General features: G+C 46.2%; 1 protein-coding gene, 1 non-coding gene and 1 pseudogene across 3 annotated transcripts; all 3 read right to left on the bottom strand.

The window, feature by feature from the left end:
• Positions 1 to 21,737: 21,737 nt before the first annotated feature.
• WFS1 (wolframin ER transmembrane glycoprotein) lies at positions 21,738 to 419,403 on the bottom strand. Of its 2 annotated transcripts, XM_085642442.1 has the most exons (8): positions 419,269 to 419,403; positions 337,618 to 337,801; positions 250,937 to 251,019; positions 224,336 to 224,480; positions 165,554 to 165,724; positions 105,466 to 105,546; positions 40,116 to 40,261; positions 21,738 to 25,250 (listed from the first exon to the last, which is right to left on the bottom strand). In XM_085642442.1, exons 2-8 carry the CDS (start codon positions 337,793 to 337,795, stop codon positions 23,442 to 23,444), a joined length of 2,613 nt encoding a protein of 870 aa, XP_085498568.1. In that variant the 5' UTR covers positions 337,796 to 337,801; positions 419,269 to 419,403; the 3' UTR covers positions 21,738 to 23,441. The 2 variants fall into 2 exon arrangements, with proteins under 2 accessions (XP_085498568.1, XP_085498569.1); XM_085642443.1 differs by lacking the exons at positions 337,618 to 337,801; positions 419,269 to 419,403 and adding an exon at positions 324,578 to 324,641.
• Positions 236,520 to 236,673, bottom strand: LOC146863073 (5.8S ribosomal RNA). Its single transcript, XR_014978670.1, has one exon. It is a non-coding gene; the product is annotated as a 5.8S ribosomal RNA (ribosomal RNA).
• LOC146863072 (18S ribosomal RNA) lies at positions 238,723 to 240,337 on the bottom strand (annotated as a pseudogene).
• Positions 419,404 to 508,360: the final 88,957 nt, after the last annotated feature.

The following is a 508,360-nucleotide window of genomic DNA, read 5'->3' as shown; positions in this document are numbered from 1 at the left end:
TCAAAGCCATATCTCTCCCAGATCTGGCTAACACGTTCAAAGTCACTTCTTATAAAGATTATGTCTTACCACAGTCCTTCACTTCAAAGTCCTATCTCTCCCAGATCAGGCTCACATATTCAAATTCATTTCTTATGAAAATTATGTGTTACCACCGTCCTTCACTACAGCTCTCTCTGAGGATGCTCTCTCACACAAGATATGTTCCCAGAAGCTCTCAAGACTCGCCTGCTTCTCCCACTCCTAAAGCTAAATCACCTTGCCAACTACCAGTCGATCACTCACCTACCATTCATATGCAAGATCACTGAAAAGGCAGTCTGTGGTCAACTCCAAGATCTCATCAAAGCTAATTATCTCCATCAGTTACCAGTCTGTCTTCAGATCACATGGCAGCACAGAGATTGCCACCCTACCCCCCCAGATGAACCCCTTTCGACCACAGATGAAGACAACCTCTGCTTTCTGATATTGCTGGACCTCTCTGCTGCTTTCGATACACTTGACCATCCCACCTTGATACGCAACTCCCTCGAGTCATCAGTGCGATTCACTGGCAATGCACTTCCGAGGTTGTCCCTCTACCTTTCCAACAGACCGGTGTATTCACATGAACACCTGAAGGTCAAATGAAGCCCCTGGGAAACATCCTCGACTCAACGCTCTCAATGACCAAGCAGGTCAACGCCGTCTCCTCCTCCTGCTTCAACATCCTTCGCATGCTCCGCCAGATCTACAGATGGATCCCTACAGATACAAAAAAGACAGTCACCCAGGCCCTCGTCAGCAGCAGACTCGACTACGGAAACGCCCTCTACGCGGGAGCCCCGACCAAGCTCATCAAACGACTACAACGCATCCAAAACGCCTCGGCACGACTGATCCTCGACGTACCATGCCACGGCCACATCACCTCCCACCTGAGGGACCTGCACTGGCTCCCCGTCAGCAAGGGAACATCCTTCAAGCTCCTCATCCACGCACACAAGGCACTCCACAAGACCGGCCCAGCCTACCTCAACAGACGGCTCTCATTCTACATCCCTAACCGCCAGCTACGCTCCGCTGACCTCTCACTCGCCACTGTCCCGCGCATCTGAAGAACAACCACCGGCGGGAGATCCTTCTCCCACCTTGCCGCCAAGACATGGAACACCCTCCCACTGAGACTACGACAGACCCAAGACCTACTGACCTTCAGGACAATGCTCAAGACCTGGCTGTTCGATCAGTAGCGCCTCCCCCCGCGCCATGAGACCCTCGCGGGTATGTAGTGCGCTTTACAAATGACTAATCGATTGAAGACCCCGGTCACATGTGGAGTCCCCAAGGATTCCATACTGTCTGCTATCTTCAACCTTAACAGAGAGCCCCTTGGTGCTCCACTCACAGATAAAAGCATCAAGATTCACCAATATGCAGATGATATACAACTCTACCTGAAAGGCTCCTTTCCTTCAGACATCCTCAAACACTGCTTGCACAACATCCATACCTAGATGTCTAGCGCCTACTAAATCTCAACCCGACCGAGACAGAACTCCTAATATTTGCACTGAACAACAATCAAGATACAGTACAAACCTGGCTCAATGACATGAATCTTGACGGCTTTGAACTCCAACTCTCACTGAATGCCAAATCATTTGGATTCACAATGGACACTAACCTTTCTCTCCAGGAACACCCCGCCATAAAAGAAAAAGACAGCCTGGTACCAGCTCTCTCTTCTAAACAAAGTCAAACCACTCTTCCAGAAAGCAAATCCAGACTTCACAATGACACCCCTTAGCGGCATCCTATTTTCCACAGCACTTCTCTACAGGGCCTGATGGAATATAGTCACTTAACCCCCATCCTGATGCAACTACTTTGGCTTTCCTTGACAGCCCGCAGAATCTTCAAAACCAGCTTCATCATTTCCTAAGCCATCATAACTAGCATCCCGCTTATACTGCAATCAAGTTCACCATCTGTAGGTGTTCTCGGCACACCCACAGCCAGTACACCATCAGAATAAGTGTTAAAAAGACAAAAACAAGACTACAGGCCTTTCCATCTATGCACCCAGAACGTAGAAAAAAACCTCATATCCATCAGGACCATCCCAACACTGCTCCAATGTAAGCAAGAGTTGAAGACTCCCCTTTTTATGCACTACATCTAAATGCATTAACCCTCCACCTCGGCTTCCTCTCCTATTACTTGCTGAGTTTAAGCATGTCTTTGATCATGTATGGCGCACTGCTGCCTTCTGGCAAGGTACATGCTATAGAAGTACCATATACATACACATAGATAAAGGACAAGTGAACAAATAGAGAAATGTGTCATCTTGGAATAACCAGAAAGAGATGTTATTCTATTGAGGAAGTCAATCAAATTTGGCAGGTTTTAAGTTTTGTTCTACCTGGATATACTATGCGATAGACGGGACTAGAAAGTTCTTTTAGTAAGAATATGAATGGACGTTAAGAAAACATGGGCCAATTGAGTAAATGAACAACACACTATGCTTGGAGATGAATGTTTGAGTTTTGATGTATTATTATGCACAAGTGGGGGTGGTAAGAATAGCAGAAAAACTCAATGCAATATGTGTACTCATGGTAATCAAATGAAAGCCAAGTTAGATTCAGGGAAGTTACACCATCGATGAAGAACTGGTAAATATACAGTGTTATAACCAATTGACATATGCTCAGGTAGCTATACAGTTCATAAATTAGAACTCACTTGGTATTTTTGTGCAGATTTAACTTTAAGGAAGGAAAATAAAGGGGAGGTATATGTAGTTAAGAAAGGAGAATATAAATTGGGTTGGCCCCATCAGGAAGAGATGGGAATCCAATTAGATCCTAATGATCCTCCAGTATAAGGTGTGAATGCTGACATAGTCCACAAGGGTTGTGCAGCTGCAAGATGATATGAACAAGTAACAAGGAATTCAGTTCAATAACTTACTTTGGAAAACGCTGGTAGGATTTAGATAGTATCATTGTAAGCAAAGGTACTGTTAGAGTTAGACACTGTGTCAGAAGTGTTCCATTAACATCTAGCCGAAGCTTATTCAAAGATTGTGAAAGATTTTGCAAGTGAATAGGAACTTTTATTTACAGATTCCACAGGCAACTGTGAACTTCTGGCTGCTTAATTTCGATACTTCTATGGGTTGGTTTAGGGCCTTCTTTGTTCTCAGAGTTTAGAAAAGGGTGTGGCAGACCTGTAGGTATGATTTCCATTTCACTGAGGAGACTAGTTTATTGGAGTTGTAAAGGTAAGAGTAATATGAAAATTGTCAGGGATAGCTACTGCAGAGGTTTATATATTTCCTTGTGAATCCTTAAGTGTAGATACTCTTCTCTTTTTCTTGCATTTTAGCTAGTTAGCAGGCTACCAGCTCTGTGAGCTTTTTACTAAATTATTTGTGACTGAAATGTTTGCTCTTTCACTCAGTATGATGTTATATTTAAATTTCAACAATGTTCATTTACACAGGGCTGTAGAACCTTAAGTATTTTTCAAACTCAGTTCTATGAATTTTATCTTTTTCCCCAATGTATTTAGTCTGAGATTGCGTTCTTGGTTTTATAGCACAAAGTTTGTCATAATGCCTCTAATAGTGGCTTTTAGAGCATTCCAGGGAATTTGTGACTGGAGCCAGATGTAGTGATTACTTTGCCAAATTTTCTATGGCCTTGAGTATTTTTATTTTCATTGTCCATGGGGAGATCATTCGTTCTCCACTCTCTCCTGTTTGGAGGTGTGTTGTGAAGCTTATATTCAAATGATATGCATGCATGAATTGAAATCACTATTGGTTCTATTCTGCGTTTGATGCATTAGGAACAGAAAGACAGTAGATAGTTTATTAACAAGAAGATATGATGAGGGTCTGACTAGAATATGTAATCCTATCACTAGAATTAAACAGCCACCATATATCTCTTAGTTTAAGTGAGTTTAACATATGGATGTGGGATCTGTTAGGTCTGAATTTACAAGAAAATATTCGATCTAAATCCCCATTACAGGGAAGGCTGCAGTCTTCTCCTAAAATAAATGTTGTAGCCTGGGGAATGACCAAAAGCATTTTATTAGGTTATATATATCTCCTACTGGCGGTCGCGAGTAGGTAGATATAGTTAGGACCAATTTTCCATAGGAAATCTGCAACATTCTATTTGGAATAACGTTGGCGCCGATTGACGAATCTTCGCTCCTATCCTGAAAACTTCACGGTGATTCGTCAAGCGGGGGCCGAGATAAAAGGGGGGTCCCAAAACGCGTTTTCCCCATGCATTTTCCCATAGGACCAGTTGACGCAGCTACAGCCCAAACTGCTGAACGGAATGACACCATATTTGGCAAAGAGGTAGTCCTCAGTTCAGACTCGTGCCTTTTGCTTAAATGGTGTAAATCCATTCAGTAGTTCCTAAGAAAATCAAAAGTAAAATCATAGATATATCTATGGCCTCGGAGGATCCGCGAACCCTCCCCGCACCCAGCACGCACCCTGCCATGCACGAGCTGTATTCTAATTGGCTGTCAACACTCCAGATCAGGAAGTGTTGGCAGCCATCTTGTGCCTCGGTAGAACCGAGGCACAAGAAACCTAAAAAACAAACACGAAAAACGCAAAAAGGGGGCAGGGTAGAAAAACCGTGACCCCCCTAGGCCTGCTCAGGGGGTCCCACAAGGACCCCCAGGGACAAAAAAAGAATTAAAAAAAAACACTAAATAAATAAATAAATAAAAAAAATTTAAAAAAAAAAAAAAAAAAAAAAATCGGCGAGATTTGCGCACCCAGCGCGAATTTCAGCCAAAAATAATGAAAAAATTCAGCGCGGGCTCCCGTGCTGAATATTCTAATTTGCCCCCGGGGGCCAAATCCCGGGGGCATAATTATAAAAAAAGTGTGGGTGGGTCCCAATCCCCCCCACACTGCCCCGGGAACCGCCACCCCCGGGGCTCAAAGATTGTATATGGGGGGGCTCACAGCCCCCCTGCAGCCCCAGGGACCGCCACCCCCGGGGGCTTCGTTAACATAGGTGGGGGGCTCGCAGCGAGGTGTAATGAGTCCACGCCCCTTTTTACACCTCTCTGCAACGCAGCTCCGTGGCGCTTACTGGAGGTACCTGGTGGCCTAGTTGGCCGCTAGGGGACCTCAGGATTCAAGGGGACTTAATCCCACAACTTAAAACACGCCACAGGGTGCGTTTGCACAGTGGTGAAGGTAGGGGGCGAGGCCTGAGGTGATACTGTGCAAACACGCCCTGTGGCGCGTTTTAAGTTGGGGAATTCATTCTCTTCAACCGAGAGGTCACCTAGGGGCCAACTAGCCCACCAGGTACCTCCAGTAAGCGCCACGGAGCTGCCTTGCAGAGTGTTGAAAAAAGGGGCGTGGCCTCTCAACACCTCTCTGTAAAGCAGCTCCCTGGCGCATACTGGAGGTACCTGGTGGGCAAGTTGGCCGCCAGGGGACCTCAGGATTGAAGAGGAATTAATGCCCCAACTTAAAACACGCCACAGGGCGTGTTTGCACACGTCACCTCAGGCCCCGCCCCCTTCCTGTACCATTGTACAAATATTCCTCTAAAATCAGCCGAACTACGAATTCCTATTTACTCACCTGTTATCAGGAGACAACCCAGGGCTGCATCTTTCAGACGAGCACTGACCCTGAAAAGTAATTCTAAGCGTACTTACCAGTAACTTGTATTTCCTTCCATAGAATCCATTGTGTGGTTTTCACCAGAAAAGTTTCTAAGTGTCCATTTTTGAAACGTACAAATGTTCCTCTAAAATCAGCCGAACTACGAATTCCAGTTTACTCACCTGTTATCAGGAGAGACCCCAGTGCTGCATCTTTTAGACCAGCACTGACCCTGAAAAGTAATTTTAAGCGTACTTAACAGTAACTTGTATTTCCTTCCATAGGAATCCATAGTGTGCTATTAAGTAGAAAAGTTTCTAAGTGTCTATTTTCACAAACTAAAAATATTCCTAAAAAATCGTCTGTATGACTTAAACACATTCTTTCAACTGTTTACAGGAGATTCACCTGTGCTGGATCCAGGATCCACCACTGAGTATGAAAAAGTAACGATAACACTACTTACCTGCTAAGTGAATTTTCTGCCATAGGATAGCATTGGTGATTCTATGTGAAAAATTTTCTAAGTGTCAACTTTTAAAATACAATAATAATCCTTAAAAATCACTACTGTAACCAAAACGCTTTTACTCAACTGTTTACAGGAGATGCCCAAGGACTGAATCTAGCATCCAGTCCTGTCGTTAGAAAAGTAATCCATAAAGTAACTAATTACATTTGACTAGAAATTCACATTGAGCTCAATGTTGCTTTGTGTTGCCCATTGCAACAACTGTAACTACTGTACTTAAAAGTCTATTGCCTATTTGCAATGTATTTAAACTAAAGTAATTCATTCTGAGAAAGTATATTTTATATTGTAATGTATAATGTAATTAAAAAACATAAAATATCTAAAAATAAACAGTTTAAACAATGTAGTAAATCAGTATAAAAAAAAATCAGTATAACAATTAATACATTAAAAATTGTCATTTACAAAACCTTTGAAATTCACTGAAAAAACCATAGGTTTCAGGCCTGATATAGTTAGCTGGTGTTGCGCCGACCGGTCCTCAGGAGCGGGTTGATGATTGAGGGGTCCACCTCTTGATCTAACCAAGCCTGATTGCCTTAATGACACAGGTCAGCGGAAGGATCAAGTGGGGGAAGGAAAGGAAGGGAACGCCAGGGAGGGAGATCTGTAATGAAACAAGAACAGAGCATACAACGGTAAGAATCGCTATACACATAGACAGAGAGCGATACAGTTTCTTGGACCTCTTGTCTCCCCCTAGCCCCTATACCTGTAAAGGAAAATAACCTCCGTTCATAGCATGGTGAAGGTCACGTAAAGTTGAAGGTGGGTTGGAAAATGAACAGACTGCGCTTGAGGGGGAAGGGTTGTCTGTAGCAAATGACAAATGAACAATGATAAACCCCCACAACAGGACTTGTCCTGAACAATATGATTCTAATGCTGGAGCCAGCACCTACCCTCCTTTCGACTCCACCGTGCTTCACAGGGGTAGAGCGCAGCCCTCTACCACTCGTGTTAACCCTTGTTAAGATAGAGCCGTAGAGTACACCAGTTAGACAATACCACAAGATACTGTTGTAATCACTGTATGCCCCATCCAGCAGCCCCCACACTCTTCACTCGTGTTCAAACAATAACAATAACATAAGCTGTACCCAGCGGTATGTGAAATCAAGGTATGGAAAAGCACCACGGAGCTTTTCGGGTTTGAGCTCTCTGTCTGCACAATACTGTGCACTGGTATCAAGGTCGGAATTTGGGCAAGCGCCCCCACCCCGCCGGCCGACAAAGCCGGCCGATCACATCCCTGGTGAGAGCCTCGCTCTCCCCGCCTGCCGATACCTGCATGCCGAGCAAATCTACCAGTTTACTATGAAAACCTTCGTAGGGGCTCCCGCTCACCTACGGAGGTCAGAAAAGGCAGTCGGTGCAAGCACCCTTACCCTACTCGGGAACACGGCCTGGTCACAACGATCGGACTGAGAAGACGCCGTCACACTGGAATTTCCGACATCGGAAGGCTGGAGACTACCTGTTTTAAGCGTCAGTTCGCGTACTCTAGCGAGACACGCAATGCCTCATGGGAATTGAAGTCCGGGGCAGTTCCGTGTGCGCGCTTCGATGTCTCGCCGCCAGTGCTCGTCGCGGGGGGTGGGGGGGGGGCATGTTCAGGGTTCCTAACAGCTGGACATTTCACTCGAACAAAACCATTGAAATTCCTCCGATATAGTTAGTTGTACTAACTACATCTTGCGCGCCCGCAATCCACTGCTGATGATGTCACATATTACATCATTCATGACATGGTCAGTGACATCACTGATGACATCTCAAATGACATCACTGATGACATCATCCACGTGACAATCAGATACACCTCATCATACACTAGTATAACCTTTCATCACTCACTGTAAAATAGAGAGTGCCAGGTTTAAAACCATTGACACAACAATACAAGTTTCTAAACACCCACTCAGTGATTCCTAGATCTATACACACATCTAATCACTTACCTATAGATTCACTCACACATGCAGTCAATTATCAATAGAACACTATCAAATATACTTATACACCTATATAGACATTACACACCAGCGCACATCCTACTCACTTATGAAGTCATCCTACTCACTTATGCAAACAATGGATCATACTTACTTTTACTTAGCTATACACGTATAAAAACACCACTTCATCTATTCATATAGATAATAGCTCATACTTAGTGTGTTTTAAAATCACTATTACAACTATACAGTTATCCATACAGTCACTCATACAATCACTGAGTCATATGTATACTTATTTATATACAACTGACACATACACTGGCTTTTATTTTTCTAGTTTGTTGGACATGTACCATTGAGACATATATTTGCTCATCGCCACACCCATAAAGATATTCACTCACCCAAACAACTGTTATAACATGTAGTTTTAACTTCATATACCTACTGAATCAACTATTCACACATCTTTGGGCAGTCACACCCCCCCACCGGACCACACACACATTTACTCTCCCATACAAATACTCAGTTAACTAATCAATAAATAATATAGACTTTCACGTAGCTAGTAACCAACTAGTGCAGCAGTTTACACAACAACTGACAAAGTGATACAGATATTCACACAGTTTAGTCACTATCCAATATATTTAGTGAGACACTATAAATTAGTCAAGTAAACAGTCAATCACACTGCTACTAAATCCTCCATCCAGATATTTATATATCCACTCATTCTTCAATGCAAATTGCTATATATACAATACATATTTAAATAACGAACCAAACCACATTCTCTGGATGATGTCATCAGTAATGTCATTTGAGATGTCATCAGTGATGTCAATGACCATGTCATGAATGATGTAATATGTGACATCATCAGCAATGGATTGCGGGCGCGCGAGATTTAGTTAGTACAACTGGCTATATCGGAGGAATTTCAATGGTTTTGTTCGAGTGATATGTCCAGCTAACTAGAACACCCCTAAAACCTATGTTTTTTTCAGTGAATTTCAAAGGTTTTTTTAAATACTAATTCTTAACTATATCAGGCCTGAAACCTATGGTTTTTCAGTGAATATATATTTCTTCAGAAGAAGGAGTTACCTTTGCTAAAGCGCTTGCTCTTAGATACGCTGATTCTGTACCTGACAGTAATCCCCAGGTGCCACTATGGCTCAGAAAACATCTTCCAAGAATGCACCTAGCTGGCACCATTAGCTTCGCACTAGTTCCGTACTGCCCCGGAAGTAATGGAGTGAAGCTGCATACAAGTATCACCCAGGCGTACTTTCTTTCTTTTATCCAAACCTTTTTTTATTAGTTTTGCCATCAGAAGGAAAAGCATTACAGTGAAAATAATAACCATGCGTCAAAAAGACATATCCACAGAATGAGTCGTCCAACACAATCACATGGCTAATTACAATCTTCATCAGCCAATTGCAAAAACTGAAATGAAAGATAAGACAAGAAACAAACATTTCAGTAAAAAAAAAACAAAGCTTCCACTGCTAGCACAGCCACCCACTGCAGTTCCAAAAAGGAGGGTGGGGGGAGAAGGAAAGGAAGAAAGGACCTGCACCATCTTGTCCATGGTCCCCACTCACCTCCCAAGCAACTCGTAGGATGTGAACTCTCTGATCTCGGTCTCTAGAGTTCCTTTCAGTTGGGGACATGGTTCAGTTGTATGACGAAACCACGAATGCCATTACAATAGCATGCCTTAACACGGTCATTACAACCACCACGTCTTTACAATGCATGTTTTTACAACGAACGACTTTACCACGCATATGCCTTTACCATGAAAAAAGTAAGCATTTAACAGGCAAGTATAACACGTTTTTTGTATATATACATACATACATACATACATACAAGCCACAAAGCGACGGCGGGCCGTGGCGGGTTAGCGAAGCCCAAACATCCAAAATTCCTTTGTAATTGTTCCAAATAACAACGATTCACGGCACCAAAATGCTTTCAAGCAGATTTTATTTTATGGCAAAGATACGAGTCGTATCTTTGCCATAAAATAAAATCTGCTTCAAAGCATTGTGGTGCCGTGGACCGTTGTTATTTGGAACAATTACAATGGAATTTTATATATCTATATATTTTTTTAACCAAAGTGCCCTGAAGCAACGGGAGGTCACTCGACAGCGCTCTGTGAAATGCAGCCTGCTTTCCTGCGTCAACTTATCATTCTCTTGCAGGTACGTTTCAAGGTGCATAACCTTCTTCTTGATCAGCAAACAACATTTGAAACTCGCATTGTTCCATTTTGGGGTTTGTTTATTTAGCATGCGTTTGCTCGGTTGCTCAAACACGTTTAATTTTATGTTCAAGAGAGTTAAAACATTTGTCTTGAAAAAGATGGTGGCATAATACATCCATCGAAACGGGTTGACACTCAAATAAGTACACAATCTGTGAAAGGGGTTGTGGCCTATGAGTATTTGAAACAGTTAAAAATACCAGGATCCACAGTTGTGTCACTGTTGTAATACGGATGTGTGCCATGTAAATGACATATTGTGGTTGTCTATTCTCAGTACTCTTCATTTTTGCTTTTTCAGTCAATTCTTCATTAACTCTTGGCAAGGATCTTACGATTATGTACTGTGTTCATGTTATCACTGCTGAGTAGTAACTTGATGGATTGTGGTATTTAGACACATTGTTCTTTTTTTAAACTTTGAGCTTGATTTTATGATTTTTTAACGAATAAACAGATTTATATTATTTGTATACTTATGTGTTTTGTTATCTTTGGAAGATATATGGCACACTCTTCGCAAATGTGAATGAGACTGTATGGTCGATATAGCTTATGTTGAATGGATTGTGTAGACTGGTTGATTACTGGATATTAGAAACTGGTCCAAAGGATACTTTTCCCTTACTGCTATATAGTGCCCTATTCCTTTGGTTTTAAAGGGCTCCTCTTTGTTTCTATACACTTAAGGCTTAGGCCACAGCCCCCCTCAGTGGCACACAGCCGGCAGGCATTAGAGCGGTGAGACGCGTGCCTCCGGAGTGGGGAGTCAGCTTTCTGCACGCTGCATTTTGCACTTTGTACCTTTAATCATCTGCCACCAGACCACTGCCCGCCACTCGACACCCTATCCTGTTTTGACCATCGTATTGCTTCATGATGTGGGCTTGCACGGTCCTCATCTGCTTCCATCTGTTGACATCGCAGTCACTGTGAAGAGTTTTTGTGGGAGGGATCTTTCTGAAGTTGCTGCCTTTTTTTGTTTTTAATCGCTCTGTTTGACAGCCCACAAGCTTGTGGGCGTGGACAGAGGTTTTTTGCGAAACTACAAATAACCTTGACAAAATTGTACTCTTGGTGAGAAATTTCTTCTTCCGCTAGCCAAAATCTGAAATGGAGAAGATCCACTCGTGGCACTAGAAGTTTCCAGCAACATCTTTTTAAATGTCATCCAGTTATTACTGGTTTCAGAAAATTCCTAAGGCTGCTTCAGAGGCAGTGCATGAAGATCAGAATTGTTGCTCTACTGCCTCTTCCTGGCCCATGTAGTTTCGCCCTCCTTCCTGGCCCATGGCCCATCTAAGAGGGCAAGTGCCAACAATGGGTCTCGTAAGTTTAGTGGATCTCACGAGGACTTGGCTCATCTGACTCCAACTATTTCTTCAGCATTCACTGTGGGGTTGCTTGCAGCTGCCAAATTAATGCCCTCTAACCCTGTTGACACCATTATGATGAACTCTCATTCTGCAAGTGCATCACCGGAGGGTAATTGTGGGGGGGGGGGGCTTGTGTTGCCTCTGTTTCTGAAGCATCTTTGAGAAGTGAAATCTTCATTGAAGTAATTATAGTGGCCTGTAAAGAGGTGACGACTGTGAAGATTTTACTCTTCCAGACTTTAACACTGATATTCATTTGAATGTGTAGGATGGGAGGGCTTCCTCCGTCTTTGGCTCTTCACTGAAAGGGTCAGAGGAGGGGGTCCTTTAAAGTTACTCAATTCAATGTCCCCCTAAAGGAACATTAATTGGTAACTGGGTAGTGATAAACTTGAAATAGTGGATTTGTATCTTTATCTCAGAAAGGTCTTTTCCAAGAATGGCAGGGATAGCGATCACATGAAGTTATGTTTAGGCAGGGGTCTTTCTCAGTCCAATGCCCAGCATAGATTCTATAAAATATGTTGAAGACATAATTTTGGGCAGGGCAGGTCAGGTCAGTTAATAAGAACAAAATGTCCTCTTCTTTAAGCTACCATTTACTATTTGTGCGTCCTGCGCTACAGATTGCTTGTCGCCATTTCTTAAGGCCTGTGTTCATTAAATATAACGTATGTTCTGCATTGGAGGCCTGTAAATGTGTATTGTTCTCTTCGAATAAAATGATCTGAAACAACAAAATGTAATTCTTCAGATCTTTTTTGAACAACTATTAGGGCCATGGGGCAGGACTATAAGGGTTCGGGTGCCATATCGGGTGGTGTGCCAAAGTTAATGAATATTTGAATTATCTGAGTACAACTGACTTTTATTGCACTTTATTAAGGGTTCTGTCCTCTCATGTATGCTGCCATTTGATAAGGTCGTTATTATAAGTATGTATTATCGCACTCTGCACTACGCACATAGATTTTATCATGACCTGAAAAAGAAAGCTATGGATCAAGTTTAGTGTTTGATATAACCATTTGCCATTCTCCCCTTGAAGTTTCATATATTCTGGGATGTTCAGATCATCCGGGAGTATGTAATTAAATAAATAAATGATACATATTCCGTCGTCTGTCGACTTCCCCACCTGCCACGCCTCGCCTCACCCCACCATGCTTACCTGTGTCAGCCGCCAGTGCTCTCCATGTGTGTACAGAACAGTGTTGAGACTTGCTTCTTGTGTGCCCTTCATACCTATGTAAAACTGTGCAGTTTAGATGCACTGTGAGTGAGGAATGGGGAAGAGAGTGTTTAGAATGTGTGTCCCTCATTCCCTCTGGTATTCATTTACAGCAGGGTAGCCAAATAGAGCCAACCATTATAAGCAAGTTCTTTGAAGAATGAAAACAGGCATAATATCATGCTACAACAGGATAACTACTTTAAATATATTGTTAGGAATCTAATATCTTACTTCATTGGAGAAAGAGATATCCACTCACCATTTCTGGACCAGCTTAAGGTGCTAGCAATTCGGAGTCTGTTCCACTGTACAAAAAGTAGCCACGTTTATATCTGCTCCCTACCAAACATCACTATTAAATGACATCTGCAATTCAGAGGTAGGCAATATAAGCATACCATGCTTGCATTATTGCTGCACTGATAATGCCAGACACTGATGGACAAGGTTCAGTCCTATAGAAACTGAAGGATACCATTTTACACTCATCCAGAAATTATTTTCAGTCTATGTTTTGTCCTTGCCATTGTACGGACACTACATTAATCTATAAAAGCTTAGATATATTACTGGCCAATAACCACGTTGATTCCTCAGTTTCATAATTCTGGTGCTTCCCTCACCATCTCCTTCAATAATGTGGTTTGCACAGTTCCTCTCATTAAACTGACTATAAGTGCTGTGAATAATCGCACAAGCTTTCCTTTCATTTAAGTCTTTTTGGGGCACAGAAACCATCAGCTTAGGCTTTCTACATTCTCTGAAAATCAGTCATTGCAATCTGACCAGTGTTAGAAGAATCAATACTACCTGCAAGCCTTTTCAATTTCTGCATGACATTTGTTGGCCAACATCACGGTTTCATATTTCATGTTGTTCTGAAGACACCAAGCCACACAAAGTTGCAGGATGGCTCTGGCAGATGATAGCCAAGTGGTTCTTGATTGGAATGGATTCAATTCCAGATGCACCATTAGCGAATGTGGTCTTGGTTGGAAAGGATACAATTCAAGATGCTTAATAAAAAACATTACGGGCCTACCCATCAACTCACTGCTTTCCTTGAGCTGCCCTGCAAGTCCATTCTGAAAGTACTGAATGCCAGTTACTGTTGAACATGAAAATGTCCTTTAGCTTCCAAGTTGAGGATATTAGGTTGTTTTTGTTTCAGAGAACAGCCTTTAAATTCTGACAGCAGCACAAACTTAAAAATATAGCAATTCCAATGGTATTTATAGCACCCAGACATTACTCTCTGCAAACTTCAGATGGCCAAAAACCAAGCTGTCAGCCTCATCCCCAACATGACCAGCTCTAATAAGAGTTGAACCCTCTGGACTGATTATCGTTAACAAATGCAATCCAGATCAAGAAGATGTGTGTAGTCAACATGGGTCTGCAAGAAAGCCCCAAGATAAAAAGGTCTCCCAGAAACACCAGCCAGCTAGATAACCGAGATCAGTTTTACTAAACCCAATCTCTATCTGCGTGAACAATTACAAATGCTTTATGCTCTAGAACCTCCTTCCACTAATAACACAACAATATTTTTCAGAGCTCTGAAACCAAACTGGGACCTCTACCCTTTTGAAGCATTGTTCTCCAAATGGTAACAGGACGTCTGCCATTTCTTTAGCACCACTACCAGTGACATGACATGGCATGTTTCTTGCAACAGGGGCTTCTTCGCTAGTTTGCCTGAAAAAGAAGCAGGTTACGTTTCACGTGACAAACAGATGGCAGGTGAGGCAATCTGCTATTTCTGAGTCTCACCCTAGGCTAGTTAAATGTTCAGAAGTCGTCTTGGGGCACAATTGACAGATGCATGCCATTATCACCAATTAAAGTTAACTAGATATATCAGCATCTAAAGATCTGTCTGGGTTTGGATTACAACATTCTAACTTGGTACAATCTTTACCACAAGCAATACTCCTAATGGTACACTGAGTTAAACTTAATTGTTGACTGAGTTACACTGACCATCCATAATTATTCTTTACAATGAGAAATGTAGATAATGAAACACATCAAAATATAATGAAGAACTCCTTCTGATAATGTGCTTAGGACACATATCTTGAAACTAGTTATGAAGCCATAACTGAACCAAAAATATAATGTACAAACCATGACCATACAACAAATGACAGAATAAAAAAAACTACAACTCTAGTTGTCAAAATAATTGCTAGAGAAGAACAATTTGCTAAGCGACTTATGTCTTTATAATTTACAGTGGTGAGTAAGTTGGCAATAACGGATGCAAGATGAAGATACAGGTATTCTTATATTTGAGTCTTGAAACACGATTACCAATATGGGGGTGATTAACAAAGAAAATTGTAAATCTTAAATGGAGGAGAAAAAAGTTTAGTGTTAAATATGATCAACATAACCTTTAGCTTTTCAGGCATAGACAGGTCTTGAAAATCTACCCATTCAAGCTGTCAAGGACCACAAAAGACACGCACATGAGAATGGCTGGGATGATACTAGTTACAAAAAAATGCGCAGGATGTAACATGTAAATAGAATTTTTTTTTTTTTTTTTTTCACACTACTCTTCTGAAATACAATACATGATCAGTTGTTAAAACATATTTATTACACATGATATTAAGAGTTCATGTGTCCTGCTACTTCTACCAAACATCTTCACTCTAAGTCTTACACATTGTAAATGTAAAATTCCAACAAATAATAAATATAACAACATAAGTTCAATTGCAAAACAGTTTTTAATCTTTCACAACAGGTGAAATGGAAGCCATGAACATTGTCACTGGAGACTTGAATGTATGTACAGGATGCTAATGACTTAACTAACTCGTAGGCATTTGGATTGAATATATAGCTTCTATGTGCGTGCATATTACTACGGTGCTTCAAACATGCAAATCAGTGTTCACTCTCAGTCGAAACGTAAAATATTTGGACATTAAAAAGGCCACAAAGAGAAAAAAAGTCAGGAAAAAAGCTAGGCAGCATCTTAAATTTCCTAAAAGCGCAATTGGTAGAACTGCTTCAAAATATCTAAATTAGTTTCACACTTCATAAATGATAATGGAATACTGTATTTAAGAACGTTCAATGTAATTAAATATTGCGCTGCATATGACATATGACAACGTTAAAAAACTTGCATTGTATTTAAATTATTGTTTAAGACAGTAGTCAAAACACGTTTGACAGTTTCGTACCAGCAAACTAAAAATGCACTGGTTTACTTTCACAACACTATGAACTATACACATCGCTCATACACACCAAAAACGCCTATTCCATCTCTTTTATTGGCACAGTGTATCCCAGAATGTTTACCGTCTCTCTCATAAATCTACCACATTCACAGAAGGCACAGGAGATGCTGTAATGTTTGTAGTAAATCCAACTGATTGGGGAGATGGACTTCTCCACTTGAACACTGGGAGCCTGGTCAGGAAAAGGGCCCTGGTGGGCATCAAGGAGGAGCTTGTGGCACAGGTCCGGCATTGTTTGTCACCTATTGAAATCGAAGGTTGCCCACCACGGAAAAAGTTATCATATTAGAAGAATGAGACGGCAAGGGATTTCCGAGAAGGCCTGAATGATAGTCATGTCGTCATACTGTTTGCATATCTCTGACGCCCTGAGGAAGTGCATACTTTATCTTAGAAGCAGTTTTAGATTTGATGTAACGTAATAAAGCTGTTTGACTATGTGGGTTAAAGTGGATCTCTATTACCATACCATGGTCCAATGTTCAACACTTTTTTTCCTGTTTACTACTGATCATAAACAGATTTAGCCTAGATGAGACAACCTTTAGTAATCACATTGGCTGAAATAAGATTCGTGTATTTTTTAGCCACAAGGCCCAATATGCTAGTATTAACAGGAATCGGCACTTTGCAATGTGACATAAATGAGAGAGTGGGATCCTGAACCACATTCTCCAAGAGGAAGGCATTGCCTTTTTTAAATGGCAGGATGCTGATCATGAACAGCTGCAAGAGAAGAGCTGTTAGGAAAATAACCATGTCCTCTGCCTGCCCAGCATATAAGTGAGGCTTTGTGGGAGTGAACATGGTTGCTGCATTTGTTGTCAGCATCATGGGACATGAGAAAATAAAGTGAACTGAACAGGTTGTGTGAGGACAGACTTCAAAAGATTTTCTATTAAGAATATTTTGCTAATTTTAAACTGTGATTTCATCATTAAGATACTCTATGGTAATGATACGAGGGACGTACGGAGTCAAGAAACCACTGCCAGTCCAGGAGAGGCCTGTAACTGGTCCCCCTCACAGGGCATTGCACCCCCCATCTGCACAGTAAGGCCTCAGTGGGACACGGATCCCGTCAGAGGGAGAGACCAGCCCAGCTCAGAGCGGACATGGTGGCCGCAGACCTCAGGGCCGTGCTCCTAGAGGAGGCCACCTCCTAGAGGAGCCGTTTACTGGCCCTGTGACCCTCGACAGCTTCTGCCTCTCCTGCTTCAACACATACAAGGACAACAAAAGTTTAGACAAATCCTGGCCACAATGCGGACACACATTTGACCAGGAAAAAAAACTGAGGCAGAATAAAAGACTAGCGAACATAGCACACACGTTAAAAAGAATGGAAATACCGCCCGCAAGTCTGCGTGAAGAGCACGGGGAGAAGCTGTATCTCCTGTGTGAATCCGACGGTGGACTCCTGTGTGTGGTCTGTGTAATGTCCCAGGCACACAGAGAGCACAGTGTGAGGTCCATAGAGGAAGCTGAGCCAGTCTACAAGTTGAAGTTCCAGGACTGGCTGCGACGCCGGTCGAATGGTAATAGATACAATCACCAGTCTAAACTCGAGGCAGCGGAATCAACACCATGAGGATTGTCCTCTATAACAGCGGGAACTTCCCCCGTGGTTTTTTATGTGGTAGGTAGGCTTTTCACCTAATCACACTGTGTAGATAGTCTTCACTATGGTCCTGACAAATTGCCATTTAGGCATGAAACATGTTGACCCTTCAAGGAAGAGTGGGGTGCAAAGTTCTTGATCTAGTATGGTCATAGAGTCGCCACACACTCTGTTTCAATCTTAATCAGGTAGGGAGCCCTATTAGAATAAAGGTTGTGTCTAGAACAGCGCATGCGCTGTTGCTCGACATTTAGTATGCGGGTTTCCAAAGCGCTACCAGACATAGCTGGCCTAACGCTTGTGTTCACGTGAGCGTGCACGCACGCAGCCGGCAATCACTACTGTGCACGCGCCACTCGCGTGCTTAGCACACAGCGCGTCCCATCCTCGCGATCGCGATCACTTTCGCCTTGATCGCGATTACTTTCGCCTTCACTGCCACGCGGCCGTTACTTTTACGGCCACGCGGCCAATGCTTGTTTTTGTTGTAAGCATGCATCCAAGTTTTCTCGCCATTGTACAGCTTGCGAATCCACCACTAAATGAAGTAGGTTCTCTGACACAAGAATTAATCCTCTTAAGTGCAAGTTGAAGGGGAAAACGAATTCCCATCAATTAGGTTTTCAAAATCTCTGTCTTTCTTGCTTCCAAATGTTACCATGTATTCTAGTGTGCCCTTGCTTTGTGTGCCACAGCTGCTCATGAGTGAAATATTAGCCTTCAGGCGGTTAGGTGCGCATATTACCTATTTCAGTCTTGGCTTTTCCAGCCGCATTATCGAGGATTCCAAATCATTTGCTTTTAGGAGGCTGTTGAAGTTCGGCTACACGTATGACTTGTTGCTCAGTCCTTCGAAGTAACATGCATCACAAGTAAGAGTAACTCTTTTTATTCCCTCAACCAGTATTGAAATGTTATGTCACACTTTAAAATAGCTCATCTATACATTGCTCAATGTGCTTTCTACAGTGCTTACTCAAGAGGTTGGTATAAGCAGTGCAAAATCTGCAGCAGTTTCCAGGTGCCCTAGGCGTCACAGAGAGCCTAGCCTGAGGCTGGGGAGAGGCAACTAAGGTTGCTATTGTGGGAGATTCTTCTGAGTTAAAAATAATGTGTGCCTAACAATATGAACTTTTTTTTATACTTAACACGAAAACACTACACTTCACAAAACTGTATTTTTCTATACTTAGTAACCTAGACCAACAAGCATTGGCATAGCCAATAGGTCTCGCTTTTGGGACCTTATAAGTATTTAGTTATGCAGCACAATATCCTTGTTGCAACAACATTAACTGTTGCATGGTTAAACACTTATAAGGTCCCAAAGGCGAGACCTATTGGCTATGCCAATGCTTGTTTAATGTATGCACTCACTAGCACAGCACATCTACACTTAAGAGGCCCCTCACCCCCACGACGCCAAACGGCATGGAACAAAAGATCTCCGCCAAAGAGCCCCTCATTGGGTGCGCGTCGAGTATTGCAGCACTGACCCGACGAGGAGCAGGCCCAATGATGAAGCATGACACCTGCTGGCTGGGTGTGTGAGGGCCCTAGTTCCAAAGGAAATGATTTCCCTGCAGTGTAACATCAGTAGGACTACCTGTAATCATGGTGGACCTTATATATAGCTCTCCCTTCCTCTTCTTGTTTTTTGTAATCCAGTATATGAACAACGTACTTTCTCTGGTTAAGATTGTCTGGGGCACGTACGTTGGACCTGTCAGCCCTGAGGATCCCCTTCTTTTGATATATTGATATTTATATCAATATATCAAATGCTGAATGCTCTACTTGGGCCTGCCAAAAATGCTGACAAACAGACTTCAGGTAGTCCTAAATGACGCCGCAAGACTTATCTTTAACCTTCCGCGGAGAACGCACGCCTCTCCACTACTAAAAAGTCTACATTGGCTGCCAATTGGACAGAGGTCCGTTTTTAAAAGCCTTTGTATAGCCCACAAAGCCATCTATGGGAAGGCCCCGACCTATATCAAGGAGCGGATCGAGATATATAGGCCGGAAAGAAATCTCAGGTCCGCTGATGCCAATCTCCTTGTATGTCCTCGTTTTAAACTGTCCACAATGGGAGGGAGATCCTTTTCGGTTTTACTACCGAACCTCTGGAACGCCCTGCCTGAGACACTCCGAAAGGAGGGAAATCTACTCCGTTTCAGGAAAGCCTTGAAGACAAATTTGTTCAGAACAGCACTCAGCTCAGCCTAAGTACTCCCCCTTTTCGATATCCCGGATGTTATGTTCTGTGGTCAAAGCGCCCTGAGACCTGCAGGTGACCCAGGCGCTATACAAACCCACTATAACAATAACAATAACAATATAGCACATTCCATAGCCTTTGAGAGGCCTAAAGCACTTTTTGGTTGTTGAGTAAATAGCTACTTTTTAAGTATCTGTGTTACACCAATGATTCCCGCCTCCAAACCTCAAGTAGCTGGGTTTAATTGATGTGGCTGCCTCAAATTGGCTCAGCTGTCTAAGAACAGGGATCTTGTGGCTCAAGCTTTTAATGGTGCCATATACATAACCATTAGTCAGTATAGCAAGAATTAGTACTGAATGCTCTACTGAGCATGTTCTCTAATCTATGGTAGGAAACAGTAAACTAATCTCTATATGGACAGAAACAAGAATTCTGAAGTTGGGGGTCCTTAGGATCTAACACATTATTCGGTTCCATACCTACTTAATGGTGGGATCTTGAAGATCCCAAGAAGGTGGATGGCCCATCTGACCTACTATAGCAGAGAAGGTCGAAAAAGAAGGGATAAGAGGATTTAACCTGCTGTCACAACAAGCATGTTTTTGTTCCACAATAGTCCATAATGGTTGGTCCTAAGCTACCTCAGAAAACCCGGGGACAGGGCGATGACTTCAGTGTTTACTAACATTAATCAATTTTGCAACTAGGATGGAAGGGTAGACCAATAGACCAATATTCCTTTCAATTGAGTTGTCCTTCTGCAGCGTGGGGTATTAAAGCTAGTGCCTTTTCCTCAACACACATTATATACATTGTCTATATAGTCAGGACCCAAATCACACTGGGGACGGATACAAGCGCTCCCATTCTTTGTGCCACAAGCTGGTTCATACATGAGGTGCAGCTTGCCAAGAGAAAAAGTACAGGCCACATAACGAGTTGAGAATTGGTAAACTCTCCGCGTGAGCCAGGACTAGGGGCAGTTTAAGGCTCAGAGAGCACCGCAGAGTGGCACCTGATCTAAGCTGGCACCATAGGAGAAATCTGGGTGGACCCTATCCAAGGGTACTTCAGGAAGCTTGTTTTATGTTTCCAAGTTGACTTCTGAAAAATTCCTTTATTAACATGCGGCAAGAACATGTGCTCTAAAATGTAAGGACACCATTGGGTAGGAAGAAAAAGACCGGACTGAAAAAGTAGAGTCAAAAAATATAAGCCAGTGAACTCAACCACTCCGTGCTAAGGAACAACCCATTCGGAAGGAGCAATGTGTCTGTCTGTGGTAAATGGGGACGCTTTCTATGCAGAGGTAAGCCCTGGTAGCGAGCCCTTGGGCTTTCATTCATCATCTTTGGCTGTAGATAGATGCTGCTATCTTTGCTTGGGAAGAAAAAACATTGGTTTGCTGCTTTTATATTTAACTCACATAAAGGTAGTACCTAAGCAAATTATGCTAAAACAATTATCATCAACGAAAGGTGCACTGTTTTCAATGCTGACTTCTTTTACATATCTACATAGACATCGTCACTACAGATAATCTGAACACTAACACTGTCTCAGCAAATGGTGAGCTGTTATTGATGTGGGGATACAGTAGTTGTCAACATTTATTGTTTTTACAAGCAAATGTTCATCTCGGATCAACATCCAAAGCAAGAGATAATTGGCAATTATTTAGGAGACTGATAACACTTTTTAGTTGCAAAACATGTACAGTAACTGAAAAACGCATTTTAATACATGAATGAGGAACAGAACAATTTCCTGCATTTTAAAGTGATACACATCTTGTGAGACAGATTATTTTACTGTAGGTTCAAAATAAATCTCCATTTGTTAAAAAGAAGGCTACTCATGTGTAATGCAGTGGCAGCAGCAGCAAATTTGAGGTACTAAAAGGCATTTTGGAAAAGTTAGAGTATTTCATTGTCTATGCATGATTTTATTTACCTGCTTCGAACTTATTGAGGGCACGATGCACAATGCACTGTAGCAGACTATGATAGCAAATCTTATCAGTGCTGTGAACCGCTAAGGAAAAGGTAAACATGCCTGGAAGGTGAGTCAGTGAAGTAGTGGCAGACAACTGAAACTATCTATAGCAGATGGTGAATGAAGTGATGAGGGCCACCTTTTTCCTAGGTAAACTAGGTGCCCGGGACATTCAGAATCCCCTCAAACTAGAACCACCATGGGTGTCAAAATATTGCAAAACAGCTGGATAGGAAGGAGGTAGTGATTGCTTAAACTGAAGCCGATTAAAGTTAAAACTTCTATATCCAAGTGGAGCCTGATGTGAAGAAACCAAATTTCCTATAATAACCGTCAGGCAATGCACGGACCATCATAATGAGATCTGACTAAGACAAGTTCATTTTTGGTTTTCAATTTATCATCATCAAATCGTACCTGAGAAGTTCAATAAGCTTTCTTAAAACCATGACCAAGGAATTGTGATTTAGTACTGGTGCACAGCAAACCTGAGGGATTAGGGTGCTCTTTTTAACATTACAACCATGAGAACATATAGAAAGTGTTAAGTATGGCATTGTTAATTTGACATATTCTAAATGTAAACATTTACAAACTTGCATGAATACTTAGAATGTGTTAAAGTTTTCATCAGAAGGCAAATATTATGTAGTATGAGCTTAAATATACACTAAATAAAATACACAATTTACACCGCAATGTCACAATTAATGCATAGGTTCTAACACGAACAGAGGTAATGGAAGTAAAGCTACATTAACCACAATGCTAGTGCAACCCTGAGGCGGAATAATATGCAATATTTATAAAGGTTTTATTTATCACTCTATATTCCATTGAAATTTACCATGTATTTCCTCCACAGTGTCACGGTTATTTCAAGAAGGAACTACAGCACAAGGTAAACAGTCTCTCCACATACAACTATCATACATAATATGAACACACAAGCCACATCTCTTTTTCAAACAGGGGTTAATGGCTAGTGGCAGGATATTTGGAACCATAAGGACTATGTACAGCAAAAGTGCATCTCGGGGAAAAGTGGTGAGCAGATAATATAATTTTACGTGCAGAACATTAGCAGGCACTTGTAGAACACCTAACATTAAATCTGAAGTGGAAAGCCAAACACAGTAGAGTTTTCCATTATTTTGGTGGCATCATAAAAATCCAGTGCATTAATAACGTCCCTAAGGTCATAACCAACAGAACAGGCGTAACAGTCTAGAGACCCGCTATTAGGAAAACTATGAAACCGTATCAAGTGCATTTGATTTGGACACGTTTCATAAAGCAGACAGGAATGGTGAGAAGAAAAAATCAAACACAAATTTGATAGCTTTCTGAACGGTGCGTCTCCAATCGTGCTCTATTTTCACATGCCTTGAAGCAGGCGTCAACTTAGCCATGCAATTTAGACAACTGATGGCCTTTAGTTCAAACACAGGCCATTTGCTACCTAGTCGGCCCTCCAGAATTGTACTAAACTCTATGATACTCTTCTGCCTCAAATTTAGCAAAACCTTTTTGAATTCATTACTAGCTCGAAGCACAATATCTTTTGTTATATCATCTTCTTCAATAGTATGATTTTCATTAGCACCATTTAAGGGCATTCCTACTGATATTTCAAATTTATAGCGATCAAATTTTTTTATATGGCAGTTGTGCTTCGTAAGAAACTTAAGGCGACAAAGTTCTTCCTCTTGCAAAGTAACATTCTGTGGATCGCAGGCTGGATATGCTTCCCCATATACACATCTTAACCAGTCTCCTATGACATATGGAAGTATATTTATTGCTGACTCGGCACTGTTCTCAATTTCTGTTACACGGACATACTTGAACCTGCCAGTCCATGTCACTCTGTGTCCTTCCAAATGGCTACATAAAATCTGAGTGCGGGCCATGTTTGTTTCTTTCCATGCACGAGGTCCACATAGAAAGCCATACTGCTGCCACGTTAAGGTGGAGTTGTAGACTTTTATTCCTTCTGATCGATACACATACATCCAACAAAACGCCACTATTGCTGTAATCCACACCAGAATGAGCTTCACTATAGAGCTCCTACTTACAGACTTCATTATATCCATGGTGGAAACATTTGCCTTTGTCCACCATCGAATAAGCAGTGGAACACAGCATAACACAAGTGTTACTACTATTTTTGTAAAGTCCAATGCAATAAACCATTTTATGAACTGGACAAGACACATTACAACAACGCCTACTGAAAGAATTGGCAGTGCAAAGAGAAAAAGGAAGTAGCCAACTGACGCCCGAATTAAACCAATAATGGAGGATTCAAGCAGTATAACCACAGACAATTCACACCACATAAAACACACCAGATATGGAACCAAATAACAATAAACACCTTTAAAGTTTCTCAACTGCGCCATTCTAAAGAACATATAAAAAAGATAGACAAACAACAGGCACTGGATGCTTATATTTAGCACAAAGAAATTGCCAATAGGAATGGTGAAATAGGTTCTACCAAGGAATCGAAGATAAAACCAGCTTTCAGGGAGTGCTTCGAATAAACAAAGGATTCCAGCACCCACCTCTGTAACTATAGCTCTTCGTGTGTAGGGTTCAGCACTAGTACTTAAACTCATGTAGCTTGTTACTGTAAAGAAAATAGAGATTGTAGCCAACTCCGAACAAGGTATATACTCTTTGCTCGAAATGGGAAAAGAAAAAATTACAAAGAACACCGATATTAGAAAATAAAGGTATGGCTCCAAGTGATTCCAGCCAAAGTTTACTTCAGCCTGCTCCACATCCAGGTTTGGCTCAAAACGAAGTAGCAAGTCTGTTAGGGTACGGAAGTTTTCCCAAGCCTTACTGTCTTGAAAAACCTTAAGCGTACAAATCACCATCGAAATAAAGGATAGATAGAAAATGACAAGGGGGATAAAGAAAGCAAAGAAATTGATAGTCAAATTACTAATAATGAAGAAAAAGATGAGAGCATTGATGTGATGAGTTGGCATAATAGTTGATAGCCAGTGCATTCCAGCCTTAGAGGCAAATTCTATAAGATACTCCTTAATTTCGATAATAGCATGAAGTGGATATCTGACAATCTGAAAGAGAAAAACACATTATTTAATACAACAATTATTTTCTTGGGGGAAACAGGTAACAACAATTCTCAAATTGTGCTTACTTTTATTCTATTGTATTTTTAAAACCTAAATACCAAACAAATGACAAACTGGAAGCTGAAAAATTGTTGCACCTAGCCTGATCTTTGAAAACAATTTATAGTGTTGATGTATTCAACAGAATACCTAAACTACCACAGACGGAGACATATTTGCAGGCTATGGTTAGGGAGAAATAGAAATAGCAATCGGCATCACGTCATGCACTTCAAATGTAGTTTCTTCCCCTATCACATACCTTTGCTTTATAATCCTAAAATTAGAAGGCAATCAGAATTGTTACTTTATCTGCTACTAGCAGCGCCCTTGAATAATTAAGTCATATGCAATGGATTGACAAAACCTATGGATGCCTCAATATAATTCTTTTTTTTTTTTTTAAACAAGTCTCTGAAACAGTACCACAGACACCTCAGGACACAAATCCACATTAATTTCTAACAAGTTATATCACAGACTATCATGATTCCCAATACACATATCAGTCACATGGCATAGCATTATGCAGATATCAAGTACCCCAAGTACACTGTAATACATATATGAGCCATCATTCGACACTCCCATCAACCATAATTCACTTTACATCATAATGTCCTTTCAACACAAGTTTTTTCAGAGGGTTACTGTGCTGCTATGTATGGCTCTCATACAGTCTCGATCGTTTATTTCAGTTTCTGAATCTCATAACCCACTGCTATGACATAGCAACAGTTGATAACAAAACTTGTTCCCCACTGTTGTGATATCATAAAGGCACTGCAGGCCAGGCTAGCAGGCCTACCTGAGAGCCTGTCAGCACAGCGCTGCTTGTCTCCTTTGACTAAAAGCAGAAAGTACAGGTGCAGGAGGGTAAGGTAGGTAGGGAAGGTGGTGAGAGTTGGTCAAGGATGGCAGGTACATTATTTTTTTTACCTTTGGGACAGGGATGCATAACAGAGGCCATGTTTGCATAGCTCCACAATTTCTCCTCTGTCGAGCAAAGGAGGCTGTGCCTGATTATGTGAAGATCTACCTTGCAGATTGAACCTGTACCTTTGCATCTAGGACTGTACCAGGGCACCGGAGGCTATAAGCAGGTATGTGGGTCGATAGCTGCGCCTCTAACATTTATGACTCCCCTCTCCCTTTTCCATTGTTTGCTCGTTTCTGTTCAGGATCATCTCAACTGCTAAACTTTGACCAGCTCTAGCAAATAACACACAAAAGGTGATGGGAGGATGCTTGCAATAAGTCTAGCCACTGGCAATCGCTCGAGGTAGCTGTTAGAAATGGGTTCTCTAGTTGGCAGAGGTATGCACCCTCTCCCAGTAGGGACCAACACTCTAGTCAGGGTAAGTGTAGCACACAAAGTTTACCTGTGCTCACACTCTGGTACATTGGCACAGAACAGTCAGGCTAAACTAAAGAGCCAATGTGTAAAGTACACAAGTCATGTTATGAATTTTGAAAGATTAAATCAAAATGCAGTGCATAGAAGTCAATAGCTCCAACTGGGGATACCTAATCATGCTTGACAGTGAAAAATCCAAAAGTTCAGTCTGACAGAGAAGGAGCACGAGCTGGATACAGGAACAACGCAGACTCCCCTAACAGTACCTTGGACGCGTTGGAATTCAAAGAAGATATGTCACACAGAAGAGGTGAGGCATCGAGGATGAAGGTGATCATCGGTTTTTTAAGGCGGTGATGGGTCATTGAAGCTTTGCTGCTCCAGGACGATGTGTGGCGCAGAGGAGATGATGCATTGGTTGCTGGTCTGAAGGTGACGCGGCGTTGATGATGCGTTGATGTCAGGAGCGCGGTGCGTCCATTCTGCGGTGAAGTAGAAACGCTGGGCTGAAGGCGATGAGTCGGTTGAAAGCCACGCAGGGCCGGGAATGCGATTGAATCGGAGTGATGTGTCACAGATTTCCGTGAGGTGGTGCGCAAGACTCGCGCAGCGGCGGTTCTTTGTAGGCGCTGCGTCTCCAAAGTCGTGGCTGCGTTGAAAGTCAAGGTCATTGCCTCACGCACTCTGCGAGAAGTGTCTGCATCTTTAGAGCAGGCAGCAGTGATGTGCCGGTTTCGCTGGGATGCACCAGTTTCAAACTGTGACTCTTTGGAGTAGATGCACCGATTTCTTGTTTGCAGCACCAGATTCACCTCCAATGGCCCAGGACTGAATTTGGCACCCAGGGGTTGACAGCAAGATGCAGGTGAAGTCTTTTATGTCCCAGAGACTTCAGCAACAAAAGGCAAGCTCAGTCACACCTTGGAGAACCCTAGTAAGCAACACGCAGAGAGTAAAGTCCAGTCCTCTCACTCCCAGACGAGAAGCAGCAGACAAGAGGTCAAGACAGCAAAGCAAGCAGCAAAGTGGCAGTCCCTCCTGTCAGCACAACAGCTCTTCTTCCTGGCAGACTGTCCTCAGACCAGAAGTGTTCTGAGTAATTGGAGCCAGAAGTCCAGCACTTATTTCCATTTTAGCCTTTGAAGTAGGGCGACTTCAAAGAAAGGTTGCTGTAGTGAACAAGACACTGCCCTTCCTGGCCCTGGCTCCAGACACTACAGGGGGTATGCAGCTATTTGTGTGGGGACAGGCACAACCCTATTCAGGTGCAAGTGTCAGTTCCTCCCACCACTCTAGATCAGGAAGTCTCATCAGCCTGTTGACGGGCCATCAGGATATGCAAGGCACACGTCAGCTCCCTTTGTGTGTGACTGTCCAGAGTGAATTCACAAAACCCAACTGTCATCCAACCCAGATGTGTATTCTAGGGACAGCCAAAGGCACAGAGTGGTTAAAGCAAGGAAATACCAACTTTCTAAAAGTGGCATTTTCAGACCTGCAATTTAAAAACTAACTTCACTAAAAGATGTGTTTTGTGGAGTCCAGAGACACCAAACTCCAATTTTCTATCTGCTCCCAATTGGAAGTTACACTTGTAAAGTGTTATAAGGCAGCTCCAATGCTAACCTATGGGAGAGATAGGCCTTGCTGTAGTGAAAAACTAATTTAGCAGTTTTTCACAACCAAGATACGTAAAACTTAAAAGCACATGTCCTACCTTTCAAATACACTGTACCATGCCCGTAAGGTTACCTTGAGTCTACCTTAGGGGTGGCTTAGATGTAATAAAATGGAAGGTTTGGGCCTGGCAAATAGGTGAACTTGCCAGGTTGACATGGTAGTTTAAAACTCCACCCACAGGCCTTGCAGTGGCAGGTCTGAGACACGTTTGAAGTGCTGCTCATGTGGGTGGCACAATCAGTGCTGCAGGCCCACTAGTAGCATTTGATTTACTCGTGTAGTGTACTGTACCTAGGACTTATTAGTAAATCAAATATACCACTTATGGAGAAACCAAATGTCACTGCATTGTAGACACAAAGCACATGCACTTTAGCACTGGGAAGCAGTAGTAAAGTGCCCAGAGTCCTAAAACCGGCAAAAACTAAGTTCAGCACACAGTGAAAAACAGGTCAGAAGCAAAAAGACAGGGGAAACCATGCCAAAAGATGCGAGGTCTAACAGTAGCATTCCAACCCATCACTCTTTTGCCCACCATGCCACCTCAGATTAGACCCAGCCATAAGCAAATCAGTCTTGACCCTGCTCCAGTAGGAACAGTCCGGAGCAGAATGCCTAGCCTGGGTTTTTCTAAAAGTGGGATACTAGCAACAGGAACGATGGGTTGGAGTGCTACCCTGAGTGATTGCCAGATGTTAGACTTACTGGAAGTATCATCCCATCACCTATTTGGTGCTTGACAGCTCCAGCAAAGATCACCCAAGTTACATGTACTATTCAACACCAACTGAAGCTTGTGCAAAAGATAATAAGTACCAAAGGTCTCTTCTCAGTACCCCTACACTGAAAAGTCCCACTTCTAATTACGTGCTAGCAACAACCATATACAATACCAAACTCTACATGACATGGGTGCCTATATCAGATATGCAGTCAGCATACTCCAACAAGACCTCTGCCTCCTCTGATCTACCCTCCAATTTATTTCGTAAAGATCGTTCGAATTACCCTTGACTCACGTTATGACCAGGTCAAAGCACTGCTCCTTTTTCTGAAAAAATATCCAATTCCCTGCTCAAGGTGGTCTACAATTCAGCTTTCAGACCGGCACTGAGAAACAAACTAAAGCACTTCATAATAATAGTCCGGATAAACATATTCAAGACCCTGCCTTATTGACAAATACTTCCAATAAAAGGCAGCCAAATATAATAGCAGAAAAGAAAACCCCACTCTGCAGGACAGTCCCTTCACTCATTCAACTAACATCTGCTTGAGAACCTCAGATTAACCATCAGCTTAAAAGAAACACTTTTAGAGTTCAATGGCCTTAGCTCTTTGTTCTGTTTTTTAAACTATACAAGTTGCCTATCATCAGTAATGCCTTATCTGGTAGCGACTCTATCTAGCTGCAGATTTCTTATCTTAGAATATTCCCCAGACGTCAGACTGTATTCTAAAACATTTGATAAGCAGTAGCCCTGTGCCCAAGTAGGTGGCGTCGTTCATCTCCTCGTGGCATTATCCGTGCCAGAAATGACATGACCCCACAAACATGTTGACGTCAGTTTCTTTTTTGCGACTATCCATGCCAGAAGCGCGGATCCACGAGGAACACTGCCTATTGTTGTGTGAAAATAGGGCCCTTAGAATGGGTGAACCTTTTACACTATAATCCGTTTGCAGAGCAGGGAGGATCGATAAGGAATCTGCGTTTAGACAGAGTCTCTACCAGATAAAGAGTTACCGAAGGAAAGTAACTTGTTCAACTGATAGAGACTTCTAGCTGCAGATTCCTTACCTTAGAATGGATACCCAAGCAGTACCTCCCTGCAGGTGGGGTTGCAATGCAGGGTAGACAATGTCCTGCAGGATATAACGGGCAAAGTGACTGTCCCGCTGGACGGGACAGTCCAGGCAGTAGTGCTTCGTAAACGTCTGCAATGAAGCCCACGTTTCTGCATGACAGAACTCCACAAACTAATGAAGTGGTCACAGTTTTGGCCCTGACAGAGTTATCTCGCAAGTCCTCAGGAGGTTGCTTTTTGGCCAATGTGTAGCAGATTTTGATGCTGAGCACTATGAGAGGGTTTGTTTCTGCACCGCCTTCCCTTACTTTGCTCTGACGTACTCCACGAGGAGTTGATCGTCCACCCAGAAATCTTGTGTGGTCAAGAAAGAACGCCAACACTCTTTTTGGGATCAGTCGGTGGATCCTCTCCTCTTCTTCAGAGGAGTGAGGTGGAGCATAGAAGGTAGACAAAGTGATAGACAAGCCTACGTGAAAAGGAGTTACCACCTTTGGTAAAAAGGATGCTCAAGTCAGAAGGAGCAGGTTTTCTGGGTAGATGTTAAGGTATGGAGGATGTGCAGACAGTGCCTGTAACTCACTGACCCTCTGGGCAGATGTTATCACCTCCAGAAATGGTGGCTTGATGGTTAGGAGTCTGAGTGGGCAGTTGTAGAGTTCCTCGAACAAAGCGAATATCAGGAACATAAGAACTAAATTCAACTCCCACTAGGGCCTAATAAAAGGCGCTGGTGGAAACATGTTGGAGACCTTTCAAGATCCTATGTACAAGAGGGGATTTAAAGAGGGATGGCTGCTAACTGCAAAAATACAGCGAAATCAGAAATATAACCTTTTAAAATACCCAGAGAAGAGCCCTGCTAGGCCAAGGAAAGAATAAACGGTATAGATTGGGAAAGGGATGCAGACAGAAGGTCAACATGTTGGTCTGTACACCATGTCACAAACTTGCTCCAATAGCAGGCGTATACCATCTTAGTAGAGACGCCCAGCTACCAAGATAACATTGCAGACTTTGTTCGAAAAATCTAATGCTGTCAGGTGCAGAACCCTTCCTTATTGCTGTGACTGAAGATCCTCCCAAAGAGGCAGCCTGATTGGAGCACCGATGTTCATGCTCAACAGCTCAGAAAACCAGACTCTTCATGCCTAATACGGAGCCACAAGAATGACTTGGGACTGGTCATTCTGATCTTCTTGAGAACTCTGGGCAAAAGCTGTATCGGTGAAAAGGTGTACAGGAGGTCATAGCTCCACTCAAGATGAAAGGCATCTCAGGGCAAGAGCTGCCTTGGAAACTCGAGCACGCTGAACTGCGGGCACTGAGTTCTCTGCAGAGGCGAACACATCTAACCAGGGTTCTCCCCACTTTTGAAAGAGACATTCTGTCACCTCTGGATGGGGATGCTATTCGTGATCAGCTAGGTATCGACGGCTAAGTTTGTCTGCTCTGCCGTTCAGGGAGCCTGCCAGGTGTTGAACTACTAGAGCTATGCAATGGTGTTCCAGCCATGTTCAGAGGCGCAAAGCCTCTTGACAAAAGGTCCATGACCCCAACAACCTTGTTTGTTGCAATACCACTTGTTGGTGGTGGTGTCCGTGCACAACTGTACCAGCTTTTCCCTGACTGAAGGAAGAAAGGGTTTCAATGCCAACTGCTTTTTCTGAAGCTCCAACAAGTTGATGTGGAGCCCAGATTCTTCTGGAGACCAGAGTCCTCTGATCTCCACCTCTCTCAGATGGGCGTCCCAACGCAGAAGTGAAGCATCTGTCCCTACAGTCAGCTCTGGTGGGGAAGGAAGAGCCAATGATGGTTCTCCAGCTACCACTGCAGCTCTTTCGCAGCTCCCTCCGAGATCTGGAGTAAGTCGGAGAGATTCCCATGATGCTGTGACCACTGAAACTCCAGGTCCCACTATAGAGCGGGCGTGTCACAAACAGGATGCAAGAGGCCATGAGACCCTGCAGCCTCAGAGTCATTCTCACCAAAATTCAGGATACAGGCTAAAATATCTGCATCCTAACCTGAATATCCTGGACTCGCCACTTAGGAGCATAGACCTGAAACTGCACCGTGCCCAGAATGGCTTTGATGAAGGGGAGCATCTGAGAGGGAGTCAGCTCTGACATCGGCACATTGATAATGAACCCCGCGAATGAAAAGGTTTGAAATAGTATGGTGGTGGGAGACAACTGTCTGCAGTGAGCCAGTCTTCAACAGCTAAAAGTCGAGGTAGGAAAAGACCGCAACCCCTAACCTTCGCAGAAGAGCTGGGACCACCAACATCACTTTCGTGAGCACTTGAAGAGCACTGATGAAGCTGAAGAAGAGCACAGCAAAATGAAAGTACTCTTGGCCCACGGTGATCCTCAGGTAATGTCTATGGGCAGGCAGGACAGGCATGTGGAAATGTGTCCGGTAAATCCAACGCTCCCAGGTCCAGGGCAGACAGGACTTGTGCGAGCACAAGCATTTTGAATATCTCCTTTTTCAAGAAGGAGATTGAGAATGCTCAGGTCTAGAATAGGATATAGGCCTTCATCTTTCCAGGGCACCAGAAAATAGAAGGAATAACAACCATGACCTACTCCTGATGCCAGCACTCCCTCTATGGCTTTCTTGGCCAAGAGAGCCATAACTTCCTGACAGAGCAAGGAGAGGTAATCCTCTGTCAGCATGCCGTAAGTGGACAGCATGGGTGGAGGAGTGGTCACAAAGGGTAGAGAGTGGCCCCTTTGAATGAGCTGGAAAACCAAACGGTCAGATGCTGTTGACCCCCAGTGGTGCAGGGATGGCGTACTCTGTCCCTCACTGGATTGCCATTATGGTTAGAGGGCAAACTAAAGGGGTTTGGAGGCTGCAGCTAGCGGGGGAGTGGTGGGCTGGCCTGACTTCTAGCTATCTGTTCCACTTGGTCTGTGGGCACTGCGTCCGTGGCCACAAAACGATTGGAAAATGTGCTGGCTGTGGTGCTGGGAGGGCAGAGATACAGTTGAAAGCCACTTTACGAGCCACAAAAGGGGCAGAAAGGCTGAGGTTGGTAAAGGGCCATAGAAAGGCCTTGGTCCTAGCCCTACTGTTCTTAAAGTGCGCCAGAGCTGACTTTGTCTCCTCTCCAAACAAACTGGACCCATCAAAAGGCATGTCCATGAGCGACGCCTGGACATCCACCGAAAAGCCAGGGGTTCTCAACCAGGCATGGTGCCTAAAAGCCCTTTAGATGAAATCGCTCTGCCCAGCACGTCTCTCATGTCCAGCCCACATCTTATGGCATACTTGGCTGCATCACTCCCATTAGCAACTGCTTGAGAGAGTATGGCTCGGACCTCTTCTGATCATGGGCAGCGCTTATGCAATCAAGTCCAAGATCGCATGGGTGTATTGGGCCAAGACAAAGTCTTCAGTGCCAGGCAAGTAGAAGGGAACATAAGCTTCCTGAAGGTATCCAGCCTTTTGGAATCCCTATCCTGTGGGGTGATAGGGAATGCGCTAAGGTGGATTTTGGAGGTGCGGGCTCACTGCAGTGGAATGCTGGGTGAGGAAATTGGAGGGCCTCGGAGCGGGGAGATAGTGGCCGGCTATTGCCCTTTGCACATGAGCTCTAGTAAGAGCTTAAATAAATGGGAGCAATGGTTCAGTTGGGCAACTCCTGGCAAAAGCACCTCCGTCAAGATTTTTGTCTTGACTGCAGACTGCCACTGAGGGTAGTGCAAGGTCCAGGTCCCCAGTCTCCGTCCACACCACCATTGAAAATGCGGCACCCCACTACACAGCCACGGGAGGGGGAGAGACCAAGCCATGTATCTGAGGTGTCTAGTTAACTGGCATCCACCAGATCCTTATATCTGGTGTCCTCAGGATCTTCTAATGGCTAGTATATATTAGGGTCCACAGAACCCTACCCAATCCAGGCCTGTCACAGGAATAAGGCAGAGGCTCCGACATGGGGAGTCTGCTCCCAGAACCAGCAATCGGACGATGCCTGTCCGGCTGTGTGTCAGAGTCAGGCATTACGATGGGGACTGCACCACCGAGGGGGCATCAGTGGCATCAGCACTAGACCAGTGCCACTCCGGATTTGTCACTGGATCCTTGGGGTCTAACTGGTGTCAAGGGCAAGCCCAGTGGTGGAAAACTCAGGGAGGCACAGAGAAAGCCCATGTGCAGGCTCCACCACAAAGCTAGGCTTCGAGTGCCGACAGCCCCGCAACTCATCTTAAGACTTGCACAGTAAAGTCAAAGACCTCTTTGAAGTCTTCTTTTTCTTGTGGGACTTTCCAGACTTCCCCAATGACTTGCAGTGGGACGACGATCGCCAGGTACGACTCCGCGAATGATGTTGGGACCTTCCTCGTGACCAAGATCTGGAGTGTCGCAGGAGTTGGTCAGCGTCTGGCAGTGACTCTCGTGTTTTAGGATCCATGGTGTGGCAATCCTTGCAAGCCATGGTGTAGTGATCGCGCTCCAGACCCCAAAGGCAAACCAAATGTGGGTCTGTCACCAACATCTGACAGTGACTGGCACCACATGGCTTAAAATGTGCCTTTTTGGTGGACACAAAATTCGAAAAAAAGTCAGTCAAAAATTGACTGTGGGTAGCTGACTGGGGCAGAAAGAAAAGAGCTGACGCCAGTGCGCTGAGGTGGCATCTTTATAGGCACTGCACACACCATTCCCAGTGTGGATGACGCCGACAATGCCATGCAGAGCCGAAGGACGCTACCTACCGGCACATACTGCTCATCAAAAGTTTCCAGATTCAGTGTGACGCCTGGGATTATTAATACGTAAGGAGTCTGTGGTAATAAGTTTTATATTTTGCAAATAAAACATGCCAAGAAGGGATGACCAAACACTTTAGACAGACGATATACAGGCAGATGTAATATAAAGCAAACAAATTACAGATCAAGAGCCGAAAGGATAATTTTTAGACATCATAGCAACAGCGTTTCTATATGGAAATTATATTCTCATACAATTGTGAGGAATGAAAAAAAAACACTATCAAATATAATTATGGAGTTGAGATAAGGAACAAAACAGGGCAATGGTATAATAGGAGAAAGTAAGTCAACAGCAAAACAGGACAATGGTATAATAGGAGAAAGTAAGTCAACAGCAACATTATGTTTTGAGACAATATTTACAAGCAGGTATATCAAGACAGATAAATGTCAAGAAAAAAAGGAAGGTTTGCTCTAGCGCAACATGTGAAAGTTACAGGAAAAATAATATGTCCATGTGTAGTCAGGGTGGGTGCATAGTCACATGGTTTAGGAAGCACACATGAAAAAAGGAGGAAAAATAGAAAAGGGGGAGGTCCAGATAAACTGTCAGAGGGCTAATAAAATAGAACAGAATTTCTGGGTATTGATCAAATTGACAGTGGGGCTTCTAAGCTGACATGAAGCAAGAAGATCTAAATCGAAGGCCAAAAGGTTTTCAGTTTAAGGTGTCAGGCACGTTCTGAAGTCACTTCTGTGATGAAGCTAATCTGATCTGGATAAACGGGAGCTGCTCAGTAGTCAAGCAGCAGGGTGCGTATGTGGGTGAATATGAATATTTCGAAGACAAATCTTCAGGTCCTTCTTGAAGACTAATGGAGCTAATCTGATCTGGCTTTGAGGAGCTCGAAATCCTTCAAGCGTTTCCTGGGAATGAGCGTTTTTAGGTAGACATTTTTTTCAATAGGTAAACTTAACGGTGCAGAAGGGGTTTGGTTCTTGAAATCCTGTTACCCCCAGAAAATGTATGTTTTTGTGCTACGTATGTGAGGGTCTTACAGGCACTCCATACTTCAAGCAGAAGCCAAGTAAGGGCAGTCAGTATTGGGCAGATATGGGCAAAGTTTTTTGGAAACAGAGAGTAACAGATTAGAGAAATATAATACAGCTCTGATAGAAGCAACACATGGCGTAGGCAGTCCAGTCAAAAGGGCACTCCCATTCAGTTTGCAAGATGACTAAGACTTGTAGTAGAAGCTTTAGGTCAGTTAGGATGAAGACAGCAATGGCAGGTGGAGACCCAGAAATGATCAAGTTACGTTTTCGGGAGGGGGGACGGTAAACTTTGTTGATCATGCAAAGAATCAAACTAAGTATTACACATACTACATAACTTTAGCGTAATATGAAAATAATGTCAATCGGAGGACAAGAAAGAAAATACGTGCCTAGTCCTACTGTAACATGCAAAAGGTGTTTAAATTTGATGTTAAAACGAATTTGCTTTTATTAAAAACCTATGTTTGAGGGATAGCTGGCGGAAGTATTACACATGGGTTCATGTAGTATGTGTGTGAGGCTCAGCTGATTGCCTCTTAGCAGTGGTAAAACGTTCCCTTTGGTGATTTAGGGACAATGCTTCTTTGAAGGATAAAAAGTTATTTACACCACACTTCCAAATACATATTTTCAAATTCCTATCTGCAGACTAGACCAGGACGCTCTTTGATTTGAGTCAGTCTGTGGCCTTGGTCTTAGCATGTGCAACTGTATCTGACATATGATGGCAGCACCTGGACAATAGATTGCCTTGCATTATATTTCTGTTCCACACCACTGAATATTTCATTTGGACATGCAAAGGTATCTACATGCATATGAGAATGTGCCTTGAAATGCAGCTTGAGATAGTTAGTGCGACACTGGCATATGAGGGCATCCCAGTAGCTTATGACACTGTACCTGGAATATGATACATTTTGTTTTGGTTACATAATAGCGAGAACTGGGCAGCTGATGGTAGTCCGAAGGTTTTTTGAAGCTCCACCTGGCCATATTATGCTGACTATGGCTACTGTTATACACTATTTGGATACCACATGCCTGGGCAACAGGGGCTGTATCCGATCCTATGCGGCTGTAGCTTGGCTTAAGGTGCACTTGACAAAAGGTAAATGTGTTCAATGCTGTTTTCATTAAGCAGGTGGGGTTAACACACATATTAGCAATGAATGAATAAATAGAGGTACCTATGAAGCGCAACAGAAACCTAGAGGGATACTCCCACTAGGAACACCTGAGAACAGACCTCTAAATCTATAGCATAATTAATGAGCTTTCAAGGCCTCGCAAAGACTTGAGATATTGCTTTAGGAGAAGAGAGAGTGCGAGGGCATCTCCCAGAGTAAGAACAACAAATGTGAAGGCTCAGCCACCAACTCTTGCATTAGCAAAGCACGCGCCATTTTTCTGGCTTGAAAAGGGAGAGAAAGAGCAAATGTAAGCAGGGGGCAACTAATCAAAAACATGGCCCTTGTATATATTATGTTCTGTAACAGTAGCATAAAGCTTTTAATTGAATATGTTTTTTTAAGTGGGAGCCAGTGTAACGAACGCTGAGCTTCAGAGAAGTAGTTAAATTTATGAATATTAGAAACTAACCTTACAGTAAAATTCTGTACAACCTGCAGCCTGTGAAAAGATCGAGCATGAAGACCCACATAGCAAGTGTTTGCGTAACTTATTCATGGATGGAATTAACCATCGCAACCCTAAAATGAGAAAGGGTAAAAGGAAGAGTTTTCTTTAAAATTCTAAGGAAACATGAGGAAAATACGAAGTTTATTTGTGGAGGCAAAGTAAGTTCTTTATCAAACAAAAAAACTAGACCCTACTTTATCCATGGGGACTTTGGACGAACCAAGATGTGGGAGGGTGTAGGGATTATTTCTGCCAAGTAACAGGACTTCAGAATTCAATACATATAATCTCAGAAAACTGCAATTCATCCAATGCAGGGTTGCTTTAAGGCACTCGGTTAGATCTCTTGAATCCCCCATACAGGTTTTCCAAGCATTAAAATAAGTTAGACAATGGGAATTATACTAAAGTCACATTATCTAATGATGCGAGTTAATGGTTGAATATTGGTCTTAAAAAGATTCGGCGATAGTGAGTAACACCACATGAAGATGTAACAGCTGTAGATCGAAAAGAAGATAATATACGAAATAACTTTCTGTTATGTAGAACGATCAACACCAGTTTAATTATATTCCAGAAAACCCCACCTCCTCCGGAAGCTTGATCAGCGTAAATTGATCAACTGTATTGTACGAGGCTGACAGATCAAGAAAAATGAAGGCAAGTTGGGCTGCTACGATCTCAATCCGTTTTAGATTATTTACTGCCGACACTAGGGTGACTTCTGCTCCTAATCCTGCTCTATATTCCATTTGCAGCTTATGGTCTTCTAGGTGTCCCGTCATTCACTAAATGAGAAATTCCTCATTTTGGAAACTGCTGGCAATAGGGTAATTAGTATATAAATAGCCTCATCTGAAGGGTTAAGACTAGCTTTTTTTGAAGATCTGCTTCAACATCAATTATTTTCATCCCTCTGGAATCAAACCGCAGGTGAATTTAGAGTTCAGAATTAGGGGTGATTGCTGGAATATCAGCATAGGCACTAACTTTGAAAATTATCATGGAAAAGGTGCTATAAAGGAATCCATATTTTTGTGTAAATATTCTCTACACATCTGGTTCAGATACAGTAAATCTCTAATATATGACCAGAAATAACAGAAGGTGAACCAGAAAACACAGTTTCCCAAGTGCAATCCACTCCAAAATAAATTATTTTTTAATGTTACACGGATATCCTTTATGTTTTTTAGTAAAATATGATGCCAAGGTATTATATTATACAATGATTGTGTTAGAAAAAGAAGGGGTCATACATTCAGGTTTTGTGAGTTTAGAAACCTTTTGTAGTAACTTTTTTGCGCAATAAGCTCTCAACAGTGCTCCCTATATGCCCAAAATGCTGCAGCACAAGATCCAAGCCACGTTCTTTAATTATTTTTAATCTTTCTTCCCTTAATTCAACAGAGAACCATGCATTACCCTTATGTGGACAAGAACTTTTATTAATAAATTCAGGTTTAAGACAGGCAAATCTGAAAGACAAATCTCGGTAAAAATGTCCTATATAGAGTATCTGAATTCTGCGGTAGATCTGCTGCAGCCCACTGTTTAAATAGGTCAAAGGCCTTTGCGGTGTTTAAAGTATCCCACATACTAACTGGTTTTATAATTATAAAATGAAGTATGCCCTGTTTGCTCCAGACCAAACATGAATGGAATAGTTATTAAGCAATGGTTAGCCAGATAAGGTTAATGGATTTCTTCACTGTACCTAGTCCCAATGGGGCAAACATAAGAGCCAATATGTACCCTGCAGTGTGTTGTATCGATTACTGTTTAAATACACCCCACATTTAACTTTATTTCCAACAAATACTTAGGTAGTTTACTGCGAAGAGCCTAGACAAGAATATTTAAATCATCTAGGACAATCACTTCTTCGTTCACAGCTAGAGAACCCCTATATCTTTGAAGCACAGGCTAATTGTATTAATTTTGTAGGTCAGATCAAAGGTATAACAGACTACACTCAAAGCAGAATTCCTATTTCAGCTTACATGGCAATAGGAGCCTTGAACAAAATTAGTATACGATATGTGCAATTAAAATCAGGATACGTGCAGACTCTGTGTTTTGTGCTGGTGGTACGGCGAACCTTTTCCTGAATGAGCAAAAAATGTAGGCAAACTGACTATTTAAAATCTTGGAACATGTTTGCCTTCAGAGTAGCTGTTCATTACTCATCCAGTAAAGGTTTTTTCAGCCAGGAAAATGACAACCACATTGTGTTGTACTGTTCTGCAAGCAAACCTTTAGATTATCTTTATACGTTAATCCGTGCTTTACATCATAACAAAGAGGGCACACTATTTAACATTATTGGCTGTAGTACAATCTGTTTGCATTGTTGTTATTTGTAGAAGGCACTTTGTTGAAAATGTAGACATTTCTATACTTAAACTAATGCTGGGCTGCAAGTGACCTTAATTCACCTCTTTAAAACGAGACCTACATATCTGAAAACACTTTTGATTAAGCATGAAGATTAAAACTATACATGGTATTTTTTAACTATAATTCTCACCTTTAGCTGAAGTGGTAGTTCATCAGGAGCTTTTCCAGCCATCTCATCATCCTCTTCATCACTCAGAAACAAATTGCTTGGAATAATTCCCTTGGCGTACTTCTTGGTTATTTCAACAAAGTCATCTAAAGCAATAAAGCTTTTAGCTAAAAATCACAAAAAAATATTTTAAGGTTCAACATACCAATATATTGTTGTGAAGCAATGTGTTACTTACTGGGACAAACTAGAAGAATAATGTATCAGTTAATTTCTAACAGGACCATGGAAACCTCACGTGAAGGAGGTTGTTATTGCATAGACCCTCACTTATGACTTCAGATAGTGATGAAGAGCCCCCATTTACACCATTATCATCTCTACCTTAGAAAGGTTGAGAATGACGACACAAAGTTCTAAGAGATAATAGGTGCAAAATATTAATGCTTATTAGATCAATGTTAGCGCACTATTTGTTCTCAGTATAGGAATTTAACATTTCAGAGGTTCCACTACATCTTGGTTTAAACACCTTGAACAACCGTTTTTAATAGGGAAGAACGTGCCCCGTTTTTAATTCGTATTTAAACACTCACAACAGGTGATACCAATTATGTGAACATAGACTACTTACTTTCACTTAGCATTTCCTTTGATTTAAATAAAAACAATAGGTTTTTTACAATCACTTAGTGAAGAAATAATTAAAATTAAATTGCCTGCACAATATACAGATCTTTCCGTATAAATATCCACAGTAAAAATATCATCTGTAGTTCATTCGTAATGTGGGCGCTGCGCCATTCATTGTTTGACTGGCTCTTATAACAACTTTGTCCATGTAGCCTTTCTCACAAGGTTACATTCAAGAGCTGGCAGCCTCTCATATTGTCTTTGATGTTGCACAAGTCACCAAGGTAATTACCAACTCGGAGTCTTTTATAGCAACTGCTGCCAGCCACTTCTTATAGTCTTCAAGGGACATTATAAAATGCCTCACAGCGCCATGAACACTTCTGACTATATCAATAACCACCATGGAAAAACATTATCCCCAAATTGTTTCCTTACGTGGGCACTGTAAATTTCATTATTTAAATGATTCATATGATGACACCGTTCATTCAGCCATTTATCACATAGCTGTATCCATGTGCTGACAGCCTGTTGTAATGTCTTTTAAATTTACAAACCATCAGGATAGATGCCACTTTTGTTCTATTTTAACCCAGGTTAAAATATACAAAGTGATGTCATTGACCATGTCAAATCAAATCAAAATACACTTCTTTCGATTTAAAAACAATTAAATCATAAAAGCACAACATAAAAACAAAGACTGTATCAATCCATGTAGGAACATTAAAAATACAATACAGATTTCTTTAAACATCCCTAACGTGAATAAAATCGAGAATCAGTTACGCTGGACGCTGATTACATTGAGTTTCTAGATTTAACCACCCCTTTTAAAAATATAGCTATATGGCCAGTGCCGATTTCATCATCCAAATATTGCAGTTTAATGAATGCAGGTCGACACTGTCTCAGACCTTGTGATTTTAAATTGGGTATGATCCATCTCTTCCTGATTATGATGTAAAACTTACAGAAAAATATGACATGTATTGTCGACTGTGGGGAGATGTCATCGCACAGGCATGGGCACAAAAGATGTGACCAATCATTAATTTGGGGGAATCAAACCATGTTCTGAAAATTGCCTAGACGCAAACGCGTCAAAAGCATCCTAGCGTATATACTCAAATTAAAAGACAAATATGGTTGTAACCCTGGTTCGGTCTGGATCAATTGATTAGCACTGACCGTTGATTTCATAATGTTAGAGGAAAATCTAAGCATCTCCAGATGACTAAAACATAGGGACTTTAACTCCTTCCTCGTAATTAAAGTCAAATGGTCAGGTTTATCAAAAAACTCGGGATGACCCATGTCATACAGGCTTTTTTTGACATACACCAATCAGGGAATACATAAAACCCCTTGTAAATTCAGACAGTCGTTTATCACATCCCGGTTGAGACTGGTGGAAATACCATTCCAGACTTTATGCCACAATAGTATTGGCTGTATTTTTATTAAGTCGGACACATATGGTAGTCCCAGTTCGGCGTGACAAACATACGTAGCGGTGCTGTCTGGGACAGCTAAAAGACATTTTAAAAAACTGTTCTCGATTTTCTGAATAGACTCTACACTTGCATAGCCCCAAATGCCAGCTCCATACAGTGCAGTTGAAATGCATTTGGCCTTGTAAATTGTCAGTAGATCTTTAATGGGACGCTTGCCTAGCTTCCTAGCAAAATTTAAAAGGGCTCCCACGGCTTTAGCAAAGAGCAATTTTCTGGAATTGATAGCAGGAGCCCACGAACCCCTATTTTCAAACACAATACCCAAATAAGAGAAAGACTTGGCAAATTCCAACCTGTTTCCAATAAAAATATCACGGCACTTGGTAGAAGGTTTAGTGCATTTCATTGTAAAAGTTTTGGCGATATTTACATTTAGGTCTAAATTAGACATATACAACACAAAACTCGTGACTAGTCTCTGCAGGCCTAGTGGTGTACGAGCTAATAAAACTGCATCATCAGCATATAAAATTACGCCAATAGACCGTTTGACAACAATGGGTATATCTAGACAATCCCTAGATAGGGTATCCCCCCAGGCTATTTATATAGAGAGTAAACAGGAATGGTGCTAGTACGCACCCCCCCTGCCTTACCCCCTTTCTGACAGGGAAGTTATCACTGAGTTCTCCTGTTCTCCCATAGCGAACCCTACCCCGGGCATCAAGGTATGATTGTTTTAAGAAATTAATTAAAAGGGGTTTCCACCCCCATGGCCTCCAGTATGCTCCACAATTTCTGATGGTTAACATCATCAAAAGCCGAACTCAAATCGACAAAACACAGGTATAAACTCCCCTTTTTTTGCCTGTGTATATTTCCCCAATAGGAGGCATAAGTTCAAACTCTGCTCCACACTGCCAAGACCTTGGCGAAAGCCGTACTGAAGCTCAGAAATTACACCGGCATTCTCTACCCACATTTGCAGTCTATTTAAAATAACGCGCCCGGCTACCTTCACTAGAGAATCCAGCAATGAAATAGGTCTATAACAAGCCGGGTCGTTACGATCGCCCTTCTTAAATATCGGGACAAGAATTGATTACGTCCAGGTCGGAGGGAGGCCGCAAGTACAACAGGCCCGTAGGACCAGAGTAAGTAGTGGGCCCCACAAAAGGGGGCAAGATTTAAATAAGTCCACAGGTATACTATCTGGTCCTGGGGCTTTTCCGCCCTTGCTTGCATTAATGGCCAAGATTACCTCCTCCGTGTTAAAATCAATATCGATTGGGAAGAAGTTAGACAGAGCAGGTCCGGGATCATCACCCTGGGGGGTGTCATCATGATTACAATATAATCTAGAGAAATGAGACACCCATTGATCCTCCCCAATCTAAATTTCAGTGCTGGGTAATTTTTGTGTAGCAAGAAACGGAGCGTTCACCGCCCTCCAGAACCCTTTTGTATCCTTGATGGCTGAAGCTTGCTTTAGCGCCTGCCATAGGTCATTCCTTATGACCTCCTTTCGATCTTTTAGGGACTTTTTATACGCCGCCCTGATCTTTCATGGGCTGGTGTAGGACGGCTATCAAGGCTGCATGCGCCTTACTACACCTATGGTCAAACCAGCCTGGCCCATCTTTAAAAGATCTTTGAGGCTCTGATCTTAAGTTATCTTGTATGGCCTGTGTAATTTTACAGAAGGAGTTAACGATGTTGGAGTCCAAGGCGGTCTCATCAAGACAGACAAAAAAATCTGTTTTACAACTAGTCAAAAGTGACTTAGTTAACTGAAGTGAATCTATCCCTGCCCATTTAATAGTGTAGCCATTGACCCTATTGATGGCAATATCTTGTGAGGCCTGTGCAGACGCGTGTTTTTTTAGATAGCACGTTAGCTGGCAAATCCAAAATAACACTCAGAGGATAATGGTTACTGAAGGCAACTGGATACATTTTAAAATTAGATATCCTACCAGCGTGTCTGTTTGATATTAATAAAAAATCTATGGTCGAGCACAACCCACGGCCGTTGAAAGTATGACTAAATGGGGAGGCAGGTGAATAAAGATCATTGGCAAAACCCAAATCCTGGGTAAACTTAATCAAATTTAAATGATCCCCAAACGGAGTATGCAGGAAATGGGAGATATCTTTCTCATCGCCAGACAATAAACCACAATTACCGTCTGCTGCATGTGGACAAGGTCCCAAATTAAAGTCACCAACCCACATTATACAAAAATCCTTGTTATTACCCCTTTGTGCTTTATCCAAGGCCTTCTGTAGCTGATTTAATACTACCTCTGATGCCGAGTTAGGTATATTATTGTAAAAATTAACAAGAACAATACAATGTGTGCAATCAATGCTCAACTTCAGGACCTGAAAATAGGTATTAGATTCGGAAAGATCTATCTTGCTCAAATTCCTCCTATGAGATAAATATATACATAAGCCTCCCCTATTCCTCCCACGATTAGAAGGTACGGCCGGCGTAAAAAAAGATTTGAACCCATTGATGTGATGTACCACGTCCATCCAAATTTCTTGGAAACATAAGATATCAAAGTTATATATGAAGTCTAACCAGGCCGGATCAGCTAGTTTAGTAGCTAGTCCCGCCAGGTTCCAAGAAAGAATATTCACTAGGCTAGGCCTAGGCTCACCCTGAGCAACAGACTTAGTACAGACAGCTATATTATTAGTAGCATTGGGTGAAGGGGCCAAACTAAAAAATAAAGATGGATGTAACGTGTTCACATTACACAGCTGTGCTCCCTTGGTGATATTACCAGCGACGTCACTAGATGACTTGGCACCAATCGATAACCCCAGTCCGCCATAAGAATAAGTATCGGGAATAGCAGACCTCGGGCTAAGGATGTCATGAACAGGTACCCTTGCAACAGAGGGCATAGATTCTGAACAAAAAGAATTAGATAAAAAAAGACCCTCTTTGCACTGTGGGGCCAAGCAAGGAAATGAGTCAGTCTATATCATCCAGGGGTGGCAGGATATCAAATCTATTGTGCAAAGGTACCATAAAATCTTCATGTGTATTAGAATTGTTAGGCCTCTGCCTTCGGGAGGGATTGACATAGTTCATTGGGGGATAAAAGAAACCAAGGGGCAATACATTTATGCCATTATCGACAATAAAAACATTACCAAGTCTATGTAGAATCTCCTGTACCAATTTAGGTGATCTAAAAGTAAGGACAATACAATCACCGGGAAGCTTTTTATCGCTATTCCCCACCCAGTTTACTCGCCTTGCCATTTTAAACTCACCAAACAAGACCTCTATAAGCCCGTTTTTTGTTCCGAGCCAACAGAGTCTTGTTTCTCAGTCCCTCCCACGTTTCCTTAGCCGTGAGAGGGAGCTGGGGTACACTGGCCACAATTATGACATATGGGGTAGCTTCCGGGGGTAGATTCAGACTAATCTCCTCCCTAACTGTAGAGGATAAACAGGAAATGGATATGGGCTGAGTTTCATGAGTGATGTAATATGTGAGGTCATAAGCAGTGCTTTGCGGGGGCGCAAGTTATAGTTAGCTCAGCTAACTATAACTGCTGAATATCTCTTGTTTTGAATGAGTGAAACTTGAGCCTAACTATAAAGTACCTGTAACATTTGTTTTTTTTCAGTAAATTTCTATGGTTTTTCCAATGCTAATTTCTAATTATAACATTCCTGTAACCTTTGGTTTTTACAGTGAATTTATATATTTTTTTAATTCTATTTCCTAACTATAATGCTCATGTAACCTTTGTTTTTTTCAGTGAATTTTGTAAGGTTTTTCAAATTTGATTTCCCAACTATAACGTCAATGCAATCTATGACTTTTTAATTACATTTTTAATGTTTTTAAATTGTATTTTCTATCTAAAATGGCTCTAGAAGGTGTATTTTTATGAACTTGTATTTTCTTCAGTGGGTTAATAAGCAGTTTTTTTTTTCTCCTTTCGAGTTTTATCTATTTGCGATTACATCGCGATCATGTAGCGAAAAAGCAAAACAAAAGCAGACAGTCAATGACCACCACCACATTTCAAAATTTTAACTCAAAGAATGAATTCCAACTATTACAATACACACATCACTAACTTAAAGGACATGTTTGTACACAAATTTTTTTAGTAACTTTTTAAAAACAGTTTGAACCCTACTTCCTGTTTTGGCAATTATGCAGAGAGTCTCGAGGACTCCAGTAAACATGCCAATAGTGCCTTTTTTAAGGGGTGCAAAACACAGATGCAGACATTTTACAGTATTTTAGACACTAGGGGTTTATTGCTGCACTGTTTAAAGTCATTTTTGTAGGGAGTTTGTTTAAACCAATTTTCCTTTTTCGCAGTGATGTCTACGATCATATCGGTAGCTGCGATCGCCACGAATATGTTGTGATTGGTCTGAGCGCCGAAATTCGGCGCTCAGACGGGATCTGGGGGCCTAGGCATGTTCTCCACCCAGGCTGTAATGCAGCCTAAGTGGAGAACATGCTAAGTGCGTATGACTGTTTTGTCGGCCCTAGACGGCCGGCCAAAGCGCCATGCACACTTCAGTGTGCCACCACTCTTCCCCTGCGAGCAGAGCAGCCCATCCGGCCCCCATTCTGCGACAGCAGGAACAAATAAAATGATAACATCACGTTATTATCATTTAATTTTTCCCTTTTCTTCACTGCTGCAATGCAGTGGGGCGATGCTTCTCCGCCTCAGCGGAGGAGCCACCACGGATTGCAAAATGGATTATAACCAACAGACTAAACAAATTAAATAAATAACTGTATAATAACGTATAACTCCCTTAATATCTCTTTAACACAGTGCATAACTTGTTCAGTATAATCTATAACTGCATGCATCACTGTATCAGTAAGTCTCATACATACACTGTATAACTATTTCAGTGAATCTGTAATATGGTGCATCAGTCTAGCAATGCTTCTGTAAATAACTGTGTGACTTCTCAGTGCATCTATAAGTGGGTGCATCAATGTCTAAGTAAGTATATAACTGCCTGACTCTGTGAGTGGATACATGAGAGTCTAACGGGGTGTCTAAATGGGCCTGTGACTGAGTACATGAGTCTCTCCGTGGGTCTATGACTGGGAGCATGAGTATCTGAGTGGTTCTGTGAGTGGGTCAGTGGGTCTCTGAGTGGGACTGCGAGTGAGTGTGTGAGTCTATGAGTGTATAAGTGACTGGGTGCATATGTCACTAAGTGGGTCTGTGAGAGGGTGTGTGAGTGACTTAATAGGTGTGTGAGAGTTTGAGTGGGTGTTTGAGTGTCTCAATGGGTCTGTGAGTGAGAGAATAAGCCTCTGAGAGGGTAAGTGAATGGGTGCATGCCTGAGAGGGTCTGTGACAGGGATGGTGAGTGTCTGGGTGGGTCTGTGAGTGGGTGCATGTATATCTGAGTGAGTTTGCAAGTGGGTGTGTGACTGAGTGTTTCAGCGAGTGATTGAGTCCATAAGTCTCGGAGAGAGTCTTTGAAGGAGTGTGAGAGTTAATGTATGGGTGTGTGAGTACATACGTGAGTGAGTGTGTAAGTGGGTGCATGACTCTTCAAGTGAGTCTGTAAGTGGGTGCATGACAGTGACAGGAGGAGGAGGAGGAGGAGGAGGAGGAGGAGGAGGAGGAGGAGGAGGAGGAGGAGGAGGAGGAGGAGGAGTGTGTGTGTGTGTGTGTGTATATGTATATATATATATATATATATATATATATATATATATATATATATAAGGACACCGGGCACAGTGTATTTGATCTATAAAACAAGTCAACTCTAGCCAAGGGAAAATCGTATAAATTGAAAAATATAAACAATAATGAAGCAATACAAATATTTTTTTGGGGATAAATCACTTTTTAAGAATTTATTTCTTATTTTATTTTTTTTAAATAAACAAATTCACAATTTGTTATAAGGATATATGAAAAATGTACAAAAATACATGAAGACGAATAAATCACCACAAAGGGTAACATACATAGACATGAGAAAAATACACGAGTCACAAATTGTTGGCGGTTAGATGACAAACAGACAAATTATTGGCGGTTGGGTGACAAACAATGCGTTTCGGCAAAGCCTTCATCAGGAAATCGGTCATTGTGGTTCACTACATAAAAAAATATTTTAAGACATAATTACAATCTAGAGTTGACCGATCTAAAAACAAATCAATTAAAAGGAACAAGATACAGTCTAGGTTTCAAGTGCTATTGTCAGGCTAGTATTACACCAGATGTAACTGTTAGTTACAGGCAAATATGCCCTTACACAGTCTATCTCTAGTGTGTCTATATACAAAAAACTATTTAAGTGACAAATATGATAAGAAAAGGGGAGGGGGGGAGGGGGGAGAGAAAAAATTAAAGATGGAGAGGATGAGAAAAGCTGTTGCTAGTAGAACCAGCATAAAATAAGAGTACAGAAATAGCAATAGTCATAGTGAGATCCAATTAGCCCCACACCACAGTGCGTGTACTGCATAGAAAATAAGTGAATGGCACACAATCACCAATATAAGGACTAAATGTGCATACAGACTTTCCTCATAAGAAAGAATTCAAATTCCTGGGGCCTACCTATTCAAAATCTTGACCTGACTCTCAGAAAATGGATGCAGATATGAAATGACATCAGTGTCAGTTAGGCACGTAACTAGATTGACTGAAACAAGATAAAAATAATAGAAAAAAGAGAGAAACAGAAAGAATCCTACTGTTAACCACTCAATCTAAATAAATATCAAATTTAAAGAATCATAGTTTAATTTAATCATTTGGATATATACCTTATTCATCAAAATTCTAGGGCTCTTTCTACGTGCTATAATTTTGTGGATTAGGCTCTAGGTTAGCGCTATCCAAAACTGCTTCAAACCTAATATTCATAATAGTAAAAAAGGAGAAAATAAACAAAAGTACAAAGTATAAGTGACGGCAATAAATGTATAATCTTTATAATGGTTAATTATAAGTCTGTGCAGTAACGCCGATGTAAACAGTAAAATTGTTACCTTTAAATCGCCAGTCACGTGTTCAGTATTTAGTCTTTTGGGTAATTTTCAAGGGAGACTTTAAAGGAAGAAATATTTTGCCTAAATAAGATAAGGCACAAGGGAGGCTATATAATATGTTGTTGCAGGGATTCTGCTTATGCACAGAACTATGCACAGGAAACCAGGACCTCAGTGAATTGTGGTGTACCGAAAACTCACCTCAGAACCCAGAACCCCTTATCCGACCAGCATCAGTGTCCCATTCGTTATCCGAGGTTTATCTCGGCGGTCCCAATGTATAGACAACCCAGAACAAGCGACTTAGAGTATTCTCAGGAATGGTGGGAATCAGAAATACCTGTTCGTAATTATTCTCATATCAGTCCACAACAGAATAAACAGAGACACGGTAAAGTTTAAAGAGTTTATTTTATAAACCTCGTGTCCTAAGAGGCAGTACTTTGGCTAACATAAGCAGACAAATGATTAAGATCAAAACCATCAGCATAGTTACAATACCATAGAAAATGAAAGGAGTAATCATGCTAAAATGACAATGGTTATCAGCCACCTTCCTTTCACTAACAAACTAATATTATTATTAGACGACTTGTGGTACTGTAAATTTCGGAACCATGTTCGTAGCATGGTCCTACCCTGCCGATTTTGGTATCAGCGAACCGCAAATGACTAATGCGATATGTATGAGTGTTTTCGTCATGTTTCACCGATTAATTCACCGTGTATACGATACTACATGTCGAACCCTCGGGTTCCATTTTAAAAGGGTAACCATTTTGTGGTTGCCCTCACAAAGGCTGCGCATTGAGGCCATGCCTAGGCCTAAAGGACACGCAATCTTTCTTTGACTTCTTTGTGACCTATGCAAACTGACTCCGCTGCCCGAGGTCAGTCCTGCCCGGCCGGTTCCTTTTACTGTGGCCTTATGGGATTAGCATCAGGGCCCAACACATCATAAAGTCGTGCATCCCACACGACTTTGACTAATCTCTTTCACACCTGACTCTGTTTCCTACTTTATGGCTCGTTTTACGAGGAGGAGGTGTCCGTATTATTGGGGTCTGCTGATATCTGATGAGGGTTCTGAGCCTCGCTGGGTAAATAATTATGCGCTGACCGAGCTGAAATGTGGGATTATCATCATGACTGTGCTCTTTCTTTGAAGCGAAAATATGTGAACGGCCACTTGTAAAATAGGGGCGGTGTTGCCCAGAGCGTAATATTCTGTATATAAGAAAAGACTGTTTTTTGGTCGGGAGCAGTCTCCTGAGAACATACACCGTGCTGTACTTCTCGGATACCTGTGATTGGTCTGCAGCCAATAAATACGATCTTTGACTTCATCTAGAAGACTGTGTTTCTGTGGTCTGAAACAGGAAGAACTCGAAGTCTTCGGGTGTGTCCCCTGGGACCGCTGGGTTGGTTCTGAAAAACCCAGTACTTCAGTTGGCGCCCAACGTTGGGCGATTTCAGCGGTACCGGTCCAAGCCAGAGGTTCGTGAGGAGCTTCGTGTGAAAATTCTGGAGGAAGGCCACCACTTCATCGACCCCTGCATGTCGACGTGGTCCGAAAGTCTTTACTGCGAGGTTCTCCGCGTCCCAACGGCTACAAAGGACTGCTGCCCTGACTATCACCCTTTTTTGGACCCTTGATGATTTGGTAGAGCGAAACGATTTAACGAGTCTTCTGGTGACGTCATCGATACCTCTGTTAAGTATAAGTGGAGCGTCTCCCAGTTCTTAGTTTGGTTCTTAGTTTGGTATCCCTTCGGGATCGCTTTGATTTGGAACTTGCAAGTGCCAAAGCCGAAGGACTCGTGTATTCACGAGACTATCGTATTCGATAATCCTTTGACGTTTGAAACTAGACTAGTGAGCGACGATGCCTGGCTCTAGTATATTTGGAAATTTGTTTTGTTTGGGTTGTAATAGGGACCCCCGATTAGAGGATTCGTATCCGGATCCTCCAATTGGAACTCCAACGTATGAGCTTTATGTGAAACATGGCGTGGGCCCCATTGCGTATAATGAAGTATGGATCCGATACACCAGGAAGGATGGTGTTTTAAAATGGCCCCAAAATGGTAGTTTCGACACGGAAATCCTGGATAACTTAGAAGTTAAATTATTTAAAAAGAAAGCCCGGCTGGCGATGTTTGATTCTTTCCGCCTATGGCGAAAGGAAGCCAAGCAGAAAGAAATCAAATTAGCCAAGAAAAATAAAAGAGAGAAAGGTATGTCGATAATGCAAGCAGCCTTGCAGTTTAAAGATAATGAAGAAGAACAAATGAATGAGCAGCTGCACAGGCAACGTAAATTAGTGATTGATAAATGCTACCCAGTTTTGCCGCCCCTTCAGCAAGATGTGTCAGAAGAAAAGGAGAAAGATCCCCTAATGTCACATTTGCTGAGTTCACCACCCCTGTATGCGCAGAGTGCTATAACGCCTCCGCAGCCTTTAAATGTACGGCCTCTAGTTAATTTGCCGCAAGCTTTCCCGCAGCCGCCAGCTCCTCCTCATCCGGCTCCTATGCCTACGGCGCAGCCCTCTCAAGGGCCGCCGGTTTCGCTGCCTATCTCTTTCGCGCTTCCTGCGACTTTACCTAGTACATCAGCTGCCTTCCTCGGCGCTCTTCCTGATACGACCCCTGTACCTGTATCTGCACCCGTTTTTCTTCCCTCTGTCTTTCCCCCTGTTCTTGCCTCAACTTCTCCTTCTACACGACAACGAATAGCTAGTGCGGTCACTAGTTTTATATCGCCTCTCTTTGGGTCATCTAGTACGACCCCTGGTTCACAACGTACGCAGTTGCGTAGTCAGCTGCCAGGTTCTGAAGAGAAACAAGTATTAGACCGCATGGCATATAAATGGATTGTTTTTCCTTCAAGATATGATGTAGAGTCTGTTGTAAATGTTTTTCATCAATGGGAAGCACCAAAACAGAGATACGTTTTCCAGAAAATGTGTGAATTCCTCTGTGAGGAATTGGAAGATCATGATTTGGACTTAAGCCCGCAGGAATTGTGTCATGTACGGTTTGAATTTGGAAAAGGTACGATTGTGGGTCCCGATGTTGAGAAAGCAGTTGCGACATTATTGTCTTTTAGGATCGAGGGTCCTTCTCAGTCACTGTTTGAACATGACTCCTCTGATAGGAAGGTTAGACAATACCCTATGAGACAAGTCCCTCCGGTATGGAAGGACGCGGTTGCGACTGATGTCGCCAACGGTATTGCTGCTATGCCAGCTCATTTCGAGCGTGTTTGGGTACATGTTCCTTGGAAGCGATCAGAAGTTTTAGCCCTTAAGCAGACATTGCCTGACCCCCGTAAAAACCCCGCAGGATATTATAAGGAGTTATCACAGACTGCAGAATCGTGTGTCATGAACCTAGCTGACATAGATATGTTGTTCGGGAATGTCGTTCCGCAGCCTTTATGGGGGTTGATTCGTAATGCAGATCATGCTGCAGAACTAGGTGGCACATGGGCTAATATCACTGCTACAGACACTAGACAAGTTGGTGGTGCGAAACCTGAGCCCTTAGTAGCAGAACTCCCTGGTAGAATTAATACCTACATGAAGACTTTAATGCCAGCGATGCGTGTGAATTGGGATAAATTATCCGCATGCAAACAAAAGAAAGACGAAACAGTGTCTGATTTCTTCACCAGGTTTGAAGAAACATTTATCGACCACAGTGATCAAGACATGAGTACGGAAGGTGGTCAACGGTTATTTGTTGATAAATTTGTGCATAATTTGCTTCCCGAGTTGTGTAAGAAATTAAAAGATTCAGAGAGTTCTTGGGCTGTTTCCTCATCAGCGCAAATACTGGCTACTGCACAGTATTACGAAAATAGGGATAAAGATGAGAAGGATAGAGCAGACAAGAAAACAAAAGAATTAAAGACGAAGGTTCTTTTACAGCAGGCTTACCCGCCACGTGGAGATCAGAATAACTATAAGCAAGGTCAGAGTAACTATCAACAACCCCAACAGTTTCAGAGTAACTCGCAAAGGTTCGGGTATTCCCAACCGCGTGTTCCTGTGGGTCCCAATCAGTGTTCGTATTGCAAACAAGAAGGTCATTTTAAGTATAGTTGTCCTATATTGTTGCAGCGCACGAATAATGCTTATGGGGCGAGAGGTAGGGGTGGTCAGCAAGCTCCTAGAGGTAGAGGGCGTGGGAATGTTCCCCAGAACGCGCGTCCTCTTCCGCCTCAAAATACGATGAACAGTTTTGATCAGCAGGCCAATGTAACTGGTGGGACAGCTCAGTACTATAATAATGACTATTATGCAGAAGATGGAAATGCGGAAGGTGATGATTACTAGGACAGCCATAGACAGAGAGAGGGAGTTGTTTCAGTGCCAGTGGACCAGAGTGGACCGTATGTCAAGGTGACTACAGTGGGTGTATCAGAGCCTTTTCTATTGGATACTGGTGCTGCAAAGAGTTCAATTATGCACTCAAAACTCCCTGGCGCGCCTTTGTCTGGCGAAATGAATGTTTCAGTAGGTTTTTCTGGCACCCCGGTTAGGAACCCGATCTCTAGTCCTATGCCCCTTTCTGTTGGACCTTATGAGCTGAAAGCACCCCTTATCCTAACGACAGGTTGTGGTGAAAATCTGTTAGGATTGGATTTGTTAAAGAGATTACATGCGACATTATATTGTTCCCCCTCGGGAGTACAACTTACACTGGGTAGGGAAGTGATTTCTCCAATGTATTTGTCGAAGAATAAACTGCCAGCTGAATTGTCGTCTCTTCCGGATGTCCTTTGGGCTACTGGTCCTAACGATGTGGGTCTCTTGGAAATACCGCCATATGTGGTCACTTTGAAAGCCAATGTTAAATTGCCACGCATTCCCCAGTACAAGATCTCTAATGAAGGTGAGAAAGCGTTGTTAGCAATCATCTATGACTTGATTGAAAAGGAGGTAATTGAAGAGACAAGTGGCAACGTTTGCAATAGTCCGGTTCTGCCTGTTTTAAAACGTACTGACCCTTCTCAGCCACCTGTTTATAGATTTGTGATCGATCTTAGAGAGGTCAATAAGATAGTTGTGCCACAGTTTCCAGTTGTCCCTGATATAACTGCCTTGTTAACTATGATCCCAGCTTCCGCTGCTTGGTTCTCAGTGATTGATTTAAAGAATGCTTTCTTTAGCATTCCGATTGCAGAGGAAAGCAGGGATATTTTTGGTTTTAGTTTAGGAGGTCGCAGCTTCCGCTTTAAACGCGCTCCACAGGGCTACTGTGAAAGTCCATCAATATACAGTCAGGCTTTAAAGGCGCAGCTTGATACAATTGTCTTACCTAGTGGTGCTACCCTTATTCAGTATGTTGACGATTTACTAATCGCCGCAGATACTAAGGAGATTTGTAAAGAAGCTACATTGTCATTGTTGCGTCATTTGTCTGCCTTTCATCACAAAGTGTCTCTCTCAAAACTGCAATATTGTCGACAAGAAGTGACCTACTTAGGTCATCTCTTGTCGAAGGAGGGAAGGAAACTGACCCCAGAAAGAATTCAGGCCATTGCACAATTGAGCATGCCAAGAACACAGAGAGAAGTGCGTGCTTTCTTGGGTATTACTTCATACTGTAGGCAGTGGATCCCGAGTTTTTCTTTGCTGGCAAAACCTTTGATAGCATTAACATGCAAAGATACACCGAATCCCGTCCCATGGTCTGAAGAGTGTCAGAAAAGTTTTTCGGAATTACGTAAGGCATTAAGTTCGGCTCCTGTATTGGGTACCCCCGACTACAGTAAACCTTTTACATTGTATGTTCACGAGAAAGAAGGTTGTGCGTTGTCAGTGCTGACACAGTCTTTTGGAGACAGACAGCGTCCATGCACGTATTTTTCGTCGACTTTGGATCCGGTAGCCAAGGCATTGCCAAGTTGTTTGAGAGCCACAGCGGCAGCAGCTGTTTCTATTCGACAGTCTGCTGGGTTAGTAATGAACAACACGTTGATTGTGATGGTGCCACACGCAGTGGACACATTATTAAACAGGACCAAGACACAGCACTTAACTAGTGCTCGATTGTCAGGGTACGAGTTGACACTGCTAGCGAGTCATGTGCACATAAAGAGGTGCAACACGTTGAATCCAGCTACTTGACTGCCGATTTCAGCAGACACAGATGAGATTGAACAGCATGGTTGTCTGTTCAGAACAGAAGACGAAACAAAAGGGAAAGTGGATCTTAAAGATACTCCCCTGGTTGAGTGTGATGGTACCTTATGGGTGGATGGCTCGTGTTTCAAGCTTCCGAATGGTGATACGACTGCTGCATATGCTGTCACGACTCTTCACACGATTGTTGAAACTGCACGTATACCACATAATTCGGCTCAAGCAGCAGAATTAATTGCACTTACAAGAGCATGCGTGTTGTCGAAAGGAATTAAAGTGAACATATATACTGACAGTCAGTATGCCTTTGGCGTGGCCCATAGTTTTGGGCGCTTGTGGAAAGAACGTGGGTTCCTGACTTCGCATGGAACTAAGATTCAGAATGGTCAGTTGGTGAATGATCTCCTTGAGTAGTTGACCTTACCATTACAAGTTGCGATTGTGAAATGCAGTGCACACAAGAAGGTTATTGATGATGTTGGTCGTGGTAATGCATTTGCTGACGAAATCGCGAAAGAAACAACAAAAGATGTGACGAATCGAATGTATGTTGCAGGCCCTGCAAGATGGGTTGGTGATGTTGGAATGTGTGAAGACACGATAGAGAGTGTGAAGTCCCTTCAAGCTGAAGCCACAGAGAATGAATTGAGCATGTGGAAAGAAAGTAAGGGTAAATTGGATGAAAATGGTTGTTGGATTGATTTGTCAGAACACCGGCGATGGTTGTTACCTGATGCATATGTGCTTCCAGTGGTCACGATGGCACATGGAATGGCGCATATCAGTGTGAAAGGGATTTGTAAGTTGTTGGCTTTAGTATGGCAGAATGCTGGAATTCCCAAGTGTGCAGAGAATGTGGTCAAAAATTGCATGGTATGTTTGAAATACAATCCTGGTAGGGGAACCCCAACTCCAGCTGGTCATTTTGCGCCTTCAACGTATCCGTTTGAGGTTTTGCAGCTAGATTTCATCCACATGGAAAGGTGCAACAATTTGAAATATGTACTTGTTGTTGTCTGCGCTTTTTCAAGGTGGATAGAAGCATATCCCCTAAAAGACAATACTGCCTTATCCACAGCTAAAGCACTTGTCAAAGAATTCTTTCCCTAGGTTTGGAATGCCAAGAATGGTATGGAGTGATAATGGGAGTGAATTTGTGGGACGAGTGATGAAGAATGTATGTGAGGGACTAGGTATAAAGCAGAAATTCCACGCTGCAAATCACCCCCAATCAGCTGGACTAGTAGAGTGTTACAATGGCACATTGAAGCTCAAATTAGCCAAGATCCAAGCGAGTTCTGGTCTTAAATGGCCTGACGCTCTGCCCTTAGCACTCCTATCAAAAAGAATGACTGTGCATTCACGAGTGGGACTTAGTCCCTACGAAATCGTGTTTGGCCGCCCGGCCAATATATGGGGAGTGCCAAGGCCTACAAAATTCAGTGAGATCGAACACCCAGTACTGCTTGATTATTTGTATGAATTGACGGCTAAATTGCGTGTTTTACACCAACAGGTGCATGATATTCTGCCCCAGGTCTCTGAAGCTCCAGGACATCCTATCAATCCTGGATCATGGGTGCTGGTCAAAAACTTCAAAAGGACAAAAAAATTGACGAGCCCCGTTGGACCGGCCCCCATCTCGTCCTTCTCTCGACGAGATCAGCTGTTCGAGTGAAAGGGAAAAAGAACTGGATACACGGCGTTCACTGTAAGAGGGTCCCTTTGCCTTTGCCTTACGACCAGTGGGTCCAGAAAGGGATCACTGACTCAGAGACTGAGACTGTGCCTCGTTTTCTGCCGTTTAGCGATGCACGAGTAAAAGGAACGCTTTCTGAGAAGGAAAGCGATGACATCTTGCAAAAAACTGTGCCACCGTCAATTCAATTGGACACTACAGAGCCTGAACTCTTGTTTCAAGACCAAACAGTACCTACAAGAAGTCGCTACAATCTGAGGCCGAGAACTATGGACAAATAAAAATTATTTTTCTTTGATATTTTTTTTTGGGAGAAGTGCAGCTCTCTCTTCCATCTGAAAAACGTTCTTATTTTTGCTTTTTCGAACCGCCATCCGGGTTCAGCTGCAGGGTCGCGGTGCCAAGACTTTGGGGTACAAGCCGGAGACGTTAGGTCAACGGTCTGGTTGGTCTAGGGCGTTCCCTGGACTGACAGGTGTACTCCTTAGCAGAAGACACTCATCCGCCGCGAACAGCACGATTAGAGGATGGAGTTTTTTGAGATGAAGAGACCCGCTGAGGAAATAAATTTTAAGAGCAGAATATGTGAAGTAATGAATAGCAAACGTTTTGTAATATTATGTCTGTTTGTCCTATTTAGCATGATGATGTTTTCCGTAGGTTATGTATTATTGTCTTTTCAAGTGCTGTTTGCATCCACTATACAGCCCATACCTCCTCCTACTGTTTCCTCACACTCTTTCCACCCTCTGCCTGAACACGAACAAGCTAGACGTTCTGAGTTCGTAAATAATTTGTTTATTCCACTCCTGCACCAGCACCAACTAGTTATGAACACAACAAATTGCTGGGTGTGTGGTTTGATGCCGCATACCATTAATAAGGGTATCCCATATCTAGTGCTGCCGTTTAGCTATAAGGGGTCATCATGGGCATTCCAGACTATGTTTCTTTTTGCGCTTGAAACCTACTCCCCGCGACCACCGCGTTCCACTAGACCTAGCACGAACAATAAGGCCTTGATGAAAGGAGTTGCTGATATGAGCAGAGATATCGATGCATATTCAGCTATTCCCAAGGATGAGTTGCGAGCTTATGTGGGTTGGAACGCGACGGGGTATAGCATTAGTCTGGGCGAGAAACAGCGTAAAAGTTCATCCCCGATTTGGGTCGTACCCTACATAGGTCGGTTCTGTTTACAAGGTAATGGTCAGAATCCAAGAGCTCAATTAGCGAAGAGTGACTGTGCTGAAACGTACATTTTCCCATCACAGTTTACCCCTGCGTTTTTGGCTGCCAAGGGTACATACTTTGTTTGTAATGATCGAGCATATACATGGTTGCCCCCTGATTTCTCGGGCACGTGTTATGTTGCAAATTTGCTACCGCCGACATTTACTGCCGCCTCTGATTATCACAAGACCAGAGTTGTGAGAGGCGTTGTTAGTAAGGAGGATACTGCCGGTCAGGAAGCGGGAGACTTTTTCCTGGGTTTCCTGCCGTTTTGGGGACCAATGGTCAATAGTAGGAACCTGAGGCAACGGACTCGTGTAGTTGATACCACTGTTAATGTAACGGCTGGTGTCCTTGGTAACTTGACAGCTGAACTCCAAGCGGATCGCCTCATGACGTTGCAGAACCGTATGGTTCTAGATGTCATACTTGCAGACCGTGGTGGGGTATGTAAGGTTATCCAATCAAGCTGTTGTATTTTCATACCAGATAACGCTCCGACAGTCTATCAAGCCATCTCCAAACTGCATAAGATTTCCGAATCCATCCATGTGGATAAAGGAGATTGGTCGATGATGGGGTGGTTCTGGGGACTGATATCAGCTTGGGGATGGAAGATCCTAATAGTCACTGGGACGATCTTAGCCATTCTTTTCCTGTTCTGTCTATGTATACAGTGTGCTCCTGTAATGTGTAGTCTCTGTGTTACATCATGTGTAAGGAAACCTGTATCAAGGGATGAACTAAGCAATAGGATGATGCTACAGCAACATCTTCATGACTTTATGAATATAGACCTGGACTCAGATTAGTATGAGTATAGTTATTGCCTATGTAAGGGCAAAAGGAGGGTCTGTGGTACTGTAAATTTCGGAACCATGTTGGTAGCATGGTCCTACCCTGCCGATTTTGGTATCAGCGAACCGCAAATGACTAATGCGGTATGTATGAGTGTTTTCGTCATGTTTCACCGATGAATTCACCGTGTATACGATACTACATGTCGATCCCTCGGGTTCCATTTTAAAAGGGTAACCATTTTGTGGTTGCCCTCACATAGGCTGCGCATTGAGGCCATGCCTAGGCCTAAAGGACACGCAATCTTTCTTTGACTTCTTTGTGACCTATGCAAACTGACTCCGCTGCCCGAGGTCAGTCCTGCCCGGCCGGTTCCTTTTACTGCGGCCTTATGGGATTTGCATCAGGGCCCAACACATCATAAAGTCGTGCATCCCACACGACTTTGACTAATCTCTTTCACACCTGACTCTGTTTCCTACTTTATGGCTCGTTTTAGGAGGAGGAGGTGTCCGTTTTATTGGGGTCTGCTGATATCTGATGAGGGTTCTGAGCCTCGCTGGGTAAATAATTATGCGCTGACCGAGCTGAAATGTGGGATTATTATCATGACTGTGCTCTTTCTTTGAAGCGAAAATATGTGAACGACCACTTGTAAAATAGGGGCGGGGATGCCCAGAGCGTAATATTCTGTATATAACAAAAGACTGGTTTTTGGTTGGGAGCAGTCTCCTGAGAACATACACCGTGCTGTACTTCTCGGATACCTGTGATTGGTCTGCAGCCAATAAATACGATCTTTGACTTCATCTAGAAGACTCTGTGTTTCTGTGGTCTGAAACAGGAAGAACTAGAAGTCTTCGGGTGTGTCCCCTGGCACCGCTGGGTTGGTTCTGAAAAACCCAGTACTTCAGACTAATAGGAGGTCTCTAGGCTTGACTGGGGAACCCCATACCGTAAAGATCAGCTCAGTGATATCACATCACAGGATCAGCTAGGCTCTGCTCCTGGGAAAGCTCTTCTTCCGAATGTAATGAAAACATGTAACACTGCAATATTAAAAGCACCCGACTTTCAGGTATTTGCAGCTGCGTGCGTGTTTTGGCTAAATAGTGGGCCAATCAACCTGAACCCAACAACATGCACCGTCTAGCGACCCAGACGGTTTCTTTGCACGATGTACAGACCAAGGTCGCAGCTTACTGTTTGGGATGTGAACAACAGACAGTTCTTATGTGAAGCAAAGTTGAGCAAGCATTTCTCAAGTTAACAACATGTGACTACAGTGTTGTGTGCAAAAGCGGCAAGATGGCTTTCTAACATCTAACGCGGTTGTGCTAACAGCATTGTACATATATAGATAACGATCTTCACTACACCCCCCTTGATCGGACCACTAACCACTAGGGGCGCACTTGCAAGAACGCAGAGTTCAAGTTTGATAGAACGGAACCAAGGGCATGAACTATAAGTCCATATAAGGTAAGTGAAAAAGTTCGAAGAGAAAAAACAGATTTTTTTTTAAAAAGGATAGAAAAAACCCATTTAAAGGACAAAAAAAAAACCTCATACAAGGACGTATGACGAAATGAAGGTGCAAAATAGTCAATCCATCAATGTATAACCACAATAAGTTGCAACAGCTTCCAAGAGGAAATCATTGGAACGTTCTGCAAAATTATCTGCCATCCAGTTCAGCACGGGGAAGGAACATACATGCTCCTCTACCACCGGAGCCTCCAGCACCATTCGAGGACAACTGTTGTGTTCTACAAGATAACTTCTCGCTAAGAAGTCAGCCGCAGCCATTCTGATGTCCCAATGCTGCACAGGCCATAATCCCAACGCCAGAACAGTCCAACTTATGAGCCGCTAAGGGGCTCATCAGCCGATCATAATCCGGGGCAGGAGACACCGAGTTCGACAGACACAAATCCAGAGCCCATTGGAATGGACAATCTAGGCAATGAAATACAGACTGTACACAAGTAAAGTAGGGAAACCGGAAGGACAATCCATAGGCTATGCTTAAGGTCGCCAGTGGTAAAGTGCCATAGTATTCAAGCATCCGGTTACGAAGATGTAACAGCCGGGACCTGCTGTCGTGAGACGCAAGGTGTGCATCCATAGTGTAGTGTGCAGATCAACAAAAGTACCCCAGCTACGAGGGCGAGAAGTAAAGGGAGACCTCCGAAGACGCTGGAAAAAATAGAATGAAAAAATGCCAGGATCACACCAAAAATAGTTTGAAAGGAGGTCACGAGGCCAGAGCCCACAATTTTAAAAAAATGAGCAAGGCCACTTGTTGACGAGGCATTAAAGATAGTCTGAATCAGGGTCCCAAAATAAAGTGGGAGATCAGTATTCAAAAGCGCTTGCACCTCTGTGCGCGTATTTGCTACGTGAAGGACAAATGTCAACGCGACTTCTTTTTGAGACAATAAAGCCCTTATTCTGCTCATTTTATTGAACTCTGCTTTCAAGGTTGGAATGGAAGGCCAGATGGATACATCGAGCCGTCCATGCGGGGGCTGGAAAAGGACGTTATTACAGCAAACTACTCTCTGTGATCCGCTAGGTGGCACACTAGCGGATGGAAGCCTTTGTGGAGGGCTCCCGCTGTCCGGCGGTAATAATCCGCACAATTATCCTTAAATGGCACACCTGGGTGTCGTGGGCGCGATCGGATCCTCAGCGCAGTGCCTGGAGTGAGCTGTCGACTTTGACAGCTCGCGGTGGCGTGGGGACGGAGACAGACGCTCCGGAGTTTGCAGCGGAGGTGGCAGCCGGAGACGCTGGACCGCGTCGCTGGGTCGGGAAGGCAGGAGAGGCCGAGGCTGCGATAACGGCTGAAGGCCGCTGACCCCGGAGATTGGAGCGACACACCGAGGGACATCTTTCAGCGGCGGTAATCGACGTGAGGTGCAAACCGGCGAGCTGTTGGTGGGGGATGTGACGGGGTCTCCATCGGCTCCCCCCTCTCACTCTGGATGACATTGTGGAGGCTCGACGTTTAGCTGCTCCCCGGGTGAGACAAGGCCCTGGATCGTATAGGGGAGTATTCAGCCCGGGAGATTGTGCTGCTTCCAGCGGTACGGAGCTGGAGGGCGGGTCGGCGGCCCTCCATACTCCTGCACCCACGACAGCGAAGTGTCACTGAGGTCCCCCATGTGCTGGGAGGTGCGGAGCCTAATGCATTGGTGAAGGAGGGCATTGATGCCGGGCTGAGACATTGTGACTGCCATGCTTGGACCTGCTGGAGCCCAAAAGGGATGAACATGAGATGATACTTAGGCGGTGGAGGTAAATACTGCGGCGGTTGCCACCCCGCTTGCGAATGCTGAGGAGGTGTGCTAGACGGTGCGTACGAGCCGGATTTACAGGTTGCAGCTAGGCGGCTGAACATCGTAGACTGCGAATGGCAGCTGACGGTGTCGCTTGAGGCAAGAAGAAAGTTACCTTGAGCTCCTCTGCCCTGGGCACTTGGGTCGGCCAGTTGGAGTCGAGTAGCAGATCAGGAGCGGACCGGGGGGTGGACTTACGCCACTGTTGGTCGGTAGGAGGTCGCGGCCTTCGAGTCCCTTGCTGTTGTCGACAGAGTGCTCAGACCAGAGATCAGGATGGGAAGGACGGACATGAGGCAGCCCAAACTCACGTTTGAGGCTAGTAAGAAGACGACTAAGCCTGCTGAGGAGGTTCACAGCCCGGCGGAATCATCAGGAGCGATGGGAGGCTCGGCGGACACGGAGACGAATCTGCAGGATGTATTACGTGAGATGCGCCAAGGGTTTGCGACGATCGCAGATAAAGTGGACAGGATGTCGTCTCGTATGGATGCGGTGGTACATAAGTTAGACGCTCATGAGGAAAGGTTGAAGGCGGCGGAACAGCGGATATCGGACTCCGAGGACACAGTGACGCAAAACACAACACAGTTATCCAGAATGGACAACCTGCTGCGCATTATCGCGGATAAAAACGAGGATTTGGAAGCGAGAAGTAGGCGTAATAATGTACGCATCGTAGGTATTCCGGAGACGACCAATGTGGGTAAAATGGAGGAGTATATAGATAAGATGTTGTTGGCGGCGATTGGCTCGGATGCCTTCTCTCCGCAATTTATAGTGGAGAGGGTGCATCGGACTCTGGGCCCCAGACCAAAGCCGGGAGCAGCGCCCAGGCCGATCATAGCCCGGATGCTAAATTATCGAGATCGGGATGCGGCCTTAAGGGCTGCAAGGAGCAAGCGATCATTATCCTATGAGGGAAACTCCTTCACGATGTATCCAGACTTCACTCCGATAGTCCAAGAGCACGTAGGAAATTTCTGGCAGTAAAGGCAAAGCTGCGAAACCTGCAACTGGACTATGCATTGCTCTACCCGGCGAAATTGCGTGTCACGTATCAGGGGAGACAGACATTCTTCGCGAATCCTCAACAGGTGGAGGATTTTATCAAACATTATCAGCGTTTGTCCTCAGAGCGAGTGGTTGGCGGAAGTGCAATGCGCTATTGACATACATATTCATTAAAACCCAGGTTTGTGTGGGCAATGGGATCCACGGCTTTGTATTCGGGGTCCTGGGACAGAGGCTGCATTACGGATTGGGTGGATATGCACATCCTGTATGGTTGACGAGGGATGGCTGAACAAGTACGTATGTCAAGGATCACGATCGTAACTTGGAATGTCAGAGGGCTAAATGATGCGAGGAAATGTAGGAAGGTGGTGGCCTATTTGGAGCAGCATCAGGTGCAAATCGCATTGTTACAGGAAACGCACCTTCGCCCCCGAGCCACTTATACTTTCGCGAGCAAATGGGCGGCGGTGCGGAGCTTCTCATCCTATTCAGGGTACGCCAGGGGCACTGCGATTCTGATCAAGAAAACTGTGCCGTTTGTGCGGTTAGGTGAACATACGGATACTGAGGGGAGATATTTCCTGCTATGGGGTAGGCTTGGCACTGATACAATCACAATAGTAAATTGTTATGGTCCAAATGTGGACTCGCCTGCCTTTTTCACAATACTATGGGATAAGATACTAAACATTGGTTCCATGCATATCATCTGGGGCGGGGATTTTAATGTTACGATGACCCCCGGGCTGGATAGGTCTGATGGTAGCCCACAATACAACAAGAGTGCGAGGGACGCTATGGTGGGAATAGTGGAGGAAGGGGGACTAATAGATAGTTGGAGGTTCGTGCATGCTGGGCTTCAGGAGGGGACACACTTTACAACGTATGCCAACACTTGGGCTCGGCTTGATTACTGTTTCTTATCTCGTGGATTAGTGGTGGATATAGGAAGAGTGACGCATTTGCCGAGGTCCTACTCGGATCATTGTCCGGTACTGGTGCAGGTAGCGGTACCAGGTTATGGGAGGGCTGCAACAGCATGGCGTATGCAACCCACGGCACTGTTGGATTCACTGTTTAAGACAGAACTAGGAGAGGAGATAGAGGAGTTTTTTCCCCGCAATAAAGGTTCGGTAGATAGCGTTGAGACCATCTGGGAGTCGTTTAAGGTGACGGTCAGGGGGTATTACATCTCAAAGAGTTTTGGGGTGCTGAAAGCCATACGTGGCTCGCTCACCAAATTAGAGTCCGAACTTAAGGAACTAGAAACCAGGATGGCCCGGGAGTCGATGGGTCCCATTCATCAGGAATTTAGGGAAAAGCTTATGCAATATGAACAGGAAGCTGATAGAGAGGCTAAATTCAGGGGCAAATATTGGCAAGCCTGTAGATATTGTGAGGGAGAGAGACCGGGTCGCGCCTTAGCGGAGATAACCAAGCACTCGCGAGGTAATACGCACATATTAGAAATACGCTCACCGAAAGATGTCATACATCAAGATACGAAGGGAATTTTAGGTCAATTCACTGAGCATTATGCAGCGTTATATGCTACCCGCGACTGCGGGGAGGTCATGTATGGTGATTTCTTGGATAAGGTGGCATTATGTTGGTTGAGCGACGACCATAGGAAGTTTCTTGGCGCTCCATTCGAACTTGATGAAATACGTGAAGCGATCATGTCTCTGAGTAATGGTAAGGCGTCCGGTTTGGATGGGCTCCCAGCGGAATTTTATAAATGCTATATAGATGTCATGGCCCCAGTACTTCGGGAGGTGTATGAGAAATCACTGGAAGTAGGAGTGTTGCCGGGGTCAATGAGGGAGGTGGTTATTACCTCCCTGCTGAAACCAGGTAAGGACCCGACGGACTGCGATTCATATAGGCCGTTATCTCTGATAAATTGCGATGCCAAGATATTGGCGAAGGTGCTGGCCACTAGACTCTCCCTGCTCTTGACTAAGATTGCCCTTCCAAACCAGGCGGGGTTTATTTCGGGGAGACCTACCGCTAGTAATTTGCGAACCCTATTCTCTTTGATTCACACGATAGCGCCGGACCTACCTGTCGCAGCCGTATTTCTTGATGCTACTAAAGCATTCGACTCGGTCGAGTGGAGGTACTTGTTTGCTGTCCTTTACAGGATGGGGTTTCCCAAGATCTTCGTTGCTTGGATAAAACTGCTCTACACTGACGCGAGAGTGCTAGTTAATGGTGAGTTGTCAGGTCCGATCCCCCTGACCAGGGGAACCAGACAGGGATGCCCTCTATCCCCATTGTTATTCGCTATAGCGATCGAGCCACTGGCATGCCATATCCGACAGTTGCACAAGCAGAGTGCCTTTAAATGTTTCAGACGTCAGATAGATGTGTCCCTATATGCTGATGATTTAACGCTGTATGTTGTGGATCCGCAGAATAACCTTATACCTCTACTCCGAGAATTTTTAATATTTGGGCGTTTATCTGGAATTCAAATAAATTGGAAGAAGTCGCAGTTTTTTCCTCTGACGCCTGCGGTGGGCAGCTTCTCATTGGACTACCCGCTCGAATGGTGTGAGTCGGATCTTCGATATTTAGGGATTCAGATCTCAAAGGATCGTGATGAGACGTTGCGTTTGAATTATGGTACTGCCATCACTAAGTTGGCAGAGGATGTAACTCGATGGGTATCTTTACCATTCACCATGGCCGGTAGGGCTTCGTTGATTAAAATGGTGGTGTTACCTCGTTTTTTATACTTCTTCCAGAACATTCCGTACTATCCAGGTGCGTTCTTTTTTCGAACAATACGCTCCGAGTTACTGCGCCTGTTCTGGGCTGGTAAGCAGCCCCGTCTGGCGTGGTTGATTCTTACCCGACCATATAGTAGAGGGGGATTTGATATTCCTGACTTTCTAGCGTATTATTTGAGTGCGCAGGCTCAATACGCTTACCATTGGTTTGCACCTACGCCATTCATGCCGCAGCTGGCGGTGGAGGATTGGATAGTTCGACCTCTGCCACTGGAAGGCGTTATACAAGGCCCTGTAAATATAATTGAAACACCATTTACGACGGTTACATGCACGTTAGATGCATGGCAGCGAGTCCTACGCAGGATGGCACTCAGTTTCTTGTATACACCAACTTTGCCGCTAGTTTATCACCCAGCCTTGTCTTTGTTGCAGGAAGGAGGGTTCCAGGGGTTATGTACTAAGATAAAAGTCAGAAGTTGGGGCGACCTTTTTGTGAATGGTCAGTTCAAAATGAGAGAGCAGCTGTTCCAGGGGTATCAACCTACCGCGCTGGATGTATTTTTTTATGTCCAGTTGCGGCAGGGGCTTAGGGCGGTATTACCGCAATTTCCGACAGAACCCGAAATAGTAAAGCCTTTGCAAGTTCTGCAGATGGTAGGCACTTAGTCTCTCAACTGTACAGTAGTATCCGAGAGCACAGTGGGATAGTAGAATGTACAGCGCTCAAGCGGTGGAGTGCTGATCTGGGTAGGGACATAACGGAGGCGCAATGGTCATATTGCTGTGAGCTCACTTCCCAGATATCTTCCAGCTGCAGATTGCGGATTATTCACTACAAGTTTTTGCAGAGAATGTACTGCACACCTGTTAGAAAGTTTAAATTTCACCTATCGGACAATGATAAATGTGAGAGATGCCACTCGGTAGGGGCTGATTTTTTACACCTTGCTAGGATGTGCCCAGGTATTGCTGATTACTGGACACAAGTACACAATGTGCTGACGACTATGTTGGGTGATTCGATTGAGAGGGATCTGCTCATGATGTTACTGGACTACACTATGCCGATCCCTAAGATACATCGGAAATTGGGAAACATAGCACTGTTGCTAGCAAAATGGAGGGTTGCATGTAGGTGGGGTAGGGGTCGAGCACCGAAATTTAAGGAATGGATAGCCGATTTACTATACTGTCAGGAACAGAACACAATATACGCTGACACACAACCAGTGAATAGTAGGGCTAAGGACATATGGGATCCGTTCAGAACGTACTTGGCAACGCGCTCCACCTCTGCTGGAGGGGAGAGACAGATAGCTGCGTGTGAAGGACCGATAGATGTGGCGACCGGTTAGGAAGTCTCATCGAGGCATGGCAGTGGTGTGAGAGCGATGGGCCGAGGTGGATACTGTGGCACTGAAATGTTCTGCCAGTGGGGGGACTTCAGGCAGTGGCGTTACTTACATGGGGACGGAGGGGCTGGTTTTTGGTTTCTGCCAAGCTCGGAGGCTGACAGGAGAGTAGAAGAGGTACATGGATCTGGAATAAACTGCTCCTTATGGGACACGTGAGACAGGCCGCATAGGCAGGTAATGTGGAAGTAAGCCATGCAGGCATTGTATTGTGGTACATTGTGGGCTGGTACTCTGCTGCCGCCTGCTCTTGAGGAGACTGATGGGAAAGCGGCTCAGGGATGTATGGCTCTACTGGCTCGGGGACCCGAAATAGTTGGTGTTACGACTGATTGCCCATATTGACCACGACATGTATAAAATTCAGTAGATTAATGAGCTTCTGGACACCCACACCCCAAGATCGAGTTTACTACTGGCACGCAAAGTAGAGGTGCCTATCAGACAAGTTACTCATCTTGTAGCCCTGGATTGCAGTGCATTACGCAGATACGATATCAGAAATGTTATGCAGATACTTGCCGCCGGACCTCCGGGTTGTCGGCTAATTGGCTGTGTGGATAGAGCCATCAGCGAAGAATTATTTGTAGCCGGCCCGTGAGGTTGTAGGCGCGAGGCTGTCAGATGTTATAATGCTGCAATAAAGGTTTTGAAAAAAAAACCACAAAAAAAAAAAAACCTACTCTCTGTGATACAGTCACTATGTAGGGAATTCCCACTAACATCCCACAGCAAGCTTCATTATTCAAAAGCAAATAACTACCGTAAGCTAGCAGCGTAAAAGACGGTGTTATAACTGGCACAGGGATCCCTTTCAGGACGCAAGCTAAATTAGGAGCATGCACATTACATGCACCATGCAATTGAATGTGCCTACACACTACAGAGTGATCCGGAGTGGAAGTGCACTCTTCACCTTTTAAGTAAACCTCTTTTCCGTCCCGCACGCATCTGTACGTGAATGGGAGTGACCAAACTTCGTGCAGGAAGGCAGTACCAAGTTGTTCATATCTGCCAAGGGCATAATGTTTCATGCACGAACTGAACTTAAACAGGGGGAACGGTAATGTGATCAACCCATGTATAAGCCACACAGCGGAATTTAATTCAGCAACAGAGAAAGGTAAAGGTTCCAATTTTTCAATGTGCACTAATGAGTATGTAGCATCTTTCATGGACATGAACTGTTGTTTTGCAGTTAAATTAAAAGGAAGGAACAAAGAGGAAGTGTTCATGTAATCCAAAGGGACTTTCCCAGCCTTCAACGTTTGCAACGTCCATGCAAACTGCATAATAGAACGCAATTGATTTTGACCATGATACAATACAGACAAATCATTCTGCACAATGTCTACCACAGATGAAACAATATTATCCAAGGTATAAATTCTGGATGACAGGGTGTTAATGCCATTATCTATGACAGCCAACACCTTTTCCATATTGGCTTGATCAATAGCACGTAATCTGGATGCAGCCTCAATCTGCGAAAGCTTCCATACTTCGTTGAATATAGCATACACCCATCTCTTGGACCTGCCAACCGCAGGACCCTTAACAAAATCATTCAAATCTATTTTGTCGTTTAAACGTGATAAATGAAGTTTAACAGATGCTAAAGTGGAATGTTGCAGCCAAGATTGGCATAACTTCCCTACTGAGTAGGTAGTTACAGTATGAGAAGATTCAAAACGGGGGTCCACACGAACTTGTGTATACCCCTGCTTTAAACCAAGAAACCGATGTTGACAGGAATCCAAACTCGTCTGCTACACCAGCCACCCTTCTGGGTCCAATTCAGAAATATTGAAGGATGTGTTGGTAACGTATGTCTGCAACTTAGCAAGGGATAAATCCGTATGATTACCCCAATTTGGATAAGCACCCAGACTCGGAATGGAGGGAGAATTTAATTCTTTAGAAGTAGCCAATCCAAAACAAGTGGTCTGAAAAATTGACGAATTTAAAAATAACATGTGATTCGGGATAAGACAGGCACGATGCAAAGCCTCTGTTACCTGTACCTGCCACGGTTTAGAACCCCAAACCGATTTAAGATCGATAGTAGCTTTCCACAGATCATATCCTCCAATTGCCAACTCGTCCATAAAGGACTTGGAATACAACAATTTGGTGTATGTCAGTCTAACTTTAGAAGCAGACTCAGGCGCAACCTTAAAATAAAAGGAGGCCGGATTCGACACACTGAAATCAGAAAAATAAGTGAATTTGTCCACTAATGTGGCGGAGCTGCCCAGCCTAGGGGCGGGACAGTGTTCCCATTGTGTATAATTTACAAAATTTCTAAACGTATTTGCTTTGTGTATGAAATGCGTGCCATAATGTTGATAGCAGAATTGCTCATCATAATTAGCAGTGTCTAAATACAAATCCTCAGCATCAAATGCAGCATAATATTTCAAATCAGAAAACAGTGCTTCTATGGCTTGAACATCCCAGTCATCTGAGTGGATGTTCTGCTTAACGACATCACGAAATACATTTTGCACATTAATTACTTCAGTGGGGCCATGAATTTGAAATTTTACAGCATCCCACGCGATCCCATCACGTACAGGCCAGGCGGTAATGTTCACAAAAGTCTGGTCCCTTTTCATGATATGTGATGAGGAGTGGGGGGGCCAAAGTTCCATCAATTAGACGAATTGTAGATCTTTCTTTCAGGTAGTGTCCATTGATCAGTCTAAAAAACACTACCACAAAGCCAATGGACATAAACAAAAAAATACATATGAGCACTAGCCAAATGTAAGTCCAAGGGGGAATTAAAAACTGTCTTTTGAACCAGGCCATAAAAATCTAAACTTTGGACGGGGCAATGGAAGTCATTGAATTAGAGTCAAAAGAGTCTCGTGAGTGGGCAACTGTGGTTGATCAGGCACGGTGTTAGAAGCTCGGGCCACAACAGAATTTCTCAGCATCGAAGGGCAAGAAACCGCCGGTGTCATACTAAGAAGAATCGGACACTCGCTGTAGCTTGACATTATCAATAGAGATGTACCCGTTATCCTTTCGACCAGTTAGTGGAGGTAAAATGACTGTTCGTGTACCCTGTACCTCAAGCACTGGAACTGGTGCACGATAAGAGGGGCCGAACTCCTTCTTGTTCTCCACCTTCTCACGGACCATATCACCAACTCAAGGTAGCCAGCCGATTACCGGAACCTGAAGTTCAGCATCAGATGAGGAGGGCACGTGTTCATTCGCTAGACTGTCTCTGGCTTCTTGAAGATTCTGCAATACAGCACAGTGATCATCTACGTCAAAGGGTGCGGCTGACGCCGCCATGTCTAGACCATCAAGGTCCGGGACAAACATTCGTTTTTTTTGTTTTGAAGATATTTTTATTGACAACACATGTAAAACACACAAAAAGAAAAACAAAGGAAAACAGAGAATAGCTGATGATGGAAATCTATACATTTGATGTTGAATAGGCCAAACAAATAAATAAATAATAGAGACATAAAGAGGATTAGAAAAAAGTTCCCCAGATTTTTTCAAGTTTTTTCAAGGATTTCAATCCTCTCGTTTTAGCGACAGCACACTCCATAGTATAAATTTCGTTAATCAAAAACCACCATTCCAGAATGTGTGGGGGTTTCTGGGAAATCCATGCCCTAGCAATTGTCAATCTAGCACAAGAAAATAATACAGTTAATAAGTCTTTGTGTGGGCAATTCACAGATTGTATATCCAATAAAACAGACAATGGCGAAAGAGAGCCAAAGACGATCTGTTTTTGCACTAAAATATCTTCAAATCCAGACCAGAACTCAGATAAAGCTGGGCAAGTAAGAAATATATGAGGGATATCAGCCGCAAAGAAATCGCATTTGGGACACTTGGATCGTAAATTTGATATAGAGTTTGGAGACCATTTGGAAATTCTAAATGGGGTATAATATAAAGAACAGATGGTTTTATATAGCTGAATTCTAATGTTCGAAGATTGAACCACTCTATTTATATTACAGAGTGAAGCTGAGATTTTGGTAGAGGTAATGTTGGTCCCAAGTCTAGATGTCCATTTCATAGCAATTTTGGAGCAGTTAACCTGCCCGTCTCAAAGTAATGAAGGGAGGCCACACATACATCTTTACCGATGTCAAAGAAGCTGAGACAGCACTTTCAAATTTAGCGAAGGACCGTCCGTAAACTTTCTATGTACACGATTTTCCACTTAGGCCCTAACTGATTGATCACTACACTGAATAGCTATTCTTGGGGGAAAAAAAAAAAAAAAAAAAAAAATATGTATAAGGGCAAGGATCATCAATACTGTAATCGTTGCGTGTGTGGTCTTTCTCAGGCGTATTAAACTCCCCCCCTTTTTTTTTTTTTTTAGCAGCTGTATTTGCATCTAAATGCACTATTTTTTTTTTTTTTTTTTTTTTTTGGGCCAGGACAAACATTCCTATGCCAAAGAGCATCATGTATGGGGTCCGCCCACCCAGAGACCTTCTAGGGAGATTATTTAGTGCACGTTGCACGTCATACAAGTGGGCTAGCCAGTTCCGGCCAGTACCCAAAACCCTGGCTGTCAAAGATAGCTTTAAGTCACGGTTCATTCGCTCCACTACACTATTACCCTCAGGTCAGTATGGAGACGAAAATTTGACTTGGACCCCCAAATTTCTCATGGCTTCTTTGTACGCCTTAGAGGCGAACGCAGGGCCCTGATCAGAATGAAAGGTACCACATGCAAAACTTCCAACAAAGACACGCAAATCCTTTATGACAGTACGGGAATCAGCACTCCTTTGTGGCCACACCCACAGAAAACGTGTGCACGAATCTACTGCAACCAAGATGTACTTGTACGCAGTATCAGAGGTAAATGGACCGCAATGATCTAAATAAACACAACCTAGTGGTTTATTAGAGATGTACAACTGAGTTTGTGGTGGGCGTGCCGCAGATGAAGGTTTTATCTGCTGGCAAATGTCACAATTAAGAACATAAGCACGGGCTTGTTTGTAAAAACCGCACCACCAGTAACGTTGTTGTAACAGAGATACAGTAGCTGCAACGCCGGCAAACACGGACGCCATGCCCTCGTGAGCTGCTAATATCAAAGATGGTCTGCAGTCCGCGTTGGGAATCAATCTGTCACCAACGTCATTAATCCTCACTAACGGGACGTTATCAGGACTTAAGCGATAATGGTAACGAGAAGGGAAAACTCTTGGATACTTTGTTCCCGTCTCTGTAGCAGCAATAGCTGCCAAGATGTCATCATCGATCCTACTTTTGGATCTTGTAACTGCTGCTACTAAATATGTCGCCACTGCTGTTTTTGCTGCCTCGTCAGCCAGGCTGTTGCCGACAGCATGGGCACCAACTCGTTGGTGACCAAGAGTGTGAATAACATTCACAAGAGGCAGATGTTCTTTAAGTTCTGCCACTCGAACCCAAAGCGTTTAATGCTTTATCGTGCTACCTTTGGAATCATGGTAATCATTCTGAGACCAAAAATGTAGATTGTCGTTGTAAGATTGAACACAATAAAAGGAGTCACTCACTATAAGAGTAGTGACCCCAGGATCAGCAAACTCCAGCGCAAGCACCAGAGCACGAAGCTCCGCCAACTGTGCGGTACAATCACCCAATGACTGCGTGTGCACGACATCGGATTGGAATTCACCATTTGCGAAAGTACCGACGACAATTGCGCAAGCCGCTGAATAGGCATGCTTCGATCCAATAGCCAGTCGAGCCGAACCGTCAGTGTAAATGACACAATGGTAATCCTCGAGCGGGCGCAAGGACAGAGGAGCTGGATGAACGAATTCATACTGCAAAAACTCCTGAGTCTGAAGTGCCGCGTCAAAGATATATGTGACGTCTGGCGATGTCAAGGAAGTGGCCCAATGTATCCACCGGGATGCAAAGCTTTAGAATTTGGTACACTGGCTTTTATCACCGCCTCAAGGGCAGGGTATGGTGTTACCACCAACATGCGTTTACCTTGCGATAGCGCGCATTCTTTCTGAATCGCCATCTGCACTGCCATCAGAACTTTCTCGACAGCGGAAAATCGCAGTTCAGCCGAAGTGTACAAGTGAGATTTGTAGGCAATGGGGACGGTATCGCCCTCATTGAACGTTAAGTATGTGAAACCCACTGCGCCCGGCACAATTCTTATGACCAGGTTAGTGTGGTTATCACGCGTCAGTAAGTATTTTGAAGCAAGAAGATCAGCTTGCAATGACTGCAATATAGCTGAATGCTCTGGCAGCCAACAAGATTTGGAAAAAGTAGGTTGTATCAAGGCATAAAGCGTCTTGATACGCTGGGCATAATCTGGAATGTAAGTTCGACCGAATTTCAGAAAACCCAGCAGAGGTTGTAATTTCTTCAGTGTCGTGGGAGCACGTAGGCATGCGCATTTCTCTAGGAAGTGCGGAGCCAATCCTCGACCTTCATTGTTGAGTTCGTACCCCAAGAACAACACTGTATATTCTGCAATGTGTGACTTCGCAAAGTTGAATTTGTAACCGAAGTCTGCAAACAAAACAATAATTTGATCAACGCGACAGAGATGCGGTTCCAACTCGTCATCTGTGAGATAAATATCATCCACATACGAGTACGCATCAGGGTCTATGCTCTCAAACAGAGAGACCACGCGAGCAGCAAAGACACCTGGGATGTTTTTATAGCCCATCGGTAATCTTTTGAAATGTTTTTGTTTGCCACCCGAGGTGAATGCCGTCCACTCACTACTAAGAGAGGACAGGTTATGGCTGTAAAAGCCATTGGAAATGTCAAGTGTGGTTTTAAACCGTTTTCTCACGAGACTATCGACAAGAGCCGAACTGTGGGTATTTTGTACCGCGCAGGTCCGGCAATGAGAGTTTAAATGCCGGTAATCCAAAACTAGGCGGTACGACCCGTCCGGCTTCGTCACAGTGAACAAAGGATTATTCATTGGTGACACACATGTTTCAATTACTCCTTGATATTCCAATTGTTCAAGGATAGACGCGACGTGAGGTCTTGCTTCGCGACGCATGGGATATTGGGGTTGTGGCTGGGGCGTAGTCCGCAACGGAATCTCATGGCTGGGAGACAATTTATCCCAGCCAACCTGATTACGATATAACGCAGGTGCGAGCACCTGAGCCCACTCCTCGGCATACTTTTTAGCTTGGTCCTTCGGCACTGTGTGTTCGAAAGACAGGAGGATCTTCACCTCCCCTCTAGGAGCATCTAAAACGAAAGCCGGGGGCCAATCTGCCTCCGCCAATAAAATGTCGTAGGTAGTGGTCAGATTATCCCAAAAAAACCTTGAATTGTTCGTTGTATGTTACCCTCAATTAAAAGGACTATATTATACAGTCTATCAGGGGGAGCCACCCGAGTGTCAGCAGTTTCAATATTCACAAATGTATCAGTTGCTGCCACCAGATATGGACGCAGTGCTCGTCGCACTACTGTAACTTCCGCCGCGCTGTCGAGCAGCGTTAGTGCCCATGTCAGGTTCTGAAGCTGCGTCCGTACTATCTGTGGCATACCTCGCTGTCAGTGCAGCAACTTTTTTCTTCTGAAACGGGGGTCGTTGACGTGCAGACTCGTCCTGCTTGCCTTTGCCGTCAGTCTGGCGGGGTTGCTCACGACCTTGGGCACCCCTTCCTTTCCCACGGTCTCCGCCACCGGATTGTGAAGCCGATGTTTCCTGTGAAGAACGAGGAGAGCGTTGTTCAGAAACCTGAAATCTATCAGGTGACTTAATACGAGATCGATCGCGCAGGTCATATGTGCGTTCGCTAGACGACTGTACGGGTGAGGCAGGACGAGACCCCTGTTTCTGTTGCTGCTTCCCCTGTTCCCTAGCTCCTCAACTTTGCTTAGGAAAATTGGGGCGTTCATCTTTAGTAGAAGAGCTCACTTTAGTTTGCTGTACTATATCAGGAATGATTACAGTCGGTTTTACACCCAAGGCACTACGACCCACGGTCCTATATGCCTTCGCAACTATTTTAGCGAACTCCTTGGGCTTGTCGGCGTCATCCACGCGGTCCATCATATTTGCAACTTGGAACTGCATGTCATCTCCTTTGAGGTTGCCCATTACCATGGAGCATACCACATCGAAGCTGTCGACAAGCCTCATTCCCAATTCAATAGCAGCCTCCGCACCGTGATTCTCTTGAACCTTTTTGATGACGGACGGCAGCACAGACATAGACGGAGTGCCATAGCACTTCGAATAGGTCGCGGCAAAGACCTTGCCCCAGTTGTCACAATCTGCCATATCCGGGACCAGGTCTTTCGGCAAAGTAATGGTGAGGATCCTGTGTTTCTCCACAGGAGTGGTATGCGGAAAAACCGCCTCCAGTTGGTCAAATTTCTCAGCAAGCCAATAAGGAAATTCATCCTTATTTTGGGGGCGCTTGCCGACTACCGAATTAACCATAACAGGACTAATAACCACCGCGTGGTGGTCCGTTGGTTGTCCCGCAACAGCAGGTGCCCCCACCTGCACATTGCGTGACACGTACTGCACTAAAGCCCTATGCACTGTAATAAGGGCAGTGTGGAGCACACGCAACTCAGCCACTGCCACCGTGAGATAGCGGGGATGAGGCGTAAAGCCAGCCAGCACCGGCCATGTGGCCCCTGCAATAGACAAAGGGCCCATTCTCGCCGGTGCAACCGCATGGGGAAGGGCGCCATTAAACCAAATGGTATGCTGCCAAGCAGAGATTGGAATTTCTTGTGTCCTATACGGGATATAGACCGCAGGTAGCTGCGTGGCAGTATAGGTGTGAAACGTATCATCGTCATCCACCGCCGGAAAAGTCGCCCAAGAGTAAAACAACTCATACGGGTAAGACGCATCAGCACTCACCACAAAGATAACAGCCAGCCCATCATCCGGCACCCCATACTGCGTCAAATGACGGCGCAGAGGTGCACGGCTATGCGCGGCTATGTCAACCGCCATCAGGACACACTAAAGAGTATCAACGATATCAACAGTAGCACTGGGGTTCAGTAAAAATAACCTTTTTAATGATCAAGCTTGAAGGAACCTATTAGTTGAAACACAGGTAGGTTAAACCGTCACTCCCGTCAACCAGAAACCAGAGTGAGGATGTTGTGGACTAGTATAAGCACTACTAAGGCGTTTCAAATCAATAGACCAAACTTTAGGTGCGCCATGTTGCAGGGATTCTGCTTATGCACAGAACTATGCACAGGAAACCAGGACCTCAGTGAATTGTGGTGTACCAAAAACTCACCTCAGAACCCAGAACCCCTTATCCGACCAGCATCAGTGTCCCATTCGTTATCCGAGGTTTATCTCGGTGGTCTCAATGTATAGACAACCCAGAACAAGCGACTTAGGGTATTCTCAGGAATGGTGGGAATCAGAAATACCTGTTCGTAATTATTCTCATATCAGTCCACAACAGAATAAACAGAGACACGGTAAAGTTTAAAGAGTTTATTTTATAAACCTCGTGTCCTAAGATGCAGTACTTTGGCTAACATAAGCAGACAAATGATTAAGATCAAAACCATCAGCATAGTTACAATACCATAGAAAATGAAAGGAGTAATCATGCTAAAATGACAGTGGATATCAGCCACCTTCCTTTCACTAACAAACTAATATTATTATTATTAGACTAATAGAAGGTCTCTAGGCTTGACTGGGGAACCCCATACCGTAAAGATCAGCTCAGTGAGATCACATCACAGGATCAGCTAGGCTCTGCTCCTGGGAAAGCTCTTCTTCCGAATGTAATGAAAACATGTAACACTGCAATATTAAAAGCACCCGACTTTCAGGTATTTGCAGCTGCGTGCGTGTTATGGCTAAATAGTGGGCCTATCAACCTGAACCCAACAACATGCACCGTCTAGCGACCCAGACTGTTTCTTTACACGATGTACAGACCAAGGTCGCAGCTCACTGTTTGGGATGTGAACAACAGACAGTTCTCATGTGAAGCAAAGTCGAGCAAGCATTTCTCAAGTTAATAACATGTGACTACTGTGTCGAAAGCAGCAAAAGTGGCAAGATTGCTTTCTAACATCTAACGCGGTTGTGCTAACTTAGCATTGTTACATATATAGATAACGATCTTCACTACAATGTTACACGGGAGAACAAAGCCTATCTAGATACTATAGCGTTTTAGTGGAGTACTGACCTAACAAAAAGATAAAACTTTCCTCCTGTAATTGAATACTATTTAGAGCTGGTTAAAGGCATCTCTGTGTGCGTCATTATATGAAGAGCAGCTAGGAAACAAGCAAAAAGAAGCTGGTATAAATATTAACCAACTAATTAATACTACAGTATAAGAGCATATCCAATGGCATATTATGCTACACAATAATAAAACAAATGAATGTAAGTTCAACTAGAGTCAACCTTTATATTAAGGACAAGGGTATAATACCGAACTCTACGCGGTTGCCAGAACGGCAGAAACTCGCGTTTAGGCTGATGGCACCCATTAACAACAAGCTGACAATGCGCAAACAACTTAATAGTTACTCTCTGATGTCATACGAGAGATCGATTAAAAAGATTTCTGCTAAAGCAGCCGCTAAACATATCCAAGCAACCTCGTGATCTTCCTTCGCTCCACAAAAATAAAATGAATGAATGTAAACTCACGTGGAGGCAACCTATAGGTTAAAAAAAGGACGAAATACTAAACTACACACGGTTATCAGGGCGGCAGGAACTCACGTTTAGGCTAATGGTGCCCATTTACAACAAACTGACAATGCGCAAACAGCTTGATAGCTGCTACCTGATGTAAACCAAGACACCGATAAGCTAGATTCAAAGATTTCTACCAATTCTGCCTATACACCTTACCTTGCAGCCGCATGAGATGACTTAGCTCTGATTGAAGGTAACCATAACGGCTAGATGCAATGCAGCCGTTCTTTTATATACACTGCACGTTTCTGCGGACAGAAAATCAAAATGGAAATAGGACTAATGGGGCGCGCCGACTAATATATAAGACCAGCGCCATCTTGGACTACCTGATAAAGGTTTAAGACCGGCTAAGCATGGATGTATACAATTGAATCACTAAACTCAAACTTATGATTTTAAAATGACACATGGTCTCATAAAATTTAGTGAATCCTGTTAAGTAATGAAAACGAATGTTTATATTTTAATAGTTGCTCATATGATGAAAACAACTACTCCTCAATCCCCTATTTAACAGTGCATAAATCTTAGTGTTGCACATAAAAAAGTCATCTTGAGATGTAAACCGATCTACATAGAATTTCTGATTTAATCACGGGATGAAAAATAAATCCTTATAATAGAGAATATGAGGACTTATTATTAGGAATGTTATTATTTATTCAGATTAAATACTATTTCTAATGGCCTGGTCCCAAGGTATCTCTTGGTTTAGTCCTTTTACTGATGCGCCCAACATAAAAATCCAATAAACCTATCTTAGTTTTCAGATTTTTTCTGTGGTGGTACCTTGTTTATGGTAAATTTTTTCCAAAATATACCACTGCATAGCTTCAGGTGCATGTTCGTTGTCTACAAAATGTTGTACCATGGGCGCTGTTAATTTCTTAGTTCGGACAGCTGATCTATGTTCTATTAGTCTTGTATTAGGACTTCTACCCATTTCACCCACATATCCTAGTTGGCACGGGCATATAATTAAATAGATGCTATCAGTCGATTTACAGTTGTTTAAATTATTGGGAGATATAAGTTGACCATTGAATCAAAGAGTATGAGCTTCTATGGCAGAATCACAAGATTTGCAGGTGGTGCACTTGAAGTTACCAACCACTGCTTTATTGTTCGCAATACTTGTCTGCACAAAGGTATTGGTAGCTTTAATCCTGGAATTAACTACATGGTCCCTTAAGCTTTTGTTGCGTCTATATGCAAATAGAGGTTTGGGAATGAAATTTCCTTCTGTAGAGATGTCTATATTTAAAATTTGCCAGCTTTGGTAGACTGCCTGGCGAATTCGATCATTAAGCATGCTATGTCGTGTAACAAAGACCAAGGATGGAACTTTTTTGTCTTTGGTGTTGGTTAACAAATGCTGCCCGTCATAAAAACGGGCTTGTTTATAAGCATCCCGCACAATTGTTTTAGGGTAGCCTGAAAATTTTTCTTCATAGTATCTGATTTCTCATCAAAGTCTTTGATGCTCTTACAATTACGCCTAAGGTGTAGAAATTCACCAAAGGGGATGTTATTTTTTTGAATCATCGGATGAACACTATCATAATGTAGCAAGGTATTCCTGGCAGTGGGTTTAGAAAATAAATCCACTACCAGGGTACCTGCTACATGTTTGATAAGGATATCAAGATACTCCACTTGTTCAGTGCTCATTTTGTGAGTGAAGCGTATATTAATATTACACAGATGTGTGTGGGTATATACATATATATTTTTTAATTTGTAATGTTTCCAACCAATAGTCGCGATGTTCCTGCAATGGTACACAGTGGGCCACGCTGGGGATTGCGGCATCGTCACAAATATCACGCACAATGAAAAAAATCAATGTTGCACACATTACATGTGTCACTAACATACCCATTTCTCAAACATGGAGTCAGAGTATCTCAACCCTGACCCCTTAAGTAGGCTTTCACACATATTTTCAGCCAAAGAAACCATTCCCAGATGAAAAAATGACGGCCAAAACTTTCTGTTCAGGTTGAGTCCAGCTAATCAGAGCATTCCTGTTGGCGCATGCATCCGTGATTGTGAAACGGTTGCGAAATATACAAAGCCAGAGATATATCTATAAGTTTCACCCTAAATTTCTCAAAAGTTATTAGTCAGAATTGCACCACATAACAAAAAGCACAATCTGCATAACATCTACCTTTCTGCCAAATTTGGTGTAATGCTGACCAGCGGTTTGGGCTGTAGGTTCGACAATGCGTTCCTATGGGAATAAAAGTTACAAATGCACCTTATTTTCACACCCCTATTTCTCAGTCCCCACTGCATTGATCCACCCAAACTTTCCATGGCAGCCAGAACCTACTTTGACACTTTTTTTGGAAACTTTCAAAAAGATTGGTCAAACGACGCCAAAGTTATAGGCCAGTCCAAAAAAATCATCCGCCTAATGATGGGACCTGTCCGTTCCAATCTTCGGTACATCTTTACAACGTTCCCCTAAAACCTGCTCCAACAGGTTACTTTAAAGAATAAAAAGCATGGGTGTCAATATGTAGCGCTGATGGGTTCCTCTCCCCAACTGAAAGTGAGTGTTGCATTCTCCATTGGGCCCAGATCTTACGAGGCTTCAAGCCTTGCATGCTAATCATTCAGAGAGGTTACAAGGAAATCATCTACCCCCATGTTCCTCAGAACAACCCAGAACTATTTATTGCCTCAAAAATTGTGCTGATGAAGGCCAGATGAATGGTCTCCTTCTTAACTACAGTGTACTTATTAATCAACAAGTAAAGGTTCAGATTTTGTTCTCCTGTGCCTCGTCCCATTCTCGAGCCGTATTGTGAAAAATGTGCGAAACACATAAAGAGGATTTTTTTTTGCATGTATGCTGTTTTGCAGCATTGTGAATAGCTGTAAGAGACTGCTCACCAGCACTTATAACAACATTACAGTCCATGCAGTACGTGGCCCTTCTTGACATCTCTGGAGCCATATATGTTGCAGAACTCTGCACCTCAGAAGAAAGTTTTTTACCAGGAATTGTTGCTGCTGCCACTGAAGTAGATGGTCCTCCAGCTTCCCTCTGCTTGATTGCCCATTGGAGAAGGTTTTTATGATAGGTTTTTAGATGGTATAACATGGACGTTGTCCCACATGAATAATTCTTTTTTGGTACTCCAAGAGAGGGTCTTCTCGCAAATTGTGCACTGCACAATTTTGGCAGTTGTTTTTGATTCACTTGAAGGGATTGTATAAAAACCGCAAGCCATACTGTCTTTCTTTTGGGGAGGTTCCTGGTCTTTCAGATCTTCACTGTCCACCTCCTCCCCATCCTGGTCCAGCTGTTGTTCTTGCTGACCCTCATCTCCTTGCTGTGTTGCCATTTCTGAAAAAAGTTTCCACTGCAAAATGATCCACCTGCTCAGAATGAAGTTCCATGAAAGAAGATTCAAGGAGGAGGAGTGGGTCTGTACTTCCTATTGATTTTGCTGAAAAGATATATATTCCAATCATGTTCCTTGCTTTCCCGGTCATGTGACATTCACAGCGACCGAAATAGTCGCGGTTACCGCGGTGAAGCGGAAATGCAAAATACAAGTTTAAAGTAATTTTGTTTAAAGATGGAAAGAAATGCAGAACTTGCAATATTATAATAGTGAACAGATATGCTAAACTTTTCACAGTTCCTCTACATATAAGTTTCAGAGTTGTTAAAAAACATGCGCTATCCGCGAATACTGACGTCATTGTGACTTCCTCTGTCTACGCGGAAACAGGAAAAAGTGTTTGGACACTTTGTATAAACTACGCGCTCTTCACAACTACTGACGTCATAGCGATGACTTCGGTAGTCGCAAAAAAAATTTGGGTGAGAAGGTGGCTGTCTTCTACATTGATCATAGAAAGAAAAGTTAAAGGAATATCTACCACATATTTGGAGTTAAACTTTATTTAAAAATGTCTTTAAGTGAATTTTTCAGTAGGTGAAATACATTTACTGATGACAGAATCTCCACTGTAAATGCAACAATGTTGGGCCAACTTAGAAAATTGTTAAGAATAAAACCAGTTATTACTGTATTTTCTGATAAAGACATATGAAATAAAAAAATCAGTGGTGTATATATAAATATAATACACAATATCCAATTATGAAAAGAAAGTACGAAAATCTTACAGGTTCACTTACAAACAAAATGACATTACAATTAAGAAATAGAATTTTTTTGAAAAACATAGGAATTTAAAAAAACTAAGGACGCAGAAACATTATAGTTAACAATTAGCATTTAAAAAACCTTAGCAATTCACTGGAGAAAAATCAGAGGTTACAGGGACGTTATAGTTAAGAAATAGAATTTAAAAAAACCTTAGAAATTCACTTAAAAACAAAGGTTACAGGAAAGTTATAGTTAGGCTGACATTTCACTCATACAAAACCAGAGAAAATCAGTAGTTATAGTTAGCTGAGCTAACTATAACTCACGCCCCCGCAATGCACTACTTATGAACTCACATATTACATCCCTCATGACATAGTCCGTGACATCACTGGTGACATCATCCAGTGACTGTGAGTATTTCTAAAAGGTTAATGAGAGTTAAATGTATATACACACCAGGGATTTGGAATTTATATAGCCCGATGCCCGGGACATATTGTTTGGGGTCAAGGGCAACAAGTTTTCATGTGTATTTTCTCCTGTGGACAAGTAGGCCCAACCCCCTAAAGCACAATCCTTTGGCTGGCAGTTTACAGTACCACATTATGGATCAGGTAAGGCATTGCCTGCAGTTAAGGTAATATTTGTGTCCATGTATTAATGCTGTTCAATCTTGTATTTGTGGTTCATTAAGCAGTGCATTGCGGGGGCGAGAGCTATAGTTAGCTCAGCTAACTATAACTGCTGAATATCTCTGGTTTTGTATGAGTGAAATGTCAGCCTAACTAGAACATCCCTGTAACCTTTTCCAGTGAAAATATACCTATATATACACGCACACAGACACACCTGCACCTTTATATACACGCGCACCGACACATATAGATATATAAACATACCTATATCTATCTTTCCCGCTTGTGTTGTGGTGTTTATCTCCTTAAGATTGGATCTTATGTTCCCTTAACTGTATGGGTCTCATATAAATGGGAGTTTTGTATCTCACAACAGACTATCACTGTATGCCTAACCCCCCCACCCCCCCTCCACACTCCCAGCGGAGTAAAGGTCTATCACCTCCATTGGCTATTGTAGAATATTTTGAGACTACTTTACATCTCAAAACCACAATGTTTCATCACAACTTCTGTCACATTCAATCCTCTATGGCACACAGATTCAGCCCAATGCCACCACACTCCTACCTCATAATACCACACTGCCAGCCCATCATCACCATATTACCACCTCATCACTCCTGCACTCCTATCCCCATCCCACCAAAATACCACACAACCACCAGACTGCTGCACTACCATCTTCCATCATTACAAAAGCACACCCCAGCAGCACGGTAATGAATAAACCACTCTTGTATTATAATCTGCATGTTTTAATACCATCTAAAGGAACTGACTACCGCTCACTGCCATCACACAACCACACTCCAGAAATGCTCTACATATCCAGCACCATTTTACATTCAGAACGCTTCACTACCACTTTGTATCACTGGAGTACCTTCACACATAAACACACTGCCAAACACAAGATGTATGTACACCCCCACTAATTTACAAGATCCTAACTAATTCACACTTCCCAGAGCCACTCTATCCATCCAATAATAACATACAACTACCTGAAACACAGAACTAACATCCCTTCATAAAAACACATCACAGCACTATGAGCTGATCCATAACGACATGTAAGCACTACAATGTGACCTCCACCATTGTACTACCACCTTACCAAACCACAGTACCATTCGTCATCACCACTTTCAACATTTGACACTATGCTATGGCTTCCCAGCACGACGCTACAAATTCCAACAAAGCACAATCAACTAATTGCACCACATTATCAGCTCCTTCCAAGGAGTTACACGCACCACCACTGCACTACTGTTCCTAACCACTAAAGTCTTATCAACACATTATCCCTACCACTGCTTTACCTCCTCTTAACCACATTATAAACAAGAGCAACAATGGAGCAACACAGCAACCCACCTACACCTACGTAATATACAACAATGCACAAGCAGCACACAACAACGACAGCACAATACAACAAACATAACAAACACCACCACAATACAATAACTACAAAAGAAGATATCACTGTAGCAACACAGCAACACAAAACCACATGAATGGAAAATGCAACCCAATAAACATAACCACAACAGCAACACAACATGCAAACAAAATACATTGACACCCAAAAAAAAAAAAAACATGAGAGCAGCACAACAACATTATAACATGAACAGTACATAGCATAGGATAGCTTTGGCTCTGTTGGGTTGTTGTAGTGTGTTAATAGTAATATGCTGTTTTGTTGCTCTGTTGTTGTATTGTACTGTTGACCAAGTTACTTACCTTCGGCAACGCTTTACCTGGCCACAGATTCCGTACCTTAGAATATCTCTGGGTGTCAGACTGCATCTGGAAGATTTCTGAGCAGTACTTCTATGCGCTGGCAGGTGTCATCAGTCAGCTCCGCATCGGCATCAGTGCTGGAAGTGATAGGGGGCTATTGGCAGGAAATGTGGTCCTTACTGTGTGAAGTCACGGACAGGGAGATTGAATTTGGCATTGCTCCTTGCTTGTTGCACTGGTTTCCCCACACCTCAAAGACTACATTAACTAGTAAATTTATAGATTTGGGGTTGGTACTGGCCAAGCGGGAGATTACAATTAATTGGAAGGCACAGCGAGGGCCGCGATTGCAGAAATGGAGGGCGGAATTCATCCGGTGGGCGGAATGTGAAACGGCTCTTAGGCTACAGGCGGCTACTCGCGCTCATAGCGATAAGGCGATGGACTCGGCCCGGGCCTGGAGAGCTTTAGCAGACCTTCTGAAACCCATGGAGTCTGATAGTGAGGTAGGATCGGAGATTAGTGACCAGCAAAACATACCCTCCTCTGGGCCTGGTTAGAATGATTCTGGGAGAATGGATGATTGTTCTAGTCAGCTTGTTAGTAGTCCTGAACTGGGAAAGTTTGAAGTGCACCGTACAATTGTAAAAGATGCAAGTATGAGCAAAACCGAAGACCTTATGCTGTATCCGCTCAACAAGTTATGCCAGGGGAGTTGTGGGAAGGGGAAGTAAGAGGGAGGGGGGGGGGGGGAGTTAACATGGGGTAGGTTTTAGGATTCTATGTACTTTTCTCTTCTTGAGGTATGGAACTTCCGAGTGGACTCACTGTTATTAGCGCTGTTACGTTGCATCTTGCAATGAAAAGAAGATGGTACAGTTAGTGGGCGGTATGTTGCAGGATGTTATAATGTGTAAGGACAACATTGACTGTAAACCATGGATCACGAACAGACTTGAGTGTACAAGGAGTATTGTATATTAGGGTACCTATATGTGAGCGGAAGCTCCTGACTGAAGTATTCCGGAGGTATTGTACAAGGTTAATCAATAAACATATTTTGCAAAAAAAATCAGTGCTGGAAGTGATGTACACTGTACCTACATAGGCGCAACCCCGGCATGCTGACATCAGTTACTTCCGTAACTTTCCACACCAATAGCACAGAGTCACAATGAGAACTGACTACAGGGGTGGAAAAAACTTATGTCCTGAGAAGAGTGTCCCTGTTACTACAATTGGCTTACAGAGAGTGGAGGGTGGGAGGGTTGGAGGGTTGGTAAGGAATCTGTGGCTAGCTAGAGTCTCTACCAGATAAGGAGATACCAAAGGTAAGCAACTTGTTCATCTGCCGGGGACTTCTAGCCACAGATTCCTTACCTTAGAATAGATACCCAAGCAATGCCTTCCCCAGAGGTGGTTTGGCGAAGCCAATTCTAAATTAAAAAGTCCTGTAGGACCGAATGGCCGAAATGCCCATTACAACGGACCTGACAGTCCAGGCAGTAGTGTTTGGTAAACATGTGCAAGGATGCCCATGCTGCTGCCTGACAAATATCCAGGACAGGAACTCTGTGGGCTAACACAGTGGTCGCAGCCCTAGTTCTGGTGGAATGAGCGCGCAAACCCTCAAGGGGTTGCTTCTTGGCCAATGCTTAGCAGATTTTGATGCAGAGCACTATCCATTGTTCAGCCTTCAGCACAGCCTTCCCCTTTTTAGCTCCTACATGCCCCGCAAAGGGTTGACCGTCCACCTGGAAATCTTTTGTACGGTCTAGGTAAACGACAATGCTCTTTTTAGATCCAGATGGTGAAGTTTCTCCTCTACTTTAGCAGAATAAGGAGCAAAAAAAGGTAGGCAGGGAGATGATTTGTGCTACATAGAACAGAATCACAACCTTCAGAAGGAAGGATACTGCGTGTCCAGAGAACAAATTTGTCGAGGTAGAAGGTAGTGTATGGAGGGTGTGCCGAGAGCACCTGTAATTTGCTGATCCTCCTAGTCAATGTTGTGGCGATTATAAAGACAGTTTTAATGGTCAAGAGCTTAAGAGGGCAATTGTGCAGAGGCTCAAATGGTGCACACATCAAGAAAGTAAGAACAAATTTCAGATCCCACTGAGACATGATGAATGTGGAAACATATGCTGCAAGCCTTTAAGACACCTAGCCACAACAGGTGACATAAATAATGAAGGTTGGCCCGCCACCCTCAAAGAAGCCAAAATGGCTTAAAGATGCCCTTTAACTGTGCCCAGAGCAGAGCCCTGCTGGGCTAAAGAGAGAAAATAAAAGAATCTGAGACAGAGATGCAGAAAGGGGGGGGGGGTCGATGTTGTGGGAATCACACCCTGTCACAAACTTATCGCAATGGAAGGTGTACACCAACTTGGTCAAGAGATGCCTGGCTGCCAGAATAACACCACAGACTTCGGGTGGAAGGTCGAAAGCTGTCAACTGTCACTACTCAGTCTGGGTGCGCAGGTTTAGGTGCAGAACCCTCCCCTGCTGCTGCAACAGAAGATCCTCTCGAAGGCGCAGCCTGATCGGAGGACCGATTGTCATGCTCAACAGCGCGGTATACCAGACTCTCCGTGACTAATCTGATACTTGAAAACTCTGGGCAGAAGTGGTACTGGCCACCATAAAAACTCCAGTGTGCAAGACTGCTGACATTGCTCATTCAAAGCGGTATTGAGCGGCTCTTACCAAGGCTCTTTCCACTGCTGAAATAGTCCTTGCACCACCTCCAGCTTAAGACGCTATTCATGAGCCTAGGCATCTTCGACTGAGTTCCTCTGCCCTGGCATTCAGACAGCCCGCTTGGTGTTGAACCACCAAGGAAATGCCCTGGTGTTCCAGCCATTTTCAGGGATGCAAAGCCTCACGACAAAGGGTCCACAACCTCATGCGCCCTGTTTGTTGCAGTACCACATTGCGGTGGTGTTGTCTGGGAATACCTGCATCAGCCTTTCCTTGTTTAAAGGAAGAAAGGCTTTCAATGCCAAGAAAATCGACAAAGAGCCATCTGGTTGATGTGGAACCTGATCTCCGCTGGAGACCGGAGTCCTGTGATCTCCACCTCCCCCAGATAGCCGCTCCATCCCAGAAGTAACACATCTGTCACTACAGTCAGCTCCAGTTGGGGAAGGAAGATGGATCTGCCACGGACACAATTGCTGTTTGTCAGCCAGCACAACAGAGCGGTTGCAGTTCGATCCAAAATCTAGGCCATGTTGGAGATATTCTCCTGATGCTGCACCCACTGGGACTTCAGGTCCCACTGCAGAGCCTGTGTTATGCCAACGGGCATGAGTCACAAGGAGGAGTCAGGAGGCCATGAGGCCCAACAACCTCGGAGTGTTTCTCACTGAAATTTAAGACAGAGGCTGAAACCTTGTATCATTGCCTGAATATCCTGGACTCGCCGCTCAGGAGGATAAGCTCAAAACTGCACTGCATCCAGAACAGCTGAGAGGAAGCATCTGAGAGAGAGTAAAGCGTGACTTTGGCACGCTGATACTGAACCCCAGTGTCAGGTGCGGGTAGTATGACTACAAAGTCTGAAAGTTGAAATTAGGTGTTTCTTTATTATCACACACACTAATTGTCTGTCCACGTACTTAATGACTAACTCTTTGCTTCTTTTCAGGTTCGATCCTGGTGGAATAGTCAACTCAGTTTCAGGACGCCCTCGAGAAAAGAAATAAATACCAGGGTAAGTCACTTCACTTTACCCTATTGGTTAAGGAAGAGACTTATCACCAAAAGAATAGACACCCGTGGTCTTATTACAAAAAGAAATGGTGGGGTTTCTTTTAAAGAAATAAGAATTTGTTTATGTCACGAGAGAAGACAGAAATAAGGATTCCTTCCTTAATATAACTGAAGTTGACGACCTCGTTTACATACCTTGGGAAGCCGCTAATTGGGTATGAAAAGAAAAGAAAAATATCATATAAGATTCAGGGATATTAACACTCCTACCCTCCTGCTTTCACCAGAGCTGGCCCTGTACCTGGCTAAGCCACGTTTCTCCCAAAAAGTGGTGAGGCAGTGTATCAGGCTGTGGGCTTGAGTAGAGTCTTCCTGTCCGACTGGAATCAGGAGATGCCGGTTCAGAGAAATCCCTGGTGGTCACTCTGTAGCTATTGTCGGAAAAGGTGTTTGGATTCTGACCTCCTGCAGTTACAGGATTGGGATCACTGAAGCCCCTGGTCCTTCCTCTCTGCCAACTCCGGGAGAGGGTTCCGAGATTCTTCAAAGTTCTCTGTTGTAGTACCTCCTTCCAGGCTTGTGGCTTCTTTTTTTCTCACCTCCTGAGGCCAGTCCTTAAGAGGGCAGTGGGGTTCATTGATTTGCTCCCTGTGTGTCCCATGACCGGAGTTGTCCGATTCAATCGATGATGTCATTTCCGGTTCAGGTGAAGTCGATAGCCGAGTGCCGGGCTGTGGGGGAAAGAGAAGAGGGTCCAAGTGAGTCCGCTGCACATAAAACCGCCCAGGGGATATTATCCTCCTCTTCATAGTCCTGCTCACACCCAGCAAATGCAGAAAGTTCACCATAGTATAGATGTGGGAGACTACTGCATGGGGAGAGCCTGCCTTCAACAGTCAATTGTCAAGGTAGGGAAAGAATAGAACCCCTAACCTGCGCAGATGAGCTGCAACCACTGCTATCACTTTTATATACACACCAGTATGCTAGTATGTCCGGAGCAGGGCAAACTGAAAGTACTCTTGGCCAACTGTGAACCGCAGGTAACATCTGTGGGCAGGCAGGAGGGGAACGTGGAAATATATATGTCCTGAAAATGGAATGCTACCATCCAATCTCCTCGGTCCAGGGCAGACAGAACTTGCGTGAGTATGAGCATCTTGAATTTCTCCCTTTTCAGGAAGCAATTGAGAGGGCTCAGGTCTAGGATACAACCAAGGCCTTTGTCCTTCTGGGGCACTAGAAAGTAGCGGAAATAGCAACCATGACCTACTTCTGATGCCGGCACCCTCTCGATGACTCATTTGGCCAATAGAGCCAGCACTTTCTGACAGAGCAAGGAGAGGTGGTCCTCTGTCAGCTGGTCGTAAGTGGGTGGCATGGGTGGAGGATTAGACACAAAGGGTAGGGAGTAGCCCCTTTAGACTACTGACAAAATAGTCTGATCTTACTTATCACCAGTGGTGCAGGTGATGGCAGTAGTATCCTACCTCCCACTGGATGCCCATGATAGTCGGAGGGCAAACTAAAGGGGTTTAGAGTGCACTGCTGCCGCAAAGGTAATGGATTGAACCGACCTCAGGCTGCCTGTCCCACGTGGTCTATGGGACCCTCGTTCACAAAAAGACTAGGAAGCATGTTGGTCGTGGTAGCTGGGAAGGTATGGACGCGGGTTGGAGACCCCTTCCTTGGCCAGGAAAGTGGTGGAAGGCATACATGGGGTGACGGGGGGCCATGGACAAGCCCAAGGACCTGGCCGTTGCTCTGCTGTCCTTAAAGCGCTGGAGTGCCGAGTCCATCTTCTCTACGAAAAGGCGTGAGTCATCAAAGGCTTGGACATCACCTGAAAAAAACTGTAGGCGAGGTGCCGCAAGAACACAGACAATGAAATCACTCTACCCACTAAGTTGGCGGTGCAGTGGTAGGGAACGCGCCAGGGTTGATCCTAGAAGTGGAGGCTTGAGCCACCAAGCTTCTTTGGAGGGGTGCTGGGTTAGCAAACTGGGATCCGCAGGAGCAAACAATGGCGGCTGGCAATTTTACTATGCACAGGAGCCAATGTGCAGGTCCTGGACCAGGCCTCAAGTAGGACGTCAGTAAGGGTTTCACTGAATAGGAGAAAGAGTTTGGGGGGGGGGGGTGACTACCGGCTAAAGCACCTCTTTCAAGGTGTTTGTCTTGACCGCCATGGAGGACAGGTTAAGTTCCAAGACCTCAGCCACCCTACGCACAACGGTAGCAGGAGAGACCAGAGCAGTGTCAGGCAAAGTGTCTAGCCCACTGACCTCCGCCAGTTTCTAACACCAGTTGTCCTCCTCCCCTAAGGGATGCCGGTGCCCATAAGGGTCCTCAGAACCCTCTCGTTCCTCTCCTGTGCTATGCGTATCAATAGTAAAAGGCACTGACTCCGCCCAGGAACATGGTCCTGGTCAGCAACAAAATTGACGATAGGCGACGCCCTTCCGGCTCCATGTCGGTGAAGGGGATTGCGCCTCCAGGAGCATTGGTGGTGCTGGGGGCATTGGCACTGGAGCAGGCGTCGATGAAGGTCTCAGTCTCAACAACGGCTCCACTCTGGAACCAGCAAGGGATCCATGTGGCCTGACTGGCACCAAGGGCAAACCCACTGGTGGTGATCCAGTAGGGTCCCCCTAAACCCATGTGGCATGAATACGCTCCAGAGGGGTGGGTCGCCCAAATATGAGGTGCATGGTCTCAAAAATTATTTGACCTGGGTGGGGGGGGGGCACTTCGGCTGCCAGAAAACCAGGGAAGTGTGGAGCGGACACTGACTCAGGCTCCGCCGAACCACAAGGCCTGGAGTATAGATGCTCCAGCGCCTTGTTGGGTAACTTTGAACTGTGCAGTAAATTTGAACACCTCTTCAACTTCTTGGATTTTTTGTTCTTGTGGGATTTCCCCAAAGACTTGAAGTGTAACCACAATCACCACGTGTGCCTCTGCGAACTATACCGGGACCTTCCGCACGACCGAGATCTTGAGAGTCGCGGAGTTGGCAGATGGCGAGGCGCAGCAGCCCTCACAGGTCTCTAAGTCGTGGTCACATCTGCCTGTGACTGGATCCACGTGGTTTGAAACCAGCCAGTTTCTTGGGTGACATTCCTCACACCAAGAGAAAAAAACTCTCAAAAAGAGTCGACAAAAAGTTGCAAAACGGCAGTAAAGAAATTACTGAGGGCAGCTTAGACCAATCAGCACTATCTGGCGCAGAAAGCTAAGAACTGACATCAGCGCTCTGTGGTGTCGCCTATAAAGGAATAACGCACGTCACTTCTGGTGCGGACGACATCAAGACGAATGACGCCACCTACCAACGCACAGGGGTACTGCTCAAAAATCATTCAGATCTAGTGACATCTGGGGATATTCTAAGGTAAGGAATCTATGAATAGAAGTCCCAATCAGATATACCGTTGCACTGTGTTGAGGTTTCAGCAGTGGTTTCTTGGGCATTTGTAAGAGGCTTAATACATCAATGCCTCTGTGTTGGAAATCAGTGCCACCAGTTTGTAACCTTTTGTTGGGTAAATAGGAAAGAGGAAAGAGGGGTATTGTGCATGCAAGCCTTTGCTATAGAAAGGTAGCATTAGGGTAGCGTGCCCTCAGTACATGTTTTGGTGGGCTGAGTATCAATGTTAGAATACATGTGTGAATGAATGTGACCATTAAGAAGAATCTGAGCTGTCCATTAGAGCCATAATGTAGGCATACATTGCATGATGGTCGTCTCACATAGTGTGATACAGGTGTTAGCATAATGGTAGACTTTCTTTGAGTATATACTGTGAAAACCCATAACACAACAACACCTTGCATTATAGTGGCGAATTCTGGGATAGTGGTGGGAACATTTGAGACAATATGGCAGTTTCACTATGGGAAACACGCACAAAGCAAACAAATTCATAAGGGTGGCTATTTTACACTTACTGTTATCAGCCATGGCATGGTGGTGCCGTCCGTCACAATACAAAATTCTTTATATATTGTGGGCATTCTTGGCACATTTATGCTCAAAATTCGCAACAGGGAGCTATAGAGGGAATCTATATGCCAGGTCGCCCTCCAATCAACGTATAATCAAATAACAAAGGACAGTTCGAAAATATTAAACCTTTAGGCACATGGGATCAGGCCAGACTTCATTTAGAACACCTGAGTATGGGCAGAGATAAAGCTATCGCCCTGCAGTAAAACAAAATAATAATAATATTATATATATATATATATATATATATATATATATATATTCACTGAAAAAACCATAGGTTTCACACATGTTAGCTGTACATTTCACTCGTAAAAAAACAATGAAATTCCCCCGTTATAGTTAGTGCAGGCAACTATAACTCACGCGACCGCAATCTTCTGCTGATGCTAATACTGTATTTAGACACTTATTTGCCCATGTTTTCTTCCATTAAATTTTAGCTATACATATATTACAAATATTTTTTTTTCATAAAGACACATATGTCATCAGCAGAAGATTGCGGTCGCGTGAGTTATAGTTGCCTGCTCTAACTATAACGGGGGAATTTCATTGTTTTTTTACGAGTGAAATGTACAGCTAACTATAACGTGTGAAACCTATGGTTTTTTCAGTGAATTTGTACGGTTTTTTAAATGCTAAGTTACTTTACGCCATTTGTGGCGTGCGCGCCCAGTTAACGCAGTTCGTTCCGTGCGCACACGGTGCGCTTCGCGCACCGCGCGCCCACTTTACGCAGTTAGTGCCATGCACGCACGGTGGTCACGCGGTGCACTGCGCGCACCGCGTGCCCACGTTATGCGGGATGGGCCATGTACGCACGATGCGCTTCGCGCACCGTGCGCACATGGGGGACATATTACGCGCATCTTTGTGAAATGTATTCTTTGTTACGTTCTTAACTAGCTATAAGCCATGCACAAATGGGGCCCTACGGGCACCGTTTGCACACGGGGTGGGGAGGGTGTGGATAATTTTTTTGTTTTAATAATTTTTACCGTACGCGTACGGTAAGCGTAATCGGCGATTTTCCGAAAAAAAAAAATTTTTTTTTTTGGGCTTGGGGGTTGTTTGGGGACCCCTATATCAATGCTGGGTGGTTAGGATCTCAAGAAACTGCCTCTTTAGACATTTTTTGGCTTCGTTTTTGCTGCCCAACTAAGTGAGCGAGAGAGAAAATGGCGGACGACGCTTCCTGGTTTCGACCGATTCAAATGTTTACTAAGATCTAAGAGCCAATCAAAATCGCGCTCGCGCACGCCACCGTACGCGTACGGTAAGCGCACCGTAAGCTGGCTCAGATATATATATATTGATTTAAAGGCTATTTTCTCAATCTACTGAACAGATTTACACCAAACCTACAAAAGGCACTTCCTTGACCTGAGGACTACCTCTCTGCCAAATTTCAAGTAATTCTGTTCAGCCGTTTGGGCTGTAGCTGTGTCTAAAGGTCCTATGGAAAAATGCATGGGAAAAACGCGTTTTGGGACCCCCCTTTTATCTCAGCCCCCGCTTGACGAATCCCCCCCGAGACTTTCAGGGTAGGAGCGGAGCGTAGCGCCCCACCTATTTTGAAAAATTCGCGAGCATTCGTCGACCGGCGCCAAAGTTATTCAAAATAGAATGTTGCGGATTTCCTATGGAAACGTGGTCCTAACTATAACTACCTACTGGCGACCGCCAGTAGGATATATATATATATATATATATATATATATATATATATATATATCTCTCTCTCTCTCTCTCTCTCTCTATCAGGTCTTTGTTGTTTGATTATACGTTGATTGGAGGGCGACCTGGCACATAGATTCCCTCTATAGCTCCCTGTTGAGAATATAGCGTTGAACGGTGGATCAGCTGTGAGAGCCTCACCTTTGAGTGTTTTTTTTATTTTTATTTGCTTGAGAACAATCACCTTTTTTAATTGCATTCTCTAGACAGGTATAGTCACTTTTGTGAATTATTTTGCTTATATTGTTAATCTGTGGAAACGGTATACATATCATTGTTGTGAATCGTGTGATATGGACAGAAATTGCCTAGCGTTCACAGATGATCAGATTGCTGCTATTCTCTCTGGGACATCACACTTTCCAGATTCTGGCCTCACCAATACCTCCTCAGCGAGGGAGAAATGGGAAAAACTAAGTAAAGCTAAAAAGCGACAAGTGAGAATAGCACTGCATGGGGCGTTAATGACCGAATATTATCGAGCAGGCGCTGCCCCCACTAGTCTGTTGGTTAGGATCGAGCCCAGAATTTTATCGGAAGATAAGCAGTTCCGGGTGGACTGGAGCTTTATTGCTAGCAAATGCACCCGGGATTGGCTGATCTTGATTATCCAGACCACCAAGAGGTTGAGTGAGGAGTAGTTAAAAGAGATTTTGGAATTGGAGGAGAGTATAAAGGCAGACACGACCATTGTGGACACAAAGTAACAGTTACAGAGAATACAGGAAGATCTGAGTGAGTACAAGAACTATTTGGTGAACCAAAAAATAAAGAGGCTCAGGAGAAATTTGGAGAGATACTCTCACGAGTGGGCCTTTCCATACACGGAAGATAAATATTACCAGCAATGGAATGAACAGGTATCACCAAATAGATATCAGAGGGGTGGCTGAGTGCAGGGTAGACGTACCCCCCAAAACTGGACCTTTGACAATACATCGAGCGAAGAAGAAGAGGGGGTCCAGGCACAAGACCAAGAGAGGGTGAGGTTTAACCCCCAGGTACAGTCTAATCAGGATTTGGGAATATTGTTACGTTCTTTTTTAGCTCAGACCCAAAGGGGAAACAGAGGAGGGGGAACGAGGGGCAGAGGCAGGGCCCGCCAGAACCAAGCTCAGACATGGCAGGCGTTTTCACCACGGGTAACCCGGAGTAGAGGCAGGACCCCGATATGAACAACATCATAGTTAAACTGTCTGACCATCAAGTAACAGCTGATGAATTGAGGGTGCTCAATAAAGGCTAGGGGTATGTTCCTACCCCACGCCATGATCCATTTAAGTGCAGAATGGAAATACAAGAAACTATGAGACAGATAAAAATCAAAACGTTTTTTGCTAATAAAGACTTAGATCCCCCCTCTGTTTTCTCAATTAATCTTCACCGCCCATCCCAGTTCTGTCCTCCCAACTCTTCAGTGGGCCCAGAAGTGTTAGTGTTTGAGAAGAAAGTTCTTAACAAGATAAAGTTGTTGGAAGAATCACAGAAGTGCCACTGTTTCAATAACATGAGTCAGAGTGACTGGCGAGTGGTTAAATCACTACAGGAGAACACCAGCCTGACAATAAAATCGGCTGACATGGGTGGGTCTTAATGAATACCGTGGACTTTGAAACTATGAAACTGAGGTCAGGAGGCTTTTACAGGACAAGAAAAATTATCAACCACTGTCCAGAGACCCAGCAGAGGAACTTCTCAGGATGATTACTGTTATGGTTGGACAAGCAAAGGAAAAGAAATGGATAGCTAGCAAAGAGGCGGAATTTCTAATAAATGTTAAGCCCAGAACACCGGCTTTCTACGCTCTGGCCAAAATTCATAAGGCTCAACGTCCACCTCCTGGGCGCCCAATAGTTTAGGGTATTTCCTCTGTGTTAGAGCCCCTCTCACAGTTTGCCGATGTCTTTTTAAGAGAGTTGCTGTTATAACAACCGTCCTATGTCCAGGAAACTACTGACATTTTGAATATTATTGAGGATATGGACTTTGACACGCCACAACAGTTCTTAGTCACGATTGATATTGAATCTCCGTACACCAGCATACCCCAAGAGGCAACACTGGTGGCAGCAGCTCGCGCTCTTGGGGCCCAGGAATGGTTCTACTACACTCCCCAGTCCTTTCTGATGTATTGAGGTGGCCCTTACCCGGAATTACTTTAGCAATAAAAACAAGCTTTTTCTGCAGACATCGGGTACATCGATGGGTGCAACATTTGCGCCTAGACTGGCCTGCATCTATGTAGGCCAGTTTGAGGAGCACCATCTGTACCATCCCTCTAACCCCTTCCAGAGGCATATTTGCCTCTGGAAGAGGTATATTGATGATGTTCTATGTGTGTGGGCAGGACCTTAGAGCCAACTCTGCAAATTTTTGGATTGGCTGAATGGTCGCGATGATTGAAGTTCACATGGTGCATAAGTAATGAGAGGGCAACATATTTGGATCTGGATATTGGAGTTAATAACAACAAACTCACCTCAAGTGTACATCAAAAGCCTACAGATAAGAACTCATTATTGCACTACCAATCATTTCATCCCAGGGCACTTAGGGATAATCTACCGGTAGGACAATTTCTCAGATACCGGCAGAATAGCTCCTCCACAGGTGACTTCTTACAGCAATCTGAAAGTCTAACTAAGTGGCTAGTGCAGCGTGCATATCCTAGGAGGGTTGTCAACAGAGCCCGCAAGAGGGCTTACAATACCCTGCGGGAGGCTCTCTTGGAAAGGAACAGTAAAGAACCGAGTGACTGGTTGCCATGCGTTTTGACCTTTGACCCTCTGTCCACTAAGATTCGCCAGGCCATACGAAAACATTGGTCACTGTTGTCTACCTCTGAATACCAAATGCCACAACCCGGGTTTGCTTTTAAGCGTGCACAGAATTTGAAGGACAGGCTTGTCCATACAAGGCCTGTGCAGCAACTGTGAATACCTCGATTCCATCTGGGCACTACCCATGTGGAGGATGCTCAGTTTTGTGACTTCACAGAAAAGACTACGAGTGTACAACTGCTGAACAGAAGGACGTGGTACCTGAACAGATTCAGCAATTGCAACTCGATGAACGTTATTTACAGGTTAAAATGTCAATGTGGGCTACATTACATCGGTCTCACAACCCGGAAGATCAATGTCAGGGTGCAAGAGCACCTCAGTACGATCAAATCAGGAAAATTGACTACCAGGTTGGTACAACACTACCGAGAACAGCGACACAACCACAGAGCACTGAAGTGGGTGGTTTTAGAGAAGGTATTGGGTGACTCCAACAATATAGAGAAAATACTTGCCGTTAAGGAGGCTCGCTGGATCTATTCAGAGAAGGCGGTCCAGATCGGCCTCAATGATCAGATTGAGTGAAACAAGATCAGTAGATAGTGACTACAGAATCTTTTCTATGTGAGGTGGTGTTCCTTTGTTGCCAGTGATGGCGTGCTAGTAACCAGACCCTCTTCCAATCTGTTTTACAATGTTTGTTCTAGGCACTCTGTCCGTATTGGAAATATCTCTTTTACATGCTGAGGTGGCTATAGGATATGGCATTTGACTATAATCTTCTTTTTGTATATCCTTAGCCCAAGTATCTAGAGGATGGTACCAATGTAGCTGGGAGAGGCAGTTAAATCTTATAGGCCCTCACTAGACTGACGAGAAATTCATTGCCAGCAATGACAACGGGGGGTGACACCATGTACTGATTACATCTATGAATGCAAGGTGTGCACATGGATTGGAACGATTTCATAGCCAGGATGGTGGCAGTATGTTGTGACGGTGATTGGTGCCAATGATATTGGTGGGCTCTGGTAAACCGGTTAGTACTACAGCAATGGTTGGTGAGGAGAAGCACAACTATAAAGTGGTCCTACACAACAGTTTATTATTAACCTGTTTGTGTTTAAATTTTATTTTAATGTATTTCTGGCGGACCAAATAGAATGGTCTACAATGGTTCTATTATATTGAAAACACACGAGCAAACTGACATTTAAAGATGGCCGATTCTTTCTTGACGTTTTTAGTAGGTGCTGACGACCATGTGACCGCTGTAGCAGCGTGACGCGTGAGGTACACGTCCGCGAGTTGGTTATTTAAAAATGGATGGCGTTTGCAGATTCATGAGACGCCGGGACGATTGACCGCGTGGAGCTACACTGACAATGGTGAGGGTATTCTGCCCACAGCAGAGCATGAGTTAGGATTTTAATATTCCAGAGGTGATGCCAACGGAAACATAGGCGTTTGAGTATCGATAGCTATCCGGAACAAATGTGGATAGTGCGCAGCCTAGGAAAAGAGTAAATATAATTTGTGCCACATTGTGAATATGCGTTAAGGTGCAACGGAATCGGGATACACGGATATGAGTCTGAATCACTCGATATCCGGGAATGACTGGGATGAGAAATGTGAATGACTGTGTGGTTTTTTGTAGTTGTGTTGGAGGCTCCATTTTCAAGCTCATGGACTGCATATACAATGGGCTGGGTGACAAGTGATTGGAGATATTTTTAAATTAAGTCTGATTATGTGCTGTTATTTTAACAACAAGTATGGAATAAGTTCGGTAATGTCTCTCGATCCAGTCATGAACGACATTACGACTGATGTTATTCTCGGCCCTAGGTGTTTTAATGTGTTGTACTTGTTTCCACAGATGTACTTATGAGCAACAAAAGTGCTTGCAAGGGGAAGAAAATATAAATGATTTATACCCCTGCGACTAAATGAGAGCCGGTATGTGGGCCCATGATTCTCACTAGGTAAATATTGATGTTTGCCGTTTGAAAAAAAGGACATGTGGCTATGAATTCAGTCCAGTCCTGATTTTTATGAGTACCTGTATTGAAGCTAATAATTTTGAAATGGGTGATGTGTCTTTTGTTTGACCAGTCTGTTGTTCTTTCTTTGTTTGTCAGTCACTATTTATTGATGTCCAGGGCGGTGACTGCGGACCTCGGTTGCCCTGACGAATTTGCCGCTACTGTTGAATAGGCAATGAAACATGTTGGCCATCCTCAAAGTGGTTAACAACATGCTGTGTTTTTAATATTGGGCCAACTCGCATTTTGGATTAAAAAGTTACGAGTGTATATGTGAGTTTCGCTCAACTTTTATCTTGAGACTTCTTGTGTCTCATTTTTCATGGGGTCTTTTCTTCTGTTTTGCTTAATTTTTCACACCTCTCTTGCACTGGACACACAATTCTTTTTACATGAGAAAGTTATCGATGATGACAATTACGTGGGCAAGCTGGTGAGAACCTGCCAGTAGCTCCTCTGGTGGTGCGCACGTGAGATACTTTCTCATTTCTCCACACATTTTCTATTACTTTTTCTTTGTGGGATACATACACTCTAGGTTTTGAGTGGTGTTTTCTGAGTGACATGACTGATGACTGGTGTTTTTTTTCCCCCCTTGCTGGGCAGTTCGAAATTATTAAATCTTTAGGCACAGGGGATCAGGCCAGAGTTCATTTAGAACACCTGAGTATGGGCAGAGATAAAGATATCGCCCTGCAGTAACCCCAATCATCTTTATATATATGAAAAAAGTGATGAGAGTGCCTAGAAGTGCCAGGTCTGTTGTTTGATTATACATTTATGCTCAGCCCTGGTGCATGGCTTGAACTGGCTTAATAGTGGGAATTCATAATATTTCACATGTTTCTCCAAATACAAGATTATTCCCAGTTAATTTTTAAGGCCTTGATTTTTATTTATATCCAGCTCTTACATTAAGGAAACATGCATATTTGTCTTTGCAAATGGATATATCTGTGTAGCTGGTTGCTCTAGACCATACAGTAATTTACCAGTCTGGGGTATATTATGTATATTTTTCAATGGTGTGGTTCCTCTATCGAACAGGTTAAAAAGGTTTCTTCAGAGTACTCAGCACTAAAATGTGATGTTAGATGTTTTTGAGGCTCAGATATCTAAACCTGCAAAGTAGACTTTCAATACAGGTTCATCTGAAGAAGCTACAACAGTACCTTGCACTGTGGTGGCAACTTCTGGCATAATGTTGGGTAGATTTGAGAACATATGGCAGCTTCACTATGAAGAAAATGTGCACAAGGCATGAGGGTGGCATTTTTCCACATACTGTTAACAGCCATAGCATAGTGGTGCCATTTGGCATAATACAAATTTCTTTACATATTGTGGGCATTCTTGGCACACTTGTACTCAGCCCTGGTGCATGACTTGAACTGGCTTCATAGTGGGAATTCATCATATTTTACATGATGTATCAATTATAACAGTATTCCCGGTGGCTCTTTAAGACCTTGAGTTTTATTTATGTCCAGCTCTTATATCAAGGAAACATGCACATTTGTCTTTGCAAATGGATATATCTGTGTAGCTGGTTGCTCTAGACCATACAGTAATTTACCAGTCCGGGGCATCCTATGTATATTTTTCAACTGTGTGGTTCCTCTGTCGAACAGGTTAAACAGGTTTCTTTATAGTACTCAGCATTAAAATGTGATTTTTTAGAGGCTCATATATCTAAACCTGCAATGTAGACTTTCGATACAGTTCATCTGACGAAGCTACAAGTTAAGCAGAAGAAATAGGTTTAACGCTTTTGTGAGAGTATTGTTCCATCAGGTTTTGGATCGTATTTGTTAGACCGGTCATCCATCCTTAGGGTGGTCTTCCCCAAACGTTTTGCCTGCTTACCTCCTCTTTTTGCTACATCTTCTTGCTGGCCTTAGGACTCTGAGCACTTTACCACTACTGACCAGTGCTAAAGTGCATGTGCTTCTCCCCTAAACATGGTGACATCGGTGTATACCCAATTGGCATATTTAGTTCACTTATAACTCCCTTGTAAAGTGGTATAATATACATCCAGGACCTGTCTTCTGAATGCTACTAGTGTGTCTGCAGCACTGGTTGTGTCACCCACCCACATAAGTAGTCTTTCAAACCTGTCTCAGGCCTGCCACTGCAAACTCTGTGTGTGCGGTTTACTGCCACTTCGGCTTGGCATTTGAAACAACTTGCCAAACCTTAAACTCTTAAACCCTTTTATTACACATAATCACCCTTAAGGTAAGCCCTTGGTAGCCTTATGGGCAGGGTGCTGGGTAAATAAAAGATGGGACATGCACTTTTAAGTTTTACATGTCCTGGTAGTGTCAAACAGCTAAATTATTTTTTCCCAACTGTGAGGCCTACTCCTCTCACAAGTTAACATTGGGAATTCCTTGCCTCGAATCTGCCGCTGACTCAGCACCCTGCACTATCAGTCACACGGAAAAAAACAGCATGAAGATCTTAGAACAAGTAGGCATAGCACAGATGGGCAATCTATATCCGAATGGAACCTTCATCACCCCAGATGACCTGTCCTATATCAGCAACCAATCACTGTTATTCCGATTTATCTATCATAGACTGAGGACCGCTATCAGGGAATTGTATCCTAGCGATCCCGCTGGACCACCTGCATTACAGTCACTACAGACTTTAATAGCAACTTCCACTCACTCTAATATAATCTCACAGCTATATAAACTGGTACAAGCGGAAATTGGCGCACACACCCTCAAGGCCTGTGATAACTGGAATAAACTGTTAGACATCTCCCTGACGGATGAAGACTGGACTTCCTGCTGCACACTTATTACACTGCTCACACCCAATAGCAATCTTCACATCATCCATTACAATTATATACATCAAGCTTACCACACTCCAGCCAAATTACATAAATATGGGCTACGTGAAAATGCGCACTGAAAGAGATGTGGGATTGACCAAGCTGATTTTGCACATCTTGCATGGAATTTTGGTAAAATAAAGACATACTGAGAGGCTGTGATTTACCATTTAGGTATAGTCATATCATGTACACTGTCATGCACACCAAAATTATGCCTATTGGGCCTTCGCATACCTGTGAAGTCGGCAAAGAAGAAATTGGTCGCCATAATGTTGCTCTTGGCTAAACGTAGAGTAGCGATGCACTGGGATAGTAAGCAAACTCCTACCCTAACACGCTGGATACTAGATGCTGTCTATTGTAGAGACAATTTTTTAATATACGCAGAAGAACTACCAACTGCTTCCAAGCCCTCGGATATTTGGGAACCGCTTACTGCATATCTACGAGAACGTCCTGATCTACTTAAGACTAGTCATTAATTTAGACACTTGAACTTTCAATGAGGCACTGCTGTGGTGTGCAATTGCTCAACTGTGTATTATTGGAAAATGTGATGTAAAGGATTCCTTATTGTAATATGCTTAATGGGATTGTTATAGCTGTGACTACTGTTTTGTACGACTACCAAAACCTTTAATAAACAAAATTAAAAATGTCTAAGTGGTAATTACTAATCAGAAAGGAGAAGTTGCATCATGTTTTATATCTTTGCAATGGTAATGACAAATCCTCTTTATTGGGAAAGTTAGATTTAACGTTACTATTTTAGAAATGCCACTTTTAGAATGTGAGTGTATACAAAAGAATTCCCTGAAGGAAGATTTAAAAAAAAAAATGCAGTAAAATTAAATATGTGCTTAACTCATTACATACTATGTGCACACAAACAAATACATATAAGGCGTACTTTAATATACATTTCAATTATTGCATAGAATTTATAATATCAAAAGTATCAGGCAACTTATATCCAAATCATGACTGAATATAACTGGGTCAAAATGAACTAAAATTAAATTACACTTTTCTGTGTTATTCCTTGAATATTTACAATTCATACAACAATGATATCTTAACCACTTAACTAAAATAACCTCTTTTGAAAATCAAATTCTATCGAGGAAATATATATATATATATATATATATATATTACCTACTGGCGGTCGCCAGTAGGTAGTTATAGTTAGGACCGTGTTTCCATAGGAAATCTCAAAATTCTATTTTGAATAACTTTGGCGCCGGTTGACGAATCCTCGGGAAATTTTCAAAACTAATGGGGCGCTCCGTTCAGCTCCTACCCTGAAAGTCTCGGGGTGATTCGTCAAGCGGGGGCCGAGAAAAAAGGGGGGTCCCAAAACGCGTTTTCCCCATGCATTTTTCCATAGGACCTTTAGACGCAGCTACAGCCCGAACGGCTGAACAGAATTACTTGAAATTTGGCAGAGAGGTAGCCATAAGGTCAATGAAGTGCCTTTTGCAGGACTGGTGTAAATCTGTTCAGTATTTCCTGAGAAAATAGCATTTAAAAGCATATCAATATCTATACGCGCGCAGGGTGCGCGCACCGAGCGTAATTCTGATTGGTTACATGTTAGTCAACGTTCGAATCGGTCGAAATCAGGAAGTGTCGGCCGCCATTTTGTTTGTTTTCAGTGCGAGAGTGAAAATGAAAGGTGGCGAACGTGAAAAGGGGGCAGGGTAGAGAGTTCCTGACCCCCTAGCCTTTGTCAGGGGGTCCCTGAAGGACCCCGAAGGCAGAAAAAAAAAATTTTTTTTTTTTTTTAAATAGCGGGGGTGCGTAGTTTATTGTAAAATAAATATATAAAAAACAATAATAATACATAAATAAATTAGTATTTAAAAAACCGTACAAATTCACTGAAAAAACCATAGGTTTCACACACGTTATAGTTAGGAATTAGCATTTAAAAAACCTTGCAAATTCACTTAAAAAACCATAGGTTTCACACATGTTATAGTTAGGTGGATATTTCACTCGTAAAAAACCAATGAATACTCACCCAACTAATCAATAACTAATATACACACTCATGTAGTTAGTGACCAACTGAGGAAGCATGTTATACAACAACAGAGACAGTGCTGCACACATTCACATAGTTTAGTTACTAATCCATGTATTAAGTGAGACACTTTTAATTACTCACTTAAAAAGAGAGTCAGACAGCTACTAAATCCTCCATCCAGACAGTTATATATCCACTCAATCTTCAATACAGGATTGGTATATATATAATACATATTTAAATTTCAAACTAAACCACATTCAGTGGATGATGTCATCAGTGATGTCATTTGAGATGTCATCAGTGATGTCATCAGTGATATCACTGACCATGTAATGAATAATGCAATATGTGACATCATCAGCAGTCCATTGCGGGCGCGTGAGTTATAGTTAGCAGAACTAACTATAACGGAGGAATTTCTATGGTTTTGTACGAGTGAAATGGGCAGCTAACTATAACACCCCTGAAACCTATGGTTTTTTCTGTGAATATATATATATATATATATATATATATATATATACACATATATATATATATATATATATATATATATATCCCCAGTCAAATACTGAATGTCCAAAATTAGTCAACTGAGTCAGGAGAATCAAACCACGGATCTCAATGGTTGTTATGCATTTAAAACAAGAAACAGCAGTCAAATAAAATATGCCTCAATCGATCTATTGTGAATTGCACAGTGTGTTGTTCCCCGTGGTGATTGATTTACCCAGAGTGTTCCTTTCTGAATGACTTACATGTTTAGTGAGGATGGCATATTTCAGAGAACACTGCTTTCAAACTGATAACAACTGCTCTTACTGTCAACCAAGTATGCAGTGCGTTGCTTATCCCCAAGAAACTCTAGACTGCAAGTTGTTCAACTCCCCATGCTCTCGTAGCATACCACATAGAAATAGGTTTGAGGGTGTTCGGTTTTAGATGAATTTTTAATGATGTTAGGAATGTTAATTTGATTCTCATTACTCACAACATGCTTTATTGCTGTTTTTAAGATATGCTGTGTAGTTCTTTTAGATGTGCTGAGAAACAGGTTCACCCTGTTGTAAGGAATGCTTTTAGTTAAAAGTTATGCTTTTAGTTAAAAGTGTATATTCTTCTTATTCTTCTTAGTGCAATGTGTGAATGATATTGTGAATAACAAAATAGGTTTGTTTCGGTTACCACAGTGCCCTTGATTCCATTACATGGTTTGAAAGTAACCCAAAAGCAATAACTCTACTTCAACTATGTACTGGGTAGGGTTCTACGGAGCTGCAATAACCTGTCTTTTACATTAGGAGCTGGTGCATTGAACTGAGTTCACCTGTGGGTAGAACTAAGCCAAAGTTATAGTTCACGCAAAAGTGAAATGACACACAACATTTACACCTCTTAAAAAATATCTGCTTACATTGACTGCTGACTAATCGTTCCAACATCCTCCTCTGCTTCTGTACGGTCTTTGGAACAGGCCCTGGTAGTTTTTCGCCTTCTGTATTATAAATAAAAAAGTTGTCATTTTGTTAGTAGGATATTTTTATTGCTCAACTTCTCAAGAATCATGCTGAAACAATTTGCCAGATGGTGCAAAGAAGAAATTACATATTAATATGCCAGATCTGAAGTTAGACGCTTCTGGGGCTCCTATCCAGATCAAGCATTGGCAAAGCCGATAGGTTTCATCTATGCGAGGTCTATTGGCTTTGTCCATTTTTTTTATAGACATGGTGCACAGCAGCGCAGGCTGCTGTGCAAGATGGCTAATTGTACAGAAAAAAGCGCTATTACTTGGTCAGTATCACGCGTAATAGCATTTTTCTTCCTTAAGCGATGCTGCACAGCAGCTGGTGGTGCTGTGCAATAAGTCTAAAACCAAGCGGGGTAAGCAACACGAGGCAGGTGCGGGGAGGAGGGAGGAAGCAGCAACACAGACAGTGGAAGGAGGGCGGGAGAAGCAACACAAGGGAGGAGAGGGTGAGGAGCAAGGGGGCAACAACACAATGGACAGGAGGAGGAGGGTGAGGGGGGCAGCAACACGAAGGGGGTACAGGAGGAGAAGGAGCAGCAACTCAGCGGACAGGTTAGACCAAGAGCTCAGACGGTGGGAGGAGGGACACAGGAGGGAGGGGGACGGACTGCAGACACATGAACTCCGATAGATTCATGTACAAAAAGAACATGCAGGAGCACACAACCAGTGGAAGGACATTGCCCGAAAAAAGGGGAACTGTACTTGGTCCATACTCCAAGGCAGTGACACACACTAGAAGCACCTAGGAGAAGAGCGAGCAGGAGACGCTGACCAATAAGAAGGAAGGAAACAAGAGTAACGTGAAAGCCAACCAATAGTAAGTAATGGGCGGGTTCCAAATCCGTTTTGAGCTTTTCTTTTTTACAAATGATTTTGCCAACATCGTATTTGCTGTTTCTGGTGAAAACAAAATTTGATGCCCTGGAATTTCTGACTCACAGATACATATGCTGAGTCATGAATATTGGGCGGTTCGCAGGACCACAAGACCGCCGAGCTGGCTATAAGAGATGGCTCATATGGAATCGCCAGGTACAATCTAAATCAAGTGGAGCACAAAAACGTAATCTGATACACTGTTATGACAGGAACTAATCTGTGACTGGTTATTGATTAAATGTTGTTTTAAACACAAAGAAAAAAATGAAATAAGGTCTACAATGTCTTGTACATAAACTTTTTCAACCTAAAAATCATGATTTGTAGGTCATATTAACAAGACTGGGCTTTTATTTTGTCTGATAACGGACCTAAAACTGAAGTGTCTAGGTAGTTTTGGAAAGCTATCTGACACTGTTACTCGAAATATTTTTTTTTTGATAATCAAATTTATTGAGTTTAGGTCAAACCACAAATTCACATTGGCATCAAAATCAAGCATAATATCACAATGTACATCCACACGTGAAACGACAGAGACTTGCAAATCAATTTGCAGGGTAAAATCATACATAAGGTTATCCTGAATCATAGAAGACATGCACCCACCCCTCAAAACAATAGGTTGAACCATTTACCCCATATCTTTTCGAAGAGTTCGGGGCAGCCCCGGGCTTCAAAGAGGGGCTCCTCTTGAGTCCCGCACCAGTCCACCCCCTGTCTCCACCTCCGCATAGTTGGGGGTTTGGCCTGGGATCATAGTGCCGCTATATCTCGCTTCGCCACCGCCACCACCGCACCAAGGAAACGCTTGTCGACCCGAGAGCCGTCCAGGCCATCAAATATGCCTAGAATCAGGCGCAATGGGTCATGGGGAACCGTCCACAACAGGGTCTGTGAGAGTTCCATTTCCACACCCGCCCAGAACGGAGCAAGGACAGGGCATTGCCAGACCATATGATAGAAGTCCGCTGGGGCGTGGTTGCAGCGCGTGCAGGTCGGGGAAGGGTGCAGCTGGGCTTTGTATTAGCGCGCCGGGGTGTGGTAAGCCCCGTGTAAATAATGGAGTTGGACTAAACGTAGCTTGGATGAGGTCATCAGGGTCTTGGGGGCCATGAGGGCGTCCCTCCAATCCACATCCTCCAAGGGGCCCAACCAACCCTCCCAGTGGACTCGCAGCGCGTTTAATGTTGCTGGGCTATTGTTCACTAGGGAGCGATAAATCCGAAAGACCCTCCTCTACCCAAATTCCTGATCATCACCTGGGCCTCGAGGGGACTAAACACTGGAAGGGAGGTGGGGGACGGAAGGTGCACCCCCAGGGCATGCCTAAGCTGCAAATATTTGTAGAATTGGGAAGAGTGGAGGGAACAGCGCAGCTGCAGGTCCGCAAAGGTTCTGATATGGTCCCCCACCCAAACGTCCCCAAGAAGCGAGATCCCTATGTGGTCCCACCGATTTAATGGAAGTCCCGGAGGGATGAGGTCTCTTGCAGCCAAGTGCCACACCACAGTGGCGTCTGCCTGGTATGTTTCCGATCCCACTTTGTGTGACGCAAAGCAGTGCACCAAGCCAAGAAGTCTGACCGAGAGATGGCGGTAGGTCCCAAGGTATGGGAGCTCCATACAAGTAGGCCTGAAGCCGCGGGAAGTCCATCGTCCGGAGTTCTACCTGATACACGGGTCGGACCAGCCGCCCGTGAACCAGTCATGGACCACGATACGTTTCGTGGCTAGATAACAGAGGTGGAGGTTGGTTACTCCCATACCCCCGTCATAAGGAGGTATGCGGCAGTGTGCCAGGGACATCTGCAATCTCCTGCCCCACCATAAAAAGTGGGTGAAGATACCGTCGAACTCACAAAACCAGCTCGCCGGGAGGTGAAAGGAAATATTCTGCAGAGTATACAAGAACCGGGGGAGAACCATCATTTTAAAAAGGGCACTTCTACCAAGGGGGTTAAGAGGAAGAGATTGCCATTTCCTAAGGTCCGCCTCGGCGATTAGGGGCGTAAGTTTCAGGGCCCATTCGAGATCTGGAAGCAGGGCAACCCAAATTCCCAGGTACTTGAAAGATTGGCTGCGCAAGGGGATGGTTGTCTGCCAATCAAAACAGGCACGGGACGGGTGGAGGGGAACCAGAGTGGACTTCACCAGGTTGAGCCAAAGGCCCGAGACCCGTTCAAAAGTGGAGAGGACCTCCATGCAGCCTGGGCCAGAGTTCTCGGGGTCGGCCAGGATGAGGAGAACGTCGTCGGCATAAAGAGCGATCTTATCGAACTGCAAGGGGTCCCACGCCCAGCCCCGGATGCAGGGATCCTGGCGTATAAGGGAGACCATGGGCTCCATTGCTAGTGCAAATAAGAGCGGCGAGAGCGGACAACCCTGGCGAGTGCCTCTCTGGATGGGGAACGCCTCCGACAGCACGCCGTTTACTAGGATCCTCACTTTAGGGCAGGGATATAGAACATGGATGAGGCGCACAAACAGTAGGCCGAACGCCATCCCCTCCAGCCAGTGCTTTAAATGGGAAAAAATAAGGGCATTTATATGATCGTACCTAACGACTTCTGTAGCAGTTGCAGCACATGTCAAAACACACGAAAAATGCGTTTATGGCACTAAAACAAATTAACCCATTACCCATAATTACATGCTCCTCCGAAGCAGAGCAGAATCTGCCCTGGAGGAGAAACCTAACCTGCGCCTGCCGTGCTGTGGATTAGGGTACCGGTACTCTCCCTGGCTACAGAGAAGTGCAGGTACTGAGTGCAGAAAAAATCGGAAGTGCCGGTACTCAGTACCGGAGAGTACCGGGCCATTTAAAGCACTGCCTCCAGCACATCCTCCAGATAAGTCCAGTCCACTGTGTGCGAGTGCGAGGTGGAGACGGCGAATGCAGTGCCGTGTACCCTGGGCAGGCATGAAACCGCATTGATATGGATGGACCAAATCATGTAAGAGGGGACAGAGGCGTTGGGCCAAAACATTGGCGAAGATTTGACCTCGGTGTTGATGAGGGAAATAGGACGATAGTGCGCACAAGCAAAAGAGGGCAGCTGTGTCTTCGGGAGCACCACAATAGTGGCCACGTCCGTTTCGGGGGGAAAGGACCCCATGTCCACCACATGGCGAAACAATGCTACCAAGTTCGGGACCAGCAAGTCGCGGTAGGTCGCATAGTATTCCTGCAGGTAGCCGTTCGGTCCCGGCGTCTTGCCAGAATGCAGGTGAGAAATGGCCTCATGAATTTCCTCCGAAGTGAGGGGGAGATCCAGAGTCTCCGAGACCGCTTGGGGAAGACGAGGCTGATGGGTCCCAGTCTCCAACAACAGTGCAGTTAGGGAGGCCTTGGGTGGTCGGCCCGCATAGAGATTAGTATAGTAATCCGCAAAGGCTTGGGCGAGAGCCCGAGAGGTGAAGTGATGGGTACCAGCCCCATCACGGACCTCGGGAATGATGCGAGTGGCCTTGGGATAGGAAATTAGGGTATGGAGTAATTTGCCATTTTGGCCACCCCAGCCATATACTCGAGCCACCGAAGAGCGCCAGAGCATTTTAGCGGCGTCCAGGGAGATCTGGCAGATCTCCTCTCGGAGCAGTGCGAGCTGTCGGGGTGAATCAGCACCCTCTATAGACCCTTAAGTTGACTCCAACCGGGCAGCGCGGGCCTCCAACTGTAAAAGGAGGGTGACCTGAGCCGTGCGCTTCACGTGGACTAAGCCTCTGGCCACACCCTTGCCGGCCTCCCACAAAGTACCCGGCGATCGGACACCCTGTATTGAGCACGAAGTATTGCTTCAGTTCCCGCCCGAGGGATTCAACAAATTCCGCGTCTTGCAAAATCCAGGCATTCATTCTTGAAGTCGTACAAACACCATCGGGGGTATCCGAAGCCAGAGGCAGACAGGAGAGTGATCCGAGATGCCCCTGGGCAAAATAGTGGCCCCGGACACCAACAGACGATCTAGGGCAGGCACTAGGAGCAGGTCAATACGAGAATGAGTATGATGGGCCGCGGAAGTGTGGGTGTACTGTTCCCACCGGGGATTCCACACCCTCTAGGCGTCGCAGAGACCCAGGGTGCAGGACCAATCAGAAAGGCGCTTAGCAGAGGCAAGGCGGGACGTAGAGGGAACTCCTGTCGCGTCGCGAGAGGTGTGCATAACAGCGTACAAGTCACCGCCGATGACCGTCAGGCCCAGAGGAAGGGTGGAGACTAAGAGCGTGAGTCGCCGGAGGGCAGCGGGCATTGTGGCAGGGGGAATATAAAGAGTTAAGAGATTAAGATGATGCCCCTCGATCCTGCCAGTCAGGGCCACATAGCGGCCTTGTGTGTCAGTCTCAACCTGTGATAAATTAAAGGGGAGACCCTTACGGAGCAGTATGGCCACCCCCCCGGGGACCCCGTGTAAAACCTGAGTGCCAGACCCTGTCAAACCCATAACGGGCGAGAAAAGTGCACTGAGTGCCTAAAAGGTGCGTTTCTTGTAGAAAGAGGATGTCGGGTGCGTGGCGCTGGGCGCTGCGGAGGACTGCAGTTCGCTTTATGCGTTGACGTTCCATGACACAATGTGGAGGGGTCTATGTAAGGTGGACATCATCAGGGCGGGTATTGTGTGTGGGATAGTAGTGCGGATATACCTAGGTCCCAGGCGAGGCAGCCTCTCCTAGCCGGGGCATTGGGGTGCATTTCGTGGGGTCTGCTAAGCGTCATGTCGTCAGCGGTGATGCGTGTACATTGACTGATGCCAATTAAAACAAAAAACGGCAGCCCATAGGCGGCCAAAAACAATAAACAATCGGGAGACAACGGTCTGCCCACCCTCCCTCGCCGCCCCCCCCACCCCTCCCAACACCCTCCACCCTACACTTCTGAACTTGAAGCATCTGTCGCCCTGAAAAGGAAAAGCCAACAAACCAGCAACACAGCTGAATCGGAGTGCTAAGCTAAAATGGTTAGTGGAACATGAGCGTGGCAGAGATGGACCCCTCCATGTAGGCAGATGAGAGAATCGTTAAAAGCTAGAAAAAACAATTAAGCATTAAAGGCCAAAGGACTACAATTAAAAAATATTTAAAGTAAATTAGACATCACAAGGATAGCTATCAGTGTACAAGAATAATGGGTTTTAAGAATATTTGTTTTCTATTTTTCAAGGAGAAAATCTGCAGATGAGCTATAAAGAACTTTGTAACACTGTCAACACTAAAACCTGCTTGTGTCCACAAAGGACGAACAGCAGCAATAAGGTTGAGTAACAAAGGTTTAAATATGCTCATTGAAGCACTGAAATTGAGAAAAGCGACATCTAACGAAAATGAAAATCTTATTAAAACTCAGGTGACAAATCTCAAGGTAAAATAGCCAAACAATACTAATAGGCAGGATAAACAGCCAGACAGACTTGTGAGATTAATGGACAAGTTACTTCTCTTCGGTAACGCCTTAGCTGGTAGAGACAGAATCTAACGGCAGATTTCTTTCCCTCTGAATTTCCCAGGTGTCAAACTGGGTTCGTAAGATTATTCTTCAAGTAATATCCCAGCGCTCCAGTAGGTGGCATCGGTTGGCTCCACGTGATGTCATCGACATCGTCCACACCAGAAGTGACGTCCGCATAACCTATATTGGCGCCTCCTCGGCACACTAATGTTAGTTACTTTCCACAACTTTCCACGCCAGAAACGTGGAGCCATGAAGAGTACTGACATTAGAGTATTTGAACACTAGGGCCCTAAAAGGGAACAACCTTGAAGCTAGAAACTTGCCTGCAGTGCGAGGAGGATGGGTGGGTCGTTACCAAAGGTAAGTAACTTTTCCATCTGATAGACACATCTATCATGCAGATTTCTTACCTTTGAATAGATATCCAAGCAATACCATCCCCGGAGGAGGGGCTGCGGACAATCCTGCAGGACAAAATGTGAGAAATGACCATCCCTACATACCTGACTGTCCAGGTAGTAATGCTTGGTAAACATATGTAGGGATGCCCACGTTACTGCCTGACTGATTTCCATGACTGGAACCAGCTTTTGCTCTGGTGGAACGAGCTCTTAAGCCTTTAAGAGACTGCTTCTTTGCCAAAGTGTAGCAGATCTTGAAGCAGAAAATGACCCATCGAAAGGTAGTCCTTTTCTGCATCGCCCGCCTTTCTTTGCACCAACATACTCAACAAACAGTTGGTCGTCCACCCAGAACTCTTCTGTGCGGCCAAGGTAGAACGACAATGCTCTTTTTGGATCGAGATGGTGGAGTTGCTCCTCTTACTTCAAGGGATGTGGAGGATCAAAGAAAGTGGGCAAGGTGATAGATTGCCCGACATGGGTATGTGTTACCACTTTTGGGAGGAGAGAGGCTCTAGGGCAAAGCGCCAACTTGTCCGAGAATATTGTCAAGAAAGGAGGCTTGGACAATAGAGCCTGCAGCTCGCTAACCCTCCTGGCTGATGTGACTGTCACTAAAAAGGGAGGTTTTATTGTTAGCAGCTGGAGGGGACAATTGTGCAGGGACTTGAAAGGAGCACTCATGAGGAAAGTGAGAACCTAAATTAAGGTCCCACTGAGGCATAAGGAAGGGGGAAGGTGGAAACATATGTACCAGGCCTTTTAAGAATCTATGTACCATGGGTGAATTAAATAAAGAGGAAGAGCAGACAAATACCCTTCCAGGATGCCCAGGGAAGAGCCCTGCTGGGCAAGGGTCAAAATAAAAAGTAAAACATCAGAAAAGGAAGCAGACAGAGTCAATAGACTTCTCTGTACAATGTATTACAAATTCTTTCCACCAGTAGGTGTAAACCGTCTTAGTGGAGGAATGCCTGGCTGTCAGAATAACATTATAAACTTCGGGAGGAAGGTTGAAAGCTAGCAATTGCCGCTGCACAATTTCCACGCAGGAAGGCATAGAGTTGTCAGGTTTGGATGGAGCACCCTCCCCTGCTGCTGCGACAGAAGGTCCTCCTGAAGGGGCAGCCTGATGGGAGGGTAGATGTTCATTTGCAGACACTCCGTGCCCAATCCGGAGACACAAGGATGACTGTGGGCTGTCATTCCTGATCTTCCCTAGAACTCTGAGCAGGAGTGGTAAGGGCGGAAAGTTGTACGGAAGACCTCAGCTCCACTCGAGAATTAAAGCATCTCCGAGCGAGAACCACCGTGGAAACTCCAGTGCGCAAAACTGCTGACATTGTGCGTTCTCTGCAGAGGCGAACAGATCTAACCAAGGCTCTCTCCGTTAGGCATTGAAGGCTAAGTTTGCCTGCCCTGGAGTTCAGGGAACCTGCCAGGTGTTGAACCACCAGGGATATGCCCTGCTTTCCAGCTATGGCCAGAGACGCAGGCCCTCTTGACAAAGGGTCCACGACCTTACTCCGCCCTATTTGTTGCAGTACCACAAGGCGGTGGTACTGTCTGTGAATACTTGAACAAGCCTACCTTTGATGTAGGGTATTAAGGCTATCAATGCCAATTGGATCACTCAAAGCGCAAGCATGGTGATGTGGAGTCCGGATTCCACTGGAGAGCAGAGTCCTCTTGTAGGAAAGTAGAATCTGCACTTATGTTGCCCACACTTTTTTTCTGATGTTTACACTGGTTTCTGGCTATAGTCTGGCTGGGACCCTGCTAATCAAGGCCCCAGCCTCTCTGTTCTCTCTAAACAACTTGGTGTGCATATTAGATGCACTAGTGATTGGATACTGTGGTACCTTATGAGCCCCTAGTATATGGTACCTTAGGTACCAAGGGCACAGGTACTTCACCGGCCTACCAGGGGATGAAGCATGTATTATGCCACCCCTGGGAAGCAGACTAATTCTGACACCACAGGCCTGCTACTGCAGCCTGGGTGAGGTAGTGTTAGCACTCCTCACTGAGATATAGGTTCCCTATATCTCTCCTTACACACATATAAACCTATCAGTCACCCCTAAGGCAGGCCCTATCAATCCTGAGGGTAGGGTGCTTGGTTTCCATGTGCCTCTGCCTGAGCAGAGCCCCTCTGCAGCTCGCAGAGTCCATTCTCTGTGGCTGTTTGTGGATGCGGTTAAACCATATACTCTTAAGTGCATTATAACCTTGCGGTTAATGCCAACTTTGGAATGGCTGCATCAAAACATGTTGTGTTTGGTGTCAAACGCTTTGGAATCATACCCCCTCACCAGTAACTGGTGTGGGAGTATGATCCCACCCTTATAGAGGGATAGACATGTACCTACTAAGGAAACACGGTAGAATCCTGAAAGAGCCCTGGCATCACAAAATGGATGCCACCAGCACAGACACTGGGCTGCCCTCCTGCTGCTGACCGAAACTCGCAGTGGAGGAGGCCCAACAAAAGGCATCCTGTCACAGGGAGGTATAACCACCTCCCAGACAGGATTTAGTGTATTGGGGCTGGGTGGGTCCACTCCTAGAGTGCTTTGAAGTCCTGCACTGGGGGAGCAGTAGGCTCATCTGTGCATATGCCAGCTCAAACCGGTACAGGGGCTACCTGCCCCTGCTCTGGCGCGAAACTGGACAAAGGGAAGTGGGTGTAGCCACCCACTCCCCTGACCCTCCCATAGGAGGGGTCATAGAGCTAGTCCCTCCCTTCCTTGTAGTATAAGTTAGGGAACCCTTGCTATTGCAAACTAGAAATCCCTGGACGACGCTCTGAAGAAGAATCCTGGACCGTCGACGTTCCACTACCTCTGGAAGACGGAAGAATCTTCCTTGGAGACAAGGAGTGACTCCCCTGCATGGCAGGCACCAAAACTTTGCATCGACGGTCGCAAACTTTCCCACTCCCGTCGGAGTCCGAAGTCCCTGTAGCCCAGGAAGAGGATTTCCTGACTTTTCCAAGGCTATAGTGAGTTCCCAGCGACGCTGAGGCAAGTGGACCGCACGAGTGACGAGGAACAGCAATCCCTGAGTACCGTGCACTATTTTCGAGTGCAACCCCTTCACGACGTTCTACGAACTTGTGCATTGGACCACGTGTGGTCCAAGCCTCCAGCAGGATTTCCACCGAAGATCAGAGGCCTACCCCGTCCCGAGTGACCGTGGGCCCCTGTTGAAGGAATCCTCCAGAGGCGTCTTGCGATCCCTTGCCGGACGGCTTGTGGGTCCCCAGAAGTCTTTTCTACAGTTCCAAAGGGTTGCAGGCCTACCCTGACTTACCCTCGCTGGGTGAGTCTCTCAGACCTTGCTGACTTTTTACACTTTCCATGAGACTTGCTGTTACCAAGGCTTGTTGGCTCCAATCTGGTCACCGACACCGCAGTAAGCTGCAGACTTCGTGGGACACGCCGAATCCAGCTCCTGGTCGTCGTCGACGACGCCTCCTGGACCTCGTAGCTGAAGAGTCAAGACACCTGTGATCACCTGAAATCACCAGACGACTGTGGGCATCCATCTTTCTGGCCCCAGGTCACTGGCAAGCGACTTTGAACACTGTCTCCTCTGCTTTCAGGTCTTCTTTCTTCTGAATCCAGCCTTGGATTCCACCGGACACTTCTTCTGTCTTCACAAGCAGCAAGTCTTCTTTGGCTCCCATTGAAAACGACGCCGCGACCCGACACCAAAAGACACCTATGCACCCGGCTTCCCTGGGTGAGGTAACTCCTGCACTACGGTGCTCCTGTGTGTGTTGGCTCTAGAACTACTTACCCTGTAAGTGACTTGCTTGTAGACTCTCCCGAAGTATCCTAAAACTCTAAAATTCCAACCGCGACTTGCTCCATTGAAGTCAATAGGGAACCCGCGGCTGTGTTCTCACACTGCACGTGTCTCCCGTGGGTCCTTTACTTACCTAGTAGAACCAAAAGTGGGAAAAAAGGGGGGGGCTTTATTTAAACAGGTCCAGCATACATGCTTATAAATCTATCTAAACAATGCTGGTATGCAGTTCCTAATGTGAAAACAGGTTGTAGGTACGGATCAGAAAACTCCGTAAGGAGTGGCAGAACAGGAGAGTGTTCTCCTTTTCGGAAAAAGGCCCTCACTCACCCAGCCAGCTAGGTGTCTTGCTTCATCATCGGGTCTGCTCCTACTGGGGCCAGCGCTGCAATGCCCGATCAGGCGCCTGTGATGGGGCCTACTTAGCGGAGATCTTTATTCCTTAAGTCGTTGGGTGACGTGCAGGTAAGGGCCCTAGAATAGTGTAGGTGAAAGTGATGTGTAGGGTAATGTGAAATTAAAATAGGAAAAGATGGTCCATTCAAAATGATTTTAATGAGGTTGGCCACTTCCCTAATTAAAAAGAAAATTGCGCGTATATTCACTCTATGGTGTGAGGTTCTACGCTTATAAAAGAGGTCGACATGTTTCTTGCCCTTGTACCATGTAGATGGCAATTCTTCAGGACCTATGAAGTACTTCCTACACTTTTTGGTAGTGGTCACTAAACAATTATTAGTGAGCAGTGACCACCGTTACAGCACCCTAAAAAGTGGTGGTACCTGTAGTTCAGAAAAGTTAAATGACAACCTGTAAAGTAAACAGAATAACAACCGTCAGATTAAAACATCAACAATGCTATGTCTATCAGAGACAAGTTGTATTCATGAGACTGGTGCACTAAACAGTATTTGTGGTGCATCACACGCATGCAAAAGGCCAGTGAATAATGGCATGCTTGGCACACAAATCCTATTTGTTATAAAACATACGAGCTAGTGGATGGGGAATCAAGAAGTGGTAGAAGTTAAAAAATGAGTATGAATAAAATGAAGCTTCTCACCCAATTAGGGTCAGTTATGGGCCGCAACCGGCCGGTGTAGACACTGAACTGTAGTATCCTGGTATATGGTAGAAGTTATTTAGAAAAAAGAAACATATATTTGCCAGCAACAGCAGAACACATGAGATGTCAGTATGGTTAAGAGTTAGCACTCACAACTACCAGTGTAAAACCCCAAGAGTTCGAGTAGGCAGAGAGTCCTGTCTCGTTTGGCGGTGTGTGGAGGTAACCAACGTTGCGTGCAAACAGTCCAGAGGAATTAGAACCCGGAAGGAGGAAGCAACACATGCGTGTTCAATGAACTAGCGCGCTTGAGTGCTATGTAGACGTCCATGCGTATACTACCCCGGGTCAGATTTCCTCTGAGGAAGCCGTATTGCGGCGGAAGGTTAGACCATTAAAACCAAGTGGTAGATTAAAAGGGAGAGAGCGAGATCACCATAAAAACAAAGTACAGCCAGCGCTGTGGTACAACGCCCGTAGAGGCACCCCTCACAGTGGACGAGGTGAGAAGGTAAAACCTGCATCGAGCGGGTGTGCTCTCACTGCGGACGAAATCACAGGTCGGTCAGTACCGGGTGAGTGTTTACGTGGCTCGTCCCCAAAATCAAGGGCGGGTGAAATGTATACGAGCACAGCTAATAATGCCAAACAGCGAACACCGGGGGACCCAGGTGCGGTCACATTTACTCACGGTTCCCCAGGAAGGAGTGCGGCGTCTGTCCTACCCCTCACTCGGCCAGTCCGGGCAGTGGTGAGCGCATTGCTTGTTCCACTAGAAGTAGCGGACAGCGGAGAAAAGGAGGGCGGTGCTGTCTGTACCTTCCGGGTAGCTAGTCGAGTCACTAGAGTGTAAACCCACTATGGGCGCCATGTTGGAATAGCGTATTCCAAACAATCTGAACATCATGTGATCGTTGTATAAGCCAACTAAACGTCAGAGACTCGAGAGGCTATGGTAAAGACTGTGTTGAAAGGAGATATGTATAACACTATGAGTATTATTCACGACATGGAGACAAGAGAAAGATCATTGATTATTCGAATATATAATAATAGTGGGTAGCAAATATGTAAAAATAAAGGCGGGTGTGCTAAAAGTATCCACTGTTATTCGCCGATAATGTGCAATGAGAAAGACTGTAGTCGAGGAAGGCAGCTGAGCATAGGTCAATCAGACAGTGAAACAGGTCAAGCAATGGTGAATGACATCGTCCTCTATAATCAATAAGGATTACTAAGTCAATTAGACCTTGTCACTGGTAGCATCAACCCTCATGAGAACAGAAAAGGAACCATGTACTGTATGGCGGGGGGAAAAAACAGGTGAAGAAGATGTTAGTAGATGTATACGTACAACTAGTCCCCTTATCATGAGGTTAATAGACTCCATGGGATGTCTTCATTAAGTCCTGCTTTATCCGAAGACAGTCGTAGAACCCACCGTTGTTCCAAGCGAAATAAAGCATCCCTGGACATACCTGGGTGTGATTCTAGTATGCCCCATTCGAATGAGTCGGGGGATGTTGTGCTTGTTTGAAATGTGTGGTCAATTACTCCTGTGTTCCATCATTCGTACTTTTACTGGTCTTGCGGTCAATCCTATATAAAGGATGCCGCATCTGCATTTCAGTATGTAGATGCAATTAGAGGTGTTGCAATTAGTGTGTGTTGTCAATCGCCAGGTCATACCATTGGGGAAATTCAGTTCTTTAGTGAATTTGGTTTGGGGGCAAACTGAACTTGATCCACATGGAAAATGTCCCTGAATCGGTGGAAGGTCCCATAGTGTTCTTTGTATGTTTTTGTGGTGTTTCATGGGTCTTTTGTGTATCAACATGTCCTTGATGTTGCTGGTCCGTTTGAAAGCGAACCTTGGTGTGGTGAAATTCAATGTGCCAGTGTTGAGGATGTCCCAATGTTTGAGAATAATACTCCTCAGCCGATAAGAGTTGGAGGTGTATGTGGTAACACACGTGATGGTTTTGTCTGGTTCTTTGATTCTGACCTCCAACAGACCATCACGGTTGTTGTTTCTAGCCCTTTTGTAAGCCTTTTGTAAGCCGTATCAACCACCTTTACTTACCTGCCTTGGGTGGATTAGTGAGGCCCCAGCGATTCTAAAGGCCCTAGGCCTTGTCCCCTTGCAAGTCGATATTCTTATACCTCTTTTTTAGTATACGGTCTGGTACGCCCCCCCCCCAGGGCCCCAGCCATATTTGTGCTTAATTTATTGTGAAACGTTGATTTGTGCATATGTTCCTGACTTCTAATCTCATAAAGAGATTAGTAGAGTGTGTCTAGAAATAAATACATATATATTTGATATATACCTGTGTGGTGTCCTTTCATTTAGTGATTCAAGAGATTATAAGGTAAAACAAGCTGCTTTACATTCCTCTGAGACTTAGCTTGAAGGCTGCTCTCCACAGCTACCACTAGGATAGCTTTCTTTAAAAGGTTGCCTTAAACCTATCTACCATAAGAGTCGAATTGTACTGGTGCAAGGTGGCCACTTTAACTAGTGACCAGCATATACCAGGCCAACTTCTCACATCTCTGATCTCCAACTCTCCCAGATGGTAGCCCCATGCCAGAAGTGACACATCTGTCAGTACTGGGAGATCTGCATGGGGAAGGGAGAGGGGTCTACCTATGACCCAATCACAATTTATCAGGTCTCCTGCAGTTCCCTCTGAGATCTAGACCATGTAGGAGAGATTTCTCTCATGCTGCGCCCACTGGAACTTCCTGTCCCACTATGCCATCTGGCATGTGTCACTAGCAGGATACAGGAGGCCATGAGGCCCAGCAGTCGCCGAGTCATTCTCACTGAAATCCAGGATAGAGGCTAAAACATTGGTATCATAGCCTGAAAATCCTGGACTTGCTGCTCGGGAGGATAGGCCCAATACTGCTTTGTGTCCAGAACAGCTCAGATAAAAAGAAGCACTTGAAATGGAGTCAGGTGTGACTTCAGCACGTTGATACTGAACCCCAGCGAATACACAAGGTTCATCGTAGTCTGGGGGTGGGGGACGATAGTATGGGATGAGCCCGCCCTCAACAGCAAGTCGTCGAGATAGGGGAAGACTGGCCCCCCCGATCTCCACAGATGAGCTGCGACCATGCCATCACCTTAGTGAACACACGAGAGACGCTAGTAAGGCCAAAAGGGAGCACCATGAACTAAATATTCTCATGGCCCATTGTAAATCGCAAGTAACGCATGTGGGCAGGCAGGACGGGGATGGGAAGATATGTGTCCTGCAAGTCCAACGCTATGATATAGTCTCCTGAGTCCAGGGCAGGCAAGAGTCCTGAGCCAATGTGGGCATCCTGAATTTCTCCTCTTTTAGGAAGTAGTTGAGGGCCCTTAGGTTTAGGATAGGACTAAGGTCCTTGTCCTTTTTCAGGACCAGAAAGTAGTGGTAATAGCAACCACAGCCTACTTCTGGATCCGGAACCCTCTCTATGGCTCCCTTGGCCAAGAGAGACAGGACTGCCTCCTGGAGCAAAAGTAGATGATCCTCCATCAGCTGGTCGAAGGATGAAGGCATGGCGGGAAGGATGGTGTTGAAAGTGAGGGAGTAGCCCCTTTGGATAGTCTGGAGAAGCCATTGTCTGAAACAATGTGTGTCAGTGGTGGATGCGGTGGCGGATCCTGCCAGCGACTGGGCGCCCATCTTCTTGAAGGCGATACTAGGAGATTTTGGTGGTTGAAGTTGCTGCTGCTTGGGGGGAGCCTAGCTTGACCAGACCTCAGGCTACCCGACCCGGGTAGCAGAAAACTGTGCCCTTGTCAGCGCAGGGGTTGTGAAACTTGTGCGGCTCGTGGCTGGGGTAGGGCTGGTGCAGTTGAAAGCCCATTCCATTGCCACGAAAGGAGTGAAAGGCAGACTGGGACGGGAGGCATCTGAGAGGTCCAAGGACTTGGCTGTAGCCCATGAGTCCTTAAAGCGCTCCATCGCCGTGTTTACCTTGTCTCCGAAGAGACAGGTGCCATCAAAGGGCATGTCCATGAGCCTGGACATCGCCAGAAAAGCCAGATGTTCACAGCCAGGACTTGGCGTCTAATTGCCACCTTTGTAGAAATCGCTCTGCCCAGCGAGTTGGTCATGTGTGAGCCACATCAAATGGCGATCTTTGCTGCATCTCTCTGGTCTGTTAGGGCTTGGGAGAGGATGACCCTGGCCTCCCCCGGGATCTGTGGCAGCACTTGTGCAACAGTTTACCACAGAGAATGGGAATAACGGTCCAATAAGAATGCAGTGTTTACCGACCGCAATGCAAGGCTTGCCCCAACTGTCCAGATTCTTGAATTCCCTGTCTGGGGGAGCGGCAGAGAATGCGGCATGGGAGGTAGAGGATTGTACTACCGGGCTCTCTGGGGTGGGATGGATAGTGAGGAAATTTGGCCCGCCCATGGCTGGGAGGTGGCAGCGGGCGATCGTCCTGTTCACAGGAGCCCCTATGCTGGGTTTGGACCATGTTCCCAGAAAGACGTCCATGAGGGCTTCATTAAAAGGGAGCAAGGGTTCCAAAGAAGAAGCTCCCGGTTGTAGCACCTCTGTCAAGATATTGGCCTTGACTGCCACTGAGGGTAGCTGGAGGTCAAGGACTCGGCCACCCTACGCACTACCATTGCTAAGAAGTTCCCTCCTCCATAGCCACGGTGGGGAAAAAAGCATGCCAATATCTGGAGAGGTATCCAGTCAGCAGACTTCACCCAATTCCTCATACCATTCCATCCCCTGTTCATAAGGCTGGTCTTCTGAAGGGTTCAGTGACCCCTCCCGTTCTTCTCCCAATCCTAGCCCTCCAGAATAAAGTTCAGGAAACGACGTATGACCTGTTGGTCCTGTCGGTGCGGCTAAGACTGTGTCGTCAGGTAGGAGTATAAATTTTGGTAGGTATGAACCCCTTTCAAAGTATCATACTATGTTCTTGAGCTCATGTAATGATGGATCTAGAAAGAGCAGGGGGATCCAAAGAAGAACTGAAAAATGTTTCAGCCTCTGTCTAACAATCTAAAAAAAACTACAAATGTATCCTTGTGAAGCTACATTAAAGCAAGAGGTGAGGCAACATCTTACAAGACCCTTACAAAGCATATGCAAAAGACCTGCGATTTTGATAGCAAAAGGGCTTCTTTTATCCAGGTTAACGTAGCAGAAGGGGGTACACTTGACAGAAGCACACAGGCACCAACTCATAGAAAAGGCAGTAGGTGCATTTGATAACATAAATTATGGCATACCATATACAATGAAAAGAGATCCTCAGTAGAGTGTAATTGAAGATAGGAAGGTACATCAGAGACAGTCTTGCTCTATACAGCAAACAGGCAACCTCTCAAGACCTGAGGGACATAGTGGTTAGTCCCTACCTACAATATATTACATTCAAAACGTGCCATAAAACCCCAATTTTCAGAACTCTTTCAGGGGTCACAGTGCAAGCAGGGCTTATAGGGCACCAACCATGGAGGTTTAGGGCCTTTTTTCAGTTCATCCACAGGCCTGACCTATTATGGTCCTGCAAACTGAAAATCAACTACACCCCTCTACCACTTTACCCTCAGTTGCTGTGAAGCGTGATGTCCAAGGCTTTTCAGTGAGGCGGTGTGGGGGTAGAGAACAAACATCACAGTGCTTCTTTTTGTGCAATGTTACACACAGAAATAATTAAGACATAAGTTCCTACACATGCATTATGGGGATTTCTACATAGAAGCTAATCAAGTTTAATGTAAGCCAAGGTGCAAGGTCACTATCAATAGTGAACCAGTACTCTGTTGCATATGTTTTTGCTGTAAAGCACTCGGATACCCCCTGGGTCGTGCCAGCGCTATTTAAAACTCCTAAATAAAATAAATAAATACTTTTTTTTTTTTAAAAGCAGCTTGTACCAACACCAAATATTTAAAGTTGAGGTGTTGTCTCAATTTGCTTTAGTTGGATGAGAGAGGCCCTCGTAGGATCTTAACAGTTACCAGCTTACCAGCTTGGGTGCTGAAGCTCAGATGCAATGAGTGTGTATCCGGAGTACTTGCGTTAAAATGTTGTGACTGCTACAACGTTTCTGGAATCTCCCAGTGAATGAGCATACTCGTGAGTAGCTCACAATGGCCGGCTTTAGTGCTGGTGGCGCCCAGTGCAGCAATCAGTTTTGGCGCCCCCAGGCCCAGGACCGCCTCTTCAGATTCTCTCACTACCACCTACAAAAGTGCCCCTCATCTCTCCAATCATAAGATATTGATCAACACAGCACCCCCCTTGAGGTCACAGCGCCCCTTTCACAGGTCAGCGCCCAGTGCAGCCGCACCAGTCGCACTGCCCAAAAGCCGGCCCTGGTAGCTCATGGGGCAGACTTCAATATGCCCAGGGACTCTGGTAGCATATGGGCATGTTGAATGAGAACTGTGCCAGTTGGCAGTCAGCACATGTAACTTTGGCATATGACGTTGAAGTTCTCTGCGGGATCGGAACAGTCACTCGCATCTGATGTGTTTCAGGTTATAGTTGCTCATAACAGTGGATGCCTCAAATCACATTGGTTCACATCTGCGGGTATTTCACGTCATGGTCGCCAAAAGCTTCAGACCACAAGGGTCAGATCGTCCCAGCAGCAGCCACATCTCTCACAACATAAACAAGTGACTTGAGGTTAGGTCAGGGACCCTGGGAAACCCACTACAAATGTGGTTGTACGGGTTACAATTTCCAATGTGCGTCTGAAATTTCTGATGCTGCCCTTGGGCAGAGCAGCTCAGCCCCTCTTTCTTGCCAGCTGTAGCCCTGTGGGGCAGGCCCTGCTTTGCAGGCCAGCAGCTTCAAAGTGAATTGCAGACCCATAGCTCCTTTCAGCCAGCTTCAGGTGATGTCTCTTCACTTCAGGGAGACTGGCTGTACAAGACACCAGCCCTGAGTCTTAGGATTTCGTGAAGTACTCTATGAAGTAATCACTCCCTTGGTCAATGAAGAGACTGGAACCGAGTGGGAAAGCTTGGATTTCACTTTTATAGTCCTGTTCCAGACAGGTTATGGGGTTCTCACTATCAGAGGATTAGAAATGGGAGCAGCACTTGAAAGACAACAGAGTAGGCCCTACATGAAAGATTTCCTTTACACTTGAAAAAAATCTGCTGATAGGAAGTCTTCGGCCATCTCAAGGGCAAGCATTGTGAGCCCCTCCAGACCATAGAGCCAGGCTCTGGATCTTATAACTTATTGGATCGCCTAGGCCAAAGGAAAAATGTCAGTATTATTGATATCATAAGTCTGCGTTACTCACAGGAAGGGTTACACGTCTGTATTACCGTGCTGAGGACATTCCTGTCCCAACACAGAGTCAGCAATCATGTTCTGCACTGGAGTTTTAAGTTCTGCACTGATTTTGATCACAAAAATGGCTGAAAAGAGAACAGCACGTAAGCCATAAACTGTCACAAGTGATCAACAGCGGAGTTGCATGAAAAACAGAAGTTCTTGTCAATAACTGTATAAATAGGTTCCCTGATAATATTTATAATTGCTCCAAATGCCAATGGACCTACCCTGACATGTAGCAGGGTCATATGTTGACTGTCCTTTTCCACAGAAAATACTACTAACTGACAAGATCCATGGAGTACTTGAGCATATCAGCAGCACAGGATTCCAAATGTGGAAATACTAGTTTTTTAACCATGGTTTCAGATACTGTTGAGCTTTATGCTGATATAAATTAACTATCCAGGAGTCTTTAAAAGAAACAGCAATGATGAGGGAAGCTATCAGACTTAGCTGGCAAAAGAGATTCTTATTCTACACAAACTTCAACAATATAACGTACATAATATGAAGTTACAATTTTTTTTAAAGTAATGAATCTGTTAAATAAAATGTAACAAAGTCCTGTATTTTCCATATAAATGTAACTCAATAGGCAACAGACACTTGTGTGGAGAGTCATTGTTGCTTTAGAAGGGTTGGTGCGTGATGGAAGTGGGTCCTTATCACACCGCCGCCACCAAATGCTGAAGGCGGGCGTCCCTGACCCCTCGCTTCAACGTTAGACTAAGTAAGGACACCATCTGGGATAGCCCTGCTCACCCCCTTAGTAGCTTGGCACGAGCAGCCAGGCTTATCTCCAAGGCAGAAGTGTACAGTATGTGCAATCACGCTCACAGTAACTCCATGATGTCACCACAAATAGACTCCACACGAGTTTTGATAGAACGAGTATAATCTTTATATAAGCAATTATACAATACGACCATGCGATACAAAATCAACATATCAGAATGGTTAGTATTCTTTCCGGTGGATTTGTAGGTTCTAATCCCAACCACCGCTTCTAACCAACAGTTAAGCTCACTTCTAACTGTATTCAAAAGGTTAGACCAGTCGTATTGCTAGAATCACACACGTTGCAAAAGGAAACAAATACTGCAATGCGTAACGATATTCTCTTATACAGTGCAACAGAGAAACAATGCCATACGTAGTGCCACAGTCATGTATTTTGCAACTGAAGGAATAATGCAATGTGTATCACCACCAGCATACCCTGTACCAGGAAGAAACCAAGCAATGCGCCACGCCACAATCCTGTATGGTGCAATGAAGAAATAATACAATACGCCACTTTATAATTTGATACAGTGCACTGAAAAAATAATGCAATGCACCACGTTACAATCAGGTAATCTGCAAGGGAAAAATAACAGAGCGTAGCACACCAAGCATGTAGTTAGTCAAGCACAAATGAGGTCAGGCGTCATACGACAGTTCGATAGTTCGTTAGCAGCAATAATGCAAAGTGTAATACAACAGTTTTAGGTGCTCCGTTAACACTGCCCCCGCTATGGATCAAATGATGACACAAAAGTTCTGCTTCCCACTCCGGCCCCAGTACTGCCCCTCCTTGGGTCAGCACGGGCCCGGATCCGAGCTGAAGCAACGGCTTGTGCAGCTGACGGAATCGGGAGGCCGAGTGAGTGTCCCTCCAGGCCCGCACCCCAACCTCAGGTGTTGATCCACATTACCTGAAGGGCCCCATCCCACTCTCCTCCCCGCAGTCAGGGACTTGGGCCTTGATCCAGAACTTCGTCACGGGTTGCGGCGGACTGGGGCCGGCGGTTCAGCTCTTCCGGTGTTGCCGGGCCGCTACTGGTCTACTCCGAGGGCCCAATGACTTGGCCCTTCTTCCGGCGGTCTTAGATCAAACCGAGATCCGCCCTCAGCACTGTGGAGATTACTTCAAATTCTGTGCACACCCTACCCAGGCACCCCTCACCAGCACCTCAGGTTGCACTTCGACACGCACTCCGCGCGTCCGAGACTTGCCTCTTCTCTGGTGCTGATGACGACCCGGTGTTCTTCACCAACGCTCCGCTTGCACCTCGACACGCACCCTGCGTGTCCGAGTCTCTCCTCTTCTCCTGGTGCACACGATGTCTAGGCGCTCTTCACCAACGCCCTGGCTGCACCACGACACGCACTCCGCATATCTGAGGCTCACCCCTTCTTTTGGTGCACACGAGGCCCAGGCACTCTTCACCAACGCTCGGACTGCACCACGACACTCACCCTGCGTGTCCAAGTCTCACAGCTTCTCCTGGTGCACACAATGTCCAGGCGCTCTTCACCAACGCCCTGGCTGCACAACAACACGCACTCCGTGCGTCCGAGGCTCACTCCTTCTTTTGGTGCACACGAGGCCCAGGCGCTCTTCACCAACGCCCGGGCTTGGTAAAAGCTACAAACTGCAGGCCAGCCCCAGATCACTAAGCAAGGACAGTCCTATTCCAGCAGTCTCTTCAGCAACTTCTTCCTTGGCAGAGGTTCTTCTTGACCATGGCACAGGTCAGAGCCTCTGCAACACTCAACCTGTCCGAGTCACTCCTCTTCTCCTGGTGCACACGATGTCTAGGCGCTCTTCACCAACGCCATGGCTCCACCACGACACGCACTCCGTGCGTCTGAGGCTCACTCCTTCTTTTGGTGCACACGAGGCCCAGGCGCTCTTCACCAACGCCCAGGCTGAACAACAACACGCATCCTGCGCGTCCGAGGCTCACTCCTTTTGGTGCACACGAGGCCCAGGCGCTCTTCACCAACGCCCGGGCTGCACCACAACACGCACTCCGCACGTCCGAGGCTCACTCCTTCTTTTGGTGCACACGAGGCCCAGGCGCTCTTCACTAACGCCTGGGCTGCACCACGAAACACACCCTGCGCGTCCGAGTTTAATTTAGTCTCCCCGTGCACACCACGACCAGACGCTCCTCACCAACGCCTTGGCCTGCACCCTGACATGCACCTAGCGTGTCCGAGATGTAGCTTACTCCTGCATGCTCACAATCACAAGGCACAACTTCTGAAGGTCTCAAGCTGCAAAAGCATGCGCACACCGCAGTGCTTGGGACTTCTCCAGAAACTTTTATGTTCCTGTATTTCCAAACAGGGAGCAAGCTCACCTCGGGGCCTTGGGGTTCAGGACACAGCACAAAGCACAGTCCTGTTCAAGAAGGGAGGGGGGGGGGGGGGGAGACACCACCCACTGCAATGTCCCTTCAGTCTCTTCTTTGGTAAAAGTTACAAACTGCAGGCCAGGCCCAGAATACGAAGCAAGGACAGTCCTATCCAGCAGTCTCTTCAGCAAATTCTTCCTTGGCAGAGGTTCTTCTTGACCATGGCACAGGTCAGAGCCTCTGCAACACTCGACCTGTCCATCTCGCCATTCAAAACGACATCAAATTCTAGGGATTTCAGTTCTCTTAGTTATACCCCTTCATGTCTTTGATGTTGTATGTGCTCAGGGGTCCCTGACTCCTCCCTAAATCAGATCTGGGTGTCTCCCTCCCAGTGACACCTTACTTCCTTTGATGCTGGGGGCCTGGATCCTTAGTCACTCAGCTCGCACGCACCTCTATTACCTGTAGCGCGCAGTGCTGTGTGTCGAGTGCACACACACAGCACATCCAGCGAGAGCATTCGCGCCGCTCCTTTTAACAAGCGAGCAGCGCGAAAAACGGGTGTTTCCTGGCAGAGGGAGCGGCAGGAAAGTCTTGGGCATATGGTATCTTCTTTTATATGTAGAGCCCGACTGTGGTGCCTTCTGTGTGCTTTTAAGTATTCATGTTAATTGCAGGGCCGTCAGGAGCTGCGATTAACATGAATACTTTAACAAAAGCACACCATCAGCCCACAGCCGTGCTTATATAACAAAAGAAATTCAGCAAGTTTACAAACACGGCGTCTAAAGTTCTCGCAGTTTATGTAGACTTGCTGAATTTCTCTTCTTAACAGAGCTGGGCTACAGGGTGATTGTCTGACTTTGTTAAAGTTTTCAGGTTAATTGCAGCTCCAGACGGGCGCTGTGATCTTTAACAAAGTCCCACAATCACCCCTCAGCTGCGCTCTATTAAGAAAAGAAATGCAGCAACTCACGTCGTGTTTGTAGACTTGCTGAATTTCTCTTCTTAATAGAGCACAGCTGAGGGGTGATTTACGCTTTTCTGTTCTTGGCAGAGTAGCCAACCGACTTGTATTTTCCGGTTTGTGTCATTGCATCCAGATATATGATACAACAAGTAACATCATACACAGGGCTTTAAGTGGGATGAAGAAACTGGGGGGTGGGGGGGGGGGAAAGGTTTTTCCCAAAGGGGGTGGCCAGTGTAATCAAGGGCTTAGCTTTAAGACACATAGGCTAAAAATCTGTACTTTTAGCATAGTGCACCGCCCAAATTGTATTTTGCTGTTTCTGACATTGCATCCAGATATATGATACAAGTAGTAACATTATACCTACAAGTCAGGACTATTAGCTTTGTCAATGAATGTTAGTTGCATAAGATAAATAAGCAGCAACTATGGCTTGTATATAATATTGAAAAAGCTTGAACATAAAGCCCTGGTGACACCACGACAATGTTGCTGTGCCTGAGTTTTAAAAAAAGGGAAATACAGAGAGAAAATGACTCTCTTTAAAAGGATTTCCCTTCCCCTACAAGGCTCACCTGGCATGACGTCATGCACTAACTTCTCTACTAGTGAGAAGTGAGCAGTGTGAGCAGCGCACATCAATGTGCCTACTCTCACTGCAGTCTGGGGGAAAAATGGACCACCTGTGCCAGGGCACAAAACAGAGCCTGCTAGAGACCCGGTTTGAAGCCCCCTTTAAAAAACTGCTTATGCTCAGCACTGGTGAGATTCGGCCCACTTAAAGCCCTGATCATACCTACTGTTGACTTTTCAAATCCTCTGACTGCCTTTCTCTTTCTGTTCCTCTCTTACCAATTTTTCCATTACTCCATTATTGTCATGGATTGTGTATCCAAATTGCAACTCTGCCTTAAGCCCCCTAACATGGTTTGTATGTGTGGAAATAAACCGTCTATTCAGTTTTGTAACCAAAAGTTTGGAGTGATATTTGGCGCTACGCACAAGCGCGGTCTGGTTCCTGGTGCACATAGCCATGGCTGCAGCGCACAGAGACCCTACACTGCGGTACACAGAGGAAAACAATTAGAGGGAACATTGGTTATGACACCGAGTTCACACATACCAAACTTCACCTCTCCATTTTAAACTGACAGGAAACTAGATTAACAAATACAACACCCAGCCTCCCCCATTCTGTCCTATAGGCAGAATGGCCTTTCAGCAGTGCAAAACGGAATGGAGTGTTTTTCACTGTCAGAACATAGCACACACCTCAGTACATGTTTTGCCTTTTACTTACACTGCACCCTGCCCAGAGGTTACCTAGGACCTATCACAGGGTACGCAAAAGGGAAATTCAGGCCTGACAAGTGGTTGCTCTTGTCAGGACAACATGCTAACTTAGCACACTGCGCGCAGTCCCTACACTGAAGGCTTGAGTTCACTTCTCTGCGTGCCTTTGCATTACTTGCCCTAGCACACACAGTGTGCATCACTAGGGACTTTACTAGTAAGGCAGCATACCAATCATGGTCAACCGATTACCACTACACTTTAGACAGGGAACCCTTGTACTTTGACTGATTAGTAGTGGCAAAGTACCCAAAGCATCTAAAAAGAAAGGGGATAGAGGCAAAAAGTCAGAGGGAATCACGGCAAGCTATGCCAGGTCTAACAGTGCAGGTCTTCCTAATCATGCGTTTTAAGTGCCGAGAGACCTTATTTGTTTGCACTCTAAAAGTCTCACTAACATAACACAACAAACATTTGTTTTTTCGTTACTAGTTACCTGCGGTCAGAGAGATTTTATTCTTGGCAATTTTCGGTTGGTAACACAACCTCTTCCCAGGTTTCTGCAGCATGGAGTCAAGGATGCTGCCATTAAATTAGCTCTTTGGTAGTGTGTACTTGTAGGAAGCTGGCTCTGTATATACTATACCAAAGTAAGGTATAGTGTGCACAGAGTCGAGGGAGCCCCCAGAGGTATAGTAGACTAAATTAGCTAGACTGAATTCAGACTTATCAAAAGTAAGTAAATATACACTCAAATGCAAGACTTCACAATGTAATGCAGTTGTGGATGAATTTGCAATAGTTACAGGTTGATATTGATTCAAAAAGCTATTTACATTTCACAATAATTACTTTTAGAATACTGGGAATGGTATGCCTAGATACCACACTGGGGGATCTCACAATACAAGGTAAGACTTGTCTTGGATCAAGTAATAATGACCTTTTCCTCCATACAAAACAACAGTTCAACACTTATAATATTTTAGACTCAAAACTCATAATATGGGTTCCTAAGGGAGAAAAATGGTTATGGGTTTAACAGGTAAGTAAACGTCTCACAAGTGGGAGCTTTGGGGGTTAGAACCAAGGTTCCCCAAGGCCTAGGTAGGCACTCAATTTGCACCACCAGCGGCACTGGGTCGGCCAGGTGCAGAGTGCAGGGACCCAATGTTAGCCAATGGGGCTAAGGGGCCTTCGGTAAGGGACTGCCTACGAGCAGGCCACTCGGGTGTGGGATCAAAGCTCCTGGGTTTAAGGTCAACCCAGCAGGGGACAACAATCCGCACAGGAGCTGCACCACCAGCGGCAGTGGGGTGGCCGGATGCAGGATGCCAAGAAGACGGTGGGGACCCTGAAATTCTCAATGGGGACCTTCGGTTCAGCAAAGTTGCATCAGGTTCGGACAGGAAGACTTCCTGAAGGAGACCACCAGCTAGAGAGGCAAGTTAAGTTCTTGGGGGATGTCTGGACCCTGTTGATTGGGCCACCTAAGGCCATGGGGCGTCGGGAGCAGGGTTGTCTTTTGGCATCGGGTTTCTTTACCAGCTCCAGTCGCAGTCGGGGGGACCCTTCATGATGAGGCTGCAGGCGGTGTCTTGAAGCTTGAGGGAGGTCGGGGATCACCAGATTCCAGGTCAAGATCACTGGGGAGACGTCCTCGTGGTGCTGGGCCACTCAAACTGGGGCTGTGGGCGTTGGGTGTAGAATTGCAGAGTCGCCAGAATCCAGATTATGGAGTCACTGTTGAGCAAATCCAGTGCCCACGGGAGACAGAGTCTGTAAGGTGAGTGCAGGACAGGTCCTCTGGGGGCTGCTAGCTGCTGGACATGCCTGTTTCTTCGCTGTAGGCAGGTAAAGTTCGGGATAGGCTGGTAGTGCTGGGGCCAAAGCAGTAGGTGTCCTCTTCTTCCTGGGTGTTCGATCCTTCCTTGGTGTGGGTACACCCCCTACGATGCCACCCTCCAGTGGGGCATGAGCCTCTCCCTAATTAGCTGAGTCCCATCATCTCCAAGATGGAGGCTACTGAGAAGTGTGCTTCACCTTGCCTATCCCACCTGAGGGATGGGGTTGGCAAAGGTGGACACACCTCTCTTCCTAGCTTGGTTTTCCTGTCGATTCTCCCACCCAAAGTGGGGGCAGAACCGGTGGGAGCCAGTTGCTGGGGGCAGCAAAAGGCAGGGACAGCTCCCAAAGGCAGCAGGCCTTTGAAGCTTCCCCTTTGTGTACTCAGCCCATCCTGGGGAAGGAGGTATGACACCTCTGCCAAGGATGGGCTTTGTTTCTGGACCCAGAGAGCAGAGGCTCTCTACCCAGGGCTCAAGAAACCTGTCTGGTGGTGGCATATGGTCGGCAGCCATTCAGGAACCACACCAGGGCTGATCGTTTTTCAGGGGGCATCTCTAAGATGCCCTCTGAGTGCATTTTACATTAAATCCCACGCTGGCATCAGTTTAATGTGCTGAGACATTTGCTATCAAACTTCCCAGTTTTCAGTAAAGCAGTTATGGAGCTGTGGAGTTCATAATGACCAGTTACCAGACCATATACTCCTTATAGCTTTACTTCACTTACAATGTCTTAGATTTTAAACTACCCCGTTTTGTGGAGTTTAGTTCTTTTATTTTTGCCTTCCCCCTGTTTTTATAACGCGCTCCTGGCCCCTACCTTGCACCATAATTTGTCATCACCACCGCTGTTTGGCGGGTCCGGGTTACCGGGAGGTCTGTGGGTTTTGCAGGGTTCGGCGCCATTTTGCATTGGGGAGGAAGCGCGAGCGCCATCTTGGAGCGTCCAGGTCACCTGGGACGCCGAGACGACGCTATTTAGGGCGAGCTGAGCAGCAGGTGAGTCTGCTTAGTGCCCTGGAGGGCTAGAACACTATCGGTGCCCTGCTGCTGTTCGCGCTGGTCGCGCGTCATCTTTGCTCTGCCTAGATTTTAAACTACCCCGTTTTGTGGAGTTTAGTTCTTTTATTTTTGCCTTCCCCCTGTTTTTATAACGCGCTCCTGGCCCCTACCTTGCACCATAATTTGTCATCACCACCGCTGTTTGGCGGGTCCGGGTTACCGGGAGGTCTGTGGGTTTTGCAGGGTTCGGCGCCATTTTGCATTGGGGAGGAAGCGCGAGCGCCATCTTGGAGCGTCCAGGTCACCTGGGACGCCGAGACGACGCTATTTAGGGCGAGCTGAGCAGCAGGTGAGTCTGCTTAGTGCCCTGGAGGGCTAGAACACTATCGGTGCCCAGCTGCTGTTCGCGCTGGTCGCGCGTCATCTTTGCTCTGCCTAGATTTTAAACTACCCCGTTTTGTGGAGTTTAGTTCTTTTATTTTTGCCTTCCCCCTGTTTTTATAACGCGCTCCTGGCCCCTACCTTGCACCATAATTTGTCATCACCACCGCTGTTTGGCGGGTCCGGGTTACCGGGAGGTCTGTGGGTTTTGCAGGGTTCGGCGCCATTTTGCATTGGGGAGGAAGCGCGAGCGCCATCTTGGAGCGTCCAGGTCACCTGGGACGCCGAGACGACGCTATTTAGGGCGAGCTGAGCAGCAGGTGAGTCTGCTTAGTGCCCTGGAGGGCTAGAACACTATCGGTGCCCTGCTGCTGTTCGCGCTGGTCGCGCGTCATCTTTGCTCTGCCTAGATTTTAAACTACCCCGTTTTGTGGAGTTTAGTTCTTTTATTTTTGCCTTCCCCCTGTTTTTATAACGCACTCCTGGCCCCTACCTTGCACCATAATTTGTCATCACCACCGCTGTTTGGCGGGTCCGGGTTACCGGGAGGTCTGTGGGTTTTGCAGGGTTCGGCGCCATTTTGCATTGGGGAGGAAGCGCGAGCGCCATCTTGGAGCGTCCAGGTCACCTGGGACGCCGAGACGACGTTATTTAGGGCGAGCTGAGCAGCAGGTGAGTCTGCTTAGTGCCCTGGAGGGCTAGAACACTATCGGTGCCCTGCTGCTGTTCGCGCTGGTCGCGCGTCATCTTTGCTCTGCCTAGATTTTAAACTACCCCGTTTTGTGGAGTTTAGTTCTTTTATTTTTGCCTTCCCCCTGTTTTTATAACGCGCTCCTGGCCCCTACCTTGCACCATAATTTGTCATCACCACCGCTGTTTGGCGGGTCCGGGTTACCGGGAGGTCTGTGGGTTTTGCAGGGTTCGGCGCCATTTTGCATTGGGGAGGAAGCGCGAGCGCCATCTTGGAGCGTCCAGGTCACCTGGGACGCCGAGACGACGCTATTTAATGCTCGCTGGTCTCGCGCAGCGGTAACGCGCAGCGGAGCGCCTTCCCTGCGCCTGAGTCGTGCCAGAGTCCTGCCCGTCTGCGCTCGTCAGCGTCTCGGAGGCGGACGAGGTCGGACTCTGGCCCTCGACTCCGGTGTTTGCTGGATTAGAGGTGCCTACCTGTGGCCTCAGGATGATTACGTACAGCGCTGCTTCTTTGCGTGCTTTGCGCCCTATTCGCTCTGCTTGTCTGTCTCTCTTCCCTGGTGGTCGCCGCTTGGGTCGGGGTTGCCCCGTGTGTAATTGGCTCCCCTCATTATCATCTACCCATAGTCCATCTACCCCTCCGCAACACTACCAGTGCGCGCTGCTTAACACTAGGTCCCTGCCTCGCCATACTTCGGATATATGGGATCTACTCGCGCACTCCAAGATCTCTTGTTTATTTTTAACTGAGACTTGGCTGGGTGCGGGCTCTGAACCCGACATCGCCTGTGCTGTCCCTCCTAATTATTCCATCTTACGGAGGGATAGAACTGAGGGACGAGGCGGCGGGGTGGCTCTGGTAGTGGACAAGGTCTTTGACTGTTCCTCCTTTGTGGTGGACAGCATTGCCGGATGTGAAGCATTAGGCTTTACACTTCATCTATCGGCGTCCCAGACCTGTACTGGTATTCTCCTTTATAGACCCCCTGGACCCATTGGATCCTTTTTTGAGGATCTACAGTCGGCCTTGTCTGTACCTTGTATGCGTTCGGCGCACTGCATGTTACTGGGCGACTTAAACTTGCATATGGACTGCCTTACGGATCCGGAGGCTATTAAACTCCGCGAGATTACAGAGATGTTAGGGCTAGCCTCTTTTATCCATAGCCCCACTCACGAGAAAGGCCACACATTAGATGTGATCTTTGCCTCCAAACCTATTGAGGTGTCCCCTCCACTCCCGGTCCTTTGGTCAGATCATTATCTGATAAATTTTGACTTGGTGCTTGAATCCAAGCTTAGTCAAAGGGCTCGAGAGGAAGGTCCCCGGCATTTCAGAGCCTACCATCTTGTGTCAGCAGATATGCTATCCGAGGCTCTTGGCAAATATCCGTGTCCAGTGACAGGGGTTCTGGAAACTGATCTCATCTTGGTCCAGAACTGGATGCAGGCAAGATTTGAGGAGTTGGCCCCTCTGAAGCTTGCTAGAACAGCTCATCTCAATTCTGCTCCATGGTTCTCGTCCGCTCTACGCACAATGCGACAAGACTGCAAAAAGTTGGAAAGGCAGTGGCGGCGCAAATACGATCTTGTGGAGCGAATGAATTACCGTGGTGCGATAAAATCTTATTATAAACAGATTGTCGCAGCCAAAAAGAACTATTTGGAGCAGAGGATTGATAAAGCGGATAATATGAGCCGGGAACTCTTTAGGGTTGTGAAGGAGTTTGTCAACCCGGCAGTTGGGACCCCGGTCCATTCTCACTCGGAGCAATGGATCAAACAGCTCGCTGACTTTTTTGTGACTAAGATCACAAAGATTCAGGCCACTTTTCCAACGGCGGATTTTCAATCAGTGGACGTGGTGTCAGGGGACAAGTTGACTTATTCAGCGCCCTTGCAGGCTGAAACTGGGCCCGTATTGTCTGCTTTTCCCCAGCTGTCCTGTGAAACATCGCTTGAGCTGCTATCCAGGCTACAATCTGGTTCGCCGTTGGATGTTTGTCCGGCGAAATGCTTGGGCAAGGTGGCTCCGGCGGTGAACGGTCTGCTGAACCCCCTGCTTAATCTTTCATTGAGCTCAGGGGTGGTTCCACGCCAATGGAAACACGCACTTATTCTGCCGCTGATCAAGAAGCCTCTGCTCGACCCCCTGCAATGTGCTAACTACAGACCAATCTCCCTCCTCCCTGCTCTGGCGAAGGTGTTGGAGAAACATGTCCAGCATACTCTGACCACCTTTATTGAGAACAACAAACTGCTGCATGACTCCCAGTCCGGCTTTCGTGCGAATTACAGCACGGAGACGGCTCTGGTTGAGGTCACCGACGCCATCAGGGAGACGCTCGATCATGGGGGAAAGGCTATGTTGGTTATGTTGGACCTATCGGCGGCATTCGACACCGTCCCACACGCAGGCCTTCTCTCAAGACTTAGGGAGATTGGTCTGCGAGGGACGGTGTTGGACTGGTTTCAATCCTTTCTTGCCGACCGTCGACAGGTGATCTGGGCCCCACCGTTCTCGGCCGAAATGCTTCCGCTGGAGGTGGGGGTGCCTCAGGGCTCTATCCTGAGCCCCACCATCTTTAACATATACATGGCCCCTCTTGCGGAGGTAGCGGAGGCGTTTGGGGCCCGGGTCATCTCATATGCTGATGACACCCAGCTCTTGTTCACTTGCAGGAAGGGAGAGGCCTTTAGCGGCGGCAGAATTAAGGACTGCCTGAGTGCAGTCTTTGCGTGGTTCCAGCGGCACAGCCTGAAATGCAACTCAGACAAATCTGAGCTGCTCTTTTTCGGCTGTGCCCCTGATCCGGGCTGGAAGTCATGGTGGCCCCAGGACATGTCCCCCCCAGAGAAGCCATCTTCCCAGGTAAAAAATCTCGGAGTGGTGTTTGACGATGTTCTATCTTTTCGTCCACACATCCTGGGATTAGCAGGGAAATGTTTCAGCATCCTTAAGATGCTTAAGAAATTTCTTCCCCTACTTTCACTGCAGTATCGTAGGAAGGTTGTCCAGGCGCTTGTGGGCTCCCGCCTGGATTATGCAAATGCTCTTTTTGCAGGCCTACCTAAGTATTTGTTATCCAAACTGCAGATTGTCCAGAACTCGGCGGCCAGAGTTATTTATGGGTTGCCCAGGAGAGCTAGTGCCTCTGCGCTTTTGGCTAGGCTGCACTGGCTCCCAATTTTGGGGAGAATCAGATTCAAGCTCCTCTCTCTGGCATTCAAGGCCCTTCATGCGATTGGCCCTCACTACCTGAGGAAGCGTATCGTCTTCTATGTGCCGCGGAGGCTGCTGAGGTCAGCGGACCTGGCTAAAACGGAGGTGCCGGTGGTTAAACGCGTCCGGATGGGAGGCCGCTCCTTCCAGTATGTGACAGCCTGCCTGTGGAACGAGCTCCCACTTTCCCTTCGGAAAGCGAATAATCTTCTGGCTTTCAGGAAGGAGTTGAAAACTCTGCTTTTTACTAAGTAACCTAGTGTGACGGTAGTAGGTCTTTCCCTTTGGTTTCGTGTTTCTCTGGGTCACTTTGCCAAAGCGCCGGGACACCCTTCTGGGGTAGCCGTGCGCTCAAAAAGTGCGGAGTAACATAACAACATAACATGTCTAAGAATGGATTTAGACACTGTAGGTATAGTGATCATGCCACTCTACCATCACCTGAAGGCTTGGGCACCCTGCCAGAGGGGTGACTTACCTAGGGCCCAGGCAGTGGGTTGCAGGCGTGGCACACCGGGATATGTGCCATGTGGACTCTTCGCTTTTCTCTGCACCAAAACACGCAGACTGCAATGGCAGAGTGTTAGGGTACAGGGCCTCTAAGGGTGGCACAATAGGTGCTGCAGCCCTCAGAGGCCTTCCCTGGTCACTGTGCCCTTGGTACCCATGGTACCTTTTTACAAGGGGCTCACCTTTGGACAGAGATGTGCCAAATGTGGGTATAAAGGTACAGTCTTGGGAAAGAACACAGGCCCTGGGAATTCGATTGGCAGGGTCCCAGGGAACTTCAAGTCAGGTTGCATCAGATGTCAGGGGGTAACCATGACAAAAGGGGCACTTTACTACAGTACTGTACTGGTATTACTACTGTTGGGAATACTGCAAGTATGTCTGATGGCCTAAAGAGCCTGTTGTTCACTCCTGACTGGGCATCTATTAAGAACAGTCTTGATTGTTATCTGGCACCGTAGATTCTGATGCACATGCTGAACAAATGTAAATGGACCTCCAGATAAAAGGCAGAGATATATAGCCAGGGCTGATGGTATAACAAGCGTTCAGTGTCTTTCTGATGCAAGTGTTTTAGATAGTTTTACCCTCTTGGGCTATTTCCTTTGACATTGTATGGTAACTCATTTTTCACACTGGAAAATTGTACCTAGTGAGAAAGATGTGTCAGCCTGTAGCTGCAATCCTTCCTCTTGTTTCTTGCTGTCCTTGACCTGGATGGACCACCAGCGGCATGTGGATTCAGTAACCATGTGTTTGGTGTGATAATGCCTTGCCGATTATTATGTACTTAGCTTTTATGTGCTTGGGAATCTTGCAAAGTCACTTTGTACCTACATTCTATTCAAAGTGTAAGTGACTGAGCCTTTACATGGTTTTTGAAATTCTTTTAGCTTGGCTTTAAGACAATCTGCAATCTTGGATAGGGTTGGTTGTCTCTCTTTCCTAGCAAGCATCTAATTTAGGAAATCATTATTCTTCATATAAACTCAAGTCTCACATCAGAAAGAAGTAGAAACCACTGTGCAATTCGAGCCCCAAAAAGTGATACCAAGAGCAGCCATTTTAGATGTCGGTTTTAACTGCCATTTGGTGAACAGTCTTCATGCCCTGATTGTAAAATTGTATTTCTTAATCAAACAGAGGAACAATAATGTTCTCTCTTACTACTATGCCATCTTTAACTTCTAACTCATGTTACAACTTATAAAAAGCTCTCTTGCCCACTCAACTCCTGTTACTCTGGCTATCCCGTCTAAAGATAACGTTCAATTTTCCTCAGCAACAAATTCTCCTTCATTTCTGCATCACACTCTTCTTCTGCAACAACGGAGTCATCTATTTCCCGTAAACCTACACCTCTAAAACTAAATGACTGCTCCAATTCCTTTTTTCCAACACATTCAGATAGGGTACCTTTCAAAGCCAATGTTGACTTGAAATCCGTTGGTAAATTATTTCTCCCAGAAATATGCTCAATAACATATCTGACAACTTATACATTTAAATGTTAGTCTTGCTAACCTCACAATAAGAATCTTACCTCCACGTAGCACTAAAGCATTGGCAATGAGGCTTTCAGTCTGTGCCCACAAAAACATTCTAAATTGTTTCAAAGTCCATGTGCAGGACCACAGCTTTTCTTCAATGCCTAAGTAATGGTGTTACACTTCTGTGAGCAACCTAGAACCAGAGGAGTGAACTCACTCAATAGCAGTAGACATTTGAAACAATACGGCACCAAACCCATAGTTACTAGCATCAGCCATCACAACCTATTTTAAAAATCTTCAAACAAGGCACATTTATGACTTCCCCTTTAATATTTTAAAAGCTTTAGACTGCTCAGGTCCCCACTGAAGCTTGCCATTTTTCTTCAATAATTTCTTGAAACATTCAGTCTTATCAGCATAGTTTTTAATCAAACTTTGCATAATATTAGGTGAACCCTGGGAATGAGACCAACTGTGCCTCGTTGGAGGATTCAGAGGCCTGAATAAAGGTCTTAGCATGGTGTTTCCCCAAAACAAGAACATATGCTGGAAATGCTAATGTTCCTGAAAGCTCCTCTAATATCTCTTTTATGTGTGTGAGGAACCTCAACATGTTATGCATCACTAGTACTCAGAGTAGACGACCATTCATCACAGGAGCCAATCAAGGTAGCTGGACATAGACAGAAGGTATATTTATAGTTTCTCACATTTTCATTGTTAAGACCATAATATATCGAATTAATATGAAACGTTGGTCTAAGTAAAGTTCTATAGTTTAAGACTGAAGTCAAAATGGTGAGCGTCCGACATATCTTTCCCAAACTTAGATCTATTGAAGGTAGTGGAAGGATCACGTTGCATACATATATCATTAAATTCAGAGTAAGTAGACTTCAGACTAATATTTATCATTCTAAAGTTCAGGTAAACCATTATCTATTTACAAGCACACACTGCTAAACATCTAAAAGTTCACATACTGAATTTTATATAGTTAAGTTCAGGAAAATAAGTAGTCATTTTGCTTATCTTCTCTCTTCAGGACTCAAAATCCATACCAGGTCCAAGAAAGAGTGCTACACAGTGGTTTGTGATTTTCCCCTAATTCTCCTTTCCTCCTCTGTACTCAGGAGTGTTTTTAAGCTTCCTTTAAGTACAAGGTGGGTGAGAGAAAGCACTTTCGAAATCCAGAAATACCTGCAGTGCAGTAGTCAGTCTTACAATGACATGCACTTCAACTGCCAGCCAAAACAGCATTCTTTAGTATTGAAAGTACCTTATAGAGTCACAAATGCTATTAGATGCCTGGATGTTTTCACCCAATTCCACCTAGTACTATGTGCTTGCTAAATCCAGAGTAGAAGAAACAGTCTCCTGCCCCTCACGTATGAGAACATCTCAGATATTGGATAGGAGATGAATATCTACCTAAAAGGAACTCTTGAAAATTCTCAAATCAGTTTAAGGAAAATGTTAGGAGTGAACTAAGATGACTCAATCGTTTATATAATACAGTCTTTGCATATGTGCAATAATATAATGTTAGGAGTGAACTAAGATTACTCAATCTTTATATAATACAATCTTTGCATATGTGTAATAATATAAAATTGTACTTATCTCGATAGGATACAGGAAATTTCCTTAGGGACAGGAATCACACCTTCTTTAAAAATTATTTTATAGTGGATTTCTACATATTTCCCCCAACTGCTCAATTCCACACTTTTTCTTCTGAGTGCTGACTAACACACACAGGGGTGGAGGGGGGTCTGCACAGGATCCAATTAGATTGTGAACTGTTCAAGAAGTAGCTAACCTAGAATGGACTCATCCTTCTATGCGACATGAACTTTTACTCTAGTGCTTCTTCCTTGAAAAATCATTTCTGCACAAAAGAACCCTGACAAATCTATCCTACGTATGGTGTAGCCCCCCGTCTCATATTGGTCGGCTATAGTTTCCTGGTCATCCACACAATCCACCAAAACCAACACTTCTTGCCATCAATGGTAATGGCGTAAGGAGGCAAAGCTGTACTAGCCATAGGGGTCGATTAGGATGTAGGGCGGATAGACACCGCCCGCATGGCGGTCCGCCCTACATCCTTCCCCGCCAGCCACCCCTTTCCCCGCCATATTAGTATGGCGGGGGGGACCCTGGCGGACGGAAAGACCGTCTGCCGGTTTTCCGCCGATCAGACAGGTGACCGGGCGGAAAAGGGGCTATATATGGTGGAGGGGTCTGCTAGACACCCCCATCCATATCAGCATGGGCAGCGGTGCATGGCTTTCTATGGTGGAGACCCCACCATGGAAAGCCATACGGAGTCTGCTTTCAGGGGCCCGTTGCGGACCCCCAAGGTATTGGGGGGGGGGGGGGGTGGGGGGTGCACATGGGGGGGTACCTATGGTACCCCCCTGCATTGTCATGGACATGGTGCCTGTCACCTTCTGCATGACAATGCACACAGTGCATTCCCAGCATTGTGGCGGGCGGTGCTGTGAGCACTGCCTGCCACAATGCTGGGAATATAGGATGCCACCACCGTGACGGCTTCCTAATTGCAGGTGCAGGACCGCCGCACCACTGGCGGACGGTCCCAGGGTGGCGGGCATCTCTCCTCCCACCGCTAAAATAACATTAGGGTTAGAACCCAATGCATCATCTTCATCAAACTCACTTGTAACTAAATTTACGCTACAGCCAATTGAATTCTTGTAAATTATACTAAAATGCCATTTCTACTAGTAATTATTGTAAAATTTCTTCACATCTGTGCACATTTTGGAATTGATAACTAAAGGTTTACTATCACAACTACCACAAATAATTTCCGTCCACTGCTATTCAATAGATACATAGGTGTTAGTTTTAATGCCACTTTTCCTTCCAACTACATTTTATTCTGAAACTGGTGGACATCTAATCTCTTAAACATATGGTTCTGATTGCACAAGCCCTCGGACTATGTGATTTGGATTTGTAGCATTTATAAAGCGCATTAGAACAGTCAGGTATCAAAGCGCTATGAAAGAGGGAGAACTGGAGAGAAAAACGCAACCCAGCAACTGTAGAAACAAGCATTTGCAATGCAATAGGTCTCGCATTTACACAAGTTTAAGCTATTGGGATTGTAAATGATAATGCCTTTTCTTTACATTTTAAAAATCAAAACATAAATAAAAGTCATTGTCATTTACAATGCCAATAGCTAAAACTCATGTGAATGCGAGACCTATTGCATTGCAAATGCTTGTTTTATTTTATACAGGAAATTATAATGTCTTCACCTTGCTTTTTGGTGCTTGTTATGTCGCAGGTGCTAGGCCGAGCCACACAAGTGGGTAGTCTTTTATTTGGGAGAAGTGTGGGAATGATGGGTGGTAGGAACTTTGTGGGCCCCTGCAGATTTCAAAAGTGTGGTCACAGAAATGTGAGGAAAATGCATGATATTAGCAAAGCTTGAGGTTTGCAGAGCTTTGTGGGCAAGCATGTGTTGTGCGATCCATGTAAGGCACACTACTCTGCACTTCACTGCATATATAGTTTACAAAAAATTCTGGGTATGGTAGGATTCCCTGGGTAGCGGCCGAGTCCAGGCCCAAATATCGCAGCTTCACTCATCACCAAAACATGTAATTTGTTTATGTGAATGGTTGATATCTCTATGTTGCATTTTGGGTCTTTTTGTGTTTCAAGTGCATGGCCAAGCCACACAACTGAGATAGCAATTTTATCAGGAAATGTGTGGAAAGGTTAGGTGGTAGGAAATTTATGGAACCCTGCATATTCTGTAAGCTACTGTCATAGAGAAGTGTGATTTTATGGAAAGTATGAGGTTTGCAGGAATTTGTGGATAAGACAAAATAGTTGGATTCATACAGGTGACACCCATCACGATACTTCTGAATATCTAGTTATCAAAATGTCTGTGTTTTGATAATTTGCATTGGTGGCAGCCAAGCCTAAATACTGCAGCTATCCCCATCGTCAAAACAGGTAATTATTTTGAATGGAAATGCTGATGTCTCCATGTAGCATTTTGAGGACGTTTGTGTCACGGGCGTTAGGCCAGCCACACAAGTGGGGTAGCGTTATTATAAGGCATAACAATAGCCTTTTTCCACGATTCCGGACAGCGGCCGGGTCGGACACTAGTGACAGGGTGGTGCAGACTATACATTTTCAGAGGAAAAGAAAGGTTTTATACACCTCAGTATCCCAAGCCAGTCGTCTGGGCACCTTGGGATTGCTTGCGCAGCTGGTAGTATTCATCTCTGGAACTGCTGGCATTGCTAAATGGCTAACTGACCTGGTGGAAGGCAGCATCACCAGTCTGAGTTCAGCGCCCACATTGGTGAACGCACAAGCTTGAAGATGGGCTGCTCATGTTCATTACACCGTACCCTTACCGCCATCTTTTCTCCATTTGCTGTTCATATCCACAGCTCCCACACAAGTACATAATCTGTGCAAATGTCCACCATGTAACTGGTGCAGGTATAGTACAAAGTTATCACTGGTGCGGTGAAGGACTTAGAAATTTAAATATGGATTTTTTTTTAATCTCTCATCCTTTTATCTCGGACTGGTGGTTAGGTAAAACGCGTACAGGGCTGCCAGATCAATCCATGAGCTCGAAACACCACGTTTCTACCCCAGAGTGTTTTCCTTTGAAAAAGCAATGCATTCTGGATGGTGTAGTCTCCCTTTGCGTCAACTGAACACTTGAAAATTATTTGAATGAGGAAAGCCCAAGAACGGATAAACGGTGCTTGGCGTACACGGGAGACCCCGGAACCTTGTACACATCGCACACAGATATACAACATTGAAGCCAAGATGTTAGGAAAGCATTAATTTGAGACACCCTCCCCCCCCCACTCCGGTTTTGACGCATGTCTTTCCAAGTGCAAGAGGGACTTTTGGATGACATGTTCATTGCTGCTTTTTCTGTAGAGTGCACCGGCGTAGAGCACTCTGGAAAGAAAGAAAGGTACATTCACCAGCCACCCTGCAGAACAGCCCCCTTTCCCCTGCCCGAGGAGGGCCACTCCCTCTCGTTACACTGTGCGGCTTGAACAGAATCGCTGCTTCATGTAATGTGCTGCTAGCAGAGCCTAGACCCCTCCTTATCAGTCTCCGCCTCTCTCACCCCTCCACCCACAGTTTCTATTAGTCTCATCTCTTTAACGAACATTTCAACTGGAAACCTCCTGTCTATGTCCTTGCATCAATCTAGTCACCTTTTCCAAGAAGCAGCGCCTGCATCAGTTCCTGACCTGGCCGAGGCTGCAGCAGGTAAGCGGTGCTGGCCATCTGTGTGCTCAGTGATGCATCCGAGTGGCTGTTTTCAGGAAGTGTGTTAATGAGCAGGAGATGTTGTTGGAAAATACTATAAACGTGCGTATGATGAGCATGAGTGTAGCTGAGGGGCGTGTGCATGAAACGTTGTATATGCATACACGTACATGTATGTGCATGTTGGGTGAGTTTGGGGTTGGTTCTACGAAAAAAAAACAAGCTGAGCATATTTGCTTCAGCACGGCAGAAAAATGTAAAAAAATAAAAATAAAAAATAAAAAACGTCCACGAGCCACATGTTTTCAATTATCGAGCCCGTGTATGGGCACGATAATTGAAACCACATGGGCTTTGGTGCACGTAACAGACACCAATAAGGCCAGAGGCGGAGCAATGCGCCCGCCTTTGGCCTATTGCGTGCTCTGTTTAAAAAAAACACGCAATCAAAGCCCAATAGTGGAAGCCAAAAGGAAAAGCACACGCACAAGCGATTCCAGGCTCCGCTTTGAAATCCCTGTCAAAAGGACTCTCGCTGTGCGGGCAGTGCTACGCACTGCATTGCTAGGCACGAGACCTAAAAAGACCACCCTCCCAAAAATGGGATTAAATCGACAAAAAGCCATGTTTTCACCTGCTTGCGAAACCACATGTGTGAACTAAGGCACCCGATATGTGCCGGAAGGGCATTCCAGGCCTGGCTGCTGCTAAAATAAAGGCGTGTTTCCCCCACCTAACTTTCTTACATTAAGGAACTGTTACCATATCTGATGAGCCGAACGCATTGGTCTCTTCGGAACATACCTATTCCAGGCTGATTTGAGATAACTTGATCCCTGAAAGGGGAGGGCTTCATGAGTCAAGTAGAGTGCTTTAAAGCGCACCCGCTTCTTTACTGGCAGCCAATGAAGAGACCCAAGTCTTTCCCTAACTGAGGAGAACTGGGGTATGACCCGAACCACAGGTGCGGCAGCATTCTGGATAATTTGAGGCTTATTTAAAACATATTGTTTGGCATTTAAATAAAGGGCGTTGCAGAAACCTAAACCGGAGGTCATGAGAGTAATGACCACCGACACCCTCAACTCTTTTGGAAGAAAAGGTAATATTTTCTTTGGGAATCCCACTACTCCAGAAGCAAGAATTCACCGTTCTATTGATCTGGGTGTCGATCGACAAAGTTTCGCCCCAGTCATGAGATATAGACACGATGATCTGGGTATCGTCCACATAGTAAGATATCTGGAACCCAGAAGAACGTACCAGTTTTGCCAAAGGGGCAACATACAAGTTAAATAAGGTGGGGCTCAAGGATGACTCTTGGGGAAACTCACAAGGAAGCTGAAAGGGGGAGCTTTAAATTCTCTGCAACTAACTGTGATAGTTCTATTCTAAAAGGAAGATTCCAACAGTCTAAAGGCCACCCCCATCAGCCTTCCTGTTGCAGCCTCTGCACCAATAGTGATGGAGATATGGGTGCCCATCACGATCCGGTAAAAAAATTCCCCGTACGACTCGTATCCGGTCTTTTTACCGTACGAATCGTACAAGTGCCGTACAAACTGCCAATTACGATTCGCATGGGAAAAAGACCATACGAATCGCATTGGGAATAATTCCCCACACGTCCTCGGGTCGGAAAATGTGTCCGACACGTCCCCGGACGATTTACCGTACAAATGTGAAAAGTGACGTCCGACCGCGGAATCACGATCCATCCCGTGCGTCCGATGTTACAACCGTATGGAAAAAACACCGTCCGCACCGAACTCCCATAGCAACCATGGAGACATGTGCCCGCATACGCACCGACCCGCCCCCCCAGCCCCCGTACGTTCGAGTCGTACCCCCCGTGTATGTACACCCCCACCCGTGTATGTACACCCGTGTACGTTAGAGACGTACCCCCACCCGTGTATGTACACCCGTGTACGTGTCGTACCCCCCCGGTGTATGTACACCCGTGTATGTTCGAGTCGTACCCCCCACCCGTGTATGTACACCCGTGTACGTGTCGTACCCCCCGTGTATGTACACCCGTGTACGTTCGAGTCGTACCCCCTCGTGTATGTACACCCGTGTACGTTCGTGTCGTACCCCCACCCGTGTACGTGTCGTACCCCCCGTGTATGTACACCCGTGTATGTTCGAGTCGTACCCCCCGTGTATGTACACCCGTGTACGTTCGAGTCGTACCCCCGTGTATATACACCCGTGTACGTGTCGTACCCCCCCGTGTATGTACACCCGTGTACGTTCGAGTCGTACCCCCCGTGTATGTACACCCGTGTACGTTCGAGTCGTACCCCCCCCTGTATGTACACCCGTGTACGTTCGAGTCGTACCCCCACCCGTGTATGTACACCCGTGTACGTGTCGTACCCCGCCGTGTATGTACACCCGTGTACGTTAGAGTCGTACCCCCAGTGTATGTACACCCGTGTACGTTCGAGTCGTACCCCCGTGTATGTACACCCGTGTACGTTCGAGTCGTACCCCCGTGTATGTACACCCGTGTACGTTCGAGTCGTACCCCCCTGTATGTACACCCGTGTACGTTCGAGTCGTACCCCCACCCGTGTATGTACTACCCGTACCCTCACCCGCGTAGGTATGTAGCGTACCCCCCACCCCAACCGTGTATGTACGACCCGTACCCTCACCCGCATATGTATGGAGCGTACCCCCACCCCAACCGTGTATATACGACCCATACCCTCACACGCGTACCTACGGACCGTACCCCCACCCCAACCGTGTATGTACGACGCGTACCCCCACCCGCGTATGCATGGAGCGTACCCCCACCCCAACATTCTAAGTACGGAGCGCACCCCAGGCCCCAACATCACCACCTTCACACAACATCGCGCATGTACGAGTCGTACCAAGCCAGACACAAGGACAGCACTGTACAACAAAATGGCCCATGTACACACCGTAGACACGCTAAAAACGCACGTACACAACCAGGACAAACCAAAACAACACAAGAATACACCATTCGAATGGCACAAAGCCACAAAACATGTCCAACAACCACTAAAACAACACATTCACTGACCTGCAACTGCCAAAATCCAAAACAGAGGCCCAAAACACAACCACTCCTTATAACACACCCACCCAAACTTCAAACACAGCCACACCCACCAATGGACCAATAAAAAGGGCCCACACACACACAAACCATGAGCCTTTGCAACAGACTCACTGCTGCCAGACCCCACAGACAACCTACAGAACCAAACTAGAACCTTTACTACACCTTACACTTGCACACCTTCACACACACACACCTTCACAAACACCCCCTCATCACATTCACACACACACCTGCACAACCACACCCACACACCCACAACCATCCACCCCCCCCCCACCACCCACACCTTCACCCCTCACCATGCCCACTAACAAGAATCCAAAGTTCACTAGCCGAGAGTTGGAGGTCCTTGTCGATGAAATCCTCAGAGTTGAGCCACACCTCTTTGGAACATTGGTCAGACAGACCAGCATTTCAGAAAAAACAGCCATGTGGCAGACGATCGTCGATGCTGTGAATGCTGTTGCGGACACCAGAAGGACCAGGCATGAATGCCAAGCCAGGTGGTACGATCTGCGGAGGAGGGTCCGAGCCAAAATGACCGACGAACACAACCAGGCCAACGTCACTGGAGGAGGGCCGCCCCGCAGAACCGTACAATACCATCCCTGGGAGGAGAGGGTGATGGCCATACTGCCGGTGGTGGCAGTTGAAGGATTAGAAGGACTCCGAGACCCGGGTGAGTACACAAACAACTCACCTCACATGGGGGGAACGTCATCCACAACCATACTCACAATCAGGCACGCAACCACCCCAAGCTATCGCATGACTCAACCACACTCCATGAACACGCACATGCCACTGGCGCCACCATGCCCCATGCACCCAGCTGGACAATGTCAAGTCAGAGGCCACAGAAAACACCAACACATGACACGGTAAGCCGGATGGCGGGAGGGTGGGCCACAAAAATCACATAGTGCAAATCAGAAGCAGACAACAATGCCCCCTGCCCATATGGCCTAGGTCACAGCCAGACAAACAGTGTGTCCCCACACAGGAATGACTTGCCAGCAAATGGCGGACGCCTTGCATCAACACATGGGGGTGACGGCACGTTCTTGTACATGACAGCAGCTAATGAACAGCCAACACTGTGAAAGAGTGGCAGCACACACCACCACAGCAGCAGCGCAGACACAGACGCTACACCCAATGGGTGCCTGGAGATCAGAAACAAACTCACATCAACAATCCAAGGGCCATTCAAAGATCTGCTAACAGTGTGTGCCCAGGAAGCTGGGCTGAGGTGACAGAGGGTGACACACAGAGGGAGGGAGAGGGGGACAGAGAGGGAGGGAGACACAGGGAGACGGACAGAGGGAGGAGGCTGACACACAGAGGGAGGGAGAGGGGGACAGAGAGGGAGGGAGACACAGGGAGACGGACAGAGGGAGGAGGCTGACACACAGAGGGAGGGAGAGGGGGACAGAGAGGGAGCGAGACACAGGGAGACGGACAGAGGGAGGAGGCTGACACACAAAGGGAGGGAGAGGAGGACAGAGAGGGAGCGAGAAAGGGACACACAGGGAGAGCAAATCAGCCTTGTGGTGTGTGGGAATGTCTGCGTGACAGCAGGTGGACTGCGTGCATGTAGACAAGGGTGGCCAGTGCCAGAACCCCCCCTCTTCTCCATGGCAAAACACAGGGCCATGTCACAACCTGTGCACGAGCACAACGACAGCTACCTGCATTATCTAAGTGTGTGGAACCACTCCATGTGCCCACGTACAGTGCTACACAGAAGGCGCCAATGCATGGCTCGCCACACCTGCCCACTCCACTGCTGACTGCAGTCACCATTGACGCAGCTAGTAAGACTGTGCCACACATAGGTAAAGTCGCAAAAGCTGTGCCCAAGGGACATACCCATGCACAAGTAAGTGGAATGCAAGACATATCCAAATTCCCAGAGGAAATGTGCCAACTTAGAAACCAATGAAACATGGATGTTGCATGGAACAAAATTAACATTGTCTCTCTCACACACAGGTCAACGTCGTGGATCACCCCCCAACACTGGGGGGGAAGACTCGCAGGACCCGGCTCGGCGGGATGACAGAGCCACCGGCAGCGACGACTCTCACCACTCTGTGGACGAACCCGACCCCGACCGACCTGGCCCCTCTGGTGTCCAACGACCTGCAGCACCTGCGTCAGGTACAACTGGGCCAACCACCACCCCCACTCCTGCCACATCCCAGGAGACACCCAGGATCCCTGCCCCACCACCACAATGCAGCCAGGCTGGCCAGGAGGGACACGGTGTCCCGGGCACCCAGGAGGAGGCCGGCGACAACGCCAATGCCACCCCTCAGGGGTCCCGGAGACCCGATGTGCCCACAAGGGCAGGCCAGGTGCAAGTGGGCAGGGGTGGTGGGAGTGGAGGACGGCGGAGGCGCGAGCCTGACCGTTTGGCTGGGGAACCGGTATATTCCCATGTCCGAAACATCCTGGACACATACCGGCAGGACACCACGGGCATGGCCCAGGTTGTGTCCATCCTCGAGGAGATCAAGACCCAGCAGGCCCAGCAACATGCGGAGCAATATGCCTGTCTACTGCAACACCAACGGCGGATGGAGGACAGACAGGCTGAGCTCGTGATGGTGTTCACGGGAATTCACAGTACACTCCATCGGATGGCCGACAACATGGGCAACCCTCCCTGTGCCATCAGGCGTAGAACATCACCACCCACAGGGAGGGATCAGGAGGAGACATCCGATGGAGCATCCCAAACATCGTCACGGCCTGCTTCAGAGGGTCCCCGCAGGAGAGCGGGTCGTCCACGGAAAAGACCGTGAGGGTCGGCGCAACAGCACCATCTCCCAGGACACCTGGCCTGGCACCTGGACCACTGGAGCAACAGCAGCACAGCAGCAAAAGACATTCTCTGCCACATGGACTTGCTGGTCACTGTCTGACCAATGTTGACAAACACTGTGGCATGGACTCTGAGGATTTCAAATGGCAAGGACACCAACTCCCCTAGTGAACTTTGGATTCCACACACCCGGAAAGCCCCTCATGTCAAACCCCCCCCCCACCCCTACCCCAACCAAAATAAAAAGTCACACCATAAAGAGAAGATGCCTACTGATTCCATTATTAACTTACCTGTGTCTTGTAAAGTCTAACCATGCCTGAGTTCTCATTTGACTTCAACCATCCACACCCTGGGGCCTGAGTCTGGCACCGGACACACATGTGTCACATTGTATTAGGCAAGACAGACATGGAGCACCATACACACCCGTGATGGGCCCAACCAGCTGAGGGGGTGGCCGCACAACCGTGCCGACAGACATATTGAGTACAGCGACAGTCATGCGCAGAGGTCAGGGATCATGTGGAGTGTCCTGGGGGGCACCCAGGTATGTGTGGACAGGTGGCAGAACCATGTCCTGCAAGCTTGAGTCAGGTGGATGCAGAGAATGGTGGCCTGGCCAACGTTGGATGCATGGGGATGGCACATGTCACAATACCCACACAGTCATGGAGATCATGCACAATACACAGTCTAATCCACACAAACAGCTTGCATCTTGCTACTCTACACATAGACACATAGCCACTATCACGGAAAACCATGCCAGACATGCCGGATGCACCGTGGCAACACACCAGCATTGACTGAGAAGAGGCACCTTGGAGGCATAGGGACACCTTTATTAATCATGTACTAGGGATTGCAGAGGCAACTCGGAGTACACATGAACGGGTCATGTGGAGTAACATGTGGGTCCAACACTGGCACCCCCCTTCTGCAGCACAAATGCGTGATAGCCATGGAACTGGCACACAACTGTCGGCTAACAGCTAAACACCCCCTGCTGCTCACGGAGAGACTGCCATACACCATTGATCCGCTGATGTGGAAGTCCCACACCATGTCAAGCCAATGCAAACCGTATGTGTCCGAGGGCAGTGTAACACACATTGATGCCATCATCACATTCCACAATCCCATCACTGATGACTGTCAACAAGTCTGACCATCTATTCAGGTGTACCCAACTGCATGTCATGTGTACCATGGTGATGCGACATGTCTGCAGAGGAACCAAACATCGACAGGGGCAGTGTGCATATATCGTAAACAACTGCCACACCCAATACACCCCTGATGCATCCCTTACCCTAAGGAGACTTCCAAACTTGTCCGTGCGTGTAACGCTGAGTCAGCACACAATGACGTGTCCATGAGGAATAGCAGTGCCACAACAATGCAACCAGCAGACGGCATGCGCAAGTACCTGGGGATGAGAGACACACAAGAAGTCAGCCACAAAAAGCACAACCACTTGCATGTGCATGTACTCGACACATGTAAGGATGACAACATGCCAGGTCACAATTATGACTGGGGAAATACACATCACTGGCACCATCACTCCAGTGACACATCCACACACACCTCTGACTCACGTGGCATACATGCAGATGGACACACACACATCGCAAAACATGCCACACGGGGACCAATGCGTGCACACACAGACACTGGTACTCACCACTAAGCAAAGAAGTCGCGTATGAGCCGAGTCCGGATGTCCTCTTGCGGAACCACATCCTCCACATCACTAGCCCCATTGCCAAGACCTTCGTCCTCCACGGGTGGATGGTCCTGATCATCTTGATCCAGGATGAGTGGCACAGCTTTCTCAACTGCCATGTTGTGCAGCATGCAGCAGACCATGAAGATTTTGCAGACCTTCGCCGCGGCATATGGGAGGGCGCCGCCGGTCTTGTGGAGGCATCGGAATCGGAATCGGCTCTTCAGGAGGCCAAATGTCCTCTCTATCACTCGCCTTGTCCGGCCATGGGCGGTGTTGTAGCGGAGCTGGGCCGGTGTGATGGGGTTGCGGAGAGGTGTGATCAGCCATGGCATGTTGGGATAGCCAGCGTCCCCTACATGGAAACCACATGGACATAAGTAGGACAGGAGAAGCCGTCGTGCTGGAAGTCTACGCAAAATACAGGACAGACAGAGTGTACCCACCAACAACACATGCTCGTTCGTTGCGCAGCTGCATCATCATTTCAGGCACCCTGCTACGCCTCATGATGTAGGCATCGTGTGCTGATCCTGGAAAACGAGCACAGACATGTGAAATCACCATGTTGGACAGACACACCACAAGGGCATTGATGGAGTGGTAGTGCTTGCGATTACTGTACGCTACCTCCTGTGCCTGTGGTGGTACCAAAGCCACATGTGTCCCATCTATGGACCCAATGACATGGGGCATCCCTCCCAGGGCATAGAATCCATGCTTGACCCCAGTCAACATTTCAGGGGTTGGGAAATGGATGAACTCATCCAGGTGAAGCAACATGGCCTCTAAGAAATCATGCAGCACACGGCAGAACATGCTCTGGGACATGCCACCAACATGAGCTATGGTATTTTGAAAGGTACCCGTGGCAAGAAAATGTAGGGCTGCCATTACCTTCAGCTTGGGTGTCAGTGCCGTAGGATACCTGTGCAGCGGTTGCAGGTGTGGTGCCAGCCTCGCCGTCAACTCCAGAATCAACGGTTGGGGGAAGCGGTAGCACCAGATACAGTCATTCTCCCGCATGTCAGACAAGTCCGGAATTGCTCGGGGAAGAGGCGGCGCTCTGCAGTAATTTGGAAGTGACAAGGAAGAGTGAGTGCACTACAACAACAGTTTTTTGGTGCTGAGCACATGTTAATCTGTCAATACACATATGCGACATACGGAGTCAGGTATGTGCCACATGCCCCGGACACGTATGGCTGCCAGGTGACACTCCTACCAAGACCCAGCTACACACGGAGATTGTGAACCTCCACATGCCATGGCATGGGATTAGCTGTGTCCCAGTGTAAGTGAACAGCCAGACGCAACACAGGAGTGACATACATCCACACTTCAGCAGAAATAGGATGTCGATTGCAGAGACTGGTAGCGGAACACTAGAGCCACAGGTCACATGACATTACACTAGGACAGCCCACACACCTTGCCATGAAGGTGTACATGTGATTACTCACCACACATTCATAGAGAGGATGCAGACATGTCCTTGTTACGCTACTCCGTGTCCCATGCATACATACGCACCTCACATCCGATACCACATGTGGCCTGGTGTGCGTAACTGTGTGCCATGTCCATCTACACACAGACACATGTTGGTTGCTGCAACAGCTGATGCTTTTGAGGGAGCTCCAACATCAACCTAATGGGAACACACCACACATACATGACAGACACATCGTGCACCGTGGGTAGTGACATGTCTGGTGTGGTAACCCCTGTACCGGGCATCAGGGGACACTTGCGTGTGTTGTGGACCATGCCATGCCATTGACGCTCATCCCAAGTGTGCAGTACGACATGCACACATGTCAAAGGAGTTAAGGGCATGCCTGGCACACATTGCACCGTCACACATAACATCTGTACACATCTCATTATACATCTGGTGCCTTCTCCACTCAGGAGTAATGTGCCACATCACAGCCTTTCACACCTGTGCCCCACACATGTAGTACTGGCCAGACAATGCCTTGATGTCCATCCATGGACAAGTATGTCAGCCCTATTCCTTCCTGTGTGCTGCCTGTCACCACTGTGATGTGTGAAAGGCACCGTACTTTCGCTAAGAGGGCCTGTGTCCGTTCCCTATCACTATGGGAGTGCTGCCTGTACCCATAGTGATAGTGAGCGTACAGGCGTGTGTACGGTCCGTACCACTATGAGTACGCATACGCGAGAACACCCATAGTGATAGTGAGCGTACGCACGCGTGTACGGTCCGTACCACTATGGGTGTGCTCGCGTATGCGTACTCATAGTGATAGTGAGCGTACAGGCGTGTGTACGGTCCGTACCACTATGAGTACGCATACGCGAGAACACCCATAGTGATAGTGAGCGTACACGCGTGTGTACGGTCCGTCTCACTATGGGTGTGCTCGCGTATGCGTACCCATTGTGATACGGACTGTACACGCGTGCGTACGCTCACTATCACTATGAGTACGCATAAGCGAGCACACCCATAGTGAGACGGACCGTACACACGCCTGTACGGGCCGTTGATATGCATTTGTGCATGTGTCCCTTTTTTGTGACTGTGACTTCTGGCATTGTGTCCAGGTGTGACACACATGCTATGTACTGTAGGGGGGGGTTCCAGGGGGGGGAATGCCTGATGTCTCCCAGCCAGAGCATGCAGTGGTGCATGTCTGCCGTCCTCACTTGCATTGTGTTTACTGTGACAATCACTGCATGGTGCATGCCACAATCTGCCTGTCTTGTCCTCCTGGGAATGTAGCCTCTACAGTCCTCATGTGATTATGTGGTCAGCCCAGTGTGACAGGTGACTGTACCCACAGATGTGTGTTAGTTCTGTGTACCTGTGCTGAGAGTGTCCACATGATGTGTTCGTACCCAGGACATGTGTGTGTGTGTGTAAGTCCCCTGTCATGTGGGTGGGTGCATATGTGGAGTGTTGCACCCGGGCTGCATGAGGGATGGAGATACCCTGCCCATGTGATGTGAGCAGGGAGCAGTGCTGTGTGTCTGACGTGCAGAGCCAGCCCCACACCTGTGAGCCCCCCCCCCGTCTAGTGGCACATGTGCAGAGTGAGGTTTGTCGCTGCATTTGGCAATGGCAGGTGAATGTCCTGTGCCTGTGTGTGTCTGTGTACTCTGCTGCGGTAGCGTCAGTGGCCTGTGGCATGTGACTGCTTTGAGGTGCTGCACATAATCCTGGTGTAGCTTGTGATGCACAGTGTGAGCCTGGATCATTGATTGTGTCGTTGCCCTCATTCCACCTGTGTACTTTCAATGGCACTTACTGCTTTTGCCCTTCCCCAGAGGATCATGTCCCTATGACAAAGGTGCAATGCGTTGGATGCATACTAAGCCTTGTTGTAAACAGCAATTTTGTTCAAATATGTCTCTCTGTGACATGTGCCTGGTGTATTGATGTAGTGTCACTTGTTCATCCTCACAGGTAGGCGCCTCTGCCAAGAAGCAGATATGGCTGACCGCCGTCAGTGCAATGAGGAGTGCGGATGGTCGCAAGCGGCGTCTGGTCCAGGTGAGGAAACGCTGGCAGGATATCCGGTGCTGGACGCGGAGGATCGCACGGGTCCTGCGGGGGGACGCACCTGAGACCCATAAGAACCGCGGGCGCCGCCGTCTGACCCACATCCACAAGCGTGTGCTGGCGGTGGTATTTCCAGACTTGACTGGAGAGGCACTTACAGGAGAAGCAGCAGCAGGAAGGGGGTAGGTACATGTGTGTTTGTTGTGTGTCACCAGCATTTGTAAGTGCACAGTTGCATGGATACACTGCCAGGGTTTAAAGGTGCTGTGCAGATCCAGTTACCCACAGTATAGCGGTGCTCTCCTGCCTCCTGCCTCCCTTCCCCTCCTTGCAATGTGTTCCCTGGTCTGTGTGTAGTCACTCCTTCACAAGGTAATGTCGGCTGCCGCTTTCTCCACGTGAACTATGCCTGTAGCATCATGTGTGGGGGTGGTGTGTAACAGGTTTTGGGACCTTGCCTGTGCCCTGTCCAGTTCAGTACATGTGGGTTCCATGTCAGTTGGCACTGATGCTGAGTCCAGACATGGGACATGGGAGTTAGTCTCTCAAGTGTAATGCCTTACAGCGCGCATGTCCTATGTTGTGGCCTGTGACATGATGTGCATGAGTGTGCGATACGCATGGTGCAGGGATGGTGGCGTGTGTTGCAGTCATTCCCATTCAGGACCATGGAGTTGTGTGGCCACTACTGTTCCCTGGGGCATATTTTCCTAGGTGTCATGTGTGTCATCACAAAACGTGGACACTCTCGGTGTCTACAGCATAGGTTGTGCTCTGTGCCATTGTCCCCTGGCGCCATGTATAATGACGTAAAATGTAGTACAAGTGTCCACTGTACAGCCTGACCTGATTTTCCTTGTTCATACTCACGGTGGCCAGTGCCTGTGTGTCTTGTTACAATCATCTGATGGTGGCCATTTGTACATGATTATTTGGACAGGCGCACCTTGGGTATTTGGCGTCCAATCTTGCATTTATGCAGCCCCTGTGTATTTCACCCAGACTAAGAGATGTAAGTGCCACCTGTGTCTCAACAAATTGTCTCATGTAGGGGGTGGTTGGTGCGGGCCAAGCCTACATGTCAAAAACAGAATTCTCCTTGCTAGGTCTGGCCAGTGTAAGATGTTTGTCTGGACATACACTCAAGGTGCAGTGAGCCAGTCATGGTGGGCATGTTTTCAGTATTACCTATGCAGCATGTGCCTCAAGTTCATGGATATGGTCCCTCCTCATCCCTATTTTCGGCTACGCTGTGTGGTGCAGATGCAGTGCTGGATTGTCCCCAGGGCCTGGCTCCTATGTCAAACTCCATTTCATGTCATTTGCTATTGTGACATGCTCTCCATTGATTTTCATTGGCATGGTGGGTCAACCAACTGTGTGTTGCATGCCCTACATCTGTACCTTGTTTTGTAGGTGTTACTGATCTTTCTTTGCAGGCTATGCACTGTAACCTATGTAGATTGGACTCATGTGACATATGTATACAGGTGTGTGATTAATTGCTGTCTCTTCACCTTGCCAACAGCATCGTCGGGGGACACGGAGGGAGACATGAGCACAGGCGGAGCGGAGGGACCGAGCACCAGTGCCAGCGTTGACATCGTGCCTGGCACATTGAGTGGTACTGAGGCGGAGGAGAGTGAGGCCGAGGACCTGTCCACTGGCACGACTGAATATGAAGCTGACGGGTCCAAGGATGATCTCTCCGAGTGGGCGGAGGCTGCACCAGCAGCTGACAGCGGCACAACATCGCACCCCGCCCCCTCCATTGCCATCAGCCGCCTCCAACTTGCTTGTGTCCCTTCCCAGCGTGCCCGGTCACCACATGTCTCCTTCCTGCCAGGCACCGCACCCCCTGCCCCTGTCTCCACTGCTGCCGCCAATGCTGAGTCTGTGGACATCCAGCGGCAGTTGCAGGTTGGTCAGGCTGCGATCCTTAATGTCCTCCATGGCCACAGCCAAGTGCTGCACAACATGGAGGCATACTTGGAGGGCATTTTTTCATCGCTGGCAAACCAACGCCAGTTGCTGAGGTCCATAGACTCAACACTGACTGCAGCAGTGGGTCTCCTGCAGCGCTACGTCCCACCCCCTACCCCTGCCCCATCCACACTTCCCACTCCCATGCCTGTCCCACGTACACCCAGACGTCAGCATGCACCCACCACAACAGACACAGGCACCACACCAGCAGGGAAGGTCATACGCACACCTCCTGGCACGCACACACAGGGTGAAGTAGGCACACCCACTGGGTCGGGGGGCAAACGCAAGTCATGCAGCCAGAGTGGGAGTCCGCATTCCACCCAATCCACTCCCTCCAAATCCCCTCCCCTCAGCTCTCCTGGCCACATATCCGGCAAGGACTCCTTCATGGCCGCTCTGTCCCTGAGCCCCACTGTGATACCACCCCGCAAGCGGTCAAGGGAGTCCCCGGTCAGGGTGGTTGAGTCCCGCGACCCATCCCTCCGCCCCCCCACCTCCTTGGGGCCTGTGGTTCCTTCGGGTGCAGGGGACCTTGCTAAGGTGTGCAGAGACATCCTGGCCTCCGCCTTTGGCCCTGCCCCACCCCCTGTGGTGGAGTCCTCCATCCCTGAACCCACGACGCCTACCCTTCGCCCTCATGTCCCTGCGGTGTCTGGTCCTTCCCCCCCCACATGATGCCCTCCCCGTTGTGGAAGACGAAGGAGTCTGACAGTGCAGGCAAGCTAGGGGACACGCGTCCCACTGTGTCCCGCATCCAGCTGTGACTCATGGACTGCCCTATGGGCTTTGTAAATATTGAACTTTATCCACACAAACATTTTTTGGTGATGCTGAATAAAGCCAATTTTTTTTTCCTTAGATCACTACTGCTTTTCTGGTATTGCTGTTGGTGGGGCTGCTACATGATTTTGGGTGGTGAACATGTGTTTGGTGTGTGGGAAATGTAGTAGTGTGCTGGTCATAGGGGGGACCCTGGTATCTGTGTGCCATCACAAGGTGTTCATGTAAGCAGTTACTGCATGGTGAAATTGTCCCAAGGTGTGTTCCCACCTCTGTGTACCCTGACATCTTCCCTGCAGGGTGTTTCCACTATGTGGTGCTGAGCTGTGTCTACATCAGCTGGGGGTGTGACGGACTCCTTCAACTTTGCACATGCATGCTGAGCGATGTCTCCACCTGCATCATTCATGGCATCCTTGGTGGTCACTGTACTTGTGTATGTAGACTGTTGACAAGACTTCATGTGGACATGTTCTCTTTTAGGCGCTATGCATGTGTGTACTCCCAGCCTCGCACACATGTGGTACATGTACTGCAGGGTCTTTTTGCACCTGACTGACAATTGTGGCAATTTGATCTGTGGGTACTCCACCCTTATATTTTTTCCATGGGCAATGCTGGGAGCCTCTGCACCCACCTCTCCTGTGTCTGGGCACTGCTGGGAGGACTCTGCACCCACCCCTCCTGTCTCTGGGCACTGCTGTGAGTGATAGGCACCCACCCCTCCTGTCTCTGGGCACTGCTGGGAGGACTCTGCACCCACCCCTCCTGTGTCTGGGCACTGCTCGGAGGACTCTGCACCCACCCCTCCTGTGTCTGGGCACTGCTGGGAGGACTCTGCACCCACCCCTCCTGTGTCTGGGCACTGCTGGGAGGACTCTGCACCCACCCCTCCTGTCTCTGGGCACTACTGTGAGTGATAGGCACCCACCCCTCCTGTGTCGGGGCACTGCTGGGAGGACTCTGCACCCACCCCTCCTGTGTCTGGGCACTGCTGGGAGGACTCTGCACCCACCCCGCCTGTCTCTGGGCACTGCTGGGAGGACTCTGCACCCACCCCTCCTGTGTCTGGGCACTGCTGGGAGGACTCTGCACCCACCCCTCCTGTGTCTGGGCACTGCTGGGAGGACTCTGCACCCACCCCTCCTGTGTCTGGGCACTGCTGGGAGGACTCTGCACCCACCCCTCCTGTGTCTGGGCACTGCTGGGAGGACTCTGCACCCACCCCTCCTGTGTCTGGGCACTGCTGGGAGGACTCTGCACCCACCCCTCCTGTCTCTGGGCACTGCTGTGAGTGATAGGCACCCACCCCTCCTGTGTCTGGGCACTGCTGGGAGGACTCTGCACCCACCCCTCCTGTCTCTGGGCACTGCTGGAAGGACTCTGCACCCACCCCTCCTATTTCACGATATGTACGCTTAGAACATACACAGGTGTGGGTTAGCTCCATGCATACGAGGTGGGGGTACGTGTCGTACCTACACGGTTGGGGTGGGGGTACGCTCCATGCATACGCGGGTGAGGGTACGGGTCGTACTTACACTGTTGGGGTGGGACGTATACGTACGCGGGTGAGGGTACGGGTCGTACTTACACTGTTGGGGTGGGGGGTACGCTCCATACGTACGCGTGCGAGGGTACGGGTCGTACTTACACTGTTGGGGTGGGGGTACGCTCCATACGTACGCGTGTGAGGGTACGGGTCGTACTTACACTGTTGGGGTGGGGAGTACGCTCCATACGTACGCGGGTGAGGGTACGGGTCGTACTTACACTGTTGGGGTGGGGGGTACGCTCCATACGTCCGCGGGTGAGGGTACGGGTCGTACTTACACTGTTGGGGTGGGGGTACGCTCCATACGTACGCCGGTGAGGGTACGGGTCGTACTTACACTGTTGGGGTGGGGGGTACGCTCCATACGTACGCGGGTGAGGGTACGGGTTGTACTTACACTGTTGCGGTTGGGGGTACGCTCCATACGTACACCCGTGAGGGTACAGGTCGTACTTACACTGTTGGGGTGGGGGGTACGCTCCATACGTACGCGGGTGAGGGTACGGGTCGTACTTACACTGTTGGGGTAGGAGGTATGCTCCATACGTATGCGTGAGGGTACGGGTCGTACTTACACTGTTGGGGTGGGGGGTACGCTCCATACGTACGTGTGTGAGGGTACGGGTCGTACTTACACTGTTGGGGTGGGGGTACGCTACATACGTACGCGGGTGGGGGTACGGTCCGTACATATGCGTCCCCACGCTATGTGATGCTTGTGCGGGCCGTCCCCAGGCCTTTGCCACGTGGGTGTAGGTGTGGGCGGGGTACGACTCGTACCCACGCTCTTAAGGCGTGGGTACGGGACGTACCTGTATTGTTGTGTTGCCGGTTCGCGTCGTCAGGCACTTCCGTTGTGGCGGACGTTGGCTTTGCTGGAAATGCCCCCACCCCCTCGTAGTGACCAGGGCCTGGGGGTCAGGTATGTCCAGGGCATGTGTGCTGTGTGACTTTGGTGGGTGTTTTGTGGCCTGCCCCTGGTCCTGCCCCCCCCCCCTTTTCCCCCTCCCTTTGTTGTTCTGACCTTCTGCGGCGTCTGCGTCCGAACCTGTAGAGGAGGTCGACTGCTATGAGGGCCGGGATGACGCGTAGGTTCGGGTCCATGTCTGTCCGTCGCGTACAGGTACTCCTTGTTCGCGTCGTCCTCATTTCCCGGCACTTTTTGGCAGCCGGAAAATATTCACCGTGCGGGATGACGTCAGTGCGAATCGTGATTCCTGGTCCGTGAATGGCAGGCTGCGTGCATCCCGACGTCACGTCGGCGCTTTCCCGGATCACATTTGTATGTTTATTTTCGTCGGTCGGGGTTTTGTACGATTCGTACGGAAATGGAGTTTCCGTGCGAATCGTAATTCCATGTTTGTATATTTTGACGACCGGGTACGCGTCGGACGGAGAATATGCTCCGTCCGACGGTTCGTACCCGGTTTTTACCGGATCGTGATCGGCACCAGGCTGCTGACAGGTCGAGGAAAACCAGGATTGCCTTCCCTCCCTGATTAACTTGTCTCTGAATAAAATCGGAGGTCGCTACGAGCGCTGATTCAGTGCTATGATTTTTCCTGAATACATTTTGGGAAGGATCTAGAAGTTCTTGATCCAGTAAGCACTTAGCTAATTCCTGATTTAAATGCTTCTCCAAGATCTTAGCAGGAGCAGGTAATGAAATGGGGTGCAAGTTTTTTATATCACAAGTCTCCCTCAGGCTTTTTCTTTAAGGGAACAACAAACGCCTCCTTATTGATAGCATTTAAAGAAATGTCTGTGCTAGACCAAGACTTTCTTGTACCTTTTTGCATTTTAGTTTCAATTGGATTTGGTTTCTAAAGACCTGGTGATAATTAACGTCCTCCGAGTCAAACGCGCTGATAAATATCAAAGAAGTCAAGTAGTCCTCCATAGAATCCCCCTTATTCTTACTGCAAAAAAACTTTGCATCTCTCAATGACAGTAATGATCTTTCTCCTATTACGTTCTTCCATTTGATGGACCTCATACCTACACAGATCTAACTTGTCAGTATTCAAGAGTCAAAATTAGCCATCTGTAGGTTTTCAAAAACTCACTGTAAAGTACAAATGAAAACCGGAAAAAGGTTTAAAACAACTTGATATGTCCTCAATAATAATCCAATCGGAATCACTGACAGAATATCGACGTCCAAAATATCAACGTTAAAAATATCGGAGCCGAAATATCGCTGTCAAGAATATCAAAGTCCTATCTACATTATGGTAAGTACAAAAATAGAGGGAAAAAATCACGTTGTCAAAAATATCGTTAAAAATATTGGGGGTTTTTTAATGTTAAAAATGTATGTAAAATAAAGTAAATGATACATATATTTAAAATAAACAGTTAAAAATGTTTAAAATTAGAAGTAATAGATATAATATAAAAAAAATTACCATATACCTATAAAATATAATATATATATACTTACTTAATATTTACAATTAATTATTGTAATAGCTTATAAATTGTTTAAAAACATTTTATAAATTATAAATACATACACATACAACAATATAAATAAAAATATATATAAGAATTTTTTTTAAACAATTGTTAAATAAATTATACACTACATTAACTAAAACAGTAAATATTGGATAGTGTAGAGGTAAAAATTACTATTCCAACTCCAGAGAGTGCAACAGTAGGGAAAGTGGTGGATAGCGTAGGGGTTAAAATTACTATTCCAACTCCAGAGAGTGCAACAGTAGGGAAAGTGTTGGAAAGCGTAGAGGTAAAAATTACTATATCAACTCCAGAGAGTGCAACAGTAGGGAAAGTGTTGGAAAGCGTAGAGGTAAAAATTACTATATCAACTCCAGAGAGTGCAAAAGTAGGGAAAGTGTTGGATAGCATAGAGGTTAAAATTACTATTCCAACTCTAGAGAGTGCAACAGTAGGGAAAGTGTTGGATAGCATAGGGGTAAAAAATAACTTACTAATAATTACATTAAAAAATTTTTTTTTTTTTAAATGTAATTATTAAATAACAATAAATGAATTAACAATAACAACAAATAAGTACTTACAAATAATTACCAATTAATAATTAATTAACAATTAATTGATGATAAATACAATTAAATAATTATTATTAATTAATTACGAAATAATACCAAAACACATTATAAAAAACATTTAGCAAGTAATAAATAATTAATTACAATTAAATTACTGCCCACCCTATTGCCCTATAAACTTACAACACACTTCAATAATACATTAACACTTAATATAATTACCAATTAATACAATAATAACAATTAATTACCAATAAATTATTAATTACCAATACATTATTTAACATAAAATTAGCAATACCAATAAATAAAAATAAATAATTACTTAATTACAACTAAATTACTTCCCACCCTATTCCCCTATAAACCTACAACCCGCTACAAAACTAAAACGCAACATTTACTTAAAAATAATGACTAATTCCTAAAAATTTTACATTAATTTAATATAATTAAATTACTTCCCACCCTATTCCCCTATAAACCCACAACCCGCTACGGTACTAAAACGCATAATTTACTTTAAAAAACAATTACTAACTTCTAAAAAGTTTATACATATATTCTAAAACGAGTACAATAATTAACAAAAAATATAAACACACATATAAAATACATAATAAAATACATAACACTAATATAAATATCGATATTAGTAACATCGATATTTTTGCTATCGATATTACTAACTTCGATATTAACAAAAACGATATTTCTTACCTTCAGGTCGATATTCTGGTAGTCGATATTCTTGACTTCGATATCGTGTTCCTACGATATTTCAAACTCGATATTATTGTAGGTCAAAATTAAAAACTCGATATTTAGACCGTTTACCAATCCAATCGATCATTTGTGACTCCAGAAGTATTGAGGGCCTGATTAAGAGCTTTCCATATAAGGTAGTCCATCACAAACATAATGGAGTTCATGTCCAACCAATAAAAAGGCAAGAGGATAAATGTGCTTGTAATAAAGCGGACAGGGTATCCAGTCCACCAAACTCTAAATCAGGCTGTTAGTCATCCAAACGTCGGACTGCCTGGACAACAAGATCTCTGAAGCCTCCACATTCTGGCTTCAACAATCTACACACCATATAGACATGGCTTCAACAATCTACACACCATATAGACAGCTGCTGCTTTGGTATCTGTACGGCTAGCCACCAGCTAGTTACCAGTGTAGTAATGAAAATGTAAGAAATCACTGGTAAATTGTAATAAGATTTATTCGGTACATATTCAAAGAATGAAAAAAAGGAGTGCATCAAAATAATCATTTTCCAAGTCCTCACCTATTCACAGCCCAGCAGTCCATATATGACACACCAAGATTACTATCTGTTTTATCTGGCTATTCCAGTTAACCCCAACCTGCATGTTTTCCAGTGTCATTGGGCCTAACAACTGAACACTGCCGATCTTCCGTTTACCTTCTCTTTTCCTACCTTCATCCATTTCAGTATGTTTAAGTGTCGATTGTGGCAAGCTAGATGCCTATGCTGCGACAGGTTTGCTGGGTAGGCATAGGTGAGTATAGTGCACATTCTGCCAGTAAAACTTTGCCTAAATGTCCTTTATTTTAGTTGGCTGCCTCCAGGATATATTTTAGGCTGCAGATTGGTCTCACACTTGCAAATTGTGTTTCAAATTAATTGTTAGTGTTGCTACAAGTGTGACTGATTGCAAAACGTGGACCTTCATAATTGTAGCCTCTGTGGTTGAAAGTAAAACTGTAGATTTCTCAAATTTTGGGGAACACAGACTCAAAAGCAAACAGTACCCCTCCCATGATAAGGACCCCTTAATAGGTCCTTTATAACTTTTCTTTCTTTATTGGAGCTTCTTTTATCTAGTAGGACCTTTGTGGACCTTAATTTACTTAATATTGGTAATTGTGTGCTCTCTGCTTGTGGTGGGACTCTTCGTCTTGCAGCAAGAAAGAAGGAAGAATCTCAGTGGAGGCTGCATTTGCAGAAGCAAGCTCGGCTTTGTGATTCCTTTGACATGTTTTGACATGTTTTTGTTTATCTTTGATGTTGTTATGGCTGCTGGCACACTAAAGAAAGCCTGTACAATATTAGCTTCAGTGTTTTTAATAAAATTATACTTTTCTACTGAAACTGGGAAAACCTAGATTTTTTTTGTACAAACTTTCAAGCCTCACTTAGCCTCATTCCCCTTTGCAAATTAACAACACATTTATCAACCTCGTGTTATGGGTCTAATATGAGGAACGTGAGCTATCCCAATAGCGTCTGGCATCAGTTGAATTTAAGAATCAAAACTACAACTAACATGGGCCTATCTAGATATGTGGATACCTATGTGGTAGCTTGGTGAGTTTTTTCTTTCAAATCTTATCTATATGTAGTTTAGTTTTTATCAAGAAAAAGACAGACTAAAAGATGACGATATTATAATCACTTTGAATGAGCTCACAGCTAGAAGCCTGCATGAAATATTCAACAGATTAGCATGCACATTCAAGAATCAATTTCACAAGTATACAACAAGCAGTTTAATAATGTAATAAATTACCATTGAGGAAAGTGTTTAAATGGATCCTTTTTTGCATACCTTAGCCACAATGGAAGAAATTGATGAATTCATACTGACCTTCGGAGTTGACTTGTCCAACATTTTCAAGCAATTCAGAGACAGGCACTTTCTTTTTTTTATTTGGGTTTAATCTCCAGTACATGACTAATGCAGCTTTTCTCACTGTTCTTTCTAAGTCAGTCTCATTGCATAAATTCTTCACCTCCTGTTCATTCTCAGACGTTATGCCTAAAACAATGAAAATTACATTGATATAGTATGGTTCACAGTTCATTGATCTCTGCATTGTAGGATCACTTGGGCAGAATAAATAGTATGTGGTTTTACCCAACAAAAAGGGCTAGATGATAATGAAAGCAGAACAGGTTTAGTCAAATGATCTTTCCCGGGCAAGAGAAAGTGTAGGTGATATGGTTTCAATGATAAACAATTCCCTATGGTTGTACTGCATAAGTGGGATGGATTGATTTAACAACAATTCACCTAACCAACCTAAATGTGACTATGTTGTGGTTTGTGTTATGACTTTCTGCCTACCTAGAGTCACTTGACAGGCAGTCCAGTTTCCCGATGTTGCCATGACTTTTTGTTTTCTGCCTCCTTGTATTATTATTAGTTAGTCTTTATTCGATCATGAACAATTATAAAAGACCCATATAAACAAACAAAATGAAAAAACAAGGAATACTTTTTAAGAAACATTAAAAATATCACATGATAAAATTCATAATAAAAATCCTTTTCTACTTAAAACCCAATAGAAATTCCTAAAAAAAAAGGAGAATTATATCCATAAATACACAAGTTTTGGTAAGACACTTCATCTTATAAGCAAATTAGATAAGAAGAAACTAAAAACACCATGACACTCAATAAAATCAGTTACGTAGTACCATGCAGCCTATCCCGTCTAAGGGCCCATGTCCAGCTGCAAAATGTAGCCATGGCAATAATCATGACTTCACTAGTATCAGTTCTTAAGATACGCAGAGCCGTTTGGCAAGCTCTTGTTCCTATTTTAACACAAAGCGGTTTGAGCCATTTGTGACAAAGGCCCTTGTATGCAGGGCGCACAAACAGAACATGCGGTAAGGTCTCTTCCTCACATGGGCAAGAATGACATTTTGTATCTTCTTCATTCCCCCACTTTTTTGTAAAAGATTTTAAGGGGAGAGTGCCCACTCTGAATTGGTGATACAGCTTCCTATCACCAGGGCTCATAATGGTACTCCAATAGGCCTCCAGCCTGTATTCAATTTTACGATCCAAGAAGAGACCTGTTAAGGAAGCGCCATTCAGCTGAGAAAGCGACTCCTGACACATCATCGCCCTATAGAAGGCTTTAAAATCTGTTTTTGAGGGGAAAGAGTTCCCTTCTGGGTCCACCCACAAATGGTTGAGGCCCATATCCGATAAAGTAGCCTTGATCTTTAGTAACCATGTGATTTTATTGGATTTGTCAGCTTCTCTAATATATTTAACAGCTTGCGCATAAGGAGCCAACTCCGGGGTAGTCCAAAGCCTTCGCCAATAGGCGAGGGGTCTAAAGGCCGCAGCCTCCTCAAAAGAAATACACCCCAGATCTAAAAGTAAGGGTCTAAGTGGTGTCGATTGAGGAAGGACGGTCAATGCCCTCAGAAACTTGTTCTGAGCTTGGACTACTGGAACTAAATTTTCAAAGCCCCAAAGTTCAGCTCCATAAATTATTGAGGCTCTAACCTTCCCTTGGTATATGGTTAGAACCTGAGCAATTGGTTTAGTTTGGGATAGGCGATGTTCTTTTAAAAGGGCCCCTGTTAGTTGGTTATGCCTTAAGACTAACAAATCCATCTGTGGCTTCCAGTTCATCCTTTTGCCCATTGTAACGCCTAGATATGTAAATGAGTCAGCTTGTTTGAGGGACGCAGTATTCATTTCTACTCTGGCTTTCACTATTTTATATTTATGTAACACCATGAACTTTGTCTTGTCAACATGGACTACAAGATCATGGTCATTACAAAAAAGACACTCTATTGAGGGCTCTTTGCATACCAACTTGTGTTTTAGACAAGATTAAAGTGTAGTCTGCAAAAGAGGAACCCTAGAACCAGCCGGCGTAGGAGCGTCCGTAGGATATTCAGTATAGTATAAGAAAACATTATTAATGAACAAAGAGAAAAGGGTAGGGGCTAAAACACACCCCTGCCGAACTCCCTTGTTCACAGGGAAACGTTCGGTTACCTCACCCTGTTGACCCCACCGGACTTGGGAATAGGTAGATTCATGTAGTTTTATGATGAATGATAAAATCTCAGCGGGCTTCCCTACTTCCTTAAGACTGTCCCATAGTTTGTTGCGGGGCACTAGATCAAATGCAGATTTAAGATCTATGAATGCTGCATATAGGGTACCCCCAGCTAAGACCACTGTATTAGAATATATCATCATAAATCTAAAAACTTGGTCGATCTTGCTAACATGGGAACGAAATCCTGCTCGATAGGTGGATAGAATTTCATTATCATCAATCCACCTATTTACCCTGCTTAGCACTAATCTAGCCACCAACATTTGCATAGTGTCTATAAGGCTTATAGGCCGATAAGTTAGTTGGCCTAGCACGATCCCCTTTTCTATATATGGGGATAATATCAGCCCCATGCCAGGATTCCGGGATAGGGGCTCCTCTAGCCAAACCATTGGCAAAAATAAGAATATATTTCAGCCAATTCTCCCGGTCAGATTTAAATATATCCGCCGGGATACAATCCGGGCCCGGGGCTCTACCTGCAGCTACCCCATAAAGAGCGCGTTCTATTTCCACTAAGGTAAATGTTAGGACTGACTCCGGGACTACACATTGATACTGCCCAGGATTATTTACGTGCGATGAAAATTGGGTCTGATAATGTGCAACCCAGACTTCTGGGGGGACATTGTTAACTGGTGCCGGACCGGCATTATCGCCACCCCACTTCATTAGTTGCCAGAATCGGCAACAGTTTTTCCCATTACTTGCATCAAACAAGTCCCTTCATCTATTTTCATCGTAGACCTTCTTTGCCCGTTGTTGGGTTGCCTTGTATTCAGATCTCAATTTCCTTACCTCCTGCGTTAAACCTGCCCTTATTGATTTAGTTAAGACCCTATAGGCATTCCTACATGTCCCGTCATACCATTTTGCTGATTTATACACAAAATGCCTATTAATTCTTGTTTTGGGTTTTATAAAAAAAGATTTCAGCTTGGCAAACAGGACCTCATGAACTGCTGTAAGGGCTGGAAGAGTGTCCTCATTAAGGTCAAGTTGCGAGAGGGCAGTGAGGAAGTCTGCAAGTGTTGACTTGATTTGAATCACAGTGCCCTCATCCTCAGAGACCCGTGCCCATTTTAACCTATGGCAGTCGTGAGACATAATCACGTCTGCGGTTACAATATCCATACTACCACTCGTGGTCAAACAACTTTTCACATCTAATGTCAATATAAGGGGATCATGATTGCTCTCTGGTCTTATCACGACCTCCATGTCCCCTTTGGCAAAATTCTAAATTAATAAGGAAATAATCGATCCTACTGCTTCTTGACCCGCTGGATCGCCTTTGCTGTCCGATTTAGATCTCCCATTAGCTGCACAAAGCCCCCTCTCCAATGTTAGACTTTTTAATTGTAAGGCGACTTCTGTCCATTTCTTAATTGGGGCGAGCATTAAAGACGGGACACCACATCCTCATCATTAGTAACCCTCCTGTCTTCTAAGCCGAGTGGCTCGAACGTGCAGTTAAAATACCCCACGATAATCCGATTACATGAGCCTTTTAGTGATTTAATGTATGTGTCCAGGCTGGAGATGGTCGGTGAAACCTTTCCACCTACCAGCCCTCTAGCATAGACGTTTATTAATATGAGCTCAGGTTCATTCACAGTGATTATTTTATTGGCCTGAATATCTGGGTTATCAATCACTAGATCTTCTACCTGAAAACCCACCTGTTGTCTAACCCAAATAGTTAATCCACCTGATGGTCGCCTTTTAGTGCTCGAAATTCCTGGCTTGCCAAATGCGAAGTAACCTGGCCAAAAGATCGTACTCAGAGACCAAGTCTCCTGGAAGGCAACAATATCATAAGACTCTATAAAATTAGACCAATCAGAGGATCTAGTCTTCGATAGCAGCCGAGCAATGTTCCAGGATAAAATACTTAATGTCCTGGGACATGATCCTTCACCTTGTTCTAACGGAACTAAGTCCTCAGCACACTCTGACCCACTATTTGTTACTAGCTGGAAATTTGAGTATGTCACATGGGAAGCAGCAGAATGAATAGCGGTAATCTCTGTCCCTGATGGATCTACCGGTAGCAGTCAATCACAGTCATCTAAGCCGGACAAGAGAGCAAATCGATTGACTAAATTAAGGTCAAAGGAATGGCCTGTGACCCTATGATGTGTACTACGAACCCTCCCTCCCAACGAGGAATAATAACGGGGTCTGTAAAAAACCCTAGGGGCAGAAGAGATATTTTTCCGGGACAATGCCCTTAATTTCTACTCCCTAAACACTCCAATAGGAGTCTGACTACGTACTCATTGTTGAAATTGGCGACCACACAGTCACCCCCCCCATCCTTAGAGGAATATCCAACCCATGATGAACATCTGGCCATTGTCAATTGATTGCAAATATCCCAACCCCAGACCCCTGCTTTCTTCAATTGTGCACTGAGCCAGTGCATTGTTTTTGCCATTAACTAGTCAGTAGATTCAGTCTGGCCAGCATGTAGGGTCTGTACATTCCTCAAAACCACCACCAATGGGGCTGCGGCAGGTGGGAGGTGTAATACCCTACAATCATTTCTGGTCAGGCTGTTTACTGATCCAAAGTGCATTGCTGAAAAATCACAACCAGTACCCCCAGGGGCAGTAATTAATCAGTTATCTAGCCTAGAAATAGGGTTGTTTTATAAGAGGTTACTTGAATTCCCCAACTCGCTCACACCACCTCCCAGAGCCACTACACCAACATCAGAAGCAGTACTCGCCCCGCCATTCCTACTGGATAGTAAAGACATTGGATTGGTTGATAAAGGGATGGCTGATGGGGGATTGGGGTTACACATCACATTAGAGATCATTTCAGAGGGCCGATTATTTTCCCCCACTGAAGCCTTAATAGAACCAAGATTAGATACGACAAACAGTTCAAGATTAGTTAGTTTGTCCTCGATTAGTGTCAGTCTCTCAAGAATTGGAGATAAGGATGCCGAAATAAGGGGCCCCATTCTGGCCCATAGGCCCTCTTCAGTTTTGAGCACGGGAACACCAACTGAGTCCATATTCTGAGTGCCCGATATAGAAGTGATAGGTTGAGTCTCCGTTATCGTTGGCAGTATTGGAATCGCCGACCCACCATTCCTGTTCGTTTTTAACATCTTTGCGTTTTTTTGCCTTTGGGGGCCCCCTCCCCGTTTCCTCTTTGTAGCCAGCTCCGGTAATATTTCTAAAACTTGAGGTTTGGGTTTGGGCACAGGCCTTGTAGTAACGCGTGATAATGTGGTGCATACTGTGCCCTCTTGCACCAGTTCAACAGGCGCAGGGCTAGATGGCAACTCCATTATTGTAGAAGTGTCCAGCAGTACAGATGGAGTCTGGCTAGTACCTCCTGCCGAGTTAGGGGGATCTAGGTCTATGGCCAGACAACGTTCTGGCGAACGTACAGACATCAGACCGCCCAGTGACGAACGTTTTAATTGCAAGGGATCGAGAGATAAACGACACTCAGTCAGGGCAATTTCATGGGCTAGCACAGAACTCGCTCTCATTATAAATTGGTACAGAGTCCCAGCCATACTTCCGCCCATAAGAGCGTTCCTCCCCCTTCCCTCCCGTGAGTTCATAATTAACTAGGCATGATATCTGTAATGTCCAAAAATTCAAAACCCAGCAAGGGGCATACCAAGCAAGTGATGACTGACCTTGGGATGCTGCAGAATTAAGAGGGGGGGGCCCGGCCCGGCCTCATCCGACCTCGAACGGGCTCAAACGGGCCCGCTATTGGCCCGGGGTTCGCCCGGCATGCCCACGCGCGTCCCACGTAGCGGGAGCGACGAGGAGTAATGTAGCAGCAGCGGGTTCAGGAGCAGGTGTGTCCCAAATCAGCAGGCTCCCTGGGACTTGCAGTCCCGTAACAAGCAGCGTCCGTCCTCCTCAATATGAAGCGGCTCATGCTAAGCGGAAGCGGCGAGGAGTTATGTAGCAGCAGCGGGTTCAGGAGCAGGTGCAGGTGTGTCCCAAATCAGCAGGCTCCCTGGGACTTGCAGTCCCGTAACAAGCAGTGTCCGTCCTCCTCAAAACGAAGCGGCTCCCGCGAAGCGGGAGCGGCGAGGTGTTATGTAGCAGCAGCGGGTTCAGGAGCAGGTGCAGGTGTGTCTCAAATCAGAAGACTCCCTGGGACTTGCAGTCCCGTAACAAGCAGCGTCCGTCCTCAATATGAAGCGGCTCCCGGGAAGCGGGAGCGGCAAGGACTTATGTAGCAGCAGCGGGTTCATGTGCAGGTGTGTCCCAAATCAGCAGGCTCCCTGGGACTTGCAGTCCCGTAACAAGCAGCGTCCATCCTCCTCAATACGAAGTGGCTCCTTGTACTGAACTTCATCTTTCTTCTTCTCACCCTACTTTCTTACTGTTCTCGAGTCTCTTGTCCCTGTGTCCATGTGTCTAGTGTTATAAGATGCCGCTCCACAACTATCTCTCTACTCCGCCACGTCCTCTTTTTCACATAAATCTGCTTTCTAGCACTGTCTGCTTTCTGGTGCGAGTCCTCTATGTTTTCCTGTTATCCTCTATCACAACTTTCCCCCAGGCCTGTCATTCCGGTGCCAAGAATTTGTTTACTTCAACTGATTTTCATGCTAGTCTCCCCGTTTTCCACCATAATCTCTCCATTTTATGCCAGGATCACCTGCCCTTCTGGAACACCACACCATGCCTATTCCTCTTCTGCCAAACATCCTTGGTGTTTTCCAGCCATCGTCCCGACTTTGCATCAGCACTTCCATTGTCAGACCTCCACTGCTTGGCCACTATTGTCCATCATTCCGCACACCAGGTGTGAAGGCCTGCCCTTTCTTTGTCTGCTACAACTACTTGCTACTATTCATTTTACTTCTTTAGTTTTGTTTTGTGTGGACCTAGCTCACAAGTGTGGTGTGCCATATTACAAAGATCAATAAAGTTATGCAGATGAGCATAAACAAATTACAGAAAATTACTATAAAAACATTTATTATAATTATGCAGTGTACGTGCATATTACATGATAGTTCTTCCATAAACAGCGAGCAATTCAGTGATTGCAGCAGAGCAACAATTATGGGAATTGTTTTCTACTCAAGACGCAACAAACAAATGATTCCAGCCCAGTATCCAAGCTTTGTAGAGAAACACACTCCTCTCCTCCATGTGCCTACCCAAGATGTGCATTTTTAATACACAGTGGTTGAGTGAACAAGTATGCACCATGCAGGTTAATGTATATGCACCTGGTATAAATTGTTAACAAATGGTAAGGCCAGGTATACAATGGTCAACAGACAGATGTCCGGTACTAAGGGCGCATTGGGAACTTATTAGAAAGGCAAGATGTTCTTTGGCAATACCACTGAGGAGTGGTTAGTGTATTCAAGCCTTGTTAACATGAAAAGCTTAATTAGTGACTTAAAATATTGTTTGGGATGTACTAGTTTATTCCACTCGTGAATTTGCAGCTGGATTTGCAAACTTGTCTTGCTTGAAGATTACTTGGAGAAATTGGGTTTCTGGTTGAGGGGGATGAAACTCTACTTAATCACTTACCACGATCCTGGTCAGGGTGAATGTGGGAAGCAGGCCCTCTATAAGCGATACCAAAAAGAGGTATAGTGTGCAGAGAGTTAAGTGGATCACCAGAGGCTTTACAGAGGCTAAAGTAGATAATACTAATGCTCTCTTTTGTGGTAGTGTGGGCGAGCAGTTAGGCTTATCAGAGGGCAGAGCTAAGCATTTGTTGTACACACAGTGGCAATAAATGAGGCACACACTCAATGAATAATCCGAGACCAATTTATATAAATAATACTTGGTTATATTTGTTTTGTAGAACCCCAGAACTTCTTCTTGGGTAAATACGTTTTGCAACAGGAATACTTATCAATATCAAAAGTAAACAATTCTTGAGTAAGAAAAAAGTTACTTACCTGTAACTACAGTTATCCAGTATTGGTATCTTTCATAGATTCACATGCCTGAATCATTCCCCATCGTCGTAGTGGGAGTCCCATGGTACATAAAGAACACAGTAAGAAATAGTATTTCTCCATAGGCTACTATGGTAGCAACCATACACTCTTTAGCCTATTAGTCTCCTTTTACAAAAAGGACCAAACTGAAACCCTAACCAATCAGCAGCCTGCACCCTCTAGAACCTTCCCAAGAGAGGCGGAGTCACTCAGATTTTCCAGAACAAGTGTAGTCAGTACTGTATCCTAGAGGTGCCTCTCCGGGGAGGAGGGTGGGTTGCATGTGAATCTATGAAAGAGACCAATACTAGATAACTGTAGTTACAGGTAAGTAACTTTTTTCTTATCCAGTATTGGGGTATCTTTCATAGATTCATACGCTTGAATCAGAATAGATATATATATATATATATACACTGAAAAAACCATAGGTTACAGAACGTTATAGTTAGCTGGACTTTTCACTCGTACAAAACCATTGATATTCCCCCGTTATAGTTAGTTCAGCTAACTATACCTCGCGCGCCCGCAATGCACTGCTGATGACATCACATATTACATCACTCATGACATGGTCAGTGACATCACTGATGACATCTCAAATGACATCACTGATGACATCATCCAGTGAATGTGTGTTTTTCTGAAAATTACATATCTTTTATATATGTATATCTCAAGGTCGATGGAAGAATAAATGGGTATATAAGTGTCTAAATGGATGATTTGTTTTTGAAAAATTGATTGTATAACTGACTGATTAAGTGTATCTTAGTGAATATATGGCTTAGTGAGTAATGTTTAAATATGTAAATATCTGTATCTGTCTCTCACTTTGTGTATAAGTGGCTGCACGGGTTGGTGAGTAGCTACGAGTGTCTATATTGGTTATTAGTTGATTTTTGAGTATCAGTATGAGTGTCTGTATGGTTCGGTAGGGGGTATTACGTAGTGCATAGGTGCATGAATGAGGGACTCACTGTTTGTATGTGTTGAAGACAGCATGTGTGCAGGACTGTATGGGTGCATGAGTGTGTGCATGGGTGTGTTAGTGAGTGAATGACTGTCTTAATAGTGTCTTTATGAGTAACTACATATGTTTTAAACTAGTATATGTGACTATTGGTGTATATAAGTGAGTATATGTGAGAGTGAGAGATTGGAAGAGTTCCTGTATGAATAAGTATGTGTTTCTATAAGTGATTGTTTAAAAGACTAAGTATGTGTAAGTTTCTGTAAAAGTGTGGTGGTGTGTGTATAACTGTATATGCAAGTAAATGGATGTTTGACTCTTTATTAGCATGAGTGACTATGTGTGTGAGTAACTCTATGGATGAGTGGTGTTGTGTAACAGGATGTATAGGTGTATGAGTACATATAATGAGTGAGTACATGTATGAGTGACTGTATAGGACTGTTGGTGAATGAGTGGGTGTGTATGTGGATCTTAGAATTACTGAATAGGCTGTTGTAACTGGTATTGGTATGTCCATTGTTTTGAAAATTTTAGTTTCTATTTTTGAATGTGTGTATCAAAGGTTATATTAGGGGGAGAGGAGGTCTGCCACTCTATCACAAGGATGATGTCATCAGTGATGTCATAAGTGATGTCATTTGAGATGTCATCAGTGATGTCATGAGTGATGTCACTGACCATGTCATGAGTGATGTCATGAGTGATGTAATATGTGACGTCATCAGCAGTGCATTGCGGGCGCGCGAGTTATAGTTAGCTGAACTAACTATAACGGGGGAATATCAATGGTTTTGTATGAGTGAAAAGTCCAGCTAACTATAACGCCCCGGAAACCTATGGTTTTTTCAGTCAATTTCTAAGGTTTTTTAAATGCTAATTCCTAACTATAACGTGCCTGAAACCTATGTTTTTTTCAGTGAATTTCAAAGGTTTTTTAAATGCTAATTTCTAACTATGCCTACAGAGGGACATGTGAAAAAAGAAGAAAAAAACGCACAGAAAGAAAAAAAAGAAATGCAGAAAGAAGCAACTGAAGTCCTCAAATACGAAGAAAAGTGCAGGAAGAAGGATAACGTGCAGAAAGAACAAACTGAAGAGCAGAAAGAAGCCTTGTTGCAAAATCATCCTGTACCCTCAACTTTTTCAGACGGATACTGGTGGTAACTGAGTCTGACTAACCAGTCCTAGAGCCAGTGCTATGTTAAAAGACACTCAGAATACAGTGAAAACACCTACATACAATAGGGAACACTATGCGTTGGGGTCCCCCTGTGATTAGCATGACCGTAAGCACCTAGTATATAATAGGGCAGGGGATTAAAACGCCCTGTGGCCGTTTTAAGTTGGGAAATTAAGTCCCCTTGAATCCTGAGGGTCACTAGGGTCCAACTAGCCCACTAGGTACCTCCAGTAAGCGCCACAGAGCTGCGTTGCAGAGAGGTGTAAAAAGTGGCACGGCCTGGACCACCTCTCTGCAACGCAGCTCAGTGGCGCTAACTGGAAGCACCTGGTGGGCTAGTTAGCCCCCAGGGGCCCTCAGGATTGAAGGGGAATTATTTCCCCAACTTAAAACGCGCCCTGCGGCCGTCTTAAGTTGGGAGATTAAGTCCCCTTGAATCCTGAGGGTCCCTAGGGGCAAAATAGCCCACTAGGTACGTCCAGTAAGCGCCATTGCAGAGAGGTGTAAAAAGGGGCACCGCCTGCAACACCTCTCTCCAACGCAGAGCAGTGGTGCTTACTGGAAGCACCTGGTGGGCTAGTTGGCCCCCAGGGTCCCTCAGGATCGTAAGGAAATTATTTCCCCAACTTAAAACGCACCACAGGGCGTGTTTGCATACGTCACCTTAGGCCCCGTCCCCTCCATTCACCACTGTGTAAACGCGCCCTGTGGCCGTTCTAAGTTGAGAGATTAAGTCCCCTTGAATCCTAACAAGGTACCTCCAGTAAGCACCACAGAGCTGCGTTGCATAGAGGTGTAAAAAGGGGCGTGGCCTCAGAACACCTGTCTGCAACGCAGCTCCCTGGCGCATACTGGAGATACCTGTTAGGCTAGTTGGTCCTCAGGGACCCTCAGTATTGAAGGGGAATTAATTCCCCAACTTACAACTGGCCAGGGGGCGCGTTTGCCGAGTGCTGCAAGGAGGGGGTGTGGCCTCTGGCGCGTTGCCGGTCTTTTATATATTTTATTTTTTTAAGAAGGAGGGCTGTGTGGCCCCCCTTCTTTTTCTAATTTATTGGCCCTGGGGACCCCATCCCCCAGGGCCTGCACCCTAATTTTTTGTTGTTGAAAAAAATACATTGGGATGTGGGCAGCGTCACCCCCCTCCCAAGGCCTTAATCGGCCCCGGGGACTCCAACCCCCATTATTTTTTTTAATTCTTTAGGAGGGGGGGCTGCGTTGCCCCCCTCCTCAGGCCACTTATGGCCCCATCCAACGTGCCTTCCTCGATGCCTATGTTATAAAGCACAGCGCTATGCCATACATATTACAATCTGGGATCCATATCTTTGTCACAGTGCATATGCAACGTTACACTCCGCAGCACATATTTTATATTACAACTTTAGAGACTAGCTAGGTTACACAATACTGCCCTGTGCATATTACACTACAAGGCGCATATCGCATAGCACGCGCTAGTGCCTGTGCTATCTCGCGCTCTCCAATGAATCTGTCATTGCGCACAATGTATTGCATATTATATTTCACACCCCGGTTCATCTTATATCACACTTTTTGGTGCATAGTTTAAACCATACACTATATCTAGTTTTCATTTTCAATTGTGCTCTCAGGACTATGTTCTATATACCACTGCGTCCACCTACCCTTTTCACGGGCATTACATTTTGCGATGGGGGGGTGGAGGGTCAGGGGGTGTTTCTGCCAAGTGAGCCCGGAGTCACAGTCACAAACGTCCTCTTCTTCCTGAATAAAAGTGAGATTATGCTGCATACTTGTTCATATTTTAAGTAGTTCGCACAGAAACACATTTTAAAAACAATAAGGTTCCTAATACCCACCTTCTCTGAACAGTTAGCTTGCTGCCCCATCCACCTCCTCCCTATCCTCGGTTGTCTGAATCAATGGACTAGCCTCCTCCCTCCTGCCATGCATGGTCTGATGTGCTGCCACTGCCCTCCATTTAGCATGATGTACCAGTCTAATCCTCCTGCCCTTCATTGCCCAATTCTATGGCCCATCATTGACCTCCTGCTTAGCCTTTGTGCTTAGCTTGCTGCCCCTATTCTCCTTCCCCCTGCCCTCCGATGTCTTTGTGCATGTCCCTGCTCCATTTTTTTTGCCCACCATGTTCCATGGACCTGCCACTCCTATCTACTCTGAGTGTTCTGTTCAGCTGCCACTCCCCTCCCACCTGCCTAGCATTGTCAGATGACTGTAACCTGTCCCTGCCACCTCCACCCTGCCTGTCCACATGCCATGCCCCTATCCCCTTCCTCCTGTCCTCCATGGTCCATTTTACTGCCACACCCTTCTGCCCTCCCTGGTCTGTTGTGCTGCAACTGCTCCTCCTGCCTGCCCCACAAGGTCTGTTGTGAGGCCCCTTCCCCTGAACTCTCTTGCCTGTGCCCAGGTCCTGACCCTCCCTTCTATCCTCCATGGTCCTTTGTGCATGCCCCTGCACCCTCCTTCTTGCCCATCATAGCCATTGTGCTGTCACTAACCCTCCCGCTTGCCATGCATGGTCTTCTATGCTGCCATGGCCCCTCCCAACTTCCCTGTGTGGTCAGCTAGCTGCCCCTAACCCCCCTCCCACCTTCCCTCCATGGTCTGTGTGTATGCCATCATAGTCTCACTGTTGCTCTCCATGGTGTGTCTTGTTTCTAGCGCCCATCCTGCCTGACCTCCATGCTCATCTTGCTGCTCCTGCCCTGCCCCCTTGCCCCCAGCCCTCTGTTTCCATGTGCAGACCCCTATTCCCTCCCTCCTGGCTTGTCTGTTCCATTGTAATGCCCCTGATCCGTCCCTCCTGCCCTTTATGGTCTGTTATGCTGCAGCTTTCTCTCCTGTCTGTCCATTATGGTCAGCTAGCTACCATTGCCTCTTTCCCCTCTGTTCTCTGTTGTCCATGTGCATGGTCCTGTCCCCTCCCTATTGCTTTCTATGGATTGTTGTGCTGCACTCCCGTCCCGCATGCCGTGTGGTGTACTGTGCTGCTGCAAACCCTGATGCCTGCCCTGTAGGGTCAGTTTGGTGCACCTCTCCATGTCTCTCCTGTCCTCGGTTATCCGAGTCCATGTCCCTACCCCAATTCCTCCAGCCTACCATGATCCAATGTACCATATTTGCGAACATTTTGAACTTGGTAAGAGGGAGATTTTGAAAAAACACTGGGGTATTGATTTTCCCCTTTGAGTTACATTGAAAAAGAGGAGATTGTAGACAGGAGACAGATCAAATAAAGCCCATTTGAGCTTAAAAACATTGGACGTTTCCTGGCTGAAGCGGGTCTGTTGGCATGTATGGTTGTACTACCACTGCCTCTTCCTTCTGCCCACAATGGTCTATTATATTGCCACAGCCTCTCTTGCCAGTCCTGTATTGTTGGTTTGTTGCCCCTGCCCCCCTTTCCACTTCCCTCCATAGTCTGTTGTGCTGCCACTGCCCTTCCTGCCTGCCCAGTGTGGTCAAATTGTTGCCTCAGCACTCTCCTACCTGCCTTCAATTTTCAGAGTCCGCGCCCCTGGCCTCTGCCTCTCAACAGTATCCCAATGAACAACTAGATTGCTAACATTCTATATTCATTACAAAAGTGTGGAACGCCTGACGTCATCTTGATGTAATCAAAACTGTAATACCTAGAGCATTTCCTTTAGAAATTACATAAATGAGAGGGTCTTATTTGCATCGAAATTATGGTTAGTGCTCTAAAAAACTAAAAGGAGGACATATTTTCTGAGTTTTCATTTAGCGACAAAGAACTTTTAAATTATTTGTAATCTTTATGTTTTTTTATCCAGTTGACCACTTGATTAAATGTTGCACTTAGGGGAGAGGATGTGGTGTTACTTCCAGAGCTGCAGACTTTGCAACTGGGAAAGCAGGTTGGAGTTTCTGCTTCAGATCAACATTCTGTGATTCGGGTCAAATCACTTAATCTCCCCATGTCTACAACCAAAATGAATTTGATCTTGTGTGATGTAACCAAAGCTCATGTAAAGCACTCCAATACCTGACAAGTCTGCACTATATAAAACTGCAAATACACAAAAAATAAGTGTTTTGCACACTTCTGTCATTGGGCTACATGTGGGCTCCATCTGGATGATATTTGTGCTGCATTTGGGCTCTTTTGTCTCTGGTGACCATCTTGGGAGACTTATTTGTTATGAAGTTTCCTAATTTCCTCATTTACTGCAGTCTCCTCAGTAGGAAATACTTTCATTTTTTTTACTTTGGTTCCATCAAGAAGGCATTCAGATGTGTCACACATTTGCCATAAATTCTGAATGTTAGCACTCTAGTTGTTCATTAGATCACTGTAGTTTAAAAAGGAACGCAATGAGGGGGTTCATTTTGCCATAGAAATTATGATTAGTGCTGAAGAAAGAAAAATTAGGGCACATTTTGAGTGACTTCTCAAATCCTCTTCTATTTCATTAAACAAATCTGATATGCAGACTGAAACATGCACTTTTAATACCAGCAGAACACTTCCGTGGTGAGCAGTAGCTTTACTACAGTGATCTAATGAGCAACTTGAGTGCTAACATTCAGAATTTATGGCAAATGTGCGACATATCTGAATACCTTCTTGATGGAACCAAAGTAAAAAACTGAAAGCGTTTCCTACTGAGGAGACTGCAGTAAATGAGGAAATTAGGAAACTTCATAACAAATAAGTCTCCCAAAATGGCCACAAGAGACAAAAGAGCCCAAATGTAGCCCAAATATCAACCAGATGTAGCCCACATGTAGCCCAATGACAGAAGTGTGCAAAACACTTATTTTTTGTGTATTTGCAGTTTTATATAGTGCAGACTTGCCAGGTATTGGAATGCTTTACATGATCATTGGTTACATCACACAAGATCAAATTCATTTTGGTTGTAGACATGGGGAGATTAAGTGATTTGACCAGAATCACAGAATGTCGAGCTGAAGCAGAAACTCCAACCTGGTTCCCCAGTTGCAAAGTCTGCAGCTCTGGAAGTAACACCACATCCTCTCCCCTAGGTGCAACATTTAATCAAGTGGTCAACTGGATAAAAAAACAAAGATTACAAATAATTTAAAAGTTCTTTGTCGCTATTTAATAACTCAGAAAATATGTCCTCATTTTAGTTTTTTAGAGCACTAACCATAATTTTTATGCATACAAGACCCTCTCATATATGTAATTTCTAAAGGAAATGCTCTAGGTATTACAGTTTTGATTACATCAAGATGACTTCAGGCGTTCCACACTTTTGTAATGAATATAGAATGTTAGCAATCTAGTTGTTCATTGGGATACTGTTGAGAGGCAGAGGCCAGGGGCATGGACTCTGAAAATTGAAGGCAGGTAGGAGAGTGCAGAGGCAACAATTTGACCACACTGGGCAGGCAGGAAGGGCAGTGGCAGCACAACAGACTATGGAGGGCAGTGGAAAGGGGGGATGGGGCAACAAACCAACAATACAGGACTGGCAAGAGAGGCTGTGGCAATATAATAGACCATTGTGGGTAGAAGGAAGAGGCAGTGGTAGTACAACCATACATGCCAACAGACTTGTTTCAGCCAGGAAACGTCCAATGTTTTTAAGCTCAAATGGGCTTTATTTGATCTGTCTACAATCTCCTCTTTTTCAATGTAGACTATGATGGCATACACACAGACCATGGAGGGAAAGTGAGAGGGGGTCAGGGGCAGCTAGTTGACCATACAGGGAAGGTGGGAGGGGCCATGGCAGCACAGAAGACCATGCATGGCAAGCGGGAGGGTTAGTGGCAGCACAATGGCTATGATGGGCAAGAAGGAGGGTGCAGATGCATGCACAAAGGACCATGGATGATAGAAGGGAGGGTCAGTACCTGGGCACAGACAAGAGAGTTCAGGGGAAGGGGCCTTACAACAGACCGCGCGGGGCAGGCAGGAGGAGCAGTTGCAGCACAACAGACCAGGGAGGGCAGAAGGGTGTGGCAGTAAAATGGACCATGGAGGACAGGAGGAAGGGGATAGGGGCATGGCATGTGGACAGGCAGGGTGGAGGTGGCAGGGACAGGTTATAGTCATCTGACAATGCTAGGCAGGTGGGAGGGGAGTGGCAGCTCAACAGAACACTCAGAGTAGATAGGAGTGGCAGGTCCATGGAACATGGTGGGCAAAAAGGATGGAGCAGGGGCATGCACAAAGACATCGGAGGGCAGGGGGAAGGAGAATAGGGGCAGCAAGCTAAGCACAGAGGCTAAGCAGGAGGTCAATGATGGGCCATAGAATTAGGCAATGGAGGGCAGTAGAAGTGGACTGGTACATCATGCTAAATGGAGGGCAGTGGCAGCACATCAGACCATGCATGGCAGGAGGGAGGAGGCTAGTCCATGGATTCAGACAACAGAGGATAGGGAGGAGGTGGATGGGGCAGCAAGCTAACTGTTCAGAGAAGGTGGGTGTGAGAAGTTGGCCTGATGTATGATGTCACTAGTTCTAGTGTACACCTTATATCAGTCCAAATACCCTTATGGTGATTGGTTGTAAAGTCAACCTTATAGACCAGCTATCCTAGTGGTAGCATGGACAAGAGCAGTCTTAGGCTAAACTCTGAATGGCATGTGAAGCCAGCTGTGATACCATATATAATCCCTTGAATACCAAATGAAAGGACACCACAACAGATATATATATAAAATAAAGTGTATTTATTCTAGTCAAACCCTCAGCACTCTTTATGAGATTAGAGGTAAGTACAACACAGTCTTATTTAAGCATACATTAAGTCACACAGGTAAGTAATACAGTTAGGCCCTAGGGGCCACGCAAACCATATACTAAAGAAGTGGTATAAGGACCACTGTCACGGAAATAGAATAGGCCTAGGCCTAGGGAATCGCTGGGGCTACACTACACTAGCGTTAGTTAGGAAGTGGGAGGCCCACGGGATTCGTGTGCAGAGTGGAAACACTCACGCGTAATGCGTAAAAGTCACTAGCAATAGTACAGTTTAGAAAACAATAGATTTAGAACACTTCCGGAGTAGCTAGGAAGTTGAGACTTAAAAACTAGACACTAGGATAGTCACTATCCTGATGAGCACCGGAGTACCCAAGTTACCTAGCCCACAGGCTGCGGGTGCATAGGGGTGAAGATGCGTCGTTTTCGTCGTCGACTCCTATGGATGCCTGAAGAAAGATGCTGACAGGCAGTCAGTGAAGAGTGTCCGGTGGATCCCAAGGCTGGGATCAAGAAGAGAGGAAACCTGCAAGCAGAAGGGACAGAGTCAAGGTCACTAGCCAGTGACCACGTGGAACCAGGAAGGAACCAGGCGATGTCGTGAAGATTTGCAGGTGAAGGTGAAGCTTGTCGCTGCAGCCAGGAGGACCAGGAAGCGTCGAGGACGACCAGGACCAGGAGGCGAGCTGTCCCACGAAGGCTCTTGCTGTCGGCGGCGTCGAAGTTGGACTAGGACTCACCAAGCCTTGGCAAGCGGAACCCACGAAGAACGGAGGACTTGCTTCTGGTGCAGACCAGGAAGGTCTGGGGTGCTTCTTCTTTGCAGAGAAGCGGGAGCCAGTCTGGAGGAGCCAAACCAGCGCAGAAGATTTCAGGGTGCGTCGTCACAAAGGCCACTAGCCAGCGGGCAAGCAACCGGACAGACGCGGCAAGCAGGAAAATGCTGAAGGGCCCCACGCAGGACTCGTGGAGTGTGGGGGGCTGATCTTCGGTGCAGATGGTGCTTGGGGTTGGGGCTTCTCAATCCCCGGTGCACAACTTCGAGGGTACCTCAGAAGCTGCGCTTTAAGTTACTAGCCACTTTTCCCAGGTAGCCGGTCCCACGTCGCTCGTCGCCTCCACGGATCTCAGCTTTGCTGTGGATGTGGATCAGGGTCGGAGAAGTCTGGAAGTCAAGGCTCTGGTCGGGCTCTGCAGTCGGTTCCTCGTAGAACGTGGGCAAAGCAAAGGGTAGTCTCTTGATGGTGCCTGTTTGCACAGGGTAGCCACTCCTTGGCTACAAGGGAGATTCTTCAGTCTTCTTCTTTCGTCGAATGTCGAAGGTCCAGAGTTTCTGTTCAAGTTGCAGGTTCAGGATAATCTAAAGTCTTGAGGCCCAACTCCCACTCTTATACTAATCTGGGGGGCTGGGATACCTGCTAGGTCACGCCTTATGGGTGGGACCTGGGAGGGGGTGGTTACACCCACTTCCCTTTGTCCAGTTTCGCGCCAGAGCTGGGGCTGGAGTGCCCCAGCGCCGGTTTGAACTGGACTATGCAAGGAACACCTCGTGTGCCCCAGGCATGTCTCATTCCTTTCAGCCCACCCTGCCCCAATACACTAAAGGCTGTCTGGGGAGGTGCTAGCACCTCCCCAAGCAGGAAACCTATTGTCCAGGCCTCCCTGGCTGGGATCACTCCCAGCTGCAGGAGGTCAGACTTGTGTCGTGGCAGCAGCATCCATTTTGTGATGCTGAGGCTTTGGTCAGAGGCTAACAGCAAAGTAGGATTTTAACAAGTCTCTCCCTCTAGAAGGGAGGGATAATATCCTCATCACCAGAAATGGTATGGGGGTATTATTCCAAAGTGTTAGACACCTTACACGACATGTTTTGATAAAGCCAAACCATAGTTACCATAACCGTTTAAGATTATAACGCACTTTAAGAGTATATGGTAGGCTATATCATAGAACAGCTATAAGGACATGGTTCCGAAAGCTGCAGACAGGCTCAGCTCATGCTAGAGCACCATCTCACATGTTACCAAGCACTCTGCCTCCAGGATTGTTAAGGCCTGCCATAGGAGTGACTGATAGGTACACATGTGTCTATATATAAGGGTAGATATAGGCATACTATATCTAAGCAAGGGGTGATTACACGACCTTGCCCCAGCTGAGTGATCAGCCAGTTGTGTCCGATTGGAAGGCCAGACCAGGGGTGGCATAATACATGCTGCAGCCCCTGGGAGGCCTAGGGTACACCTATGCCCTGGGTACCTAGGGTACACTGTACAGGGTCCAATAAGGTGATCCTTACCAATTGGTTATGTACCTAGGGTACATGGAGTCCATTTTAAAGAGAGAGCAGACAGCCTGAGACCCTGAATGGCAGGATCTCAGGCCAACTAAGTCGAAAAACCAGCTAGACACTAGGCAAAAAGTTGGGGGTAACCATAGTCAGATATCCACCTTCCTACAGTGGGTATTAGGAACTTTGTTTTTAAAATGTGTGTCTGTGCGAACTACTTAAAATATGAACAAGTATGCAGCATAATCTCACTTTTATTCAGGAAGAAGAGGACGTTTGTGACTGTGACTCCGGGCTCACTTGGCAGAAACACCCCCTGACCCTCCACCCCCCCATCACAAAATGTAATGCCCGTGAAAAGGGTAGGTGGACGCAGTGTTATATAGAACATAGTCCTGAGAGCACGGTTGGAAATTAAAACTAGATATAGTATATGGTATAAACTATGCACCAAAAGTGTGATACAAGATGAACCAGGGCGTGAAATATAATATGCAATATATTGTGCACAATGACCGATTCATTGGAGAGCGCGAGATAGCACAGGCACTAGCGCGTGCTATGCGATATGCGCCTAGGAGTGTAATATGCACAGGGCAGTGTTGTGTAACCTAACTAGTCTCTAAAGTTGTAATATAAAATATGTGCTGGGGAGTGTAATGTTGCATATACACTGTGACAAAGATATGGATCCCAGATTGTAATATGTATGGCACAGCGCTGTGCGTTATAACATAGGCATCGAGGAAGGCACGTTAGATGGGGCAATATAACCCATGCGAAGGCAAGTGTGGCATGACATATTCACGGGGTGGTGTTACAGTGCACATGGGCTAGAGAGTGTCATAGCATACGCACTAGCTGGTGGAATACAACACAGAGGTGTGTGGCACTCGGCGGGCACTGGTGGGTGTAACACAGCATTGGGCTCAGCCAGGAGCACGCTGTGACTCTCAAGTGAGGTTTGTCTCCTTTCCAGAGTAAAATAAAAAGTATTACACATCCGGCGGTGGATGTGTGTTTTATTAACCGTGAGGGGGGTTTCTTACATAGTTTGGTCCAATTTTTTTTTAATCCCCTTTGAATGGCTTGGTGTGCGTGTGTATTAAATGTGCCCGTCAATAGCTACCCATGTTTGTATAAATAAAATGACAAGGGTGTCTACTTGGAGAATACCCACCGGCGGGGGCGCCGGGATTAGGCACGGTAGGGCGTCAGACACGTCAGAACTTCACTAGCGGTGTAAATACATTCCACGTGGATTCATTGTATGCACAGTCGCCTTTTAATGAATATCACGCAAATCGTCATGGTGATAGGTGCATACGGTTTGTCCAGCATGTCCTAGGTGTTTCTATAAATATATTAAAAAAAATAATAATAAAAAACAAAGGCCGCCCCGGGGGATGGGGTCCCCGGGGCCATAAGTGGCCTGAGGATGGGGGCAACGCAGCCCCCCCTCCTAAAGAATAAAAAAAAAGGCCATGACCCGGGGGTTGGGGTCCCCGGGGCCGATTAAGCCTTGGGAGGGCCAAAATCGTTTTTGTCAACAAAAAAATTAGGGTGCAGGCCCTGGGGGATGGGGTCCCCAGGGCCAATAAATTAGAAAAAGTAGGGGGGCCACACAGCCCTCCTTCTTGAAAAACATAAAATAAATAAAAGACCAGCATCGTGCCGGAGGCCACGCCCCCTCCTTGCAGCACTCTGCAAACGCGCCCCCTGGCCAGTTGTAAGTTGGGGAATTAATTCCCCTTCAATACTGAGGGTCCCTGAGGGCCAACTAGCCCAACAGGTATCTCCAGTATGCGCCAGGGAGCTGCGTTGCAGACAGGTGTTCTGAGGCCACGCCCCTTTTTACACCTCTATGCAACGCAGCTCTGTGGCGCTTACTGGAGGTACCTAGTGGGCTAGTTTGACCCTAGGGACCCTTGGGTTTCAAGCGGACTTAATCTCTCAACTTAGAACGGCTAGAGGGTGCGTTTACACAGTGGGGAAGGGAGGGGACGGGGCCTGAGGTGACGTGTGCAAACATGCCCTGTGGCGCGTTTTAAGTTGGAGAAATAATTCCCTTTCAATCCTGAGGGACACTGGGGGCCAACTAGCCCACCAGGTGCTTCCAGTAAGCGCCACTGCTCTGCGTTGCAGAGAGGTAGTGCAGGCCGTGCCCCTTTTTACACATCTCTGCAATGGCGCTTACTGGACGTACCTAGTGGGCTATTTTGCCCCTAGGGACCCTCAGGATTCAAGGGGACTTAATCTCCCAACTTAAAAAACGGCCACAGGGCGTGTTTACACAGTGGGGAAGGGAGGGGACGGGGCCTGAGGTGACGTGTGCAAACACGCCCTATGGCGCGTTTTAAGTTGGGTAAATAATTCCCCTTCAATCCTGAGGGCCCCTGGGGGCTAACTAGCCCACCAGGTGCTTCCAGTAAGCGCCACTGAGCTGCGTTGCAGAGAGGTGGTCCAGGCCGTGCCACTTTTTACACCTCTCTGCAACTCAGCTCTGTGGCGCTTACTGGAGGTACCTAGTGGGCTAGTTGGACCCTAGGGACCCTCAGGATTCAAATGAACTTAATCTCCCAACTAAAAACGGCCACAGGGCGTGTTTACACAGTGGTGAAGGGAGGGAACGGGCCTGAGTTAACGTGTGCAAACACGCCCTGTGGCGCGTTTTAAGAGGTAGTTTTAATCCCCTGCCCTATTATAAACTAGGGGCTTACAGAGGAGGTCATGCTAATCACAGGGGGACCCCAACACATAGAGTTCCCTAGTTTATGTAGGTGTTCTCACTGTATTCTGAGTGTCTTTTAACATAGCACTGGCTCTAGGACTGGTTAGTCAGACTCAGTTACGACCAGTATCTGTCTGAAAAAGTTGAGGGTACAGGATGATATGGCAACAAGGCTTCTTTCTGCTCTTCTGTTTGTTCTTTCTGCACGTTGTCCTTCTTCCTGCACTTTTCTTCGTCTTTGAGGACTTCTGTTGCTTCTTTCTGCATTTCTTTTTTTTCTTTCTGTGCGTTTTTTCTTCTTTCTTCACATGTCCTATCTCTGTAGGCATAGTTAGAAATTAGCATTTAAAAAACCTTAGAAATTCACTGAAAAAAACATAGGTTTCAGGGGCGTTATAGTTAGCTGGACTTTTCACTCGTACAAAACCATTGAAATTCCCCCGTTATAGTTAGTTCAGCTAACTATAACTTGCGCGCCCGCAAAGCACTGCTGATGACATCAAATATTACATCACTCATTACATGGTCAGTGACATCACTCATGACATCACTGATGACATCACTGATGACATCATCCTTGTGATAGAGTGGCAGACCTCCTCTCCCCCTAATATAACCTCTGATACACACATTCAAAAATAGAAACTAAAATTTTCAAAACAATGGACATACCAATACCAGTTACAACAACCTATTCAGTAATTCTAAGATCCACATACACTCATTCACCAACAGTCCTATACAGTCACTCATACATGTACTCACTCATCATATGTACTCCTACACCTATACATCCTGTTACACAACGCCACTCATCCATAGAGTTACTCACACACATAGTCACTCATGCTAATAAAGAATCAAACATCCATTTACTTGCATATACAGTTATACACACATCACCACACTTACTTCTACAGAAACTTACACAAACATAGTCTTTTAAACAATCACTTATAGAAACACATACTTATTCATACAGGAACTCTTTCAATCTCTCACTCTCACATATACTCACGTATATACACCAATAGTCACATATACTAGTTTAAAACATATGTAGTTACTCATAAAGACACTATTGAGACAGTCATTCACTCACTAACACACCCATGCACACACTCATCCACCCATACAGTCCTGCACACATGCTGTCTTCAACACATACAAACAGTGAGTCACTCATTCATGCACCTATGCACTACGTAATACCACCCACCGAACCATACAGACACTCATACTGATACTCAAAAAAACAACTAATAACCAATATAGACACTCGTAGCTACTCACCAACCCATGCAGCCACTTATATACAAAGTGAGAGACTGATAGATATTTACATATTTAAACATTACTCACTAAGCCATGTATTCACTAAGATACACTTAGTCAGTTATACAATCAATTTTTCAAAAACAAATCGTCCATTTAGACACTTAGTGCCCATTTATTCTTCCATCGTCCTTGAGATATACATATATAAAACATATGTAATTTTCAGAAAAACACACATTCACTGGATGAGGTAATCAGTGATGTCATTTGAGATGTCATCAGTGATGTCATGAGTGATGTAATATGTGACGTCATCAGCAGTGCATTGCGGGCGTGCGAGTTATAGTTAGCTGAACTAACTATAACGGGGGAATTTCAATGGTTTTGTACGAGTGAAAAGTCCAGCTAACTATAACGTCCCTGAAACCTATGGTTTTTTCAGTGAATATATATATATATATAAGCCTCTGAAGAGAAGCTTTGAAACGCGTCAGGCAAATCCACTACGGAGCGGATCCTACAAGCGGACCCCCGTCCCTACCTACACATAAATCAAGCTGCGGGTCGAGTGCTACTTACAGGTGGACAAACTTGGAGCAGGATATATATATATATATATATATACACACACATATATATATATATACACACACATATACATTATATATATATATGTATATATATATATATATATATGTATATGTGTGTATATATAGAAACAACGAAGATTTCCCTGCATCTCCACAGAAATGGCGAACAGAGACAGCAGACCCAGTCGAATGAGGTAAGATGGCGTTTATTGTTCTCTCAACCTCGAACCTGACGCGTTTCGGGCCACAAAAGCCCTTGCTCACAAGTCAGCTTGAAGCACTCTCATCATTATTTTTAAATGCTCAACAGTGATAGGGGTGACCACACCACATGGTGCATAGACATAGAAAGTGAAACATTTACTTCACGGCATTGACAATGTGAAAAGTCTGTTTTCTTCACATACGTTGAATCATTACTGCTTAAATGCTGGTCAATCAACAATTTTGTTACAGTATACGACCAAAATAGAGAAATTAGTACTAAAAAATCCTTTTTAAAAGCTAAATTTAAAAGCTAATAAATATGTTTAATAAATAAAGTTTCTTTCCATAAAACATTAATTATATAATAAAAAACATATATTTTTTTGATCCTCAAGAAATGTAAAAAATGTTTAGCCATTAGATAGATAAATATATAGCCAAAATGCAACAATTTGAGAGGATAGAACAGTATTAATCTAATGGTCGTAATAAAACATATCAGCCTAAATGCTGTTTTAATTAACTACATCATATGTAAGCAGATTGATCAGTGCAGTGTTACACATCTAAGTTGAAAATACTAACTATCTAGTTCATCCATGGATCACCGTAAATTGCAAGTGCAATTATCAACTGTAAAAAATCTGTGCATGTAACCATATAAAAACATCAAAATAACCAGTAAAGAAGGCTAAAAACCCACATTCAACAAAGTTAAAATACGGGCTAAAAACCTAACTAACACCATTTGATGTTTACATGTGCAAAGTGAGAAGGGAAGAGGGGATTATAGTAATCTTAACTGTATGATCAGAGATCATATACCCAAAATCGTATTTCCGGGAGTTCCCAAAGATTGATTAAAGGTAAAAAATTAGTTTAAAAAAAAAAAATCGATAAAAATTGTTATAATTGTTATTCATATTATAGAAAACATATGTCTTCTATACTAACTAAGCCCAAAAATGTAACTCTCTAGTGTTTACAAAAAATGGTACATCTCATCTGTGTTGTTCAATCCATTCGGGGTCTTGCTATCTAATTCAATAATCATTTTAGATTCCAGTTGCCTAAGGATTCTTTCCCTGTTTCCCCCACGTCTCAGTTTAGGTACATTTGCTATTACAAAATATGTCAAACATTTCAGATCGTTATTGTGTACCATTTTGAAATGCCTAGCCACAGGATAAGAGGAATCATTGTTGACTATGGCTCGTAAGTGCTGTAGGATTCTGACGTGCACCTGCAGCTTAGTGCTGCCCACATATCTAAGTCCGCAGGTGCACGTCAGTACATACACTGCAAATTCCGTTTTGCAAGTAAATCTACCCTGAATTTTTATCAACTTGGGGCTAAAAGGGGTAGAATATGTATCAGTATTCACTCCGAATTTGCAGGCTCTACAAGAGGAGCATTTAATGAATCCCAATTTAGGTTGTAGCCAAGGTCTTACAGCAGCTAGTTCCGGGAATGGTTTCACGATCTGTGTCCTCATGGAAGGGCCCTTCCTATGGGTAATCGTGGGGTATCCTGGCATTATAGGAGCTAATACACCATCTGTCACAATAATAGGCCAATTGCGCTTGACAATTGCCTTAATCTGTCTCTCCTGCCTGTTGAACGCTAGGGATGTTGTTCAAGTTATCTTTGTCTTCCGACTGGCTCTTGGGAGATAAGAGTGTCATTCTGGATTTTACATCTACTTTAGAGATTGCCTCATTAAGGATAGATTCCTTGTACCCTCTAATGCGCAATCTTCTTAGAGTCTCTTGCTTGCATATTTCATAATCCTCAGGCGTGCTACAAATACGTTTTAGACGTGTTAGTTCACCTAGAGGTATGCTCCTGATTGTATGGTGGGGATGTGCACTGCTGGCATGTAGCGTAGTGTTCCCTGCTGTTGATTTTCTATGCAGGGAAGTGGCCAGCTGTTTCTCTTTCACATAGATTTTGACATCTAAAAAATCAATTTGTGTAGTGCTCAAATGTGAAGTGAATTTAAGATTATAGACATTATTGTTGATTTTGTCAATAAAGTTTTTTGCACTTAACTCATCCCCTTTCCAAATAATCAGGACATCATCAATGTAACGCCACCACTGCATAATGTGGGTACAATAGTCATTCTGAAATGTAATTTTGAGGACCTGCTCCTCCCACCACCCCACATGAAGGCATGCGTAGCTAGGGGAGAAGCAGGCCCCCATCGCTACGCCTCTCTTCTGTACGTATACTTCATTACCAAACACAAAATAATTGTTAAAAAGACACCATGTCACTAAATCTACTAGCATCTTGTTATGGTTGTACATTTCTAATGGTCTTGTATTCAAGAAATGTGACAGGGCATTCAGTCCTGTTTTGTGTTCAATGCTAGTATACAGTGACTCATTGTCCAACGTGATGCGTAATAGGTCTTCAGTCCACTGAATGTTGGTAAGTTTGTTTAAGAGATCACCAGTGTCTTTAATGTATGTAGGGAGTTCTTTGACCAGGTCTTGTAGGAAGAAATCTATGTATTGTGTAATGTGTTCTCCCATGCCTCCAATAGCTGCTATTATAGGTCTCCCCGGCACTGGATTGATCATTTTGTGGACCTTGGGAATGAAATATAGCCTAGGCAAGGGGTGTTCCACAAACAAAAAATTGAATTCATCATTGGAAATACATCCATCTCTTTTCCATTGTAGTAGCTTACTTTTTAGTCCGCTTCTGGCTGTATTGTATGTTTTGTGGTCTACTTTTTCGTAGCATGTTGTGTCTTCCAAATGCCGTTGTGCTTCAATTTTATAATCCTTTTGAGGCCACAGTAAAACATTCCCTCCTTTGTCAGATTTTGTTACCAGGATTTCATGATGTGACTCAAGTTTTTTCATAAGCTCAAAGTATTTTGTTTCCTGGTAGCTTTTGTGCCGTTTTTTGTGTTTGGTTTGGTGGTGTAGTTTTTTGATGCCCTCTACTACCACTTCATGAAAGATGTCAATGGCGTCTTTCGGCATCATTGGGATAAATCGTGATTTTGGTTTGAATGGACTTATACCAGCTCCGCTCTGTTTGATGTTTGCAGCTGCTAGGCACTCTTGTGTGTTCGATATATATATAGCTTGATTTATGTGTAGGTAGGGACGGGGGTCCGCTTGTAGGATCCGCTCCGTAATGGATTTGCCTGGCGCGTTTCAAAGCTCCATATGCTTCTCTTCAGAGGCTTTAACAGAAACGGTGTGCACAACCACTAACCCACTTTGCCATTTAACGTACGACACACCAACCCACTTGCAAGTTCCATACAGGACTTGAGTATGTGCTCTCCGCACTACACTTCCCATAATGCACAGTCTCATATGGAAAATGGTGAAGTGGGTCAGCGGTTGCGCACACTGCTTCCGTTAAAGCCTCTGATGAGAAGCATATGGAGTTTTGAAACGCGTCATGCAAATCCACTACAGAGCGGCTCCTACAAGCGGATCCCCGTCCCTACCTACACATAAACCAAGCTGCTGGTCGAGTGCTACTTAAAGTTGGACAACTTTTGGATTATATATATATATATATATATATATATATATATATATATATATATTACGGAGTTTTTCGTTTCAAGCGCTCCTGTGCGCCTCAAATCCAAAGGAGACCAGGAACAAACGAATATATATATATATATATATATACATATACATATATACACACATATATACATACATGAATAAAATGCATACATATATATGTTCGTCAAAAAAGCACCTTTGTGGACGGTGGGTAGTGCTAAAATAATCCTAAATGCAACATTAATCTATAGATCAATGGTTTGAACATGAAACAGTGCATAGAATATTTGCAGTATTAACAAGCAAAGGAAAAACAAATATGCATAGATATATTTAAGAAACATATACTGCATCCAAAACATCAGCTAATAAAACCTCTCTTGAAAGAGGCTTACCATAACAAAATAGGTTCCTTAATACTGCCTGTCCCACGGATGCGTCAGCACGTTGTGATGACTCCAGGCAGTAATGCTGCGTAAATGTGTGCGACGTTTTCCACGTCACAGCTCTGCAGAATTTTTCAAGTGGCACTCCGGCAAATAGAGCAGTTGATGCTGAAACTGCTCTAGTGGAGTGCGCTCTCACAGTCCTTGATAATGGCTTGCCAGCCTTGTCATGGCAAAATTGTATTGCGCTCGCTATCCACCTGGCTATGGTAGCTTTAGAGACTGCAGTGCCCTGACATCTTTGACCATAAGCTATGAATAACTGATTTGATTTCCGTATGTCTTTAGCCCTTTGTAAATAAAATTTAAGACATCTCTTCAGGTCTAGAGCATGGAGTGCTCTTTCCGCAGGTGTGGAAGGGTTAGGGAAGAAAGTTCTCAGAATGACTGGCTCATTCAAATGGAATTGCGAAGGAACTTTTGGGATGAACTTAGGGTTTGTCCTCAGAATGACCATTTGATCAGTGAAGCGCAAGAAAGGATGGGATATGGTAAAAGCCTGTATTTCACTAACCCTTCTTGTTAAAGTAAGTGCTAGAAGAAGGGCGACTTTCCATTTTAAGTACTTCAATTCTGCCTTGTGAATGGGCTCACATGGCTGTTTCAGCACTTGAGATAGCACCACATTAAGTTGCCATTCCGGGGGTGGACCTCTGATGGGTGGGAAAGCTCTAAACAGTACTTTCATATATTGCTTCACGACCCTTGAGAACCATACAGATGGAGTATGTGGCGATCGCCTGTATCTTGATATAGCAGCCAGATGAACTCTAACAGACGAGTTTGCAAGACCAGATTTTGCTAAAGAGAGCAAATAAGGTAGGACTTCTCCTAAAGTAGAGAGAAAGGGATGTACTTCATTGCGCTTACACCATAAACAAAAATGCTTCCACTTAAGCCTGTAAGTTTTATTGGTGCTGTCAGCCCTATAATTGCCAATAATGTCCTTGCAGTCTTGCGCAATGTTCAAATTTTTTAATTTTAAGAATTCAGGAGCCATGCATGCAGTTGCAGAGAAGCTGGCTCCGGGTGACATACTTGGCTTTTGTTCTTGGTCAACAGCGTTGGTGTTGGCAATAGGCGGATAGGCTGAGCTTCCGACAGAAGGAGCAGTTCCGTGTACCAGTGTTGTCAGGGCCACCTGGGGGCTATCAGCAGAATGCAACAGTGTTTCCATTTCATCTTCGTGAGGACCATGGGTATCGGAGGAATAGGGGGAAAAGCGTATGCATAGATCCCGTACCAGTGCATCAAAAGAGCATTCCCCCGTGATTTTGGGAAAGGGAATCTGCATGCGAAAAATCGGCATTTGGAGTTGATCTGGGTCGCAAACCGGTCCATTGCTGGTTTTCCCCAGATTGCAAATATCTTGCCCAGCTGTTCTTGTTCCAGCTCCCACTCGTGACAGCAGTCATTCGTTCTGCTCAAAACATCCGCTAAGTTATTTAGGAGACCTGGGACATGTTCCGCTGTCAAGGAGATTCGGTGGAGCGTCAGCCAGTTCCATAACTGCTTGGCGTCCTGTGACAGAGTCAGGAATTTTGTGCCTCCTTGTTTGTTGATATAAAACATGTGGTGTTTCCGGTTCGGATCAACACCGACGACACCTGTATTCGAGGAAAGAACGCCTGAAGAGAAAGAAAAATGGCTTTCAATTCTAACCTGTTTATCTGCATTCGTCGCTGAGCCAAGGACCACTTCCCTTACACTTGCAGGTCCTGTAAGTGTCCTCCCCAGCCTTCCATAGAAGCATCTATGTAATCTGGAATGACTGGAAGTAAAGACTGGCCCTGGGAGAGATGTGATCTCGGAGTCCACCAGCGTAAAGCCTCTTTCATCCGAGGAGTGACGTTGAACACGTCGTCGAATTAACCTTTGGTTTGAATCCATTGACGTAGTAGTTCCTCTTGAAGAGGCCTCATGTGCAAGCTAGTTAGCGGCACGAGATCTATTGCCAAAGAGAGCATTCCCAGTAGAGATATGTACGCTCTCACAGAAACACACTTTTTTCTGTACAGTTTGAGTGCTAATGCTTGCAACCTTTGTTGTCTTTCCTGGGAAAGAAAGGCTCTGTTCTGGATGATGTCCAATCTGGCACCTAGAAATGTCATTATCCGGTTCCGTAGGATCGAAGATTTTTGGCAATTGATTGAGAGACCCAATTTGTGAAAAAGAGTGAGGCAATCTTCGCAAGGCTGCCGCTTTTGGAGCTAAAAAGTTTGTGAAAGTCCATGGAGCCAATTTGAGGCCAAATGGAAGGACTCGGAATTGATAGTGGGTACCAGCCACTGAACTGTAGGAATTTCCTGTGCTTCTGATGAATGGGGACATGAAAGTATGCATCCTCGAGATCCAATGAAGTCATGAAATCGGCACTGTTGAGGCATCGTAGGATGTCTGAAAGTGTGTCCATCCTGAATGTTTGACTCTTTAGGAATTTGTTCAGTTTCCTGGGGTCTAGGATAGGCCTCCACTCTCCAGACTTTCTGCGAATGAGAAAGAAGCAGGAGTAGAAGCCTTTCCTTCTCTGAGAAAAAGGTACCTTTTCTATTGCCCCTTTTTGAAGCATGATCCTTGCTTCCTTTTTGAGTAAGTGAAGACGAGGGGGGTGCGATCCCCTGGGAGGGGTATTGTGAGGTATTTGAATGAATTCCAAAGTGTGACCATAAGAGATGAGATCCAGGACCCACTTGTCTGAAGTGATGTCGTGCCACTGATTGATATGTTTGGAGATTTTCGCACCATTCAGGGGGAAAGGAAAAGCAGCTGGTACCCTGTTGCAATCACTGCTTGCAGCCGGAGTCACTGCCTTGAAATCCTGGCTTTCGTCTGCAGCCTTGCCTAGAGAAACCAGCTGTAGTCGCTTGGCGGTAGGATTGATGCCGATATCCTAGTCGATATTGCGGCTGGTAGGTCTGGTATAACTGTGAACGTTGGTAAGTCCCCCTAACATTTGAAAAACCCCTACCTCAAGCTCCCCGAAAGGGCACCTTGCGGTACTGAAGGGTTCCAAGCACCTTAGCAGTATCAGTATCTTTTTTAATGGCGGTAAACGCCTCATCAATATGGCTGCCAAATAGGCTGTCGCCATCATAGGCCATATCCAAAAATTTGGTCTGAACTTCCGGGTGGAAATTTGTTGCTTTTAACCACCCTTGTCGCCTTAAAACGGCAGCACCAGCTAACTGCTGGAAACCAGTTGTGGTAATGTCCATAGCAATGTCAATTATTTCTGACGCTGCTCTTTCTCCCTCTGTAAGTATTTTAATAAATTGCTCTTTACTGTCTTCCGGAATTATATCCTTCATCGTACCTATATCAGACCACATTTGCCTATCATAACGGGCCAAAATGGCCAGAGCGTTAGCAGCCTTAACTGAAACTGCTGCCATTGATGAAAATCTCTTTCCAATTGAATAAAGGCGCCAACCCTCCTTGACTGGTGGAGAAGTGATAGGAGTAGACGGATTTTTTGATTGTCTCTGGGCTGCCTAAGTGATCACAGAGTCAGGCTTGGGGTGACTCGTTAAGACACGAATGAGAGTCCTCAGGGGTTCTATATTTTTTGTCCAACCTTGGTAGCACAGGAACCACAGAAGCTGGCACCTTCATGACTTTGATTCCTTCCTGCCAAATATGATCAATTATAGATATTGATCTCACTGTCTTTCTTGCTTGGTCGTTAAAATCATAGAGAAAACAGTCCGACTGATGTACAATTGTTGGAAGATGAAATCTGCTAGTGGCTCTGTCCATAATATTCTGGAATCCTCCAATATCTTCCAGAGGGACCAAAACGATTTCGACAACGAGAGTCACAATAGTCGTCGTTGAAGTGGACACAGGCGTCGACGGTGAACTTCACGCCGAAGAAGATTTTTGGCTAGTTTTACTTCTGGAACGGCTAGATGACTCTGTTTTTTTCTTCGACGCTCCTGAAGACTGAGGGGATCCAATCTCCGACGAGACCTTGGGCCGTTTCTCCTGTTTAAGAGATTCCTTGGTCAAATGAGAGACTTTAGAATGCTTCTTTCTCTCTTCAGGTTGACCCTCAGGCAACCTGGGCCTCTTGTGTGACAGAGGACCGGTCGCTATCCACATCAGAGGAAGAAGACTGCTTCTTTTTAAGCCAAATTAGAAGTCTTCCTTCTCTATCCCTCACGGTTTTGGTTGAGAAGGTGCAGCATATCTTATATTGTTTTGTCTCATGGCTGGGATAGAGACAATAAATACAATCCTTGTGTGTATTGTACACATGCATTCTCTTCTTCCCACAGCATTAACAAGCTCTAACTAATCCTTTGTTGTCAGACATTCTTCTAAAAGAAATCTAAATTAGACTTATCTGAAAAAACTGAAGAAACTGAGCAGAGCTCAGGGAGACCCCCTTACACAACTAAGTGCGGTGAAACTCTAAGGGACTCAGCCTCTCTTGGGAAGGTTCTAGAGGGTGCTGGCTGCTGATTGGTTAGGTTTTCAGTTTGGTCCTTTTTGTAAAAGGAGACTAATGGGCTATAGAGTATATGGTTGCCACCATAATAGCCTATGGAGATATACTATTTACTACTTACTACTTTGTTATTTATGTACCGTGGGAGTCCCACTACCATGACGGGGAATGATTCAGGCATGTGAATCTATGAAAGATACCCCAATTCTGGATAACTCAATATTAACCTATAGGAGGAAGAAAACATTCAGCATACCAACAGGTAACATCGACTTACACAACCAGGCTTCGGGAGCTAAGGTCAGTACTGGGCAAGGTTCAGATAAGCACAAACGGTACACCACCAGCGGCACACGGGCGGCTGAGTGCAGGGTGCAAATATGCTGTTGGGCACCCAATACAATTCACTGAAGAATGAGGCAATCGGACAGATGCTGCTTACAAGTAACTAGCAGTGGCTTGGGGGCCCAGTCTCCGGGGGTTGAAGCAAGCACTGGGCAGGGTCCAAAGCAGCACCAACAGTACACCACCAGCGGCACAGGGGCCGCCTGGTGCAGGGTGCCAACACACCATTGGGTGCCCAATGTTAGGCAATGGAGAAAGGCCAAATCAGAGAAGTGCTGCAGGCTCAGGCCAGAAGGCCGGTCGGCAGAAAGCAACAGCTGGAGAGGAAAGCTGAGATGCTCAGGGATGTAGGGATACCTTGGGTCCTCTTCACCAAGGCCCAGGGCAGACGGGTGCAGGGGTGCCTTTTGATGTTGATAACGGCTTACCAGAGCAAATGGCAGTTGAGGGGGTCCCCGTGCAGAAGCTGCAGGCAACATCGAGGGAGGGGTCAACTCACAATGGATTCGGGTTCTGGAGCACTGAGGAAGCTTACTCGAACACGTGGGCCACTTGGACTTGGGCCAGAGGCGTCCAGTGCAGAGGTGGAACCAGGAGCAGGGTTTCATGTTTTTCAGGTCACAGAGGCATTGCTTGAAGCTTGTTGCTGAAGCAACAAGCTTGCTTTGAGCTGAAGCTTCTTGCTTGTGAACAGATTCCCGGGAGATCTTCATCTTTGTCGAAGGCAGGCAGTCCTCCTAGGGTTTTGTAAGTCACTGGGCTGCAGGACGATTCTTCTTTGGCACAGGATCGTCGAGGGCTGCAAACAGGCCGGTAGGGCTAGGGCCACATCAGTAGTTCTCGTCAGTCTTCTCTACTTTTGCGGCTCTGTGGTGTCTGACTCTTTTTAGGTCATCAGGAACTGAAGTTCAGGGTCTGGGGATGCCACCTAAATACTTGATTTAGGGGTGTTACAAGGGAGAGACAGGTAGTGGCCAACTGGCCCCTTACCTGGGGTGTCTACATCCTCTTGTGTGCCCACCTCCTGGGGGAGAGGGGTATAGCCCTAGCCCTGATTGGATAAGTCCCAGAATCTTCAAGATGGTGGGCACTGAAAAGTGAACTTCACCTCACCTGAATCACCTGAGGGGTGGTGTTAACAAATGGGGACAACCTCCTATTCAGGCTGAGATTTCCTGCCTGTCTTCCTGTCAAAAGGGAAATAAGGACAGGAGGGGGACCTATTCCTTTTAACAGGAGAGGCTGGGGTTGCGCTACAAAGGCGGCAAGCCTTGGAAACTGCCCACAATAGATGGCTCTTCCTGACTAGAGGGAGGTGTGAACACCTCCGCCCAGGACAGGCATTGTTATCAACCTCTGAGTGTGCAAGCACTCACTCCATGAGGTCACAATACTGGTGGTAGCAGGCTGGCTTCGTCCATTCCAGTGACCCCACTAAGGGTTGGTAGGTTTCAGGGGACCCCTTCAACCCCTCTAGATACAATTTTTAATAAATCGGTCACTGGGATCAGTGTAGGTTTATTATGAGGAGATGTTTGGTACCAAACATCACGTACTTCAGTGAGGCCATGATGGGTTGGGGATCTTGTAATGATGAGTGTCCAGCCCATGTACTTACTATGGCTTCCCTGGTCACGTCCAATATCCAGGAATCAACATGGGTATTGCAGGGGCATATCTGCTTATGCAGATATGCCCTCACAGGAGATATAGTCCACCCTGCCTTAGTACTAATGCCTGCTAGAGGGGTGTCTTAGTTATATTTCATACAGTGTCTGTGGGCATGGCAAACAGGGATGTGTGCCTTGTCGGCTTTTCAGTTTTGTCTACCCCAATGCACGTAGTCCGCAATGGCAGAAATGTAATACATAAATCAAGACCAAAACAGCAAACATCCGATCAGTGGACCAGAGATATACAATTTTAAAGAATTAAGTGAAAATAGTGCCCAAAAGCCCAAAGTGCCACTCATGGCTATATGGTTGTGCAAGACCGGGAGCAAGTCACTAGTTCAGACTGTCCGTAATGGAGCTGGTCGGATGCAAGGACCCGGTTAGTCTAGCTGAAAAGTTACCTTCTCAGTCCAGCACAAAGAGTGCCATTTGTGGTGGAGGGGACAAAGAGGAGCAGTGAAGCATCACAGATGGTCTTCAATGTAGTGCAAAGAGCAGGCCTGGGTTCACGGATGGTCGTCGCTGTAGCCAGAGGATCCTGTTGTCGTCATAGGCAGTCCACTCAGTGTTTTGTGATGGCATTTCCTGTGAGCAGTCGATGCTGTAGCACAAAGGGTCGGGCTGAGCAACAGATTTTGGCAGCAACAGATTTTGGCACCAACAGGCCTGTTTGCGGTTGTGAAGAGCCCAACAACTTCAACTGAGCTCCAGTGAGGCCACACCAAGAGTGCAGGACCTGAGGGGCATCACTTTAGTATCAAGGGCTTACTCGATCTGGGTGCTCGTTCAGGTGGTTGAGAGACTGTTATGTCCCTGTTGTTCTGAACAGAAGGCCAGCAGACCAGCCCTTGGAGTCATTCTGGTAGTGCTGGGTTCAGGTCCAATCCCTCCGACTCATGCAGGAGGGCAACAATCCAGCAAGGTAGCGGTTCAGCAGGACAGAAGCCCAGCAAGGGCAGTCTTTTCAGCAGCACAGCATGCTTCTTCCTGGCAAAGTCTCCACAGGTCCAGAAGCGTACTGAACTGGTAGTGTCTGTGGTCCAATATTTATGCCAGGTGCCTCCTTTGCAGTAGGGAGAGCTTCTAGAGGTTTCCCTTTGAAGTCCAAGAGTTTCCTGCCTCCAGGGGGTAGGCAGCCCTTTGTGTGGAGGCACAACACAGTCTATTCAAGTGTAAGTAGGGCTGTGCTCAGCTGTGCCCTTCCAGGAGGAATACACAAAGCCTGACTGCGCCCAGTCATGTGACCCAGAGATAGACTACAGGAACTAAATAGTTAAGGCAGGAATATGCCAACTTTATAAAAATGGATTTTTTTATTTTTTATTTAAAATCCAACTTTACCCAAAGGGATGATTTCTCATTACAATTCCAAACATGAACTGGTTACTTGTTCCCATTTGGAAGTTACATCGAATTAAATGTAAAAGGTACGTCTAATGCTATCCTATGGGAGAGGTAGGCCTTGTAGTAGTGCAAACCGAATTTAAGAGTTTTTCACTACCAGGAAATGTAAAACTGAAAACGTACGACTCCAACTTTTTAGATACACAGTCCTATCCTACGGGTGACTTATATGTTATCTTACATTATGTTAATTTAATATATTATAGCGCACAAATCGCCCCGGGAGGGGTATCTCGGCACTGTGGACTTATATGTATTAAAAAGGAAGGTCTGGGTCTGGTAAAAAGGTTTCTTTTCTAGGTCAAAATGGCATTTTAAAACTGCACATACAGGCTGAAATGGCAGACCTGAGACATGTTTTAAGGGCTACTTAAGTGGGTGGTGCAATCAGTGCTACAAGTCCACTAGTAACATTTAATTTACAGGCCCTAGGCACAGCTAGTGCCACTTTACTAGGGACTTACAAGTAAATATGCCAATTGGATACAAGCCAATTTGATCAGGTTTTAAGGAGACAGCACAAGCACTTTATTACTGGTTAGCAGCGGTAAAAGCCAGTTAGCAAACAGGAGGGCTGAAGGTAAAATAAATTGATGGAAACCACACCAAGGAGGCCATGTCTAACAGGTATGTTAATTTTTAATAAAATCATTGAACATGTAGTCTGCTCATACCCTATTCTGCACAGTGCTCATAGACCTTTGTTAAAACGGGTTTGCAATCCTTCGGGAATGAGAAAATGCAGAGAAACAATTTTACAATGTCTGATTGATGATAACGTTCACCCAGTGAGCTACTTTATTTAATTATTTCATTCATCTGCACAACACTAACGCTCCTTCAATGTAGGAAAGAGTTAATTGCTCCTCTGTAAAGAAAACAACATCTAGCTCTCCAATCACTCATTGACTATAGCCTTGCCCATGACCCTGTGCAACCCTCCACTGGCTTTCCTAGGTTTTTACTATACAAATAAGAAAACAAAAAACTTATTAGGTCTAGCGGCAAATTTATTAAATAAACATATTGATTTCTAGGGAATTATATTATTGCATTTTATAAGGTAAATTACCCTCAGTAAGACGACTGTGCTCCGTTTAGTAACTTTGAGATGTGCACTATACGTGTCTGAGCTGAGCTCATGATTAGTTGCTTATTTCTTGTCTGTATATTTAGTGCTGAGTACAGTGCTTTTACATTGGCATGTGCATTATTACTGTACTGCGTTTTTGGAAAGGCATTAAGGTACTGAGCAATAAATAATTAACTTACTTGCTAGAACTCTTGGTTATGTCCTTTATGCAGGTGCAGCAGGAGAAGCTCTTGTTAATGATTGTTGGAAAGTGGCACTCTCTGAACGGTCACCCCAAACATTTTGCCTTCCTCTTCCACTTTTTCGGACCTCATTGTTGTTGGCTTTAGGACTCTGAGTACTTTACCACCACCTGCCAGTGCTAAAGTGCATGTGCGCTCACCTCTAAGCATAGTATAATTGGTTTACACCTGTGTGGCATATTGGATTTACTTGTAAGTCCCTTATAAAGTGGCATACCATATACCAAGGGTCTCTAAATGAAATGCTACTAGTGGCCCTACCACACTGATTGTGCCACACACAGAAGTAGCCTTTCAAACCTGTCTCAGGCCTGCCACTGCAGTGCCTGTGTGTGCACTTTATTGCCACTTCAACTTGACTTTTAAAACTACTTGCCAAACCTTAAACTCCACTTTTATTGCATATAAGTCAATCCTAAGGTAGAACCTAAGTAACCTTAAGGGCAGGGTGCCATGTAAGTAAACGGTAGGACATGTACCTGTATGTTTTGCATATCCTGGTAGTGACAGCCTATTTTGTTTTTCACTACTGTGAGGCCTACCCCTCTCATAGACCAGCATTGCGACATCCTAAATATACTTTTCAGCTGTAATTCCTGATCAGAGAGGAGTAGATTTTTCATGTTTGATATATTTGGAAGGGTAATAATAAATCCTCCTTACTGGTGAAGCTGGATTTAACATTACTGTTTTAGAAATGCCACTTTCAGAAAGTGGACATATCTCTGTACTTACTGCTCTTTGTGCCAGATGGCATGTCTCCAATACACGACTGGGCTGGGCGACAGCTACATTTGTGCAATCCCTCTAGGCAGCAACAGCACAGGACACTCAACTACATCGGCATTCATTTGCATTCCGATGGGTCTTCCTGGGCAGGAAGGACTGGGAGGAGCAGGCACTTATACTTCAATAGGTAGTGTCCTGTCCACACACAAAGGGCTGATGACCCCCACAAGTAGCCTGGCAGACAGGAATGGGTTAAAAGGAGGGATCCTGCTGCACTTTAGAAGGCTCCTTTGAAGTCACCCACTATATCAAAGGCAATTTTGGACATAGGTACTGAGGCTCTGACCCCTTCAAATCTTTCTATGGAACTGTAACCAAACATTGCTGGCTCTACATCTGCACATTGCCAAAAGGACTGCTATGCTGCCAGGACGGATGTCACTGTGCTAACTGCTCTGCTGTGTTGGCCTGCTGCTGTTAAGCTGCAGGAAGGACTTGCTTGCTTTTTGCTGCTTGCTTTGTTGAGCTGGCCTGCTGCCTGCTACATTTTCGCTGTGCTGAGTAAAGAGTGTTCTCCAAGGGCTTGCTGGCTTGTCCCCTGTTCTTTAAGTCTCGGGGCCATCAAAGGCTTCACCTTTGCCTCGCTGCCATGGGACTCTGACATTGTGAGTCCAGCAGCTACCCTTTGACCCAAGCAGACCGTGCGCGATTGCCCGCTTGCGCTGTGCAACTCAAGCACCTTGCCGGGAAAGACATCAGGTGCCTTTCTGCCTGATTTAGGAATCTGTGCATGCCCTGCTTCAGCCACCAAAACTGCAGAGCCGATAAAAGCAGCCGTGCCGATCCGGAGAATTGCCCGGCAACGCTTTGCCCCACCTCCTCTTTGACAGGGAGAGCACTGCACTTTTTATTACCCAGCAGGCCCCTGTAAGGAGACCCCTACACCAACAGCCCCGATGCTGACAGCTCGCCTCTTTTCAAACGCCCAGAGTACTGGTTCTCATCAGACGCCAGAGGGCCCGGCAGCTCCCGTGTTATTAAAATTCCTCTGCTTTAAGTAAGGCAGAGTAAACCGGTCGGCTATAACGATAGTCACCCGATCAATCATGAGTGTTCCTTCAACAATCTAGAACTTTTAAGCACTGGATTATGTCTACCATTAAAAACATGCTTATAACTTGAGAAATACTTTTGTGATTATTATTGTTTTGATCTTGGTTTGTTAGAATATAATAAGCTATTCTTACAAACCTGTGTGGAGTCGTTTAGAGGCGTGTTCATTGTGTTACTATGTGTGTTGTTGCACAAATACATTGCCTCTTTTGATAAGACTGCCTGCGCTGCTCTGTGTCAAGTTACCAGAGGGTGAGCACAGGTTATGTCAGGTGTGTATCTAGCTTACCCTGACTACAGTGGTGGGTTCTGCCTGGCCTTGGTGTATACCTTAGCCAACCAGATACCCCATTTCGATCAATGATGGTGACTGTGAATATGTTGCATGCAATGACACTGATTTGTTTTCCAAAGTGATAAGAATGTCAAGGCATGACTGGACAGAAATGTTAGCAAAAGGAAAACAGAAGATTAAAAGCTCAGTTTTCAGAGGTGGAGCTAGGTCACAATGAAGATGGCAGCTTACGATTAATGGCTCCATGGTCCAACGTCTTTCTGAGGATGATTCCCAATTTCAAACGGACAGTCTTGACACCAGATTTTGGGAACAGCCACCTGAAGGACCTTGACATGAAAGCTACTGTTTCATCCCTTGCATGACCCAGTAAAGGCCCCAGTATACCCACTCCCCACACCGCATAAACATGCTGGTAACCTTTCAAAAGGATGGCATCCGACAGTGAGCTACTACAAATGAAGACCAGGAGGCCGATTCAAAGACACATACGGTGACCAACTCAGTGGGAAGTGGCCCATTGTATACAAGTCCCCGAGAAGTTGATGAATGTGTCGCAGGGAGCCACTGAAACTTGAATGCATCAATTTCGGTTGTGTGATGGAACCACATATGCGTTTACCACGCATGCCAGTTCCATGCAGTCTTAACTAAATATCCGTTGTTAAGGCATATATGGCAAAGACATATGCATGGTTAAGACTCATCAGGTAAGTCTTACCCCACCCTGACCCCACCCCCCTGCCCTGAGACCTAAAACTATCTCCCTCCCTCTTAAAAAAACAACCCTCTCCCCGAACCGTAAAAACTTCCCTGCCCCCAGCCCTAAAATGACCCTCCTCACCTCAAGCAATAAAAACTCTCCCAATCTATGCCCCCCGCCCTAAGCCCTAAAACGGCCTCTCAACCCCCCGACCTCAGAACTAAAACAACACCTCTCCCTCCTGAAACCCACCCCCCTGCCGCAAATCCTAAAAACTACCTGCCCTCCCCTAAGCCCTAAAAACGACCCCAACCCCCACTTAAGCCCTAGAAACTTCCCCAACCCCTTCTCAGCCCTGAAAACGACCCCGACCCCATCAGCCCTGAAAACTACAACCAACTCTTGAAAACTACCCCCCACTCCCCCAAAACCCATCCCCATTCACCTCTCTGCGTCCTCTCCTTATCTTTCCTGCTTCCGCCCAGCAGCAGGCAGACCGCACAAGAATATGCGTGGTTAAGGTATATGTGTGGTTAAGGCGAACGTGGTAGTGATTGCATTGTTGGAACACACATGAGGATGGCTCTGAGGATTGTTGGCCTACTTTCCCTCCACATCCTGCTCATCAACGATGCCAAATGGCACATGTGAGCTCTGTAAGGGGATCTGAAGTCTCAGTGGGTCCAGCCCCAAGAGAACGTGTCGGATTACATCCAGGTTTCAGAAGAGCCTTCAAAAGTCCTGCAGAGGTGCTTGATTGACTGTAATTGGACCAGTGGCAGACCTCTTCCCCCACCCCACCCAGAGCCAATTGTGCTGACCAATGCAACACTACTGGGGGGTGGGGCGGAGGCCATATGAAAGAGGTGGGGATCCGAGGTCTCTGATCGTTAAGGGAAACCTGCCTCCTAATCGATTAGCTGGAAATGTGACCATTTGCTTGGCATTGAAAGCCTTCCTACCGTCAATCAAGGGGAGGCTGCTTTAGGTCCCCACAGAAAACAACAACGCCATGTAGCATTACAACATGAAGGGCAAAGTGGGGTCCTGTGCGCTGCACCGAGAAGCCCTATGCCTCTGAAAGTGGCTCGATCGCCAGGGCATCCCCTTGACTGTACAACACCTAGCAGGATCTTTAAATGCAAAGATGGGCAAACTCCGCCAGTGAAGTCTAGCAGATCACGAATGGAAGCAATAGACGTAGGTGGTACAGGGCAGCTTCCAGCAATGGGGAGAACCTTGGCTTGATCTCATTGTCACCACCAAGAAAGCACTATGTCAACACTTTTGCAGATAAGAATTTTCAAGAAGGCTCTCTCTCAGAGACACATTCCTCCTAATTAATTAACTTTAAGGGGCTCGCCCTGTCACCAGCAAATGCTAGGAAACACTTGGAAAGACACAGCCTTTGTCTCAATAGTCAGTGTGGCACCAAACTCAGTGGGACTATAGCTACCTCCAGATCTTATTTTTAGTTACCACAGAGGAGGAGGACTGCTCATTACCATGGCCACAGCAGTGGGTGAGCACACAGTCTCTGCACAAGGAGAGATGGGTTTCCACATCTTGGATTTAGAAAGTGAGGAGCACTGTGGACTGTTTGCAGAAGGGCACACAGGATCTGATGGTAAAGTGGGTTGGTCTGCCCCTGTGAACTTTCACCTCAAATGTTAGGGAAAGCATAGGAGATATCCCCACCCACTAGTGGCCTCCCCATGCAGCATCATTAAAACATTCTCTGGACCTCTGGTACTCAGGAAAAAGAAGTGTATTCTAGGGGTCAGCTGAATGACCTCCTCCATGGCAGCGCAGACACAACAAGTTGCAAGTGACCAGCAGCAAATGGACCTCGACTTGACCCTGTTGTTGGTCTCTGCCTTACACCCCGAGAGCCTTCACGTTTCCTCCCCTGAGATCCTAAGGGCTTAAGAAGTTGTGTGGTTGCTTGGGCATCAGACAAAAGTCTGGAAACTTTCGAAAAATGTCCTCCAGGGCGACCAAAGGGAAAATATATCCAACCAGTAGCTCCTCAGCATCTGAATGAATTTCAGCTTTGTACCGCTCAAGGCTTCCTCTCTTTGCAATGATCCACTCCAAAATACTCTTCGAGCAACAGAACTTTTTACCTATTACCGTTTATCCGACTGTTATACATAAAGGCATGTGCTGTGTGTAATTTGCACACTGTTTGAAACACTTTTGCGTAAAGCTGGTCTTATTTTATGCATCGTTTGCTGGTTTAATCACTTTTACAAGACCAGTTCTCGCTTCTGTTCACCCCTTCAGCATTGGGTTTGGGTTCTGTGTTGTGCCATGGGTCTATTGCTTGAACCTATCCACAAAGACCCATCCTGCTATGTGCTCTATGAACTTCCCTTCACTAGAAAAGCAAAATGTATCTGTATTTCCTCCTTAGGTACACAGCAATGTTTTTATCATATGGTTTTATCTGAAAGTTGTACATGCTCATGCTTTTTACTGTTTGTAAAGGTTTTTATTAACCATACAATAAAATTGACTTGGGACTTATGACTACCACTGCCACATTGTGATTTTTGGTTCTATTTCTACTTCGATCTTTAAAACTTCATACCTGTAGGTCTCCTCATTGGATTTGTGTCAGTTTGGTCTTACTTTACTCATAAAAGCGTACAATTGATTGTGGAGTTTTACCAGGTTTTCTGTGATATTTTATACAGTGTGTGCAATGGTTAAATACTTTACACATTGCTTTTGATGTAACTGTATTATGTCACGTTACCAGGGATTTAGCACAGGTTTAGATTATTTAATTTGTGTGACATCTAATAAGTGGTGGTCTTATCCTTTGAGGTGAAGTCACTTATTAAGCACAGCTCTTCTTCCGAACCCTCTGGCCTATCCATGGCTTTAGACCTGGAGACATTCAAGGCCCCAATAACCAAATTGTTAAAAGAGAAACGTGTTGAATGATAATGTCATGTCACACTAAATCGAAGGTAAAAGTTGCTCAATAACATACATGCTATAACTCAGACATTACTCTTCTACAAGAAACGCACCTTTTAAATATTCAAACTTTAAAGCTGAAGCAAGACTAGGTTGGCACTGTGATTAGTTGTAAAGTCACCACCCACTGTTTAATTACTGATGCCCATAACAACTCACGAACATGTGGTGTGGTCATTTTAATACAAAACGCTCTCCCACTAAGAGTTTTTAAGAGATGAACAAACTAGGGAGGACATTATGCTTTTGTAAAGCTAAGAATCCCAGCCTGAACATTAGTAATAGGCATGGTATGTGGTCAAAAAACACACAATACTTCTTTCCTTGTCAGTCTAGGCTGTGCACTCAGTTTGGATCAGTACTGGTAATAGACTGGGGAAACTGAAACCTAGAACATGGCTATATAGTGGACAAATCAGGCCAGCTGAACAAAAGCAACAATAATGATAGAGTATTATCAACTGACTTACTGGGAGAACATGACTGATGTTGGGAGCCTCTTGCACCGTCAGAAAGAGTACAACTTCCTTTCTTGCTCACACTGTTCTTATTCACACATTTATGGTTACCTGATTTGGGAATGGTTAATACTAACTGTCACATTGTAACATTATAGAAAGTTGACTATTCACCTATACAACTAGGCTTCGACTTGGAACACACTGTGCACCCCCACCACCACCGCCCACATCTGAATTGCAGAGTGACCTGCAAGGTGACGTACGTGAGCTACTGCTTACAGATATTCCCAAGACAAGGAAAAATTTAGATCTCATATTCAAACCTATGTAGAATTAAAAGTAAGCTAGATTACTTTGGTGCAGGCATTTTGGGTAGCAGGTAAGGTCACTTAGAGAGGGCTATTCATAAGAGCCTAACAGAAATCTAAGATTGGAATGGTGAACCTAGAGCAGATTGTCAGAGAACCAACTGCACAATGCAATACAAAGTGCTCCCCTGCCACAAATAGAGTCCAGGAACAGCCAAATCTGCCCTTAATTATTTTTTTACTCAAAAAGCAGAACACTAGTAAAATGAAAACAAAGACCCTTTGAACATGGCGAGAAAGTAGGTAGACGTCAGAGTTCAGTCAGAGTGAATCGCAGATGTCCATAACGGATATTTGCGATAAGGAGAGCGGTCTTCTGTCCCACCACCTTAACACTGCTGATGCATAGCTCAGCTCAGAGTGTGCTGATGCCTCTACATCTGAAGAATAGTTTGTAAATTCACTACAGCTGCCCACATCATCTGGGCGAAGGAAGGACTTTGCCGAATGGTGATGTTAACATGAAAGAAATTGCGGAGGCTATCTTTGGACCCGATCACCGTTCCCCATTTGCAAATTTTCTGGGAAAGATGACCTCTCAGGCGAATTTTATTAGACAGGGAAATTACATGAATCTTTCATTATATACAGCATCTAAAAGAGGTGGAGAATACGGGCTCCCTGGAGCCACAATCTTTGTTCTAATAAAAGGAAAAACATGCTGAACTGTTAAAGGTATGGCCTTATATCGTTCATTCATGTTGGCGTTCAAATACTAGCAAAGATACAAGTGACCTTCATGGATCCACATGCCCCAGATGAAGTTTGTACCCAGACGCGCGGCTAAGAACCTTCGACCTCTAGCTCACATTATGTGACAAATCAGGGACAGCCTGAAGCCAGCCAACCCTTGTCTCTAGATGCTAAAAAAGGCTTTTGATCATGTAGAGTGGGGGTACACTTACCGGACCATTGAAAGGCCTGGACTCAGACAAGACTTTATCAACAATATCAGCTGATTGTACAATTCCCTATCTGCCAATGCTAAGATGTCTACTGTCCAAATTTGAATACATAGCACATGAAATTACGACCTCACCAAAGTAATTTTTACTTTTACTTCCGCACATATTTCTTTTCATTGTAATGTTTAGGGAGCCTAGACTAACTGCTCATAGTTACTTGTTTTAACTTGTTGTGTTAGCCAATTATAACTCAATCAACCACAAAGAGAACTGGGGGTCCTATGTGAATGGAAAGAAGCACAAAAATACAAAAATGTGCATATAAGGAGTCAACACAGAGAATTTAAGAGCAGAGGCTGGATTCACATCAATCTTTTTATCGTGATCAGTATTATCATTTGGTCATCCACCCAATTGAGGGGTATGTCTCTTGATCATAGAGACTACCTCTATGGGAAGCTCTCGTGCTCAGATAGACAGGTGGGACTAGACCCAACGATAAAGAGAGATAGTTGTGTCTACAATTGGTGCTCCTAGACAACTGGTGCAGTGCAAAAAGTTGTGCGGAGAAAGAGCACTTCTTTAATTAGACAGACTCCTCACACCCTTGTTAAAAACAGTGCAAAACATAGCAGTATTTACAAATGACTGCTATTTTTAAGGTCGCCATGTTTCAGCCATACGGGTATAATACCCACGACTTTCTTCAGGACCTATATTCGTCAGAATCTTGCTACTGCAACATATGCTCACACCCCCCACAGTAAGGTGTAAAAGAAAATAAATTACACAATTGATTACTGAAGGTTGGAATCAATACAACCTTACTTGGTTTCAATCCTCCGATTCAAAGGGTGCAAAGGTAACCCGTCTTGATCGGGGACTAAACCTCACCTCACCTGTAACCTTTCTCGGGAATATGAGGCCCGCTCTGTCCGTCGTTGCCTCAGGCATCTTCTGAGTCAGGTAAGCCAATTATAACTGACAGAATATGCTCTGTTATTTTAGCAACTGTGGATTTTATTGGTTTCTATCTTTATTTTGTACTGTAATTCCATTTATATAGCGTCTACTACCCTTGACGACCTATTGAAGTGCACCACACTGGGCAGCACGCTGCCCAGGCACCCAAGGTACGTTTTTAGTCCAGTGTTACTGTTTATTATTGGTTATTGGACTTAATCTTGTGGGCTCATGTGACATATTCCATGAATTTACTGAAGTTTGTTTGTGGTAGATTAAATTAATATGGGTTAGGTGTACATTATTGGGGGTGAGGGATATCCAAATTCCTGCAGATGTTTGATGGGGTTAATAGATGAGCTAAAAGAGATTAGGTATTGTTAAGTTGCAGGGGTTTCATTCTCAAAAAAGGAGAGGTTGCGATCAATGAAATGAGTTGAGGGAAATGTACAGAAATATTTTAATAGAGATTAAGGCAAACACGCATGTGACTTAGAAAAGGTGTGCTCGAAGAGGGAAGGCATGCAGAGGAAGGAAATAAAAAGGAGAGGTGGAAATCAGAAGTTCAAAGTAAAGGTCCATTTTTCATGCAGGATTTTAGACATGAGGGGACATTTTTTTGAGAAGAAAGCAATTTGAGGATTTAAAAAACTGTAGAAAGAAACACCACTGTTTGCATGTAAAAATAGTGCTATATTACGAAGATCCAACTGGCACCAGAATCAGGGGGGCTGTCAGTCCACCGCTGGGCTACCACCAGACCATCCTTTCAGCAAAAAGAGCTCATCAGCTCATGGGTTTGAATCGTACAATTAATGCCTGGCACAGACTTTCAACAGAGAATCTTCAAATGCTGAAGACTTCTTCTGATGTTCATCCTTAAGTTTAGCTTACAGTATAAATTACAAAGCAAAGTGGGATCTATTTTAGAGGCCTCTTGTTTACCATGGAACACAAGGATGGAAGTGGGGACAGCTTCCCCAGAGAGTGGAAGTATATTGATAGTATTTCTGTGGCGGGAGATCCAGACATGCACAGTGAGGAAGATGGTGACAAGGCCTCCTTTAGAAAGCTAACAAGGACTTTGTTAGCACAGGGCTCCTGGTTAGACTTCATGAAGAACTCACTGCCCTTTGGTAGATGGTAAGGGTGAGGGATGGAACTACTGTTGTGCAATTTGAAGGGGACCCTTTAGGGAAGGCCCAGCTTTTTCTCTTCCACGAACACACTTTCAGAAGGCTGATGACAGCCAAGTGTAAAAACATAGCACCTCTTTGAGTCTCCGATTTAGGTGCTCCAGGACCGAGACACAGCAACGAGAGGTTATCACAACACAATGACTATGTCTGCAGAGGAACCTGGAAAGGATATTTAAAAGGAGAACAACCAGAAATCACTATTGCAGCATGAGACAGCAGAATCACTTCCAACAAAGTGCTGCTGGGAAATTCCATCTGCAACTGGCTGTGTGTGACCCCAAGACTGTACAGAAGAAATTCACATCTCTATCCCTCACAGCCACACGCAATCCCCTTCTGCCCCCTTTAGTAGTGTCAGAGAGATAACATATTAAATATTGGTATTTGTTGGAAACTACAGACAAGTGCACCTTGTGATTTCTGGATTTAGTAAATGGACTGAAAATTGCCAGCATGCTTTTTTATCTTGCACTATAGAGAGCTCACAAATAAAATTAATACAGTCAAAGAAAGTGTATCAAAATGAAGCATGCAGTTTTGTTTTCGGGAACTGCTAGTATAAAAAAAAAAAACATTAACGCGAGGCGGGGCAGTAAAAGAACTTCAACGTTCAGATAAAAAGCAATGATAGAGAAACTGATAGGGCTACAGTCTATGTTTAGGCCCGCGCCCCTTTTCCAGTAAAATCCCTGAAGAGAGAACGGCATAAAGACGGGGATGGCTTAAAATAATAAGAGAAAGAGTATAGAAACTGACAGATGGTAATAGTACACACAAAATAGAAACGGGGCTGTTGGGAAACGGCAGGAAAATACATGTCTTTCATTGAAGGAGTCAGCTCAGGCACTGACTCCAAACACTACAGAGTCTGAACGAAGGCCTCGACTTGGGTTTATATAAATCTTGTACAAGAAAGATCCAGTACCCTTCTTTCTTTGGGCTATTATCTGATATTGACAATATACAGGAGACTGTGACTGCAAACAGCAATGTTTTGAAATTGTAATTTTGCTTATGGCAAGAAAACATTACTATAGTATTTTGCTGGCTTTGGTGTCTTTAAAGTGAAATGGGCCAGCAGCCTTAAAAGTGAACTCCTTGGCACTCCCTCTTTCACCTCCTGGGTTTAGGGTCCGTTGCCATGCTGAGGATGCAGAGAGGTGGTAGCGGTGTAGATTTCTTCACTCATGGAGTAGTCCTCCTCTAGGGTGCTGTACCTGATGCTCTATATAATCTTTCCAACGCTTGGGGGTGTAGACAAGGGGTAGAGCAGGGATGTCCAGCTCCTCAAAGCAGTCATGAGGAGCAACAATGGTAGTGGCACTGTGTTGTAGATTACTTGTTAGCTTTTCTCTACTGCACAGCTCTGTTGGTGATGGAATGTTGCATGACATCATGGAATGCCTGGGTGCCTCTCTGGAGAGGAGTTTGGCAGTTGGTGTACTCAGGCTGAGCTGAATGGAGCTTGCTCCTGGTGGGGCTAATCTTGTACTATCTAACTTCCTCCTGTTATCCTGACCACCTATGATGGAACCAAGCTACCATTAAAGAAGTATCTTACATGAACCAGTGGACTCCCGTATTTCTTTACAACATTTTGGCGACGATCTTGAGGACTGACGTGTGCTCTAAGGAGTAAGGACTTCTAGCAACTAAGGAACCTAAAGGAGAGGAACTAAGGACTTTAAGGACTTTCAACACGTCAATTGAAACCCAAAAGTAACGCCCTGGTCAGCCCCACCAGTGTCCTGTACCACCTGGACAGCCTGCAGCCTGGGCGTTTGTATTCACTTCACTCTGGAACCTGCTGTCATCAGTGAACAGTCTCTCTCAACAAGCCTGCTGTGTTTTCTGCCCTTCCCACTAACGTTGTACCTCTTCAGCTGAGAGCGGGGGTGTATTTTAGGGAAGAGAAGGACTTTGGTGATCACCTTCAAAGCGATTTGTTTTCAATCTTGCCCATCTATGCTGGACAGCCTGCAGCCTGGGCGTTTAGTCTACTGTCACCCATCTGTCTGCTGTCACCTGCATGACTTCCTAGTCTCTTGCTTCAAGCCTCTCTGCGCGTCAACAGTGAGTCTGTCCCAGTGTCTGGTCTGGAACTTGTATTGTGAACTTTTTGGAGCCAACAACAACGACTAGCACCCTTTCTGTGTGGAGTTCGGGGCAGCGCTTTATTTGGGACAGTCGTAAGGCTTTCAGCAACTAAGGAGCCCTTGCTGTGCGAGTTGTGGCACCTTGTGGGACATTGCGCACTTTTTGGTAATCTGATCTTTATTTTCCAGGATTCATTTTTTTGTTTAAAAAGTGGATCGCTTCGGCAGCGCATTGTTTATTTTCAAAGTTGGTGCTCGCGCTCCTCACCGTTCTCCAGCGTCGCGCGGATCCTCATCGCTCATGGTGACGTCTTCGTTCTTTCACTGCTTCGTGACGCCTGTCTGCAGTAGCGCGCTGTGAGCCAATCGGCTCAACGTGATGCGGCGTGCCGCCATCTTGTGCTTGGTAACAGCACATACTGGGTCTCGTTGTATTCAGTTGTGAAGTCCTCTTTGCCAACCACGTTTTTTTGGCTTGAGCGGTTTGAAATACTTTATTCGGAATTGCCGTTGACAACCCGCTCGATTTTACATTTTGACTTGCTTGTGGTCAACGGGCAGGGCGGCACAGAAAGGGGAGGACATTGTGTAATTCACGATGAGGTAATGGAACTTTATGATCAAACGTGTGACTCAGCATGGAGCTTGGAACGTGGGAGCACTTATTTGTAACGGCAGGATTCAGCGAATGTGCACTAGAGGGACTCAGATTTTCTACATTGAAGGTTGGCAGCTGTGGGAGGTCTTGTGTGGAATTCTCGGGTGATAGACCGATCACCGGTGCTTAGTATGTCTTCTTGCCTTCTCTCACAGCATTGCTTGTATTGGCTTGTGAGAGCCATGGGGAACTTAATGTTTCAATTCATTCAACAAGTCTGTTGTTTTGCTTAGCCTTATTATGCTGTTTTCTACTAAAGTGAAGTTGTGTGTCTTTCTCGTTGTATGTTCTTGTCGTGTACCGTGGTGTTTTGTCACTGCTGGCTGGTCAATGTCCTGTTCTAGTTCGCTAGACAAGCACTCTGTGGTGTTTCCCACAATACGTAGGGGTGGTGGTGCTGTTTCTGGGTAGTCTGAGTTTTTTTTGAGTGTACCCATTTATTTGGGGAGGTTGTGGGGGTAATTTTAATTTGATTTAGTTTTCGGTGCTTCTGGGTTAGTACCCTGCGTTCGCTTCCAGGTGTAAACTTGTTAGGGGATGTGGTTTTGGTTGCGTTTGTAGGTAGTCAATGCCTTCAAGTTGTTGTCTTTGTTCTTGGAGTGTACCCATTCCTTTGGGGAGGTTGTGGGGGTAGGCAATGCCTCTGTTTTGTTTTAATGTTTAACTTATTGTGTACTCATTATTTGGGGAGGTTGTGGGGGTAGTTTTCTAGTTTCCTTGGGTCTGTGTACTCTATGGTGTACCCTATTTAGGGGAGGTTGTTTTTTTCAAGGGTTAGTACTCTGTGTTTTTGGCGTGCTTGACTGGCGCTATCATTGGCTCTTCTTTTCTAGTTGACACTGGGTTACGGTCAAAGTCCACCTCCATGGAACTCGTGGCCAAGGGTTTCATGTTTGGAGGACTTTGAGTGTGCAGTTTTGTGTTTAGATCTCTTTGTTACTCTTGGTGGATCTTACGAGTCAGCATGTCTTCTAGCCTAATCCTTGTTGTTGTTTTTGGAGATGTTGTTTCTCTTCAAGGGTCTGCATTTACATCCACCTGGTTACAGGGTGTTTTCCCTGGGTGTACCCACTTTTGGGGAGGTTGGGTGGGTGTTCGTCTTTCCTGTTGCATTGTGTTTTTCATCTGTGCTTTGCATTGTTTTCCCTAAGGGAGGGGGATGGGGCGTGTAGTGATGTTGTTTGTGATCTTTAACATATGTCTGTTCATGCCAGTTGTTTTGTGATACCTCGTGCATTACTCCCAAGGTTAGGTGTACTTTATTGCTGCACCTTTTTGCCTAAGGTTTATGGGGTATCTTACTTTACTTCTTTTGTTCCCTAAGGGAAGAGGATGTGTTGTAGATTACTTGTTAGCTTTTCTCTACTGCACAGCTCTGTTGGTGATGGAATGTTGCATGACATCATGGAATGCCTGGGTGCCTCTCTGGAGAGGAGTTTGGCAGTTGGTGTACTCAGGCTGAGCTGAATGGAGCTTGCTCCTGGTGGGGCTAATCTTGTACTATCTAACTTCCTCCTGTTATCCTGACCACCTATGATGGAACCAAGCTACCATTAAAGAAGTATCTTACATGAACCAGTGGACTCCCGTATTTCTTTACAACACACTGGAGGTCAGATCCAGCCGTTCACGGGTGTGCTTGTCGCTCCCCAAACGTCTTCAGCTCTTTTGCTGTATCTTTTCTTTTGCAGAAGCCATGTTCGCAACCTGGAGGCCTCTGGCTCTAGAGCCTGGGCTCTAGCTTTTCTTCGTACTCATCAGCTAGGGGTGACCGTTCAGTCTCCCAGTACTGCGCTTCACGTCAGGTGACCAGAGAGCCAGGCCCCATCCACCATAATCGCTCTGAGCAGCCATCTTGCTTCCTGGGCTATACCCGGACCCTAGCAGCACGTGTGCTTAATGCAAGCCCGTCTATACCTCACTTGGGCCAAAGGCTAGCCATTTTACTAGTTTGACTTCAAACCCTGCCCAGATAATTACTTCTTTTGTTAAGGTAAGCTCCACCTTGTCTACCCATGCCTAACTGCCTCTTTAACTCTTTCTTCTGCCATTTCTCATTAGTATCATCAAAATTGAAACCCATTTGTCCCCAATGCACTTGAACTCCACTATCTCACAGTGGATTTGCAATTTGATATCCTGTTCAAAACAGAAACCTGGTTACACAAGCATTTAGGTACCAATGTCACTGCGGTGATCCCACCATGAGGCTATCTCATTCTTAGACATGAGTGCCTCCAGTGTGTGGGCACAGACCCAGTTGGCATTTATAGAGGCTTCATTAATCTTTCTGTATTTGATACTGGAACCTGCAACACTACAGAATTCCTTACTCTCAATCTCGGTGTTGGTCAACGAAAGGGTGTTAAAGCTTCTGTCATAGCACTTCTTACAAACATTTTCAACTAGAATAAAGCATTAGTAGATCCTATTTTGCAAACCTATCAAATGCTGATCTTTCCGCTCACTCTATACGGAGTTAGTTATTTGCCCCCTTTTGCCTCTAAAACCACTGTCCACATTGTTAATAGTTTTCACATTTCCTCAAGGCTTGCTGCATCCTATCTTTTTAACACTTACCCCCTCAAGCCCAACCACCTACCACGCTTTAGCACTGAAACTATTTTCTGCTGCTGGTGACATTTATTGCATTTTCATCAGAGGAAAGGCCCCTTTAATTCCCCTAGACTACTCCGCGTCATTTGATACTGTATCCCATTCTATTCTGCTAGACCGCCTTTCTCATTCGGCATCAAAGATTTGGCTCTCCCCTGACTGACCTCCTTCTTAATAAGTAGATCTCAGAGTCAGAATGCTCTTCTTTCCATGAGCTTTCAAGGCCAGTGGCTGTGGTGTCCCGCAGGGCTCCGCGATCAACCCTAATTTTTAACATCCACGTTGCTCCTTTGACAGCTCCTATCAGTTCCTTCCAAATTCCTTTCTATGGATATGTAGATGACACTTAATTCATTCTTCGTTTTGCTGGACCTCAGAGATTTGCTCATTTCACCCTTTTTGTTTTTAAATAAGTGAGGCCATTTCAGCAAGGACCTCAATCAAAGTCTTGTTATAGTTGGTGGTCATGAACTTGGTATCCCAACTACACGGTAAAAAGGTAAAAGAGCTCAGGTATAAGATTGATGCAAAATTGTACTGCTATTACAAATAGGAGTAACTAGGCTCACAAGTAGTGAGTCCGTGCAAAGCCAGAGGATACGATGTTAATAGTGCTGGATGTATATTATGCTATAGTTTCTGAAAAAGCACATGTATGTCCTTGTTCTGGATACATTGGAAGCAGGGATTAAATAAAAACAAGTTTAAAAAAGAAAAAAAACATTGATGCATCTCAAATCCGGGTCCACAGTGTTTTGGCCTGGCTAATAATCCAGGATTTCATGATGTAGAGGGAGAAATGCATATGAAAGCGATCATATTAGTCAACAGATATGGCATCCTCAACCTGGAAGTTTTTCCCTTAAGAGCTGGATCACTAACATCTAATAAAGTACAGACATACATCATTGTATACCGGGAGAGAGGTAGAGCAAAATATTTATTTTGTTTATTTGTAAAGTTTTATATAGCGCGACCTTGACCCTGACGGATATCGGAGGGCTTTACAATTAGGATAGGTGGGGTATAGAAGTGGGAAAGGACAAACATTGCTTGAATATGTAAAACACAAACAAGAACAGAGTGGATCACCATTAGGGTAGGACGGTTACAGTAAAGGGAAAAGAAACATTTGATATATAAATGAGCATAGCAGGTGAATGTTGGGATTCACAGGTACACACCAATCTAGTAGTCAATCAAGGGGCAGTAAATGGAAAGTGGGGCCAGGGCTGTTTAAGGCAAAAACGTAGTCATTAGTATTTTTTCTACTTCCTTTTTGAAGGAAGCAGTGGAAGACGTTCGCCAAACATCCGGTGGAAGAGAGTTCCAAATCTTCGGGGCAGCATATGAGAAGCCTCTGTGACTCGTTCTCATTTTGTGGAAGAACCGTGGTTTCATGAGCAATGAACTTGCACTTCTTGGCTGTCTGCAACCTCCAGATAGTTCTAATTTTTGAGTCTTGAGATGTAGGGCTTTGTGGGACATGCAGGCTATCTTTAACTGTATTTTTGCTTCATATGGCAGCCAGTTTAGGGATTTGAGGGCTGGGAAGATATGATTGTTTCTTTTTGTGCCCGTAATCAGTCTGGCTGAGGCATTAATGGCGGCTCTTAGTGAGGCCAAGTTATATTTGAGAAGTCCACAGAGCGTAGAGCTACCATAGTCTAGCCTAGGCAGTACAAGAGCTTGTACCGCCATCTTGAAGTCCTCCTGTGGAAGGAATGGTTTGAGGTTTCTAAGTATGCTCATCTGGTGTTTAGCACCCTTACTTACATTGCTAATATGGTTCAAGTGCTTATATAGTGTGATTCCGAGGGATTTCGCAGACTCTATGATGTGGGGAGTGCAGTTGAAGGCCATAAGGTATTTCAGTGGGTGGTCGATCTTGGGGGTGTGATTAGGTGGGGCAATGAGAAGGACTTCAGTTTTGGAGGTGTTGAGCATGAGGTGGTTATCAGTTAGCCAGTTTTGAGTATTCATCCAGGTCGAGTTGAGTGAGATTAAGTCTTATGGGGAGGTGATTTTCAAATAAAGTTGAGTGTCATCCGCATACACATGGAATAGAATGTTCGCGGAGTTCAGAGCATTTGCCAACGGTTCCAGGAATAAATTGAAGAGTATCGGTGATAGGGCAGACCCCTGTGGAACCCCCACAGAAATTGAGTAGGGCTGGGATAGGGATTGATTCACCTTGACTCTTTGTGATCAGTTGTGGAGGAAGGAAGTGGACCATTGCAATACCGAACCTGAAAAGCCCATCCTGTGTTCTAAGATGGATAAGAGGTAGTCATGGTTAACAGTGTCAAAAGCCGAAGAAAGGTCAAGGATAATCAGGAGGCATGATTAATTTTGGCCTAGCATTTTTAAAATGTTATCCATAATGTGAGTGAAAGCAAATTCCATGCTGTGACCTGTCTAGATTAATTAACTCCCAAGGTCCCTGGTCTATTACATTTGGGTTCCCTTGTTGTTTAAAATATGTGACCTCTCCAACAAGCATTTGCAATGCAATAGGTCTCGCATTAATAAAGTTTGAACTATTGGCATTGGTAAATAATGCAAAACCAATAGCGCAAACTTTAATAATGCGACAGCTATTGCACTATAAATGCTCAGAGTGGACAAACAAATAGCGAGCAAGCGAGGGAGCAAGATGACAAGAGAGAGTGAAAAAGCAATATGTGAGAAGTATATCTGCAGTATTATGGAGCACGAAAACTGTTGAGATCATGAATGTGACAGAAAAGAGATGGTTCACGTGCACTTGGAGGCGAGATTGTTTATCTTTGGAAGGGGAGGAGAGATCAGCCTGGAGTGAGATAAGAAATACAGGGGGGGTCTCCAAGGCTTATAAAGTGTCAACCAAACAAAGTGAGCAAGCAGCACCACAGAGGAGCCAGCCATACAAGGAAAATATGGTTCAAATGTACAGCACATTTACAGACGGAGTACAGAAGAGCTCACTGAAGGGACTTGCATTTGTCTCCTTGTCACGGAGATAGGTGTTGTAAAGAATGGAAAACGATGGCCCAGGAAAGCTACCTACCCTATCTGGTAAATAAGCGCGGATGATGGTGAGGGTGGGGAGAGGGGTGTCAGCAGCATGGAGAAGTGGTGAGTGGGTGGGGAAATAAGGAACACTGGCAACACGTAAACATATATAAAAGTACCTGAACCGCTAGGACCTAAACTCATAACTGCAGTAATTCAGGTTAGACCCCCGACTGATAAGGAAACACCCCGTCGGCGGCAAAGTTCCCAGACAGCACAAAGGCAGGTGGTTGACGAACAATGGTCTACTAAGTGAGTACTGTGCTGCTGTCTGATTCCGTCAGTGTCTTCAGGACAGATCTTCAGGGGGCATAGCTTTGGGGGGGTTGTGGTGTTGCACCCTCACCTCCACCATTAAATGTATTCTCTAGTAAATAGCTGGGTAGATGTGCGTTCAGTTGGGCATGATGTCTGTGGGATTTCACCTGGGATTTTTACACGCACACACAGACAACATACACATATGTACTCTTTCTCTCATCTCTATCTTCAAGTTCTTCAAAAATGTTGGCTATTTTACAAAATATTGGGTTTTACATACCCCTGACAATCCACACTGCACTCCCTTTCCACTGCCCCTTAAGCTCCCTCGTGTCCTGCTTGTCATGTATGTATGTTGCCCCAATATGCCAGCGTGATTGTTGGAAAATCTGACGCTCACACCCTCCCAATATTACTGACCAAGCTACGCCCCTGCAGATCTTCACGCGCGTATGTATCACTGCATCACGTGAAGCCGCGGCGGAGCGCGTCCGCCACTTCCGCACAAATTTCACGTTGCACACGCAAGCTCCAAATTACTGTCATGTCACCCGTTTTTCGCTACGGCGCTAGATATACGCTATAATTAATGCGGCCCTCACAGTTGTACTGCCACACGAGCAAACTCAATTAAAAGAAGGCTTGTGTCTGGCACATCACCACTCAGACGACGAACATAAGCGGAGGGCCGCACAAAAGGCCCGATTGTACGACTACAACTGTTAAGCCATTACCTATAATAACATGAAACAAAAGCAACTAAGCGCATTGGTTTCCAATTATCCAAATTAGCACACAAACACGGATCATGTTGCGGGAATACAGTGCGTAAAACCCATCCTTAGAAGTTTGCCATGTTGTAAAATGCGTTTTACGACAGCCTAAGTGCGCGTCCCAGGCAAAGTGTGAGATTCTGCACCCTGAGCACGAAGTGAGCATCCACAACACAAGCTGGTAACATAACTCAGCGAGTTAAACGCTCGCTGTTAAGATGTTTGGGTCATCTTTAGGTCACAGGGTTAGATTTCTGTCAAGGCGGACCAAGTCTTTTACGCTTTCAAGGTCGACAAGTAGAATATGCTCTAAACGGGAACACCTCATATTTACAGTGCTGTGAGATGACGAAAATGGCTGCGGATGCCACATTAGAGCAAGCTGTTTTAGCAACTGGTCCACAATATATTGCTGTATATGTGAAAATATGTGTACTGTAGTTAACCTACAGAATACGAGCCACTCACTTGACGTCAAACAAGACACAGGTTCCAAATTTCAGCAGCCTATAAAAAAAGAATGCGCTTTATTTTTGCGGAGCATGTGAACGGGTTATTAAAGCTTTAATTGTTGGTGCCTTTGGGTTTCAGAAACACTTAGGCTTTTTACAGTTCCACTGATACACTGCAGGAGTTATGGTGCGCGCCACAGCCAAGTATGTGATTTCAATTATCGCGCCCGTGTCTGGGCACGATAATTGAAACCACGTGACGGCCTATTGGTGTCTATTACGCGCACCAAGCGCGTAATAGACACCAATTGGCCGTGGGCGGAGCAATGCGCCCGCCTTTGGCCATAGCGTAAGTCTTTCATTAAAAGACGCACACTAAGGCCAATGGGGTAGCTGAAAAGGAAACGCACACGCACGAGCGTGTGTAATTCCTAAGTCAGCTTAGATTCCCCGTTTTTCACCTACAAAATGCCTCACGCCAGCGCGAGCACAGCTGCGCAGTTCAACGCAGGCCCGAGACCTAAAAATCATATTGATGTTGGTCCAGAAGTTGGAAATACTCCATGTGTGCAAAAAGTTGTGTCTGCATTCATTTTTCAAGTAGTTTAGCCAGCGTGGGGATGTTGGAGATAGGACAGAAGTTATTCAGATCAGAACTGTCTGCATTACGTGTTTTTAGAATGGGGGAAACCTGCGCTGCTTTTAGGCAGTCGGGGATCGTGTCTTGCAACAGAGGGCGTTGACAATCTTTGTCCATAGGGGGATCACGGTATGCTTGATATTTATTTATTTATCTTTGAAGATGGGCGGTAGAAGCTGGTCGCTGAAGTGATTAGATCGGTTGATCGCCAGCAGATTGATGAATATATTTCTCTTTCGCTGAGGGGAGTAAAGGAGTTCCTAGAGGCGTTGTTCTTGGTACTAGTTGTGGAGGGAATGGGCCGCAGCAGCAGCCCTCCTGGAGGTTGAGATAAGAGCCCTCTTTGATTCCAGGTCGATGCTGATACTTTTTGTTTTCTCAATGAAGAAGGTAGCCAATTCATCGCATGAAGGAAGACCATCACCAGTGTCAGAGCGGTTGGGTGTCTTGACCGATTGTTGTTTAACAATTTCAAACAGTTTCTTGGGGCGGTTTTTAGCTTGATTGAGTTGGGTACTGGAGAAGTCAGCCTTAGCTGTCTTGATTTTTTTGCTGTAAGAGTTCCTGACAGATCTAAGGTGAATTCGCTGTTTAGTGGAGGGTAAGGATCTCCAGGATCTTTCAGCTACCCTTAGTTTGCGACGTTCCGAACTAAGGTTGTCGTTGAACCAGGGTTTGGAGATTTTGGAGGAGGCTTTTTTCTTTTTGCTGCCCCAGTAAAGACTGAAATCACCCCAAAAAATATTGTTAATGTCAAATGGGTGGAAATATATTTAATGCACTGCTCGACTAATGACCTTCAAGATGGTCTTTGGCATTAACTCTATTGGTTTGAGAGGGTTCAATATGAGTTCAACCAGGAGGCACTGGAAAATGGAATATCATTTTGTCAGAACACGCTTGGAAAATAAGTTTCTGTGTATCATGCCAACTTCACCTCTTTTTCTTTTTACTTCACGACTGAGGAGGAAGATAAAGTAGTCTATTGGAGAATAAGGCACATAATTGTTTGTGGGGTTGCATCTAGCCAGGCTTCTCTCAAGATCAAAATGTAAAGATACTTGTAGCTACATGCAGTGTGCAGTTGCGCAAGAGGCAATAGAGAAATATATTTTCCAAAATTAACTTAACAAAATGTTGAACCGTACCTCGTCTGTCTGCTAAACATCTTCGAAGAAGTTTGACAGCATCTCGCTTCCCTTGCTTTGCAGCCTGAATCAACCATCCAACAGCAATGCAGTTATTGACTTCCTCATCCTGTTCTTCTGCCAGCTTTAAATAGTATTTGGCAACCTATAACAGAAAAGTTAAACATACGTTTCTTAAATATCACTCAAAGAGAAGACGAACTGACAGGAGGCACAACATGCACACACTAAACCAGCAGCAATAACAACCTGCTCTACTTAGGTAGCCATTTCATACAAGCTGCTGCATTAATAATAGATAGTTTAGGAGAATAGGGTCAGTGTGTTGAGTGCATTTAATGTATTTTTTTAATTTTTACTCTCCAGAAGTAGGTTTGTAAAATGGCCTGAATGCACATCCTATAAAAACCTTCTGAGTTCTACAGAAAGCACTTGAGAACCACATAATTGTTGTTGTGTGCTTATGCAGAATTTCAGATGTGGGAGCTGTGATGTCATCTGTGTGTAAACTGTAAGAAGTATGTACATTGGATGGGGGTGGTGTATGACCCTACCTATTCCCTGAATGGTGTGTCTGATGCAGTTCAATGTGCAAATGGGAAAGTGCTGGCCTATCTCAGGTTTGCTGCATTCCTCCATTTGAGCGAACGAAAGTGTCATCACTCGTTAAGAAAGTCAAACATGGAACCCTGTATTTTCTATGGAACCCTGTATTTTCTATGGAACCTTGTATTTTCGCATGCTTAGGACTCCTGAGGAGTGATTCATGCTTGAAAAATGTTTACTTTGTTGCTTTCCACAACAGTGAACGGATTGAGGTGCTGGCTTTCTTCTCTAGTTTTGTTGCGTTGTCTCAGTCTGAGACCCAGAGGTGGGCGCACCACTGAAAGCTTGAGCCAGGTGGAGCCTAAAGCCTGGCTCTGGCTCAGTTTGAGGTCCCATTGGAACCTCGAGCGCATAACAAGCAGTGTTTTCATACAGCTTCTGCTTGTTACTCTCCCTACACCCATTATGTGGCATGACGCCCAGAGTTGACAACTTTGGAACTGGGGAACCAGGTTTGAGTCTTGGCGTTGAGTTGACTACTTAGGAAGTGGAGAACCAGGTTTGAGTCTAGTCGTTGGCTCAGCATCTTGTGATTCTGGAAAAATCACTTAATCTCCCCATTTCTATAACTAATGAATGTGACCATGTGTAATGTAGCCGGTGCGCTAAATAAAAACTGCAGGAAAATGCAGGGGTAAAAACAAAGCCTTAGCATAAGTAAAAGACAAATAGATACACATTTTCAGTCTGATTGCACAAAGTGAATCTACATAACCTGGGTAAATCACAGCTTCCCTGACTAAATAGTGTGATCTTAGGAAATATTTTATTTTGCAAAAACGTTTTTCTTCATTATCGAGTAAAAAAGCACTTTCAAATATGTCAGTTCAAAATTCCAGTTGCACAAAAACCTACTAGGGTTTATTAAATAGACAATGCTGTTGCTCTATAATAATCTGGGTCATGAACAGGGTTCACATTACAACTGTCTTGCCTCCTAGTTAACTAATGGTTCATGTTTAAAAACGATGAATAAGTACTTCTCAGTGCAGTACCATAATGTGACGTATAAACGTCAACGCTTTCACGTGTTAAAGAAATACACTTTTTCGGATTTTGAAGAGGCTTTATCATGTTTTACGTGATGTTTGTTGTATGATTTACATAGCAAACATTTTCAGGGCTCGGCTCGTGGTCTAAGATCCAAGCCAGACACTTGCTCGGCTCTCCCTGTTAATTTGTGGGCTTTCCCATCTCTAATAAGACCAATGCTAGTTTTATAGTTCATACCTTCGACAAACTGTATTGAAGAGCAAACATGGAGAGCAAATCAGGTCGGAGTTAGCAGTGTTAACTTAAGGATTTTGGGGGCCTTGAGCAAGACATTTTGTGGGACTCTGTTCAGAACTACTTTGAGTTTTATTACACATTTCTCCCTAATTCAAGCCAGCATGATGCCAAAAGTACTGGCTTATATGTTCAACTTTCAGAATCAGGTTCCGACATAAGCAGCTGAAATATGTCTTGCCCAGGAACTCAAAAATCCTTAAGATGACACTGGATAGAGAGCTACAGCCTCCGAGGTAAAAGTAGGTGGCAGAGAGAAAGAGGTTTAGATAGAGAAGAGGAGTAGATAGGGTCAAAAAGACAGAAAGTTCCCCTTCTCAGTGAGCCTCTAGGAAGAGAAGGGACTGGGCAATCACCCACTTTCCACATGACTTAAATCGTCACAGGGAGTTGGACACATAGCTCATCTCCCTAAAGATTGAAACTTTTTCTTCCACCCTCACCAAGCACTGGTCAATTCCGTCCCGTTTATCCATGGGTCAGAGGATTCGGACTCATTTTTCCCATAGAAAGCGAGAGGTTTAACCCAATGCAAGCAGCAATAGTAGTGCTTGTTAAGGTCGTGGTTGCAGGTTATGTAGTCAGTTATGGGAGCCTACTTGTGCATGTGTCTTATCATTTAGTGTATGTTTTTACCAGCTCTGTCCAAGCACACCGCTTAGTGGAAGCAATTATGAGCTGGTTTGTTGGTGATGCTCCACCCCTACCCTGGTTAGCCCATCCTGAGCACCGGGCATGGGAGGTGCCTCATCATAACCTGCGGACCCTGTCCACTGCCCTGGTTAGAAGGAGTAGGACGAGGAGCCTTGCCAAGAATCGGTACAGCAACAAGACACTGGAGGCAAGCTGAGCAGAAAAAGTCTTATGATACATACACATTCAATGCTGTAGGGTGGAGAGTGTACACTGGAGGCAAGCTGAGCAGAAGAAGTCTTATGATACATACACATTCAATGCTGTAGGGTGGAGAGTGTACACTGGAGGCAAGCTGAGCAGAAGAAGTCTTATGATACATACACATTCAATGCTGTAGGGTGGAGAGTGTACACTGGAGGCAAGCTGAGCAGAAGAAGTCTTATGATACATACACATTCAATGCTGTAGGGTGGAGGGTGTACACTGGAGGCAAGCTGAGCAGAAGAAGTCTTATGATACATACACATTCAATGCTGTAGGGTGGAGAGTGTACACTGGAGGCAAGCTGAGCACAAGAAGTCTTATGATACATACACATTCAATGCTTCAGGGTGGAGAGTGTACACTGGAGGCAAGCTGAGCACAAGAAGTCTTATGATACATACACATTCAATGCTTCAGGGTGGAGAGTGTACACTGGAGGCAAGCTGAGCAGAAGAAGTCTTATGATACATACACATTCAATGCTGTAGGGTGGAGAGTGTACACTGGAGGCAAGCTGAGCAGAAGAAGTCTTATGATACATACACATTCAATGCTGTAGGGTGGAGAGTGTACACTGGAGGCAAGCTGAGCAGAAGAAGTCTTATGATACATACACATTCAATGCTTCAGGGTGGAGAGTGTACACTGGAGGCAAGCTGAGCAGAAGAAGTCTTATGATACATACACATTCAATGCTTCAGGGTGGAGAGTGTACACTGGAGGCAAGCTGAGCACAAGAAGTCTTATGATACATACACATTCAATGCTTCAGGGTGGAGAGTGTACACTGGAGGCAAGCTGAGCACAAGAAGTCTTATGATACATACACATTCAATGCTTCAGGGTGGAGAGTGTACACTGGAGGCAAGCTGAGCACAAGAAGTCTTATGATACATACACATTCAATGCTTCAGGGTGGAGAGTGTACACTGGAGGCAAGCTGAGCAGAAGAAGTCTTATGATACATACACATTCAATGCTGTAGGGTGGAGAGTGTACACTGGAGGCAAGCTGAGCACAAGAAGTCTTATGATACATACACATTCAATGCTGTAGGGTGGAGAGTGTACACTGGAGGCAAGCTGAGCAGAAGAAGTCTTATGATACATACACATTCAATGCTTCAGGGTGGAGAGTGTACAGTATGTGCTATTTGTGGTGTTCGCATGCTTTAAATATACATTGGCTGGTCACTTTCGATGCAGGGCATCAAGACTCACTCCCAAAGAGAAGAGCCTGGTTAGAAACCGATCTGCTTTTAATCTTTTCATCGAGGACAGCCCCTGCTCCCTAAAACATGGTATGGATCCCAGAGGGTCGTCTTGTCCGGCTAAGCACTGCACAGGCCACCTCTTTATGAGGGGCATCTGCTGATCGGGTATCACAGCTTAATATAACCCAGCACCGCCTCCCTATGTTGGAATAGAGAGCTTCCGTTTTCATAAATGTGAAAAATAAAAAATAGAAAAGTATCATAAAAACAGAAAGATGATTCAGGGATCACTTGCCTTCTTCTCCCTACCCGATTTAAAAAAACGTCGCACTTGAACCAAGCAATTCAGCTTTAAAAACTGCGAATGCTGGTTCTTAATTGCGATGAACGATGTGAGGCAGTTTCTAGCCCCGTGCTGTCAGCATCCTGAGAAATGTGATCTGGTGCTGCTCAGACGCCGCGCGCTCAAGTGCAGCCCATGCGTTGGACCCATCTCATCTGGAAAGGTGCGCCAGGGAATGCAAGAGCGCACATTAAGGGAGGGGAGGCCAGCAAAGCTGTCGGATGGAAGCCGCTGTCCGATTCCTGGGAAAAGACGCGTTCAATGCACGCGCTTCCCGAGGACGCCTTGCACTGTGGACTAAGTCAGGAAACTGTCACACTGGCTTTATAAGACACGCTTCAGAAAGCAGCGCCGGCCTTCAGCGAAACTACACTACAGCCAGTCTTCAAATAAATATCTGGTGCAATCCGATACAGCAGGGGCCGTAAGGCAATAAACGAGCTCTAGCTCTGACTGCTCCAGCAGCCAATGCAACCGAGGTCTCGCAACCAAACACCAACAAGTAAACTCCAACCGGCCGGGGCTAGTGCAAGCCAAGGAGAAATATTCTTATTCAAACTACGAGTGGCGGCAGGACGGTCTGAACAGAGGTCGTTGTGGCGAATTACTAATGCAGTTGCTTGTTAACAGGTTCAAGATTGATTTGCATATGGCTGGGTCTGAACTGGAATGCTGTGGCGTGCAAAAAAGAAACAATGGATTTAACCCAGATCTGGGGGTGAATGCTTGATTGTCGCCTTAAGCGGGAAGGGTATACCCAGATGTGGGTCCCATACTCGCTACGCCACCAGATTCAAGCTATCCTGGCTGATGAGGGGTGAAACCCCGGAACCAGTCCTAGGATGCTTGTTTCTGCTCCAGCTCCAGGGAGGACCTGGCCTGGCAGTTTGGGCTGGACTTTTCCCATGGGGAACAGGGTCAAGACTGATTTGCATATTGCTGGGTCTAAACTGGTATGGCGTGGCGTGAAAAAAACCCAATGGATTTAACCTAGATCTGTGACTGGAGGTGAATGTCTGATTGATTCAGCATTCCGTCCATCATCTGTTCTTTTTACATTAAACGCAGCTACTCGCGTCAGTGCCCGTGCCAATTGGCCATTAATCCAAAATATAATGTTTCAAAAAACATGTATTTCAGATTTTTTTTTTTCTTTTCGAACCCTCTTGTATATAATTTACTATATACTTCTTTTGTGGGCTTATAGGGATTACTTGCTTTTCATTTGTTTGTTTCAGTGTTCTAAAAACATCCTTGCTAGCTAGTGGTAAATCCTTCCTCTTTGTCCCTCCTTTTCACCCTCTGTTTACTCCCACAGACCAGTGCACCAGTGCTTGTACCCTTCCACCTGTCCCACTGTAGCATCTGTTTAGGGACTACTTTTCCCTCTCTCTAAAAGCATTTGACAAGAGCGCTCAATGTCTTCAGTCGCTACAGGTCCGTTTCTGTAAACAGGGCTGTAAATCATGTTCTCTTCTTCTTACAGTCGCTCAGTGGCGTAGATAGAGCTTTTGCTGCCCAGAACGGTCCCTGAGTTTGATGCCCCTCATACACACCAAAAATACTACAGTGGCACTAACTGGAGTACTGGTTCACGGACTGCTGCTAAGTGCATAGGAACCTGGCGGCTCCCCTGTGAAAAAAGGAGGCGACCAGCAGTAGGGCGGTGATACTTGTTTACTTGCACAGAGGTGGCCGCCTGCTCACTGGTTCCCTCTCTTGCACTGCCTGCACGTCCACCACCTTCTCGTCACATTCCAAATCATTTGTGTGCCACTCTCCTCAGCAATGACCCCTGTTTGAGCCCCACTCCTCCTGCCCTACCACAGACACCGCGCTTTTCAGGGGGTGGTGCCAATCACATCACATGAAGTGCCGCCACTGCCCAAAAAGTGCTACCTGGGGCAGACCACCTGCTCCGCCCACCTCCCAACCTCCCCAGCTACGCCACTGTATTCGCTGTACATTCAAAGGCCGAGTTCAAATGTTGGAGGCTGTTTTCCGAGAGCGCCTGTTTCCACTCACCCATCCGCCCCGCAAAGAGAATCATGCCCTGTTTATAATGATTTCCGGTTATGCTCGGCAGATGTGCAGAGAAAATTGCTACCGTTATGATTTTTAATGACTATTGCCCCAACATAAGATGGCGGCCGCAAGCGCGATGACATCATTAACGGCATAACAAAGCTGACTTGTTTTTTGTAGCACACATTTTGATTACAGTCACGTTTTAAGAAGTCTTTGTCGTTTAGTTGCAGGCTGGACCACGCAGGGCAGTGACTTCCAATGGGTTTTCTGAGAGTGTCGTGTAAAAATGTTGGCACGGTACATATCCTATTTCTGTCATCCCGCGGCTCTCCTGCCCTGCCGTCCTGTATTTGCTTTGACGCACATTACCACAGTTGTGATTACAACAACAAACTCAGCACAGTGTGCTGTCTGATGACTCGTTTACACCCTTGCATCACCCTCTGTTTACCATCAAAGACTCGTGCTCCATCAGCTCCCTGTTTTTCTGTTCCCTCTGCGAAGAGTGAACTGGGCTCACGGTACATGTGCTTGCCTTATGCTTTATGAGTAGGGGTGGGCAGAGAACTCCGCTCCGCCAGCGGCTCAGCAGACGGAGCACAAGCCCCAGGTCCGGTCCCAGCAGCCGAACCCTAGCCAGGCCCGGGAGAGCCTCCCTGGGCCCTGATGGACCCCCGTCCCCAGTGCCCAGACCCTCGGCTGGCTTGCAGGACAGGGGGCTCCTGCACCCTGGGGCCCTCCATACGGAGCTCAAGCCCCGGGCACGGTCCCAGCTTCCAAACCCTAGCCAGGCTGGGGAAGAGCCTCCCCGGGCCCCGGTGGACCCTCGTCCCCAGCGCCCAGACCCTTGGCTGGCTTGCAGGACAGGGTGCTCCTGCACCCCGGGGCCCACCGGATGGAGCTCAAGCCCCGGGCCCAGCTTCTGAACCCTAGCCAGGCCGGGGAGAGCCTCCCCGGGTCTCGGCTGGCTTGCAGGACAGGGGGGCTCCCACACCCTGGGGCCCACCGGACAGACCTCAAGCCCCGGGCCCGGTCCCAGCTTCCGAACCCTAGCCAGGCTGGTAAGAGCCTCACCAGGACCCAGTGGACCTCCGTCCCCAGTGCCCAGACCCTCGGCTGGCTTGCAGGACTGGGGGCTCCCACAGCCCGGGGCCCACCGGACGGAGCTCAAGCCCTGGACACCGTCCCAGCTTCCCAAGCCAGGCCGGGGAGATCCTCCCCGGGCCCCGGTGGACCCCCCTCCCTAGGCCCCAGTGGACCCCTGGGCGGTACGGAACATCCGCAGGTCGCTGCCATCCAAGACTGGGCCCAGGCGTCGCCTGCTCAGGGCTTCTCCAAGCTCTTCAGGGTCTCCGGCTCAGCCCTCCTTTCATGCAGGGCTGGCCTCCTGCCGATCCTCGCCCCGGAGACAGCGGGGAGCTAGGGAGTCTTCCCCGCTCTGCAGGCTCCCTGCCTTGGCTACTGACTGTCACTTCCCACACCCAGACCCCTGGGCGTCCGGGTGCTGACTCGGGCAGGTGTGCCTTCCACCTTCCCAGAGTCCGGGGGGCTGGTACCAAGGAGGGTTAAGCACAGGCCACGTCCTCTCCCCGCCGGCCTACCCGGGGAGACATTTTCCTCGACTATTAAGCCCCCATCTAGTGGGGGCGTACAAAACCCTGGGGAAGGACAGAAGTTGGAATCAGCCTGGCCAGCCAGCAGGCCGGCCATCCGGTCACCCAGCCCGCAGGGCCATCCGGTCGCCCGGCCCGAAAGGGCCATCTGGTTGCCCAGGCCCGGCAGGGCCATCTGGTTGCCCAGGCCCGGCAGGGCCATCTGGTCGCCCAGGCCCGGCAGGGCCATCTGGTCGCCCAGGCCCGGCAGGGCCATCTGGTCGCCCAGGCCCGGCAGGGCCATCTGGTCGCCCAGGCCCGGCAGGGCCATCTGGTCGCCCAGGCCCGGCAGGGCCATCTGGTCGCCCAGGCCCGGCAGGGCCATCTGGTCGCCCAGGCCCGGCAGGGCCATCTGGTCGCCCAGCCCGCAGGGCCATCTGGTCGCCCAGCCCGCAGGGCCATCTGGTCGCCCAGCAAGGTGACCAGATGGCCTGGGACGACACATCGCCCAGAGACAGACGGATCCAGTCCGATGACAGCAAGGATGGCGAGGCGCTCCAAGGCCGCAGCTCGGGAGGCTCCTTCCCCGGGGCTGCTCACTTCCCTGCTCGACTTGCTTGGGAGCAGTGGGAAGGGCGGGGAAGGGGCCCTGGCAGCCCAGGCCATCTGATCACCCTGCTGACCCGCAAGGGATGGTGGCCCCCATCCCTGCACCCCGGTGGGGACGGGAGGGGGAGGCCCCCGTGCCAGAGGGCATGTGGCAGAGGCGGCCTCCCGCAGGCCCGCATCGCCCCCTCCACGTCCCTCCCGCCGACCCGGCGGCAGAGGGACCCACCCCTGAGTGTGGTGGAGGACGGCGTCCGCGAGCGCTCACTAACGGAGAGACAAAAGCTTGGCTCAGAGGATGACTTTCAATAGATCGCAGCGAGGTAAGCGGCTCTGCTACTTACGAAACCCTGACCCAGAATCAGGTCGTCTTCAAAGGATATAGCACCGGGTGCCCCATGAACATGCGGTGCACTAAGGGCAATGTATGCGGCCCCCTTCAGTCCTTGCTCCGGTCCCCAATCGAGCGGTACTACGCAACGGTCTCTCTCTCTCTCTCTCTCTCTCTCTCTCTCTCGAGAGAGAGAGAGAGAGAGAGAGAGAGAGAGAGAGAGAGAGAGAGAGAGAGAGAGAGAGAGAGAGAGAGAGAGAGAGAGAGAGAGAGAGAGAGAGAGGCCGGCTATCCCAGGCCAACAGAGGCTCCATGGCACTGCGGTATCGTTACGGTTTAGGGGGGATTCGGACTTAGAGGCATTCAGTCATAATCCCACAGATAGTAGCTTTTCCCCATTGGCTCCTTAGCCAAGCACATACAAGTGTCTGAACCTGCGGTTCCTCTCGTACTGAGCAGGATTACTATTGCAACAACACATCATCAGTAGGGTAAAACTAACCGGCCTCCACGACGCTGGGATCCAAGAGAAGGCCCTTGACTGGACCACCTCCTTCCTCTCCGGCAGAACCCAGAGCGTCCGTCTCCCCCCTTTCTGCTCCGAAGCCACAGAGATCTTCTGCGGCGTACCCCAGGGCTCTTCCCTCAGCCCAACACTGATCAACATCTACATCTACATGGCACCGCTCGCCCACGTCGCCCGACTGCACGACCTCAAAATCATCTCCTACGCCGACGACACCCAGCTGAACCTTTCCCTCACCAAGGACCCCCCACACCGCCAAAACCAACCTCCACGAAGGAATGAAAGCAGTCGCCGAGTCGAAGATGAACAGCCGACTGAAACTAAACTCGGACAAGACTTCTCATCCTCGGATCCACCCCCTCGGCCTGGGACGACTCCTGGTGCCTGACCGCACTGGGATCAGCTCCAACACCCACCGACAACGCACGCAACCTAGGGTTCATCCTCGACTCCACCCTCTCCATGACTAAGCAAGTCAACACCATCTCATCCTCCTGCTTCAACACCCTCTGCATGATCCGCAAGATCTACAAGTGGATCCCCACCGAGATGATCAGTCTCCCAGGCTCTCGTCAGCAGCAGGCTGGACTACAGTAACGCCCTCTATGCAGGAGTCACGGCCAAACTCCTGAAACTACTTCAACGCATCCAGAACGCCTCTGCACGCCTGATCCTCGTCATCCCTCACCGCAGCCACATCACCCCCCACCTGAGAGCCCTGCCCTGGCTCCCCATCAACAAGAAGATAACCCTCAAGCTCCTCACCCACGCACACAAGGCACTCCACAACACCGGACCAGCGTACCTCAACAGACTCAGCTTCTACACCCACACCCGCCAGCTTCGCTCCGCCGACCTCGCCACAGTCCCCCGCATCTGAAGAGCGACCTCCGGTGACAGATCGTTCTCCCACCTCGCCGCCAAGACCTGGAACACCCTCCCCATCCACCTACGGCAGACCCAAGACCTGCTGACCTTCAGAAGACTCCTCAAGACCTGGCTCTTCGAGCAGTAGTAGCAGTCCTCCCCACCCCCCCCCCCCCCAGCACCTTGAGACCCTCACGGGTGAGTAGTGCGCTTTACAAATGTTTCTGATTGATTGATTGATTGATTGAACCAGCTACTAGATGGTTCGATTAGTCTTTCGCCCCTATACCCAGGTCGGATGACAGATTTGCACGTCAGGACCACTACGGACCTCCACCAGAGTTTCCTCTGGCTTCGCCCTGCCCATGCATAGTTCACCATCTTTCAGGTCCTATCACACACGTTCATGCTCCACCTCCCCGACAGAGCAGGCGAGACGGGCCGGTGGTGTGCCCGCCGCTGAAAGCACGGTGGGGTCCCACCTCAGCTGGCGCACTCCAGCCCTCACCTTCATTGCGCCACAGGGTTTCGCTCAGCCCTCCAACTTACGCACGTGTTAGACTCCGTGGTCCATGTTTCAAGACGGGTCGGTGGGTAACAGACATCGCCGCAGACCCCTGGTGCCCGGCATGGGCCACCCCGCCCAGTGGCGCGACGCGGTCGGGGCACACTAAGCACAGTCTGCCTCAGTCGACAGTCGCGTCCCGTCCCCCCTTCCCCACCATGGCGCGCCCGGAGGGGCAGCCGGGCGCAGGTGCCCGGAGGAGGTCACGGAGGCCGTCGAATCTCCCTTGGCCCCGCGGACATGGCAAAGCTACTACCAGGGGGCTGTAACACCCTCCGCCGGAGCGGAGGGCCACCTGCCACACAGAAGACTTCCCAGCCGACCAGGAGCTGGGTGTGGCGCAACACCACGGAGGAAATGCACCCTGCGGGGGCCGGGTAGCGCCCGGGCACCGGTCCGATGGAGGGGATCCGGAACTCCCAGGCCACCGACCTTCCCGCCATGGTATATCTTCCAGGCGGACTGCATGGACCCCACCCGTTTACCTCTTGATGGTTTCACTCCCTCTTGAACTCTCTCTTCCAAGTTCTTTTCACTTTCCCTTACGGTGCTTGTTGGCTATCAGTCTCGCACCCGTATTTAGCCTTAGATGGAGTTTACCACCCGGTTTGGGCTGCATTCCCAAGCAAGCCGACTCCGAGAAGACCCGATCCCGGCTTGCCGGGGGCCGCTACCAGCCTAACACCGTCCGCGGGGTGAGCCTTGATCAGAAGAACTTAGGCACCCTGAGAAACACCGGGGAGTCGGTCTTCTGTAAGCCACATTTCCTGCGCCCGCCGCCGGGCGGGGATTCAGTGCTGGGCTCTTCACTCACCGTTACTAGGGGACTCCTGGTTCGTTTATCTTCCTCCGCTTAGTAATGTGCTTAAATTCAGCGGGTCGCCACGTCTGATCTGAGGTCTTAGTCGAAAAAACGCCAAAGCGTCGGGGGAGCCACAGGGGAAGGCCAGGCCCCTGCTAGAGCAGGAGCTGGGCTCATAGCAGCGCGTGCCCTCTCTCTCCGGATCGGATCTGCAGGGCTTTGCCTTCCCTGTGAAGCCAGCCGCGGAGGGGGGCGCCCGAGGCACGTGCGCACAGACAGCCGGTGGGACATCACAGACAGCCACACGCAGTCAGGCGCCCGGGGACGGGGCCAGGCAGACCGGTCTCCAGCCCAGAGGCTAGGCACACCGGCGGCATACCTCCGTGATAGGGACCGGTGAGGGACCCTGCCACGGGCCATCGGTGGACTGACCTTGTGGGGGGACAAAGGGAAGCGGAGCTAATCCTGCGATGACCCCAGCCACCTCCCGGGAAGCCCGGGGGCAATTGACGATCGAGCGACCCTCAGACAGGCGTAGCCCCGGGAGGAACCCAGGGCCGCAAGGTGCGTTTGAAGTGTCAACGATCAATGTGTCCAGCAATTCACACTCATTCTCGCAGCTAGCTGCGTTCTTCATCGACGCGCGGGCCAAGCGATCCACCGGCAAGAGTCACCGGCATCTTTTTGAAAACGTTCGCCCAACTGCAGGCGCAGGAGAGGTGGGAGGAAGGCGACGCCTGTCCGGGCGCCCCATTCAAGGCTTGCCCCTCTGGGAGTCAGACTGCCCCATTGGGAGAAAAAAAAGTGTTACGAGGCGCTCGGCCCGGAAGTCCCCCCCACCCACCCGCAGGCAAGATGAGGGCTCTCGGAGTGACGGGAGCAGGCAGCCCCACCGTCGCCGGTCCCTCCCAGAGTAACCAGGAGGGACCGCATGGGTCTTTAAACCCCTCAGCCCAGCCGCACAGGACCAGGTCGAAGCGGGTACCTGGCATCGAGGGAGGATCGCCCCACCTGCACGTCAGCCATCCGTCTCCAGGTTGCCCGAGCCATGCTGGCGAGTTGCTCTCCCCACGATTGCCCAGGTTGGAGGTGCCAGAAGGGCTCCCCATCCTGCACGCCTCCCACCGAGAGGAACCGGGGTCCCCTCGCAGGCCCTTGGTTCCTTCCCTTCCAAAGTCAAAGTCAAAATCAGAGAGACTTGTTAAGTGCACAAATCACCGGAAGATCTCATGGCGCTTGCGGGACTCCATTGGGCTGAAGGTCATATCTATTCTTCACTATTGCTGATCAAATAGCCAAGTTTTTAATTCTTTCCGGAAATGTTTGTTTTGGACAATGAGTGGAAATGGGACGGAAGCTTATTACAGGGACGGGGATCAAGAAAGGAAAAGGATCATCCCCCACTTTGTGCAGTGCGGATTCGAAGTGGGGTTAGGAGAGATTTTGAACTAGATCTTAACAGTCTTCCTGGCTGGTATCGGTTAAGCTTTTTCGCTAGATAACAAGGTCCAGTGCCATATATGATCTTGTGGGTGAGGCATAGGATCTTAAAATGGCCTCTCTTTCTTACAGGAAGCCAATGGAGGGTCCTCAGACTAGGGGCTGAAGGAGATCTAGATGGCAGATTCAGAATAAGTCGGTCAGCGGTGTTCTGCAGGATCTGTAGTTTGGAAAAAAGATCTTCGTTAAGGGAAGCCAGCAAAGCATTCCCATAATCCAGTCGGCTTACAATTAGACCCTGCACCAGAGATTTCCTAGCTTCAATAGATAGCCATTTAAAAATTTTACGAAATTCCGCAGGATGCCATAGCAAGTGCCTAATACAAGGTTGACGTGGGTAGTCATGGATAGTTTATTATCGATGGTTATTCCAAAATTACGGGATTGGGGATGGGCATAAGCCCAATTCCTGTGGCCACCAATTGTTAGGCCAATACTCTTCAGTCCTGCCAAACAAGATGATCTCCGTTTTACTGCCATTGAGCTGTAATTTGTTATTGCCCATCCAGTTGTTATGGATCATGCAGTTTTTAAACCGGGTCATTGTATCTGCAGGGTCGGGACCAAACGTGATCAACAGCTGAGTGTCATCAGCATAAGACACGGCCTCAAAACCATAGGACCTGATTACCCTGGCCAAAGGTGTTACATAGAGATTAAAAAGCATAGGGCTTAAGATGGATCCCTGGGGAACTCCTATGCTTACCAACCTACTCCGTGAGGCAAGGGTATCTATGTGTACAGTGGTTGAGCGGTCTTCCAGGCCGCCCTGCCGTGCGAGAGGGACTGCTCCTCAGTCGCCCGAAGCCCGGTCAGGCCATGACTTGGGCGCGGGAGGACCCAGGCGGTGGAAGGGCATTTCGAGGGGGGCGGGTGGTACCATCCCAGGGAGGCACTGCCATTCGGTTTTCCCCCACCACGGGGGTAGTGCTGGGTGAACATAGGTTCCGTCTCGGAGGGCCTACCACTGAGCCCCTCCTGGAGAGGGACAGGGGACGGGGTTCGCCCCGTCCCCGGTCCCTCATGCATTGGTCGGGTCCTCCACGGTGGAAGAGGCCAGCCGAAGGCCCGGTCCTCACCCCAGCGCCCCAAGCGGCCACGGACCTGTCCGCCGGCCGGGGCGCGCCAGGGCAAGGCCAGGCCTTGTGCCTACAGTGTGCTTGCAGGAGGCAGCCGAGGGCTTTGGGCTGGTGTCGACAGTCATTCAGGCCGCTCCGACGTTAATGATCCTATCGCAGGTTCACCTATGGAAACCTTTTTACAACTTTTACTTCCTCTAGATAGTCAAGTTTGATCGTCTTCTCGGCGCTTCACCATGGCCGTTACCGACCCCGGCGGGACCGATCTGAGGACCTCACTAAACCATCCAATCATTAGTAGCGACAGAGGGTGTGTACAAAGGGCATGGACTTAATCAACGCAAGCTTATGACCCGCACTTACTGGGAATTCCTCGTTCATGGGAAATAATTGCGATCCCCAATCCATATCACAAACAGGGTTCAGCGGGTTACCCGCACCTGTCGGCGAAGGGTAGACACACGCTGATCTGTTCAGTGTAGAGTGTGTGCAGCTCCGGAAATCTAAGGGCACCACAGACCTGTTATTGCTCGATCTTGTGTGGCAGAACGCCACTTGTCCCTCTAAGAAGTCGGACGCCGAACACTGGGGAGTCGTGTAACTAGATAGCATGCAGCAGTCTTGTTCGTTATCGGTATTAACCAGACAAATCGCTCCACCAACTAAGAACGGCCATGCACCACCACCCACAGAATCGAGAAAGAGCTATCAATCGGTCAATCCTTTCCGTGTCCGGGCGAGGTTTCCCGTGTTGAGTCAAATTAAGCCGCAGGCTCCACTCCTGGTGGTGCTTTCGCTTTGGTTCGTCTTGTGCCGGTCCAAGAATTTCACCTCTAGCGGCACAATACGAATGCCCCCTGCCATTCCTCTTAATCATGGCCCCAGTTCCAAAAACCAACAAAATAGAACCAGACTCCTATTCCATTATTCCTAGTTGAATTAGTCAGGCGACCGACCTGCTTTAAACATTCTGATTTTTTCAAAGTAAACGCATCGGTCCCCAGGACACTCAGTCAAGAGCATCAAGGGGGCACTGAGAGGCGGGGGCACTGAGAGGCAGGGGCTGGGACAGGTGGTAGCTCGCATTGCGGCAGACCACCAGCTCGATCCCAAGATCCAACTACGAGCTTTTTGACTGCAGCAACTTTAATACACGTTATTGGAGCTGGAATGATCGCGGCTGCTGGCACCAGACTTGCCCTCCAATGGATCCTCATTAAAGGATTTAAAGTGTACTCATTCCAATTACAGGGCCTCGAAAGAGTCCTGTATTGTTATTTTTCTTTACTACCTCCCCGAGTCGGGAGAGGGTAATTTGCGCACCTGCTGCCTTCCTTGGATGTGGTAGCCGTTTCTCAGGCTTCCTCACTGGAATCGAACCCTGATTCCCTGTTACCTGTGGTCACCATGGTAGGCACAGAAAGTACCATCGAAAGTTGATAGGGAAGACATTCGAATGTAGCGTCACCGTCACGGGGACGTGCGATCGGCCCGAAGTTATCTAGAGTCATCAAAGTGGCACGGAGAGCCCGGATTGATCTTAGTCTCAAATACACGTATCCTGGGAGGTCAGCGCTCGTCGGCATGTATTAGCTCTAGAATTACCACAGTTATCCAAGTAACAGATGGAGCGATCAAAGGAACCATAACTGATTTAATGAGCCATTCACAGCTTCACTGTACTGGCCGTGTGTACTTACACGTGCATGGCTTAATCTTTGAGACAAGCATATGCTACTGGCAGGATCAACCAGGTAGTCGCACCTTCTGATGGGGTAGGTTCGGGAGCGGTGTGCCCGTCTCCCCAACCAGCAACCTTCGCACACCCCGACCAGCAACCTTCGCACACCCCGACCAACAACCTTTGCACACCCCTCCCTCTCGGGAGTCTGCTAGGGGAAGGAGCTCACCCGCCTGAGGCGGAGGGCTCGCTGGAGGGGTGCGGTCGTACGGGCACCGGTGGGCCCAGCTGTCTCCCCCACAGAGGCGGACCGAGGCGCAGCCTGAGCGAGACACAGGGGTGCCAAAGTCAGACTTCAGCAGCCCTCAGAACAGTTGTTCCGAGCTGCTGCGGAAATGCGCTGGGCAGAGAGGTGTGACGGCATGGCGCATGGGGCCTACGGACCTGCCGGACGGCAGCGTCCGAGAGCCTGGCGCCACCCAACCCCTTCCGCTCGGTTCGGACCACTGGTGGGCATGAGCTGCCGGGACCTCGGCCTTCGCTCTGCTGTGTAGGGTGAAGGGCCTCCCACCAGGGGACAGGCCCTTGAGTCGGACGGTCCATGCAGGGTGGAAGCTCTTTGCTTGAAACAACAGCCGAGGCTGGCCAAGTAGTCCATACCTAAACAGACCGAGAGTGCCTAATCGATAGGAGTACGGCTAGGGCCTCCCCTGGCAGGCCGCCCTGCACGGGGGGGGGATGCTGGCTTTGCGTCCCTGCCTGCTCCCAGGGCGAGCAGGCTCGGGGGAAAGGCCCATCGGGAAAGGCCAGAGAGGCAGGCGCGGACCCGGGCCGCTGTGGGCCCGGCAGGCACGGGTCCTGCCTTCACCTGTCTCAGAATCACCGGACCTCACAGAGGTCTGGCTGACCCTCTCCCTAGTAATCCGGAGGAAAACTACCCACCCCCTTCTGGTAATCTGTGCGCACCGAGTGACACAGGGGACCAAAGGCGCGAACGTGCCCGACCTCCTGGAGCCCTCGCTGGGATCGGGGTGGTAAATGAGCCCTCATCTGAACTTCCAGAGAAGCCCGGCCATCTGGTCACCCCATTGGAAAGCATTGCGAGCGATCAGATGGCCGAGGGGATAGCTGCTACCAGATGGCAGAGGGAAAAGGCGCGACCAGCTGGCTGGGCTCGAAGGGCGGCCATCTGGTCGCTCTGTGCCCCAACGAAAGGGTGAGCGGGAGCCAAAGCATGGGGGGGCCAGAGGTCCGGGCCCCAGCTGGGCCTCAACCATGGGACTGCGAGGGAGGGGGGGCGGCGGTCCCTCCGACCCGGGGCCCACAGACACCTTGACAAGCAGGCGAATCGGGGGAGGTCTGCACTGGACCGACAGACCTCCGTCCCAGGCCCTTGGCATAGCGGCAGGCTGGGGGACGGGGCCCAGGGCTGGAGCACCAGACCCAAGGCCCGGCGGGGTCCCTGGACCCAGCCGGGGCTCCCGGGCCTAGAGGGGCAGGGGAAGCTACCTGGGACCACGTCCCGGGCACCATGCCTCGCGGCAGGCCCGAGGACGGAGCCTGAAGTGGGGGGCCGCCCTCCCCGGGGCCCCTAGCTCCTGAACTAAGCCAAGCATGGGGGGCTCCCCGGGCAAGACGGAACCCCGTCTCGGGCCTTTGGCATAGCGGAAGGCCGGGGGATGGGACCCAGGGCTGGAGCACACGACCCTGGGCCCAGTGGGGCCCCTGGACCCATCCAGGGTTCCCGGGCCCAGAGGCACAGGGGAAGCCTCCCCGGGCCAGCGGGCAGGCCCAAGGACGGAGCCCAGGGTGGGGAGGCTGCCCTCCCCGGGGCCCCGGCTGGAGCTCCTGAACCCAGCCAAGCAGGGTGACCCTCCCCGGGCCCGGCGGAACCCCGTCTCGGGCTGCTGGCAGGGCGGCAGGCCAGGAGACTGAGCCTGGGGCCCCTGGACCCCGTAGGGGCTCCCAGGCAGAAGCGAGGACTCCCCGGGCACTCGGGCTCCCATCTTGGGTACCACACCACACGTTGGGCCGGGAGAAGGAGCCCCGGGCTGGGGGGTGCATCCTGGCCTGTCCGGCAGCCGGCTGAGGACCGCTAAGCCAAGAGGGGTTTTGAAGTACCCTGTCCCTAGTAATCTGGAGGAAGGGTACCCCTCTTTCTGGTAACCCGTGCGCACCACGAGACTGAGGGTACCCAATGCGCGGACACACCCGACCTCCTGGAGCCCTGGCTGGGATCAGGCAAACAAGCCCTCATCGGGACTTCTAGGGCAGCCCGGCTATCTGTTCACCCCATTGGGAAGCTTTGCGCGCGACCAGATGGCCGAGGGGTAAGGTGCGACCAGATGGCTGGGCCTGAAGGATGCCAATCTGCCTGCCCGAGCCTTCGCGGGAGGGCTCCCGCCTGCCCTTCAGAGGGCTCGGGAGCTCTGCGTCCCGGGGGCTCGGTGACCCCAGCTGGGCCTCGGGCCCGGAGCTGCAGACGGGGGTCCCCGACGGACCTCTGACCAGGGGTCCCCCTGGGCACCATGACAGGTGGGCAAAGTAGGAGGGAGGCCTGCTCAGACCCGACGGACCCCCATCCTGGGACAATGGCGAAGCAGGGGGAACGGAGTCCGGTCCCCTAAGCCTGGCCGGAGGTCTCGGGACCGGCACGCGCAAGGGAGACCTCCTCAAGGCCCGCGTCCCAGGTGCCCTGCCACGCAGCAGGTCCAAGGACGGAGCCCGGGGTGGGGAGGGCACCCTCCACCCCAGAGCCACCAAGGGCCCCTGCTGGAGCTCCTGAACCCAAACCGAGCTGGGGAACGCCCAGCAGGCCCTGGGCCCATGGTGGAGTGGAGGACAGAGCCCAGTGTAGGGAGTGCCCGGCCAGAGCTCTCGGGCGTGGATGCCCAAGGGAGGACCGCCCGGGCCCGATAGAGCCCGTCCTGGGCACTTTCCCATGCGGCAGGCCTGATGACGGAGCCCCGGACAGGGGGGGGGGGGGGGAAGGTGGTGCCTGGTCCCAGCACATCTGGTCCCCGGCTGAGAACCGCCAGTCCGGGAGCGGCTCCGGCATACCCTGTCCCTAGTAGTCCGGAGGAAAGCTACCCTTCCTTCTGGTAACCCGTGCGCACAAAGTGACGGAGGGGACCCAGGGCACGGGGCGCCTGGCCTCCTGGAGCCCTGGCTGGGATCGGGGAGGGAGGCGAGCCCTCATCGGGACTTCCAGGCCGGCCCGACCATATGGTCGCCCCATTGGAAAGCTTTGTGAGCGACCAGATGGGCAAGGGGAAAGGTGCGACCAGATGGCCGGGCCCAAAGGACGCCATCTGCCCACCCTAAGCCTTCACCGGAGGGCTCCCTCCTGCTCATGCAGGGCTACAGGGCTCTGCGTCCCGGGGGCTTGGAGACCCCAGCTGGGCCTCAGGCCCGGGGCTGAGAATGGTGGTCCCGTCGGACCTCCGACCCTGGCCCATGACGGAGCTTAACCCATCCCTGGGCCAGGCCGCACGGGGAAGGGCTTCACAGGCCTGCGTCGGGCTACCAAGGGCCCCAGCCTATGCTCCTGAACCCAGTCCGAGCCCATGGCGTGGGACGGAGCCCGGGGTGGGAGCACCCAGCCAGAGCTCTCGGGCCCGGCCCAGGGGAGGACTGCACGGGACCGATGGAGCCTGTCCCAGGCACTTTGCCGCACGGCAGGCCAGAGAAGGGAGCCCCAGACAGTGGGGAGATGTTGTCCGGGCCTAGCCCATCTGGGCCCCGGCTGAGAACCGCAAGCCCGGGAGCAGTTTCGGCATACCCTGTCCCTAGTAATCCGGAGGAAAGCTACCCTTCTTTCTGGTAACCCATGCACACCGAGTGACGGAGAGGACCCAGGGCACGGAGGCGCCCGACCTCTTGGAGCCCTGGCTGGGATCGGGGAGGCGGGTGAGCCCTCATCTGGACTTCCATGCCGGCCCGGCCATCTGGTCGCCCCATTGGAGAGCATTGCGCGTGACCAGATGGCCGAGGGGAAAGGCGCGACCAGATGGCTGGGCCCGAAGGACACCAATCTGCCAGCCAGAGCCTTCACTGGAGGGCTCCCGCTTGCCCTTTGGAGAGCTCGGGGGCTCTGCTTCCTGGGGGCTCATCAGAGCCCTTATCTGGGTCTCGGGCACGGTGCTGGCTGAGGGGGGTGGGGGGGGCCGAAAGAATTCCCTGACCCGGGGCCCGCAGGCACCTTGACACGCAGGCGAGGCCTGCCCTGGCCCAATGGACCTCCGTGACTTACACCCAGACCCTTGGCTGGCCACAGGACGTGGGCTCCCGCACCCCAGGGCCTACCGGAGCCCAGGCCCTGGAACCGGTCCCCGCTTTTGAACCCAGCCATGCCGGGGGGAGGGGGAGCCTCCCCGGGCACCAGGGACCTCTGTTTCACGGATTTGTTTCATAACTCCGTGGAACTCAGCATAGGGGTACTAAGCCAACTCCGCCCAGGGTTATTTATGAGCACAGTGCAGCGCCAACAATGCAATCACCGACCATGTTGTCAGCTTCTATTGAGCACGCACAAAATGAATGTTTTTGATGTTTTGTGTAGCAGCAAATCCCCTTCCTTCATAGAGAATATCATAAGTTAGACCTGCTAACTAAAACCGGTTCACAGTACAGGCAAACGATTGCTTGAGTAGAAAGTAGACGTGCCCCCAAGCTAATTAACTTAATGTATTAGTCCTTTTTTTGTAAACCTTTTTTTGAGTGTATTGTGAGTTTATTATTTTGAGTTATAGAATTGCTTTTGCTGGTACCAGAGGTTACATTACAATTAACCGCTCTGTAGGGTCTCAGTGTTTTGCTGAATGAAAATATTCAATAAAAATGTATTTATTTATTCACAGATACTTTCTCTTTTCATTTTATGAGGCGCGTATGGACTGCTGCTTATTATTTTTTACTTACAGCTAGCCTATTCTCTTGATGCTTTCTGCAGGTTATGGTCCTATTAGTCAGCTCTGCAGCCCATTTCGTTGTCTTCAGAGCGCTATTCCTGCTCCAAGCCAGTGTGTGCAGGCAGGCACTTTTTTTTTTAAATGTTATTCAGCACCGAAGCAGTTACAGTATTGTAGCTTTGTATTGATACCCCCGTTGAGTTTGAAGGTTTCATAAGGCCCCCACGTGTCTTGAGCAACAGTTGTGTGCAGGGTTCACCTCGTATCTCTGAAGTATTTCCACGGAACCCAATTCTTACCAAACTTAAGTGGACAACCATGTGTTTTGTACACTGTGGTTTCAGCCTGAGTCTAGACCGGTCTTCCACAGCGTCAGCGGCTCTGTGCTGCTCCACATTCAGGCTTGCCTGGCCACTGCAAGTGCCACAGTACAAAATAATCTGGCATACTCAAAACCCATTAGCTCTCCCCAAATGCCCAGGAGAGCCACCTTCACCCACCCCTCGATTTTTTTCGTCTTGAACATCTCTCGTTGGATAATCCTCTGAATACGCCTTGGCGAAGAAGCAGCCTCCTGAAGGCCTTAGGGCCCATTCCAAGAGGGCAAAGGCAGCCACCACAGCCCTCCAGCGAGGGGTTCCAATTGCTGATATCTGTCCAGTTGCCATGTGGGCATCTCTGCATACGTTTGCCAGACACTATTGCCTGGATTCTCAGGTTCGCAGGGAGGGCCTGTTTGGCTGCTCTGTTTTGCAGGATTTTCTGGTCTAAAACTTTTCCGCAGTCCCTCCTCCGGGGTTAGGTATTGCTTGGGTATCTGTTAAAAGGTAAGGACTATGTCGCTAGATGTCTCTATCAGATGGATAAGTTACTTACCTTGAGTGATGCGTTATGTGGTAGAGACATGATCTAACCGCAGATTCCTTACCGACCCACGCATCCTCCCCGCACAAATTGTTTTTAGTGTCAGGGATGTTTCCCTTCAGGGCCCTAGCTGTTCTTTTTTAACACACCATGGTCAGTCCCTTCATGGCTCTGCGCTTCTGGCATGGAAAGTCATGAAAAGTACTAACGTCAGCTCGCCAGAGTGTCGGTTATATTGACAACGACAACAACTAACACACGGCGATGACGTCATTCAGAGTCGACCAACGCCACCTACCAGCGCGCAGGAGTACTGCTAAGAAAAATCTTCCGGATCCAGCCTGACGCCTGTAAGTTCAAAGGTAAGGAATCTGCAGCTAGATATCTCTATTAGTTTAGTATACACAGTGCAGTATTTTAAATTGTAACTGTCTAAAGCCAGCCTTAATAGTCTCCTCTCTCTTTAATTGTGACAGGCCTCTCCCCCGTCCTCGCCATTCCCATTTAGTGCGTAATTTGTCAAGTGGCGGCTGGCTGTGATTCTGCAGTGTCGAGTAGATCAGTGAAACTGCATTTTTTGGAGGGGGGTCTCTTCTGCCACGTCTCACAGCCCTTCCCTGTAGTGTGTTTGTGCATGCTGCAACTGTGTATATTGGTAGTATCAACTGTCTGCCAATTCACATTACATCTGCAGCACTTCAAAGGAGCGAAGGCCCTGTGCACCCCCAAAGTCTCCCAGTTTAGTTGTTCCTATTAGGTCCCACTGCCTCCTGCCTTCTAGGTTTTTCAGTTTTGTTAGGGAGTTGGATTCCCAGAAGGAGGTCTTGAGTGTTATCCGTTCCTCTCACCCCAGTTGCTTCTGTGCTGTTTTCCAGAGGCATATTACCACCGTGGTCAGTGTGGGGGGTTGTACGACGCAAAGTCCGCTATACAGTTTGCATAGATACCCTTTCGGTTCCATTGCTCCTCTATAGGCCCTCAGCGAGGGCTCCTGCACTGGCGAGAAGACCCAATTGTTCACCACAAGGCAGGCACTTGTTATGCCCAGCAGCTGACAGTTCACATTTTGGAGGCAGGGTCAAAGCATGGAAACAAGTTAGTCATGGTCACTGAGAGTTGAGGTGCCACGCAGGCAGCCGATCCTGAATGAGGCAGGGCAGATACAGCCCGTCCCGGAATCACTGCACTGTTTTAGATGATGCTCTATAAATTCCAAAGCCATGGCTGGCTAAGTGAAAAAACGTGTTCTGCCATTATATTTCAAATTTTGCAATAAAAGCATGGCCTTTTTGGCAGCTTCTGCTTAATGTATTTTCTTGACTTCTAGGAATGGTTTCATTGTCTCATGCACCATAGGGATGCAATCTGAATTAAAGTAGGTGGAGGATCCATGGTATTGTAGATGAGGAGTAGCTCTATTTGAAGGCAGGATTTGGTCCATGTCCCGATTGTTTAAGAGTCTCTAAAATTTATGATCGGTCTGGGATTTTGCCCTGGCTGACGCATGGGTGCCAGGAAACGATGAGCCCATTCCACTACAGATACCCCAGAGAAGGCACTGCGACCAAACAGAGTCCAGTAAGCTCTCAACAAAAAGCTCCATGTTGGGGATCTTAGCAGATTCGGGGACACCCATAGTTCTGACACTACTGCAATAGGATTGTCCTTTGAAATCTCAATGTTATGCCTGTAAAGCCTTGAGTTTGCATGTAAGTGTAGTGAGGGTGGTCTCGGAGTATTGCTGCGAGTCCTCAATGTCTGAAATTAGCACTTCTGCCTACGTAAATCTGGCATCATGCTTATCAATATGCCCCTGGAAGCGATCCAGTCTAAATGTGAGGGTATCTATTTTGCCATTAATGGAAAGTAGGCTCTCCTTCTCACTTGGATAGTAGCAATGTCTGCATCAAACGTTTCAGGGTTTAGTGGCTGGGGGCCCCCTGCCTGTGCCACAGTCTACTTTTTATCTAACTATATTTTGGCCTGCCTATGGCCAGCTTTACCCAGGATGCCCACTGACCTGAGCAGCAGGGCTAGCAAGCAAGGGACAGCAACAGCCACCATAACCTGGGTAGTCCTCATGGCCAAGGAGGAGGCAGAAAAGGTCATAGGAATAAGGTCTCCCCTTGCCATGGGCCGACAGGCCCACCAAAAGCTTGCTCAAATTAGAGGATGTGGTATATGCTGTGAACAGTGTCACTCATACTGTAAGCCGCCACAACAATGACACAAACAGAGCCCATCCCATCCGTTTATAACTTCGCTGGCTACCTCGCATTACACTAGGCTGGATGAAAGGAAAACAGGGCCGGACCATCACATATTGACAGAACAAGGAGAGGCAGGCCATTCAACATCGCCCTGTGTCTCCAGGCAGGCCGTAAAACCCACAGCAGCAAAGCAGAAAGGCCCCGCACCAGAGAGGGCACTGGGGAGCATCAGCAGGAGCTTAAGGTGCCAGAGTACCTTTCAATATGCTGCAATGCAGAGGCGCAGGATGATGACGCAGTTCCAGGAAGGGGTCTGTGCCGAGTTCAGAGCAGGAACAGGCAAGCTGGGATACTCCAACTATGGTGTAAGTGCACACGCCAATCCAGCCGGTGGAAATTTCAGGCCTTGACCAGCCCCGGCCAGAGTACCTCTCAAGTTGCTCATTCAGCTGTCAGTCCAGGGTGGGTCACCCTTAGCAGCAAGCTCCCTCTGCAGCGTTTACTCAGGCCAGGCTGCGCCACCTGCGGGACTCTTCACTCATCCACTCAACCATGGGCAATGCCAGCCATGGGCATTGAGCCATGCACTGGCCACACTACGTCAGGGACTAGGCCGCTACTGTACACCAACATCAAGGTGGGACCACTATTACACACCGGCCCCTTCTAGCCCCACTCTCCCCTATCAGGCTCTAAAAACGATTTAAAACTGCAGCTGCGTGACACTAAGTACCGATTCCATGCTTTGAGCCCACTTACCGTTTGAAGGTGACGGAGATAAAACTTTATAAGCTGTGGGCCCCCGGAGCTCAAAACTCAGGGAGCCATCTTCTCTGCAAGAAAATTCCGGGTCATCTTTCTCCAGATACTAGTAACTTTCCATGAGATCTCATTTGTCAGTGTAGTAGCTGCACAATTAAGAAGGCCCCAATGACACCGGAAGACTTTCAGGTTTTGCCACATGGAGAAGGACGTCAGTTCCAACGTGCTCTTAGCTACTCGAGAAGTTAGGGGGTAGTTTTAAAGCTGAAAACGTCAATTAGCGTGGCACCAAATTCAAACATTCCATGAAAGTGTGTCGCTCTCAATCTAATCCAAAGAGAATCAATGTGATGCTTACAAGGCAAGCTTGATGAGTGAATGTTACACACCTGCTTTAAAACAGCAAAAAAGGAGGCAGTAGAAAAATTGAAATGATAAAATTACTAACCTGTAATCCTAGTTTCCCATTAATAAACATTTGACTGTATCCACCTATGTGAAAATCACAGAAGGCATTTAAGGTAAGAAACCTCTGATCTAATTAATTAAGAGGAAAAAAGAAGGCTTTCTAAAGACATTTCTTTCTTTACGATAAAATATCTTAGAGACCCTTGTAATCTTTTAGTTTAAAACAAATATAACATTTCACTTACACTTAAACATATAAAAGTGGCTTAGGGCTGTCATTATTTGCTTGGATTTCTGGGGTGAGTGCTCTGTACTTGCGCATCTAGGTACCCCATGATGATTTTGAAGCATAGCAAGACGTATCAGTGAAGAAACTTGAAGTGCCCATGAGGCTGTGGAGTCTAGTCTTCAAATGTCCCTAATACTAAATAGAGATCTTGCAGCCAGTCTTACCTGGAACACTTTGAGGTAAACAAGGTGACTCCAGCCAAATGTGTCTGAATGTCACTGGTATGTTGGGCCAGAACCTGCCAAAGGTGCTCGATCCTGGAGGAAGTGAAGAGATAGGGAAGGCAGAGTAGAAGAAAAATCAGCGAAGACAGCCACATCTTGTCAAAGCCAGCATTTCCTGAGGAGCTGGGCCTGTGGCCACACAAGAAGCGATCCAGGAACCTTCGCTGTGAGTGGGTTCAGGTACAGTTAGCAGAGTTCCTTCAAGTGCATCCAACAATATATGAGAATGACCAGGGCCACAACGCTTGGTGCCAGTGATAATGCATGACAGTTATCTCTTCCTGGTCTAGTTTTTGGTGTGTTTCTCAGCTCACCCGTCACCTCTAACTCAATCAAATGAAATTTGTAAAGCACAAGGCTTTATCCCGGCGCTAACGGTTCATCGACCACTGATCCAAAGAAGTAAATTAGAAGGCACGATTGAACAACCAGGTTTTTAGGCTCCGTTTAAAAAAGCCTTTATCTTCAGTGGCAAGCAGGTAGAGAGGACGGACATTCCAGCCAGAGGCGGTCAGAGCAGAGACAGAAGTACGATTCCACTTCTTCCTCTGGATTTGTGGCACAAAATCTTATATACATTGTTTCCGGTATAAGCAACTCAAAACCACTCCACTTTCATAATCCCAAATGGAAACAGGAATTTGACCTAATTTCCATTTGCCATACCTCCATACAAATGGAGTCCACCAGCAGAGACAGAAACTAATGCATAAACTGTCAGTTGGATTTATACGCTGGCAGATCAAGACACTCATATGCATTGTCCACTGAGCAACGTTAACGTCCACTGGAGGTATCATCCCAGGACTACTGAAGTACATAGCACCCAAACCATCCGATGTGACCAACAATTATTACTCATTATGGTCATCCCAATTTAAAAACTGACTAACTGCAGGAGTAAAAAACTTGCACTTGCATTCAGATACGTCCAGTACTGAAGGCATGTCATGATATTAAAATGACAAAAAGCTAAACTGACATGCAAGTTAAATTATTGCCAACTACCTGGCTCTGTGCTTTCGGGTCTCCTTGTCGGGCCTTTGCCAACAATTCCTCAGACATTACTTCAGGTTCTTCGTTTGAAACATCTGTAATACAAAGAAGACCAAGATACCTCTTTTAAATATAAATGCATGTCCTTTAGAAGCATACATCAGTCGCAAGAGCACCATAGCTGTTCAATAGAGTCCTAAGCACACTTTAGATAACTGACTACTGCTAAGCCGCACAAGTCATTGTTGAAATAATGGTTACAGCAAGCACACACTAGAGTACATCGGCATTTAAAAATCCCTTTGAAAATCTACTTCTGCACCAAACAGGTATTTAACCTTAAGAATAACATTTAAAATGTTGTGCACTAGGAGCAATCCTTCAAATGAAACAAGCCCTACATAGGTTACTAGAATCCAAGAGACTGGAAGTGTATAATAAAGTCATCAGACATGGGAGGACTGGAAAAAACCTTCTTTCGGGGCGATTCCAATTCTACATTAGACTTTATAGTTGCATCCACTAATTGTCGGTGATACATTTTTCATGCCAACACCATATTTTCAAATATTAGCGACTTTAGGGTTGTATAATGGAACAATGACGACTTGAACAACTACAGTCTAAACAACAACTCCTTAACTACTACTTAATCAAAATCATTAAAATTTTAATAACAACTATGTTTTACAACGACTATGCCTTTACCACTATTGCCTTTACCCATTAATGTATCTAATTTACAGGCAAGTATAAACCCATATTATATATATATATATATATATATATATATATTCACTGAAAAAACCATAGGTTTCATGGGTGTTATAGTTAGCTGGACATTTCCCTCGTACAAAACCCTAGAAATTCCCCTGTTATAGTTAGTTCAGCTTACTATAACTCGGGCCCCCGCAATGCACTGCTGATGACGTCCCATATTACATCACTCATGACATGGTCAGTGACATCACTCATGACATCACTGATGACATCATCCATTGAGAATGTGTTTCTGAACAGTTTTAATATGTTTAATATATATAGGGAAAGGCCTGTTGAAGAATAAGTGGGTGTACAAGTGTGTGAATGGATGATTTTCTAGGTGCGTAACTGACTCTATAAGTGAGTCATTAAATGTATCTTACTGCAGACTAGTGACTAAACTGTGTGAATGTCTGTATGTGTCTGTGTGTTGGTGTATAAGTGGCTGCATGGTTTTGTGAATAGCTATATGAGTGTCTATATGGGTTATTCATTGGTTGTCTGAGTATCTGTATGGGTGCCTGAGTGTTTGTGTGGGTAGGGTGTGTGTGACTCTGTGACTAGATGTGTGAGTGGGTGATTCACTAGGTGCATGGTTTTAAAAGTGCATCTGTGATGGACTGTATGGTTGGGTGAGTGTATGTATGTGTGTGTTAGTGATTGAATGTATATCTCAGTTATACATGTGTCACTAACTACATATGTGAAACGCAGTGTATATATGTGTAAGAGTATATAACTATCTATATGTGAGAGTGTGTGATTTTGGGAGTGGCTGTATGCGCCATAGTGCAAGGATATCTGTGTCATGTGCTGTTTGTTTTTTCTGCAGGAAGACACAGAATTTGTTAGTATTTTTATGAGTAAGTGAACTTGAGTGTGTTTAACTGTATAGGTGAGTAAATTGGACTGTGATTAATTATTTGCATGACTGACTAGACGTGTCAGTACCTCAATGGATGATTGGCGGTGTATGAGTGTCTATATAGGTGTATAAATGCACAGAGTGACTGTAGAGGTGAGTGAGTGGACCTAAAAGTCAATGAGTGGGTGAGTAGTTATTGGTATTGGAGTATCTATGGTTGTCAAAATGGCCGTCTGAAATTTGGAGTCGGTGTATCAAAGGTTATATTAGGGTGTGAGAAGATGCACTAATTTATCACATGGATGACGTCATCAGTGATGTCATTTGAGATGTCATCAGTGATGTCACTGACCATGTCATGAGTGATGTAATATGTGATGTCATCAGCAGTGCATTGCGGGGGCGCAAGTTATAGTTAGCTGAACTAACTATAACAGGGGAATTTCTAGGGTTTTGTACGAGGGAAATGTCCAGCTAACTAGAACACCCCTAAAACCTATGGTTTTTTCAGTGAATTTCAAAGGTTTTTTAAATGCCAATTCCTAACTATAACGTGCTTGAAACCTATGGTTTTTTCAGTGAATTTCAAAGGTTTTTTAAATGCCAATTTCTAACTATAACGTGCATGAAACCTATGGTTTTTTCAGTGAATTTCAAAGGTTTTTTAAATGCTAATTCCTATCTATAACTTATCTCTGAAGATATCATGTTTAATGATTTTGATTGGATTTCTATATTTTTCAAATTCAGTGTGTCATTTCATTAATTACATTTTTTTAAAATACTTTATCACCATTTTTAAATTTATTTTTTCAATTAATTCTTTTAAAAATTAAAAAATATTATTTGAACTTAATGGGTTTTTCAAACATATTTTTTAAAAATTTTCCAAATATTTTTTTAACTATATGTGCAAAACTTTATTTTATATATTTTTTTTCCATGTTTTTGGATCCGCGCACCCTAAGCGCACCGTTCTCGATCCCTAAGCGATAGCATCCGCGCATGGTATGCGTCGGGTACGTGGTTAGTGCGCGATTTCAATACGACCAGTATGCGACTCCCAGCCTATACGCGACACGTTCGATGTACGTAACGAGACGTTTACGTGCTTCCGCGATGCATCATGACGCGGTGGGTGCGCGGATCCCGCGAAGTATTTAACATTTAAAAAAACATATTTATGTATTTCATGTGAATATTAATTGAAGACAAACTCTAAACTAGTCTTAAAAGTAATATATTTTGACATCTAATCCTATATTTCTTTTTAATTCAATTTCGCGGATGCCACGCTGGGTGCGTGCTGCGTACGCGCAGGGTGCGCGGATCCCATGTGACCTGCAAAAAAAGAGATTTGATTGGTTCATTACACTTCCTGTTCTAACTACTGAAAGACCCCACCCATTTCAATCATTCTTCTTTGAACTTCTTTGGAGAACCACCTCTTTGGAGAGAAGAAGATTTTTTAGACTAAGTTTACACTTAGCTCTAACTTTTTCAACCAAAAATGGCTTCAGGGCAGCAGGCATCACCTCCATCACCTCATACTTCTGAGGATGAATTTTTGCCGGAGTTACCACGCAAAGAACGTTTCTCTTCAGTGGTGTGGAAATTATTTACTTTTCCCGAGGGGCCGAATAAAACCAATGCCACCTTGGTCACATGCAAGATTTGCAAAAGAGTCCTATCGAGAGGGGATCCTAACAAGAAATACTCTTGCGGCACGGCAGGTATGATGAAGCACATGAGGACCCTTCATCCAAACAATCTTGCAAAAGAAGAGTGCCGACGAATGAGAAACACTCCTGCTCCTGCGCCATCCACCTCATCGCAGCCGAGCACATCAAGAGTGCATCCATCAGACCAAACCTTGGACATCCGTCCTCAATTTAAATTTTAAAAGTGCTCTGCACTAAGTGCAATAAGACTTTGTGCTATGGCGAGCAGTCGATCGATCTGATCTGCCGCCGCCAAGAAAGTCATATTTGCTATTTTTTTTTTTTTTTGTGTTCCCTGAAGTTCATTCTTTGGTTTCTCCTGGTTTTTTGTAAGAACTAACTTTCCTGGTTTAAAAAAAGAGCTAAATTTCTTTGTTAGTGTGTGAAAGTTTAGATGAATGTATGTGTAGTACGTAATTGACTGAATGAATGCATTAGTAGCGTATGGTGAATGTATAAGTGCAGAACTAAGAGGATGTGCTGCAGCATCACACAGTAACCTCTTTAACTGCAGTGTGCTGTAGTACTTCCGAAGCACAGGGATGCAACATATGTACATAAATATGTTGCAAATCTATGCTTCTGTCTGCACGGCTGCTTAAACTGCAGCCATGTGGTGACACAGGCACCCTTGCACCATAGTGCAAGGATATCTGTGTCATGTGCTGTTTGTTTTCCTACAGGAAGACACACCTTCCTGCACAAAAACAATGAGAAAATGCATTTTCCCCTTCAATGTATGCTGAACATTTCAGCATGCATTGAAGATATAAAAATGTGGAGAAATTAAAACAATTCTCTTTGTTGTGCTTTCCTACACCAATTGTAGAATGGTGCACCATTCACACAGAGATTTATGATTTCTGATAAATCTAGACATGTGTCTTGTTCTATGAGTATTAAGTGCAATCATGCACAACACTCATAGAACACCCTTTCAACACAAAGTGGTCTAAATGATGAGGTTGTATTTACATGGAGTATAAAAAGTGCACAGAGTGCCTTTTCCTCTCTTTGTAAATATAAAAGAGTATCTTGCACAATAACAATGTTACAAAAAGTGACATATTTCCATTTTTAAATTTCCTTGTGAATGATAGAAGATAAGCACAGAGTTTTGTTTGCAAAGATGTTCAAAGAAGAATGATTGAAATGATTGCGGTCCTTCAACAGCTAAAAAGGTGAAATATTATGAACCCCTCAAATCTCTTTTTTTGCAGGTCACATGATATCTGATTATGGTCAGATTTCAAAACTACATAAACAGAGTGTTCTTAGAAACGTGTTTCAACTTTGTAGCTTCTTGCAGGCCTCTTCATTCTGCATATTGAGACTTAGTTAAACTTACCTTCACAGTAATAGGAATAAAAAATGGTATTAATTTTTTGCTGTTTTTCATTGCAGAAATGGAACTGGTCCGATCATTTTTGTCCACAGATTGAGAAAGCTAGGAAACATGTGAATAAATCTGTTTCTGCTTTTCTCTGAGACTACAGAATGGGGTCCATTCACAATAACAATCTGCGCTTTCATATGCAAGAGATGTATAGGAGAGATGGAGTACACTTTACTGATGAAGGAAACAGAGTCTTCCTCAACAACTTTAGACTCTGTATAGGTACTTACTTATAAGTACCAAAAACTCTCAATGAACACAACGGCTCTTTTTAGAGCCACTCAAGAACAAAACACTTAAGCTTAATCCTTATCTCCCAACAATTTCATTTTTTTTCCCTTGCATCCGCGAACCCACCGCGAGAGGATCCGTGCATCCAACGCGATAGGATGTGCGCACCGTGCGCGCATTTCGCCGTTTTTTTGTTTTTTTTTAAACGGGGGCCCCAGGGGGTCCTTCTGGGACCCCTTAAGCACCTCTAGAGGGTCAGAGTATTTCAACTCTACCCCCTTTATATGTTTTACACACTTATTCCCCTTGCTTCTTCAGCCTCGCTTCTACCGAGGCAGAAAATGGCCGCCAACAGTTCCTGGTTTTGAATGTAGAGAGACACTCGACAGCCAATTAGCATTCAGCGCTCGATCGGGAGGGTGCGCGCTCGGTTCGAGGAGGGTGCGCGTACGGTCCGCGGATCCTCCGCGGCCATAGATATCACTAACTTTTTTACCCTAATTTTCTCAGGAACTACTGAACAGATTCACACCATTTATGCAAAAGGCACGAGTCCGAACGTTCAGCGGTTCGGGCTGTAGCTGCGACAACAGATCCTATGGGAAATTGCATGGGGAAAATGCGTTTTGATACCCCCCTTTTTTCTCGCCCCCGCTTGACGTATCACCGTAAAACTTTCAGGGTAGAAGCGGAGCGGAGCTGGCCAAAAGTTTGGAAAATTTCGCGAGGATTCATCAACCGGCGCCAACGTTATTCCAAATAGAATGTTGCGGATTTCCTATGGAAAATAGGTGCTAACTATAACTATCTACTGGCGACCGACAGTAGATTTTATATATATTTATATATATTGCGATAGCGGTTTCTAGTTTAAGAGACATTTGCCGTTAATATAGGCTGTATATTATTGTAAAGTTTGCCATTAATGATGATGGTTTGATGTATTTATACCAGTTATATAACATTTGCATTTTGCACAATACTGTGATTTTGTATCCATGACTCGCAACTCATTGTGAAACAATAACGAGACCACAATCCTATGCAACTTCTCGTTTACGTATGGAAAGTTAGCTGGAGCCTCAGTTTAAAGTCTGTTTTCCCTGCTTACTGTCATGTGACACGGAACCCGGAGGGAGGTGTGCACTTAGCAACATTTAAAACAATCATGGTGGACTGTGCTCCGCATGTGAACCAGGGCTTCTGTAGCCCGAAACGCGTCATCGTTTTGTGAGGAGAAGGTCTAATTAAACATCTTGCCTGATACCTTTGGGTTCGTCTCTCTTTTATCGCTGTAAGGAGGTAGGTTGGGTAGGTTGGGTAGGTTGGGTAGGATGGGTAGGTTGGGTAGGATGGGTAGGATGGGTAGGATGGGTAGGATGGGTAGGATAGATAGATAGATAGATAGATAGATAGATAGATAGATAGATAGATAGATAGATAGATAGATAGATAGATAGATAGATAGATAGATAGATAGATAGATATAGAGTTTGTATGTACCTGTTAAAAAAAAAACGTACATTTCGTGGTGCATGCATGCTAAAGTCATGCGTTGTAAAATTAATATTGGTAAGTATTAACACTATACACATATATATATATATATATTCACTGAAAAAAACATAGGTTTCAGGGGTGTTCTAGTTAGCTGGACATTTCACTCGTACAAAACCATTGAAATTCCCCCGTTCTAGTTAGTTCAGCTAACTAGAACTCACACGCCCGCAATCCACTGCTGATGACGTCACATATTACATCTACTAGATGATGTCATCAGTGATGTCATTTGAGATGTCATCAGTGATGTCACGGACCATGTCATGAGTGATGTAATATGTGACGTCATCAGCAGTGCATTTCGGGGGCGCGAGTTATAGTTAGCTGAACTAACTATAACGGGGGAATTTCAATGGTCTTGTACGAGTGAAATGTCCAGATAACTATAACACCCCTGAAACCTATGGTTTTTTCAGTGAATTTCAAAGGTTTTTTAAATGCTAATTCCTAACTACAACATGTCTGAAACCTATGGCTTTTTTCAGTTAATTTCAAAGATTTCTTAAATGACAATTTTTAAATGTAATAATAGTATTATTTTTTTTATACTGATTTTCTATATTTTTTAAACTATTTTTACATATTTGATTTTTAAATTACATTATATATTTTTAATATAAATGTTCTTTTTTAATATTGAAACAAATGTTTTTTTTTGTTTTATATATTTCTTTTAATATATTTATATTATTTTCTTTATTGTTTATATTTTGTCTTAAAATTTTTGGGGGAGTTGCGCACCCAAAGCGTACCTTTCTCGATTGCTGCGCGGAACCTAGCCGCCATTTTAGGATAGTTGTGTAGGATCCGCGTAGGATGTGCGATGGGTGCGTTTTTTCGTGCGCAATCGCTATATGACCGGTACGCGACTCCAGGCGCATATGCGACATATACGTATTACTTTACGCGACGCTTGCGTGTGACGTCATATACGTATTCGACAAGTTAGGAGTCGCGCACCCAGCGCCGTGCTGAGGGCGCGACTCCTAATTTAAACCTAAAAAAAAATTAGCACCTATCACTAATTTCTATTCTCCCCGGGGACCCCATCCCCGGGGCCTATATGCAACGTTGGGGACCGTGGGGAGAGCCCCAATGCCCAGCTCCCCACGTCCTTCGGGAGCCAGCATTGCTTTCCCACAAGGGAGCTGCTAACATGCAGCTCCCCGTGTGGAAAAGCAATTTGGTTTGCATTTTGAAAGAGAGCAGATTTCCCTGTTCTCTCTTTCAAAATCCAAACCAAGTTTGCTATGACAGGGCGAGAGCCTCGGCTCCCGTCCTGCCATAGCCGTAGCAAACAGCAGTGTCCCTGGGGTGGGCACCCCAAGACACTGCAGGTGTTAGGATGTGGACTTGTTACGTTTATGGTTACGCTTGTAACTCTTGAACTACATGTCCCATAATGCACTATGAGGGTAGATGACTTGTGTACCTTCCCACATTGCACAGGGACTCTATCAGCTGACTTGAACAGCTTATAAGCAGGCAGGAGCTGCTCCCAGGTGCTTGGCTTTGCTTCCTGGTAATTGGGCCACGCCTTATCCTGTGAACGTTCTCTTACTTTCTCCTGACAAGAGGACGCCGTGTGGAATCCCTGTTGTTGGTGCAAGTTAATGACTGCAGAGTCTGCTTTGAACTTTCCTCTTCGAGCGAAGGTTGCTCTGATTGTTCTTTCCTGGTAACCCTATCCTTTTTTGCCGTAGCGCTGGGATGGCTGCTTGTTTGAACTCCTGATTATAGCGCGAGGAAGCGCTGTGTATTCCTGCTTGGTAAACTCTCCCCTGGATGTTGGAACGCGCCATAGCGTTAATGAAATCAGCTGTCTTGAATTCATGGCAATAGTGTGAGCACGCGTTAATCGGAGACAACGTTTTGCTTTGCTTCACGAGCGCAAGGAAGCGTTCGCAGTGCTACTGCTCCCAACGGAAACCTCGGAATTATACTACGAAGCCTCAGGTCTTCACAGCAGGAGCCGGCCCTGGTGGGTGGTTGTCCCCAGGGCCATCGACGGCTCCAGGAGGGGTGCCACACGGCACTCCTCCCACAATATAAAAAGCCCCAGGTGGTGGTGGTGGTCCACGGGACCATCAATGGCTCCAGGAGGGGGGCCATGTGCCATGTGGCCCCCCTCCCACAATATAAAAAGCCCAGGGGGTGGTGGTCCCGGGGGCTTGGAGGGGGCCTTTGAGCCCCCCCACCAATTTTTTGAAAGCCCCGGGGGGTAGCGGTCCCCGGGGCTGGGGGGCTTTTGAGCCCCCCCACCCATTTATTTTGTACCCCTGGGGGGTGGCGGTCCCCGGGGCTGGGGGGCCCCTCTGGGCCACCATCAAATTTAATATTTTTGCCCCCGGGATTTAGCCCCCCCGGGGGACTAATTATTAAATAAGCGCGGGATCCCACGCTTCGTTTTATTTATTTTTTTATGGCAGGATCCGCGCACCCTGCGCGCATTTTGCAGTTTTTTCAAAACAAATTGGGGGGTCCTTGTGGGACCCCCTAAGCAGGTCTAAAGGGTCAGGGTATTTCTACCCTGCCCCCTTTATACATTTTGCACACTTGATCCACTGATTTCTTGACCCTCGCTTCTACCAAGTCACAAAATGGCTGCCAACACTTCATGGTTTGGAATGTTGACAGCCAGTTGACAGTCAATTAGCATGCAGCTCGTGATCGGGACGGTGCGCGCTGGTTGTGCATAGGGTGCGTGGATCCTCCAAGGCCATAGATATGTATGTGATTTTACTTTTGATTGTCTCAGCAACTACTGAACAGATTTACACCATTTAATCAAAAGGCACGAGTGTGAACCAAGGGCTACCTCTTTGCCAAATTTGGTGTAATTCCGTTCAGCAGTTCGGGCTGTAGCTGCGATTAAAGGTTCCTATGGCAAATTGCATGGGGAAAACACGTTTTGGGACCCCCCTTTTTTCCTCGGCCCCCGCTTGACGAATCACCCCGAGACTTTCAGGATAGGAGCAGACCAGTGAATTTGTACGTTTTTTTAAATGCTAAGTTATGTATTTATTGCATTTTTTTTTTCTCAGGTTTTTCAAAAACAATTTTTTTTTTTAAAATCGCGAGGTGCGTGCACCGTGCGCGCGCTGTGGGCGCTCTGTGCGCTTCGCGCACCGAGCGCCCACGGTTCGCAGTGCATGCCGTGCGTGCGCTGTGCGCGCACCTCGCGATTTAAAAAAAAAATAATATATTGTTTTTTCCTTCCTTGGGGGTCCTTCTGTGACCCCCTGACCAAGGCTAGGGGGTCAGGAACTGTCCACTCTGCCCCCTTTTCACGTTCTCCACCTTTGTTTTTCACCCCCTCAGACTGCGAGAGACAAAATGGCGGCCGACACTTCCTGGTTTCGACCGATTCGAATGTTTACCGACATCTAACAACCAATCAGGATTGCGCTCGCGCACGGCAGGGTGCGCATATAGATATTGATATGCTTTTAAATGGTATTTTCTCAGGAAATACTGAACAGATTTACACCAGACCTGCAAAAGGCACTTCCTTGACCTTATGGCTACCTCTCTGCCAAATTTCACGTAATTCTGTTCAGCCATTCGGGCTGTAGCTGCGACTAAAGGTCCTATGGAAAAATGCATGTGGAAAACGCGTTTTGGGACCCCCCTTTTTCTCGGCCCCCGCTTGACGAATCACCCCGAGACTTTCAGGGTAGGAGCTGAACAGAGCGCCCCATTTGTTTTGAAAATTTCGCAAGGATTCGTCAACCGGCGCCAAAGTTATTCAAAATAGAATTTTGAGATTTCCTATGGAAACTAGGTTGTAACTATAACTATCTACTGGCGACCGCCAGTGGATAATATATATATATATATATATATATATATATATATATATATATATATATATATATATATATATATATATATATATATTATCTACTGGCGGGGTGTGCGCATAGTGAAAAACCCCAAAAAAAAAATACAAAAAAAAATACATAACTTAGCATTTAAAAAACCGTACAAATTCACTGAAAAAACCATAGGTTTCACACACGTTATAGTTAGGAATTATCATTTACAAAACCTTGCAAATTCACTTAAAAAACCATAGGTTTCACACATGTTATAGTTAGCTGTACATTTCACTCGTAAAAAACCAATGAAATTCCACGTTATAGTTAGATCAGGTAACTATAACTTGCGCGACCGCAATCCACAATGTGTAATTCCAGATGTCATCATTGATGTCATGAGTGATGTCACTGACCATGTCATGAGTGATGTACTATGTGACGTCATCAGCAGTTTATTGTGGGCGCGCAAGTTATAGTTACCTGATCTAACTATAACGTGGAATTTCATTAGTTTTTTACGAGTGAAATGTACAGCTAACTATAACATGTGTGAAACCTATGGTTTTTTAAGTGAATTTGCAAGGTTTTGTAAATGATAATTCCTAACTATAACGTGTGTGAAACCTATGGTTTTTTCAGTGAATATATATATACATATACACACACACACATATATACACACACATATATACATTCACACACACACACACATACATACATATATACTTTTGAAATCCTATAGCTCTTTTCGCTGGCGTGGCGCTCTTTTCAGCTGTGCATAACCTCGCGGTTGAGCCAAACCGCTATTAATTGTCCAACACTTTCCCTTGAGAAAGAAAGTAGGTCGCACTCCGGTATCCGTTTTAAACATTTCGTATATTTATTCCACAACACTCCCCATGTGAAAAACAACCCGACGCGTTTCGATCTCCTCTGAGATCTTGTTCACGTGAACAAGATCTCAGAGCAGATCGAAACGCGTCGGGTTGTTTTTCACCTGAGGAGTGTTGTGGAATAAATATACAAAACTTTATTTTGTGTGACCTACATACATATATACATACACATACACATATATATATATATCAAATCGGCTTTACTTATGTAGCAGCCGCTGCGCTCCTGATCAGAGGGCGCGTCGTCAAGAACCACCCAAGCTCGGTCCGAAATTATAACAGCTTCATTCCTCTATACCAAAGGATTGATGATGCCGTGTTTGGACAAATATAGCTTTTATTTGTTGGCTGATAAGATTGGAAGCATTTCTCCTGTACCAGCAGGCTTGTTCACCAATAAAGTTTTCGCCTAAATCAACCATTTTTAAATAATGTGCATGTGACATCCCACGTGATACACTGCAAACAAATATCATGGAAAACAGACTCATAATTTTTAAACGAAGTTTGTGAACTCATTCAAATTATTGCGTCTTTTCGTTACAAATAATTAACAATCAAAGAGTAATAAATATATATACATTCTGCATTTGCTTAATTAAATCACTTTTCGTAAGTGAATATCCGAAAGTCATTCCTCATAGTGTATTACGTGCTATATGGTATTGCTCTGATCGCTATATTAACCAAATATTATCGGGGTTTTTTTATACCCCTTTACTCAATCAAGCACTTATCTGCCACAACTTCAATTTATGTCACTCCTAGAATTACTAAGTAAATTACCAGAAAATTCTGCCCTTGTGGGCTTAGACCTTACGATAGCACTTACAGCAATTTTGCCCAAGTGGGCTGACATAATAAGATGTAAACCTGCAGATTATATCTGTCCTGTCTGCATTGTGTAAGCAAAGTGTACAAAAAATACCCAAAAAGTGCAAATGTTAACAAAAACTTGAAATTAATAAAATTGAAAAACGTAGGGGTGCTTGTTAAATGTTATTCAAATATTGTATGAACCGCATATTAAAAGATTTACAGATGTGTGTAAAGGTCTTCTTCCATATTCAACCCTGTTGGAAGCTTCGTATCTAGCTCTACTAAATAACAGGATTCCAACCTTCTTAGTTTTTTCTCTCTATCCCCTCCCCGAATTAGAGGAGGAATGGAGTCTATAACAAAGTATGTAAGACCCTGTTCATTCTTGTTGTGGTATTGATCGAAGTGGCGGGCCACTGGATAAGATTTGTCACCATTCTTAATTGCTCTGAGGTGTTACAGCACCCTCTTATGCACTGGCAGAATTGTGCTACCCACGTATTCCAGGTTGCAAGGACAACCTAACACGTAGACAGCAAATTCAGTTTTGCAATCGTACTGCCCCTTTATTTTTCTTTCATTTGTGGATAGCCCTGGTAGATATGTAGATGTATTTTTGCCATGTTTGCAGGCTTTACACTTCATACATTCCTGCCTTCCGCTGCAACCACGTAGTCTTTGCCTTAGAGGCTTCCGGTTTTGGTGCTATGTTACTGACTGGCATCTGTTTAAAGGATTTCGCACTGCGGAATGTTATCAGTGGTCTCTTTGAAACTAGCCTGCCTAAGACTGGGGCATTCCGGATTAAGTGCCAATGTTTGGACAATATATTTCTAACTTGTCCATGTCGCTTATTATAAGTTGTTATCATTCTGCACTCATTTTTTGAGGTCAAACCAATATTTATTTACTCTGCATTGCCATTTTTAAACAAGACTTCTTCTCTGGTCTTATTCTTGGTGTTAAGGATAGCTGTTTGTACACAACCTTTTACATACCCTCTCGATTTGAAACGGGAATTTTGATTTTTCAATTCATTCTCTAACACTGCATTCTCACTGCAGTTAGGCACAGTACACAAGCATTCACCGTAAGGTATGCTTCTAATCAAATTGATAGGGTGGAAGCTTGTTGCGTGAAGCAACGTGTTTCCAGCTGAAGGTTTACGATAAAGCTTGGTATGTCATTTTGCTTCCTTTACGCATGCTGTCAAGTCAAGAAAATTGACTGTATTCTCACTGATTGTACTTGTGAATTTTAAATTGAGATTATTTACTTGAAGTTTGTTAATAAATTGTTTAACCAAGCCCACTGAGCCTTTCCATATGACAAACAAATCGTCTATGTAACGACTCCAGTGCAAAATATTGTTTTGCCATTCGTCATGTTACTGCTTCCGAACCACCTGCTCCTTCCACCAGCCCATATGCAAATTAGCATAGCTAGGGGCGAAGCAGGTGCCCATCGCAATACCACAGATTTGGTGAAATAGTTCTTCATTAAAAAGGAAAAAATTATTTTTAAGACAAGTTTCTACCATGGATAGTAGCATTTGTGTGTGCGTTCACAGTGATAAAGGTCTACTGCCTAAAAAGTATCTTACTGCATGCAGCTCATCTCTGTGTCTTATGCTCGTATAGAGCGTTCTGACATCAATGGTTACTAGTAACATATCTTGTTCCCAAGGTAGATCATAAATGCCTTTGAGGAAATCGCCTGTGTCTTGTGTATAAGAGGGTAGCAGTTTTACCAGGGGGCATAAAAAAGAATCAATACATTTTGAGGTATTTTCCAATGCACTTTCTATGACAGAAATGATTGGGCGGCCTGGAGGGTTGTTGAGATCTTTATGAACCTTTGGGATTAGATAGAACACTGGTGTTATAGGGTTATTAATCTAAAGGGACAATAACTCTTCATGTGTAATTAAACATTCTTCATACCAGTGCTGCAGTTATGTATTATAAAGCTGATGACTGTCTGTCACAGTTTCTGCCTTTATTCTAACATAACTGCCCTTGTTATTCAGTTGTTTATATGCCTCATCTAAATATTTCTGCTTATCCCGCAACACAACATTTCCACCCTTATCTGCATTACGCACTATGCAGTTGCTATTTGATGACAATTTTTGTATTAGGGCTTTACAATCTTTCTGCCGTTTGGACCACTCTTTAGACATCATATTAGTACATTTCTCAAGGTTTTTTTAAGTCATGGACTACTAAATTATTAAAGACATCAATTGAGTCTCTTGCAGATAAAGGAACAAAACGTGATATAGGTTTGAAGTTAGTTATTTCACTTCCGCCAATGTCAATTCCCTGTTCCAGTGCTAATTCCGTTATTGGAGTTGTTTTTAGTTCTGTTTCTTCTGCCTCACTACCACTTGCTGCAGTTTGTAGTTGTTTCATCTCCAGTAGCAGTTCCATATCACTGACTTGTAGAGTTCTTAGGTCTTTATGTAATGCGGGCATATTGCCTACGGTTGTTATTTTAGCTTTATTTTGATTTAATGCAAAGTGTTTTTTTTAATTTAAGCATCAGAGTGTATTTAAAGGTGTCTATCCTTGTCATAACGTAGTTAAATTCAGCTAGAGGGCAGTATGAAAGCCCGAATTGTAAGATCTTTTTCTCTTTTTCAGATAATGGGATTGTTGTTAAATTAATACTAGAGGCCTCATTTTCCATATTCATTTCTTCCATTACTTCTTGTTGGTTTTGCCTTCTCTGCTCGTGTAGTTTTGCGCCTTTGCGCCTCTGTTTCCTCTGCCTCTTCCCCTTGGGGGTCCTGTGTAATTGGTTATGGTCCTGGGGCGGAGGTTGAACATCCGTTCTTCCTGTAAAAACAAAAATTCATCCCAAACTGACGGTACTGGTTTATTAACTATTCCACTTGGGCCAGAGGTGCAACTAGAGGCAAATTTCGGAGGGTGCTAAGAAAAAATTTCAGGGGGGCTGAATCTTTAAGCAATAGGCAGAGTGGAGCTGATTTCGGGGGGGGGCTGAATCTTTAAGCAATAGGCAGAGTGGAGCTGAAGGGGCTCTTAGAAGGGGTGAAACAACAGCAAGGCCTCATTAACATGCAAATGGTCTTTTAAAGACCTGTGAAGTGCTCGGGTGCGTGTGTGTGTGTGCCCGGGAAGCTGTCTCATCCCGGGCTGCCACACACGACAGGGGGGGGGGGGGGGGGAGGGGCTGAAGCCCTTTGAGACCAATGGGTGTTGCGCGCCTTACTTGGGTCCTCATAAGCGGATGTTTCCACTTCCGAACTTTGTACGCTGCTCATTCCTGATTGTACCTCCACTGTTGTTGTGCCAGCATTAATTTTTAATCTTCTCATACTCTCAAACTTTTTGGCGATTGTGTAAATTTGTTCCAGTTCATAATCGCCCTTGTCGCGTAAAAATGTTTGCACTTTTCGTTCTTTGATGGACAACTCTAATTCACGCAGACGTTCAGTCATACCTTTCGTGAATTTTGTTATTTGTTCTTGATCTTGTTCTTTTGCCAACATTTCAGTTATTTGACTGATTTCTTCCATTAGTTTCTCACGGTCTCTGCCTATTTAATCAGTATTGCTAGCATTCTACGCGAGGACTCTTGATTGTTTTCGGCCCACTCGCGTAGCATGTTTGGGTTGGGGTCCTCGTATGTGGGGGCAACCAAAATTTAGGGGAAAAAAGTGCTAGCGTAAGGTCTAAGCCCACAAGGGCAGAATTTTCTTGTAATTTCCTTAGTAATTTTAGGAGTGACATAAATTGAAGTTGTGGCAGATAAGTGCTTGATTAAGTAAAGGGGTATAAAATAAAATGTTAATACTTGGTTAATATAGCGATCAGAGCAATACCATATAGCAAACTGATTGTTTTTTGAAAGCTTGAAATTGTTTGGCAGTACGCCATTACAACTACCAGCCCCAGAATGCACCATAATTATTGAATCAAGGAATAATAAAAACGAACGAGGGAAAACATTGGTTGTTGACCGCCATTCTTTTGCTTCACAGGCTGCCCATAAGGAAGGGCGTAATGCTTGAAACTCGTCGGCAGCAAATTCCAAGGGGCTACGCACATGAGACCTGAACGACGATCCTGAGTGTGCCTCCACCGCAAGGGGAACTTTGTTTGTATATCTGGGTGACCACCCCGGGTCACGGATGGCACCACCACGTGAACTCTGTGGGTTCGCTGCCGCTGGAGTTCGAGCGGCGAGGCGAAGTGGGAGATGCCTGGCATTGCAATTGCATTTCTCATGTGACATTTTTGTTTCCACTATTACGGATTGTTATTTGAAAGCTTGAAATGGTTTGGCGGTACCCCATTACAACTACCAACCCCAGAATGCACCATAATTATTGAATTATATACACACATATATATATATATATATATATATATTCACTGAAAAAACCATAGGTTTCACACACGTTATAGTTAGCGGACATTTGGTTTTTTGTGAGTGAAATGTCCGCTAACTATAACGTGTGTGAAACCTATGGTTTTTTCAGTGAATTTGTACGGTTTTTTAAATGCTAAGTTACTTTACGCCGTTCGTGGCGTGCGCGCCCACTTCACGCAGTTCGTTCCGTGCGCGCACCGTGCGTGCACAGTGAGCACGCGGTGCGCTTCGCGCACCGCGCGCCCACTTTACGCAGTTAGTGCCGTGCACGCACGGTGGCCACGCGGTGCGGTGCCCACGTTACGCTGGATGGGCCATGTACGCACGATGCGCTTCGCGCACCGTCCGCACACGGAGGACATATTATGTGCTTCGTTGTGAAAGGTTATCTATTAAATGTTTAATGACTAAATTGGCCATGCACAAAAGGTGCTCTGCGGGCACCTTTTGCACACGGGGGGGGGGGAAATTGAGGATTTTTTTTTTATTTTACGCGTACGGTAAGCGCAATCGGCGTTTTTTTTAAAAACAAAATTGAATTTTTTCCCTTGGGGGTTCTTTTGGGACACCCTAACCAAGGCTAGGTGGTTAGGAGCTGTCTAGCCTGCCCCTTTTCCTGTTATTCCAACTTTGTTTTTCCTCACCCCCTCAGAGTGCGAGAGAGAAAATGGCGGCCGCCATTTCCTGGTTTCGACCGATTCGAATGTTTACTAAGATCTAACAGCCAATCAGAATCGCGCTCGCGCACGGCACCGTACGCGTACGGTAAGCTTACCGTAAGCGCACGGTAAGCTGCCACAGATATATATATTGATTTAAATGCTATTTTCTCAGGAACTACTGAACAGATTTACACCAGACCTACAAAAGGCACTTCCTTGACCTGTAGACTACCTCTCTGCCAAATTTCAAGTAACTCTGTTCAGCCGTTCGGGCTGTAGCTGTGTCTAAAGGTCCTATGGAAAAATGCATGGGGAAAACGCGTTTTGGGACCCCCCTTTTTTCTCAGCCCCCGCTTGACGAATCCCCCCGAGACTTTCAGGGTAGGAGCGGAGCATAGCGCCCCATTAGTTTTGAAAATTTCGCGAGGATTCGTCGACCGGCGCCAAAGTTATTCCAAATAGAATGTTGCGGATTTCCTATGGAAACAGGGTCCTAACTATAACTATCTACTGGCGACCGCCAGTAGATAATATACACACACATACTATATATATATATATATATATATACATATATACATACATATACATATACATATATATACATATATATATATACATACATATATACACATACATATACATACATATATTGTTTTCCAAAGTCCCGAGGGTTTTAGAGGCGCACTCGACAGCAGTTGTTAAAACCAGAAGGTTTTATTAAGATAGAAAGCCAGCATCTTCCACATGGGGTTAAAGTTCTCCTATGTCGACGCGTTTCGAGGCGTTTCGAGGCGGGCAGCCTCTTCTTCATAGACAGCTTGGATGACTGCGCAGACGGCTCCAATCAGTCTTTTAAAGAGCATGCTAAGACCCGTAGTGGATCACAGGTAATACCTTTGTTTAGTACGATGCATGCTGGGACACGATGTCCTAATTGGAGTTCAGTATCGCCCTCAGTGGGCTCCGTGCAGTCATAATATCTGACGTCATCAGCAGAGGATTGCGGTCGCGTGAGTTATAGTTGCCTGCACTAACTATAACAGGGGAATTTCATTGTTTTTTTACGAGGGAAATGTCCAGCTAACTATAACGTGTGAAACCTATGGTTTTTTAAGTCGATTTGCAAGGTTTTTTAAATGCTAATTCCTAACTATAACGTGTGTGAAACCTATGGTTTTTTAAGTGAATTTGTACGGTTTTTTAAATGCTAAGTTATGTATTTATTAATATTTTTTTTTTCTCCAGGTTTTTCACCGTGCGCGCACCGTGCGCTTTTTCGTAAAAAAAAAAGTTTTTTTCACCCTTGGGGGTCCTTCAGTGACCCCCTGACAAAGGCTAGGGGGTCAGTAACTGTCCACCCTGCCCCTTTTTCACTTTCTCCACCTTTGTTTTTCACTGCCTCAGACTGCGAGAGACAAAATGGCAGACGACACTTCCTGATTTCGACCGATTCGAATGTTTACTGACATCTAACAACCAATCAGAATTGCGCTCGAGCACATCGCCGTGCGCGCACGGTGCGCGCTTATAGATATATATGTACTTTTAACTGAAATTTTCTCAGGAACTACTGAACAGATTGACTCCAGATATTCAAAAGGCACATCCCTGACCTGAGGACTACCTCTCTGCCAAATTTCAAGTAATTCTGTCCAGCCATTCGGGCTGTACCTTGGACTGAAGGTCCCTATGGAAAAATGCATGGGGAAAACGCGTTTTGGAGCCCCCCTTTTTTCTCGGCCCCCGCTTGACTAATCACCCCGAGACTATCAGGGTAGGAGCGGAGCGGAGCGCCCCACCTATTTTGAAAAATGTGTGAGGATTCGTCAACCGGCGCCAAAGTTATTCAAAATAGAATTTTCAGATTTCCTATGGAAACACGGTCCTAACTATAACTATCTACTGGCGACCGGCAGTAGATAATATATATACACATACATATACATGTATATATTCACTGAAAAAACCATAGGTTTCAGGGGTGTTATAGTTAGCTGGACTTTTCACTTGTACAAAACCATTGAAATTCCCCCGTTCTAGTAAGTTCAGCTAACTATAACTCCCGCGCCCGCAATGCACTGCTGATGACGTCACATATTACATCACTCATGACATGGTCAGTGACATCTCAAATGACATCACTGATGACATCTCAAATGACATCACTGATGACATCATCCAGTGAATGTCTGTTTTTCTGAAAATTAAATATTTTTTATATATGTATATCTCAAGGTCGATGGAAGAATAAATGGGTATATAAGTGTCTAAATGGATGATTTGTTTTTGAAAAATTGATTGTGTAACTGACTGATTAAGTGTATCATAGTGAATACATGGCTTAGTGAGTAATGTTTAAATATGTAAATATCTGTATCAGTCTCTCACTTTGTGTATAAGTGGCTGCATGGGTTGGTGAGTAGCTACATGGGTGTCTATATAGGTTATTAGTTGGTTTTTTGAGTATCAGTCTGAGTGTCTGCATGGTTCGGTGGGGGGTATTACGTAGTGCATAGGTGCATGAATGAGTGACTCACTGTTTGTATGTGTTGAAGACAGCATGTGTGCAGGACTGTATGGGTGGATGAGTGTGTGTATGGGTGTGTTAGTGAGTGAATGACTGACTCAATAGTGTCTTTATGAGTAACTACATATGTTTTAAACTAGTATATGTGACTATTGGTGTATATAAGTGAGTATATGTGAGAGTGAGAGATTGAAAGAGTTCCTGTATGAATAAGTATGTGTTTCTATAAGTGATTGTTTAAAAGACTAAGTATGTGTAAGTTTCTGTAGAAGTAAATGTGGTGGTGTGTGTATAACTGTATATGCAAGTAAATGTATGTTTGATTCTTTATTAGCATGAGTGACTATGTGTGTGAGTAACTCTATGGATGAGTGGCATTGTGTAACAGGATGTTTAGGTGTATGAGTACATATGATGAGTGAGTACATGTATGAGTGACTGTATAGGACTGTTGGTGAATGAGTGGATGTGTATGTGGATCTTAGAATTACTGAAGAGGTTGTTGTAACTGGTATTGGTATGTCCATTGTTTTGAAAATTTTAGTCTCGATTTTAGAATGTGTGTATCAAAGGTTATATTAGGGTGAGAGGAGGTCTGCCACTCTATCACAAGGATGATGTCATCAGTGATGTCATCAGTGATGTCATTTGAGATGTCATCAGTGATGTCACTGACCATGTCATGAGTGATGTAATATGTGACGTCATCAGCAGTGCATTGCGGGCGCGCGAGTTATAGTTAGCTGAACTAACTATAACGGGGGAATTTCAATGGTTTTGTACAAGTGAAAAGTCCAGCTAACTATAACACCCCTGAAACCTATGGTTTTTTCAGTGAATTTCTGAGGTTTTGTAAATGCTAATTCCTAACTATAACGTGCCTGAAACCTATGGTTTTTTCTGTGAATTTCAAAGGTTTTTTAAATGCTAATTTCTAACTATGCCTACAGAGATAGGACATGTGAAGAAAGAAGAAAAAATGCACAGAAAGAAAAAAAAGAAGTGCAGAAAGAAGCAACAGAAGTCCTCAAAGACGAAGAAAAGTGCAGGAAGAAGGATAACGTGCAGAAAGAACAAAAAGAAGAGCAGAAAGAATCCTTGTTGCAAAATCATCCTGTACCCTCAACTTTTTCAGACGGATACTGGTGGTAACGGAGTCTGACTAACCAGTCCTAGAGCCAGTGCTATGTTAAAAGACACTTAGAATACAGTGAAAACACCTACATACACTAGGGAACATTATGCGTTGGGGTCCCCCTGTGATTAGCATGACCTCCTCTGTAAGCCCCTAGTATATAATAGGGCAGGGGGATTAAAACTACCTCTTAAAACAGGCCACAGGGCGTTTTTGCACACGTTAACTCAGGCCCCGTCCCCTCCCTTCACCACTGTGTAAACACGCCCTGTGTCCGTTTTTAGTTGGGAGATTAAGTTCATTTGAATCCTAAGGGTCCCTAGGGTCAAACTAGACCACTAGGTACCTCCAGTAAGCGCCACAGAGCTGCGTTGCAGAGAGGTGTAAAAAGGGGCTTGGCCTCAGAACACCTGTCTGCAGCGCAGCTCCCTGGCGCATACTGGAGATGCCTGTTGGGCTAGTTGGCCCTCAGGGACCCTCAATATTGAAGAGGAATTAATTCCCCAACTTACAACTCGCCAGGGGGCGCGTTTGCAGAGTGCTGCAGGGAGGGGGCGTGGCCTCCGGCACGATGCCAGTCTTATTTATTTTAATTTTTTAAGAAGGGGGGCTGTGTGGTTCCCCTTCTTATTCTAATTTATTGGCCCTGATGACCCCATCCCCCAGGGCCTGTCTCCTAATTATATTTTTTTACCCCAATCCCCAGGGCCGGCCACTGTTTTTTATTATTTTTAAAAAATATATATTTATAGACACACCTAGGACATGCTGGACAAACCGTACGTACCTATCACCATGACGATTTGAGTGATATTCATTAAAAGGCGACTATGCATACAATAAATCCACGTGGAATGTATTTACACCACTAGTGAAGCTCTGACATGTCTGATGCCCTACCGTGCCTAATCCCAGTAGACACCCTTGTCGTTTATTTATACAAACATGGGTAGCTATTGACGGACACATTTAATACACATGCACACCAAGCCATTCAAAGGGGATTCGACAAAAATTCGACCAAAACTATGTAAGAAACCCCCCTCACGGTTCATAAAACACACATCCACTGCCGGATGTGTAATACTTTTTATTTTACTCTCTGGAAAGGGGAGGAACATCACTTGAGAGTCACAGCGCGCTCCTGGCAGAGCCCAATGCTGTGTTACACCCACCATTGCCTGCCGAGTGCCACACACCTCTGTGTTGTATTCCACCAGCTAGTGCATAAGCTATGACACTCTCTAGCCCATGTGCACTGTAACACCACCCCGTGAATATGTCATGCCACACTTGTCTTCGCACGGGTTATATTGCCCCATCTAACGCGCCTTCCTCACAGTGCTATGCCATACATATTACAATCTGGGATCCATATCTTTGTCACAGTGCATATGCAACGTTACACTCCCCAGCACATATTTTATATTACAACTTTAGAGACTAGTTAGGTTACACAACACTGCCCTGTGCATATTACACTCCAAGGCGCACATCGCATAGCACGCGCTAGTGCCTGTGCTATCTCACGCTCTCCAATGAATCTGTCATTGTGCACAATGTATTGCATATTATATTTCACGCCCGGTTCATCTTATATCACACTTTTTGGTGCATAGTTTATACCATACACTATATCTAGTTTCCATTTTCAATCGTGCTCTCAGGACTATGTTCTATATAACACTGCGTTCACCTACCCTTTTCACGGGCATTACAATTTGCGATGGGGGGGGGGGTCAGGGGGTGTTTCTGCCAAGTGAGCCCGGAGTCACAGTCACAAACGTCCTCCTCTTCCTGAATAAAAATGAGATTATGCTGCATACTTGTTCAGATTTTAAGTAGTTTGCACATTTTAAAAACAATAAAGTTCCTAATACCCACCTTCTCTGTACACTTCGCTTGCTGCCCCATCCACCTCCTCCCTATCCTCTGTTGTCTGAATCCATGGACTAGCCTCCTCCCTCCTGACATGCATGGTCTGATGTGCTGCCACTGCCCTCCATTTAGCATGATGTACCAGTCCACTGCTCCTGCCCTCCATTGCCCAATTCTATGCCCCATCATTGACCTCCTGATTAGCCTCTGTACTTAGCTTGCTGCCTCTATTCTCCTTCCCCCTGCCCTCTGATGTCTTTGTGCATGCCCCTGCTCCATCCTTTTTGACCACCATGTTCCATGGACTTGCCACTCCTATCTACTCTGAGTGTTCTGTTAAGCTGCCACTTCCCTCCCACCTGCCTAGCATTGTCAGATGACTGTAACCTGTCCCTGCCACCTCCACCCTGCCTGTCCACATGCCATGCCCCTATCCCCTTCCTCCTGTCCTCCATGGTCCATTTCCCTGCCACACCCTTCTGCCCTCCCTGGTCTGTTGTGCTGCAACTGCTCCTCCTGCCTGCCCCACGGTGTCTGTTGTGAGACCCCTTCACTCTCTTGTCTGTGCCCAGGTCCTGACCCTCCCTTCTATCCTCCATGGTCCTTTGTGCATGCCCCTACACCCTCCTTCTTGCCCATCATAGCCATTGTGCTGCCACTAACCCTCCCGCTTGCCATGCATGGTCTTCTGTGCTGCCACGGCCCCTCCCACCTTCCCTGTGTGGTCAGCTAGCTGCCCCTGACCCCCTCCCACATTCCCTCCATGGTCTGTGTGTATGCCATCATAGTCTCACTGTTGCTCTCCATGGTGTGCCTTGTTTCTAGTGCCCATCTGCCTTACCGCCATGGTCATCTTGCTGCTCCTGCCCTGCCCCCAGGCCTCTGTTTCCATGTGCAGACCCCTATTCCCTCCCTCCTGGCTTGTCTGTTCCATTGTAATGCCCCTTATCCGGCCCTCCTGCCCTTCATGTTCTGTTATGCTGCAGCTTTCTCTCCTGTCTGTCCATTATGGTCAGCTAGCTACCATTGCCTCTTTCCCCTCTGTTTTCTGTTGTCCATGTGCATGGTCCTGTCCCCTCCCTATTGCTTTCTATGGAATGTTGTGCTGCACTCCCGTCCCGCATGCCCTGTGAGGTGTATTTTGCTGCTGCAAACCCTTATGCCTGCCCTGTAGGGTCAGTTTGGTGCACCTCTCCATGTCCCTCCTGTCCTCTGTTATCCGAGTCCATGTCCCTACCCCAATTCCTCCTGCCTTCCATGATCCAATATACCATTTTTGAGAAAATTTTGAACTTGGTAAGAGGGAGATTTTGAAAGAAAACTGGGGTATTGATTTTACCCTTTGAGTTACATTGAAAAAGAGGAGATTGTAGACAGGAGACAGATCAAATAAAGCCCAATTGAGCTTAAAAACATTGGACGTTTCCTGGCTGAATCAGGTCTGTTGGCATGTATGGTTGTACTACCACTGCCTCTTCCTTCTGCCCACAATGGTCTATTATATTGCCACAGCCTCTCTTGCCAGTCCTGTATTGTTGGTTTGTTGCCCCTGCCCCCCTTTCCAATGCCCTCTATAGTCTGTTGTGCTGCCACTGCACTTCCTGCCTGCCCAGTGTGGTCAAATTGTTGCCTCTGCACCCTCCTACCTGCCTTCAATTTTCAGAGTCCATGCTCTTGGCCTCTGCCTCTCAACAGTATCCTAATGAACAACTAGATTGCTAACATTCTATATTTATTACAAAAGTGTGGAACGCCCGACGTCATCTTGATGTCATCAAAACTGTAATACCTAGAGCATTTCCTTTAGAAATTACATATATAAGAGGGTCTTATTTGCATCACAATTATGGTTAGTGCTCTAAAAAAATAAAAGGAGGACATATTTTCAGAGTTTTCAAATAGCGACAAAGCACTTTTAAATTATTTGTTATCTTTATGTTTTTTTATCCAGTTGACCACTTGATTAAATGTTGCACTTAGGAGAGAGGATGTGGTGTTACTTCCAGAACTGCAGACTTTGCAACTGGGGAACCAGGTTGGAGTTTCTGCTTCAGCACAACATTCTGTGATTGTGGTCAAATCACTTAATCTCCCCATGTATACAACCAAAATGAATTTGATCTTGTGTGATGTAACCAATGCTCATGTAAAGCACTCCAATACCCGACAAGTCTGCACTATATAAAACTGCAAATACACAAAAAATAAGGGTTTTGCACACTTCTGTCATTGGGCTACATGTGGGCTACATCTGGGTGATATTTGTGCTGCATTTGGGCTCTTTTGTCTCTTGTGGCCATCTTGGGAGATTTATTTGTTATGAAGTTTCCTAATTTCCTCATTTACTGCAGTCTCCTCAGTAGGAAATGCTTTCAGTTTTTTACTTTGATTCCATCACGAAGGTATTCAGATATGTCACACATTTGCCATAAATTCTGAATGTTAGCACTCTAGTTGCTCATTAGATCACTGTAGTAAAGCTACTGCTCACCACGGAAGTATGCTGCTGGTATTAAACGTGCATGTTTCAGTATGCATGTCAGACTTTAGTAATGAAATAGAAGAGGGTTTGAGAAGTCACTCAAAACGTGCCCTTATTTTTCTTTCTTCAGCACTAATCATAATTTATATGGCAAAATGAACCCCTCATTGTGTTCCTTTTTAAATTAAATGTTTTAAGTGTTACCAGTTTATTCCAATCAAGATGGCTTCAGGTGTGTCATAAGTAAGACTGTCAGCGCTCTAGTTGTTCTTTAGAACACTCTGGGAAGCTGCAGTAGAACACAAAGGAATCAACTGAAAGTCTCTGCCCTTGTTGGATGTACATGTTTTACTGAGAATGTCAGACTTCATTCTCACATGACTGAGAAAGATAATGTGAATTTACAGAAAATATGCTCTCAGTTTAGCTTATAGATCACCTTCCAAACCTCTGTGGGAAAAGCATGAGAAAATATTTTTCTCTCAAACATGATTCATGATATCACAGCAGAAGGCTTTTTCACGTGGTAAAATCACCTTAGAACACACCACAATTCCTAAAATGAGTATGGTACCATCAACAAATGATTTATAATGTAACTAAAGTCTTAAATTCTTCTATTAACTGCAATGCTTTTTAATGAGGTGCTATCATGTATATTGGTCCCAAGATGGCTGCCAACAGTTCTTGGATGAAGGGCTGACAGCCAATCAGATCTCACGATGAGATGTGTGGTTAGGCTCCGCCCAGATCTATGTGATTTTACTTTTGATTTTCTCAGGAACTACTGAACGGATTTACACAATTTAAGCAAAAGGCACGACTCTGAACCAAGGTCTACCTTTCTGCCAAATTTGGTGTAATTCCGTCCAGCAGTTCGGGATGTAGCTGCGGCTAAAGGTCCTATGGGAAATTGCATGGGGAAAACATGTTTTGGGACCCCTCTTTTTTCTCAGCCCCCGCTAAACGAATCATCCCGAGACTTTCAAGATAGGAGCGAACCGGAGCTGGCCAAAAGTTTTGAAATTTTCACGAAGATTCGTCAAAGGGCGCCAAAGTTATTCCAAATAGAATGTTGCGGATTTCCTATGGAAAATAGGTCCTAACTATAACTACCTACTGGCGGTCGCCAGTAGGTAGTTATAGTTAGGACCTATTATCCTTAGGAAAATCGTAACATTCTTTTCCCAATAACTTTGGCGTCAATTGATGAATCTTCGCGAAATTTTCAAAACTCGTGGGGCGCTCCGGTCAGTTCCTATCTTAAAGTTTCGGGGTGATTCGGCAAGCGGGGGCCAAGAAAAAAGGGGAGTCCAAAACGTGTTTTCACCATGTTAAATCCCATGGGAAACTTTAGACATGGCTACAGCCCGAACTGCTGAACGGAATTACACAAAATTTGGCAAAAAGGTAGCCCTTGGTTCAGAAAGATCCCTTTTTGTTAAATGGTGTAAATCCGTTCAGTAGTTCATGAGAAATTAGAAAAAGAAAAAGTTTCAATATCTGGGCGGAGCCTAACGACATCTCATTGTGAGATCTGATTGGCTGTCAGCACTTCATCCTGGAATTGCTGGAAGCCATCTTGGGACCAATATACATGATAATACCCTATTGAAATGCATTGTAGTGAATTGAAGATTTTGAGGGTTACCATTTACATTACATTAGAATTCATTTGTTGATGGTACCATACTAATTTCAGGAATTGTGGTGTGTTCTAAGGTGATTTTACACTGTGAAAAACCTTCTGCTGGGATATCATGAATCATGTTTGAGAGAAAACTGAAGCTAAAATGAGAGCATATTTTCTGTAAATTCACATTATCTTTCTCAGTCATGTGAGAATGAAGTCTGTCATTCTCAGTAAATCATGTACATCCAACAAGGGCAGAGACTGTCAGTTGATTCCTTTGTGTTCTACTGCAGCTTCCCAGAGTGTTCTAAAGAACAACTAGAGCGCTAACAGACCTACTTATGACAAACCTATTGCACACCTGAAGCCATCTTGATTGGAATAAAGTGGTAATTCTTAAAACATTTAATTTAAGAAGGAACAAAATGAGGGGGTTCATTTTGTCATAGAAATTATGGTTAGTGCTGTAGAAAGAAAAATTAGGACATGTTTTAAGTGAGATCTCAAATCCTCTTCTATTTCATTAGAAAATTCTGACATGCAGACTGAAACAATCACTTTCAATACCAGCAGTAGACCTTCAGTTAACTTCCTGGTGAGCAGTAGCTTTAATCAATCAATCAGGGCATTTATAGAGCGCACTACTAACCCGTGAGGGTCTCAAGGCGCTGAAGGGAGGGGGGGGGGTGCCGCTACTGCTCGAATAGCCAGGTCTTGAGGTGTTTCCTGAAGGTGAGATGGTCCTGGGTCAGTCGTAGGTGTGCGGGGAGGGAGTTCCAAGTTTTGGTTGCCAGGTAGGAGAACGATCTTCCTCCGGTGGTATTTCTGCGGATCCGAGGGACGGTGGCAAGAGCGAGGCTGGCGGAGCGGAGCTGGCGTGTGGGGGTGTAGAACGAGAGGCGGCTGTTGAGGTAAGCTGGTCCGGTGTCGTGCCTTGTGTGCGTGGGTGAGGAGCTTGAAGGTTATCCTCTTGTTGATGGGGAGCCAGTGCAGGTCTCTCAGATGAGGTGTGATGTGGCTGCGGCGAGGGATGTCGAGCATCAGGCGAGCAGAGGTGTTCTGGATGCATTGGAGCTGTTTCAGGAGTTTGACCGTTGCTCCTGCGTAGAGTGCGTTGCCGTAGTCCAGTCTGCTGCTGACAAGGGCCTGGGTGACCGTTCTTCTAGTTTTGGTGGGGATCCACTTGACGATCCTGCAGAGCATGCGGAGGGTGTTGAAGCATGAGGTGGAGACGGCGTTGACCTGCTTCGTCATGGAGAGGGTGGAGTCGAGGATGACCCCTAGGTTGCGTGCGTGGTCGGTGGGTGTGGGGAGTGCTCCAAGTGCAGTCGCCCACCAGGAGTCGTCCCAGGCCGAGGATCCCAGGATGAGGACCTCTGTCTTGTCTGAGTTCAGCTTCAGCCGGCTGTTTCTCATCCAGTTGGTGACGACCTTCATACCTTAGTGGAGGCTGGTTTTGGCGGTGTGGGGGTCTTTGGTGAGGGAGAGGATCAGCTGGGTGTCGTAGGCGTAGGAGATGATGTTGAGGGCGGGCCGTCGTGAGCAAGTGGTGTCATGTAGACGTTGACCAGCGTAGGGCTGAGGGATGAGCCCTGGGGTACGCCGCAGATGATCTTGGTGGCTTCGGAGCGGAAGGGGGGGGGGGGCGGATTTTGACACCTCCTACCAGGAAGTGGAGGAGGAATGGCCCCCCAACTTCTCCCTCCAGCAGTGGACCAAGCCCTCTCTCTGGCTATTTCTAGAGAGCTGGCTCCTCTTAGGGATCAGGTTGATAAGCTGGCGAAAAGCATCCCTGGGGTGTTCAGTGACCCAGATCTGGTGGTGGCGGGTCCCAGTAGCTCCCAGATGGGGAATAAAAAAGCCGTTAAGCATAACGTGGGGTACTTGGAAGGATTTGATAAATTTACGGAGACCTTCCTCAAGAATGCGCGAACGCTCCTGCTGGGAGGAGGAGGAGTCTGGAGAAAATTGCAACGCTGTCATCACTATTGTATTCCCCGACGGCGGGTTTCCCTTAGAGGGAGAGGGTGTATCGGAGGACGATTTCTCCTCCGATGAGGATAAGGACTCGGGGCATCCCTGGCATCCAGAGTCCCACTCCTCTCAGTCCCGGGTTGGAGACAGGGTCCACTCGGACATGTTCGAGCCTACCCAAATTTAACATCCTAGGTCGGCGGAGTGGACCCCTGACACCAAAGTGGCAGAGTATGTGGTGGGGAAAATCCATCAACCCCTTCGAAAGGGAGGTCAGGAAAAGGATGAGGGGAGAATGCCCCAGGCCCTCACTGAAGGGGAAAGTGGCACACACACCTGAAATTTTCTCCAAGTATATGAGGGATCCCAAGAAAGGTATTGAAAGGTCTTGGACGAGGTAGGGACCTTGACCCAAATTATTCAATTGGCGGAGCATTCAAAAGAGTCAGGATCCCCTTTGCCCACGGATATTGTGGCTAGCTGGGCGCACTACCCTAAACACTAAAACACTACCCCCTCCACTACCCAAACACCACTGCACTACCCTAAACACTAAATCTACCCCCAGCATGACCCCCTACACTACACAAACACCGCTGCACTACCCTAAACCCTAAAACACTACCCTGAGCACGGTCCCCTTCACTACCTAAACACAACTGCACTACCCTAAACCATAAAACACTACCCCCAGCACGACCCCCTACACTACTGCTCTACCCTAAACCCTAAAACACTACCCCAGCACCACCCCTACACTACCCAAACACCACGGCACAACCCTAAACCCTAAAACACTACCCCCAGCACAACCCCCTACACTACCCAAACACCACTGCACTACCCTAAACCCTAGAAAAAAAAAAAACACCCCATGCCCAATCCCCCTTACCTCTCACTCCTCGTGGTTCCTCTCTCCTCGTGGTTCCTGCTTCATGTCGTCTCTGAGGGGCGGTGCACGTCGTTGTGAGGAAACGGAACAGCCTCTGTTTCCTTACAACAACGTGGATCGTCTACATGTTTTTTTAGAACGCACGGTCATTTACAATACATACCTTTACAACAAAATTTGTTGTAAAGGCATGCGTGGTAAATGACCATGCGTTCTTACAAAATGTGTAGTACTGACTTCGCGATGAACAACGCATGCGTGGTAATGCATGCGTTGTAATGGTATCGCGAAGTAAAACAGTTGTTGTAACGGCTGTTTACCAATCGAAGCTGGCCCCTGTTCTTCAGTGAGACGTTTATTTGATTAATTAGGAGGAAGGAATGTGGTTTTTTTACCGAAAAGTGCATTCCCAGTTGTTGTATTGTGAAAGTGTCCGCGTGGCCTGGTTTCACTTCCAGTGAGGAAGTGGAAGAGTCTGTTTGGATCTAAAGGAGTTCTGTTGTTGGACGGGGCCGGCGCAACACGTCATCAGAAAACATAGCTAATGGAAAGCGTCCTCCCTGAAGTGTGGAGCAGTGCCATGAGAGGTCAACGAGTGTGCGTCAGGCCGCAGTATGACCGTACCGTGTGACCCATGTGCCGCCTCCAGGGTAAGGGAGGCAGAAGCGGCATCGCAGATCCTCTTGAAGACCGTTGTAGCACTAATTCTAAATTTTGGTACAAGGACATTTTAACTTTGTTGTTCCTGCCAGATACAAAGAGAAGATCCTGTGTTATTCAGTACCCTCGTTACCTTTTTTGTGGTTTGTGGTGCTTGTCACTTCGCTGGCCCGCCGGTGCACACGACTGGACAACCCACCTCGTGTGCCATCTGCAGGGCCTCTGCCCTCGGATCACTGGTTTCGGTTTCTGGAGTGGCAACATAAACAGTTGCCCCCAAAGGACTAGCCTGAACACTTAGGTGAATATCCCCTGCACCAGCATTCCACGAAAATTCTTTCTTAGCTCTCCCACGTCGACGAGGACGTCATAATAGCACGGCTCCGCTCGCGACACCATATGACGTCATCAGAGCCATAAGAGGACCTAGTCGGCGTGCTGACGTCAGTTCCACCCATTTTTTCTGTGCCACCAAGGCAAACAGGCGGGCCGAGACATTTTCACATGTATACATAGTATAATAAATATATATACATATATACAGTGAATTAAACAACGGACACCCATAAGCACTTTGTGTTTGTCTTTCCTGAGAGCACGCTTTTCAAAAACAATTTTAGAAGTCAAAGGGACAGCCGGTACTTCGCCGGCGTGCGCGCCACTTTCCACGGGTCACGTGGAGTCCGGAAGGAGTTACGTTTTTCTTGGAGATATAATATATATATATATATATATATATATATATATATAGATAGATATATATTATCTACTGACGGTCGCCAGTAGATAGTTATAGTTAGGATCGTGTTTCCGTAGGAAATCCGCAACATTCTATTTGGAATAACTTTGGCGCCGATTGACGAATCCTCGCGAAATTTTCAAAGTAGGTGGGGCGCCCCGCTCCGCTCCTTCCCTGAAAGTCTCGGGGGGATTCGTCAAGCGGGGGCTGAGAAAAAGGGGGGGTCCCAAAACGCGTTTTCCCCATGCATTTTTCCATAGGACCTTTAGTCCAAGCTACAGCCCGAACGGCTGAACAGAATTACTTGAAATTTGGCAGAGAGGTAGTCCTCAGGTCAGGGATGTGCCTTTTGCAGGTGTAAATCTGTTCAGTATTTCCTGAGAAAATAGCATTTAAAAGCATATATATATCTATAAGCGCGCACCGTGCGCGTACGGTAAAACTTACCGTACGCGCACGCTGCCGTGCGTGAGCGCGATTCTGATTGGTTGTTAGATCTTAGTAAACATTCGAATCGGTCGAAACCAGGAAGTGTCGGCCGCCATTTTGTCTCTCGCAGTCTGAGGGGGTGAAAAACAAAGGTGGAGAACGTGAAAAGGGGGCAGGGTGGACAGTTCCGGACCCCCTAGCCTTAGTCCCAGAAGGACCCCCAAGGGCCAAAATTTCCTTTAATTTTTTTGCGAAAAATCGCGGAGTACGCGTAGTGTGCGCGTACGGTGGAAACGGAAAAATTCCGCGAACTGCGTAACGTGGGCGCGCGGTGCGCGAAGCGCACCGTGCGCGTACAGTACGCGCACGGTGAAAAACCTTTAAAAAAATAAATAAATACATAACTTAGCATTTAAAAAACCGTACAAATTCACTGAAAAAACCATAGGTTTCACACACGTTATAGTTAGGAATTAGCATTTAAAAAACCTTGCAAATTCACTTAAAAAACCATAGGTTTCACACATGTTATAGTTAGCTGGACATTTCACTCGTGAAAAACCATTGAAATTCCCCCGTTATAGTTAGTGCAGGCAACTATAACTCACGTGACCGCAATCCTCTGCTGATGACGTGTCTAAATACAGTGATGTAATATCTGACATGTGTGAAACCTATGCTTTTTTAAGTGAATATATATATATATATATATATATATATTCACTGAAAAAACCATAGGTTTCAGGGGCGTTATAGTTAGTTGGACATTTCACTCGTACAAAACCATAGAAATTTCCCCATTATAGTTATTTCAGCTAACTATAACTCGCGCGCCCGCAATGCACTGCTGATGACGTCACATATTACCTCACTCATGACATGGTCAGTGACATCACTCATGACACCACTGATGACATCTCAAATATATGTACCTATATGTATGTATAGATGTACATATACACACACATACATACATACACATACATATGTATACATATATATACATACATATGTATACATATATATATACATACATACGTATACATACATACGTATACATACATACATACGTATACATACATACATATACACATATATACATACACACATACATATACATACACATACATATACATACACATACATATACATACACATACATATATATATATATATACACACTCACACACATTGGAAAATGGGTAATTGGTAGGGGCAAATGTAGGTCTGCCACTGACAATAAGGCCACTAACACATGATAGGACTCAGCATAGGTCTTGGAAAATTATTCCTATGCTCAACCTTTGGTAACGTGGCTGCAAGCAGACAGGCTTAACTTCAAAGACAGGTATGTAAAGCATTTAAAAACACCATTTCAGTAAATAATTAAGAAACAACACATAATAAAAATCCAACACCAATTTATAAAAATAGGAATTATTTTCATCTTTAAAATGACACCAAAACGACAAACATCCAATGTAGGGAACTGGAGATATTAATTTTGTAAAGATTTAATAAAATATAGCACTTAGAAGATTATAGCACCATATTGTGATACCTGCTCGCAATAGACCGGGGCAAATTCAAAGTTTCAGGCCGGGCGCGATGGAGCCCTGAGTGGCAACAGCTCCCGGCAGGTCCCGATCTCAGTTTCTACCTTCACACTTAGAAACTTTTCAGGAGCTTTTCTTCCCAAGGGCCCTCAAAGCTCACAGCCAGTACGGATCCGGTGAGAGTTTGCTGGCTTGACTTGTGATGAGGTCCCGGTCAACTACCCTGGAGCAGACTTAGAAAATATTTCAAGTTTGCTTCAGTGGGACAACCCAGGAATCCAGGCTAACACACGATGGAAGGCAGGCGGCTTGGCTCTCATGATTGCTCCTGGTCACCTTTTCTACGAGCGGACTTAGAAACTTTTCTGGAGCTTTTTCTCACGGGGTCTCTCGATGCTCCTCATGTAGCCGGATCCAGTGAGGGTTCGCCAGCTTCAGATTTTCTCTAGTCCTGGTCAATCTCTGGAAGTTGATGTGATGGAGCTTTTAGTGGGACGAACCTGGATGGCTTGGCCGGCTCGCGGTTGAAGGCAGGCGGCCTGGCTGACCAGGTTGAGTCGGTCCCTCTATGGAGCTTTTTTTATTTTCCAAAGTTGCTCCAAAGTTTTCCAAACTTCTTGAACTTCTCCCTGAAGTTGAGGACGTCAGTTCCCACAATCCACTGGTACAAAACCCTTACAAATCCACTGAGGGTTCTCCAAAGTGTAGATTTAGTTGGTGATGTTCCAGTTGAGCTCTTTTAACCTGTAGCTTTCAGGGAGTCCACTCTTTAGTTCATTTCTCAGCTAAATAATCCACAGGACTGTGGTTTCAGATGGTGCAGTTTTCAGAGGTCAGGCCTTAGAAATCTTTGCACAGAAAAACTTCTCAGCAGAGCACTTCTTGCTTCAGTAAGTTTCAAGCAGCAGATCTGGAGGGCTCTGCCCCTCTCAGATACTTATTCCAAGTTCTCTGGGTCATGCAGGAGGTCGCCTCTGACCAATGGGAGCAGGGTAACTCCTCGAAGTTGTGACCACATCCTGTAGAGTGTGCCATTATTTCATCCCAGATTGCATCAAATCTTCCAAATCCATAATGGCTGATTTTCCAGCAAGGAGATAAGAGCTGGCTAAACACACCCCCTACGATGATTTATTTCCATAGACTCTCCCCCTACCATCTGCACATACCTTCCCTAATCCTAGGTCTGGTGGGGATCAAAAAGTGTAAAGTGGAAACTGACACTGTGGCCATCCCTTTGCCTTTGAAGCCCATGGTTTAAGACTCCTCCCCCTGGCCTAGCATTCCTATGGAACAGCACACTGCCCTCCCAGCAGAGCTGGTTAACCCCAGGGGCTCTTTATCACCTCTTCAAGGCAGCCTTGCTAATCCACTTAACTCTGACCAATCAGGGCAGACCACTGGAAGGCTCAATTGGACTTACAAACAAGAAAGTCTTATAACTTCTTGTATATACACTTTAGGAGAAATTCAACAATATGATATTGTTGGATTTATTAAGACCATTATGGGAAGTCTTTGATTGGCATGTCTAGTCCTCTCCTATCAATAGTTATTATTCAATAACTTCCTACCATGTTAACCTATGTAACAGGGGATTTGCAATGGGAAATATTACTTGGGCCATTTCTCCAGCACCAGGACTTACAAAAACATATTTTATAAGTACTTGCCTTATATCTACAGTAGCCCTACCCCATGTGCAACTAGGGGAGACTTTAGGGGTTCTGAATCTGTAGAAAAATTGCAGATTTTACCTTTACAATGCTCCTAGTATCAAAGTCGAATTTGAGTAGCACTGTACCACAATGTGGGGAGTGAAATGTGAAATTTCACTTTACCCGGGCATATAAAAACTCATTTTATAAGGGTGTACCTTATAAATACCTGGACCCCTCCCCCCCCCCCCCAACCCTCGGATACCTAGGGGAGACCCTGGGGGTCCCTAATATGCCAAAACATTGTAGGTTATCCATTTTTAGGTGCCCTACACACCAAAGGCGAGTTCGGGTACAATTTACTTTTTAAAAGCAGTCCTGGCACCCAGGGCTGATTTTAAACTGACCGCAGGCCTCAGCAGTGCACATTTACAAGTGCAGAAAAAGGCTGCTGGCCTCTAAACTGCCATGCCCCAGGCTACTGGGGACTTCTAGGTAGTTTCAATCCCCTGGCCTATTATATGCTAGGGGCTTATAGGGAAGGCCATGCCAATCACTGGGGTACCCCACCATACCATTGTGTACCCTAGTGTATGTGGGTGTCTTACTGTATTCTAATGTGTCTCCTTCAGCTTAGCACTGGCCCTGGGCTTGGTTAGGCAGAGCCCAGGGTCAGTCAAAAATAGTTATCACCAGTATCAGTCAGCAAACAGTTGGGGGGGTGCCCAGGGCACAGGATGACTTTGGAACAATATATATATACACACATACATATACACACATATATACATACATATACACACACATCTATACATATACACATACATCTATACATATAAACATACATCTATACATATACACATACATCTATACATATAAACATACATCTATACATATACACATACATCTATACATATAAACATACTTCTATACATATAAACATTCCCTTTCCACCCAAACACCTACCCCCACCCCAAACCCTAAAAATACCCTTGGAATCCCAAAAACCCATACCTACCCTAAACACTAAAAAATTCCCTTTCCACCCAAAAACCCACACCCACCCTAAAAATACCCTTGGAATCCCAAAAACCCATACCTACCCTAAACCCTAAAATTACCCTTGCCACCCAAAAACTCATACCCTCTAAATTCTAAAAATACCCTTGCAATCCCAAAAACCCATACTCACCCTAAATCCAAACAATACCCTTGCCACACAAAAACCCATACCTACCCAAAACCCTAAATATACCCTTGCCACCCAAATAAACCCATACCCACCCAAAACTTAAAAATACCCTTGCAATTCCAAAAACCCATACCCATCCTAAACATACCCTTGCAATCCCAAAAACACATACCCACCCTAAATCCTAAAATTACCCTTGCCACCCAAAAACCCATACCCACCCAACACTTATAAAATACCCTTGCCATCCAAAAACCTATACTCACCATATGTTCTGCCTTCGTTGTAAAGGCATCTTGTTGTTCAGCCTCCGTTGTAAACGCAGTTTCCCTTCCTTGAGCTATTTGGAGTAGGAATCTTTGCCCGTCAAACGGAGAAAGCTCCAAAACCTATCTTAGCCAGGTTAAATGGATATCAGCTCAAATGGGACAACATAGATAATAATAATATTAAAGTAAAGTTTTGAATTAAAATATCTGGTGCAATGTCCGGGTCTAGACAGCTGTTGACCAAATTCAGCTTGTTGGTCACAACTTGCTGAATTTATAACCTTTAATAAAATTATTCAGCAAGTTGTAACCAACAAGCTGAATTTGGTCAACAGCTGTCTAGACCCGGACATTGCACCAGATATTTTAATTCAAAACTTTACAGAAATACTTCAGGAGATTAAACTGGCCTTGACTAGGCATAAAACTAAGAGAGAGAGACCGGAAACACTTTATTTTGATGGGACCTGCAATCAGGCCATAAAGGACTTTCGTGGGGCCCTGAAAGTATACCCTAGAAATCAACCCCAGATCACGGATCTGCGACTAGTTTATAAGAAAGCTCGAAAAAAAATTAGGAGGATGAGTTAAAAGAAGAGGCGTGGGAAAATTTGGCTAAGGCTGCATCCTCAAACCCGTAGCGAGAATTTCTGGAAGATAGTAAATGCTCCTTTCTTTAAAAAGGAGCAAGAAAAATTATTAGATAATCAAGTGGACGAAGAAACATGGGTGGCACATTTTGAAATGATCTTTGGGAGCGAGACTCCACCGGGGGTCGAACCACCCAACGCCCTAGTGTCCCTATTCAAACCTATGACCTTCAACCTGGAGGAAGCAAGCCTTGCCCTGTCCAAATACAGTCACTCCAAAGCACCAGGCCCGGATGGAGCCCCCATTAATTTCTTTTTAGAATACCAAGATCTAGGGGCTCCTCTGTTAACTAATGCAAATCCAGTCCTCAGAATTATCGGCCTATTTCCCTTTTGGAATCCACATCTAAACTCCTGGGGCGGGTTCTATTGAACAGGTTAGAAGACTGGGCAAGAGAAAACAACATCCTGATGCCATCTCAATATGGATTCCAGAAAGGTAGAGGTACGATTGATCAATACCTAAACCTAAGCCTGATCATCTCCAAATACACCAGAGCATAGAGAGGGAATATATACATGGCCTTTATGACCTCCCGGTGGCTTTTGACTGCGTAGCCCATCCGAAATTGTGGGTAACCATGGCTGAGATAGGTATAGATTCCAGGTTGATTGCCCTTATACGCCAAATGTACTCACAGGCAACGGCGTCTGTCAGCTATGGAAGGGATGGGCAATGCACCAGACCTTTTAAGATCATGAGAGGAGTAAGGCAAGGCTGCGTTCTTGCCCCCATTCTTATTTTCACTCAATACAAACGGGTTGGAAGCCGCCCTGAAAAGGTGTATGACTGATGTCCCATCCTTTCTCTCAGGTGCATTGCCAATCCAGGCCTATGTGTACGATGCCGTCCTGATAGCAAGGACAGGCTTAGCACTCCAACACCTAATTGACACATATGTGAGTTTAATTTCATCCATGGATCTTAGAGTAAACAAGTCAAAAACGTTCATCTTTTTATCAGGACTACCTCCCCCTAAAAATATTCCATCGTTCCATATTGGTACTCGTAAACTAGCTGTAGCGGAGACCTTTTCATACCTGGGAGTTGTTTTTGACACTAAACAAACCTGGTCACACATGGTGGGTAGTAGGGCACAAAAAATGGAGTGTACTCTGCTGGCAGTCTCTGGGTTTACTAAGAAATTGGGCTCCAAGCCCCTAGCAATAATAAAAAAAGATCTATAATACCAAAATGATCTAGGGCAACAACATATGGATCTGGGGCATAGTACCAACTGATTCCCTTCAGAAGATAGAAAATGGGTTCCTCAAGAGGATTGTCTCGCTCCCTCCCTCATTCTCAAACTATGTCACTCACTTAGAGCTGGATTTGCCCTATGTTTCTGACATAGCAAGAGTAGCCCCGATCATGCTCTAGCACTCTATATGGAATAGGAACACAGTGGACCTTAATTAGACCATCATACAGAACTGCCTTTCATTGGATAAGGCATATAAAATCCCCTGGCTAGAGTACAATAAACTGACCCTGTACTCACTAGGAGTCCCCGAATTGTAGGTAAACTCCAGCTCATGCTCCTGGTTCCCAAAAAAGAGGCTAAAGGCATTATTTTTAGCTAAGTTAGCCTATGAAAGGAAGGAATCTCAGAAGGAAAAAACAACTGTAAAACATTTTTACTTGATTCCACCTCTAACAGAGGGTGAATACTCTTATTTGGATGCAGTAAGGAGCCTGCACCACAGGTTCATCCTTTTAAGGTTCTGCATAAACCTAATTCCTTTGATGTTAGGCTTTCCACTGAAAAAGTATGCTTTCAGCGACCTGACTACTTGCCCATGTGATAACCTATCCTCCCAGTCTGACCTTCACCTCCTTTTCTTCTGTCATTTTTATAAGGACCTCTTCATAGGAGGTACAATTTTAAAAAATGTTGTGTCGCCATATTCTTAATAAAGAAGCTCCATGAACCTTTTGTATGTTTCTGCGTAGCTTCATTCCTTTGGGCTTGTAAGTGAAGGAGACACTCACTTGAACTGGAAAGTCATGCTAACTCTTAGCTCCATATTCATTTGACTTCCCGAAATATTATGAAAATTACTTGAAACAGGCACAATGCGACACAGTATTTGTATAATACACGTAATAATTTTAAATGGCTTTTATAACTTCAAAAGGGTGTCTTTTTAATTCAAATTGTTTTAATTATTTATTAATTAATTAATCTGGTAACAGGGAATCTGCAGCACTTTATTTGACCTTTAACTGCATTCATTTCACAAACTATAGACCGCAAATTGCGTACTTTTGCACAGTCTAAACCGATACCCCCATTGTCCCGGGGTTGTAACCTGAATCTTGCCATTTTAATTGATAGTTTTTATTAATTTTTTTATTGTAATAAGAAGGATATTGTATTACTTTAACATGTATACTTTGATGATCTATGTTTCTAAATTAGATCGAATGAAGTTTATTGGATTGGAAACAACAAATCACTTTACCACTGTCTCACTATTGATTTATTGGCCACCTATTGTAAGTCAGGCGAACAGACCTAAGCGAGCCGAAATGACTTGAAGACTTGCAGCACATTTAACTCACTGTTTTGCAATCCTTAAATTAAGGTTATGAATGGAAACACTTGTATTTGTACGCAAGCCACAAATCCTTATTCAAACAAATCGGGGCTTTTGCAATCCTGAGTCACAGTTACTGCGGCAGAGAGCCTTTCGGTGGGGCAGATTCTTCCTTGTTGTAGGGTTAGAGGTGGGGATATGGGTAGTTCCAGGGTAGGGCCAAGTGGGTTGTTCATTAGGTGGCGAGTACATCAAAGGCTGTTACATAGTGAATATTTATAAACATTCCTAAAAACAAATCACACCAAATTAATGTTCTTAACCCGACTGCCAAAATGGCAGGAGTATGTGTGCAAAGTGTGTGAGCAAAACCATCTCACACTCCCATATTTTTATGATGCGCTTTGGAAGAGAGTTGGGTTTCTCTGGAGAGATACCAAGAAAAACAAGCCGAGTGTGTAATCCCGTACAAACTCCTGCAGTCTGCCTGACAGGTGGATACACACGAGTAAGTATTGGGCAGCTGCACTCCCACAGAGACTCTATAACATGGATCATGACCACACTTAAGAGATTTTTGTGACTCCCCAAAACAGCAGAAATCTACCGGGTAGTGTGGTCTGCGTGCTAAATGGGTGGCGTAACCAACTAGAGTTCCGGTTCTGCAACTCTTCTGTGTTCCTTTTAGTTATCCCTTTTGTTCACACTAAACTTGCTGTTCTGCCTTGCTGCTGTGCTTGCATACTCTGAAGCAAGTCACAGGCTACAAGCAACCGCAACTCAACGTGTGGGCTCCTGGAAGGCAGAGTTGAAGGGACCGGAGGAACAGGAGGGCATGATGCAATACGTTTTGGATTATGGGCTATTCGGAAGAGGAGTTCTCCCTATGTTTCAAGGTTGAACAAGCCTAAGGCAATTGCTGCAGAAGCCTCCTTCGAGAATTTATAGTGCAACGTTTTTTAACTACATGGACCAAAATATTTTACTATGTCGGAAAAGACTCAAGAAGGAAAGGTATTATGAATCCTCCAGAGGCATGCTCTTTCCGGCCTATAACAATATGGTTCAAAGGCAGCAGAAATCACTTGAAGAAATGCTTTTGAATGGGAAAGCTATCCTGTTTCAGACACCAGAGGGGGGCCTGGGATTGGGCTGCTGTGCAGAAAGACTTTTCCAAGTTGCCTACCAAGAATGACAAGGTGCAGTCCCAGTCAGATGCAGGCCATGAAACAAAACCTAAAGAAAAACTGATCAACAAGTGCTACCGCACCTCAATGAAACCACAGATGGAACCTAGCTATGATGTACAGGTAGCAGCGGAGCAGGAGGATAAACAGACACCTCAGATCAGGAACAGCTGCCTTTTGAACGCTATCCCGATCCTGAGGTCTTTTCCGACCCAGTACGAGTATTACCAATGCTGCACTCAGCAGGGAGGAGCTTGACTGTCCTCTGACACTTAAAGCCATAGCCAGCAGACAGCCTGGAAAGACACCCGTCTTCGTTAGTCTTACCCTTAAAATTTCAAAGGTCTTGGCTCCATTAACAACTCTTCATTTGAGGAATATGTCCAATGAAGCAGTGCAACAAGGCGCCCTTCCCCATGAACTTCGAATGGGCAAGTTTATGTTCATACCAAAGCTAAGGCCATCATGATCAGGACCCCTCCTTATCATGCAGACAAGCTCACCACCTCCAGCGGTTGTCGGCACACTCGCAGCCAGGACACAAACTGTCTGCAGACTAAAAATTATAAATAAGGAAAAAAAACAAGAGATCAGCCCTTTTCTATCTGTACACCCAAGATCTCAAACAACATCCCTGTAATAAACAGAACACCCCAAACATAGGAAAGTGTTGAAGACTCACCGCTTTAAAGAACACCCTATCACAATTTATTTACCATCAACAACCTGGCTTCATTTCCTATGACTCACTGACTTTGTTCGTTTTTGACCATGTGCAGCACCCCACCACCTTTTGGCTAGGTTTGCACAACAGAAATACCATATGCACACACACATTTAGAAGACGACCCCATTAACTGTGCATCATTTCACCAAATGTCTCCCATAATTTAGATGCTAAAGTCCTTGCCAGATTAATTAAAATGACAATTTCCTTGGGGCACTAGGACCAAAATTGCTTCATGCCGGGCCAAACCAAAAAACATACACTTGGCATTAGCATGTATTTGTGAATTAGTGAACTGAGCACTGAATGGTGAATTTTGAAAAACGTCTTTCATTCCCTGAGCTGGGAGCTCCTTTAACATGTACCAGTCTAGATGAATTTCAGCATTTGCTTTAAAGCCTAAGTGAAAACCTTAAATTACAGCCCCAAGGCCAGAGTTAGGGTTAATGGAGTTTCCCTGCCACATTGTGAACGTAGAGGGGCACCAAAAGTGGTGCCCCACTTACCAGTAATATTTGCCTTTGTATTAAAGCTGCAAGTGGCTTAAATTCCACAGGATACACTTGTGCAGGGTTGTGGGATGGTTCACTGGATAACCAAGTGTCGCTATTCTCTGACGATATACTGCTATTTGTGCAGAATCCACGATGGCTGATTGAGATACAGGAGTTTTCTGGTGAGGCAACCAGCCTGTCAGTCAATTGGGATACGTCTGTAGCATTCCCAGATCATGAAGGCAAAGTGGACACAAACTAGCAAACAAAGCTGTAAATCAATTGAGATCGCTTCAAATATTTGGCTGTCAACTAATAACCCCATTAGGTTGGAAACTCCAAATGATGTAATTGCTAGCGACACTAAGCAGGGGCCTATAATTCTTAAGCTGCCTTCCGCTGTCTATACTGGACAGGTCAGTTGTTGGAACTGGCATGTGCTGGTTGGCTGAGGCGAGGCCAAGCCAGGCAGAGCCTACCACTCCCATCAGGGGTGGGTGGTTACACTCACTGTATAACCTATGCTCACCCTTGGGTAGCTTGGCACTGAGCAGTCAGGCTTATTACAGAGGCAATGTGTAAAGCATTGGCACAGCACTCTCACACAGTAAATACACTGAGGGTCGCAAAAGAGACTTCATACGTGGTGTATGTAAATAAAGTTTGTATTCAACACACACATTAATTAACACAACATGAACATCATGTATTTCTGGGAATAAATCACATTTGAAAATATCACTAGCAGTACCAGGCCCAAATGTGTTAAAGTGACATCAGTAATATGTACACTTGGGAAACATCCTACTTTACCACCCCAGCACCATTATGCAGTGCGAAACGTTGTCAGAAAGAGGCCCACTCTGGCAATTATTATAATTCAATCCCAGACAGTTATAGGGTGCACCCCAGATCACAACAATATCAGAAATGTGTACACACAGATAATTACAACGCTTTCAAACAGCACCATGGGCCAAGGTCATACAGGTAAAAACATATATCAAACATAATATTCTTTTGGGAGGGAATCAACGTGTGAAGCAATACAGTTGTAGGGTGTAATTAATAACAGGCAGTCACACCCGCACATTCACCTAGCACCGATACGTGATGCCAGAGATATCAGGCAGGTCCGTACAGAGAGCACTCACATGCACACAGCAGTATAATGTGGTGCAACTTATATCCAGGAGGCCAGTTGATAATGCACATACAGCCCCCGTGGCCCAAGCTCTCCCCCACCATTCAGCTAACCCCAACTACCCTTCACCCACGGGCTGGAGATTAAGAAAACCTTCCATAAGATACAAGGCAGATCGCGGCTAGAGTCACACTTAGTCAGGGTCCCAGGGAAGAAGGTGCGGGGTAGGTAGCAAGGCTAATTGGATGGCAGTCAACAAATTGGATTTTGGCCACTACTCTCGAAATTTACCCACAGTATGCAGAGAAGTGGGAGGCTGAGGTCGATAGTGATTCAATCAAAGGATTCCACACTGTGCCTTCTGGAACCAGCCCAGTTCTGCGAAGCACAGGGGTGGGTCACAGTCTCTTGACCCACTTCCGATCGCTCTCGGAGGCACTCCTTAGCCCCGTCAATTACTCTCACCATCCAGGCAAAAATACCTGGTAACACAAAGTCGTTGGGCTGGGTGAGGAGAGGGCAATTGGTCCATCACACTGAGGGCACAAAAGGAACAATCGATTAATGGGGGATGAAGCAAGGGAGCCTCTCAAAAGAAGGAGGCATCCCGTCAGACACATGTCGATCAAGGTAGCACCCAGGCAATCCAGGCACCACAGAACAGGAATCCGCTCCTCTGCGCCTCCCTGGAAATGAGGCACAACGTCTGGAGTGCATTGATAAGAGCCGCACCTGACAGTTCGGAGAACACACAATGAAGAGTTGCAAACTCAGTACCTCTCTGGAAATGAGGCACAACGGTTAGTGCGCGTTGATCTGAATTGCACCAGACAGTTTGGGTCACACACAACGAAGAGTTGCAAATTCCGTACCTCCCTGGAAATGAGGCACAACCTCTGGTGCGCATTTATATGGGTCGCAACAGACAATTCCAGTCACACACAGGCGCAAGTTCAGCAGTGCTGCACGAGGTACAATGAGGCACTAATACGGGTACGTTCTCACCTCCAAGGGTCGCAACCTGTGAATCGGACACTGCATGTTATGAGCATGCAGTCAGTGTGTCGCATAACGGGTGAATCCGCTCACCATCAACAAGATGCTTATGCGAATTGAGGCAACACGATGCAGGGGCCACAGTTCTTAGATGGGGGCAGTTCTTTTGGGGCTCTGCACAAGGCAATCCGGTCTCCAGGCACAATACTTAGTTCCATGCTCACGCCGCGCCACCAGCTGGGATCCAGCGGACTATGTGGGCACTTAAGAGGGTACCGGTCGCCAGTTGCCACAATTAGACGGTGTGGGTACCTCACAGGAGGTCTTTGATGTCCCCGAGACCTCCACAAGACAATAGGGGGCAAGCCTACAAGCCCTTGGAGAGCACACTTTAAGGAGCCACACAGCAGCATGTAGTCAGCCCAGGCCAGACACTATTTAGGAATGGTGCACGGTCCCTTCCAATGGCAGTAATACTCCTTGTGCACAACATATTCCTCTGGCAGTGTGCACCACGTAGATTCAGGATCTCCGGTCCCACGTCCCCACAAGAGTATCTCTACTCTGCAGAGGGTTTCCCTTTGAACCACAGATGTCTACCTAACTTTCAGGCCATGGGACCCTAGAATGCATTTTTTAATCTTTAGTGGGCCCATGGTCTGGCTTCCCAGAGGCCAAGTGTCAAAATCTCTCCCTCTAATCTATCCAGCCAGACCCTCAAATGGCAGAGTTCTGTTCCAGTTGCATGCCCAATGTTTAAAGCTGTCTCTGGGGAATGCACAGATGTGCTCCCCTAGCCTCCAGTGTGGACTGGAGTCAAACTAAAAGGCAAACAATGTTTTAGAGCAGAGAAATGCCCACATTCTAGAAATAATATTTCTAAGCTATTAATGACAAATCCCTCTTTACCACAGGAGAGGGTTTGTCATTGTGAATAGAATTATAGGAAACATTATGAGGCTGCTCCACAGTAAGCCACTTTGCAGCTTGAAGTAGTTTCAACCATCCCCCCATGTAAACCTATGGGAGGAGCAAACCTCATAAGTAGTAAAAACACACATGGTATTCTTCACCACCTGGGCAGGGAACACACATGCACGTGTCCTGCCTTTCATCTACCACTTGCTTCAGCTCTTAAGGCTTACCCTAGGGGTGCCCTAGTGGAAGGGACAGGTCCCCCCAGTGGTTTAGAAAGGGCAACCTGAGCCTAAGTGCAATTGCGCACACGAAGTCCTGCAGTGGCAGGCTTGACACATGTTTAAAAATCTCATTACTTCAAGTGCGCACCAACATGTCTGCGACGGCAGGCTTGAGACATGTTTAAACACTTCAGGGAAGCCCCACTTCCTAAAATGTGTAGGAAGGGCGCACACACTTTCATACTGCATTTACAGTGGGTAAGTGCCCAGACCTCTAAGGCCATAAAAAGAGAATCAGCAAAAGCCTAGTGTTGTCCCATGGCAAGAGCTGATCTCCTTGGTAGGAAAAATCCACTTGGGGGTTCTTCACTACCTGGGCAGGGAACACCCATGTGTATCTGGCCTGCCTTTAGCCTACCACTTGCTCCACCACTCAGGGCTTACCCCAGGTGTGATCTAGTGGTAGTGGAAGGCCCACTCAGGGTTGGCTAATGAGTTGGAAATGCTAACCTGAGCATAGGCACAAATGCAATGGCAGGCTAGACACGTTTGAAAGGCTATTCTGGTGGGTGGTACAATCAGTGCTGCGTCCCACCATTAGCCAGTGCAGTACCTGCCCTGGGTAGGTGGTGTACAACACCTAAACCAATCAAGTGAGCACCACTTCCTAGCATGGGTAGGAAGGGCACAAGCATTTTCACATTGCATTACAGTGGGAAAGTGTCCAGAGTCCTAAGGCCATGAAAAGAGGATCAGCAAAAACCAGGAGGAGAAAAAGCTAAATGTTTTAGGGAAATCGCCTAAGAAGGGCCGAGTCCATCAGTAGTCCCATAAGATGGTGGCACTTTGTAGGGTCTTACATAGCCTCCAAACCACTTGTATTTATTTTATTTATTTATATTTATTTAAGAAGTTTTATATAGCGCTGGCTCCACCCAGGGGTATCAGAGCGCTTTACATTAGTATGATGATATTAAAGGAATACAGAACAGTTGTTTCAAATGCAGCATTCATACATGGTGGACTAAAAGAGCATATTGAGTAATATAGACTAGGTGGTGAGAAAAAGGAAAGAAAGGACAGTTAAAAAACAGCATGATAAAGATGTAGCTACAAATTGTAATACAGTACACATGGGGTAGGCTCAGTGGTCAGAATAAAGCGGGCGGGGTTGAGCGAGTGAGAAGGGTGGGAGGGGAAATGTTAGGATGGGGAGAGGAGGGAAGCAGGGTGGAGAGGGGTCAGGAAGGGGATGTGTAGGTGAGAGGGGGAGAAGGCATGGGTTTAAGGAGGAGGGAGAGTATAGCAAGTACGGTATGAGAGGGATTATGTACCCCAATATTTGTTGAGCCGGTGTATTTTAAGGTCTTTTTTTAAACTGACATAAGAAGGGTTACATCGTAGATCTTTAGGGAGGGCATTCCAGATGCTGGGGTCTTACCAGAGAAGGAGCAGGATTGAGAGGCTTTTTTTTATTTTTATTTTTTTTAAACAGAGGGGGGACGAGGATAAGAGAGTTGGTGCTTCTCAGCGGACAGGCACAACCTGCTTTATTGAGTTTGTTTGAGAGGTAGAGCGGGGTCTTTTGGTAAAAGGGCTTTGTGCGTAATGCAGGCAATTTTCTAGGAGGATCTGCCTTCGATACGAAGCCATTTAAGGTCCTTGAGGGCAGGTAAGATGCGGTTGAAACGTTTACAGTCAGTTGTTAGTCTGGCCGCTAGGTTGAGAACAGATTTGAGGGGGGCAAGGTGAACTTTGGGAGTTGCGGAGAGTAAAGTGTTTCCGTAGTCAATTTTCGAGAGGACTAGAGATTGGACAACCGATTTGAAATCTTCCGCTGGAATGAAAGGTTTGATTTTTTTGAGATGTCGGAGTGTGAAGAGTGCTCCCTTTGCTGAATTTTTTATATGGGGATTGAGAGCTAGCTTACTGTTGATGGTGATGCCAAGAGATTTTACTGATTCGGCGAGGGAGAGAGAACAGTTTAGGGCATTAAGGGCAGAGATCCATGTTTGAATAGGGAGAGGGTTGTTTTTAGGAGAGAAAAGAATGATTTCAGTTTTGTTTGGATTGAGTTTGAGATGATTAGAGTAGAACCAGGATTGAATCTTGGTTAGGGCAGTGTTGAGGTGTAAGATATCGGAGTGGGATTTCATTTTATAGTACAGTTGGGTGTCAATTCTGGATTGTTCAAGTATGAGGGTAAGGGGTTCCATAAAGAGATTGAAGAGAGCGGGAGAGAAGATAGATCCTTGGGGGACACCGAGGAAGACAGGTGTGGGGCAAGAGACGCAGTTTTGAATTTTAATTCGTTGGGTTCTGTGTTGGAAATAGGAGGCGAACCAGTTTCGGACAGTGCCATTAAGGCCGAAACGATCTTTGAGTGCATTAAGTAAGGTTGAGTGGTTAACTGTATCAAATGCAGCAGTGAGGTCGAGAAAAATGAGTAGGCAGGACTCGCCCTTATCCAGGGCGAGGTGGATATCATCCACTATATTAAGCAATGCAGTTTCTGTGCTGCAGCCTTTACGGAAGGCAGGTTGTAGAGGGTCGAGCAGGCTGTGTCAATGTGTTTATCCAATTGAAGTAGGGCACATTTTTCAAGGGCTTTGAAGAGAAGGGGGAGGTTGGAGATAGGGCGGAGGTTGTTAGGGTCATTAGGATCGGCCTTGGGGTTTCTCGGGATGAGTGTGATTTGTCCGAGTTGGAGGGAGACAGGGATGCACCCCGTAGAAAGGGAGGAGTTAATGATATTGGTCCAATAAGGGACAATGACGTGCTTTAGATCTTGGACGAGGGTAGATGGGAGCGGGTCTTTTGTGTGAGAGGACGGTTTCAATTTGGATAAGATGTTAAAGACTTCCAGTTCGTAAACTGAGTGGAAATTCTGCCAGGAGGCGTTATTTTTAAGCAGTGGGTGAGTAAGGTAGGATTCAGGAGGGGTAGATGAAGGAAGGTGTAGGGACGAAGTAGGGGGTAGAATCAGGGGGGAGGGTGGTATTGAGGTAGCCTCAAGGGGACATTGGGGGGGTGGGAGGGAGCTGAGTTACAAGGAAGGATTGATCAATTTTGGCAATTTTTTCAGAGAAAAAGTTAGCAATTTCTTCACATTTGTTATTGGAGGCCATCAAGTTGAGGAGGGCCGGGGAGGTTTGGTTTCTAACAATCTTGAATAGTTCTCTGGGTCTTTTCTTGGCACGGGCGAGTTGCGAACAAAAGAAAGATGCCTTTTCAGAGAAAATATGTTTTTTGTAGGCAGATCTAGCGGTTCTAAGGAAGGCGAGATGGGAGGGGGAAGGGTGTTGTCTCCATGTTCTTTCAGCAAGTCTAAGTGAACGTCTTTCATTGTTGAGGTCGGAGTTAAACTATGATTTGGAGGGGATATTTTTTTTTTTAGAGTTTTAAGTTTTGGCGGGGCAAGCTGATCTAAAACCTCAGAGACAGTTTTATTAAAGTGCTTAGTGAGCATTGAGAGAGGGTGGGTGAGACGAAGTTGGGTTTGGAGTTTGGACTCCAGTGCTCCAGGAGGGATTTACTTAAGATTTCTGGTCACAATCGTGGCTTTGTTGTTTTTAGCTGGGGCGGGCGGGGTTGAGGGGGAAATCTTGAACAATATGAGGTGGTGGTCAGACCAGTGGATAGGGATGATGTTGGATAGGGATGCCAAATCAGTGTTTGCTATGACGGCATCAAGAATAGCTCCATTGGAGTGGGTTGGGGAGTGGCAAAGTTGTTTGAGGTCGCTAATCTCGAGAAGATTAGTGAGAAGGTTGATTGTGGGATCCTTGGGTTCGTTCCAGAGAAGGTTAAAATCTGCTAGGAAGAAATTTTTAGTATGAAGTCATTGCACAGTTTTTTCATAACCTACATATGTTTTTCGCACTCCTTCCAATGAGATGATATAATACCCAGAGTTGAATATGATAAATGTATTCTTGCAGCTTACGAAGAGCGCAGTGGCATAGCTGACATGCACTATTATTACTGGGCAGCCCAACTCAACAGAGTTAATAACTATATTTTTGAGCATCAGGGTGCCCTGAAGGAACGCGTTACTTACCTGTAACTGCGGTTATCCAGTATTGGTATCTTTCATAGATTCACATGCCTGAATCATTCCCCGTCGTCGGGAATGGGAGTCGCCGGTAAATAACAAAGTAATGTCCAGAAGACATAAGACAGCCATAGGCCTCAGAGGCCTTAGCTTAGTAAGCTATCCACGTCCTTATGTAAAAAGGACCAAATTTTGGCCAGAGCCAATCAGCTAACACCACCCTCTAGAACCTTCCTGGTAGGAGCTCTAGTCCCTCAGATTTTCGTGAGCACAGTGCTAAGCAGCTGTATACTGAGAGATCCGAGAGAGCCCTTCCAGGGGAGGCGGGTGGGTTGCATGTGAATCTATGAAAGATACCAATACTGGATAACCGCAGTTACAGGTAAGTAACGCGTTCCTTATCCAGTATTAGGGTATCTTTCATAGATTCACATGCCTGAATCAGAGTAGCAAGCAGTGAAAAAAGCACATTTCGAAAGATATGGATAACATACAGGTATTAGATAACCACATCTATCTGAGATAAACAACAGTGCTACTGTAAAGCAATGAATAAGTAATGCATACATTATAGTGCGAAATGTGCATAAACTCAGGATGGTGGGATGAAAGAAAAGGGCTCACCTCTATTTAAAAAGATGACGTAGTACCGCTTGGCCCACTGACGCATCCTTCATGATCTCCGCATCCAGGCAGTAATGCTTGGTGAAGGTATGCGGCGTCTTCCATGTGGCCGCTCTACAAATGTCCACAATGGGCACCCCAGCAAAAAGAGCCATGGAAGTAGACATGGCCCTTGTGGAGTGGGCACGGACCTTTGTTCTCAACGGACGTCCTGCCTGTTGGTGACAGAAAGAAATGGCCGAAGAAATCCAGCGGGAAATGCTCTGTTTTGTGAGCGGAAGCCCTCTTCGAGGTCTGCTGTAGGCTATGAATAGCTGATTTGATTTACGAAAAGATTTCGTTCTCTCAATGTAAAATTTCAAGCAACGCTGAATGTCTAGTGAATGTAGAGTTCGTTCCGCCACTGTTTGTGGATTTGGGAAGAATGATTGTAAAACAATAGGTTCGTTGAGGTGGAAGTGAGATGGAACCTTGGGAATGAAAGCTGGATTTGTGCGGAGAAGGACTCTATCCTTTTTGAATTGCAGGAATGGGTCCTGGATAGAGAATGCTTGGAGCTCTCCCACTCGCCTTGCCGAGGTGAGAGCTAGTAGAAGTGCCACCTTCCAGGAAACAAATTTAAGGTCAGCTCTGTGGATGGGCTCAAACGGGTGCTTCATTAATTGAGCTAGAACTATGTTAAGGTGCCAGGCCGGTGGAACAGGCTTTACTGGAGGGAATGTGCGAAACAGTCCTTTCATGAATTGCTTTATGAGTCTATGAGACCATAAAGAGGGGCCGGAAGAAGATCTTCTGAAACGTGAGATTGCAGCTAGGTGAACTTTAATGGAGGCATGAGCAAGACCAGATTCTGCCAGATGTAAAAGGTAGGGTAAGACTTGTCCTGGGGTGGAAGAGAAAGGATGCAACTTATTCGTCTTACACCAGATACAGAATCTTTTCCACTTGAGTGAGTAGGTCTTGTTGGTACTATCTGCTCGAGCCCGAGCTAGAATTCGTCTGCAGTCTGGAGGAATGTCTAGGCCCCGAAACTCTCTGAACTCAGGAGCCAAGCTGATAACCTGAGAGAGGCTAGATCCGGATGTTGAATCTGCTGATCGCTGAGCGTCAGAAGAGATGGAAACGTTTTCAGCCTGATCGGAGGTTCCTGGGAGAGGAGGTGAAGTTCCGAGAACCAGTGTTGGCGTGGCCAAGCTGGGGCTATCAATATCAAAGTGCAAGGTTCCGCCTTCATCTTCCGTAGTACCCTGGGGATCAGGGGAAATGGCGGAAAGGCGTATGCAAAGACGTTGCACCATGCTATCGAAAAGGCATTCCCCAGGGATCCTGGTTGGGGATGCCAGCTTGCAAAGTATTGGCATTTGGCGTTGCGTTGGGTGGCGAATAGGTCCAGCTGAGGTGTGCCCCATTGGGCGAAGATATTGTTGAGGACCTGCTGATCCAGTTCCCACTCGTGGCACGCTGCCTGCCTCCTGCTTAGATAATCTGCCAACACATTGTGGGTGCCTGGAACATAATCTGCTCGGAGAGAGATGTTGTGGCGGAGCAGCCAGTTCCAGATTTTCTGCGATTCGCGCGAAAGTGTCAGTGAACGAGTCCCTCCCTGCTTGTTCAGGTAGTGCATTGTCGTGGTGTTGTCTGTCCGGACAAGCACTACTGAGTTCTTTATCCTCGGGAGGAAAGCCACTAGAGCTAGGTAGACTGCTCGGAGCTCTAAAAGGTTGATATGAAGCATTTTCTCCGAAAGGGACCACTTTCCGCTTATCTGTAGCTCCTGAAGGAAAGCTCCCCAGCCTTCCAAGGAGGCGTCCGTGGTGATTATATGAGGAGTAGCAGGAAGCAAGAAAGGCAAGCCTTGCGAAAGGTTCTTGGGGCGAACCCACCATTGCAGAGCCTGTTTGATCGCCGGGGTTACTTGGATGACGTCGTCGAAAGACCCTGTACACTGGATCCACTGGTTCGACAGAGCCTCTTGTAGGGGTCGCATCCGTAAGCGGCAATGTGGGATTAATAGAATGCAGGAGGACATCATCCCGAGGAGGGATTTGAAGAGGCGCACCGAGAGTGTCTTTCTTGTCATTACCTGGAGTGCCAGAGATTGAAGTTTGTCCTGGCGTTCCTGTGACGGGAATGCTTTCCTGTGGATGGTGTCTAGTGTGGCTCCCAAAAATTGCATGCATTGGGATGGTTGCAGGACAGATTTGTCGTGGTTGAGAGTGAGCCCCAGCGACTCGAAGAGTGTCAGACAAGCGTTGGAAGATCTTATCACGCCTTCTTGTGATGGGGACTTGATAAGCCAGTCGTCTAAATACGGGAAGACTTGGTGGTGGGAACGGCGTAGGTACGCCGCCACTGGTGCTAGGCATTTGGTGAAAATGCGTGGCGCCGATTTGAGCCCAAAAGGCAGAACCCGAAACTGGTAATGCCTGCCCGCCACCATGAAACGCAGGAACTTCTTGTGGTTGCGGTGTATTGGGACATGAAAATAGGCGTCCTGAAGGTCCACCGACACCATGTAGTCGTTTGCGTTGAGTAAATGCAAAACCTCCTGTATGGTAATCATTCGAAACGACTGTTTTTTCAGAAATTTGTTGAGATTTCTGAGGTCCAATATGGGTCTCCATTTTTTCTCTTTCTTTCGGATGAGAAAGAAATGGGAGTAGAACCCTCTCCCTCGTTGGCTTAGGGGAACTTTCTCTATAGCTCCCTTTAGAAGCATAATCTTTATTTCTTGAAGTAATGGGCGCAGGTTTTTGTGAGCCCTTTGGCGGGGAGGAGTTTGAGGAGGAATTTGTATGAATTCCAGGGAATGGCCGAATTGTATTAATTGGAGGACCCATCGGTCCGTAGTTATCGTTTGCCAATTTTTGAGAAAATGGGAGATTTTTCCGCCAATTTTGTAGGATGGAGACAAGTTTGTGACCGGCTGCATCTGGAAGTCATTGCCGCCGCGCGGCACCCTTTTGTCTTCCTCCTCTGTTACGAAAGGAAGTTTTGTGGTAAGACGACTGTTGTCGCTGCTGAGATTGTGGACGGTACTGCTGGGAAGAGGAGAAAGAGGAACGCTGTTGAAAGTCTCCTCTGGAGGAAGTCTGACCTCTTCCTCTGGACCCACGAAAGGAAGGGTTCCGAGATTGCAGAGACCCCAGGGCTCTGGCAGTATCTGTATCTTTTTTGATACCTTGCAATGCCTCGTCAATAAGAGGACCGAATAGAAGCTGGCCATCATAAGGCATGTCCAGGACTTTTGTCTGGACCTCCGGCCTGAAAGAAGTTGCCTTGAGCCAACCCTGGCGCCGGAGAACAGCCGCACCAGCCAGCTGTCTAAAACCTGTGGAAGCAATATCCATTGCACAGTCTATCAGTTCCGTGGCAGATTGTTCACCCTCCAACAGAATCTTCCTTGCCTCTTCTTTTAAGTCAGAAGGCAAATCCGCTAGATATGGGGCAATGTCCGCCCACATTTGTCGGTTGTACCGTCCCAATAGTGCAGTAGCGTTGGAGGCACGCACTGTCAAGGCTGACATAGAGGAGAAACGTTTCCCTATGTTATCCATACGTCGCCCTTCTTTATCCGGCGGAGCTGTCAACAGCGCAGCTGGGTGGTTTGCCCTCCTCTGCGCAGCCTGAGTGATAACCGAGTCCGGCTTTGGATGGCCTGTAAGACAAACCGGAGCCGTGTCCGGAGCTTTATATTTCTTGTCCAGGCGTGGTAGAACCGGTGGCACTGATGAAGGGTTCTGCATTATCTTTATGCCCTGGTCCCAAATATAATCAATTATCGGAATTGCCCGGACGGACTTCTTGAAGGGTTCCTTAAAGTCATATAAGAAACAGTCTTGTTGATGCGAAGGCATCGGGATCTGGAAGCGCTGGGCCGCTCTTTCAATGATGTTGTGGAAACCGCCGATGTCGTCGGGCGGTGAGTCGGCTGTGGTAGGGACAGGCGAAACAGGAGCCGGAAGGATGTAATCGTCCCATTCATCTTGTTGGGATTGGACGTCCTGGAGTTCTCCTTCCTCAGGTTCCTCCTCCTCCTCCTCCTCCTCGTCCGTGGTGGGCCGAGGCGGAGGTGCCGTCCTCTCCAAAAGCAGTGGAGGCGGTCGTGGCCGTGGAGTGGAAGGCCCCGCAGGCATCGGTGGAGGTGCCGGAGTCGGAAAACGCTGCTTATAGTCCGTTATTAAGAGCTGAAGGTCTGTGACCAAGGCTGCCGGTAGACACACCATGGAAGGTGGAGGCGGCATGTATTCTTGATGAGGAACCTCCTCATAGTCCTGGGGATTGTCTTCGTAATCCGAGACATCCTGGTACTTTACATGGAGCTGTGATGGACTAGTCGCCGCAGGAAAGAGACTAGCGTCATCCGAATCCTCCTCTTCAAAGAGACGAGTGGGAGGCAAGGTTGAGACCTTACTGGGCGAAGTGAGGGCCGGAGTTAATGCACGCTTGGTTATTTGTACATGCACAAATGTACCCTGGTCGTCCGTGTCCATACCCCTCAAGGGGCTCGATGGTATAGCTGTAACCGACGTTACAGGTATCAATGCAGTCGACGAGATAGTCGTCGGGGTCGTCGTCAACGACGAGGATGATGAAGACGGTCTCCTCGTCGATGACGCCGACGATGACGTCGACGACGCCGTCGACGGTGCCTTCGTCGACGGCGCTGAGCACAAGACCCGTAACAAACCAAAGAAGCTAGCTAAGAAAAGAGCCCTAGAAGAAGTTTAAAACAGCAGTGTCTTAAGTTTGCGGCGAAAGCATAAAAGATCGTTTTCCTGACGTAGATTGACAGGGAGTTTGTTCCATAAAGATGATACCAAAACCTGAAAGGAACGGCCGCCCTGTCGTGAACGGTAAAACCTGGGCGTACGGAACAAGTGTGCAGAGGAGGACCGTAGCGAGCGTGTCGGCACGTAGTGAAGGCAGCGGGCTCTTAGATAGGGAGCACCGATGTTATGGGAGGCCTTAAAGGCAAGAACCAGAGCCTTAAAATGAATTCTTTTTCGGATCGGCAGCCAATGAAGTGTTCTTAGAAGAGGGGAAGTGTGTGAGCGTCGATCAGGATCAGAGCCTGCACCACTGTCCTTCTGTGGGTTTGCGAGAGTAGAGGAAGGAAATTCCGCAACATCCTGAGCAGGGCAAAGCAGGTGCCTACCACAGACTGTACCTGGGTGCTCATAGAAAGTTTATTGTCTAATTTGACCCCAAGATTTTTTACAATGGTAGCCAAGTTTGCGGGCGGAAGCATGTTAGATGGCCACCAGTCACGCCAATTTTCATCTGGTGGACCGCCGAAAAAGATCATTTCAGATTTATCTGAATTGCATTTCAGGTGATTGGTATTGAGCCAGCTGAAGATTGCTGAAAGGCAGAGCTTTATCTTGTTACCATCCAGGACTTCATCCCTGGCACAGGTGAAAAGTAATTGAGTATCGTCTGCGTACGAGACGATTTTTGCAGCAAAAGATTCAACCAACCTGCATCTTGGCATCTTAGAACAGCGCTTCTCGCTGCAACGACCTCTTCCCTTCAGTCGCCATTCCCGAGGGCGAGGCGAGACACGCCCCCTCGGCTGGCCACGCCCCCTCCAATCTCCTCACCCACCGGCATAAAGTATGTGTCTTGGTAGGAAGCGCAGCGGACGAGCGCAGCGGGCGCGCCGTTTGCGCGCCGAAGGCGCGCCTAAGGCAAGCCCGTCTGCGCCCGTCCGCGGCCGGACGGGGCTAGGGGCACGACTCCATGCCAAATCTACATCCTACTCTTCTAAGGATCTTATTGCCCTTCAAGGTAAATGGTTACTTCCAGATTCCACCCGCAGATTGATTTCCTCTTTAGGCCTTGCCCCCACTTTCCCCATAGCCCCTCATCCCCCGTTACACGCTCCCCCGTTACCCTGCCCCCTTCCTCCTGACCTCCCCCCCTGTTCGCCGGCACTGTCTGTCTTTTTACTCAATACCAGGTCAGCGGTCAAGCACCACCATGAGTTGTTCGTCTTACTCGATTCTGAGAAACCGGACCTACTGCTCCTGACCGAAACTTGGTACTGTGACACCTCCCTCCCCGTTCTCCTGGCCACCCTACCCTCCTCCTATGTGGCCCTTCGAGCCGACCGGCCGGCGGGCAAGGCAGGCGGTGGGGTTGCCCTGATCGCTCGGTCGGAGTTGAACTTCCAACCACTTCCCTCACCTCCCATTCCCCCTGCTGACTTCCTGGTGGCCCGCTCTCTTTCATTTTCCCCCCCTATTACCTGCCTATTAATGTACCGGCCTCCCCAGCCCTCGCCTGCATTTTTGCCGGCCTTTCAAGACCTATTGGCCAACTTGGCGGTCAACTACGCCTCGGTCTTGGTGCTAGGGGACTTTAATTACTGGCCCTCTGACCCACACGAGTGCTCAGCCTCAAAAGAGTTTACACATTGCCTATCAACCCTTAATTTCGTGTCGCACATATCCGTCCCCACTCACTCCCATGGACACACATTGGACCAGGTCTGGTCCCTCAACCTCCCCGTGGCCTCGGCCACTGTCTCGCCGTGCCCTTGGTCCGACCATGCCCTCATTTCCTTCTCTATTCCCCGCAACGTGATGCCTAAAATTCCGTATTCCAAAAACACCTGGGCACGGAACTGGAATAGATTGGATTACCCCTCCTTGACCTCCATGCTCCGCAACTCTACTCCTACTCTTACTGGCTTAACATCTACCTCTCAAGCCAAGGCCATTAACACCTGGCTGGCGGATGGCTGCGACTCTGCGGCGCCCCTACGCCGCATCTCCGTCCGCCGACCAAAGGACTCTAATAGATGGTTCAACGACCACCTAAAAGCTCTCAAACTGAGCGCCCGACAGGCAGAAAGGCAATGGAGGAAAAATTACGATCCTCTATTAAAAACCCACTTCTCATCAGCTCTGGACAAATACAAAACAGCAATCCTGGCTGCTAAGTCCGCCTACTTTTCGTCCAAAATTACTTCTGCCGAAAACAAACCCAGGGTAATCTTCGGGATAGTGAATGACCTGGCATTCTCAGACCGAACCTCGCCTATTATTCCTCCCTCCCAACTTCTCTGCGACCAGCTTAATACCTATTTCTTAGATAAAATAGCAACCATCAAGCTTAATATCCCTCCACCCTCCTCTGCCTTCGTCGATCCCGCCCCCCCTCCCCTCCCCCACCTTCTTACCTCTATCCCCCCCCTCACGCAGGACTCTTTTCTGGAGATACTCCCTAAAGTGAAGTCGGGATCTCCCGCGGACGTCTGCCCAGCACGAGTCCTGCAGCAAATATACTCCAGCTGCCCTGACCCCCCCATTGCCTTCCTCAACAGCTCCCTGGCACAGGGCGTAGTGCCCTATTCGCTTAAAGCAGCTACCATAGTGCCCATCCTGAAGAAAGCTGGCGCTGACTCTTCTACCTCGGCTAACTATCGCCCCATCTCCCTGCTACCCTTCCTGGGCAAGGTGATGGAACGCCATGTTGCCGCGGTGCTCAGCGCCCATGTGGAGGCAAACGGGGGACTGGCTTCCCGCCAAGCCGGGTTCCGTCCCGGGCATTCGACCGAGTCAGTCGTGGTCTCAGTCTTGGACAAACTCAGAAAGGGTATGGACGAAAATAAACACCAGGCACTGGTCCTCCTTGATCTTTCCGCCGCCTTTGACACGGTGGACCACACCATCCTACTCACCCGTGTCAAGGCGGCCGGTATCGGGGGATCAGCTCTGATCTGGCTCTCCTCCTTTCTGAGGGAACGCACTCAGGCGGTCCGGTTAGGCGACTTCACGGCCACTCCCCTTCCTGTCACTTGCGGTATTCCCCAGGGATCCTCGCTCTCCCCCTTACTTTTCAACCTTTACATCTTTCCTCTCATCTTTGCACTACAGCAGCTGGAGGTCACCGTCTATAACTACGCGGATGACCTCCAGCTCATCTTTGATCTGTCCCCTTCTCCTCTCTCGGTCTCCAATTTCCAGTCAACCATGACACTCATCAGTGACTGGATGAACCACAACCACCTTAAGCTGAACCCGGATAAAACCGAGCTGGTTCTCACTGGTGGTCCATCCAGTCCCTGGAACTCTCTCTTCTGGCCCCCTTCTCTTGGCTTTGCACCGACCCCCTCCACCACGGTCAAAACACTTGGTGTCAAAATAAACAGCCAACTCACTCTCCACTCCACTCTCCCGCTTCTTTTCCCCCCAGGCACTTAAGATCATTATGGCCGCACTCGTGATATCAAAATTGGACTACGCAAACGCTCTTTATCACGGTATCCCCGCTTTCAGTTTGCGTAGACTCCAGACCGTCCAGAATCAAGCAGCCCGGCTTGTGTACGGCCTCCCTCGCTATCACCACTCCACCCCCCTTCTTAGAGAGCTTCACTGGCTCCCCATTAAGGAACGGGCCCTATTCAAGATCGGGTGCATGGTCTTCCAGGCCCGCCAGGGCTCCGCCCCTGCTTTCATCTCCTCACTAATCAAGTCCTATTTACCCACAAGAGAACTTCGATCTTCCTCCAGGTCCCTCCTCCAGATCCCTCGCTTCACTCGCAAAAAGTGGGGCGGGGCTAATTTCTCCACCCTAGCTCCAACCTTCTGGAACTCACTTCCTGACCACCTCCGGTCTGCCACCCAGTATCTCCCCTTTCGCAGAGATCTGAAAACGTTCCTTTTTAGCCAAGCCTTCCCCCATTTAATCCCCTTCAAATATCCCTTTCTTCTCTCCCTGGTCTTCTTGTTTTCACCTCAGTTGCCGATCTCCCCAGCGCCAAGAAACCGCAAGGTGTATGCTGCGCTTTACAAGTATTTTAAATTAGAAATTAGAAATTAGAACGTTGCCAGGGGTGCCACAAACACATTAAAAAGAGTAGGACTCAGGATGGAGCCCTGAGGGACTCCAACATTCATAGCATCTATATGAGCCTCAAAAGGGGGGGGACCAGACAGTTTGTTGTCTATTTGTGAGATAAGACCGGAACCACTGCAAAGCAAGATGTCCGATACCGCACCTCCAAAGACGATCAAGGAGAAGGTCATGGGGTACGGTATCGAAAGCTGCTGATAAATCAAGAAGGACCAACACTGCTCGGCTGCCACCGTCCAAGGTAACTTTAATTAGTTCAGAGACCTCAAGGAGAGCAGTTTCCGTGCTAAAATTAGCACGAAAACCAGACTGGCTAGAATGTAAGATGTTATTAGATTCTAGGAAATCTCCGAGGGTGTTATTAACATACTTCTCCATGGTTTTTGATAAGGCGGGGAGCAGTGAAATAGGTCTGTAATTACTCGCTATCAGGGGGTCAGCGGAGGATTTCTTCAGCAAAGGTAGGATTTTGCCCAGTTTCCATTATTCCGGAACAGTCCCCGTAGACAGCGAGAGATTTAATAGTTTGTTTACGGCAGGGTTAATTATCTCAGCGATTGATGCCAGAATTTTAGCCGGACAGGGATCAATCGGGGAACCGGATTTCAGGGTGCGAAGAAGGTGTAAAGATTTCTCCTTTGGGATAGCGGGAAAATGTGTAAGATGATTGGGAGAAAGGGGAGATTGTTCGAGCAGCCCATCCAACTCTGAGACATGGTTTAGGCTTGATGAATCGAAGGAAGCTTGAATAGTTGAGATTTTGTTAAAGAAAAATACAGCAATAGCATCAGTCCAAGTCTTGGTGGGGGAAAAAGGATTTTTTATGGCGTTTGGAGAAGTAAAGTCTTTCACAACTTTAAAGAGTTCGGCGCCTTTGTTTCCAGCAAGTTCAATTTTATGGTTCAGATAACAAGTTTTAGCTAAGCGAATGTTGCAGTGATATGTTTTTAGTGCATTTTTATAAGTTAGCTTAGCACAAGCGTCATAACCCTGACGCCATGACCTTTCAAGATGTTTACAGTGACTTTTAATTTTCCTGAGGTCAGCCGTAAACCATGGTGCAGTCGGTCTTCCTCTATTGGCAGCACGGCTTTGAAGAGGGGCCAGGTTATTGACGCAGGATTTGAGCCAGTTATCCAGAGAAGATACACCAGCATCCAGATTGTCATTTAGTGAGAGGGGATGAAGTTTCAGAAAAGTTTCTACGGCCGCAGGGGTCATAGAATCGAAGGATCTAAAATTATTAGTGCGTGATGCATACGTCTTGGCTATTGTAGCAGTCGAATCATTGATGCTAAAAGGCAGTAAAAAATGATCAGACCAGACTACAGGGGAAGGAGAGGCCATAGCAATAGGTTTGTTAAAGAAAACTTGGTCTAATATGTGACCCTTGTCGTGAGTAGGATGTGTCACATAAGGAGTGAGATGAAGCATATTCATAGAGTCAAACAATTTAATTGCCTCCGAGTTAAGGGGCTCATCCATATGAATATTAAAATCCCCTAAAATTAAGCAGTTTTCATATTTGGTGACCAAGGGAGAAATAGCTGACTGTAAGCCTTCCAAAAAACAGTTAGCAGGACCCGGCGGCCGGTAGATTAGAGCCCCAGCAATAGATGTTTGTGGGGACGTTTTAAGAAGAAAACTCATAGTTTCCGAGTTTTCTATCAAGCTAGGGAGTAAGGAACATGAGAGTGAGTTTTTATGAATGATCGCAACCCCTCCACCACGTCCTTTTAGACGGTCGCTTCTTACGATACGGTAGTTGGAAGGAATAGCATTGGCAATAGTGGGGTTTGAACCTTCGTGAAGCCATGTTTTTGTGAGAAACAATACGTCAGGTTTTGAATCAGTAAGAAGATCCAGGATTTGATACTCGTGTTGTTTAACAGAGCGAGTATTTTTTTTTTTTTTTTTTTTTAAATTTGTTTATTCAGGTCAGCAAGTAAATGACAATACAGTTAAAGGTGCTTCAAGCGTCCGCTGCTGCGGGCTATGTCCGAACAGATCAAGCACTGTAAATCAATGAGAATGCAATATTCAGTTTTCATATAACACCCAAATACACTTTTACAGAACCAAAACTAACACGAACTCCGGTACAGATGGAAATCAGCAGCGCACAAACAGTATACACGTGGCAATTCAGGAGTTAAGTCTGCAAAGGGGGGCACCCCATATCAAGTGGCACACAGCAGTGACGAACCTTAGTATGCATCGGACCAAGGTATGACGCGGCCCACGTGGTCCCAGCCATATCCCCCACTGGCCCATTGTCCGGCCCGGCAGGGCGAAACACCCTGCCCTTCCCACCTCCCCGTCTCAGAGCATGCACACCTAGTCAACCACCGGCAGCTGTAAAGTAGGCTAGAGCCCAGCATGCTAGGCCAACCCCACCCGCCCCCCAGCCCCCTCAACCCATGTCGTCTGAAACTGCCCCTGCCAGGGAACGTGGAGAGTCGGGGGAACCCGCCCCCTCCCGGGTCCACTGCAGAAAGGGCTCCCAGATGTCCCTCGGACGGGAAGCGGTCGGCATCGTCTCCCAGTAATATTCCAGCTGTGCATTGCCATACGTAACATCTCTCACCCATTCTGTAAATTTAGGCACGGATTTACGGCCCCAGCGCACCGCCACTTGCCTTTTAGCATAAAGGAGCAGTAGCGCGTGTAGTTTCCTGGTCTTAGGTGGGGTAGCCTGGACACATCCCAACAGCCCCAGAAGTGGCGTCGGCGCGTCAGTTCTGTGAAGGATTTGATTTATGGCCGTGAAGACCTTCACCCAGTATTCCTCCAGGCGCGGGCAGCTCCATGCCACATGCAGGAAAGAGGCCCGCTCGGCCCCACACTTCCAGCAGTTGTCATCCTCCCTCAGGCCCATACGGTGCAGCGATCGCGGTGTGCGATAGTACCTGTGTAAGAACTTGAAATGCACCAGGCGCAACCTGTAGTTAGGGGATAGTTCCTTCAATTGCCCGCAACAAAAGGCCCATTGCTCTTCAGACAAAGGGGTCTCTAGCTCCTCGTTCCACACAGTGAGCGAGGTAGGTACCACCACAGGGGCCTGCTCTTGCATACAGTTGTAGAGCCGGGACACCAGTTTTTTGGGGGAAGCTCTCGAGAGTAAGTTTTGTAATGCCTGAAGTTGTGGGGGTTCCTCCGGGAATTGAGGCCACAGCGTTTTGCAGGATTCTTGTAGCTGGTGTAGGGTAAAGAGATCACTAAAGGTCTCCTGCGAGTCAGACTCTCCTACCGTTGGAACCCCGAAGGTGCCCTCCGGGTAAATATCAGCAAAAGTGCGCAGCGTTTTTCCTCTGACCACCACAGGCCCCCCTCTATCAAGCAGGCAGGGAAGCAAAGGGTTGCCCCTCAGGGGGGCGGCCGGTGCATACAGGAGGGGAAGTCGCGCCCGCCGTCTCAGCTCCCGCCATGTCCAGCGAAGCAGGGCTACCGTGTCCACATCCCCGGAGGGGCGGGACGGCCTTCCGTATACTGCCACACTCAGGGGTAAAGGGGCAGCGGCCGCCGTCTCCACTGCAATATGCGGTTGGTAAGGTGTGGGGAACACCCAGAAGTGCAGAAACTGCGCCTGCGCGCAGAGCGCATATAATGCCATGTCTGGGGCCCCCAGTCCGCCTTGTCGCAACGGGAGAGTAAGCAGCGCCCAGGAGGATCGAGCCTGGCCCCCAGCCCAAACCAGCGTCAACAGAAGTGACCGCACCCGTGTGTGGAAATGCGTCGTCAGGGGCAAGGGTACATTCACGAATAGGTATAAAAACTTAGGGAGGACCAACATTTTTACGAGGGCAATCCGCGCAACCAGAGACAGGGGGAGCTTATTCCAGAGTTCAACTTTCCCTTCCAGCCAGTCTACTGCCCTGCCGAAATTCAGCAACCACAAGTCGTTCAGGCTACGGCTAATCCAGACCCCCAAGTATTTGACCGAGTCAGTTTCCCAGCGCAGGGGATAATCTGAAGTTACCTCCAGTGTGGCTTCCGTCAGGGGGAACGCGACCGACTTGGACCAGTTAATCGCCACACCGGCCAGTCCCTCGAACCGCACGAATTCCCTCAGAAGCGGGCTCAGGTTCTCGGCTGGATTGGTGACATATAACGTCACATCGTCTGCGTACAGGGAGATCAGCAGGCTGCGAGAGCTGAAGCCTATACCCCGGGCGGTATGATGTTGGCGGACCCGAGCCGCTAGAGGCTCCATGGCAATGGCAAAAAGTAGAGGGGACAACGGGCACCCCTGCCTGGTCCCGCGTGATATGCCAAAAGGCTGTGAGATCAGCCCATTCACCCGCACCCGTGCTCTTGGAGCGGCATACAGGGGCCGTATCAGGTTTATGAAGAGGGGACTAAATCCCATTCTCCCAAGAATCCTAAAAAGGTAGGGCCACTCTAGCGAGTCAAACGCTTTCGTTGCGTCTAGGAAAACGACCGCCGCCTGTACAGAGGGGTGTAGGTGATGTAGGACGGAGAATATCGTTCTCAAATTGTGGGACGTGGCGCGGCCGGGGATAAACCCCGATTGATCGGGCAGCGCCACCATCGGTAACAGGGGTTGCAGCCTGTCTGCTATCAGTTTAGCGTAGATTTTGACGTCCACGTTAATAAGGGAGAGCGGACGGTACGAGTCCAGCAGTTGGCTATCCTTGTCTGGTTTCAGCAGCGTGATTATGAGTGCCTCTCGCATCGAGTCCGGCAGGGAGCCAGTCTCCTGGGCCTCCGCAAATACCGAAAGGAGCTTGGGGGCAAGTTCATCAACGTATGTTTTATAGAAGGTGGTGGTCAGGCCGTCCGGGCCAGGGGCTTTATGCGCGGGCATGCTCTTTATCACTTGCGCCACATCACGGGCGGTGAACGGGACATCCATGTAGCGGCGGTGGTGGTCGCTAAACCAAACAAGGGCGATCGAGTCGAGGAAGGCGTCTAGGGACCCAGGAACCGTAGTCTGTTTAGAAGTGTACAGGGATGAGTAGAACTGGGCAAAAGCAGTCAGGACTGCGTCGTGCCCGAGCCGGAGCTCACCCCCCACGTCCTGTATGGAGGCGATAAAGTGGGACTGCGCGCGCGGGGAAATCAGCCGCGCCAGGGTCCTGCTAGGCCTATCTCCCTCCCCGTAACGACGGGCCTCTGCCTGCTTACCCAGGAATTTTACCTCACGCTGCGCCTCGGTTTCGAACTCTAGGAGCTTGGCCTTCATTTGGGCCGCCAGTGAAGGCGACGGGTCAGCACAGAATCGTACCTCTAGGTCCCGTAGCTCCCTCTCCAATCTGCTCAGGATCCCGCGGATGGCCTTGAGAACCCCGGCCTGTCTGGAAATACACTGACCTCGAATCACCGCCTTAAATGCGTCCCAAAGGGACGCCTCGGTGGCCACTGACCCCGTGTTGGTCTCAAAATACTTCACAATGTCCTCCCTAATTTCTTCTGTGAAAGCAGAGTCTGTGAGTGCGTGCTGGGGTAGTCGCCAGGAGAACGCGCGGGTAGGGGCATCAGGTACGCGGATCCCCAGCAAGCAGGGGGCGTGATCCGATAGTGACCGTGCTTGAATGTCCACCTCAACACCCCAGGTCGCCACCTCCGGCGAGACCAGCCAGTAATCTAGTCGGGACCATGCCGCATGCTGGCTCGTTATGCAAGTCCCCACAGCATCAGCGGGGTGCCTATCTCTGCATATATCCGACAGCAGTCCCTCGGCCATGATATCAGAAATGACGTGTCGCGCTCTGATGTGGGTCGGTCCACCCGCCCCCCGACGGTCCATTGCGTCCACCAGTGCCACATTAAAATCCCCGCCTAGAATGATAGTGGAACAATCCCGTAACACAATCTGAGCCCATAGTTCCCTGAAGAAGCCGGGAGCATCAATGTTAGGTCCGTACACTGCAGCCAATACAATCTCCCTCCCCTGCAGCACCCCGTGTGTGATAACATAGCGGCCTTCCTTGTCCAATACAGTGTGATGTTCCTTCCAATCCAGCCCGGCCCGTATGAGTATGGCCACCCCTCTAGCATAATTCGAATAGACAGCGGAGTACACCCCTGCCCACCGTGAGTGTTTCAGCCTGTGTGAGGGAGAGGAGGAAAGGTGCGTCTCCTGCAGAAAGCAGATATCTATCTTGTGTCGGGCGAGATACCCCTGCATTAGCCGAGCTTTTTTGTAGTCCCCAAGCCCTCTAACGTTCCACGTCAATAACCTGACGGTCGTCATCCTATCAGTCATGTGATGTCTCTGCGCCCTCGCCCCTGCACTGTATCGCCAACCCAGTGTATAGTCCGTGCCCTGTGTGTGTCCTCAGTGTGTTAAAATGCCAAAAATCATATCCATCGTACCATAACATGTTAAACTGTAACAAGCCCAACTTCCCCCGCCGCCCCCCACCCTCACCAACCCCCCAAACAGGTTGTGACCGATCCCCAACATGTACACGCAAAACACATGTGCACATGTTACCCACAAACAATGGGAGATACCCCATGGGGCGTGGTGCACCAAACGTACTCCCCCCGCTTTCACAGGGTGGCTGCAACATAAGCAACCCAGAACACATCCGAGTCCCTTGTCCTGTCGAGGAGTCCCAGTTCTGGAGTTAAATCGCACATACCAGGGATAGGCCTCACTCGGCACCCCGGACCCCCGGATCTGGCCCACTGGAGCGATCACCAGCGGGAAGAGAACAACCCATCTCGCAAAACCCACATTTAACAGCATGGGTGGCCACGGCCGCCTACTCACGTCCCGGTCAATCATTGTCACTCAGGAGATCTTCTACCAGCTCCGCACGTGGCGACGTGCGTCTAGCCGCAGCTCCACCGAGCCGCTTAGCGAACTTCAACGCCTCCTTTGCCTCGGTGAAGTAGTGAGTTGTGCCTTCATATGTCACCTTCAGCTTGGCTGGATATAACAGTGCATATGGGATGGTAGCCTGTAGGAGCAGCTTTTTGGCGGGCAGAAATTCTTTCCGGGCAGCCTGCACCAGAGGAGTGAAATCCGGGTAAAAGGAGATGTGGTTACCTTTATGTTCGATTTTCCCCTTTTCACGTGCAAGGCGTAAGATGAGGTCTCTGTCTTGAAAGTTCAGGATCTTAGCCAGGATCGGGCGCGGCGCCGCCCCCACTGGCGGCTTCTTCCCCAGCGACCGGTGTGCCCTCTCGACCGCGAACATCAGGGAAAGCGCCGGATCAAAGAGCTCGTGGAGCAGCTCCGACACATAGAGCTCCATCTTGCCCATGCTCGTCGTCTCCGGGATGCCAGTGATGCGAATGTTGGATCTGCGGGACCTGGCCTCTAAATCATCAGTCTTGGCCCCTTAGGAATGCCAGTTCCTTATCCACAAACGTGAGGTGTTGTTTGGTCTCCTGTCTGAACTCACAGCATTCAGTGCGTTCGCTTTCCAGGCTGTCAAGCCGTGATTCGTGCGAGTCCACCTGTTGCTTGACTGATTCCAGCTGTGAGGCCATGGCGTCCAGTTTTGCATCAATACTCTTCAGGCTCGACCTCACCTCAAGCATCAGCGCGCGGTATTCACCTTCAGGCCCCGACCCCTGCGAGGAAGATTCCGCCGCCTCTTGGTCCGCCGCCTGCTGCTTGGCCTGGCGTTTGTGTTCAAATGTGAGCCGGGACTGTTTCGCCTCGTTTTTCCCTCCCATGGCGACTGGCCTGTCACAGTCCCCTGCAAGGAGGTGTCCGCTGGGGCAGACCGGTATGGCAGTGTTTCCCGGTCAGCGCCTCTCGCGCCGGGGCCCACCTACGGGGTGCAGCCTCCCCGCCTCCTCTGCACCCCTATGGCCTCAGATCGGTCGGAGCACAGCGAGTAAGCACACCCGCCAGCCAGGTCCCGTCTGCCCCCTCTTCGCCGTGCAGCGCGGGTGTGGTGCGATGGGCCCCGTGCAGTCCAACTGTCGCTCACCTGTGGCGCCGCATATAGTCACTCTGCCGTCCCCTCCGTTTCCGCAGGTGTCCACAGGAGCTCGACCGTCCCGGCCCAGCCGCCCTCAGCGCGATCAGGCCGCGTCCTCAAGCCGCCAGTCTCCAGGCCCAGCACAGGAACGATGCAGTAGGTAAAGGCTGCCCAGCGGCCCCTCGCGGCTCCAATCGCCCCCGGGCCGCTCTCAGCAGAGCCAGCGACAGCCTGTTGTGTGTGTCCAGCAGTCGCCACACCGCCAGCCTCATCCGCAGGCTATCCAGCACAGGCCGTCGCCCACACCTCAGCAGGTGTGTAGGGGCGCGGGCCAAGCTATCGACCAGTGACCACCAGGCGCCGCTCAGGTCAGTCTCCCGGCTACCTCCTCCGGTGTTCACAAGATGGCGCCCGCGCCGCCCGGGTAATCTCCTTCCACGGCCGGGCGCAGGCCGGCCCGGCAGCGCTCCACACAGCGCGGCAGACGTGGCACAGCGGCCGGGACCCCAGACGGTTCCGCTCCCGCGGCGACGGACTCCTCTCCTCCACTCGCTCCCGGTCCGTGGGAGCAGCCGGCCGCTTCACCCCAGGCCCGCACAGCCCCGGACTCGCGCAGCCGCAGTCAGCCGTCTCCAACCTTCGCAACAGCGGGCTCTCGCCAGAGGATCCACGCGGGCGGGGAAGACAGGGGCACAGCTCGGCTCCGCGGCTTCCAGCTGCCCCCAGACGATCGACGGCAGCGCTGCTCGATGTGCGACACCCTCCGGTTCAGAATACGGGACTTTTCACGTATTTGGGTAGGATTATTTCAGGATTTAATAGTGCAGCCGGCGGAGCTCGCTCACAGAGCGGCCATTTCGCTGCCCGGTTGGCCACGCCCCTAACAGAGCGAGTATTTAAGAGCATCATGTGCACCGTAGTAGTAGTGGGCAGTGTTAGACAAGCAGACAGAGAAGGAAGGTTTTCATCTGGAGCAGGGGGTTGCGCAATTAACAGAGGAAGGGGAAGGGAAAAGTGGCATTGCTCACACCTATGAGCCACCATCTGGCCCAAGGTGGAAAATCTAAGGCGACATTTTAAATCAGTATCAAGATTTAGAAGGGCACCTCTGGTATATTTACGCCGGGGGGGGTGAGGAGAAATATTAGCAGCTAACTTACAAGTATTACGGGTACAGGCATGGTCCAGTGCGTCCGAGGCGCGGACGGGCGCAGACTGGCTTGCCTTAGGCGCGCCCGCTGCGCGTGTCCGCTGCGCGCTAGCGCCACGTGCCTTTTTATCCCGTCTGTCATCAAGAAAGACTAGACCGCGCCTTGACAAAATGGCGGGTCTCCGTAATAGCAATGTCCCAACTTCCTGGTTCCCCCGAGATTTAAGGAGAGACAAGCCTTCAGATTCAGTACAATTTAAACACAGAACACAGAACAGCCTGGTTTAAAAAACATAAAATGAACTCATTTAGTTCAGTTTCCCTGTTTCCCCACATCAATACATCCGGTAAAAAATAATTTCAGAATTCGCTAAAATAGTGTGCAAATATCGCAAGTAACAGCAGTGCAAAATACAACGATTAAAAAGATAGCAGCAAGGTAATGGAAAGTAGCAGCAAGTTTGATTAAGCAGGTCCGCTGCGCGCTAGCGCCACGTGCCTTTTTATCCCGTCTGTCATCAAGAAAGACTAGACTGCGCCTTGACAAAATGGCGGTCTCCGTAATAGCAATGTCCCAACTTCCTGGTTCCCCCGAGATTTAAGGAGAGACAAGCCTTCAGATTCAGTACAATTTAAACACAGAACACAGAACAGCCTGGTTTAAAAAAAAAAAAAAAAAACTTGCTATCTTGTCCAAGATAAAATGAATCCAGTTTAAATGCATACACAGAGTTTATTACACACCAGAGTGGCAGTATTAAATGGGTAAAGGAATGTTGCCTGAGAGGCGATTAGTTAATGTGAATATAGAACATTTCTACAATCTGGAGTTGTCGAATTCTGGTCAAGTGTCATGCATATTATCCGAGGTCCTGGGGCGGGGGTGGAGCTCTGCCCATAAGTGGTTCCTCTGGGCATCATGAAAGTCTCCGGATATCCGAAGATTGACTCTACTAGAAGAATGGCTACGAGGGATAGACAGTTGCTCATTGCTAGAAGAACTAATCTACTGTGTTTGGGGTGCCCTCAAAGCAAGGTCATATATGCGGTGTGCTGTGCAATTGCATTCATATTTCTCCATGATGATATGCCTTATGTCACTCAGTCTGCTCGAGATCGCCTGGTATATTATTAGTACACTCTGTACGGACAAAAGATCTACTGGGTCTTTCGTTATTTTGACGAGTATTACATAAGATATTTGGAATCTGTATTATGTATGAAGCGGTTTAGAACAAATGTAAAACACAAATCTTTACACCATGTAGGAGGCAACCAGCAACAGATGCACACTTCAAGATAAATACTTTTGGGACACAAAACGTTAAAATGGGATTATGAGGAGTTGATTTAACTAATTTAGGAAGGAATTCTTATGTCTATCATTAATCACAAGGCAGCCCCTTTCTCCTATTTGTGTAATCAAGAAGTACAGCTGTCGTTTTTTGCAGTCACGGGAGAATTTTACAGATCTCCTCACTTCCAGATTGTGCTTTGCTTTCTCAATCTAAGTGCTTTGAAAGTTTGGGAAGAGAACAGAACATGTGATCTCACGATGAATAAACAAATGCAGTCTCTTTAAATTAAAAGTTGCGTGACATATGCTAGAAAAGCAATATGCAGCGCGGCACAGTAGTACCTGAGGGGCCCCCTGGTTCCCTGGCGCTCGGTGGCCCCCCGCGCCGCGGGGGCTAATGTTAAGCCACTGAGCATATGTCAAAAATGAGCAGCCGTTTTAGTCAGTCTCATTCTTAAACCCTGCTTTTCTCATCCGATTCTACTATCAGAGGGAGGAGTCATCAGCAACATCCAACAGGCAATGTTTAGTGGTCAGGTGCTTAGGTTCTTGGAAAAATGAGAAATAAGAATACAGCTGTTGACCATAAATATGGAAATACATTATGGAAACTGGGGGGTGAAAGTCACCACCTACGGTCGAGGAAGGTCTCAAGGGGTCATGTGAAAGAGCAGGTATGACAAAACTCCTTTGTGGAAGAAACATCACTTATTTTAGTGTGTGGCATAAGGCGATATGGCATAGTGTGCATTTAAAATAACACTTGACACCATAGGCACACTACAAAACAGACGGTCTAATAATCATACTGTACAGTGTACACCATATTCGGTGCAGTTTCGCATAACTGTTCTGAGGGAAGTAATTAAAGCACAGAAAACAAGGGAAATCCACTGCCAACAAATTTTGAGGGGTGCATACACACAGAGGCAAAACTACAAACACACATATGTGGACAGCAATGCACCTCAAATGCCCCAGACGGTAATGAGCATTAATAGACCCAAGTGGTAAGGCGGTTCCTAGCAAAAAATAAAAGCAGTATCACAGGAAAGGAGACCTTGTTCAACAAATATTTTCAATAGTCAAAAGGCATACTGTTGTACTTCTAGTGGCCCCAAAATGTCACGGTTTTGAATTGCTTTGGGAATTATATAAAATAATATGCAACTAACAATAAGCACATTCAGCATTACATCAACTAAATACAAGCAATGACAAAATCTATGGGTCCAGCTTTTAAAGTGAAATGTTGTTTTTTCAATATGGACCATGTATGTAGCACAAAGTCATTTTTGGTTCTTAGGAACATTTACCAATATCATTCAGCTCAATTGAACTTATTGCATGGAACCCTAACGAACTGTAAACAGTACTGATGCTACTTGGGGCTTCGTGTGGTGTCATTGTCAGTATTTTGGTAAAACAAAGTTCTATCCCTATGTTTTGTGGTGGGGTGCTGTGCTAGGTGGCAGGTGTTTTACTGTATGTGCAGAACCACTCTGTCCCAAATTCATCCTAACAGGGCAACCCCGGGTCAATGGGCATGATTCTACTAGTCCGAAAAGTCAAACACACATAGCTTTTTAACCAAAATCGCACCAGACAGGTCTAAAATCCTGGATCAAGGCCAAATGACAGACATCAATAACTAGCTGTGAACAGGTCCTATATTTCTTTACATTGCTTCAATTACAAAATACAATAAAAGCAGGTGTCCAAATAAAAAAATAAATGAATCAAGAAAAACCTAAAGTAGCATGAGTCACAGTTGTTTTGGACGGAAACAGAGACATGCTCTGAAACTCACCAGTTTCTGGTGGTCCTTGATGAGAATGATATCGAACAGATTAAAAAAATAGGTTTTATTTAAAGTAACGGGGCTATGTATGGGAAGGATAGCAGAACAAAAATTAGTCCTCTAATAACTTACTTGACCGAGCTACAAGAGCCAGACAAAATAAAAACTATCAGTGTGAATCTCCTGGTTATCTCAGAGGTTACATGTTCCTCACTGCAGAAAACTGGGCTATTAGTTGTGTGGCCTACAGAACTAATAAATAAACCACAATCCTCCTTACTGGAACCCAAGCACCCCATTTTAGCGCTGGACTCTCAGGGTAGAGAGGCAAAGCAGTCTAAGACCTACTCAGGGGAGGTGGTGTGGGCTAGCAATCGCTGTTCACTGGCAAGCACAAATAACACTCAAATGACTGTCCAGTCAGCATCTTTCTTTAGAAAAAGGAGTACATTTATTACACACATATTCCAAATTATGTTTTTTAGGCAGATGAAAAGTACCATGGATGATATTACCTAATCATCCCCCCCTCCTTAAAGGGGACATGCAAACGTATAAGATACATCTATAGGCTTGGTCAAAGGCTCAAGATGAACAAAAAGTATGTGAAAGACATCATTTGTAGGTTAATGCAATTCTATGTCCGGACCGGAGGCGAGGTTTATGCTTTCTTCCTTCGCTTTATTTCAATTAGCATTCATTTTTTTTCAACAAGTACAATAAAACTAGCATTCCCATGAGCACTTGGGAATACAGCAAACCTTCACAACCAATCATGAACCAACAGGCCAAAGCTCCATCTTTCTTCGCTGCTCGCAACCACAGATAAGTCCTGTTTTTCTTCTGCGGCTCCCTTATAACATAAAGTGTATTTGTAAAGCGTACGTTCACCCAGGGGTATCTGGGTGCTGAGTAACAGATGTTTATTGTTACCCACCTCAAAGGTACTCATTTTAATGGTACTCATTTTATCGACCTCAGACGGATAAAAGGCTGAGTACACCTGCCGGGATTTGAACCTGTGACCATGAGGTCGAACATTGGCTCCTACAGTGCACGCATTAGTCCACTAAACCACAAGACCTGGCTTAAGCATATGAATGGTGTAAATAATCCCGATATTGTGAGCGGGTTTTTAGGTCGAGCTAGACAGCGCATGTGCGGTCTCTTCGAGACCTGCTGTAATCTATCTATGCGCTTCAAGTCCACACCCCTTCTTCCTATTGGCAGCCTGCAATGTCAATTGTTCATTCTTTCTTTCCATTGGTTTAAGGCATGCATTTGTCATGCCTGTTTTACTGTCGTCCCTCCCCGAGAGCACCATACAAGTACAGTCTTACTCAAGTTAGTTTTATAGCGTTGCTTTTTTTAACTACTTTTTTGGTATTTAGCCTTCAAAAGGTATTCCTAATGGCCCGATCGCATTGTTGTGCTGCGCGCATGTTCTACGGTGAACGTGGAGGGTTCTCCTTATATCAGATCCACAGGAAATAGCAGACGCAGCCGGTAGGAGAGAAGGTATTTTTTTCTACTTATTTTTCCCCCCGTCGTTGCATCTTGCCCCGATTGTTGCCAAGTCCCCCAAGTCGCATCCTGTTCCTCGCACACTCTACGGTGAACGCAGAGGTTTCTCCTCTTATCGGCACCATAGGAAACAGCGCTCGAAGCCGGTCGGAGAGAAGGTATTTTTTTACCCAGTCATTGCATCTTGCCCCGATGGTTGTATCTCTCCTGCCCCGTCCCGTGTCGTCTTCCTCATTGTTTATTTAACGGGTTGCAGGCAGGATGGAACGTGCATGAGGCAATTATTTAGTAAACAATGTGGCAGGCAATAATCTTTGGGTACCCGTCCTTGTATCATACCCCGATCGTTGCATCTCTCCTGATCCTTCCTGTGTCGTCTTACTCACTATCTTTTATTTATGAAACGGGCTGCAGGCAGGACGGAATGTGCATGAGGCAATTATTTACTAAACAAAATGGCGGGCAATCATCCCTGGTTACACTTTTGGCGGAGAGGGATGTAATCTACGTCGCTGTTGTCAGCGCTTTACCACTTTCCCATTCTCTCTGACACCTCATAATCCATGTGTATTATGTAACTATATTTATTTAGTATGCTGCAGGCAGGATATCAGGACACGAATTCCAGAAAAAAGGATACCAAACCTCAGGAGCGAAGATATTTCTCCTCTCTCCCCTCAGGGCACGACCAGACTCGAAAAGAATCTCGACCTCTGATCTGCTGCCCCACGGGAAGGTAGGAGACAGCGTAGGACCACCAGGCTTCAAGGAGGGATGGCTGAGAAGTAGAGTTGTCAGGTGTGCGATTTCCCTATAGAGTTGTCAGGGGTGCGATTTCCCAGGGCGTTAATCTGTAAGCGGACTCTTCGCTCGAAGCAGTAGATTGACTAGTTCTCGAGGGCAGGTACTTTCCCAACAGAAAAGGCAGCCACTCTCGTAGGGGTAAGCACTACTCAGCGTAGTTACAGGTGGCTCCAATGTTCTCATGCAACCCAAACACTCGATAATTCCCAGCAACTAGGGAGGGGTTATCACAGCAGTAACACAAAGAGGAAAGTCCAGTCCCGCTTTGACAGCGAAATTGTAGTGGGGAGCAAATGAGTCCGACTCCCTCCGTGGTGGTGAAGAAGGCAGGGGTATGAAATCCTAGAGCTGTCTAAACGCGGGAGGCCAGAGGTGAAAAGGAAAACACGGACTGTAATCCGGGAGGGATGCGAAACCGGGAGGAGAGGAAGAACGTTCTCAGATACAAGAAAAGCCAAATAGTTGATTCGCTGGTCCGCGGGTTTTGCGGAGGAACGATACACTGTACTAAGAATCAGGCATGAAGAGATTCGGATCCAGAAATAGGCAATGGCAACACAGGTCCGAGCAGGACGGCAGCAAACGCGCTACCTGACGAAACTTCCACGGCAGGCAAAGGTCCGATGCACAGCTGCGGGGAGGCGTGGTCCATCCAAAAAGGAGGGATTGTCAAGCACCGGCATATCGGAGAGAGACGCTTATATCTCCGCCTCTCACATCAGGTGATCTCAGCAAGCGCACACAACCTCCTCCCCCTTCCCACTGCCTTCTAGGTAATGTAGTGCACCTGACTAACCACAGACCGGGAACGGGTTCTAACGTGTAACACAGGACAGAACATTTATTAATCAAACAACATGGCAGCCAATCATCTCTGGTAACACTTTTGGCCGTGTGGGTAATACTAACAGGTACTAAAATAAGAGCAAAGGGCTACGCCCCTTTAGCCACGGATTACTACCCTGTGCTTCGGCGGAACCTAACATGGCTTTCACTCAAAAAGTAACACTACAGTTCCCAACATGGTGGAGCCAGGACTGGGACCAGGTGGGACGGTGTCTCTATACTATGATCCCCTGCTTGTGTTTTCTTTTTTTTCGGCAGTGTGCTTGTTTGCCTTTTCACACATTTGAAGGGGCGGCTTTGGCCGCCCCTTGTGCGTTTGCCATTTTTAAACCAGAGGAACAGTAAGAGGGTTAATTATTTCGAGTAATAGAGAGTAAGGCTACCTGTATATCTTCAGCCTGTTTCTCAAAACGGACATTTGGCAAAAAGTCACAATGCACCCACATAATTAATACTGGAGCAAAAATTGCCAGTAGTCTGTTGCAGAGGTGTTTTTTTGCAGTTTTATACAGCACCAACGTGGCCTAACAGCATTAAAGTGACATGAGCACCTGAGACCAGAAGGTCAGATTTCTATTAGGCACAAAGAGGGTTGTTCAGAATCATAGACTGGCCACAATCACAAGATGGTAAGCCGATGCTATAACTCAAACTTTGTTCCCCTGTTTCACGGTCCACAGCTTCCCTGTGGAGGACCAGCATAAATCCATCCCATCATTCAAAATCGCAGAGTGCCTGCATTGTGACACATGTCTCTTAAGGGGCAGGGTTCATAATTCCACAACAAGTAGCAAACTGTGATTCTGATATCGTCTTTGGGAGCTCTATCTGCGTCTTTCAGTGTCTGAAGCCTTTACGAGGAGAGTGTGAGCTGGTAACTTTGGACAGCTTGAACAGAAGGATGAAAATCTGAGCTGGCCTTGCCAGGAAGTCAACTCGCTCAGCCAGCTTCAAGCACTTGCAGGCTCGAAGGCAAAGGAAGCTTATGGTGCTATTACATGTACTGTAACTGTGTTATTGTGTGTGTAAGGGGACCTGGCACTGCTGCTACCTGTGCTGTAATGGTTCTGTTCATGTGGGGAGTGTTTGCACTACTGGTAATTTTGCTATGAACTTGCGCTGTACATGTAATTTTGCATTGCTGCTGTCCATGCTGTACCTCGCCTGTGTGTTTTATTGAAGCTTGCCAAGATTTCTTTCAATAGACACAGGCCAAAATATTTTTTTTTGGCACCGCTTGTTTCCCTCTCCCCTGGAAGTACTACTAAGGGGGCAAGGAGCCCTGTGAGATTCCTCTCTCAGCAAATGCTCCATGGGCGAGGAATGCCTCAGGAAACTGAGCGCAATACTTGTATGTGACCTTTTACTTAGTGCTGTTTTTTTAACCAGAAAATGAAGCCAAAGCCACTTGCAGTTGGATTCCAACTGAAATATCCGGATTTCAAGGGCCGCAGTGTAAACACCAGATCACAATAATTGTATCTGATTTAATGCAACATCATTGTGATCTTTCTGTGTTGTATTTTGTAGGACTTTTGATCCATGTCAGTTGTATCTTTACCAAGCATTTCTTATATGCTTTGGATTCTGGTGCTTGTGCCGCCCCCACCCAGGAGGAGGCCTCGCCATCGCCCACAAGAGCACTCTCCGCCTCACCACCTCCAGCGAAACCTTCCCCTTCGCCGAACACCTGCACTTCAGATCCAGACCACCCCCAAAGCCACACTCCAAGGAACCCTCGTCTACAGACCCCCCGGCCCCCGAACACCCTTCGCCACCACCATCACCGACTTCATCGCACCCCACGCCATCGCCTCAACAAACTACATACTCATTGGAGACCTGAACTTCCACCTCGACAACCCCAGCGACCCCCAACTAAACTATCCTTCGTGACAACCTCACCAGCATCGGACTTAAACAACTCGTCAACACACTGACCCACAGAGCAGGACACACCCTCGACCCCATCTTTGCAGCAGGAAACAGCGTCCAATTCAGCCACATAACGCAGCCGCCATGGACCGACCACCACTGCATACACTTCGCCATCAACAAACCGAAGGCACCCAAACCAGTCCCACGCCCACAGCGAAGGAACTGGAGCAAGGTTACAGACGAGCAACTTAACTCCACCCTCACCCGAGACAACCACACCTGGGCACCGGACTCAAACAACGCAGCCAGAGAACGCCACACCTGGATCTCCAACTGCGCAGACAAGCTCACCTCGCTACGCAATCCCAACAGACAGCGCCCCAGGAAAGCCGCCTGGTTCACCACCGCTCTCCAAAAATCCAGACGCGCCTGGAGAAGAACTGGAGAAACACCAAGACAACCGAAAACCACACCACCTACAAGAACGCCATGAAGGACAACCACAACCAGATCAGAGCCACCAAGAGGAACTTCATCCACAACAAAATCCTGGCCAACTCTAAGGAACTTTTCAGTGTCATTCAAGAATTCACCAACCCACGCAGCGAAGCCACAGACATCACCCCATTCTAAGACCTCTGCGACAAGCTTGGAACCTGTTTCCACCTCAAGATCAAAAACCTCTACGACAACTTCATTGACAATCCACCAGGCTCCACAGACGGCCCCCGCACAACAGAAACACCAGCCAGCCCACCATTTCCAACTGGACACCGATCACGGCCGAAGACACCACCTCGACCATGAAAAGCATCCACTCGAGGGCCCCCACCGACCCCTGCCCCCCTCACATCTACCACAGAGCCGCGGCCGACATCGCACCTGAACTACAACGCACCATCAAAACCACCTTCAAAACAGGCACCTTCCCAGACGACTGAAAGCACACAGAAGATAGACCCCTGCTCAAGAAGCCCACAGCTGACCCCACCGACCTCAAGAACTATTGGCCCATCTCGCTCCTCCCCTTCGCAGACCAAGTTGCAGAGAAAACAGTCAACAGGAAACTGACACGATTCAATGAAGAGAACGTCGTCCTTGACCCATCCCAATCCGGATTCCGAAGCAACCACAGCACAGAGACTGCCCTACTCACCGCCACAGACGACATCCGCACCCTCCTGGACCAAGGCCACCCCGCAGCCCTCATCCTACTTGACCTATCAGCGGCCTTCGACACCGTCTCCCACCGCACACTAGTTGCCAGACTACACGGCGCAGGCATAAAAAGGAACAGCCCTGGATCCGATCATCCCTCACCGGAAGAAGCCAAAGGATCAGACTCCCACCCTTCCTTTCCGACCCCATGAAATTCACCTGCGGAGTCTGACAGGGTTCATCCCTTAGCCCCACCCTCTTCAACATCTACATGGCCCCCCTAACAGCCATCGTCTGACAACACGGCCTCAACATCGTATCCTACGCGGACGACACCCAGCTCATCCTCTCACCTCACCAAAGACCCCACCACTGCCAAACTCAACTTCCAGAAAGGACTGCAAGACGTCACAGTCTGGATGACCAGCAGCTGCCTGAAGCTCAACGCCGAGAAGACAGAAGTCCTCGTCCTCGGTACCACCCCTCAGAAGCCCACCTACCCCCTCAGACCATGCCAAAAACCTCGCATCATACTCGACTCGTCACTCACCATGAACCGACAGGTCAAAGCCGTCACCTCCAGCTGCTTCAACACCCTCCGCATCCTCCAAAAGACCTTCAAGTGGATCCCCCCTGAGTCAAGGAAGACAGTCACCTACGCACTCATCACCAGCAGACAGGATTATGGGAACGCACTGTACGCCGGCATCAACAAGTCCCTACTCCACAAACTCCAGACAATACAGAACATCGCCGCCAGACTCGTCCTCAGCATACCCTAAGACGAACACATCAGTCAACACCTACGAAGTCTCCACTGGCTCCCCGTGGAGAAAAGAGTCACTTTCAAAATCCTCACTCACGCCTACAAATGCCTACACACCAACAGACCCAAATACCTCAACGACAGAATCAACGTCCACGTACCCAAAAGAAACCTCAGATCTTCCAACCTCGCTCTGGCCGAAACCCCACGCATCCACAGAGCCAGAGCAGGCGGAAGATCCTTCGCTCACATTGCAGCCATGACCTGGAACGAGCTTCCGGCAGACATCAGACGTGCCCCCTCCTTGAACACCTTCAGGAAGACCCTCAAGACCTGGCTCTTCGGCTAAACAGATCTGCGGACCCCCCCGCCGCCCCCTTCAGTGCCTTGAAACGCTCATGGGTGAGTAGCGCCCTTACAAATACCCTGATTGATTGATTGAGCGATGATTTCAAATGTGTTCAGCCTGAAAGCCAGTTTGGAGGACATCATGAATTCAGCAGATTGGTCCTTAGATTCTAACTTTAAAAGATTCTACTTTAAGCCAGTGCTGGATGTGGCTCATTTGGAGGTGAGTAAGCTATGAAGTAGCATAATCCTCACCGCTGATCAGGACATAGAAAGAAATATTTCCTAGCTGAAATGACAAAGTTTCAATTCTATAAAGGACTCTGAGGCGAGGATTATCCCACCTGTCGAGGAATTTCAGCCTCAGCCCCTTCCCCGTGACTAGTCAGTATGCATTTTTGATATATTTCTTCTGTTGTATGCTTCTTTGAGAACACAGAGTTGGGTGAACTTCGGCTATAATGTTCAACGCTGACTATTATTTATACTTGATGGAATGTACACAGTCCCGGATGCCGATAGCTCGCTCTCTTTTACTGGGATTGAAGGAGCTAAACAAGACACCTGAAGATCGTGCAGTGGCGTAACTCGCTCGAAGGAGGGTGCTTCAACTCCGATAAGGGACTTTGTTTGGACTGTTGATTCATCAATGGTTGTGAAGTTGTGCTGTATTCCCAAATACTTATGGGAATCTTCGTTTTATTGTACTTGATGTAATAAATGGCTGCTGATTGAATTAAAGGGAGGTAAGAAAGCATAGTCCTCGCCTCGAAGTCCTTAATAGAATTGAAACTTTGTTACGTCGGCTAGGAAATTTTTCATTATCAATAATAATTATCAGGTGTAAATACACTTATGAACGTCAATAAAATATTCACTGTGATCAATAATCATTGTCAACATTAGCTCAATAAAGCATTTAAAATTAGCAAAACATATCTATGTATTTTTTATAAACTTTTTAACCATGAAAATGCTATCATAAAAGCATCCCCTTGAGGGCATCACATTTGGATTATATTACATGCAACCATAGATTTGACCTCTAGGCGGTGCTGCACCATATGAACCATCTTTAACATATTCAGGCTACCATAAATGCAGCCATAGAACAAGCGCCTAGAGTGTTCTGTACTCCCAGCTGTACAGCAGAAACTCCAGCCTTGGGAGTGCTTTGAAACAATAGTAAAACGTTCAGAGGGGTCCTAGTTTATAAGACACGCAAACATACCATCAGTCTCTAATAAAAACCCTTTAGGGGGCGCTGCTGTGCTCCTGCAGTCACATCCTTTCCCCCTGCGCTTCCTTGAATTCGTTGGTAGTGCCCTCCTGGGGCAATCACGAGTAAAGAAAAATTAGGCAAATACAAAAGCCCCGCAGGGCATTATGGGGCGCTCCAGCCAGGAGCACTGAATATTTTAACAGCGGCTCTCCCAGGACAGCAACAAAGCTTTCCCTTTTTTGTTTCTCTCTCTCTTTTTGGGGGAGTGCAAGTTCTACCCGGGCACTCCCGTGAGGGAACCCGACCCTTGCTGCCCTGCCTACTCTGATGCTGCCGCGGGAGCCAACAGCGTTTTTCTACCTGCAAGGGTCGCCCTGCTCCCCGCAGACAAGGCACGGGGATGAGGTCATTGTCACTGGGAGGGGTGCAAAAGCGCTCCACCAGTCTCCCTTCGTTTCAGGGGGGTTGGGGATGGGGTCCTGGCCCCCCCTTTCAGTAAAACAGCTAAGGTGCTGGGTTCCTCGGGCCAGTAGAGATGCCGAGGAGGGAGCCCCATGCACAACCCCTCCCTGAGGAAATATTAAATAAGTAAATGTTACACAAACACTTGGGCCCTGGCCCACCCCTTGGGTAAGGTAAGGACAAGCTGCGAAGTTCCACGTGCTTTGTCGGAAAGAGAAAGTCAAAGGTCTCCAAGTTTTAAAATGCCATAACTAGGACCCCATTGAGCTGATTTTGACGGTCTTGTGCTCATACTACTCCTGGGGGTGAGCTCTAGCCACCAGAGCAGTTGCAGTAGGCCTCCTCAACCCCAAAGCTGTGTAATCCTCACTCAGAGAGCGGTTTCTCCTGCCTTCTTGCACAAGCCTTCATCCTGGTGCCTGTCTCTGGGTGTAGAAGTCCAGGGCTTTCCCCAACTGGTCCCAAGGAGCTGTAAGGGGGCCAGCCTTGTTAGCCCTTTGGGTATACCCATAGGTCCTAGTGTCTAATGAGCAGAGTCCTTAGTCCTTTCTAGGCATCGGGGGGTTCCTCGTTTCAGTTCCCCATGGCTGTCCCAGGGTCCAGCAATGAAGCGCAGAGAAACCACCAGGCAAGAGAAAGTCTCCCCATTGTGCAAGAGTTTTTAAAGGGGAGAGGAATTTTCCAGAACCCAGACACCCCTGATCAATGCTAGGGTGCCATTTCAACTCTCCAACCCAGTCCCAACCCTCCTCACCAGTTTGCTTGGACAGTTCAAAATGGCGTCATCCAGGACTCACTAGTCATATCTCCTCTGAGGGCCTCAGCTTTGCCCCTTGCTGACATCACTGCCAGCGCCTTCCTCACTAGATTTTCAAAGCGGAGCCCCCTCATGTGCTGGCTCCAGAGGTCTGAGCTCCCTCCTTTGTTTAGTGGGCTAGGGCAAACCCATCCCTCGTACAGTGTGACAGCGGACTGACTGATACAGATCCTTCAGCCCCCATCCATTTTCTCCTCAGGAGCGGAGTGAAGCACTGTTAATTGCTCCCTCTGTGTGGCAAGGCCTTTGTTACTGTTGCTGGAGATAAATTGAATTACAGCCAAAACAGTAAATCACAGACTTTCCTTTTTAATGTACACTAACATTATAAGGCCTACCCCAGGTCAATAGCTAATCCTGCAAAGTCTCCACTGCGTCAGGCTATCTTTCAGTAGCTACCAGACTGCACAAAACAGTAGTCTCCCACGCGCAACCCACATGTGTACACATGTTCAAGTGTAACCAGCTAAGTGCCCCTCACCCATGCTGTACCGAAGCGACCTTCTCCTAAAAGGCAGACACTGGCAGCAAACATGCGCAGTTCCATTTGCCATGTGATTACCATTGGTGAGATACATGTATTGAGACTCACCACAGTAAAAACTCTAAAAAGTTTTTTTTTTAAAAGGTGATCTAAAAAGCAAAACATCCGGGTGTATTGAATGGCCGGGACCCAATTGCCATCACTCACCTATTGCGGCCATGTTACTGGGTCCCCAAGCTGTGCTGTGCAAGGGGCTTCACAGCTTGGGCTCCTGAGCCAAAATCTTAGGTTTCGGATCTCCAATGGCACTGCTATGGAGTGTATTAATTCTCCAGCTATTATGCAAGCTCTACTCCTGAACCCAAGGTCTCCTTTCCAGCATCAGCTTTATAAGAGAAGCGCAAAACAAGGATTGGATCCTTAATGCAGACCACTTGAAAAGACAGTCCACCAGAAGGGCAATTTCATCACAGGGTGTCCCTTCCCTACATAAATGTTTGCTTCTAAAGTGGGCCATGATCCATAGGAAATCTTCCAGAGTTTGTTAAAAATGTGTTTGCCCCTAATAGTCAGCGGTTGCAAAAGAAGCCCTCGGGAGCTTTTGAGTCCATATTTCGATGTACTTTACAAAATCTAGAGGCTCATGAAGGAGCATGGGTTGAGTTAATTTAACAACTTTGCATCTTTTGCGTTCTATTAAAGTTGAATTTGAAAAATTAGTAACAAAAAAGGGAACCAATATGTTTCTGTAAATCTCGACTCCATTGCAACTAAGCAAAAAAAAAAAATTGGCATGCTTTGAGCATTATTTAATCCTTTGTGTATAGATATTTTACAAACGTTTAGTAAAAAAAAAAAAGATTAACCTTTGCCAAACTTAACCGAGGTTTTCAAACGGAGTTACACAGAAAAACACAAGACCATCATACAAACAAAAGGTTGATTGTTTTAATTGAAGCTAAAAGAAGAGAGGCAGAAAAGACCAAAAGAGAAATCATGGGTTTTGAACTAAGGCTACTACCATGCCCGGTTTCTTCAACTACTAACGTTTCGCACATATTTAAAGCAGGGAAAAAGATGGAGCATGCCAGTAAGAGGCAGGCACCTGCTGTAAGTTGTGCATGGCTTGTCGTGTGCAGGGTATAGCACTTGGAGGAGATGTACAGCGTCTCACAAGCAGCTGGCATACAGATGAGAACAATAGGCAGATACTTCGGAAAAGTTGCCAAATGCACAGGCATGAAAAGAGAAGGCGCATATTTAGAGGGGGCAAATAGGTAAAAGGGGGCCACTGATACAGAGATGAACGAGGCCCATCACAGCACTGTCACTCAAATGCCTGACAAGCTTGTCTGCCAAGTGACAATAACACTGAAGAAACTTTATCAGGTCGTTTACTCTTCCCTGGTGAAAAGGCCAGAATTCCTCTGATGCATTCGAAAATCCCATAGCAGCGATCATGGAGCGGGGAGCTCTCTAGAGCTTGTGGAATTTAAACACCCTTTTCAAATGTTATCAATTATTTTGGATTAAGGGAAATAAAAATTAATTACTTACGTTCTACGTACCTAACCATCATTTCCAATTGAAAACAGTTCGGAACGTTTTATTAAATTAACAATAAAATCTTGAATGTCTTTGTTAAAAAGTGTCCGCTATCCTTTGCAATGGAAATGGTAAAATACTTCAGGTTCAACCGATCCCAGCTCTGCAGATTTGCTCAACAGTCCCTCTGTTTCCATCTTCTGGGTTGTATTTTTCGAAGGGAAGTCTCAAGAACTCAGGGACAATGTTGTGGAAAGCCACCCACCAGAGGGCATTTACAAAACATTTCAGAGGCCTTGAATATCAACTAGAGAACTGTGAAGACGAAGTTTAATAAGTAGAAGGTGTGGTACACTAAGGTGACCCCACCGTTCCTTCAAATGTAATGATCAAGCCAGAAGCAAACTAATACACCAACTACCAAGAGACCAGAGGCAACTCTGACTGAACAAGCCACTTGATTTTATGACTAAAACAGACCAACGTGTGACTGTGATAACTACATCTTTGGCACACCACAAACCAGGCCTACAAAATAAACTGGCGAGGAGAAAGCCATTACATTTCTCACGAAATCCCAAATTGAATCCCACTTTAAATACGCAAAAAAAAAAAAAACGTTGGTAAAATTTTCAAATCATAGAGCAAAATGCCTCGTGTTCTTATGTCACTGTAACAGGCATTTTTGGCTAAATGCAAAGCTTTACATTCTGCGTAAGAATGGTAGCGGTAGCACCGTAATATGGGGAGTATTTCCATCAACAGGGAACAGGAGCGTGTCATAACAGAGGGACATGAATGGAGCCAAGAACATAAAAGTCATTGAGGACTGAAACTAGGACAGAGGTATACACCTTTCAGCATGACACTGTCCCGAAGCACACAGCCTAAGCTACACTTGAGTGGCCAAGAAACTAAAAGATATATGTCCATTAGTAAGCCAGTCACAAACCCAAACCAAAGTGCAAGAAATCATTTGGGAATGACTTGAAACACGCTACCCATCAATGCTCTCCAGGGAACATGACAGAATGGTAAAACTGCATATCTAAGTTGGTGGAGACCTATTGCAACAGACTTGCAGCTGTAATTGCTCACAAATGTATATTCACAGAAATATTAACTCGGAAGGCTGAAGGCCAATTATTTTGAAGTTCTGAATTTGTAATATCCACTTTGTTGCTTGTTTTGCAGAGTATATGTGTTTTTACCTGTGAAAGTGCAGAGTATGGTGTGTAGATGGGTGAAAATCTTTTTGTCAATGCATTAATCTCTCAGGTAGTAACGTAACCAAAATCTGAAAATGTGTGGAAGAATTTCTACAGCCATTCTTGGTGATACAGAAGTTAGAAGTAACATATAGATAAACAATAGAACCAAAGCAGAATGTCACTACAATTCAACTGCTGGGTCTGCCAAGGAATCAAAGATTATACATGCAAGAGGTTCAGCACCACTATTCATCACCACTAGGCACAGCCAATATAACTGTGAATCAGGAGAGTTTCAACCTGCAGGACATGCTTTCTGTGATTTCTCTCGTCTGTGTCATAAACAGGAGCAGACAAGCTAAAGAACACTTGTTGCTGAATAAGGACATTGAGGGGCTGTGGAAAAAGGAAATCTATCCTAAGCGAAAGAACGTCATGGAAAGAAGGGGAAGCCATCAGGTGCATTGAGGAGCAACACGTGGGTGAGGCAAGGGCAGTGCATTCACATAGGTTTCTATAGTGCTAACCACAGATTCCTACAGCCCCATTCCTGTAGTGGAAATGGAGGAGGAAGGGGCCGGACCAAAGAAGAATATTGCTCTTCAAATGAGACAATAAACAGCGTCTTGAGGCACTTTTTCCACCATGTGCCACAAAACAGTCTTAGTTGTGATTCATGCTAATTAGCCATAACAATTATACATGTTAAATTCCCACAGACTAAGTTAGAAAGATACACTGCATAACCCTGTTCATTCTCATGCAGGTTCCTTTCTCCACTCTATTTCCTACCAACTCAACACTCCCCCACATCTGCCAATTATGTTACCCATTGCCCATTCAGGTCTGCTGTCCCCTAAATGTGAAAATCCTTGACCATCCCTCCTCATTATCACATCCATGTCTTAACCAAATAAACTTTTGTCCAGGCTCTAGTCAATATAATTCGATGGGGATAAAAACTGCTTCATGCTCCCGACTGCTCTTTGAGATCTCTTCTTAAGGACGAAGTTATGCAAGACTCCTTAATTTATTCTGCCTTTTGGAGAAATTTCAACAGTGCAGTGGAGTATTCTGAATACAACATGGGATTTCTCAGCAGTTGGTCGCCAGGTCATCTTTGTCTTTTTCTTAGATCCCAGTCTTTGCAACAAGCCATTCACTGGACATTAGTCGTACCTCTTAGAAATCTTATAATTCATTGTGTACTGATTGATGTCGCCTACGGTTCGGTAGAGCCATATCTTTCCTTCACAATCCTGCATAATGTTAGATGGTTTATTATGTCTCTTCATTTAGGGAATCTTCCTCTAAATAATGTAACATTGAGATGGAGTGATAATTCCCCAAAAAACCTCCCTCTGCGACCTTCGTCAGAAAGGTAGTCAAACCTTCACATGGTGCACTTGTGCCCGGCAACGAATTAGGCTAGAGTTACATTTGTGTAACCCATAATAAGCAGATATAATGTGGATGAGTACAAAGCTTTGATGGATCTCCTTAGAAATCCACCCAATGAACAAATCTTGTTTTAGAGTGTACACATTTTTTAACTGTTTATTATCCATATTTTAAAGAAAATGAGATTATGTGTAAAATTGTGTTATTTTAACAACCTATTATATTTTTATTTTCTCCATTTGGGCAAGGATTTTTTTATATTGTTGTAATGATGATGATTGTAGACCTCTGGTGGGATCAAAAAGTCATTGTTAAATAAATGAATCAACCAAACAAACTAGTCTTCTTGTTTCGGAAGGGAAGCATGTTTACCTCTGGCTAAACGCCATCTTACCACCAAATATCGCTCAAAAATTACCTTCTCAAACACATGGACAAACCTGCACATATATATTAACCTTATTGCCTGAATACCAACCATCAGCCCTTTGATTTTATGTTATAAAACACAATTTCTATGTATCTACATCTACACTTTCAAATTTCTAGGGTTTCAGTGCAATACCGCTTTAATCTTAACCTCCTCTCCCTCTAACTGTCTAGATATAATCTTCAAACACCCCTTCATATTTCTCCAGGAAATACAGGTCATCTGCTTAAAACACATCTTGTGCATCACATATAAATACTGATCCACCCTCTGCATTCCCACAAATCAACGGTTTGTCAGACTACTTTCCCAAGCATTCAAATCTCTTCCAAGTATCAGTCTTATTAACTCAAGGTGAGCAGTGTCCGAGCTTTCTCTATTTTCGAATTTGAAAAATATCAAGATAAATTCATGCAATGCAATGCCTCGTCTATTAAAGGTCACTTGACAATCACTCAACCGAGTCACCAATATCCTTAAGGCCATCAAATATAACTATCATCACCTGAAAACATTGCAGTGCCAAACAAAAGCATAATCTGACCTCCCCATCTTAAAGAAGCTCTGACCACACTTAAGGTAGCCGTGTATGCAGGCAACAAAAATAATTTCTAGAGACACCAATACCATCAATGAACCCTATGAACTCTTTGCAACTGTGATAACTTTCCTCCATCCAGAGTTAACATTCAAATTTAAATTGTTGCTAACTAGGCTACCAAATTTCGAATTCCATATACACTATCTACTCCCACTAACACTGCACTACCATCACTTTTACAGAGAATGATCAAATTACTACTTTTAAACTGCCAGGAAGATGTCACGGCTGCATCAGAAATGTTCAGACCTGAAATGTTCTGGTTGGTGGCTCGGAAATTGTATAATCAGTTTCTGCATTACAACTACCCCTTCCCTCCTGGTTTTCAGAAATATTGTGCTTTTTTTTTTTCAATCCTCCATCTTTAGATGCCCTAGAGACAAACCTTTTACTAGAACATGCAATGCAAGATTAATTAAATGAGTAAATAAAGGTGCAATTGTCTTTTGTATTTATCATTACCATTCTTTTTAGGTATGTCTTCAGTATAGTTACTGCCGAATGAGGGCAAGAATGCTGCATCTACGGAGGACGTTCCCGATTTCTGATTGTAATCCTGATCAAAGGCTGGAGCAGCATTTAACTCTGACCTGACCTGCGGTGGTGGTGCGGCTTGGTGAGGAGGGGTATCTGCATCCATTTTTACCTGAAACAGAAAGTATGTTCATTTAACAAGAACCATACAGAAATTGTTATCCATGGAGAGATACTCAAAGTTATAGACTGGACTATAAAATAGCAATACAAGTAAGAGCTAACAAGGTATCACCGCAGATTCATGAACATATACAAAAACGGAATATGTATGGTTTACTATTTGTCTAACAAGCTAACCAGTTATGATCTAGTGGGTGTAAATGATTGTTGTAAAAAGTTATAAAGAGAATTAAAACATCTAGATGGTATGGGATACACCTGCAGGGTACGAAGGAGATCATGGGTAAGCTAGAACAACTTATATTCCATCAAAAATCACAGCAATAAAATAAACTCACAAGAGAGGAAGCCTATGAAATACTCCGAAAAAAGGAAGTAAACCCCCCTTTCATTGAAGCCAGAAAGCGCTACGATAGATTTTTCTTTGCCAGAAGCCCAAGTCTCATATTTTGCTTCGAAATGTGTTTCTATAGCCAATGAACCTAGGATATCATGGCCCACAGAGGTGTAAACTTCTCAAATCATCTTTGATAGTTCCAGTTCATGAACCAGAATGGGCACTGTTGCCAATTGCTGGTGTACTGTAAGAACTACAGAGTCTCCACAAATGTGGCTCAGAACAATCAAGGAGATGGTCTCAAAATTATCCATTGGTTTTATCCCTAAATCTAGATCAATTGTAGCCCCATACTCACGTTGTAATTATTTTAACACCTCTGGTGGCACTCCTAATGAGGGTGTGCCTAGCACAGTACTATGAATACTTTCAAATACAGTTTCAGAATGGTACACTCTTCCACAGGTGGTACCATCCCAAGGGGAAAACACTTAGTTAATATTGTATGCCTATCCTAGGGTGTCATGATGATGGTAGATAGACCTCTTCCAATTGATTAGTCTTGCAAGCAATTCAAAATGAACTTTTGTCTCACTTCGTGGGAGTTTTGCAAATAATAGCATTAAGAGTCAGTAGACTTATTGTCTGCACTGCAGGAAACACACATGCAAGTCCAGGAGCAACTGCTCCCATAATAATCTATTGAAAGACATAGTGTTAAAGTCACTAACAAAAAGCCACTATCTGATTTATTAACTCTCTTACTTCTGCAACGGTTATATTCATTGCCTCAGAGTATGGTGTATATCCAGCCAATACATGATGTGTGTACAGATGGCCCCATCAATTCTTAATGCCTCATTTTGATGTTTTGCACTAAATGGAGTAACTGACCACCAAGACATGCTTGGTGTTGGAGTACTTCTAAGTCACAGTAGGGTTCATAACTAGCTGGAAGTGCAGCAGCTGTGTAATATGAAAGTTTCCAGTATTGTGAGCTACAGGATCAAATTCCACCCATGAGTAAAATATTTCAAAAAGTTATGTAGTATTTGCACTTACAACAAAAGTTAACCCTCCCCTTCGTGTCAGGGACACCCTTAGCAAGAAGATGCTGGGTGACTGGTGCCCTAAGGGTCTCAATAGGAGTAGCTTACGCTATTTTCAACAAACAGATTCAAAAAGTGAGATTTCAATATCAAATGATAACGGGGAATAACGGTTTATAATTCAAGCACTTGACCAACATACAAAAAATAGGAAGTGCCTGTCTAAGCTAAAGAAGATAATCAATATTACAATAGACATCTATGCTAGCTGTAATACTTGGCTTGTGGAGTGTGTCAACCAAATTTACCCAAAGATCTAGAAAAAATGTGTGCCATGCATCAAGGCGCCAAGATGATACAATTTCTAGATTCCATAGCACACAACCCAGAATTCAACTTTCTGGAACCCCTTTTACTAACAACTTTGTCCATGTGCCAACGTGAGACAAAGCCAGTTAGGCTGAAGCCACTTCACAACCCACTGAACAATATTTGAGGGAGATTTGTTTCAGGTATCAATCAATCCCAAAAGACATCATAGGAATAGTTAGTGGAACTCCAACCCCCTTTCATTAAGTAAAGGCACACTCAATAACATTAGGAAACAACGGGTATATTTTAAACATTTATTTTACAATCAAAATCCTATCCTAGTGCATAGGATATAACCTGTAGCTACAATAAACTGAATGGTAACTGCAACCTTTACCAAAAGCGTGAACCACAAAAAAATACTTCAACATGTTTGCTGTATAACTTTATGGGTATCCCAATGTTAATATGCAAAACGAAGCATACATCAATGGAAATGAAATATCTTCTTTATGTCTATGTGGGAGTATTTGTAAAGCGCACTATTACTCCAAAGAGTCTCCTGGCGTCTTTATTAACAGATTCGCCCGTTGTGAACTCTATCAATCTCGAATCGCAAATGTGCAGTTAGGCAGGCCAGAGACCTAGGCTCTGGAATTGCTGATTGAGAAGTCACAGGTGGGAGGGTGCATAGCTGGCAGGCAAACACACGGGTAGGAAACTCTTTATCAATCCCACAGAGAGGCGCAGCGACATTACAATGGTCAGGGGAGATTGCCCCCATAAAGCACACATAGGCGGAGGGGGTATGCGCGCTCCTAAAAACACCATAAAGTGAGATGTCACATGAGTTAGGAACACATAGTCAAACATGACATCGCAATTGATTGGAAGTTCTGCTGAATGCCTGGGGCGGATGTCCATCCTGAAGCAGCCGTCACAGAGGGTAAAAGACTACATCTAAGCTTAAAACATAGTTTAAAGCATTTGGTGTATGGCAAAATAGGGAGAAGCGTAAAAAGATTACCTGAGCGCCCTGCCACTGACAGGGTCTGGCATATTACCTATTTTATATGTCCTAATTTTATCAGTTGTATAGCAGCCTCAGAGGCGTTCTGGTGGAAGTCTGCTCTGCTCGATAGCCAACCGCTACCGCTAGCTAAGGTGAATCCATTGTAAACTGTGTATAGACCTTCATAACTCCCAGAATACTCAATTTGGTGACATAGCTATCCTGATTGGGCGGAGTTGACACCTCAGTCTCCTAGATCTTTAGCTAAATGGTTTCCCAGTGCTAAAGAGGTTTCTTAACACTTATAGTATCTGGAAGGAGTATGGTAGGTGCATCTAGCTTGACCTTTGATGTTACACGGAAGAATTCATATAGAAAAATCTTGGACCCCGGAAACTGGGCGTAACTCGTGTGTGGCCAAGACAGGTCAATCATTCCGCATTTATTACTAAATGGTTTCTGTGATTACCACATTTGTCTAGGAGCAAATAGTGCCAGTCTATCCTGTTCGCTCAGGATTGTATTCCACACTAGTCTTCTCTTGCTAGAGGATATGTGATGAACGTACTCATTTATTTTGAAATTTTCGTTTTCTGTCAATGTGAAACGGCGTCCCGACAACCCCAACCGGAACACCGTCTTTCCCCGAATTTACCTCCTTCGCCAGCCCCGGGACTGTATCCCCGGCTTCATAATGCCCCCATAAGGACTCGACCTGAGACGCCAGCAAAACACCGGAAAATCACACCCTTCCTTTCCCCACAGAGACCAACCAGAACATCGGGTCAGACAGCCTCAAATATCGCGGACTCCGGAAGCTCCGCCCCTATGGCAGCGACAGCACCGGATAAAAAGGAGAACCCGGAAGTGCGAAGGGTCGGAGATTTGTGGCAGGAACCTCGGACTGGAGGACGCGAAGGAGAAGAGGCAAGAGACGGAGAGCAGACGACTGAAGCAGACGTGTGGACCGAAGAGTGGTGGAGTCCACAGGAGGTGGCTGTAGAGCGGCCGTAACTCAACGGGAGAGTTACGGCGGACCGCGTGAGTGCCTTTAACCTCACTAGTTTACTCACTAGGAGTCCCCTGTATAGTCCTGGTATACATTCCCCTTCTCTTTAGCATTACGTTCCCTGCACTGTATTATAACTGTATAGCACTGCACTGTGTGCCCTGCCTCGTCCTTCACGTCCCGACCGAACACCCTTTCTTTTTTCCGCCCCGTATTCCTTTCCCCCGGTCCCTTCCTTTCCTCACTGTCTCGTTTTTCCGCCCCTTCCCCACACACCCGGGTGACGGTGACGGGAGCAATGATCCTCCGAAAAGGATAGGACTAACGGTCCCTTTTGTTTCTCTTCTTGCTCCCTGCCCTCCGTGGATTCTCCACGTCGCCGAAACCTCCATTGGAGCCGCCGAAGACCGCAACCAGCATCGCCGGCCTAGAGTGGATCCAGCACCCGGACGTCCTCCTTGTTTACCTTGTGTTCTACCTTTGTGACTCTTCAATAAATCCCTACTATAGCACACTACATACGGCCTCCTCGCTTGCTTTTCCGGCCCGCTGCACACCCAGCCTCACATTTGGTGTCAGAAGTGGGATCAGCCGGAAGCATGGAGGCCGTTGTCAAGAAGATGGCGGAGTCTCAGGAACAGTTTGCCAAACTGATGGAGCAGTTCCTAAAAACGGCTGAAGACGACAGGGGCCAACTTCACGATGTCTTGAAGGGTCAAGGGACCACCCACGGAGAGACCCTGGAGAAGCTAACAACGGTCCTGGGTCTGCAGAGACCACTAGCCTCCCTCCCTTCGGTGGTACTGCAGAAGTATGTCCCGGGGGAAGACCCGGACTACTTCTTTACTAACTTTGAACGTCTTGCCCAAGCAGCCAACTGGCCAACGGACCGTTGGGGGCAATACCTGGGACCCCTTCTCACAGGCGATCTACAAGCCGCATACCAACAGGCCAACATACAGGGCACCACCCCGTATGCAGATATCAAAAGATGTGTGTTGGAACGACTTGGGATCGACGATGACACGTATAGAGTAAAGCTACGCCAGGCGAAAGAGAGGCCACAAGAGAATCCCAGGGCCCTCTCATTCCGAATTAGGGATCTTGCAAACCGATGGCTCCGGTCGGAAAACTCTACAAAAGACGAGATACTGGAGAAAATCTATTTGGAACAGTTCCTGAACTCTTTATATCCTGCCACCCAGCGGTGGGTGAGACAACATTCCAGACTCACCCTAGAAACCGCCGTTGAGATAGCCTCGGCCTTCAGCCGGGCACAGGAACTCCAGCGGGGCAAAGAGGAGCATCCGCACCGTACCCCGAACGCTGGACCATCACGGCCTCTCCGGCCCCTTCTCCTCCGAAGACCAGAACCAACCCCCCTGTATCCCTCCCCGGTTGTGGTCCGTCCCCCTAATCCAGGACCTCAGTGCTATGCCTGTGGCGGTTTCGGTCACATTGCCCGGATGTGCCCGCAGAAGGAAGAACCTATGGAGGTCGGGCTTGTCCGGAACTATCTCTGCACCCCTCCGGACACCACACCACCAGTCTTCCATTGTCCGGTCTCCATCGATGGTCAACAACTCATGGCCCTTGCCGATAGCGGCTGCCGTCAGAGCGTCCTGAGACCTCAAGATCTGGGACATCCCGTCCGTCCTACGGGGGTGGTTGCCATACAGTGTGTCCATGGGGACACTAAACAGTACCCCACTACCCAGGTGCGGATCCAGCACCGGTACGACCCCGGGAGCTCCCTCACTATTGGTCTGGTCCCCGCTCTCCCCGAACAAGCCATTCTGGGGAGTGACTATCCAGGACTGCCTACGCTTCTCCAGGACACCTCCGACTCCCTGTCTCAGTGGTGGAAGGACGCTCCTTATCCAGGCCAGACCTACCCTGCAACGGTTCCAAAAACCCACAAAACCAGAAGCCAGAAAAGAAAAGAGAGGAAAGAATACGTCAGCGCGTATCCCGCCTTTACTGATGACCACCCGTGGCAGACGGACAGGGAATTCCGAGCAGCCCAACAGGAGGATCCCCTTCTTCAGGAAGCCTGGGGAAGGGCCCTCGACCACGAAGACCCCTTGCAAGTAGGTCCCTATTTCTTTAAAAAAAACGGGCTGCTGTACAGAAAAGGTGGGCCCCAACAGAACGCCCAGTTGCTTGTCCCGGGTCCCTTCCAGGACAAAGTCCTTTTCCTTGCCCACAGCCACCTTCTGGGGGGTCATTTTGGCGACGTCAAAACCAGTCAAACCATTTTAGAGAAATTCTATTGGCCCGGGGTGTACCAAAGGACCAAAAACTATTGTCAGGAATGCATCATATGCCAGAAAAACAGCCGACATAGACCTCCCAGGGTGCCACTGCAACCCCTCCCTCTCATAGACGTCCCCTTTAGCCGAATAGGGATGGACATTATAGGACCACTCTTGCCCTCCCGTAGCGGGTGTCGCTATGCCCTGGTCGTAGTGGACTACGCCACCCGCTTTCCTGAAGCCATACCCCTGAGACAACCCACTACCCAAACGATAGCCAAAGCCCTGATCTCCCTGTTTTCCCGGGTAGGGTTTCCCCGGGAAATCCTAACCGATCAGGGCACACCTTTCGTTTCTGCCTTGATGAAGCGAGTGTGCGCTGAACTGGGAATTAAACAGATCCGTACGTCTGCTTATCATCCGCAGACGGACGGATTGGTGGAGCGTTACAACGCCACCCTCAAACAGACCCTCAAGAAGCTCTTGGGCCTAGAAGCCAAAAGGTGGGAGGACATGCTGCCCTTGGCCCTCTTCGCCATCCGCTGCAAGCCCCAGAGCAGCACCGGTTACTCACCGTATGAGTTACTGTACGGGCGTCCCCCGCGTACCCTGCTAGACATGGCACAGGAGGCCTGGGAGGCTGAACCGGATCGCACCCGTCCCCTTCCAGAATACCTTGAGAACCTGAAAACCCACCTCTCTATGGTCCGGGACATAGTGAGACAGAACCTCGAGAACGCTCAAGATAACCAAAAGAAGCAGTATGATAAGGGTACCAGGTCCCGCGTCTTCGCTGTCAACGACTTGGTACTCCTCATGATGCCCTCATCAGACCAAAAACTTCTTGGACAGTGGCAAGGGCCGTACACCATCCTCCGACAGGTGACCCCGGTTACCTATGAGGTAGAGATAGACCCTACCCGTGGTACCTCCCAAATATACCATGTAAACCTGCTAAAAAAATGGGAAGGACCCCGTCCCGTTCTATACGGAAACCCCGATCCCCGACTTCTCTCTTTTGACTCCTGTGTAGATCCGGAACTGGCTCCGGTACAGACCCAGGAATTACGGGATTGTCTGACACCCCTGAAAGCGGTCTTCTCCTCCTCTCCTGGCCGAACCAACATCACCGAACATGCGATAGAGACCATGCCAGGAAAAATAGTCCGCTTAAGGCCCTATAGACTTCCCGAAGCACGCCGAGAGGTCATACGACAAGAGATAGCAGACATGCAGAAAATGGGAATCATAGAACCCTCAGTGAGTGACTGGAATTCTCCAATCGTCCTTGTGCCAAAACCAGATGGATCGGTCCGTTTTTGTATTGACTTTAGAGAGGTCAACAAGGTCTCTACCTTCGACAGCTACCCCTTACCCCGGGTGGATGAAATGATTGAAAGGATAGGCAAAGCAAAGTACATATCGACCTTGGACCTATGCAAAGGGTATTGGCAAATCCCCCTCAGGGAACAGGATAAAAAGAAGACCGCCTTTTCCACCCCTGAGGGGTTGTACCAGTTTTTGGTTATGCCCTTTGGTCTACATGGCGCCCCCGCCACCTTTCAGCGCGCTATGAATCAGGTTTTACGACCCCACGCACAGTATGCTGGGGCCTATTTGGATGACATCATCATCTTCAGTGACAGCTGGCCCCAACATTTGAAACATCTTTTTGACGTCGTCTCCTCTCTAGGGTCTTTTGGGTTCGCCATCAACCCCGCCAAAACAACCCTGGCGGCGAGAACCGTTAAATACCTGGGGTACCTTCTGGGGGATGGCTTAATAAGACCCCAAGAAAACAAAACAGCCGCTATTCGATCCCTTCCCTTCCCCCACACAAAAAAAGACCTCCGAGCCTTCCTAGGACTTCTCGGATATTATCGACGCTTTGTACCAAACTTTTCCCAAAGAGCAGCAGCCCTGACGGACCTGCTAACAAAATCAAACCGATCCGAGGAGAAGCTACGGAACCCCTCTCCTGAAGCCTGGCAAGCCTTTACGGACTTGAAGGAAGCCTTGACCTCCAGTCCTGTCTTGGTACCCCCCGACTTCTGCCGGCCTTTTATCCTACAAACAGACGCCTCTGATCATGGGTTAGGGGCGGTGCTATCCCAGAAGGATTCCCTAGATAATGAAAGGCCTATTTTGTTTGTCAGCCGCAAATTGTTCCCCCGTGAAAAACACTACGCCGTGGTGGAGAAGGAAGCCCTGGCCATCAAGTGGGCAGTGGACCATCTCCGCTATTATCTGGAGGGCAGAGATTTTGTCCTCTACACGGATCACGCCCCTCTGGAGTGGATGGCCCGGAACAAAGGCCAGAACGACAGAGTCCTCCGATGGTTTCTCTCCCTACAGCCCTTCCGCTTCACCACCAAACATAGGAAGGGGTCCGAACAGGGCAACGCAGATTTCCTTTCGAGATACCCTACGTCTCCCGCCCCTACAGGAAGGACAGCCAGGGGAAGGGGATGTGAAACGGCGTCCCGACAACCCCAACCGGAACACCGTCTTTCCCCGAATTTACCTCCTTCGCCAGCCCCGGGACTGTATCCCCGGCTTCATAATGCCCCCATAAGGACTCGACCTGAGACGCCAGCAAAACACCGGAAAATCACACCCTTCCTTTCCCCACAGAGACCAACCAGAACATCGGGTCAGACAGCCTCAAATATCGCGGACTCCGGAAGCTCCGCCCCTATGGCAGCGACAGCACCGGATAAAAAGGAGAACCCGGAAGTGCGAAGGGTCGGAGATTTGTGGCAGGAACCTCGGACTGGAGGACGCGAAGGAGAAGAGGCAAGAGACGGAGAGCAGACGACTGAAGCAGACGTGTGGACCGAAGAGTGGTGGAGTCCACAGGAGGTGGCTGTAGAGCGGCCGTAACTCAACGGGAGAGTTACGGCGGACCGCGTGAGTGCCTTTAACCTCACTAGTTTACTCACTAGGAGTCCCCTGTATAGTCCTGGTATACATTCCCCTTCTCTTTAGCATTACGTTCCCTGCACTGTATTATAACTGTATAGCACTGCACTGTGTGCCCTGCCTCGTCCTTCACGTCCCGACCGAACACCCTTTCTTTTTTCCGCCCCGTATTCCTTTCCCCCGGTCCCTTCCTTTCCTCACTGTCTCGTTTTTCCGCCCCTTCCCCACACACCCGGGTGACGGTGACGGGAGCAATGATCCTCCGAAAAGGATAGGACTAACGGTCCCTTTTGTTTCTCTTCTTGCTCCCTGCCCTCCGTGGATTCTCCACGTCGCCGAAACCTCCATTGGAGCCGCCGAAGACCGCAACCAGCATCGCCGGCCTAGAGTGGATCCAGCACCCGGACGTCCTCCTTGTTTACCTTGTGTTCTACCTTTGTGACTCTTCAATAAATCCCTACTATAGCACACTACATACGGCCTCCTCGCTTGCTTTTCCGGCCCGCTGCACACCCAGCCTCACAGTCAACCATTATTGGAATGTGTTATTATATGCAATGATATTGCATTGATTGTCTTTAGAAACTGTATTGTGTGTAAATTTGAGATCGTGCAGATGCTATCTAACATATCGCATATTCGCCTTGTGTTACAATAATACATATGCAGTCTTATCTTGCTTTATTGAAATGTTTGATGTAAAAATGTAAGCGCTAAGCTCATGGTACGTAATTTGTAGGAGTGCACCACATATGAATTGCCCCTAGGAGTCGACAAACAAACCTAGAAAAACATAATTTGAATTGTATTATTCAAATTACTGAAAATGCTATGGATTCCTCACTAAAGCATATGGAGACTACGTTCCCCAAACAGATAAACTAAATAAGTTTTGCCAAAAATGCAATTTACACACGAAGGCACACACCTTTCCATGGCCTAAGGAGGGAACATTTGACACAAGTAGAACTGAACACACTAAAGCACATACAAAAACTAGAGATGCAGGACAGAAGAGAGACAAAAGGGAGTCAATGTTAGAATTGCAGGATATCTTTAGAAAGGTTTAATCGGATAGCTCCACGAGGCATATAGTGAGCAAGGCGTCGGCACCTCCCCAACCATATGCAGGGAGGAATGTACTCACACCAGCTCCCCTTGCATTCCGATATTCAAACCCAATAATAGCAGAACGAGACGAGCCCCCCACCAAAAGAAGGTCAGCTAGGTGTGTAAAATACACATTCACAATGAGTTAGGAGAGTGTAAAAGTGTGTTGGGGAAGTTTGTGGCGATTCTTGATAGCAACTCAGCGAGCTTGGGAGATGCCGGGAGCTCCAATCCCCCAGGAAACGATGAAGAGGGTGGGGCTAAAGGGTTTGCCCAGGTAGCAGAGGAGGAGAGCGAATTTGAGGGCATAGCTCTGAGCAAAAGGGACAGGCCTGACGGCGCGAGGAAGAAAGGCAAGAACTGAAGCTCGAGAGAGAAAGGGTGCACAACCGGGAGCTAGAACAAGAGTATAGGCCAGCGCATTCTCATCATGAGAAATGGCAAGCCAGGTACAGGGCGCCGCACTGGGAAAAGTCGGAGATCGCTGAAAGGCTATTAGCAGGGCTCAGAACTACATCGTTCGCTCGACATAGGAGAAGGGCTGACTAAGAGATAAAGGAACAAGGCAGCCTGATACCCACCCGCAATGCAGAAAAAACAAAAGGCACCAGTGCGTGCGCACGAGGGAAGTAGCAACGAGGATATACGTTGCCCCTCATGGGTGCACGAAAAAGATAGACAAACCCGAGGGAGATAATAGCTTAACGGGAAGGCAGGGACTTTATTTACCCGTTTTGCGACCTATTAGCAGATTGGACTGAGGAGAGTGACAGATATGACAAGTCTTGGCCGAGGGAAGGATCATTTGAGCAAGAGGACATGGCAGTAGCGGATGATTACATCAGGTATGCAGGAGGAAACCATAAGTGGGACTTCCTCTACATGCAGCGATGCCTGGCAATATGGGAACGCTATGTTGAGGAGAAACCCATAGAGTCACCTCGCTAAAGAGTGTGCCTGTTACTAAGCACGGCAGGGATTATATACGTGTCATGGGCCCACTGCTGGACGGGGCAGGGAAATGGATTACATGTTTCAAGAAAAACACCACTGGTATCAATCTAGCGATAGAGGACATTAAGAGTTTGCTAAGCAGTCTAATTGGGAGCAGACTAACATGGTATTTGTCCATGCCCGCATTCCAGCAATCTCGCTACAGATACCTAGCATGACGAGGCAGCATTTAATACATACAGGCTCTGGATCAGGACAAACCTAAGAGAAATATTCCCAGACCGCCCAGATGTAGGAGGGTTAATGGCAGAGACGGTGAAGCCAGAAGAGAGCAGAAACTATTTTCTGAATAAAATGAGGGAAAGATGGGAACAAGAAACCAGACAGCCGTGGACCGTTACAGGCTTACATTTTTCTACAATATTCTTAAGAAAGGGTTACCCACTGAGATACAGAGAGGGCTGGACAGCGTAGCTGGTTTATGTAGGAAGGTGGATATCTGACTATGGTTACCCCCAACTTTTTGCCGAGTGTCTAGCTGGTTTTTCGACTTAGTTGGCCTGAGATCCTGCCATTCAGGGTCTCAGGCTGTCTGCTCTCTCTGTAAAATGGACTCCATGTACCCTAGGTACATAACCAATTGGTAAGGATCACCTTATTGGACCCTGTACAGTGTACCCTAGGTACCCAGGGCATAGGTGTACCCTAGGCCTCCCAGGGGCTGCAGCATGTATTATGCCACCCCTGGTCTGGCCTTCCAATCAGACACAACTGGCTGATCACTCAGCTGGGGCAAGGTCGTGTAATCACCCCTTGCTTAGGTGTAGTATTCCTATACTTACCTTATATATAGACACATGTGTACCTATCAGTCACTCCTATGGCAGGCCTTAACAATCCTGGAGGCAGAGTGCTTGGTAACATGTGAGATGGTGCTCTAGCATGAGCTGAGCCTGTCTGCAGCTTTCGGAACCATGTCCTTATAGCTGTTCTATGATATAGCCTACCATATACTCTTAAAGTGCCTTATAATCTTAAACGGTTATGGTAACTATGGTTGGGCTGTATCAAAACATGTCGTGTAAGGTGTCTAACACTTTGGAATAATACCCCCATACCATTTCTGGTGATGAGGATATTATTCCCCCCTTCTAGAGGGAGAGACATGTTAAAATCATACTTTGCTGTTTATCTCTAACCAAAGCCTCAGCATCACAAAATGGATGCTGCTGCCACAGACACAAGTCTGACCTCCTGCTGCTGGGAGTGATCCCAGCCAGGGAGGCCTGGACAATAGGTTTCCTGCTTGGGGAGGTGCTAGCACCTCCCCAGACAGCCTTTAGTGTATTGGGGCAGGGTGGGCTGAAAGGAATGAGACATGCCTGGGGCACACAAGGTGTTCCTTGCATAGTCCAGTTCAAACCGGCGCTGGGGCACTCCAGCCCCAGCTCTGGCGCGAAACTGGACAAAGGGAAGTGGGTGTAACCACCCCCTCCCAGGTCCCACCCATAAGGCGTGACCTAGCAGGTATCCCAGCCCCCCAGATTAGTATAAGAGTGGGAGTTGGGCCTCAAGACTTTAGATTATCCTGAACCTGCAAAACTGAACAGAAACTCTGGACCTTCGACATTCGACGAAAGAAGAAGACTGAAGAATCTCCCTTGTAGCCAAGGAGTGGCTACCCTGTGCAAACAGGCACCATCAAGTGACTACCCTTTGCTTTGTGAAACGTTCGACGAGGAACCGACTGCAGAGCCCGACCAGAGCCTTGATTTCCAGACTTCTCCGACCCTCATCCACATCTGCAGCAGAGCTGAGATCCGTGGAGGCGACGAGCGACGTGGGACCGGCTACCTGGGAAAAGTGGCTAGTAACTTACAGCGCAGCTTCTGAGGTACCCTCGAAGTTGTGCACCGGGGATTGAGAAGCCCCAACCCCAAGCACCATCTGCACCGAAGACCAGCCCCCCACACTCCACGAGTCCTGCGTGGGGCCCTTCAGCATTTTCCTGCTTGCCGCGTCTGTCCGGTTGCTTGCCCGCTGGCTAGTGGCCTTTGTGACGACGCTCCCTAAAATCTTCTGCGCTGGTTTGGCTCCTCCAGACTGGCTCCCGCTTCTCTGCAAAGAAGAAGCACCCCAGACCTTCCTGGTCTGCACCAGAAGCAAGTCCCTTGTTCTTCGTGGGTTCCGCTTGCCAAGGCTTGGTGAGTCCTAGTCCAACTTCGACGCCGCCGACAGCAAGAGCCTTCGTGGGACAGCTCGCCTCCTGGTCCTGGTCGTCCTCGACGCTTCCTGGTCCTCCTGGCTCCAGCGACAAGCTTCACCTTCCCCTGCAACTCTTCACGACATCGCCTGGTTCCTTCCTGGTTCCACGTGGTCACTGGCTAGTGACCTTGACTCTGTCCCCTCTGCTTGCAGGTGTCTTCTCTTCTTGGTCCCAGGCTTGGGATCCACCGGACACTCTCCCCTGACTGCCTGTCAGCATCTTTCTTCAGGCATCCATAGGAGTCGACGACGAAAACGACGCATCTTCACCCCTATGCACCCGCAGCCTGTGGGCTAGGTAACTTGGGTACTCCGGTGCTCATCAGGATAGTGACTATCCTAGTGTCTAGTTTTCAAGTCTCAACTTCCTAGCTACTCCGGAAGTGTCCTAAATCTATCTATTTCTAAACTGTAACATTGCTATTGACTTTTACGCATTACGCGTGAGTGTTTCCACTCTGCACACGAATCCCGTGGGCCTCCCACTCCCTAACTAACGCTAGTGTAGTGTTGCCCCAGCGATTCCCTAGGCCTAGGCCTATTCTATTTCCGTGACAGTGGTTCTTATACCACTTATTTAGTATATGGTTTGCGTGGCCCCTAGGGCCTAACTGTATTACTTACCTGTGTGACTTACTGTATGCATTAATAAGACTGTGTTGTACTTACCTCTAAACTCATAAAGAGTGCTGAGGGTTTGCTTAGAATAAATACACTTTATTTTATATATATATCTGTTGTGGTGTCCTTTCATTTGGTATTCAAGGGATTATATATGGTATCACAGCTGGCTTCACATGCCATTCAGAGTTTAGCCTAAGACTGCTCTTGTCCATGCTACCACTAGGATAGCTGGTCTATAAGGTTGACTTTACAACCAATCACCATAAGGGTATTTGGACTGATATAAGGTGTACACTATAACTAGTGACATCATACATCAGGCCAACTTCTCACATTGGTGAGCAGCGGTTGGGATCTGAGCTTGCTGTTGTAATACCATTGTAATCTTGAGATACTAAATTGAAAGATCACACAGATATTGTCTAGGTACATATAACATAGTTTATAATACTTAAGTCCTACTGGACTTAGTGGTTGTAGGTTGAAGGGAGTAACACACCCTGACTACAACTACTAGAGAGGTTTAGTAGAAACAACTAGTGTAGGTAGGTGCACACACCACACCCTCACTAGATCATGCCTCTGGGAGGAGATCAAGTAGATGCTCTCTCAGGAGGGGCAGGTCTGCAGAAGACCCCCTCTAGGTATGATACCTTAACATTCCAGGAGATGAGACAATTGTGTACCTCCAGAGGAATAAAACAGGGTGCAAACCCTACCCTCCTTCAGTTAAGACAACTCCTAGAGGAGTATGATGCTCAGAGGGCATCTCAGGAAGGTGCCCTAGGCGCAGAGGAGGGTCTACCCACCACAGAGGAGTCAGATGGGGCTTCAGATGGGGAGGTAGACAGCCAGAGCCAAGTAAGGAGACTTAACCAGGCTAACTTAAGTTTACATGGGAGTTTGCATGGGGTTCCCCCATACAGACCCACAAGTAGACACTCACAGAGAAGCAGGAGGGACAGATCCCCTTCAAGGGAATCCATCCACTCCCATGTCTCTAGCATCTCTAATGCTTCCTCTCACAGGGGAATGACTTCACCTGAGAGAAAGGAGCATAAAGCCAGAATGAGGGAAGCTAATCTGAGGATTCAGAGGGAAGAAATTGCCCTTGCCAAAGAGAAGCTTGCTCTGGCTAGAGAGCAAAAATTGTGTGGGTCAGAACCCACTGGTGGCAGCAACATTCCTAGAGATAGGGATAGGTCTTATGACCATAGAAACCTAAGCAAGATAGTCCCCCCATATCAGAATGGGGATGACATCCACAAATGGATGACTGCTTTGGAGAGGGCCTGCAAAGTACAGCAGGTACCCCAAAGTCAGTGGGCAGCTATCTTGTGGCTCTCCTTTTCTGACAAAGGTCGAGACAAGCTCCTCACAGTCAGTGATGAGGATGCAAACAATTACAAAGTCCTGAAGAGTGCTCTGATAGATGGGTTTGGCTTAACCACTGAGCAATATAGGTTGTTGTTCAGAGACACCCAGAAGACACAGACACAGGACTGGTCTGATTTTGTGGATTGTGCCACTAAGGCTTTGGAAGGTTGGTTAAATGGCAGCAAGGTGCAGGACTATACAGGATTGTACAACTTGATTATGAGGGAGCAGATCCTTAATAATTGTCAGAACCAGCTTCTCCATCAACACCTGGTAGACTCAGATTTGACCTCTCCCCAAGAATTGGGAAAGAGGGCAGATAAATGGGTCAGGACCAGGATTAGGCCTAAAAATCAGGGTGGTGACCAAAAGAAAGATACCACCAAGCCTCAAGAGAAGGGTGGGGATAAAGCAAAAGAGAAATCTTCCTCAGGGCCCCAAAACTCCACACAGGGTGGTGGGTCCCAAGCTCCCTCCTCTACCACAGTTAAAAAGCCTTACTGCCATGTGTGTAAAACACCTGGGCATTGGAAAACTGACAGCAGTTGCCCACAGGCTAAAAACAAAACTGTTCCTCCAACTACTCCTGTCACACCACCTATTACTGTCAGCAGTAATCCCCCAGGTGGTGGGAGTGCCCCCAAAAATTTGGTTGGGTTTTCTTGGGGAACACAGGGGGATCCTGGCTTAGCCAATTCCCCTACAGCAGCTACTCTTGTCTGTGATGGTGGCATGGGGTTTGCCAACTTCACTGCCTGTCCCAACACTTTGGGTAGGTACAGACAGGAACCCTACATCAATGGTAGAAAAGCTGAGGCCTACAGAGACACTGGAGCTAGCATCACTATGGTGGCCCATAGGCTAGTTCCCTCTGAGCAGCTTTTGCCTGGTTTCTCATACCAGGTAACTAACATTGATGGCAACCAGAACAGTCATCCCATGGCAGAGGTATATCTCAGCTGGGGAGGTGTCACTGGCCCTAAAAGGGTGGCAGTGTCTCCAACCTTGCCTGTGGACTGCTTGCTGGGGAATGACTTAGAACTCTCAGCTTGGGCTGGAGTTGAACAAGACACCCATTCTAAAATGGTAGGCCTTTCCAAAAAGGGTAGTGGGGTTGTGCCAGTCACAACCCCTGTCCAAGTAGCTTTCCTCCCTGAAAAGGTTGGAAGGGCAGTGGTAGCCACAGCCCAGGCACAGACAGACTTCCCTGTAGAAATTGGCAGAGCTGTGACAGTCACAGCTCAAACAAAAACTGAGTGCCTTCCTGAAAAGGTTGGCAAGGCTGTAATGGTCTCAGCCCACACTCAGACTGATATAGGTGTAGTGAAGCCTGAAACTATGGATCACTCCACACAAACAGAGAGTAGTGGGGAGGAAGAAAAGTCTCCCTCTCCCCAGACATTAGGAAAAGGTCAGCCTCCTCAGGGATCTGACCTCACCCCTTGTGAAGGAACTGCCCCAGAGGTAGCCAGACCTGGCCTGGCAGAGCCTCTGATGTCAGTGGCCCCTTCCAAGGTGGGACCCAGTCTGGTGCAGGTAGCCTGCCTCTCTCTACCCTGCCTCAGTCAGCCCAGGGCTGCAGAGGTCAGGGAGGCCAGTGGACCCCAAGAGGGCCCCTGTCCACAAGAACCCCCCCTTCAAAAGAATGAGGATTGCCTGGTTAGTTGCCCTAGCCAGGTGATGGGTAAAAACATTCCTGAGGGATCCCCTTCACAGGTAGTTAGGGACCTCCCCCAGAGGGATTCTGTTGGGCACAGGCAAACATGGGACCTTAGGGCCCCAAACCTGACCTGTCCCTCCAGTAAGCCCACAAAAGGGACCCAGCCTCCAGCTTTAGGTAGCCAGAGGCTGACCCTGAGAGCACAGTGCAACTCAGTTAGAGAAAGAAAGGCATCCATGGTGGAGGATGATTGGAGGAAGCTGAGGCCTCACTTTGGGGACACTCACTTCAGTACTCCATCTCAACACCAGCCTTTTACTTTGCAAAAACACACCAAAGGTAGAGATTCCCTATGGTGGAGACCCTATGATATCTTTAGGATGAGGGATTGCTTAGTGGACCATGAGACAGGGGGTAACCATGCCAGTGCTGGTTCTTCCTTATATGGCCACTCAGGCAATAGAGGCTTACCTTGTCAAGGCCAGCCTTATCTCCTTTCGTTTGGGGGGGGGTTGTGTAGGAAGGTGGATATCTGACTATGGTTACCCCCAACTTTTTGCCGAGTGTCTAGCTGGTTTTTCGACTTAGTTGGCCTGAGATCCTGCCATTCAGGGTCTCAGGCTGTCTGCTCTCTCTGTAAAATGGACTCCATGTACCCTAGGTACATAACCAATTGGTAAGGATCACCTTATTGGACCCTGTACAGTGTACCCTAGGTACCCAGGGCATAGGTGTACCCTAGGCCTCCCAGGGGCTGCAGCATGTATTATGCCACCCCTGGTCTGGCCTTCCAATCAGACACAACTGGCTGATCACTCAGCTGGGGCAAGGTCGTGTAATCACCCCTTGCTTAGGTGTAGTATTCCTATACTTACCTTATATATAGACACATGTGTACCTATCAGTCACTCCTATGGCAGGCCTTAACAATCCTGGAGGCAGAGTGCTTGGTAACATGTGAGATGGTGCTCTAGCATGAGCTGAGCCTGTCTGCAGCTTTCGGAACCATGTCCTTATAGCTGTTCTATGATATAGCCTACCATATACTCTTAAAGTGCCTTATAATCTTAAACGGTTATGGTAACTATGGTTGGGCTGTATCAAAACATGTCGTGTAAGGTGTCTAACACTTTGGAATAATACCCCCATACCATTTCTGGTGATGAGGATATTATTCCCCCCTTCTAGAGGGAGAGACATGTTAAAATCATACTTTGCTGTTTATCTCTAACCAAAGCCTCAGCATCACAAAATGGATGCTGCTGCCACAGACACAAGTCTGACCTCCTGCTGCTGGGAGTGATCCCAGCCAGGGAGGCCTGGACAATAGGTTTCCTGCTTGGGGAGGTGCTAGCACCTCCCCAGACAGCCTTTAGTGTATTGGGGCAGGGTGGGCTGAAAGGAATGAGACATGCCTGGGGCACACAAGGTGTTCCTTGCATAGTCCAGTTCAAACCGGCGCTGGGGCACTCCAGCCCCAGCTCTGGCGCGAAACTGGACAAAGGGAAGTGGGTGTAACCACCCCCTCCCAGGTCCCACCCATAAGGCGTGACCTAGCAGGTATCCCAGCCCCCCAGATTAGTATAAGAGTGGGAGTTGGGCCTCAAGACTTTAGATTATCCTGAACCTGCAAAACTGAACAGAAACTCTGGACCTTCGACATTCGACGAAAGAAGAAGACTGAAGAATCTCCCTTGTAGCCAAGGAGTGGCTACCCTGTGCAAACAGGCACCATCAAGTGACTACCCTTTGCTTTGTGAAACGTTCGACGAGGAACCGACTGCAGAGCCCGACCAGAGCCTTGATTTCCAGACTTCTCCGACCCTCATCCACATCTGCAGCAGAGCTGAGATCCGTGGAGGCGACGAGCGACGTGGGACCGGCTACCTGGGAAAAGTGGCTAGTAACTTACAGCGCAGCTTCTGAGGTACCCTCGAAGTTGTGCACCGGGGATTGAGAAGCCCCAACCCCAAGCACCATCTGCACCGAAGACCAGCCCCCCACACTCCACGAGTCCTGCGTGGGGCCCTTCAGCATTTTCCTGCTTGCCGCGTCTGTCCGGTTGCTTGCCCGCTGGCTAGTGGCCTTTGTGACGACGCTCCCTAAAATCTTCTGCGCTGGTTTGGCTCCTCCAGACTGGCTCCCGCTTCTCTGCAAAGAAGAAGCACCCCAGACCTTCCTGGTCTGCACCAGAAGCAAGTCCCTTGTTCTTCGTGGGTTCCGCTTGCCAAGGCTTGGTGAGTCCTAGTCCAACTTCGACGCCGCCGACAGCAAGAGCCTTCGTGGGACAGCTCGCCTCCTGGTCCTGGTCGTCCTCGACGCTTCCTGGTCCTCCTGGCTCCAGCGACAAGCTTCACCTTCCCCTGCAACTCTTCACGACATCGCCTGGTTCCTTCCTGGTTCCACGTGGTCACTGGCTAGTGACCTTGACTCTGTCCCCTCTGCTTGCAGGTGTCTTCTCTTCTTGGTCCCAGGCTTGGGATCCACCGGACACTCTCCCCTGACTGCCTGTCAGCATCTTTCTTCAGGCATCCATAGGAGTCGACGACGAAAACGACGCATCTTCACCCCTATGCACCCGCAGCCTGTGGGCTAGGTAACTTGGGTACTCCGGTGCTCATCAGGATAGTGACTATCCTAGTGTCTAGTTTTCAAGTCTCAACTTCCTAGCTACTCCGGAAGTGTCCTAAATCTATCTATTTCTAAACTGTAACATTGCTATTGACTTTTACGCATTACGCGTGAGTGTTTCCACTCTGCACACGAATCCCGTGGGCCTCCCACTCCCTAACTAACGCTAGTGTAGTGTTGCCCCAGCGATTCCCTAGGCCTAGGCCTATTCTATTTCCGTGACAGTGGTTCTTATACCACTTATTTAGTATATGGTTTGCGTGGCCCCTAGGGCCTAACTGTATTACTTACCTGTGTGACTTACTGTATGCATTAATAAGACTGTGTTGTACTTACCTCTAAACTCATAAAGAGTGCTGAGGGTTTGCTTAGAATAAATACACTTTATTTTATATATATATCTGTTGTGGTGTCCTTTCATTTGGTATTCAAGGGATTATATATGGTATCACAGCTGGCTTCACATGCCATTCAGAGTTTAGCCTAAGACTGCTCTTGTCCATGCTACCACTAGGATAGCTGGTCTATAAGGTTGACTTTACAACCAATCACCATAAGGGTATTTGGACTGATATAAGGTGTACACTATAACTAGTGACATCATACATCAGGCCAACTTCTCACAGTTTAGATTCCAAACCCTGGCAGGAGATACAAGCCCATACACTCCACTACCATATAAAAAAGCAATAAAAGGATAGAGAGAGCAGGAGCAGGCCCAAAGAGACACAGCAAAACTAGTCCAAAACAAGTTGAAAAAGACTGTGCACGAGGAGGCAGCGATGGCCACAACCATGCAGATAGCACCAGTCACAATGGGGGCTCTACCACAAAACTTTATAGAGGGTTCCAAACAGGAAGTCCAGAAGCACGACCAGGTTATGGTAGTGGAGACCAGGAAGGCTGGCCGCAAACAGACACTAGAAAGTGCTACTATTGCCTTAGGCAGGGTCACCTGGTAGAGAGGTGCCAGTTAAAGGCATACCATGAGCAGCAAAAGCAGCAGAGGTTAGTAAGCTAGGCCAGCCTCCACACAACCCCACAAACATCCCTCCTCAGTACCAAGCACAGGGTAATCAAAACGTACCATACGCTTAGGAGCAGGGAGGCCTGCCGGTCGCCACACAACCACAGCAGGGATCAAACAACTGGGCAAGCACGTGGCAGCAGCAGCCACAGACCCGGAACCCAGCACAACAGGGATTGGGTCCACAACCCCAGCAGGGAGGGGTGACAATGTGAGGAGTTAGAGCCTTCAAGCAATCACAGAGCCAAAATACACAGTAAAATAGGTACCCACAGTAAATAAAGACAGGAAATAATAATAATACCAACGACCTAACCCCCAGTAGTTCATCTTCAATAGCAAAGATAAACAGCATCCCCTTACCTATTTCTTAGAACAGAAATGACTACAGAAAGCATTGGGGGTCCAAAATATTTTTACTTGCTGACAGGAATGCAGAAAACTGTTTTAAAAGATCCAACACCCAGGTCCCGCAGCCAAAGTCTAATGGAACGTAATCCAATTACCAAGTCAAAAGGTCCCCATTTTCGGGCATCATGCCCACCGTCAACAATTCATTCATCGCATGTAGTCCCAAGAGTGCCCCCACAATGCTTCAAAAGCGTGGAGGGCATTCTCTGACCACTTGCTCGGCCCCCTTGCGGGTGACTCACTTCCGGGTGGCGGCGGAGGCGGGCCCTTCTCCCGCAAACCTCCATTTCATTAGTATGCCGGCTCAGACGTGCAGCGGACGTGCCAGCTTGGTGAGGCGCTAGCTACGCTTTGATAGTGTATTTGTTTTTAAAACACTATTGTTCTGATTTTAAAGTGCCATTTAATAGAATTCTGACTTTACCAGGTATCTCTCGCTGCGCTGGACATTCGCTCTGCTGCCCCGCACTTGCACCTCAGTCGTAGCCCCGGTCCACCAAGGCTTGTGCCGGTTGAGTGGAGGGTGTTCTCCAGCCACTTGCTCGGCCCCTCTGCAGGTGACTCACTTCCGGGTGGCGGCGGAGGCGTGCCCTTCTCCGGCGAACCTCTATTTCATTAGTATGCCGGCTCAGACATGCAGCAGACGCGCCAGCTTGGTGAGGCGCTAGCTATGCTTTGACAGGCGCCCGTCCTGCACGTCGCGGGGCGCCAGGACCTCTGGTCCTGGGCGCCCTCAGAGATACATTTACCCTAGGGAGCGCCCGCTTGCCTTGCAAGCCAAAGTGCCTTGTGTTGATCACAACTGGTACCCAGACACTCCCCCAAATGCAGTGCAACGAGTGTGGGATCAGAGCCAAGGCGGACTTTGAGGCGTCTCTTGCGGCCCCCAGTTCTACAAACATTAATATTTATAGCCTTAACTGTAGGTCTCTGGTAAAACATGAAGAAATATTTCATCTTCTTCAGGATTCCACACCGGATATACTTTTCTTAACAGAAACGTGGTTAACCAATGACTCCGTGGCAATTCCTGGCCTGGCCCTCCTTATAGGTCACTCGATGCTCGCACAGAATAGACCTTGCAGCAGGGGATGGGGTTTAGCAGTGATATTTAAATCTGCTTTTTCCTGCACTCTCTCACCCCAGGATATCCCCGATTGGGAATGTGCCCTGTTTAAAATTATTATAGCACATAATTTCACTCTCACTGGGCTTCTCATTTACCGTCCTCCAGGGCCGGCCAGGGCCTTTCAGGAAGCCCTAGCTTTCACCACATCTAATCTGGCCCTAGAGACAGCTAACTTTAGTATTATAGGCAATCTTAATTTACATCTTGAACGCCTTGACTCCCAGGAGATTACCAACTTTCTGGGAGACATGGATGCTTGTCAACTAACTCAACTATTGGAGGGCCCATCACATCTGGCAGGCCACCTACTGGATCCAGTATTCTCTCAAAGTCCACGTCCCCCTCCCACTAACTTGGACGGATCACTTTCTTATCCATATGTGCCTTGGTCTAGCTGGTGCTTCTCGGCAGACTTCTCATCTGCCTTCTATGAAACGACCCTGGCACAAACTGGACGCACCTAGTTTTGTGTCCAGTCTAAAATCATCTCGCCCTGACTGGCCCACTGACTTGGAGGAAGTGGATAGAGCCTTTAGGGGTTGGATTAACAACTCACTCGACCACTGTGTCCCTAAGAAACGGACCTGCGCCAAGCATACGCAATCGCACGCCTGGCATAACGAGACCTTAATGATGGAAAAAAAAACACTGTAAAACTTTGGAACATACCTGGAGGCGTACCTACCACCCCATCGCTAAAAAGATCTACAGGCAGGCTATTAAAGCCTACCACCAACTTGTACAAAAGTCTAAAGCCGTATTCTACACCGATTTGATCACATCGAGTCCTAACCCCTCTAAAATAATTTTCTCTCTTATAAATGACATGACAAAACCCCCGGTAGGAACAAATAATATCATATCTACCAACCTGCACTGCGAATCTCTGGCACGCTACTTCATCAATTAAGTAGATTGCATTTACAACACACTCAATTCCAGAAGGGCTGCCTCTAAATTGTGGCCGTCTAACTGCTCATTTGATCTTCCCTACTCTCTACAAGACTTATCATCTATGTCCTTTAAAGACCTGAAAACTCTGGCAGCCAAGGTGAAATTAGGCTCTCCAGATGATGGAGTAAAACCGGACACCTTCAGGAAATTCCTGGACTGTATTATGACTGAGGGTAGGGAACAGATCAATAGATCGCTCCAGTCGTCAGTAATTCCCAAATCTTGGAAACATGCCAAGGTTGTTCCTTTACTGAAAAAGCCATCACTGGATGCATCTTTACTGGAGAATTTCCAGCCAATTTCTCTACTTCCTTACTTGGCCAAGGTCATGGAATCCCATGTCGATATCATCCTGACCAAGTATATGGAAGTCAATGAGATTTTGGACAGGTCACAAAACGGGTTCCGGCATAAGCATAGTACGTAATCCACCTTGTTGGCAATTACAGAGCAGCTGAGGGCATCTCTGGACATGGGCGACACCTCGGCACTGATCTTACTCTATCGGGGCGCGGCTTTCGACACGGTCTCCCATGAGATTTTGTTCCAATGACTCGGGGAGATCGGGGTCAGTGGCAAGGCCTGGGCCTGGTTTGCATCTTGTCTATCTGATCGCTCCTTTCAGATCCACGCCCCTCCCTACCTGTCCAGTACTTCTCCCCTCAGCAGTGGTGTTCCTCCAAGGCTCTGCTCTGAGCCCCACATTGTTTAACGTGTACGTCCGCCCTCTAGCCCTCTTCGCCAAAGCCCGGAAGATCAATATATCATACGCGGACGACACGCAACTGTTATTCACTTTCACCAATAACCCGGCCCAAGACCAACTGAAATTCCGTGAAGATGTCTTGGCCATCTCAGATTGGATGGCAGAAAACTATCTTCAAAAATGGAGGTGCTTTTGGTTGGCCGGGTGGCCTGCTGCACTGGGCACTCAAACCCAACCGAAAAATGCAGTTAAGAATCTGGGGGCCCTGATGGGCAACATGCTTTGGCCACCTACACGGTCTGAAACCCATTTTGGGTTTTTTTGACGCTGCCACCCGACAAGTGATTATTTAATCGGTGGTTCCGTCACGTCTTGACTATTGTAACGGACTGCTACTGGGCGTAAATAAAACTGTCATGAAGAGACTTTAAAGGGCACAGAATGCGGCTGCCCGCATTCTTTTCGCCCTCCCTCTGCACTGTCATACCTCCCATCTCCTGAACAGTCTACACTGGCTGCCTATCGAACAGAGAATTCAGTTCAAAACTCTCTGCACCACTCATAAGACCCTACACGGCCAGGGCCCCCAGATACTTCAGGGGCTCTGCACACTATGTGTCCCAACGCAAGCGCTGCGCTCCGCAGATCTGCTTCTGGCCTGCACTCCTAGGGTGCGCAGGAGTAAAGCGGGGGGGGGGCGCTTGTTTAGGTCCCTGGCCCCAGCCCTACTGGAACCCTATTCCAATCACTGCGCGCAGCACACAAGATCACTGGGCATTCAGAAAACATATCAAAACCTGGCTGTTTTCATCCATCTAGCACATGATGTGTGTGCATGCTGCGCTCTTGTTCCCTGGGCTTTTAGAAACAGACAATACCTGGCTGTCTTTCATTCTGGCTAGCAACACTTTCCATGGTCACCCGTCCGCGAGAGCAGGGACGCTCCATTGCTGGGGCAGCCATGCGCTATACAAGCATCCCTTACATAACATAACATCCTCTGTGACAGGAACAAATGTTCTTCTCGCGTCTAGGATGGCAAGATCCTAAGACTCCACCACACGCAAGAGTCCGAAAGCCTAGATGCCTCAGTTTAGGGTGACCAGACATCTCAGATTTGCCCAAAAAGTCCCTGTATTTTGGTTATTTGTCCCAGCAAATTTTCTGGGGTTTTTGTGAGGCCCCACTGAACTAGTCTTTATGAGCCCGTAGTTAGTCTATGTTCCATAGTGCCTAGGTATCTGCGTTGGCTCAGTTGGTGAGCGCCGTCTTCCAGGAATTCTGCGCCCCTCTGCGATGTGAAATTGTAGTCCTACTCCTATTTTCGTGAAATTTTTCAACTTTTTGGGCTTGGTAAATTCAGTCACTCTTCCTCAGAGTAGCACGAGTTTGAGACTCCAGTCGGGGCTTCCCTAAAACTTTCAAGGCGGGGTGAGGCCTGAGGGAGAGGGTGGTGCCAGGGACAGAGATTTCCAGATGGATCGCATGGTATCGGGTTCACCCCCTTTCGGGTTCACCCCCTTTCAGCTTTAACCCCTTTCCAAGCATAGTCCGCTCACGCTGCTCCAACCTTTCAGGAAACAGTCGGCTCTAACTGCCAATCCTACAGAAGGGGCAGTATAGAGGAGGAGGAAAGAACCACAAAGCAGCCTCAGACCCTCTCCCCACGTGGTAAGGGAAACAATGAATGATGCAGCTCAAGGAAAACACTCAAAACTAAAAGTAAAACTGCCCAAAAGAAAGATTCCAGATAAAAGGCGTGGTCAAAATCAGCAATACTAGGTATCTGAAGCCACGAGGGAGGGCCACGTACCACAAATAGCGAGATGCACAGGCATAAAAACGTATCCATAGGGCAAGTGGCAAGCACCAGCAACACCAAACTGCAACATGCCAACAATGAACTACACAACGCATAACAAGTGCAACTGGGGGTAATATCAAAAAGAGATAGCCCCCAGCAGGATAATAGCCTTCGGTATGAGGCCACACAGCAGCCATGCTCTTAGGCACACACTGGGAGAAGTGCCCTTGGCACGACTAGCATACCCATAGGACTCATGCTAAAAGCCACAATTCTATCCCTTCTTTTACTCATAAGACCACCTCACAAACATACCTATCACCAATCTAATCACTCAGAATCGAAACATCGAAGGTCCGATTGCTTCCAGGTAGGATGGGGCTCAACAGCTTATAAAATAAGGTCTGTCTAGAGAATAATAATCACTTTCACACCCCAAATCACTGAAAGATGTTTTTAACAGGGTGTGTCTCTTGGTATCTCACTAGATAGTAACTAGTATTTGACTGGATCACACCCAGTGTGTAAAATACACAGTCTCCGAATCAATAAATAATGGAGCATATATGACCAGCTGAATTAACAAACAAAAAAGTTCTTTCATAACAGATAACAACAACAACAAATGCACCAATGCCGATTTTTTGTAGGGCCCCATGACCCAAGGGGGAAAAGGACATTTTCAAACAAGCACCAGTGGAAGGAGGAAAAACCCTATGGCTCAGCGAGGGGTCTGCTTTAACACCTGCATGGTTACACCGTCCCAATGTACAGTCGAACAATGGCAATGAGACCTTTGGACTAAATACTGCAAACATTTCTGAGATGGTCAAAAGAAACACAGCTGCAGGAGGGGCACAGAGGACTTCCAAGGGACCCATGTCTCAAACTGCAATATCATGACAAAAGTATGTATACTTAAATGGCTATGTATAATCTGCTTACAATAGGTAGTTTCACACTTGAGTACTACTGAGGAACTGAAGAGTCAAAAGAGATTCACTAACGGGGAACTACAGTGCCTGCGTAATGATATCTCAAACATCACCTACAATTACACTAAACAAAACACTGACATCCCACTTGCACTGCACGGCGCCCTTTTACACATTGTATCAGCACATGACCACAGTTGGCTCCTAAGCATCAGCCAGGTCGTATGTCTGCTCACTGATCCCACACGTTGTGCTGCGGATAGGCTGTGCTTGTCCTAGAAGTAATTTATTGCATTAACTTATATTGAATGTTCATTTAAAATTGATATTTGTTTGTTTTATTAAGTTAATTCACAGGAAAATGGCAGATCAAAGTATGGCATCACCTCCACCCTTCTTATCAACACCGGGAGAGCCTCAAATACCATCGAAGCAGTGCAAAAACGTATTTATCACAAACATGCTAGCAATTGGAAGTGATCGATATGGACCTCCAAGGCGTTAAGCCATTTTTCTTCATCATTTGGGTGTTGAAGGAAGAATTTATGAAGATCTACCAGGTTTCTTTAGGCATGGGTGAAGGTCAACCTAGCAATGTTTTTTACATGTCCATGCAGATGTTAGACATTCAGTTTACCCATAAGACAAAATTTGGTTTTGGAACGTCATAAGCTTTTTCCAAAGGATGGCACGAAGAGGAGAGGAGGACACTGTATCCTATGTAGCAGCATTGAGAGGATTGCATTGTCCTGTTGATTTGAACAACTAACGGACTCATTGATAGGAGATCAGATTGTGAGATGCACTAATAGCAAGAATATAAAAGAGAGACTTTTAATGAAAGATCCTAATTTGGAAGAAGCTATACAAGTAGCTAAAAGAATGGCACACACTGCACTGGATAATACAGAGAGTGATAAAAAGGAGGGTGCAATAAACAAGGGTGGAAGCATGCAAGTAACATAGAAACGTAATGCTAAAAACAGTGATGTGAGGAGAAAGGTAGAAGTGCCTAAATTTAAATACAGGATGATGTGAAACAAAGAAATATTGGTTGGAGAGATGTGAGATGTTTTCGATATGGTGCTCCTGTCCATATTGCATTCAGCCCGGTGTGTGCAACCAAGAATGTGATTTGTAGAAACTGTTGCAGGAGTGGGCATTTCGCAATAGTGTGCATGATCAAAATTAAAGGTAGAGATAGTCGGAAGGTTCAGGTAATTGACCAAAAAATTCAAGACAGCTGCAAAAGAATTAAAGCAATAGTTTTTATGGTCAATGAGGCATTGGAAAATTCTGGAGAGCACATTGACTTAGAGAGTAAAATGAAGACAGAAGCACAAAGTGTGAAATTAGAAAGTAGTGACAAGTTAGAAAGCCACATTGTCAAATATTTCGGAATAGTATGTCAATGAAGGTATTAGTGGAAGCTTATTTTCTCTCATATATAAAAGAAACGCATTAGAGCGAGTTGAGATATGTTGAAGGTTCTCAGTTGTGCAAACCAGATATAAAAGCTGTTGGTTATGATGAAAGGAGAAAACAATTTCTAGAGATAATGTGGATGACTATAAAAATTTAAAGGAAAAGCAGTCTATGGATGAGTGTATATTAAGGATTAAGGGTCAGACTTATTAGGATGGCGTCATCACAGAGATTTAGGAATAATGATAAACCCTAATGCAAAGGAACCAGTTATGTTGTCTGAAAGGGATGTAATAGAAGAGGTGGATGAGGAAGTTTAATAGAGACATATCCTAAAGTATTTTTGGAAGAGTAGGGTCTACTGAAAGGTCTTTCCCACAAGATAATATTTAAGAAGGGAGCAAAGCCAGTGGTTTACAAAACATGAAATATTCCGAACATGATGAGGGAGCCTTTGAAACAGGAACTAGATAAGCTACTGCAACAACAAGTTATTGAACCCATTGAGCGCTCCAAATAGCAGGCGCCAATAGTGGTAGCACCAACAGAAGGAGGAAAGAGTTGTTATTGCATAGATTTCTGGGATCTCAATAATACATCTGAAATGCTGACTATGAAAGGCAAGGCAGTTAAGTTTAGCATTTTGGATATGTCAGCTGCACATCATCAAGTTAATCTACATGAGCATGCAGTCTACACACCTAACATCATTTGTTACTCCATTAGGGGTTTTCCGTTACGGAAGGATGCCTTTTGGGCTTGCTTTAGCCTCAGCTGTACTTCAAAGGATAACAAAAACATTTTTGGAGATATGGAGCATGTGCTATGTTTCGAGGATGATATACTCATTGTAGGAGTGCGCGTAAGTGAACATGACCAATTGTTTGAAGAAGTCATGAAAAGATTTGAAAAACATGGGTTGACGATTAAGAAAGAGAAACGTCAGATTAGAAAGAAGCAGGTAACCTATTTGAGGCTTGTCACAAATGATGGAGTAATCAGACCGAAGAAGAGTATTGTATTAGCTATTGAAAAGCATCAAGGCCAAGTACTAAGGAAGAGTTGAAATCATTTTTAGGACTTGCAGAATAGTGGTCAAAATTTGGAAGGAATTTCACTGAGGTGGTTGAACCTTTAAGGAAATTAATGAAAAAAAAATGTGCAGAGTTTGAATGGGGGCGGGGGGGGGGGGGGGTGAATGTGCATTTGAGAAGACAAAGGTGAGCATGGTTCAGGCTCGCACATTGGGACATTTTGACGTTACACGAAGACTGTATGTTACAACAGATGCTAGTAATATAGGCATTGGTGCAGTACTAACAAAAGTTAAGTACAATATAGAATATGTGGTTGGTTTTGCATCCAGAAGACAGCAGGGAGCAGAAACCACATATTCTGTAATAGAAAGAGAGGCACTGGCCTCTAGATGGGGTATTACCCTCTTTAGGTTCTATGTGTGAGATATACCTTTTAAAGTAAAGAATGACCACAAACCTTAAACCTACATTTTTAAAGGGGGAAGCGGCTCGGAAGGGAATGTTACATCACTTATTTCGAGGTGGTTGTCATCAATGATGGTGTATAATTTTGAAGTGGAGTTTGTGAGAGGATGCAAAACTGTGGAAGCAAATTATTTTTCAAGGATGCCAGTAGATGTGGAAGAAGTTGTTGAGTAGGTGTGTATCAAGGAGGAAGGAGTTGTAGTTGGACAAGTGGCAATAAAAACAGACAAATGGAATGCTGCAGAGGAAAGTGACTTGGTGATGAGATGTTGAGGTGAGAGTTGTGAGTGGATGGAAGTGAATTTAACAAAGATGTATGTGAGTATTTTAAAATCAAGGCTGATTTAAGTATAGTCAATGGAAAATTAATAAGGAGAAATCAGTTTGTACCACCTTGTGGTGTTCGAATGCACATTATTGATACTGCACATGAAGGACACCTGGGGCATTGAGTGACGAAAAGAAAAGTGAGAAAGTCATTCTGGTGGCCCGGTATGGACTGGGATATTGAGGAAAAAGTGAGAAATTGTGTTGCATGCGCCAATAGCGATAAGACTAAGATTGTGAGGCAACCTCTGTTAGAGGCCATGGGTTTTCCAGAAAGACCATGGGAAAAGTTGGCATTGGTTTCCTAGGACCTGTGCCAAGATTGGGACATAGGAATAAGTACATTCTAATATTGGTGGATCATACAAAATGAATTGTGGTAAAAACAATTAAGTAAGTGAATACGGCAGGGGTCATTGAATTTCTGGATGGAGTTTTAATGGAAGAAGGTATACTAAAAACTATTGTCTAGGCAATGGGGTACTATTTGTATCCAGAGAAATAACTAATTATCTTTCTAGGATGGGAATAGTTTGTGAAAGGTTTGCTCTTTTCCGTCCACAGGCTAACGGATTGGTGGAGAGAATAAACCGGTAATAGTAAAGGAAAATGTTCAGTTGTCCTTGGCCAATCATGTTTCACGGAGAAAGCAATTTAGGAGAATGATTTGGTCGCACAGAACAGCTCCTCATTCAGTTACAGGTGTATCACTGTTTATGACCTGGAATGAAAGAAAGCCCCATATGAAAAGAAAAAGTGAATAGAAGAGTAAATCGTGAGGAGGTGGGACACAGAGTCAAGGGTTCATAATAGAAAAATGTGCAATATTACAACAATAGGAAAGGTGTGAAAAGGCGTTGAGTACAAAGGGAAGACTGAGTTCTAGAGAGAAAAGGACGTTTTGTCCGCACAGCAAATAGAAACTTTTCTGTTCCATGGAAGGTAAAGGAAGTCAAACGTAGTGTCGAAATTTTAGATGATGGAACTACGTGGAGTATGGGAGATGACTGTAGAGTTAAACGGTAAGCAGCAAAGAAAGGTATATTGTATGGAAGCTGATGTGAATATAAAATATGAAGTACTGTATAGAGATAAGGTATATTGTGATCTGTATCATTTTACTAATAAAGGATCAAGTATTACGATGTACCTTTAGCTGATGTCACACGCTTATAGAAATATTATAGGAATGATGTATTTTAAAGTTTTAGATATTATAAGGGGGAAGATGTGTGATAAGCAGATAGTGGGGAATGTATATGTGAGGAAGCGGATGACATCAGATAGAATAAAGAGGGAGCAGGGAGGCAGATGAGCTGGAGGGCAATAAGAGCTCTGCTGGAGATGTCTTATGGACCTAAATAAAGAGGAGGAAGAAAAGTGATTATGCTGATCTTTACACACTCTAGTCACAGTCATGGGACCCAGGACACAGGCTGCAGGTACCAAATGGTTAGGACAAGAAAATGCCAAAGTGGCATTTTCAGAATTGTGACTTAAAATCTGACTTTACCATTAAAGTGGATTTTAAATTACGGTTCATTTGAGACCAAACAGGACTTTACCTGCTCGCAGTCACTTATTAACTGTAAAAAGGTACCCAATGGTATACTATGGGTGAGTTAGGCCTCACAGTAATTTTTAACTAACAGGACATATAAAACTTCTAAGTATATGTCACACTTGTTTCATACATTGCACCCTTCCCTATGGACTGTTTAGATCCTACCTTAGGGGTGACATATGTATTAAAGAGGGATTTATAGACCTGGCAAAGGTTTATTTTTACCAGTTTAAAACTGCCCACAGGCTGCAATGGCAGGCATGTTTTAAAGGGCTACATAAGTTGATGGCACAATAATACGTTCTGCAGGCCCACTAGGTGCATTTAACTTAAAGATCCTGAGTACATATAGTACCACTTTACTAGGGGATTATAAGCAAATTAAATGTGCCAATTGGGTGTAAGCCAATTTTATCATGTTTTTAGGAGTGTGAACAAACACTTTAGCCCTGGTTAATAGTGGTAAAGTGCACAGAGTCTTAAAGCCAACAAAAAGGAATTCCAGCAAACAGAAGGGGAGAAGGAAAGATGTTTGGAAATCGCACAGTATGACTATAGGTTCAGGGAAGGCGGCTAAGGCCAAATTGTATTGTAAAGGGGCAGAACTGACTAAGGTGCCCAGGTTTCCTTATCTTGGGTAGTTTTTGACAAAAAAGGATCCTGGGGTCTGCAAATCCTACTTAAAAGGAACACTCTGGCCAGAGCTGCGGGAGCCACTTTGAATTTTGCAAAAAGATAGGGTCTAAACCACTCCCTGCTCTATTAAAAAAAAATGCATCCCGATGGCTATGTATGGGAGTGACATTTGGGGGTATAAGGATGCGAAGAGGATCCAGATAGCTGAGAATAACTATATGCGGAAACTCCTTGCGGTTCCCATCGCAACACCAGTTTTTAACGTGCATGAAGAACTGGGAGCTGGATATATCGCAGACGAGATTGCGGTTGCACCATTGCTGCGCTAGCTCAAAACCTGGGCGTCCCCAGCGCCAAACCTGGGCCAGCTCATAATTGGCGACTGCTCTAGTCTGGATGGGGCCTTCCGCATCCCCTGGTTGAAATACATAAACAGACCGGATGGCTTGGCCGCTCGGATCTGTTCCTGAACCCAAGGGTATTGAGCAAAACTGCTATCCGAGCTTTTAAAAAGCAGTTTTTGGACAAGCGGCAGATGCTTAGGGAGGAGGCGGAAGTAGTATAACCGTCAGTGAGGAGTTTTGTTATATTGAGTATGGGCCCACAGATGCAGCCTTATTTAAATATGTTAACAAAGCATATAATCGCTTTGTATTGACTAGATTTCGTTTGAATCTGGTCCCTTGGCTCTTGGCATTTCCCCTAGGCTACGCAAAGCCTGATTCGCTCAAACCCTGCCACTGCGACAATTTCTCACACCAGGATACATTACATTTTATGTTTTTTGCTCTTTTTACGACCCTCTGCGCAGGTCTCACATTTTACCACTGTTTAAAGATCGACAGTTTGTTCAAGTGAGGCTGGCTTTGACCTATCTTCAAATGCTACCTTCTCCCACAGTTTGCCTGGGGGTTGTAAGCTTTTTAATAGCAGCCATTAGATACAGGAAAAGCTTGTCGGCGCCAGAGTCAGTGTGTTCGGTTACTTAATGTGTATTTCACGAGATAGATTCAATATATTCTGGTCATTTGTTCATTGTATGTTTGTACCTTATATTGATGCTTTGTTTGTATATCTATAGATGTTTGATGAATTTGTAAATCGGGATACCTTTTTATCTGTTGTGCATATAGTATCTTTAGAATATAATTTTTTTATGTTTAAGGTTTTAAGTACCAATGTCTTGAAATGAACTGTGCTTTTATGACTCTTAGCTGTCGAATAAAGTATCTTTTGACTTGACTGCTTCTCAATGTGTCAATTTCCCCACCCCTACTTTGGTTTCACTGTCAAAACTAACTGAGAGCCTGCTGAATCAGTGCTCCTTGGATTTTTGATTGATACCATTTTATGCGTCTTGGAATTGTAGCAGAGAAACATCAGATTATCATGCTGGAACTTTGAGCAGGCCTCAGCCCACGTCTGGAAAATACAGTTTCTTGTTTAGGTCTGGCGTAAGCCAAGATCTTTTTTTTTTTTTTTAAACAAAAAGATAATAATGTACACACATAGTGGCCTTTTGGATAGCCCCCTACAGCTAAAAGGTTCGATCTCTGAATACTTCCATAATTTCATTGAGACATTGTCAATCACATCTTGGATCAGCCTACAGAAGTATTTTAGTCTCAACCTTCTTCCACTGGCTGTTTCGGTTGCTCCTTTCCCCAAATGGGATACACCAGGGAGTAGCTTACATCTGAAAAGAATTGTCAATCATCACATGCACTTGTTTTTGAAAAGGAAAGTTACTTATCACACATTTTATAATTTATCACCTACTACAATGCTACTCCTTCTTTTCTGTCCTCGATCAGAGGAACCTCTCCCCTGATGCTGGGATGCTACTCCCACCAGCAACAGCCCAAAAGCTCTTCTCTGCATGGGGCATCTACTGTTGTTAAACATACCCACTGCATTCCTACAGTTGGATACAAATATTGGCAGAGCCAGTCTGAGTGATTTCTAAATAACAATGCGAGCCAGATATCTTGGCTCTGCCAATATTTGTTAAACTTGTCAAATCCGATAAAAGAGATTAATTTCCAAAATACAACGGTAACCACCTTTGATTACCAGTGAACGGAGGTACGAGCATTAAATATACACTCAAACTAGTCATCCAATGCGGTAACCATGTAAAGAAAGTAAATAAGTGCTACAACTTATGCTGTAGACTTGATGAAGAAAATCTTCTCAGTCCTGATGAAGGAATTTAATTTCAGGAAGACATTGATAAAAAAAAAGTTATCCAAATGAAGAAAGAAAAAAATAGTGAAAATGACGAGTTACACAAACTGAAAATGGGTCAAAACTTCTTTTCTAAACACATGCAGAGTTTACACATCCCTGCTACGTGTGGCATGCACCATGCGACGCCTGCCACACAGTGCAGAGATGTTTAGAGGGACACCCCAAGTGCCCACCGGGCACCATAGGGGACGGCCAGGGGGAAAAGGGAGCCTGCTACGGGCCCCCACAGTCACTTTACGCCTGCCTTTTCATGGCAGGTGGACCGCCATGAAAGGGCAGGTGGAAAGGGAAATTGTAATCCCGACAGCGGAGCAGAGGCTGTCTGCTGGCATTGTGAATAACACTTCCAACCGCCGCCCCGACGGAAGCGGAGACGGAGCGGTATTCCTCCGTGGGTTTCCCTCCAATCGCAAGTATAGTAATACGGCCGTTGGACGGAAACCTCTGATGTCGGGCGGAAGGCCTCCGACGAGCTGTCAGATGGCTTTCCGCCCATAGTTTTAAGTGCTTTATGTAAGGAGTAGTAAACGTTTGTGGCATGAACTTTTGTGGCGTGAATGACCCACTCAAGAATTGACACGACCAACCCTAACAATGCTATACAATTATGAGCTCTACCTGGGAAGGAGGGTAAGACCCGGAGAAGATTATAAACAGCACTGCTAAGCAATTAATAAATACTAACTTTGGAAAAACGTTCAACAGCCAGATTTTTGCTCAGCCAAACGTGACTCACAAAAGGGATTCTCGTGTGTTACAGGAACTGAAACAAAACAATTTGTGCTTGCAACACATCCAAGTGAATTGCAGCACTCTACAACGGTGCTCTTTTGGGCAGGGGACGCAGGAAAATAGGAAGGAAGGGGGAGGGAACTCAGAAAGACATTAAGGCGGCAAAATCCTTAAAGTTTCATGAAGAAAAAACATGTTCATAAGTAGGAAAGACGTCAAATGAAGTCTGCTACAAAATTAAAATATTCCTTTATTCGGATTATAGTTGAACGATGTACATATTTCATGTAAACCAATAATGCAATGTACAGTGGAGCCAACTTCACCAAGATACGTCTAAATTAGATATAAATGTATTTTTAAATGGCTTCTGTATCAAAGCACTTGCTTAGATTGTGTTACATTGTCGTTCCTATTGTGTAAGCGTTATTTCGAATCTCATTGATGCTGATGGTGTCAAGGACACATCCAGTCACTGGTTTCGAAAGGGTGGTCTGCCAAATTACCGTAAGTTTGCTTTCAACTTATTGGGCTTGAGATGCCAGGTATATTAATAAAAGAACATTGTGTAGGTCTTAACCTGGCATTTGCACACATTTAGGGATAGTGGAAAAGAGAATCTATACAACTACAATAAAAGTAGTTGTGTCCTATATCGTATGTGTGTGCCAAAAAGCATTTCACAATGAATATTTGTCAGTGATGGTTAGCCAATGGCTCACAATTGACTAATAGCCGAGCAAGTCGCATAGCCTTTAACCGGAGTGATTCATCACCTTTCTATTGCAACCAGTTGGATAAGGTGCATTTTGCAGCATTAAGGAAATAATGCTGATTGCTTCATAAATGACCTATAATGGATAGCTGAGAGTGATTCATTGTCTAATTCAAGACAGTCTACTTTCTAAACTTATCTTCAGAACAAACAATATAATTGGTATAGGTTATCCCATAAACAAACTGAAAAACTAAAGCAAGAAAGCACCGTACATGCAACATAATAAAATAAACACATTTTTAAATCGTTCTAGTTTGATGTTGAACAGTCTACTTGTGAATGACCTAAAAATCTACCTTTAGATCAATTTCCACTCCGTTCTCTCAACAGGCCTAGGCCCACGTACCCATCATACAGCAAATTCCACTACTCGGTGACGTGAAAATGTCATATCAAAGCATAAGAGCAACAATCCAACCTTATGAATCGGGAGAAAATATTTATAATTCTACCATTATTTGATTTACAGCCTAACAGTGGTTCTTAACTTTTTTACTTCTGTGGGTCCCCACTCAATAACTACTTGATCTTTCTTGGGGGCCCCCACTGAAACAGTGTTGGAATCTGGGCCCCCCACTGAGTCATTACTGCCCCCAGCCTAAGCATTTTCGATGATTTGAACAGCAAAATACACCAGAAACACAGAAACAAGCATTCATCAAACAAAAATACAGAAACAAGCATTCATCAAACAAATACACAAATGATGAAATTTTTTATTTAATTCACAAACAAATATAAAAAGAAATCAAATTTTTGATTGTAATGGAAAGATTGGCACTTTTCTAAATTCAATACAGGCCGCTCATCATCATACTATATCTTGTTTAATGCACTTGCACTGCTCCCATGAATCAATCTAAGGATACTAGCTTACTTTTTAGCCCCCAATTTTATGTTTTGCCTGTTTATTTATATACACTTCATTAATCTGTTACTATTATTTAATTTTTACAGGCAGCTGTGGACTCCTTGGGTAGGCTTCACGGACCACCAGGAGTCCCAAGACCACAGGTTAAGAACCAGTGACCTGACACATATTATACAGTCTGTACTGCTGGACAAAGAGTACAACCATGAAGCCACGTGTGCAACAAATTAGCATGATAAATCTATGCACATCAAAAATATTTTGTGTGCGCCACTGCTCCAAAGCAGTTCTACAATTTCTAAGAGTGAAATAAGGAGATCAGCCATGTTCGGTATGCTCAAAAGCTTGAGTCAAACCACAGTACTAAGTACGTGCATTCATTTGTACAATGAAGGAACATTTCTCTCAGGAACAATTCAAGGAAGATAGGCAAGTAAATGCCCTCGATAATCTTTACATACTACAGGGTGTGACACACTATTTCAAAATTATGGCCTAGCCCGGCAGAGCCTCCGGAGTTCCTTTTACTGGTGCACCGGCTCGCAACAACAAGCACTTTGGGTAGGATCTCCAAAATATATAGACTTTACACAAATACACTAAAGACCAATTTCACTGCCCAAGGCAAATGGGCATGTGACAGAGGCAAATAAGTCACAGATGCTGTCTGGATGTACTGGTGCACTCAAACTAAGCTTAACACAATCAATTAGAGACACAAATTGATTCACTTCAAATTTATAAATAGGATATATTTCACCCCTACATTTCTTCACACAATAGCACCCCAGCTCACTGTGCCAGTTTCTCTACCGAACCAGCTAGCTTCTTTCACCTGGCCTAGAAGTCCCGCCAATAAGAACATACTAGGCAGAGATCGCCTAAACTGTGGGCAAAATGATGAGACATCGATTGTATGCTCCACTAGCCTCATGTTACTGGGTTATGTGAAACCACTTGCAAAGATTATTGGGAGGATATTAGCTGCCCTAATGTTTCTGGAAAAGAGACGTTTGTTCCTTGCTAGAATGAAGGGTCTCCTCCTGTCACAAGAGACTGGCTTAATGATGTTCCATAATGCTTTGAGACAGCAGAAGCCTACGCTAAGCTGCAAGCACCACAGGGACGGAATACTGACATTTGGGGACCCTTGAGGGCCTACATGGACAATGCTTCACTATAGACAAGTGAAACATACGTATTGACCCTTTTTGTAGTTTACACTTATCAATGTACTGTACATGGCTGCCAAGGTCTTTCCAGACAAATTGGTATGCTGGAATGGCTTAACCATGCTCAGTTATTTGTACAGTCACCATTTTTCTTGAACTAATCTGTGTGTCATAGAGAAAAATTATCGTGCGTTTAATTAGTGTTTTATTGCTTTTAAATTGCATGTGCGATTGCTCAAGGACTTCTTTTAGACCATGTGCATTACCAAAAGAGTTTGCATAATCTTATTTACTGTTGTGGTTTAATATAAGGCACACTACATTTTAAACAATTGACTATTTACTACTGAATGTTGCTGCAGTGCTCATAAACGTAATTAAATTGTTTAAATGTTGATATATCAACACTTGCATAGTCGAATTTGGTTGCCCTCTGATAAGTCCAACCTGTTAGATTATTTTACATCAAATTGCCCCTTATTGGAGATTCATTTTTCAAATACTTTAGTATCCTACACTCTGCTTATTGTATACTTCACCATCTGTTCTCTGACTTTTTTCTAAAATTTCAAGACTTATTATAACTACTTTCCTCTCTGAAACCAGTTTCCAATAAATCGAATGATCCCCACAAAGTCTGAAAGGAAGTACGACCTGCAAGAATAAGTTTTTCCTTTTTTGTTTAGGAATACATTATCACTGAGTATAATCTAAACACATGCCATAGGTCATTCCCACTGTTGTTGCCCAACAAAAATAATTTCATAAATCTATTTTTGTCCCCATTTAGAAGATGTTTAATTTGAGACCCCAGTGGTATTCACTAATACAAGTTTTCATCTTTGTATCTACAGACTATCTCTCTAAATGAAGCTGATGATGAGATCTTCTACTCCCAGAACATAACTGGATAATTATTCAAGGATTACTATGCCAGCGGGATGGCTCCATAAATTGAAAGCCTGCTAGTGAAGAATTATGTGATATGCAGGTCACAAATTTGACTCTTACAAGACTGATTTAGCCTTTCACTCAAGTAAGGTATTTATTTGCAGTTTTATATACGCTATATTAGATCCAGGGGTGTCACAGCACCTTAAAGGAGTAAACAGCATTTCATTTTAATATAACCAGATGATAGGTACATCACGAAATATCAATCAAAGAACAGGTTAGTGGAGCATTTTTAGCAACAGATACATTTTGAGTTAATAATTTCATTTGGGCAGACTATCAAAACATAAGAGACAAATGGAAAATACACAAATTGTATATATATATATAAAAAAAAACATAAAATAGTCTGACTTTTACTCTACTGGCGAGCCTACATTTCCAGGTATGAAGTCAGCTGTGGAGATATAGATAGAGCAGTAGGTGTTTTCAATTCCTTTTTTGAACAATTCAAAACATTTATTAGAACATATCAGAGGAAATGATTTCCAAAATGTTGGGATTCTTCCTGAAAACGATTGGTGTGTGGTCTTTGTCTCTTAGACAAGGTAGTTACAGGGGAATTGATTCAAAGCTTTCTTAGAACAGAAATGACTACAGAAAGCATTGGGGGTCCAAAATATTTTTACTTGCTGACAGGAATTAAGAAAACAGTTTTAAAAGATGCAACACCCAGGTCCCGCAGCCAGAGTCTAATGGAACGTAATCCAATTACCAAGTCAAAAGGTCCCAATTTTCGGGCATCATGCCCACCGTCAACAATTCATTCATCGCATGTATTCCCAAGAGTGCCCCCACTATGCTTCAAAAGCGTGGAGGGCGTTCTCTGACCACTTGCTCAGCCCCCCTGCGGGTGACTCACTTCCGGGTGGCGGCGGAGGCGGGCCCTTCTCCTGCAAACCTCCATTTCATTAGTATGCCGGCTCAGACGTGCCAGCTTGGTGAGGCGCTAGCTACGCTTTGACAGTGTATTTGTTTTTAAAACACTATTCTTCTGATTTTAAAGTGCCATTTAATAGAATTCTGACTTTACCAGGTATCTCTCGCTGCGCTTGACATTCGCTCTGCTGCCCCGCACTTGCACCTCAGTCGTAGACCCGGTCCAACAAGGCTTGTGCCGGTTGAGTGGAGGGTGTTCTCCAGCCACTTGCTGGGCCCCCCTGCAGGTGACTCACTTCCGGGTGGCGGTGGCGGCGGAGGCGTGCCCTTCTCCGGCGAACCTCTATTTCATTAGTATGCCGGCTCAGACATGCAGCAGACGCGCCAGCTTGGTGAGGCGCTAGCTATGTTTTGACAGGCGCCCGTCCAGCACGTCGGGGCGCAAGGACCCCTGGTCCTGGGCGCCCTCAGAGATACATTTACCCTAGGGAGCGCCCGCTTGCCTTGCAAGCCAAAGTGCCTTGTGTTGATCACAACTGGTACCCAGACACCCCCCCAAATGCAGTGCAACGAGTGTGGGTTCAGAGCCAAGGCGGACTTTGAGGCGTCTCTTGCGGCCCCCAGTTCTACAAACATTAATATTTATAGCCTTAACTGTAGGTCTCTGGTAAAACATCATGAAGAAATATTTGATCTTCTTCAGGATTCCACACCGGATATACTTTTCTTAATAGAAACGTGGTTAACCAATGACTCTGTGGCAATTCATGCCCTGGCCCTCCCTATAGGTTACTCGATGCTCGCACAGAATAGACCTTGCAGCAGGGGATGGGGTTTAGCAGTGATATTTAAATCTGCTTTTTCCTGTACTCTCTCACCCCAGGATATCCCCGATTGGGAATGTGCCCTGTTTAAAATTATTATAGCACATAATTTCACTCTCACTGGGCTTCTCATTTACCGCCGGCCAGGGCCTTTCAGGAAGCCCTAGCTTTCACCACATCTAATCTGGCCCTAGAGACAGCTAACTTTAGTATTATAGGCAATCTTAATTTACATCTTGAACGCCTTGACTCCCAGGAGATTACCAACTTTCTGGGAGACATGGATGCTTGTCAACTAACTCAACTATTGGAGGGCCCATCACATCTCGCAAGCCACCTACTGGATCCAGTATTCTCTCAAAGTCCACGTCCCCCTCCCACTAACTTGGATGGATCACTTTATTATCCATATGTGCCTTGGTCTAGCTGGTGCTCCTCGGCAGACATCTCATCTGCCTTCTATGAAACGACCCTGGCACAAACTGGACGCACCTAGTTTTGTGTCCAGTCTAAAATCATCTCGCCCCGACTGGCCCACTGACTTGGAGGAAGCGGATAGAGCCTTTAGGGGTTGGATTAACAACTCACTCGACTACTGTGTCCCTAAGAAACGGACCTGCGCCAAGCATACGCAATCGCACGCCTGGCATAACGAGACCTTAATGATGGAAAAAAAAACCCCTGTAAAACTTTGGAACATACCTGGAGGCGTACCTACCACCCCATCGCTAAAAAGATCTACAGGCAGGCTATTAAAGCCTACCACCAACTTGTACAAAAGTCTAAAGCCATATTCCACACCGATTTGATCACATCGAGTCCTAACCCCTCTAAAACCATTTTCTCTCTTATAAATGACATGACAAAACCCCCGGTAGGAACAAATAATATCATATCTACCAACCTGCAGTACGAATCTCTGACACGCTACTTCATCAATAAAGTAGAGTGCATTTACAACACACTCGATTCCAGAAGGGCTGCATCTAAATTGTGGCCGTCTAACTGCTCATTTGATCTTCCCTACTCTCTACAAGACTTATCATCTATGTCCTTTAAAGACCTGAAAACTCTGGCAGCCAAGGTGAAATCAGGCTCTCCAGATGATACAGTAAAACCGGACACCTTCAGGAAATTCCGGGACTGTATTATGACTGAGGGTAGGGAATTGATCAATAGATCGCTCCAGTCGTCAGTAATTCCCAAATCTTGGAAACATGCCAAGGTTGTTCCTTTACTGAAAAAGCCATCACTGGATGCATCTTTACCGGAGAATTTCCAGCCAATTTCTCTACTTCCTTACTTGGCCAAGGTCATGGAATCCCATGTTGATATCATCCTGACCAAGTATATGGAAGTCAATGAGATTTTGGACAGGTCACAAAACGGGTTCTGGCATAAGCATAGTACGTAATCCACCTTGTTGGCAATTACAGAGCAGCTGAGGGCATCTCTGGACGTGGGCGACACCTCGGCACTGATCTTACTCTATCTGAGCGCGGCTTTCGACACGGTCTCCCATGAGATTTTGCTCCAATGACTCGGGGAGATCGGGGTCAGTGGCAAGGCCTGGGCCTGGTTTGCATCTTTTCTATCCGATTGCTCCTTTCAGATCCACTCCCCTCCCTACCTGTCCAGTACTTCTCCCCGCAGCAGTGGTGTTCGCCCAAGGCTCTGCTCTGAGCCCCACGTTGTTTAACGTGTACGTCCGCCCTCTAGCCCTCTTCGCCAAAGCCCGGAAGATCAATATATCATACGCGGACGACACACAACTGTTATTCACTTTCACCAATAACCCGGCCCAAGACCAACTGAAATTCCGTGAAGAGGTCTTGGCCATCTCAGATTGGATGGCGGAAAACTATCTTCAAAAATGGAGGTGCTTTTGGTTGGCCGGGATCCCCATAAATGGGACTACCAGTGGTGGCCTGCTACACTGGGCACTCAAACCCAACCGAAAAGCGCAGTTAAGAATCTGGGGGCCCTGATGGGCAACATGCTTTGGCCACCTACACGGTCTGAAACCCATTTTGGGGTTCTTTGACGCTGCCACCCGACAAGTGATTATTCAATCGGTGGTTCCGTCACGTCTTGACTATTGTAACGGACTGCTACTGGGCGTAAATAAAACTGTCATGAAGAGACTTTAAAGGGCACAGAATGCGGCTGCCCGCATTCTTTTCGCCCTTCCTCTGCACTGTCATAACTCCCATCTCCTGAACCGTCTAGACTGGCTGCCTATCGAACAGAGAATTCAGTTCAAAACTCTCTGCACCACTCATAAAATCTTACACGGCCAGGGCCCCCAGATACTTCAGGGGCTCTGCACACTATGTGTCCCAACGCGAGCACTGCGCTCCGCAGATCTGCTTCTGGCCTGCACTCCTAGGGTGCGCAGGAGCAAAACCAGGGGGTGGGGGCGCTTGTTAAGGTCCCTGGCCCCAGCCCTACTGGAACCCTATTCCAATCACTGCGCGCAGCACACAAGATCACTGGGCATTCAGAAAACAGATCAAAACCGGTCTGTTTTCATCCATCTAGCACACGATGTGTGTGCATGCTGCGCTTTTGTTCCCTGGGCTTTTAGAAACCGACAATACCTGGCTGTCTTTCGATCTGGCTAGCAACACTTTCCATGGTCACCCGTCCGCGAGCGCTGGGACGCCCCATTGCTGGGGCAGCCATGCGCTATACAAGCATCCCTTACATAACATAACATCCTCTGTGACAGGAACAAATGTTGTTCTCGCGTCTAGGATGGCAAGTTCCTAAAACTCCACCACACGCAGGAGTCAGAAAGTCTAGAGGCCTCAGTGTAGGGTGACCAGACATCTCAGATTTGCCCAGACAGTCCCTGTTTTTTGGTTATTTGTCCCAGCAAATTTTCTGGGGTTTTTGGGAGGCCCCACTGAACTAGTCTTTATGAGCCCGTAGTTAGTCTATGTTCCATAGTGCCTAGGTATCTGCGTTGGCTCAGTAGGTGAGTGCCTTCTTCCAGGAATTCTGCGCCCCTCTGCGATATTTCTTTAGGCATGGGTGACGGTCAACCTAGGAATGTTTTTAACATGTCCATGCAGATGTTAGACATTCAGTTTACCCATAAGACAAAATTTGGTTTTGGAACGTCATAAGCTTTTTTCAAAGGAGGGTACGAAGAGGAGAGGAGGACACTGTATCCTATGTAGCAGCATTGAGAGGATTGCATTGTCCTGTTGATTTGAACAACTAACGGACTCATTGATAGGAGATCAGATTGTGAGATGCACTAATAGCAAGAATATAAAAGAGAGGCTTTTAATGAAAGATCCCAATTTGGAAGAAGCTATACAAGTAGCTAAGAGAAAGGCACACACTGCACTGGATAATACAGAGAGTGATAAAAAGGAGGGTGCAATAAACAAGGGTGGAAGCATGCAAGTAACATAGAAACGTAATGCTAAAAACAGTGATGTGAGGAGAAAGGTAGAAGTGCCTACATTTAAATACAGGATGATGTGAAACAAAGAAATATTGGTTGGAAAAATGTGAGATGTTTTCGATATGGTGCTCCTGTCCATATTGCATTCAGCCCGGTGTGTGCAACCAAGAATGTGATTTGTAGAAACTGTTGCAGGAGTGGGCATTTCGCAATAGTGTGCATGATCAAAATTAAAGGTAGAGATAGTCGGAAGGTTCAGGTAATTGACCAAAAAATTCAAGACAGCTGCAAAAGAATTCAAGCAATAGTTTTTATGGTCAATGAGGGATTGGAAAATTCTGGAGAGCACATTGACTTAGAGAGTAAAATGAAGACAGAAGCACAAAGTGTGAAATTAGAAAGTAGTGACAAGTTAGAAAGCCACATTGTCAAATATTTCGGAATAGTATGTCAATAAAGGTATTAGTGGAAGCTTATTTTCTCTCATATATAAAAGAAACGCATTAGAGCAAGTTGAGACATGTTGAAGGTTCTCAGTTGTGCAAACCAGATATAAAAGCTGTTGGTTATGATGAAAGGAGAAAACAATTTCTAGAGATAAAGTGGATGACTATAAAAATTTAAAGGAAAAGCCGTCTATGGAAGAGTGTATATTAAGGATTAAGGGTCAGACTTATTAGGATGGCGTCTGTACTGCTCGATTTTTCCGGTCTTATTGTGTTGAAGGGTGATTTAGGTGACTTCAGTCTCTTTCCATTCAAGTCTAAGGGTTAGAGTAGTGTATAGAGCCTATTTATTAGGCACTTCGACATGATCCTGTGTTCTTCCCCATAGATCAGGGTTTGCATACATATCCTAGGGGATAGATTCGTTAGCATTAGGGGTAATCTGTTCTGTAGTGAGGGTATTTCATGGAGCCGTGCTGAATTCAGGCCTGGTAGGCCTTAAACGGGAGAGACTCCATCTTTCCTCCTGCTCTGGCAGCTTGGGATGTTTCTAGGTCATAGGCAGTGTTTTAGTTAGGAGGTGTTATTCGCTTGGAGAGAACCGGTTCAGGCCGGCCCTTATCGAAGGATTGTATTTTTCTTCATGCCGAAGACGCTACATCAGGCCGGCCGGCTGGGAAAGTGTCCTTGGCACGGGGAGGTACAAGAATTTGGTGGGCGGCAGGTTACGGGCTGGAATTTTCCATGAGAAAATGCACCTCTATATTAGTGAAAGTCTGAGGCAGATACTGGCATTTGCTTCTAGTCCATAGGCGGCACCTGGCCGTTAGCAGTAAAGCTGCTACTTATTCCAGGGAAGACAGATGACAAACTTGGAGGTGGAGAAAAACCGAGGAATAGATATTCCAAAGAGAAGAGAGTAGCCGATGAGGAAGAGGTCCCAGTGACTCGGAGAGGGAGACTGGAGTAAACCTGTGACTGCGGAGGTGTGACTTCCAGGCGAAGCCGAGGCGCAGACGAGAAGGGAACCTAGATGACCATTGAGTGCAGGCTACATACGACCAAGGTGATGTCAACCCCTTACTATTAGAGTGTATAACTTAATCTTTCACTTTTCTTTGCAGGTTATGTGATATGTATTATGTTCCGTGAGTGTGCATGTAATAACTAAATAAAGTATTAAAGCAATATGTGCTACGTGTTCTTGTGTAAGAGGGTAGCCTATTCTTCTAGTCAGCTGTGACTTGACATGAACAGATGTTAATCCTGATCAGGTAGGTGGTAACTGAATAAGGGAGAAAGGAGCCCCTCGAACTGGGGAACAGGTTGTGCTCAACTAGCCGTCTTTGTGTGATCTGATACATAGTCCCTTGTTGTTAATTCCCTTGTTGTATGTCGTGGTAATGATAGGATGAACTCGTGCTAAGGCTGCCGTCTGGGCAGGAAGTCCTGGGTCCGTTTGGGACCGCGAGGCTGTGGCTGCCGTCTGGGCAGGAAGTCCTGGGTCCGTTTGGGACCGCGAGGCTGTGGCTGCCGTCTGGGCAGGAAGTCCTGGGTCCGTTTGGGACCGCGAGGCTGTGGCTGCCGTCTGGGCAGGAAGTCCTGGGTCCGTTTGGGACCGCGAGGCTGTGGCTGCCGTCTGGGCAGGAAGTCCTGGGTCCGTTTGGGACCGCGAGGCTGTGACTGCCGTCTGGGCAGGAAGTCCTGGGTCCGTTTGGGACCGCGAGTCTGTGGCTGCCGTCTGGGCAGGAAGTCCTGGGTCCGTTTGGGACCGCGAGGCTGTGACTTGTAGGTCTTGGTATATATAGTAGGAATTCCCTGTCCTTAGGTGGTACATATATGTGGTTATTTAGGTGTAAATAGGCCCTAGGGAGGGGGTAACGTTCTGGTTTGGGTTAGAGAGGCTCTGTTGAGCGGGTTCTATCTGATCCGAAAACCCAAGCAGAACATTTGGCGTCACGAACCGTTTACGAAACCTGTGTGCGTTGTGGCTGTCTTGTGTTTGCTTTCGGCGCGTGCGTGGTTTTGTTTGAGTATATTTGTGTGTATAGTTTTTATTTTTCTTCCTTCTTTTCTTTTTCTTCTTTTCTTCTTTTTCCTTTTTCACGATGTTTTCTAGAAGGTCTAAATCTACTTTTAAGTTGCCCGTTGATATTCCCGGATGGGATTCAACGCCTTATGAAGCCTTGGCCCGTGAGTGGGCTGATTCTACTGGTTTGAGTGAGAATTGGAATTCTTCTTTGGAGCTGGCAGAGCCGGCTGATGTGATTGCTTGTTTGCAGAAGGCACCCGTATCGAAGGGTGAGGAGATTCCCATTTTGGGGCGCAGAGGTTGGATTCTTTTGTCTGCATACAGGATTCTGCATGAGAGATTGTTGAAGTTACAGATATCTCTTAAAGATGTGGAAGCGCACTTTGTTGAGATTCAGAATTCTCATACTTTGTTGCGGTGTCAAAATAAGTTGCTTGCTGATAAACTTGAGACTTACCAAACTATTGCCGAACGGGCGGCTGTGCGAATTGCTCGTTATAAATACAAGAACAGGCGCGGTCGGGTTTCGACGCGAAAGGTGCGTCTGGTCGTGGCGACAGCCGGGCTGGATTGGAATCCTGATGAATGGGATGGTAATATCTGGAACTCGACTGATTCTTGTTCCTCGGGTGAGGAGTCTGCCAAGCGCGAGTCTTCTCGCTCCCGCCATGATTGTAAGTCTGCTTCTCGCACCTTTGATGGTGCACCCCGTGATTACGCTCGTTCTTCGAGTGGGATCAATGCTTCTTACACTGATTGTCCCTCTACGAGTACTGATCGGGCTCCTTGTGATGCTCGTCCCGCGGTTTCTGCGCATCCAGTTTTCCGTCGGAAATTGCAGCAGTCTCCCAATGCTCCGCAGGGTATTTCTTTGGACTGTTTAGAAGACTTTACTCAGCAGGAAATTAGTGATATTTTGCAGCGATTTCGGCAGCGAGCTGGTGAGTCCTTGCTCACATGGATGGTGCGCCTTTATGAACTGGGCGCTGCTGGTATTATGTTGGATACTGGCGATTGTTTAAAGTTCTGTTCCTTGAGTTTGGATTCTACTGTGCAGGATCATTTTCGTAACTATAATGGTGTTGGTCAGATTTCTTTACTTCAATTGGCGACTGAGGGTTGTAATCAAAAATATCCTACTGAATCTGACTGGCCTGTGAATGACAAGCCGTGGTATACTTTGCGTGATGCTGCTCAACGTCTCAAAGAGGAGGTGATGAAAACGGCAATTTTTCTGGGTACTGCTGACAGGTTGCTTGATGGTTCGTTGACATCTTCTGTGCGGAACCGTATCATTCGATCTTCCCCTGTTGCCTATAAGCAGGTCATGATGACTTTATTGATTAATCAGACTGGTAACGTGTTATCTACGGTTTTGGAATCGGTGCGCCAACTCGGTGAGTTGGGTGAGTGGTTCAAACCTGAACGTCAGTCCCGGCCTGACACTCGTACTCCTGGTGAAAATAAACTTACTAGACGTGATATTTTTTCTGGTCTTCTGGCTGATGGTGTGCGGAGGGAGGACATTGATGGTGAGACTACCGCTCGTTTGTGGGAGTTGTTTCGCAAACGTGGCTTGGATCGAAAGGAGGGTGCCCGGCGTGTTCGGACCACTGAGTGTGATCGTGGTGGTTCTGACGGTAGTGGTGATGACGACCGCCGTGGGCGCTCTGTTCGTCGTGATGATCGACGTTCTGCACGTGATGTGTCCCCCCGTCGAGAGAGAGAGGGGGAAAGAGAAAGGGGGAGAACTGACTATGTTTACAGCGGACGTAGAGATGATAGGGATCAATCCCCTGAGTTGAGGAGGAGAGAGGATCGTCACAGTTTGGTCGATCGTAACCCGCAGTACAATGCAGAAGATACGAATCCGTTCCGTACTGGGAATGGATATGAACAGGAGGTACCGATACCTAAGAAGCGTGAGAGTCTTTATCCTGATTTATCCTGGTATACAGAATGCAGTAAGAATGATTAGGAAAGAGGTCAAGCTCCGGTACACAGATGGGCTCACAGAGATAATAGACCCTATGTAGATATTGACATTTATTGGAGACATCGTAATATCCAAAGGGCCCGAGCATTGGTAGATACAGGAGCGGAGGCCACTCTTATTCATGGAAAATCGAAGAAGTTTACAGGTCAGCCTTTTACTATTACCGGATTAGGTGGAAAAGAAACCCCTGCAGTTCAAACTTTGCTTGAAATGAGAATAGGTAGAATTCCTAGAAAAGAGTATTCTGTACTAGTAGTGCCACTTCTAGAATTCATAATTGGGATTGATATTCTGAGAGGAATGACTTTGCATCTAGATGACGGATGTTACCAATTTGGAACAACGCATTATATATCGTCCAGACCTGTACGGGTTGGTCGTTTAAGAATGACCCCCATACAAATTCCCCATGCGACAAAAGTGGTTTGTCAGAAGCAGTATCGTATTCCAGGTGGTCATGAGGAGATTAGTACCACTATTCAGGAGTTAGTGGATGCAGGAGTCATAACCCCAGTTACTTCTGCTTGGAATAATCCTGTTTGGCCGGTGCGTAAGAGTGATAACTCTTGGCGCATGACCGTTGATTATCGAGAATTGAACAAGCACACACCCTCTTTGACTGTTGCAGTACCGGATGTTATTACACTAATTGAGAGAATCCAAAAGCATCCAGGTACATGGTACGCGTCCATTGATATTGCTAATGCTTTCTTTTCAATTCCGATTGCCCCAGAGTGTCAGGAACAATTCAGTTTTACGTGGAACGGGCGTCAGATGACGTTTAGAAGTCTTCCCCAGGGCTATGTGCATAGTCCTACGATATGTCACCGGCTGGTGGCAGAGCATTTGGCTGAGGTACCGGTTCATCCCCAAATTCAGATATGTCATTATATTGATGATGTTTTGATCCAAGGCGAAACACAAGAGGAAGTTCAGACCCAATTAGACAGAGTCATTGAGTGCCTGCGTGAGAAAGGTTGGGAAATCAACCCAGATAAATTGCAAGGTCCGTCTCAGGCTGTAAAATTTTTGGGTATTAATTGGCATGAAGGGCACCGTGAAGTGATCCCTCAGGTTAAACAGAAGATTCTTGATTTTGCAGTTCCTAGAAATAGGAAAGAAGCCCAGAGCTTCATTGGTCTGTTTGGCTTTTGGCGCCAGCATATTCCTCATTTGAGTCAAATATTGGCCCCCTTGTACCGGGTCACGCGTAAAAAGAATGCATTTGAATGGGATAAACCACAGCAAGATGCGTTTAGTCTGGCAAAAGAGGCAATTCAACATGCTCTGGATTTATGGCCTGTACGTGATGGTGACGTGGATTTGAATGTGTCTGTACAGGGCCTTTATGCAAATTGGAGTTTGTGGCAGAAACAAGGCAGGAGTAAAGTACCGTTAGGTTTTTGGACCAAAAAGTTACCTGATGCTGGTGAGCGTTACACACCCTTTGAGAAACAGTTACTTGCTTGTTATTGGGCTCTGGTGGATACCGAGCAATTGACTTTGGAACATGATATAGTTCTGCGTCCGGAAATTCCTATCATGCAGTGGGTTCTGAGTTCGCCGAAAACTCACCGAATTGGACACGCTCAAGAGGCGAGTGTGATTAAATGGAAATGGTACATACAAGACAGGGCACGTGTGGGCCCGAAAGGAGTTGCTTCTTTACATGAGCAGGTGGCGCGAGCGCCATCGACTGAGACTGAGAGTGAATGTTCCGTACCTTTAGCACAGGAGTCTCCTGTCAAGTGGGGTAAGCCTTTTGATGATTTGTCCGCAGCGGAAAGAAACCATGTTTGGTTCACTGATGGTTCAGCGAGGTTTATAGGGATGACACGGCACTGGAAGGCGGTATCCTATAATCCGATCACACAGAAATTGTTGAGCACAACTGGTGAAGGTAAAAGCAGCCAATTTGCCGAGCTTTACGCTGTTTACCAAGTTTTGAAACAAGAGTTACCTGGTACATGTCATATTTTCACTGATTCTTGGTCTACTGCCAATGGACTGGCTGTTTGGTTGCCAACTTGGCATTCCCATAATTGGAAGTTACATTCCAAAGAATTATGGGGAAAAGAGTTATGGCAAGAAATTTGGGAGATGCTCCCACAGAGTACTGTTACAATCTTCCATGTGGACGCTCACACCCCGATAGATTCTCTTGACAAATTTTTTCATAACATTGCAGATGAGAAGTCTAAAATTGCTGAGGCAGTGGTGGACAGGCAAGATTCTGATATTGCGGGATTGGCGAAATGGGCACACCAGAAGGCAGGACATTTTGGAGAGAAGGCCACTAGCAGGTGGGCTGCTGATCGAGGAATTTATATTCCCTTAGATTTAATCAAAAATGTTATTTTACACTGCCCCGTTTGTCAGCATATCAGACGGCGTAAGGTGCCCCAAATTGTTAAAGGTCATTTACATCGCGGCTAACTGCCCGCTCAAATTTGGCAGATCGATTACATTGGTCCACTTCCCATGAGTAGGAATTGTCAATATGTTTGCACTATTGTTGATACATACAGTGGCCTGCTGGTAGCCCTTCCCTGTAAGCAAGCTACCCAATTGAATACCATTAAAACATTAGAATTAATTATGATGTACTATGGTGTGCCATTCCAAATTCAATCTGATAATGCATCCCATTTTCGTGGAAGATTGGTACAGGAATTCTGTGCGGAAAACAACATTGAATGGATATTCCATATCCCCTACTACCCACAGGCCTCGGGCCTGGTGGAGAGATTGAATGGCCTGCTAAAGGACCAGCTGCGTAAGTTAACGGATGACAAGTATAAAAATTGGCGAGACTTTTTGCCCCAAGCACTATTGATTTTGAATAATCGTCCTTTTTTAAATGCTGAATCTCCACTTATGCGTTTGTTTCCCCCGAATGTTGAGGCTATGCCTAATGAAATCAGAGAAACTGTGATGTATTGGGAAATTACTCCCGGAGCTTTGGCTCCATGTAGGGCGACCCCAGGGTCGGCAGGTTTAGACTTGCATGCTATGGATGACATTGTTATAAAAAGTAGAGATCGAGTCATCATAGAGACAGGTGTTGGTGTTCAGATACCACCTGGAAATTTCGGATTGATCGCCCCTAGATCGGGGCTGGCTGTAAAAGGCATTCAGGTGCTTGGAGGAATTATCGACAGTGATTATCAGGGAGAGATTAAGGTGCTCCTGCTGAATAGCAGTGAGGTTGACTTACTGATACATCGCACTGACCGAGTGGCTCAATTACTCAGAATGCCTGTTTTCAGTGGTGTATTAATGAAAGGCACTGCTCCAACGTTGCTAACTGTACGTGGCCAGAAAGGTTTTGGCTCCACGGATAATCCTGGGGCCAGAGTTTGGGTGCAGTCGCCTAAGAATCCCCCTGAACAAGCAGAGGTCATTGCCACCGGTCAGGACAATACCATTTTGGTTATGAGACCAGGGAAAGATAGCTGGGAAGCGGTCCCGGCTGATAAATGTTATTTACGAGAATGATTAATGCCTGTATTTGGTTCTCTTTCAGATCATTCTTTGGATTGTTGCTGCAGGATGTGTCGGAGCCGGACTGTTTTCGGACTGGTACGACGAGAAAGGAGGGATCCTATCAACCCGGGATGAACTGGGAACCCGAGTGTTGCGTTCCTTCGCTGCATGGGATTCATCATCGAACTTTTGGACCGCACTAGCTAAGAGGGTGACTGACGCCCCTCACTTCTGTTTGACACCGATGAGATCTGTACATGATATTCTGGCGACCTGTCTGGTTGCTGTCCCCGCCTCATTGGAAACTTTAACTCATATTTTTAATGTCTCGAAGGCCTGTCCCAATACTCTCCTGGGTGATTTTGCTACCCATGTATATTGCCCCCTATGTATTGAATTGCCGAACGAGCAAACCCCCATCCAGTCCCAAATACTTACTTATAATATCACACAAGGTGATTTGTGCTTCTTTCTTACGTGTAATCCTAGTGCGATCTCTGAATGTCTACGCCTCAAACTAAAAGGCGCCACTTCATTTACCGCTCACGAACGGACTTTGTGCTTTCAAAGGACACCGACCACATGTGTTTCAGTTCAGAACAATATGACTTGTAATAGTTTGGTAGTTACCCCCAGTCACTATCGCACGATGTTACTACCTGCCGGATGGCTTTTCTCATGTGGTAATACTTCCTGGCCATTTGTCCCTGCAAACATTTCCGGAGGCCCTTGTGCCATTACGAGACTCAGTTTGTTGATGTTCGCATCGCATCCGAATGCCAACTCTCGTGTGCTTCGAGATACTGTAATGTTACAGGAGGATTGTGACCCATCTTTGCATTTATATTCCAAGTCTGAATACCTTAGCTTAGCTGTTTCAATTATTGGTGTTCCTGCTTTGGCGGTTTATAATGCCAAATCTATTGGGAAAATGGCCTGCTGGATGGTGAAATCTATTAATCATACTTCTACAATTTTGTCTGACATGCTATTAGACGCCCAGGGTGAACGTAGGGCCATTTTGCAAAATAGAGCAGCCATTGATTATCTTTTGCTTAAACATGGACATGATTGCTCGGACTTCGAAGGTCTCTGTTGTTTTAACTTGTCTGACCATACACAATCCATTCGTGCTCACATCGACAAGTTGCGTGACTTAACAGAAGAAGTTAGAAAACACATTGACCAGGGCTGGTTTGACTGGCTCTTTAATTGGTTACCTGATATACACATGCTACGCCAAATATTAGGTGGTATTTTGATTGCTGTTGCTGTTTTGATTTCTATCTGTTGCTTTATTCAGTGTATTCCTTCATTACTTCAATTCTGCACACTTGGTACTAGACATAGATCAGTTAGCTTTGTTTCATATTATTCTTCCACAGATGTTAGCTCCATTTAATGAATGTATAATAGACTGAAGTCAAGGGTGAAATGTACTGCTCGATTTTTCCGGTCTTATTGTGTTGAAGGGTGATTTAGGTGACTTCAGTCTCTTTCCATTCAAGTCTAAGGGTTAGAGTAGTGTATAGAGCCTATTTATTAGGCACTTCGACATGATCCTGTGTTCTTCCCCATAGATCAGGGTTTGCATACATATCCTAGGGGATAGATTCGTTAGCATTAGGGGTAATCTGTTCTGTAGTGAGGGTATTTCATGGAGCCGTGCTGAATTCAGGCCTGGTAGGCCTTAAACGGGAGAGACTCCATCTTTCCTCCTGCTCTGGCAGCTTGGGATGTTTCTAGGTCATAGGCAGTGTTTTAGTTAGGAGGTGTTATTCGCTTGGAGAGAACCGGTTCAGGCCGGCCCTTATCGAAGGATTGTATTTTTCTTCATGCCGAAGACGCTACATCAGGCCGGCCGGCTGGGAAAGTGTCCTTGGCAAGGGGAGGTACAAGAATTTGGTGGGCGGCAGGTTACGGGCTGGAATTTTCCATGAGAAAATGCACCTCTATATTAGTGAAAGTCTGAGGCAGATACTGGCACTTGCTTCTAGTCCATAGGCGGCACCTGGCCGTTAGCAGTAAAGCTGCTACTTATTCCAGGGAAGACAGATGACAAACTTGGAGGTGGAGAAAAACCGAGGAATAGATATTCCAAAGAGAAGAGAGTAGCCGATGAGGAAGAGGTCCCAGTGACTCGGAGAGGGAGACGGGAGTAAACCTGTGACTGCGGAGGTGTGACTTCCAGGCGAAGCCGAGGCGCAGACGAGAAGGGAACCTAGATGACCATTGAGTGCAGGCTACATACGACCAAGGTGATGTCAACCCCTTACTATTAGAGTGTATAACTTAATCTTTCACTTTTCTTTGCAGGTTATGTGATATGTATTATGTTCCGTGAGTGTGCATGTAATAACTAAATAAAGTATTAAAGCAATATGTGCTACGTGTTCTTGTGTAAGAGGGTAGCCTATTCTTCTAGTCAGCTGTGACTTGACATGAACAGATGTTAATCCTGATCAGGTAGGTGGTAACTGAATAAGGGAGAAAGGAGCCCCTCGAACTGGGGAACAGGTTGTGCTCAACTAGCCGTCTTTGTGTGATCTGATACATAGTCCCTTGTTGTTAATTCCCTTGTTGTATGTCGTGGTAATGATAGGATGAACTCGTGCTAAGGCTGCCGTCTGGGCAGGAAGTCCTGGGTCCGTTTGGGACCGCGAGGCTGTGGCTGCCGTCTGGGCAGGAAGTCCTGGGTCCGTTTGGGACCGCGAGGCTGTGGCTGCCGTCTGGGCAGGAAGTCCTGGGTCCGTTTGGGACCGTGAGGCTGTGGCTGCCGTCTGGGCAGGAAGTCCTGGGTCCGTTTGGGACCGCGAGGCTGTGGCTGCCGTCTGGGCAGGAAGTCCTGGGTCCGTTTGGGACCGCGAGGCTGTGGCTGCCGTCTGGGCAGGAAGTCCTGGGTCCGTTTGGGACCGCGAGGCTGTGACTGCCGTCTGGGCAGGAAGTCCTGGGTCCGTTTGGGACCGCGAGTCTGTGGCTGCCGTCTGGGCAGGAAGTCCTGGGTCCGTTTGGGACCGCGAGGCTGTGACTTGTAGGTCTTGGTATATATAGTAGGAATTCCCTGTCCTTAGGTGGTACATATATGTGGTTATTTAGGTGTAAATAGGCCCTAGGGAGGGGGTAACGTTCTGGTTTGGGTTAGAGAGGCTCTGTTGAGCGGGTTCTATCTGATCCGAAAACCCAAGCAGAACAGCGTCATCACAGAGACTTAGGAATAATGATAAACCCCAATGCAAAGGAACCAGTTATGTTGTCTGAAAGGGATGTAATAGAAGAGGTGGATGAGGAAGTTTAATAGTTTAATAGAGACATATCCTAAAGTATTTTTGGAGGAGTAGGGTCTACTGAAAGGTCTTTCCCACAAGATAATATTTAAGAAGGGAGCAAAGCCAGTGGTTTACAAAACATGAAATATTCCTAACATGATGAGGGAGCCTTTGAAACAGGAATTAGATAAGCTACTGCAACAACAAATTATTGAACCCATTGAGCTCTCCGAATAGCAGGTGCCAATAGTGGTACCACCAATAGAAGTAGGAAAGAATTGTTATTGCATAGATATCTGGGATCTCAATAATACATCTGAAATGCTGACTATGAAAGGCAAGGCAGTTAAGTTTAGCATTTTGGATATGTCAGCTGCACATCATCAAGTTAATCTACATGAGCATGCAGTCTACACACCTGACATCATTTGTTGTTCCATTAGGGGCTTTCCGTTACGGAAGGATGCCTTTTGGGCTTGCTTCAGCCTCAGCTGTACTTCAAAGGATAACGAAAACATTTTGGAGATATGGAGCATGTGATATGTTTCGAGGATGATATACTCATTGTAGGAGTGCACGTAAGTGAACATGACCATTTGTTTGAAGAAGTCATGAAAAGATTTGAAAAACATGGGTTAACGATTAAGAAAGAGAAACGTCAGATTAGAAAGAAGCAGGTAACCTATTTGAGGCATGTCATAAATGATGGAGTAATCAGACCGAACAAAAGTATTGTATTAGCTATTGAAAAGCATCAAGGCCGAGTACTAAGGAAGAGTTGAAATCGTTTTTAGGACTTGCAGAATATTGGTCAAAATTTGGAAGGAATTTCACTGAGGTGGTTGAACCTTTAAGGAAATTAATGAAAAAAAATGTGTAGAGTTTGAATGGGGGCGGGGGGGTGAATGTGCATTTGAGAAGACAAAGGTGAGCATGGTTCAGGCTCGCACATTGGGACATTTTGACGTTACACGAAGACTGTATGTTACAACAGATGCTAGTAATATAGGCATTGGTGCAGTACTAACACAAGTTAAGTACAATATAGAATGTGTGGTTGGTTTTGCATCCAGAAGACAGCAGGGAGCAGAAACCACATATTCTGTAATAGAAAGAGAAGCACTGGCCTCTAGATGGGGTATTACCCTCTTTAGGTTCTATGTGTGAGATATACCTTTTAAAGTAAAGAATGACCACAAACCTTAAACCTAAATTTTTAAAGGGGGAAGCGGCTCGGAGGGGAATGTTACATCACTTATTTCGAGGTGGTTGTCATCAATGATGGTGTATAATTTTGAAGTGGAGTTTGTGAGAGGATGCAAAACTGTGGAAGCAAATTATTTTTCAAGGATGCCAGTAGATGTGGAAGAAGTTGTTGAGTAGGTGTGTATCAAGGAGGAAGGAGTTGTAGATGGACAAGTGGCAATAAAAACAGACAAATGGAATGCTGCAGAGGAAAGTGACTTGGTGATGAACGATGTTGAGGTGAGACTTGTGAGTGGATGGAAGTGAATTTAACAAAGATGTGTGTGAGTATTTTAAAATCAAGGCTGATTTAAGTATAGTCAATGGAAAATTAATAAGGAGAAATCAGTTTGTACCACCTTGTGGTGTTCGAATGCACATTATTGATACTGCACATGAAGGACACCTGGGGCATTGAGTGACGAAAAGAAAAGTGAGAAAGTCATTCTGGTGGCCCGGTATGGACTGGGATATTGAGGAAAAAGTGAGAAATTGTATTGCATGCGCCAATAGCGATTAAGACTAAGATTGTGAGGCAACCTCTGTTAGAGGCCATGGGTTTTCCAGAAAGACCATGGGAAAAGTTGGCATTGGTTTCCTAGGACCTGCGCCAATATTGGTACATAGGAATAAGTACATTCTAATATTGGTGGATCATACAAAATGAATTGTGGTAAAAACAATGGAGTAAGTGAATACGGCAGGGGTCATTGAATTTCTGAATGAAGTTTTAATGGAAGAAGGTATACTAAAAATGATTGTCTAGGCAATGGGGTACTATTTGTATCCAGAGAAATTACTAATTATCTTTCTAGGATGGGAATAGTTCGTGAAAGTGTTGCTCTTTTCCATCCACAGGCTAACGGATTGGTGGAGAGAATAAACCGGTAATAGTAAATGAAAATGTTCAGTTGTCCTTGGCCAATCATCTTTCACGGAGAAAGCAATTTAGGAGAATGATTTGGTCGCACAGAACAGCTCCTCATTCAGTTACAGGTGTATCAGTGTTTATGACCTGGAATGAAAGAAAGCCCCATATGAAAAGGAAAAGGGAGTAGAAGAGTAAATCGTGAGGAGGTGGGACACAGAGTCAAGGGTTCATAATAGAAAAATGTGCAATATTACAACAATAGGAAAGGTGTGAAAAGGCGTTGAGTACAAAGGGGAGACTGAGTTCTGTTCCATGCAAGGTAAAGGAAGTCAAACGTAGTGTCGAAATTTTAGATGATGGAACTACGTGGAGTATGGGAGATGACTGTAGAGTTAAACGGTAAGCAGCAAAGAAAGGTATATTGTATGGAAGCTGATGTGAATATAAAATATGAAGTACTGTATAGAGATAATGTATATTGAATATATTGTGATCTGTATCATTTTACTAATAAAGGATCAAGTATCACGATGTACCTTTAGCTGATGTCACACGCTTATAGAAATATTATAGGAATGACGTATTTTACGTTTTAGATATTATAAGGGGGAAGATGTGTGATAAGCAGATAGTGGGAAATATAGATGTGAGGAAGCGGATGACATCAGATAGAATAAAGAGGGAGCAGGGAGGCAGATGAGCTGGAGGGCAATAAGAGCTCTGCTGGAGATGTTTTATGGACCTAAATAAAGAGGAGGAAGGCAAGTGGTTATGCTGATCTTTACACACTCTAGTCACAGTCATGTGACCCAGGAAACAGGCTGCAGGGACCAAATGGTTAGGACAAGAAAATGCCAAAGTGGCATTTTCAGAATTGTGACTTAAAATCTGACTTTACCATTAAAGTGGATTTTAAATTACGGTTCATTTGAGACCAAACAGGACTTTTTTACCTGCTCGCAGTCACTTATTAACTGTAAAAAGGTACCCAATGGTATACTATGGGTGAGTTAGGCCTCACAGTAATTTTTAAGTAACAGGACATATAAAACTTCAAAGTATATGTCACACTTGTTTCATACACGGCACCCTTCCCTATGGACTGTTTAGATCCTACCTTAGGGGTGACATATGTATTAAAGAGGGATTTATAGACCTGGCAAAGGTTTATTTTTACCAGTTTAAAACTGCCCACAGGCTGAAATGGCAGGCATGTTTTAAAGGGCTACATAAGTTGATGGCACAATAATACGTTCTGCAGGCCCACTAGGTGCATTTAACTTAAAGATCCTGAGTACATATAGTACCACTTTACAAGGGGTTTATAAGAAAATTAAACGTGCTAATTGGATGTAAGCCAATTTTATCATGTTTTTTAGGAGTGTGAACAAACACTTTAGCCCTGGTTAAAAGTGCACAGAGTCTTAAAGCCAACAAAAAGGAATTTCAGCAAACAGAAGGGGAGAAGGAAAGACATTTGGATAGGGGGGGTGGGAGACCACATCAAGGCTGTTGGGTCCAGCAGGTGAACTCTAGAAAATATACATATATTCTGGCACCTCTGCTGTTCACACTTTACATTAATAGATTGGGTGAAACCCTAACAGCTTGATGTGAAGACATTCCCAAACTGGCTCCAAAATGATACCTGCACTTCTTCTGTATGCAGATGATGCAGTTCTGCTGGCCAGAACTGCATTGGGCCTACAACGTCTTTTAAACTGTTTTATAAGCTTTATGGCGCCATTGGATCTAACTACGAACTATAAGAAATCGCACAGTATGACTATAGGTTCAGGGAAAGCGGCCACGGCCAAATTTTATTGTAAAGGGGCAGAACTGACTAAGGTGCCCAGGTTTCCTTATCTAGGGTAGTTTTTGACGAAAAAGGATCCTGGGGTCTGCAAATCCTACTTAAAAGGAACACTCTGGCCAGAGCTGCGGGAGACACTTTGAATTTTGCAAAAAGATTGGGGTCTAAACCACTCCCTGCTCTATTAAAAAAAAATGCATCCCGATGGCTATGTATGGGAGTGACATTTGGGGGTATAAGGATGCGAAGGGGATCCAGATAGCTGAGAATAGCTATATGCGGAAACTCCTTGCGGTCCCCATCCCAACACCAGTTGTTAACGTGCATGAAGAACTGGGAGCTGGATATATCGCAGACGAGACTGCGGTTGCACCATTGCTGCGCTGGCTCAAAACCTGTACGTCCCCAGCGCCAAACCTGGGCCAGCTCATAATTGGCGACTGCTCTAGTCTGGATGGGGCCTTGCGCATCCCCTGGTTGAAATACATAAAGAACAGACTGGATGGCTTGGCCGCCCGGATCTGTTCCTGAACCCAAGGGTATTGAGCAAAACTGCTATCAGAGCTTTTAAAAAGCAGTTTTTGGACAAGCGGCAGATGCTTAGGGAGGAGGCGGAAGTAGTAAAACCATCAGTGAAGAGTTTTGTTATATTGAGTATGGGCCCACAGATGCAGCCTTATTTAACTTATGTAAACAAAGCATATCATCGCTTTGTATTGACTAGATTTCGTTTGAATCTGGTCCCTTGGCTCTTGGCATTTCCCCTAGGCTACGCGAAGCCGGATTCGCTCAAACCCTGCCACTGCGACAATTTCTCAGACCAGGATACATTACATTTCATGACTCTTAGCTGTCGAATAAAGTATCTTTTGACTTGACTGCTTCTCAATGTGTCAATTTCCCCACCCCTACTTTGGGTTCACTGTCAAAACTAACTGCGAGCCTGCTGAATCAGTGTTCCTTGGCTTTTTGATTGATACCATCTTATGCGTCTTGGAATTGTAGCAGAGAAACATCAGATTATCATGCTGGAACTTTGAGCAGGCCTCAGCCCACGTCTGGAAAATGCAGTTTCTTGTTTAGGTCTGGCGTAAACCAAGATCTTTTTTTTTTTTTTTTTTTTTTTTAAACAAAATGATAATAATGTACACACACAGTGGCCTTTTGGATAGCCCCCTTCAGCTAAAAGGCTCGATCTCTGACTACTTCAACAATTTCATTGAGACATTGTCAATCACATCTTGGATCAGCCTACAGAAGTATTTTAGTCTCACCCTTCTTCCACTGGCTGTTTCGGTTGTTCCTTTCCCCAAATGGGATGCACCAGGGAGTAGCTTACATCTGAAAAGTATTGTCAATCATCACATGCACTTGTTTTTGAAAAGGAAAGTTACTTATCACACATTTTATAATTTATCACCTACTACAATGCTACTCCTTTTCTGTCCTCGATCAGAGGAACCTCTCCCCTGATGCTGGGATGCTACTCCCACCAGCAACAGCCCAAAAGCTCTTCTCTGCATGGGGCATCTACTGTTGTTAAACATACCCACTGCATTCCTCCAGTTGGATACAAATATTGGCAGAGCCAGTCGGAGTTATTTCTAAATAACAATGTGAGCCAGATATCTTGGCTCTGCCAATATTTGTTAAACTTGTCAAATCCGATGAAAGAGATTAATTTCCAAAATACAACGGTAACCACCTTTGATTAACAGTGAACGGAGGTACGAGCATTAAATATACACTCAAACTAGTCATCCAATGCGGTAACCATGTAAAGAAAGTAAATAAGTACTACAACTTATGCTGTAGACTTGATGAAGATAATCTTCTCAGTCCTGATGAAGGAATTTAATTTCAGGAAGACATTGATAAAAAAAAAGTTATCCAAATGAAGAAAGAAAAAAATAGTGAAAATGACGAGTTACATAACCTGAAAGTGGGTCAAAACTTCTTTTCTAAACCGACCGGCATCGAAGCGGGACCGTCTGACAAGGAGTCGGAGGTCCTGCTTCCCAGATTACGATCTAATCTCTGTGTTGGCAGTTGGATCCTGTATTTTATTCCATTGCAGCTATTGCAGCCGTTGCAGCACAAGCCGCAATGGAAAAAAAATGCAGAGTTTACACATCCCTGCTACGTGTGGCAGGCACCATGTGACGCCTGCCACACAGTGCAGAGATGTTTAGGGGGACACCCCAAGTGCCCACCGGGCACCATAGGGGACGGCCAGGGGGAAACAGGAGCCTGCTACGGGCCCCCACAGTCACTTTACGCCTGCCTTTTCATGGCAGGTGGACCGCCATGAAAGGGCATGTGGAAAGGGAAATTGTAATCCCGACAGCGGAGCCGAGGCTGTCTCTGCTGGCATTGTGAATAACACTTCCAACCGCCGCCCCGACGGAAGCGGAGACGGAGCGGTATTCCTCCGCGGGTTTCCCTCCAATCGCCAGTATAGTAATACGGCCGTTGGACGGAAACCTCTGATGTCGGGCGGAAGGCCTCCGACGAGCTGTCAGATGGCTTTCCGCCCATAGTTTTAAGTGCTTTATGTAAGGAGTAGTAAACGTTTGCGGCATGAACTTTTGTGGCGTGAATGACCCACTCAAGAATTGACACGACCAACCCTAACAATGCTATACAATTATGAGCTCTACCTGGGAAGGAGGGTAAGACCCGGAGAAGATTATAAACAGCACTGCTAAGCAATTAATAAATACTGACTTTGGAAAAACGTTCAACAGCCAGATTTTTGCTCAGCCATACGTGACTCACAAAGGCATTCTCGTGTGTTACAGGAACTGAAACAAAACAATTTGTGCTTGCAACACATCCAAGTGAATTGCAGCACTCTACAACGGTGCTCTTTTGGGCAGGGGACGCAGGAAAATAGGAAGGAAGGGGGAGGGAACTCAGAAAGACATTAAGGCGGCAAAATCCTTAAAGTTTCATGAAGAAAAAACATGTTCATAAGTAGGAAAGACGTCAAATGAAGTCTGCTACAAAATTAAAATATTCCTTTATTCGGATTATAGTTGAACAATGTACATATTTCATGTAAACCAATAATGCAATGTACAGTGGAGCCAACTTCACCAAGATACGTCTAAATTAGATATAAATGTATTTTTAAATGGCTTCTGTATCAAAGCACTTGCTTAGATTTTGTTACATTGTCGTTCCTATTGTGTAAGGGTTATTTCGAATCTCATTGATGCTGATGGTGTCAAGGACACATCCAGTCACTGGTTACGAAAAGGTGGTCTGTCGAATTACAGTAAATTTGCTTTCAATTTATTGGGCTTGAGGTGCCAGGTATATTAATAAAAGAACATTGTCTATGTCTTAACTTGGCATTTGCACACATTTAGGCATAGTGGAAAAGAGAATCTATACAACTACAATAAAAGTAGTTGTGTCCTATATCGTATGTGTGTGCCAAAAAGCATTTCACAAGGAATATGTGTCAGTGATGGTTAGCCAATGGCTCACAATTGACTAATAGCCGAGCAAGTCGCATAGCCTTTAACCTCAGTGATTCATCACCTTTCTATTGCAACCAGTTGGATAAGGTGCATTTTGCAGCATTAAGGAAATAATACTCATTGCTTCATAACTGACCTATAATGGATAGCTGAGAGTGATTCATTGTCTAATTCAAGACAGTCTACTTTCTAAACTTATCTTCAGAACGAACAATATAATTGGTATAGGTTATCCCATAAACAAACTGAAAAACTAACGCAAGAAAGCACCGTACATGCAACATAATAAAATAAACACATTTGGAAATCGTTCTAGTTTGATGTTTAACAGTCTACTTGTGAATGACCTAAAAATCTACCTTTAGATCAATTTCCACTCCGTTCTCTCAACAGGCCTAGGCCCATGTACCCATCATACAGCAAATTCCACTACTTGGTGACGTGAAAATGTCATATCAAAGCATAAGAGCAACAATCCAACCTTATGAATCCGGAGAAAATATTTATAACTCTACCATTATTTGATTTACAGCCTAACAGTGGTTTTTAACTTTTTGACTTCTGTGGGTCCCCACTTAATAACTACTTGATCTTTCTTGGGGGCCCCCACTGAAACAGTGTTGGAATCTGGGCCCCCCACCGAGTCATTACTGCCCCCAGCCTAAGCATTTTCGATGATTTGAACAGCAAAATACACCAGAAACACAGAAACAAGCATTCATCAAACAAAAATACAGAAACACGCATTCATCAAACAAATACACAAATGATGAAATGTTTTATTTAATTCACAAACAAATATAAAAAGAAATCACATTTTTGATTGTAATGGAAAGATTGGCACTTTTCTAAATTCAATACAGGCCGCTCATCATCATACTATATCTTGTTTAATGCACTTGCACTGCTCCCATGAATCAGTCTAAGGATACTAGCTTACTTTTTAGCCCCCAATTTTATGTTTTGCCTGTTTATTTATATACACTTCATTAATCTGTTACTATTATTTAATTTTTACAGGCAGCTGTGGACTCCTTGGGTAGGCTTCACGGACCACCAGGAGTCCCAAGACCACAGGTTAAGAACCAGTGACCTGACACATATTATACAGTCTGTACTGCTGGACAAAGAAAACAACCATGAAGCCACGTGTGCAACAAATTAGCATGATAAATCTATGCACATCAAAAATATTTTGTGTGTGCCACTGCTCCAAAGCAGTTCTACAATTTCTAAGAGTGAAATAAGGAGATCAGCCATGTTCTGTATGCTCAAAAGCTTGAGTCAAACCACAGTACTAAGTACGTGCATTCATTTGTACAATGAAGGAACATTTCTCTCAGGAACAATTCAAGGAAGATAGACAAGTAAATGCCCTCGATAATCTTTACATACTACAGGGTGTGACACACTATTTCAAAATTATGGCGTAGTCCGGCAGAGCCTCCTGAGTTCCTTTTACTGGCGCACCGGCTCTCAACAACAAGCACTTTGGGTAGGATCTCCAAAATATATAGACTTTACACAAATACACTAAAGACCAATTTCATTGCCCAAGGCAAATGGGCATGTGACAGAGGCAAATAAGTCACAGATGCTGTCTGGATGTACTGGTGCACTCAAACTAAGCTTAACACAATCAATTAGAGATACAAATTGATTCACTTCAAATTTATAAATAGGATATATTTCACCCCTACATTTCTTCACACAATAGCACCCCAGCTCACTGTGCCAGTTTCTCTACCGAACCAGCTAGCTTCTTTCACCTGGCGTAGAAGTGCCCACCAATAAGAACAAACTGGGCAGAGATCGCCTAAACTGTGGGCAAAATGATGAGACATCGATTGTATGCTCCACTAGCCTCATGTTACTGGGTTATGTGAAACCACTTGCAAATATTATTGGGAGGATATTAGCTGCCCTAATGTTTCTGGAAAAGAGACGTTTGTTCCTTGCTAGAATGAAGGGTCTCCTCCTGTCACAAGAGACTGGCTTAATGATGTTCCATAATGCTTTGAGACAGCAGAAGCCTACGCTAAACTGCAAGCACCACAGGCACGGGATACTGACATTTGGGGACCCTTGAGGCCCTACATGGACAATGCTTCACTATAGACCAGTGAAACATACGTATTGACCCTTTTTGTAGTTTACACTTATCAATGTACTGTACATAGCTGCCAAGGTCTTTCCAGACAAATTGGTATGCTGGAATGGCTTAACCATGCTCAGTTATTTGTACAGTCACCATTTTTCTTGAATTAATCTGTGTGTCATAGAGAAAAATTATCGTGCGTTTAATTAGTGTTTTATTGCTTTTAAATTGCATGTGTGATTGCTCAAGGACTTCTTTTAGACCATGTGCATTACCAAACGAGTTTGCATAATCTTATTTACTGTTGTGGTTTAATATAAGGCACACTACATTTTAAACAATTGACTATTTACTACCGAATGTTGCTGCAGTGCTCATAAACGTAATTAAATTGTTTAAATGTTGATATATCAACACTTGCATAGTCGAATTTGGTTGCCCTCTGATAAGTCCAACCTGTTAGATTATTTTACATCAAATTTCCCCACTATTGGAGATTCATTTTTCAAATACTTTAGTATCCTACACTCTGCTTATTTAATACTTCACCATCTGTTCTCTGACTTTTTTCTAAAATTTCAAGACTTATTATAACTACTTTCCTCTCTGAAACCAGTTTCCAATAAATCGAACTATCCCCACAAAGTCTGAAAGGAAGTACGACCTGCAAGAATAAGTTTTTACTTTTTTGTTTAGGAATACATTATCACTGAGTATAATCTAAACACATGCTATAGGTCATTCTCACTTTTGTTGCCCACAAAAATAATTTTATAAATCTATTTTTGTCCCCATTTAGAAGATGTTTAATTTGAGACCCCAGTGGTATTCACCAATACAATTTTTCATCTTTGTATCTACAGACTATCTCTCTAAATGAAGCTGATGATGAGATCTTCTACTCCCAGAACATAACTGGATAATTATTCAAGGATTACTATGCCAGCGGGATGGCTCCATAAGTTGAAAGCCTGCTGGTGAAGAATTATGTGATATGCAGGTCACAAATTTGACTCTTACAAGACTGATTTAGCGTTTCATTCAAATAAGGTATTTATTTGCAGTTTTATATACGCTATATTAGATCCAGGGGTGTCACAGCACCTTAAAGGAGTAAACAGCATTTCATTTTAATATAACCAGATGATAGGTACATCACGAAATATCAATCAAAGAACAGGTTAGTGGAGCATTTTCAGCAACAGATGATAAATTTTGAGTTAATAATTTCATTTGGCCAGACTATCAAAACATAAAAGACAAATGGAAAATACACAAATTGTATATATATATAAAAAAAAAAAAAAACATAAAATAGTCTGACTTTTACTCTACTGGCGAGCTTACATTTGCAGGTATGAAGTCAGCTATGGAGATACAGATGGAGCAGTAGGTGTTTTCAATTCCTTTTTTGAACAATTCAAAACATGTATTAGAACATATCAGAGGAAATGATTTGCAAAATGTTGGGATTCTTCCTGAAAACGATTGGTGTATGGTCTTTGTATCTTAAACAAGGTAGTTACAACAGGGGAATTGATTCAAAGCTTCGTGGAAAGTTTCCCTCCCTCCCTACCCCCTCCCCCCCCCCCCGACCAATGTGGTATATTTTGTGGTGCAGGTCATTATGAATATAAAGGGCTTTAGTAGGAAGCAATTTGAGAGTACTGAGGCAATGTTATCAGTGTTTCACTTCTGAGACACACTGAAACATATAGTCTGCCTTTAAAGGAGCTGATGTAACTAGGATATAAATGTGATTTTGTGCATTCAATGATGTGCAGTTTGTAGTCAATTATGTTGAATGAGTCCAGCCTTGTTTGGTCGAGCAGTGAAGTGGAGTGATGAGCTTTATTTCAGGTTTAAGTGAGTTTAGTTTACGGTAGTAAACATTTATCAATGAATAAATGGCTCAAAAAATAGTATGCCCTGAGGGAGGACACATTCTGGTGCAACTGCCCACCTGGTGCAATTGGTGCAATATAGAGATTACACATGATGTTTGATAAAAACATCATGCATCAGAGGTTTCAAGTAAAGATTAAAAAGAGGTGGAGATAGAATTGGTCCTTAGAGCATTCACTGGCCTACAGGTGGAGGTTGGGAGATTATTGCTCAATCATAAGTTGACCAAAAAGATATTTCCTTCACTGTGAACTTGATATTTTATGCAAATTACTGGAAATCCAATTGAATATTATCGCAACCACTTCAACAGATGCCTAGTCAGAAAAGAGAGAGAATTAAAAAAAAACACGAAAAAACATGGTCAATGTAAAATAACTTTTAGAATGATTAAAACGGATGGCTTTGTTGGGGTTTTTGTCATTATGTCCCCCTCTTGTCTCACCTATTATGATCTCTCTACTTTTATGATATGCGTGTACTTTCACAAATGTTCATTCTGTTGTCAACAGAGTTTCTTAATTCACTGTCTTCATCAGTTTAATATAGGTGGCAATAATTTTGTATTTCCTGTGATTTACTTAGAACATATTAATGTATTCTGTACAAGTGTGCTTATTTATTTCAATAAAGTGGTTTAATACTGCTGGCAGATAAAGAGTCCAAGGTGCGTATCATTTTATACAATATGTTTGTAAGTTTGATTAAACGGGTTTCCAAGAAAATAGGTGTTTAAACCCATTTGTATTGGGGAATCATCACACCTGCTATACTATCTTGGTTGCTCAGTCTAAGGGCAGACCTAAAGACACCCTAATGTCAAATGTCAATTCAAACTAGTATACTTCTTAGTGAGTAGTAGATTTTTTTAGATGACCAACATATAGTTATTGGGATACAATGAAATATGGAAACCTTGCATTCATGCCTGTGATCAATTGTTATGGGAAATGTTTACTTGCCTGTTTATCCACAAAACAATGTGCGACTTGCATAGATGAAATGCTGATCATGAATGCATTATCTAACTGAGGTTTTGAATGCTATAGGCAATTTGGTAATAGGAAAATGTTATAGTCAGTGACAAGAAAATTACTAATTTATTTACTTCACTTTATTTTTTTACATCACTACTCTAGGTTTAATTAGGGCTATCAGTGAGCAATTTCAAAGTGAATTGTGATGTAGCTGGCCATCTGTCTCTACGGATAGTACCACAATAAATTATATATGGCTTATCCTTTTCTGTTGATTTCATAGCAAATCAAATGTTTCAATTTTAACTCTGCTGCACGTATTGATAGTAGAGCAACACAACTCCTCACAATTGATAGCATAAGGTGGTGAAATTTATTAACCAATTTATTTAATCAATGTTACTAAGATCATATATCTCAATGTTGTTGATTGGAGGTTTGTGTTTTCTTTAGCATAAAAAAGCTCTAGCAGAGAAACTATCTGTTATCGCACATTGATCAACATGATGCGAGACCAATCTAACCAAAGTATTTTCTTACCCACTTAAGAAATAGCTATCATTTGACTTAGCTACATGTTAAAGAATGCAGTGTCTTTTTAATCTGAACTACGGAAGCAATGGTCGTTTGCAAGTTTCATAAACTGTACATGGGCCTTTGTTTGGATGAGTACTACCAGGAGATGGCATAAATTAAGAGAAAAAGGTATAAATACGTGAAAGGATGGAAATGCCTTAAGACCATAGCTGCCAAGTTTTCAGTTTACTTATATGCGACATTTCAACATCTAAGGTGTGACATTTTGAGGGACGCTTAATGTGAGGGGTACACAATAATTATTGTCATGTAATTAGACTAATTATAAAAATGATTTGCTTTTGTGCTTTGTAGTAATCTTGAGTGGACATTAAAACAGCTGAAACACTCTTGAGGTGCTTATGCAAGGTATAAAATGAACAATACTCTGAAACAGTAGAGTTCTAGTTGGTGTGAGCTCACCATTTATCTGAGTTGAGCTTTTTGCTGGGTTAAAGGGAATGCCACTGTGAAGGAAATGCTGGTGCAGATCAGCATCAGCCTAGCTCAGCTGTGGAAATGTATGTCAGCACTAACAGGCCAACCCACAGCTCAGGGTCACAGTGGCAGACGGGGGCTCTCTGAATACAGGAGCTGACCAGTACTGTGTGTGCTCCCGGGTTCACTGCCAACCTTCAAAGAGCTGCTGCTTTCTTCCTCTTTACAGGGACAGCAGTAGAAGTATAGATAGCACAGTGCAAGTCGCGCAGACGATGTACACTCCGCTGTGTGCGCGCTCTCAAATGCCCCCTAGGACTGAAGTTCCAATCCAGAATGTGGGGTCCAATCCTTACTACGAATGTCCTTTGTAATTAAGAGACTACACAGCTGATATGAGTGACCACTTAGGTACCCTGCAGGGATTTATCCAAAATGTGTTAGTTTAACCTGTGTTGAGTGATACTTGGCAAGGCTGTGGGACACTCAGACTTAGTAATTACACAGGTGATTTATCTCAACTTTTGCTTGGGCATGTTGATTGGCCTCTAATATCGAGAGTTTTTCCAACTCTGATCTATAGAGACAATCAAGTTATTTTATTGCAAAGTGCAAGAGTTATACGAAACGTAATGAATACCATGTTAACATATTTAAAAAATATTCAATAAATATTAATTTGATGAAAGGCAACGGTCATTGCTTTTTGTATGAATAAATATAAATTTTAATTAACAGCTACCAAATGAAATCTTGAAAGTTACATTAGAGTTCAATTGGCACAATCTTTTTTATTAACTTATTCAAAACCGTGAAACATAAAACACGTCATTAAAACAGATAAGTTACACTGTAGCAGTGCTCTCTATTCTATTAAGACATCATATCATATGCATAGGAATACTCCTATAGTAATTGAGAAAAACCTCTAAAAACTAAATGTTATGAAGCTGTCATTCTATTCTATATATTGAAAATAATAATTACATATTTGGTGTGAGGTTTTTTTTTCTTCCATGTCCGCTGGTTTAGTAGATCTCTTCCATCTTTTTTATGGTGCTCAGCGTTTGGGCACAGTTGAAGTGAACACTTTTATAAAGCTGAAGACTGGTCATTTGCACACCCCAGAATATGCTAGTTTATCCAATATAGACAGAGCTCAGACACGTGATTTTCCATGTTTCAATTACCTTGCTTTTGGCAAAGACCATCAAGATACTAATTTTATAAATTGGTGAATTTAAAAAGATGGATTTTTTTTTAAATTTGAAAAGTTGGATTGCTTTCATGTATTCAATACAACCTAGTTTTGAGAAGTATTTGGTTACACTTCATGGTTTTGTAAACGGTTGAATTTTGTGTATATAATTGGTCAGATAAAACAGATAGTTAATATGATTAAAGATAAATAATCCACAGAGAGATACACTATTTATGAGTAATTGGGGCATTGATGTAGCATTTTGACATGTGCTTTTACTGAATTATTTGAATAAAACTAAACAGAGTGCTTTGTAATATCACGAAAATTTGCCATTGTGCCGTTTGCTTTTTAAAAATCATTTGGAAGAAATGTGTTGTATCATAGGAAGGAGTTCCAGGAGACGTACTAAGGTTAAAGATGAATAGTTTTATTGTTCTTAGATACAAGGTTAGTCTTCAGGTAAGTTCAGTAGTATATCCATGACATCACCATCCACACCAACATTCTACCCAACACATTCTCACTGGCTGAGCAGCAGAGGCAGATAAATGGGAAAGATGCATGGTGTCAAACACACCTTCCCTCTTTACAGAATGCACAAAACAAAAGTGAACATAAGTAGGAACATCACAGTAATAAAAAGAAACTTGCAAGACAAAGAAATGCAAATAGTAGACAATAATACATAAGAACACAAAGCACTAAAAAGTAACTCTGCAAAAACATGCTAAGTTAAGCAAGTTAAAAATCTAACACAACGCACTACATAGAGAATACACATAAACCTACTGAAATGTGCAACTACATGACAACTACTGAAATAAGCTACCTAAAAGAAGCATAACGAAGTACAGCACAAAACTAGAACTGTAGCATGCGTAAACCAGATAAGACACACATCTCCTTCCTTAGCAGAGCAAAAATTAAACAAGAAATTTCATAAGGAAGGATACCTTCCAAAAGCGCCAAAGAAAAAGGAGAAGGAGACATACATAAATAATAGAAAAGTATTCCACGAAAACAAACCAGAAAAGAGTGCTCCAAATTGCCACCACAACCACACCGGCAGGCCAGACTGGCGAAGAAAATGGGGACCAAGGACCAGTGCAAAAGAAGAATAGGATACCACGTGAAACCAGAAAACAGGGAAAAGAGACAACCAGAAAACCAAGTACTCCCATGACAAAACACAGACAGAACTCCAAAAGTAAAAAACATGAAAAAACAACTGAACCAGAAAATAAGCAACGCGTGAGTAACACCCAACCAGAAAGTAAGCAGGGGTGGCTAACACCCAAACAGAAAGCAAGCAACTGGTGACTGACACCCAACAAGAAAGCAAGCAATGGGTGAATACACCCAATAAAAATACAAGTAAACAGGTTGCTTACACCCAACCAGCAAGCAAGCAACAGGTGGCTGCACCCAGTAAGAAAGCAAGCAAAAGGGTACTTCGCCAAAGTAGTGATGCCCCAAACAGAAAACACAAAAAAAAGTGTGATCTGGGTGAACTACACCACACAGAAAATCAATAGTGCAATCACACCTCAAGTAAGACCACACTTGAGAAAACGCAAGTGGAATACGAACACAAAAACCTGTGCACAACAGAAAAAATACACTGTAAATGGAAGTCAAATAAGGAAGCAAAAGAATAGTAATAATACAAGATGACAACCAAAGAGAAGATACTCCATGTCGAAGTACAGACAGGAAAAATGTATAAGAGCTGCATGCCATGAAAGAAATACATTAACAGTACAGTCGCATGTGAATGGCAATATGGTAAAAAGTGCATTAAATGAATAAATGAAAGCAGGAAAATAATGACAATCATATGCAAGACAAAAGAATATAATGGCTGTTCTTTACAAAATAAGTTAATATCAACTTATTCTATAATAAACAAAAATGGTACATAGCATAGGTGACATGGCAGGAAATTAAATAAATGGTGGTGCAATTAGAATAAGAAAGATAGAAAATAAATTAAGACGCCGTAGCTAGGTGGAGCCAAAAGGATGACAGCAAAACGCCGTTGCTTCAGTTACGAAGCATAACCTGAAGTTCCACATAAAGAGGTGGGGAAAGAGACGCAGCGACAAAACCTGCAAAGCGTCTCTGTTCAGCAAATGACAGGGCGGTAGTCAGGAAAGTAAAATGCCCCAAAGTACTTCACATACATCAGGTTCCACGGACATCGAAAAGAAATCAGCAGGGTAAGATCCAGACTGAAGAATGAAGGATCGCCCCAATTAAAATGGCGGATTCGCAGGGAAGACGCAAGCCGGATGGCTCAAGGCGCGCAAGTGTGGTAAAGCGTCTCCGAGAAGCGAAGATCCCAGGAAGGCAGCAGAAAGAAGAAAGCAACGTCCAAGAACAGGCCCACGTAGAAGGGAGCGCACAGAGAGCGCGCAGTGGACATGGACTCTTCGCGGACAATTTGAACATCGTGTGACATAACGGTAAGAATGCGGGCTGAGCAAGCTGAATATCTGCTGCAAAAAGAATGAAAGAAAGCACTCTGGTAACTTTCAAATCAGAAGACAAGACACAACGAGAAATGACTCTCTTGAAAAAATGGGAGCATCCCCACTCCGATCTCATTCCCAAGTCGCAACCATCCACGACACAACCATAGGGCACAGATGAAGAAAGGGTTGAAAATAACACCAGGCTAGGTTCATGCAAGAAATCGGGCATGTAGCACAGAATCAATTTTTGCCAGTTCAGAATAATCCGCAGTGCTTCAAAATTTACTGGTGCAGGTTTAACTTTAAAAGTTTGTTAACATACACAGTACATCAGAATTCATAGCTGCACGTAATGTAAGAGGATTAGCCTGTAGGCTTGAAGAGCTTGAAGATGAAGAAAGCAAAAGCAGGAAGCATACGCCCTGTCAATGGGCTGTCAAATGAATCAGGACACTGGTGGGGCATTAGGACAGAAAATCCTTAGGCAGGCTCTTTAAAATAGTATCTTGAATAAAATTCTCTTAGAAGTATCTTGAAGAAGATCCTCATGCGTAGTTTTTAATCCAACTCGTCGTCAGTTTACATTGTATCGTAGGAAGGCGTTCCAGGAGACGTTGTAAGGTTACAGATTAATTGTTTTATTGTTCTTCGATATAAGGTTAGTCTTCAAGTAAGTTCAGTAGTACAGATGTAAATAGCCCCACCAGAAGCAGCCTCCCTGCTGCTCAGCCCAGGATCCAACGGACAGCCCACCTCACAGCAATCCACACATGCCATGACATCACCATCCACGCCAACATTCTACCCAACACATTCTCACTGGCTGAGTGGCAGAGAAACAGGGAAGATGCATGGTGTATAAACCCAAGATCAGGCAGAAAGAAACTGGCGCCGACGGTATCTGGACACAGACAAAAAAGATCTAAAAATAATTCAACATCAATATAAGAAGGCTATCAGGGAGGCCAAGTCCCAATTCTTCGCCAACTCCATTCTGCAGGCATCCAATGGAACTAGGGCTTTATTTAACATCGTCAGAAACCTTAGCAATCCGGGCTGTCTGGCTAGTACTGTTCAACCCTCACAAAACTTATGCAATGAAATTGCCACCTTCTTCATTGACAAGGTTATTAACATCGTAGGCGGGTTTGATCAAGATGGTCCTGAGACCTCCCCGATGTCAGAAGTCACCAGGAAGGTTCCCTCCTTGAGCAATTTCCAACCTCTTACGGAGGAAACCTTCAATAACATTGCACGGGAGATCTCGTCTGGGTCACCTCTTGATCCCCTTCCTCACAAGATCTGGAAGGAACTTGGCCCTAACCTACTCCCGGATTTGTGGCACATTTGCTGCCAATCCCTGACTGAGGGTACAGTACCTAGTGTCTGGAAGCAGGCGATAGTCACCCCGTTATTAAAAAAACCCTCCCTAGATCCCTCACTGCCAGCCAACTTCCGCCCCATATCCCTTTTACCTTTTCCAGTTAAAATTCTGGAGAAATTGGTCAGTAAATCCTTGTCTAATTTCCTGGAAGAACATCAGCTTCTGGATAGAGACCAATTTGGATTTAGACCAGAACATGGAACAGAGACCGCGTTGGTAACCGTTCTGGACAAACTTCGAATGCGAGCCGACGGCGGCAGCTCCTCAGTCCTGGTGCTGCTGGACATGTCGGCCGCTTTCGATACGGTTAGCCACTCGGTGTTACTGGCAAGACTGGAAGGATTGGGGATTCCGGGCCGGGCCTTGGACTGGCTGAAGTCCTATCTGACTAACCGTCAACAGGCAGTGACCCTGACGCCATTCGTCTCCCCTTGGTTCCCGGTTCGCCATGGAGTACCTCAGGGCTCTGCCATCAGCCCAATCCTCTTTAACGCATACTTGGGACCTCTGATCCCCCTAATAAAATCTTATGGGATCGAGGTAGTTAATTATGCGGACGATATACAACTGATGTTCCCCCTGGAAGGAGAGCAGGCAGTTTCCTTAAACTCATTCCAGGCTTGTATGAGGAAGGTCTCTGAATGGCTAAAGACCAATTCTCTCCAGTTGAATGCCGGGAAAACAGAGCTCCTACACTGCGGCGCAGCAAAAATTTCCAAACTTCCTCTGTCCGAGTTTCGACTATGGCCGGAGGACCCTCCTATAACCGCAGTAAAATCAGTCCGTAACCTGGGGGTCATGATGGATAAAGACCTCCAGTTACAATCCCAGGCCAATAAAACTATTGGCTCCTGTATCGTCTTGCTGAGAGCTCTCCGCCAAATCCTCCCGCTCCTCCCTGATGAGACTAGGTCTCTGGTGGTTCAGAGTGTGATCCTGAGTAGACTGGACTATTGTAATTCACTGTACTTGGGTGCGCCCCTTTTTATTGTACAAGGATTGCAAAGAGTTCAGTCGATGGCAGCAAAACTGGCTCTCAGAAGGCGGCGTAAATCATCTGTCACGCTGGCACTAAAGGACCTCCATTGGCTCCCGGTCAAGAGGAGGATTGAGTTCAAGTCGCTGGTTATGGTTTATAAGGCCTTACACAATCTCGGCCCGTTGCCTCTGCGAGATAGATTCTCTTGGTACCAACCAACAAGGTCCCTCCGCTCCTCTAGCCAGAGCCTGGCAATTGTTACTAGAGTAAAGCGTGCTAGGATGGGAGGAAGGGCTTTCAGCACGACGGCAGCTCGTCTGTGGAATCAGATGCCCCTTGAGCTGCGACAGGCTAAAACATTGTTGGGTTTTAGGAGGACTCTAAAGACCTGGCTTTTCCGTCTGGAATAGTATGGCATCAATCCTGACACCCGGCTAGACGTTCTGTGTTGTTCCCTGTTGTTGTGTCTCATAGCACCAGGATACCCGTTGGGTGGCAGACTCGCGCGTTACAAGAGTTTATACAATACAATACAATATAGCAAAATGTACAATAGTTCTCTCTCAAATGTAATGGGTGAATGAAAGATCTTTAGGTCTCATTTGCACTGGGTTAATTTGGCAACTTTGTTTTCTTGTTTTGTTGTGAGGGCACAGTATTTTTTTTATGTTGAAATGTGTTCATTCATATTCCTTACACATAAAAGATCACGTTCACAAGGAAAACAGGTTTATAAGATTGTATAGGCAAATGGCAGGACTGCAGTGGATGAGGAAGGAGGTTGCAGTGGCACACAGGCTGCCAAACAGAGTAGTAGACGGAATCCAGACACTGAATAAAAACAAGAAATAGGCAACAGAAGTATCAAAAGAGGAATAAACGACAGCGTTACTAGAGTAGTATAAATATAAGACACTCCATAAAGCACATGGACAAACAAAATGAAAAACAGACTGTGGTACACGTCTGTACAAAGGGTTTGCGGAGGCCAAAGAAGGAAGTTGAAGAATTATTGCACAATCAAGGAGAGCTGCAAAGAGGGGCAGTGGGAGTACTGTCAGTGATAAAGCAGAATGGGATCCAGTCAGATTGAGAGTATGTGAGCTCTTCTTGAGACAGATCCAGAAACGCAGCTTGTTCCAGTGAATCATCCCAATCTGTGTCCCGGTGAAGACAGTGTGACACAGCAGTTGTGCCAGAATACATTCACTGTGTGCTTCGCAGTACAGATTAGGAACCTGCAGGGAGAATGCAAATCACTCACTTGATTTAAGATCACCTACTTTTTGTCTGAGTTACATCCTGATTTGGAGCAATTAAATCTCATACTGACACACAGATGGAGCCTAATGCTTGGGCCATCTTGGGAAACTAAGACTTATGCAGCATGTCACTTTTAAAAGTTGCCCAGAGCTAAATTCAAATCTGACAGATTTTGTAGACTTGTTCACCCTCCATATGTACAGGGTCTATGCATTGCCAGAATGAATGTGAATGATATCTACCTGTACAAGTACACTCAATTGTTTACATAGTGCAAAATGTTAACTGAAGTGTAGGCGCTTAATAGAAACTGATTACTACTAGCCAGCAAAATCCATTTTATCAACCTTAGAATTATGAAAGACTGAAGTACAACATTCAATGTATCGAAAGTATGAGTTGTAAGTAATATGGAAGTGTTGGAAGCTTCAACATTACTCATTCATCTATTTTATTAAGATTATAATTTGTGACATGCAGGTAGCAATGATCTCTACAACGCGATCATTAATCAGCTGAGCCACCTTACTTTAAAAAACAAGTCTATGCCTACACTTTACATGCTGCTCTGCTAGATATATCTAGATCTCTGTCACAGATCCATTAACCCCAAAGCTTTCAGTGGGTGGGCCCCGCCATGACAAGAAAACTGTTTAGCCGATTTCTTACACTACTCTGTTTTTCTGTAATCCAGAACCCCACCCCTAAACCAACAAGAATAGAAATCTGAAAGCTGCTTTAAAAAAATAAAATAATTACAGGATGTGATGCTGTACTTGAGGGGAGAAAAAGGAAGAGTGCCAGCAGGAATACCAGGATAACCAGCGGGACAAGCTCTATCATGAAGAACAGGAGAAGCAGATAGGCTATGAACAGGAAGACCAGCAGGGCCAGGAGCATCAAGAGGACCATGGCCACCAGGCATAGGAAGACAAGGACCAGTGAAAGAAGAACCAAGAGGAGTAGGAATGGGGGGCCCAGACAGACAAAGTAAGCCTGATATGGACCAGAACCAAGGGGACCAGGATCAAGGGGCCAGGACCATCAGGCTCTGACCAGAGGGACCAGAAAGAGGAGCATGTAAAGAAAATGTTATCTTGTTTAGCTAAATCTGAGGTTTGCAGGGAATTCTCGGTAGGAAACAGTTGGGGGTTCCACGCAAGCCACACATCCCTGGACTCCCCCCGGGTGTCTAGTTTTCAGAAATGCCTGGGTTTGGTAGTTTGCCCGAGATGGCCGCCGAGCCCGGGACAAAAACACGTGACCCTCTTGCAAAAGCAGGTTGTTTTGTGATGGATAATATTGACGTCCCCACAATTCATTTTAGGCCCTTGCCTGTTGCAGGTACTTGACCACCCACATAAGTGAGATACCATTTTTATCGGGAGACCTGGGAGAAAAGCAGCTTGGTACGAAATTTGTGTTAGCCCAGTGATCCGACCACTTTCCCATCCAGAATTGAGAGACACATTTGATTATTTTTTTTCACCTAAATTTGAGGTTTGCAGGAGATTCTGGGTAAAAAAAATGTTAGAGAAATCACACACACATCACACCTCCCTGGATTCCCCGGGTGCCTAGTTTTCAGAAAGGTCTAGGATTAGTAGGTTTCCCTAGATGGCCACTGAACCAGGGATCACAAACTCAGGTGACTCCCTCGCAAAACAAGGTCTTTTTGCAAATCGATAATTTTGAAGTCTCCACAGTACCTTTGTGGCCGTTTCCTGTCATGGGCACTTGGCCTAACCACACAAGTGAGGTACCATTTTTAATCAAGAGGCTTGGGGAAATGCTGGGTTGGTGGAAGTTCGTTGCTCCGCTTAGAATCCAGAACCTTCCATCACAGAAATCTGAGGAAAATGATTATTTTTTTAAAAATAAGTTTGAGGTTTACAAGGGATTCTGGATAACAGAACCTGGTGAGAGGCACACATGTCAGCCCATACTGGAATCCCCTTGGTGTCTAGTTTTAAAAAACTTACAGGTTTGCTAGGTGCCGGCTGTGCTAGGGCCGAAAATCCACAGCTAAGCACATTGCCAAAAAAAGTCAGTGCCTATTGGGCCATGGGGGCGAAGGGAGATCGGGGGCTATAGCCCCAATATGCCCCCAAGGGGGAGGGCTGAAAAACTGTGGCTATTTTGTTTAGGGGTGGGAGCATTGGTATGTCCAGTTCTGGGCAGCCCATACCTCTACGTATAAAAAAGCCAGCGTGATACCTGCCACCTAGAGGGTTCTCTGCCCCCCTCCTATTGCCCCACCTGCCTTGGGGGGGGGGGGGGACAGAAAGTCTGTGGCATATTTTGGGGGCTGGGGGTATTGGCATGCCCATTCTGGGTAGTCCCGCCTCTGAACATTGGAAAAAAATAATACCTGGTGCCTAGTGGGCTTTCTGCTCCCCCTCCCCCCCATCCCCCACCCGGGGCAGATAAGGAGCTATGCCCCCAAATGCCTCTTGAGGGTGCGTTTCATTTATTGACTCTGTGTCTACAACAAATGCTTAACGCAACCAACCCTCTGATCAGCCTAAACTGCTCAACCACTCTCACAAATATAGCCTGTGGGATTATTAATTTATTGCTGTAAACCAATAAGGGTCGTCTGTACTTTTTGCATGGTGTGCCCTTACATTATCACTACCCCTCAAAAAGCCAGCTTCCTACATTCCTTCACACACTTTAACACAGAATCACCATTACAGTTGGCATATGTGACCTAGGGTTGCAGCAGGAAGGAGGTGGAGTTACATGGGGCGGCGTCAAGAGGCAATTTGTAGAGAGGCCAACCACTGGATGATCATGTAGTCTGAACACCTTTGTGCAACAATGGCAGGCACAGTGAGATAGAAGAAATTCGAGAAGGTGAGTCGGGGTGCAGAGGTGCTGGTCGCATTGGTAGCCTTGAGCACTACACGGTAAAGTCAATGACAAAAGTACCTGAAAAAGAAAGGCTGCAAATTGGGACTTGGGGACAAGTCTGGCAGAACCCAAAGGCGGGGGTACTTTAGGGTTTCTGAAACACATGAACACAGCTGGTTTACGTGAGCCTGGGCTCGGGTGCAGCGTTTTTTCTTGGGCCGGCAGGCCGATGTAATTAGAGGCCCTCACTTGGGTTTGAAGTCAAGGAGAAGTAAAGAACACAGGACAACAGGGCCACTCTGGATGAAGATCTTGTGGATTCTTAAGTCCCTTGACGGCAGGTCAGTGTTGGAGTTGGTTGTGTCCGGACTGGACACGCAACAAGCCTTGGTAGTTAAAAGGGCTCTGGTACCCACGGTATTAATGCAGAGAGGTTCTGGGAGCAGTCAGCAGCTAGGGATTTGGTGAGAGCGATGGGGCTGGCCTCCTGAACTCACGGCAACCTCTTCCTGTCAAGCTTCTCCCTTGGGGAGCCCAATGGCCAGCAAGACGAAGTTCCAGGTCAATGCAATCAGTGCCTGCAGATGCAGGGAGATGGCTCCTCCACCCCGAGGGAGATGCTGCTTGGTTGTTAAAGTTAAGAACAGTCCTCCAAGGGTTTGGGAAGGCTGGTAAGCTTCTGGACAAGTCGGTCTTTATGATCATCGCACTGCAAGCAGCCAGGCAGGGTTTGGTGCAGATTTCGGTGCAAGACCTCTGTTCTCACTACTTCAGCTCTTCTTTGTCCTTCCTTTGGTTCCCACTAGACGAATCTGAATCCTAGTGTGAGGGGGGACACCTAAATGCTGAATTAAAGGGAGTGCTAAGCATTAGTCAATGGGGTACTTACCACTGGCAGAAGGTGGCGCTCCCCAGGTCTGGGGAGAAGCCACTGCAGCATATCTACGGCAGCAGCCTCACTTTGACATGCTAATGCACTAGACATCCTGCTGGAGAAGGTGTGAACACATTCCTCTAGAGCAAGCATTGTTTCTGGCCTCTGAGAGCGCGGGCTCTCACATACAGGGGGTCAGAAACTGGTCTGTGGTGGCAGGCTGGGCAGTACCAGTCAGCCAGCACACTACAGGACTAGTAGGTTTCCAGGGGGCACCTCTACAGTAATAAATGTAGTACTAGCATCAGTACAGATTCATTAAGACAAGGTGTTTGATACCAAACACCATTGGTTCCAGTGCAGCCATCATGTAGCTAGGTAACTTGCAATGACCTGTGCCCCGTACATGTCCTTAAGATGGCTGCCTGATCACGTGCAAAGCTAGGAATACAAGTAGAAACCACAGAGCCCTACCTGTTCATGCAGATGGGCCCTCACATATAATATAATGCACCCTACCTTAGGGCTCTAAGGCCTGCTGTAGGGGTGACTTACATGTAGTATATGCAGTGTACCTTGGCTTGGCGTACAGCAAGCGTGCCATATAGTGTTTTCAAAATGGTTTGCACCATTTCACGTATGCTGCAATAGCAGGCTGCAAGCATTCTTTGCGCTGGTCCCTTTGGGTACAAAATACATGCTGCAGCCCATGAGGACCCTCTTTAGTTCCCATGCCCTGAGTACCATGTACTTGAGACTTACAGGGGTGCTAAAGTCCTTGCAGTCACGATACAATTAGACATTTACTTTGTTTTAAGGGAAAGAGCACTGGCGGCCTGGTTAGCAGGGATCCAATGCACTTTCAGTCGAAAAGAATCAGTACTAGGGCAAAAAAGCGGGGGGTGACCATGTCAAAAAGGGCATTTTCCTACAAGGAGAAACACAGCTGTCAACATATTTACAGTGCTACAGAAAATTAAAATGCAGTGTTTAAAGGTAAATGGGTCCAATGTGTATAAAAGGAAGTGACGTGAAGGAGATGCAAGGAAGTGCATGCAGGAAAGAGTGAAAAAGGGTGCAGAGGAGGAAAAAGATGAGATATGGAATACAGAGCTGGCGAATTTCAAAAAGATGTGGAGAGAAAAAAGTATACGTGTCTCAGAGAGCTAAGGTGTTGGGAAGGGGATAATGCCTGCGATTATAAAACTCTGAAGACCACTACCCTTGATATCAGTAACGAAAAACTCATAGAGGAACCACAATAGTGGTCAGGTGGCAGGCAATGGAAAGCACATGATTTCAGTTCAGATGTTTTATGCCATACTCTCAATTGAACAGGCCACGCCTCTGGGAAACGATAGGCTTTTAAGGCCACGCCCCTTTTAGAACACTTCCAATACACACACTTTTATAATTCCATTTAAAGATTAGTTTCTTTATACAAGCAGAAAGTGAAACTGATGTCTGCAATACACAACTTGCTGCAAAAGGCAAAAACTGCACAAATGATAGCGGAGAAAGGATTCTACAGCAATATGTAGGCCTAGTGATTACAGTGTTTAGGCTGCGAAGGGCACACAACAGCAGCAAAATAATCGTAAATATATGTAGAACTGTAAACGGCAGCGGTACAGAGACTTACAGTAACTGTAAAAAGAGGGGCAAGTGTGGATCGTACACTCACATTGATGACAGCGGTACAATTAACGTATTTGAAAGAAGCTGATGTCGTTCGGTTCTAGTAACTACATTTCGCACTGTGACTGGCAAAATGCAGTCGTCCCCTATTCCCATCCTACAGTGCCACCTACTCCGGCTGTCACAGCCCGTGGCAAGTACACACCTTAACCCCGAGAGAGCTAGGTCTCTGCAGAGTACAAGTAGAGTCGAGCACAAAGTGCTCAGAAAAGCCGCCGTTCGCAGCGAGAAAGAGTAGCAACTGTAACTGCTTGGTAGAGTAGTTTTCGTACCTTAAAGGAACGGAGTGTCAGGCAATGCAGAGAGGCTGACGTCGCAGCTCTGTGTGCCTCTGCGGGACGCTCACTGTCAGCTGCTACTCCTATCCTATTCGCACAGAACACGCCCGCACCAGCCCTCCGACAGACATAAACAAGAAGAAAGGACTGCGGAAGACGTTTCCTCTGAACGAGGCAAATAAAGCTACGGTCGTCAAATGTTATGCCTAGTTTTCTTGTCTTGACCAGCGGCCTGAGTGAGGGCAGCACTTGCTGGTACCTATTATCTCTTTAGCATTCATAATTAATTAAGTTCCAAACCATTACTTTTTATTTTAAATAGATGCGTGTTTCTTATTTCACTAGTTAAAAAATATTTGAATCGTTATTCTGATGGAAGAATTATAGTCAATACTACGGATAAAGATATTTAAATTCAGTCGTCAGTACGTGCGATTTTTTCAGACTGTAAAGTAAAATGCACATTCGAAGATGGCCGACTACCTTTCTCGTATTATGAGCTTCACTTACCCTTGCTCATGATTGTGAGTGTTGTAGAAGCATTCTTGTAGCTTGAGGAGGCGTGTCCAGAGAACATTGTTTACAAGAGGCTATTGGAAAAAGATTTTGTCCTTCTGCCTAGAGGGTGGAGAGGATATGGGTCAGAGTAACTCCTCCCAATATAAACAGTTACACAATTTATTTTACTCCAACCAATGTTGCCAGATAGGGCTATTTCCCGCACAATTGGGCGACTTTTTTCCCAGTTGTGCAGGAAAAAACCATGCCTGGCGGGGGGCTACTTTTTGGGCTATATTTGAAAGGTTGTGCGCAATTTTTTGGATTGGGCGGGCGCCGACCTCGAGGTCCCGAGGAGTCCGTCGCGTTCAGTGCACTTTGCACATGCGTCGTGTGCGGGCCAATGTGGGGTTCCCCAGGGCCGTCAATCCAGTACCGCGCGAAAACGCTACCAATGATGGCCCTGGGTTTCATTTTTGGGCCAGCCCCTGCGGTTCTCTATGCTGGCGTCACGGTGCGTGAGCAGCGTGATCTAACGGAGTCCGAGAGTGACAGTCTGAGTAGTGTGTCTGTCTGCTTGCTTGATGACGACGAGTGACTGTGCGGAGTCAGTGCGGGGCCAGCGTGAAGCACTGCACAGGCAGCAGTCACACTCACACAGTACTGTGCAGTAGCGCGCAGGCAGTGAAGACGTGACGTCACGTCTACTTACAGTGTGAGACTGAGAAGAGAGAGAGACGAGTAACGACGACGACACGAGTCCGAGACCACTGCACTCATCAGCAGGCCTAGGCCCAGCCGCCCGGGCCCAGGCCCAGGCCCACCTCGCTCCAGCTCCAGCCCCAGCCCCAGTCACTCCAGCCCCAGTCACTCAGAGTCCAGCCCCCAGGCCCGCCAGCGGCCAGGCCCAGCCACTGCCACTGTGCCTGCTGCCAGCCTGCCAGGCAGCGTTAGTGTCCAGTCTGCCAGCCACGCACCACCGGTGACCCCGTGACTCACCAGCGACCAGGTAAGTGACATTGAGACATCATGACACAATCGTGTTTTAGCGGCGCGCTAGTGCGAAAGTCTTTTTTGGCGCCTCATCAATGACCTCTTTTTCAGCAGATCCCATTGCTACCAACCTCCAACAGTGCCTTCATGTCTCTGTGTGTAGCCCCCTATCATATGCATTTCATTTGTTGTATAGCGCTATACATATATCAGTGTAGGGTGTCACTCACAGTACTTTACATCACACACACAATATACAGAGACAATGAATCATACAAGTATGTCAATCAGTCTATAGGGAATGTCACATAAGTCAATGAGGATTACAAGGTGTAGGAATTAAATGTCATCCATACTGTTGGGCAGTATATTTGAAGAGGGTTTGGGCTGGGAAAGCACAAACTCGGGATTTAAAGCATACCCAGTGGTTGGGGGTTGGCTTTACTAATAAAAATGTATATCGACCCAAACTCATTTGAGCAAAATTAAAATAAAGAAAGACTGGGGAATTTCTAATTATATAGTAACACAAAAAAAAGTTCTAACTATACCATCCATGCTTGTATGCAGCTCTTTGATGACAGTTCATAGGTCACTGTCCTATGTTAGGATTGTAATTTCTGAACTGCAAGTAACACAAGAATCTCTGTGACAAAGGCAGTAACCCACTGAGCTATCCAAATAAAATACAGCCTATCTGCATTTCAAAACTACAAACAGGCAAAGGGCTGCTCTCCAGCAGGATCATTAATCACCAGTTCGCTGGACATTTTTTATTGTTGCCTTGCATCCATGGCCATGTTAATGATAAAAACAATTTAAATGAAGCATATGCAAAGTATGTGCCTTGCTGGGCTTGTGCAGATTTTTGAAATAAAAACAAATAGTAATACATTCGATTACCTACTCCTTGTGTCACTGCCTGATCTGATAAGCAGTTGCAGTAGTCAGGAAAGGTGAATGAGAATAAACAAACTTCTTTTCTCAAATGCTGAACAGAAATGGAAATATCCACGCAGCACAGAACGGTAGGCAAAAGTTACTCGGTGTCAAATAAAGAATTTGTTCCCTTCGCCATGCCCCTATTGTACTTGACATGGATCACCTGAGCCCAGGCCCAATAACGCATCTCCCAGAATATGAAGAAAACAACGTTTGGAGGAACGTTTTAAATTAAAGCGCCCATTTTATATTGCCCTTCTTGTCCTCACTGCGAGGGGCCAAGGCTCATGTTTGGGTGGGCCAGGCTCATGTTTGGGTGGGCCTGCCCCACCCTCTAGAACCGGGCCTGGACACAATGCACGAGTCCGGAAAGCTCTGAAATGCGCCTACATGTTACAGAAATGCATTCTTTTAACTTTAAAGACATTTGATTATGTATTTGTTTGTGTCACAGAAACACGTAAACTGAAAATCTATGCATGGCATAGTGTGCCACCTGACTGGTATTTTGCTGCTTCTGTCACTGTATCCAGATATAGAATACCACAAGTAAACAAGCATTGGCATAGCCAATAGGTCACGCTTTTGGGACATTATAAGTATTTAGTTATGGAGCACAATATCCTTGGTGCAACATCAACTGTTGCATGACTAAACACTTGTAAGGTCCCAAAAGCTAGACCTATTGGCTATGCCAATGCTTGTTCAAAATAGGGTGCATAATCTTTAAACCCCCACGCGAGAACGTGTAAACAGGTCTCCTCCACTTGCTTGAAAGTTCTGCGCTATATTCATGCCCGCCAACTTAGATCCCCATATTTAAATGTACGGGTTGTTTGTTTCCTAGAAGCAAAAGAGAGTGAGGTTTTCTGTGCACCTTTCCTCACTTGGAACACATTTCATTTAAGGTAGTTTAAAGTAGCAGAAATGAAAGTGGCAATACGGAGAAGCATGGTACTACATCTGTTATGCAGAATTGGTTGCAAAGTGCATTTTTAAATATTTCACATGACAAAGTCACAGTGGGAACTGGTCTTAAAAATGAGTAGCATTAAGGCAGGTGCCCAGTTAACACCCTCCCACCATCTGTATATTGAATAGAATGTATATTTGTCGTTAAAATTGGTTCTGATGTCGATTTGCGCTTAATTGGACACTTGCTAATTTGGGCTGGTTTTTAGCTGGAACTGGTCTGATTGGGCTTATTTTGGGCTTGTATTTGAGCTGCATTGGGCTTGGGACCGGTCTAAAAATCTGGCAACACTGACTCCAACTGACCATCCGATGGTCGGTATCGATACACGTAGATGGAAAGATGTGAAGGAACAGGTGAGGGAAACTTTTAACTTCACCATTAGGTGAGCAAGGAAGCAATTCCTTTTGGTTTAGGTACCCTCACACACCCTAGTGGTGTCATGCTTCATCATCGGGTCACCCCGACGCCTAAAAGTCGGGGTGGGCTCAACCACAATGTTGGGAGCTCTTTGAAGATATTACAGACCAGGGAGGCTAGAAGATAAAAAACCTCAGCCAGATCCCCAGTTTCCCTTTATTATTGGGTCTGTCTGGGTTAAATAAATTACTAAAAAGGGGGTCTTTATAGGAGTATTATGGTCCTAGGACCCTTGTGCCAACATGTTTCAGTCCGTATATGGCCGTAAAGGTCCAGGACTTTCTTCAGGGCCAAAGAGGCCACCCTGGATTACAGGAGAGGGAGGTCCCTATCCTGTTTTTTTTAAACAAGGGCAGAGTAGCTGCTCCTTGTATGAGCGACTGATTAATTATTCTGTCGAGCGTTGAAATTCCATCTGTAAAAGAGAACACAGAAAACAAAACATACAACTTATACTTATTGGTTTTCTTAATGGTAGTTCCAAAGTGTTGTGTCTCAAACTCGTGCTGAGGATAAAGAGTCACACCTACACGTGCCAAGTGCTCATGAGGCATAGTGGTGTGCAGCTATATCCACATATGTGCCACTCAAAATTGTATCTGTACACAATTAATCGACGTGACAGATCTGTTGTGCGGTGGCGAATTTGCTCGCATTCTAACTGAATCCACATGTCAGTTAGTACATACTATCAATGTAGAGAAACTCTCCTAGAGTACATTTACACACATCATTCTCACCGTATCTGTGACTGAACACAGTAATTTTAACCATGCGTGATAATTAAAAACATGTGAGCAACTGTGAAGTGCACTCACACTCATGCATACTCTCTTACCCGGGCTTCGGATGATTTCCATTTCTCAGGGGATCGTAGGGCTAATGGGGTAGCTCTATAGTCACACCCTATCAAGGGAACCCCAAAGTATAGAAAAGTAGGGAAGGAAATATTAAAGCACGTTTAAGGGCAAAGGGGAACAAGATGTAATCGATTCCTTCTCCGAGAGAAATGAATTGGGCCCATGTCCTGGGTCCTTCACCCTAGCCCCCCGTACTTACTTCCTCAAGAGTCCTGCCCCGCCTGTTCACCTACTTGGTCCCGATCCCCGGCGTTTGGCGCCATGTTTAGTTGATCGCAAAGTTTATACTTCCGCATTTGTGTGATGATACCGGGATTGGTCACCACAGTCACGTGATCAATGACGTGCGCTAGTAATCCCGTAAATTCTTTAAGTGAAGTTATTTCCCAAGAGTCTGTGATTTCAATGAGCCCCATATATATGTTACAAGTGCGATCGCTGACTTGAGTATTTCCTATTATTATTAGTAATGGCAGAGTGATTCTTGTATCGATGCACGGAGCTAATAGACTTCCCTGTTCGTATAGTAACCTTATGATTGGTTCTTAGGACCCGTGATTAGAGACGTACATCTGTGGTCCAACCAGACACGTGGATTGTAGTCCTTACTCCCATAGAATCATGGGAAGTGTAGTTCTATGTTGTTAAGACCGTGATGTTAATAAAAACCATGTGATAGTGACAGGCGTGCTAGTTCTACTTCATTTCCGATTTCACATTTCATTAGAAAGTGGTTATTAGTGTTTATCGTCGCACTTACAGGGATTACACAGAACGTAACTTCATCGGAGTCCGATTGGTAAAAGCCATATATATATATATATATATATATCTATATATGTGGGTTTAACTCGCTGTAGGGCGACTGAGTGAGAAAATAATTAATTCAAGGATAGATAACTCGGTAGTTGTTATCTAAGTGATGAGGTCTTGAATTTAGTAACACTATAAATATTCTCACAACCTGTACTGGGGGGCTTAATAACGCATTTTTACCGGCACTAAGGAGAATGCCTCTCAATAACTATTGGGGTGGTTGTAGATGGTGGGTAGAAAAGTACAGCCCCACTTGATAGTTGGGGATTTTTAGTGGTAAATCTACTGACCCTTGATAACATCTCAGGGAAGAAATCTTATTAATCTACCTATTCAGTTAGTTCCAGGGTATGCAATCATTAAGACCTCTCTCATGGGTCTTCAAGCGATATACCCATCGTTGTTCTCGCTCTAGGAGTTTTTGCTGTTGGTTGCCCGTATTTTTGACTTTTTCAAGTACTGTCCATTTAAGCTCTGTATCTTTATGGTTTTTCTCATGATAATGGGCTGTTAACCTAGTCGCTGTAACTGCTCTGCGTATGGTACTTCTATGTTCGCTAATGCGAACTTTGACCTTACGACTAGTCATCCCTATGTACATCAAATCACATGGGCATTTAATCATGTAAATTACAGATTCAGAGTTACAATTAGTGTGTGACCTCTGTTCCCAGGGTGATTGTAAGCCTAACTCCAATGTTTTAGTGTGTTCTGTGAAAGGGCAGGCCACACATGATCGGCACGGGTAGTGTCCCATAACAGGCGGTGTTCCCCATAGTGTCATCTGATTCGTGAATCTTGATGTAAATGTGTTGGTATGCACTAGGGAATTTCTCAAACTCGAATTTTTTCTGAATGAGAACATCGGTTTCTCAAATGATAGTTTGTTGGATGTTAAAATTGACCGTTTTTTGTTTATAATTTTCTTCAAATCATTAGATGAGGAGTTATACGTGGTTACACATATAAGTTGGTACGGTTGTTCTTTCATGTGTGTTTCTAAAAGAGCTTCTCGTGGGGTGTTCCATGCTCTTTTGTTAGCTCTTTCTATGATTTTATTGGGGTACATCTTTTGTTTGAGTTTATTCGTAAGGACAGCTGCCTCTTTTTTATATGTCTGGAGGTTGGAACAGTTTCTGTGTATCCTCAATAACTGTCCTACTGCGAGATTCTCTCTTAAGGACCGCAGGTGGGCACTATCAAATCTTAACAGGCTGTTCCTATCTGTAGGTTTAGTATACAGGGAGCTTTCAAGGGTCCCTTCTTTGGCTGTAAATGTAACGTCCAAAAAGGAAATACTCTCCTTGTGCACATTCATAGTGAAATGAAGGTGAGGATTCAAAGAATTGATCCAGGTCTTAAAATTGTCACTTTTTTGCTCACTCAGTCGCCCTACAGCGAGTTAAACCCACATATATATATATATATATATATATATATATATATATATATATATATATATATATATATATATAAAATCATTGGCGACGCCATCAGAAAAGCAAGCATGCGTCCAAGGCAAAGTCTGTTCAAAAACACCAACACTGAGATTCAATGTATATCAGATGCAAGTACGTCTAAGATTGACAGTCCAAGATTAATTACAACCTATAGCAATGAAGAACGAAAAATTAGAGCTATAGTCAGAAAGCATTGGCCTATAGTGATGACTGATAATGTACTATGCAACAGACTAACAGAAACCCCGAAGATCACATTCAGAAGAGGTAAAACCATGGGATCTACCTTAGATAAGAGTTCCCCAGAGACCAGGAAAACGGCTGGCTGGTTACAACCCAGCAACGGCTTTAGAAAATGTGCAACTTGCAGAGCCTGCAAGTTTGGCTGTAACAAGACCCATTACACAACCCCATTCAGTGAATCTCCAATATCAATACGTGGCCATTATAACTGCAAAACCGAGTATGCTGTTTATGTCCTGTCGTGCACCTGTGGCCTTAACTACATTGGGAGTACGAAGCTACAGGTGCACGTCAGGATATTGCAGCATATTAGGGCCATTTTACACAGTGATCCAGGTTATCCGGTGGCACGGCATTTTAAGCGAATCCATGCTAACGATATCAACTGTCTAACATACTTTGTCATTAACGCTGTCCCCAAGTCACGAAGGGGTGGGAATAGGGAGCGCAAATTAAGACAGTTAGAAACTAGGATCATTTTGGAATTCGACAGCAAATGGCCAAACGGTTTGAATAATACAGAGGATATGCACAACTTCCTATGAATGGGTACACTAAAAAAAGACTCAGTAACAATACAAAATGGGAATATATGACAACATAGTCTGGTCATGATCCATGTTTCATCTTTTTAATTACCATCAATAATATTATAGATTATTTGTACATAATATTTACAAAAAGATGTGCGTTGTAGAAAGAATAGCATAAAGAATACAACCTGTCGCCACCAACTCACAAAAGGAATCAAAAAAACTATGACAAAATAGTTTTTTAGAAACAAAAGAATATATGTTTTTTTGAATATGTGCAATCTTACAGTATATGCTTTTTAACAGTATTTAAAAATACATTCCTATAGAAAAATGGAATTTTACTGTTATCAATATTCGTGATTGTTTACATATTTATTAAATTGTAACTGATTTTATGAGGTATTTTACCTATGGCACTGTATAATGAAATATTTTGCGCATTTTGCACCATTTTCTGCACTTTTTTGCACATTTTGCACATTAATACTGTCCTTCTTGCTGCTATTGCACTTATGCACTTTCTTTTTCTGCCATGGTACTGGATTTATCCAGTTAAAGAGTTCGTTTTTATCATATATTGTTGCTATATTTTATAATTTCATGGATTTATCCTGTAATTGTATTGATTGCACGATACAAATATGTAGAAGAATGTAAAAAAACATATACTTGGATTAAGACATACATGTAACATATTCCTACAATGGAGTTAGCTTATACTAGCGCACATCGTAAGTCTTTTTACCTTGTTCATTACCATGTGACACAGAACTAGGGGAAGTGGGTGGTACACTCAAAACACACTTAAAAGTGGAAAGCCAAGGGTCAATTTGCATGTGATCAAGGGCTCTTGAGGCCCGAAACGCGTCGTGCGTGGGTTGTGATCTGCAATAAAACATCTTACCTGAAGTCCAGCGGGGTCCGAGTTTCCTTCTTCGCCACCGTTGAGTGGAAGTAGCAGGAATTTGAACTTTCCGATATATATATATATATATATATATATATATATATATATATATATATATATATATATATATATATGGCTTTTACCAATCGGACTTCGATGAAGTTACGTTGTGTGTAATCCCTGTAAGTGAGACGATCAACACTAATAACGACTTTCTAATGAAATGTGAAATCGGAAATGAAGTAGAACTAGCACGCCTGTCACTATCACATGGTTTTTATTAACATCATGGTCTTAACAACATAGAACTACACTTCCCATGATTCTATGGGAGTAAGGACTACAATCCACGTGTCTGGTTGGACCACAGATGTACGTCTCTAATCACGGGTCCTAAGAACCAATCATAAGGTTACTATACGAACAGGGAAGTCTATTAGCTCCGTGCATCGATACAAGAATCACTCTGCCATTACTAATAATAATAAGAAATACTCAAATCAGCGATCGCACTTGTAACATATATATGGGGCTCATTGAAATCACAGACTCTTGGGAAATAACTTCACTTAAAGAATTTAGGGGATTACTAGCGCACGTCATTGATCACGTGACTGTGGTGACCAATCCCGGTATCATCACACAAATGCGGAAGTATAAACTTTGCGATCAACTAAACATGGCGCCAAACGCCGGGGATCGGGACCAAGTAGGTGAACAGACGGGGCAGGACTCTTGAGGAAGTAAGTACGGGGGGCTAGGGTGAAGGACCCAGGACATGGGCCCAATTATTTCTCTAGGAGAAGGAATCGATTACATCTTGTTCCCCTTTGCCCTTAACGTGCTTTAATATTTCCTTCCCTACCTTTCTATACTTTGGGGTTTCCTTGATAGGGTGTGACTATAGAGCTACCCCATTAGCCCTACGATCCCCTGAGAAACGGAAATCATCCGAAGCCCGGGTAAGAGAGTATGCATGAGTGTGAGTGCACTTCACAGTTGCTCACATGTTTTTAAATTATCACGCATGGTTAAAATTACTGTGTTCAGTCACAGATACGGTGAGAATGATGTGTGTAAGCGTACTCTAGGAGAGTTTCTCTACATTGATAGTATGTACTAACTGGCATGTGGATTCAGTTAGAATGCGAGCAAATTCGCCACCGCACAACAGATCTGTCACATCGATTAATTGTGTACAGATACAATTTTGAGTGGCACATATGTGGATATAGCTGCACACCACTATGCCTCATGAGCACTTGGCACGTGTAGGTGTGACTCTTTATCCTCAGCACGATTTTGAGACATAACACTTTGGAACTACCATTAAGAAAACCAATAAGTATAAGTTGTACGTTTTGTTTTCTGTGTTCTCTTTTACAGATGGAATTTCAACGCTCGACAGAATAATTAATCAGTCGCTCATACAAGGAGCAGCTACTCTGCCCTTGTTTAAAAAAAACAGGATAGGGACCTCCCTCTCCTGTAATCCAGGGTGGCCTCTTTGGCCCTGAAGAAAGTCCTGGACCTTTACGGCCATATACGGACTGAAACATGTTGGCACAAGGGTCCTAGGACCATAATACTCCTATAAAAAAAACCTTTTTAGTAATTTTAATTAACCCAGACAGACCCAATAATAAAGGGAAACTGGGGATCTGCCTGAGGTTTTTTATCTTCTAGCCTCCCTGGTCTGTAATATCTTCAAAGAGCTTCCAACATGGTGGTTGAGCCCACCCCGACTTTTAGGCGTCGGGGTGACCCGATGATGAAGCATGACACCACTAGGGTGTGTGAGGGTACCTAAACCAAAAGGAATTGCTTCCTTGCTCACCTAATGGGGAAGTTAAACATTTCCCTCACCTGTTCCTTCACATCTTTCCATCTACGTGTATCGATACCGACCATCGGATGGTCAGTTGGAGTAAAATAAATTGTGTAAGTGTCCAGAGAACAGGCTGCCACGGTGCGGCTGAAACCCCGCAAGCCTGGAACACTATTGAAGAACGCGCATCTGCGGTGCTAGCTTGACATCATGGCAGAGGCGCGGAAGGAAACAAGACACTGCTTTGTTGCGGACGGTGGGAGTGCGAAGAGTTTGTTGAGCGCACGCATGGGTGTCATTTTCATGTTTATATTGCGATTCATTATGTGTGCGTTTGAGCGCATACTTGTAACGCACCGAGGCAGAGAAGGAGATTAAGATCACCAGGATAGCACATCCAGAATAACCGCCGTGGGAATCCAGGAACTGTCATACTACCCCCAACATTCCATGGTAGATAGAGGTGGGTGAGTCACCAAATTAATAGGGTGTCAGAGAGCGGATCTAGGGGTCTGGCATGGATCTTGGAGCCCGTGCAAGAGCTGAGCCCTGTTGTGAAGAAGTTTTCAGATGGACACCTTAACTCTACTTGCAATGTTTCCCTCTCTAGGATCATCATGCAAGGAGGTAGATTCTATTGCAAGACTGGAGGCTTGAATATGACTGATTCCTCTTTACTGTATTTCTCTAGCAGCAAAATAAACACAAATGAAACGGATGGAAAAAAAAATGACCTGCTAAACAGTTGAAGTGTCAGGATTCCCCCAGAGGCAAGCGCTAGCGGCGATCCACAGACTTCCGCGTCCCGAGACGTCCGGAACTACAGCCCCCAGAGGGCATAGCGCGTCTCGCGAGAAGACGCGCTTGAGGCTTAAAACAGGAAGTCTCCTCGCCTCCGGTTGTCGGAAATTCCAGTGGCTTGTTCACGTTCCCGTCCGATCCGCGTTCCACAGTCCGTGGCCTTTGCTGTACGGTAAGGGTGCTTGCACCAAAGATTCGTCTGAACCTTCGTGGTAGAGCGGCTGCTCCTACGAAGGATTACACTCGGTATCCAGAGGATTTGTCCGGCCTGCATTTTCGGCAGGCGGAGCGAGAGAGAGCCTCTCCCCGGATCTTGTTCGGCCAGCATGGTTGGCCGGCGGGGTGGTGGCCTCACGACTGGGCTTGCAGGGTTCATTGGCACTCCTAGAGCTCCGAGGAAGCTCGCAAGTGCGGGGCCCTATCATCGATATTTGTTTTCCTCATCTCCAGAAAGATTGAAGTGTGAAGTGAACACGAAGGGAGAGTGTGGTGACTGCGTGCAGAGGATTACAGTGATGGGTGCAGTACTGTAGTGTATTGTCTAACTGTTTGATCCGTTGACTCTATCTTAACAGGGGTTATCACGAGTGGTAGAGGGCTGCACTCTACCCCTGTGAAGTGCGGTGGAGTCGATAGGAGGGTAGGTGCCAGGTCATGCTACGTTGCATAAACAGATCAGAGTAGGAGGTTAGCATAGGGGCTGATCCTTGTTCGTTTTGTCATTTATACAGTCCAACATTCTGCCTCAAGCATTGCCAGCCCACCTCTCAAACCTGCCTTCTTACGTTACCTACGTCATGTTATGAATGGATATTATTTTCCTTTACAGGTACAAGGGCCATGGGCAATACCACATGCGGTACACAGTTTTAAGGGTTGTATATGTTAAGGTGATTCTTACTGGTGTGTGCTCTGTTCTTTTCTCATTTCAGATCTCCCTCCCCGGTGTTCCCTTCCTTTCCTTCCCTCACTTGATCCTTCCGCTGACCTGCGCTGTAACAGCATTCAGGCTTGGTTAGATCAAGAGGTGGACCCCTCATTCTTCAACCCGCTCCTGAGGACCGGCCGGCATAACATGAAGAGAAGTCAGCAGTCTAGAATGCCCATGATGGCATAAAGAGATCAACAATCATAGGCCAGTCCAATGTTTAACAATTCCTGCAAAGCAGCATCTTCCCTTTTCTTTGTTACTCTAGCAGAGATAAGCACATGTAAGAAACTTTCTCCCTCTAGACCTCTATTTCTTTACCTTTAAGAAATAAATCTTGATGGGTTACATATCAATACTAAGAAGCAATCTCATTTTTTGATTTCACCATTGGTATTTATTCATTTTTTTTATACATTTGACAATGTCAGAATTAAAAAAATAAATAACTTAAAAGCACCTAAAAAATACAAAACAACAATTATTTTTGAACATTTATATGCAATTTTCTTGAATCAGCAATGACATATCTTCAATAATTCATCATTGGACCCCTCAGGACAACATTTGTTTGTTTGTTTTTAATATACACAAGAAATCACACTCACTCATGCCACTATTACCAGCAGACAAACCCACACAAAAATAAATCAATGTCCTGGTCAGAAGGGATACAGATGTTATAACTCTCCAAGTCGTGGGTTAGGCGCATGTCATATGGTCGATGCGCATTTCGGTGGAACGTGTAAACCACCTTCTTCAGGACCGTCGCAACAAAAATGTCCTTCAGGAAAAAATAGTGGTACCTAAAATAATTCAAACAGTACATTTCAGTAACCCATTCACATATAATGAATGAAACAATGATTGGACCTAGATACCATACCAACACCTTGAGGAAAACCAACCGCTATGTCTGAGTTGGAATGTGTGAAAAGCAGTTAGAAAAAGTATTTCATAAAAGCAAAGTACCATCGTATCCCATAGTGCACCAAAACGTGGAGGTGTAGTCAAGATAGGTGACATGCTCAGACAACACTGTGCCAGGCTAGCCCTCTGACAAAGCTGGTGGAATTGCATGTGAATAATATACTCACTAAGTTCACCGAGCATAATGCAATTCTTGACCCTTCACAGAATGGTTTTAGAGCGCGTCACGGCACAGAGTCTGCTCTGTTGGCTGTGTCGGAGGAAATCCGAGGGATTTTGGATGTGGGTGATTCTGCGGACTTAATTCTTCTGGACCTAAGTGCCGCTTTTGACACTGTTTCCCACGAGATATTGCTGAGGCGTTTGCAGGACATCGGAGTGAGGGATTTGGCCTTGGATTGGTGTCGGTCTTTCTTGACGGGAAGATCTTTCCAGGTCTGGGTGCCACCATTTCAATCGCAGGAGTTCGCTTTGAAACAGGGGGTGCCTCAGGGCTCTATTTTGAGCCCCCTTCTGTTCAATATTTGCATGCAACCTCTTCACTGGGGGCTAAGGGTAGAGGGTTGTCGTTGGTGTCGTACGCTGACGACACCCAATTGGTTATCGCTTTCCCCAAGAGAAATAGTGTCAGTTTGGGAAAGTTCAAGGAGGACCTGTTAGAGGTGGCGGGCTGGATGTCAACCAACTGCTTGCAGTTGAATGCAAGTAAGTCCGAGGTGTTGTTATTTGGGAAAGACCGGGACTTATGGTCCGAGCAGTGTTGGCCAGATAGCCTCAAACCGGCCCCTGTGCCTAAAGAGGCAGTTAAGAACCTGGGGGTGTGTATAGATAGTGGGCTTACCTTCGATACAGAATTAAAAGCCGTGGCAGGGACATGTTTTGGGCTGCTGCATGGCTTGAAGCCTCTGCTCATTTTTTTACCCCCCAATCAATCAATCAATCAAAACATTTATAGAGCGCGCTACTCATCCGTGAGGGTCTCAAGGGGCTGAAATGGGGGGGGGGGTGCTGCTACTGCTCGAAAAGCCAGGTCTCGAGGAGTTTCCTGAAGGTGAGATGGTCCTGGGTTGTTCGTAGGTGTACGGGGAGGGAGTTCCATGTTTTGGCTGCCAGGTAGGAGAACGATCTTCCTCCGGCGGTGGTTCTGCAAATCCGTGGAACGAGGGCGAGGCTGGCGGAGTGGAGCTGGCGGGTGGGAGTGTAGAGCGAGAGGCGGTTGTTGAGGTATTCGGGGCCTATGTCGTGGAGTGCTTTGTGTGCGTGGGTGAGGAGCCTGAATGTGATCCTCTTGTTGAGGGGGAGCCAGTGCAGTTTTGTCAGGTGGGCGGATATGTGGCTGTGGCGAGGGATGTCGAGGATGTGGCGGAGGCGTTCTGTATGCGTTGTAGTCGTTTCTGAAGTTTGACGGTGGTTCCTGCGTATAGGGCGTTTCCGTAGTCCAGTCGGCTGGTGACGAGGGCCTGGGTGACCGTCTTTCTGGTTTCGGTGGGGATCCACCGGAAGATCTTTCGGAGCATGCGCAGGGTGTTGAAACATGATGACAAGACGGCGTTGACTTGCTTGGTCATCGTGAGGGAGGAGTCCAGGATGAATCCCAAGTTGTGTGCGTGGTCCGAGGGTGTCGGTGCGGAGCCCAGTGCTGAGGGCCACCAGGAGTCGTCCCAGGCGGCTGGGGATTGTCCGAGGATGAGGACCTCCGTCTTGTCTGAGTTCAGCTTCAGGCGGCTGAGCTACATCCATTCTGCGACGTCTTTCATTCCTTCCTGTAGGTTGGTTTTGGCGGTGGCTGGGTCTTTGGTGAGGGAGAGTATCAGCTGGGTGTCGTCGGCATAGGAGATGATGTTGATGTGTTTGCGTGCGATGGCGGCGAGGGGGCTCATGTAGATATTGAAGAGGGTAGGGCTGAGCGATGAGTCTTGGGGTACGCCACAGATGATCTTGGTGGCTTCTGAGCGGAAGGGAGGGAGGCGGACTCTCTGGGTTCTGTCGGAGAGGAACGAGGTGATCCAGTCCAGGGCCTTTCCTTGGATCCCAGTGTTGAAGAGGCGGGTTATTAGGGTGCGATGGCATACGGTATCGAAGGCTGCCGAGAGGTCCAGGAGGATGAGGGCAGTTGTTTCTCCGTTGTCCATCAAGGTCCTGATGTCGTCGGTGGCTGCGATGAGGACAGTCTCGGTGCTGTGGTTGGCTCGGAATCCGGACTGGGATGGGTCGAGTGAGTTGTTTGCCTCGAGAAAAGCAGTCCGCTGTTTATTGACGGTCTTCTCGATGACTTTGGCCGGGAAGGGGAGAAGAGAGATGGGGCGGAAGTTCTTGAGGTCTTTGGGGTCCGCTGTGGGTTTCTTCAGAAGGGCGTTGGGTTCTGCGTGCTTCCAGCTCTCGGGGAAGGCGGCTGACGCGAGCGAGATGTTTATGACGTTTCGGAGATGGGATGCGATGATGGTGTCCGCTTTGTTGAAGATATGATGGGGGCATGGGTCCGAGGGGGAGCCGGAGTGGATGGAGTTCATGACGTTGGTGGTGTCTTCAGTGCTGATGGGGATCCAGGCGCTGAGGGTGGTGGTGGGGGTTGCTGGTTCGGTGACTGGAGGCGGAGTCTGGGGTCCGAAGCTGTCGTGTATATCTGCGATCTTCCGGTGGAAGAACGTGGCGAGGGAGTTGCAGAGTTCTTGTGACGGTGTGATGTCGTTGTTGCTGGCGCTGGGGTTGGAGAGCTCTTTGACGATGTTGAAGAGTTCCTTGCTGTTGTGGGTGTTGTTGTCTAGTCGCTCTTTGAATGATGTCCTTTTGGTGGTACGGATCAGCTGGTGGTGTTCGCGGGTGGCGATCTTGAGGGCTGTCATGTTTTCTGTAGTTCGGTCGTGGCGCCAGGTTTTTTCGAGGGTTCGGCAGGATTTCTTTGATTCTTTGAGGGCGTCGGTGAACCATGAAGTTTTCCTGTTGCCGGTCATGCCTGGGGGATTCTTCAGTGGTGCGAGGTCGTCGGCGCAGTTGGTGATCCACTGTGCGAGGTTGTGGGCTGCGTCGTTGGTGTCGGCGGTGTTGGCTGGCGGGTTCTGGCTCAGCGATGAGTGGAGCTGGTCTGTGGTGATCTTGCTCCAGCATCTGCGGGGGATTTGTTGCGTGCGGTGGTGGGATGTATTTTTTTTTAAGGTGAAGTGGATGCATCTGTGGTCGGTCCAGTGTAGTCCGGAGGAGTGGCTGAAGGAGACGTGGTTGCTGGCGGAGAAGATGGGGTCGAGCGTGTGGCCAGCGATGTGGGTGGGGGTGTTCACCAGTTGCTTGAGTCCGAGGTTGGCGAGGTTGTCGAGCAGGGTGGTGGTGTTGTCGCTGTTTTTCTCCAGGTGGAAGTTCAGGTCCCCAAGGAGGATGTATTCTGGTGAGGCTAGGGCGTGCGGGCTGATGAAGTCGGCGATGGTTTCGCTGAATTGTGTGCGTGGGCCCGGGGGTCTGTAGATGAGCGTTCCTCTAAGGGTGGTCTTGGGGTCGGTGTGGATCTGGAAGTGAAGGTGTTCGGCGGCGGAGAGTGTGTCTTCGGTGCTGGTCGTGATGTTGATGGTGTTCCTGTAGATGATAGCGATTCCTCCTCCGGTTTGGTTGATGCGGTCCTTCCGGGTGATCTTGTAGCCGTCCGGGATGGCTATGGCAATGTCGGGGGCCGAGGAGGCGTTCATCCAGGTTTCCTTGAGGAAGGCGACGTCTGGTGCTGTTGTGTCGAGGAGGTCCCACAGTTCGACGGTGTGTTTGTGGACGGAGCGTGTGTTGAGGAGGATGCACTTGAGGTGGTTGTTGTTGTTGCGAGGTCCGTGGGTGGTCTGCAGGTTCGGAGGCAGGTGTATTTGCAGGCTTGACAGGTGAAGGGTCCGTGGGTTCGCTTTGGGGTGGCTCGGTAGCAGGCGGGTGTTCGTCCGGTGTTGAGTGCGTTGAGGGCGGCGGAGTCGTATCTCAGTTGGGTGCGGCGGGGGTCAGGGGTTCTTGCGCTGGGCCCGGTCCTGGCGCGGACGGGTGCAGATAGGCTTGCCTTAGGCGCTTCCTCCAACTACGAAAGATGGTGCTGCAGCGTGAGTCGAGATCGCTGCGCATTGATTTCCATTGAAAGAAAATAATCGTACGGAATTTCATTTCGGATTGGATCCGACGCATTTCATTCACCCGACTCGGCCTTTCTTACAGGAAAACGCCTTTTGAGAGACCCCATTGGATGAGGCGCTCTGTCCTTGAACACCTGAACGCTTGATTGTTAGGCCATCCTAGACCATAGGCTAGGTTGCCATCGTTTACTTTAACCCCTTCGGTGCTCATGACGGAACGGTTCCGTCATGAGCCACGGTTGAGCTGTGCTCATGACGGAACCGTTCCGTCATGACCACGCCCGCGCAAGATTCCGTCAGCACAGCGGCGGAATCTGCGCAGCATGGAAGGGGTTAATGTCCTGATGAAGACCCTACATGACGATTTAGTGTCGCTTACACTGGGTTGAAACGTCGACGACAATTGCTAGGACCAGTTTAAGACCTGTTTCTATACATACTCTGATTTATTCGTGAAACGGTGTCATTGTAATTCTCTTCAATACTGGCCCTCTTCTTGTATATTTTGTACATAAAAAGTCTTTTGTATTCAATCTTTGTATATATTATGCACAATTCTGTCACTTATGTCACTTTGTCACTGATTCACTGATTCACCTTACAGTTTATTACTTTGGTAACCTCGCCTTACAAATGATATGGGTGTTTATATAAATGATGCAATTTATATATAAGGAACAGCATTTCACCCTCTAAAGTTGGCTTTACCGTGATTTGTACTCTTACGTTGTGTGCGTCATCTGTACTTCACAATTTATGTGGTCAATTCTTGATTGATTCTTCAATTGTCCTTGATTCATTTGTATAACAAAGTAATTGTTTTGCTCATACCCGACAGAACCATTGTTTTCTTATAAAAATTAGGCGTGCCTACGGCGCGCCAGCGGAACGGCCGCTGCGCGGCCTCCACATGAGGGGCTGTGGGAGGGAGGAGCAGCTGGGAGGCGGGAACGGGGTGGCGAATAGGGACAGCGGGGTGCGGGGCCGCAGGGACGCAGCGGCGGGAGATCGGTGGTACAGAGGGAGGCGGGGGAGGGGGCACAAGGGCAGCGATGAACGAGGCACACACAGTGAACAGGGGCACAGAATGAAAACGGGGAGAGGGGGCACAGGGCACACAGGAAAACGAGGCAACAGAGATAAGGGGCACAGAATCCCCCAGGATGCGTAAGACCATTATCCAAGCGACAATTTTATCTAGGCTGGATTATGGTAATTCTCTGTAACTTGGGGCCAACAAGTCTTGTATTAGGCGCTTGCAGAGAATCCAGAACGCTGCTGCACGTATTCTGGTGGCACTGCTGAGATCTTGTTCAGTTTCCCATGTCTTGCCCAAGTTACACTGGTTGCCTGTTGAAAAGCGAATCCAGTTTAAGACTCTTTGCGTTTCGCACAGGATTCTGACTCAACAGGCTCCTTTGGGCCTGTCCAACTTGTTACAGTTCTATGTGCCGCTGCGTTCCCTCAGATCGGCTGACCAAGCGTTAGTGAGTGTCCCTCGTGTTCTGAGAGCGAGAGCCGGCGGCCGCTCTTTCCGCAGTCTTGCGGCGCAACTCTGGAATTTGCTTCCGGTTCCGATCAGAGAGATTCAGAGTCATCTTGCTTTTCGTAAAGCCATTAAGACCTGGCTTTTCCCGGTTCACGTCTAAACTGCTCTCCTCCGGTAACTCTCACTGTCTTTGGTCGCGCTAGGACGCCCCGTTGCTGGGACAGCTATGCGCCATATAAATCCGACAAATAAATAAATCCTTCCCATAGACTCTTCCCTGATACTCTTTATTTTAGAAGAGAGGGGGTTTAACTCCTTTCAAATTGGCGTGACACCCTGTAAAACGTTATAGAACGTGGTGGTCCAAGTACTAATACATCAAAAAGTGTAAAAGAAAGCAATGAAATTAAATCAAAAACAATAAATCAAGAGAGAATTAAATAGGTGCTAGACGGAAGTGGTTTGAAGACCAAGAAGCGCATTTGAGATACGAGGATTAATTTGAATTAATTCACTGCAGTGATTCGTGATTGCTATTATGTCTGGACCGATTGTCTGTCGGCCACGGTGTTCCCAACAGTATTCATACTGCATTGGAGAATTAGTATGGATTCCTTCCCCTTTTGTTGAGTGTTCATCACTCTCTCCCCACTCGCCCTTTCTTGGAGCCTCTGAAGCCCTCATTGCCTTTGACGACCTGCTGCGCCCACAAGGCTATCTCTTTTAATTCAGATACGGTGCCCCTGTCCCTCCACTTTCACTTCCGTCCTGAGGAAGACCCCGTCAGTAAGGATTTGAAGAAACCTACACAGTTTCAGGGGGTGATTAAATAACACTCTATTTAATTCTCTCTTGATTTATTGTTTTTGATTTAATTTCTTTGCTTTCTTTTACACTTTTTGATGTATTTGTACTGGGACCACCACGTTCTATACTGTTCTACACTCAGGTCCCAGAGATTTTGGGTTTACCCTTTTCTATAACGACACCCTGTAAAACGTTGTTATATAGTTAGGGCAAAAGTCCTACATATCTTCGGTGTCTGTAAGGCTTAAGTTTATCAGTACACACCTGTCATTTATTGTATCATCTTTGAAGAATCAAGTGGCGTAAAAAAGTTCTATTTGTTATAATAATGTTATCTCGAGAGTTCAAGCTCGATTATCGGACGTCACAGCAAATTCTGTTAAATAGACCAGAACACAAAAGAAAGGAGACAAAATAGAGGGATCTTAGATTCTCTCGGTGTTATCGGAAATGTGACATAATCACTGACAGGATGTCCGAAGACATCTCCTTTCAATACCATGTGCCTTCGACCATAAAGGTACTCGCATATTTAAAAAACACAGTCAAACATAGCGAGTTTGAAAACCTAAACGATTCATCTCGCTACCGTCCTTCCGTGGTTCCCCATCACTCGCACCACAACAACGGAACCCAAACAGTCTATGCAAATTATATTAGGGGGCAGGAATAGTCCAGGGTGTGGAGTAGTTACAAAATATCAAGAATATAGTCACCTAACAACATCCCCAAAGTCGCCTAGGGTGAAACGTGTCCGGGCTTAGCAGCTTATTACTTACCGCAATCTCATCCATCCCCGTCTCCTCGATTAACCTCACACTAAAGGCAGCAACCGGTCCCAGAATGCTTGTTTCAACAAAGCGATACCAAAGGGGATGATGGACGGAGCCTTTGAGCAAATCAAACACTCACCCCCAGTCAACTGATCTGGGTTTGATCCATCATCCCCTTTGGTATCGTTTTGTTCGCCCTAAGTTGGCAGGGTATGCCCAGACGTGGGTCCCTTGCTCACTTTTCCACTGGATTCAAGATAGCATGGCTGATGAGGGTTATGAACCCGAAACCGGTCCCAGGATGCTTGTTTCCGGTCCAGGGAAGACATGGCTTGGCAGTTCGGGCTGGACTGTTCCCATGAGGCACAGGGTCAGACTGATTTGCATATGGCCATGTCTGAACTGGAGTGGTGGAGTGAGCTAAAGAATGATGATGGATTAAACCCAGATCAGTTGACTGGGGGTGAGTGTTTGATTTGCTCAAACGCTCCGTCCATCATCCCCTTTGGTATCGCTTTGTTCGCCCTAAGTTGGCAGGGTAGGCCCAGACGTGGGTCCCTTGCTCACTTTGCCACTGGATTCAAGATAGCCTGGCTGGTGAGGGTTATGAATTCGAAACTGGTCCCAGGATGCTTGTTTCCGGTCCAGGGAAGGCCTGGCTTGGCAGTTCGGGCTGGACTGTTCCCATGAGGCACAGGGTCAAGACTGATTTGCATATGGCCATGTCTGAACTGGGGTGGTGGAGTGAGCTAAAGAATGAGGATGGATTAAACCCAGATCAGTTGACTGGGGGTGAGTGTTTGATTTGCTCAAAGGCTCCGTCCATCATCCCCTTTGGTATCGCTTTGTTCGCCCTAAGTTGGCAGGGTATGCCCAGACGTGGGTCCCTTGCTCACTTTGCCACTGGATTCAAGATAGCCTGGCTGATGAGGGTTATGAACCCGAAACCGGTCCCAGGATGCTTGTTTCCGGTCCAGGGAAGACATGGCTTGGCAGTTCGGGCTGGACTGTTCCTATGAGGCACAGGGTCAAGACTGATTTGCATATGGCCATGTCTGAACTGGGGTGGTGGAGTGAGCTAAAGAATGATGATGGATTAAACCCAGATCAGTTGACTGGGGGTGAGTGTTTGATTTGCTCAAAGGCTCCGTCCATCATCCACTTTGGTATCGCCACTTCACTATGGAGCTGTTCAACAGCTCAAGGCATGTCATTAACGCAAAGGCCTCCTTTACTCAATGTTAATCTCCATTTTCAAGGAAACAAAGAGCAAGTTGGAATAATAGCTCTTCCAGATGTAAGCCCGGAATGGAATATCTATTTTTGTCCAGGCTCCAGATATCATGTTAGCATCAGATGCAAACAACTCCGGTTGAGGAGCAAGGTATGGAGAGACTATCACAGGAGGAAAATGTGTATCAAACTCAGTAGCAAAATGGTGTTCCAGGTACCTGTAGGACAGAAGCGATTAGTCTCTGACTTTCATTACTTTCAACAAAATTCTACTTCCCTGGAGCCCAATACAAGTGCAGCTCTATGCTTCTCATTTTAATGGAAGAATCCCCACATTTGCTGCTGGAAACCAGGCCCAGAAACAGAAACAGTGGATGCTTTCCTGCAGCAATGGTAGGCAATTCGCCTCACACACATTAGCCATGATACTCAGAACTTTAGTCCATGCAGAAGGGACTTAGCTACATTAATTTTAGAGACCCCACCTTCTGGCCGTCCAGGTATGCTTCCTTCAACTTCTGAAGTTGTCTTTAGATTTTCCACCTTTCCTCTCCCTTTCCTCTTCATATAGAACTTTGAAAAATCTACTCACTCGCTATGGCAGATTTTTTCAGCAGGTTGAGTGAACTCCAGCTAGCAAGGAACAGCAGAGCTCAAAAAATCCAAAAATTCTTACTAGACCTGCAGGTCTAGTAACTTCAAAAATCTACTTGACCTAATTGTAATGCACTTGACCTCCTGTGAGCAAATGGCACAAGTTAGCAAGATTTAAAGGCATTTTTATTGCTCATTCACTCTGTGAGCAATGAAGATGCTTTTAAATCTTGCTATCTTGTCACATTTTCTCTGCTTTCAGAGACAGCGGTCAAAAGTCAGTCTGTCTTCCTACTTACCAGAAAGAGCGCGTAGGACCTAAAAATAGCTCGCCCTAATTAAATCTGGCTCACAAATGCGAGCGGGCGGTGGATTTTTCGAGCCCCGAGTTCTCTGTTCATTCAGAACTTGAATGAGTAATAAAGATGCCTTTAAATCATGTTTTTATCTTGACAAATTTTCTTTCCGTTCAACGACAGGGGTCACATATCAGCTTATATCTTTTTATAAATTGCTGCCTCTTTTATCTTGGGGATTGGTGTTTACATTTCTTTGACAGCAGGTAGAGGATTTTGTAAAGTGAGCTCTCTGACAGTCATTGTGAAACAAAAGGCTGTAGGATGTCAGGTTTTTATTCTAACACACAACATTTAAATAGCTTGTATATGAACAGTACAAATATTTCAGAATATATCAGAAATTAGGAAAGCACACTTTTTTGTAGTTCAGAAGTGTGGTGGAAACAAATAATTTATTTGTATCAGAACACTACTTGGTGATGTGCAAATGATAAATATTTGCAGAAATCTTATTTCTAAGCATTATTGTTTGTACGCTCTATAGTTTTGTCAGTAAAACTGCATGCCAGTGGGAATTTTTGTTGGCCATTTAAATGCAAAAAGTGCTGACTACAAATGACAATGTGCTACTACTTAATTTCTTTAGTGATATAATTATTAAAAGTGAGAGTTTTTAAATATCAACTGAGAATCATTCCTGTCCCGCTCAGATGAAAAAGCTGTTAGTGAACAAAGAAGCAAGCCAGGGGTCATGTGTATTCCATAAGTGTGCTAGATTTGAATTACATATGTAGCAAAAGTTTAGTCCATTAAATGAAACAAGTGTTTTTTGTACAGCAGACAATCACATATTTGAAGACACTCTCTTATGTGATAATGAAGAAAAAGGTGTCTCAGTGAAATAATAAATTTGTCCAGGATCATATAATTTGAGACCAGTTTATGTATCAAGAGCATTACAGTTTGGTCAAGTAGATTATTTGAGTCACTAAACCTGCATGCCTGGTAACATGTTTATGATTTTTCAAGGCCTCCTTATGGATCCTAATGGACACCATCACAATTGGATCCTTCAAGGTCATCTTTAGCTAATGGTCTGGAAGATTTCAAGTCAGCCTGGCATATCTCAAGCCATTCGAAAGAGACAATGTCAGTTATCAATGACTCCTGGGCACCTTCTACCTAATCCGGTTAGAAATATGCCTGGGGAGACTGGTGTGGGAACGAGCGATTGATCCCATATCTGTTCCTCCTGTAAAAGTTGTCAGCTACTTGGTTTTCCTCTTAATAGCAGACAAATCTCACAGAACTGTGAATGCTTACAGGTTAGTGATTTCTCCTGGTTACATCTTAGACAAAGGAGAGCCGATAGTTAAACATTCCCTGGTTTGCAGGGCCCTGAAATCAATTAGTCTAAAGATTCCTCCAAGACCAAGGTATTCTGTTTGTTTGGATGTAAAGGTGGTATTAGATTTTCTATTATCTTGCCCAAATAATGTGTTTATTTCTCTGAAACAGTTGTCTGCCAAACTGACCATGCTGTTATGTTTGCTTATTTTCAGAAGAGTTTATGATGCCAGTGCTTTGAATATCGAAAACGGATCAATTTTCTCCACAGGGGGTTGTTATTTATACAACCAGACGTACAAAACCAATGACTTCATTCATATTTTATAGAGCTTTTCATTATTGTAAAAAGTTATGTGTGGTTACATGTTGTGGGAAATTGGGTTGTTGATTTACTGGGGTGTGAGCCGTGGTCAAGCAACAGCCACAATCCCTGGCAGGGTTAACCTCAAAAAGTCACTAAATGAACCTGTGCCTAAGCCGTTAGGCTTAACTTAGAGTAAATATGTAAAGTATTTATGCAGAACACAAACAGTAATACATTGAAAACACAACCCAAGAAAACTCCCATACCAATTTAGAAAAATAGAGTACATTTTAATAAATTATTTGACACCACACTGACAAAAATCCAATCATTGGAACCTGAGTTATGAATTTTTAAAGTTTTGAGTAAAAACTAGCACCTGAAATATCAAGGCGCCAACAGTGAACATCTAGTCATGGGTGACCAGGTCAAAGCCGAAAAATGTGGCAGAGTGCGGGTCGGATACAAGAAGTTGATAGGACCCGGTCGGCAATTACCTTCGGACTTAGAAGAATTTTCAGGACAATGTTCGGATAAGGTAAAATTCATCTGGGCAATGCTGCAGGTGGTATCCGAGGCGGTAGCGTCGGCTTTGGGGAGCTGCTGTATGAAGTTGCGGTGAATATTTCAACATTCACTTTTTTGGGAAGTCGGAAATCTCAAGTGGGAGGAGGCTATGGAAGAAAACAGATCCAGGAGGTCGGATACCCTTTTGGTGAAGGACTGCTGATTGGGATTTGCTGCTATGAAGAAGAACGTGGCGGGAGAAGCCGCAAAGTCAAGCCAACCAGCAATGCACCTTGGACGGATCAACTAACAGGTTGGTCACGGTCTTCCCACAGTTCTCAGAGCAGTTTTTAGCCCAAAGAGTCCCAAGTTTTTGATTTTGGCTATCTGGGCACTTTTAGCACCACAACCAAGTCACGGTCAGATCAGGGTCAGATGTTTATAAAAATATAAGATCTTTATCTATACTTCAGGCAAGATCAATAATCAGGTAAGTCCAGTTTTCAGGCAAGATCAAATCACAGGAAGTTCATATATGCCAAGAGCTCCTATTTTCAGTGCCTTTCTAACAGTGTTCTTTGTGAAGGGAAATAATCCTTCAAGTTCTGGCAGTTTCTTTAGGCAAACGATCGTGCAACGATCAGTTCAGTCTCAGGTCTGGTGGGAATGACCCCTGTCCCAGGCATGGGGAAGGTCAGTGGAAACAAGTTGCGGGCTTTGAATATTGGGGGTCTTTTAGGGCTTGTGCTATCCCTAGTGCATAGGGCCCCTCTGGCTGTACGGTCGGGTTCAGGCGAAGTGGGGCGCTTCACAACCGAAATGCTACAGCCAACGTAGGGCTGGCAATGCTACTATGCCCCCACTGCACCTGTTGTGTGTAGATTTAGATGAAATGAAATTAAATGAAATGAAATGAAAAAAGGTATTTAATAGAGCGCACTGTGGCCAAGTGGCTTCCTGGCGCTAGGGACCTGAATCAGAACTCACAGGATCAGCTCGAAGGACTAGGAGGGGAACGCCTGGGAGAAAAGAAAAGTTTTGAGGGCCTTACGGAAGTGAGAATAGATGGGAATAGAACGAATAGATTCTGTATATAGGTTTCCCGATGTATGCCCTTATATAGGTAGAATTGATATTGCCCTTATTTAGGCATAGAAAATCCAGCCCTTATTTAGGCATTGTCCATGCTAACCAAATACAGGCATGGTCTCCTACATCCGTCAATCCACGTCACAACGAATTCTTTGAAAACCAGACTCTTAAGCCTTTAGGAATTTCCCTTGATTGCTCCAAGAACTCAATATTATGCATGAACATCTATTCCTTAGGGGTTCATTCATGACGTTCCGATGCCCGACTTTTACATCAATACAGGCATTCCTAAACACCTTCAAGGTATAAATATACCTGCACTTGCCTTGGCAAACCACGGTTCTGGTACGAACCAGTTCAACTGCCTAATTGTGGTTCGCCACGGCAAGTTCGGAAGGAGATCGAGTTCCAATCTCATGCACTGACCAGACGCTGTCATCCTCCTCGCAGAGAATCCAGCTCCAGTGTTTCTGACTCCCCTTGCGGGGTGTTAGATATCGAGTCCTGGAAAGAGATTCCAACCTCGCACATTCTAAGGTATGGAGCTGACAAGAACTTAGAGAAACTTTTGGCAACTCTTGGCAAAACTAAACTATAGCTAGCTATACTTTAGAAAACAGCACCTACTTCTTACCTCGTACAACACTAAGGTTAGGTACACTGGGGTAGAACAATTTTGAAGCATCAGATGAGTATTCACATTTTAGCCTGTGTTATTTATGTGTGTATTTTATGAATATATGTCATAGCTACAAACCATGCTATTGCAGTATTATTTTATCTTACTGCTAACTCTGTACATATTGTACTTCGCAGCCTGTCTTACGATTGTAGCAGTTTATATCTCTTGCACGAGAAATAAGACTGTTCAATAAACCCTTTTTATTGATACGCCCGTCTCTCTATTTCTATGCAACTCTGTAGAAACGAAGCATGCACGATTGACTGAGTGAAACTGTTATCTATTGTTTCCACGGTTCTGAGATTGTTCCGACTCCAAGGGAAACACAAGTGTCATGTTTATGCAGTTGTCAGAAACTAATCCCTTCTTGTTTATTCGAGATGTTTCTAGTGTCCTTTGAGTTGGCTGGCACACACAAGTAATAAAGTTTAATGTACTCGATAGAGACATACTGACCTCAGTCCTATGTCAAATCTATAGTATATGTTATTCCAGTGCGCAGAGCCTATCAGGGATATAGGAACTACACTACATGGTGCCCAACGGTTTGGTAAGGCACTAATTTAACGCTAAATACTGAAGTAACTCAGTCATGCTTTTCTCACAGACCCCTACTCATAATACTCCATAAGACGTCTGGAGGGGGTAGGGATAATATCCGCCACAGCTGAGTAGGACAAAAATCCTATGTATTAGCTGTTTGGTTTGTTCAACGTTGAAGGATACAGTGTTCCAAAATATTGTGCACCTTATCTTTGTTCCCTTGAAACTTGATCTGCATTTTTCATTTCAACATGTCCGATAGCGACACAAACACCGTGACCGGTGCGGCTGTAGCCGACCAAGTCGCAGCAGCTTTTAATCATACATGTTTTCAAGAAACCGACGAGGATGCTATAATCATCCCTCCAAATTTAAGGAGAGCCATTACTCTAAAACATATAAACCATGGCCTAACAACAAGAGGTGGTAGAGCAGTTTTTGTGATAGAGGCACAGAATCAAATCTAGTAACTAAAACGGTTCACTTCTACAAAGATGATGAACCACCTGAGGAATATATTCCTTTCGAGGATATTGAAATTCCACTCACATACCAGGAGTATGATCTCTGGTTTAAAGGCGCCCTAAAACATTACAAGACATTACCAGCCTTGGTCCACTAGGTAGACCAGGAACAATATGGCCGATTTTAGCCGGCTATACACCTCATCCTGACATTGAAGAAATGTCAGACGTAGAATATTTTTTTGATAATCAACTTTATTTCATTTTTAGCACAACAATAAATCGGTAGCAAATCAAACACATCATCGGGACAAATTACAATCACGGTGTGCTGACAGAGACTCCTATAGCACAGATGAAGTAAGTAAGACATTTGTTTAACAAGATGTATTCCACCGACATACCCAGACCCCCTCAAGCGGGCAGTAAGTTGAACCACTTGCCCCAAATTTTGCCAGAGAGTTCGGGACAACCCCGGGCCTCGAAGAGGGGCTCCTCCTAGGTTCCACACCAGTCCACCCCACGCCTCCATTGCCTCACTGTAGGTGGTTTGGCCTGGGACCATAGCGTTGCTATATCGCGCTTCACCACTGCTACCACTGTGCCCAAGTGGCACCTATCCGCCCGGGACCCATCATGGCCATTGAACACCCCCAGGAGCAGGCGCAGTGGGTCATGGGGGACCTCCCAACCCAGGGCTCGCGTAAGCCTAGTTTCCACCCCCCTCCAGAATGGCTCCAGAACGGGACATTGCCAGACCGCGTGATAAAAGTCTGCTGGGGCATAGCTGCAACGCGCACAGGCCGGGGAAGAATGCATGTGGGGGTGAGGTATTCCACATGGAGGTAATAAAGCTGGACGAGACGCAGTTTGGAGGATGTCAGGTTCCTGGGGGCCATAAGGGCGTCTCTCCAGTCCGCCTCCTCCAGGGGACCCAGCCATCCCTCCCATCGGGCCCAGAGTCGGTTGAGGGACGCAGGACCATTATTCACCAGGGAACGGTGAATACGCGAGACCCCGCCTCTGCCAAGTTTCCCCATCAACACCTGGGCCTCCAGGGGGCTAAATTCCGGAAAGGTAGTGGGAGAGGGAATGTGTGCATGGAGGGCATGCTTAAGCTGCAAATATTTGTAGAATTGGGAGGGAAGAAGGGAATGTCGTTGTTGTAATTCTGCAAAAGATCTGATGTGGTCCCCCACCCAGACGTCACCTAATAACGAGATCCCAACAAGATCCCATCGGCAGAAGCCCTGGAGAGATGAAACCCCCCCCAACCATGCCCTGCTCCACAAGGGCGTCTGCCTGGTAAACGTCCGGTCCCACTGCACATAGCGCAGGGCTGTGCGCCAGGCCATGAACACCGTCCTAGTGACGGGGGAGAGATCCCGTGGCACTGGGCTCACGTATGAGTATGCTTGAATCTGCGCAAGTTCATCAGCCGGAGTTCCACTCGATAGGCCAGGTCGGACCAGCCGCCCGTGAACCAGTCGTGGACCACAATTAGCCGAGTGGCCAGATAGTAGAGGTGGAGATTAGTGACCCCCATCGTAGGGAGGAATACGACAGTGTGCTAGGGACATTGGCGGCCTCCTGCCACCCCATAGAAACAGAGTGAAGACGCCGTCTAGTTCCCGGAACCAACTACCTGGGAGTTGGGTGGTGGTATTGTGGAGGATGTACAGGAAACGGGGGAGGACCGTCATTTTAAAGAGTGCACTCCGGACCAGAGGGTTGAGAGGGAGGGATTGCCATTTCTTAAGATCCGCCTTGGCTCTGGCGACCAAGGGTGCGATGTTCAGGGCCCACTCGAGCTCCGGGAGGAGCGCGATCCATACACCCAGGTACTTGAATGATTGCCTGCATAGGGGGATATCTGATTGCCAGTCGAAGCGCGCCCGGGAGGGGTGCAGAGAGACCAGCGTGGACTTAGCCAGGTTGAGCCTGAGGCCGGAGACCCGTTCAAATGCCGAAATGGCATCCAAGCAGCGCGGGCCAGAGGTCTCCGGGTCTGCCAAAAACAGAAGGACATCATCGGCGTACAGGGCTATCTTATCGGTGCAACTCGGATCCCAGGCCCAGCTTCGGATGAGGGAGTCCTGACGGATGAGGGAGGCCAGGGGCTCCGTCGCCAGAGTAAATAGAAGCGGCGAGAGCGGGCAGCCCTGACGAGAACCCCTCTGGATGGGGAACGCCTCGGACAACACCCCATTTATGAGGACCCAAGCTCAGGGTTGAGATGTAAATGTGTGTGTATGTGCTTATATAGCGCCGAATCACCCCTGGGGGTATCTCCGTGCTGTACTCATACCGCTGTAGGAACCCTTCCTGGCTATCCGTGTGAAGTGTCCACTCCTGAGCACCCCCATGGTGAAGCCAGGCATCCCAGCGCTGTTGGGGCCGTTGTGGAGACTAAGCAAGCTATTGCCCAGAGTTGCAGCGTGGGACCCATGATTAGGATAGGCACTGATGCGAGAATATCAGGTCCGAGGAATTTATAGCCCGAGACCCTGCCGCGTCGGGAATCGAACCCTGGTCCCGGACCAGTGCTCTGCATCGAGGTCTGCCACTCTAACCATTGAGCCACACTTCTCCACAGAGAAGTAGAGGACTTGGATCAGGCGCCGGAACAAGGGGCCAAAACCCATCGTCCCCAACACGTCCTCGAGATAACGCCAGTCCACCGTGTCCAATGCTTTTTCAAAGTACCCCGGGCAGGCATAAAACCGCACTGGTCCGGGTGAACCAGGTCGTGCAGATGGGGGCGGAGCCGTTGGACCACTACCGTGGCGAAGAAGTATTAATGAGGGAGATAGGGCGGTAAGCCGCACAATCAAGGGAGGGTGGCTGTGTCTTTGGGATGACAACAATAGTGGCCACGTCCGCCTCTGGTGGAAAGGATCCCACCTCTACTAAATGTTTAAATAGGGCCGTTAAGTGGGGAACCAGTGTGTCGCGATAGGTTGCATAATATTCTTGGGGGTAGCCATCGGGCCCAGGCGTCTTGCCGGAGCGCAACAGCGAGATAGCCTCGTGTATCTCATCCGGGGTGAAGTGGAGGTCAAGAGCCTCTGAGGCCGTCTGGGAGAGGCATGGCAGGTGCGTTTCAGTCCTGGCCAGCAGGTCTGCCAGGGAGGTTCGAGGAGGTTGGGCCGCGATGAGCAATGGCGTGGGCTGTGATATGGTAAGCCCCAGTCCCGTCCTGGACCTCTGAAATAATACGATTGGCTTTGGGATAGGACACTAAATTGTGAAGCAGTTTGCCATTTTTATCGCCCCAGCCATACACGCACGCCACCGAGGATCGCCATAGCATTTTAGCGGCCTCCAGCGAGATCTGGCAAATCTCTTCGCGGAGTAGCATGAGCTGTCGAGCGGAGTCCTCACTGTCATTGGTAGCTTGGGCTCCTTCCAGCTGCTCCTCCTGGAACTCCAGCTGCACGAGCCGCGTGGATTGCTCCACACGTTTCGCGTGGACCAGGCCTCTAGCTACGCCGCGCAGTACGGGCCTGCCAGCCTCCCACAATGTTCCCGGTGAGGAAACAGAACCCGTATTAGTAGAGAAATAGAGCTCCATTTCCTGCCCAAGGGATGCGACAAAGTCAGCGTCCTGCAGGAACCAGGCGTTCATCCGCCATGCTGTACGGGTGCCGTGAAAGGAGGTCCACAGGCGAAGGGAGACCAGGGAGTGGTCAGAGGTACCCCTGGGTAGTACAGTGACCCCGGATAATAGTTGACAGTCCGTGGCCGGCAATAGAAATAAGTCAATACGGGAGTGGGTGTGGTGGGCTGCCGATTCAGGGGTTGCCCCTCAATTGTACCCGTCAAGGCCACATAACGGCCTTGTGTGTCCATCTCGGCATGGGCCAGGGTAAAAGGAACTTCTCGTTGGAGCAGTATGGCCACCCCCCGGGAACCCCTTGTAAAACCCGAGTGCCAGACCCTGTCAAACCCGTATCGAGCGAGAAAGGTGCAGTGTGAGCCCAGGAGGTGTGTCTGTTGCAGAAACAGGAGGTCAGGCGCATGGCGGCGGGCGCTACGAAGGACAGCAGTTTGCATAATACGATCAAGTAGGCCTCCAGGGGAGGAGGTGGAGGGCCCTATGGAAAGTGGGCATTATCGAGGTGAGCGGTGTGTCAAGAGCTGCCAGTGCAGTCAAATCCTGAGTCAAGGTAGAACGTAAGGCACCAGGGTCTAGGCAACATTAATGCAGAATTCCCATGATGCGGAATCCTCCAGACCAGGGACCCTGTAGATGCTACCAGGAGGCCAGAAACAAGGTTCTAGGGTATGGCCCCGCTCAATCATCTTCATCATCGCTGGGTCCACAGATCTCGGGGCTCCGGGACAGGTCAGAGCCCGACACATCGCGTCGCAGGGTCTCAGAGGGCCCAGGAATGTCGCTCAGGTCGAGCAATGAGGCAGCCGGACTGGGAGAAGCGGGCTTTGGAGTCAGAGCGCGGGAGGGAGGGTGGGTGAAGAGAGGATGCACCCGGTGATCGAGATTCCGCCCTCCGACCGTCGTTCTTCTTGCGCGACCTGGTCCGGCGTCGCTGGAGCTTAGGCGGGGCTGGGTGTGGCTGCATGGTTCCCCGACGGACAGGAGAGGGAGCCGGCTCCTTCAAGAGGGGTCACTCCTCCGTGAGCCAGGCCACTTGGGGAGTGTCAAAGAAAAATGCCTTGTCCTGGAAGATAACCTTAAGCCGGGCCGGGAAGAGGAGTCCATAGCGGAGACCCATGGAGCGAAGCTTCTGCTTGACTTCATCATAGTAGCTGCGCTGGGTTTGCACCCCTTTGGAGTAGTCCGGGAAAACCATGATTTTATGATTTTGGAATTGCAAGGGGCCCTGTGCCCTGGCCGCCCGAAGGATGGCATCCCTGTCGCGGAAGTTAAAGACCCTAAGGATCATGGGACGGACCGGAGCTCCAGGTGGCGGTCTGGGGGCCAAGGAGCAGTGAGCCCGCTCAACTGCAAACCAGGGTGAAAGACATTCTTTAGGCATCCAGGAGCGCACCCAGGTCTCCACGAATGTGTCAGCGTGACCTTGCTCCACTCCCTTGGGAAAGCCAAGAAGGCGTAGGTTGTTCCTCCGCGATCTATTTTCAGCATCTTCTGCCCGTCGGTGGAGCTCCGAGGTCTGGGTCTGGAGGCGGGCCACCTGGGTTTAAGCTGGCTGATATCATCCTCCGTGGTGGAAATACGGGATTCCGCCTCCGTGATGCGTGCCGTAGCGTTGCGCAGGTCCTGGCAGATGAGAGACACATCCACCCTCACCTCACCAATCTTGTCCTCCACCGAGGCCTGCGACTCGCTGATCACCTGAAAGATGGTGGAAAGATCGCCCCCAATGACCCTGGGCACGGCAGGCGCACCCCCAGCCGGGTTCGGAGCCGCCGTGGTGAACTGGTCCATTTTCATTTGGGTGGGGGGAACCGGGGTCTGTGGGGCGAGGAACCAGTGCAATCAATTATGGGCACCAGGCCCGCCGAGGGAAGGGAAGAGAGGTCTCTCCGATCCCCAGGACGTCGCAGCTCAGAGTCCCGGCGTCCTCTGTCGCAAAGGGGGTGCGCCCAGGGCGGACCGTCTGTCTGGCTCACTAGACGTCGCTCGGCACGGGCCCCCACCTGGGATGCCGAGGAGAGGGGGGCGGGGGAGGCACCGATGCCCCACCACTACACCACACTGCACCGCCACCCAACGCGGTGGCCGAACCTCACACCCGGGCCCACTCGACTGAAGAGAGACTGCTGATGGACGGGATTCATGCGGGGCCCCAGGTCTGAACTTCACGGCACAGGCAGGGTCGCAGCAACCCGCAGACGTAGGCCTCATACAGATCAGTCAACTGTGGCAGGCTATCCTGGAAGCAGGCCCAGGCGCCCAATGGGAAGAGTCAGGAGATGGTGGAGAGGGGGGGTGCGGGGGCACCAGGTCACCTCCTCACCCGCCACCCAATATGATGGCCGTACCCCCACCACAACACCACGGCCGGGAGAGCAAGGGCACCTCCACCCGTGCGCCAGAGATAGGAGGCCAATCTCGCTGTCACTTCAGTCTCTCCCGGGCGCAGGCATGGCACAGGTCACTGAACAGAGGGGGTCAGGTCAGTGAGGGGCAGGCCACCCCCACGCCTCCTCCCCAACAGTAGCGTGCCCTTCCCCGCTCGCGTGGCACAGGTGGGCGGGGCCGGCCCGGAGGGCAGAGGCATCATGCTCCAACAGGCCCGACCCGGGAATGAATAGCTGCACCCCCAGCAGGCCCGCACACCCGCAGGAGGACCCCAGTGGCAGGTCAGCCCGGCGTCCAACGGGAGCCCCAACCCTCCGGGCTCGCTCCGTCAGCGTGTCACTCCCCGCCGGCAGGATTGCAAAACCAGCGCCCAGGGCCCACAGGCAGAGCAGGCCCCAATCACTAAGGCTGGCCCGGTCACTGTCCACCGCTCCCCGCTGCGGCCCGACAGTGGCAGCCGAGACCCGCAACTCCCCAGGAGCCGCGACTCACCGGAGATGGATGCAGGTGAGCCGATCCATCTTCAGAGGCAGCGCTCCGCTCCAGCCCTCAAACGCTGACTCCGGTCTCCGGTGTGCACCGCAGCTGGCCAGGCACGCCCCCAGCCCGGATCCAAGAGTAGCTGGTTGGCCCCTTCCCAGACTCCGGGAACACCACTAGGCTGCAGGCGGAGACGGCCGACGCCACGGGGGGCCCTGGGTGAAGGCTTCAGTGGTGCCCCGGGCTCCCGATCCGCCTCACTCCCCCGACAGGACTGCAAGGGCTAGCACGCGGCTGTAGAACCAGGCTGCGGGAGCAAATCGGCGGGGGCTCACACTGCCGCCATTGCTGGTGCATGGCCGCGGAAACAGGCCATGGAACCAGGCGGCCGGGGCTCCAGAACTGCACCGAAATGGCCCAGTACACAGCCAGGGAGGGCAGCAGATCTCTCCTAACAGAAAGGTAGGTTGGATGGCAGCTATCAGTGGCGGATGCAAGGCGGATGCCTCAAGCCACGCCCCGTCAGACGTAGAATTACTTGCTCAACTCAAGGAGTTTATCAAAATCTACAGTCAATTAGTTCAATATGTCATGCGGACTTTCACAGTCCAACCACCATTAACCATTCAAAATCCAGCCCCTCATCAGGGGAATACCTAAAAATCACTCCACAGACTTTACATGCAGTCATGGGTAAAATGCCCACAAAACGTGAACAAATTCCATTCTGGATAGCTCAAAAAATTACTTAAATCAAAGCAGTATTTCCTAATACTAGCCCTTATGAGAAACACAGAATTCTAACAATCTGTTTACCAATGGGGATCACACCACATATGAAAGACTGCACCACTTGGGGCACAGTCTTTGCTGCAATCTACACAAAAACACATGGTGTTCCGTCTATGGCAGTAATACCTGATGTCCTGAAACAGATTCAAAACGAATACGGGGCAGAGCCTGCTCTAAATTTAAGTATGAAGTTACTGAAAAATTTCGACCAGGTCTCAACAATAATATTATCTAATATTAAAGGAGAAGCAGCATCAGTGGCAATCCGCCAGAAATTAAGGGAACTTGATGTAACAGAACAACCACAAGAACTAGCCAAAATAAAAAATCCTATGAAGAATTAGGCACAGACAGTTTGGATGGGAAACCAGTTAAAACACAACTGTCTGAAAGTCCTGAAAAGGCCTTTACTGAAAACACTCCTACCTCTTCTAAAAAGAAGTGGGAAAATAGCAAACAACATTCAAAAGAGAAAGATTCTCAATCCCGAGGGAGGTCTGCTCAAAAGGAGCCCTCTGAAAGGAGGTACAATCTCAGGAATAGGGATCATTTGAGAAAACCTGACAGATAACAAGATACTGATTAACGTTCCTCTCATACCTTTCAGATATCATCACAGACATCCAAAAGAAGAAGATGGTCAGAGAACAAAGAAGAACGTGTGAAGTCCAAAGACGATCAACACGTTCAGAAAAACAAACAAAAACCTCAATTCTCCAAAAAGAAAGTAGCAGATCTGAAGATCAGACATAGCGAGGATTCTGAGAACACAACTCACAAGCGTAGAATGTGCTCAGACAATGTTGGACAGTGCAGCAGAAGTTAAAGTAGCTCGCCAGAACCTGAAGGGGCTTCTGGAGACAGTGGACTTGAATGAGGACATTCAAGTTGAAACTGCAGATACCAGGGTTAGTTCTCCGCATAGGTTATATGAAATAACACTCCAGATGGAGGGAGACATACCAAGAAAAGTGAAAGCACTCTTTTAGGAGCGACTTTCAAAGGGTTATGATATACTTCTAGCACAACAAGACTGGCCACCAGAATTTGTCAGGGAGTGCCCACATGGCAAAGACATCATTATGCCAGCCTTCTCCAACGATGTTCCAGTGCACTTAAAATATACTTATGCCAGGAAATGGGCAGTGGACCAGGCCCCAGCATTATATAAGAATCATGTAGGATGGGATGAGGACTCACCTCACCACAAAATCCAGTTAAAAAATTAACCAGCTGCACAAAGGCAGTACCAAGTTAAGCAAGAAGCCAAAAAACAAGTCAGGGAGATCTTAGAACAACTTAAATACCAGGGTGTGATTGAAACATGCACCTCATCAATGAACAATCCTTTGTTTCCCAAACCAGACAATACATATCGTCTAGTTTTGGATTACAGACACCTAAACTCTTGTTGTAAAACATTTGCAGTACAAAATGCACACAGTACAGCATTAATGAATAACATTGTGCGTAAAAACTACAAAACCACATTAGACATTTCAAATGGTTTCTTTTGTCAAAATATTGCACCTGAAAGTAGACATTTGACCGCTTTCTCAATAATGGGGACCCAGCGTCAATTTTGTCAACTCCCACACGGGTTCAAAAACAGCCCGTGGTCATTCTCAGCAAGGGTAACAGAGTTACTACAAATTTATGATGACGAGGCATTGTCATATGTCGATGATATATATCTAAAAGACGATGACCTGGACAGGCACTTGAACAAGGTGAACACCATTTTTTGGGCTTCGCCTCTGAGGGTTACAAATTCAACTTTAAAAAGACCAGAATTGCCCATCTCAACGTCCTTTTCCTAGGATATGAACTTTCAAGTGAAGGCAAAAGCCTGGCAGCCAACATGTTAGAAAAGTGTGCGCTGCTCCAACCTCCAAAAACGCTGAAAAACTTACAGTCGATTCTAGGACTCCTGAATTTCAGAAGAACATACATTCTAAACTACGCAGAGAGGGTTAAACCTCTCTACAAATTAATCAAACCTGATTTCAATGCCACAACTTGGACACAAGAACACACAGAAATTCTGCGTTCACTTCAAACAGACATGTTAGCAACAAAACACTCACAAACATGCGTAAACGTACGCAACTTAGTGATCTAAATCATTCCGGGTCAATGTGGATTCCCCTACTTAACTTTTAATGAAGATGAAAAAGGACCAATGGCATACAAATCACACTTGTATACACAAGCAGAAATGAAATTCACTTCTACAGAAAAAATTCTGACATCAGTTCAAACCGCTGTAGCAAAAGAAAAAGCCCTAGCACAGGGGAAACGCATTATGGTCGTGACTCCTGTGCCAGCCTTAGAGGCAGTTACTAAAGCTAGCATTCCGAATGCAAAAGCTTTACATCCGAGATGGATACAATGGGTTAATTCTCTTGCTGCAACTGATGTTGAATATGTATTTAAAAACACAAGCATTCCTGCAATACGAACACGAATGTCCTCTGCCTACTGAAATTCTCCCTCTTGATCAGTACGAATTTATAATTTATACTGACGGATCTGCACAACCCGCTACAGGGAGTAAACAAGCTTACAGTGCAGCATGTGTGATCGTTAAAGGTCGTATGCACGATGGCAAATTTAGACCAAAGGTCACAAAAACGCAATCTCTAGGAGATTGTACAGCTCAGCGAGCTGAACTACAAGCATTCAAGATGGCACTTGAAAACACGGATCGCTCATAGTGTGCGATTCTTTTTACTGTGTTCAATCTTCCAATGAATATTTACAAAATTGGCTTCAAAATGGTTTCAAAGATGCAAAAGGTGGCGCAATCAAGCATATAATGCTTTGGGAACAAGTAATTCAGTTGCGAAACGGACTGCAAAACACTCACGTGGCGTTCACGTTGAAGGGAATTCATTGGCTGATGAAGCCACGAAAGGGGCGGTGCAAACGGCTTCCGTAGCTGCACTCACTCGTTCAAACATGAAAATAGAGAGTGAAATAATGCTGGCTGTCAATGCTTCAAGCAAAGGCAGCAGTGCAGCGTTACCTAAAAAATTTCCACTCATAAATAATTGATGCGAACAGCGTTCCGTTTGCTCAAATCCCTGGAGTGGGGGATAGGGTAATACCAAACATGGAACGAAGAGCAGCTTTGATTTACAAAGCACATCTGGGAGAGGATCTGACACATCAGGGGATCTCTAAAACAATTTTAGAACTAAAAGAGATGTACATGGTGGCCAGGAATGAATACATTAATTCACACTTTTATCAATGAATGCATAGACTGCAATAGAGATCGCAGTACAGAACGCTACCAGGCATCTGTCTACAACTTAGCCAACCCAGTACAGACACCATTGTTAGACAGCATTAGACTATCTACATGCAGCAGGGGCGGCTCTAGGCTCATGGTGGCCCTGTGCAGGGAGCGCAGGTAGGGGGCCCCGGAAGAGGGGGTCCGGGCGGGGCGGAGCTCAGGAAGGTGTTTTAATAAAACGTCCAGAAAAGGCGTTAGATGACCAGTAACATGGTAACAGAAAAACGACGTTTACTTTTTGAGTGCTCAACACTTGGATACTTTGTTTTAGAATCTGGGTCTCTGGAGGGACCCCTTTCAACAAGAAAAACATGTTGCGCGTCCGTAAGAGAGTTCGGCCACAAAGTAGGATCCCTCCAATCACATAAATCATATTCAGAACAAGGGTCTGTAACATGGTCTTGCTCTTTGGCTTCCTTTTCAATACCAGCATCATCCGTCTGTAAACTCTGAACCTCCTTCAGAATGCCAGATGTTGATGGACCGATGAATGATGTTTCCGTTTCTCTGTCTGAGGATCTTTTGTAATAATCCTCATCATGAGTTGGTAATTGCTGCATGTTTGTATCAATTTCAGAGTCACCTTGTTAATTTTCATTGGCTGCTCATGAGTATCATTCTGCTCATGGATATCATCATTGTTTTGTTCTTCTTTATGGTCGTCAGCGCCTGTTTTGCCGAGTGCATCAGCATTGCTCTGGCCAGAGGATTCTCCATCTTTAGGATTCCCTTGGGAGATAAAGTTCAGGATTGCTTCTTCCTGTGACGCTACGAAAGCCTGCTGAGCCACCTCTCTTTTGTTTCGAATAACCAGATTTGTGTACTCGAATTCTCTTCATTTTGCTTGCAATGCAGCGGGCGAGGCTAGCAGTGGGTAGGGAAAAAAAGAAGACAATCAACAGTGGCGGCTGCTGAAAGATTTTGATGTGTCATTTTTATTTTCTTGCAAAAACAACAGTTGATGGACAGAATGCAGAACAATGTCATACATTCACCCCAGTACAGAGATCTGGGCCTAAATCCATCGTTTTTTTGCTCACCACACCACCCCAGTTCAGACATGGCCATATGCAAATCAGCCTTGACCCTGTGCCTCATGGGAACAGTCCAGCCCGAACTGCCAAGCCATGTCTTCCCTGCACTACACAATGAAGGACCAGCATACCTTAATGAACGAGTGAATTTCCACCAACCTACCAGGAAAATATGTTCCAGAACCATCTCCCTAGCAGCCACCCAATGCAGTCGCTGATAAAACAGTGGAGGCCGCTACTTCTCCCACCTGGCAGTGAAGACCTGAAAACCCTCCCCCTGCACCTCAGAGCCTCACCATCGCTCCAGCAGTTCAGGAAGGACCACAAGACCTCGCTGTTCAACCAACAAGCAGCATGATCCAGCAGCATGAATCCCACACCGCCTCGAGACCCTTATGTGTGAAGCAGCTGAGCTTTACAAACCCTGACTGATTGATAGTAATCACCCTTCCCACTACATGTATGACACATTATGAGGACTAGCCACATATGGAAGGTTTATTTGAAGAGTGTTATAAAACTATAGGGTAGATCATGTGACTTGGCATACAAGGTCTGTTTTCTCAGTCCACTGAGAACAGTAGAGCCTGGAGAATAGTTCATGATCTATTTGGGAAGTGACCTTAGCAGGAAGAGAGTAACCTACCTTGAAATCATGGCACACAGAGACCAGTCTCAGTACGTCACTAACTGATCCTGAAGACAGCCTACAGGTAACCAAAGACTCGTCCACTTTACCACATTGTCAAAAGACAAAATACAACATATTTAATTAAGGTTTCTTGTATAGTGCCATATTCCAGCAACCAGTTCTGCTCGCTTTCAGAGCACCTATTAAACAAGGATTCATTACAGTGAGTCCTAAGGCTATGAAAAGGCACCAGAGGTTCACTGAAGCAAAATTAATGTGCAAGGAACATCCAGTCAGGAGACAACTTTAAAGCAGACGTACGAACCACTAGGACAGCGTACCAACGACCCCATGGGCCGTGGTGTAAGCAAGGAAAATGGCCCTTTTGGCTGCTGCTCAGGAAGTAAAATATAGCAATTATCAGGGTTCAATGGGCCCCTGAGGGTTTTGGGTCTCAGTACCACTGTACTTGCTGAACCAATGGTAACTATGCCCCTAGTATGGACAGAGAAGGCTGCTTCATCAATTGCAAACTGAGGACTAGTTGAACTAGTTTTCTCTGCTAGTCACATGACAAGCACTGGAATGTAATTAAAGAAATGATCAAGAAGCCAGTCTCCTACCTAGGTCTCTGCAAAAGGGCATTAGGTTGAGTTAACATGGGTAGGCACTGCCATCCTATTCCAGGCGTCCATCCATAGGTGCTTGCATTTCATGTCTGCCTCAACACCATATAAACAGACATAACCAAATGCCAAGTACATTCGAACACTCGATGTTTTAAAAGATTTGTGCAGGCAGATCCACTCATTAGATCACAAGTATCAGCTTCATACTCTGTTTTCATGATTGTTGATAAGTAATTGTAATCATTTTAATGAATCCTTAACATTACGTCTAACACCTTGTACCCTGCTCTCCTCTTCCCCCCCAATACGACCGTGCCTCCCAAGTTACACCTCCAAAAGTCACCATGCCTCCCCTCAGCCACAAGTAAACACCGCCCCTGCACTCCTGACTCACTCTTCCCTCAACATACAGCGCCGATCTGTACCACTCCCTACCCCTGGCGCACGGTGACCACCTCTCCGACCCGCGCCCTCTCAGAGATGAATCGTGAGAGAGAGGCTCTCTCTCACGATTCATCATGCCCTCCCTTCCCATGACCACCAGAATACCTCCAGCTCGCCACTTCACATGGCTTACCTCCACCCAGACCCAAAGCACACACCATCTACAATAACATCCTCACCCAACCTTCCCCACGCCCCCGGCTCCTCACCCCCACGGGCTGGGATACATTCCTACGCCTGATCTGCCCTCCTCCCCAGGGCTCCCCACACCCTCGTCCAATGGCTCACCTTCCCTCGGGTTCACTCTGCAGTGGCACACGCTGACCTCCTCACTCCCCCTCCCCATGCCCTGACCCTCGGGCTGCTCACCTCGCAGCTGGCACCAAAGGTTGCACACTGGCATGCTATCCTCTGCAAGGCGGCCTTTCTTGCCCAGGGTCTCTAGGCGCGCCGGTGCATGGCCTCGGCCGGTCTCGGTGCTGCTCGCTGCACGCCGGGCACGGGTGCTGCCACCCCTCCTGCCGCCAGTGATGCGTGGTGCTTCTGTAACCCCTTCGCAGCAGGACTCGCGGGCACTGCGCATGCGCGCGCATGCGAGCCTCCGGAGGTGCCAGATCTGGACTATTAAAACAAGCTCGATTCTCCTGGAAAAAAAGTTCTAAACAAGCACAAGACCTACCAGAAGAGCTCGAAACCAGGCCGACCCCACACAAAGACGAGACTGGGTTAGAAAGGAAAAGAGTATAAGAACAACCATTCAGCGTGCATCACATTGGATTTAGCACGCCTCAGTCGTTCATGCGCCAAATCCCTGCCAGGGGCCGCCACGAATATGTATTGTATCCGATTCCTCGTGGTGGCCCCTGGGGTTTGGTGGCCCTGTGCAGGTGCACAGCTTGCACATGCCTAAGGCCGCCCCTGCATGCAGCCATCCCTGTTGGCGATTGCAGTCCCACAAACACTAAATCAAGGTTCCTATGGATGTGGCCTCAGCGCTCGGCTGTCGCGCGAACTGTTATAAAAGATTTGCGAGTCTTTATCGGCACATACGCAATTGTCACACTACATTCTGACCAGGGTCAACTTGCCAAGAAGTTCTCTAGAGGGTGTCACTCCATATGAAGTTCTATTTGGAACTAGAATGTTGGTACCGGACCTTGATATGCAAAGCAAAGTGATGGAAAATAAGAAATTTGATATCAAAGATCGTTTGGCTGTTTTACAGGACTTAAATGAACTAAGAACGAAACAAAGCAACATGCTCCTGAAGCTTACCATCACTGGGGAAAAACCGGCCGTCCCAGCAAGGTCTGTCTGGATCTCAAAGCTTGCTGATCTAGTCAGAGAAAAGATCGTGGACAAGAAGGAATTTGGGCCTTCTTACAGACAACCAGTACCTGTCCTACCAATCCACGGATCAAGAACAGTGCTTTTTCTGCCCCTAGCTGGTAGAAAGGAGAAAAGATGTGTGTCCATCGACCTGATCAAACACACTATGTGGCCGATACTAAGCAGTAGGCCATGTGGACTCGACCAATGTAGCAGACACACTCCTCTAGCTACAATCCAAGAGGTTCAAACTGAGAGACTCAACACCTTTGAACATTCTAAAGTGAGAAATAAAGGACTAAGCAACAAAGCTATGGAACTTGTCCATCTTGAAACCCAAATAACAGTTCGTCCTGATAAACCTGCCTACAACGAAGTAACAAGTGATCACCTGGTTCCACCGAATTCGACACATCCTGATGCAATTCCACCCATTGACAGAACTGCCTCTGGCTATTTTATGAACTTTGATACGTTTTCTGAGGATCCCAGCGAACATGAAACGACGCCAGCACAAAGAACTTTCAAAGAACAAGCAACAGACTTTTTTCGTCTCCTGAAAAAGACTTATCTGGTTTCACCATGGATTGAACTATGGATTGTTTTGGGAATAATCTTCTTTCTACTTTGGTTAGCTCTGGTATTAACTCTGAGTATGCTGATAAATGGAAGATATATTCAACTGGACACAGCAAGTAAAAGAGTGAACTTACTTTTCCAGCCATACAAATCATCCTATCGTGAAGCAAGATACTTGTCAGCAGTGAACAGCCGTTCCTTTACATGATGGTATAGTTTGGGACCAAACTCAATATGACATTTTTGGCCCGTCAGAGCTTTTGAAGATTCCACATTTATTTAAAATTTCATTAAGTGACTTTATTACCTCTAGTACCTTTTCTGATGATTGGGACTTCGAGACTGTTAATAACATGATGTCTGATCTAGAGATGTTTACAGTATTCACAAATCATGAATATTTAGAGGGTTCATCAGACTATGAACAAATGTATTGTTATAACCACTATGGTCAACATTTCTTGCATAAATCTGCAACACCTAGAAATGTATTTATGTATAATCAATGGGAACATTATCCTACCCCTCGGAAGGGTAGTTCGAAAACTTTTGCAATAAAATTTCCATATTTTTCAGGCTACAATTTGTCTAATCCAGAAACGTTTTACTTTAAAAATGTGAACAAGACAGGAACGAAAAATATGTTAACCAATACAAAACAGATTTATTCTGCAGCCTTTATTGCCCAACTGTCTAGACAGGGTTTCGACTTTTGAAAAGACAACATTGAGACAAAATCTGTCTGGGGTACAAAAGATTGGCAAGTACAGGGGGTAGAAGCTTTGTTTAGAGCCTGTATCATCCCTGATCCTAATATGTTTTTTAATGACACTGTCCAACAAACGTCTTGCCTTGGATTAGCCAAGATCAAAGACATGAACACACCGACCATACCTATACCTGCAAATAATAACACTACACGTATCACAACAGATCAGATCCAGAATAGAAACAATGATTGCTCTGGCCCACAGACACAAACAACTGTCAAGATTGATTCCTGAACAAAACAGAGGGTTTCACTATCAATAGGCCAGACCCACGCTATGTTCAAAGACAGCATCCAGGGGTAGTAACAACATACAGTGTAGGGAAACTCTGCCTTGATTGGGTACAGAAAGCTACACTGAAGGATGTTAAACAACACTTAACTTTACTTCCACTAGGTGCAGACCTTAGGGAATTCTTGCTAGGACCAAGAAAACCGCGTCAAAAAACGTTTCATATATGGCTGCTTATAATGAAGCATGGAAGGTTACCCAAGCAGAGACTGCAGAACGAATACGAGAAATTGATTGTATTAATTTAGAGAAAACTCTCTCTGTAGTAGACAATGGGTTAACGACTCTGTTGTCCAGAAAATTCATTGGACAGTGTCTGTCATAGACATCATAGAACAAGACTTGGTCATGTTGCAACATGGTCAGCTACGTTCTATCATGCTATTGGGCTGGACGCTACAAACCTTGCGTGCAGGCTATGTGCCTTGGCGTTTAATCAACACTACGCCACTGTTTTCAGAATTCAATCTCACTGATAAACAGATCAGACTGGCACAAAGGGGAGCAGACTACACTATGCTGAGCATTGAAAAACTGGAAAAATTACGATTCACAGTGGCAGAAAAACCAGCTACTGAGTGGATCATACATGGTAAAATTACTCTGCCTGTTACAACTTTCCATTTTCAGTATTGCCTAAAACATATACCAGTATGCAGATATGAAAGGTTGGGTAAAGAATACATAAAGACATCCTGGGATTTACCTTACACACATAGATGTTGGAGTGGGGAATGTGAAGTGTTTCTTAGCGGTGAAAACTGTGAACACACACTAAGTGGTTCTCTGCTTTGTCAGGGTATTAACTTACACGGGGTCTGTGATGGTTCCACTACAAACTTATCCTGTCACCTACAAGGTTCACCGGCTGCAGTGATTAATCCAATTTTTGGCTAACTTTCTAATGGGAGTTACGTTATGTTGAATGATCACAGCTGCTGTGGCATGTTGTCAGGTATTTCATATCTAGTTACAGTTACATCCAGGGTCACTTGCTGTATGCAAGACTTGTTTCCACAAATAGACACAGTCAGGGAGTCGCCTTTGTAGCCTTCACTGAACATCTCTTCTATACAAATTGATACTCTAAGCAAAATGAAAGCCATTCTATTACAACAAACAGTGTCACTGACCTCGGCCAGAGAAACCTATGATCTCCAAGTCTCAAGGACTTCTGTGGAGATACATGCCCTTTTGTATACAAACTGCCCTGTACATTTCTCAGAAATGTTAGGTCGTATCTTAAACATGTCTTATACGAGCGGTATTATACATGTATTTAAGAACGTATGTGCAGGACTGTTAGCACCTTTTCAAGCAGTCCTCAGCATATTTCCAAACTTCATGTACTCTGTGTTTGGCGGACTGCCGCTCCTTTTAGCACTCGTTGCAGGGATCCTATGTTTGCTCCTACTGCTACGATATGGCAAGCCACATCACCAGCGTCACTCCCGGCACCATAGAGAGAGCTCTATTGGAGATGAAGTATCGTGAGCTCACCGTCCAAATTTTGGGTTTACCTTGTATACGAGAATTAAACACCACATGGTTTCTGTCATTCAGACCAATCTGGCAAGATTGTATCTTATCTGTTCTACGCTGCCTGCTCTGCGGTGAAGAATGCGTGCTAGACATCTGTCTAACACTCCCATCAGTCATGCCTACGGATATCGATACTCTGCTGGACCCTGTTACGGCCCATGCTCTGTGTTATCCTCAGCGGCTACCAATCCTGATGACGGCATTCAATGAGATCTCACAGACGCAAATTGCTACTGCTGAGGGTGCGAGAGGAAACGTCAGGCACGCAGGTAACATCCGATTTGAACATTGCTGATGCAACCAATGCTGAAGGTGATAGTTCACACCAATGAGCAGTTAGTCTTCTAAATGAGGTATTCCAACTTTCACCTACAACGGTAGACGACTTTTTGTCTACAGGATTAGAAGAGTTTATGTTATCTCCAGGCCCACACACTGACATTTGATTCCGGCACACAGTGTTCCGATGAGACTCTGAAATTGGCCTTCATTCTTTTCAGACAAGGGACTAACTTTGGAACTTTTTTCCTATGATTAATGTGTTTTCTCCAAATTTGTATTTTTTTCATTTTTTGGCACAGTAATCTGCTTATAGTAGAACTATTCATCGAGAACAGAATTCTTTGAAAATCTTCCAGGGACATTTTGCCACCTTGTCACAACAACAATTGATTTGTGTTAACCTGATATGAAATGGTTTTGGCCCTTTTTCTTCTGTATTTAACGAGCCATTTCATCATGTGTATGTATATCTGGTTCATTCTTTTTGGCATTTCCAATACACACATATGCTTAGAATGAAACATTGCTTTTAATATGTACAGCACCTTATACATAGCAATGGTTTTTGTAATGCATTTTTAGGACATATGTTTTTAGATATGTTTTAGCATGTTTTATATTATCATGCGATTCTCTCTTTTAGACATGTTTAGTATGTTTAGGATTTAGTAATGTCGTTCATACGAAACTGGAGTGGGTGTTGTGTGTAGATTTAGATTCCGTATATAGGTTTCCCGATTTATGCCCTTATATAGGTACAATTCATATTGCCCTTATTTAGTCATAGAAATTCCCGCCCTTATTTAGGCATTGTCCATGCTAACCAACCACCTAACCTACATCCGTCAATCCACGTCACAACGAGTTTTTGGAAAACCAGACTCTTAAGCCTTTAGGAATTTCCCTTGCTTGGATATTGATTTCTCCAAGAACTCATTATTATGCATGAACATCTATTCCTTAGGGTTTCATTCGTGACGTTCCGATGCCTGACTTTTACGTCAATATAGGCATTCCTAAATACCTTCAAGGTATAAATATACCAGCATTTGCCCTGGCAAACCACGGTTCCGGTACTGTCCAGTTCGACTGCCTACTTGCGGTTCGCCACGGCAAGTTCGGAAGGAGATCGAGTTCCAGCCTCATGCACTGACCAGACACTGTCATCCTCCTCGCAGAGAATCCAGATACAGTGTTTCTGACTCCCCTTGCGGGATGTTAGATATTGAGTCCCGGAAAGAGATTCTAACCTCGCACATTCTAAGGAGCAGACTAGAACTTAGAGAAACGTTTGGCAACTCTTGGCAAAACTAAACTATAGCTAGCTATACTTTAGAAAACAGCACCTACTTTTTACCTCGCACTACACTTAGATTAGGTACACTGGGATAGAACAATTTAGAAGCATCAGATGAGTATTCACATTTTAGCCTGTATTATTTATGTATGTATTTTATGAATATATGTCATAGCTACAAACCATGCTATTGCAGCATTATTTTATCTTACTGCTAACTCTGTACATATTGTACTTCGCAGCCTGTCTTACAATTGTAGCAGTTCATATCTCTTGCACAAAAAATAAGACTGTTCAATAAACCCTTTTTATTGAAACGCCCGTCTCTCTATTTCTATGCAACTCTGTAGAAACGAAGCATGCTCGATTGACTGAGTGAAACTGTTATCTATTGTTTCCACGGTTCTGAGATTGTTCTGACTCCAAGGGAAACAAAGTTGTCATGTTTATGCGGTTGTCTGAAACAAATCCCTTCTTGTTAATTCGAGAAGTTTCTAGTGACCTCTGAGTTAGCTGGCAAACACAAGTAATAAAGTCTTATGTCAAATCTATAGTGTATGTTATTCCAATGCGCAGAGCCTATCAGAGATATAGAAACTACACTACACACCTATTGCTAAGAATGCGGCCGATGTCAAACATCAATATGCCCCAGGAAGGCGGGAGACTGCCAGTGCTTTTCCCCGAGATCCCTCCTCACCCCCCCTCTCCAGGCGGAGATTCGCGCGCCTCGGGTCTTCACTCCGAGCGTTAACTGGGGAGGTTCTGGCTTCGCTCCTCGAGGCAGGCTGTCCCTCCGTTGGCAGCTGGTTGACGAGAGGCTACCGGTTGCTGGGCAACCGTTCGGCTCAGCTCGCGCATCACTCCAAGCAGCAGCGGGTCTGGACTGGGTTTGAGTGGTGACGCCTCGCGCTTCTTTGGTCCCAGCGCGGCTCTCAGGATGACGCTCCTGTTGCTGGGGCAACCCTCGCGCGAGCGCCCAATCACAGCACAGCGGGTCCCTGACGTCACAAGGGAAATCCTCACTGGGCTTCCCCTGGCTCACGGGTGGCGGCGGTGATTCTGGGCAGTCGGCGATTCACTGCCTCAGCGCTTTACAGCGCATTCAGGTCCTGGGCGGCGGCGGTAATCTCGTGGGCAGTTTGGAGTCTGTTTGTCAGTAACCAGCAGGCACCCGCAAACAGCGCTGTGGAGCGGCTTTCAGTGACGTGCTCCGCTCGGGCCAGCGGCGGTGATTTCAGGCTCTCAGCGCCTCCTCCTCCCAGTGCTTTTATCGTTCAGTTAGGGTCCCGGGCGGTGGTAGTGATTTCGCATAAACAGCGCTTCTTCTCCACAGCACTTTCAGGTCCCAGGCAGTGGCGGTGATTTTCAGCAGTAAAGCACGTGTAGGGGAAATTTATAAATAGATCGTTGCTGTCCTTTTCGTTTCTTTTTGCAGCAAGGCAGTTCCACGACGCTGCAGGGACAGTCATTGGTGTCTTTGCTGTCCTGGTGATCCCAGTGACCAGGGGATCAGTCCTTCTTCTTGTGGAGACACTCTGGAGATGTTCTATAAGTCCTCTCTTAGCAGGGCAAGATCAGCAGGCAGGAGAGCAGCGCAGCAAGCTGGGGCAGCAGTTCCTTGGAGCAGTCAGTCTCAGCAAAGGTGGCAATCCTCCTGGCGCGGCAGTCTTCACTGCAGCAGAGTTTCCTCGTGGTCCAGCAGTGTAACAAAGACGTGTGGCCAGGACCCTCCCTTTTATACCCTGCAGTCTAGTTACTAGAAGGGGGCAGAAGTCTCTGGAAGGGTCTAGAGGGCAGGGGTTTCTGTAAGAGTCCAGGAAGTTCTGGGATGTTCCCTGCATTCCCTAACCTGGCTGTCACAGTGACAAAAGGCAAGGCCGTTAAGGCTACAGTGGGCAGCCAGTCACAGCCCATTCAAGGGGAGAAGGTGTGAATCGCCACTCCCACCGCACAGCCCAGGCAAGCTATCAGTATGCAGATGGGAGGGGGCAGTCTGCAGTGCCCAGACTACGTGTAGGCAGAGAAGTATCTACTTTCTAAAAGGGAGAATTTTAGACTAGTAGTGCCCAAACCCCATATATCATTGGAAAGGGTTCCCCGCCCCAATTCTAACAAGACTAAACATGACAGACTTATTAGGTCCCAATCAGAAATTATCCCAGAAGGGGGTTCTCAATGTTAGCCTATGGAGGGTTAGGCCTCACTGCAGTAGCAGGGGCTTGTGGCAGATGTGCCAGTGTCACAATGTTTTAGGGGAGAGCACCTGCACCTCAGCACTGTTTAGCAGTGGTGAGGAACGCAGAGGCCTAAGTCCAACAAAAATGTACGGTAAAAATGTGAGGCACCATGGCGAGAAATGTAGGGGGAGACCACCCTAAGGCTGACAGGTCCAACAGTGGCCTATGTCCTTTCATACTTCGAGTGCGACGCAACATTATGGTCTATCCCGTTAGTGGAGCGAGACAACCCCTTGCTGTACAATTTTTGAAATGTTAAGCATACTTAGATAAAACTATTCGCTAGTCATACTTTTATCCAGGCCACAGATAACTAGGTATTGAATTTGAAGCAAGGGTCTTCGGATCTATTGTACTATATCGCCTCTTTCAATAGGTTGGTAGTCTAAACAAATTGACCAAAAGACAAGCATGTATCTCTTTTTATATAAGCGTTAAGGGTGAGCTTAAGGACCTATTATCTCAAATTCTGGAACCTGAGGATTGTGCTAACTTTATAGATCTCACGGTAAATCTAAACCTTAGGTTATTGTTAGAAAATCTGACGAGTTATACATTTAGACCAAAAGGTTATCAAGTGGAATTCTTGGGATATGTCCTCAGTCCAGAGGGAGTAATTATAGGTAGAAACAGTATTACAGTGGCCCTAACCCAACAATGTAAAACAAGTTCAGCAAAGTTTGGGGTTCACCAACTTCTACTGGTGATTCATCAGTGGGTCTCTAAGATAATCGCTCCCATCACAAGACTCATTCGTAAAGGAACACCGTTTCTTTGCAATACAGAGGCCGAAGAAGCCTTCCAGGATCTCGACGTGACAGGACCACTGGCCAAATGCATCCTATTGCGTACTATTCACACAAACTGCTACCTGCGGAACACAATTATCCCATAGCAAACTGTGAATTGTTAGCAATCAAATCAGTCTTTGAAGAATCACGGCCTTAACTGCACGACAGCTTAGGTGGACCTTGTTTTTCAATGACTCATTTTGTCATTACTTACAGTCCAGGAAAGGACAACACAAAGGCATACATACGCCTTATCTCTAATTGGAGAATCAGACAATGCATCTCTGCTAGAGCTACCACAAAACATCATTCTCCTGGAAAAGTTTCAAGGCACCATGATCACGTCAACCTGTCTGGGAGATCTAAAGGCATCCTTAAAACACAAACTCCTGGATTAGCGGTGCGAGTGTCAGGAGCATCTGGTTTCCATAGATGGACTCCTTTATTCTCCAGTATTGAATCTTTTATAGAGTCACATGCTTGAGACGATGGGGAAGATTCCCTATCATCATGTTGGGAATCCCAGGGTATTTAAAACAATCCGTACTATGTAAGTACATTAACATACATAGAAAAACAATTGACATTGTTAGCCAATTCACATTGTTTTAATAGACCCAAACTTCAGCCAATCAGAGACAAGGCCCTCTTCCCCTGCAGAAACACCATACCTCAGATTTCTAACCGCACATCGTGTGTAAGGAGTCTCTCTGAGCTTTGCTTTGTTTCAGGTTTGTAAACTTTTGACCTTTGCCTTCTCTCACGAAAGGAAACATTAGACTGCTACTGCTTTGAGGTACTAGTTTCTTCAGTATTTCACATCATGTCAGTGTTATCTGAGAAGAGCCTTTACAGTCCCTGCAAATCTTGTGGAAAGCCAAGATTCTTTTCAGAAGTTCCCCATAAGGAGTGTCTATACTGCTTACATCCTCATCACAAACCTAAAGACTGTAAACATTGCAGAACCTTTTCTGCCAAGCCATTGAAAGACAGGGAAGCCAGACTACTTCTATGGCTCCAAAAAAAGACGTCACAGTCAGAATCTGGTTCTGATGAGGGTCCAAGTCGCTCTCCATCTGAGCATAAAAGCAAAAATGAGGGCTCTACCTCATGTAACAAAAACCCCAAAAGACTTAAAGCTGCTGGAAAAACCTCTGAGTTCGTAAAATCAGTCCGTAAGTCTTTAGGTTCCACTAAGAAAAAATCTTCTACCCCTTTTTCTGTGCCTATGGCTCCTCAAAAGGAATCATCGTTGACAGAAATGAGATCGACGATGGACCTGTCATCGACGACAGCTGCGTCAACGATAGCTTCCTTGATGGTGCGTTCCCTTTCAGTTCCAGTCACCACTGCGTCGATGGTGACTCCCATCCTGTCAACAGCAGCTTTTAGGTTTCCGGCATCGAGACAGGGTCGGATTGGTAACACAGGCACTCGGGAAAAGGCCGAAGGGCAGGTAGCCGAATTCTAGCTGAGGGCTGCTTTTTTGGGGCAGCCTGGGGGCTGTCTGAGCTGTTAGAATGCCACCAGCAGCCCGGTGGGTGCCTGAGTGGCTTTTATAGAGGCAGATCGGCGGAGGTGTCACTCCCTGTTATCAATGGGCAGAGGTGTCACTCCCTTTCTCTCCTGGGCCGGCCAATTAATGTATGCAGATTGTGCGGGGGTAGGAGGCCTGAGCAGAAGTGGTCTCACTTGCATTAATGAGTGGCTCAGCAGTGTGAACTAATCTGTGCATTTTTTTAAATCTAAGTGAAGGTAATAAAACTTGCCCCCCACCCCCTTTCTTTTCATAAAACTTTGCTGAAGCAGTGTTTTGCGGAAAGGTAATCCGCAAATGTGGGTCACTTTTCATTGGTGTGCCCGGACCGATTTTTGATCCCAATCCAACCCTGCATCGAGACCATCGTCGGGGGCCATAACAATACAGCAGAAGACGTCCTCTTGGTCATCGGCACCATCGTAAATGAGACATAAAAAAGACAAAGGAGCTGCTATATCATTATGACCAGACCAGAAATCACTAAGTAAGGTCTCCCTGTTACCTACAGCTCATCTCCTTGGCAGGGAGGTATCAGGAGATGAAGGATTTTTTAGTCCAGCATACAGCCTGTCATAACCGAGGATAAAGTGCCAGGAGACAGATGAGGAGGAAGACCCTAACAGAGACACTGCCAGCTACTTGGAAGATGAGTATTCTTTTGCTTCTATGCAGCAGGCTGTGTCTCATTGTTATGACTCTTTCCAAGAGCACTACCCTTATGAGGAACACCAGGGCTCAAGGGAAGATACCATCTGTCTCTTTGGTCATCAACTTGAGGCATATACTTAATGACTACTGCAAGCGCTTTCCATAAGCAAATGCGCCAATACCACCCACTGCAGTTCACTTAGAGGCACCTGACATGACACCCTTACCTAAGAGTGCAGTGCCTGTTTGCACGCAAGATACCAGGGCAGTACTACCTCCTATTACCATCAGGGATAATTATATCGATAAGGATGCGGGTAACCATCCCGAGGAGGGATGACCCAGCTACATCAGGTCAGGAGTGGGATAACTACCTTGCTCCTTCATCACTATCGCCTTTACCAGCAAGTTCTCCCCATTCACAAATTACTGGAACGTGCTTCCAAAAGGTTTGATCTGCCTCTCCCAGTGAAACATACAGATTGTTTTCTGTATGCACGAAAATCTACCCAATTTATTTACATTGTCAGCTATATTTGAGAAGGCCTTACATTAATGATGAACCCAGCATCAGTCACTGCAGTTGTTCCCTGACAGGAAAAAAAATCTAAAGCTCCAGCTAATTTGCCTCCCTGTTTGATAGGTCATCCTCGTCCAGATTTGGTAGTCATGCAGGCTGCCCAATGACGCTCTAGGAATCATTCTGCCCCTTGTTCTCCACCACCGGATAAGGAGGGCAGGAGGCTAAATAACATGGGCAAGGGTTTCGCAGCAATGGCGGCCACATCCATCAGGGCTTAGAATGCGCTGCCATTCTGGGTTGCTAAGGCCGTCAAATGTGGTCCGATCTATCGGCCTTCTTGGAGTTACTAATGGATGACAAAAAAATAAGGAGAAAAAGATCTTGCAGGAAGGTGCTAGGATATCTGCCGATATTATAGACACTGCCATGAACATCTCCTCCACCGCTTTTAGGCAGCTGGCAGGTAGGGCAGTATTGCGCGTCAGGGATGGTTAAAAGCGACCTCTTTCCGCCTTGAGGTCAAGCAAAAACCGTGGATTTACCCTTTGATAAGGGGAAGAAGTTTGGGAAACTCATTGGCGATGCTCTGCAGGCTATCAAAACTGATACAGATAATAGACGTTCCAAAGGAATGTTGCAGCAAAGGCGCTTTCAGTCCTTTCGTGGAGGAAGAGGACAATTTGTACAAAGGACTTCCTATCTGTCTTACAGATATCAGTCATATTCACAGCAGCGGTATCGACCCCAATACAATGGGCAACAATCATTCAGGGCCTCCGTCACTGCTACGTACTCAAGACAGCCAACGAGAAGACAAACCCGGCTGGGGGAAAAGCCCAAGATGCTACTAGAAGACAGCAACAATTTTCAGGCACTAGTCACTTAGCAACCGTAAGACATACCATTAAGCCACTATCTCTCTGCCTTTTATGATCAATGGGAGAGCATCTCTTCAGACAAATGGGTGTTAGACATCATAAATCATGGTCACCCCCTGGAATTTGTTCAAAAGCCTCCCAGTCATCTCCCTCCCAAGAGAATGCATCAACATCTCACTCTTTTTTTTTTTTTTTTTTTTATTTTTTTTTTTTTTTTTTAAACCGTTTATTACAAATCTCAAGAATATACAAATATGGGCCCACAACCCTCCGGCCGGCCGCTAGGAATGGCAGAAACATATGGCATACGTTCATAGAACACTTGGCGTTACAAGGAGCATAAGCAGGAGTTATCAACATCATGGGCCACAGCCATAATACCCCACAGTACGGTTTCATTTTATACAAACAACAAGAAAACAACACCCACAAGGCTACCCACAGTCGAAAATAGCAGCACGTGCTCCCCAAGGGGGAACCCCAACTATCAGAGGAGTCCAAGGAGGGGGAGGGAAACAGAGCGAGGACTGGGGGAACCCTGTGCCCAGGGCTAGGGGAAGGAGTCAGCTAAGGGGACGGGGCTGGTGAGGCAGCAGGCAGCAACGGTGGCGCGCAAATACTCCCACGGTAGGCGTTCCAGGGGCCCCACACTTTCACCCATGTCCCAGGCTTACCCCTCGCCACATACACCACCTTTTCTCGAAACAGGCACCAGTCCATGTGCTCCTTCCAGGCCGACACCGCCGGGGGGTTCTGGGATCCCCACAGTTGCGCAATATCACGCTTAGCAATCATATATCCCAGAGTCACCCACCACGTTTGCGGAGCCGAGTAGTCAGTTGGTTCCCACACATTCAACAGGCATTTCCTCGCTTCCGGCAGCAGCGCAACACGCGTAACCACTCGCAGGACCTCATGCACACCGCGCCAGAATCGCTCCACCTTCGGGCATTCCCATAGAATATGCAGGAAGGTCGCCACGGCACCACAACCACGCTTACACAATCCATCCTCAGTATAGCCCATACGCTGAAGCCTTGGCCCCGTCATGTAGACCCGGTGGAGTATCTTGAGCTGGACGAAGCGAAGGCGAGCCGGTATAGCCACCTCCTTCGGAGAGGCCACCGCGGAGGTCCAGTCCTCATCGTCCAATTCCAGACCGTCGGCAACCCAAGCCTCGCGAAGGCCAATCAGCAAGCCCGATCGATCATTAATCAGTTTTTTATAAATAAGGGAGATCGTACTGTCTGGGACGTGGCCATCTAGCACTCTATCCTCCAGGGGGGAAGACTCCGGGATGGAGGCGACGTCTGGGAAGACGGAGCCCAGTGCATGACGGATCTGCAGGTATCGAAAGTATTCACTGCCCTGCAACTGAAACTCCGTCTGCAGCATCTCGAATGTTTTAAATCCTCCCCTCGACCAGAGATCCCCCACTTTACTGATGCCTATCATGTCCCATTTCTCGAAGCCCTTCGAGGTCCAGAGAGAGCCCAGCTTCTCAGACGCATACAGCGGTGACGCCCGGGTCAAACGGTCCTTCCACCCCATAGCTGCATTGGCCGCATGCCATACTCTGACCATGACACGCGTAGGTCCCGTCAAGCGAGCGTCGGGCGCGCCAGAGTAGAGCGCTCGATTGTAGTCGCCACCGGGCAGTAGCATCTTGTCCATCTCAAATGCCGGGTTCAAGGCGGGCCCATAGAGGCCATGGTTAATTGCAGCTAGCTGGGAGGCCCAGTAATACCGTTTAATATCCGGGAGGGCAATCCCCCCGTCATACCATGGGAGCGTCAACTTCGCCAGGGCAATGCGCGGCCTCCCGTCCCAGAACAGGCGGCGCTGCAAACTCTCCACCTCACGGAAGTAGCGCGCCGGGACCGGGTCCATAGTGTTCTGGAGAGCGTATAAGAAACGTGGCAACGACATCATCTTAAACAACGCCGCCCGGCCGAGCGGCGAAAGCGGCAGGCGCCGCCAGCGCACGACGTCCTCCTTCAAGCGCTGGAGAGGGGGGAGCAAGTTCCGCTCGTAGCGGGCCTCCGGGTCCAGAGTAATGTAGACACCCAGGTATCGAAACCCCTGAGAGGCAATCTGAATTGGACAACCCCGCGGAAGGACAGGAGCCTCCCCAGAGAGCACATACACGCATGATTTAGCCCAGTTGATGACAAGGCCTGAGTTCCGGCCGAATGAACGTAAAACATCAACCAGGACTATGAGTGACTTACGTGGGGAGGCTAGGTACAAAAGGATGTCGTCAGCGTATAGGGACACACGGTCCTCATACTCGGGGGTCCAACGGAGACCACGGATGGAGGGGTGCCACCGCAGCCACTCCGCTAGGGGCTCCAAGGCCAGCGCAAACAGGAGCGGCGACAAGGGGCAGCCCTGTCGCGTGCCCCGGCCCAGCTCAAATGGGGCCGAAACTCTTCCATTCACCACCACCTGCGCCAATGGGCCCGAATACAACAATTTGACCCAACTAATGAAGCCCGGGCCGAATCCAAACTTCGCCCGCATCGCCCAAATGTATGGCCACTCAAGTGTGTCAAACGCCATAGTAGCGTCCAAGGACGCCAAAATGGCCGGCTCCCGCACGAATGGGACACGTGCGAGCACCCCGTGCAAGCGCCGCAGATTAAGGGCCGTGTTGCGATGGGGGATAAAGCCGGACTGGTCTTGGTGGACCAGGTCGCCCACCACGCCGACCAGCCGATTGGCCAGCACCTTGGCGAGAATTTTGGGCTCCGCATTCAAGAGCGAGATAGGCCGATAGGATGTGACCCGGTCCCGAGGCCTCCCCTCCTTATGGATCACCACGATAGTAGCCAGACGCTGGTCCGGCGGGAGGGAGCCCAGCGAGTGGGCCGCCAGGAACATCGCGCGGAGGTGGGGTGCCAGTACATCTGGTCGCAACTTGTATAACTCGATAGGGATGCCATTCGGGCCCATGGCCTTGCCAGAGGCAACCGAACGTATGGCGAGGGCAATTTCGTCGGATGTAGGAGCGGCATCCAGCGACACCCTGTCCTCCTCCGAGAGGGAGGGCAGCGCGATATCCCTAAGCAGGGAATGGGAGTCCTCCTCCGAGCAAGGAGAGACCGGAGAATACACCTCGCGGAAATAATCCGCGAAACAGGAGACAATTTCTTCTGGCTCGCCGACACTCACACCATCCGTCCTCTCAATCAGCGGGACCACACGGTTCACTCTCTCCTTTTTATCCAACCACGCTATCAGTTTGCCCGCCTTATCACCCACATCATACAGTCGCACCTGTTGCTCCCTACTGAGGCCCCTGGCCGCCTCCATAACGAGGGCCCTGTAGGCCGCCTGCTTAAGTTGTAGGACATGTAGTGCAGCATCCGTCACTCCGCCTTCTAAATCACCCTCCAATTCAGAAATTTCGGCCTCCACCCGGGTAACCTCCTCCCGCTCGCGCCTCCGGGCATGGGAAATAAGGGACAGGGCCTCTCCTCTGAGAACTGTCTTGAAGGCTTCCCACAAGGAGATAGCCGAAGGGACGGACCCCACATTCTCATCAAAGTATCGCTGCAAGGATTTAATCACAGCAGCGCGAATGGTGGGGTCGCGCAGGTACCAGGCATTGATGGGAACTACCCTGCCCTCACCCCTCGGAAGGACATCAAAGTGGAACAGGAGCGGGGAATGATCTGAGATACCCCGCGCCAGATGGCGCACCTCCCCCACACTCCCAGCATAGGCCGCCGGGACAAGGATATGATCAAGCCGTGAGAGGCTACCATGGGCCCCCGAGTGGAAAGTGTACTGCTGCTGCGTGGGATGTTTTAAGCGCCAGCAGTCCACCAATCCCAGTGTATCCAAGAGGCCGGATAGCCACGCCTGGGCCTGGGGGAGGTCCCTAGGGGGGTGACGATCCAGAGTCCCAGAAACCACCGCATTGAAGTCCCCCCCAACCATTAGGAGTCCCCCCGGAAGGCCCAGGAGGAGGCGCCCCAGGTCTGCAAAAGTGGTCGCCTGTAGCCCCGGTGGGACGTATACTGATACCAAGACCACTACTTTGCCTTCCATTCTCCCCACTAAAACAGCATAGCGTCCCCTATCATCATGGCGCACCTCATCAATTTCCAACGAGAGCGAGTTCTTCACCATAATGCCCACACCCTGTGAGCCCGACGTGAAGCCCGAGTGGGCCACCAAACGATAGCCACGCCGATTCATGGCACAAAAAGAGTTTCCAATAAGGTGTGTCTCCTGCAGGAAGACTACATCGGGTGAGATTCGTTTCAAATACTGCAGGACCACACCTCGTTTGATCCTATCCCCCAGTCCATTAACGTTCCAAGACAACAAAGTCAAATCCCTACCCCCCATCACACACAGGAGCCATCAGTCGTCCCCCGGAGAGCACCTTAAAAACAATACAGAAAAGGGTTTGCCTTGTGGTAAAGACGAACAACACCCCACCCCAACTCCCCCACCCCAACAAAACTCCCCCCTCCCTGCACCCCTGCATGAGCCCAAACAGCCCCCCCAAAGTGCAGTGTGCCTGTCGCCCCATAGATGGTGAAACTAACTAGACCCCCAGAGGAGGAGGGAGAACCCCCAAGAGACCCCACACGACCTCCACAGGAGGAGACTTACTCGAACAGGCGAACAGTCAAAAGTGACATCAATTTTGTCCAGAGCGAGGCATAATATTAGTCCCTCAGTCCTGATCCGGCGGGCCCTCTCCCCCCACCGCTCCCCCCCCACCCCCCCGATCCCGATCCCCAGGCAAGGTGTCCAGCCAGTCCCCGGCCGCTTCGGGACGATCAAAAAAGTGCGTGCGGCCATCCAACTCCACCCGCAGCTTAGCCGGGAAAAGCATAGCGTACTTGAGATTTAGGTCCCGTAGACGACGTTTGACTCCGAGAAAGCTTAGTCTCTGCTTTTGGACCGCTGGGGTGAAGTCAGGATAAAAATTTATATCCATATTGTCGAGTCTGACCGGCCCCTGTAGTCTGGAGGATTGCAGGATAGCGTCTCTGTCCCGAAAGTTGAAAATCCGGGCGATGAGAGGCCTCGGGGGGGCTCCGGCCTTGGGCCTTCCCCCGGGAACCCTGTGGGCCCGCTCCACCGCGAAGAATTTACTCAGTCCCCGGGGCTGGAGGTGGGTGAGAATCAAGTCCTCCACGAATAGATCCGCCGCCGCCTCCTCACGTCCCTCAGGCACCCCGAGAATACGGACATTGTTCCTCCGGGCCCGACCCTCAGAATCCTCCAGGCGACGATCCATCAGCGCGCTCGCCTGGCCAAGCCGGCGCGCCTCCTTTTGGAGGGCTGCCACATCCGTCGTGAGGCCCGATGTGGTGTGGGCCAAAGAATCGACCCGGTCATTAGTCTTTGATAGATCGGCCCTTACCAGGCCAACATCCACGAGGACCGAGTCAATTTTCTGCGCCAGTGTATCAAAACGCTGGTCCACCGAGGCCTTCATCTCAGCGATGGCGCCCATCACGTCCCGCAGGGTCAGATCCGCGGGCAGAGCAGGAGCATCAGTCGGGCCCTCAGGGGACCTACGCGGCACCTCGGGAGATCCCTTCTGGAGGGTATAGCGGTCCATGCTGTTAGACTGTTGGACTGCGCCACGTCGGGTCGATTTCACCTTTGCCCGATCTCCATCTTGCTTTGTGGACATGGTTCCGGTCACACGGCCGTGCCAGGCACGTCGTGAGGGCGGGCAAGCCGGTTCACGGGATCCGGGGGGGGGGTCACCACAGGGCCGCGGGGCAAGTCACAGCCGGCGGGCCGGCAGGGCACCCCAACGGGGCCACACCACCCCACAGTGCCCCGCGACCCAACCTCGCCGAGACAGCAAGGAGGGTGCAAAAGCGAAAGTGAAAGTGCGGGGTACGCGAGCCGCCGTGCCCAGCCCGCCGCTGTTGTTGACTTTGCCTCCGGATCACCCCACAACTCCAATCCGGGGTCCGGCGTGGAGAAGGCCGCAAGTCTCAATCGGTGCTACCGCCGGAGTCCGAGGTCCAATTTGGAAGCGGAAAGTGGGTGCCACCTCAGCTCGGGCTCACCAACACAGTCCCCTCATCTAGGACAGGATATTGTCAGGATATATGTAGGAGGTCGCGGAGGTCCTCAGGAGCCTCGCACCGACGCGGCCATCTTGGTTGCACGCTAGGCTCCTCCTCCAACATCTCACTCTTGAAGCAAGAGTTATGTCTGCTTCTCTCAAAGGGAGCTACGGAGGAAGTTCCTTTGCAGCAGCATGGCAAGGATTTCTATTCAAACTTCTTCCTCATCAAGAAAAAGTAGAGGAAATGGAAACAGGTCATGGATCTCAGGCAGCTGAACAAGTATATAAAGAACCAAACTTTCAGAACGGTGTCTCTGCGAGAAATGTTATTGCTGGTCAACAAAGTGAGAAGTTGGCCTGTACCTACCCAAAGTGTTGGGACAGGCAGTGAAGTTGGCAAACCCCATGCCACCATCACAGACAAGAGTAGCTGCTGTAGGGGAATTGGCTAAGCCAGGGTCCACCTGTGTTCCCCAAGAAAACCCAACCAAATTTTTGGGGGCACTCCCACCACCTGGGGGATTACTGCTGACAGTAATAGGTGGTGTTACAGGAGTAATTGGAGGAACAGTTCTGTTTTTAGCCTTTGGGCAACTGCTGTCAGTTTTCCAATGCCCAGGAATTTTACATTCATGGCAGTAAGGCTTTTTAACTGTGGTAGAGGAGGGAGCTTGGGACCCACCACCCTGTGTGGAGTTTTGGGGCACTGAGGAAGATTTCTCTTTTGTTTTATCCCCACCCTTCTCTTGAGGCTTGGTGGTATCTTTCTTTTGGTCACCACCCTGATTTTTAGGCCTAATCCTGGTCCTGACCCATTTATCTGCCCTCTTTGCCTATTCTTGGGGAGAGGTCAAATCTGAGTCTACCAGGTGTTGATGGAGAAGCTGGTTTTGACAATTATTAAGGATCTGCTCCCTCATAATCAAGTTGTACAATCCTGTATAGTGCTGCACCTTGCTGCCATTTAACCAACCCTCCAAAGCCTTAGTGGCACAATCCACAAAATCAGACCAGTCCTGTGTCTGTGTCTTCTGGGTGTCTCTGAACAACAACCTATATTGCTCAGTGGTTAAGCCAAACCCATCTATCAGAGCACTCTTCAGGACTTTGTAATTGTCAGCATCCTCATCACTAACTGTGAGGAGCTTGTCTCTACCTTTGTCAGAAAAGGAGAGCCACAAGATAGCTGCCCACTGACTCTGGGGTACCTGCTGTACTTCGCAGGCCCTCTCCAAAAGCAGTCATCCACTTGTGGATGTCATCCCCATTCTGATATGGGGGGACTATCTTGCTTAGGTTTCTATGGTCATAAGACCTATCCCTATCTTTAGGAATGTTGCTGCCACCAGTGGGTCCTAGCCCACTTAACTTTTGCTCTCTGGCCAGAGCAAGCTTCTCCTTGGCAAGGGCAAGTTCTTCCCTTTCAATCCTCAGATTGGCTTCCCTCATTCTGGCCTGATGCTCTTTTCTCTGTGGAGAAGTCATTGGAGCTCTTAGAGACATGGGAGTGGATAGATTCCCTTGAAGGGGATCTTCCTCTCCTGCTTCTCTGGTTAAGTCCACCTGAGGGTCTGAATGGGGGGACCCCATTCAGACTCCCATGTAGGCTTAAGTTAGCCTGGCTAAGTCTCCTAACTTGGACCTGGCTGTCTACCTCATCTTCTGAAGTCCCTGCTGACTCTTCTTGATCAGTATTGTGAGGGGAATCTTCTGCAGAGGGCAGACCCTCATTGGTACCTAAGGCACCATCATGGGAGGCTCTCTGAGCATCATACTCTTCTAAGATCTCCACTAGATAAATGAGGGTAGGGTTTGAACCCTGTTTTAACTTTCTGGAGGTACACAATTGTCTCATCTCCTGAAAAGTTAGGGTATCATATCTAGAGGGTATCTTTCTAGGATATCCCCCTCCTGAGAGAGAATCAACTTGATCTCCTCTCAGAGACATGATCTAGTGAGGGTGTGGTGTGTGCCCCTACCTACACTAGTTGTACCTACTAAACCTCTCTAGTAGTTGTAGTCAGGGTGTGCAAGGCCCTTCAACCTACAACAACTAAGTTCAGTAGAACTTAAGTATTTATAAGCTATGTTATATGTACCTTACAAATATCTTTGTGATCTTTTAATTTGATATCTCAAGATTGCAATGGTATTACAACAGCAAGCTCAGATCCCAACCGCTGCTCACCAATGTGAGAAGTTGGCCTGATATATGATGTCACTAGTTCTAGTGTACACCTTGTATCAGTCCAAACAACCCTTATGGTGATTGGTTGTAAAGTCAACCTTATAGACCAGCTATCCTAGTGGTAGCATGGACAGGAGCAGTCTTAGACTAAACTCTGTATGGCATGTGAAGCCAACTGTTATACCATTTGCAACCCCTTGAATACCAAATGAAAGGACACCACAACAGATATATTATAAAAATAAAATGTATTTATTCTAGTCAAAATACCTTCAGCACTCTTTATGAGATTCGAGGTAAGTACAACACAGTCTTATTTAAGCATACATAAGTCACACAGGTAAGTAATACAGTTAGGCCCTAGGGGCCACGCAAACCATATACTAAGTAAGTGGTATAAGAACCACTGTCACGAACACAGGATAGGCCTAGGCCTAGGGAATCGCTGGGGCTACACTATCCTGTCAGCTGCTAGGCAGTGGGAGGCTCACGGGATTCAGGTGCAGAGTGGAAACACTCACGCGTAATGCGTTAAAGTCGATAGAAATAGAAGTATTTAGTAATTAAGAGTTTTAGGACACTTCGGAAGAAACTAGGAGTTAGAGACTTGGAAACTAGACACTTGGATAGTCAATACCCTTGTGAGCACCGGAGTACTCAAGTTACCTAGCCCACGAGCTGCGGGTGCATAGGTGTGAACTTGCGTTGGGTTTCGTCGTCGACTCCTATGGATGCCTGAAGAAAGTTGCTGACAGGCAGTCAGTGAAGAGTGTCCGGTGGATTCCAAGGATGGAATCAGGAAGGAAGATACCTGCAAGCAGAGGGGACAGAGTCTAGGTCACCAGCCAGGAGCCGGGAAGGAACCAGGAAGGAACCAGGCGATGTCGCGAAGATGCAGGTGAAGAGGTGAAGCTTGTCGCAGCAGCCACGGGTACCAGGAGGCGTCGAGGACGACCAGAACCAGGAGGCGAGCTGTCCCACGAAGGCTCTTGCTGCCGGCGGTGGCGATGTCGAGTTAGGACCCAACAAGCCTTGGCAAGCGTACCCCAATCAGGATGGAGGACTTGCTTCTGTCGCAGACCAGGAGGGTCTGGGGTGCTTCCCTTTCACAGGGGAGCGGGTGCCAGTCTGGAGGAGCCGGAACAGCAAGGCAAAATTGAAGGTTTGTCGTCACAGAGGTCACTAGCCAACGGGCCAGCAACCGGACAACACGTTGAGCAACTCAGGTGCAGAAGGGCCCCACGCAGAACACGTGAAGTGTGGGGAGCTGATATTCTTTGCAGATGGTGCTCGGGATTGGAGCTTCTCAATTCCCCAAGCACAGCCTCGAGGAAGCCTCAGAAGTTGCGCTAGTCAGTTACTAGCCACTTTTCCCAAGTCGCCGGTCCCACGTCCCTCGTCGCCTCCACGGGTCTCAGCTTTGCTGTAGATGTGGATCTGGTTCAGAGGTGTCTGGAAGTCACGGCGCTGGACAGTCTCTGCAGTCGTCCCTCATAGGATCAGTCGCAAAGCAAGCAGCGGTTGCTGGATGGTGCCTGGTTGCCCAGGGTGGTCACTCCTTGGCCACAAGGGAGATTTCTTCAGTCTTCTTCCGTAGTAGAATGTCGAAGGTCCAGAGTTTCTGTTCAAGATGCAGGTTCAGGATAATCTAAAGTCCTAGGGACTCAGCTCCCACTCTTATACTAATCTGGGGGGCTGGGTTACCTGCTAGGTCCCTCCTATGGGTGGGACCAGGGAGGGGGGTGGTTACACCCCCTTCCCTTTGTCCAGTTTCGCACCAGGACTGGGGCTGGAGTGCCCCAGCACCGGTTTGAACTGGACTATACATGGGACACCTTGTGTGCCCCAGGCAGTGTCTCCTTTCATTCATCCCTCCCTGACCCAATACACTAAGGCCTGTCTAGGGTGGTGCAAGCACCTCCCAAGGCAGGAAACCTATTGTCCAAGCATCCCTCGCTGGAAGGTCTCCCAGCAGCAGGAGGTCAGACTCGTGTCTGTGGCAGCAGCGTCCATTTTGTGACGCTGGGGCTTTTTGTCAGAGTTAAACAGCAAAGTAGGATTTTAACATGTCTCTCCCTCTAGAAGGGAGGAATAATATCCTCATCACCAGAAATGGTATGGGGGTATTATTCCAAAATGTTAGACACCTTACACGACATGTTTCGATAAAGCCAAACCATAGTTACCATAACCGTGTAAGATTATAAGGTACTTAAGAGTATATGGTAGGCAATATCATAGAACAGCTATAAGGACATGGTTCCGAAAACTGCAGACAGGCTCAGCTCATGCTAGAGCACCATCTCATATGTTACCAAGCACTCTGCCTCCAGGATTGTTAAGGCCTGCCATAGGAGTGGCTGATAGGTACACATGTGTCTATTGTGAGTGTAGATATAGGTATACTATATCTAAACAAGGGGTGATTACACGACCCTGCCCCAGCTGAGTGATCAGCCAGTTGTGTCTGATTGTAAGGCCAGGCCAGGGGTGGCATAATACATGCTGCAGCCCCTGGTAGGCCTAGGGTACACCTATACCCTGGGTACCTAGGGTACACTGTACAGGGTCCAATAAGGTGATCCTTACCAATTGTGTATGTACCTAGGGTACATGGAGTCCATTTTAAAGAGAGAGCAGACAGCCTGAGACCCTGAATGGCAGGATCTCAGGCCAACTAAGTCGAAAAACCAGCTAGACACTAGGCAAAAAGTTGGGGGTAACCATAGTCAGATATCCACCTTCCTACAATGATGTCTCTAGATCTCTTAGATAATGCGAGACATCAGTGATTCCTGAGGTTCGAGGTGGCCTGGTGCCACTGCCAATTCAAGGTTCTCCCTTTTGGCTTTGGATTGGCTCCCAGGGTCTTCACAAAGACCTGTCGGCACCTGTTCAAGTCTCTGGGGCTGAAATTAAACGCAGATACCAACACAATATATCATATGTCTATTAGGGGCTATTCTGGACACCACCATCACCAAAGCTTATCCGACCGCAAAGAAGGTTCAGAAAAAAATGGAGGCAGCTACTTCGCTTGCAAGAAAGAAAGTCTACTTCAGTGAGAATGTTCAAGTCAATGCTTGGGATGCTATCTTTGAGCATTCCATACATTTCAAATCATCTGCACACAAGACAGTTGCAGGAACTGTTGGATGCACAATGGATACAGATTCACTGTTTGTTTGACAACATGATCAACATCACCCCTATGATGGCAAACTTTGTCATTGTGGGGAAAGAAAAGGAATATCTCTTCTGGTCTCTCTTTCAAGGCAGCATAACCATGCTTCATAATGACAACAGACATTTCCTTGAAAGGTTGGGGGACTCAACTGCAGGAGCTGGAAATCCACAGAAAATATTCTGTCCATCAAACTTCTAGAACTAAAGGCTGTATTCCTGGTCCTGCAATTGTTTCTATGCAGAATTCACAATTCCTCTGTCCTGGTGACAACGGACAACACCACCACCATATTCTATCTAGCCAAGCAAGGAGGAATGAGGAGGAATGAGATCAAAACACCTCTCATCTCAAGCCCAGCAAATATGAAAGTAGTTACTTACGCACTGCATCTTCCATCTATCATGTCACAGAGATAGACAACTAATGGGCAGACTCTCTAAGCAGACCAACGAGTCACTGCCACAAATGTGAAATAAATCAGAAACAGTTGTATCAGATATTCAAGTAATGGAAGTAATGGGGTACCCCATATTTGGATCTCTTTGCAACTCTCTTCAACAAAAAATGCAAAATGTTCAGAAGCAGATTCTCTCAAAGAGGATCTTGGGAGAATGTTCTTCAGATACAATGGACAGGAATGTTTGCTTATTTGTTTCCTTTCATCTCATCCCCAGGGTGAGTCCCAAAATGAAGAAGGAACTATACCTGCTCATTCTCATAGCGAATGTATGGCCAAAGCAATATTAGTACACATAGCTTCTCCTCCTATCTGTGTGTCCACCCATACAGTTTCAACCAAAGGAAAATCTCATTTCCATGAACTGTGGTCAGGTATTGCATCCATCAATCAATGGAAAATCTCCTTTCCATGAACATTGGTCAGGTACTGAATCCTCAAATAAAATCTCTCAATGTGTCAGCATGGCACCTCACGACAATGAGCTTGGATCGCCTAGTATCCTAGTGGAATGTAAATCTATCCTGGAACAGTCACGTGCTTTTTCCACAAGTAAGTCTTATGTGGCAAAACAAAAAGGTTCTGGTACTAGTTTATCAAAAATGACAGGCGTCCTTTTAGCTCTTCTCTAGAACAGTTGTTTCCATATCTCCTTCAGCTGGCAAAGTCAGGCTTGACGCACTCTTCAATAAAAGTGCATTTAGTAGCAATTTCGAGATTCTAGAGAAAAATAGGTAAAATCTCTCTGTGATCTACTAGATTTGTTAAAGAATTCATGACAGGCTTATTCAGGGTGTTTCCAACAGTAAAACCTCCTGCAGTATCCTGGCAGCTGAGTATGATTCTTTTCCAACTCTTGAACGCTCCATTGGAACCAATCCATAAAGCAGATATGAAATATATGCCTCATGGAAAACAGCCCTTCTTTTGGCCCTCACGTAAGTCAGAAGGGTCAGCGAAAATCATGCTTTTACAATTGCAGAGCCTTTCTTTCAATTCAGAGAGGATAATGTGTTGTTAAGCATCAACCCAAAGTTCATCCCAAAGATTCCAACTTCTTTTCACTTGAATGAACCTATCACTCTGTCAACGTATTTTTAAAACCCGTCCTCTGCTGCAGAAAGGGTTCTCCATTATCTGGATGTCAAACTTTGCTTGAAATTCTATATTTGCAAAACACAGGCTGTCAGGAAATCGGATCAGCTTCTTATCTATTTTGCTGCACCCAGGAAGGGTTATGCACTTTCAAGAACCAGCAAAGCCCGTTCGGTATCACAGCAATTGCATTTTGCCACAATAAAGCAGGAGGACCTCTGTTGAAAAAGTAATGGAACATTCCTCCACAAAGATGGCTACTTCCGCTGCCTTGTTAGCTAGAGTATCACTTCCTGACATTTGCAGAGTGGCAACATGGTTGAATGCACATACATTCACAAAGCACTATTGTTGGATTCAGCACAGTAAGTGGATGCCGCTGTTGGTCAGGCAGTGGTATGTCGCCTTTTTCAATAAGGCACAGATTGTTTTTTAGTTATTTCATTGCAACATATTGGGTGATGATGTATTGTTATTGCTGTTGCTTGTATCACAATTGTTTATTCTAATATTTCTATTTTTTCCAATGGCTCATGTTTTACTTCCTGTAGGAGGCTGGCTCACTCTATGGTGCACACTTATTTAAGTAACGCATCTTGCACTAATCCAGACAACCCTTAAGGTGATTTTAGGGGTTTTAGACAACCATAGAAAGCTCTCTAGCTGTGGAGAGCAGCCTTTGGGCTCAGTCCAGAAGGAGTGTTAAGCAGATTGTTTTACCAGAACTAATCATATAGTGTAGGTTAAATGAAAAAGAACCACACAGTGTAGTTATAAAAATAAGTATATTTATTATACACATTCACTAACATATTGGTAATCCGACTTTAGTCAGGACTTAGACCAGGAGACTCAGAAGAGCTGGGGACACAAGGAACCACCCGAGGTAAGTATCAAGGAACCCCACGGAGGCTGTGTACAGAGTGGAAACACAGCCGCCTACTCAATGCAAGTCAATAGGAAAGTCGAGGTTGCAGTTTTCAAGAAGAAGGGCTCTTCCCAGTGGACCCTGAAGAAACCCCTTGGAAGATGGAAGGTTGGAGAGTCACCCCATCCGTGGATACCCCAGGATCCAGGATTCATACACCAGGAGAGCCGGGTGCATAGGTGCAAAATGTCATCGGAAACCGCCATAGACCACAATGGAGGACTTCAGAAAAGATGCCACTGGCAAAGAAGGTGAAAGACTCCGGTGCAATCCAAGGATGGATTCTTGAAGAGGAGTACCTGCAAGCAGAGGGGACAGAGTCTGTGCCACTCGGAAGTGACCAGGAGGAATGGGAGACCAATTACCACAGATGATGGAAGATGCAGGAGTGATGACGGTGACCTTGTTGCTTCAGCTGTGAGGACCAGGCAACGCTGTGGAAGACCAGGAACCTTTCACAAACTTTCCCATGTCGGAAGTCAAGAACCAGGGGGTCAGCAGCAACAGATGTCGTAAACGAAAAATGTGCAGCGTTCGGACCAGCAAGGTCCAGGGGACTCACCGAGTGAAGGAGAGTCAGAGCAGGCTCTAGCAAGCAAGGGATCCCACTGAAGCCAAATAAGAACCTCAAGAGGACCCAGAGGCCGAAGGCACAGGAGTTGCAAGGGCACCTCGAGCAGCTCACCGAAGATGCAGGCCTACAGTGCAGAGGATGCGGTGAGGACAAAGATCTTGCAGGAAGAGATGCTGGAGGCTGGAGCTTCTTGTAGCCCGAAGATCTCTGGAGGACAGAGCCAACAAGCCTTGGCAACAGCAAGTCGACACAGTGCACAGGGGTTCTGTTACAGCAGCCTCAAACTTGCTGAGAGTACAGGCCAGGCCTCAAGGGAGTTGCAGAATCATCACCTATGTTGCTGAGCCTTTCGGAGTCTGTGGGACACCAGGAGCAGCAGACCAGTAAGCTTCGTTGTGCTTGCAGATGCAGGAGAGTGACTCCTTCACTCCAAGGGAGATTACTTTGGGTGCCCTTGACACCCACAGGCGTGGGGAGGAACCTAGATGGAGCACAGGCACAGATGATGCAGAAGACTTGCAGGACAACGAGACTAAGAGCAGCAGAAGTCTTCGTTTGTGCAGTCTTGGTTCCAGGCGAAGTCCAACAAAGTCCAAGGTGCCCAGACGGTTGAAGTTGAAATGGTTTCGCATTTGAATCTTCGCCCATAACGAATCTGAAGAGCCACCCACAGGTAAGCCCTTAAGTACCGTAGGAAAAGGGTTGGGACAATCAAGGGTCCCTTCCAGAGGAGGGGCTGGACAGAGGGGAGGATACTTCCATGTCCTTTGTCCAGTTTCACGCCAGAGCGGGAGCCAAGGGCTCCCTGAACTGGCTCAAACTGGAGTATGTAAGGAGGGCACCAAATGTGCCCTTCAAAGCAGTCTGGTGGTGTTGGCAAGTACGCCCATCTCAGCCCAATACACTAAGTTCAGTCTGGGGAGGTGGTCACACCTCCCTGGGACACGTAACCAATTGTCTACCTTCCCCTGCTCAAGCTTGGCTCTGCAGCAGGAAGGCAGAATCGTGTCTGTGATCAGCAGCAGCACTAGCTTGCTGTTAGACCCTGGAAAGCTGGTACCGGGAATATAGAGGGGTACCCTAGGGGAGCCCCCTGTACATGGGATCCTACACCCAACACTGGAATCGGTGTAGGGGTAGGATTCCAACATGTTTGATGCCAAACATGACCGGTTTCGGTGCATCCAATATATAGTTAGACATCTTGCATTTGACTTGATGTCTACTATAGGTATTAAATGGCTGACCACACTTACAAACCCTGGAGAATCAAATCCGGGGTGTGTGGAAGAGCCCTCATGCAGGGGCACCCTCACACCTGTAATAAAGAACCATGCTCTCAGGACTGAAGAGCTTGCCATAGGGGTGACTTATAGGTTTTAAGTGTAGTGACCTCAGATTTAGGGAAACTTATATCTGTTTTAAGTGGTGCTAGCACCAACTTACACAGGCTGCAATGGCAGGTCTGTAGTCACAGTTTGAGTGGTCTTCCATGGGTGGCATAATACATACTGCAGCCCATGGGAGACTCCTTGTGTACCTATGCCCTGGGTACCTTAGTACCATATACTAGGGGTTTACAGGGGTACACCAGTAGCCAATTATAAAGGTACCAAAGGGCTTGCCATTGTCAAATGTAGGGATGAAGCACAGTGACTGGGGACCTGTCAGACTAGTCAGAAAACAGAAGAGAGTGGTGTCACCTATCCCACCACCATTCAGTCTTTCCTTACTGCTAGCTACTGTGATTCAAGCACGTGAATTTATGAAAGATTGAATACTGGAAAAAAAATCAAGTTACTTACTTGTACACTGTGGTTCTCCAGTATTGATATCTTTCATACATTCACATGCGACCCACCCACCTCCCCATTTTTGCTCACCACTCCTATACCTCATTTATATATCTTATTTCCTTTTACACTTGTGCTTGAAATTTGAAGTATGGTGGCTCTGCAGGTGAAGAGTGGTCCAGGGTCTTGTCTCTGATTGGCTGAAGTTTGGGTCAATTAAAACAATGTTAAATGGTTAACAATGTCAATTGCTTTTTCTGTGTCTGTTAATGTACTTGCATAGTACTGTTTGTTTCAAATTTATTGGGACCCCCACCATGAGGATGGGGAATCTTCCCAGTTATCTCAAGCATGTGAATCTATTAAAGATATCAATACTGGGGATCCACAGTGTACAGGTAAGTACCTGTTTTTTTTAAAGGACAAACTGTTTGTCCCCTATAAAAACTTGCTACAGGTAGCTCTGCAGTTATGTCATGATATGCTTCTTATGAGTCATCCGGGCATGCACAATACATTGACACTAGTGAAGAGGCACTTCTGGTGGCCGTCCATGTCTAAGAATGTACGATAGTATGTGAATACTCGGGCAACTTGCACTCAATGAAAATCTCAACAGGAATCTCTCACAGAGCTCTTGAGTCCCATTCTGCCCAAACCATGGCATATTATCTCATTAGATTTTGTGGTGGAATTACCAAAAACCAGTTCAGGACATAGCTCTGTATTCATGGTAGTGGACCATTTATCCAAAAGGGCCAACTTCATCCACTTAAGAAACTCCCCACTGCAGTGGAATTTGCTTCAATTTTCATGAACAACATTATGAGATTACATGGATTGCCCTCAGTCATTATCACTGATTGTGGCCCACAGTTTATTGCCCATTTTTGGACCACATTATATTAATCATTAGACATGGACATGCACCTTTCGTCAAGTTACCATCCCCAAACTGTTGGTCAAGCAGAGAGGACCAATCAGACCATGGAGCAGTATTTATGCTGTATATTTCTCAAATTTGAGGGAGATTGGTCTTCTCTCATGGGCTATAGAGTTCGCATATAATAACAAGGATCATGCTTTCCTTGGTATGTCCCATTTTTACTGTGCCCAAAGGATACCATCCCAGTACAACCCAGTGGGAAGATGTAACCTAAGTTAAGGTACCAGCAGTACAGGACAATCATTGTCATCTATGAAACCTAGTACAACAAGCTTGTTCCATTTGCCCCAGGCGAAAGATTAGTACAAGGCCTCCACTGACAGTAATCAAACTCAAGAACCCTCCTAGTCATTAGGAGACAAGGTTTGGCTATCAACTAAAAACATATCCCTAAAATGCTAAAATAAATTGTTACCTCATTTAATAGGTTCCTTTGAAATTACTAAGGTCTTAAACCCAGTTGCCATGAAGCTGTTTGCCACCATCACCAATAAGCATCCCATATTTCATATTTCACTGCTTAAGCCATGGAATCCCAACACTAGGTCTTCCTCCACCCCACTCCAGAAGGAAGTCAACGGACAATGAGCATAGGAAGTTCATGCCATCTTGGATTACTGGCGCATCCAGGGAAAGCTCCATTACCTAGTAGATTGGAAAGGGTATGGCCCAGAGAATCGTTCATGGGTGCCACTTTCCCATGACTGCAAAGCTCTATGTGCCCTTTGTCCTTTCCACAACCGTTTTCCTGAGAAACCACGCATTGTTCATCTTGTTTTGGGGGCCCTGTTAGGAGGGGTTTACTGTCAGGAATCTTGTGTGTAGAGTCACTTGCTTGCTCATTCACCCTCCCACCATTGGTATTGATAGGACCCTTGCATCTGGTAACCCTGTTAAATATCTCGGCCTCCTGCCATGGTGTGTGCGTTTATTTCTTAGTCATCCTGATTGTTAGAGATTAAAGGATCTCAGCCCCCCCCGGGCACTGGCATCTTAGCCCCCAATGTTTGTTTTTATGTGCAAGGACAAGTCAGTGTTTGACTGTGCTGATGAGAGTTCTGTAAATGTTTTTGTTTTGCACTGTTCATGTTTGTAATACTTGTGGCATGTGAAGACCACAGGAGTTACCGGACTCTTGTGAGAGTTCAGTACAACTTGGTGGCCATCTTGGGCGTGGCCCTAGTATTTAAGCCACTCCCATGCTTGACTCAGGGCTTTGGCTCAAATCATCCAGAGAGCAAGGATCACTCTCTCCCACTCTGCACCTTAAAATCTACAAACCTCAAAGCAACAACCTACCTGAGGTCCCTGCATCTTCGCCATGAGAGTCATCTACTTCTGCATGCCACCACAGTCCACATCAGCTCATCGTCGGCTGTATCTATAAAGAAAATGCAAGAGGACAACAAATAAGTAAGCGCTTACGAACGATCTGCATAAAAGGTACAAACGGAATCTTATTGTACATAGAACTTATGTAAAGTGTTACACACATTTCAACTGGAACTTGTGTGCAAAGAAGAAGCCAGTGGTGTGAAGAAACACATTGGTTATTACAAGAGAGAATTTAGACACCAGAGTGTGCACAGGGGGCATCTTTGCCATTGTTGAACAGTTGTACGCTGCATGGATTTTGACATGGTTAAATTTATGTATACTAAGTGATTTTATGCAAAACGGGATTTACAACAATAATTTAGTTTTCTGTTTCTTAATGGTCTGAAGGGTCTCAGTCCCATATTGTGAGACTGCTGAAGTACGAGTCAGAGCAGTCATCTGATTTTACAAAAATACATTTTTGCTCCTGTTGCATCGCAAGAACAGAGCCTTTTATTATTCGCACACTAACACATGGAATGGAATGGATCATCTCCTTCCTCGACGGAAGAACACAGAGAGTCCGTCTACCACCGTACAAGTCAGAGGCCACCGAAGTCATCTGCGGCGTCCCTCAAGGATCCTCGCTGAGCCCCACCCTCTTCAACGTCTACATGAGTCCCCTCGCGGCCATCGCACGCCAACACAACCTCAACATCATCTCCTACGCCGACGACACCCAGCTGATCCTCTCCCTGACCAACGACCCCGCCGCCGCCAGAGCCAACCTTCACGAAGGGATGAAAGACGTAGCCGAGTGGATGACGACCAGCCGCCTGAAACTGAACTCAGACAAGACGGAAGTCCTCATCCTGGGCTCCTCGCCCTCCGCCTGGGACGACTCCTGGTGGCCCCCCGCCCTGGGCTGCGCACCCAGACCGACAGACCACGCACGCAACCTGGGCTTCATCCTGGACTCCTCCCTCTCCATGACCAGACAAGTCAACGCCGTCTCCTCGTCATGCTTCTACATCCTGCGCATGCTACGGAAGATCTTCCGGTGGATCCCCACCGAGACCAGGAAGACGGTCACCCAGGCCCTCGTCACCAGCCGACTGGACTACGGCAACGCCCTCTACGCCGGAACCACCGCCAAGCTCCAGAAGAGACTCCAGCGGATCCAGAACGCCTCAGCCAGACTCATCCTCGACATCCCACGTCACAGCCACATCTCCGGACATCTGAAAGACCTGCATTGGCTCCCCGTCAACAAAAGAATCACCTTCCGCCTCCTCACCCACGCACACAAAGCCCTACACGATCAAGGCCCGAGCTACCTCAACAACCGCATCAACTTCTACGCTCCCAAACGACATCTCCGATCAGCCAGCCACGCCCTCGCCGCCGTCCCCCGTATCCGAAGAACGACAACAGGAGGAAGATCCTTCTCCTGCCTGGCCGCCAAGACTTTGAACTCCCTCCCGACCGACCTGCGCCTGTCGTGGTCAGGTATAACTGAGTGCCACTAACCTGACAGCCGGATACAGCAGGAACGATGCTAGGTAATCTCCTCCCCTCAGAAGTGACACCTGCGCGCAGCGTATATATATGCGGCACAGATAACACTCCTACCGGGGAAGGGAAAAAAGGGACAAAGGAAACAAAAAATAGATTTGTCGCCTGCACTGCGGACGCACTTGGCGGGAAGGATGAGGTCTTGCTTCAGCTCCTCCCTCTAGTCTCTGAAATGAGAGCACAACATACATTCAGCAAGTTCTACAATCAAGCGTTTCCCAACCTCCTCCCACCTCTTTAGACTATAGCTCACAATGTGTATTTGCAAGGAAGCAGGCGTAGAAACAGGCGAATTCTTAGGATCAATAATGCAGCACTAGACTTAGACAACAGTCTTGAATAAGGAAGTTGCAGGATACTTATCCAATCACGCCAAGCTCGGCAAGTCTGGCACCGACGTTGACTTTCTTCCAGCTGAAATCCAGCGCTATCATAAGCGCACCATGTGAAGAACAGTCCCTCCTGTACCAAGGTTAACAGCACTCTGGCAAAGGGGACGCTGACAACCAGGGGCTCTTGCGGGGGGAGAGCGCGACTCCGTGGCAGTGTCGCGTTGGGAGAGTCTCCGGCAGGGAAGTTCAATTCTCCCAGGGCATTGTCACCGGTATGCCAGTAAAGAATAAAGTGTGGGGACACAGGTTGGAGTTCACCCAACTTCCGTCTGAAGTTTGGGCGGTGGAGGTAGCGGAGTAATGACTGGTGCGGGGAGCATGCGCAGCGCTCTCCTACTGTTCGAAGAGCCTGCTGCGAGTCCCGCAGGGGAGAGAGTGTTTCTCTGCGTCCCGTCGGGTCAAGGGTGCGCGGAGGCCAACCGCCTTCCAGGGACAGTGTGGCGGAATCGGCAGGGTTCAGGTATCGCGGTTCTCCCGCGCGGCGGGAGAGTCTCTGTGGTGCGAAGCAGGTGCGGGTGTTAGCAGGCTTCCGTGCTGCGGTTCCTTCCTTGTTGGCTCGAGGTAAACAGCGTTACGTGAAGCGAAGCTTCACGGCATAGATTCGGAACTTGAGTGTCAAGCACCGCCTTGCGTGGGGGCGGGGCTTATATACTGACGGCTGTGGTTCCCAGTGCACTGTGGGAGTTGTAGTGTACCGGCCCCTCAGTCATACGCATTCACGCCCTTCCTGCTCTACGGCGCCCCCTCTGCTGGGCCATGACAGTACCCCCTCTCAATGTCCGCCGTCTCGGCGGACCTCCTGGCTTAGAGGGATGTTGGTTATGGAAACGTCTCACTAACCCGGGGCAATGTATGTTTTTCTTGGGTTCCCAGGACCTGTCTTCCTGCCCATAACCCTTCCACTCTATGAGATAGTGGATCTGACCTCGTAGGATCTTGGAATCTAGAATAGCCTGCACCTCATATTCATCCTCCCCGTCTACTTCTATAGCTGGAGGCCTATCGGGAAGTCGTGTGCTGGCACGGCAGGGTTTCAGAAGGGACACATGAATTACGGGGTGGATATGCCATGAGGAGGGCAGAGTGAGTTTCATGGCCACAGGATTGATGATTTTGCTGATTGGGTACGGACCTATGTATTTGGGAGCTAGTCTACTATTACCCTTGAGTCTCAGATGTTTAGTGCTCAACCAGACCTTATCACCGACAGTGTATGCGGGTTCAGGTGTCCGTTTTTTATCAGCCTGCGATTTATCTCGTATCCGGGCTTCCTCGAGATGTGCCTTAGCTGTGTCCAACACGATTTTGAGGTGTGCGTGATGTTCTTGAATGGAAGGGAGTCTGGAGATGACGGGATTGACGAAAGGTAACATGTTGGGATGGAAGCCAAAAAGACAAAAGAACGGAGAGCATCCTAAGGAGGAATGGGTGGCATTATTGTATGCAAACTCCGCTGTCCATAGGAGTGTACTCCATTCCTCTGCGTGTATCAAGGTGAAGCATCTGAGATATTGCTCTAAGGTTTGATTGAGCCTTTCTGTTTTCCCATCCGTTTGGGGGTGATAACTAGAAGATAGTCTGGCGTCTACTTTCAGTATGGCACACAGTTCTTTCCAGAATTTGGAAGTGAATTGGGTCCCTCGGTCCGTGATGATGACAGCAGGTATTCCATGTAGTTTAATCACTTGTTGGAGGAAGACGGAGGCCACTTCTGCTGCCGTGGGTAACTTGGGGAGGGCAATGAAGTGCCCCATCTTGGTGAGATGGTCTACAATCACCAGGATGGTATTGTTGTTACAGCTGGGCGGCATTTCCACTATAAAATCCATGGATATGGTGTGCCAAGGAGCCGGGGGCGTGGGAATAGGTCTCAGAAGACCGCTGGGTCTTTGGTGAGATGCCTTGGCCTGGGTGCACACGGCACAGTCTGCCACATAGGTGGCGGTGTCTTGGTGTAATGTCTCCCACCAGAAATAGCGTGACACCGCTTGTTCTGTCTTTTGTCTTCCGACATGACCGGCTAAAACAGTGTCGTGGACCCAGTGTAAGGCTTGTTCTCGTAACGACTTACTGGGAACATACAGTTTATCGTCTTGAAATAGTAGATCATCCATGTCTTTTCTCAGATGAGGCTCTTTCTGGACCCAGGCGGCTCTATCCATAGCCATCACCTGTCTTTTTACTTCGGTAAGGAAGAGCTGGGTAGAGAGAGCAGCCGTGGACATCGTCGGGAATGACGCCTTGTGTAAAATGATAGGAGGCTCTTCTACAGTCTCAGGTACTGAAGGACCCTCGAGCACGGGTCTCGACAAGGCATCTGCCTTTCCATTTTGTGGTCCTGGTCGGTATTTAATGAGGAAATCGAAATCCGCGAAAAACAGGGACCATCGTAGCTGTCGAGGGGTTAAAGCCCTAGCACTCTTCAAAAACAATAGGTTTCTGTGATCCGTATAGATTTCAACGGTGTGCTTAGCCCCTAGCAGATAGTGTCTCCACTCCTCACAGGCGCGTTTTATGGCCAACAGCTCCTTATCAGTGGTGCTGTAATTGATTTCACAGCTTGACAATTTCTTCGAAAAGAAGGCAACGGGGTGAAGTTGCCCGGTGTCCGGATGTCTTTGAGACAGGATTCCTCCTAACGCGTAATAGGACGCGTCTGTTTCCAGTATGAAGGGCAGTTGGGCATCCGGATGTCTCAGAATCGGGGCCCTGGAAAAACATCTTTTTAGGTCTTGGAAGGCTTCTTCTGCTTCAGCTGTCCACTTGAAGGAAGCTCCTTTCTTCAGTAGATAGGTCATGGGTTGGATGCGGGTAGAGAAGTTCTGTATGAACCTTCTATAGAAGTTCGCAAACCCCAAGAAACTCTGTAAGGCCTTAACGCTAGAAGGGGAATTCCACTCTTGGATGGCCTGCGTTTTCTTTGTATCCATACACACCCCATTGGGCCCAATGACATAACCCAAGAATTCCACCTCCTGAGTGTGAAAGAAGCATTTTTCTAGTTTGGCATACAGTGAGGAATTCTGGAGCCTCTCCAATACCGCTGCTACGTGGCGCTTGTGCTCCTCTAATGAAGTTGAGTAGATGAGGATATCATCAATGTAGACTATACAGGATACATCTAAGAGGCCCCTCAATACCTCATCCATGAAGTATTGGAAGGCGGCAGGGGCATTACAAAGACCAAAGGGCATGACTTGGTACTCATATAGGCCAAACTTTGTTCTGAATGCCGTCTTCCATTCATCCCCCTGCCGCACTCTGACCAGATGATACGCTCCTCGGAGGTCCAGTTTCGTAAAGAATTTGGCTCCTTTTAATTGATCCAGAAGTACCGGAATGAGGGGAAGAGGATACCTGTTCTTCTTGGTAATCCTGTTTAGGGCTCTATAGTCTATACAGGCCCGCAATCCTCCTTCACGCTTCGGAATGAAAAATAAAGGAGATGACGCAGGGGAGGAGGAATGTCTGATAAATCCGTTGGCCAGTAACGAATTCAGATATTGCTGTAGATAGGTGGTTTCCGCTTCCGTTAGAGCGTAAATGCGGCTACACGGGATACTGGCCCCTGGTTCCAAGTCAATGACGCAATCATAGGCCCTGTGCGGAGGTAGTTTGTTGGCTTCTTGCTCATCGAACACGTCTTGATACTTGTGGTATTCTGGGGGTACTTGTGACGTACAGCCTATATTGGGGGAGCTACTTCCGCTAGCTAGGAATGCTGCAGGGTTGTCTTTCTTTGCCGGTCCTTCCTTTTGACGGAGAGTGCAGTGTTCTTTGCAATACGTTGAATTCAGAGATACTGTGCGTGCGGCCCATTGAATGAGAGGGTCATGGAGAGTTAACCAGGGCATCCCTAATATCAAGGTAAACTGAGGGGCATCGATCAAATCAAATTGAATGTCTTCACGATGATTCCCACCTATGGTCATCGCGAGAGTTTGTGTGTGATACTCCACTGGTCCAGAGGTTAACTCTGTGCCGTCCACGGCTTTTACCATCTCGGGGATAGACTTTTTTACAGTTCGAAACCCTGTTTCTTTTGCGTATGTCTGATCCATAAAGTTCCCGGTTGCACCGGAATCAAGTAAGGCGTGAACTGAGACCACTCCGACCTCCGTAGCTGCTAATTCCACGCATACATTCATGTGAGCTACTGCACTTTGGATAGTATTGGCAAGGGCAGGACAGACCTCTCTCTCTCCGGGCCTCAAACAAGGGGTCTGGTTCTTGTCTGAGCTGGCTAGTTTTCCGACGGTTCAAACAGGGTGTCTGTGGTGTTCACTTTTTGTGGGCTTTTTACGTCTTTGTAAGGGGCCCGGGTTCTGGCCTTGCATTCCTTTATGAAATGCCCGGATTTTCCACAATAAAGGCACAGACGTAGCTTCCGCCGTCTCTCCCTTTCTTCTTGATTTAGAGGGCCACGAATACCACTGATTTGCATGGGTTCTACCCCGTCCATAACCGGGGTAGCAGCGGTGCTAATAGGTCGAGGTCGCGGGGTAGTATAACGGGTTTCCAGGCGGGTTTTATCCCCTCGCCGTTCTTGTAAGCGATGATCTAATTGAACTGTGAGATCGATGAGTTCATCACATGAAGTGGGGAGATGCACCACCTGCGCGAGGACATCTTTCAATTCGCCTCGTAACCCCTGATAGTATAAGGATGTGCGCTTCTCCTGAGGCCAATCTGTTTCGGAAACCAGTCTATTAAACGAGGTAATGTAAGTCAATAGTTCTTGATTCCCCTGTTTCAGGGTGATTAGTTCTCGGTCTAGTGAGAGGGCATGGGCCTTCCGATCAAACAATTTGCGCATTTCCTCGCAGAAGGAGTCAAAATCTCTCAGAGCCGGGTCATTTCTTTCTATGAGCGGGAAGGACCAGCTGGCCGCGTCTCCTCCTAGATAGGACATTACAAAGGCGGTTTTGGTCTGGTCATCTGGAAATACAGCAGGTTTGCACATGAAATGGAGTTTGCACTGCCCCATGAAATTACCAAATTTCTTAGGGTCCCCAAAGAAACGTTCAGGGGGGGCTAAAGGCAAGTGTGCGGCCTGAATAACCTGGATGGTAGCCGGGCCTCCTGTACCCCCGTCTGTCTGTGAGGCATGTCCTGCATGGGAACTGCTAGTGTGAGGCGGAGGTAGGGTCCATTGCCTAATGTACTGCGCTCCTCTCTGCGTGCTGGGACCTGGGCGAGATAGCCCCGCAACCTCTCTTCGCATCGTGCTCATCTCACTACGCATTTCTAGCGCATCCCCCCTAAACGCATCTACTTCCATCCTGAGGGCGGTCATGGTCTCTAATACTGACGTGAGGACGGTGTTAGTGTCCATCGTTCGGGCTGTATAAATTCGTGGGCTTGACACTCTGTCGTGGTCAGGTATAACTGAGTGCCACTAACCTGACAGCCGGATACAGCAGGAACGATGCTAGGTAATCTCCTCCCCTCAGAAGTGACACCTGCGCGCAGCGTATATATATGCGGCACAGATAACACTCCTACCGGGGAAGGGAAAAAAGGGACAAAGGAAACAAAAAATAGATTTGTCGCCTGCACTGCGGACGCACTTGGCGGGAAGGATGAGGTCTTGCTTCAGCTCCTCCCTCTAGTCTCTGAAATGAGAGCACAACATACATTCAGCAAGTTCTACAATCAAGCGTTTCCCAACCTCCTCCCACCTCTTTAGACTATAGCTCACAATGTGTATTTGCAAGGAAGCAGGCGTAGAAACAGGCGAATTCTTAGGATCAATAATGCAGCACTAGACTTAGACAACAGTCTTGAATAAGGAAGTTGCAGGATACTTATCCAATCACGCCAAGCTCGGCAAGTCTGGCACCGACGTTGACTTTCTTCCAGCTGAAATCCAGCGCTATCATAAGCGCACCATGTGAAGAACAGTCCCTCCTGTACCAAGGTTAACAGCACTCTGGCAAAGGGGACGCTGACAACCAGGGGCTCTTGCGGGGGGAGAGCGCGACTCCGTGGCAGTGTCGCGTTGGGAGAGTCTCCGGCAGGGAAGTTCAATTCTCCCAGGGCATTGTCACCGGTATGCCAGTAAAGAATAAAGTGTGGGGACACAGGTTGGAGTTCACCCAACTTCCGTCTGAAGTTTGGGCGGTGGAGGTAGCGGAGTAATGACTGGTGCGGGGAGCATGCGCAGCGCTCTCCTACTGTTCGAAGAGCCTGCTGCGAGTCCCGCAGGGGAGAGAGTGTTTCTCTGCGTCCCGTCGGGTCAAGGGTGCGCGGAGGCCAACCGCCTTCCAGGGACAGTGTGGCGGAATCGGCAGGGTTCAGGTATCGCGGTTCTCCCGCGTGGCGGGAGAGTCTCTGTGGTGCGAAGCAGGTGCGGGTGTTAGCAGGCTTCCGTGCTGCGGTTCCTTCCTTGTTGGCTCGAGGTAAACAGCGTTACGTGAAGCGAAGCTTCACGGCATAGATTCGGAACTTGAGTGTCAAGCACCGCCTTGCGTGGGGGCGGGGCTTATATACTGACGGCTGTGGTTCCCAGTGCACTGTGGGAGTTGTAGTGTACCGGCCCCTCAGTCATACGCATTCACGCCCTTCCTGCTCTACGGCGCCCCCTCTGCTGGGCCATGACAGCGCCTGACCCAAGACCACCTCTCCTTCAGGAAGAAGCTCAAGACCTGGCTATTCGAGCAGTAGCGGCACTCCCCCCCCCTAGCGCCTTGAGACCCTCCGGGTAGGTAGCGCGCTATATAAATGTCTGTGATTGATTGATTGATTGACACAAAGGGGGAGTTTAGGGTTAACTAAGGTACCTCGGACTGGACCTTTCACTAATATTCTTCCTCTCTGCATAAAGTTCAACAACAGAGCATCTAGTAGGACGACTCCAGGCAGACCAGACCCCCAGCAAACCGGATCCTCCTCCTGAGCTTGACCGAGATGGTAGTGTGATCATCTCTAGAAGAGAAGGTAGGGCTTAGCGGACGTGGATTCATATAGTCTCCCATAAGGTAAGGCTTGTATCTCAATTCTGACAGTTGAGTCCAACTGGCAGTCTGACATCGGTGGCTGCGACTCAGTGGCAGTTCGATGGTAGCAACTGCTTTTTTTAGGAAAAAGTTCTGCAAACATTTTTAAGTGTCCAGTCTTGGAATTCTGGAGGAAAAATAGTTCACTCTAACACCAACCAAGGGCCCAGGATATTTTGGACACCATTTGGGGTTAGGCCTCAATCTACCAGAAGCCACCAGCAGGGTCCAAGGCAAATCCAATTGGAACTGGTTAGCTGGCCTCAGCTGAGATTTGGAGCTCTTGCAGCTTTTGTGCTCCTGGAGCTGAACAGGATGCCAGCCAACTAACCCTTGGAGTCCACTCTTCTGCCCTGGGTACAAGGGGGGAGCAGGTGTAGCCCCTGGGAGTTCTCCCCCTGGGTTCAACAGCAGGTGCAGCACTTCTCCTGTCTTTCACAGGCCAAGAGGCGCTCTGAAGAAGGTACTCAGGTCCCACTTTTATACCCATTGCCGGCCTGCGGGTGGGAGAATTTCTTGGCCTCCCCTAACCCATGGGGTAAAGGTTCCCAGGGGTGCCACTGCTCCCCTTTGCAGGACTTACTGTATCTTTTACTGTAAACTATCACACAATGTCCTCTCTACCTAAAACCAATATGGCAGAACATTTCATCCCTTGCGCAGAGATCTGGGCATACCTCTGTTGTGTAACTAGGAAAATGAAAACAACTGTTCCTGCAAACCATCTATGAAACAGGTTTCCACCCCACTGGGATTGGTGTCACTCTGGCTCCTTGGTAGGGGCAGGCCTAGGTGGGGGTTACATCTGCCTGCGATAGGGGATTCCCCTTTGAACTATTAGATTGAATTTTAAATTACTATTAATTTGAGTCCTTAAATCTGAAGTTATGCATTATAAGGTGTGATAATGTAATCCTGTGCTATTCTATGGAAGAGCCAGAATTGCCACATTAAAAAATTACTTTGGAGATTTTTCACTGCCAAGGCATGTAACCACAATTGCACATGCCCTAATATTTATTTATTTCACTGCTTAAGCCATGGAATCCCAACACTAGGTCTTCCTCCACCCAACTCCAGGTGGAAGTCAACGGACAATGAGCATAGGAAGCCCATGCCATCTTGGATTATTGGCGCATCCAGGGAAAGCTCCATTACCTAGTAGATTGGAAAGGGTATGGCCCAGAGAATCGATGATGGGTGCCATGCTGCCCTGTAGGCATTTCAGGCTTGCCTTAGGGGTGACTTATAAATATTAAAAAGGAAGGTTTAGGCCAGGCACAAGGTTTATTTTGCCAGGTCAAAATTGTAGTTTTAAAACTGCACACTAAGGCTGCAAGGGCAGTCCTGAAGACATGCTTTGTATTGTCACTGTAGTGGTGGCACAATAGATGTGCAGCCCATCAGTAATTTTTATTTTGCAGGTACTGGGAACACTGAGTACTACAAGCTAGATACTTATAGGGAAGTTAAATGTGCCAATTAGGATTGTTAACCAATTCGGCAAACATTTAGGGGTCAGAGCACATGCACTTGGGCATGGTCAGCAGGGTCCCAGTGTACAGAGTCTAAAACCAATAGCATTAGTCCCAAAAAAAACCAATGGGGGTGATCATGCATTAAGAGGCCTTTTCTTCCATAATTATATTGATTGTCATTAATTCATGCTCCAGATTCCTATGGTTTTAGTCACAAAGAAATGCTGATGCTCGAGCGGTCATAAAAGCCTTGCAGTGCTTAGAAGCCATGGGTCAAGTTCATATCTTTCATTCAGAGAATAGTCCTGCGTTTGCCACAAAGGCATTCACTGATGTTGTGTCCCTTTGTGCAGAGAGGAATGGGTTAATAGAGTGTGCCCATGATACGATTAAACAAGCCTTGACCACTGTTGTGTTAAGTACAGGACTGAGTTGGCTACATAATCTGTATGGAGTCCAGAGAGAGCATTAATTCATTTGCCTAGAGGAGTATTAGGTAGTTGCACTCCATACAAGATGCTCTTCAGAGCACCTTCGTATAGTCCTAGGAAAGTGGCAGGCAAACAAACGTTTGACCTGGACCACTGTTTAAATGCTTTGCAGAGCGTCAAACAGATCAGAGACAAGGTATCTACATTGAAGTATTCTGATTCTGCCACCAGCGAAGAAAAGGTCTTTAAAGCTGCTGATAGGTCAATACACAAAGTTGGAGATCTAGTTCAAGAAACATCGCCAATAAACAAGTTTTGGGCCATCCTAGATACCACCTGTTCCAGTTCTTGGCATAGAAGGCATGTACACTCTAATTTTGCCTCCAAAGAAAATCAGAAAGGTGTCTATCAATCATGTTAAAAAGCATTATATTGGCGAATCTGTTCAGCAGACCACGTCCAACACCAAGAAGCCTTTGGACTAGAGCTTCACAACTTCTCCCTAATCTGAAGGAGCTACTCCAAGGAAAGTACAGTGATGAAGATAGTTTGACTTCCAAACCAGGGATTCTCGCGCCTGCTGTGTCTCCAGCTTTACACTAAGTGCCAGGTTCCATAGAGTTTTGGCAACTCCAACATTCTCAACTACAGTTGTGGTTTACTATGAACCCCGACTAAGCGGACATCAATTGAAATGATGTCCTTGAAAGAAATACCACTTTATGAAACGGACTCTGACTTTGAAATAGATGATTTGTCAACACAGTCCACAGTCACTCAATATCACCCAGTGCTTCTTGCCTTCTATTGGTTTCTTGACAGGTATCTAACATCACAGTGGTCATACTTCTGGATTTCTACAAGAGTGTTTTTCCTTTTAATGTGGATCATCATGCTGAAGAGTATGCTATTCTTTTGGCTCCGTGGATGGTAACTTTCATAGAACAAAAGGGTATTGCAGGCAGTGGGTTTGGTGTATAATGTCACCTCAATTGTTCGGTTCATCACATGAATCCAAACATCTAAGAATTCGATTTTAGTTCTGCTGATGTTAGGGCTGAATTTAAGATGATGGTCACACAAGTTATCCATGACAAGAATTCCATGAGTTGCTCTTCAAGACCTTTCCAAATAAAAAAGATATTATCCATAAATCGGTGCCAATGCGAAATGTTTTCAAAGAATGGAGCTACCTCATTATAGATGAATCTATTCTCAAAACAACCCATGTAGGTATTAGCTACATTAGGTGCACATGCTGCGCCCATGCTGATACCTTGGACCTGCTTGTATATGACTTTGTCAAATTGAAAAACAAAATCCTGTAACTCAATGGCCAGACATTCAAGAATGAATAAGTTGTCATAATGACCATCGTGTTTCTTGAAGAGCACTTTTGACTGCCTCCAACGTCCCACATTGGTTCAGGACTCAGGAGAGGGGCCTCTATCAACATACAGAGAATCCCCTCAGTAGCTACAAAAAAGGCGGAACCAATACTGGAGGGAGTAATCCAACTGGCCCACACTGATCCGATTACTATCTTCAACTTGTCTAAAAAATCTCTTGATGAACCCACCATGAATTTACTATCTCGAGGACTGTCCTTTGTACCTAGCACTTTTCTCAATCCGTTTGAACTAAATAGAAATATTCAATCTTTCTTTCGTAAAATTAGATTGAAAAAGTTATTTTCCGAGCATGACACTATGTTAAGCAATAACAAGACAGGTTTCCACCCCACCTTTATATTTACACCCACTTTGGACCAAGTGGGGCCGGAAGTAGGCATTTTTGAGAAAATAGTTTACTCTAAAATTCAAAACATGACCAAATTTGTCCCGAAACCCCCATTCAATCTCAACTATAATAAATATCAAGCTCTCAAAAAGTTATCTATGGACCACACTGTCACCATTAAACCCAGTGATAAGGGGGATGGGATCGTGGTCCTGGACAGTATTGAATACAAAGAACAAATACAACTAATGCATAATGTCCCCAAGCATTACTGTCACGTTACCATGTACCCTTCTCAAAAAATTAAAACAGAGATATTCGAAACTACCCAGAAGGACCTGGAGCGTGGTTCCATCTGTAAACAGGAATTTGAATACTTGAATAAATCCTTTTTCAGAATCCCAGTCCTGTATGGTGTTCCGAAAATACATAAAAACATTCTTAAACCCCCATTCTGGCCTATTGTGTCCACCATAGGCTCCCTTACGGAGCCCTTATCTAAATATGTGGATGTTTTCCTGTTACCGTTAGTTCTTGAATTACCTGCTTATATTAAGGACACTGGCCACCTCAGCAGTAAAACAGAGGGCATTCATTGTAATCCAACTCCAGAATTGCTGATCTCAATGGACATTGAGGCTTTATATGCGAACATTTCCCAATCTGGGGCGTTGGAGGCAGTAAAAAGTGCTCTTCAAGAACACGATGGTCATTATGACAACTTATTCATTCTTGAATGTCTGGCCATTGTGTTACAGGAATTTTGTATTTGAATTTGACAAAGTCATATACAAGCAGGTCCAAGGTATCAGCATGGGCGCAGAATGTGCACCTAATGTAGCTAATACCTGCATAGCTTGTTTTGAGAATAGATTAATCTATAATGAGGTAGCTCCATTCTTTGAAAACATTTCTCATTGGCACCGATTTATAGATGATATCTTTTTTATTTGGAAAGGTCCTGAAGAGCAACTCATGGAATTCTTGTCATCTTAAATTCAGCCCTAACATCAGCAGAACTAAAATCGAATTCTTAGATGTTTGGATTCAGGTGATGAACCAAACAATTGAGGTGGCATTATACACCAAACCCACTGCCCACAATACCCTTTTGTACTATGAAAGTTACCATCCACGGAGCCAAAAGAATAGCATACCCTTCAGCCAATTCTTGAGGCTCCGTAGAAATTGCACCAACATAATTGATTTTGAGTTTCATGCATCCCAGCTAAAAACTAAGCTTTTAAACAGAGGCTACCCGCACAGATTGGTAAAAGAATCTTACAAAAGGGCAAAATATAATGGATCAAACAAGAAAAAAGATGACTACAAATTGGTAGTGGTGACAACCCACTCCAACTGTAATGACAAACTACGCCAAATCATCAATTCTCAATGGCACATTCTGAACTCAGACAAAACAGTTGAGGCCCTCCAAAAACCGCTTTTTGCCTTTTGACGGAATAAAAACCTTAGAAATGCTTTGGTCACATCTTTCGTGACCCAAAGTAGCGGTTTGGTACAGAAAACCATAACAGGGTATAACCCTATATGTGGTACACACAGATGTGGCAATTTTCACGCGTATGATGCAGCTGTGGTTACCTCTGAACTTGTATGGGGAAAGAAAAAATACTTCCTAAAGGAGATGACGAATTGTCATACAACAAATGTGATATATCTTATCCTTTGCCCCTGTCATAGAGGCTATGTTGGCGAAACAAGTAGAGAGTTCAGAATACGTTTCAGTGAACATAAATCCTCTAGTCGCAACAAACGTTTGGGAGCACCATTTGTTGCCCATTGGCTTGAAAAGCAACACACTGTCCAAGAACTTAAACGGCTCATCTTGGAACGAGTTCATAGCCTGAAAGATGGCAATATGGATGCCCAGAGACTCAAGAGAGAAGACTTTTGGATTTTTACTCTGTAGACTGCTACTACTGGTCTCAATGAATCCCTTCCTTGGGAAAATGCCATAATTTAATCAGGTTAGGCTTCAGGATGAGTGAACAGCACTCTGGCAAAGGGGACGCTGACAACCAGGGGCTCTTGCGGGGGGAGAGCGCGACTCCGTGGCAGTGTCGCGTTGGGAGAGTCTCCGGCAGGGAAGTTCAATTCTCCCAGGGCATTGTCACCGGTATGCCAGTAAAGAATAAAGTGTGGGGACACAGGTTGGAGTTCACCCAACTTCCGTCTGAAGTTTGGGCGGTGGAGGTAGCGGAGTAATGACTGGTGCGGGGAGCATGCGCAGCGCTCTCCTACTGTTCGAAGAGCCTGCTGCGAGTCCCGCAGGGGAGAGAGTGTTTCTCTGCGTCCCGTCGGGTCAAGGGTGCGCGGAGGCCAACCGCCTTCCAGGGACAGTGTGGCGGAATCGGCAGGGTTCAGGTATCGCGGTTCTCCCGCGTGGCGGGAGAGTCTCTGTGGTGCGAAGCAGGTGCGGGTGTTAGCAGGCTTCCGTGCTGCGGTTCCTTCCTTGTTGGCTCGAGGTAAACAGCGTTACGTGAAGCGAAGCTTCACGGCATAGATTCGGAACTTGAGTGTCAAGCACCGCCTTGCGTGGGGGCGGGGCTTATATACTGACGGCTGTGGTTCCCAGTGCACTGTGGGAGTTGTAGTGTACCGGCCCCTCAGTCATACGCATTCACGCCCTTCCTGCTCTACGGCGCCCCCTCTGCTGGGCCATGACAGCGCCTGACCCAAGACCACCTCTCCTTCAGGAAGAAGCTCAAGACCTGGCTATTCGAGCAGTAGCGGCACTCCCCCCCCCTAGCGCCTTGAGACCCTCCGGGTAGGTAGCGCGCTATATAAATGTCTGTGATTGATTGATTGATTGACACAAAGGGGGAGTTTAGGGTTAACTAAGGTACCTCGGACTGGACCTTTCACTAATATTCTTCCTCTCTGCATAAAGTTCAACAACAGAGCATCTAGTAGGACGACTCCAGGCAGACCAGACCCCCAGCAAACCGGATCCTCCTCCTGAGCTTGACCGAGATGGTAGTGTGATCATCTCTAGAAGAGAAGGTAGGGCTTAGCGGACGTGGATTCATATAGTCTCCCATAAGGTAAGGCTTGTATCTCAATTCTGACAGTTGAGTCCAACTGGCAGTCTGACATCGGTGGCTGCGACTCAGTGGCAGTTCGATGGTAGCAACTGCTTTTTTTAGGAAAAAGTTCTGCAAACATTTTTAAGTGTCCAGTCTTGGAATTCTGGAGGAAAAATAGTTCACTCTAACACCAACCAAGGGCCCAGGATATTTTGGACACCATTTGGGGTTAGGCCTCAATCTACCAGAAGCCACCAGCAGGGTCCAAGGCAAATCCAATTGGAACTGGTTAGCTGGCCTCAGCTGAGATTTGGAGCTCTTGCAGCTTTTGTGCTCCTGGAGCTGAACAGGATGCCAGCCAACTAACCCTTGGAGTCCACTCTTCTGCCCTGGGTACAAGGGGGGAGCAGGTGTAGCCCCTGGGAGTTCTCCCCCTGGGTTCAACAGCAGGTGCAGCACTTCTCCTGTCTTTCACAGGCCAAGAGGCGCTCTGAAGAAGGTACTCAGGTCCCACTTTTATACCCATTGCCGGCCTGCGGGTGGGAGAATTTCTTGGCCTCCCCTAACCCATGGGGTAAAGGTTCCCAGGGGTGCCACTGCTCCCCTTTGCAGGACTTACTGTATCTTTTACTGTAAACTATCACACAATGTCCTCTCTACCTAAAACCAATATGGCAGAACATTTCATCCCTTGCGCAGAGATCTGGGCATACCTCTGTTGTGTAACTAGGAAAATGAAAACAACTGTTCCTGCAAACCATCTATGAAACAGGTTTCCACCCCACTGGGATTGGTGTCACTCTGGCTCCTTGGTAGGGGCAGGCCTAGGTGGGGGTTACATCTGCCTGCGATAGGGGATTCCCCTTTGAACTATTAGATTGAATTTTAAATTACTATTAATTTGAGTCCTTAAATCTGAAGTTATGCATTATAAGGTGTGATAATGTAATCCTGTGCTATTCTATGGAAGAGCCAGAATTGCCACATTAAAAAATTACTTTGGAGATTTTTCACTGCCAAGGCATGTAACCACAATTGCACATGCCCTAATATTTATTTATTTCACTGCTTAAGCCATGGAATCCCAACACTAGGTCTTCCTCCACCCAACTCCAGGTGGAAGTCAACGGACAATGAGCATAGGAAGCCCATGCCATCTTGGATTATTGGCGCATCCAGGGAAAGCTCCATTACCTAGTAGATTGGAAAGGGTATGGCCCAGAGAATCGATGATGGGTGCCATGCTGCCCTGTAGGCATTTCAGGCTTGCCTTAGGGGTGACTTATAAATATTAAAAAGGAAGGTTTAGGCCAGGCACAAGGTTTATTTTGCCAGGTCAAAATTGTAGTTTTAAAACTGCACACTAAGGCTGCAAGGGCAGTCCTGAAGACATGCTTTGTATTGTCACTGTAGTGGTGGCACAATAGATGTGCAGCCCATCAGTAATTTTTATTTTGCAGGTACTGGGAACACTGAGTACTACAAGCTAGA

The sequence above is a fragment of the Triturus cristatus genome, chromosome 2_2 (assembly GCF_964204655.1).
Source record: "Triturus cristatus chromosome 2_2, aTriCri1.1, whole genome shotgun sequence".
In the NCBI taxonomy this organism is placed as follows: domain Eukaryota; kingdom Metazoa; phylum Chordata; class Amphibia; order Caudata; family Salamandridae; genus Triturus; species Triturus cristatus.
The sequence above is the reverse complement of the archived record's forward strand: the minus strand, read 5'-3'. Positions and strand labels throughout refer to the sequence as shown.

What these genes read in the sequence shown, in the direction of transcription:
- WFS1 (XM_085642442.1), bottom strand. Translation starts at nt 337,795, where the DNA reads ATGGATGCAGATACCCCTCCTCACCAAGCCGCACCACCACCGCAGGTC. An exon ending in AGACATACCTAAAAAGAATG is followed by an intron (nt 251,020 to 337,617) that starts GTAATGATAAAT and finishes TTTGTATTACAG; the next exon opens with ATGTTTCAAACGAAGAACCT. An exon ending in AACTACCACTTCAGCTAAAG is followed by an intron (nt 25,251 to 40,115) that starts GTGAGAATTATA and finishes TTTCTCTTTCAG; the next exon opens with ATTGTCAGATATCCACTTCA.